This window comes from Gambusia affinis, linkage group LG09 (assembly GCF_019740435.1).
Source record: "Gambusia affinis linkage group LG09, SWU_Gaff_1.0, whole genome shotgun sequence".
Taxonomy (NCBI): domain Eukaryota; kingdom Metazoa; phylum Chordata; class Actinopteri; order Cyprinodontiformes; family Poeciliidae; genus Gambusia; species Gambusia affinis.
Genome location: NC_057876.1, coordinates 28,091,863 through 28,624,711, shown reverse-complemented (window position 1 = coordinate 28,624,711; position 532,849 = coordinate 28,091,863). Strand labels below are relative to the sequence as shown.

Here is a 532,849-nt window from a genome sequence, read left to right as displayed (position 1 = left end):
CAAAAGCTTCACAAAACATAAAGCAATATTTTGTAAAATTCAAAATAAATTAATATATGATTGATTATATCTGTAATTAACAAGTAGTCTTTACTAATTTGGTTTCCACATATATTTCACTTTTTAATTAATTAATTGCTTTATATTGCAGTAATGATGGATTATTTCACAGAAGCTACATTTCTGCAACTAAATAAATATCAATTTTAATTATTCCCTCATTTATATTGCATTTAGATTAAGTTGTTTTAAATATTCTATTTATAACTCAAATGATTTGGTAAATGCTCTTTGTTTGATTGTAGCTTCATAAGGGCTTCCATAGTTATAACATGTTACAGTAACGTGTTGATGATACATGATGATACAATGTTTTTATGTTTTCTATCAATATTCAGCAGGCAAACAATGGAACTATACTACAACTGCAAAAAGTAAAATGTGTCACATTACTTTATTATGATGCAAATAAATAAAACGCCCTATCTATTGTAGAGATTAAATTTAAATTTTATATAAATTCTAATATTTCCCTTTTTGTTGAATCATCAGATTGAGACAGTTTTATTTAAGAAGAGAAGCAGCAAAACTTTGTTGACTACAAACTAGATTAGTCTAATTAAAAAAGTCCCCCTGTGGTTTTGTGTCCGTCTGAAGCCTTCAGGTGTCTCACACAATAATGACATAATTATGACAAAATTAGAAAGAGAAATGAATAATCAGATTGACCTTGATAAATCAATTGTTGAAATGGTCGTCAACTAATTTAGTTATTGATTAACTGGAGTATAAAGAATGTAAAAAGGCTAATTGCTAAAACAACAAATTCAGAGTTGAAATTAAACCAAAACTGTACAAAGATGCATGTTACGTTTCAAATAAAAAGACCCAAAGCTCCTCAAAAGAATCGTTCACCACCTTCAAATTCTGTAAAAAGAAGCACCTTTTATTATCCAATTGATAATTTATTAATTTGAAAAGAAATCAACAGTTTAGCCTTACACACTTTAAACTTCTGTAATGTGTCATTTTTTTAGCAAATTAATCAATTAATTCTTAATCGATGGAAAAGTCAAAAACTAAAACAGTAGCTAGTTGCAGCCATAATTATTTTTCACACATAGTGAGTCTTCTTTTTGCTACTTTTTGTTTTCAGTTTCAACATAATTTTTTTTCTTAGTAACTAAAAAATAAATATGAATAAAATTTATTTTATTTCAGTTACTGAATTTTTGGGGGGGCAAGTAGAACTTTGAATTGTATTTTATTTTGTTTTGCAACATTTACATTTTTCTGGTCAAAATTACTTCAGAATATTTTGTCTCACTGTCTAAACTGCAACTAAAATAACATTAAAATCAAACATTTTGAATAAAAATATAACCACTAGCCTTTCTACAAAACACTATGCTTAAATTTACCTCATAATAGACTTTTTTTATTGCATAAATTTTAAGACATTTTTCATTTATCTTCCAAAATAAAATGTGCTGAAATATAGAAAATATTTTACATGAAAGATGATTTAAGACCAAAATTTCTAATTGCATTCTAAGACATATGTGTGTGGATGTCAGATCACAAGTCAGTGATGTAAAAAATATGTAAAAACAGGGAAAAAGGTAATATTAGATTTACTTGAGCTCAGCAGCAACAGCCTGCAACGTTTGGTGAGCAGAGTCCTCGACTGATGAACAAGCTCTCTAAAATTACAGAAGGGATTTGACAGTTTGTTCTTTTCTAATCTGTGTTAAGGATAAAACAGTATCGTGTGTGCAACAGTAATAAGCAGAGAAGTTTGTGTTTGCCAGTTTAAATGAATAAATTACATTTTAGAGCCAGATGCACAACTAAGGAAATATTTGGCTCCTGCTTTGTTAGACAAAATGGCTTCTCCTACTTCTCGCAGTAAATACAGAAAAGAAACCTCAAAACAAAACAGTCGAGAGGATAACCAATGATCCCCATCTAAGCCACGCTCAATCGCACTTAAACGGGGCGGCTCTTCCTACCAGAGGAACCAGAACAAACCTTTAAGTCGACAGCTAATGCCCGGTTTAGTTTTCTCTCTCTTATTCTCTAGTTTGTTTCCTCCTAAAAACTGCCCTGCTAATTCCAGACTTGGTATCACATTAGGTGGCTGGGAGGTGCTATCGAGGCCCATCGCTGCACACTCAGCCTTTCCTTTTCTTTCTCTTGTTGCTCGCGCCCCCTCCAATTTCTCTTTTGTAGATTGCACAACCCTCAAAAGTGCGTCTGTCCCGGCGCCTGATTCTCAGAGACCACCACGCTGCAGCTAATGGTGGAAGATGACATTTCCTCACCCCTGAGACCCTTTCTCCCCCTTTCCCTCCCTCATCTCCCCTAATCCAATCAGTGAGGCCTGAGTTTTTCTAATATACTGGCAGTCTCATACTCTGACTTTATCCCTGCAGCTGTGCCGGACCGCTCATTGGCAAGATTAGGGCCTCTGCAGTTCCTCTGATCATGTATTTCAATATGAATGGGACCAATAAGGGGGTGGATTATGGCTTAGTTACTTTAGAAATCCAAGGCCCCCTTTTGATGCCCCCGGGTTTGAACGGCAGTGGCTGAACCCCGCCTGGTCTGCGTGGCGTGACTGCAACGCCACCTGGCAGTCAAATGTTTGCTCATATGCGCTCATTAAACAACACCACACTGGCACATCGGGTACCGACTGCGGGCCGGATGGCGAGCCTTGGTCGCAACCAGATGGCACCGCCACCAGTTTGCCAGGTGGGGTCCGTTGTTGTCACTCGTGAGTTGCCTCATGGACAGAGGACGGACGAGTTTGTGTTTCAGAGAGGGGAAGATGAGACAGAGTCTTTCCTGTCACCTTCAGAGTTTTTTTCTGTTTGGATCAATATTATCCTGATATCCAGCACAGAATGAGTGCAGATTATCACCTCCTTTAATCTCATTACTACCTTAAAACTCAATGTGTTTTCCTGGGATTTTACTATATGTGAGAGGCTGACACAAAGTAGTGCAGAATTGTGGCATGGTTTAAATTTTTGTTACAAAAATCTGAAAAGTGTGGTGTGCATTTTTTTCTGCTAAATTTGTTGGTTAAAATGAAAGAACTTGATAGTAAATGGTGTACTTATACACCTAGATGTTGGTTACAATACACGGACCGATTCAAAAGCAGGAAGCCAACTACAGCGCAGGGCATTCTGGGAAAATACAACCAAACAAAAAAGCTCTAGCAGAAAACATGACTTGTGTTCTTTTACCAAAGACAAAAGAGAAATACTACAACTGGTATAATCTGATGCCACTACATTTTTAGTTTCATTTTTTGTAAAAGGAAGTTGTGCTCAATGTCTTCAGAGTTTTTTGTGTAATTTCCTTCAGTAGCTGATGGTGCAGCGCCACCACAGGCGAGGAGAGGAACTGGTTGCTCAAAGGATTTTGTTGGTTTGACGCAGTGCAGTGTGAAAGAGAACCGCACTAACTGAAAATGTAACAAATGTTGCAATTTTGCTCCCTAATCAAACCAAGACTGCTGGACTCTCAGGTGTGAAAAAACCCTTATGCTACATACATTCATCAAGATTAAATGAATAAACAATTAAACATCCCACAGCAAGCTACTTGACATACTGAAGTTGTGAAAAGATTCACAGGATTATAAATACTTTGTGCACAGTGATGGACATTAAATCCACAAAGAATGAATATTCAACAGCATATTAATGAAGTGCAGCTAAATTTGCCTTCAAACACTGAAAACACATTTCCACGGTGAGGTGTCCTGAGATCATGGGCCCACCACAGAAAAGCCCATAAGAGGTCTTTTCATTAGTTGTCGAGGCCCGTGTCGTCTTCTCAACTGGCTCTGCTGCCCTTGTGTCTTGGGGCCCTTTGTGTGAAGTGCTAGAGGTGATTAATATTTGTTTTCTCTCCTCTGTGGGAGAGGAAGACATAGCTGATCCACTGTGACCCGTCCTTAATCCCCAGCAGGTCGACCCGGTCTCTCAGTTTCCTTCATCTTCTCTTGCGTCTCTGTCTCAGAGGGCGAATACCCCATGCTGACACTCGAGTTGGACACAGGAAAATCACTCAAGACTCGTGCTATTTAATGCCCACAAGCTCAGAGCTGAGCCACGATGACAACTTTCTTTACAAGCTTACTCGTATTTCATTTCTCCATTTTTGGTCACCTGACACTTTTAAATTCTGTCTTAAAGTCTGACCTAAAGACAGAATTTGAACCAGTCACGATCCCAACCTATGTTCAACTACTTTTTATTTTTAAGATGCTGTAAAATGCTGAATCTGTTTTTGAGCTGTTGGAACACAGTTTCCTATTTTGCAGTGTAGACTGATGTATTAAAAAACATGTATAAACTGTAAGTATTGGGACAGTAAGTCCTGTGACATCTTTAGATTACTTTTTAAATAGTTTCTCTCTTGTGGTACCAACAGTGTGGGTAGGTTGTTATTGCTGTTGTTTCATGAACGGGTCAACTGATTGCTTAGGAAATAATTTTCAGCTCTCAGTGAAAGCCTTTAGTGGTCAGATAACTATTAATCAGAGGCTGTAAGCTTTGCAGAATTTCTGTATGTAATGTGAGATAAGTAATGTTATTATTGGGTAATTCTTTTTAGATATTTCAATTGCAGTCATATCAGTTTTGTAACAGTGGTGTGTCTCTTCGTCTCATTAGTGGTGCTTGTGAGGCAGAATGTTTGGCAGCTTCGTTTGTCTGGTGATTAAGCGGCGCTGAATGTGTCGGAGGAAAACGCTGCAATGTTTATTTCCTAACTCTGTCTTCTTAAAATGGAACTAAAGAACGGTGTGACTTAAAAAGACTGGTGGATGAAATGGATTCATTTAAATGTATGGCTTCCAACTGGAATTAAAACGGAATAGCAAAAGGTTCAACCTCATTAGTTTGATCCAGAGCTGGACTGTTAAAAACATTATCATGTAGGCTTGGATGGTTTCACTGAAGCAAACAGTTACAATACCAAAGATGATCTTCACTGCTGTATTTGATGTGATTTTAGTCATAATCCTGTTTGAATTATTTAATTTATGTCACTATCTAATCTGGTTTTCCAACTCGGTGGGAGTTTATGTAGTCTGTACTTGTAGTAGTTTAACTGATCAAAACACATTATCTGAAAACAAGATTAAACCAGCTTTTTAATTAATAAAAAATAGAAAAGCAACTGGATATTGTCAGATATTGTTCAGTTGTGTAATGCCTTGTTATGTCACTAGAGGTATGGGAGTTTGTTTTTAGGAGGAGAGTTTTATGTTGATATTAATTTACAGCACATAACAAAGTGGAGATGAATAAATTATACCTGAAGTGAAACTGATAGTACTGACAATTCAGCAAATAGCTTAAAGCTGAAAACCTCTGCTTTGGTAACACTGTGCTCCTCAGGTACGCTCAGACACAGGACAGGAAGTAAAACGAGTTGGGCTGAAATGGCCAGGTTGAGGGGTTTGGAGGCTTTGTTGGGGCCACAGGAGGGGGTGTCTTGGAGGATTGAGTGGCTTGCAGGGTCTATTGAGGACTTGATCCTGTTGACAGATATACTGCTCCCTTTGTGACCACATGGCTGTGATGGAAATGGCAGGTGCAGTATGGGTAGCCAATGGGAAAAAAATCCTTTGGAGCGTTGTGTTTCAGTGGTTGTAAAAACACAGCTGTTTTTAGCTTTCTGAAGCGGCTGCATGCTCCGGCTCCAATTCTTTCCAGCTCCTTGTTGCCTTGTTGGCATAGTCACTAGACTCGCAAACACAGTCTTATGGTCTTAGCTCTTTATAAGAGCTTTAGTTGGGAAAATGTACAGATCAGTATTAACGATCAACACTGTTGGATGAAAGCTCTTAGCAACTGGCTCAAAAGCTGTCTCAGGGTAACTGATAGTAATGGGAAACTGCTTGGCAATTTAGCACATACGCATATTAACACAAAGTGGGAGACAATTCACTTACAGGAGAGCAAGAGACAGTGTGTTTCCCATTAAACACAGACCTGAAAATAAGAGAAAAGACAAAAAGTTTGATTAGAAACACAGGAAAAATTAGTTTGTAATTACATAAATATAGTAAAACTAAACTTTATATTTCATCTAGTTATGTCCACAGCTAATCAGTGATTATTGTTTTGGTTTCTTTCCAACAGTGGATGGGAAAGTCAAAAATTCATAATTTATCGACTTTCTGAAATCTGTGAAAATCTCAGCTGTGAATCTCAGATTTGAGTGAAGGATGAAGAAGCAATACTTTGTTTTTGAAGTTATAATGAAAATCATAATTCATATTCTTTATTCTGTAAACATTAAATCATAAAACTCTTTTGTTGTTTTTATGTAAATTAATTCAACATTCCACATATTAAAAAAACTAAAGCAGACTGTAGAAACTATTTATGAAATATTTATGAGAAGAGATAATTTTTTTTCAGTATGTAACTGAAGACAGAGTTTTGTTTCATCTGCAGAATTAGTCAAAAACATTTCAAATTAAAATTTATCTGAGTTAAAAAAAATAGATATATTGTTAAATAATTTTTATCTTATTTTATGTCTTTTTGTAAATTCTTCACTGTTTTTCTTTACATGTCTGACAAATCAATGCAGTGAAGCCAAACCTGGACTGAAAGCAAAAAGGAGAAAACTCAGAAAAATGAACTGGTTAGAACAATGCAGCTTAGCAGATTTGTGGCCATTTTTCAAAAAAATCTATCACTGAAACAAAAACATGCAAAAAATTATTACTTTATGCAGTTACAATGAGCTGTTATTACATTTATAGTTCTGAAAAGTTATGAATATATTGATCATCCTAAAAATAGATAACATAATCCAAAGAAAAAAAAAAATCTTTACCAACCAGCCCTAAATCTGCATCAACCAACAATTGGTAAAAAAAAAAAAAAAATGAATAAAAGAATAATATGTAAACATGTCAACAAATCATGTGTTGGAGCCCTGATGTTTTCCTCCATCACAATGTTTTGACTTTTCCAGTATGATGCAAGCGTACCCACACGTCGCCCTGCGGTTTACCTGATGGATGGCACTGTAATGTGCTGCAGGGCCATTTGTGTGGAGATAAGAGAGACTTCCTGGATTAAGGAGGCAGTTGAGGTACCTCTCCAGAGTGCCTGTTTGTTTGAGTAAGACAGCTCCTTCATTACAGCAAAACTGTGGGAGGCTGGGAAGCCAACCTGTCTCTGAGACGGTGCAAGACTGCTGCCAGAATGTACTTAACCAGACTAAAACCACAAGCCACTTAGCTCTGATGCCTCTAATATATTGTCATCATTTATTTTCTTTTGGACATTTTGTGTCATTCAGATTCAGTAGATGGAGAAAAATAATCATTACAGAGCTTTTTCAATTAACATGCTGCAGCTGGTGTGAAATTACACACCCTGGATCTAAATACATTTATATTTATTTTTTTTATTTCGTCTGTATGGGTGGCCGATCACGGCCTGAAAGAAAATAATTCGTCATCAAAATGAATGAAATTTTAATGCCAATGAATTTTATTGTAAGCCAGCAGTAAGTTATCTTTGTTTTTATAACTTGCTCTATCTTTCTGGAAGATTAAAATAACACATACAAGCGTAGCAATGTGAATTTATCATTTTACACATTTTATCATGCTAGAACCACAAAGTTTAATGAATTTCATTTTAGCTTTATGTCAGAGACAAACAATGTAGTGCACCACGATGAAACTTAAAAACAAAATTTGTGCAAATGAAAATCTGAAAAGTGTGGCATGTATTTAATCCACCAATTAAGTTATAAACTAGTAAAATTACCTTCCTGCATCTCTAGATGCATTTCTTCTCCAACTCACCTGAATAAGATTAATGTTGTTATCAGCTGAGTTTTTATATTTTTGCGTGGACATTCATGTTACTATTTAAATGTGACCACAATCACTTTCAGATTTCTGTGTGAAGTTTATGACTCCAAAGTGATCTGCTTCTGCAGAACAACGTAGACGTCACAGAGCAGCGTTCTGTTTACAGAGGTAGTAAAGGATGCTGCTGTCTATGGTTTATTTTAAAGATGTTGAGCAATAGGAGTCAACAATATTGTCACAAGACCAGAACAAGATGAAGGAGGCTAAGGAAAGAGAAAGTTAAATGCTTCAGTTGTTTATGCCAGGATTTACTGCGTCTTGCTTCTTCTGGTGCAGAATTGTGATGCATCTCTTGCATCAATGACATAAAAGTAAAATAAAATGCAACATGACATTTCAGATGTCAGATGCTTTGAAAACTATCAGGTACAAATCAGATTTAGTACCACATAAAAAGTGGCATAAGTCTGACTGGTGAAAAGTGTGGAATTGGGCCGTTCAGACCTCCATAAAAAAGTCTGATTTGGGCAAAAATATCCGATTTGAGTCACATTTGCCTGCTTTGTGTGAACGTGGCCAGGAAGTAGCAGGACATTAGTTCCTAAAGACTTGGTCGCCTCTCCTCAGGAGGAACATTTTGGTTCCAGACATTTTCCTGTTGATGCATTCATGGCTCACAGCTCCATAGATACATGGCTTCAGGCCTTAATACTGTTTCCTGACAAAGGTAAAAGTCCAAAAGAATAACAAACATAACTTTGCACTGCTTCGTTCAGCCTTTCTGTTATCTGCTGAGACTCTTCCTCTCTTGCTTCCTCAGTGAACTACATACATCTTGATATGTCAGAGGAAGAGGTTTAATTGTCTTTCTCTGTTTCCTCTAACTTCATTTAAACTCTTTACTAAGCATAACTACCTTTGAGTCATCTTTGCTCACAAGCACCTTGCACACTAAAGCCAGGTCAGATCTTTTACTGATCAGAAAAAGATTGGGCTCTTGATTTTCTGACCTGCAGGTCAGAGCGTGACTGAGCTAAAAATCAATGACTAGTCTTTAATGACTGGTCATTAAGGGCTAGTCCTTAATGACTAGTGAACAGTTTATTGTTGCACTTTGACAAAATATTAACAGCCATTTCTTTCCCTCAAAACAAGGTTTGAGTTGAGTGGATTGTTCTTTTTTAGAAAAGGAGAAAGGAAGCAATGGGAACAAATAAAGCAAATTCCATGTAAGTCTTGGACAGGGCCAACATGATTTATTTTGTTGCAGATGCAATCTTATACTGCAATCATGCAGAACATATTTGACATATAGAAATAAGTCCACATGTCTTGTATGTGTGAGAGTGATGTTGTGTGAGCCCTCTTGTTACCGCGGCGGCGATGAAGGAGGAATTAGATGTAGTGTTGTCTGAGTCGCTGTTAATCCTCAGATGATTAGTGGAATTCTCATCAAGGCTCCTTGAGACAGAATGAGAAAGTGTGTGGAAAGGAGACAGCAGGAGAAAGAGCGAGATAAAAGGAGAGAAAGAAGACGGCCTCAGCGTTAGGGGAACCCTCCCCATCCCCTCGGCTCGCCTGCGTTCCCCTGACCCCCGCCGTGGGCCGTCCTCTCCTGTGGCCTGTAAGGTATCAGGCCAGGGTCACCTGGCTCACCACACTAATCCTGATTCTGCTCTGTAGATTAGCACTTTCCCTCTCACAGCCACTCTAGCCCAAGCCCCGGCAAATCCCGAAGTAAATGTCGGAGCTTCCGGTAAGTGGGCGAGCGTGGCGTTGTGCGCTGGATTACAGAAAACAGGATAATATTTACAAGCACATTGCCAGGGGTGAGAAGACTGAGGATAAACAGCAAGGTTTTGTCTTAGTCAGCACAAATAATTAAATCTCTGTATTAACAGGGCTCTGGCACCGATCTGCAAAGTTAGTCAGTTATGAAGAGTCATCTGAGGTTTGTGGCATTTTTAAACTGGGGAGCATATCTTTATAAATATATTAACCAGTCACGATGAGATAAGTTTCTGGATTTTTAAAATTTTTTATTTACTGAGAACATTTTTTTGTATTGGAGGAAAAATAATCAGGGGTTTGTATTTTACATGTGTATTTTTTATTCACCATGAGCTGAATAATTCATCAGGTCAGATCAAATATATCAAAACCAAATAACTATTTAACTATTTCAGCTCTAGATTTCACAGATTTATATAATATGATCCAATATCTCATTTACAAAACCTGTTTGATTAAACAAAAACAAAATTGCAAACGCAAACATTGCAAACATTTATTAAAATCTCAAGAATGTTAGTAGCGCGTATGTCATTCCAGAATAAGTTGAAGCATCTCTGTATGAAATTCATTAATAGTTTTAAAAACATATCAGGAAGTGTAAAATATGGATTTTAGTTGTTCTAATAAATGTCCAGAACGAGTGTAATTATAAAAGTATCAGTTTGAGCTTGAAACTCAAAACATTTAGTAAAATTATATTAAATATAACAATTGTAAGAAATATCTCGGAAACATTTAGATCCAGAACTTGTAGTGTCAAAGCAGTGGATTGTTCTGGAAGAAACTGGACTGTTTAGTTTATGCTGAATATCCCGTAACGTTCCCAGAAGGCTTCATATCTGTGACCGTCTGCTGCTCTGACGTCCTGAGACATGATGGACTGCCTTTGTCTCTACTGTAGATGGCACTGTTAACCCTGACTTGAACCTAGTTTGGACCTCGGCGCTGATCGTTTTTTGGTCCAGCAGAACCATTTGCTGTCTGGTTCTCATTGCTGTTCTGAGCCCTCGGGAAAAATTAATTAAAACGGGGGAATAATAATGATGATAACAAAGATTATCTTTGTCATCGCAGTTATACTAACAACAATAGAGGAGTTCTGAGGGCAACCAGGGGCTGTAATAAACTCGCCCTCCCAGATTTTATCTTCTTACTGTAGGTATTCACTCCTTTCTTCTTTTTGAATTTTTCAGCCATGTGGATCTTGGTGCTGACTGTGTTCAGGACAGGAAAGTGTGTTATTGTAGTAAAGCTTATGGGGGAGTCAAGAGGAGGGCAGTGTGCCGATTGCACGCTACGCAGCGTGAGTCACAGAAGATGCCTGAACCCTCTGCAGCCCCTCCCCCACTTATTTCCTCTAGGCTGCTTGTGAATTCCCCAACATCGACGAGCACTGAGAGCTTAATATGACTGTGAGGGTGAATCACCTCCCATGTGTGACGTTTCATCCATCTAGTGATAAAATGACTCCAAACTTTGTCGTTTTACACAACTGATAGACAAACTTTACTTATTTCTGAAACGTAAAGCTTCCATCTGCCTTCCACTTGTTTGCTGTGTCCTCCTGTGGACGCTTACAGAGGGGATTACTTACAGGTTTCCTTCAATAATTCAAAAGTCTTGCAGAGAGTCCCATCCACAGATTCTTCCACCTGAGCTGTGGATCGCTGCAGCTCCTCCTTGATGCCTTCTGGCTGCTTCTCCTTTTTCACCTGGTCAGTCTGGGTGAGCGTCCGTGTCTTCTTAGGTCTCTGCATGTTCAGATGACGGATAGCTTAAAGCTCTGGATATCCACTGCAAAACCAAAAATCTTCCAACGTATTTTGGACTTGTTTTGAGTTCAGATATCTTTGTACAGTAGAAATAAAACAAAACTTACAAGTATCTTTTCAGCAACAAATCTAGAATAAACTTTGTCCATAATATATGGAAAATGATAAAAGATTTGAAGTTACAAAACATTGTTACTTTTGAAAGACTTGTTCCATTGGTTACCTTCTGTTGTACATACTCCATGTAAAAATTGCACAAATTATTTTTTCTTATTACAAGAGCCATGCTGGATGGCCAAAAGCCACATTTGGCCCTAGAACCACAGGTTGTAGACCTCTAGTCTATTACTGGAGGTCCCCATAAAATGAAGTGAATTTTAGGGGTTTATGTGACAAAATGAGAAGAAATTTAGGAGGTATAAACACTGTTAAGGTACTCTAGCTGCATTTTATCTCTTTTTCCAGTATTGCAAACAGGGTCAGGCGTGTCTCTAAAAGTCAATAAATTGATGCAGGATTATTTAATTAGATTAGAAATGGCCTGAAGCAGCAGCCTGACTCACGTTATGCTCTCTGAACTGATGAACCCCTGTTGAATCACAAAGACCCAGCCCTGTCTAGTGACCGCCGCTCGAACCTTTTTCATGTTGACTGTAAAAGGGGTCTGAGTGACCTCATGTACTGCTGGGATATTACTTTACATCTTCATCAGGCCTCTTCCCCAGTGGCGGCCCGAGACTGGTTCTAGACGGTCCGGCACGTCGCCGCGGCGCTTCCTGTGCACCGAGTCAAAGGTTGCTCATAGCGCTCTAATGGGAGACAGGTGTTGAGGGCGACTGAGACAAACTGGGAAATTACAGAAAGGACCAGGAATTTTTTCAGCATCTATCCTCTGACTGTATAGGAGCAGAAGAATGAAATGACAAACATTTTTCTCTCATCAATAATTAATTTCATCAAATGGTAACGCAAGCTGGCAAATTTGTCTAAGATATGAATTCCTGATGACTGAACAGTAAATGTTCCTCATTTCTTTATGTCTCCACAATCCAATTAGAGTTCAACGCCCAGAAAATCTGATGACTGTATGCTCTGGACCGAGATTGAGTTAGCTTAGCCGCTCATTAGCTGTTTCATTGAGCCCTCTTGTAATATTGTCTTATCAAAGACAGCTTTGGTCTGAATTACTAATCAAGCACACACATCCGCTGTTTGATGACATTTTTACCTTTTCTTAAAGCATTTCCTCTCTGAGCAGAAATTCATTAATCTCAGAAGGAAAACGTGGGAGTTGTCTGCATTTCCATCTCATTCTTTCAAACTTATGAACATCCTCCGTTATGTTTTTTCAATAAAGTTTCCTGTCTCAAGCTCTTTGTCATCTCCTAATTCCACATGTTTCTGCTTCTTCTCTCTGAAACACTGACTCTGTGTGCTGGTGTCTGCTTGCTTAGAGGACATCTTTGTTTTGACTGGAGCTGGAGCCCCATGTGGGAATAAAGCAGATGGAGCATAATGCATCAGCCTGGACACCACTGTAAAAAATACTTCTTTTAAAATACTAATTCAACAAATTAGGGTCAAAATTTGATTGGTCTAAGTTTTTCAAAAGCGACTACAATTTTACTTGGTAAATGTTTTTTTAAATTTCTGAGGTGGCTCGTTGGATAAATCCTTATTCATCAGTAGGATTGACTTTGTGATCAATCCACATCAAACTATGTTAGTGTTCAAAACTAATCTGAAAAATTAAACTCAATCTGAAGGATTAACGTTGGTCGTTCACTATGAAAGCTCTTGTTACAGATACAGTGGTTGCTGTGGTTGTTGGTGCAGCGCCACAGCAGGCGAGGAGGGGAACAGGTTTTTCAAATGGTTTGGAGCATTTGACACAATGCAGTGTGAAAGCAAACAGAAACAGCTGAAAATGTTTTTATTTTGTTCCCCTATTGAACGACGTCCACAGGACTATCAGGTGTGAAAATACCCTTACTTACAGAACTACTAGATTTCTAAATTCTTGCACACTCCTGTGTCTAAGCTGAGGCTGAAAGGAGCGTTTTGGAACGAACAGCTGATGTTTCGCTCCCACTGACATGCAGTTGGTTCTGTTCATGGTTTGTGGATACTTTGGTGAGCCCTACCTTTGGACTTGGACTGGGTGTTTTGATACAAAGAGGATTTGGTAAAAAAAAAAAAAAAAAAGTTGCATTGTGATCTACTGCTTCACATCTTGAATGTTTGTTTTTGGATCTGTGTTACATATTGTACCTCGGAGAGGAGCCATCACGACAGATTAGAATGGAAATCTACTATCTACTTCCTGATCTTCATTTTTCACAAAATTGTGCATTTCAGACCAAAAGTGGAACGGACTAAACTCAATGCAGTTGTCATGGAGGAATATTTACTTATTTTCAAATAAGTAGATAATGGTTATGTTTTGTGTGGATAGCATAATGGTGCATTTCTCTAAACTAAATAGCTAGTGAGACAGAGAGGAAGAAAAAAGGCAGAAAAGGTCAGAGAGAGTGAGACTCCTTCTCCACAGTGTCTGCCCAGTCTGAGCAGTTAGATGGATATCTTCTGACTGCATCAGTGCACCATGGTCAAAGTTCAAGCTAGGAGTGGTAGAAAGAGATGGGCAAGTCTAACTTTTAGGCCATTTCCCTTTCCCCTATAAGTCTAACTGTTCCACAAGTGTGGGCCACTTGGGGTTGATGACATTTACAGTAAAACATGAAAGAATGAAGGATTTATAGAGAAATGCTGCTTGTTTTCTGTACTTATGCCAGGAGGATTTATTTAACTGTTCAGTTTTTGCAGTGCAGAAATTGGAGAAAAAGCTGATATGTACACAGCAATTACATCTTAGTGCCCTGTGCAGATTACATGACTGCAGCAGTCAGAAAGGCCAGCGCCCAGGGGACGGAGGTTTGCCCATTAAAACATCATCAGACAATGCGGTTTATTTAAAGAGACATGGGACTCTCCACTGCTACTGTTTGACCTCCCAGCAGATGAAAGCTAAGATAATACTGTTGGAAAATGGAAAATGTAATGTTCTCCACAGGCCAACTCTAGTACAGCTGGAACTTCTCTGTTTATTTTCAAAAATGGCTGCTGGGAAGACACATTTAGAAACTTACAGCCTTAGTGTCAGCCATAACCAAGATTAACCATTTCTACCACTGCTTAAGTTAAAATTAATCAAATTAAAACAGCTCAGCAGCTAAAATAAGGAAATTTAAGGAAACCCATTTAGTTTAGATCCACAAACACACTGCGGAGTGTCACTGCGGAGTCTGCCGCCCTGCTCTCAGCACAAACTATCTCCATGTTTGAGCCCAGATAGCAGATCACTTTTCATAGCTGCATATTTTTTCATGTTTGGACTTGATGTGCAGTCTCTGTATGCTTCAGTTTGTCTGTCAATTTACTGATGCAAAGTCAAAGCACCAACAAAAGTATTTATATTTGTACTTTAAAACAAGGGAAATTGAATCTATTCAGAAGAAGAAACACTGATGAAATGGTCCACAGCTATCCATGTTCTGTCTCTTTGAATTGTAACATGTGACACACCTGATGCTCTGTTACTATTTACTCCTGCTGTTTTTAATCTGCTTCAGTTTTCTGAAGTGCCAGACCAACATTAGCAGGTTTAAACGAGTCTGGTTACACAGAGGATCCTTTTTATTCCCATTCTGGCAAAATAAAACTCATTTAGAGTCACAAACATTACCTGATCTCTTGAATAAAAAAAAAAATTAAAAAAAATATCTGCAATAGGAAATTTGTCATTTTTAATAAACCCACAGTTTATTTATAAGTTTTAGATGAAAAAAAATCATAAAACTTGTGCAAAAAGATGATGGATATCACTCTGTGGAAATTATTCTATGAAAAAATAGGAAAACTGCTGAAACTTAGACTTATTATAATGTTTATATTTAAGACATTAGTTGCAGTGGAGAAACTTTTGTTTAATAAAAGAAAAAGTGTTTCTTTTTTTAAGAGCCACTGCATGGTCCAGAGAACCACTTGTGACTCTTGAGCCACAGGTTGAAGAAACTCTAATCCATTTGGCTCTGAGAGGAAAACTCTGATTTAAACATCAAATTAATGTGCAAGAACTAAAAGAGTTTAAAAGGTCTAAAAAATAAAATGGGCAATGATTAGTTGGGATGGGCGTGTTGCTGACCCCGCTGCTCCGCCTTTTCTGCACCGTGTGTGGTAAATGAAAGGTCTTATCTGAGCTAAAGCTGCAGCTTAAGCTAACATCAGTAATTAATGAGGGACATCTGCATCAATAAATTTTTGCTTCCAGTTTCAGTAAATTTCATTTATTATAAGTCACTCTCATGAAATTAGACATGAACTTAAAGCGTGGCATCATTAGAGATTTTCTTTATTTCGTTTTCAGTTCATCTGGACCCATCCTCCACTTGAACCCCCTCCCTGCGCATCATTCAGGAGTGCGAGGCATCATGGTAATTTGTTAGCCGTTATCTGGTGATCTGTGCTGACCTCTGAATCACCCCCAGCCTGACGGCGTGGCTCTGAACACCAACACCGTCAGATCTGTTTGGTGGAACACCCACGAACCAAATGTCTGTCTAATGTATTTGCTCACAATCATAAAAATGCAATGAACATACAGAAAGCCTAATTCATTCAGCTTGTTTGCCAATCAATTGTAAGATTCTGTGATCACAAATTGATCTATTAAAAACAATAAAAATTAATGTAGTCATGCAAGAGAAAATGTACTTTTTATCCAATAAGTAAACAGAACCACAATGTAAGCACAATGTCACATTAATCGGTTTTTCTCAGCTTTGAGTCTTTTATTACATGATTGAGGGCAAAGAAATGCAGTTCATTTCATTTCCCAGGCAGATTATCATTCAACTCACTGCTAACTCAGAGAGCAAATGCTCTATGCTGATGCATATTCATGTGTTTAACATACAGGCATGCATTCCTAATGATGAAGGGGAGAGTAGAATAGAATAAAGCTCATTAATGCGTCTCACCAAGCCAGTCAGCCTCCGAAATGAAAACGCTGCCATACAGCTTCAAATTCAGCTCCATTTATTCACCAGGGAGAAAAAAAAAACTGCAGACAGAAATAAAATGAGATTAATTCTACAAAATTTTTATGAGTTGTGTATCATTACATCCTTCTGCCAGAAATTCACTTATTTCACCTATAAATCTGATTTCCATTTATTTTATTTCTGTAAATGATTAAAACTAATTTAAGTGTAGAATTTGCTGTTTTTCAAGAAAACATAAATTTGAGTTAAGTTGTATAAATCTGTATTCATTCTATGTATAAATATTTATAATTCACTTTTGAAAGACAAGTTGTAGTCAGTTTGTATATATTTAATAACTGACAGTATAAAGAAATCAGATTTTCTATATAGATTTGAAAACATTTCAGACATTGGTTAGAATAGAACAGAATAGAAATCTCCTTTTATTGTCCCCCAGTGGGAAATTCAGGTGCAACAACAGCTGCAAAGTGACAAGTAACCGAGGCATGTTAGAGAGATAAAAGTATACATGTATACGTACACAACTAAATTAAGAGTCATAAACTGTACAGTAAGAATAAAATTCTAATATGTAGTCAAAAATAGTCTGCTGGGATCCAAGGAATGTGCAACTGGATCGTTAATTGTTTACCAGTCCCACATCAGAAGCTGTTGCAGATGCAAATTTTTAATCTTCAAGCCTAAATTCCAGTTATCAGAAATATTCATAACTGTAGTTAGAAATATGAGTTGGCTGATCAGAAGAGGTGAACTTCCTTTTTGCATTGCAATCAGAACCAGAGCGATAGTGGAGCTGGGTCTTCTTAGAACCTCTCCAAGTGTGACCTTCTCCTATCAGCGTGCCTTCGCTGTCACTTCTGCTTTTAAGCTTTAACATGAACCAGCTCCTGGTCTCAGGGGTTAGACAACCAGACGTCTTGTCCGGCCAGAGTGGCCAGACGTCATTAACGGCCGTGGTCCTTGTTTATAAATTATTAATGCCCCCGCCCCTCCTTCGTCCACCCTGTCAGTTTGCAACAAGCTGATGCCTCAGCCGTTTGCGTGGCAGCGTGCTCCTCAAACAGATTGCAATTTATTCCTCTGCAGTTTGTCCGTCAGGGCTAACTCTGACAACATAATCCCGAGCTAATCCGCCGTGTTCAGTTTTTCATGTTGGCTCTCATGCAAAGTGCTCTGCCAAATCCCGCTACCTGTCAGCCTGGCCTGGCGGTGTGGAGCCCAGACGAGCTGCCAGCCCTGCTGCAGCGGCTCCCGTGAGGGTGGGGGATGGCGCATTGTGCCTGGGTAGACTTAACCCCTGCCTCCCTCCCTGTAATCCACTGTAAACAGCCAGAGCCTTAGAAGGGCTAACTGCACTAATCAAGCCCCAAGCTTGCCCAGTCACTATCATACACAGCGCCCTAAGAACTAGAGATTTGAGGAGCTGTACTGTGGTGTGTGTGCAGTGCATGGGGGTGCATGTGGTGCAGAGGGGCCTATCGATGGCTTCCAATCCACAAAGATGGAGAGAAGTGCCAGCATGTCACCAAATGAAGGGGTTTGCTATTGATTGAAAACATAAAAATACCTTATTTATCCCACAGGGAAATCAGATGTTGTCGTAGCGCAGGACAATGGTGAGGGCAGGAAGTTACTCTTAAGCTTGAGACGCAGACTGAATACTGTTGCTTTATGACAGTAGCAGTGTTCTTTTAATGCACATTTTGAAATATTGCTTTAGAAAAGATTTATGGAAATGGCAAAAGTTGCAATAACTTCCTCAGTTTCGCAAAAAAAAAAAAAAAAAAAAAAAAAAATGCTTGCTTGGATGATTTTTGGTTTTTCCAAAAATGAGCTAACATGACGATGGAAAGACATTTGCAAAATAAGTTCTGACATAGTGAACATTTCCATCCATTGATGGGATCCAAACCTCCAGCCCGGTGGGGAGGAGTGTCGGCCTGGAGAGGCTGACCAGAGGCGCTCCACATGGGGATGGGAGTGGTGGAACGCTCTCCTCTTCAAACAGGAAACTGAAAAATTTCAAACCTGCAGCTCAGAGGGGAGGACTCTCCATGTGTTCTGAGATGTGTGGTCCATGCTGGTTTGTAACCTCTACATCTTGCTTATTAGATCTGAAGAAATCAAGTTTTGCCTAGCCTGGAAACATGCCTACTTCACATTTGTATTTTTGTTGTTTTTTGTATTTTTGTTGTTTTTTTGCGACATTTTAAAAGTTCACTCAAACTTTGAATAACAATTAGATGGAAACAGCTGGTCTCTTGATATTCTAACAGCTCCATGTCTGGGCAGCAGGAATATGTCCTGGATGACACAACCCGTTGTTAACGAACGCTGCTAATCCACCTTCTTTGCCTTTACCACTCCTTTTTAAATCTTTAAAGTAAGAGCAAAATTCCTTCCAAAATTCCTGCCAGGTGCATAGCATGTAATGCCTCGTAAAAAATAAATGAACAAATCAGAAGGAACAGAGCTGCTCCAACATGCTGATACCAGGAGTGGCATTATTTTTGAACAATAAGTAAAGACATTAATAATTTTACATTTCTTTATTTCCCATCAAATTATGTCAACCGGAAACATAAAGTGTTTGTCATACAAGGATGCTGGATTACAATTTAATGGGCAGGAATAAAAATAAGTAATTCTTGTGTTGGGATGGACGTGTTTTCCTAAACTGCATCAAAGGTGGTTTTTCCAAATCTGCTCTTTTCTTTCCATCTTTTTTCTCCTACAGACTTCATCCCAGTTTTCTCTCTGTTTCTGAACCCAAACCTTCACAACATGAAAGGAAAGTCAGATAACACAAGCACTGAAGCATTTATTTTCTCACATGTCTCTGGCCTGTTCTGTGATTATTTACTGAAGTTCCTGCGGTAGGTGGCGTCTCGGGTCACGAATCTCAGCAGGAAAAAAAAACGAAAGTCCACTTTGTCAGTGTCTGTCAAACTCATCAGTTAATTAAACTAGTGAATTTTCTATTTAAAACAGTTTGTTCTTCACTTGAGAATTTTTTTTCTTTATTAAATATAGCTAAAGCTGTAGTGTTTAAATTACATTATCAGCCTGAAAACCGTTATTTTCACTACTACTACTGTTGATGGAAAATTTTACTGTAGTTTTATCACTTGTGTTCTTTCCAGATGGAACCAAAACAATCACTAAATAATTATTCACTTTCAGTTAGAACAATGAATGTTGACATTTCTGAATAGCTCTACGTTGTATTAGGATGCGTTAGATAAACAGCCAATGAGACTTCATGTTGTTGTGAGGTCGGAGATGAATGAGGGTTTGCATGCAGCACGAGGTGAAAGGTTTCAGGTGGAGCTTCCAGTCACAATGCAACTCAATCAGATTCAGATTAAAATCTCAACTGGTTAAAAGTTTCTACCCATACAATCCAACTGCACTGGATTGAGAGGGTAGAAACATATTCAGCATCTCTGAATACTTTTTATTTATTGTATGTTTTAAACTTCCTGTTTTTGATGAATGTTAGAGGGTTTTATTTATGTGTTCAGATGAAATTCCTGATGGCATTAAACGTTTTCATTCAACATGTTTATATATAGCTTTTAAAATTATTTAGTAGCATCATGATACTGAGGAAAAATAATTTTAGATGTCTGATTATAACATTTTTTAAAAATAATTCTAAATCTGATTTTAAAATGTTATAATGAACCTCTGTCACTTTCACATTTTTAATTGTTTTATATTTAATACAATCCAAATAGTTACTTCAAATAGCGAAAGCACATCTGCGTCTTCCCTGTAAACCAGTTTCATTCAGTGCCATTCTGAAATGAATATTTTACAAATAAATGCTTTTCTTTTAATATGTAGCAGACTCTTCTGAGAGTCTTAACTGACTGATTTTACACCAAAACCTAAATGACTACAGATGAATAAATTATATTTAAGTTAAAATGTCAGAATTGCTCTTGTCTGAAAACCAGTAAAATTCCTACATTTTCGTTATACTACAGTGAATACTGAACAATGTTGAATCAAAAGTGCCTCAGACATGTTGGTAGATACCGACTGCACCAAGGAGCCTACAGAAACTCTGACTGTCTTCCACTCCTGTTGCTATTTGCACTTTTCCAGCTTCCAGGACTGTGGGAAAACTCGGCACAAATATGTTTCCCACTTAAACTCCAGATAAAAGTGGCCTTTCGGGGCGGAGCTCTAGAGAGTGCTGAGATGTCTGTGAGGTGGTTGGTGGAGCTGCAGGGGAAATGCAAACATGACATGTAGCTGATAAGAGTCCTCCAACAGGTTAACACCACAGCTTGTAACTGGGATGGCCCCGTGAAGCCCTCTTAGGAAGGCCTGGCATCTGCAGCGATAGCAGAAACCCGGAGGCTCCGACAACTGTCGCTAGCAACGGGACTGGATGAAAGTTTGGACAAACATCACACCTCTGAAGATTATGAGGGATAGAGAGACTAGATGTTGCATAAGTGCTTAACAAGGCAGAGAATTAGCTTATTTATCGGTAGTAATATTTAATTAATCTTAATCTAAGCAAAAACATTGTGAAACCATCAGGCATACTTTTCTTTAAAATTCTGGAAATAAAAAAGCAAACAAAAAGAAGTTTTGCTGTGTATTTTAAATGTTAATGTTTTAACAAAGGCAGAAAAATAAATATTTAAGCTACAATAGAAGTGACAGAAAAAGGTCAAATCTTTAAAAACAGCCAAAAATCAAAATGTTCTCTCTACTCGACTCAAAAGTATTCAGTTCAGTGTTTACGGTAACACACAAAAAATGTTGTACTTACACTTCCTAATGCAATAGTTCATTATTTTAGACATATCTTATATTTTATAATTAGGTTTCTCAAGATAGTAAGTTTTCTTTCTCCTCTTTATAGCCCTGAGATGTGATCTCCTCAAACATGCTAATCATGTATGATTTCAGTATAATTCCAGTTCTCTAAGGGATTTAGAGGTTCTTCAGAGGATATCAGTATCATGGGAACCCAGGGACCCAGCAGCAGGTTAGGGGGAAGGTTCTAGAGAAGTTTAAAGCAGGTCAGGTTCTAAAGCAACATCCCACCCTGAACATGCAGCACCATCACAATATGAACAATAATATGGAAATCCTGGCATTCTGTTGCAGTTTGGTCTTTTACTTTACCTTTAACTGTCAGAGATCCTGAAAAAGGCATCTGGTCTTCTGGAAACAGAATTTAAAAGGGAGAGGAGTCACATCCACCTACTGATGTTCCACATTTTATATGTTGTCCTTCATACGCCACAGAGTAAATGCCAGAGGAAGCAAAAGGACAAGAAAAAAGCAATAAAAAGTGAGTGATGGCCATTGATATTTCAGCCTGATGAAATTCTGTCAGGAGACTTTAGTTGGCTTTACATAAACAGGGCAATAAATAGATCGATCACACATGGCGAAGGAGGTTCATGTCACACTAAGTGATGTGACGCTGAACACAGACGTGGCGGCCATGTCTCATTACTCACAAGGCCTTCCCAGAGGGAACCTGTGTCTCTGACAGTGTGTGTGTGTGTGTGTGTGGGCGTGTGTGTGTGTGTGTATGAAGAAGGTGGCGGAGAGAGCAGCTTCCATGTGTAGAAACACAGCAAAGGCTCAACCGGCTTCATGTCTTAAAGATTGTCCTCAGTGTAGGGTTAGGTCTAACCCTAACCCCTAACCCTAAGGAAAGCAAGGTCAAAAAATTAATAGGGTTCTTATACATATATTTAGTTATTAAAACTAAATATATAAAACCCTTGACAAGTTGCCTGACATCCAGACAGCTGATGTCAACCACAAAGGCTCGCTCTAGTTTAAAAATCTCCCATTTAGCTGGATTATATCTGCCCAGATGGTGTTCCTGTCAACTCATTCAAATGATCCAACTACTTCATTTCAGTCGGGTTCGTTGAACCAGGGAGAGAACTAAACCTAGACCACTGACTTTAGACACCATTCAAGATGGAAAGTCCAAACGACCATTTTAGGATTTTGTGGCTTTTCCAACCTTCAGTTTTTGTCTACATTTTGTCATCATGTTAAACGTCTGCCTCTCTCTTGCTCCCAGTGTTGCTTTTTCCATATCACATAGAGTTCCTTCTCTGATCAGAAAAGTGTTGGATTTCTCACTTTCTGACTGGCCACCAGATAAATTCTTGGTGCATTTCTAACTCAGTGCTTCCTGTTCTTCAACCCTGTTTTCAGTAATGGCTGCAAACATTTGCACATGTTCTTAATTCGTACACTAAGACTTAATCAGAGCCAGAAACTTTGCAGCACTTAAATAATTTCTCATTAAACCCACTATTAATTTCCAAATACACATGTTATTGAGTTAATTATTGACTCTCTGTCAACAAGGCTTAATCTGGCTGAAGGGGCATAGGCTTCCTCTCTTACTGCACACCATGTTCCAGCGGAGGCTTGTGACCCCCTTGGATCTTGTTGGACCTCCAAGTGCTGGGGATTTCCCACTTGCTGCCGTCCAGCTCTGTAACGACGAGTCCCGCTGCTTTAGATAGCAATTTGATTTACAGCAAAGTGTTGAGAGGTTTGTGTTGCTGGCAGGATTCTGCCGTAAGCCTTCGATGGAAGCGGTCAGAGGTGTGTAAGATAGAGTTTACACTTCTGAGAAGGGCTCTGGGGCGTAAAAGGTTGTGCACCCAGGTGACATTTTCAGCCTGGTCTCATTTAGTCCCCATTTGCTGGTCTCATTTTAATGGCAGCAGCAATCCAAGCATCCAAGTAGGCATTAACAGTTCATCAATTGTGCCCCCGTCTTCCCTCATAAATCAATATCTCCAGTGACCAAAGAGGTGTTGCATAGTTGTCTTGCAGAAGATCCTTATTACTGTAGACATGAACAAGATTAACTCAGTGCTCTCAGAGACAGGGCTAAGGACGTTTAATTTTGGGTGTAGTTTGATACAACCCCTATCCCGTAGTGTTCCTCTGGTGTTGCATTCTTTTTCCATTCCCTCACTATCCAAACATCTGACATGTAACTAGTTGCTTCAAATAGGCAGGCAGTGTTCAAAATGAACAGCTTAATGGCGAGTTTCAGAAAAGTAAAAAATGAAAGTGAGCATAGGGCCCAATTTGTGGGCATTCATATCCACTTTTAGACCCCTGGTGATTTCTCACTAACAGCTGCTGTAAAACACAAATTCACGACATAATCCCCCCGAAGCCCAGTGGTCAAGCCAAGGCATTCTGGGCTCTTATAAATGAAATACCACCTGCACCAGCAATTTCAATCCTGCAATGGAGTAAAGTTATATTTAGGTAAGAACATGAAGGACCTTGATCCCTTAACAAAATAAAAGCTTGACAGCTAATCTCCTCAACAGAAGTCAATATTGTTGAAGTCTGATGATGTACAACAGGGACACTATGAGGGCTATGGCTAAGACAAGCAGCTGTCAGATGTATTTTTCAAAGACTAGACAGTAGGCAATATCAATGGGATCAGACTTTTTCCCTGCAGTGATGTGACTTTGACAGATTTCTAATAGTCCTGCCAGGCTGCTTGTCTCTCAGCTTTGAGGAACGCTGCAAATCCAGATTTTGCCCAGAATGCGTCCATATATTGCTGTTATTGTAGTTTCTAAAACTCCTGTGAGAGTTATGGTGCGGAGATTGACCCTTTTATTGATGAAATGTCGCATCAAATTGTCCAGTGTGTAATGCAACTGTGGCAGGGAAGGCATTTAACACCACTCTGGCCTTGGGAATGCAATTGACTCGTATGAAATGTCTCTCTATGGAATATTATAATGCACTTCCAGGGATTGAACATATATGTTATATATGAAGTGCCTTAATAAAGTATTCAAGCCCGATACATTTTGTACATTTTTCAGGTTAAAACAACAACAAAAAAATATATATATTTTTCTTAAATTAAAACAAAGTAAACTATAATTGTGAAGTTAAATGATAAATGGTACTCTTGTATTGGCTACGTTGGAAATGGCAACCATTGAAATGTCAAGTACTTTGGTATTTCAGCTTCTCAAGCTACATTTTCTTTTGACTATTTTGTTTATGTTCTGTGGAAAAAATCCTCAAATAGGTGGATTTTCCACAAATAATTTGGAGTTATGTTCCACATAAAAATCCTTAAAACCAGAACCATTAATCTGCACAAACCTTTCAGATTTTTAATTGTAAAAAATTGTTGAAAACTATGAATCATCACAATTCGCTCCACTCTTTTTCTAGCACTAGTGTCCTAGCACCAATCAATTGATTGATTGATTGATTGATTGGTGTTCTTTTTTTCCATCAGCAGCCTGACAGGAAGTAGGGCAGAGACACGGGGCAGGCATGCAGCAAATGACCCAGAGGTGGGAGTCGAACCCAGGGCAGCTGCGTTGAGGGGTAAAGCCTCAGTATGTGGTGAGCCACATGCCGTCCCTCTTCTATACTTTCTGTTGCTGTGACTCATAAAATGCCAATGGAATGCAGTAAAGTTTGTTTCTGATGAAAAAGTTGAAATTGTGCTATGATCCTTGAAGACACATTGCACCTTTTCAGTTCTATTCCAGAGATTACGGTCAAGAACCACCGACCCACTTTCCCCTTCATCTTCTCCTGCCTGTGTGCGGCTTTCTGCCTACATGCTGAATGCATGCATGTGTGAGAATAAGAGTGTCTGTGCGTACCACCTCATCCTCCTACATTAAGAGGAAAACTCCTAGCACTCACTCCCTCAGGCTCTGCATTTCCTCAGAAGTGACCTCCAGACCAGATTCCTCTGTACTTTAAACAAGACTCCCATTGCGGCCCTAGAGGATACAGTAACAGGTTTCCATCGTTTGCCCTGGGAAGCTGAGAGGTGTGTGTTTGAACATGCCTCTCTGCAGCAGTCTGTGGAGAGATGAGCAAAAGTGAGTCTGTGCGTGTCCCTGTGTATAAATCACTTGACCTAGTCGAGACTAACTGTTGACCGTGGATTTATGCCAGTGTGAGGGGCTGCTGACGACAACGTATTCACCAAACGATACACAGACTGTGCCGTCATCCAGCAAATATGCTCTCTGAATGGAACTTCAACAGAAGCCAGTGGGCGACGTTCGGGGAAAAAAACGGACGGTGCCAAGCCCAGAGTGGATCCATCAGCTGTGGACTCCCCACCCAGCTACCCACCCATCGCCACGGCGCAGTGGAAACACAGAGCGATGCTTGAATTAGATCAGCCTTCATCCACACAGTGGGTGACGCGAACAGGCAGACGGATGCCCACTGCGTATCAAGCTTAAGAGTAACTTTGTGGGAAAAAAAAAGAAATTCGATGCTTTGTGTTATTAAATGTGAGAATGATGAATGTGTTAACACATGGAGCAACAAAAGGATGCCTGTGAGGAGCCAGCAGGAAACCCATGAACCCTAAACCGTTCCCTCAGCTGAAAATCTGCAAATTATGTCATGTTGTTTCTCTGATAATGCATAGAATACTAGCTTTTGAACTCCTTGGCCTTCATCAAGAGAATGAAAGCAGTTTCTAGAGGGGTCAAATTAAAGCCATATGCTGCTAAAACTTGATACACTGTATGCGTTCCAACTGGTTCAAGGAGACAATCCATGATTCTGCCAGACTATCGCAAAGCATAACTTCTTCCAGACAAACTGGAGCTATCAGAGTGGGGGAGGACCTTTCCCCGTGATGAAGTGTCCTATCACTACGTTGTCTCCTAAAATTGAGGGGCTCAATTCCACTAGTAGGTGGCTGCAAGACGCAGGAAAGTCATCTTATCTGCACAGTTTGAGCTTCGCTGTGTGTGTCGGTGATGTGTGTATTTTTAACATTATCACCCGTCTGTATCTCCTGGTCCAAGTCAAATAATGAAAGTTTTTAAATGGTTTGTTATGAACACATCAGTCTTGTGTGAAGGGACTGTGAGAAAACCTTGGTGGTGTTTCAGAGAGTGAGTCTGAGTTTCAGCCAGGGTCAGTGGTTTTCATGTTTTTATAGATCATTTAGCCTTTATGGACACTTCTACCTGAATCTGTTCTACAACATGCATGGAAACCTAAATTCAGTCAGGTAGTTTATGCTTTGAGATCCTGACAGATGTGGTTCTTGGAAAGCATTTAATCATTTTTGCTGGTAAACCCTATTCTGAACTCTTTTTATTGTACGTGGTATAGACAAGTCTCCCAGAATATTGGTTCTGGTTGACCAACACCGACCAGTACGAGTTTTTTTTAATCCTCATTCCTCTTTGGTACATGAAGGTACCAAGGAGACTGTAGATGTTAGATTCTGTGGTAGTTTCCATTGTGTGTATTGATGCATATTATGGGATATTTCATAATTGAACTGTTAAAACAGGTGATTTTAGAGGGGGTCTCACACAGTAGGATTTTAACTATTATCAGGCCAACATAGTTTATCAGTACCAATTGATCAGATTGGTTTTTGTATCTCTTGTCACCAACTGTGAAATTAGTTTTTTTAAAACATGGTTCTGTTTGATAATGGAACAAAAACACAGAATTGGACATTACTTTAAATAACTGACAACTTTAATCAGTCTAATAAATCAACTAATGATTTTGTTTACTAATAAAATCATTTGTTGTGTTTGTGACTGGGCAAGGCTTGAACAAATCTCATGAAGTAGTTATTGGTGGACTTTAGATGTTGGTTCCTCCCTCCACTTTTTGGAAAATCACTGTTGGCTCATTAACCATCCAAACTGCTTTAACATTTAGCGTGTTTTAATTATTTGAAATCCCCATCATTGGTGGCTCTGTCGCCAGGCAGCAGGTCCTATAGATATAAATCAGAACCTTGGCATTGTCACAACACTAGAAGAGTATCTGGTGCATTAAAATGTGAAACTGAGAAGTTCTTTTAACTTCCTTGGTTAGATGACCAGAACTTTGTTTTTTGGGGATTTTTACTGATGATCTGCCTGGTACCTCCAGTGTCTGGTTTAGTGTTGAGACTTCGTTTGTTTGTTTCTCAGATAAAACAAAGGTTAACTACTACTAACCAACCCTAAGAGACAGATTGACGGACAGAGCCGTACCGAAGCTCCTCTGAAGCCGGTGTTGTCTCGGGTTCAGCCAGTTAACTGAAGGCGCGCAGCCCAACAGTGTGTGAAATGAACACTTAGTCGCAATAAAGGTCCCTAATCGTTCTGTCGCAATGTATTGCTTGTAAACTAGGAGAAAATCTCACTGGCAAATGCAAACAAACACCCGTTGACTTCTGCACACAGTCTCACACACAGTCTCACACACACACACACCCCATAATCCTCTCATCCACTCTTGTCTTTTACACTCCCGCTCTTGCTGCTGGCGACATCGCTTGTGAAGCACGGACGATCGTAAATTCCCCGCCTTGATTTTGTTAACCTTTACTGCGACCTGGTGCTTCTCTGCTTGGCGTTCTAGCACCCACTCAGTCACAGATGAGGCCCCAGCTCGCCGCGGAGCGTCTGCAGCTCATCGCTCTCAGCCTGTTCGCTCTGCAGAACAGCGCCAGCACACCTCAGAATTACATGCCAATTTCAAACTCTAGGATAGATTGTGGAACCAAATGTTGTGCATAACACTCCTGTTGCTGTTCTGAAATAAGATCAGGGCTTTAGCAACTAAGTGGAAAAACGTATCTTTTATCAGAAATGAGTCTTTAACTTTTGTACTTTAATTCTTGCTTGAAAGATATTTGTTTCAAATTTTAATTTTCTGTTTATTAGTAGAAATAGTGAATAAATTCATTGACTGGTTACATTGTCAAGTGGGGAAATGTTCTTGTTTAAACATTTACAAAGTAGTGTGTGTCTTTACCTTTGGATGTACCAAATGTGCTTTATGAGTTATTAAACTATGAGAATAATGTCACAACCAGTCATTTTCCTGATCTACAGAGGGAAATCTCACCTTCAAGCAGTTTAAACATTTTCTTGGACACAGTCTCTGTGTGATGTTCCACCTAATTAATTTCACATCAGTCTGTGCATATAAAGCTTGTATGTAACCGTGTCTCCTCCAATTTATCTCCTGATGGTCATTAGGCCGAGGGAGAATGTGTCTAACGTAAGCATCTCTCTGGTTGTTTACATGTTGGGTCTCCTGAGGTCAGCCAAAGGGCAATTTGTTTAGAGGGCTCTGTTGTCTGGTGTCATCGGTGTCTCCTGAGAGCAGCGCAGCGAGCAGTGTGTGGCGCGCACAAGACATGATTTGTGAGAAAATGTCTGCAGACTTTTATTATCATGAATAAAATGTAGCAGAATATTTCGAAACGAATGTTTAACTGATCGTAGCAGAATGAAGGCTATTATTTCAAAAGGGAATTTTTCTCATATTCATCCAAATAAAGTTACTTGAGTGTAGAAATGTAAACCCATTTTTTATTTTATGTTTGGCAAGAACTAGCACATAAGTTGTGCAAAACTACCCACAATCATTAATATCATTGGAAGAAATGTATTTTGAACCTCTTCCACCAATATCAATAATAATACTTTTCATTGAATTCTACATTTATTTTTTGGGTAAAATAATTATCTCACCATTTTGATCAGAAATGGGCCGAAATTATCACAGTGAAGGAATTCACAGGTCATAAGTTCAGTTTTATAACGAGTCAATGCAAAACTAGTTTTATTATGATTTTTACCTGATATTTCTAGATCTAAAACATAAAACTCATTTGCCTCATTAAAATAAATGGTTTTGGATCTGAAGAGAGGCATTTCATAAATAGGATAGACATTATTAGCAATATTTTGTCAAAGCATATAGTTATTAGGAAAATTCATAAAGTTCAACCACAAATTTCTAAACTAAATATAGTTTGGTGTGAGGTAGCTAGTTTGGAATAGTTAGCTCATTAACTACTTAGTTTGTAAACTAAATGAATGAATAACATGGTGAAAATATTTTTCTTTTTCTTTCAATACTGCTGACAAAGTAATAGTTTGAGTTTAAATGTTGGGGTTTTATAATATTGACTGCCATCATCTTCCAGACGCAGTGCAGTTTGAAACTGATTCACTTTAGTAAACATCTTTGAACTTTCTAAATTTGCAGTAGACAGTATGTGTGAGAATTGACCTCATTTTGTTGCCCTAACATCAGCCTGATCCAGCGCAGGTGCAGCTGGTACTGTTGCCACAAAAAACACAGATTTGTTTGTCCTGGACTTCACACATGGCCCCGTTCTATTCGAGCAGAGAGGAGTTTAAAGCAGAGAGCAGACTGAGTCTATATATAAGTCTGCTCTGTTTGAGCTCCAGGATTTACTTTTGGTTTGTCAACCTCTCAGCACCATGGAGACGGGGTCATGACCACCCGAATGCATCGCAGCGGCAGTCCATGCAGCGCAAAGTTGCTGGTCAGCTCAGCCTGATGGAGCTCTGCTCCACCTTGTTATGGGAGGTTTTATGAGGCTCTCATGGAGGGGTTCAGACCCCGTCTCATGGGGTCACAGCCCCCTGCCATGTTGGCCTTTGTGCTGTTTGTGGCAGCGTTAATCCACCCGTACTTGCTTCCCACTGAGCAACAAGTCTCCGACTTAGTGACTTGGCTGTATGCAGGGAAGGTTTTAGCCATTGGCGCAGTAATTGGTTCATCCAGCTCCCTATCACCGTCCCGGTGAGGTGTTTGATTGGCCCCGGCTTTCTGAGCAGGAGAGGAGGAGACAGAGCCGGGGATTAGGAGATGAGAAATGGCCCTGGAGAAAAAGACATTCTGAGTTCAGCAACTTCACAGCTGATGGAAAATCCTGCAGAATTCTTCAAGAAAATAAAAAAAAATACTTTCTCTTTGCTAACAACCAGCTTGGTGACAGTTGTTTCAGACATTTTATGTGGTGCTTTCAGACATTTTTCTGGCTTCTGGGGTAAATATGGTTAATACTGAGTCAAAAATATTTAGAAACAATAAACAATATTGGATTTAGAAATAGTTGACCAAAATCATGACTGAAAATTCTAAAAGTGGCTTTTTGGATTTACTTCAAAGAAGAGAGAAAGCAAAAGTAAGAAATAAAGTAAAGAATAAAAGCATCATTTTAAGATGTAAAGTTACTTTTTCACATTTTAAAATGTACATTTTAATATTTAATATTTCACACAACAACCAGAAAACAGGAACTTTACCCCTAAAAGTCTAACCAAGAGATTTAACTTACTAAATGGTTTAAATTTTCAAAATTACACATCATCCTCCAAAATGTAATTTATGTAACATCTGTTTAGTAAAACTGCCAGAAGTCATTTAGTCAAGGTCATCAATGATGTTGACTAGAATAATTCAGTGTAATTCAACTACCAGTTATCTGCCCCAAAGAAAAATTAAATGTCATAACTCAAATAATCCATGTATCTTCAGTGAGGCGTTGTGGATGGTGATGCTGGAAGGATCTCTGGTAGCAGTCAGTCTCACAACAAATCTGAAGAGGCCTCTGACTGAAGACTTTGTTGCTCAGTTTTGTGACTGTTATGATATACTATCAGTTGAATTTCTGGGCAACAGAGATCACATTTCACAGTAACGTCCTGGATAACACAATCAGTTGTTGCTAAGCTGCTAATCCATGTCTTTTGCTTTTGCCACTCCACTTTAAATCTCCGTCCAGCTGTATGTAGAAAGATGTTGGAGTTGAAGATGTGATCCCTGATGGTTTGAACTTCCTCCTTCTCTTTATGCTTTTTGGTTCTTTTCCCTTCCTCCTCTAGGAACTGGGGTCACAATACCTTGTTGCCACGGTTTCCAAAAGTAAAATAAAAAGTGCAAAATTCTTTCTACCTGCATAGCATCTGAAACCAGACGGAGTAACTGTCCAGCCACAAGGAATATGAACAACGGTGTATAAAACAACAGGATAGAGCTGCTGCAACGAGCCACGAGCAACACTTTGATCATTTTAGTCCAAACCTTTTCTACCACAGACCAAAGCTGACAAGTTGAAAATTCTCAGTGGCCATAACGTGTGTTTTTTTTTTGTTAAAATTTTTATTAGGAACTATTTTATTTTTTTCCTGCTCAGCAATAAATGAATGATGCAAAATTTAATGAAACAAATTATCGTAGCTCTTACCTGTTCTTTAAGAAAAGAAATCTTTACAGTTTTCTAACTTTCTGGGTTAAATGTTTTTTATTTTATTGGTTGAGAAAACATGGTTAATAGTAGAAAATCTATGTGGTACATAACATTTTCCATTCAAGTAAACATGAACTTGTATTTGGAAATCTCATCCTAAAAAGTGTTATCTGCATCAGCTCCATTTGCTGGAGGGAGAAATTTGTACCGTTCTCAAACTGTGGTCTATAAATTCATATTTTTTAGAACTTATTTAGAACTGATCTAAATATGAGTTAATGGAATTGAGGAAGGTTTAGTTTGGTGCCAGAACACAAAATGTGATGTGAATCTGAAGAGATGACAACCAGGAGTGACTGATGAACAGTAACAACTGACTACAGAAAGTTTATCTTCTTACTATGGAAAGGTTGCAGATCTTTATCCAAACATTCAGGTGTTTCACTAATTAACTCTCTGCCTGCAGGTGCATCTAACAGTGTACATAATTTTAATATCTGAATTTGTAATTTAAACCAAGCAAAATTATAAATAATACATTCGATTAATAAATAGAAGTAATTTATAGGGAGCAGGGAGTGTTTTAGAATCTTATATTTAAATAAAACTTATATTAAATATATTCACTTCCCTTTGAGTTGCAATCATGTCTGAATGAAGCGCTGTTTTATTTTTTCTCTTCTTTGACAATCACAATACTCTGTTGAATAATTCATGTTACACATACATTTTAAAATACTGCAAGGATTAAATAATAAAAGATATCAGTGGTTACCCTAATTCTGGTTGATTTTAATAGTTGATTAGCAATGCTTTTTAATGCTTGCATGTCATTAGACTATCAAACATTAACATAGAGGGAGGCAGTGTGGATAAAAAGGAAGCATGCCTTAAATCACACCCGCCATGACAGTTGGAATACTTTTTATCTCCAGCCCAGCTTTAAATCTGCCAACCAGAGTGAAGCAGGACAAGAAAAATATCTTTGTCATCCTGCGGAGACGTTTGCTTTTCTTTCAGAGGCTCTAGAGCTCCTTTATAACTGATAAGATGACTGCATTCCTCCTGAGCGCGCAGGCCGGCTGTGCTGCTGACCCCACCTGACACTGCCCAGTCACAAGAGGCTCCGCGACCCGTCAGAGCGCTTCTTATCTGCCTCCCCATCTCCCTGTGGAAAACATTCACCCGGGCTGAAGAGAGCAGAGATACGCCGCAGCAGGCAGGGTGTTCTCTGACTGTACTCCACACTTTGCCTCTGATAACTGCATTTATGGCTGTGCTTTGAGTAATGTCAGACACTTTGTCAGGATTATAAAAAGAGCTGCTGGGTTGTTTTAAATGGCTGTTTTCTTGGATTTGCCTTTTTAAACACCTTTTCTATTTTTGGCATAAAAAATAAAATAAAAAGTAACCTGAATCTGTAGATGTATATAATTGTAAGTTAGAATATTTGCTTTCCATCTTTCTTTGGGGTAAACAAATGTACGTTTCTCAAAAATAAAACAAAACCCATTTTGGTTCATAAAGTGACTTCATTACAATCAAACAGCTAATAGTTTTGTTTCTGCTGTGCATCAGGATGAGCTGACAGCTGATGATGACTCTGGTCTTCATCAAAACAAACAGGACAGTCTCAAATCTGCAGATGACAACTGCAACTTTACATCAACTTTATGTCAATATGCTTGTCAGAGTATCAACATATTGGTAACTTTTATCATGTCTGAAAAAAAAGAAAACATGTGCAGATGCATTTGTTTATCTTTAGAGTTTTAAATATTTTTACAAAAGTTTGCTAAAGAACTCAACGTCACCTCTTCAGGACTATTCACAGAATAATCCTGCAGAGCATGGAGACAAAACCTCCTGCCTTTTATAATGACAACAAGAGTGAATCTCAAATGCAATATGTTGATAGAGTTTATTCACTTCCAAGAGAACAGGAAGCAAAGCAAGGTGTTGGATCTGACGTCTTATTTTTGGACACGCACTCGTGCTGGTGGCTTGTCTTGGGAACTGTAACAAGAAGGAGGCGTCAGCTCTGAGTCCAGTTGGCCATCGCAGCGATTCCAGGTTAACAGAGGATAGAAACCAAGTTACTTAGTCCCGTTGTAAACCCCAGATTAACATGGTCTTATTCAGCATGAATTGGCTCACACAAGCTGTGGCGGCAGAGCTAAGAGTGACTTAGCGAGGCTTAGGCTAGCTCGTTCTGTGTCTGGGATGGGATGGAAAGTCTCCTGTGGGAAGACTGAGAACAGCAGAACAATGTTTAAGCCGGTAATTTCAGGAAGCCGTGGGATCAAAGAAATTAAGACTCTGAAGACCTTCATTTATACAATCTGAAGAGCAAGAGATACCTCCCTGGTGACAATGTTCATATTTGACATGAAGCCAGTGAAGCAACCTATGCAACTGGGCTTTAACAATCTCTCTGAGTGAGCTTTTGTTTATTTCATGAAGAAATTAATCATAACCAACACCAGATCTACGTGCGGAAATCAGAGAATAATAAAATGTGGGCACAAACATCTTTACAAATCCTCAGCTGTACAATTTTCTTCTTGATCTCCTTTTAAAACAGAAAACTTTCTGTAATATGTGGATTTATTTATTTCTGCAGCCTGCAGAAACACCCAGGAACAAGATTGTTAACTGTTCCCTATGCAGGCACAAACCAAAGTCCAAATATTTTACATTTTAATGTTAATGATTTCAACCTGATCTGTTTTAAGTTTGGCCTTCAAAGCATATTTGTTTTTACCTGAATATTTGTAGTTTAGTTTTAAGAAAGTACTTAAAATCATTAAACATTTTATTTGTGAATATTTAAAGAGCTAGTGCAGTATTCTTGTACGATCTTATACTTTTTAATCTCAGAATGAACCCAGCTTCTCATGCGAAGGGCTAATTTATACTGCTGCTGCGTTTGCATAACATGATTTACACACAAATCTGTGTAATAGTTTCTGGTCAGAGTAAATAAAATGCATCTAATGTGAAAAAATAAAAACTTTACACAGATTCTTATCAAGCTCCACAGTACAGATTAATAGCAAACATGAAAACAGTTTCAAGGCTCATAAACATTTACTATGTTAAAGAGACAGTCCAGGCTTTTCAGGAAGGTTCTGTTAGTTACCATCTTACCTGCAGTGACTAACACTCCTGGTGTCAACATTTAGTATGAATCTGGTTGAGCCAGATTCTTTAGGCTGAAGCTAAAGGCTAGAAGAGACGTTAGCATCTTGAAATAACTTTAATACAATTTTATGAACCTTGTCAGATTTTCTCTGGTTGGTTTTTTAGCTTCAGCCTCCCAGTACAACCACAGTGGATTTTTACTAAATGGCAATCAAAACAAAACTTTTACCTTCAAAAATTCTGAACTATGCCTTTAAGATAGAGCAAGGAAAAACTAGCTGATGTTAGCGACTAATTAGTCAAACTATGAATTGGCTAGCCTGCCTTCTGTACACCTTGTTTATCACCATTAAAGAAAATTATATAATATAATTAAAAAAAACAAAAAAACAATTGATTTTATTTTCCTTGTAAGTGACGGGAAAGTGTTATTTCACTCACCTGATCTGGACAGTGCAGCAGCAGGTTGGGGAGGGGCAGCACAGTGTTACTCACTGTGTAACTGCAGCAAACTCCAGCCAGTCTGATGCTTTGCATGGCTTCTCATCAAATAATTTTCCACCATAGGAGCAGTATGATACAAAGATTTAGAAGTTAGGAAACTGAAACCAGAAACCAGAACTGGTCTAATTATAATCAAACAGGATTATCTATAAGTCCTGTTTGGTTAATAAAGATCAAACACACCTTTATAAAATATACCAACAACAATTTTCCAGTGGCTTAAAGCCTTCTGTTGAGATGCCACAAAAGTTACTGATGTCATAGAGTTTTCTCATTTTCCAATAATAAAATGCACAAAGAGCTGGCTCCTCAAAGGCTCCTACGTTTTTCTGACCTTAAAAAACTGAAAATTTGACTGTCAAAACCGTCCTGTTGTGAAAACTGGAGCAGCCCCACCCATTGCTTATTTTAAGGATAGGCTGTGCAAGAATGCCTCGAGTGCTACTCTAGAAGGGGCAAAATTGCAAAAAAAAAGTACAATATTACAATAAACCTTTAAAAATTACAGCTTAATTCAATGGTTGTTTGTTCTGTATTTTTGTTATGGTAAATGTCTGTGAATTCACATTAAATTGATTGTTGTCAACTGACTGCAAAAAAGTTGTAAAACTTCCACATGAGACTCAGGTGAAGAGCAGCCTGAAGCTCAGCATGAGGTGACCGGATTAAAGAGGAATTTAATAAGTGGATCCAAGAATGAAGTGGGCAGATGAAAAACAGACATGAACAAAAATAGATACAAAAGGCTGCAGTTGAGAGACATTAAAGTTGGACGGTGTTGGTTTTCTTTGCTAACTGAGGAAGTTAGCAAAGAGTTTAGTTTCTTTGTAGTTTGTTGCTGCAGTTCAGTCTCACCAGATCCATAACAACTGATCACTGGTTCTAACGCAGAGGAGATTTATCTGTTTCCAAAGTACTTCTAGCTGTACTTATAACAACTCTCTACAAAACTGCACATAGAGCTATACTTGTATTGTTTTATTTTATTCAAGCAGATTAGATTTTTTTCTGACTTCGTCTCTTTAAATTCAGTACAGATTAAACTTCTGATTGTTTGATATTCTCAAATCTTGTTTCAAGATTTATTTTTACAAACTTGTTTCATGACCATAAAACAAAAATAATGAACTATATAAACACTACATGTCTATCAAATATCCAAACAGCAGATCTATTTGTGGAAATATTTTTTTTTGCCTTTTTTTCTAAATATTTTAAAACTCCTCATTCCAGTTTTAAGGAGTTTCTTTGTGTTGTGGTTTCCATCTGCTGGCCATATGTTGTAACTACAACAGACATGCACACTATCTATACAGTAGGAGTGTGAAGTGAAGGAAACATGATGAAACACCTTTGTGTACCTCTGAGCAGAGATCAGGACCTTTGAGACAGAGAAGCTGCTGATCTCTACAGGCGATCCAGTCATTTCCATCAACCTTAAATCTGCTCCAAGCATTGATTTCCACAGCCAAGCTCCTCTCCTCGCCACCAGGATCTGATTTTTTTCACCACGCCAACACACTTTGTGGCTAGCAGCCATTTTGTACATGGAGATTTTGCCTATTTGCAGCCTGCGTCTGGTTCCACAAACTTCAAAGTTTGCAGAGACGGGCGAGGCCACCAGTGAAGCCTGTGAACATTTCTTCACAACAGCCTGTTGAAGGATGGGATTTCTACCTCTGACTCACTGAGACAAAGTCCGGCGCCACTTTCAAAGCTCGTCAGAGCACGGGGCCCCGAGGCAAAGCTTATTGTCCACAAATTGATCCAGCCCCCTTGGTTTTGTTTATTTAAATGAGACTCTTAGACCCTCGGGTGTTTGTTGAGGAAAAGTCAGAAATGCCAAATATCTTTTTTTTTTCATCTTCATCCTCTTTCGTCTTGCCTTTCTTCTTTTCTTTCGTAGGCTCTCGGCTTGGTGAGCCAAAAATCCTTGGTAAACATCCCGGTCCGGCAGCTTTGTAGCACTGAGCCGGTCTCTCCCTCAGCTCCCCCCGCCTGCTCTGGGATGGTTGGTGTTCAGCGGTTTCACTAACCTAATGTGAATTTATAGTCCATGTCTCATCTGATGTCTAAACAATCCCAGACGCATCACACATAATCACAGAAATAACACTAAAAACTTTAAATATCACAATGGCTTCATTCTTTAGACTTTGATGAACAGAGTGGTCACTTGGTTTAGACGTACATTATTTACAGGAAATTACATGACCATCATACGACCCAGTCAAAAATACATTTGTGCCAATTTAAAACAGAAAATTATATTCATGATTTTTAAAGTGACAGAATACTGGTTATGGATAATTTGTTTTGAGCAAAATGATTTGAGATGATTTTACTGAGGTGCATCACCTGGTTGTTGTCGCCCTCATTTCCAAAACACTGAAGGTCCCGATGGGCGGCCATGTTGTTTTCTGTTTGAATTGAGGCACCACAGTTTCTAGCATCCATTGCTGCTCCCATTACTGTGTCCCACTGAGGACACGGCAAAGATTTATGCTGTTGGACATTTTTAAGGCTGAATGGATGACTCAGAGAAGAAAAGAGGCTTTTTATGAAACCTCTTTGATTTGACTGTTGAGCCTTATAAAAGGTTTTGGAGTTTAATGGGAAGCCATTGTTGATGATGAAATAAAATGAAGCAGTAATTTAGTGCCAGTGTGACTTTCTTCTCCTCAGCTAAGTGTTGTTAAAATGCTGCGTCTTGTAGAAAAGACTCCACAGTCCGGCAGCGGCTGTGTGTTTGCAGCAGCGTTGGAGCTGCAGTCATGCTAATGTTAGAAGCCTGCAGGTATGCAGACATCAGATCTCAGCTCTTCGTAGCTGCATGTGCCGTAAATCTTCATCAAGAAATGCTGGGAGTCTGAGTGGGTGGGGCTCACACCCATAAATAATATTGGTGGAGTTCTCAATAACTTTGCTTCATGCTATGAGAACCGGCCCTGCAATGCAAACTTAGCTAACAGTAGCTATTCATCAGGAGTGACTGTCACAGCCTGTCACAGGTTTGCTTTAGAGCTGTTTCTGCAGACTGGATTTACACACACAGGAAGAAATGTTTCCTCCCTCTGATTCAGCCGGGGGTCGTGTCCTCCTGCTTCTTCTTTATACAATAAAACACACGGGGAGTAAGGATAATAATGAGCGCTCACATCCCTCTGTTGTCTCAATTTACTTCCTGTCTCTCTGTTTATGCAAGCAGTGTCGACTAATATCATTAGTGCTCCATGTCTTCGCTGCAACTAGAAACGTGTCACTGGCTCATTTTCCTGAATAACACACTCGTCACTCCATCACATCCCACTCAAGCAGATAAGTTCTGCGTATTAATTAGAGGCTATAAATTACAAGCAGCCGCTATCAGGTTTTTTTCTGCCCAGACAATCGGCATTTACTCATCCGTCTTCCTGTTTAAACTATCTGCTGGAGAATCACAAAGCCCCGCTGCTTATTTTCCAACGATTAGCTGTACATCAGCATTACCACCTCAAATCCAGCAGTTTCACATCCAGCATTAAATAGGATGAATATTGATCTGCTAAAGAGGATTTATTTATTTCATGCTCTATCCAAAGATCAACTGCTACCAGCTTTGGACGGATATGCGAAGGTCTTACCGAATAAAGCTACTGCATACATGACTTTGGACTTGACATTTTAGGCCTGGAAGAAGACCAAACAGTAAATTCACTGCAATAATCCCAGATAAATGGGATGATCACTACGAAAGCTTAGATAGTTAAGTGGCCTACGCTTAAGTCCAGGAACGATAAAAACACAACTGGAAGGAGATCCTCCACGTCGAAGGCGTGGTCCTGAGGAGGGAAGACTCCCACCTGGTTGCTGAGAGGCAGAGTCGCCTTACAGAGCCGGGTCACAGGAAATGGCATCTGTAAAAATAACCCGCCAATGGGTCTCTGTACCTGCATATTAATCTTTCTCCTGCATCATCAAGTTGTTTATTCCAACATCACATTTTACATGTTTTATTCAATTAAACATGATTGGAATTTAGGTTTAAGACAAATGATGGGATTCAGAAGTAATTTTATCTAACGGGAGAACCATCTGCTTTCTGACTTGCAAATAAGCTTCAAAAAAGCTTGAAAGAATTATTAGCAAATAAATATTTCTTATATACCAGAACACTGTGACTTACAGTACACAATACATGACAACATGACAAAGTTTTATAGGATGTAAATCTTGTTTTGTCAAACAAACTCAAAACAAACTCACACATAATTTGACTGCAGGTCTGGCCCGGCCCGGCTCGCTTAGGTATCAGAGGATCGGTCAGCGGCTCAGCTGCCTGCAGCCCAGAGATTCGGGGAAACGAGCGAAGAGGCCCGCAGCAGAGCAGGCGGGCTGGAGAGGAGTCCATCTGGTTAGATGGGCTGCAGGGTCACATGGTGGAGTCACCAACAGGATGGTGGCAGCTGCTGTCTGCACTGAAACGGCAGCTGATCCAGTCCTGAGTGGAGCTTTATCAACTGGAAAATTAGTGATTTCAGTTTATTAAGTCACTTTGGCTTCAGAATAAATACATATTTACTGTTACCTACAATTACATATACATAATATAACATACTGTTCTCAGTATGTACGCCTTTGTTTGAGTTCAAATGTTGCATTCTTTGTATTCCATATGGTTTTTAGCACCTTGTGCAGAAATGAAATAGCCAGAGTCACCAGTAGATGGCGTCTGATCCCTGCTTTAGATGCCTGACCGTCGCCGTCACTTTTTGTGCAGCTCAAGTCTTTTTATTTGCCTTCATAACGATGCATTTCTGTAAGAGTTAAAAAAAGAAATTAACAATATATTTAAATAATAACCAGGAAAGTGTTTTTTTTTGTTTAAAGAAGATAAATATAGCATTTATTCCTTAATGTTTTTGTTCTCCAAGTTTATCTGCTTTAAGACATTTTCTTAAAGCTTTTAATTAAACCCAGCACATTTACGACCTGCTTAAAAATCACATTTTCTTAAAAAATAAAAATATCCCTCCAAAAATAGAATAAAAAAATAAGCATTATAAAAAGAACCAAAAATAACTTAAGCTTAATGTCAAACGCTTTGAAATAATCTTTCATATCACAGCTTGGCTCATTTGTCTTGAACCCATCAAATTAAAGCAGGTATTACAGGAGCAAACAGCCCTAATTGAGATGTATTTGATTGTCGCCTTCAGAGCGGGCCCCATCTCCCCAGATTTAACATATGGGTGAGTGAGGCCATAAATTTTCAACGCTGCAGGACGTTGTCTTTTTTTACGTGCTGTGATCCATCGCTCAGGCGTGCCAGAAAAGTGTCAGGGCCCTCAGCGAGCAAGAGGAAAACGTGCCGTGGCAAAGAAGCCTCCGCTGGCGGGGAGTGGAGATCCACAGCCAGTTCTCCTGGTGAGGAATGTCTTCTGGTGGTGCTGCTCTGCACATCACTCACACTTCAAAAGATGCTCTAAGCTTATACCACTATTTATGTTCGACACAATAGGCTGTTGGAAAGATTTTATTTCAGCACATACTCATTTTCTGACATTTGATTTAGATGTAGCAACATTTATGTTTTGTTGGAACAGTAAAATATCCTCAAATAAAGATATTTTATGATATAAAATTATTTGAATATTGAGATTTAGTTTGCAAAAGTCAAAGATCTTGCTTTCACCAGATGCTTTTTAAATCTTTTCAGTGTTTTTTGCACAACTTGCTTTAATTTAGAAACATATACACACCGCTATGCATCTTGAAAAAAATAACTGTTTTTTAGTCAGCTATAATAATTCTCTTGACTTCAATATTTACAGTAAAAACATTTTCTGTGAATTTCTCTCATGAGATTTCTTGAACTTTTCAATGAGAAAATCTCCACAGCACTTGCAGAAACTGGCTGGATTTCAAGACCAAAAACCAAAGACCACACAAGTTCAGTCAGCTCCATCCTGTGCTTTAACAACAGCTACAAAGTCTGCTTCAGCAACAAATAAAAGGACTTTAAAAACCTTTAAACTCTTCAAAAATGAAGTGAGTTTGAATGTTTGGAAGTTCAGTCGACAGAAACATGAAGTCTGGACACTGGCAAAGTTTATATTACTGAATGTAAAAAAATTAACCATGTTGTCTGGAAAACGTTTTTTTAAACTTTGATCCATAAAACCAGACCCACTGATTGGTTAACACTGTGCCTGCATGCTTTACCCACCCAAGCATGCCAGACGTATTTAATGTGGTTGGTGGTCGAATTTCAACAGCCTTGAAATAACAAAAGTGAGTTTAACAGCTTACAGTCCAACTTCTGAAATAGACAATATGAATAATAGATGAAAAAATTCTGCATTATTTCTGACCGTTTTCTCAACGCACATGGCATCTAAGTTAGTTCTGTTTAAAATCACACCTAGCTGTCATGAAAACTAATATTAATGCAGTAAATTCATGCAGATTCACAGAAAAGTAGATACAGATTTTCCAGTAGAATAACACCACAAACGTCAGGTAGAATAACTCCAAACTATTTTCAGAAAATTTGTCTATTTTTGATTGTTTTTGTAGAGCATGTCTAAAATTATATATATACATATATAAAATAGGCAGTTATTATGATTTTTGGACGGGAACTCAATCTGCTTGTGGATGGTTAGAATACCGGGGTCCACTGTAGTCCAACTCCAAATGGACTTGAAGACAAGTAAAACGTGTTGACCAAATAATGTTGTGAAGATTTTTCTTTTCTTTAAACGTTGACAGAAAAGTTTGGCTCCACATAGACATATTTTTTGTGTTCCCATAAAGGTTTTTGTGGTTTAGGCTGTGAGTCTTTGCTGTTCTGGCGTTTTGGGAGAGCAGAAATGATCATTTTTAAGTCGGGGTCCCAGAGAGGATACATTTCTGATTGGTGGGTCCGTGTTTCCGTCTACAAGCGAAACAATGACGTCGTTCCATCTCTCTCTCTTTATGCTGCATGAGCCTCGTGTCCATTAGGAACATTTTTAACCTGGAATACTTGGTAAAATACATAAAAGACATAAAATACACCTGATATATGTTGTAAAGAGTTGTTACAGTCTCTACTAGAACATTTTGAATAAACTGCTTGATGGAAATACATTTAACTTGTTTCTATTTCGGAGTTGTGATTGAAATAATCTCTATCATCATATTTGGTATTCAGAGCGACCTGAATATTCAGCTTATTTTAGTTTTACTTTCCTTATTTTTACATGCAGGAGTTCACATGTTCCACTTATCGGCTGTTGGTTACTTAAATGTAAGTCTCTGTTTTTAATTCTTTGTGACATGCACTAAGCTCCAAACTCAGCCATCAGAAAATAAGCTAAAAAATGAAAATAAATTAACTTTTATGTTTGGAGAAAAATTAGTTTATTTTGACTGAATAGATTAGAGAAATAGTTGTTTTTGGCAGCGCTGTGCACCTGTTGGAGGTGTGTCAGAGCTCTAAACTCGGCTCTGTGGATGTTTTTGCAGAAGCTCCAGAAACCCGGTGTTGTAGGCCTGCTGCTCCTGCAGACATCCGCCCGCTGGTCCGTGGACACGCAGATGGAAGAGGGAGACCAGAGTAAAGGGCGACAATCGCTTATTAAGGAGAAGGTAACGTGATATTGGATAATAAAACAAAGCAGTACATAAACCCCACCCTTGATCACAGATGCTTTTCACTCACACCTGCCCGGTTGATGACTGCTCGTACTCTATAATGAGCATACATCGAGCTGGTTTCAATGGCATTTAGAGGGTTAACAGTGCTTATATGTGAAGCCTTGAAAACAATAAGCCTCCCATGTGATTTAACAGTATATCCTAGGATTTAAAACTTGGGCTCTTTAAAGTTGTATGCGAAAGCCCTTAAACCTCACCACACCCTAGAGAGGGAAGCTGCTTTCTTTATAGTCTCACATTGACTTCCATGCAGACTCCCAATCACGAGTCGCCCAGTGTGTGTAGCTATCCATCCCTCTATCAATCCTCCAACCTTTTCCTGTCTCATCTCACCCAACAAAAAGAAAAAAAAACCCAAAAAACAAAGAAATAAAAAGATTGCTTTAGCGCTTTAAATGGGCCAACAGCGCCTGGCTTGTTTCAGCAGCCCGGCAAACCAAATTACTGCTGCAAGAAAAGCAGCAGAAGGCAATTAAATCCCAGTTAGGTTGATCATTCCAGCCCAGATTAACAAGGTCAAGAAGTGGAAGTCTTCTTCTTTTCATGTCCACTGTGTTAATTTATCCCATTTTAATTACAATGATGAAAAGTATGCAAGTTACACTCTTATAATTAGTCGGTGGATTTTTGCTGGTGGAAGATGAGCAAGCCTCATGTGTGTGTGTGTGTGTGTGTGTACGGGGAAACCGAGGAGTGTTCCCAAATGATGGCATCACTGGCTAATCCTGAAACTGGGATGGTACAATCTGCTATTAAAATGATTTACTCCACTTTTACATTAAAGACAGTCAGCCTGGGTTGGAGGCTTTGAATTAAAAACACCGACTTGTTTTTCTAGTGAATGAAGAAAAGCGCATTAAGATCTTTGTACCTCACTTTTATTTGTGAAAAATGCTTTCAGCGTAGTCTGGTTTTAGAAGATCTTGACTCCTGTTTTTTATTGTTTAACTGATCATTTAGTTGGTTGTCTTCACAAAGCTCAGGGAGAACCTGAGCAGTGCAGGAGGTGGAAAACCTCCTCCTCTGCATTGACATTCTTTCATTGCTGTTTGTCACAAAACCGTTGTCACCCGCATGATGAACTCGGAGTTTGAGGCTAATCAAGACTAACCCCTCAGGACCCCGCCAGCCTTCGCCACGAGCCTCAAACCAACCTTGTCTCATTCTGCCCCCACTTTCCTCACCCAGCCTCTGCAGCCCATCCGAGCCCACCCTCACCTTCTCAATCCACTCTTGGATCATTTCAATTTGCATCCCAACTGGCCCCGGGATTCCCCAGCCCTGTTAAAAGGCAGGCTATTTGTTGTGCTCTGCGGTTAATGCCGCGCAGAGCTTTAAATACCCATATCAAATCTTTGAGGCTCAACAGATTCAGTTTTGCAAACCTGTATCGAACAGAGGTTCAATCCGTCAGCTTAGAAGTGTACACTCCTTAAGTTGTGTGATAAGGTAAAACCAATCACTGGATTAGGCTCTCTCTGTCAGTGATGGTGTATTTTCAGTATGCCGCGTTGCTTTGCTGAAACGGGATAAGCTGGTGGAGTAACATTACGATGCTTGAGATTTCGTTTTCTTCAGTCAGAATATAGTATTAATGGATTCTGAAGCCAGTGTGTGATGCTGCTCTTGCAGTTGTGGATAATGCATTAGCATTGGCTGTGAAAAACAGTGGGTGCTGGATACCACGAGCAATCATCTCTGAAAACCACAAATTTGATTGTTTTTATCATGCAAATCCAGCCTACCACCCGATAAGATTGATTGAGGTCTTAGAGTGGGATTGCAGTGTTTATTCTCACAGAGCTTCTCACAAACAAACCTCAGCCTTTAGACTCACAAGTATAATTTTGCGCAGCATATGCTGAATTCATAACTCAAGACAGAGAAAATCTCTGGAGCCTGCTGCTCTTTGCGGTTTCTCTGCCTTGTTCCATCTGGTTTTGGGGGAGATGTGGGAGGTTTCGGTACATGGTGAGCCTGAGTGAAAATTCATGGCAGGTACATAAATAATCACCCTCTTAAAATATAGGCTACAAATTCAGCTCCTGGTTGGACTGTTGCAAGGCCGTCTTGGATGACATTTGAGAGGAGCACACAGCCATCCACATGCTGCAGAGTACAAACCGAACGTCCTCTCCCCCCCTCACATAAAGCTGGGTTTCCACTTCGTCCTGCCAACAAGCGTTCCCTGGAAGCTCCCTGTCTGACATTTTACGCTTGGTCAAACTCACACTTCAAGCCTTAAGGCATCGTTTGTGGACAGCCATGTTCCAACTGTCATTTTCTTTTTTTCCCCCTTGGTTTTTGTGTGAATGCAGAGCGATCGCTGTGGTGATTGGTGATGAAAAGTCTCTGGGCGCTTTTGACGACTCAAGTGAAAAAAGTTGAGAGACTGCTTATTTAACTTTTCCAGGTTTGCAGAGTGCCAGATCACAGCAACTAAACTCAAACACAATTTGCATTCTGTTGGCCTAACACTGAGGAATGTGATGAAGAATTAGCATCATCACGCATAAAAATAAAGATTGGTTTTGTTGTTGGAAAAACTAAGATCTTTATATATATATATATGTATATATATATATATATATATATATATATATATATATATATATATATATATATATATATAAACTGTTTTGCCAAATTAGGCTTTTAATTTGACAGATATTTCTGACTGTAAACAAATCAGAAAAATCATGTATTTTTATTTCACTATTTCTTCCAATTCTTTTCCCTTTCATATGTGGCATTTCTTTTTGGAAATATTTGCTGTAAACTTAAAATAAAAAACCAGTAAAATGTTTTTATTCAGTTATGTAGTAAATACTTTGATTTTATTTATAATTGAAACTAATAATCTATTTTTATACTTTGTACCGTACATTCTAAACCATTTGACTCTTATAAAACAGTCTGTAGGTCCTGATCAAACCAAAACAGCTGCTGGATGCAGCACATATTATAGTTATTATATCGTTTTCTTACAAAAGCTGTAAAGTACCACAAAATTCAGGCATGCAACAACAGCAAAGATATGAATTAAATCATAAATCTAAAGAATCCTTGTTTAGTGAATCAGTTTGGATTTGATCAATTAAAGTATTTTAGGTTTGGAACCAAAGAGGATTAAAACAGTCCAGACTTGTAGCATCTTAGCTGAGTGATGAATCAGCTGCTAATTTTAGCATCTATTGTTTTTTAGTGACGAACCAAAAATGATCGGAGTCTTCAAGAAGTTCAAAAGGTCATCAAAATAAGCGTTTCAACCCCAGATACAACAGTTGTGAATCTACTTAACTGGACCCACAATAACAGCTCAGACACTAAACTGGCAGAATTCACTTTGATGAGAATTATGTTGGGCTTCTGATGTCACTAGATCTCATTCCACAACATGTTCTTAAAATGCTACAAGAAATATTTTATTAATTTACCTGCAAAAAGGTTGAATTGTGTGCCATTGTGTAAGAAGATTCAAAAACTTTTACTTTATAAAGAACAACTTTTGATGACGAATTCATTTATATTGAATTTTTCTTAATTAAAAATGTAAAAATTCTCTATATTTGATATTCAAATCCAGTTGTTTTTTTGTACAGATAGGAAAGGATGACACTGTTCTTGATTAACAAGTAGAAAAAAATCCAAATAAGAAAGAATTGTGCTTTTTTTCCTGTTTTTATCTGATTGTAGCAATAAATAATTGGACGAAACATGAACAAGTCACAGCTTGAAGTTGCTCTTCATCTCCTCTTCTAAAGCTTATGGCAGCTGGAGGTCTAAGTCCTCTCTCTCCAAACAGTCCAACCAACATGTTGCCTCAGGTTAAGGGGCACAAATATTGAAAGGCTGTGTGTCCATTCCTGGCCATTATCTGGTAGCTATGCTAATCCAGGGATTACGTCAACTACATTTACCCCACTTAACATTTCCCAGAATGTGGAGCAGTAACAGCAAACCAGCCACCAGAACTCTGTCTTACAGGCATGCATGAATCTTTAATGTGCTTCAAGTCTGAACACATATGATGCAAGACCATCACATGGGTTAGCCTAATAGTTCTAGTAATCGGTGATGTACAGATATTGAAGCTTTTACAACTTATTTTATAGTTATAATAACTTCCATTCCTGAAGTTTTTAAAGTGTTTAAAAAAGTGTGAAAGGAAACAAAAACAGCTGAGAAAAACAAAAATTGATGAAGAGGGATGAACTTACTTAAAATATTAAACCATGTATTTATACATAACGCAATGTTCACTTTAGACAAGAATAGGGAGAACAAAGCCTCCAGATTATAGTTGAGCTGATAAAGTGACAGCCGACATACTGATTTATCTGGTGAGAAGGAGGAAGTCAGGAGAAAAATTTGTTTGGAGATCTAACAAACTGGCACACCATGAAATGAATTTAAAAGCTTTTTGATGAGAGCCCAGTCTGCACATAACTCACTATGGAGATTAAAATGCTTGTGACAGAAACTGGTTTGAAAATAAAAGTCTGGCCAGGTTTTTATCACCATTACCAAACGGTTTCCTGCAAGCATCAGGACACTTCCAATCCCTAAAAAAACATTATCATCATAGTCACAGCACTCAAAATCTTTATTACTAACAAAACTCTTCATTTCTATCCACACCTAAATGCTTTCCCACTACATGGGGCACTGGAATAAAAATTAATTTAAAGCTGTACACAGTTGGATGTAATGTTAAAATACGCAGATGGCATATCACGAGGTTCACTTGGCTCAGACACTGTGGAAGAAACAATCACAGCTGCAGCTAATTATCCTTGGTTAAAACATGCAGGTTACAACTAATGGCTCTCTTAGCAGAGAGTTGGAGGATTATGTCACCATGTGATCTCCAAACGTCAAGCACTCGTTAGTGACATCAGACACATACAATGTAAATATGAGGTAAAAGAGTGTTTTAGTTTTGGATAAACTTTGGGTTTAGGAACAACTGTTGACTCCCTGCTTCAGCTAACTAGCTTTGACATTATCTGTGTTGTGTTAGGATTTGGGCTACTGTTGTTTCCTGAATCCGAGATTTTTTTCATATATTTCATAATCTTTGGGCAAAAACGCATCCTGACTGTTTTGTTGGTTGAAACAAAAATCTGTATTTTCTCTGCATAAGGAATCTTTGTAAGAAAAGTGAGCAGTACTGTTTTTCAGTATGTAACATTCATTTGACTGAATTCTGTTTAAATCTTCTGTGAAGATTTCCATGTTTGTGTCTGTCTCTGTTGACTGTGAGACTTCAAGTCAGTGCAGTTACAGACGTTCCAGTTACACTGACCACTAAAGCGCTTTTCACTACGGACAAACACACATTTATACACGTGTGTAAATGCTGGGATGGAGCCTACAGCCTTCAGATAGCAATGCGACTAGCATACCCACAGAGACGATGGCTTTGTGCCAAAATGTGTTTTAAAATGAGATCAACTGAAATCTACTTTTGTTTTGAACATTCTTACACTTTTCTGGGTTTATAAAGATATATCTACATATTACAACTTTGTAACCTTCATCATCTGTTATCAGTTTTTACAGGAGTCATTTTGTGACCAATTCTTTTTTTTTCTTGCTAATAATTGTTTTGCTTTGGAACTGTAAGTCATTTAAAATAAATGCCAGACTAATTTAAAACCGGAGCAATGTGTCAAATTGCAAAGCAAAGTTTTACATGTACGACTAGAAAAGTGATCAGAGTTTGCTTGTTCCAGTTAAAGGCCATCTGGAAAACAAAAACAACAATAGCAATGCCAACAATGGGAAATGGTTGTTCTGAATAAACAGCCGCACCCCTGAGCCTCTCAAGCATCTGGTGATGTCCGTCAGAAAAACAGGTTAAAACTAGACCTGGTAAGTGTAGCTGCAGGGTAAGGATGGGAGCTGCAGAGTACACAAAGGTCTGAGAGGTTTTTTTATCAGTACAGAAAGAGGAACTTCCTACCGCCAAAACATTTAAAGGGCAATTATTACACATTATGACAATTTTTGCATAATTCAACAATAAAATGCAGATTGAACTGGATGTCCTTAACACTGATCCACTGACGTCACTCTTAAGTCCGGCTAAGATGTAATGTTGACCAAAGACTAGAAGTCTGTATAGACAGTGCTTCTGTCAGTGTGGCAAAAGGGATGGGTGAGTAAAATCTAAACATTTACCTTTAGGTTTGAGCAGAATAATCCTGAAACAGCAGGATTATGCTGAGCAGAGAAATATTTCTCTGTGGATCAGAAAACTTATGTCCCAGTTACAAATGTGCCAAAAATAAATGCATTAAGCTTTTGAAGGGATACAAATGGATTTGTTTGCATTTATCTTGCACCATGGTAGCAACATTTTAGTATTCCAATGGTTCTTGTATATAAAACTCTTCCTATTATTGGATAATGTGCGGTTTACATCTGTCCTTTTCTTTAATACTCTATCACAAGCCACAGACTAATAAGTGCTCCTGGAAATTTGATATTTTTCAGTAACTCCTCTCCTCTGTAGTCAGATAATTATCAGCCAGCATGAATGTATGAGTAATAATGTATACAGCCTCCAGCACTGCTGAGGAATTATTATGGACATAATTAGTGTTTTAAAGGCAGTAAAACCTGCTAAGCTTTGCTGAAGCCAGAACTGGAATCAGGCTGACCAGCCCATGATGAAGTGATCGGTCTTTTTATCTCAAACAGAACAGTGTTTGTTCTGTCCAGCAAAATTACTCCTTTAATCACAAACAGATCAGATATTACTATACACTCCTATGATATCAGGTTTTAAGAGCATAAAGTATTTTCATCCAAACCAAAACAAAATAACAGAAGGAGAAAAAAACACTGGCAAAGATGTAACAGTATAAATATGCACAGTAGCAACTACACTAATAATTCTGTATTTTTATTGAAATTGTGAATAAGTCTCTTAATTACTCTTCACATAACAGATGTTCACCTTTTTCAACCTTGACACACATCGAGCTTAAAGTTGATTTTAATTTATTTTAATTCAGATAATTTGTTTTATACAAATTTTGTATAACTGAATTGAATTAATTTTTTATTAGTTACATCACAGAAAAATGAACCTTTAATTTGTTTTGCAACTTTCTTTTGGATAATATAAACCACTTTACTGTTACTTTTATATTTATTTCCATAGGTTTTTCCACTATTAGGTTCTAAATACTGTCTGCTTTTTGTTTCAAAATGTTTGATTTTATTAAATAATAATATATGAACATTTTATTTTTATACACTGTAAGTTTTATAGTTGATTTTCAATCCCAAAACATCTGGTTTCATGTGTTATTTCAGTTTAAACATAATTCATCATTTGGCTTCAATATTAATTTTGATCCTGATTATAATACCTATATCAAGAGCTTAGACCTGGAAAAAAGTATTTTCTATGAACATAAATTGATTGTTGTTTTAAAGCACATCTTTTATCTGACTTGCAGGTATGGGATTTAAAAAACAGTTTTTCCAGAACAGCAAGAACAAGAAGACTTCCTGTCTGCAGAGAACGTAGCCAATAGGAAGCAGAGACAGAACATGTGAGAAAAAAAACCTAATGATTAAAAAACAAACTGTTTCTAAAAAAACAAAAGTAAGAGCAGAAGAAAAGATTTTCCTTAAGACAGGTGCAACGCCATATTCTTTCTTTCTGCAGATTGTTTGCGTTATTTGTTCTTAAACTTACCCCAAATTATAAAATAGAAAAGGAAAATAATTATCAAAGAAACCATTCTGAGAGATCCATAACTTTTCTGACACCGACTGTTGATTTTAGGTATAATGCTGCTCTGTCTTATTCAGTGATAAAAACGGAAATATATTTATTACTAAATGAAGCCAAGAATGTTTTGGCTGTATAAATGTGGCAAATATTATACATTGTGGACTTTTGTTTGATAAACCAGGGGACCTCGCTGAAGTTTAATTGAGGACCCCTGACCCAGACAAACTGGCGCTCCAATGAATTTGGCAGGAACTTCGAAACAAATATACATCTGTGCTAATGTGGATGGATGAAATACTGCAGTTACCACTGGAACAGGTGAGCCTCCTGTCAGCATGCTGGTCACTGAGCTTCATTCTTATGCTAATTGTTGACACAGTTAAATCAAAATAGCTCCCTTTGACTGTCATGGCCGTGTTTGTTGCCTGAAAGCATGACTGGGATATATTTTTAGCTCTCTGTATGGATGTGTGTGTGTGTGTGTGTGTTTGTGCATTGTGTAGCATGCAGTGCACATGTGTGCTCGCACAGAGAGCTGCCAGCGACTATGAACATACATGATCCCTTGGAGGAAGACAATAATATTGGCATTAAACACCTCTAGATTCAGCTGTTTTTTAATATATCTTAAATTATGTCAGAAAAAACATTGGAACATCACACAAAAGCCACAGTCGGTGTATAATGCTATCTCATAACGCTACAGATCTCTCCAACAATATTGACATAGGGAGCAGACAAACAAATGTCAGCCCCTATAACATATGAAATACTTAACGTTACCAATTTCCACCTGTCAATCAACCTGGGAATAATGACAGACGCCCGCGAATCAATACAGCACAATTGAATTTTTTCCACACCCAAACATGCCTCATTCTGCCCCTTTAAAGACTGTCAAATGTCACGCTACCCTGAGCAGCAAGGAGAGGAGATTTATTTTATTTCCACTCCTGCAGCTTGTGAGAATCAACTTTCTTTTCTCCATAGAGGGGAAAGACAAGATGGAGAAATCTAGACGTATCTGTTCTGAAATAATTTAAAGTTAGAAATGTTTGTTGCTTTTTTTTTTCTCAAAATAAACATTTTATTCCGTCTTGGCGCCCAGTGTTCCCATGACCTTTTCCCTGAATGGTACACTGCGTCCGTCTTAACCGTCAACCGCCGCAGTAGCGGAAAATAACAGGGTGAAAGCCAGTGAGTGTTGCAAGTCTTTGTCTTGCACCTCATTTACAATACAGTGCCCTCTGCCTCACATAATCAATTAAAAGACGCCAGGGCTGAAGAGGCACCCAGCAGTCACAGAAGTTTACATCAAAAGGCAGAGATGCTTTTGAAGACTTGCCTCATCCTTGAGAGTCTTCCCTGAGAATGCAAGGACAGATTTAGTCACTGATAGATGTGGTTCTGGCCTTCTTCAAGGTCTCGTCTTCAGTGTATCAGATTGCAAAGCAGCATTGTGGTACAGTATTTCACTGCTGAGTTTTCAGGAAATGAAATTCATAGAATGAGCCAGCACTGAAGAGAGATGTTTCATTTATTATTAGCTCTAATCGCGATTTATTAAACAGGATCATTTAATGAGTAAATATGGCGTTGTAAAAGTATTTTGTAGTGAAAAACAGAGGGTGACTTACCTACAAAGGTGATCCTGATGTCTCCTCTCCAACAGAGGAGAAGTCTGAGAAAAGAGCTCTTCCCAAATTAGGCCTGTTTTTTATAGTGTGACAGCTGTGTCCTTCATATTGATTACCAGGCGCTGTGATGGGCCAGATTTTTTTTTTCTTATGAAGTCAGGAATTTTCAGTCTTTCTGGTTGGCGCCGGTTACGGTGTTCCCCTCAGTCCACTTGGTGCTGAGAAGATATTGTTCTGTTCACACGGACGTGCCAGCAAACGCCATTATTTGATATGCGCTCGGCAGTAAAATCCTGCTTTCTCACTGCAACCAGATATATTGTTAACGGCCAGCTCTTTAAATGTCATCTCAATGTGGGCCTGGAGTTGTAACAGGAGTTTGTGAAAGTTTTTTTCTTTACGCTGAGAAATTGATAACTCAATAAAATGAAAGTGACTGGAGACTGCTGTAAATCATACATCTGGACAGCTGCAGAGGAGAAGTGAAAAATTATGATTTGAGAGCAGCCACACTGGACAAAACTGTGATATTCATAAATAATTCATGAAAGAACATATTATTTTAGGCTTACTTTGTTAGTTTTCAACCTTTTTGTATCATGGATATTTAGAATAGAATAAATAGAATAAATAAAATAGAATATGGGCAAATTTACATGATAAAAAAAAAACCTGTACAGTATTAAAAATAGCATAAAAACAAAAAACAATTTGCAAGATGAGATTTACTGTATGAATGTAAAGAAGAAATGGAGACGTTTGTGATGCTAATGTCCATGAGTTGCAGGTTTTGATGTTTTATTTCAGTTGCCCTCATTGACAATAGCTGAATATTAGTGGTGGAACAAAATATATCTAATACATTGGAAGCAGAGTAATTAACTAATCCCAGTCAATTTTAAAAAAGCGATATTCAAAACAATAAGCAATGTTTTAAAAATGTTAATACATTTTGGCGAGAGATTGAATCAATTAAAAGATATGTGAATGTATTTTGACTCTGAGCCGTTCATAGCCAGTCTTGTCTGTGGTGCATGGTTGCAGAAATGTGTTTTACATTCAAGTCACACCCCAGGCTTGAAAATTCTCTGTTGCACAATTTGCAAACAATCATGTTGCTGGTCAAATTGCTACTGGGAACAGAAAGACAAAAAGTCAAGGAATCCTCCAACACAACATCTTCCTCCGTTGATTTGGTGCATTACTGCCACCTTTGGCCTGCAGTGGATGCATAAGTTGTTCTAGAAGTTTAGGAATCTGAGATAAATAGGATTTATTGTGACATTTTATTTACTTTACTTTTTGGGAAACATGCAAAAGGCTGATTAGAACTTAGAAGAAGTATGTGATTGTTGTAAAGCCAATTAAAGCTTTCCCACTGATTATTAAGAAGGGTATCAATTATTTTTGGCATATCACATAAAAATCTCCTGTTTCATTATTTTATTATGTTTAGAGAAGAAACAAATTTCTTGGTTGAAGTTTTATGAATAATTGTGGGCTTCACCGTGACACTAAAAACAACACAACGGTTTATTTGTAAAAAATGATTAAAATCTGTTGAAATGTATCTTGATGTGCATTTAATTCGAATGTTTCAGATGTTGACCTGCTTCAATGAGACAATGGAGATGATAAAAACAGAACCTGGAGAATAAAAACTTAGAAACTGATTTTGGAATGAAGACAAAAGTGAAGCATTTCAAGATTGCAGGTGTATTAGAGCAAACATTTCCTGAATTTATGCAATATGAATCAGAACCTGCGTTTTACCAATAATAAATCAAGCCTGTTCTTTCCGAGACTCATTATGAGTGTTTGACTTGTCTGCAAACGTGTTTACTTGTGTCCCACTGTGTGTGCGACAGTGTCGATGACACAATAGCATGGCTGGCGTCTGGCTCAAGCAGAGCTATGCAGACGTGGTTGGTTGCTCGGCTGATCCCTCTCTGTCAGCGTCACAAGAAGTGTCATCAATCATCAGAAGCTGGGGGACCAGACCACCCCTCCCTGCTGGTCTCCCAATGAGTCCTGATGGATTTCTACATGCAGCTCACATGAAGTCAGACCCAAAGCAACCAGCCAGAATTATTATTTATTTGAAATTATGTTCTATGTTTGTTTACTTGCATTTCAAATAAAAGTGGCTCAGAGTCTAAATTCAGACTAATTCTGCTTTACACAGATTTCCCAAAAACATGTCAAAACATACTAAACTGTAGTGTAGGGGGGGAAAAAAGCACTTTTTTGAACAACCTGCATGATGTTTGTGGTTCTGGTGGGTGATGTGACAGATCTGAAGGTAATTTAAACCGGGTTGTTTTCAGAACCGCTGCCAGCTTCAAAATGATTTAAAGGCAGAACTTATGAGGTTCAACAAACTTCACTTTTCCAAGGCAGGTAAATTCAGCTGAGAGATTCAATGTAATTAATGATGGTCTTATGTTTTCTTTCCTCAAGTCAACAGCGCATGAAAATTCTTTAGTTTTCCTCAGAGTTGCCATCACACAACATTTACAGCAAATAACTCACTGGAATATTCATATAAAGTGGCTTTTAATCCTTAACATTCCCAGTGACACCATTAACTACTGAACACATGACACTGATTCTCTGAACGGGGGCCCAGCTGGTGAAATTAGTATGTTAATATTGTGGCTGTATGAGCTGCTATGTTTTATCTGCAGTAGATAAACTATTGTCAAGAATGAGGTTTTGGTGTCCAAACATCAAGGTGCAAGAGGTTTCAGATAATCTCCAGGAATCAAATTACTAATCCCACAATCAACAATGTTTGCATGACATCTGAATCTGGTTAGTAAATGGTTAATTTTCCCCACATTGTATCTAATTTTGATTTGGTTATGAGCAAAGCAACCAGTGTTTTGTTTCTTTTCTCATTTATGAAAGAAAGAAATCTGATCAGTCCCAACAGTCTGACAAAATTATAGACTGTTAATTCTTAGATTTATTTTTTTAATTCTAAGGCAAAAAAATAAATATTAGAATAATTAGCTGGATGTGAGTCGCAGCTCTTTTCCCCTCTGAGATCCAAAGTGATCAGAAGTGACCGAGAGGACTTGGAGCTTCTTCCTCCAATCTGATCAGGAATAATCTGCACTCACACAAGGAGTTTTATCAGCTCCTTCACACAAACTGCTTGCATACTGTGGAAACATGCATCAGACTATTTAATGGGATTTTTTCCAGTTGCTGGGGGTCCAGTGGTCATTGGTCAGTGGCTGGGAGGCAGGTGACACCCTGGACAAGTCCCCAGGTCAGGCAGTTTTAATGATATTAGATTATGTTGTAACTTTATAGGCCAACGTAAAATCAGATGATCTGATGCCTAAAGCATGATGGGCTACTGGCAGAAGATTTTAACCATTAAAAATCCCCCCTAATAAGTAGGTATAAAGTAAAATACTTTACAATCTGAACTTGATCAGCAGATTTCTCAACTGTTTTGTATTATAAGTGACATATTAGGCTGCTACTGTCATGTACGGATCGTTTTTCCTCGATCAAAGGATGCAGATTGTTTGGTCTGCTAAATGCATAGGATAAAAAACTATTAAATCCAAACAGATTAAAAAATTTTAAAAAATGAAAAAACACCTGAATGACTGAAGTATCAGAATGGATTAAATAAACATAGTAATATTATTTAATTTTATTTAATGTGACCATTTCAAAAGAAGGAACAAGAGAAATACCTCCATAGAGCTCTCCAAACTATTTCAGTCAAAACAAAATGTTGGCATTAAAGGGCTTGAAGTTGGTTTTTAAATACATAATTAAAATTCACCTCAATGATGTTGTGATAGATTGTTAGTTTTAAGGATTAGTTACACAGATGTACGTTTGCTTCATAGTGGAGTCACGGTTGGGCTTGTTTTCATTTTATTTTTTATTGCAGCTCTCAAATCAAACCCTTCTATTTTTAAATAGTTTACTTTGTGAGGAGCAGGTGAGTGTTTGTGCAGATCAATCTGCTCCAGCTTCACCTTTCTGAGGGTTCAGGTGTTTCACTCAGGTTGAACAGAAGGAGTTTCTGTCTGACGCCAACATTTTCTCTTCATCTTTACGTTAAAGGTCCAGTTTTGTTACTTTTAGGCTGAATGATTTATAGCAAGTGTTTTGGTTCTTCTGATCTCCACATAGAAGAAAAAACATCACAAAGCTATTTACTCAAGACCGCCCTCTTCAGAGAGGCAGAGGTACTGCCTGTCTCAGCTCGTGATTTAATGGCGCCATTTATTTAACGCAAACTAGTTAAATATAAGATCTTATTTATATAAAGAGAGGACATTTCATCTGAATATATTCAAAAATTACAACAGCGACATAAAATAAACACCTCTAACAAGTGAATGTGGTGACACTTATTAAATTATTCACTTCACTAATCGCTCTACAATGTCATCACTCAGAAGTAACATTTACAGAACCTAATAACAATCATATATTCATACTGTTATACTTATTTATTTTGTTTTATGACAGCTGACATCCTCTGATGATGCCTTGCACAAAGGCAAATTCTCAACAGTCACTGTTAATAAAGCAGGCGGGAATATGTTGTTCTATTATTAATAATAAAACAGCTAAATGGTTTTGTATCTTGCATTAAACTAAAGTGATGCAATTTGTAGAATATGCAGTAAAAGGAATCTGTTCTCAAATGTCCAGAGCTCTTTGTCTGTACTGTACCAGGTGCTCAGGCTGCTATTGCTTCTGACATTTGTTATCTGTTAAAAACATCTGGTTCCACTATTCACTCCTAGAAGAATAGAAAGGGGTAGATTCATCGTTAGGGGGCAAGAAGAGGTCAGGAATTAGAGTCTGGTTTACCAAATAGGAACTTAAACCAACTCAGAAACAGAATCTCAGCTCTTCAGCATTTCTTTTTATTTACTTTTGTCTGCCTTGTTTTGTGCTCACTGCTTCCTGCCTGACCGTGTTTACCGCACAGATGCATTTCAGTGAAATGAGTCGTTATATCAACCATCCATGACAGGGAAACTCTCCCGCCTTCGGCACATGAGCAGCAGAGCTCTCTTTGGTCTCTGCCACTGTAGTGGTGGGTGTTGACAGACAGGCAAACATGTGTTCCCTCCAAAATACAGGAGGGGAAAGCCTGATTGTTTTCAAAGAGGCCATTATCTCCGCAGTGCATCGCCACCCCTTGCTGTTATTTGAGGAAAGCTTGTTTTGTGGTTTCTCCTTCGGGTCCCAGTTCAAACTGTCACAGTCAGACTATTGAAACCATGTTTTGTGGAGCTCACACACGTGTTTTTCACCCCACTGCACAGGACACATGCTACACATTAGATAAAAACATGGATTAAACTAAACTAATGTTTTTAAAAAGACAATATTGCTAATTTCTTTTCAGGAAAAAAAACAACAAAAACAACTTTCACATACCCCAATATTAAGGTATCCCAGAGGTAACAATTATTAAAATACAACAATTATTATATCAGTTGTAAACTTCATCCCAAAATAATTAACCGCAAAAGTAAAAAAGAAAAAAAAAACTTTAAGTTTATACACAAGTACATAAAGTATAACCACAAAATGACAGACTAAATATTTGGGAGTGGTGGTATCTTTCTGCTAGGCCTTATTAACATCGACTGAAGCACAAATGTAGTTTCAAAGACTCCAAATCCCGTCTCATTTTATCTGCCAATACGCAGAGTCTGTCCTCCAACTGCCACAGCAATGCCAAAGCAATTTGTTTCCTTTATTGCCTTTGGAAGCCAATATGCTTTAATTAGGGAAATACATAAACGAAAACAACACCATAAATAATCTTGTTTTTCCACCCATTAAAAGACAATTTCTTCAGATCTTTCTTTGACAATCATGCAAAACATACTTCTCAGAAAAAATAAAATGTGTATTAACTTTACGGTTTTGAGTTTAGAAAAGACTAATATATTACAGTATTTGTGTTCAAATAACTTCTCCAATGTATTTAGTCATCTGCAAAACAATTATAAAGGAGAAAAATGAATCTAAATATTTCAATATGGCCTCCATTTCTGTCTAATATCATTAAAACAGAAACGAGGTGAAATGATATCAGATGCAGCCTGAACAATTTATCAATATTATTAGTTGTCTTTACTTGTTTTACAGTTTTTTATTTTTATTGGATGCCAGTAAAATAATTCAAAACTTGAATAATTTGAGACGGCAGTGGTTCTGCAGAAGGTTCATTGTTTAGGATTGGATGAGAAAGATGAACTGAAGACACATGGAGAGAGAAACACTTTGGCTTTTATTAGCAGTGAGTTTGTAATATTCATCAAGCCTCAAACTCCCTCTAAAATCTCATGATCTCCAGTGGTTTGCCTTTCCAGCTCAACAGAGATGACAAGTATGTTTTGCATTTCATATTCATCTGATGCTTATTAGATGTTGTCGCAGCCCCATGGTGAACATCAAGGCTTGAGCTCAACCTTAAAATTGTTTCTTCTCAACTGCTGATTATCCCATTTTTTTCATAATTGGGTCTGAACATTTGCTGTGAATACTTTGGGGTTCGTAAAACATCCTGTGTTATTTTTATTAGGATACTATTATATTTCTGAAAATCTACATCACTTTAAACAGCTTTCTAAAAGAAATAGCTGCAAAAATGTTGAAGATAAATGAGTGAATCTGCTGCAGAATCAATGCAACTGCAACCTAAATATCACAAGTGACCAATAATAAACCTTGCAATAAGCAGTCTGCTGGTGATTTACTCACCTGCCATGTTGGTTGCTCGAAACTGAAAGTGAAACTGACTCAATGATCTACTTTTTGGTTAATTCGCCTTAAATATATCTTGTAACTTGGCTGCTTTCATAGAACATTTAAATTTCATTCTCAGGTGACCCGTTGATACTGATATACATATATATAAAATGCCTTCATGATAAAATTGCCACCAAAGATCCCACTGTACATGCACTGTTCAGAGTAGGAGCCAGTCACCTCACCTCAGATTCCTGAAAGACATGAGAGAACTTGATGTTCTATATTCTTGGCCATAATGCGTTTTTCAAATAGAAAATAAAAAATTGTGTGAAAAAGCGTGAAGCTTCCTATGCTGTGACCCAAACTCCTCACACTAACAACAAAGGTGGTTACCACGGTTACCACTGACTCTGACCTTCGAAGGACGGAGTCTACCTTGTCGTTGTAGACCGACCCTTCATTGGCTGTTAAAACCAGAAGTGAATTGGACATTCTAGTCTTCAGATTTCATTCCTAGCAATCGCCATGGCGCCAAGCAGGAAAAAATGGAGCACCAAGTCTTACTGGGTGTCGACATCCACTGGTTTTAGGGCGAGAGGTGGACTAAGATCTATGCAGGATCCATGCAGGACAGTGAAAGTTCATTCCACTGGACGAAAAGCAAAGCATAAAGGCATTTGTGTGAAACAAAAAACCCTAGAAAATATTGTATCTAAGGGGAACTTTATGCACATTAATATTCCAACGCTGATTGCAGTTTGACATGTTTTGCAGCTCTAGTTTTGCCATTAGCTTCATTTAAGTTTTTCACCCAGTTGCTGCTGTTTCAAATGATAAATATTGCCGGCTTATTTATTATCCTGGAAACCCAAAAGAGCTTTTTTCCCTACATATTAACTTTTGTTTTAATCCTTCAGCTTGTTTGCCACCTAATGCAAACAAGTTGAGAGTCTGCAAAGTTGTGACAGATTTAGGTTTTATCTCCAGACTAGGCGTCCACATTTCCATCCTTACTTGGTAGATTCTTCAATAATTCATTCTGAAAGCAGTTTTTTTCCCTCCATCCATGACTCAGCTTGTTTAAATGGATTTTCCATCTAACTGTTCATTGGGAGGGAGTCTCTGCTCTGCTCCCTCTGATGTTAAAGTACAGTCACTCATAAAGAGTGAAAGCTCTGCTGGCACCCGCTGAAAAGACGGTGTCGCTTCAAACCCACAGGGATTTCATGTGTGTGTCCTCTTTGTATAGAAACAACCAGCAGCATCTGGGAATAGTCAGACTCTCTACATGGAGACAAGTGTGTTGCATGGTGGTTTTTTCTCAACTTCATTTACTCAATGCATCACTGTTACCCAATCCAGATTTGTTTCTCATATGGTGAATGTACAGTTTGTGAGATACAACGTCTTTAATGGGGAGGGAAAACGGGGCGTGAGAAGAGCAAACAGAGAGACGACTGTGATAGAGGGAACCAGGCAGACAATGATGGAGAGGAAAAAGAAGGAAATGTAGTGAATCAGAAAAAGGAGGCCGATGGAGGGACCCTCTGTCAGCATCGCCACAGAGACAGAAAAAAAAACCTTCTGTCAGGTTGTTCCTCCTCATTTGGTTGATTTGTGCAGAGCCTACCTTGTCTTCATTAAAAGCTGGAGGAAGAGCTCAAAGTTTTCACACACCTGCCTTGCATTATGGATGATGGAGCATGGAGTTATTTTCCCTATAGTAATGTTTTTGTGATTTATAAACAATAAAATCTCAGCAGACATCTCAATGTCACGCAAGTCCAAACATAACAAAAATACAACAATAACAGCTGTTCCTTTGAGATATACAGAAATCTGTGATAGACACCACAAACTAAAACGTTAGCTGTGCTAACCCTAGTGCACAAATCAGAAACATTAGTTCTGCTAATGCTAAACCGCTACACACACAGTACTTAGCAGAAGCTTATGCCAAATCACTAAAGGTAAATAGATAAATTCTCTTCAAATTATATCTGCGCTTCTTTACCATCGAGCACCAATTTAATTTTGACATTACAATTTACTGTATTTGTGTTTATACCTTGCTCTCTACGCTCTGTGTTTTATTTTGTTCCTGTATGTTTCTTATTTAAAATAAAGTCTCTGTTTTGCATTCAAATAATATCTGCCTTTATGATTTGCTTTGTATTATAAAAGCTTCCTGTTGAACGTCGTCTGTTTACCAACATCAAACCAAAATGAAGCAAACACATTCACACCTAAGCTCAGTGACAATCCCATTTAGTATGCATTTTTTGTTCTCTAAGAGGAAACCTTTTACACACACACCCACACGCCCACGCACACACACACGCACATGTACACAAATAATTTACTACAGTCAAACAGAAGCTGCAGCTCAGATCTGCCCATCCTGCTGCAGAAACCTTCAATAAAATAAACATATGGAAATGACTAATATAAATATTAGACATTTTGCTGTTTGTTTTTATAAAATGAAAAACATAAAAATACAAAGTAAGCTATTGTCTTGTGGATAAAGAAGCTCTTTGCAAAGCGAAGACGAAGAAAGAACACAGAACTTCATTTACAAAACAGGTTTTTAATCACAATATTTTTAAATCTGTGGTTTTCATGTAATTTTTTATGATGAGTGTTTATTATTTTAACATGCATAACATGTAATACAATACATTATGTACATATAATATGGAGTTATGTTCAGGCTGCTGGACGATGAGCTGACCACATTCTCTTTGTTTTGTTTCAACTTTTCTCTCAGTAGTTTTTTTTTCTTCTCCATCTGGTCTTGCGTTCTGTTTAGACACCTTCCTGAAGGCATTGGCTAAGATAATGCTGCCAACAACCTAATGTTCTCCTTTGTCTGCTATTTTACTTTTCTCTAACATAAAAAGTTCTCCTGGATCAGTGCATCTGTTTCTCTTTTCAGTGTACGCTCCATATTTTCAGTCAGCAGTATAAGGTGACCACTCGCTCAAACTGAGACCGGTTCTGGTTCTGCTGGAGGTTTCTTCCTGTTAAGGAGGGTTTTCCTCTCCAGTGTTTATAAATGCATGCTCAGTGTGAGGGATTACTACAAAGTCAATGCAATAAAAATGTTAAACTAATATAAAACTGGAAATCAGTAAAAATCACAGAGTTCATTTAAAGTAAGACTAAAGTTCAGCCTGTTTAGAACTGGCACTGATTTGTAAGAACTGGAACAACAATCATTAAATCTGCTTGATGACTTTGATGATGGCATTTGAAAAAAAATATAATGCTTATTTCATAATTAGCTACTGTATTATGTTTTTATTATGTAAAACACATTGAACTACCTTATTGCTGAAATGGGCTACACCAAAAAACTGTTTTATGTTTACCTGAACTGAAATAAATGCATTTGTTCCTTGCCTTGTTTAAATGTTTGATAATTTGATCATTTTTCACTAAAATGTTTTCTCTGTTAGCTGTGGTAATGGACCAATGCTGTATTTTCTTAGGGAATAAATCTTCAACATATTTGTGCATATTATTTTTCCTTTTTGACCTTTTGGCTGTAGACAAATTGACCTCAGTGGTACCTAACTGTCACCATGGATTCTTTTAATAATCTACATATGTACCGCCATTAGCATGAAATTCTTAAACTTAAGGTAATGTCTTCCAAAAGAAGAAGTAGCTCCTTGTTCTTTAAGAAATTGCAAATAATACATGTTTTATTGAACTTAAAATCAATACCTTTTAAAGAGACTGCCTGTCTAACCCAGGACAGCATCATCAGCCTGTTGGAGCTTCAGCAGGAGCTGCAGGCAGGAAGCCAAAGATCTGAGGTGCTTCAACCAGGGATTTCTGTCTTTCTATCCTGAGGAATCAGGTTCTCACTACCTCTCTTTCAGTTTTTAATACAGTGCCGAAGTTGGCACATGAGCTTTAATAAAGTAACACAGTGTCTGTAAAGCCAGCTGTAGCTTCAATCCTTTCATATTCCAGGTAAATCCCAAAGAAAGGTGCTGAAGGTATGCATGCTTTTTTTCTCATTTGCCCAAGGTGCTTTTTTCTTTTTTTTTCCTCTCATATTGTTGCACAGTGGATTTCAGTCTGGTGTTATTCTGACCAATGCAGCTTCTGTGAATTCATGCAGAAGTTTACTCAATTTTTAAGTGGGTGACCTGCCTTTAAACCTCAGCTTTCATACAGAACTATTTCAAATAAGTAAATAAATAAATAAATAAATAAATAAATAAATAAATAAATAAATAAATAAATAAATAAATAAATAAATAAATAAAGTCCAATTCCAAAATTACTGCTTGTAAAATGTACTTAAAATCAGAAAACAAGAATTCGAAACAGTCTTTTTCTAAACTCTTTTCTCTTCTCTGTTGCATCCCAGCCGGTTTAAATTCACACTAAAATAATCAGTGACTAATTGAATCAAATGTTCTGGGACTGTCTTTTATACATTTCTGATTAAATTGGATTGATGTGAATGAATTGTAACTTATTCGTTTTTCCAACAAATTAAACCCTTCAAAATAAAAAGGATGAGAGCTTTTTCAAATTTTCTTGTGTTTAAGGTAAATATCACGTCACACATTCATATTTTCTTTATTAAAATAGTCCTGTGGTCATACAATATTCTCAGTGGCACCCTTTGATATACATTATTTTTTATTCAGTGTTGTGTTTTATTTTTTAACAGTTGTGCAATAAGAGAATGTTCAATACAAACAATTGAAAAAAAATGGATATGTGATCAATCTCTTTTTATATTTTGGAATTCCCATGAAGTGAAAGATGACTGAGGTGAAAATCTATCACAGAAAAACAAATTCAGATAGATCACTGTTTTCCAGCATAAAATAATACATCTGACCCTAAATGTACTGGACACAATCAACAGACATGTTTATTTTAAAATTCATCCAGTCAGCTGTTGGAAAACTTGCATTTTCACAGAAGTACTCAGTGTCTTCATCTGTCCACAGTCCTGTGTTTGTTCCTCTCTTCCCATCTGGACCGGTTTATGGAAAGGATTCCTTTGATAAGCTTGGAGACAAAAAGCAAAACGTAGAGAGACTCTTATCAAACAGACATATGATAGAAAGAAGACAGCAGCTTCCCTCTTTGGAAAATATATGTTAAAAATATCTTTAATAATTGGTGGCAAAAACTATATTTTAATCATCTTTAATCTGTAATTTAAGTTTCACTTCCCTGTTTTTTCCACATAACGGAGTGTGATTAAAAAATATTCATGCTCTTTAAACTTCAAATTATGAAATATTTTTTATGTATTTCATTGGAATATTTTGTAAGAAATCAAAGGAAAGTGGTGAATAATTGTGACGTGGGATTAAAAGGATCCAAGGATTTCAAAATGCTTCACAAATAAAAATCTGAGAAGTGTGGCATGCATTTGTACTCGGCCTTAATCAGTACTTTGTAGGTCTTTGTAGATTTTCTGAAGTGCGTCTCTACTAGCTGTACACATCTAGAGATGAAATAATTGATTTTGGAGAATGTTTGTTCAGGGCATGTCGTGTTAGTTTTCCTCCACACTCAGAGTTCTGCTTGTTGGCCACAGAGTCTCATCAGAGCAGAGCGTTAACGGATTTAAGGAATGAAACTGGGTGTTCAAAATCTAAACATGAAAGTAAGAGCAGGAATCTGAACCAAAGCCCAAAGTTGGGAACACATAGGCAGCAAACAGAATAGATAATAAGAACCTGGTGAAGCAGAGGTCAACATCGCTGAGGAGAGGTTATCAGTGGACAGGTGAGAGCCGCTGAGCGAGGAGGCAGAGGTCAGGGAATCTCACTGAACGTACGGATGAACAGAAACCGAGACCAGAACTGAAAAACAGAACAAAAACTTAACACAAGTATGACTACAAACTAGTGACAAAATGAGGCAGAACCACAGAAACCAGAGGGACAATAAACAGGAAGTAAAGGAAACATAAAGAATCAAACTTTGAATATATGAGGTGAATTTTGAGGAACATAAAACTGTGACAGAATTTGACAGCAATAAATGTCACTTAAGTATAATTCTGTATAATTCAATGATGAAAGTGAGTTGTGAAAGGATGAATGTGTCTGTAATGTCATGTCTTATTTTTGTTGTTTTATTGATTTAAGCAGGTAAACCCCATTGAGATCTGGATCTCATTTTCTAGAGGGACCTGTGCAGAAGTATGCAATACACAGCTTAGTTGTGTTTTTTATGCAGATTCCCAGACAGACAAATTAAAAGAAATAACCAGTAGATTAAAATATTTGTAATAACATCTCAGTAACAGCTTTGTTAATTCCTTTTAGTTGAAATGAAAAGAATAAGAAGTAAACAGAATATGACTAATATCACTAAGTTCTCGGCCCCTCATGGCGTGACAGCGTTTGGCCCCTGACCACCAACATGTTTTATTTAATAATGTGGGAATTTTCAGCTGTTTTGCTTTCATTACAGTCAAAGAGGCTGAATTTGAAAACAGAAACAGAAAGGCAGATGCTTCAAAGCCTGAACTTAACAACGGAACAATTATCAAATACAAAAATCAGCATCTGTGTTAGATAGGAGATTATTTTTAACTGGATAGCAGCTTTTTGCTACCATACCGTCTTGTCGCTCGCTCAAAAGACATTTTTCAATATGCAGAACAGTACTGGTGACCACCCAATGCAACTGGGCCCAGGCGAGCTCCCGGACCAGGGATTTAGGATGCAAAAGAACTGAAGCCAAATGCTGCAGGGGAGTATTTGAAGGCTGAGAAAGAAAGTACAGCCCCAGCTTAGGAATCACATCGACCCAGGGAAAGGGAAACGAAGGGAGGGGAAATTTATCCCTGCTCTCTTGTTTCTGGGCCAGTCCACAGGCCCATGTATCAAAAAGACCACCGAGTTCAGGACAAGCTGGTGGGCCAGTTTCTGACGGATCCAACTAAAATCATAAATGCAAAGACATTTTGTTGTTACTGCTGTTATTTTAGTGTGTGCTGCTGTCTAACTAGCACTAAAATATTATAAAAAGCTGTTCAAACTTGAATAGAACTGGAATCACAATTCTATCTGTCTCAGGATTCTCCTGTGATAATACCAAAATAAATTAAATAGAAATACAAGAAATGATTAAAAAAAACTAAATTACATGTAATGAACAAGACCTCCAATTATTGCTGAAGTAAGTTTAACAAGCATTTATGAGAGTAGGAATCAGATGCGGTGCGTTCTGCTGCAGGCTGCTGTCGATTTCATCTCACTGACGACAGATCCACATTTGTCTTGCAGTAGCCGATCACTGAGATATTAAGTGGATTTCATCAGGGGTTCAGGTTTCGTTGACTTTATTTTCCTCCTTCAGAGGCTGGATCCTGAAGCAGATGTGCCCTGGAGGCAGGGGACATCAGGTTGAAGGGTGCACGCCGAGCAGACTTGGTGTTAGGGTTAAATCTAGAGGCCAGAGGCCAGATGAAGGTCAGGGTTATGGCCGGGTTGGGGTTATGGTAAGGTCAAAGAGCGCATACACCTTAGGGCAATATTTAAGTAGTTACTGTTTACAACTATGTCCAGTTGGAGAGACGACCTCTGTGAACGATGCTGGTTAGTTTTTCTGCACTGACAGATGGGATTGTTAAGAAAAAGATACAAAATGGTTTAATTAGTGGACGTCAAGGAAAATTACAAATGTTTTCATTTTTAAAATTGTTTAAAAACATGTTTTCAAATCTTTAAAAATGTTTTTGACTGCTTTTTGCTATTTGTTTTCGATGCTGTTGTTTTCCAGACGTCAGGTTTTTGAATTGGCCTTTAATAAATATTTGAATGGAAATTTCGAAATCTTGATGTTAATCTTAGTACAGGTCAGTTTCTAAACATCCAAGAGTCTTGAAAATATGTTTGTGAAACAATTTTAACCCACCTGCAGGAGGATAATCTATTTAAATGGTTTATGATCAGCTGCACAGCATAAGTTTGAACATATTTTGAGTTTTATGGCAGATTCCACTTTGTAATTTATTAATTAATCCTTATTTGTTTCCAGTGTGGAATCTCAGTTGACGGGTGTTATTTTATTATTTGAGTGATTGCAATTTGAAGATCATTTGTGGTTTGTATTTAACCTTTGTTTAACTCCAGATGGTCAGAGAAGAAAAACTGTTTTTATGCTGCTATAGTGGTGTTCCTCAGAGATCAGCACTTGGCCCACTTCCATTTTCTTTATACATCCTTCAAAATAGAGCAACCTTTCTGGAAGTTTGTTCCAGATTGGAGGAATACAAAAAAATAAATGGTACTTTTCTGTGGTTGGTTCTAGTTCTGGGGTTGCAGAGCACACCAGAACCCAAACAACTCACCATATCTGAATGCGTGACCGCAGAAGCTGTCACTCATTTTCCCCGCCCGTCCACCAGGCGATACACATGAATGCATTCAGCACCGCTCCCCGACGACTCAAGAAAAATCTGGTGCAGATCGGTCGATGCAGCGAGGAGATGTAGCTGATGAATTAACCTAGTGGCCGCAGTGGAGTCAAATGACATTTCAATGCTGTTGGGCTCTTTAGAGGTGAACAAAGGTCTTACATATTGAGTTTGGTGTCAATCAGATCATCGATGTGTGATTTAAAGACAATCATATTGATATGGTGAGGGACTGATATTCGCCATTTGGCCACGCCCACACTGTTCTGCCAGCAGCGAGCATTGACAGAGTTCATCATATTATCTTTTATGTCAGTTTGCACATGATTAAACATATATAAAAAACTGGTGACTTCCTGTTGGAAGTGGGCGGGGCTAAGGTGATGTCATCAATTGAACATGACATTGTGATCTGGACTTGTCTGTAGAGAGATGTGGGAAGTCTGATGCAGCTGTGACCTTCCATGTGGAAGTTATTGAACCTTGATGTTTCATGGCGAATAGTCAAATATCATCACGCCCACCAAATTTTATTATGGATTCCTGTCGGCGGGCAGATGACGAGCCATCCTGGTGAGTTTGGAGCAGCTCGGCCCAAAACTGTGGAATTCAGAGCCAATCGTATGGCAACGACGTTAGAGGTCACTTCTCCACGCCGCCATGCCCACCTGCTTCATCGAAGCCGGTCGGGGTTGGAATCCACAACACACCAACATGTCTTCTGTCTCTGGACACAGTTTCATCTTGATTAGGTCAAAGGGGTAAGATAACGACCGTTCACAGTAAAGCATGACACTTCCTGCTCTCAGGGGGTGTGGCCTAAGTAATGTCATCATTTAGCCATTGGGTATTGTAGGACACCTGATGATGATCAATCACTGAAAATTTAGTGCCACTGTGACTTTTTGTGTAGGAGATACAACAGTTTATTTTTTCCTGGCGAGTAGGTGAACTTTGACCCGTGGTAACTTCCCTTCAGCATGCTCAAAAACTCACCGTTTTGATAACTTTGAATCGGCCATGCCTTAAGAACAGACTGACCAAGTTTGGAGCTGATCAATCGAAATCCCTAGGAGGAGTTTGATTAAATACGAAGGCTGTAAACGTCAATAACAAAAAGCACATTGCGTATTTGCATAGATGTTTCACCTGCCTGAAGAATAATACCTCCTTCTGGATCACACTAAACAGAAATATTATTGATGTTTCTATGGTATCATGGGCCAGTTGTTGTTGATGTCACCCTTGGCCATTGCCAACATGTCCTCCCTGTTCTCAGAGCCTGTGGCATGCTGGGAAACCTTATACCATCAGAGGGGGGCCTGTGATGAGTCCATGCACATGTGTGGTGCTGGGGGGCACAGACACTGCGTCATATCAGACAGCTTCCCTGCTACCACAGCACAGCGGCAGCTCCCAAAACCAAAATTATATTTCACCAAGATGAGGTAACGACAGCTAAGGCTTGCGCAGTCGGAGTCCAGAACATTACCGCGCTTGTGGGAACACTGCAAACCTGCACCCGACAAATCCTTAAGACTTAAAAGATCGACACAAATTTGTGGTTAATAGTCGAAAAAGTTTGATGTTTGATGAATGTTAAAATGTCAGACATTAGAATGTAAGCCTGTTTCCACAATAATAGTGAGTTTGAATAAAAGGAAGCAGCTGTTTACTGAAAGCTGACAAACTGGCTGGCAAAAGGTTAAAGAAAACCTTGAAGCTGTGAATGTAAAGGATGCAAAGAAACAGGATGAAAATATTCCATCAATTCATTATCTTCTTTTCAGAGCATCTCTCTGTCGTATTAGGATATCCAACCTGGGGCGTTTTCAGGCTTCGGCTGGCTTAAGATCTCATAAAATGAAGTGTCACCTGCTTAGTTATTGGGTGCTTACAAATAACCAAGATGCATAACTTGAGAAAGTACTAGTCCCATAAAACCCATTCTAGCAAGAAGAAAATAAGCTCCTTTCAATGCATTATTAATACTTTTGCCTAAACTCAGCCTGGACTGAACAGCAAGCTGGATTAGCCAAAGGAATTTAATATAAAATTCATGCCTTTGCTCTTTTCCCCGTTTCTCTCTCTCTCCCTCTCCCTCTCTCTGGTGGATAAATTCAGTCTGTTGTTAGTTAGAAAGCCACGGCATTCCTGCGCACTCTGACATATGAAAGTGGATGTGGGAGCAGAAAGTGTGTGGCCCCACTCGCTGCCATGTGTTGCCATTTAAAATGATATTTTCTGAAGTTAATAGCTTACACAGACTTATAGGTATAAAAGGACAATCTCTGGTGTTAATTTCATTGGCTGAGTGGGTCCCATAAAAAGGTCATTAAATCTGGTTTGTGTTTAACTCGTGTTTAATTCCAGACGGTGAGAGAAGAAAAGCTGTATTGATTAAATGACAGATTAACTAGTTGTTTAATAAATAGGCCCCTCTATTGGACTAGATGAACAAGCCGCCAAACAAAAACAGTGATTTGAGATTTAAGTGTTTGGGCTTAGGGCGCTGAGATGAAGACAAGACGGAGGGAAGAAATCCTGGGACACTTCAGTGCTGCTGAACCCCCTTCCTCCCTCCCGTCTCCTCGCTTCTCACTCTGACAAATTTATGTTAACAAGCAAATTAGCCACAGCGGGGCATCCAGCACCAATCAATAGCCACAATAAAAAAGTTGGTGCTGACCACGTAGTGTCTGCAATGTAAACTGCCCGGCCCTTGGTCCCCAAGGCCAGGCCAACAATAACCTACAACTGAGCGAGACACAAAAGGTATCGACACAGAGAGCGCTTCAATTTCCCCAGACAGTGGGGCCCTGTCACATCAAACTGGCTATTAGTCACAAATTCTGCCTGCCACCGATCCATCCCCCATTCTCCAGGGGGACCTTGTCAACTTGAAAGTTGTGCCGCTGGCAAAAGGACATCTGGTTCCACTGTAGTGTGTGTTGAATACAAGAGGCCAGGAGCTGCCTGCCTGATAAAGGAGAACAAACAGGCCTCTTTAGACTTGTCAAGCTTTGTTAGAGGGAGCAAATGACGAGAAAGGCAACACATTAAAAGTGAGAGGCGTTTCCTTAATGCTTGACTTCCACTCATCTGTATTAGTGTATAATTATAGCAAAACAAACAATTGTACAAAATCATTTCTGAGGTTGTATTTTATGCTGGGTCGAACTGGGCTGGTGTTGTTCCTGTAGTTCCCTGCACCAATTATGCTTTACACATATGGACTTCCTCAAAGAATCTGACCCAACATGGCTGTCAGAGGCGTGCGTGTAGCCTTGTAAATTTCAATCAGCGTCTCACAGCAGGGTGCCAAGGTTTGACTTCATTTCCCCTCACAGAGAACAGGTGGTAACAGACCAGCCAGCCAGTCTGACTGTCTGAGCTAACTGCTGCCCCCCTCCATCCTGCCACCACCATTACTTCTCTATTAATTGCCCCCACTGTTCGTGACAAGCTAAGGGTCCCGTGTTAATGTTTAATGTGGCGACTGCTCGAATCAATGTGTGTTTAAAAGGCCCGGCCGGGACTGCACCATTGGACGGTGGTGGGCAGAGAAGTGTCATCGCTCTTGGTGGGAGGGGGCAACTGGAGTAGGCAGGAAACATCGCTCTAGAAATGGACTCAGACAGATGAGTACATCTGAAGTCCTTCAGCTGAGTTATTTAAACTATCATTTATGTTCATTGGAAAAGAGGAAGGACATGTAGTTAGGTTTTGTACGACTCTTTAAATCCTTTGCCCTAAAGCAACAAACACCTGGTAATCTAGTAACTAATAACAGAGCTTCACATAAACTACAGCTGAGAGCTAGTAAATATGATGAAATCATTCTGTTTAACATGAATGTTGGATGGTACAACTTTAAATATGTTTAGATTACATTTGGCTCAAATGGGATTGAGTCTAGAATGCCGACAGTCTAAGAAGAGATCAGTGTTGTAGTTGAGGGTTTGGTATATTTAATGAATTCATGCCTCTTTATTTATCCATCACTCATCCAGCCTTTTCTGTGTAAGGGTGAAAAAGAAGAAAAGTTAAAGCATCTCATAGAGATTGATGTTCAGGACAATCAATCACCAATCAGGCGCTGAGAGTGTTTGTCCTGGAGGATGTTCTTTATTACTTACAGACGTTCAGCGTGGGGGTGAAGGTGTTTGTTGTTGCAGGGAACATTATGCCTCTTAAAAGTATTCACACCATGAATGGATTTCGTTTTAGGTGATGGAACAGAAAACCGATATCAGAATTTTTCAGAAATCTAAATTTGAAAACTGTCAGGTTCTATGTTTTTTGGTGTATTTATTTCTAGTTTCCTGTGTGTCTGAGTCTCTGTGTTGTCCTGTCTCCCCTTGATTAGTTCCCAGGTGTGTCTCGTTCCCTGATTACCTTATGTGTATTTAGTGTCACCTGTGTCTCTGTGTCTTGTCGGATCCTCGTCTACGTCTAGTCACATGTCACTCCTCATCGTCCTGTTCCCTTGTTGTATCCTGGTTTGTCGTTAAATTCATTATTTTACATTCAATCCGGTCCATCTGCGTTTCTGCCTCACCTCCACCACCGCAAAACATGACAAAAACACAGGCATACGTTAGTCTCCATTTCCACTTTTACTGATGAAACCAAGAACCATCAGCTGCTCTTGATTATATGTGTATAAATATATTTAACAAATAGTAAAAATTTGTAGAAAATGGAGGTGTAAATCATTTTTGACCCCAAACCAAAAAAAAAGGTTTCTGCGTATTCACCCTATAAAATGAAAAGCATGGACTGTGTAATTTCTTTTGAACTTGATTGAAGAGATAGAAAAAGATTAAGTCTACTTAATAAAGACAGGATCTGGGTCAGTCTCTCTTTGAAAGCTCTCGCAGTATTTATCCAACTGTAATGAGTTAATTTAAATCAACGTCTGCTTTTGAGTAAAAGTCACTGTATAGATCTGATTCAGTTTAAGAAAATGCAAAAAGTGTGGTTGTAAAAAAAATAATAACTACATTCCCGCCTGCAGGAAGATTTTAATCTGTCTGTAATAATTTTGCTCTAAAATAAAAATTCTCCATCAACTTTCCAGATTTGTATCATTCTTGAATTGAACAGTAAGTGACCATGCAAATCAATCCAAGTGGCTGAAAATGGCTCCTGGGAAGCATTTTGGACAGATTGAACATTGAACACAGTGGTGGTGGAATCATGCTGTGGGTATCTGTTCCTTCAGCAAAAACAGAGAAGCTTGTCAAAATTTACATAAAGAGCGAAGGGGATAAATACAGACTGTTTGAGGCTGCTAAAGAGGTTAAAGATGCCTCTAGTACAGTTAGAGACTTTAAAAAAACGTTCTATAAAGCTTTGAGTCACAGAGCTGGAAACATTCAAGGGGTGTGAATAATTTTTCAAGGTGCAGTATTGTTGTCTAGAATAATAAGAAGAAGCCAACACACACATATGTAAGATTCTCCTGAATCTGGAGTCCTCTGTGGACCCGGTGGGCTTTAGATGATCCCTGAGGTTGATATTAGCTCCCATGGTAGCCATGAGAGAGTAACCCAGTTTACATAAAAGCCATAATAAGAGCACCGGCCTCAAAGCATTTTATTATCCTTTTCTTTCATATTGGTTCTATGATTTATTTTAGAAACACAGTACACTTAAGTCAAAATAAAGGACAACGTGCATAAAACTCTACAAAAATCACGTTTTCTTAAAAATGTATGAAATTATGTTGCATATTGTCATGTAAAGCGTCAGTTATGGGATGACAGCAGATAGAGAAAATAGAAATTCTGCCCTTTCCTACAGCAGATATCCCACAACTTATTAGATGCGTTGTTGGAATACCCTATTAGGAATGAAGAAGGGAGGCGGAAGGGAAAAGGGGCTTTACTTTAAATTGAGGAAGTGCCAACGCACATTTATTGGCTCTAATGTGGTACAGGCGACCCTCGTCACAATATCGGAGCTCTGTGGGCCGGTGCTGCCACGGTGAGGGAACATAATAACCTTTTTAAGGGTTCAGCGTGCCGCCCGACTCACAGAATAAAGACTTCACAGTCAGCGCCTGGCGAGAAAACAGAGGGCCTAGCCCCAGATGAACATAATCTTTTGTTATTATGCTGTTAATACGTTTTTGTTGTACACACTGTTCTGAAGAAAAACATACTCTCTGTGGGCTGAAGCCATCTCCTGGAAAAAAAGGATTTATTTCTATGTTCATCTCACCTTGTGATCACAGGCAGAATCCTGGAGTAAAGAATGGTTTTTTTTTATGTAATTTTAAATGTACAAACCAACAAAAATAAAAACAGAAAATAAACCATTATTTCAGTCCACTTAATAAAACCTGTCCCCAAAAATCCCTTTCATGTCCCACAATCCCTTTCACCCCAGGTGCTGAGACAAACTTGGTTTTGGGATTTTGTGGCCAATCGACCGGACCATTGATTAACAGATTGGAATTATTAACTGGGGGATGATCCATCCCACATCGTCCATGTCATTTCCATTACTGCATTTCCATTACGCCTCATTTCAAAGACAAGGAGTGGAGGAGGCAGGAGGACCATCCCCACATTAGCATTCTAATCAAGAGGCCATCAGATAATGATCAATCAGAGCAATCAGCCTCCAACAAGCAGCAGCATACAGATGGAGGAAAGGGACATCACTGTGGGAATATTCAACACAATATTTAACAGATTGCTTCACATGAAAAACATACGATATAACACAAAAAAGAAATAAAAATAGTTAGCAGCAGAATTTAGAAATATCTTTGCAGAACCAACTCAAAGTGACTTTATTAAATAATACTATATTATTCATGACAAAAATAAAATAAAAAAATACATGAATTGGAGATATATTAGAGATAAATTGTGAGACCATAAATGACCCGATTTCTTGTATTTGAGGGAATTCTCAGTGTTTACTTTTTGATGTGAAAAGCAAATATTTTTGCGGGGAATCGTCCCCGGGGGCCTCAGCAGCACCCCGGCAGACCAATGCAAGCAGCTGCCTTCATAAATAAACCTGCACCCTGTTCAGCAATATGTCAGCGCAGTAATGTTTTATGAAGCAGTGTTTTATACCGCCGTTCACATTAACTCCATAAAGCCTCACGGCCAGCGCTCCTGACCCTAAACATGGACGCTGCTGCTGTGCAATTATGCAGAATCCCATTGGCTTTGATTTAGGAAGTATCAGTGTGTCCCGAAGCTGCCGGGCGGAGAGAAAAGAGGCGTCATTGATTGAATTTTATGTCGCTGTTGTCAAAGATCTTAACATGCCAGAATTTATAACCCGGAGAATAATAATGTCATATAAAAACTGACACAGCGCCAAGGAGGGACCCCCAATTCATCTCTGCTTTCCACTGAGACTGGAGGGGGCGACTCTTCATTTCAAATATATTCCATCTTTTTTCCCAGAAAATGAAACATTTGTGTTTGACACTGGAGGAAAAAAAATCAATATGAATTTATTAACCATACAGTACCTCTTGTCTATTTCATTATTTTTGGACAAATTTATATCCCTGTTTCCTTCACATAATGGCCTAAATATATATAAATGAAAATAAATATATATTTTTATAATTCGGAGTGAGGATTGAACCATAGACCATAAAACATGCTAAAAAATAAGTAATAACTAAAAAAAAATTGCTTAGAAATTCAAATGTCATTTGTTTGTAGAGTTTAAGTTTTGTCTTATTACATATGCAGTAAAATGCTAATCTATTACAAATACTATAAAATCACATTAAGATTGATTCAATTCAGTTTATTTACTATTTTTTTATTCAGTTCACATTAAATGTTGACTCATAAGAAATGTAATAGGATGATATTACATTTTCCTGTTCTTCACAAATAATGCTACAAGAAATATACATCTTGGAAAGCTAATATTCTAGTAATTGACTTCTTGGAATGTTAATTAGTTACATCAATACTCTATTTTTTAAGTATTTTCTAATTTCTGATTTTCTTTCTTACATTAATAGCCAAACAATGAATACACAATAAAAACCAATAAATGTAGAACTGACTAAAGTTAAAACAGAAGTCTTTTGTATTAAGTTGCAGCTTCCAGGACCATTAGGTTTTTCTGTCAAGGTGAAAATAAGGTGACATTTTTATGCTGTTAGACTTATTTATTGGCTGTGCCTCAGAACAGCTGGTGTTACAGTAAAAGGTGACACTTTACCTTCCAAACTACAGCGCTGTGGGTGTCAGTCAGACAACTTTCAGGGACACGGCGAACACATCGCCCTGTTCAGACGTCATGTTCCAGCCACGCATTTACACTCCGCATCTCCAACAAAAACGACACGGTGCTGACCGAGACGATTTATTGAATTTTCACCGGCCGCCTCAGGACATGTCAGGACTGTTCAATTTTAGCCTGAGGAGGACACGCCATTAAAGGAGATGAGTCAAGAAAGTGTCTTCTCCTGATTGCCCCCAGAAACCATTACTGCTGAACAGCAGCAGCAGCAGGACGACACCAGCAGAGACCGGACACATGCCCTAACTTACACACACACACACACACACACACATGCATAAACTGAAGCAGGATTGTATTCACAAATTCACACACAGCAGAGGAAAAAAAATACACATACACCCACCCCCTCCAACAGAAAGCAGACACAATTTACATGAGTTGAAGCGAGGTGACAGGTAGCAATCAGCCTGGGGAATAGGGTTATAGGCTGACGCCTGGTTGCGTATTACCGCCTGCCAACCAGAGCCTACAGATTGCTTCTACCAGGCCACGACCTCCGACCCTGCCACATATCAACCAATTGCCCTTTAGTATAATTATGTGGAATAATCTTTTAGACTTTGATTTGAGGGAGCTGGGCAAAGAGCACCACCTCTAATTTATTTTTTTAGGAGTGGAGGGGAGGGGTTCTTAATAAACACTTTTTTGGTGCCGGGCCCGTCTGGCAGCAATAAGTGAAATACCCTTAGAACCGGAGGTCAGATTTATCTATTTTCCTGTGAGTCTGTCAGTCAGAGGAGTTAAACAGCGACGCAGGCACGGCGGTAGATGAACCTCATTGGGAATGTCATTATCCTGTGATCATGTTTTATTGATGCTATCATTTAAAGTGTCCCTCTCAGGTCTGTAAAGATATCATTGTTTACACGCTGTGAAAATTTTATGATGTTGCCATGGTAACCTTGATAACATATCTGTGTATGTGACTGGGCCAAACTAAACAAAGTTTTTTTTTTTTTTTTTATATATTCTGAATACTTATAAAGATTCATTTGGAAAAAAAAATACAAATACTTGATCAGGTTTTTACGATTGAATCCCTGTGAATGTGTTAAAGTGAAGTAATTTATTTTGCTATTTAAAGAATTCAACATCTTTTTCTTATTACTGTCTGTCTAACTAACATCTCTCTCTTCACTTCTTGGCCTTTTCTGATTGGTTGATCAGCCCTGTTGACGTCTCCCTCCCAGGAATCTCTGGTCCAATCTTAGTGAGGATTAACTTCTCATGACTCGGTGGGGTTTTTGTTTGTATTGTACACTTTTCCTATGGATGCCTAACTTTTAAGACGTTTCTGCAATAATTGTTTTATTTTTATTTTTCTGCCTCCTCATAGTTGTGACTGAAACACAACTTCATGCCTCTTCAGATTGACCTGTGGCAGACAGAGCTGCTGCTGTAGAAAAGCCAGAATTAAACTTAATTAAATAAAAAAGTAAAGAAATAAAAATAAGAAAAATGCATTTGGAAAAAGATCTGTTTGAATTAGAACCAATTCATTCTTAACAGAGGTGTAATTATGTTTTGATGAATGATAAAGAAATCTTCGGATGAGAAACATGCAAAATCTTCTATAAATTTGAGATATAAGAGATATCTCTTATATCTTATATAAGAGATATAAGATATAAGAATATTAAAGTATTGATACTGGGCACAGATTTTAGATCAGATTGTAGGTCTAAACTGATTATTTACATCCTTACAGTATTAATGTAGCGTATCAATGCTACAATCCTTTAGAAAAGTGTGGAGTGTACTTACATGTTACAAGAAGACAAAAGTCCACAATATTAATCAAAGTTAATACTAATTTAGATTTTTATGAGCTGCTTTTTCTGATGTCAAAAGTTTTAAAATTCTTCAAAACCATCAAGTTTTTTTAAATGATTACAATTTTTCTTGCTGCTTGTACTTGTTTACTATTTTATTAAAGATTATTTCACAAAAAAACAGACATCCTGTGTAAACTGTAACAACATCACCTTTTTACCCACTTATGTAGCAAGCAGGTCACTTCTGCCAATTACAGTAACTTTGTTTTGGCGTCTTATTGTAACCTCCGTTGCTCAAAAGAAAAATCATGAACTTAACCTGTTACAGTAAGGCCCCCATCTTGACGCCACGCACCTTTCCATCAGTGGTCAGGTCTGACCTTAATCATACGATCCCATCAGAAACCCACTGACCTTCACCTCCCTGGAGGACCCTCCTCATCCACACTCTCTCTGGGACCTCTGGCTGCCCATTTAGTGCTTTAATGGTGGGAGGGCCCGCTCAGCCACCCATTTCATTGTGTCCTCCTGTGGAAACACACACATTCACACACACACACACACACACACATTCACACACACATAGTGAACAAATGCATACAGGAGGTAGTGCAGGAAGACACAGGTGCATCTGTACACACATACACACACGCCCACGCACACCTACACACACACCCAACATCAACATATGTCCCAGTCACACAGATTAAGGTAAAGGTTGCAGACATCTAAATATGTGGAGGTTTATAATCAACTTTTTAGACTTTTATTTTCTCCTGAGTTCAACTGCGAGACTTTTGACAGACATTCTCTGCCTTCGCCAACACAGCCACACAGCTCCCATCTACTCTGCAATTTGAGCAGTCTGTAAAGGGCAAAAAAGAAATCAATTCCACCCTGACAAATGTAAATAAGGTCTTATCGGGGCAGCAGCGACGCATCGACAGCATCAAGTGAGCAAATGTTCCACTCGCTTGCCTGTCATTTAACTACATCACTGCGGCGCGCTCCTATATTTTGCCCCCAGGACAACCAATCCACCGCTGCATCTGCGTACACATGAACTCCACATCACATGTGTGGGTATGTGCAAACACGGATGAAAACGGACGTGTGTGTGTCTTCCTTGTTTGCTTGTGAACAGCATCACTTTACATTTATTGAAATGAGCTGCTCTCCCTGGGGCTCTTGAGTGAAGCAAAGGCCTCCAGCCATGCTAGCATCTATCGACTCTCCAGGATTAGGGCATGGCAGCAGCAGCCTCTCCCCAGCGGCTCCGCGGAGGTGACCCACTCCGAGGTAAAGTTCAGGAGGGGAGAGCAGGGTGAGCTCTCCCGGGCCCAGATTAGGCGGTGCTGGCGCTCCCTGTGGAGACATGAAAGTGCGTAATGACGGAGTTTGTCTTTGAACGAACCTCAATGCTCACAAACAGTCACATCAAAGAAGCTCTGGTTTGGTCAGACAAAAACTCCAATTAGGGGAATATGGGAAATGTGTCACTTTCTATTGTCAGAAGGAAACAACAGAAATGAGTGAGCACTGGAATTCAACCCATGTGTTTTAACCAATAACTGAACACAAACACTTGTGTGTGTGTGGGTGTGTGTATGGGTGTGTTAGTGCTAATTACTGTAATAGCATTAAATAACAATGTTTCAAAGGTTTCTTTGAATGCATCACTTTTGACCTTTTGAAATGTAAACTCAAAAATAAAGAAAAACATCTTAATCAGATCTTATAATTAAAACTGTTATTAGCTCATCCATTGGAAAGATGGCTCATTTTTAAGGCTTTTTTAACCAAGTACTTTAACTATTTTACAAAACTGGAACTTTTTCTTACAGAACTAAAAGGGCTGAGTCTGCATTTATTTACCAACAGATTAATAATATATTACGTTTTTTTTTAATAGGTATTCAAAATATTTTATTTTAAATCTTCTGTTGTTGCTTCACTTGGTAGCATGACGTCACAGTTTACATTTTTACTGTCAACACTTTTGAATCATTAGTTAATTTGATATTTTTTCTTAAAGGTAAAATTCATTATCTTTGTTGGGACAGGCTGATCCAGCACTTCCTGTTTGCATGGGCTGATGATGTCATTGATTGCATCACTGGATACAACAAAACAAACAGTTACATTTTCTGTGTTTACTCCATCACTAAAGTCTATCATGAGGGCTGGAATCTGACTATCCCTACAGTTTTACCCCAAACACAGTAAGTCTGCAGTTGCTCCATCCTCTATCTATGTTCATTGAATCTAACCCTAAACTTCTCCACAACAGGAAGAAGTGGAAAACTGTCTGTTTCAAAATAAGGCCATCTATTAATCTGAGACAGAGTGTGTTAAGATCTTTACGTAGTAATTAAGGTTTCAGAAATGTTTAATTGGTTCTTTTGTTTCTTTTAAGCCTCTTTGTCTTTGAAGATACAACTGGACGGGTTATCCTTCCAGAATATTTCTTTCTTTTTTTAAATTTCCATCTCTGCTTTCATTTTGATTCAGTAACAATCTCTTTGCACAACTAAAATAACTCCACATTTTCTCTCAGGGCTGACTCATTGGAGTTGGTTAATTTGGGGGAGGAAAGAGGGCAGGCAAGGTGCAAAGACTGAATTCTTAAGTCCTGAAGTGGCAATCTCGCCTCTGAGTGGTATCATCATCTTCATCATCAAACCCTTTTCTTCTTTGGGAGCAATGAGGAGAAAAAAAATAATTGGATTCTTTCCCACAAATAACGCCTTCACCCCTGAGCTTAATTAAGTAGACAGACTGCAGGACCGGGTCCATTCGCTCCACAGAGAGGAAGGAAACCAAGCTGTTATTGCCCATCGGCCTTTATTACCATGGCTGAGAGATAATATAGGTTATTAGGGCAAGTTGTTGAGAAGAATAAGCTTCTATCTATCTATCTATCTATCTATCTATCTATCTATCTATCTATCTATCTATCTATCTATCTATCTATCTATCTATCTATCTATCTATCTATCTATCTATCTATCTATCTATCTATCTATCTATCTATCTATCTATCTATCTATCTATCTATCTATCTATCTATCTATCTATCTATCCATCTATCTATCTATCTATCTATCTATCTATCTATCTATCTATCTATCTATCTATCTATCTATCTATCTATCTATCTATCTATCTATCTATCTATCTATCTATCTATCTATCTATCTATCTATCTATCTATCTATCTATCTATCTATCTATCTATCTATCTATCTATCTATCTATCTATCTATCTATCTATCTATCTATCTATCTATCTATCTATCTATCTATCTGAAAATGAGAAAATATCAAACCAATTAGACGTTTCAACAATCCATCAGAGTAAAAGTCAATTCTGTCTCAACAGTGGTCAATGCATTAAAAAACTCCAAGGAAGAGCAATTTAAGGGGATAGTGTGGCGTGGCTCCTGGATTTGCTTTATTACTGTGGGTGTTGTTTTATGGCAGCGAGCGGTGTATACACTACGCCCACAAGGCCTCCTAGATGCCACCGTTTGTATTATAACTCTTCCTGAGGTCCTTAGGGCCACTTTGGATGAGGCAGTTGCCATTTTGCTGTCACCCGTCCCTCCCTCACTTTCCTTCGTCTCTAAACCTTCATGTTTGTTGTTCCATTCCCCTCTATATCTCCCAGAGGAGCTGGCTCATTTTAATATAAATAGAACGCTTCATCATGCAGTGGCACAAACTTCCCCATGTTGCATTGCTCCAGTGGCATTAGCAGCATCAGATGAGGGGAGGAGGACGACGCAGCGAATGGATGGAGCAGCAGATTGAAAGAAAAGCAGATTGTTACAGTTTTAAATAGTTGTTTTCAAGGAGGAGAGATACAAATAGAAAGGATTATAGCAATGCAAACAGCAAGCAGCTGTCTTATGGCCAAAGTTTGGTGTCACTTTAACGTAGAAGGAACGGAATGTGTCCCTTTCTTTGTCAGGATGAAGGTGAGCCTCCAGAGACACCAGGGATTTATAACTTGACTGATGGGTAAACTGTTAGTCTATTGAGAATTTCTCCCTTTTTTAAATGTGTCAGATGAGAAAGCCACTGAGATCTAAGAGACAGCACTTCTTGGCCAGAGTGGACTGTGCCTGCCTCACACTAATCAGATGTGCACAGCTGTATCTGAAATGCCAGAGGGATCATTTCACCAGAGATATCAGCAAGCTGCCTTCAGCTGAGGATTTCTGTTCTCTCCTCTGTAGTGGTAAAGAGTCCTGAAAAGACCAGCAGGGCGAGGACACAGCCTGGGGGCACTAACTGCCAATGGCTCCCAACCAGAGGAGCTCTCACTTGTGCCTTATGATCAGCGGACACCTAAAGCCGCCACCATTGACTAATTGTGCTTCATCTGGGTGCAGGATCCATCGCGGCTAACAAGAAAGCACTAGAGGTCTTCATTTAGCTATCAAGCCTGCTCTCCCCAGGGAGTGTCCCGAGTGCAGCTGCTGTCCTCGCTCCTCTCCCAATCAACACATCAAACGCCAGCCCCGATTCATTTTTCTCCTCCTCTCCTCTCTCTTGCCCCCCTCTTCTTTCCTCCACTCGCTCCGTCTCCTGTGAGAGGCAGAAAGGAGGAAAGTTCCTGGTTTGAGGAACCAAAGAGCAAAGAGAGACACTGTGGTGAATACAGAGCAGCGGCTTTAGCCCGGCCCTGCAAGCACTCTGGATTTACTGGGATATTTATTCTTTTCTACCCAGACAAAAGAGATTGCACATGCCCTCGTGTGCAAGTCAGAGTCACTCCTGTAAATCAGAAAAAGCAGCTCCAATATAATTAATCTCCATCATGGAGATTCTTCTGCTGTTTTAGATTAATTTATATAAACACTATGTGCAATGTAAGTCTCTTATTTGCACACTTTTAGTATGTGATAAGAACTACAACTTAAATACTTTGTTAAGAATAATGCTGCTTTAGATTTCCTCTACATCCTCCTCTTATTCTTCTTGCCCTTTTTTATTACGTGCAAGAATTTAATATCATTCACGTAACCCAACAGCTCCCTGTCCTCTGTCAGCAGCAGCTTGTGTGTTTATTAAAAGCCCATTTTAGCATATGCTTTGATTAGATTCTTAATTACAGAAAATTATCATAATGCCACAAAAATACATCCATGTCCTCCAGGAAATAAGATCATATTGAGGGACTTAATTCTACGAGCTATAGAAGGAGAAGCTGCTCACACTGAAGCGGTTTTCTCAACAGCTGCTAGTAATCTGGTTTATCACCAGAAGAGCTGCCTAAGAAAAAGACCTTGGTCACAACCTATGAGTTTCAGCTAATAGAAAACTACAGAGGCGTTTCACAAAAAAAGTCCAGGTCAAATAAAATGTTCATGATTTTTTTTAGACTTTCTTCTATAAATAAAAAAAGCTAATTATTCAAACCCATGGCTGGTTTATGTAATTATTAATTTTATAAAAGTCTTTCTTCTAAGTAGAAGTAATTGTAATGCTTTGAAGTATCTGAACCACAGTTTAGTCTTTAGTCTGATCAGTGAATAAAACAAAAGATCAGGGTGATGGCAAGGCAACCTTTTATTTATTCAAATAAAGAAGATGTACAAGGGAAGAAATCATCAAGATAAAATATATCAAACAGAAATACATATAAACTTTGTGTACACAATATTACAATCTTATATTATAACCAAGAAGAACAATAAAACACACATGATGGATCCAGATGGACGCTTTAGAATAAACCTTTTAGGGAAATAATTTCACAAACAAATAAAACAATTATAAAATCAGATATTAAGTACAACACTACTTACTTCTAATGTATTAAAATGGTTTCTGAATTCATATTAATTTATGATAAATAGAACCTCAAACATTAAACAACCTTTCCTCAAAAACAGAGCTGGGTTGGATTTTAAGTCCTTTAGAACAAAAAGTGATTTGTGCTGCGAAGCTGAACTTCGACTGAAATTTAAGAAACTGTTTGTATTATAGACCCTGTTTATGTTTTGGATGTATGATCATTTACAGGTGCATTTTGAACAAAAACATGGCTATTTTATGTATCTGAATATATTCTTGTAAGATTATATTATTAAGCAGATTAAAAAAAACGACTCAATACACTTATTTTTATTTCATGCAAAATTTATCTAATATTTTGAGCTCTTTTTAAAAAAAAATATCTTCCTGACAGTTTTAGCATCGTTACTGAAGACATGATTTATTTGAATGCTGGACAAGCAATTTATTATTATTCTCTTAAACTGATTCTGCTTTTATATCTTTTAAAGTTCTTTTGTGCCACCAGTCTCGTTTCCCACAGTGACTCTCTCTGTTGCTGTATGTGGCTCTACATTTGTGTTCATTTACTGTGTTATTATGGAGGAAGACACCAGATCTCTTCTGTTTTACTGTCTATGTGAAATGAAACGTCTCACATTCAACTTAATCACATCAGTAACAAGATTAAACAGCTGATTTGAATAGGAAGTGACACCATGTCATATTAGTGAATATAAATTGGGTTATTAGAGCTTGAGTTAGATAATTCATCTGCTTGTTTAACTTTGATCTGACTGACATCCTTTACTGATGGATCAGTCAAATTCAAATGACCAATAATCAATGGATGGAAAGTCGTAGGTGACAACAAAATAAACAACATCTGCCACAGTTTCATTTCAAGTGTCACGTAGTTGAAAAACAGAACGTGAGATAACGTTCAGACAACTGGCCGGTGAGAGTTATTTCTGCGCCAATCAATACAACTGTTAAAAAATGTCAATAAACGTATGCGTAAATTGATTTCATCTGCCTATTATCATATAAAGCAGCCTGGTAAATATGCACCTAATTACTGGTTATGCTTCAGTATCCGATAAACTGCAAAAGGAATGTCTGTGATGCAGCTCTGGATGTGTTGTTACATTTGTAATCGATACAAGACACAAGAAATGTGATTTATGAAATACATTTCAGCATGGACTGTTCAAAAAATCCCAAACTGTTTACATTTATTTATAATAAGTCCTGTTAAGTTAAAAAGGGCTTTGTGTCACCCATCTCTGCCCTACTTGGCATGTGCCTCTGCAGGCATCATCTCTTTCAGAATCACAGAGATGCCAGCTACACAACATGCCATGCTGCCATCCTTTCCAGCCCTAATTCACCAAGCTACGCAGATTTTCTCTCCTAATCCTCCCTTTGCTTGCACTCCTATCCCGCTGGAGTTTGATAATACAATCTGAAGAGCAGACTGAATTCCTCCTCCGTCCAATATCATCGGGTTGCTAGTCTCCTGCCTCCAGGGTTCTAACAAGATGAGCTGCTTTCCATTTGGGCCCTTAATGCCACTCTGGGCTTCATTTTGCAGATCTCTGATGTGCCACAGTGAAATCACTGCCCTGGTTTCAAACCTGCTTGTTGATCTTGAGATTATGGGCCAACAACAGGTTTCCCTCCTAAGCCCTGTCCGCCATCAGTAGGGAAACCCAGACATGGGATGATATGAAGATGTCTTCCTCTGTGTTGTGCCCTTTCTACCTTTCTCTCTCGCTCTCCAACCACGACTGTCACCGATTGCTCACAGCTGTTGGCACCGCCGCGCCACTAAGCAGGTTTTAAGACGGGTCCCAGTTGGGCCTTCTCTCACCCAACCAGGAGGCAGAGCCCTGGATCCAGACCTTTTTAAGTGATCATCCTTGTATCATAACAGATTAAGGGCTGCTGCTGCTCTGGATTAAGCCTAATCTAACCTTTATCCGCTCCCATCTCCACCTGAAACTTACGGCGACCAGCAAGTCAATCGCCAGGCGCTCGCCATTTACAGTGACACTGATCTCTTTTTTGTGCTCTAATTATTAGGATTAAGAAAAACACTTTTGAGTAATTATTTTCGAATCGGATAAACATTAGGCTTGCACGGATTTAGCTGAGCTTTTGCCCAACAAGAAGCAGAGATCTAAAAGCACACTTACAAGCTCCAGTAAAGCAGATGGAGATCTTTTCTAATCACGAATAACCAACAAACAGGGAATAGAGGAAAAGGCATGAATGTCATTTTATGTAAGTGACTGGAGGATTTGTACATTTCTCAGAGGAGACTATAAAAAGCACCTTGACAATAAGTGTATTTACATATCAGCTAACAGAAATGACATTTACATTGTGTGCTTTGGATATCTCCTTCTGATGTCCTAAATCCTTGAAGTCACTCTGAACTCTGATTGCCAATGAATACGGCAGACGTTTGGAGAAGAAGAAAAAAAGTGGAACCATGGCAAAAATATGACCTTCAGAGCTTGTTTGATATAATATATTATTTCAATCATACACAATTACAAACTGAAATCACATCATAGCAGCAAACTGAGCCCCAGATAACCTTTTAAAGGGACTATTCCCTCAGAGGGGTGACCCCTGACCTCCGGCCTGCCAGCAATCTTCCACAGGATGACTTGGCCATGGTTGCAGAGGGTATATGCATCAGCACATACATAGAAACACACTTTTTCTGTTTTCTCCACAAAATTTGTCTGAATATTTCCTCAATGTCAAAGAACATAAAAGATCCAAATGCATCTTTTACCTGAGAAAAGAGAATCAGACAGAAAACTTCAACTTTTGTTTAATTTATTCTACATACAGTTCACAGAGAAAAGGGAAGAACATTGATGCTTTTTAATCAGAAAAAAAAAAAACATAAAATGAGTAGAAACTGAAAGGTGTCATAGTGGTGAAAGAGTCTGGAAATAAAAATCCACCTGGAATTTTAATCTCAAAGTCAACAGTTTTCAGTTGTTTGTACAATAAAGCTGAATGAAGAATGAGAACCGAAACGAAACTGTTTAAAAATCATAAACACAAACAAAGATTAGAAAAAATTCTGCACTGCAAATCAATTTATAACCCCTAAGGAGGAGAGAAGTTGAAAAATCCACCCAAACCTGAAAATGAAATACTAGTATTTTAGTAATAAAACACTAAAATAAATAAAATAATATAATATAATATAATTAATATGTTTTAACATATTTGTTACATTTCCTTACAAAGTGAAGGAAAAGTATCAAAAAAAGGTAACTTTTTCACCTGCGGAAAACTAATGAATGAACAAAAGAGAAAACTTTAATAGAAAGCTAGGGGGCGCTGCAATGAGCAGGTACTCCTGCATAGAGACTCTAGTCCTCAACACAGCTGCTGGGTTTGGTTCCTGACCACGGCCGTTTGCTGCATCTTCCTCTCTCTGCTTCTTCCTGTTAAACTACTAATGAATAAAATCCACTAGTACCACAAAATATTAAGAAACGCTGCAGAAAGTTGCAAATCTTTCATTTTCCAGATGTCACTCAGGTGAAAGATTGATGTTTTCACTTTCGGTCAGGATCTCTTAATCCTTGTCTTTTATGGTTTAGGCACCAAAAGTGGTTTTCTTTAGCCAAAAAAACTTGCAAGACTGAAAATCAATCAAGCTCACATAGCAAATGGCTTAGCCTCCAAAAAACAAAATGACATGGTTAGTTCTTAGGTTTCTTTGCTTTTCTGGAAATTATGACATAAGTGAATAAAATCCAACCAACATCTGCATAGGTAGGTATTGCTAAGTATAGTAAATATGGTCATAGTACAACTAATGTGCTTGTATCATATTTTTCATTCATTTTTTGGGGACATTACTTGTATTCTTCACATTTGCAGAAGGATTCCTGAGCCATAGATTGAGAAGATTAGATTCCAGTTTGGATACATCTTGATAATCGGAGCATCCTTATATCGGCATGAAAATATTACAGTGCATTATATTTGTCTCTCTAAATTGCCCTTACATATGAGTGTGTGCTCTTGAGTGGCGGTCTGTTCTGTGTGTGACACACAAGACAAAGTCCTGATAAAACATTAGAATGGAGGAAACATTAAAGATCCAGCAGTGGATCTCAGTGTATCTGATGTGAAAACTGTTTTCCTGGAATCATAAAATCGACCATGTTTACATGGAAATAACCATTTTGAAAACTGTTTATTTGTTAGATGGTAATATGGCATAAAAACATCTGTCGCAGTAATAAACTGTGTAGTTAAGTTTTTAAAATAAACTCACTGGTAGGAAGCTTTTCCCTCAGCCGGTATCAGCTTGGTGGAAGTCAGGACCCAACTGCTAGACCTGCTGAGATTTATGGTTGTGCTAATTTTCCAACACTCATTCAGGAAATGACAGTTGTGCTCTTGTAAACTCTGATTAATCTCCCTGGAGTGTGGTGAAGGTTTCTGTGTTGCCACTAACCCCTCACTACCCTCTGACGTCCCCCTGCTGCTAAAATGAAGACCTCTTGCTTCCACCTGCCCTCTTCCCTCTACCCAGAACCAGATGTGTGGAGGCTTTGATGTGGACCAAACTTTTCAACTCCGAGTTGGACCAAAACTCACGGCTAGCTCACATAAAGCCGCAACACACACTATCATTTTGGCTTTCAGCACAATCGTTGTACGGAATTATGAAAAATGTGACTTATTTAACTTTTTTGCCACACTTTCATCATTCATGCTCTGCAACAGAGTGAAAATGTCTGCTTTGATGTGGCCGTCTGTCTGCTCCTAGTTTTCTTGGAGAGCTGGAGGCCTGGGAGGCCCTCAACAGTGATGTATTAAAGTTACAAGCATTATTCTATAAATTAGATAACCATTCATTACGAGTTTATTTTAGATGAAGTATTTATTTATCCCAGGTCAGAGAGTATTCAGAACATTAATCCAGATGTAAATACATTCCAAATGCAAATCAGAAGAGTTTCAGTTTAAGGATTACTTTTCCAAAAGGTTTTCTGCTTCAGCAACACGAGAAACTCTACAACCATCCATGACAAAAAGCTCCCTCCCATCAAAACATCTATCAATTATAAGCTTTTATATTTCTAGATTTTAAATGATTCACTGTTTTACATATAAATTACATATGATATTGCCATTACAGTTGCCCATGTACTTACATATTGCAAGAGATTATTATCTTTTTATTATACAGGATTATAAATATACCATGTTCATAAAACTCTCATAAGGACTGCCATTAATATTTGTAAAATGTGTTACTTCAAAAAGAGACACAACTTTCTTTCTAATACCTGCAGATAGTTCCTGCAAACATCTTTTCTCTCAAAAAGTCATTTGACAAATAAAGCACATTACCACCACCTGCTGGGCTGGAGTTTAAAACAAATTCAAATGTTTTGGTTTAGTTGATTCAGAGCAGTGCTGTGCATCATTCAATAGACACCTAACGCTCTGCAGCCCTGCAGGATAAAACATATAGAGATAATAGACTGATGGATAATTGAGAGAAAATATCAAAACAAACATTTGCAAAGTGTAGGTGACTTTGTATGTGCAGATAAGGAAACTCATTGTGATCAGAGGAACCATTTACAGACTTAAAATAACACAGACCTCTGACTGCAGATTCACATGTTGATAACCTTTGGATGCAGCTTTGCACCACATTCTCCTCTCTTTGATTGTTCACATTTTTTTCTTGTGTTTTTAGACAATAAAACAATAAAACCTTCCTGAATTGAGAAAACTCAAGCTGTAGCTAATGGTTAGGGCAGCATGAGAAGGTGAGTTTCATGTTTTCCCAAAGCTCTGTTGGAGGTAAAAGAAATCACCGAGACGAGACATGCCACTGGGCAACGCAAAGAGGGAATGAGAAATTAATGGATTACTCAGTCAGGAAAGAGGAATCTCTTTTCTACTTTGTTGGGCTTAGAGGCTAAGTCGGTGAATATGAAGCATAAAAGAATTGCTTCAAACTAACTGCATATTTAGGCTCTCCTCCTATAATTAGCTGTTTCTATTGGAGGGTTGGGCAAGTTTGGTGCTGTTCAGGTATCCTGTGCAAACAGGAGGGACCGGAGTTTAGTCATGGGACACCTACGTACTGGAAAACCCAGCATCAGAAAAACATTGTTAATTTATCTGAAACTTGAAGGAGCTGCAGCATAATCACTCAAGTCCCCGTCATCTTTTAATCCAGCTCCAGATCAGGACATACACATTGGGTTAAAATAAGAAATAATCCTGAACAAATCTGAGTTCTGAGATCCTGACTGAGTTCACTCAGACAACAAATTGCAAACAGACTATCTTCTTTAGTAGCTGGTAAGTTTGCTGGAATGTGTCCTTTCTGGTGAACTACAGCAGTAACCTCTCACAAGTCACAAGTCATAAGCTGAAATTAAAGGCAGTTTGTTTTCTCTAGCTGGGCTTGATTAGCAAAGGCAACAGCCGCTGAACATGCAGCATTTATAAACTTTCTTAAGAGCATAAGTGCAGTTTACTTTGTCTCTTGTCACAAAGGCAAAAGGTCAGCAAGAGTTTGAAGTTTGGAAAAGCACATTAAATGTTTGTTTACCCCTCAGAGTTATTTTTGAGTCTTTATTGACCACAGCTGGCTTTCAAACGAATGATAGAAAATAATACACTGGGATTAGGCCAAGGCTGGAAAGCTATCACATCCAATAACTTGGTCTTCTGTAAAAGAAATAAAATAAAACAACAACATCATGCAATCAAAATGGAAAACAAAGTGAAAGGTATAAAAAATGAATGTTGAAAGTATCATCACTTTAAGTTAAAGGTGTTTTAATTGAAAGTGGCCAAAAACAAGATGACAGACTTTGAGTTGGTAGTGATGCAGGTTTTTATGTTATCATATTTGTTGACTTTATCAAAAATGTATTTTTATGTGGATCAAACATAAAGAGATTAAGGACATTTGGTAAAACATTAAATTCTTTGGGGTCTCTGTAAAATGTGTCCAGTTCAAGATGGGATGAAGAGTGGAAAATGTAAAAACTCAGCAGTGTTAGAATTAATTGGATTACTGTTTAACAGCATCTTGTCTTTCTCCTTTCAGATATGGAAGAACATACAGCATACATACATATGGAAACCAGGCACAAAGCTAAAGCATATCAATCCAGGAGCACCTTTCATTTCGCTTGGCACTGATTGGCCAAGCAAAATGGCCAATCATTTTGGGGATTTCACTTGGCCATTATCTTCACCCTGATAGGGATGGAGATAATGAAGATCATTGATGTTAGCTTCTGCAGGAGTGCCACCAAGTAAAATACCGGATTTTGATTTATTATTCATTTCAAGAAATGCAAAGACAGCTAGAGAAGAAACCTGAATCTGCAGACCACACAGAGCAGAAGCATCTTGTGATTTTCCAGTGTCCGCTTGATCAGAGATAGTTTGTTCTGCAGAACCCAATGGAGATAATAATGTTTAGAGGATTGTGTGCTTATGTTGGAAGCATACAATGGATTTGCAAAGCCTACATTAAATCCTATTGAGATTTTCTCTTGGGATTTTCTCTGCAGGTCTTATGCAACACTCAGATACATGCTGTGAATTGTAAGTGTTTGGTTCAGATTAAACCTATATTCAAATCTATATTCACACTAGAACCAAACCACACCAGAGTTCATTTGGAAGCAGACCATGACTACCTCAAAACGTGGTTCTTGGTCCAGGATTGGTTTGAGACTATTCACACCTGAACGAAGGTCTGGACAGGAAAAATGTGTCAGGAGCAAAAACTAACAATCTCTTTTTTCTTCAAGATATATATATATATATATATATATATATATATATATATATATATATATATATATATATATATATATATAAGAAAGCATAAAGGAATCTTTCTACCTTCAACAGGAAATCTGAAGATAGAACAAAGAACAAACACTGAATCACAAAGTCAAAGATCTTAAAGCATTTCATTCTACATTTCTCCACATCCACATCCATCTGTCACACCTCCCACAGCATGATCCACTCATCATCACATGTAATTTGATTTTTCAATTGACAATGACAATGATGGAGATTGGGATAATCCCCACTATGCATTCCAAATGGAATATTTCCCAGTAGCCTGTATTGATCGGTACTGTTATTTGCCAAGAGGATCAGAGTGATAATTAAAATCTAAACACATTTAGCATCTGACTGTGAAGCTTTTATTACCTGGGATAGTTCAGTAGTGAAAAGAAAAGGTCATCTTGTGCAAGAGAGAAAAGGATGGTGACGGGTTTGACAGTTCAGTTTGTTTAGGATATTACAGATTTTGATTTATTGCATGAAGAAAGATTAGTTGCTGATGATGTCTTTACTTTGGCCGTCCTCCTAAATAAGCAAAGGTCATCAACTAGTGATTGGTGTTTGGAAACCAAAGCTGAAGACTGATAATGCAGACACTGTCTGAGATTTTGGAAACAAGGAGTTATTCAGCAAGTGATTTTGCTTTGTTCAACGGTCCAAAATAAAGACAGCCTGATGTGTTCAATCCCAGCAGAGAGCCCAAACATTTACTTTCCCTTTTCTGTTGCTTCACTATTTTTGGTTTCTGCAGTTTTGTGCATTTTTTCCAAAGTAATACATTCCCTCAAAGGACTTTTAAGGGCTTCTAAATATTTTTAGAGGTTTGAAATCTAGATGATAAGCAGTGGATTATTGTTGAAGTAGCATGGACCCTGAACTTACTAGTGTGGCAAAATCTGCATGAATCCAAATAGACTCTTATTTTTTGAACAAAGTCAAGGAATTTATGATGTTTGTCAGAAGACTATGTAGTTATATGACTGTTGTTTTCTTACTTCATCTCAGATATGGATATTTGTGTTTTATATTCCTTATATTCCAAAAGGTTCCCCTCAAGTCTAAGAATGCATAGACATTCATGTTGTGTTCATTGAGATTTGGACTGGTGACTAGTCCACAGTGTATTCTTCCTCCCCTTCATTTTCTACTTGTGACCTCTGAGAGAACTGGCCACAGAGAAGGAGTGTGTGAATTACCCAGACCTGGAGGGAGGAATCCGTCTACCAGAAGGTCTGACTCCCATCCTATCTGCTTTGCGCACAACTCACTAAAACGCCAAAAACTTGACTTGTGGGGTTTGGCCAGGCACAACCCGAAGAGGCAACAGGAGGAAACCGCCCACTGAATGTGAAGGCTGGGGGAAGTTTGAGCTAAGACATCATGGCAGGGGCCTGGATGTGGCTGACTCTGACTTGGAGTCAAAATATATGTCCTTTAGTGTCGATTACCAACAAAGTAAATCCATATGTTCATGTAGAGTTGTTTTTGTGTATTTAATTTCCCATTCTATGTACAGGTACACCTAAAATGTATTTTATTTATTCTCTAGACATATTAAATTAATACATTTCTAAAACTCTCACAAATATTTTTCTTCTTCTGAAAAAAACAAAACACAGGAGCCAGCTCATGTTTTCACAGACCCCTGTAGACCCCAACCTGACTGAACGGGCCGCTCCAGACAAATTATGTCGCTTGCTGTTATTTGTTAGCCAGGGCCCTCAATGGGTCCCTGAAGACGCAACACTTGAGAGTAGAAAAAGGTGGTGGGGGCCTTGGCTTCAGCCCGATGTCAAAATGATAGATACACTCTGTAATTTCAAATAGCAGCTGTCAATGTTTTGTTACTGGAGACACAACGAGGGTCCAACAGCTCCCAAAGGCCAAAGCAAGAAAGTAACTGATGCATCAGTTGCTTTAATGAGGAGACTTCATCATGTTTGTCTTAAAAGAGGGCGGTACCTTCTGTCCTATCAATAAAACCTCAGCTTCTCAGTTATTAGCTGTTAAGAAAAACTGGTTGTTTGATGTCTTTTAAAATGAAAGAGTGTGTGGCGTAATGTGTGGTGTGTTGGTGTTGGAAACTGCAGAGTCCTAAATAAACTAAGAGACTTTAAAGCTATTGGAACCCTTAATGCATATATTGACCATGTACATCTGTATATGTATATATACATATAATAGTGGTCTGGACAAAGAATACTTTTACTAATTTTGACAACAGCATTTTATTGCTGCCCATAGCCAAAAGGCCAGATCAACTGTGAGCAGCACAGAAGCAAACATTGTGCTTGAAAGTAGCACACTTCAGAAATTTTATCTGTCATATAAATTAACATGATGGCCACAGGCCCGCACCAGGAGCAAACACAAGCACTCCCCTGGGGGAGGCAATTTAAGCCAGGAGGGGAGGCGGACGGAGCGCCAGGCCGCAGCCTGGGAGGATCCAATCGACCCTAAAGACCATCCGCTGTGAGATGAGGCAGAAATTGATGACCATATGTCAACGAGATGGAGACAATGAGGACGAAAGGTAAATGTCCCAGTGTGGATGTTTATACATGTGCATGGCTGAAGTTTACATTGGACCTCTTACTGACTGTGTAAATCACCAACCTCCTCACACTCAGACACTTTTTAAGGGCTCTTTGGAGTATTTCCCCCCGTTTTATTAAGCAGTAACATTTTATGAAATTCAGTGGTAGTGGATATATGGCCCACCTATGGAAGGGAACCTTTTATGTGTGATTGAGACAAATGATAAATGTGTCATTACTAATGAAATTCATTGTGATAGCCACTGGGGAATATGGCAAGAGAAAACTAGCCTTCCTTGTTTTTAAAATATAATCCCTGTAACAATAATACTATTATTTAAATACAAGCAGTGTATGCAACGTTTATTTATGATTTCCTGAATCTTAATAGTTTGTAAAGTCTTGGTATGACCACAAACTGTTGTATATTATTTGGATTTTAGTGTGCTTCATCAGTGTGCTTACGCCAAGTACTTACATAGCCCCTTTCACTCTGATACCCCTAAGTAAAATCCAATACTGCCGTCTTCCTTCAAAGGTCATCTAATAAACGAATGACGCTGTCTCACAGGCAGAACTTTGAACATTAAATATTCAATTTTGTCTCGTTAAGAAAAACTAATTGGACTAATTAACTTTAACTAGTTATCCCTGTACAGGAGAGTGAAACTTCAACCTGTTTCCTTGAGGTAAAACTTTCTCCTGCTCCCTCCCAGCCCTCCTTCATTTCCCGGTTATTTCTGTAACTTCAGGAACTGTGAAGAAATGAAGAAGGATTAGTGGAAATCTGAATCAATGAAATGACTTCTTTGGATAGCCACGGGTCAGGCACGCAGCATGTTTTACTTGACATTTCAATTGTACAAGTAATTTGCATTGTGTTTGACTCTGAATGACACCCTCATATTGAAGCTTCCAGCATCAGTGTTTTTTGATGAGCTCAGTTCAAAGAGGAGCCGGAAACACGACTTAATCACAGACTGCAAGACTCTTGTCAATCTCTGAGGCAGAGAAAAAGAAGCACCTCTGATAAGGTCTGTTTTACTCACATGATCAATGTGTCCATTCTGACACAAAGCAAATCTTTGTCACATCTAATTAAAACACAATCTGCCAGGTGTGTGCTTATATTGTCACATGTACTTTTAATGCATTTACTTTAAGACAGCAGATACGTTTGTGTGTTTGAGAAAATTCTTTATTATTTATATCCTCTTATTTGAATATTAATTCAGTCAAAAATGTATTCAAATCAATCCAATTATTTCTGAAATCAGCATAAAATCAAATTCAGGACAAGTTACATTCTGACAGAAGAGTCATTACAGTTCTTGATATTTGATGTGAATTTATGTTTCCAAGAAATTTCAAGTGATTGCATTGTGTTATTGATTTTGCAGCAATATTTCAACCTTAGCAAACATCTGGTGACAGTGGAGAGGAACAACTATCTTTAAACTGGAAGAAACCTCCACCTAGTGATGGAGGATCAATTCTGGGGAATTGAACCTCCATTAATCCGCCTGCCTAAAATGTTTACTTGTCGATTCCAATAATGTGAGATATTTGTGTGATAATGAATTGGACACACTATTTTGATTTAGAAAATATCATGGCAGAAGTAAAGTTACATATCATAAAAAAGATGACACTAGGGCAACGTGTGAGGAGCTTTTATCACAATAAAATCACAATTAATCACTGTACATGACATGCATGTCATGTCATGTACAGTGACATGACATGCATGTCACTGTACATGACATGACATGCACAATGGTTACGGTGGTGAGGAGCGTCACCACGAAGACCCCAGTAACATTAAACTCCTCCAGGTCCTGGTTATTGTATTAATATTAGAGTTATATTATATAAATAATCTTCATCTTATATTAACCTTTACAGTCATATTCAATTAATAAGACTCTGGGTTGTGATCAGGCTTGTTTGTCAGATTAAAAACACTTTCTGAAAATAACCATTAAGCAGGTATTGAACATATTTTTCATTAGACCACATTTCTGCATTAAGAACATTTTTTATTGGTCTGATGCTAAATGTCATGTTTTCATTAGCTGTAAGCAGGAAATCATCATCATTAACAAATGAAAGCTATAAAACATCAACCTGTGGGAAGTTGATCTATTTAATGTGTTTAACTTATGAGTTACAGATATATGAGCTTTTCATTATTATTCTAATTTATTGAATATGATTGTAGTTGACAAAGACTCCCAGGGTGAAGCTGACTCACAAGTAACGTCTCACACACCTTTAGGGATTTCAGAACAGAATGTGAAAATGTGTTTATTCCTTTGAATTTGAAATCTTTACAAATTCTTGCTTCCTTTTTGTCCTCCTTGCAAATTAAAACAGTTTATTCAATGCATTCATAAATGCCACTTTAAGTTTTTTTGTGTTGTGTGTTTCTGTCTGAAACACTGAGAATCTGGTAAAGTCTTGTTATCTGGAATTACCCCACTGAGGGGCAAACAAGAAGAGGAACAGTTGATCTTCTGTCCTAATATGTCCAATAGATTATATAGATATTTTTCTCTATACATTTCATCTTATGGTCATTCCAGGTCACGTTTACCCTTTTCTTTACTTTACAGAGTCAGGTACTCAGTTGTCACCTTTCTATCTATTTTCTCAAGGTCAGAACATGATGGGCGGATGGCCAGACACGAGACAGAGGTAATGAGTTTGGAATGGCATTTAGAGAAGTGCGAGGCTGGAGAATCACACCTGACTCATCACAGTATGGATTCAGAAGGAATAGATAGTGTTAATGAAAGTGGATGGCTCAATCTTTGCAGCGGTTCTGAAAATCTCCCCCCTGTTAGCTGAGCGAATGAGAGCTGTAAAGAACAAACACGTTAGAAATTAAATATCTATTCACGTTGAGCATTTTTCTCACAGAAAATAATAATAATTTAAAAAAAAATCACTCAGCATTAAAATGTTTGCTGTTGCTGAAGTTAGAGATGTGTTTCTAGAACAGCAATGTTCATTTATCAAACTCTTCTTGCTAACATGCTAAGTTGTTTGTTTGCACAGCAGTTCCAGATTTCCAGTTTAATTGTGAGTGTTAGTGCAGAGAGCATGTTTTGTCCCATTAAGGGCTAGGGGAAATGTGGTCAGGTTTGCAAAAATAAATCAGGATTTAAAAAAAAATAAAAAATCAACCTCTTTCATGCATTCTGCATCACTGTTTGTTCTTGTAAATGTTCCCTTACACTCCAGGGCATACATCTGCCCTCATGGGCCTGTGCAACAAGAGAAACAATCATGTTTCCACCATTCATGAATGATAGTTTTCAATTGTATGTCAGCAGCAGAGGAGAAAACTGATTTTTTTTCCCCCGATCCTCCTCCTGCTCTCAATCCACCGCTCTGCCATGAAAAGAGAAAATGCTTGTTTACCCAGAAACCAACTGGCCTCCCTGATTGCCATCCCAATGGTAATGGCCAAGGATGAGGGAGATCAATAGCTATCTGCAGCCATTCCTGAAGCAATAACATTCAATAGGAAAACCCATTTACTTTTACTTAACTTTGCTTTATTTTGTTTTACCATAAGAAAAGCCAGTTGTGATGAAGATGGGATTTAAATGGACGGCAGGTTATGGATCTTTTACAACTATATTGCTTTTTTATTGGAAAGTGAATAACAATAAGTATAATAACAGAGACAGGAGAGGTGGAGCGGTGAGTAAATCTGTCAGAAAATATTTTTAATCAAGACAATAATGTCTCTACGTCTGTGTGATTGACACTCTTTATTGGCTTGTTTGACCTTGAAGAATGGACACTGATCTAGACCGGTAGCTTTGGTGTTATAGCCAAGCAGTGATCATTGCCATTTAATACCAATTTATGAGCCGAAAAGACATAAAAGAAACACAAAAAAAGGAAATATTTTCTTTCAGAAACAGAAGATATTTTTGTGACTCTGAAAATCTGAGGCTGTAAAAGTCATTAAAAGCCGGATTTGTGTGTTCACGTGTGTATGCCAGCGCAGGCATGTCCGTCTAACTTGGTGAAAACAGGAAGTTTAATAAGAGCGTGTGTGTTCTGCAGGACTCACCCTAGAGCCACACTCGCAAATCCTCCTGCAGTCAGAGCGGGTGAACCAGTATGGAGTCAAGTTTTTCCCAGAGCTTCCAGACTCAGAAAATGCATTTAAAAAAAGAAGTAGCTTTACTGCAAAACACATTTAATCACAGAAGAATTCATTCTATTTTATTATTTTATAATAGTGCTTCACTACTACCAGTATATTGTATGATGAGTTTCCCCCTCTGTTTGTACGTCTGTGTTGTTTTGATGCAAAGTGAATGAAGTTTCTGTATCTTCTGTATTCTGTCGCTGTTTGACTCCCTCATTCAAACCAAACATCCATCCTGGCTGCCCTCCACATAACCTTGCATCTAACTCCAAAGACTTCTCCGAATCCTTCGGAAAGCTTCTGGGAATGATATTTCTTTACTTTGGCGCAGCGCTGATCTGCTCTAGATATTTATTTTCTTTTTTATGGCATCATCACATCCACCAGTACTACTGTGGACACTTTGGTGGATTAGCTTTGTGTCCTGGGTGTTCCTATTAGAAGATGCTTTGTTTGTACTTTATTGAATCCCACATTTTCAACAATTTGAAATATAACTTGTAATTTTCCAGCCTGGACATTTACTCTGAGCATCCTTTGGGATCTCTGGTGAAATATGTGTAAAAATAATTAAACTTCACCTTATTTCAGGTTAAAATCTGTGGATACATTTAGCAAAACAAAGCATCTTATGCTGGCTGCTCAATTTATTTATTTATTTTAAGAATCACAGTAATTTATGCCCATAACAAGTTCTGTAAAATAAATACTTCTACTTGATCTTTTAAGAAGCTTTCAGGTCACTTATACATGATAACAATAAGTTCTAGTGATTTTTGAAAGGTTGTCCCTGATTGTTTCACTAGTTACCAAAAGACAAGTGATCATGTGATTAAAAATAAAACATTCAAATTTGATCTTCTGTCTACAGTCATATTAATTATTAAAAAGTTTAAAACAATAAAGGAGGATTGATGATCTAAACTCATCCAACTTGTTTTAATAATCTTCAAATGTTTTCAGTCAGTTTGAGTCCAAATGTGGAAACCTTCATCTATACTGATCCATTAAAAGAACAGTTACGTCAAGACATGCAGGTTTTTAATTTTTACCATTGTAATCCAAACATTACAGAACTGGCAACACACTGAGATTATTCAAGGTGTAAAATTAACCCACTCATCAAAGTGACCATTTTGATGAGACGGCCACAGCTGCAGTTGAGTTCAGCACTTCTCTGCTTCGCTCTAAACGGTGATCAATCATTCTGCATCTGCAGAGCTGACAACTTTGTTTCCAAATTTATCATCATAGCAGGCTTCTGCAGGCATCCGTCTCTGACATCATGCAATGCTTGAGCATAGAGAAGGAGACAGAGGATGTCAGCGGTGAATTAGGTGGCACCGATGGGCACCGCGGGGCCCCTGTCCGCTCCAGCTCTGGTTAATCCAAGCTGCTGCGCTCAGAGGACGCCGCAGGACCTTTAGATGACTGGTTCAACGGCAAATCAGTTCAGACATGCTGTGGATGTAAATGGGCCATAAACGAGGACTGTAAGCTCTTCAGTCTCTGAGAACTTATTAATGTTTGGGTTAAACCATGAATCATCTTAACACTTTTTTTTTTTGCCTCATCGAATCTCTAGTTGGCATCAGTGCTGGTAAATGTGTGGTTAGTTAGACAGATCCACTAAAATACAGCAGTGATGAGAGTTTTACCTTCACCACTGGGCATGAGTTTCACATTCATGTTGGGCTTTTTATGATTTATTGAAATATTTCTTTTTTTTCCAGGGTGGAATATGGAAAAATGTTTAAAGGTTTTATAAAAACAAGAACTAAATGCACAATTGTCAATTTCTTACAAATCTATGAAGGTTAAATTATACATATATACACCACCCTACTTGTATTAAGTTAAACTAGTAAAAAAATAAAAAATAGTAACCAAATGTTGAATTCTGACTTCTCTCTTTAAATTTGAAATTAATCTCAATTATTTGGTCTTTTGGAATCGTTCACAATTATTCAAGAGAATGGATTAAACTATTTATTTTTTGCCAGATTAACAGCAGGAGAAGTGAAAATCCAATAGATGACATTCATCTGATCCTGTTCTGTTATCCTTTAATGGAAATTTGATGCAAACATTTTAGAACAACTAAGAAGATGAACTGGTGGTTGTTCTGATTGGAAAACTCAACCTGCTATTTTCACATCTATTTTTTAAATTTATCTGTGAATGCAGTCGAACAACCTTTCAGTTTCATGTTTTCACTTTTCTTTTTTGATCCTGCTTTATAATGAAGTGACGGTTCCTTTGGCAATAACTTAAACATTCGAAGGTTTAGAAATAAAAATGTAATCAGTATTATTATTATGTTTCACACTAGTTTTAAAAGGTTTATATGCTTTTTTGCAATCATCCCTCTCTGTTTAGTATTTTTGTATTTTGCAGTTATAGGCCACCATTTAATAATGAACAAGTTGATATTGATTTGCACATGGCAGCAGGGTTGCTCTCTAAATGTTAACATATTTCCGCTGGTTTCTTGGCTTTCTGTTTTGCTACTTGTTTTCTGTACCAATTCACATCATTTAACTATTAAATTAATACATTACAATTCTTCTTATTACTTGTGTTGAAAATCGTGTTCAGTTCTTATGCCTGCTGGGTTTTTGGCCCTGCATGTTTAACTTTGAACCAGTTTGGTGCAGATTTAAACTTGTGCATCCAATTGTTGACTTTATGAAAAGTTGGCTCTGAGCTGCTGTATAATACTTCAGAGTTTTTAAATTGGAAGTGATAAAAATATAAAGAGGATATCTGGTCTGCAGACTTCCATCGATGACCTTTTATTTCTTAAACTTCTTAGTGCAAAGTCCTAAATGAAAGACTAAATAGGGATCTAAGCAAGCATGTGTCTCTCGCTGCATACCATACCTTTAAATAAATAGTTTGCAATCTTTAATAGCAAACTGCTGCCTAAACAGCTGCAGTCCTCCACCGAGAACCATAGGACAGCTGGTTGTGCACACACACTCTCACACTGTGCCATTTCAACACATGCACACGCACATTTCCTCTCAGCCTCTCTCAAATCCTCTTCTATCCATTCCAGGTGGAATTGGGTTGAACAATGGCATGATGGGAAGGGTGTTGTCTGCTGGGCTTGGTGGATAGTGGGATCCTCCCCAAGGTGACCTTTGGAGAGTGCTGAGGGAAGAGTTGAAGGCTTTGGTGGCGTAATGGACTGGTGTCACTCTGGACAGAGGTGCTTGAAAAACTAATAGTTTCATAGAAACTACTAGAAGGAAAAAGAAAACTTCACTGCCACAATTTATTCTTGGTCTTTCTTTGAAGACTGTCTTTTTCATTTTTCCATATTTAACTCTTCTTAAACATAAAGTTACACATTTAATGAAACATTCATTATTCTTTTTCAAAGATGAAACAGAAAAGAGATTGATTGGAAACAAACCTGCATACAGAGACTGGGAATTTATGTCGAGGCAAAAGCCTTGAAATAAGGTTTTCCTGCAGGATTATAATCTCACATTGGAAAACTTTGAAAAGATCCACAACTGAATACATTTATTCAAGAACAGAACAATCCCATTTTAGTTAACAAAAAGTATTTTCCATCTAAACTTATAAAAGCAGCATTTTATTATTTATTCTTTAACCTGTTAGGATGAGTACACTTTTTGGAACTTACTTTAAAAAAAAAAGAGTCCAAATTTATCCAAACCACTAGGATGGACAGGCACTAATATACAGCTCTAGTGTACACTAGATGATTTATAATATTGCTTTGCCTCCAAAAAAAAAAAAAAAAAAAAAACACAAAACAACAAAGCAAAACAGAAAAATGAGTGACCTCTGATAAAAAACTGAAAAAGAGGGATGAAACATAGGAGTTACTCAACACAGAACTGCTTCCCAAACTCATAATCCCACCTTCTTCATGTCTGTCTCACAAACTAGAACCAAACCCAGGAGAAAATCGGCATGATGAGCTGGAAAAAAACGAAGACAACTCTGGACTCTGGACCGTCCAGAGAGATCAAGCAAACAGGAATGATGAGAAATATTTCTCTCTGTCAGCTCCAACCTTACATAAATGTTGTTTGAAAGGTTTTGGCTCTGATCTTTCACTCCTATTTTGTGTATTTTATGGATTTTATGGAGTCTACTTCCTGCTTGATTTATGTGAAAAGACATGAATAAATCCGGTCCGAACAAAAGCCCACCCTGCTCAAAAATCAGAAGAGCCAAATATCACTGGACGCCAGCACATCTCCACTGACTCCAGAGCTAATTACCTTCAAATAACCAACTTTGGGCGGATCCTGAACTTTCATATATATTGATCTTAATTATTTCTGCCCCCAAAGGTCTAACAGAGGCAAAGTAAAAACAGTTTCTGCATCCCCCTCCCCTCCTCCTTCCTCTGTAGGAGATTTTACTCTCCAGTGTGGAGGTGCTTAAATAAGAGGAGAGGCAGAGGAGGAGAGAGCGGAGGAAAAATAGCCCGGGGCACCTGGCAGAGGATTTGACCTGTTCTCTTGCAGCCAGAAGCAGGGAGGAAGAAAAACGCTCTTTTTCCCACACTAGCCATATTTAGGGCTTAGAGAGCAGAAGGTACAGAGGTGCCGCTATAGGTGGAAGCCTTCATCTCCGTCTCCCAGTATGAAGGTGCGTGCAGTGTGGAACAATCTGGACATTGTGCTGACCCGCCCCGTCTGCTCTCGGCTTACAGGCCCAAAATAAGATAAATAATAATAAAGAGTTTCCACGTTTATCAAGAGTCCCAGGGCCTGCTGCGCCACATTCATTTACTTTCAGCCTTACAGCATCACAGCCAGTCACGCAATGGTGTTTTAAGCCCCTTGATGATGTCTTAAGCTGGATATATAATACGCCGGAACAGATGAAAGCAACTTCATATGAAAACTTTTTCTCTGCCTCTGGGTTGAGTTTCTTCAGCTCATATTATGAAAACTGTTCAGCACACAGACACAAATATATCCAGTGCAATTAAAAACAACATTAATTTGACTACGTAAATTTTTTTCTGCTACGAATCTGGAGTCTTATATATCTAATTATCAATTCTTCTTTCATTTTACAATATAAATGCAAAGATGTATTATTTCTGCTGAGGCTAAATATGATTTCCCACAGAAACAAATGAATAAATAAAAATTTCCATGTCAATCACACAGCTATTTGACAGTAAGTCATGTTTTCCATGATGGTTTTGGTTTCACAGGATAAGGCTGTAATTCTGCTGCATAGTGCTGCACAATAACCATATTTCATATTTGTGAGAACGGCGCATACAGAATCGCTGACGGTGATTTTCCTGCTCTGTATTTTCACGGTGGAGTTGTGCCCGATGATGGTTATGATAATTTGATCTGAGAAGACACAGAGATTTGAACTAGCAGAAAGGAGGATGCAAATCCCTCAGTAAATCCCTACACTATATAGCCCCAGCCTGCTGGGAGAGTTTAATATCTACTGGAATGATTAAACTGAAAAGGTGAAACCAGTGCTGTAGTAATAAGAGGGAGGACTGTGCAACAGGGGTTGGACAGCAGGCTAATAGCTTGCACTGTAACTTTGACCTCCCGTCCACATCCACAATCCAGAATGCTAATTTGCTCGACATTCTTGCGTTTGTCAAATCATTTCTATTTTACTCTATGCCACATGAAAAGGTGTGTTGTTAAATGAAGGGAAGTCAGAGCTGGCAGTCAGTGTGATATCCAATCCAAATTCATTTAAAGAGTCTTAAAGGAGCTCTTAGGAAGAACTCCCAGTTTACAATAAACGTACTTATTTCCACATTTTAAAAAATAACCACCATAGAGGTAGGATACCATTGGTGAATGTCTTATTCTGTTGTGCATTTTGACTTAATTTACACTTAAATAATGTTGGTCACTGATAAACCAATGCACTCATTGGTTCATTAAAGTCACAGAAAATATTTCCACACATCATTTGTTTAATGAATATAAAGGTCAACAGATGTTAGAAATTATCTTTGTTGTTTCTTAAGTCTTACAAATATGATCCCTGCTGCTTGAAACTAATTTTTCTATTTTGCTGGAACAGCTGAAACATCTGACTTTATGTCAGACTTTAATGCTTCAGGAGTCAGGAAAGAGATTGGTTTGTGTCTCACAGATCAGCAGGTTTAGGTGTGAAATGTGTGTAACAACCCCAGAGGCTAAAGACGTTTTAAAGACAGAAGATGGAAGAGAAAGTGAAATGAGCCTCATATCAACATGTCCACTCAGCAAGGAAGAAGCCAAAACTCCAAAGAATCCACTGAATGACAAAAACCTTGTCCAGAGGTTAGATGAAACTGAAATTGTTACATTTGAAGAAAAATAGAGAGTCTGGCAAACTATAGAATACCAACACAACCATGATACATGGAGGTGGCAGCATCATGTTGAGGGGATGTTACGCAGGAAGAGTTCGGGCATTTTGCAAAATTACACCTTATTTTTATAATCTTAATTGACCTAGAACTTAAAAAGTAAATGCTAGAGCATGAGGAAAATAAGTTCATTTATATATTTATATATATATATTTATATATATATATATATATATATATATATATATATATATATATATATATATATATTTATATTTATAGCAAGCCATATGTTCATAAATAAATGAAGGGATAACATTTTTAAAACTTTAACTTTGCAAACAGGCTCTTTGTTGCAATACAATGATTGTCTTAACTTCTATTTATGTTTTTTTTATATTTATTTTTGCAATAATATCAAACTGATCAGGTCAGAAAAGTTTTGATCCACGATTATGTCAAATGTCAAGTCGTTCCTGATAATTATTGCAGCAGCAATAAAACAAAAGCAGCTTTTTCTCATAATTACTGAAATTGTGCTAATTAATGCAGATGTAAAACTTTTGAACTGCCATTGTTGTTTTCTTATAGATAAATGAAAATTAGAGAGTACATTTACTAAACCTTACTGCTGGCAGATTCTGTTATAAAACAATCATGTAATTGTACTAAAGAGTTTAGAAAATAATAAAATAATAAATGGGAAAGGTTTAGCAAAAGTCCTTAAATCAGAAACAGAGCTAAACATTAGGGTGATGGAAAGGAGGTTTTCCAATACCAAAGAGTCAGAGCTCATCACCACAGATTAAAATAGTTCAAATACCAGCAGAAACATGCAAAAGTGTCAGCAATTATAAGACCAGCAGGTATTTACTTTTACTAAATACCTGCTGGTATTTAGTAAAAGTATACATTTGGATGCTATTTTGTTAATGAATTGTAAATGATATGTTTTGTCATTTTTTGAGAAATGCCTGTCTCATTTTTACTAGAAACAAACTTCTGGATTGGGTGAAAATCATTTAAAATCTAAATGTAATATCTGTCTTTATTTAATGGCTGTCTGTGACATTTCTAAAGTTCCTGCTGGGAGATGAACTTTGTTTTTATTGGCGTCTGACTTGGTTGGTCAACAGAATTAAATACGCAGCTGACGGAGCTCTACCCAACACCGCCACAACGCTCATCTAAATGTCTATTTATAGCACTAATAAGTGTGGCCCTTCATGAAAGCCCATCAAGTTTTCATTACAAACAGATCCAATGGTTGGTGCTCTGTCATGAAGAGAACTGAGAAATATGAAGCACATGGGCCTTTATGCTCCGTCTCGCTTGTAGTTTATTGGGGTTTTAAGTTGCAGTGACAGAGGAACATAAATTAGGTCCTAATTGTTTAGTGGTAATAAAGTAGATAATGGTATCAAGGCACACATTTTGGATTTCTTTCTTCAGATCTGGTAACACTGGATCCCTTCGCTGTTTATGCTGGTTTGTTCTTCCTGCGTGTTTTATCTCAAACTTTCAGTGTTTTCAGTAATAAATGGTCAAACTCATATCGGGGTCACTTACTGGTCTTCACCCTCACTTCTCATTGCGGACGCTGTGATTTTTTTTTAAGTCTGTCGTTGTCATTTTCACACCTCCCCTCTAAGCAGACTTGCATGTTCACCTGACACCAGATAAAAAATAATCTTTAGTCCCATCCTGCTCACCACTGCTCAAGCACAAAAGGAGGTAACTTACAGGGTAAATGTGACGACTCATTCATTCTCCATACACAGTAATTCTGCCCGAGCCCCTTTAGTCTCTGCCGGCTAAATCCTCTGTTAGAGAAGGAGGCTGGGTTTGATCCCCAGCAGGATCTCTGTTTATCTCTCTTGCAAATCTGCTGCCAGATGACAGGGTTAGCATTTGTGGACTGCGGCTGCCCGTTTTCCCTTTAAGATCGACACATTGGCTGGTGACACAGTCTCTGCTGCTTTAATACAGAGGAGCAGCCGGTCTTTGAGCCAAACGTGCAGCTGAAATTGTTCCCTTTGTGCTTTACGTTTCTCCAAACCACATTTTTTTATTAATTAATTGTAATGAATTTTTTCGCTTCATCAGACCACAGAACTACAGGACAATGCCAACATGTCAAGCAGCATTGTGTAGCTTTCCAAACTGTTTTATTTAAAATATTTTAGATATGGTCTTTGACAAAAACACCAATAAATAATTTGGTGACATGTTTCACAGAGAAATGCAGAAATAGGTCAATTTGCTAATACTGAACCATGAACAGGTGGCGTTTCTCTAAGACCAACATAAAAACAGTTTGAAAACTGTTAAAATCTAAACTGGGAAACTTTGACCTTAGAGAACGTTGCTACATTCATTTTCCACCCTGAGAATTCAGTGACGTATGGAGGTGGCAGGAACATGCTGCGGGGTAAAAAATATGGCATCATAAGAGAAGAACATTATCTGAAAACATGCAAGGATTTCAGCCAGGTAGTGAAGTTCAGGTCCAAACGGGTCTTCTAGGTGGACAGTACTCATAATCCAACCAAAGTGGCTCTAAAGTGGTTTAATTACAACAAAGTTCATGTTTTGTGTTGACATCACAAAGCTCTGAGCTGTGGAGAATTTGTGGGCAGATCTAAAAAGGTGATTTGACCAACAAACCTGACCCAGTTCCACTGGTTCTGTCAGGGGGAATGGGCCAGAACTCCAGCAAACTATCGTGAAGATATCAGTTTAAAAGTTCTGTCAAATCCTGGAGGAACGTATGCAAACTTTGGATTTTTAAGACATTTGTGAAAAAGTCTCTGACATTCTAACTGACCAAAAACAAGAGCAGTTTGGTGTGATTTGACTTCAAACATCAAGAAAGTAAAAGTGAATTTAACTTTATGATTTCTGAATTTGAAGAAACTTAAAAACAAAAATCTAAGAAATTCTCTTTCTTATTATTCTGAAGTTTTGAGTAGAAATAAATTTTGGTAAATTAAATTTATAATAGTGCAACATAATTTATCTTAACTCAAAAACATCAACGATAAATCAAACAGTAATGAATAAATACAAATTAAATGAAGCTGAATTGACAGTTTTGTTTTCCTGACATTTTTTTAGAACAATTTAAAGTTCAACACTGATTTCTGTGAACACAAAAGCAAAAGGGAAAAAAAGATTGATATTTTCTTATTTTTGCAGTGTTCCCTGAATATTCCCTGAGCTCAGGCAGTTGAGTTGTTTCCGTGTAGAGACTCACACGTGTGTCTCGTGTCATGTCATCAGCGCCGGGCGACCAGCTGCTGTTGCTGTTCGCTCGTTAAACATTTGGAGAGTCAATACGAATTCCATCAGGCTCCCTTCCTCAGGGTAAACACGGGGAAATACAGTGTGTAAACGTGCCACACTCATCGTTCACCCCTGCAGAAAATAGAGCCATCCAACTGTATCAATAACTGCAGCGGCGGTGGAGAGCTTCCAGGAGCAAACCTCAGCAATTCATTAGAGTCTGTCGCCTCTGGCAGATGAGGAGGTTTGCAGCTGTTGACGGCTCGTCGTGCAGAGGAGAGTCACGGATCTTTGGTAAATGTCAATGTGGAATATAAAGTCTGCAGATGGGAGTCCTGTTCACATGTGAACTTTTTTATAATCTTTAATTACTGAAAGAAAACATTGATCGTTCCTATTCAGATTCACATTTTTTCCCCCAAGAAACTTTCATGGCAAATTTAGTGAAGCAGTTTTAGAGTTACTTCAGAAGAAGATGACAGATTTCAGTGATCAAGACAATGAATGTGTTACTATTTAACACATCTACAGGTGACCTTCATCTTAATTTTCTTTTTAACTTTTAGTCACCCTTATTTTCTAAGATATTATTCAGAGAAACAAGTGAAAAATGTCCTTCTACAATGACTCCCTAGACATAAATTCACAGCAGTCTAATTATTTTCAGAATCACACTGCATGTCTGTATAATTTATTTTAAATATAAACTCTTAGCTGTGAACTCCAAACATGTGGTCTCATTGTGAGAAAGTCACTGGACCTAAAAACATCAAATTTGAATTATTTGACCAGTATGCCAGTTTAATGTAGAAGAAAAATAATACTGCACATCACCCTGAACACACCATGAGCATGGTGGAGCATGGTGGTGGCAGCATCATGTTTGGGCTGAGAGTTGATGGGTTAAGGTTCAACTTCCAGAAGGGGAGCCGTCCTGAACAAAGAGCCAGAGAAACAATAAGACGGTTTAGTACGAAGAGCCTGATGGGAGGAAAAACTCTGAGGTTTTCTCACAGCTCACTCTGTGACTCCTCCTCACCCTTAAAAAATCTTTAGAAAATAGTAGAAATATTTGAGTCTAGTTGTTAAAAGACATTAAGAAATATCTTAAAATGTTTGTTCATTTTATGTACAGTAATATTAGGCATGTTGTTGATGTTGTCAGGTTAATGGCTCATGTACATCACATCTGTAAAATATTCAAAGTTCACTTTTTTGAGTTCTAATAAAAAAACTGGTTTACGGTAAATTCTGTAAAATTTCAACTACAGGATATTTAAACTTTGCACACATGTTGGTGTGCTTTCAGATGTTTTATATTTATCGCTTCTGCTACAGAGTGTCTTTCTTAAAAAGCATCGTCTTTATTGTCTTGACCTTAACCCATCTCATCGGTTCAAACAAGATTTTCAAGATAACTCAGAAATTTCAGCTGAACATGAACTTTCAGTGAACATTTGACCTCGAAGGCTCTAATCTTTCTCCAGTGTAAGACTAAATAAGTCCTGTGTGAGCCAAATAATGGTCAGTAGAAACATTTAATAAACTTATCTGTGAAAAATCTTGGTTTTCTTTTGATCTTATCGCAAATTTCATTAGAAGAAAATTAAGGGGATTTGCAAGAGAGGAAACAGGCCGGCCTGCAGGTCTTAAATACCATAAATAGATCAATATAAATGACAACATGTTTGTTTAAACTGTCTGTTCAGGTGAGGTTTATGAGAAACTGCATGCAGAGCAAGGTGCCAGACATGCAGCACTTGACTCCTCCGAACAAAAGCAAACAAGGTCCAAAGATAGCTGATGGCTGTCAGTCAGAGCCATGGCAGGCAGCTGCCTCGGCCTGTCAGCCTTCACTCTTTTCCCAGGGTTCCTCTGAGCTGCAGATCTCCCGCCAGTGTTTTTACACAAACAGATCAGATTCCTTCTCAAACAGGCTGCTGCCGTCCCTTTTGATAAGAGTGTAATAATTCAAAACAAATGATTCAGCCCTTTGATGGGAGCACTTTTATAGGTCACAAGGACATCACCCTCAGTCTGACATCTGTTTGATTTTATCTTTGTGAACTTTATCCCCCTGCGAGAAAATTTACTGGCTCTGACCAGAGCTGTGTGCTGGAGCAGATCACTGGGCAACACAGAACATCCCCGATTTTATAGACTGAAGTTAAAACTAGGATGGGAGCCCATCTTGATAATGTTTTCCGCCTCGCAGAACTATTCCTACCCAAGGAAGTTTTTCACATGTTGTCATCTTACAACCATAAAATTTATTGCGTTTTGTTCTGTTTTTTGTGTGATAGACGAGCGTCTGCAACCTGAGGATCAGGAGCTACAACTGGCTCTCTGGACCTTTTACAACGATTCTTCATACCTCTGACTGAAAATGATAGGGAACCAACTAATTGGTTAGTAAATTATGGATACATTAACAAATACGGGATTCAGTATTAAATCCTGTTTTCTCATGGAAGAATCGTATTGAATTTCCACCACATAGATCCATGTTTTTGCATCTATAAGTTAGAAACACTAAATGTCTCCTATTTTAATTAATTAATTTATTCATTTATTTACAAATTTTCACCTTTCTCTTTATTTACAAACCTATAATCAGAAATAAAACAGTGATAACATTCTTATAATATTTCTCTGTTTTTTCCCAGAAGATCACAAAACGTTTGTGGCTAAATGAGTTTTATTCCACCTGACTGAGGATGGAAATAACTCTTTGGATTATAAAAGTTGCAGACACCTGTGACAGCCTCGTGCCTGAAGAAAAACGGCGAGTGACTGAGGGTCATTGCGTGTAATGGCCCTCACCCTCACCCTCACCCTAACCCTAACCCTAACCCTAACCCTGTCTAAATTCTAGACACTAACAGGAACCATAGAATTGCACAAAATCCGTGAGGGACGGTGGAGTCCCTGCTTGACATTCAGTGAAAGAGGAGGACGGACCTGGTGCCAGAAGCCCGTTGAAAGGCTGTTTACATGGTTTTAAACTGTGTGACTGTGAGTGGGAATAAAAATAGCAACAGGTATTTTGTTCCATATAACACAGTAGGAGTGTAACAGGTAAACCCTTAATGGATGAAAACTCCACTAAAAACCAACCTGTTTAGGATTGTATTTGAAACGTAATCAATTACAAATTTATTGATGGAACTTGACTTAATGTTGTGTTTTGATTATTGATTCTATATTGCATTGTGTTTCTGTGTTTGATTTTATGTAAAGCACTGTTGAAATGTGCTATACAGATAAAATGTGATTGATTGATTGATTGATTGATTGATTGATTGATTGATTGATTGATTGATTGATTGATTGATTGATTGATTGATTGATTGATTGATTGATTGATTGATTGATTGATTGATTGATTGATTGATTGATTGATTGATTGATTGACAGACAAACATAATGGTGTAGTGGAAGGAAAACAGAATTTCCCTAGAATCTTCTTTTAAATACAAATCTGACAAGTGTGGCATGCTTTTGTTTCAACCCTTGATGAGTCAATAATTGTTGAATCTTCATAAGACCTGCAGTTACAGCAGCTGGTCTTCTAAATCTAGATCCTGACATTTTCTTTACAAAACTGTCCAAGTTCAGTCAAACTGGACAGAGAAAGTCTGTAAATATTCATTGCCTCCTTTTCTGGCCTGGACTTTGACTAGACCAATCTAAACCGTCCACTTTGTCTCTGGCTGGATGTTCAGGATCGTTCTCCAGGTTTTCTTCCAAGATTATCCTGGATTTAGCTCAGTCCATTTTCACATCAACTCTCACCAGCTTTTCTGTCCCTGCTGAAGAAAAGCGTCCCCGCAGCATGATACTGCCATTACCATGTTCCCTTGTGGGGATTTTGTGTTCTGGGTGATGTGCCGAGTTACTCAGCCTTTATGCTAAAAGTCATATTTTTGGTCTCATCTGAGCAAAGCCTCTTTATTGAAATGTTAGTGGTGACATTATGTAAAATAAAAGTTGGACTTCTTATGGTTTTCTTTCAACTATGGCTTTTTAAAATGTATTTTCTTTTTACAAACAGCTTTTGTTCACTAATTATCCTGTAAACAGATCCTACCACCTGAGCTCCAGAGGCACCACAGACTCTTATTCCAGCAGTACAACTGATTGGTTATTGCACTAAATATCTTTCAGAGTTATCAAATGAACTTCAAGTATTGTAAATAAATATTTTGTAAAATATATTGCATTCTTATTCTCACTACTTCATAACTATTCACTAATTTGTGTTTGTCTGTGACATAATCCAACTCCCCTCCAAAATATGTCGATTATTGGTATTAATTATAATCTCACAAACTGCAAAAAGTTTAGTTGGTATTTATGTTTTTGTATAGAACTGTAGGCAAACAGGGAAATTTGCAAAGTTACAGCAAAACAACTGAGAAGAAAAACAAGAAGTATGAAACTAAAACCTGATCCAGCTTAATTCCAAATATCAGCGCTAACTTCTCATGCTTTTCTATGTTTCTAGTTCGAAGAACGACCAGTGGGGGTTGCTTTCCTCCAGACTCCGGCCATGGTTGGAGCTGCATGCTAAAGCCATGGTCAGGCCCCAGAGATTTCCAGCCTCTTAGATGCCTATAACTCATCCCTAGTCCTGCTTCTGAAGGGAGATTTTCCCCTTCAATCCCAGGCCCCAAATATCCTTTCAAAGGCCGCAGACTGGAGACAGATATGTAGGTGTTTTAGATAACGCAGGAATTGCATTAAAGGATTTTTCTGTTTTAAAGCTGTTCCATCTTTTTTTGCCCTTTCCCATAGACCTAAAGAAGACTGGCTGAGAGCGAACGGGAAGAGGGGTAAGGGATGTGCTTTGGGACAGACTAGTTCGTACATTTGTGGTCAGTTCACAGCTCATAAAAGACTAGTGTTAACCTCAGAAGATATTGAATAATGTAGAGAGACTAGAGGCAGTGCAGAACCCCGCTAAAGAATACTAAAGTTATTGACCCGAGTTTGGAGAGGAAGCCTCATAGTTCATTGATCTCCTCACCAGCATAATTACAGGGCAGCAACATGAATCTTCATGTGGAGGAAAACAGAAAATTTACAGTGATGAATTTTCAGAGTGATGGGGATTCGTGCCAAATGCAACCGTTAAATTAAAAGCTCTGGCCCAAAACCTCAGCGTGGGATAATTTTGTTTTGCAGAGCAGCGTGTGGCCGAAGAGAGACGAAGAAAAGTCAATAGAATCTCAGCCTGAAGGCGGTGTGTACTGTAGACAGGAAAAATCAGTTAGACAGGTTTGGTAAAGTCTTAGTACCAAAAGTATTCACACTCTTTGTCTCAGATTCCAACATTAAACTTTGATGAATCTTAAAAAGCTCAAGCTCAGTCAGATTGGACAAAAAGCCTTTGTAAACATCAACTGCCAAGTCCTGCCAAAGATTCTCACTTGGATTTATGTCTGGACTTTGATTAGGACATTTTCACATGAATGTGCTTTGATCTAAATCACTTCACTGTATTTCTGGCTGTTCTGGTCCTGGTGGAAAAAGACTTGAAAAGTTATTACAGGATCTTTCTGTATTTAAAAAACATTTAATTAATGTCCTGTGATTAACCTCCCTGTCACTGCAGCATGATGCTGACACCACCATGTTTCATGGTACGAGTTGTGTCATGCATGGCATTTTGCATATAGACCAAAAAAAACTAATTAAATTTAATTTATTTATATTTATATATTTATATATAACAAATGTCGTCTTGAAGCACTTTACAAAAAATAAAATAAATGTAAAAAATTATTTCAGTTCAATCAAACATACCATTCAAATTAATCCTGGTTATCAACCATTGCATTAAGTAATTTAAAAAGTTTGTATTTAGGAAACCCAGCAGATTGCTGGGTTGACTTCTTCACTCCTGAATGCAGTAACAGTGGAGAGGACTAACTCTCCTGGAACAGGAAGAAACCTCCAGCAGAACCAGAATCGGGCTCAGTACAAACACTTTTCCCAACAAAAACAATAAAGAAAAAAAAAGTTTTGTAGATTGCACAACTAATAGTTGTCCTGTCTGGAGATCCTTCCACCTGAGCAGCAGATCTCTGCTGCTCCTCTTGAGTAACCATGGTCTTCTGTGATTATTGCTCTCCCAGCCTGTTAGTTTAGGAGGATGTTCAGATTCTGGTCGGTCTCCAGGTTCAGATGATGGATTCATCAGAACTCTGTGAGATTTTCAAGGCTTAGAATGTTGTTGAACTTAAACCTGTTTTAAACGTCTTTACAAAGATCTCCCTGACCTGATGAACCTTGAACATTATTTTTATTAAAGGAAATCAAAAAATGGGGGCTAAGTAGTTACCATTCTCACTCTTTATTTAATTTAATTTTATTTATTTTTTTCACTTTCACAGTCATCTGTTTTGTTTTGGTGTATCACACAAAATCACAATAAGTTTGTTGCCGTGATACAACAACATGCACATAATGTAGAGGAGTATAAATGCTTCTGCATGGTGATGTAAATGTGTGTAACGATCGACATCTGCCTCCCATGCCTCTCTGTTTTATTAAAGCTTATGCTTCACTTTGGCATTTACTTTCTAACTTCATGATCACACGGCCTCCTATTCCCTAGCAGACTGTATTTACATTTGCCAGCTTAACATGAACAAGGTCAGGTCCGCGAACACACAACTCCTCCACAGTCCACATGTCGTTCTTCAGCGTTGGTTGGGCCGAGCGGCTCAGAGATTAGTCGACTTGTTCCTTCTGGTTTCTCAGCTTCGCTGCTCGTTTTCTAAAGGATCAGCAAGCAAGAAAAAACTCCAATATTTTAAAATAGGTTTTATTTTGCTTTGCAAATTCAGCTAAACTGTGTTTAGCAGTCACAACTTTACACTCTGTTGAATGCATTTTCTGTTTTTTATTTCTAAAGCAGAACATTTGATATGAAACAAAAACAAACTTTGGTTATGGTCAGTGGGGGGTGAAACCACTAAAAATGATCAAATTCTGTATTTGTTGTCCCTGATGTATTAAGAAGCAAAAGGAATAAAAAAAGAAAGGGAACATTTTTAAGGTTGCGCCACTAATCTGTGTATATAATGGAGGTTATGATACAAAAAAAAGATCCAGTCATAAATCCCAGATTTCAAAACGCGCCTGAACCAAGCCCAGATATTTGCTGAAATAATACATCACATATCTCACATTCAGAAAATTACAGACAAGCAGCCTCACTCTACAGACGGGCGCTCGACTAGACAGGGACTACCCGGACCCACACGGTCAGAACCCACACATCAGCGGATCCAAAACGGCATGGGAGACAAAAATACGAACGAGAGTGGGAGAGCAGGGAAACAAGCTAGTGGCTGAAATCAAGGAAGGATCAACTAAAAACTGCTGCAGCAATTCTGAGAAAACATGAAGTAATCGCTGTCTTCCTTTTTCTGCCATCAGAATCTGGAAAGCAGTTAATTAAACGTCTCTAAGGTAAGCTGGGCTTCTCTTTTCCTCCTTCCATGCTGCTTTGTGAATTCCAGCACAGTTCCTCGTCTCATTTGTTGTTTGGTGGTGTACATTTTACTTATTGAGCAGTGGAGTTTTGTACAGCCTAGGCAGAGATTAAGACAAATTCTGATAAGGACTGGAAGTTGACTCTCAGCATTAAGGAGGATTAATGTTTAGCTCTGTGTGGCAGGGGCCTTCTCAGTGGCTGTGTTTACGCAGTGTTGCAGACCCCGCATTAATCCGAAATTAGTATAAAAGATCAGCTGTGGCCACTGAGGCGAACCTTCGAAGGGCTTAGGCCTGTAATCAAGTCTCACTTTTGGACAATGAGCGCCTAGAAGGTCAATGAGAGACGAGGGGTGGGGTCCTGGGGCTGGGGGGGGCTCTTTGGTGACCACATGATTTAATTTAGGTGAGATCTACACACAGACAAAGTATGTGGCTTCTCCTCCCACAAACATCGGACCAGGATTTGTTTTAGTTGGAGCTGAAGGAGACATTCATGTTTATCATTTAACACTTGAAAGACATTTATCTCTTTTTAGTTGAAGCCGATCTGAAATCTTATCCATGTATTTGATGACACAAGTTTACATTTCAGAGCGGGACATATTAGCTTTGTCACGTAATTATGATGCGTACAGAGGGACTAAAACAACACAGTATGGAGATATAGAGCTGCTTGTAGGAAATAGGACAACATCTCTCCTGTTCCAACACAAACCCGGACAGAGAGGAGATGCCTGAGAGTTTAACCACGAAAAACTAAAACTGGACAAAATTTAAAACTTGTTTTAATCCTACAAAAGGCAGCAGTGCTATTTTCACATCATCATATAAAAAAGGCTTTTTTAATGTTTTTTATGGTAATTTCAAGAATTTCCTCCTTTTTTGTTTTCATTTTAAAATATTTTATTATTTTCCAAAAAGCTAAATCCAGCTAGCACAAGAGAAAAAAAATGTTGATCTCGCCAAAGGAAAAATATAGAAAATTATTTATTTTTTCCACATTTCCTTTTCCCTAAAATTTTAATTTTTAACTTCTCCTTTTCTCCATTATTTTCCTTTTTATCGCTGTTTTGTCTTTAATTTTTTTAGCTGAAGTCATGAGAGATTGCTGATTGGTGGAGAGTTGGTTGTCCGTTCTTCTTGTTAATGTAACAATACAAGAGTGTATGTCAAGGTTAATCACAACATGTTGATAATATTCTAATAACTATATTAGGATATAGATATTACAGCTATGTTAGCAATTTAAAATGTTTTTATTTCACGGTAACTTCAGGGTAAGTTTGATCATTTTTTCTTTTTATTTTGGGGTCTTTTGTCTGGGAACCAGAAGCCTCATGTACGACCGAGAGAAGACAGGAAATATAGCTGAGTATGAACCACAAGCCTTGGCTGATGATTACTCATGAAACTGTTGATGTCTGCATTATTTTGTATTTTTAAACCACTCTGGAGGAGCGATGGCACGCTCCAAAACACTTCCAAAAGGAGACAATTTTATTGACATTTTTAAGAAGGCTTACCATACATGGAGCCTAATAATGTGGCCACGAGAGTTTCTCTGGCGCGGCGGATGAGTTCAGGGGAGCTTGCCCTTGTAAATACTTTCCAGGCTGCATCAGTGAAGTTCCTTGAATTATTTATTTACTGACATTTTTCAGCACTTGGGCAAATTACAGCCGCCAAAATCATCTCCTCAATCAACTTCTTGGCACATGCCAGTCCTGAAGTTTTCCACAGAAATCCAAGCGTGCATCATGTGAACACACGTGTTATCAGCTTACACACACACACACACACACACCCACGCACACAACATAAACCAGCAGCAGCAACAAAGCTGAATGATAATTTGGGGCATTTACACCCTGTTGTGGTGGAAGCAGATCTCTTCATGTGCCATAAGGGTACCAGGAACCCCTCAGCCCCTCGTGCCCCCCAACCTCAGCCACCCACGGCTCCTGCTAAGATTAGACAAATTAAACGCTATTATTCACGTCACTCCTGCAGCTGGCCTTTAAAGTGGTTCTGTGTTAACTATCAGAACGGTTTGCTTTAAAAGCCACAGTCTTCTCCTTCATTTACGATATAAAAAAGCGTTTTTGGCCGACTCGCGGTGGGATTTTTCCTCTCTTCGTGTTGCAGAGGAAAAGAGCTTTTATTATGCTGGAGTTTCTGCTGCTTGGCATGCATTTCCATAGCTCTAAATACTTCATCTACACAGTTTAGTCCAAAACCCAAAATGTTTTAATGACACAGTTCTAGTATTATTCATCTGGTTAAATCTTTAATCTGTGTTTTCGTACACTGTTTTTCCTCCACAAGAAGACACTCCAGTGCTTGGATTCTATTAAAAATATGATGTGTAGCTCAGTCAGCCTCTCACATCTGTCCTTATGATTTTAATGCAGTCTCATGTGGACACTCCACCCCCATCCCAAACCCACTACCACCCACCCCTTTATTTTCCCGGTTGTATTCCCTCAACCTGATAATGGATGTGGTATTGGCCAGGGGCCCTTGGACTGAGGAACACCGGTGATGGATAACCTTGTTTCAAACCCATCATCGCTGTACAGCATGTGCCTTGTAAGTGTTGTAAAATCCCCCCCACCATCCTGACCAGGTTCCAGACACAGATTGGACAAATGGACAGTTAGAGACAAACCAAGTTTCATTTTTACCTCGTATTACAAACTGGAGAGAAAAACCAAAGCCTACATTTTTTTTCAATTCAAACCATTTAATAAATCATCAGTTCAATTAATTAATTGGTGATAAGCAATCACATTAACTTACTGGAATAGTTGTTCAAGACTAAAGGAACTACTGATTGGGACAAGCACAAGTAAATGCTGCAGAAAGATGATAAATGCCCCAAATTATTCATTTATGGTTTCCAATGCCTTGATACAGTGCCTTGTAAAAGTATTCATACTTCTTGGAGTTTTCACAAATTTAAAAAGTGTAAGTTATTGAGTCAACTTTAATTTAAATAGCATCCAGTGCATTGATTTGTAGTCAGGGCCCGGCTGTGTGTAGCTCAGTTAAGGTTCTGATTACACAACAACGTTTCCAAAAATGATTTCATTGCATTTGCAAAAAGAGGCATTTACACAACAGCAGAATAAAAATGCTCTGCATGCAGATGAAACCAACAGTAATGGAAACAATGTAGTGTGCATGCCAGGCCCATAGGAGGCAGTATATCATTCTTATATCCACAGTTTGTTCTCCCTGCTCTGATCCAGCTTAGTTTATTTTGCAAAGAAAAAAAATGATTAAAAATGCAAGCCGCACTCATCAGATTTGTTTTGTCTCAGGAAATAAAGATTTCAGACAAAGTGAAAAAGCCAAAGTAAGAGCCACAGTTTCTCCTCCAGCTCCCGATTTAAGCTGTAAATTAAACATTGTACAGAAAAATAGTAGCATATATTGAAACACCTAAAATAATCATATATTTATACATATAGATGATAAATGGTATTTTGATCTACAATAAAGCAGATTCGTGTTACTTGATCCCTCTGTCATGCTTTGCGTCTGCACACTCTCAACAAAATGAACGTTTTGAAAGCTTATTTTCTGCTCTGACCAGTCATAGAACCAACACCATCCCATCAGGAGCCAGGGGCGCCGACTCTTTCCAACATTACTGCCTTCTGTGATTCTGGCATGTCAACTTTAAATCCTGCTACGGGGAACTCCACCAAAGTTTCTCGCGGAGGGTAAAAATGAGCAGCGGTGGAGATTGTGTGTCTATGAAAACAGTGACGGAGCAGTTTGGGCCTGATGTGAAACATGATAACACCGTCTACAAGCTGCGTGTCGAGAAAACACCACTTAGTTTGACTTTCAGATTTGATGCTTGATTATTATTTTAATCCAAGACGCTGTCGCATGGAAAAAATGATTGCCATACTTCCAAGTCATTTTACAGATTGGAAATTACAGCACTTTTCAAAGCAGTTTCAAGTTGTATCTGCACTGTATAGATTTCTCACTGAAGTCTGTACATGTAGATTATGTGGCGGGAACTTAAACTCTAAGCAGATTTTTTGAGTATTTTGTCATAAACTCAGAGGAATTGTGGTCAACATCATCAGTTGCTAAGTTATGACTAAATCTAGTACATTTCTTATGTGTTTTGTTGATGAAAGCAGCGTCAATGCAGGAGGTAATTAGTCCAGCCAAATTAAAAGCTGACACACAGTTTAAGGACAGCTGTACGACTCACTCTACACCCGGAGGTTTTTTCTAACTAAAGGAGCTGCTGACGGCTGTTTCTCATCCTCACTCACATGAGTTATATGTCTGACACATCTTACAGTACACTAAAAAGACTCAGCATACATGAAGAGAAAGAAGAAAAAAAGTTATGTGCTTCACATTCACATGTTTTGCATTTCTTGCTGGGAGAGGGTGTCATCTCTACAGATCTAATTCAATTTAACCTCCAAGCTGTTTCCAATCCTTCCCTTCTCAATATTTCACTTCATGGGTTCAAGGCTGGAACATTTGCCTTTTGATTGCCTTTTAATGGCGAAATACGGAGCATTTTGTTGACAAAAAGTCTAAGGAAAATGGTCAAGTCCTTAGAGTATCCCTGGAACAGGCAAAAAGGAAAATCTTGCAATTAATTTTTTTTTCAAACACTATTTAGAAAAAGAGTGTGCTATCCAAGATAGACAGCAACTTATTCCAGCAGAAACACCCCAATACTAAAAGTTCAGTATAAATTATGCTCATGTAGTTTTATTTAAAACTTCAAAGCACAAACCCACAGAATGCACAATTTTCACATCCCCAATAAATACTCTATAAAATGAAATAATTTGTTATTCATGTTACGAGGCTCACACATGAACGTGTTTTAATTTCTCACATTTTATCTAAAATAGAGACACATTCAATAAAGTTGAATATTATTAAAAAGCCAATTTACTTCAGAAACATTATTACTAAGAAACAAAATATAAAGTTAATCAAACACAGAGTTGTGTTTTCCAGTCTTTATTCCAATTCATTATGATGATTTTCTTCTTACAGAAGAAAAATAAAAATCTGACCAATAAAAATTTATAAGTAAATATAATACAGAAATGTGGATTTCCCTACAACAGTGAGGATTTGTTAAAATGATTAAAGATGACTCACCTCATTAATCTCTGCATTCAGTCCCTAAACAGTGACGTTATCAGGTGTTCAGGAACTGATATCACAGTCCCAATCTTTCCAACTTCAAGGTGAAATAATACACACTCTTTGTTCAGTTTGCCAGTCTGTCATAAATTATTGTACAGGAAACAAGTGGAAACTTCTGCTAGAAAAGAATTCATGGAGGATTCTTGACATCTGACTGTACTTTATTTTTTATTTACCAGTAAAATACAAGTTTGTTCTCACTTCTAAATAAAAGATTTTTGCCACGTCAAAATGTTTGGCCCTCATTTGGGCCATATTTCCACTCTGGCTACTATGATAATCACAAGATAAAAACAACGAGAATCATCAATTCTCAATACTGGGATAGAGAGTTGAATTTTAGACTTTGACTAAACTTTGACTCAAACTCTAACTATCGGATAATTGACTAAGACTTGTGAACTGGGACTCAAGTCTAATGAACAATCTAGATGTTCAAACCTCAGCTTCGACATAGTATGCACATATGAAAAAGCGTGTTTTTTTAATAACCAACAACATGCAGACTGAATAGTATTTCATTTGTTTCTTTTTTATTGAACCTTTACTTATACAGGTTGTTCCAATGAGATCCAAAATCTGATTTACTGGAGACTTGTTTTTGTAAAACAAACAACAAAAACAAGCTGGAACTCCAAGCAGTTATCAACGGGGTCCAAGCCCATTACAGAAAGCAAAACACAGTAACAATATAAATAATAGTTACAAAAGTCGTCAGCCACTTTTAGTAGTTAATAATGGCTCATCGTAATCTGTTCCCGTGGTTACTTCATAATAATATTCTTCTGGATGTCTCAATCTGAGCCCTGAGTTAAATCAAAATAAATGTAGCTCACCTTGAGGTTGTGATCTTCATCTGGCATTTTTACAACAAGACCTTTAAATCAAAACACTTCTTGTTGTGGTTCTTCAGAAGAGCATTATTCCTGTTCATTCACCAGAGCCTGCGCTACAACAGTAACAGCAAAACCTTCAAATTAAGATTTATTACAAGTTAGCTGTTTTGCACTGAATGGTAAACAAATGGAAAGTTAGAGCACACATGTTAACAGAAATTGTACTTATTTATTTTAAGTTGAACAATAATTATTTGATTAATTGATCTTGTTCAGTTTTCCCCTACCAAAAAAAAAAATGCACATTTGTATTTCTGATATGATAAATTACTTTTCAATTTCCAAACATTTTTACTGAACATTAAAATCTAATGTTATTTGAAAATGCACAAATCCTATACAATAACCTACCGTAAGGCAGAGTTACATACCAAGCATCTTCAGGAGACTGCTAATTTCATTAATTGAAAACTTGAGATTTGTGAGCATCTCTACTAGCAGTAAAACTTTATGGCCTTGTAATTTTATATCAGGGAAACACTAACAAGGACAGGACAAATTTATAAATTTAATACCCACATCCTTACTGGTGAGGGGTTTCAGTCTCTCCAGTAAATGATATTTCTCCATTTGTTCAAAACATCGATGCTAATAGAATCATATTCTTGCATGCGTGATAGATTTATGCATTAAATTGATTGCACTGTGACTGTATTTTTGCCAGTCTTTGTTTGGGCCTAATCTGTAGAGTACAGCTAATAGTTTTACCTGTGAGCAGCTTCTCCCACCTGAGTTGTGGATCTCTGCAGCCTCTCCAGAGTTAACGTAGTCCTCTTGGCTGCTTCTCTGATGAATGCTGTCCATGATGTCTTGGTAGATCTGTTGGTGAGCCAGCCTCTCTTCATGTTCACATGATGGATTGATCAGATTGATCTTTGGGAAATGCTCAAAAGTTCAGATATTGTTTTACAACCTAACTGTACTTTAAATTTCCTCTCTGATGTTTCTGCTGTGGTCCATCTTTTTATTGATTATGGTGACTTCTGAATGCATTTGGTTGCAATGGACTTTATTTACTAAAAGGGAAAGGATAACACTTCTTAGATTTTTTTGTATATTAAGAATAAAAATACTGTATCAATTTCCTTCCATTTCACAATTAAATCAAATTTGTGCCACTTCAACATTCTGCTAAATTAGAGGGAGAACATAGAGTCTGAATATTTACCTAAAAACTCTTAAAAAATCAATTTCTGTGCATCCAAAGCTGCTATAAGACAGCTTCTCCTAGAATAGCAGGAGTTTTGCTGTCTACACTTCTATATTTAAGTGTTGTGGTCATGCATGATTCATTATGGGCTCAGCGAGGCACCCGTCATGCCAAAGCATATGCCAAGCTGAAATATCAAACAACTGGCACTGTCTGTTGCCATGAGAGGTTCTCCACTCTTGCCACAATTCGCTTGCACTCTGTTCACCACTAACTGCCTTTCCAGGGTGATCCTCTCGCACTTATGAACAGCGTGTGAGAGTATCAAAATAAACTTGTGAACATCAACTTTTAAGACGAGGTTTCTGTCGATCATGAAACAAGGTTTAAATTGAAAAAGTCTAATGAAACAAAATGCGTCAGATCACATTTCTGGCTGAAAGTGTTACTTCTAAATGCACTTTCCTGAATGTTGGCCTTTGAACAAAGGTCTGTTTTGAAGGCTGCAGGAGGTTTCGCCACAACAGCTGTGTAGTGACTTTGGTATTTACAGAAGTAAACATTGTTTGTGGTTCTAGGTTATATCAGCGAGCCACAGAAGCGAAACTAAAAACGTATATTGCACATTTAAGAAGTTCTGAAGTCATCTGTAAGGAAAATACCCACAAGTTCTTCATATAAATAAACACCACAGAAATATCTGAGTTTCCCTCCTCTGCCAAGCAACATTACCCAAGGCATAATAGGAGAGATAAACTGAGCGTTCTGGTTCCCCTCACAGTGCAACGAGCCATGAAAGAAGTTTCCTTTTTATGACCAGCGATGCATGGCATGTTTCTGCAACAGATTCTGTCCATTAACACATCCGCTGTGTGTGCATTCACTTTGTGAGAGAAACAAGAGGCAGATGGATCCTGTAGTCGCGTTATTCACAGCCAGCACAGACACAGTAGAAGGGGAAATTTGTTTCACAGAGGTCACCCCACCGGGGGGTGAGGAGCAGACACTCCTCACTGCAAACCGTGTGATCCATCACCACCGGCACGTTCTTCTGTTGGAAGATGGCGAGCATGTTGGGAGCTCCCACAGACCTCCACTTGAGCACAGTTAAGCTCAAATACATGAAACACTGAAGACAACCTGAAGTAGCAGTCACATCACACATCACAGCCCTCAGACCTTTTCACATTTTGTAATGTTGCAACTGTAAAATGTTGTATTCTTTTTTTTAGTTAATTAATTTTAATTAATTAACTACATAGATTTTTATGCATGACAAATTTTAATGCAGTTTTTTTCTTTTACGTGGAAAAAAATGTTCTGGCCAGAACCTTTATGTTCTCGTGTTTCTGGTACGCCTGTAAATCAGACACACAACATCTGCAACCAGCAGCAATGTTTACAGATGGAAGACAAAGCTGCTTCTCTTTGGCCACTGAGGGTTCATTTCTCCTTTAAAAAACAATCCGATGTAAAGCTGGAAAAAAACTATTGTGTTTAAGTTTCTCCAAAGGTAGTTCGTCCCTCAGTGAACCTACTCATTATTCTTTACTCAGAAGTAACTTAATCAATGCATGGAAGAGTATATAACCTCTACAAACTATAAGAAAGCTGGAAAAATGTGCTCTTGTGAAAAATGTATATTTTTGTGGCAAATTGCTGACAAGTGGCAGCATCATGCAGTGGAATAATTGTGTTTTCAGCAGGGAAGTTGTTGATGGGAAGAAGGATGGCTGGGGTGGAGGTTCACCTCGCAGCAGGACACTCACCCTAAATGGACTGCCAGAGGAATAACGAGATAGTTCCACATATATTCATGTTTTAGGATGGCCCAGTCAAAGTTCAGGTATAAACCTAATTAACCATGTGTGGCACGACGGAAACCGTTTTGTTCTCTGATCGTACAGACTTAACTCCTGTGATTGTACTGAAAGGTGCTTCTGACTCATGTCACCTGAGTTCCATGCCAAACTTTTCAGATTTCTATATGCAAAAAAACAAAATCATGCTTCACTTTCTTTCCACTTCTTCTGATCTTATCTTACCTGACAGCCTCATTAAATGCTCCCAGATTACTACTTTCAGAAGGAATTTTGTAACCTGGTTTGAAGAAATGCTTTCAGTCAGTGTTAGTGGATTTCATTAGATTTAGTGCCTGAAACGGAGAAAAATACCTGTGAAAATCTAGCTAATACCATAACTGGGTGCTGAATCTAAAGTAATTATTTAAGATCACCGCTGGTGAATCCCATTCCAAACAAAAGCAGTTCTGTAACAGAAGTATTCTTGAGTTTTACAGAAGTGCTAATTTCACCTCCAACTTGCCAAGATCAGCTAGGTAGTAACATCCGTCTGTTCTGGAGCCAAGTCTGGCTCTGATTATCACCAGAGCTACTGCCTCTGCCTGAGAAAAATGCTGCCGCTTTAAAATAAATGTTATTGTTTGTCACAGGAAACCAATCTGATTACTGTTTCTTCTCTCATGTGCGCACTTAACGCCGCACACCGGGCTGTATTTACGCATGTGGTTTTCATTCCACGGCCCCAGCCAGAGGGGAAATGGACACCTCGCATTTTCATCTTTATTAAGTCACAGATTTTAGAAGGGTAAAACGGGGGTTGTTTGCACAAAGTATTTGCCGATCTGGAAGACAATCTGTCTGCGCACATCAAACAATAGATTGGGTTTCCCAGTGGCGGCAGAAGCAACAGAAAGTCAGAAGTGGCCAGGGGAGACGGAGCAGGACGACTCGTCTGATAGCTGTGACGTCTGTGTTTGCTCAACTTGACAGCGAAAGTGAGGAGCTGTTAAAGTGTGGTGCGAAGCTATTTTGGGTTCAACAGGAATTGGCCATTTTGATGGTATCATTTCACGTCGGCTGTGTGTACAGTTACAGCAGCAGTGTCGACGTTAATGTACATCTTATCAAATGCCTCTGAGTGAAAACAGCATCTGCAGGGTTCTCACTCGACTCTTCATCTGTTTTTTCCCCCCATTCCTCTGGAAAATACTGAAACAGTGCTGAATGCTGAAACATGCACACACAAAAACGACAGCGAGCAGAAAGAAATAATGTATGTAAAAAACAGAATTAAAGACTTGAAAGACATCTGAGTGGAAAGCTGAGAAACCGAGAGAGCCGTCAGCGGGGCCTGCCAAGGCTTAGAAGTCCGACTGTTTGTTTTGCTTCGTGTGTCGGGAGTCACTGCTGCTCCCAGTGTGGTTCTGTCCTGCCGCCATTCTCCATTAGCTTCCTCCAAATAAACTTTACCTCTTCTTCTTTACTTTCACCCAGCACACCAGTACCACACACCTTCTAGGAAAAACAACACACACACACACACGCACAATATCTAAATGTTGTGAAAGGAGCCAATTAGAAAATTTATCTTGTTTGGAGGCCTCGTAATAGTTTAATTCCAAAAACATGTCTTCTGCCTCTCTGGTAATGTGTCACATGTGCGGCTGTGGCTTTCTGCAGAGCTGGGGTGGGCGAGCGGCAGCGGGGGAAAAGGGGGAGTTTGAACGTGCTTGGTGGCAAACATTTGTTTATGTTTTCCTCCTAGTGCATCATTTCAAAGGGCGGCATGACGGCCTTCACATCTCCTGTCGATTAGAAACACATTGCGATGTGCTCGGTATGAAAAACTGTCAAACCAACAGTCATGTCATGCATGAGAAACGGGGGGAAGAGTTGTGTGATGCAATGTGTTTTTAAAGATAGAATAACTTCGGCATTTAATCAGGGAGACATCGGCTCATTTGGTTTCACTTAAATCCACAAACCACCCCAAACCTCCCCCCTGAAGTGCAGAGATAGCTTGTGTTGCAGGACCCACCACTCCCAACTGCAGTGTGTGGCTTTCTGTGTGTGTTTGAACAGTGTTATTTTAAAGGAATCTGGTGTCAGAAGATTTCTGTCATATCTACATCTCATATTGATGTAAATAAATAAATACATAAAAAAACACAGCAAATGTCTCTACCAGCTGATGAAAGAGGGAATACATGTGTGTTTTTACTACCTATTTATTTTCTACTTCCTGTGTTTGAGCCTGAGCACGTGGCTAAAAAGGTTTTTAATTGTTCCCATTACACACAGCTGAGGCATGCTACCAGAGCAATGACAGGAACGGTCCTTGAATAGACATCCAACTGTAAAATCTGAAGAAGAGGCTCTCATGTTTCGTTTTAATTTCCTCCTCGGTTTGCCCTCCCATGCATGCTGTATTCCTAGTAGGAAAGAAACATCTACCAGCTTGATGAAACTGACACTCTGGCTCAGGCTTTGATATTTCATTTGTGCATGTTTCCATTTCTCTAAATGGAATAATGTCAGTTTCAACAACTTCAATATTTAATTTAGAACCAGTGCTTACAGAGAATGACATTTTGTGACATTTAGCAAATTTCCATGAAAGTTGACTGAATCATAAACAAAACCGACTGTGTTTCCTCTAAAAAACAAATGATATTTACGTATTTTAATGAAGCAAAAACACTATTTAGTCATTTAAAACTGTTGATTTTATGCTTGGAATTTACAATAATTATTTTGATTTGCATGAAGGAAATCAGGACAAATGTAAAAAAGCACTAAAGAAAAAACACCTGGCAGCCAAGAGTCCAGTCAAATTCCAAAATCAATACTCAGCATAATGCTAAGGAGTGATGAAAAGTGTGGAAATTCTGTCTGGAAAAAAGGAGGAGCTCAAAGGAACTGTCACCTGATAGCTGCAGCTTGAAGAGCTAACAAACCGGCACCCTAAGGAGAACTTTATGAGCTCTATGTGGCGCGCCCAGTCAGCTAAGATGGGTTGACTGTGGCCCAGATGGATAGTTGACTTAGAACTGGAAGGTTGTAAGTTTGATTCCAGCTTGATTCCAGCATCGCCTCTTGTCATGTGGCGATGCGTCTCAGCACGAGCTACACTACATAGAAGTAAGCCATGTAGAAGTAACCATGGTCATGCTAGTCTTGATTTTCCCAAATACTCAGCATGTCATTCTTCCGGATTTCCTCTGCTGAGCTGAAGTTAACTTTCTCACAGAAACACCTTGTTTGGGATTAACAAGTCACTTGAGCTGATGCTAAACATGGTGGATACAAAGGAGGTTGAACTATTGCTATCCAATCAAACAGCTGATGTATGCAGCAGGAGTTTTTTGTTTGTTTGTTTTTATTATTTTTACTTACAGAGAACACACTTAATGTAAAGAAAGCCATCATTTTGCTAACACAACATGTGGAGCCACTTTGCTGGTTTAGTTGTTGACTCTGCATGAGCAGATTTGAATTCTCATTATTATTATTTATTTAATTTTTAATTCCTGAAAACCAAGAGTTCACATCCTTAATTTTGATGGAAATTATATTTCTAACAGAGAAACTCTTTTTAGTGATCAATGAAAAATCTGTCTTCTTCTTGCGTTCACATCTTCCCTCACATTTCAGTCACACTGTAGACATGTTTATATCGAAAGTGCTCCAAACGTTCTTATTTGGTCACCAAGATGTTTGACAGATTCCAGCTAAAAGAGTTTGTTTTTTTTAAGCTGAAGAGAACAATGTTTGCTAACATAAACTCCATCAGACTCTGTGTTATCAGATTATGTTATGGCATCAAAATATAATTCTTTCCTGTATTTAAAATAAGTCTGGATCATTTTTAACACCAACAATTGTCTTTAAATGAAAATAAATTCAATCATGCTTTAGTTTTGCTTCAAATTTTCAGTATTTATTGGTTTTATCTCTTTCTTTATTTTATTGTTCATTTTCATTTGTCACACATTGTAACATTTACATGGATAAAACAAAATGATAAAACAAAAGGTTATGTCTAATTTATTATTCCTGTTCATGAGCAATTATGCATTTACACTAACAATTAACAATTATTACACACTTTTTAAAATCCTTATTACATTGTAATGGAAAATGTGGTTAATCTAGTTTGTGTTAAAGAGAAATCACAGGTACAGATGTAGAAAGTATATATAAATTTATGACATATTACCTTTAGTTTTATCCATAAATGATTTGTGCAAACAGAGAATATATGTGATCAGGTGTTGTATGTGTGAACCATCGTTAGTGAGGTAGTGGGCAGCACAGGGTGAACACGGTGCTGGGCAGGGTAAGGCCTTATCGCTGCTTTAATTTTTCTCCCCAAGGTGAGCTGGGAAGAGATCAGTGGCACTAAACCCTGGGAATTACCCTAGATATTGGCCCCCTGTGGTCTGCAAATGAAATCCTGCTGTCGGCAGGAAGAACATGGTGGTTAACACTCTGGAAATCAGTTTTTGTGCAGACCACAGCTGGCGTGAAGGGACAACGAAGAGCAGCAGAGAAAGCTGAAGTAAGAGGGGGAAGGGGCAGTTTAAAGGAAAAAAGAGGAGAACTCATATGAGAGAAAAATCTGAGGAAATTGCCTTGCTTTTGGCCTTTATTTTAGAATACCTGCTTAAAACGTACACACCAAGTGTCTCCAAAGGTAGTCTGTGTAATATGTGAGTCTGTATGAAAGCTGAGCCCTTCTATTCCATCAGGAGGACAACCTCAAAAAACAATACGTAAGAGTGGTAGCAGACAAATGCAGACTTTAGATGCATGAACCAAACTGGGGCTGAAACCAAAACCAGCGTCCAGCTGTTTGCGGGCCTGAGCCGGGTTCTGGGGGCCAAGCCGACTCGCCAGTGAGATAAAAATCAGTGCATGTAATCATAACCTACACACGCTGGCTGAGCAGCTGTCAGGCCGATGATGGTTATCACCGTTTTCTTTTTTAGCCCATTGAAAGTAGGCACTTTAACACAATATTTCAACTGAAACAATCAAATGACATTTGAGTATTTTGATTCTAATGCAACAAGAAAATTGTTGTGCATCATTGTGCTGTTTATTGCAGATATTAGAGAAAGCTTGTTTAAGGAAATAAAAATAAAAATGTGGCTTGAATGACTCGTTGAGAATGAAGCTTCCCTGAGGGACTGAGGGTTTGCATTTGATCAAAAATACAAATTGCATTGTACAGATTTCCACACACCAACTTCCTCTGATTAACATTCCTTCATTTACATACTTTAGGTGAGTAGGTCCTCAAAAGTAAAAGATGCATCTCACTGTAAAAGGAAAGAATCTGCAATCTAATCTGTGACTCTCGGGCGTGATTAACCAAGAACTGGAGTTAATGACATGGAAAATTATACATCAGCTCGTTGAACACCAAACTGACACGACGCAGGCAGAAACTATATATGCTGTTACATTTCAACACTCACTTGAGTCAGTCCTAGCTTCGCTGCCTCACAGAGATACACAAACATCCACACACAGCCACATACACACCCATCTTCACCTATGTATTTAGCACCGACTCCCCTGCTGCCCTGTGACACAGAGATATTATTTATAGGCTCTTATAAGGGTGTAAAACAAGCCCTCCTCTCTTTAGAAAAACCCTCCCTGAATCAGACCAAAAATAGCAGGTGCCCCAATCACTTAACTAGGCTGGTGGGGATTCAAGGCTTGGAAATAAAGAGAAGGATGTTTACTCATTGCCAGAATGAAACCAGTGCTAATCTCCAATCAAGTCCAAAAGGCAGATAGTTAGCAAGGAGAACCTAAAAATATCCCAGAGGGTAACACATTCCTGATATGGTCGAGCTTAACTTTGATCATACTTTACGCTGGACCGTGTGCTGAAAATGATTAGCAGTTCTGTTCAGCGCTTTGGGAGATTCTCTATATAGATTCATTTAAAGGACATAGCCCAGAGTACTGAGGCATGTTGCACCTTTCAGAGGGAAAACCATGGAGTAGCTCAGAGTGTCTGAAAAGTTTAGCTTAACACTGCAGTCAGCTCAAACACGCGGCCCTGGTTGGATCAGGTGTTACATTATGTTTTATCAATTGGTCAAATATTAATGACCATCATGTAAATAGGAAAAAGTGAATAGACTATTAACTACAAAGCATTTTAGAGTTCCTCTTCTCCTGTTGATGTAGTAAAAGTACCTGGTACTTTTCCGTACAGTTTCAGTATCATCCCCACATATTGATGGCTCAGAACTTGTAAAGTTTTCTGTGGAATGTAACAAAATTATATGAGGAAAATGCATTTCTGGAAAGCACATCTAAAATATTCAAAAGATAACGCGATTTGGGAAGCAGAAATACCAAGATGCAATGCTACTTGACACACAAAGCAGCCAATCCAGGACCGCCTTTCATTTTCCTTGGTGCTGATTGGCTGAATCCCCAAGAGTGGAGATAAGGAAGACTGTAAATGCTAGTTAATGTGGTAATGCTATGTCTGAATTATTAAAATAGTCATTTATAGGCCTTTTTAGATGGAATCTCAAGTATTAGCTGATTTCTATTTGTGAGCAGTAGTGTCAGTTGTCCATCCATCCATCCATCCATCCATCCATCCGTCCATCCATCCATCCATCCATCCATCCATCCATCCATCCATCCATCCATCCATCCATCCATCCATCCATCCATCCATCCATCCATCCATCCATCCATCCATCCATCCATCCATCCATCCATCCATCCATTTTCTTCCTCTTATCCTGGTCGGGATAAGAGCAGCTTCAGAAGGGAGGCCCAGTCTTCCCTCCCCAGCCTCTTCTTCCAGCTTCTCCAGGAATCCCAAGGCGTTCCCAGGCCAGCAGAGAGACATCGTCCCTCCAGCGTGTCCTGGGTTTCCCCTCCTCCTGGTGGGACATGAACTCCTCACCAGGGAGGCATCCAGGAGGCATCCTGACCAGATGCTCCTCAACTGGCTCCTCTCGATGTGAAGGAGCAGCGGCTCTACTCTGAGTCCCTCCTGGATGACTGAGCTTCTCTCTCTAAGGGAGAGCCCAGACATCCTACGGAGAAAACCCATTTCGGCAGCTTGTATCCGCAATCTCGTTCTTTCAGTCATGACCCAAAGCTGATAACCATAGGTGAGGGTGGGAACTTAGATCCACCGGTAAATCGAGAGCTTCGCTTTTTGGCTCAGCTCTCTCTTCACCACGACAGAGCGGTACAGCGCCCGCTTGATGGCAGACGCTGCGCTAATCCGCCTGTCGATCTCCCGCTCCCTTCCTCCCTTATTCGTGAACAAGATCCCGAGATACTTGAACTCCTCCACTTGGGGCAGAGTGTAAGTTGTTTCTCCATATTCATCATATTTAGCTGCATGTACATGAGCTTGATTAAAAGCACTAAGAGCCTCCCCCTAGCTCTGATTGGTTGTTTCTGATCGAGTGCTGCGTTTCTGCAAATGACAGTAGGATCACAGAGAGAGGAAGGAGAGAGGACAGTATACTGTCACAACATGGTGACAGTTTAAACAAATATGTATAAAAGCCTTTTTACATCCATATAAAAGTTGCATATTGCTGCTTTAATATTTTGTCTGGGGACTTCCTGTGACACAAACAAGAAGTTCTGTAAAAAGATGAAATGGCACAATAATTATACATGGTTTCATTAGTTTTGTTTTAAAAATTGAAAAGCTTGGAATGTATTTTTCACTACTATTCAGTATTCTTACCGTTTTAGTTTATTAAAGAAACTCTATGTTTTCTTCAGAAAAACCTATAAGATTGTACACAAAAACTGATGAGTTAATAAAGGTCCACTTTAATGTCACATCATTCTTTCTCCAACATAACTAGTTGTTTTCAATGTCTCTGTTTTGGTCGTTAACATGTTCCTTTGTGTGTGCGTTTGTCCTCTGGAGGTCTATGAGGTTTCCGTGGCGACTTCCTTCACTTTCTGAAGTGACTTTTGTTAACTTAACTCCCTGTGACTCTCCACTCAAATCCATTTTTAAACTCAGTCATAATCCTTATACTAAGATTGTTAGGATTTTATAGTATGAACAACTCCACACCTGCTCTGTTGATAATAAGAGCTAAATATACCTAATGCAAAGTTGGAGATTTCCCTCACTGGCACTTTTCCCCAAAAAAGCTATTGTCAGAAAGTTATATTAATATTATGAGAAGTTTTTGTTACCTCTTTTTCCTACGTTACAGCTGTGTTTTAACAAAGCCACTGAGGTTTTCAACAGACGGAAACCTCAAAGTCACCTAATTTATTGTGCCTCCAGATCCTCACACCTTTCTTCTTACACCCCACCTCATCTGCAACCGTCTTCTGGCAGCTCAACCTGCCTGTGCAACGTTTCAGATCAACTAGTATCCTTTTAACATCGGGTGAAGATAATGATTTCATTTATTAGCTACCAGACACCCTCTACATCTCACAGCCCCTAGTAAGTCATGAATTAACTGTCTAATATTGGAACCAGACCTGCAGAATTACACTGTTAGACTTTTTATTGTAATTTTACAGTACCTTACTGGCAACACTGTTGCCAGTAAGTTACTGTAGAATGGTAATTACAGTAACTTACTGGCAACAGTGTTGCCAGTAAGTTGCCAGCAAGGTACTGTAATTACCATTCTACAGTACCTTACTGGCAACAGTGTTGCCAGTAAGGTACTGTAATCACCATTCTACAGTAACTTACTGGCGACTTACTGGCAACAGTGTTGCCAGTAAGTTACTGTAATCACCATTCTACGGTAACTTACTGGCAACTTACTGGCAACAGTGTTGCCAGTAAGTTACTGTAATCACCATTCTACGGTAACTTACTGGCAACTTACTGGCAACAGTGTTGCCAGTAAGTTACTGTAATCACCATTCTACAGTACCTTTACTGTCATGATATTTCACAGTTAATTTTTACTGTGAGTGTGCTTTGCAGTTATAACTGCTTTACTGTAAATGTAGTTTATAGCATAAAACTGTAAATGTATTTTATAGTAAAGCTGGTCTACTGTAAACTTGTTTCACAACATAATGTCAGTTTTACTGTAAATTAAAGTTTACATTTTTTAATACAAGAATATTTTACCATAAACCGAAAAGTTTCACAAAAGAAATTTTAGTCCAAGTACTGTGAATAAAAACAGGTATTTATTTTCAGCAGATTTGTTGAAATAAAATCCATTTATATATTCGCAATGTCATAAAGAACAATGTCACAATATAATATACAATGTGCTATAAAACAACAAAACCATAGAACACACTACAGGTCATGTCAATATTTTTATGGCACATGTATGTAGCAACATGAACATGTGTGCATCAAGTACCAGCCATAAACTATTAAAGACTGACTTTTAAAAAATATATAGAATATACTTCATTTAAAAAACCAGCAGAGGCTGCATTGTCAGAAAGCAGTTAACAGAAGCTTAAATGTGCTCTGTTACACAATACATCACAGTAACAGTGCAAGTGCGATAATGTACTATATGGTAGGCATTCATATCAATAAATATTGTTATATCAGATGCATTTCCTACATTAGAAGAACTTTTATTCCATTTGTCAAACAAAATCAGTGAGATCCATCTTGTGGAAGCTGAACTGTAAAGAATAAGACAGAAAATGTGGGAGGTCATGAGATGGTCAGGAAGTTATCTACATTTTCAAATCAACAGGAAGGCTGACAAATTAAACTGAAGTGACAATGTCCAAATGCATAAAACCATTGGCATAAAGCAGCATTAAGTTGATAATTTGTTTTAAAAAAAAAAATCAATTACACTGAAGTGATAATAGAAGCTGCATAAAGAATGAGCAGGACTGGCTTCACTTCAGGTTTTTGGATTGTTTATGGCAAAAGCAGTCAGTCAGTCTTCACTAATTCAAACGATTGCGTACTGTATTGAGACCCTGCAAATGTCCCCAAGGAGACGATGAAGTACAACATGTCATAACAATCTTTTTAGTCATTTTGTTGGTGCTGATGGATTACTGCAAAGGTGCCTAATAAACTGAAAACTGCATAGTATAAAAAAAACACCTCAATTAAACGACTACACACTTAAACATTTCTGTGATTTAGTAAGAGATGCAGCGACATCCACTTTTTACCACGGACACAGAAAAGATGCAGGCTACTCTAAAGGGCTATTGTGTAGGAATCACATGCCATTTATAAATAATCATTAAAATCATATTAAAAGTAAAGTCAGAACATGCAAGATAGGAGGAAAAGACAATAAAATAATAAACATTTGGTAAAATGCTTACCTAGTTGGAAGTCCTCTATTCAAATTCAGCGAGTCGTTTGAGGAAGGTGGTGATCCGGGAGTTGACACTGACTACTTTCCTCTTGACAAGACTTCCCATCTTGCAGCTTGTACTGACTTTGGCTGTGCATTTGGTATCAACATCTGGATTGATCCTCACAAAGAATCTTTTAACAGAAATAAAATATATTAATTGTATTTTTTAAAATGAAGACATACAATACAGCAATCAGCTATGGTTCTTCATCATCAGTCAAACTGTCATTAAATTTTATTCATAAATGGCTTGGTGTAGAGTACTTACAGTTGTATCATCTCCAGCGTGGTGGATGCTGACTCCTGATACTCCAGATTGAAGTCATAATATGACCCAAAAAAGACAGCAAGGACACTGGCAAAGTCATGTAGTTGCTCAGGTTCGAAAAATACCTTCTCCATACTGACCATCCACCAGGTTGCAGACATCAAGCTATTTCCTAAAATAGACAAACCCTTGTCAAGCTAATGCTAGTGAGTAAAAGTACAGACTACCATAACTATTACATACATTGCTACAAAAAAATTATAGTGATAGAAAATATTCCTCTTACCAAGCATGATTACCCTTGGTGTTGTAGGTAAGGTCATTTCCATCTCAACAGACATCTTGGTGGAAGATACCTTTGAAACATAAAAGGAAAACTCTTAATTATGAATTACTGGTAGTAATTTATATTTAAAGGGCCAGTTCACCCAGATTATAACAGGTTTTTGAGAACCTCACCCCAGAGACTAGACTAGACTTTACCCCTACATCCTGCTACCACTCTGAAACAGCGGATGTGAATGACAGTTTGTGAGGCTAAATGAATTTTTTAAAGCATTACATTCCACAAATACAGTATCTGAATGGCTAAGTACAATATGGGTTAACAAAATGTTTGTAATTTGGGTGAATTGATCCCTTTAACAAATTAATTGAACAATTCTGATTTAAGATGTGTGTTTTAAGTTAAGAGTCGATATAAAATTACATCAACCAAGATGAAGATTGAGTCCTCTTTTTCTTCTAAATGTTTTATTTTTCTCTGACGGAAGTAGGACATTGCTCTATTCCACATGAAACCGATAATTAGCTGTGTGTTGATGTTTCTTCACATGAGTACAAAATTCTCTAAATTCTGAAGTACAAATGCTGCAGAATTTACACCTGTACATAGTTGCACCTGTTAGTACTGACTTAACTTTAAATTTGTAAGAGCATGGTTTAAACAGGTGAACAGTCCTTATATGTAACCAGGGTTGGAAATTAACTTTTTTGTCCACCTGCCACTGTGGCTGAACCAACTCAAAAAATAACAGAAACCACTTGAATGTTTTCCACCTTTGTCCTCATTTACAGACTCTTATACACTATGTTGGAGATGTAATGATACTTTAGCAGGCTAACTAGCTGTAGCAAGCTCAAAGTTATAGATTAGGTTAGCTGCTCCTCTACATTTCCAGATTATTTTGTGGCTTCAAATATGTTTGAAGAGCTGTCTTTTTACCTGTTGTCTTGTCTTTTCAAGAGTTGAAACTATGTTAGCACTCAGCAGGACAAAACTGCACAGCCACTTGGAGGGAAAAAGCTTGGGAGTTAAAAAAAAGTCATCTGACAAAAAGAAAAAAAAGAACAACGTTAGAATTCATCCTTGTTGACCTAGCTAATCTGCACTCTTAACATTTGCAAGGTCATGGTTTAAACAAATGAACAGTTAGATGTATTTTTTAAAAAAAGGGGGGGGGATCAATTATCAGTTAACGTTATATTGTTCGACAAAGGATGTAACAACAATGCTAACAGACACTCATCACTGAGCTTATCTCAACCCAAAGCTAGTCGCTCGAGGAAGATTTAGCGGCAAAAGCCAAGCTAAAACCTAAAACCTTCGGTAAAATTAGCACCTTAGCTAACGTTAATTCCGAACCAGCTCAAAAAATAACACCATCATATTTTTCTATCTTTCACCTCATGCTAAGTTATAGCATTACAGCATGATGCTATAAGTTACGTTAGCTCCATCTAAAATATACATTGGCTTCAAACAGTTTTCTAAGTGTTTTTTTTACCTGTCTTGCGAAGAGCTGAAGCAGTGTGAGCCCACAGCGACAGAGCTGCACTTGCACTTGGACGGAAAAAGCTTCGGAGTTTAAAACAAACGTCATCAGAAAAACGTTGGAAGCGAAGCCACCCTTGATGACGTAGCTAGATAAACTGCATATTAATGTTAGCTAGGATGTGAAAAAAACAAAAATACATGCTCTCTTTCTGCCTTAAAATATGTTAACCACTAAAGGAGTAAAAATACAGAAACAGAGAACCACGATGAAACATCTATGATGACCGTTGGAAATCAAATAGAATTCTTACATGGCCAGCGCAAAGACATTATTAGTACAGTACCACTACTGTAATGTGTAAACAGTAAATTACAACTTCAAAACATACAGTAAGTTACTGTAATGCTATGTACTATACCCATAATGCAATGCAAATTACAGTAACTAATTGTAAAGATGTTTTATGTTAGTTTACTGGGCATTTTATGTATTTAGCTGTAAAAAATACAGTAAAGGCTAACAGTGCAAGATATTATAAATACAGTACCACTACTGCAATGTGTAAACAGTAAATTACTGCAACTTCAAAACATACAGTAAGTTACTGTAATACTATGTCCTTTACCCATAATGCAATGCAAATTACAGTAACTAATTGTAAAGATGTTTTATGTTAGTTTTACTGGGCCTTTTGCGGTATTTAGCTGTAGAAAATACAGCAAAGGCTAACAGTGTAGTTAAGTGTTGAAAAGCAACAGATCAAGCCGAGATCTAAAGAAAATCAGGAAAGAGGGGGAAACAATAAGGGTTCCAAACACAATTGGTAAGGCTTCCAGCAAACCACCCAGAGAGATATTATCCCTGTCCATTTCCGTAGAATAGTGTGGTTAGATAACCAGAAATTCTTAAGGACACTAAAAATCAAGAACAAAATGTAAATATTGAAAAATTCATTATCCATGACACAAACCCAAGACCAACATCACTGGTGACTGGAAAGAATTCAAATTAGTCAAAACACAAACAGTGTTGGAAAATAGTTCACCACATCCAAACTGAAACTAATAAAAGTTTTTTCATTATGTTAGCAACCTGTGGAAATACCAGTAATTAAATTAACTATAATTTCATCAGTTTAATCACATCACTTATTAATCACACCAGGGTTATGCAAAAAGGCAGTGATACTATGAAGGGCTCAACTAAAAAAAAGCAAAAGAGATTTTGAAGTGGCCAAGTCAAAGTCTGGTTTTAAATTTGACTGAGAAGCAGTAGCATGACCTTTAACCTATTGTTCTCTTGTATTTACTAAAGTTATCTTTGTCTGATATTCAAACATATCTAAACACTTTAAATGTGATCTAAAAAATCTGAATAAATATGTAGGGATGCAAATACTTTTCTCCAGCACTGAATACAAAAACTTCCAGTGAAACAGCAGCAGCACATCTGATTACCTATGAAGAATAAATCACTTCATCCTCACTGAGCTCCACTGATTACTGATTCAAAAAATAATAAGTAGAGTAACAAATCCGTTGAACTGTTGGGTCTGAACCAACAGGATTATGTTCCTTCTTAACTATTTAGTAAGTTTCCTTCAACAGTTAAGATTTTCTTATGTGATTAAAATGTTACTAAATCAGTTATTTGAACCTTTACTTGTGTTTCAGTGAACAAGCAAGAATAATAGTCCATGTTGTTGGAAAATAAAGCAATGTTCCCCCTTAAAGCTTGATTTTATGAGACTTTTCTTGACTCAACTATTATCATTCAAGCTTATTACTTATTGTTCAGTGTGGATGCCATTTGTCTAATCCTCACTACTGAAATTTTCCATGCGTAAAATCCTCAGATTCTTAGTTCAACAAACTTTATTTACCCACATGTCATACAGAGACAGAAAAAAACAGCAACAAGCAACAGCTCATAAAATTACAAGGACACAAGGAAGACTGTGTTCTTGTCACCTCGCACTAGTTTTAGCTCTACTATGCTGCAGATATTCACACTTAATTTATATCTCAGTAATCCCCGTGTAAGCAGATTGCTTCATATCTTCAGTAGCTTTAAAATTTCTTGCAATGAAATGAAGTGAGATTATAAAAACTGAAACCGTTTCCCAAAGTTTTTTGTTTCAGAAAAATGACAAGTAGCTATCTGCATAATTTGTTGCATTGGCAGTTAGATTAAGCAGTTTTATCATGAGATTTGCTGCATATTTAAATAGATTAGTGCACTGGTGCAAAATTTCCTTCATGTTAGATGAACGTTAGCTTCAGAAGGTTCCTGGTTTGTCCTTGTGGACAGCTGTAAGTCGCAGTCATGATTTTTGACCAGTGCCTCTTACCCTCTTTGTCCATGCTGAGGTAGAATGGCTTCAGTGGAGACATTGATGCCGGCGTTCCAGTATCAGCCATTTTAAGATCAGCTTGAAACCTTTTTGGTTCCTGAACATTACAACTGAGGCCGATAGTTTAGGTCTGAGGATTGAAACATACACAGCTGGGTGCTTTAAACAGAACAATCATCCAAAGCACAAGTCTTCCCAAATCCCTCACACCAGTCCAAACGTATCGGAAAGTTTGGACTATGGTATTAAAAAGAGAAAAAGAAAAACTGGGTTCGTTTATGTAACAAAGTTAAAACTATGGAATAAAGAAAATTATGACAGAAGCTTGTTGGTTGTAACAGAAAGCTTGTGGATTTTTTGCAATGCACATTTAACCAGGTATATCGAAATTAATGACATTTGTATCAAGGTAAGTGGATGTAATCTTCTGATGAGACTGTATGTACTTCTGCACAAAGTTAACAGCATAAGGGGATTAAAAATTTATTTAGAATCCCCTTTATTTCAGGTGTAAACAAATACAGTAAATATATAAATTTTAATAAAAAGACTAGGTGCTAAGTGTCCAACCAGAAGGGTTTTTTTGTGAAATAAGTAAGGTTTTCAGTTTGGACCAGAGCATGTGGAAATAAAGGGCAATGCAGAAATAATGAGGGGAAGTGAAGATGAGGACCAAACTGATGAAGAAGGGAGAGTTTGTGTGGCTGCTGCTTGGAAAAGCAAACCCAGAAGGAAAGTGTATACTGTAAAAGAAATTCAGTTTCAAACTCCAACTCTGTCAAAATCTTTTCTCACATATATTCGATTAGTTTGTTACAAAGTCTTAAAGATCACTTTAAACTCATTAATTCATTATCTTCTAATTCTTTAAGTTTGTGTTAGCTCCTGCTAATAGTGAAACAGTAAACCACAAGCCGGTCACATTTGGTTGTTTCAACAGATATCTCGAGTAAAGTGACCCAGTTTGCCTCAATCTAGACATTTTGTGTGCTGCCCTCATCGGTCCTGGACTTTTTGTGTTTAGTTTATGGACTAGAGTCGACCATCACCTACCAACGCCATCGGCCCAGCATACATCAGGCAGCTAAAGGATTACTGGCCTGTGTAGGTGCAAATATAATAAATAACACAATATTTGAAGCCATTATAAGCTTTAACATGTCAGAAACAACAACTTTTAAGTTAATAGAACAATTATTAGATATTTAGACCAACATGAAGAAAGGAAACTTATTTCCCAAACTGTTCTCTGTCAGTTCTTTCTTACAGGAAGTTCTTACATCTCAAATTGCTCACCATGAAAAGTGCAGAGGCGAGACGTCGTAAAAAAAAATGCCTATCCACCTGTTGTTCTGGCACAGAAGAGGCATTTTGATCCCCACCTGCAATTCTTTTTTTGTTGGGCAGACTGTGACGTGTGTGCGTGTAAATGTGTGCCCGTCCGCCAAGAGCGTCTCCCCATAAACAGGTGGGGTTCTCCTCCACAGATATCGAGTTCCCCTCTTTGATAACCCATTACAGACTTCATTAATTTCACTCACTCTGGCCACGCACTCGCCGCCTGACAAACTCACAGAGGAATTTCTGTGTGAGCACACCTCTTTGGGCTTGTGTAAGTTTTACAAGCAGAGATTAACGTGTGTGAAAACAAATGTAATTTAATCCTTTATTGTTTTAGGAAGGTGAAGCAGACACGGCGAGCTTAAAGAGAGGTTTTTGTACACAAGTCTGCATTCGTGTCCTTGGTGACTTTATGATGTGGCTGTTTCCATTGTTTGGGGGAAAAGAGAAAATCTAAAAAAGCATTTAATTAGATTAGGAACAAAAACATTAATCAAGAGTTTCTATGTTTTACAATAAACACAATTAAATAAGATGAAGCAAAAGATAGAACTAGACAATTTAGTGGGGCATGTTCATCCTTTAAACTCACGCTAATAGGTCTCATGAGAGCCTTTTTTTATTCAGGGATCAGAGCTACAGTGCTCTCCCATGTCCAGTTGTTCTGGACAAATTTCTGCTTTTCTTTGTTTCCTGACATTGATTGGTTATTCTCAAGCCCACAGGACACCCGATACCACAGCCTGCCTGATTCCAGTTGTGCAGTGAGTCACCTCCATGTCTGGCAGATGACAGAGTGTTACAGGGTGAACTTGGACTCGTCCTCACTCTGTCCACACCGAAACCCTGCGATGATCGCCCCTGTCCAAAAGCATATCTAGAATTGCTCCAAACTTTCAGAACAATGCAGGGGATTATGACGCTATGCTAAATTTAACCTCACAAAGGAATTTATACAAAAGCACACAGGCAAGTCATTTGTCTTCCTGAATGGCAGATGCAATTTGCACAATGCCACAAGCGATGTCACAAACAACTGATCTCTACTTTGCAGCCAAGGGAGTTCTATGTACCTGCTCATGTTGTCCAGCTCCTCCCTTTATCTGAACGAGACAGACAAGGCCGGGTACACATGGGAAAGGTCACTAGTCCATCACAAGTAACCACAGAGACACACAAGACAAACAGCCACACGCACTCAAACTTAAGGGCAAATTAGACAAACCAATTAACACATAACAGTTATGTTTCTAGACTGGGGGTTTAAACTGCAAGTTCAGGATATTTTTAATATATTAGCCAACAATTACCAAACTCTAAGTGACTATTGCACTCACCAATATTGCGATGATGAGATATTTTACAGCCCTAGACATGGCTCAGTGTGTTGAAAACTGCCCAGAAATTACTACTGAAGAGAAGAAAAAACTCATCAGATTTGGAGACGTTACAAGACAAGACAAGACAAAAGTTACTCTCCAAACTCACAAAGAAAAAAGCAAATCGAGAGGAGGATGTCGACACAAACAATGAGACAAAACAACAAGTAGCAGCCTGTAACATGAATTTATATTACCAGAATATAAATTCCTATTAAGGTTCTAATGCCATAAATTGTACATTACAAAGAGTAATCACTTCTTACTGTTCGTTGTTCTCAACTCGGTCACTATGCGTCTTGTCTTCCCAGCCATGACGGTTCTGATGATCAGGACCGTCTCCATTCTGAGACATCCAGCAGTTGGTTCAAGTTCACACTGGTATGGTTGTGTGTTATTTATTCCCTTAACGTCTTCTGGCATTTCTTCATATACCAAAATAATTCTTCTTCCATTTTCCCTGATAATAACCATACAGTAGGATGGTAGACGGTAGCTCTGCCACCCAAATCACCCCACTGAGGTATTACTGACAAAAACACTAGAAACTATTTATTTAAGTTGTACGTCAGAGAGATTGGTCTTTAGAAAGTGTTTCGCTAAATGATATTTATGTCATATCAATATTCTGGTTTCATTTCTTCTATAATATCTTGGTCTTGTTTTTCTTGTGTGGGAGGAAGTTGGAGTAACCAGAGAGAACTCAAACATGCACAGAGAGAACGTGAAAACCCCAGGCTGAGATTCAAACCCAGGACCTTCCTGCAAGTCAATAGTGCTACCAACTCTACAGAGCAGATCATATTAATTTACAACACAGTGCATTTTGATATTAAATTATACTTTTTAATCTGCACAGTAAACCAGCTGCATTTTGTCCTTCTGATCTTGACAAGTGTTAATGGGAAAATAACACCTTCTCCATAACTAAGAAAATAGGTGCCATCTGTGCAACATTGTTTAAAAGGAGACTAGTGTCATTTATTTTTAGTAACCTGTACCAACTATTTAAAAATGTCCTCGTAATGCTCATACTCAGGCCACTGGGGTCATTTCTTTCCTGTTGCATAGAACAGCCTCTGTTGTTAACTGTGTGCTGTTGAGGTGAAGTAAAATTTATTCTGATCGGATAACACAAGACAACAAAAAAGGTTTTCCAGAATAAAAGTTGGAGGTTTTTCTGGGCACACTGAGAAAATGGGGGTTTGAATTGCACATGATTCACAACATTGAGACATCTATAAATCCATAATGAAGAAAAAACACAAACATCGCCCTGGAGGAACCACTGAACAGTGGGAGAGGGAAGCTGTGGACAGGAAACCAAACAAAACCATTTCATCAAGCAATATTTGATCCTCCCCTCCGCTGAGCATTGATTTTTTCTGGTTTGCTGTGTAAGTTTGTGTGCGATCTTCAACAGTTCAATGCCATGAGTGGTATCTGTTCTCATTTAATTAACAAGGTCAATCATTACCTCAAACAAGTTGAACTGCATATTTGCATGCATGATATTTTTTCCAGTTGGTTTGATGGGAATATTATTGGAGACGGAGGAAATGTGAGAAAAGATCTCTCCAAAGCAATCATTCAGTTTTGAGTTTAGAGCAAAAACCACCACAAATTACTTTTATGCTGTTTGAGTCAAAATCATATTGATTCTTGCTCTTTTGATCCAAACAGCTGAATAATTCCTCAACAACTCTTTAAATGAAATGCTAAAATAGGAGAATGTAGAGCAAAAATAATTCCTGGAACACCTTATTTCAAAATAGACAGACTGAAATGATGAACTGGGTTTGTGCTGACCGAGGTCAGGGCAGTGAAAAATAGTACAGCATCCTGAACTCCATCAGTTTCAGCAACTCAAAGAGAAACATCTGGTTGGACTCAGCTCCAGTGAACACAAACCCTGCCAAGGAGGCTGCACATGTAGAAAGTAGACAGCCTTCAAAACAAGCACCACCAGCTTCGTTGGCTACTGTCATCATTTCCTTCAGGTCTCGTTCAGTTTAATAGCCCTCCATGTTCACCATGTGCAGAAGAAACCTGCTCCCTTAATGGCTCCGAATAAAAGAGAAAAGGTGGAAAAAAAGGTTCTGTAACTATGTGCGATAACAGATATGAATATGTTACATTGTTACCTCTTTGAGCACTGTACATAGTTTGACTTTAGTGTAATCCATCAACCCTGGGTGAGAAATAGCCTTCTATATTTGTCCCCTACATCTTTAGCTTGTGCTCTCAGTTGGTACAGAGGCAGCTGAGAAGACAACCATCTCCATCAGTCATAACTGCTGGCTCAGAGCCTGGGGTTCCTGTCACTACGAGGCTTAAGGTGAAGACTCTTCCCCCTCATTCGCATAAAAGCCAAGCAGGTCAAAAGGTTCTGAAATGATTTGCATGACCAGGGAGGTTCTGACTTTATGACTGCAGCGCAAAATTTACACTAAGTTGTGGTTCTTTCTGATGGATAGCTGCCAACTTCTTCCTATTGCTACAGTCTCTGCAGTGATCAATCTTAAAATTTTAAATTGCTTAAAGCTGCAAGATTCTTTGAAAAAACCTAACATGCAGCCCCCTGAACTCCGGACAAGCTGTGCAGTAATTTCAGTAATTCCTCCAAATGCCGTCAAATTTCGGGTCTCTAAACGCCGTTTTAAGTCTGAGAATACGAGACCTATAAAACACAAGTGGAAGAGCAGCAAAAGGAAAACATTTGGGCAAAGCAGTTTGAAGCTGGGAATTGCTCCTGTAACACACAGCCGTGTGACCACAAGAATCTGTCTGAAACCACGTCAAGACTGCGATGATTATTTCACTCTTTTCTGCAGCTTTTCGTCTGCATCCGCTTACCACCACATCAGCACTTTTACTCCAAATGAAATCTGAAGGCATTCCTCTCCCTCTCCGCACCCTTTTTGAAGCTCTAATCAAACCCGATGGAGTTTTCTGAACCTCTGCCCCTGATGCTGCACAATTGCTGCCTTCTCTTTTTAATGTAATCAAGATTATCAACAACAAAACTAGCCTGGGAGACATCTTAATATCATTTTAAAGTCTTTATCATTTATCGTAAGTTTAACTGCTATAAGTCTTTATCATTTATCGTAAGTTATAGCAGTTATCACATGTTTGCATGGAGTTTAAGTAGTAATGTCCCTTAATGGCTCAGATGCTGAACATGCTGAAAGAAATGTTCTTATCTGGAGAATCCAGTAAACCTAGACTGGGAAAGGCTCTAATTTTGTGGTTGCTCAACTTCTCCCACAGAAGTCCTCATGGCTAAAGTGACCAACATGTTAGTTTTAAATGCTGGTGTAATCCCATCAAAGCATCTCAAGTCTGCAACTTGTTCACTTTCTGAAATGCTCAGAGGTCTTCGCAGTCCGCTTTGGCAGTAGGGTCAGGATGGCGCTCTGTAAGTAGGTACTGAGAGATGCCTTAAAATACTTAGGAAGTTCAAATCTCCTTATTTAACCTGACTTGTTTTCCTCACAGTTACCATCGAAGAATCAACACATGGGCAATATTTTTATAGAATTTTGCACTTTTCAACATCCTGATATTTCAAACTGGGTGAACAATTTGGATCATCTTCTAGACGCTGTGTTTGGATTTGATGCGGCTGATCAATAGAAAGTGGTACGTAGTTGTGAAATGGGATGAAAATTAGATGTGGTTTTCAAACCAGCCTGCATTTGGCAGCACTGTTGCCTTGCAGCATGAAGATCCTGGGTTTGAATCCTGGTCTTGCGTCTTTCCAAATGGATTTTGAATGTTTTCCCTGTCCATGTTTGGGTTCTCTCCTGGTTCTCTGACTTCCTTCCTCCTACAGTCCACATTTATGACTAACAGGTTAACTGAACTTCTAAGACTACATTTACATTAAACAGCTGTCTGAAAACTTATGCTCTATGAGATGTTGATTGTGGAAAAGATCCACCTTTAGTTGAGATCGTAAAGACATTTTGATACGGATGTAGTTCTCATGCCAGGCCACTATATGGCGCTGTAGTTTCAGCAGGTCATTGAAGCACCACTTTTGGCCCTCAGCTTCCACCTCTATTAGAATACAGTGAAACCAAATGCCAGTACAAAACATATATATTCCATATCAGAAGTTGTGTTAAACTGAACAGGTTAAGTTTTATTCAGTTCATGCTTATTTTTACAGCACATTTCAGCAAAAAGGCAGTTCAAAGTGCTTTACATCATAAAAACATCACACAGTCACCAACTGTGCAACAAACAATAAACATTTTGTCAAATGCCATAATTAAATTCATTAAGGCACATCAATATGTTGATCAGAGTTTCATTTTAGTTGTCCTGGCCTGTTTCGTTTGCTTTAGGGGGGATTTTTTTATTTTTATTTTTTTTGTAAGGTTTTGCTGAATCAAAATTCAAAAGCAATGTCTGGTATTCTTCAATTAATTTTCAGTCATTTTTTAAAAATTTTGTCCATTTCATTGATCATTGCTGGCATTGCATTCATTAACAGAGGGGCACCAACAATCAATTTTGTCCTTGTAATATATATGTATGTATATGGAGTAGCAATGGCATTTTCCTATTGTTGCATCTTTTGCATTACTTGCGCCACCCAGCACTTATGAGTCATTCATTCTCTGCTTGTGTTAAATGCCACCCATGCTAAGAGAGGCTGTCTGAAGTCATCAGCAGACTGAAGAGCTACTGTACCACAGAGATGTTGTTGAAGGAGGGAAGAAAAGTTGGCAGAATCTTAGCGTTGTGTCACTGGAAAGGTTTTGCAAGTGGGAGAAGGACGAATGAGGGATGACAGGGAGGGAGGGATTAGGAGGTGGATGCCTTGGAGAGACTCACAAAGAGAGTGGAGCAATGAATAAAGAGGAAGACAGCGATAAAAAGAAAGGTTAAAGGGAGTGGTGGAAGGTAAAATAGACTTGTGAGTGTGCAGGAGAGAGAACGCTGATAGAGGAGGTGAAAGACATTTTCTCTGGCTCCAGGCCCAGCTGGTGTCTACAGTGGGCCGCTGCGGGTGTCAGATCTTTATTCCAACCCTGGAGACAGCTGGAGGTGTCAACACTGTTCTAGCCACAGTTATACTCTTGAACTGAGCCGTGTGTTTGTGCACGCAGAAGCCCCACTGTCACAACAAGCTGATATCATGTTGACACAGGGTCTCCCTCATCTTATGACTCAGAAGAATATTCCCAAATCTGTGGTTTAATTTGTTACTTTAGTAACTTATGACTGCAGAATAAAACATGCTTTTAACTTCAATATGAACACTTAAAAACCAAGAGTTGATTTTTGGAGAGTATAATAAAGCATGACAGGACCCTCAAGAAAAGTTATGGAGGGACTTTCATGGCCCATTTACATTGAAACAATCACTCAGTACCGGGGTTTCAAATTCTCAAGAGCCACAGAAAGACATTCAAGGGGTTAACCCTTAACTACAAATCAAACTGGTAGGAAGGCATTTTATTCTTCTATTAATATGTTCCAGAAAAGATGTGGCTCTGACTATCTCTGTCTGTCTCTGAAAGTTGCTCTTGGATAATTTTGTCAAAAGGTCGAAGTTTAGAAATATAAAGGGATTCATCTTCTAGATTAACTTTTTTTTAGTTTTTTCCACAAAGGAAACATCAATGAGATCCACAGCAGAGACCTGGAGGCTGTGGTGTGTGTGGGAAACACACATTCCTGAGTAATAAGGTTAGTTCTGGTCCAATAGGTGAGTGAGAATGATATGAGAATCTCTACAGGAATCCAGTGACATAAAATTCAACACCAGACTGAAATTATTTAAAATTGAAATTGAAATAGTTTGAATAATTGAATTTTGACAGATCAGACACTGACTTGTTGATGCACTCAGGAGGAAAGTAAAGAGACAGCTCAAATCTAAGTTAATCAGATTTATCTGATTATTTATAAATGGTGACTTTTCATGTATAGTGGTAACATAAACTATTTATTTATCATTATCCTGTAAGTTAGTACTGACCTGTTTAGAAAGGTGTGACTTAGTATCAGAAATGTGAGCTGCTATGAAAAACAATGTAAAAGGCTTGTAGTGATTGAGTTATGTTTCATACTCTTAGGTTTGTATGATCCTGGCTTTAAAATATATTATTATGTCTTTAATATGAAGACGAGTGTGTACTGAAAGTCTTTAAATGTAGGTTTTTGGGTTTTTTACATTATTTTTTAAGAAAATAGCTGTGGAATGTTTTCAGTATTGTGGAATAAAATCCAAGCAGCAGACGTGTTTATGGGAAATGGGATTCCTAATAAATATGTGGCATAATGTTATTGAATTAGTAAGGACTTAGGACCTGAAACCATATTAAGCCTTGTCTTTTCCAGTTCACTGCTTTTGATTGCAATATATTAAAGTCCCACATGATATACTTGTGTACCTGCCTTCACTTTTCATCACCTCCGCTGAGGCATTGGTGAGGGGTTGACAATGAATAATAAATGAGTCTGAATTTTCTGATGGAATTTCCATTTGCTCTGTGAACAATTTTCAGGAATAGGATTTAGACTTAATCTCACACGGTGGCCCCTCCAACAGTTGCTGTTTGTAGCACAGATTAATAGTGAGATCTCCATCTCTTCCGTGGCATGATGTGATATTTGCTGCCATTTAAAGACACTTATTAGTCTGCAGATCAAATCTCAAATCTTCACGGTGAATTAAAGCAGCTATGCCTGGAATAAGGAAAAGTAAAGCAGCAAATCTGCAAATGCACATCTTTAATGCACTGCAAATAAACCCAAACAATATTTCTTTATAAGTATAAATCATATGATGATTGTGGATCTAGTTCAAGAATATGTAGCTTTAACTTTACTTCTGGCACTGGAAAGTGTCCTAATGAAACCATCAGTGGGATTCTGAGGCCATTGGTTTTGTAAACTAATCCAACTGTAAGGAATGGATGGATGAACTAGTTAACCTCCAGACTATAATATATCATTGTCTCACTGGGATCATTGTTTCACCTAAAGATCTCCTGAATGTAGAGCAGAAATACAACAACTACAAATAAACTGACTCTTCCAACTGAGTCTGCATGGATTAATTTGTATCTTTATGCACCAGATTGCACAGATGAAAATAGATGAACTCATATCTGTTTTGGAGCAAAAAAAAGTATATTTAAAGGATTTGTTTCAACTGAAATATTATTTATTTTAATAGATATAATAGTGTGACAGCATTTTAGTTTGAGACAACAACAAACAAATATTGACAGAATGACAGCACTGATGGAAAACTGCAACAATACTGTTATTAATTTAATCCATAACAGTGGAAAAATAAAAGATAATTTCACAGTTCTTCTGGATATCTGCATCTGATCAACTGCAGGTAGACTGGGAAACACAAACTGATCATTCTTTTAAGAACTGTTTGTAATTAACAATAAATTATTCTAATTTTTAAAGTAAAAACATCAACAACAAACGTTTATAATGCAGGGATTTTTGGCATTAGAACGACCATAAAAAACATCAAAAACACAGTTTATGAACTGATCAAACCTGGGATTGATTTTTCTATACCAATTACAGATTTGTTAAGAGTTTGTGATCTTTTTAAATGTTTATTTGTATAAAAAAAAAAAGTGTATAAAGTCATTTCTGATCTTGTCCTGTGAACCCAGTCTTGTGTATCTTCTCCTGTCATCATTACACACCTAATATATGATCCAATCAAATAAAGAGAATTTATTTTTTATCTTTGAGTTTTGGAAATATTCATAAACAAGAGGTAAGAGCTCATTAACACAGGTCTTTAAGTTTTGTGCAAACATGTGTTGTGTTTGTCTGATATTTTACAATCCACAAGACTTTGATTGTCCCTATCAATTAAACACACTGAGGAAGGAATTGATTTTTTATATTCTGTCATGATGCAGGTCTTAAGTTTTATTCACATTGGTTTTAAAAAGGTCTTTAAAAGTTTTAAATTTGAATGAAACCTGCAGAACCCTTGATGTGGAACCTTAGTGGCCACTATCAACAGGAAACAGAAACAATAATACAGTTTTTATTCTCTTCTCTTATTTTCCTAACTGCTCCTTTAGATGAAAGCAGAGGTTAAATGTAAAGTCACTCATGCACTCACATGGCACATCGCGCCTTTCTCCCCAACTTAGCTTGTAATCCGACGCCTGGATGCCCCCATCGCTCATTACCCAGCATTCCTAAGGGCTGCATGCTGAGGGTGTGGCAGAGCGAGTGGAGTGAGGTTGGCGCAGGACCAGGTGACAGTGATTGATCAAAGTATGACTGATGGCTACAGCTGATGCATCAGATCTGCTTCCAGTTGGGCCGGATCAGGCACTTCTCACCTTGTAAAAGAGCTTTGGGTTGCCTGAGGGTGTACATGAGGAGGAAGAGGATGTTGGTGAAGAGGTCAAGTGAAACTCCATTGAAGAGTTTCTCAACTTCAACTTTTGCTCCTTTGTGTTTTAAGATGTTTTTATATGTAAAGTGTTGCTGTGTTTATACCCACTGCTGCTGAAATGCTAAACCAAAGCATATATGTTGTCTCCATGACAACTTCTCATCAAGTTTCATTGCTGCAGAACTATTAACTATTTAAGAAATGTAAAATAATTCTAACCTTTACAATATTTGGTATTCACATACAGTACAGCAGTCGTCTCTTTCTTTTTGACATTTATCTTCATCATGACCTTTATGGGTAAAGATAAAAAATAATCAACCGGAGGTGGATTCATTTACAGATTTTCAGAATCATCAACAGGTCAAAATTTTAATTTGTGTTTCACTTTCCAGGACTAAAGATATCAGTTAGCAGGTAGTAGCATGTTCACCCTGGGGACTGTGAAATCCTGTAGCTCACTGTAGCAATACAATGACTAGTGAAAGTATTCACACTTCTTGAAATCAAGTATTGTTTTCATAATTACTTACATTTTTATATTTAAAATGGGTGTGTATTTTTGATGTAAATAAAAGTTTTAAAGCAATATGTTCAGGTGTTCATTAAGTAAAGCTAAAGGGAAATAGGAAAGGCTTCTTCTTTTGTTTAAAATTATTTGGTTTTTTTACACAGGGAAAAATATTTCTGAGTCATTGGGTTAGATCACATAGATTATATATATGATTATAAAAATGTTAACCAGTAATTTTACATCCCTTGTTTTTGGCGTAATTAGCTGCATGTCTTCTGTGTGTTGCTGGTTTAATAAAGAACAGTCCACAGAAATGCTCTCTTGGTGTGTTTTCCTCTACATGGCCATACAGCAGTTATGGAGCAGGAACTGATCGATTTGTTTCCCACTAAAGATCCTTGAAGTTGAGTGGGATTGGTGACAAAGCCTTGGTTCTGTTAATAGTGCCCCCCAATGACCTGGTGGTATTTGAACTGCCCCCTGAGGTCCACTGATCAGAATGCTCTGTGTTATAAGAACGAGCGTCATGGAAAGGGTTAAGACTTGGTTGGTCTTCAAGGGCCAAGCCTCTACATCCTACCGGATCAGTACAGTTCTCTTTGCAAGAATCATAGACGTGCAACCTGGCAACCTCTGCTGGTCTCAAACCAGTGGAAAATATCTGTCAGTCATTATTTGAAGTCTGCCTCCCAAGGGCAGAAAATCCTCTAAACATTCCATCGTCTCTGTAAACTTGACAATCCTTTAAAATGTCCGTTTTCAGCTTTTCTCTGGAGCTCTTTCTAAATTGTTTGGAAATGGCTCCAACTTCGATTTAAGAGTTACTGTCAATTCTGCCCATTCCATATATTTCTACCCAAAGTTTTACATAAAAACATTAAAGGTTTAGAAGTGACAATATGACAAAATGTCACTGCTAAACCTGTGACAGGGGTCGGTTTCTTGCACACAGAAGCAGACCCTTCTGGCTGTGTGCTAGAAGGGTCTCCTGTAGTGGTCAGTATTACAGCAGTTCTGAAGAAGCCTCTGACTGAAGCAATTTGTTGTTTTAAAGTTGTCTCAAGAAGAGAATGATCGGGATTGTCCATAATTTTCTTGTTTTTATGAAGAATCCATCTTTGCGTCGTCGTCTCCAGAGGTTCAACAGCCATCCCCAAACCAGAACCAGAACAGAACCAGAACAGAACCAGCCTTCTTTGACCCCTGGCTCCGCCTGAGTCTTCTGGAGTTTCTGACAGAAGACTCAGGCGGTGCCGCCTGCTTTGTCCAGATGATGGTGGAGTTGTTGAAGCAGGTGTATGATGGCGTCTCCAAAGTGACAATCAAACTGTAGGGCATCCTGAAATGTGCAAAACAAACTAAAACATCCTTCAATACATTACATGTATAATGTTTTAGATGCTTTAACTTTGTCAAAGTTGCACATTCAACAGTTTGGAAGCTGCAGAGTCTCACAGAAATGGAATGTGAACAAGTCACTGATTAGGTTTTGTAATTACTTCTTGCTTGTGCTTTATTTATAAAAATGACTTTTGAAAAATATGAAACAAAAGTAAAAAAAAAAACTCAACATGCAAAATGAAGTCATGTTTTACACCAAAGGAGCTTCAACACGATCCATCAAATGAGCCGTTATCTGTTATATAAGAAATTCTTTGGTTCGATTCCCATAATTCTCTTTTTTCTCTCTTTCCATGAACTTTTCCCCACAATTAATACTGAATGCATTTTGATTGCAAAAGTATTCCAGCTCCAGGAAGCCTGAGGATCAAGAACATTTTTCATGTCCAAAGTTTATTCATTTATTGAACACAAGCATGTTTCTTTGTTTCTATTGTATCATCCTTGGCAATGTAAAAGTTTAACAAGGGGGATAAGTCATCCATACTTTAGAAACTGATTCCTAGCTCAACTCTTTGTGATACTTAAAACGTGTTAATGTCCCACTTCAGGGCGAAGGCATGTGTAGCTGAGGGTGGTGGGAGAAAAATCGCAAGATTTAAACTCTTCTAATCACATCTATCAACAAAAGCTTGCAAGTCAGTGCAAATGTGTTTCATGTTAACTGAACACAGTTTGTGACAGCCCAGTAATTAATGAAAAGATTTGAGAGAGTGGGGAAATGCTCCTGGGTTGGTGTGGCCTTGGCTGACGCTCCACTGCAGTCCAGCGGCCGCTTGTCGCAGCCTCAGTGTCAGCATGCAGCCTGGCCTTCCTCCCAGGCAGAGGGACCAGAAGCAACGCTGAACTCATCATTAACACATGTATCACATAGAAGCAGCCGCCATGCAAACGGCTCTTTCATGATCAGGTTGTTGCTCAGTTTCATTCTGGAGGGTGGCAAGAATTTCAGTTCAAAGAGCTGAAAGTGAAGGTGTCTGATTTCTGGTCCAGTTTGAGGTGTGACAGAATCAGCCTCTCTGCTGCTGCTATGTGTCATAAAAAGGCAATTAACCAATACACAGATGTTAGTTCAGCATTAATTGCTTTATTAATGTATTTTAATCTCTTTATTTTTTATTTGGGGGGACTAGTAAAATGAAAAACAATCTGTAACTTTTTAAAGCAGCAACTGGCTTCTCAAGTTTATAGATTTTCAATCATGAATGTACTGAGCTGGGTAGTAATTAATTATTGTCACTGTTACATTTACATTTTGAAAAAAATTACTTTAGTTTTACTACACCATACTTTTTACTTTTACATGAATAACATTACTATGAAGTATTGCTGCTCTTACTTGAGTAAAATCTTTGGATACACAACTCACTGCAAGCAACTTCATTAAATGAAGAACAAATAAGTTTGAACTCTAAATGGACCAGATACAAACACAGTTTATGATAAAGTGAGAATTCTTGTTCGACCACAAGCTTTGTTGTTCTGATGTTCATTTGCATCTGCGAAACATCTGAAGGTAAAAAAAGATGCAGAAGAAACTCATGTTGTCACTGCAACCCAGTTCTAACATACCGGTACACATCACATCACATTCTAAAAAAACTGATGTAAAGCACAATTAATGAGCTGTAATCTCTATCTATCTATCTATCTATCTATCTATCTATCTATCTATCTATCTATCTATCTATCTATCTATCTATCTATCTATCTATCTATCTATCTATCTATCTATTTATCTATCTATCTATCTATCTATCTATCTATCTATCTATCTATCTATCTATCTATCTATCTATCTATCTATCTATCTATCTATCTATCTATCTATTTATCTATCTATCTATCTATCTATCTATCTATCTATCTATCTATCTATCTATCTATCTATCTATCTATCTATCTATCTATCTATCTATCTATCTATCTATCTATCTATCTATCTATTTATCTATCTATCTATCTATCTATCTATCTATCTATCATCTATCTATCTATCTATCTATCTATCTATCTATCCATATCTATCCTATCTATCTATCTATCTATCTATTTATCTATCTATCTATCTATCCATCATCCTATCTATCTATCTATCTATCTATCTATCTATCCTATCTATCTATCTATCTATCCTATCTATCTATCCATTTATCTATCTATCTATCCATCTATCTATATCTATCCATCCATCTATCTATCTATCTATTTATCTATCTATCATCTATCTATCTATCTATCTATCTATCCATCCATCCATCCATCTATCCATCCTATCTATCCATCTATCTATCTATCTATTTATCTATCTATCTATCTATCTATCTATCTATCTATCTATCTATCTATCTATCTATCTATCTATCTATCTATCTATCTATCTATCTATCTATCTATCTATCTATCTATCTATCTATCTATCTATCTATCTATCTATCTATCTATCTATCTATCTATCTATCTATCTATCTATCTATCTATCTATCATCTATCTATCTATCTATCTATCTATCTATCTATCTATCTATCTATCTATCTATCTATCTATCTATCTATCTATCTATCTATCTATCTATCTATCTATCTATCTATCTATCTATCTATCTATCTATCTATCTATCTATGTATCTGGGCTTTAACTGTAGGAAAACTTGGTGGAATCATCTCTTGAAGTGTGTTTCTTTTCCACTGGTTCATCACGATGGAAACTCTTGTGTGACATTCACAGCATGCCGGAGGTCAGCAGCGTCCCAGCAGAGCAAGCTGGCATGTCCGTCAAAGGACGTAGTTGGAAACAATCTTAAGTATTATTTACGAGTCTGGCAACTGTCTTTTCAATGAACAATGACATCACCTAAGCTTAGCCCATTAAGCATTTATTTGCAGCAATGTGGCACCTCACACATCAAGCTGTCCGCCTTATATTCCCTGTGCCACAAGCAGCCTGCAGTTAATTACATGATCTGACAGTCACCAAAGAAGGGCCGTTCCTGGCTGCTCACTGCAGGATGAACCATTTTGTTGAGATAGCTCATCCCCACCGCCACCGAAAACAACAGCTGCTGTGCCCTTGAGCAAAGAGTTAACTAACATCAACCAAAGCGTGGCTGCTATGTAAAAATACACTATTTTGTACTGAAGTGTTAAAGGCGGTCCAAAGAACTTTTAAAATCCAAATATTGTACTAACCTTTTTTATATGAAGTAAAACGCCAAAAACAGAAGACTTCAGAAAACGTATTAAATTACAACACACATCAGAGTGGAATTAGTTTGATGTCTGTTAAACTAACAGACATCAATCTGCCGCGTGCAGATTCATTACACGTCATGAATCTGCAGACCAGATTCATGACGTGTAAAATGCTGCTCATGTAAACCCCACCAGGAGGAACAACAGATTGGGTGTATAGGTGTAAATTTTGATTAATTAATCACATTTCAAAGTGTTAAAATGTTTTACCACAATTAATCACATTTTATTTCTCACTGGAACCTTTGTATTCATTTGTTTCTGGTACAGCCATAAATCTGAAGGACGAGAGACTTCTGCAAACAACATTGATGGAACAGCCAGGAAGTCACTTCTCTCATCCCACTGGGGATTAATTTCTGTTTCAAAAACCAATCTGATGGAGTAGAGCTGTGTTTAAGTTGTGCTAAAATGAGTTAGCCCATCAGTGAAGCTTTTGAAGCCTAAAATAGCATCTCAATGTTGAACATGTAGCAGCTAATGCTAATGTCAGCGTCCACAGTCACATTTCTAAAGAAGCTCCATGAATGATCAGGGTTTCTGAAACCCTTGAAGCTGAATGGTTATAAAAGCACTTTGTAACAATCTGATGTTTAAAGATCTTGAATAAGAGACTAGAAACAATAAATACCTTTATTGTTGAGCTCTTATGTCTAGTTATTCAATAATTTTTTTTATTGAAAATGTTGATTTTGGTTTTGATTAAAATGTGATTAATTGTGCTTAAAGCCTCCACAAATCTTATGCACATCCACTCAAACTTATTTCTCCTGCACATTTCAAACTAGTGACATGAATTTAAAAAAGCATATTCCTGAGGAATTACTAAACTAAGTCTTTAACAGAGCATGTGGGCGTGGCTCGGCCTGATTTCTCACTATAAAACAGGAAATACATAAAGAAACAGGATATGATGTGTTCTACTTGTGGATGTCTCTTGTTACACCTTTTTAATCCTATAGATTTGAATCTGTCTCAAATAACAGAAGTTGCTGTATAATTTAGAGCTTTAATTTTGAATTGCAGTTTTAGCCAATCCTTCTCTACCAAACAGCAGGTTTGTGTGACTCTAAGACAGAGGCTTGGGTTTCCTACAGCTTTTTGGTCTTCTGAATGCAGCAAATTGGGATTTTAAAGCTCTGTAGTGATCATACATGAGGGAAGGATCTTAAAACCTGCAGTCACAGTGCGGAGAACCTCAGGACTGTTCTTGTCTGCTGCAGTTTTGATTTTATCAGAATTTTTTTTGAGACCATTGAAAAGTGATGCAATCAAACTCCATTGATCTTTAAAATTAATCTTTTCTAATTAAAGCAAGTGTTTCTTTGATCTTTGAAAATGAGCAGGCATACGCTTTGATTAATTGTTACCCAATAGGGTAATGCCGCTCTGCGTTATGAAAAGAAGTAACCCTGAAGCTCTTTCTGTTAGGCCGACAAGAACAAACATGATTTCTGCTCAACTGAACCTGGAAGCTCATGGACAGGTGCTTTTCAGGAGCACTGTGGGCGATTATTACCGTTACTGTGGCAAATTACAGAACATCTGCTTCTATTGAGGAGTTGGTGCTGTTGTCTTTTCAGCCATTTAGTGAATAAAACCTTATTATTTTCTTTCACGTAAAAAAAAAAAAAAACATCTGCTGAAATGATGACAACCCTGAGGCTACAGGGTTTTGTTGATGTGGGGTCTGCAGACTGAAAGCCTTTTCCTGCACAGTAAAAGATCTCCTACCAGTCATTTAAACACATTAAAGAGTTCAGTCACCCTGCACTGCCCTGCTGTTTTTCCACATTTTCTTTTGCAGTGGTTCCTTTTAGATATTGTTCACATTTAATATTTCTGTCAGTGAGGAAGCTTGTGATAGTAATCACAACTAAACACCTGCAAATTATTTGCCTTAATTTCTTCATGTCTTTGTAAAGCTCCTCTGGTTCTGAGGAGTTCTGTAATCCGGCGTCAGTTGTTCCTTAAAGGCAGCACACAGTCATTTGCCAGTCAAACACATCACTGAACACTTACTACTCACTGGTGTCTTCCCACATGCCTACAGTATCAAACTTAAATCCCAGTTAACAACCTGCCATGTTTATTTGTGCATGTGCAAGAGACTTCACTGAATATAATAAAATGTCTCTGGCTGCCTGAGAGGAACAACATGGCAAGTTATTGTCAGTGTTCACTGCCAGCGGTTTGCATGTTTACTATATAAACTGCACTGTGGGTTTTCATAAAAGCTGAAAAAAAAGGTGAGAGCAAGGAAAGAAAATCACTTTCAGGATGTTAGACTTTAAATTATCTGGCTCCATGTCACAACTTTGAACAGTAACCTATTTTATTGGGGTATTTTGTCATAGATCAGCACAAATTAATTGTGGAAAGCTAAGCATTTGCCTTTTCTTTACTGAAAAGATTCTGAAAAAGTGTGGCATGCTTTTTGTTTATGCTGGTTCCTCTCAATAAGATTTAATATAACCGTTTTCCTTCAAAAGTCACCAAATTATTGAGCAGAGTTCACTCTGGGAACAGAGCAGACAGGTCAGGGATGAAGATTTGGAGAAGTTTAAAGGAATTATATGTTACAAAACAATATCACAATCTTTCCAGATGTTACCGAACACTGAGCTACTGATGATTTAAAAAGCCAAAGACGTCAGAAATATAAACATGCAGGTTAAAAAAAGAGTAAAAAATACATTAAAAGACAGCCAAATACAAACAATGATATTACATAAAACCAAAAATACAATTTTATGTAATTATAAAAACATCAAATACCATAATGCTTATTTGAGAGACTGGAGTAAACATTGAATTTTATTGTAAAACAAAAAAAAAATCTTATTTACAATAAAAATAAATAAATATGCATATTTAAAAATCAAATACTGTACTATTAGAAATATCTGCAGACTTTGACCTTTATATGAGTATTTTGGAAAAATCACAGATTATTAAACCACGACTGACAGAACTGACAGGGAGTGGCAGCAAAAGTCAGCAGAGAGCCATCAAAGAGGCTCATGGGAAAATGGTGAAATCCGCAGAGATGTTTGTCTGTGGATAATGAAATTATTTTCTTAATAAGAAAGTCATGTACACCATCCAGTTTGATTAGTCTTGAGCTTTTCATAAAGAATACCCAAGAACTTCTCCATTAAGTGTCCAAAGCAGGTAGAGAAATATTCCAGCAGCTTTGCTGCTGTGATTGCAGCAAAGGGAAAATGTCTTTACATAAATTTCTGTCTACCTATGTTGATCTCATTAGATCTATTTGGTTCTCTAAACTTTTACTATTAACGTCCTATAAATATTATTTAAATTATGATCGGGGAATGTCCACAGCAACTTAGCTAAATTATTGAATAACACAACAACACATTTATGTAGCATTTATATAATTCAGTAAAGATCTGATGAGAATATTTCCTTATTTTTCTGTAGAATTATTGCATAATTTCCAAAATTTCCAAAACTCAAGCGTTGGACTAGAGGTCAAAGGTCAAATTTCTGATACACCATGAACCAAAATGTATCATTTGCTCTTGGTTTGATTTTATTGCAAAGTAGATATTCTTGACTTGTTTCTATACCTTCAGCATTTTAATTGTTTAGTTTTTTTTTAAACATGCAGGACCCAAAACCTTCATGCTCTGTACCTTTCAGAGGCCGCTGGCCCTCACTGTGCTCAGTCCAGAAACTCTTTGTGTTCAGGGAAATCAAAGCTGGCAGCAGAGACAAAAATTGTGAATATGTATTCCTTTAATGGCTCTTATCCTGATGTTAGGTCAGGGTGTGTCCCCCGGACTTCCATAATAGTCTCCGATGAGAAGCTTGAGTAAACACAATCAATGAAAGATACTAGCATATGCAGCACAGAGACTTCTGGAGTCCTGCTCCCCTCTCCCTTTAACTGGATGACACAACAACATTTCATATATTTTAGGATCACTAAGGTAAAATTATAACTCAGCAGCCATCATTGGTGATCTGTTTTGGGGAAAAAGCCTGACTTCATAACAGGGTCGCCCTCCCTGTCCCTGTCTGCCTCTCTCCCGCTGTACGGTTTTCCTGCATGCTCTCTTACTCCTGGATTACAATCTCTTCATCCATTATTAATGAAGTTAAACTACTAGTGGCATGCTGAATGTGCTGCATGGGAGATTTGTAGCTAATCCAGCGCAAAACAGCCCCAGTCACATAATGAAGGGAAAAAAAGAACAAATGTCAACAGTTTCACACTGGGACTGGATTAGACACCCCCACTCTCCTCATTCACACACAGCCTCGCTCCCCCTCCCTCCTGCTCCTCCTCCTCCCCGCACACACACACACACACTCAGACACATCCACCATGAAGAAACCTGAGCATCCACACACACCTCCCTCTCTCTTTGGATTAAACCTGAAGCAGAGATTTGAGGGAAGAGGCCAAAGAGCCGCAGAGGTCTGCATGAAACCTCCTCCACATGGCCACCAGGATTAACAGCTGCACTGTTGTTTCTTAAAATCTGTCACACTTACAGTCTATGAAGTTTGGAAAGTGACACTGAGATGGCAGCATGGATGGATGTTGACCCAGGCCTGTCTCTGGGGTCACTGCCAGTGTAGTTGTTGCACCGGCTGTGGTGGAAAACTGCATGCAGTGCAGCCAAGCGGTGTGGCTCCGTGAAACGGACAGACGAGCATGAAAGACTGGAACTAATGGCGACACGTGACATGGGACCAGCATCCTGATTACAGATTAGCCACGTTGTACCCACCCTCCCTCCGGCTCTCTTCTGTTGCTTCTTCTATCTTTTTTTAATCCCTGTCGCATCCGCATCAGATTTATCTAATTTCTCTTACAAGTTTCTAACATCTGTCTCATATTTTTTCTTCAGTCCAACCTTTGTAATCTACTAACTGTTTCTCATTTGTCAATTATAAACAGTTAGATCCTCCAAAGATTTGCAAGACTAAGTACATGACTGTCATTTATGAACAAGACAATATGACTAATCAAGGTCATATTTGCTGATTTGCAGGTGAGTTTTGATTCAGAAAACCAGAGAAAACTTTCAAACAAGTTGGTGCTTATTGATTTTATTGTGACAGTACTAAAGAAAAAAAAGTGCATTCAATGATACAGTTGGAGCAAAACGTTTCATCACTGTCTGGGTCTGTTTAGTAGTTGATGCTGTCTGACTGGAGATCCAAAATTATTGCCCTTGTAATGGCTCACATTCATTTTACAATACAAAACACATTAGTTGTAATCAGCTAATAAATTAAACTTTATAAAACACATTTCTTACAGTCAGGTGTACCAAAATGCTTTACGGTAAAAAAAAAAAAAGAACAGACATTTAATGACTAGAGACCCACAATATGAAGATCAAAATGATGAAAATATCATGTGATCAGATAGAGCAATATTTATGGATAGTAAAACAATCAAGAATTAAAGAGAGAGAAATCAACTAACATTATAGAGGAGCAGAAAATGTGGAAATGCAAGAAATATGACAGATACAGTACATGAATATTTTAGAAGGAGATAAGATAAATAAAGTCTATAAAACATACATACATACTAAACATAAGTAACAAGAGTAAGTAGAGTAAAAACAGCAACGTCACAATAAAAAACGAATAAATAATCTAGGAGTAGCTAAAATAAGAATGAAATAATAATGAGTAGCTATAAACTTGAAGTAAACGCCAGACTGAATGGATTTGTCTTTATTTGGCTGTTGAAGATCTAAACTTCATGAAGGAGGGACGTCTCAACGCGTGTTTCACTTCTCCCTCCAGGCAGCAGCAGAACAACCTGAGAGCACTCTCAAAGAAATAGTACCCTAAAACAGCTTATAAATCTAAAACATAATTGTGAATTTTATTTTTTTGTCTCATGATATTTTTTGGATAGTGTAGCAGTTAACATAAACTGAATTCAGGTCAAACATATGACCTGAATTCTGTTAAGATGCATATAAACCACTGAATCCAAGAGTCCCTACAAGTTTAAATAGAAAAAAACTGATGTTTTTGTTTCACACGTGCTATTATGTTTCTACATGCTTTTTAAATACTGTTTACTGCAATTTATTTAATTATGATTATATGTAGAAAACCAAAACAAAGTGAAAGCGATGTGTAGTTCTATATCGTTTACCTATAATAATGTGGAAAGTTGGTGTGTAGATGTATCCAACTCCTTTTATTCAGATACTCCTAAATAAACTCCAGTGGAACCAACTGTCTGCATCAGAATCCATGTGTATGATTTGATCTGATCTTCCTACTCTCTCACTGAGAATAGGAAGTGACCTGACCTCAGCGTGCTTTCAAAATAAAACTATTCAAATGAAATAGACTTTCATGACAGTTAATGTGAAAACAAAACAATAGTTATGGTGACTTTTCATGCAAACTGATGATCAGAGAAGCAGCAAAGAGCAAAAGTAACTCAGGAGGAGCTGTAGAGATCCTCTACTCAGGTGGAAGTATTCGTCGCTTGGTGAACCTCTGGTCAAATCAATGGCTCAGTTAAAGTTCAGCTGAGAGTTTGTGGTAGAACTGATGCTGTCCACCAATCCAACTGAGCTTTAGTTCTGTTGTAAACGGGTCAAATGTTCAGATGCTCCCAGCTGGTAGAGGTTGACTCCAGCAGATTGACCACAGAGTAAAGTGCTGGAGGGGTGAACACAAATACATCCCAGACTTTTCATATTTTCATTTATACAGAACATTGAAAGTCACATGTCCTTTTCCTTACATTTTGCAACTATTAGTAGCCAGACTATAATACAATGTGATGGTCTGCTGGATAAAATCCCAAAGTTTGTCATTTCAAAGTGACAAAAGGTTTAATGGGTTTGAATATTTTTTTTCTGAGGGATTATAGACAAAGGCCATGAAAGGAAATCAGAGGCACATTTTGGCCAAAAATTTATTTCCAGAAACATTTTATATTTGGTTTCTTTTTTCCCCTCAAAGCAACATTTCTTAAACTCCTGCATGTATTGATAAAACCAGCTAGATGTGAAGATGTGTGAGAGGAGTTTCTCTGCCTTTTTCTATTAAATATGACCTTAAACCATTTAACTTTCTCCTCCTACCATTATGTGACACATGAATTTTGTGTTTTAAGATTTCCATTTAGTTCTTGTTTTCCTCCTGCGGTGTGAAATTAGCCTCTGTGTGTCTTTTTATTCCTCTCCTCATCCTGTTTCTCTGCAGAAGAAGACCAATTAGAAAGGAGCTGATTGTGACCTCTGCGTCCACCTCAGCTCTGCTGACAGGAGAGTTAGCATGTAGCCGGACTGTTTTACATGTTATCGACAAGCTGGGAGGCATCATGGTCATTTTATCACACCAATTTCATTCTTGGCCGATTTCCCCTTAGGCAGGTTAGTGGCAGCTTCCCATTGATTTTTCATGTAATTGATCAGAGACCTGCAGGAGCAATTTATTGGCCCACTCGCACCTGTGATTAAGGCTGAGGCCGCATGTGTTTATTCATGCACCACCAGCTGCTTTCCCTGGGAGCGACCTCTGCGCCATAAAACGCCGCGGTCCTCCGTGTGGAAACAGTCAGCCTAATGAAAGTCGTCCTGGTCTCCAGGACGTTTCCCATCATGCCTGACCAAAGCCATGTCACGTCCAAAGTCAAGAGCAGGGGAGACGGCTTGCTTGGACCCGTCAGGGCTGACAGGTCTCACACAAAAACAGAGCAGAGTTTAAATCAGAGTAATCTGTATTCATTTGAAGCTGCTTCATTCATGGAAGTAAATATGAGAGCGCCTGGGGGGCCCGAACCCACAATGACATCAGCTTTGCATTTCTTTTGGTAGCCATCGACGGGATAATTACAGAAGAAGACAAAGACGAAGAGCTGAGTACTTTTTAAATATACACCATGTTAGCTGGGCATGTCAGGAGGAGTGAGGCGAGCAAAGGAAGCCGTTTACAGGCCTTACTTACTGCGCTCTAAACCACAAGCTGAGTTGGAGTGCTTAGAGTTGCTGCAGCTCATCTCCCTTTGGTACTGTGACAGAGCTGGAATAGCAAGGATCAGGCATAAAGCCGCTCAACAAGCTCAAGAGCTATCAAAGATCCACCCTTTTAATTTGGTTAATTTACAGCCAGCTTTTTCACTAATAACGCTCTTGGAGAGCTACTTGACTAATGGAAATACACACAGGATGTTTCTGACTCGGAGGAGAAAGTCTCAGCAAATGTTTTGTTTTTTACACCTCTGTGTCTTTTTCTAACTCCCTTCCCTCTCCTCGTCATCCTTCATTTCCTTCCTTCTTCCCAATAAGCCGCCCTTTCAATTAGGCTCAACCGTAAATGAAACAAAATTTCTGCTCATTATTAGACTTCTACCATATTAGTAGATCTCTTCAAAGCCGTGTGGCTTTGGAAGCAACACTTACAACTTCAAGTTTTACGACGTGACCCACAGAATTTTGGTCAGACTGAACATTGTGAAAATTACATGTGGTTTTAGGCCAAATCTGTGCAAAAAAGGAAGGAGAAAGGAGGAAGCTGTTTTCAGACGCAAAGGCAAACACGAAATAATGAAACCACTTCATATCTGCTAAAGCTTCCTGATGCAATATAATACATTGGATAATGCGATGGGAGTATGTGAATTTATTCAAAAATAACTGTGGTGAAGGAAGAAATTACAGGGACGTTCCTTTGTGATTTGACTGTGATGTGAGTTATCCATAAAAGCACGTTCAGGATGCAACGATGGGAGAGGGATATGAGGTGCAACAAACTACCCTGTGAGGAAATTAAATGAGACAAATTCACTCCGGAGTCAGAGTTTATTACTCAGAGCAGCTGCACATTATGGTGATTCAACAAAGAAGAAATGAGATTAAAGTCTGCAATAATTACAGTGATGCATGGGAGGGATTTCAGGCCTTTTGGTTAGAAATCTGCTCCCATGCAGGAGCATCTCCATAAATTACAACTTTAATATAAAGGTAATTTAAGTCAGTTCAAAATGAAACATAATAACTACAACAAAATGATTTTAATATAGAATATTATGGCTATGTTAAGGCCTTTGCAATCCTGAAGAACGACTTAAGAGATGTCCAGCAATCACCAAAGGTCATTACAAGCATTCCAGTGGAAAGTTTTGTGGAAGGAAAAAGTCTGGTAGAAAAAGATGAGCAGAAACACGAACCACAGAGAATCTATGGGTTGAGCCACCAGAGCCAACAATGCAGTCAAGCTTTTACATGTTTAAATTATGACTCTAATAACTAAAGCATTTTACATTGAGATGCATTTACAACGTCTAAGCAACAAATATGTACAAATGTGACAACAATTTGAATTTGTTGCATGTAAGAAATGGAACCAACTGCTGAGTTTCGTAAATTCAAGGAAAGAAGTTTCTGTTTTTAAAGGAGCCCAGATGAAGCTCCGTTGACGGCTGATTGCCTGTGTAGTCTATCATCTCTCCTCCCTGAAGTTCAGGCTCGCATGCCGTGCTGATATACATAAAAAGCTGCTGAGAGTGTTTTGAAATCCTCTCCAGCGCATGCAGGAGGAGGGAAAAGTTGAAGTGTCCAAACTGCGCTGACACAGACGGGCTGATGTGCTCGTTAAGAATCAGGAGAGAGCACCAGCGGAGCAGGTCACCCTGCTTCTCACATCACAGCCCATCAGAAATTCTTTCAAGTGTCCTTCTGCGTCGCCAAAGATGACAACGGCAAATCGATAAGCGCTTGAAATGAAAAGAAGCCGCCGGTTTGCCCCCGAGGCGAAAGATTTCATACCCGCCAGCCTTGTCTGAACTTCAGGCATTCCTCTGCATCTTTCTGCGTGAGAAAGAGGAGGCTGTTCACTCACTTTTTTTCTTCCTCTCTTTGTGTAAGAAGGTAAGAGAAGCATATGCGGCCGAAGCATCAAGCCTCTCCAGACGCTGCGCTCCCCCTTTCTTCTGTACTCGCAGGCGGGGCGTGATGTGGAGAAATCTATGTGATGCAGGGCTGATGCTTTCTTCTTTTATTTGCATTTTCTCTCATTTGCGCGGGTTTGGTAGGCTTTCCTTGAGAAATTGGTGAAATCCTGACAAACCGGGATGTTTGACATAAAATGTTTGACATAAATTTGTCCTTCCAGCACACTGCAGGTCAGATAACTAGAAAATATTTAAAATAATCCACTGGATCTTCTACGAGTCCAAATACGTTCAATTGGCGCAAAATCTTTTTTATTATTCTGTATCTATTCCTACAATTAGTTATTTTTATTTTAAAAATTAATTTATTAAATATATTTCCAATTACTTGATTTTAATTATATATTTTTTTTCTTTTTTGTTTGTTTGAGAAGAAACGACGCGCACGTTTTGCTTCAGTGTTCCCCTTTTGCGTGGAAATTCCCGTGTGGATGAGCGCATTAATTACTGGCTTAATGGGAGTATGACTAAAAATGTAAAAGACGGATTATGTGCCGGGATGGCGGGCTGGAGGGGGCGGTGCGGTGCGGTGCGGGGGGACAACGCAGGCCTGAGCCCGTCCGGTCTGCTCGCCTCGCTTTAGATGCGGGTGGAACACGCATGCAGTCTGCATCAAACGAAACGGATCCATAAAGAACATTTGCATCCGAGCCAGCTGTTCACTCCGTCCGCACATAAATCCGCAACACGATAGCGCTCTGTCTGGCGCAGAAGGAGGCCACTGCATCTTTATAAAAGCGACTCTTTCAGCTTTTTTTTTTTTTTTTTTTTTTAAATATTACGTTTTGTGGGTGTATTAAATTAGCTATAAAGTATTTTTTGTGTCTTATCAAACAGTCCTTAATTGAGGCTGAATGGTTTTCAGGAATGAGAAAATATGTAATTATTATCTGCATTTAATAGATATGAACGGTTTACAGACAGCTGTTGTTGCGTCTTGTTTATTTAGCGCACAATTTACCAAAGTTATAAATAGTTTGGCCTTTTATTCATAAGGATATTAGTTATTAAAAGTTATACGCGCCCGTAATGTTTAGATAAAAGGTCGTTTCATCACCGCTTCCTTCTTGAATTTTTGGATTGTTGGTGAAAGTTGAGAGTTGCCCTCTGCTCTACGCAAACATTCACACCCCTCTGTGAGCGCGCGCGCACACATGCACACAAACACACGAGTTCCCCTCTGAGCTCAAAAGCTCGAAAAATTGCGCCACTCCTGGAGCGTCTTTCAAGGGAGGAAAAAAAAGTTGAGGAAGACAGAAGAGAACGAGCCAAGGGGAGACTCGGATGAAAGCGCCTCCTTCGCACTTTCTCCGCGCGCTGTAAACAGACACTTATTTATGCGCATAAATGAAACAAACCTAAAGGCAGCGCCGCGTCTCTTTTTTTGGATACGCGCGGCGTGTGGGAGCTCCTCCATGCGACGCTCACCTTTACGGACAGAAAGTTCACCGCCGCTGGAGCTCGAGGTTGTCTGAGTTTGAGCCGTGAGCGCAGCTTCTGAGGACGGTGGGATTAATTTCCTCACTTTACAAGAAAAGCCGACGGCTTGGAGACAGAAAAAATCCCTGTCCCGTCCGGTGTCCGCAGCTGGTGAGTACTGGAGGAACTGGAGCACTTTGAGTAAAAAAAGAAAAAGAAAAAAAACAGGAGAACCGAAATGTGAGCTAATGTGAGTGAGGGAATTTGTTCCACTTTGTGCGTTTTCTGATGTTTATTTCAAAGCCGTGACTGGAGGAACATAAATGGGGAAGTGAGGGAACCGTTTGGCGCACAGGTCGGCGGATGATTATGAGGTGTTACTATAGCGGTGATGGAGAGCGCAGAGTGAAACACGCATTGCGATCCTATTTATGCGCAAAAACTACCAAAACAAGGAAAACAACGAACATTTAGAATAATTAAATCTCCTATCTGGAGTCTAAGAGCATCAGTAGGTAAAATTCCTCTTGTTGCGATTTACTAGTAAATATTCAGGTGATGTAGGTGGAAATTCATCACTTTTGTTCCTTAAGAGAATAAAATAATAGAAAAAAACGTGATGATGCTGATAGTCCCGCGTCTTTAATTAATACAGGACCATATGATGGAGGTTAGTGGGCTCATTCTGCCGGTGATGGCTGCAGCCTCGTGCTCACGCTGTGCTAATTTCACGAGTAAAGCCTGCGTGGGGCGATGCCAGCTTTCTGTCTGCACTGGGCCCGATGCCATGAGACTCACTGATTCACATCAACTGCTGGTGCTGAGAGCAAACGGGCTCCACGGAGTGAGAATGAATGGATGAACGGGATGAAAATAAGTAAAGTGGTGATGGCGATGCTGATGCAGTTATCTTTAAACTGCTCCCACTGGGCAGTTTATCCCAAATAGATATTAAAAAGAAGGGCCTGTGGCATTATTATTATTATTATTATTATTATTATTATTATTATTATTATTATTATTATTATTATTATTATTATTATTATTATTTAGTGCATTGGTATTCATTTTTTTAAAATAAGAAATTTATTTTCTTTACTTTTCTTTTCACTTTACTTTGTATATAAATGTATTTAAAATTAATTTAATTTGAATTTTATTTCTTTTGCGTAGTGTCATTTCTTTCTGGAAAACAGAAATTCTTTTTTAAAAATAATATTTTAAAAAGCAGATAATTTGTGGGAGGATTTATGTGATTTTTGCTGTGTTAAAATCTCAGTTTTCTAAATAAAATCAGGTTTGCCTTCAGAGGCCGCAGAAAAGCCCAGGCTGCATGTGAAGTTCTTATTAAACCTCTCTGATTAGATAACGCGGAGCAGCATGCAATAACCTTCCACCTTCCAGCCTGGCCCCCACTCTTTCATTTTGCTGCTGAAAAATAGAGAAGGGCTTCTGGAGAACTGTCGCGCAGCTACACACCGTGTAAAACTTAACCTCCAATATCTGCATCCTCTGAATGAAAAACAGGGAATATAAGAAACGCAGCGAAGATGTAGAGCAGGTGAGGAGGAGAAGTGAGGAAAATGGTTAACAGCATGAATGCATGCAAATTTCCTCCCGCCTCGAATTATCATAAGCAAACAGTGTGAGCCTGGACTAATAAAAACCCATCTGTGTAACTTCATATCGAGGTAGTATGAGGGGTTGCGATAATGAATTTTGTAATATCCCACCGACAGACATCTCAATCAGACTCTAATCCCGTGATTTTACCACGGAATCACTCCACTTCCAACTGCTGCAGACAGCAGCAAAACACGCGAGGAGGCTCAGGCAAAACACGAGGCGTTTTACCCACGCCACAGAAATCAGACAATGCAGTAAAACAATCGGAAATATGTCGACAGCAAGTGAGGACGGCGTCACAATTATTGTTTTAATGCAGCTGTAGTTTCTGACACGCTTCAAAAACAAAATTCTATAACAAAATTTAACCAGAAAAAAACTAATTAGAAACATTTCACTGACAGTCATCACTGATTCAAATTTTATTAATTTATCCCCTTAAAGTAACAGCGCCATGTTTGTATTCCCTGATTTTTCAAGCTTTATTGTTTTAATGTAAATTATTTCTTTTATTTTTTTGTGCAGTTTAAAATGTTTCAGAGTATTATCTGAAGACGTCACTGTCATTATGGGAAACTGAAACATTTTCTAACCTTCAAAGCTGTTTGTAATCAAAGTGACTGAATATTTTGTGTTTATCTAAATTGCAGACCAGTGACCTCACTGCGCCACAATGGAGTCCCACTGCCGCAAACTGGCCACCACCTGCGCACAAATAGGTGAGTCTCCTCAAGTTTATTCCTTTAAAAACAGTGAAGAAAAGAGAAAAAAATCCATTCAGACATTTAATATAATTAACATTTAATAATACCATCCTCAATTAATTTAACCCGTTAAAAGTCACATTCAAATATACCGGTTGTAATAATAATAATAATAATAATAATAATAATAATAATAATAATAATAATAATAATAATAATAATAATAATAATAATAATAAAAAGAAGGAAATGTAGTCATTATCTCAAGTCATTCTTATGTTTGAGAAATAACCTCCTTCTCTAATTACGTCAGCGTGACGTCGGTCTAAGATTTTCTTTTGTTCTGATAAAATAAAAAATAGCTCCCGTACATATTTTTTTGTCAGTTTTAGCAGTCTGATCAAAAAATGTGAAGACATATTGGCCTCTCTGTGGGTCATTGTTCTTTGTCTTAGTGCGCCACCTGCTGGTCAGATTATTCTCCAACTTTACAGCAGGCTGAGTTGATAACGTCGTCTGGTTGGAGCAGATAAATAATGTTTAACCGAATTCATTTTCAACCCATTGTTTATTTCATTCTATTTTTATTATTATTATTATTATTATTTTTTTACAATTTTGAACGCAAATGACGCGTAAGTAAAACAAATTTTATAACGTCAACTTTTCATAGTATTCAGTGAATATAGAAACAATTTCCAAAAAATAAATAAATAAATAAATAAAAATAAATTTCTTTCAGTGAAATGGAATTATTTTATTGCTCTCCAATTCGATTCGAAAATCACATTCAGCTGTAAACGAACAAACTATAACTTAGATTGTGTAACTCAGTAAACACCGATGCGGCTGCTGGATTCATCCCTTCATCGAAACCACCGCGTATTAGAAATAATATGATTAATAGACGCAGAAACTGGCGAGCAGGAGCTGCAGATCACGGAGAGACGGGCGTCATCTGTGCCGCCCAGTAATATATGCAGCGCTCGGTGGATTGGCTCCTGGGAAAACTAAATGTATAATGAAAGCCCATTCGTGAGCAGGAATACGCTAATGGTGGAATCTGATGTCTTCTTAATCCTATGTAAAAAGCCTTGTCGTCTCCCGCTATATTGACTGAATTGCTAATTAATGGCCCTCTATGGCGGAGGCCTATTGCACGCAGTAATCCGCAGAAGAGAGATAAAGCATTCAGATTGTAGAAATGAAGAGGAAACCGATAATCCACTTCAAGTTTAGTATTACAATATGGCTGGAAGAGGGAAAAATGGCATCACACTGTTTGATGTATTATTATTATTATTATTATTATTATTATTATTATTATTATTATTATTATTATTATTATTATTGTTGTTGTTTTTTTCATTTCCTGTGTTCCACATAACAGACGCATCTAAACGGTTCCGCTCCAGTTGATTTGTCATGTAATCGGCCTGCAGGAGTGGTGACTGATGTGTGTTTCTGTGCGTGTCGGTGGTCTGCTGGTATTTATTTATATATATGTGTGTGTGTGTGTGTGTTGGGGGGGGGGGGGAGATTACTGCGCCAAGTCCAAATGTGCCGCATGAAAGCGCGTCCGCTTGGCCACGTGGGAGATGAAGGGCTCATTTTTATTTATTTCTAAAGATGATGATGATGATGATGATGATGATGATGATGATGATGATGATGATGATGATGATGATGATGATGCGTGTGAAGGTGCATTTTAACCCGATTTGCTTCATCACATCTCTGTCACTGGTTTTCTCACACTCATTTGTTCCTTTTTCTTTATTGCGTCACGTTCATTAAATGAATGAGATGAAAATTAGATGAAAAGAAAGAAAAATGTCCCAGGCAGAGCAGACTGCAGGATCCAGCAGCAAAGTGAGGACAGATCCGCTTTAAGCGCTCATGATGGAGTAATCCGTCCTCACCAAAGTAGGTCTGCGGCTGCTGGAGGCCCGCGCGCCTCTGTCGAGCTTCATTTAATGAATCTGAGAAGCCTAACACTGAGGGGGTCAAGAGGATCTCTCCATTTGACAGCTAGTGTGTGGCTCTTTTGCATGTCGTGAATCAGAAAGTCTGTGAGGTCAGGCCTTTTGTGTCTTGGACTCAATTTGTTGAGAACTGTTTTACTTTTATTACCTTAGACCGAAAATCCACACCGGAAGAATTCAGCAAATTAAATTGGTTTCTTTGGCTTGATTTTTGTCAATGTTTTTGGACAGAAATAATTTTTGTTTAACTGCTGAAAGTCACTCAGTTAAATCATTCTATTGCAATTATCGCTCATCTTGTTTGTCCTTTAAGAGTTGGTTTGTGATTAATCCATAAAAAGAAGTTTTAGATTTATTCTATAAAGTTTTTCCCTGACAGCGTCAGTTAAAATGTCTCATGTTTCTCCTCATTGAGCTCAGCCTGTCAACAAGTTACCTCCAACACAAACCTGTTCCAGAATGGTTCAACTGGGACACGGCATGTCTTCTGCATCCCAATCAGCAAAACTCTGTGACTTTACCTGAATATTCTTTAAAATAGTTGATGAGAGTCAGACTGCTTGTAAAGGAAACCACAAAAAAAGATAAATAAATTATTCTGCAGCCTGAAGTCATTTTGAACTCAAATTCTATAAAAGTTCAGAAGATTTCAGAGGTTTTGTTCACACTTGTCCAATGGAAGTCAAATTAGGTCAAATCTCAATTTCAGCTAAATGGAAATTAGATTTTAATAGATGATCATGTTGTACTGAGGAAAAAACTCATTAGAAAAACAAGTTCTGTTTTTCACAAAGGTGTGTCTGTTCACCTGAATCTCACTGTGGAGCAACAGGGGCAGCCTGTTACATGGTGGTGGGAGCATTATGCTGTGGGCATGCTTTACTTCAACACATCAGAATTCTATAATAAAAATTCTAATCTGAATGTTTACAAACTGAAGTGCTTGGTGTAAATTAGCCTTTGGATGGAGTCGTCTGACTCTTTTCCTTCAGCGCTCCTGTGCGAACACACATGCGGCACGTGTGCGCTTTTTTCACATAGCTTGCGTGTCTGGCAGTTAGCGTCAGTTGACAAGTGCGCGAGATAGTTTTGGAGCGCTGGCGCCACCACAGCCCTGCTTTTGAAGTTAACATTTGCTTGTCCTTTCGCGGGACCTCTGCGGCGCAGAAGGTGTTTGTCTTTGATATTCAGTGCGCATCTATTTTCTTTACGCCTTTCAATAAAAGCCGCTTTATCCACTGAGCAAACTGCAGCGACAGAGCCGGAGAGCGCGCGGCTCAGCCTGGGTATCAGCGGCACTCCATCTCTTTACCGGGCCACTGGACCCGTCTCATAAAATGAGGCCAAACCGTGTTATTTTCATTTTTATTTGGTCTTGGGCTGCTGCGCAGCGGCGGCTCGGGGCGCAGCTCGGTACACCGTGCGTCTCATCTGACTTTACATGCTTTTATTTGGAAGAGGAAAAATAAGCGCCAGCCCCGGCATAAATACACTGGCAGACATATCTCGTTTCTGCGAGCTCCGGTTGGTTGGGTACATCCGCATGGACGCGCCTGTCAGAGAGAATTGGGGCGGAGGCAAAGCGGTGACGTGGAGGTGTGGAGAGAGGCGCAGTTGGATGGGCAGAGCACAGGCAACAGCTGAAATGAGCAGAGAGCGCTGGAGTGTGTGTAAGCCTCTGGATCTAATATCACCTACCTGTCCTTGTCACTCTGATAGTCAGCCAAGGTAGCCGCAGTTTTCCACCGATGCTGTGATAAAACTCAATGGCCTGTTTTAAAGCGTTCTCCAGTTTAAACAGAACGAGGGCTTCATCTCAGCAAGAGGAACTGTGCTGCTGTGCGCTTTTTGGACAGCTGAACACATTCCGGAGTCGGACTTTCCGCTCAGCCTTCCTGTGCTAGAAGCTCGTGAGATCTTTCACCGATGAGCTCTATGAGGGATCCATTAAATATAGACCACCACCTCACAGGGAATAAACTCTCCTCCACGCACCACACGGCTCTGGCGATGGCTTCCAGCCTGCAGCCGCTGCAGCGCTCCGTGGACTCTAAGCACCGGTTAGAGGTGCACACTGTGTCGGACACATCGAGCCCGGAGTCTGTGGGTAAGAACCGGCCGGGGTTTCACCCGGAGTCCCAGAGATCATCTGGTTATGAAACAATAGCTGCTATCAGTCACCATGAAGGGAGATTTATATGCATAAAAACCGGAGTTGTCATTTTAATAGCAGCTCATTTGTCTCTGGTTTGACGGTGAATTATTGTTTTTTCTATTGTTTGGTTTTAAACGGTTTAAATAGTTTCTTGTATTTTTTTTTGCATTATTATAAAAAGTAGAATGCAATTCAATAGGAACAAGTATATATTTTTAAATCAATAAAAAGTTCTTCACAATGATAAAACAAAAAATCTGGGTTTTATTCTTTTTTAAAATTCAAACAGCCAAATATCAATAAAAAAATCCGGTTTTCTTTTTATAGAAAAAGAAAAAATACAAAATAAAAACGACGATTCCTCGGATGACCCGTCCAAGAAGAAGAGGCAGCGGCGGCAGAGGACTCACTTCACCAGCCAGCAGCTGCAGGAGCTGGAGGCCACCTTCCAGAGGAACCGCTACCCGGACATGAGCACCAGGGAGGAGATAGCCGTGTGGACCAACCTCACAGAGGCCAGAGTCAGGGTGCGTCAACACACACACAAACACACACACACACACACACACGCACGCCCCCCTCACACGCAAACACACACACACACACACACAAACACACACACACACCAAGCGTAGCAATTCTGATTCTCTCTGAACATGAACACAATTTATAGTTTTTTTAATTATTCGGCTTTTTGGCTCAATTACGTGCGTAAATAAAACTTTATGGATTACTGAAATGTCGTACAAAATGACAAATAAAAATGATACTCATAATATAATTAAAGAAAAATTCATTTTAAAATAGTGCAGGATAAAACCATTTAATTTGACCTCATTCCAATAAACTGGATCAATTATGACATAACGCGCAAATATTCATCTTAGAACAAATAATCTGGAAATTATCTCTATCGTTTAATTATTTTAAAAATAATGATAAATTATTCACTGCATTATTTGCCTATTAGATGTAATTAGGCAGTGATGACGCTGTTAACAGTTGAGGCCATTAACATGCCACTTGTGTTCTTCCCTCCGTGTAAAAGAGGTGCAAAGCTCGTATTTTGCGATTGTCGCCCTGACGTTGTGTGATTAAGGTCAGAGTGTTTGTGGAAGCATGCGGGGGAATACACATCCACTCCACGCTAAGATGCTCCACTGAGACTGCAGTGTGTATTCCGCGCAGATAGAGGCGGCTGTAAAACGGGAGCTCTCTGCGCAAATGGGAATGAGAGGAATTTCATTTTAATTCTGTACATTGAGGGAGAAAAATTAGAATCCAATTTAAAAAATGCACGAATAACAAAAGAAAAATAAGAATAAAAAAAGTGTATGTTATCTCTTTTAATTGTTATTTTTTTGTGCTCTAGGTTTGGTTCAAGAACAGACGAGCCAAGTGGAGGAAACGGGAGAGAAACCAGCAAGCCGAGCTGTGTAAGAACGGCTTCGGCCCGCAGTTCAACGGACTCATGCAGCCGTACGACGACATGTATCCCAGCTACACGTACAACAACTGGGCCGCCAAGGGCCTCACGTCCGCCTCCTTATCCACCAAAAGCTTCCCCTTCTTCAACTCCATGAACGTCAACCCTTTATCCTCGCAGACCATGTTCTCGCCGCCCAACTCCATCTCCTCCATGACCTCCAGCATGGTGCCATCCGCGGTGACCGGCGTGCCGGGATCCAGCCTGAACAGCCTCAATAACTTGAACAACCTCAGTAACCCTTCCCTCAACTCTGGGGTGCCCACGCCGGCGTGCCCCTACGCGCCGCCGACCCCTCCCTACGTGTACAGAGACACTTGTAACTCCAGCCTGGCCAGCCTGAGACTGAAAGCCAAGCAGCACTCGAGTTTTGGATACGCGGGGGTTCAGAATCCAGCCACCAATCTGAGCGCTTGCCAGTACGCGGTGGACAGGCCGGTCTAATTGCTCCCTGCACTGCAAAAAATCGCTACCGAGCTGACATGTTAGAGGACAAAGCATTTTTTAACCCCACAAAAGATCATTTTGAACTGTTCGAAGTGTAAAAGGGAATTTACTGCTCGCCTGGTAACCATCTCCCCCAAGACTCAACTTTTCCATCAAATAATCGGAACAATTTGACTTAATTCACTCTTATTGACTTTCATTCATTTTCACGCAGGGAATCTGATTTAGAGGGTAATGTTTATGACGGTGGTTATTTTTTGCAGTGTGCGGATAATTAATAGCAGCCGTCCACAGAAACAAGAGACTACTACAGCTACTTTTCTCTTTTTTTTTTCTTTTTTTTTTTCCAAAACAAGGGCACTAGAAGACTGAACCACTGAAACACACTCAGCTCCTCCTCGGAGTCAAACTGAACCGGGAGTTTTTTAAGTTTCTTCCTGTCCGATGAGCGATGGCCTCATTCACTGAGTAAAAAAAAAAATCTAAATAAAGGCCTGTTTCACTTTTCACAGCTCGTCATGAGGGCTTTTTTCCCTGATGGATTCTGGACGTTAACTGTTGACAGAAATGTTCGTGTAAATATATTTGAATGATCATCTCCTGTTTGTTGAAGCGGCTGAGCTCCAACGCTGCAACTCCTCTCCAGGTTCCAACTTATCGACGCATGTGGATAAAAAAAAATACAAATCCTAAGAAAAGGAACCATGTTTTGCTTGCAAACAAAAAGGGAATGTACATACTAAAAACGCACCAGTTGTGTGTTTCGAACATATTATAAATTTATTATTAATGTCTGTGTGAATATCGATTTAGAATAGCAATTCTGGATTTAAAAAAATAATAATAGGCATCCAAAAATGTTCCTGCGACAAATGATTTGGTTTTTTGCTCTGTGTATACTATTTGGTACGGAATTATGTTGTTTTTTTCCCCATCAATCCCCGAAATATTGTGTTTTATTTAATGGAAGTAAATATATTGTTCCAAAAATATTCTGCTGGGCAATTTTTATTGAATCTTTGTGCAAGAAGTCTGTTGGAGTGCAAAGCAGTGACAGTCTGTCTATAGCCTTTCGATTGTCTGAGGGGTTTGTGCGGCTAATCTATAGAGGAAAACAATGGGCCGCTCCAATACACATAGCACCGGGATGCTCCGGCAGATTAGCCCCTGAATGCGTGTCTGTCTGCCTGCCTGCTGCAGCCAAGAGCCGCGGCTGCTCGTTGGGGCTTGAAATAACACGGGAACCAACAAAAAGCTGCACGGCGGCGCACTCAACAAAGACAGCAATCCATTAAGTTCCGTTCTCTGAAGTGGATTTTTTTAGAGTCAATCAAACCTTAGAATAAAGTTTAAAAAAGAAAAAAGGCGATTCAAACGCAGCCAAGCATCAAATCAAACCTGCTTTGTTGGACTCTTATGTACATACCTTAAAACTTGCTTTGTTTTGTTTCCAACAAGTTCTTCTTTGTAGACACGCAACCAGCCTTACTCATCTGTTTGCCCTTTTATTGTTTTCATTGGAGCTGCTGATTTTTTATGCTTTAAATGTGCACAAACGTGACAAAGCCAAACAAACTATGAGTATGAAGCTTGAGCAAACATGCAGAGCTGCAGAGGTATGAAGGCCGGGGATGCATGCAGGAGGAAGAGGGGATGAGTGCAGCGTTCATGGAAGAAATCACGGAGGAAACACACCCCACTTCCAGCAGAAAGAAAGAAAATAAGTGCAATATGCATGCATCAAAATGCTATATTTATATTTTATTTCTTTTATATTCCACCGTAATGCAGATATGGGTTGTAAAAGTGCAGCAATCCCCAGTTTTTAGCACAAAGGTGGTCTTTTGGCCCATTCCGAAGGTCCACTGTGAGATTCTCCTCAGGTCGCCTCTCATGGGGCTTTATTATGAGCAGAAATAAATCTCAGTAAGTCCCGAGTGTTATTTTTACAAAAGTGCCAAATAACAAACACCAGCGAAGCGTTCATCCGTTTCCATTTATCCTGGAGCGGCCGTGCGCAGCTGCAAACCCTTTAAGATTTTCCACAAGTGTCACCTTTGGATGGAGTTGGTAAGACGCAGAAATAATCATCCTGTAATGGTGGGGTGGAGGGGATAAACCCGGGCGAATACACAAGTCTGCAGTCTGAATACACATCGACACAATCAACATGAGACCTGAAGAGGATTCAGTGGGAAATTGTTCATTTGCCTGAAACGCTGACCAGGACCGCACAGTTCTGTGGCTCCCCTCAAAGGTAAGCATCAACTTATATTTAATTGTTTAAAATATGCAAAATTAGGTTTGTCTTTAAAATGTAATTATTGCATAGAAGGTCAGCACTTTCTGAAAATAAATTTTTTCAGGAAATTTAAGCTTTTTTGCAACACCGCGAATATTTTCGCACATTTTGATGCTTAAGCAAGAGTTAAAATTACATTGAATTTACGAAAATACAGTCTGGGTATATTCTATTTAAAATATTTTTCTGACTTATGCGTCAAAGAAAACACTTTCCTAAGGGATTCATAACATTGTTTTCTAATTATTGTATCATGTGTAAAATTTGTAATACTACAATGCGTGAATAAAGATGGTATTTTCAGTTTCATCGCCAAAGAAATCCACACATCACCTGCTTGGTTTTACCTACCACCCCGCAGTCCATCCTGAGAGGAAAATTTGTTCCACTTGCTGATTTTAGAAGAAAAATTCGTTTCTCTCAGCAGAATTTAAATTAAAAAGACAACAAATGCAAAAATAATCACAGCTTCTAAAGATTCCTGCAGATTAAATATGATGCTGTCTGGTGATGACGGCACTCTTCACAGAAGATATGTGGCTTTTCTAACTATTTTGATTATATTTAATGCTAGGAAACTAGTTTGGGTGAACAATGGATGTAGAAAATTTGTCTTAGCATTGATTTTACAAATCAATATGAACGTTTTTCTCTTTTTTGCATGTCATCTGTTCTTTGGCTGTTTAGTAGCTCTGTGTTGCTGTAGCAAGCAGGAAATGTGGGAGTTGGAGGGATATGGGTTAAGATAATGAACACAGATTCCGGATGTTTCAGAGCAGGCAGGGTGGCTCGGATCAATAGTTTATTATTTGAAAGAGGCAATGAAGCAACAGAGTCAAATTAAATCACAGCAGGACTCCGAAGGGACAGAAACACTCAGCTGGGTGAGGTCAGGGCTGTAGGTGAGAGAAGGGAGACACGCCAGTCTGTTCCATACGTATGTTTGCACACATGTTGGTATGCAGGTGTAGTTTGCAAGTAAGACACTTTGGCAAGAGTTGGGCCAACAAGCATGAGCTCTGCAGCAGAGAGGACTCCTGTGTCTGGGGGAGGTGGAGTGTTTGGCTCTTAACCAATGGTGGCCCAGCAGCTTCAGCTAAAGGTCACATGGTGTGACCTCACACATTCTCACCCTCACCTAAGGCCTGAAGAGAGTGAAGAGAGGTTTTCCACAAGATTCATTACAACCCATCTAAACTAACAGGAAAAAAGCTTCTCTGGCAAACTTTCAAAATAAATCAGAAGATGCCTCGATTTATTGCAACATTTGTGTTTGTTTACTTAGCTCAAAATGAAAAACTAGAAATCTTTTTTTTTTTCCCATGAAAGCGTCGATCTAAAACCGGATGAAAGTGTTTTATTTTAGTGAGTTTGGCTGGGAGTAGGTGTGCTGTTGGGAGTTCAGGCCCTGCTCTGCGCCGGTGTCTGCGGCGTGTTTGCTCAGTATACATGTGCCATTCGTGCAGCCGTGTTGGAGCTCCTCTGGCTGTGGAAGCTGGGAGCAGTTGGAGGGCAGGCGGCAGACTAGAGCGTGTGAAAGCAGATAACCAGGACGGATTTCATGACGCACACACTTCCTGCTCTCTGAAGTTCTATTAAAGAGGGATGAAAACAAAACACACACACACAGATCTGAGTTGTTTTCTCTCCAAATCAATTTCTGCACATTGAGAGCATGCTGAAAAGATCAGCGGAGCAGCTCTCATGGAGCTTGAAGGGAGAAAAAAAGGCTCCATCATGACGGACCTGAGGATTTAGACGATATGGTTGATGTTTAAGGGTGAATATCACCTGCTATTTTTACAACTGAATCAAAAATCAGAAGCTCTGCTGGCATCTGGTCAAAAGAAAATATTCAAGCTCCAATACAGAGGAGTCTGAATTAAAGGGATAGTTTGGAAAATTTCAGCTGAGAAATCATCAGTAAAATTTCCCTCAGCTGTTGTACAGATCAGCATGAGTCTGTAGAAAAGTAAAGAAATCCTCAGAGTGCTGTTAGGCTAACAAGCTAATCAGAAAACCATCGTTGTCCCGACTTAGTAGGCTCAACTCAAAATGTCCATCAGGCCATCTTTACATTTGGAGAAGGGAGAAGGGAAGTTTTTACGCCCACAGTGTCACTTTTCAGGAATTGCATGTTGCAGCCTGAAAACAGCAGCAGAGTGTAACTTTCATAGATATATATTACATACTTTTACATATTTGTTAAAGCTGTCAGCATGTCGATACAGTTTAGAGATGCAACCTGTGAAACAGTCCAGCTCCCTTGCCTCTTCCCAGTGGTCCTTCTGCCATCTGCAGAAATTCATTGCTCCAGATCAGAAGCAATCAACCACATCCAGGAGGAGGATCTATATGCTGTCAGTCGCCATCACGTGTTCACTGCTTAATGTACAAATAGCAAAGAAAAAAACTTGATATTGGAGGAAAAATTGTTCATCTGCTGTCATCGGTGGCTAAACCAACTAACCTGTGCATTCATGGAAGGGGTGGGAAACGAGCTGTAGGCTAGCAGAGAGCAAGGTGCATGGCCAGAGGGGGTGTACACCAGCATGATTAACAGCAGTAACAGCGTTCTCTTGTTCTGATTGGTTGTTTCTAATGGAGCAAAGTATTTCTGCAGATGGCAGTATAACCACTGGCAGGAGGCAGAGAAACTTGATTTTTTATGATTATCTGACTCATAATATACTGTGAAGAAATAGCAACACTTTTAACAAATAAATAAAAACATCTTGTTTAAAAAGTTACATACTGAAGCTTCAAAGCAGCATAAAAGATTCAGCTTTTAGCTTTGGACTGTTTTAACGTAACAGTGAAGGTTCCCAGAGAGTGGCTCTGATGGAGGCCAGTGCTGCTGAAGTTGGTCTCTGATTTGTTTAAGGACTGAATATAAATATCATCCTTTAGCTTTTTCTGTTGATGAATGTTTGAATGTGTTTTATTTTGTGGTGGGAGGCAGAAAGAAAATTTCTACCTAGACTATGAAGGTTTTCAACTTATCCAAAAACAGAGATAACAGCATGATTAGTGCTTTTTCTGGAACTAGAATCACTTTAGATTAAGACAAGCATGAAAACCACAACACAGAAACAAGTCAAACAGTTTGAATATTTCTGCATCTTATTAAGATACATTTTCTGATTTATAAAAACAAAACAGTGGAGTTAATAACATGAATCACCACAGATTGGTGCATTTGTCATCATGTATTTTAGGAATTTAAAGAGTGTCTCTATCAGCAAACCTGTGTGATTTTCCAAACTGTATGCAACTCATTCCAGACATGCATCAGATCATTTCTGCTTTTACTGGATGTAAATGAAAACAACTGGAAGATCTACAGGATTTCTAGGGGGATAATCAGTTTCTGAAGTCTTCCTCATGCTTCGTCACGTTAACCCGACAAGTCCAAAGCTGCTAACATTTTAGCCTTATCTACAGCATCGTGTTCAGACACCTGCAGTTTACACAGGCTGCCCCCCTCCTGCACTGGTTTCTGTTTTCTTTGGGCCTGTCATCTACTGTAACAGCTTAATTGACGTTTACCTCAGTTTTGCGGCTGTCAGCCACCCAGAGTCTGAGTTTGAAGAGCAGCTTGGCACGACCGCTTCCCAGGCTCCAGCTTTAGCTAGAAAATTACACCTGAGCACTTGTGTTTGCTTTTGTGCTTCTTTCATTTCACATCCCACAATCTTCACAACCCAAGGTGAGTCAGAAAAGGCAGAGGGAAATTGTAGAAAATAAAATCTGTTATTTTTTAAATTTTTTTTAGCTGCAAAGACAAAGAATGAACAAAGGAAGTCAGAATGACAGAATCAAAGTACAAGAAGTTCTTCAACTTCTCTTTTGGATTTAGCCTTAAACATCCAACCTAACACTGAACATTTGTGCTCTTGCATTTCTTCAGTCTCTCTGTAAAGATCATGTTCAGTCATGCAAAATATACAAACCTGCCATATTTCTGCGCCGTAGTTTGAAATGATGGCAGGAACAAAGGCAGGAGCGCCTGCAGAGTTAATGTCACACTTTACAGACCGAGTCAACGTTCCAGCTGTACAAACATCACATCTCTGAGCATAAAATGAGCAATATTACTGGGAAGCCAAGTAAAGAAAAAACACAATATCACAATTTATTCACCTAATTCCAACTTTCATTCAGTTCCTGAGTCCAAACAGAAATGTTTTCCAAGAGAAATCTCTGTGCTTTCATGTTGTGTGGTTATGGGACAGATTCTGCAGAAATATGGACACACATGAGTAAATTCTTGTCTCTTTATTCTCTCGTCCTTGTTTGTTTACTGGCCTTTCTGAGCTTATACCACACAGGTGGGCACACATACAAATCTGTGTGGAATGTTGAGAATTTTACTTAAATGTATTTGGGCGTGATCCTTTGTGGTATTTCAGGGCACTGGAGCTGTGTTACAATCGGAAAGTTTCAGGTTTGATTTCAGCTTTCGCTTGTCTCTGAGCCCCTGGGCAAGGCACTTAGCCCCAAGTTGCCTGCTGCTGCATGTGAGTTGGAACTGCATTCAGTCTGTTTACCATCACAACGTGACTTTATGTACCCGTCAGCAGCGTTCCAGCAGGGCTTGACAAACTTTGCAACTGTGTTAAAACTCTGAAATGAGAACAGAACATGAGCGGCCATTTAACGTAGCCCAGTGTCAATTAGCTGAGTTTTACATTTAACTGTCTAATAAACATAATTCAGGAGAATGCAGCTTTCTGAATGCAGCTGTTATTTACAGTCTTGGGAAAGTATTCTGAATTTTCTACATTATGAAGCTTTACAATCACCAAAGATCTTCAGTATTTAATCAATAGAACCCAAATTAGTGCATAAGTGGGAATTGAAAATGAAATATGGTTCAAATCTTTTTAGAAATCAAAGTGTGCCATGTATTTGAACTTTTACTCTGTTACCTTCAAGTAATATCTAGTGCAATTAATGGGTGGGGTCTTAAGTTATCTGATTAAAACTGGAGTCCACTTGTGTGTTTCTGAACTTAGAGATTCTTTGGAGATCAACCAGCATCTTGAAGACCCAGGAAGCCAGAAGCAGGTCAGGAAAAAGGTCTGGAGAACCTTAAAGCTAAATCCAGGACAATCTTGGAAGAAACTGTTAAAACTGCAGGAGACTTATTTATCTTTATAGAAAGAAATGTTAGAAACTGTTTATCCTCTTCTTTCCACTTCACAGTTATTTGTTAATTCATGTTTGCTCTCTAGAAGTTGGATCTCATTTTATCTGAGAACTAACTGCTGACGTTCAGGGTCTACTGCTGCCGCTTCAAAATAAAATAATTTAAAAACATCAGCTAGTTATCAAATGCTCTCAGAAATGCTGCTTACGTCCAAGTTATTTCCTTGAAGTTATGAAAAATGTGGCAGCAATTACTGGTGCTGACTCTGCCAAAAGTGGGTTTAGTTACAGAGTTTGTAACTGCCAGTGTAATTATTACATTGGTGCCTTGTGCAACTATGAAAATAATTACACACTGAGTAATGTACAGTGCTAAAGTATTCATACCCTCAATGTTTTTCTCTTTTCCATCACATTGCAACAACTGACCTCAATTTATTTGATTTATTTTGCAGATTAATCAGCTCAAGAAAAATGTTCCTTCTTTGTGGACATAAAAGAGTAACTGATTTTTACTTTTTATTCACCATGAATTGTTTTATTTCATGGCATTGACACACAGTGCAATCATTCATGCACTCTGTTTAGTAATCTCCTATTTTTCAAAAGGAGTTTTGGAGCTTTAGACATATTTTAATAGAAAAATAAATCTTTAGACCAGAGTGGGTCCTGGAGGGTTGGCTTCCTGCAAGTTTTAGTTCTCCCTCACCTGGATCAAATGATGGAAGGCCTAAGAAGAAGATTGACATGCTGAAAAGGTTGTTGGTACTAGAACCACGTGTTCTGTTAGAAGCAGCAGCTCAGATGATTTCAGTTCAATCTCCTATCACATTTGTTTCATTTATGACATTTTTTTAAACTGATGAAACCTTGTTGGATCATAAAATTTTAAAAAAAGTAAAACTTCCTCTAAAACTCAATATCTGTAGTGGTGCTGCACTGGCTTTCTAAGACTGGCTGTGTGAGACAGAAAATGTTCCAAATAATATTGAGAAATGTTATTAATTTTCTGAAACATCCAAATATGGGAATGGAAGCCAGCTGGAAGAATGCATAACAGAACACCTCAGAGTTTTTAAATATTAAAATTATGCCACTGCAATAAAGTATTTGACAATCTATAATAAATGTTGTGCCTGATGTATTTCCTCAGTGTCTGTGTGGTCAAATATTTGCTCAGCGCTGCACTCAGTCATTCCTACAATCATCTCAGAGTTTATCACTTCATATTTTCAAATCAATCTCTTACTCCACACACACTTTGCTTTTTACAGGAGAGAAATCATCACCTTCTCTCTGTCCTGATCTGCTGTGTGAGCGCGGCTGGAGGTGAACATGCCAGCCGCGCTCACACAGGAAAACACCACAGCCAGTTCATCAGCTGACGGAGGAAATCACCGTAAGTTGTCACTATGTACACCTCATGAAAATATTTGTTGGCTTCCACATTTATGGAATCCAGATGTTCTCAGTCCCGGCTTTCCCAAAAGTACTTTTTTAAAAACTTTTATTGCTTAGGACATCTTTTTTCAGTCTCTGACATTTGCTTTCTTTTCTTGAACCAAAGTTTATTCCCCCAATGAGCATTTTTTTTTGATTTTGCAGAGATCTGAGAAACACAATCAGTGCAGTGTTATAAGTATTATTTTTACTTTTATACACATTCACATCACATTTTATGATATGATAAGTGTGTATTGTAATATTCCATGACTTTTGTTATATAGTTGGTGAAAATATTTCACATGCTGTTATTTTTTTGTTTTTGTTTTTCAGGAAAAAGAGATGAGGAACAGCTACTCAAAAAGTTTCTGCCAGTTATTGGACCTGAGCACTTCCTGGTTGTGGTTGTCTGTATTTGTGTGAGATTAATAACATTTTAAATTAAACAGAACATCCAGTGGCTTAAAAATAATTTGTGATTTATTTTTAACATAGTGAAAGATCCAAAACTACAGATAATATTTGTGAAGTGGAAGGAAACTGAATTTTGGATCTAAAAATGTTTGACAAAAAAAATCTGAAAAGTTTGGCATGTATCTGTCTTTTGGTCAGGGAGAGTGTTGTGGAGAAGTTTAAAGTTTATAGTCAGCAACAACATTGCAAGATTTTAGCATTTCTTGGAGCTCTGATCATTTTATCACCTGGAGAGAGGATGGACCACCTGGACAGGTGAGCTGGTCAGAGGTGGAGGTAAATCAAACCTTACAGAAAACCTGTTAAAGGATGGAGGAAACTTGAGACTGTGATGGAGGTTCACTTTCCTAAACATAAACATCTAGCCAGAGCTGAAATGAAGATTAATGTTCAGATGTGTTTTCAGATGGGTTCAAACGCATCTGAACATTTTTCATGTCAGCTCTAGATCTTCTGACTGACTGAGACATTTTCAGTCTCTAGATCTGTAAAGTTGGTGAAGTTATTCCCACAGTTATATGCAACTTCACCTGCAATTACAGGTTTTGTATTTATGAAGCTTTGACTCTGTAAGACTGAATACAAAAGCTTGAAAATCCTTGTTAAAATGTCAGTAAAATCCCTTAAAATTTGTGGTTGTAATGTGACAAACTGTGTAAAAGTCTAGCATGTAAAAATGCTTTAGTTTTTATGCTAGTTTTATAAAACTCAAACAGTTTATGATCCCCAGTATTATCAACGGTTTAGGAACCACAACAGCCTGCAAAAAGCTACAATCTAAAAATACTTGAAACATCCTTTTAAAATGTTTATAATTGCCCAGTTTAATAGTTCAAACACCAAATATAACTCAATATTAGACTGCACAGTAGAAGTTGACTTAGTGCTGCAGCAGAAGCTAACATCCACAGTCTACCTCATCTCCACTTTTGAGGGTGCAACCAATCAGTGACAGGGAAAATGTATGGCACTCCTGGATTGGCTGCTTTGCAAACACTGGCCTAGTTTTGTGTCTGTATTTGAATTATTTATTTTTTATATTATTATCTTGTCTAATTCTCTGTTGTCTTCTCTATACTTATTCAAAGCAGGAAAATAACCATCAAATCATGTTTTGATTGAATCAACAGCTGTCCTGTCTGAATGCCTGTTGGTGTCATGAAGATAAGAAAACCTGAAGCCAAGTGATCCTGAAACCTTCTAGATTTAAAGGCCAGGTGGACAGATCCACTCCGACTTCCTGATTATTCATTCCTGTATTTTTGTTGTTGCACCTTTCAGAGCACAAATCTTGCTAAACAAAATGATTAATATAGGTAAGAAGAGCTAAAAAGCTAAAAAAAAAAAATCTGAACTGCTGTGAAAAAGGGGAAAAAACGTGAACACTGCACCTGGTGCCAGTACCTGCTGTCTCTGCTCATGCACCTCTTTGAGCCCATCCAGCATTTCCAACCCAGCAAGAACAGACGGTGTGGAGAGCGACTTATTGGATTGGATCCCATCCAGCAGTGACTTATATGCTCAACCTATATGTCACAGATGGTAGGATTTCTGTGTGGTTGATATAGGAAATCCACTAAGGAGTATTGATCTCGCTAAGATCTGCTCTCTCTGCCTGATCATGCAGGATCTGAACATCCACACAGACCTGTGGGGAAGAGGAGCCACTAGATTCTCGTTCTGGCCTTAAAAGCTAAAATAGAGATGATTCTGTTCAAATATTCAGGTAAAAAATAATTTCACACTCACAAAAACTGTTTTATTTTGTTGTAGCTCCATTGAGCCTATAAGAAGATGTAAAACTGTTGCATAGACATGGGAAATGGTCTGTTTTTTACAACTGTAATGAAGGAAAGGATAAAAATAGTTTATGCGCCTAAAGTACCACAAACTGTGTCAACAGAAAACTCATTGTTGACTCACTGTTTGCCTGCAAAATCCTCTTCAGGTAGATTAGGTTCAAACCACAGCAAGAGTGATCAGTTTACCTCAAAGACTTCTGCAACACAAAGTGCAATAATCCACTGAATTATTGCTTGAGGACGAACTGAAATGCAAGACCCAGCAGAACTATCTTTGTGAAGTTTGTCTCAGGAGATTTCCAACCACAGAACGTCACCTGGGAGGGATTCAAACACAAACAAGAACTTTAACTTAATGGGCGTATATGACAGCATTAAATAAACGTAAGACGTCTACAATGTAAAACAGCATCAGCATGTTTCAGAGGTGTCTGAATGCTGGAAATGTTCTTCAGGTCGTAGGTCAATTTTGTAATTGTCTTTGTGTGACTGAAGATCTAGTCTGATTTCAGGCTTGATTACTAGTTTCTAGCTGTAATAACTGAAGTTTCATGCTGAACTCGTGATCATTCCTCTTTGTCTAAACATTTTAACTTCAGTTTTGTTGCTATTCATTTGTAGAATGTGATGGAACATCTATGCACTGATCTGTAAAACTTTAAACATTTGAATGAGTTTATGGCCACTTAGTGACTGGCTGGAGAGGAGATGGAAAAGGGGGAGAGAGAGGCAAGGAGACAGAACGAATGGGCGGGGTTAGTGAGAAAGAATGGTACGTCTTAGCTGGATCTGATGTCATTCTGGAGACACTGGTGAGCTGCTTCCATCTCCAATCATTACCAGTCCCTGAAACAGGGATATTAGAGAAATAAATCAAAAGTAATAAATATATGGAGGAAAAAAAAAGAGCAAAGAGCCCAAATAACCAGGGATATATGTCAAGGCGAATGTGATTTATGTCCATTTCAATGAAAAGTTACCTATCGACACAGATACATCTCAGTCCTTTTTAAGTAACAGTCAAACCAGTCAAGTTCTGTATCAGAAAATCCAGCCCAGTTTTCCTGTAGCCTCAATGATATACCGTTGTCAACTGTGGTTCTTCTACTGCTTGGATGTCAGTGAAACGCTAGAATATTCTCTCTTTTTTATTATTCTGGCATTTTACAAATATATAATTTTGTCAATCAAATCTGACCAGTGCATGTAGGTGTAGCTTTTATGATGTCATCTCCTGACCTCTGCCCCAGGATGGAGTCATAATCCACCCTCCAGGAGTCACTGTGTGGTCCTCAGGCTGGAGTACAACCAGTTAAACAGCCATCATTCACACAGCACAGCTTCACTTTCTGAACTGATGTTTTGTGATTTGCTCTTTAACTGGATGGTCAAGTCAATAGAACAAGCAGAAACTCTGCCTTCCTTCTTTGTGCCAGACAGCTTTAATCTCCAGTGATGCAGTCACGTTCAGAGCCGTAAAACTCTGGTGAAGGAAGAACAACCTGCAGCCTGGGCCTCCAGTCTGCGCAGCCCTGGTTCATTATGGAGCACGGTGGGGAGCCCGAGCACACGGCGCGGTAATCCCTGCTGGAGCAGCCGCCATGCTGTCATTACTGAAACGGATGCCACTCCTAACACCAACATGCACACAGACGAAGGGCTGTTGTCACTGCATATAGACTATATCAAGAATTATATTCTCCACAGGACCTGAAATACTGGTGCAGATTTATCCTCTGTTGTGAATCAGAGGCATGATTTGTCCTGTTTGTTGTTGTTGATGTCATATGCTTGCAGATATGAAATGTGAGCCACTACTGTGAGGTTTAACACTGTTTGCAGAGTCTGCATTTAAATACATTTCCGATTAGAAGCATATAGACACATATCAGCATGAATGCTGTACGCAAATTTAATTTGATCAGTTTGAGGCTTTTAATTGGATATTTAAATCATTATTTTCTGAGAAGCTGGACTGGTGATGCAGCATATAACATCAGTGGTTTTATTTGGATAAATCTCCTTCAACAAGTTGCAGAGAAATGACATCAACAGGGTTCTGATGAAATTCTGTCTGGAGATTTAATCTCTCACCTCATCTGAAAATGATCTTTTATACTGGTTGATTTTCTTACCTAGGACCTGCTTTTAAACACCATCCATAAAGTTTTCTTATATGGTTGAGATCATGGCTGTTCAGATGCTTCATGGAAGCTCAGATGTTTCAGCCATCTAACTGCTGATAGTGAAGATGGAGTATTTGACGGTACAGAGGACCCCTGCATATTAGTGATAGTATTCCAGATTCACACCCTTGCAGACTTTTCTGTGGAGCGCAACACTGAATTATTTGGTATAATTTGCCAACCTGGGGATTGTGCTGTAGAGTGTATCTAAAATATTTCAAAGAAAATGCAACCTGGGCAGCTGAAATACTTTAGAGCAATGCTATTTTACATGCTATTTGCTGGCATTCACAAAGTAGCCAATATAGGGGCAGCATTCGTTTTCATTGGTTCTGACTGGCTGAACCCTCAAGAGCAGAAACAAGGAAGACCTTGGATAGTAGCCTTCCTTGTTTTCACTCAGTGTATTATTGTATACTTTGGTACAATTGTTGTTTGAACTAACAAAATAAGCTGTTATAAGTGGTTTTAGAAGATTGCGCTTCCAGATCTCCATTTTGGATGAGGGAAGCGCCTCTGTGGTTCTTGTTAACTTGTAACAGTGACACTGACAGTAACACAGCTGATACAACATAAAAAAAAATAAAGTAGCATCTACTTCAGGTATCACTCAGTAGTGGATAGCAAAAAGCTATTGATCATTTTGAGCTACGGTGGTACCTGAATTATTTTGAACATCCTAACATGTCCTTTTACCAGCAGTGGAGATGTTTGATCAAATTATTGAAATTTGGACACAACTGTATGTTCCAACAAGACAGTAATCTCAAACACACACTGAAAGAGAAACTGAAAGGCTCATATATGCTTTCTGATTGACCTCCCCTAAACACTGACTGGTGAACTAATCCAGAAGTTAGTACTATGACAAAAACCCCCCAAAAAACTGAACTACACCAGTTCTACCAAGAAGAAGAGTCAAATATCCAGGCAGAATTTGGTCAGAAACTTGGTGATCGCTGCAAAGGTCATGTGGTTGAAGTATAACTTACTGAGGGTCATTTTACCAAATATTAGTTGCATATTTCAGTATGCATGTATAATTTTGTTGAAGAGTGAATCAGGTAAATTCACAGAACAATTTAGCTTGTGCATGCCTATTTCTTTTCAAAGTCAAGGAAGTTGCAAACACATCATGAAAACCCCCAAAATTAGCAAGATATTCTGACTGATGATGAGGATTTAAACTCATGATCTCAAAACATATCTATTGTTAACCTATTTTTCTTATGAATCTCTGACAGAAAATGCAAGACACATGGACATGCAGGCAAAACTAAATAAGTAAAAAGGAAAACGTGTATTTTGTTTTTTTCCTCTTCCGACTGATATTCCTGATCTAGGCCAGACAATCATGGCTGCCTGAAGACTAATCCAATCTTGCATAAACATTGCTATGTTTTGTTTTGTTTTATAATATCAAACTGATTGTTGTTTAAAATTGTGTTTGCAACAGTTTAAAATTAAATAAATCTTATTTTATCAAGTGTAAATATTTGAAAATCTGATTTCTGAATTTCTAAAGCTGTTTATTAATAAGTTCAACAAAGCATTATTCCTAGATTTTATTTGCGTTTAGTCTGAAACAACCACTAGAGGTCAGTAAAGAAAATTAGCACAGCAGTTCAACTTGATACATATTTTACAGTGATGCAGAAGTGAGTTAGTTATATTTACAGACTACACACTAAACAATAAATCAACAAAACATTTTTAATAGATTTTTCAGTAATTAAAAATGTACACTCGGTGTTGGCTCACGTTAAGTTTAACATGTATAATCAACACTTCAGTATATGAATCTCATTCTGCAAAAATTGGAGGAAATCCGACTGAATCTCACAAAGGAAAGAAAGTGTAGGATTCTTCCGACGAATCTTCCAGCCTGGTATTTTCCTGACTTTATGAGGTATCATGGCGGGTAATGAAGCAGAAAGGTCAGAGGGAATGTGTTTTTATCCTCTCTAAACCAATAGGTTGGATTCCCACTTTTCACGCCCCAGCTCTGTGACTGCACCTGCTGCCCTTTTGGTTAAAACAATACATATACCGCACTCACTCATACATCATATCACCAATTTTCCAACTTATTGGCAATGTCACTCAGCGGACTGGGATATACTGCAGAATAGATTTACTGCCAAGGCTTTTTGTCAGACTCAGACATGATATAAACAGGTTGTAATGTAAGCCATACATTATGAATCCAATTTGTTTGGTGAGATCAAGTATTTGAGGCGAAAAGTAAAACCTACAATCTACCACTAGATGGCAGTATGCTTGTGAATACGGAGCCAAACAGCCACTTTGGATAATTTAGCAATTTTGTTGACCAATAATAATAATAATAATAATAATAATAATAATAATAATAATAATAATAATAATAATAATAATAATAATAATAATAATAATAATAATAATAATAATAATAATAATAATGATTTTTGTGATTTACTTTGAATTTTTAAGTTAAATGTATTTTTTTACATAATATTTTACCGTTTACACAGAAATGTGTCAAGTTTGTTTTGTTTTTTCCAACATAAAAAGACCTATGCTTTCATAACACAAACTATTTTAGAATCTATACGTCACACACAAAAAACAAAGATGTTCAAACTTTCAGAAGCCACAAAAAATATGGATCAACAACACTTTGAAAGAATGTAGAAAAAAAACTTTAAGATAATAAAACATTTTGCATGCATAGAGAAAATGAAACATAAGAAAATCAACCCACCTCTGTTCCTACTATGAGCTCATTTGAAAAAAGCTGATTTTGAAACAGCTTGATTTTCTAACATATTAGAATAACTGGATAGTTAGCCAAAAATGGAGTAAAAGATTTTTAAAATGTTCTGCAAAATCCAATTAAAAACAGTATTTCTCATCTCTCAGCCACAATGCTTCTCCAGATCTGAGCATCATTCTAATGTAGACAGAAGGTTCACACTGATAGGGCTGTTAAGGTCACTAATGAGCCCGTTAGGGTCACAGGAGCAGCAGGCCGCACCATATGGTTTAATATTAGGGTTGTTGTCATGTCACTGAATGATCCAAGCATGTCATCTAATGACGTTATGTGAGTTAATTTTGTACTGCCTTAGCGTCAAGAAAAAATAATAAAAGATAAAGAAATCATTGTTTTTATAACTACTGTATGTATTTTTACCACATACTGGCTCCCCTGAAGTTGTTAAAATAAAATATCAGCTACGTTTAAGTCAAACTTGTGTTCCCAGGCAGCTTTGGACAGGCTGAGGGTAATGGGATAACTTTGTTCTCTCTTGACGCTGTGATATAGAAAATGTAAGACAAACACGTTGAGCTTCCTTTAACAGGAAGGTTTGTTCTTCTGTGTGATGAACTCCATACTCAATAATTCAGGTGTCACTCAGTAACTGCAATAGAAAGATCTTAGATTCAGTACATCACAAATTGTCTCAATGAGAATTCCTTTAACATGCTCCATTTAACATTATGAATTTTATCAAATGACAAAATCTAGTCACAGATGGCTCTTAATTCTCTAAAGAACCATTTTTGTTTTTTTAGTTATATACATATATTTCAAAATATATGTATTTGCTTTAAGCAAGTTTAGCTTTTACAACTTTATTCTGCACATATAAAATATACTTTAATATTTAAGAATTTTAGCTTTTATATATGTCAATTGTTTTCTCTCTTTTTTGACAAAAATATATTTTTTGACTATAACACCAGCAAATACCAAGTCAAAGCTTAATATGTTCAAGAAATATGTAAAAAATAAATAAATAACGCAACATTATTAGCAAATACATTTTGAAAATACTTTGAAAAAGCTATTAATCAACTGAAGAGACTTGTTGCAGTCCAGGGGTTATGAAAGTCTACATGTTATGTGTTGCACAACTGAAGCTCTTACGTCATTGTTTTAGTGCTGCAGAGTGTCCGAGTGGCCTCTGAAGGTGGTAAATAACTCAGGTCTTTCAAGGACGGTCTATTTAAAGCATGCCAAGGAGAGCTGCAGGGCAAGTTCAGAAGATGCTGAATCTAGAAAAAGGCAGAGCTCAGAGAAGTAGGGAAGAAGATCAGGTCATCTTGATGAATGCCACAACACGTGTTAGGAGTCATGGGAAGACTGTGGCTGTTCCTCACATGGACTGTTTCACACAGAAGAGTAGACTAGGAAATTCAAGGCCTTTTCTGCAGATAGACATCAGTAATTCATCTGGCATTGAGTCAAGAGGACATTACATCTTTACACATAATCCTGAGCGATTACTGGCGCTGATAATGCTGCCCATCTGTAATTTAGACTGGCCGCTAACGTTTCAACTTCCTTTTGAAATTCTTTGATGCCAAAAGCAAAATCATTGTTTAAAGTCCACCTTACTGTGTCAAATTCAAGCTTTCATGATACTTTGAATAAGCATTGAAAAACTGAAAGCATTTTGGATCATCAGTGTCTATGAAGAGGAAAGTATTTCTGTGCTTATTCTCTAACAACTGATGATCTTCTGCCAGAGGAAGCAGGTCCAAAAGAGTAAACCCTCAAAACCATCTGAATTATAACCAGAACTATTACATTACTTTGATCAAGATCAAGTGAAAATCTTAGTGGGAATCTCTGTGGAACTTCTGCTTCCCAGTCTTTGCAACATGGATGGTGTACAAGCTTTGTTCAAATATTAGACATTTTTATAACCTTCCAGAAGATGAGTGTGTTAAATAGATAGAATGCCTATTCTTCTCATAAACTATCACAGCAGCTGAGCCGTTTTGAAGGTCTAGAAGCTACAGGACCAGAGCAAGAAGACTTCCAGTTTGAGTCCCAGATGTGATCTAATGGGAGGTTGCATGTTGACTCTGCCTCTACTTCATGTTTCTTCCTGCATTTGGGAAACATTTCTTTATGATGACCTGATTGAGTGTGCCTGGTTGTTTTTCCTCATCTGTCTCAGTACTGGCCCAACTGTAAATAAATAAATCTGTTAAAATATTTTAAAAGATCTATATTTTTCAAGCACTTCACAGTTTAATGTTGAAAAAAGCCTAAATTACAGAAGACTAATTTCTCCTGCTGTCAATCATAAACTCAAAATGATGTCCAAGAAAAAATTGTGTTGATGTCTGCGATTGAAATAATTCATTTAAATATCTAAATAATAGTTTTCAAAATGTAATTTGTTTTTTCCAGATCAGGGATTTTCTCCCAGCGTCCACTGACAGCAACAGATGACCTGCAGGGTCAGGCCTCTCATCTTCCTCTTCTGCTGCACTTACAACCAAGACTGATGATGAAATTCAAGTGGACATAATGTATTTGGAACATACTGATGTGATGAGGCAAAGATTAAAAAGGTGGAAGAAGATAAGTTTAGTCAGTTGGCTCAGAGAAGAGATGTATTTATATAAAAACAGAGATTTCTGGCAGCTTGCCCCCAGTCACTCCCACAACGTTTCAAAAAACTACCTTATACACACAAAGTGTGGAGTCAGAACATAATTTACTAGCTGATGTTTTTACTGTGATTATATCATCTGCCCCAGGGAAGGTATTACGTACAAGATTAATACATGTGACAGTTATAGGTGATGTAATTACTATGATGTAGTAATTATATATGATGCCAGCAGACAATCAGCAAAATGTTACTCTATTAAATAGCTTGAATGTTTAAAAGACGTAATATCATGATGTAAATATTATGATGGACTGCACAGTGGTGCAGTTGGTAGCACTGTAACCTTGCTCTGGAGTCTGTCTGTCTGTTGTCTATCTATCTCCATTGTCTATGTTATTACTGAGTTATTACTCCTTTTTTCCTTTTATGCAAAATTTAAAACTGAACCACTCCCATTTCTCAGATGATGTTGTCCTCTGAGAATCCTGGAAGAGAAACTGGTAGCGGAGACTAACTGGTCTTTTATAAATCAAGTTGTGTGGGTCTCCCAAGTTTTCTAACCTGACAAAACTCAGGAGCTTCAGTTCTGCTAAAACTGAAGAATTAGTGTGAAAGAGAACCCACCTGCTGAAAATGTAACAAATGTTGCAGTTTTGGTCCTCAAATAAACTGAGTCTGCTGAAAACATCCATAAAGACAAACTGACTTTTTGGTTGGTAGGTGATCAAATACTTATTTCATGCTACAAATACAAATTAATTATAAAAAATCATGCAGTGTGATTTTTATGGAGCTGTGCCAACAATAAAAATAACAGATTTTTCCATTCTTTGTGTTTTATAAGAGGACAAACTTGAAAAATTGGTGGAGTGTCCAATACTTATTCCACCAACATTTATTCAGATTGTTTTTTCGGTGGAGTATTGATGATGATTAGGACTTTACTTTGTCACTGTATTAAAAGACACTTGAAAGAAGAAAGTGCACATGTGTCAATTTAATAATTTCTGTTTAAAGCAATGATCAGATTTAAATCAGTTTGTAGTGAGCTTGTTGTAGGTAGCATCAGGGTGAGAGGTGGACTGGGTGGTGCCATAGTGGCTCACACCACCTATTATCTTTTCGTCAGATCTAGGAAGGTCTTTTACCTTGGCAAGCTCATATAATCAGCAGACATTGAAAGTATTGGATCAGAGCAAAGTCCTGATTTACTAGTAGGAAATCCTTCATGAAAACAGAATACATGAAATATATCTCTTTGTTTAATTTGCTGCTAGATTATTTTCTTACTCAGATAAGAAGAGATAATGAAGCATTCCAGTAGTAAGGCAGTGAGATATGCCAACTATCTGAGTCACGTATGACTGTCTATTATGAAAGCTGCTACTTATATGTAATGTCATGATTTTATCTGTGCTGTGCAATGCTTTGTGGAAAAGCTGCTTTATGAATAAACTTTACTTCTTTACTGATTCAGTTATAATCTGATTCTCAAAATCAAGATTATGCAAATCAAGAGAACAGCAACTACCTGGGCTTCTTTGATTGGTTTTAAAAATGACAAAGTACTGTGGACTTTCTGGTGAAGATTAAAGGGTCCGCAACAGAAAAAAATATTGTGTAAACATATCACAGAAACAATTGAGATATGTCACAATGCCTGAAAGATAGCTGTAATTATATGTATGTTTAAAAATTAGTTATGTACTATCAAAAATATGTTTTTGTGTGTGTATGGACAGTTACCAACACTAACTGCTTTGTCCAGGTCCCTTCAAAGTGTTCAGATACACGTTCCAAGAAGGTGACACCTGTGGTATGAATATATATGAGACGCGATGACACAGATAAGTCATCTAGTCCAGCAGATTTCCCTGCCAGTAAAATGCTTGCTTATGTGATAAATCTTATCTTGGTCATTTGTTCTCAGGCTTCCTGGTGACAAACTGTTTGCTGTTGATTGGTTGACTAATCCTGGAAGCACACATACTGAATCTCAGAATCATTCAAATCTTTGTTTTACCAGGCAGTACAGTGACCCTGCCTATTCATAGGTTAGTATTCGTAGATTCACCTACTTGCAATTTTTTGTAATACATTAATACCTAAAGTATTAAAAAAATCTTTTTTTGAAGATGAAATACCTAGACACAGTGCTACATGTTGCCGTTTCTATCGTAGTGCCAAGATGGCTTCTGCTGTACGTAACAGATAATAATATATTTGATGTTTGTACTTTTAACATAGGCAGTTTTAGGGACCTTCAAGGGGTTCCAGTATTTTTGGATTTTAACAATTCAAGGTTGGTTGTGGTGCCAAATTGCCATGAAACCTTTGTCCACTGGATGTTTTCATTTACAACCATGGGCTGGATGAGGGGCCCTTAATAAAAAGTTGGATGTGGATCAAAGTAACACGTTAAATTCAATCTATTGTGGTGGTTCTAGTGACAAAAAATTGCTCTGAATCTTTTTTATTTCTCCTCTCCTTCCCGTCTTACTGGTATTTTTATGAGTAGAATAAATGCAGCTGTTTATGACATTAATGCATGGCTCTTATAGAATGTTTTTATCATCAGGTTTCAGTCTTGGTGCTCTTTCTCAATCAATCTAATTTCCTGAGAAGTATATAGACAGCTCCTGATTCTTATTTCATGCAACAGCAATTCACTTCTCACAGTGTGTGATTGTGAAAATATCCAGAGTAACTGATTTATGACAGATATTATAAGATAAGATAAGATAATTTTATTATTCTCCCATAGGAGAAATTTGTCTCTGAAGCAAACACTGAAATACTGTAGATTAGTTCAAACACTTCTGCCTCAGAACATAGAACTGGGAGTCCAGAATGCACTTGTCCTGTTCAGTTTGTGAAAACTGCAGGTTTATACTCAACAGTTCCTGATGGCTCAGTCAGGTTGGTCTTAGAACTTTTCTCCACATGTTGAGACTCACATGTCTGAGCATTTCGGTCATTTTGTTCATTTCTTTATATGGTATTATTTTTGGTTCATATGTTTCGGAGATAGGTTTCGTGGTTACTCCTTACTTCCCTACTACTTCAGTACAAACTGATATAATCACATTTCACTGTAGCTGTGATTATAAATTACATCATTTCAAAGACTTGTCACATTATGTTGAGTTCTGAACAGACATGATAAGTGAACATGAACCAATCCCTCTTTATGGCAGAGCAGCAATACATTGCAGTTTACTATCAGTGTGTGAGTGGGTGAATGGCAGGGTGAGAGTTTTTATTGGCTAGACCCCATCACCATTTTATCTCAGGTCCAAACAAAAGGGACCAATCAAAGTAATACACTAACTCTAAAATGTTTAAAATCAACAGTTAACATGTAGTTTGTACTCTGGGAGGAAAACAAGGTTCCTGCAGAACACATACAAATAGCAACATGCAAATTCACACAGGGAGGATTCAAATCAGCAACCTCCTTGCTGTGTAATTAATTATGATACAGGATAACTCCCTCTAATAAAATAAAAATGGACTCTTAACTCAAAATCAGGGTTTAGATATTGGTTAAACTGCAGCACTTTTAGTTTAGCTTGACTTTTTCTTATCTACTCAACCTTTTTAACTTTGAACTGAGCAAACAAAGTAGAAAAAAAGAGAAGTGATATCTTTAATAATTTACAATTTACTAAACTGAACACATTTTAATATCAGACAAAGATAAGCATAATAAATACAAACTGCTCTTCCCAGACTATGATTTATTTTACTGAGGAGGAAAATAAAGCTGTGCAAACTATCCCTGACCAATGAGAATTAAATAATTGTAGCCTAAACATAATAACTGTAACAGTATTTTGTTTTTTCTTTAGAAAGTATCTTGGATCTCGTTTTTACCACCACGCCTCCCAACTCAACATTTACACTCCACCTTGAAATGGCTGCAAACAGAAACTCAATTATTCAACTGTCTTTAAACATTTTACAAGCATCGTTTCTGGACGGCAGGTCATCAACAGAACACTTGTCTTTTCCAGCAGTGGTTGTACAGCCCATACATAAAACCACCTGACCGAAGGTGCTGGAATTCCGCTTGGGTTGCTAGGTAACGGCTCATTGCCCGTTGACTGTGCCTTAACATTAATGGTGAGCCTACCATTTCAGCTTCCCAAGCTGCATTTTGTTTGGAAATTTTGGATATGCTGTTAGCAAAAATCTAAGAATACTGAACTGTCTGTAGCCTAATGATTTTGACTCCTATGAAGCTGAACTTGTTAGATTGATATTCTACGTGAGGAGTTGAGTTATTGTAGGGGACCCTGGCGGACCCTCAGAAGCAGCTGGGTTTGCTGATGCCTCGGGCCTGGGACAACCGATACAACACGGTTGAAAAGTTGAATTGTACTGATAGCAGCATGTGAAACGACGGCGCTAGGACCCGTAGTCCTCATTCCTTCAGGAAGAGGGTGTTGGCTCCGTCAGCCGGTGGCGGAGGAGGAGAGAGCGGGGAGGGACTGCCGAGGTGCTGCTGAAAGCGGCGTGAGCGATGCGAGTCCGGGGCTGAGGAGGACAGAGAACAGGAGCAGACCCAGCAGAAAGCATCCAGTCCGAGTGTCGCTTTGTTCCACAACCTGACAAAAGCCGAACACGGAGAGCCATGTCGGTTTTAGCTCTACAAGAATATGAATTTGAGAGGCAGTTCAACGAGGAGGAAGCCATCCGATGGATGCAGGAGAACTGGTAAGGATAGCTCCCTCCCTAACATTAGCGCCTCGTTTTTAATCCCGCCTAACAGTTACTGTCACCGGCGTTGGATCGGGGATTCAGCTCGGTGACCTGCTGCTAAATTTGAACCGTGTAACAGCACCAGCTTTGCTCACTGGGATTAAAGCGGTTATATCATGCTCCCTGTCAATATATAAACGGAAAAGGAAGCACATAATCACACAGGCCTTCAGAGAATGAGACTAAAAACAACTGAAAACCGGCTGCTGCTGTCTGGGCATCCTTTTCAGTGACAATTTGTCCTTGACGTCCTGCCGTTTATACTCCATCATCATCGTGGTTTCGTAAAGGTCATCCATCCTCCAGCTGCCTCATCCATTCAGTCACTGGGCCAGTAGTTTATTAAGCCAAGCCTGGCCATATGCTGACACACTACACACTCCCAGTCTGCCTCAGGGCGTCCCGATTCTTTCCAAACATCACATTTATAAGCTTTTACTGCACAACATCAAAGCAAAAACGATTGTTTACATTGCAAACCTCATCCCTTCTTGGTCATAACATGAAAAATGTTTGTTTAAGAAGGGATGATTTCTGGGCCACAACCGAAAAAAAGCAATTAAAATGAAAGAAAAATAATCTCTTAAAGCTTTAGGTTCTCGAACTGAGGTTCGTGTACCAGCAGTGGTACATGGACTGCCTGTTAGAGGTACTCAGATAAAATGTGTTATATTTTTACTCATATGGTCTGGTTAGTTAAAAGTGACCTACAATGGTCAGGGCAGGTTACTAAACATGTTTATTACATTTTTGCACAAAATCATTCTTAGATAATAAGATTTCAGTCTGATCAGACATTTTGAACTCCTTTCAGAATTAGCAGCTTTATGAACAAATAATCTGCTGCTGATCATCGCCCCCTCCCATCACAATGTTTACACGCTCAAGAAAATGGCTTCAAACAAATGTGTATTATACAACCTCTGACCTTCAAACAGACCCAAAAGCAGAAGTAGAGCCTCCTGCACAACCAACAAGATACAACAACCAATTCTGTATGAAACAACAAAACATTTCATTTCCAGCAGCCATTGTACAGCTCATACAGCAATAAAACCAGCTGACCAAATTGTGCTGGAGCTTCTTGGGTTGCTAGGAGTGGGGCTGGCTCGTTGAGGTTGCCAGGTAACATTTTTGAACTTTCCAGAAACAAACAAACATTTACAGATCATCCATAACCGGCTGGGTGTTTGTTTAAGGTCTGGGCTGTTTTTATAAAACAGATGAAACCCACATGGAAGTACAGAATCGCGCAAAAAAGGAATTTTGCTTAGTAGATCCTATTTACATAAGAATTAACTAACTTATGCCCAATGAACTTCAACATAAGCTGCTGAATATTGTGAAATGTGAGGATTTGGTTAAACCATTTCTGGTTTTATAATAGAATACAAAAGAAATATCCTTTAATGTCCATCAGTGGAAAATTTGTTGTGCATCTGCCGCAAATTAACAGTAAGAATGCAGATACATATTTAGTAAAAGTAACAAAAAATGGAAGAGACGTTACAGTAAGAAAAAACTATTCAATTCTTAAAAGTAGCAAAATTCAAGTTCTAAGTAATGCTCAAATTTTCCACATGGATAAAGGAACTTTCTGTTAATTTTTCCAACTTCACACTTTTACATTTCAACATTTCAGAATTAAAATATATATTTTGCAATCAAAAAGTTTGTATTGTTGATGTTAAGACACAACATACTAAAAAAGTCAAACTCCTGTTGCAGAGCTGTTTAGAATGGCAGTTACTATAGTGGAACCGGGAAAAACTGCTAATGTGTTTTTATTAATGATTAATAATTAGTTAATATTAATGCCATTTTTATGTGACAGAAATAAATAATAGCCTATTTATAAAAATACACTTTGTTATCAACATGAAGATAATCTATTGTGCTTCTCATTTCCCTGATGATGGATTTTAGCAGAAACTGAAGTTATGATGAGTTATTGTTTTCCCAGGGCGTCGTCTGTCAGGCTTTTGCACAACCTAGAACATTAATAACCCCCGATGTTCAACTGTCACTTTTGCTTTTAAGCAAATATTGCTGAGCAGCTGCGTGCATTTCTTATCTAGGTCATGTGCAGGTCCATCCAAGCGTCCTTTGCTTTGACTCACTGGAGGGTCAGTTTTGTCCAAACCAGGTTGATCAAAGAACTGATTTCGAGCAAAACTAAGCAAGCTGTGTGTAAAGTTGGAGTGTAAGCTTCATTAAAGATGCAGCAGGGTTTCTGGGAAGGCAAGATGTGTGAGGACAAGTTGTTCATTTAGAGTCCGTCTGGTCTTACTCTGAGGTGACTGCAGAAAACAGCCACATTTCAAACAAATTCAACCTAACCAGACCTCCTGAAGCCCTGGTTTGGACAGTTCTGTCCTTATTCATTTAGATGTGTGTGTGTGTGTGTGTGTGTGTGTGTGAAATAGAGAGAGAAAGAGACAGACAAGGCAGGCGGCGTGCTAGCACTGTGTTGGAGCTGTCCATACCCTGGTACTGACAGCTGACCAATCACAATTTTCTTCTGATGTCTGCTGACAGAGCATTAACCAATCACGTTGCGGCTGATCTGTGGGTTGTTTGTGTAGTAGGAAGGAGACTGGAGCGGTCAGAGCACATGGCCTGAGAGGCAGCAAGGGCAGAAAAATCAGATGAGATTGCTTATTAGCTGCATTCACAATGTGAACTGGAACGGATTGTGACATATTTTATATCACTGTAGGTCAGTGTTTCTCAATTCCCGTCCTCAGGTCCCCCTGCTCTGCATGTTTTAGATGTACCTCTACTCCAGAGCAGCTGATTCAAATGATTGCATGACCATCAAGTGCTGCAGAAGCCTGTTAATCACCCACATATTCAATCCAGGTGTGTGGCAGAAGGGAAACACCTAAAACATGCAGGGCGGGGGGGACATGAGGACCAGAACTGAGAAACACTGCTGTAGAGTGAGGTTCATGAAGAGAAATGTATTGGTGTGTATTGTTGAAGAATAAGTCAGCAAAACAGTTGATTACGGTTTCATTTAACACAATAGATCCTAATTTTGCTCCTTGAGAACTTGAAGTTACCATTGTTGTTTTATTGACTTTAATATGGATTAAGCACACTAAAGCAACTCTCAAATTAATTCTGTCTTATATTTAGAACCAGTTTAGGTGTGATCTAGATATATAAATAAAAACATAAAGATCTGGTTTCTGCTTCTGGTCTCATCCTGGAAATTCTGCATTTCTTCTTGTTTTGAGATTTCAAAGAACACACAATATCTACTTTTTTGTTTTTAATCCATCCAGACTTTTATTAAACATAAAAATGTTGTTGAAATCAACATGTCTGACTTTTTTAAACATCAGTGATTGACCCGAAATCTGCTGTCGGTGCACCTTTAATTTGTAAATAAGAACGATGTATTAAGTTTTAATATATCATGTTGTAAATAATTGTTTCGTAATGAGCAATTAACCTTTAATGATAAATTCAAAAATGAAAGAAAATACATCAAAAATACCAGTTGGGATATGTAACATTTGACCTATTTATACTATTAAAACTTTATTATAGTGTTTCACACTGTAACAGAAAAGCCAAAGTAATTATTTTAGTTATAGCTCAAAACTCTGAAATGTGTTACAAAACCAATCAATATAATATAATATAATATAATATAAATATGAAATATAATATCTTGTAGAAAACTCATCACCCAGTAGTTGATGCATAGCGAAACTAGTTCCTCTGCCAAATAAATATGTTTATTAAAAGAAAATTAAAGCTACTTGACCCTATATTTTCATATATATTTTGGTATTGTGTATGTATTTTTTAAAGCGATCAAATTCATAGAAATCTATAGACGTTTCTCAGGCAGGACTGAACGGAGACTGACGGCTCAGCGGTGTAAAGCACGCTGCTGGGATGAGTAAATATGGGTCGCCTCGCGGCGCCACGGTAACATTACTCCCCTTCCTGCTGCAGCCTCTGTACAGGTTTGTTCCAACCTGATGCTGCTAATGAACTCCAGGTCATTCGATTAAAACTAATCAATGATTGCAGTGACTGAATAAACTGATAAGATGTATAAAAAACTTTCATAATTATTTGCATTTCGTTGTAACTGCTGTTATCACTGTTCCACGGCTATTTTAGGAGCTCCAGCATCACATCGTACCTTGGTCATCAGAGTCATTGCTTAACCAGAACTTGTTACGCAGCAGTTAGGACAGCACACAACAAAACCTTATTCAGTCTGGAGAACTGCTTCAACACAGTTTAAATTAGAACCTAGTTCTAATTTAAAGGTATTTTTGCATCAGTGGACTAACAGTAGTCTTCTATTCTTCAGTTTCTAACCATATAAATGTGTTTTAAATCTCAGCAGTGTTTATAAAAGTGAGTAAAGATCAAACATCTCATAATAGCTTTTATTTCCATGTATGCAAATGCATTGAGAGCACTGCTGGTGTTATTCCAAACCCAAACACCAAAAGAAATTCATTCTCTGACTCCACTGAAAAATTAATATCAGGCTTTTTCATATATTTTATTTATTTTTTTAAACTCAAACATTTACTCTATAAACAGAAAAGTGCTTAAGATTGTTTTACGTTTTCCTGTGAATTCCTGAACTGTCTGTGTTGCTTGGAGTCGACCAACTTCCAGAACCTGAGCAGGTGAACGGCCCCTGACGATTGGATTACATCCCACAGTTTCTCTGGATTCCTCGGTTTTGCAGGATGTTTGATGTCATCCCACAAACTTCTCTTGCTTAGAATGAAAAAAGTAGAATTTTGGAAAAAATAATTTATTTATATTTTGTATGATCCTATATATGTAGTGTAGGAAACATCTTCATGCCAGACATCACCGCGCTTGAGGGGGAGTTTTGCTTGAATCCAACTCCAGTCCATTTGTTTAGAAAGTCCGGTTCATTTGGAGATGTGTGAATGTGTAATCAAACTCTGATCCAGAACGATGACCAGGTTGATTGAAGTGAATCCTGGTGTGGTTTGATGCATATGTGAACGCCAAGCGGACCAGAAATTGGTCCAAAAGCAAGGAATGGACTACGGCGCAGAGCATTCTGGGTAAACACAATCAGAACAAACGCATGTAGTGCTAGCGGAAACAATGACTTGTGGTCTTTTACCAAAGACAAAAGAGAAATCCTACGACCGTTAAAATCGGATGCCACTCCGATGTTTACATGTTGTGGAGAAGGAAGTTGTGTGCTTTCTCTTCTCCAGAGGTTTTTGTGTCATTTCCTTCAGTGGTTCTTGGTGCAGGCCAAGAGGGGAATGTGTTGCTAAAAAGCTTCTGGATCGTTTGACAGTGGAGTGTGAAAGAGAACTGCAGCAGAACCGAGTCCTTCAGATGTGTGTGAAGAACCTGTAAAGGGTTCTGTGGCCTGGTTTCATCTGAGAAACTTTAGGCCATCGTAGAATAATCTCTCTTTCATCAGTTCACCAAATGTTGATCTGTCTCTTTACTTAGGTTTCTTTTTAGGTCTGCTTCATATGTCATTTTTTATTGTAGGCACTTCATGTCAGCTGCTCAGGTGTCTTTTAACTGTAACAGTACTCACAGGTGATGGCATTTCCCTTTTAAATAAAGAGAAGGATGTGTTGCTAATCTTTATGAGAACATGCTGAAATTGGGATGAAAATCTTTCTGCTTAATGGAACGCAGTGATGTTAGATTGCTTTACTTTGCAGCACACAGCAGTAATGATAAGCACAAAAATAACAGCATGTTTCTGATGTCAGATAAAACTTGCATGATAATAAAGCACCAGAGGGAGCAGAAATTCTTCACATTTACAGTTCTCCAGTGAAACAGGCTGATTTTCCAACTGTGTATCAAACGTCTGCATCCTGCTGACTCACTCCTCCAACCTGCAGACGTCACCATCCCTCCTTAGCATGCAGGTTGTTTCAAATCGGGTCCAGAAAGCCTTCCATGGTGCTGACTGCTTCTCTCAGGTCTTTGAACTTCAGAAGGATCCCTGGTGGCTGTATCGCTGCTTACTGCTAACGTAAGAGTCCCAAAAATACATCAGAGGATGAAGAATGAGCTTTGTTATGATCTGCATTTACATTTCCTGCTGGAAGAACAGAACAACATTTACATGGCAGAATCAGGACAGGTTCAGCTCTGCTTAAACACTCTCCTTCTGACGATTCACTTCGGGGGCGGGGTGGAGGGGGTGTTCTTCTTGGGGGGTCAGGTTTCTGGGACTAGATGGTCCAGGAGATAGCTGTCTTTCCTCTGAGTTTCACATTATTCTTTCATGAAGAAGAGTCGAGCCGTGTGAGTTTCCCAGACTGGCCTTGACCTCTTAAGTGTTTTTCAGGAAACATTCATTCATGTTTTCATGAAATTAGAGAGATTTTTGTGATAAACATACATAATGCACTGCATATTTTGGATCAGGAAGTAAAATGATACCTGGTCTGCAGTCCTTTTCTTTTATTTGTTAAAATCTGAAAAGTGTGGCATGTTTTTCTATTCTGCTTGTGTCCGTGCTATATAGAACCACCTTTTGTTGCAGTTACAGTGTTTGTCTCCACCAGCTGTAAACATCTGCAGGGTGAATCTTTGCTCAGGTTCTGCCAGATTAGATGGAGAACATCTGTAAACATCAGTTTCAAGTGTTACTACAGATTCTCAGTTGAAGTAATGTCTAGACTTTGACTAGGCCATTTGAAAACTTGACTCTCTGGTTGCTCCATCCGAGGTTTAGATGTTTGTTCTGGTGGTAGACCTGCAGGTTATCGCTGTTGTTTCTACGGTTTTGTGGTACTGGAGCGAGACGCGGTGATGCTGATGAGTGTTGGCCATGCTAACCCAGAATCCACTGCAGGCTCGATTTCAGGTCCACTGCTCTCTTCATCATCATCATCATCATCATCATCATCATCATCGAATAGAAGTGTCTCAGGAATGGAGATCTGCCTGAAGTATCGCTGCACTCTGCTGTCACATTTTATTAGGTTGGAGAAGAAATGCTTTGATTTAAGTAAAGAGAGAGAGTGGTGAAGTTTGTGTGTATTTATTTAGGAAGCATGGCAGTGACAAGATTAGAGGTGGCAGCTGTGTTGTAGCAGGAGGCAGATATGACAATTTAAAGATCCATTATGAAGTGACCAGGGTTTGTAGACGTAACTATAAATGAATGCAGGAGAACAGGTTTTTCTGAGCTGCCTCTCTGTTTTCTGTTCAGTGACTGACTTTAAAGCCAAGTTTCAGTCAGTTCACTATGACTGCTATGCAGCCTCTACCTAAGGCTAAAAACAGAATTACATCATAACTCCAGCTAATACACATCAAAGTTACCCAGCAGGTTTGCCAGGAGCTTTAAACAATGCTGTCAGTGGGGGATGAGAAACAGTTGATGTTTCTCATTATAAACTGCAGGAGGAAAGCATATGTAATGTTTAGATATGTTGATACTGTAATAACTATGCAGAATCCCTGATAACAATCTTACTTGTGCTTTATCTTGCATGCCCGTTATTTCTGCCCTGATTTATGACCTCTAAAGTGCAGATTACATGATTTGTGCTTGAAAAGTGCAATTGTAGTTTCTTCTAATAATTCACCCCTCTGCTGGTTCTGTTAGTCCTGCATGCTGATCCCTCCCAAAGAGCTCTGACTGCGTCGTTTTTCACTTTTGCTGCCCCCAGCTACTTTGAAGAACCGCAGATTCAAGCTTATTCCCACAACCCTCCAATGCACATGTTTATCCAGGTAGTCAGCATTTAAACAGAAGTCCTGCATGCAATGCTTGTTTTTGATTTTAATATTTGTGTTAAAATTTGTCTTTTTGTATGTTGAAGCAGAGCTAAAACATTTCTTTATATAAACATGGAGATTTTTCTTCTTTTTCAAAATGTTAGTAGTACATCTAGTTTGCTTATGTAAAAAGGGCATGTAGCCAAATATAGATATGTAGAAAAGTGAGGAAAGGCAATCTACAACCTACCTGAAAGTTGTCAGAGCAGTGATTTTAGTTTCAAACACCGAGCTCTGAAAGTGACTTTGAGAGCAAAGTCACTGAACACGGTTATGCTTCAGATTTCAAACCATGCTGTGATTGTGCAAGTTTTACTTCTTTCCCTAAAATCAGTCTATCATGCTTATAAAACTCTAAAACTCCATCCACAGTTATTTTTTCCACGAGTTGATTAGTCGTGGAGTTGAAATCACACTGCAGCCACACGCTGTCCTTCATTTGGCTCAGAAATTAGGAAAAAATAAGTTGTAGCTGAAGGTCTGCAGGCACTTTGTACTAATAGAAGACACAAAAGTAAAACCCTTTGTTCAATAAAGGTTTTTCTTACCAGATTAACTTTATGTTCACAAACAACAGCAGTGGTAGCCTGGGTAGTCTGGCTGTTTATTCCCTGTTTGTGCTGTCACTTTAATTTCAAGGTTCCACGTATTTTCTAATCTTGAGACAAAAGATATTTGTCAACAAGGAGATAACAGGAAATCTCTTTAAACCTTCTGAGTCTAGTGATAAGTGAAATTCCTGCGTTAGCTTCAGTATCTGCTGATGTCAGTTGTTTTCTTTTTGTTTGTTTTTTTACATGTAATAATTATCAATCAATAATTATTGAATTGACTTGTAATTCAATACTAGTTTGGTGGATGTTAAAAGCTGAGGTTGATTTCCGTCTCGTTTCTGTTTGTATTTCTAGAGAAGGGTTTGGTCATGTGACTGTGATGACGATGCAGTGCAAGATTGTGAGAAGTAAAGTCAGTGATGTGATCCTTCGAGTTGTTAGGCAATAAAAATATACATAATAGCAATAAATATTGGTTTGTATGGCTCTAAAATAGGAAAAAAAATCTAATATAGAAAATTATCCTGGATGTTTGAAGGACCAGAGTGAAATGAAAAATCGACGCCTGTTTTTGATCAGATTATTTTCAGATGCTGCGTAGACGCTCATCTTAGTTTACTGAGATGTGACGGAGCGTTTACAGGAAAAGCTGCGTACTGGTGCGAAATTTGTCACCTTCTGCACAGCTGGGACCCGAGAGCAGGAGGAAAAAACTTCTCACTGCCAGCTGATCAATGTTCAAACTTATTTTGGGACACTAAACACCTCTGGTGAAGAGTTTTTTTCCCAAAGGAATGAATTTCATAACCCGGGAAGACTAGATCCACAGATAAGTGAGGAAGGTGGTTACTCAGGTGATGCTTGTGAAGAAAAAAGGCTTTAGATTCCTGTGAGCTGCTGTTGCTTCGGTTAAGGTTTTTTTTCCTTTATATTTTTTTCTGATAGCAGAAAAATCTGTCTTCTAAATATACCTCAGTAGAGCCTGAATATCAAATATTGTGGCTTGTATTAACATTGGAATGCAAGACAGCAAAGGTGGTGATCAGATGTTCAAAATCTAATAAGTATTTTAGATTTAAAGTCATTGATACTAAAATATTCTCCTCAGATCAGTCAAGACAGAACTGAAGGTAAACCTACAATGAAGTCCAAACTGTGGGAATGAACTCTTTAGATCAGGGGCGTCCAAACTTTTTGTCTTTTGGGTCAAAATGATCAAGTGAACTGTATACCTGCTCATGCAGTGTTTTAATAAAACAAAGTAGTTGGGGGTTTTATAGAAAAGGGATCTTTAGGTTTTTGCTTTATTAAAGAAAAGTTTCCAGTTTGTAAATTCTTTTGGGCTCAACTGAAACAAAATGCAGATAAATGTTTCCAGCACTAAGAACGTGATCTGGGTCAGTGTTTCACTGAGACACTTGCTGTATTTAATAGATTAATTAAAAGCAGATGTAAGTTCACTAAAGTCTGCTTTTGAGTAGATCTGTGGATAGTCGTCCTGTTTATTGTGCAGTTATTGTAACAAGACTTTTATTTGTCTGTAATAATTTTGCCCTAATGAAAAATAAGAAGTATTGATCTGGATCAGCCACTTCTGCTGGCGGCCCAGATTCTTAATCTGAAGTTGGAGGCTGCACATAATCAGATCGTAGGCCGCAGTTTGAACAACCTTTATTAGATCAAGTTAAAGTCTTTACATTATATTTAGTCTAATTATTTTAATTACCAAAAACAGATTTTATGATCCGAGGAACATCAACAGAGTTTGACCGTTCCTGTCTCGGTGCTAAATGCTAACTGGGTTTATCAAGTCAGTCTTTCACCCATTCACACACCTTCACACTCTATCACCTGCAGATTGGATTTCTGCAACGCTTCACTGTAGCTTCCTCCAAAGGATTTCTACTGTTACTCTAACATTCAGCTGCACTAGAGTTGACAAGGGTTAGAGCGCGCTCACATCAATACGAGATGTCTGTCTGGATGTGACCTGCTTTCTGCTGCTCCATAAACTCCAGAAGAACCTGTGATAAATCCAAAGAAAGAAACTGTCCTCTATGAGGCATTAATGTCCTACAACCGCCTGGAACCGCCGTGCTCAGAGCACAGCGCTCCTTATTAGCTATTGGCATTTTGGAAATAAGATTTTAAATTCTCAATATTATTATTTGTTTTGCTTAGTGTTTATATTGTGTTTATTCATTTGTGGAATTAGAATTTCCAAATTATTGCTTCTTGAATTCTTCTATTATATCATTATTTATAATCATCATTGGCTTTCCAGCAGAAACTGTCCTCAGTCCTTTTAACCAACATTTTCTCTGTTTCTGACATTTATTTTTGGACTGTGCATCACTGAATGTGGATGAGAAGGGATTTAGAAAAAATGATGAAATTTTCATTTCAGTTCAAATTTCCCTTAAATTACTGTTTCGTTACTCTGTTGGCCTGTGCTCCAGAGTTAATAAATATATATTTATGTGCCACTTGCTGATTTTATTATAATAACTTGAATGAGAAATTCTTTCTGTTTGAGGATTTTTCATTTCTTTGACAACAGACATGGAAGCTCCATCTCTGATGCTAAATGGGATCTGTCACAGACACATTCAAACTATGTGTGTGTGCTCAGGATCTGACTAGAAGGAACTCAGTGTGCTTAAGACCTAAAGCTGAGGCTACATAACCACTGTTACCTTTGACCTTTGGCCTCGGATGGCATTTCCCTGCAGGAGAAAGCGGAGCTTGTTCCTCCTCTGCTGTATCTGCAGCTTCAGACAGTATGTAGGCCACTGTCTTGTGTGCCGATCTGTTCTGCCTCCTCCCTGTGTGGTTGGTTGAGGAACAGTGATGTCATTCTGCAGTCCTGTTGTCATTCTGTGAAAGCAGCTTCTTTTGATATCGAACGTGTTGCTTTGTCCTCTGCTCTGCAGAAGCAGCTCATGAGTTTATGGCTTTCCAGCAGAAACGCTCCTGGAAGCATCCTAGTTGTTAAACTAAGAGTGATGTCTTACTGGCTTCAAAAGATGTGCAGATCTGACAAAACCTGGCGCTGCTGGTTGATCTGCAAGACAGAATCCGTTGTTTTACAGGTTAAATGTGTTTCATGCTGCAGATCTGTAGGTTGCTCTCTCTGGTTTATTGGTTCATACATTTCTTAAATAGTTTGATCAGTTGATTATTTTTGTGCAAACCTTTTTCTTTGGTCATTTATTTACCAAACCTTACAGTATAGCACTGCATTTATTAATAGATCGGTTCATTTCTGTTTTTAAGTTGAGCCCAAAACAGAAATGAACCAATCCAAATTTTCTAGCTCATTTTTGCTCTCCAGGGTTTGTAAAACAACAACCTGCCGCTACCAATACTAAATTTTCTTCAACAATCATAATATAATGTGAGCACTTTAAAAAATTTCCCGCTTTTAGCAGTGAATAATTATTTTTATCAGGATTATCAGATTGCATCAAGAATAGAAAGTTTGCTTTGGCTTTAGCATCAGCTAGCAACGCTGACACCTCTGGCTCATTCTAGACAAAGAAGATCCTTAAATCTTCATTTACATACTAATATTTATAAATCCAGCAGATTCCAAGATTTAAAAGAGTTGGAAGATTTCTCAAACAAGGCAAGTCAACCTTCCTGTTATCTGCTGAAGTCTTGCTCTTTCTCACAGCCTGAGTTAACCATAGACATGGCAACAACATCCACACTAAAGAGTGGTGATTGGTGTGTTCACTGACCAAAGAATGATTGGATTTTTGTAATACAAACTGGCTGCTCACCAGCCAGAGACTCTCGAACTGAAAATGGGTTGAGTCTGGTCTGTAGTTGATTTCACAGGGCATTTTGAGTACAAATGTCTTAAAATAAATTGTTGCTATGGAAACCTTCCTGTAGTTCTCAAACACTGAGCTTTTTTTTTTACCTCCCTCCTGTAAACCTGATTCCTCCGGCCTTGTTTGTCCCAGTTCTAGTTTATTATTTTTAAAATTTTTCCTGACTGAACTTGTGGTCGGATTTAAGTAAATAGAAATAATCTAATGTTTGTTTTACTCAGGAAAATGATTGTTCTCGTCTATCTTCCATATGTAAAGAAATGATCCTTCGTGTCACGTCATATTCAAACTTCAGGGAAACAGGAAGTTATTGATTATTAATTAAAATATTTTTTGCAGTGTCAGAATGTGATTTTGTTAATAATTATCTCTTAAAGAAGGGATTTTATTGTCACTCAATAAATAAAGTCAAATTATTGGTTCACATTGTTCAGAGTGAGATTGTGTGGAAGCTATTACTGTAATTACTTTATTTATCCGATATACTCTAGAAATCAAGTAATATTTGTCATAATATGTTACATTAAAAAACACATGAAAAATAACTTTTTCATATTTTTTTCCCTGTGTTTGTTTTTCTTCTCTGTTATACAGTTTAGTTGAAATAAAATTGTGAACCATCTCAAAAATTTGATTGAGATTTACTTTTAGAGCTACGTACATTATTTTAATTTTAAAATGATGTTTTTGTAAAACATAATTCCTCAGTAAAGAAAACATTTCCACTATATTCTGAAGGATTAAGGAAAATTATGCAAATTAATCAACTGCAACATCAGGGACATGAAGCCTTCACATCCAACGCTTTTAGCTCCCCTGTTTTGAGCTAATATTATTTTAGGACAGGGCTGATCTGGTTGGCATTTTCTTCGCTCCTCTGAGGATCCAGTCTGTCCACTCAGCCCACCTGTGCCCTGGGATTTGCTGAAGCTGGAGAACGCTCCGTTTTTTCTGTATCCAGTCAACAGAACAGAAGACTTTCCACTTCATGTGGAGCAGATTTGATCTCGGCAGCAACTGTTGCAGACTGACAGCATTCAGTTCCACCTGCAGCTGGACTCAGTCTGTAATAACAGTAGGCAGGTGTGGGAGTGTCTCATAAATCTATTTATATAGGTATTAGCTCATTTTTATACTGTACTTTAAACACAGTCGATAAGAATTTTATAAACGTAATAAAGGCATAGTTGTGTCATCATACCACTTTTATTACCAATATGTTATATTGCATAACAGTTAAAATTGTTGGAACTTACAGTAAAGCAATAATCATGAGACACAGAAGCCACTGTTGGTCTCAAAGTTCATCAAATGTTTCAGTTTAAATTATAATCGGATTCATAACTGAAGCTGGAACCAGAACAGCAGCAGCTGAAACATCTACAGCTCCAGTTCTCATCCTCTCACTTCTTCACTCTTTTTACTCGTCTTTCTGTTGTAATTTGATTTTCTACGTCTTCCATCCTGGAGTTAACAGAAGTATAGTATGTCTCTTCATCAGTATTATGGGTCAACTGTATGTTGTTCAACACAGAACAAAAGTCAGGGAATTGTCATAAATCTTTTAGCTTTAAATAATGTTACAATGATTTAAAATACCCTGAGTATTGCTTTGATTCTTTAAAGCATGTTTGAAGAATCCTTGAATTTCTTATTCAACTATTCAAAAGTGTTTTAACACTCCCACAATGTGCCGCCTATTCCCACACAGCTGATCTCTGGAGCTGCTGTCTTAAGTCTTCTACCCCACAGAGCATCACTTCCCCACTCAGCTCCTCCAGACTAGCGACAGCAACAATTTCTCTCATCTTTACCTCTTTTACTTTTCCTTTAGTTTCAGTGAACATTAAGTCCAAACACGAGCCTCTGGTTCTCAGAGCTTTGGGACAATCAGAGCTTTCTTCAGCGATGTCTGTTGTTTGTGCTGACAGGAAGAAGTCGTTCCTGTTCTCTGCTCTCTACGCTGCCTGCATCCTGGGTGGGCGTCATGTCATGAAGCAAAGGGAAAAGTTTGAGCTGCGGAAACCTCTGGTGCTGTGGTCGCTCACCCTCGCTGTGTTCAGGTGAGAGGTTGAAGCGCAGACGATGACTGGTTAAAGTATTCACAGTGTTTGGTCACATCACATTCCAGCTGATTTTAAGCAACAGATCAACACTATGTAATATTAAGGACACAATACACAGATTCACTTCACAAATTTGGTTATTTTAAAAGTGACAAGAACTTAGAGCACTTCATAATTATTCCCCTTTGTGTTTTTAAAATTCTCCTAATCATAGTTTGTTTTTCTGATGTGACAAAATGTAACTATGTGCAGCCAGTGACAGCAGTTGATGTGTAAAGTAGAAACAGTGAACAGCTACTTCTGTCGACTTCACAGTAACATGAAAGTTTAAAACCAATTATTATGCTTATGTATAAACTCTTATAGAGGAGGCAGAGCTTCATTTACCTGGTTTGTTCTCTCCATCGTTTCTGTTGTCCCAGTATCTTTGGTGCCATCCGCACTGGGAGCTACATGATGTTCATCCTGATGAGCAAAGGGCTGAAACAGTCAGTTTGCGACCAGAGTTTCTACAACGGACCAGTCAGCAAATTCTGGGCTTACGCCTTCGTCCTCAGCAAGGCTCCTGAACTGGGTGAGTGGAGACATGTCTGATGTTGTCTGACTGATGGGAGACATGCAGGTTGCCGTAGTTAATTTAAGTATTCTGCGGTTCTGAATAGCAAATTGAATTATAATGTAATTTTACAGGAATGTTAAAGTTACAGATTTCAGGATTCGTCTCAGACTTGATGAGAAAGTTTTTTGATCCAATTCCAGAGCTGGACCAACTACAGTAACTAATCTCCTCTGTTTTTGGTTGTGGTGTTCCTGAAATTAATCTGCCAACATAACTTCACTTGGCGAACATAAAGATTAAGGACTTCTTCATTTCTGTTATTAAAGTTATAAATCAAATCATATAATGATAAAAATCAAAGCTAATCACAGATATTGATCATTCAACTGTGTTGAGTTTTTACCTGGAAAGCAGGAGCGCCAGAACTCCTGTGATTCACTGGCGACCTGTCCAGGGGTTGACCCACCTCTCGCCCTTTGAGCACATTGTATCTCATCCTGAATGTTCTGCATTTCTGAAATTGATTGATAATCCCATCTCCCTGCAGGTGACACTCTCTTCATCGTCTTGAGGAAGCAGAAGCTCATTTTCCTCCACTGGTACCACCACATCACTGTGCTGCTCTATTCCTGGTACTCCTACAAGGACATGGTGGCGGGCGGCGGTTGGTTCATGACCATGAACTATTTGGTCCACGCCGTCATGTATTCCTACTATGCGCTGCGGGCAGCAGGTTTCAAGGTTTCACGCAAGTTCGCCATGTTCATCACTCTGACCCAGATCACCCAGATGCTGATGGGATGCATGGTCAACTACCTGGTGTACTCCTGGATGCAGCAGGGCCAGGAGTGTCCATCCCACATGCAGAACATTGTGTGGTCCTCTCTGATGTACCTCAGCTACTTTGTGCTCTTTGTCCAGTTCTTCTTTGAAGCCTACATCGGCAAGTCCAACTCATCGGCCAAGACTGATGTCAAGAAGAGCGAGTAGAGAGGAATGCCAAAAGCTTGGGATGCAGGGAGATAATTTAATAAAAGAATAAAAGGGAAGCGCAGGGACCAGTGGTGTTAGAGAGGATTGGAACGGGATGAGAGAAATGTGTGATGGAGTCTGGGGATGCTGGGATTATTGATGGGTTGGGGAGGGAGAGGGTCATGAAATGATTGGTGTTTGTGCTTCAGGGTTACAACTTATTGAAGACCAAAAAAGGAGGTGATGTCTCCCTTGAGGGATATGGAGGAAGTAGCACCACCATGATCAGAAGCCATCATGAGTCATTCACCTGAACTCTAAAATTTGCCCCTATGAATTCACTTTTAAAATCCTTAAATATAACACAAAAAAACAAACTCATTCTAAACTTTTACAATAGTAAGACCATTCAATGCGTTTTATTTATTACCGACTAAAAAAAATGGTACTCGTAAAGATTGATGGCCTCATCATTAATGTGAGCCATCAGAGTTTTTGTCCTTTTCTTGTCTGTTTGTTTGTCTTTAAACTGAGGATGAAAAGGTTCGAGACGCCGGTGAGCAAATGAAGCTGAAGTTTTAGCAGTTGATGTGAAGCGATGTGGTGTGGGGCGAACCCGTTGTTAATATAATGTGCATATCAAGATACAGTAGAAATGTTTAACATCTGCTCCAGTTTACAGTGTGGCTGATTTGCTTCCACAACAGTTGCCAATGAATACAAACCAGTAGGAAAGACAGATTGAAGCTGGCCTCACGGACTGAAGCCAGGCTGGGTTTGGATGAGACGCTGACCGTGTCCTGCTTCATCTCTGGTCTCAACTTTTCAGATGCACTGATTTCCGAACCCTTGTCTGATTTACAGGGTTTCTACCAGTGAGGAATACTTACTGTTCGACACTGATACCTTAGATGGAGTACAAACATATTTATGTTTAGCAAGAAAACAAACTAAAAAAAATCATGCAAATTGTCAAAACATCTGCTGTATTGAAAAAAAGGTATGTATCCTTAATGGTGTCTGTTGTGCTATTGTGCATTTGCACTATATCAATGTCAGAAAACAATTGTTGCTGAAAACCCCAATGTATGAAGAAAGTGCAAAAATGTGACATGGTTGTGGTGTTTTCTTTTGTCTAACCCGTTTGTCGGTGCTGAAAGTAAAACAGATGAGTTTAAATGCAGTCTGTCCAGTTTCTCTTGTTAAGACAAAACAGAGAGGCATTTTCTGTTTTGATTTAGACTTCCTCCACACGTAGCCAGCTATCTTTCATCCACATGTAGCCTCACTAAAAACGATTAATCATAAAACATCCAGCCAAAGTGAAGATTGGTAATCTCTCATTTTTTGCTTTCTGTTTGGATATTAGAAACCAGAGATTTAAAGAAAAACCATGACAATCTACAACAACATGTGGTCATTGCTATTGTTTGACCATGCAATGAAGGAAAGATGGCTGCTGTCAGAGGGGCTGATTTTTACGTTTGTTCATACAGTTTTTACTTGTTATTTTACTAGCCCATATGTTGAGTTGTAAAGGAGAACGAGCGCTTCAAGGTCCGCTGTTTTACACCAGCCATCCCTCCCATTTGAGGCTGAATGCCGTTCAACCTCCACATGCATCGGCGTCTTGCTTTGACATGATTCCCAGTCAACGTCTTGTTTCATATTAACTTTATATTCTAATACAGTATTTAAAAGTAATTCACACAAATGGCGTCATGTTTAATTCTTAACAGGGATTTGGGGTTGTTTTGAAGGATTGTGATTGGCTGACAGGTTTTACCTAGTTCCTATAGGCTAAGCATGTTTAATACAATGCTGAATGGAATAATTCAGCGGGTTTGTGTGGATGAACACTTTTCTTAAACCAATGAGGTGTGGACGAGATTATTTTATAGAAACGGATATCTCTGTTATGTCATTTTAAAAAGGCCTGGCCATGTGTGAACTAGGCCATAGAAACAAATTCCAGCTCTTCAGGCCTTTCTGGTGAGAAAAAACATCATCAGGCAGAACATATTTGTGTTCATAGGGGAGTGGATTTCCCAATTAAGCAAATTAATTGATGACATCAATTTTCTGCTAAAATTGAGGATATCAGTTGTATTCTTTGTATTCTCTTTTAACTGATGGCCTGATCAAGAAAAAGAAAAAAATAATATTTTTTACCATTAACTCAATTTATGCATTTTCTATTTAGTCTATTTAGTCCCCACAAACTCTTATGGGCTACGAATGGAAGAATGTCTATAGCAACTGTTTTAGGAAGGTTTAAGAAAATAGCAGTATGGTTAGCCCTCCACTATGTTAGCCCTTAGCCTGTGTTAGGCTAAGGGTCAGCTGGTTGCCCCAACAACTCAACAGTTTCCTCAGGGTGAAATCCTTTTGTTTTGCTTCGAGCAAATGCTAGCCAAGAGCATGTATAGTACCATTGCACCTTGGTATTTCAGCCTCTCAAGCTGCATCTTCTTTCAAATAGATGTGCTGTATAAAAAGTGGATAGGCGGGGCTCCACTTTAACTTTATATTTGCACTACCCGTTCCACGATGTTTCAGAGGTAGAAGAAGTCATTTAGCCCGTTGAGCTAAAAACGGTTGTCAGTTTTGACTGACTTCTTTTCTCATAATTATGCGACACTATCTGGCATATCCTGGCTGTACACCTGAAGAATGTCACCAGTATTGTAAAGAATAATGAGTCATGACAAATAGCAGACTTTTTTTTTTACAAAATTTTGTTTCTGGCAGTAACAGAACTGATGACTGGCCAGTAATATGTCCACTCATTACCTCCTTGGACTGTTTGTCTCTGCATTATCATCTTATAGATTTTTTAAGCAACAGAAATCTGAAAAAATAACAAATCTTTAATAACATTTTAGAAACATAACCATAATTTTGGAAAGTGTGTCACAACGCTGAAACTGGAGCTGGACAAAGCAAGCCAAGGGCAGACAAGTTCACAGAACACAAGATACTTCAAAGTGCATCTCAGGTTTTCAGTGTGTTGTTTCCAGAGGTCAAGAACAGAAACAAGATGCTGCCTCCTCATGTTCTCACTTTCTACAAACACTAACTAGGCAGATCTGTCATGACCTGTTGGGTCTACATGGCCCATATCTGTCAAACAGCTCAGAGATACCATGACGCCATAAACCTTTTCATTCAATGCTTTACTGGCCAATAACAACATTCTAAAATTCATCCTTTTTCAAACAGAAAGCAAGCAGAGGAATATACAGACTTTTGTTAAATGATTCATTTTCCAGGTGCTTCTTGCAGTGGTATTGTGGATGTGCTTCACACACCTGATTGATCCAGGTGAGTCTTAGAAGAGTGCAGCAGAGAACATAATGTTTTCGAGGAATTTTTCAAACTGATGCAAGCAACAAATTTGGCATTTAGATAATTCTTTGGTATGACAATTTTGAAACAGCAAACTGACCATTTTAAGTAGGCTGCCATATCTGATACAGAAATAATGTGCTCAGACTTTTGCCTGATATGAATAATTCTGGCATCTAACTATATATGCTTCATATCAAGCAGTCTGTCAACACTGTGCTAACCAGAAACCCAGAGTCCTGCTGACCGGGACGGCCAAAGGGTGGAGAGACATGGAAGGTCTAATGGATGACACCTCTGCCAAGGAGTCGCCATCAGCTGAAGGAGTGTGGCTGTAAATCTGAAATAAATTGAAATAAAAATGTAATCCAATAGAAGGTGAATGATTGAGTCCTACCTGGATTGGACAACACATCTGTAAATGTGACAGCTAGGCCAAGTCCAAATGAATCTGGATGGGAAGTTGAACTACCCTGGTATGGAGAGATTGGTGAAGAAGGGATTAGATTAAAAAGAACAGCTTTTTCACATTCAAATAGCACATTTAAATTTTCTAGTCAAATACATGATTTGGCTTTTGTCTCCTATTTTCAACCAACATTTTTCAATATTATTAATACATTGTGTTTGTTCTAAGAAGTAACAATGAAGGAGGCATGTTGGTAAATGTCTGCATCTCACTCAGTAATATCTGCTCAGCGGATTATCACCAGATACAGGATTATCACTGATAAACAATGGATTTTAATTACATCAACAGCCTGGATTTAGCCTGTCAGTCTGACTGATAATAGTGATTAGTGATCTGGATTTAGTTTGTATCTACTTCAAATTTGTCTGTTTTATTATTATAAAAGGTATAAAGAGTTTGGTGAATCATACAAGCAGCCTTGCTCTGATGCATGAAGCTGAGAAACTGCATATGATGATGCCTAAAGGTCTCTTACTATCTTCTGGATAGAGAGCTAAGTAAATCCAAATGTGAACAGACTGAACTGAAACATCCAGTTTTGACAGGCCAAAGTTTGTTACAGTAATAAACACTATTTAAATGTAAAGTGTTTGTCCTATAATACTACTGTGTATTTAACTAAAACTTAGTTAGAAGAAATGTTTATATGGACGCTGTTATTTGCATGTTGTTATTGTTGTCTTTCTCTCATTAAAAGCTGTTTTTGTGTCTATACGCTGTCGCCATCTAGTGGCAAATATAAAAACTAACAGCTCAACTATTCATACATTTTTGTTACATTGTTGAGGCTTTTTGTTCTGGGCATAAATTTAATAATTTAGAGAAACACCTTCAGGAATATCTGCTGAAAATTATTCTGAATAAGAGGACATTTAGATCTCTTTAAACCATCCAATAATCTATTTGGCTTTTACACTAACGCGTGTCTTGTCCCACAGTTTAGCAGGAGTTTTTTTCAGTTTCCACATTGACTGACTCTGAGAGCAGATTTCATCCCTGGTCCTCTGGGAGATGGAGATACTCATGGGGCTTCACTAGTTTGGGTTTTCTCTTCTCTCTCTCTTCCTTCTATAGACTGTGAATCTTGTGTCTTTGTCTAAAAGATGCACCCCCTCCTACTGGATTTTAATTCTACACAAATCCCCACAAATCAGTGTTACTCTGTCCTGCTCAGCAGCTGGAGGGACCAAACAGTGACCTGAAGGATCAGAGCAAAGCCTTTGAGTGGGCAGCTAATTCCTTGTTTAGCCCTCATCGGCTTTCCTCCGTGTCATGCTGGAAACATGAACGACAAGTCAAAATTACACCCATCTGCTAGAAATATTTGGACGTTGAAGAATGAATGAGAAGAAAGCTGGTCCTTCTCATTGTTTTGTTTTTTAGTTACACTAGACTAGACTGTGATTTCCATAAGTCAAGCAGTGGAAACATTTAAGTTATTGTTTTTGCAGGATGAAAAATACAAGAAACAACCTTGAATTTATTGTCACTCAGGGACAAAATTGATTACATACAGGCTAAAATGAATAGCAATATTTTCACTACTTGGTTAAATGTTCTTCAGCAAGTTGCAGAGAAATCCCAGTCTTTTTGTAGCCATGAACATAATCTTTGATATGTGATTAGTCATCAGAAGAGCTACTAAACTGGTTGGTTTCCCAAAAAGACCAATTTTTAATAGAGCTGAAGTTTGGTGTCAGCTTGCTGTTTATAAATCCCCAAACCAGGTTTCCTGTGTTTGGGATGGTATTCCTGTTGTATCATTTTCAGTCTGTGTGGATTAAAGTAAATATGGGACAAATTTAAACTTGTGGAGTAAGTTCTTGCTCAAAAAGAGCTTTTGATACATAATCCATTTAAAAACAATTAAACAACTGGTTAATAACACATCAGATCTGTCAACATTTTCATTATTAGGTATCTTCCCCTCATCCCATTATGTGACAGCTTGTAGATTAGATAGATTAGACGGCTAGATAGATTAAATTATTGTTAATATTGGAATGTACTTTTTATGGTATTTGTATTATACTTTTGTTTTGTATTGATTGTATTTATTTTCTTATTTTGCAGAGTTAAGTAATTTAAACTTTGTTTTTAGTGGCACTTCATTTGTCCAGAGACAACAGATAAAACATATTCAATGGTTAATTCTGGCACATTTACAAGAATGTTAATTAATGTGCAGTGTCCCTGCCAAAGAAATGTAAAACATCTAATTTAAAAAATCATTTTATTATTATTATTACTATAAAAAATCAAAAAATTAAAATTAAAATCTAACTTTTGAAATGAGCTTTTAAAAGCATCAAATTCATATGAAATGAAAGTCCATGAAGTCTGGATGTAAACATCTCACAGCTTCTGAAAATTCTCTCACTCACAGTTCATATTTGTGTAATAATCCTTCTTTTTAATTATATTTACACTGTGGTGCATTTAAAATGGAGAAAACTGAGGCCCCTTGAGAGCCCCTTTACTTATAGTGTCAGTGACTCTATTGCCCCCTGTTGCCCCAATTGAGCAGTAATACAAGATAAATTGACTCTAGGTTCGATTCATATACGAGCCGGCTGATCTGCTTCTGTTTGGATTGGTGCTCTAACCTATCTGTTAGCACTAATGGAGCCCAATATATAGATAAGTGTGTCTTGCCACAAAAATCAATATCAATGTGGCCACTGATGGTTTTTGAGTTAAAGTGCTTTGTTTGCTGCCATCACCCCGAAACAAAGAGGCTGTGGTTCCTTCTATTAACGATTCCCAGTCAACCTTGAGAAAGAGTCAGAGAGATAGAGGTAGAAATGGAAAGGTGGAGTGGCGCTGAAGGGTGGCACTAGTGGTACCAGCACCACTAGAGCAGGAGATTTGCTGGGAGATAGAAAATCATCATCGATGGAGCACAGCTGAGCTTTCAGAAGAGAGTGATGGAGTGTAACAAACCAAAAATGGTTCATAAATGCTCAAAATAATCTTCCAGTTATTAAAAAAGATTATTAAAATTGTGTCCTTTACACAAAGAGAAAACATAGTAGAGTTGAAGTTTCATCAGGCATGATTTTTTTTGTCATCAGTCAATTTATTGATAAAATACAAATATGGAATTTATTGATGTCTAAAATAAAACATTCAGTAGTCATTGAGCACAATGCACATAAAATTTATCATTTTACATTTATTTTACCTCTTTTTGTTAAAAAAACGTTTCAAGATTCTAGTTGGATGGAAACAAGAAGCAACAAGCTTCGTTTTTCTAACCAAACTGTGGAAAAAAATGATGTTTTCAAAACATAAATCTCAGTAGAACTGACTGTCCATTGAGCCATCTATAAAAATAAACCTGACAATTCCCTAATAAATGTAATGTTATTTGTATTTAGTTACATACAGGCATAATTGTTAATTGTGGCAAAGTCCTACAAGCACACTACCACAGTCATAGATAGCTGGCTGCGTTGACTTTAACTGGTTTAAATGGTTTAAATTGTAAAACCTCTTTTAGTGAATTCAAATAGTAAACAGATTTTGTATTTTTAGGATTTAATTGTAAGAAGTTCAACCAAATTTTTAACCACCAGGGTCTGAATGAAAAGTGTTCAAAGGAGAAACCTCTCAGATCTTAAACTTTACTCTACAATGAAGCCATTTATTTTAATGATCATTTTTATTTTGTAATTTTCTAACTTTTACTGAATATTGTAAAGTAAGAAAAAAATTGGACAAAACCAAACTATATTCATTTTTGCAAATGCTAATGGACTTTAAGCTAGCAAGAGTCACAGTTACCGACTTGAGGAAATCTGAAGTCTAACATGAACATAAATCTATGCCAGACATTCAAAAAAAAAGATCATATCTGTGATGTGAACTGATAGCAAACCACATGGAATGGAGATTTAATCAGGATAAAATCCTGTCTTCCTGGTTCTGATGGAATAATAGACTTCATACAGTATACCTTCATACTTCTGCTTTCAAATGGAAATTATACATGAAACACACCCGCTATTGTCTGAAATTTCAAAAATTAGAAAATAAAATAAAAAAATATTGTCATTATTCCCACATCATTGATTTATTCCCGGTTTATAGAAGTAGGCAGTTCTGAAGCATAAAGTATATTACTGTCAATGAGGTTTTCCATAATTATTTTACACTAAGAATTTTTCATGTAATATCCCAAACTAGTACGTATCTGCCTTTTCTAGGAAAATGATTCAGCTCAGACTCAGATATCACACCAAATTTATAAATGATGTGGTCTGGACACTTTAGTCTCCTCTGTATGCTCTATACTTGAAACTGAAAGTGAACCTGGTAGCATGACCTAGAGACTAATAAATTAGGTTAGTAATTATTTGACCATTTGGATGCACCCACCAAGCACTGAAAAGCAATGCCCAGATGCTCAGTACATCTTTTAAACTAAGACCTTGACGTCATGGCAACAGTAACTGTGCCATCTTGGTTCACCATGACACTGAATTACACACCCTTGATTCCAAAACACATGCAGTATTCAGAAGGGAAATGCATTAAAGTCGAGAGATGTTTCATAAAATCTCACTCATTTTTACTTGGTTAGTCCCAGGTAACATGTATTTCAGGTGACTGTGGCCTGGGACTATTATTGTGTTTATGGTTTGACAGATGAAGAATTGTCTGTTTGAGTTTGATGGCGAAGGACTCAAGCGATGGCGGCAGGCTGGGCGGTCTCTGTGGTGGCATCTGGAAGCTTCAAATTCCCATATTCGTTGTCATGTTTGAAGATTGACGCCGACCGTTCAGACATTGGTTTGATGGCTGAAAACAAATTGGTATCATTTCAGGTGGTTTGAAAAGTGTGAAAGAAAACTCGTTGAAGGATTTTTCTGGCACCTGTTTCTGTAGCACATGGTGAGCAGGCAGTTCTCTTTGGATCTGGATGGATGGCCTCCTTGTTCACACCATTTTCTGTCACCATGGAGAACTGTGGATGCATATAGTAGACATGTTTAAGCTTTTACTTTGGTATTTCTGCAATATTTGCTCATGGTGGTAATATGTTAATGAATAGAACTGGATTTATAGACATCTCTGACATCCAGTTTAATGTAGGCAGAAGTGCAAATATTCATGATTCATGAGAATTTTTAATTATCCATGTTTTCTATTCTGTTTTTATGAATATAAATTTGATGCATAAGTTTAGATTTGATGCAAATGTTTGAATCCAGGTTAAAAATAGTACATACAGGCTCAAATATATACATACATTATATGTGTTAACAAGCTGTATAAAAAATATTTTATAGCTAACAACAAGATTCTAGCATGGACGGAGGAGACAGCAGAGACAAGTTTGATCAGCTGATTTCCAAACCTTTATGCATCTACAAATGTTCAGTTGAATCAAGATTGAATTCTTTTTAGATCCGAATGTTAGCCTGTTTTATCCAATTCAGAACCAGTTCTGGTGTGTTTGGGAGTATTGACCTGCTGAAACCAAAAGGTAAGTCAAAGTTTTACCATCTAGTTGTTGACTTGAGGTGAAATTAGAGAATCTGGTTGAAATCCTTCTCATTTGTTGTTTCTTCCACTTTGTGCCAGAACAGCTGCCTGTCATACAGACCCTCAGCATGATCCCATCACCACCATGCCTGACAGTTGGTACAGGCTCTGAGGTTTGAAAGCCTTGCCTTGACCCCTCCAGACATGTTTCTCATAACTTGTTAATCTACCAAGCAATCTCCATAAACCACCTGTTCTGAAAATAAAAGTAGTCAAATGTCCAGCTGGAATTATTCCAGAGCCTTGTTGAAGGCTGCAAGAAGTTATTTTTTCTGCAAGTATGAGGGACATTTATTCAAATATATTTGCAGAAATTTAAATTTGTAAGTAAAAATGCGACCATGTGAGAATAAAACAATTGACGGTGCTCTTACACGAGGAACGCTGGTGGTGGTCGTCTCAGACATGCTCTCATCAGTCACGCTGATCTCACTCACATTATCCTCTGAGGTCTGTTTGAGGACGAGTCTCCTAGATCTTAAGAATAAAAGATAAATTAAAACCACCAAATGTTTCCCCAGAAGCTTATACTATCATTTACAATTACCTATAATATATGACAACATTTGATTTTAGGAATTAGCTAGAGATGATAATCATCACGTCATCCACTTTGATTTTCTTGCTTCTAAAACATGACCTTTCTTCACTGTTTGTGGCTGCAGGTGAAACAAATCCAGCAAGCTCACAGACTTCACAAGTAAGCTTTCAGTCAAGTGCAGAAGGCAATTTGAGGCAGCGTTATTGGTGACCATGTAGCGTTTCCACAGGGGGTCATACCTCGCCGACTCCATTTAGTAGCCGAGGAATGACCTATTTTTGTGTGTAATTGCTGTAGAACAAGCTAAACCAACCATGTAATTGAAAGCGTGCCATTTCCACTGGGGAAGCAGGAGTGTAAATATTGGGATGTTGTAAGACGTGGGGTTGGGTAGCCGGATGTTTTGTGAAGCAAAATAAGGGAGAGAGCCAGCAGAAAAACGACAATAAAACAAATCAGCTACTTAAAAGCATCTCAGGTGGAAACAAAGTAGAAGAGATGGGCTTTACTCAGACAAGAAGGATTGCATGTTAGTGTTTCACCATTTGATTCGCTTCCCGACGCCCCCTGCTGTCTGACAGAGGCCATTACATGGCTCACACTACATTGTATTTGACGCACTGTAAAGAATAGCAGATCATTCTTTACACAACTGAACATGTTTCTGGTTGTTTTGGTGGTAAACCTTGAAAACCAATTCACAAGATTCTAGGTCTGTTTCCACTGGTCCTGTTAGACTTTTAAAGCATCACCCTACATCTAGCCTTCACTACTGCCAGCTGACAGGTGAAACTCACCGGAAACAGTAGGTGATACAGGCTGTGATGGAAATGATGGAAATGAGCGCCACCATGCAACCTCCAATGACCAGATTTCTCTCCTTCTCCTTCTCAGCCTGTTGGAGCTCCAGCCATTCCAGGTCACTGAACTGACATCGTTCCCCTAAGTAGCCTCGGATACAGCTGCACAATGAAGACAGACAAATAAGGATTTTTTTTTTCCAATTCAAGAAAATTCTAAACTTGAGATTCAAGCAAGAGGAAAAAGTTTAAACTAAAGTTAATCTTTAGATGAAATACTCAGAAAATGTTTACAAGAGACATGCAGCTGCTTCACAAACAATATTTGAGCAAATGAGGGAGATCTTCATATGCAAGGAAAGAATAAACAAATGTAGCCTTCTGATAGACACACCTCAAGCAATCATAGATGTAAATTTGAAGAGGGAAAAGAAAATGTTAAATGTTTTGACACATTTTTTACAGCTAACATTCTGGAAATTGTGACAAGTTATTCCTTAACTTCAACATATACATTTTAAAAATCCCTCTTTTCCTATTTGAAGCTACAGTTTTAAATCTCCATGTGAATCTCCCAAGCCCACCTAAAATACCCAGCATGTCATAGGGGATTTCATGCTGTTAAAAAACTTTTTGTGGGAACATTCACAAGACTGTGATGTTTTTAACTCTGGTGCTCAGTGTTTAGGATGCTGGTGAAGCCCAGGGATGAGTCAGTATTTCTGCCCTCCTGTCTGAGTCGAGTGATGCTCGGTCAACCAGGGATGGGTTTTAAGATTTATTATTTGTTATGATTAATTATGTTTAAAATGTGTCAGATTCTCTTTGCTAATAAGGACAGATACAACTCTTTAACAATCAGGTGTTAAAGTTCTTGATGGTGGAACAACAGTGACACCTGGTGCTTGTTGTCTGAAACAGCAGCTCATGTCACACCATCCACACCAAATATTTTCTGCCTAATAGTTTAACATGCAGCAAGTTCTATGGCGCACAACATGGAGTTTTCAGTAAATTCAGAGTTTAAGGCCGTGGATTAAATGGAAAGATCTGACATGAGGAGATGTATTTACTTGCAGGCGTAGATCGTTAGCTCAGGAAAGTAGACACAGACTCCGTGGTACAGACAGTAGGCATCATGGCTGGGGGGGCACTTCTCTGCTGAGTTGCTGTTGTGGTGCCGGGTGGTCACATCCATGGGGGTTTGAGATGTTACCTTCGGAGAAGTGCTCTCCAGTGCTAAAGGAAGTTATTTTAGTCATTTTATTTAGCTCAATGTGTAGAGGTGCCATAACTTTCTCCAACTGAACAGAAACAAAACTGAAGCTGTTATCTTTGGACTTGAAGAGGAACGAGTCAGCAGGAAGCTTCAGTTATTACAGCTAGAATCTGGTGTAGTGATGGACTCTGACTTGAACATTCAGAGCCACATTAAGACAGCTACAAAGTCAGCCTTCTGTCACCAGAGAAACATTTCCAGGATTAGAGGACTATTATCTCAGCAAGATCTAGAGAAACTCATCCATGCGTTTATCTTTAGTCACATTGATTACTGCAACAGTGTCTTCACAAGTCTGCCTAATAAATTCAGTCCTTCAGCTGTTGCTGATCCAGAACTCTGCTGCCGTACTGACCCACCAATTCTAAAGTCCCTACACTGACTCCCTGTAGCTCAGAGAATAGACTTTAAAATACTGCTACTTTATAAATCACAGTATTTGTTAGTGATTTAACAAATACGATTTGTTAAATCAACAACGTCTTCCAGACCACTCAGATCTTCTATTTCTGCTCTGCTTTGCATCCCCAGAACCAGAACCAAACATGGAAAAGCAGCTTTCAGCTTCTATGCACCAGAAATCTGAAACAAACTTCCAGAAAACTGCAAAACTGTTGTAACACTGAGTTCCTTTAAATCAAGGCTGGAAACCCACTTGTTTATTGTTGCTTTTTATTAATAATTACTAGAATGTAATTAATTTTAATCTATATTCTAACTCTTCATTACTTTTTATTATTGTTCTCCTGTAATATTTCTTGTTTCTTTGTTGCCAATCTGTTTCCAAAGTGGAGCACATTATATGTCTCATCTATTTAAATAACAGCTTGATCACTTGCTGCCAGTTCTATCAGACAGTTTCGGGTCGAGCTGGTTCAACTCAAGGTAGATCAAATGTAAATGCATAAATAACTGTTAGTTTTGCCAGATTTCTATTTAGAATTGTAATTTCAGCATAAAGGGAAACCTTACCCAGACATGTCTGCCCATCACCTGTAAAGCCTTCCTGACACAAACAGAGAGGGTTCCCAGCATCCAGAACACACCTGGCACTCACAGCACAGTGAAGCGAGTAACAGTCATTCTGGTCTGACAGAGGAACACAGAGCGACAAAATGATGCTGAAAAGGTTACTGGAGTATAAGAATAAAAGGAATGGTGCTACAGGGGCACCATTACCTGCAATCATCTTTTCTGTGAACAGAGCTGGTTCAGTACCTCCTTCTGAGATGAAACCAGCCGTCTTATTATCACCAGCCAGTGGGATGATGCTCTCCTCATGTAATGTTTTGTTTTTCAGAGACGTTAAGTTGGAGGTTTCATCGCCAGATTCTGTATAAAAATGAGAAACAAACATTTAGTTTAAACTAGATGGTCACAAATGTATCTGAGTATAAATTCAACTACTTTACCTGCAGTAACATTTGAAGAACTGACAGACAAGCAGCTTTTTCCATCAGCTGACAAGGTGAAGTGAGGCAAACAGGAGCAATGTGGAAGTCCCTGGTCACTTTCACACTTCTGAGCACAACCTCCATTCAGGTGAAGACAAACATTTGCTCCTGAGGAGAAGTTTTAAACACATTAACTTTGTCTTCATGGTTCACTAAGACACAGAATCTGATTTTCATGTGGCGTTCAATAGTCAAAATTTACATTTCAGGTGCTCTAGTGGCCTAATGACATATTAACTGACATGAGACTGTATTTATCATTGTTGATTTTGTCTACCTGGCTTAGCGAGGGGATGCACCACCACCACTGAGGCTGGCTGAACCAAGCTGCCACGGATACGCTGCAGCTTCTGCCCTGTCCGCTTGTGGACGCTCCTTATCTGTTGGTGCTCCCACTCAGATATCCACAGTCTGTCCTCAAATACTGCGAGGTCAAAGGGCCGTCCTAGGACAATCCAAACAGAAGACAAGAGCATATAACTAAAGAGCTCCAGGTTAACTGCACAAGGAATGAAAATATGCATTTTTTACACATTTTACCATGTAATGAATGGAAAGACAAATCTATAGTTGAAGAATGATCAAATTTTTATCAAGTACTATTCAAGAAAAGTAAAAAAAAAAAAAATGCTCTTATGACAAAATAATTCTAATACTCTCCTCTAGGTGGAGCCAGTGGCCCAATGTTCACCCTCTGCTCTCAGCGCCTTCAGCTGCCGCACCTGTTGCTCATCAGGTTTATTAGCGCACTGTTACAGTCAGACTTGGTAGCCTTCAGTCTGTAGGCTGCACGCTGCTGTCTGAAGTGGCCCAAAACCGATTCCCCCCCTTGATGTGACCTAGTTGTCTCTGATCTTTTCATGACAGTCTGATCAACACAGATCGGATTTTTTTTTCAAACGCGACCAACGTCACTTGGATATGTTGTCCTAAATCCGAAACATAGCTGATCTTTTCAAACGTGACACCAGTCTGTATGGCCAAGTCGGGCTCATCCGACTTGAACGTCATTATTACTCGACAAACGTCACCATTCTGCGACTACATACGCGCAAGCGGGAAGAAAAACAACCGCCATGGCGGACTGTAATGAAGATTAAGTTGTTAATGTGCTGACTTCACTCGGACAACGACTTTAAAATCGTAAGATTCTCTCCATCATTATCATCCACGACTACTTTTGCAAAGATTGAGCACTTCTTATTTTTTATGGCGGTTGGCAGAACAACGGCAATCGCGCTTCATGTGACGTTCTGCGCCCTGCACTGCGCATGCGGGACACTTAACGTTGTTTGCAGTTCTCGTAGGAGATCCCATACAAAGCGCACATATTTGGAAGTGTGAACGAGCACGCCAAAAATCGGATTTGGGTCACTTCAGGCTGCAGTGTGACTGTTCACACATGAAGTGATTCCTCTGCTTAGACCGCTGCACCGTTACCTGATAAAAGCAGATTACTGTTTGAAGATTTGTTTGTGCAAAGCATTAAATAAATCAGCTTCTATCTTTTCTCATGTTTTATCTTTACAGCTTTATCACTCACCAGCTCCCTGCATGAACTGTGAAGATGAATGGATATTTATGCTCATGTGTGTGTTTTATTTGTATTATCTTTACAAGTACTCTAGATTTTTTTTAAAGTATAACAGAGCACCTTTTGTTGCTCTGTTGATAAAATATGCTTTATTTATTTAGACTCTGCCTTAGGGTTAGGGTTAATGTATTTGTTTTTGCTCAGCATCGGTGGTAGATGACTGCAGATTTTTTCTGATACATTTCGTTGTAATTTTCAATACCACAACCTTATCTGTAACACACATTTCTGTTTTGGTTTTTGATTCAGTTCATTACAGATGCCTAATTTTGTTGCATATGTGCTTCAAACAAACCTCACCTACTTGGTTCTCTATTAGGACCCGTCGATCAGAACCATCCAAAGCTGCTGTTTCTATCAGGCCCCTCATCTGGTCGCACCAGAAGAGTCGATCATCAGTGAAGTCGATGGTCAGACCAGTGGGAGACATGAGGCCAGTGCTGGCAATGACCACACGGCTGCTTCCCTCCAGAGTGGCGCTTTCTACCACAGGCTGAGCGCCGGTGTCTGTCCAGAATAACTTCCTCCAGAAGTAGGTGATCCAACATAAAAAATATGGATATCAGGTTTCATGATATTAGAAAAGTTTTCACACACCTTTAGCAATGGGCATTGAGAGTTGTTTCTTTTTAGATTTGTATTAAAGGTCAAAACAAAAGTCTATAAGATTATGTTTAGTTTTTTAGTTTCTATTGCTGGGAAAACAAAATCAGTTTAACTCACTTTGCTTGGGGATGAACTGCAATTCCTCTTGGTTTTTCCAGCCCTTCTTTCACAACAGTTTTCCTCTTCAGTCCATCTAATGTACTGCAGTCAACAGCTGACTTGCTGCAGAGCAAATGCAATAGATCCTTAAATTCTTACAAAACCCATTTCCATAAACTGACTCCTAAAATGGCTTGGTGATTACTGATTAGCAACTGATTAGCAACAGCCAGCTTTTTGCCAGCAGTAATTTATTTTTCTCAGTAGAATTCCAACAGTTTTATCATACGCTGCTCACCTTCTGTCAGACCAGTACATAGTTTGGTGAATCCAGTCGATTGCCAGTCCTTCTGGAGAGTCCAAACCATCAGAGACTAGAACGTCTCTTGAGCCAGTGTTCAGATCAATCCGCTCTATTGTCCTCTGGCTGGTGCTGGCAAAGTAGACCTTTAAATTCATCCCAATTTTTGATAAAAAATAAATTTCATTGAGATGTAGAAATGAAAAAAAAAAGCAAGTCACAAATGACCACTAGATGGCACTGCCTGCCAAAACATCTGTAAGAGTGCAGTATAACATTATGTTTGCTAAGCTGTGAATGAAAACAAAATGTGCAGGAAAAGGGATGAAAGATGAAGTTTTACACGGTGGTGGACGGGGTCAAAGTCCAGAGCTAAGATTGTTCCTCTGGGTTCCTTCACTAGAGTTTGTTCCTCTGTCCCATCTGGGTTTATTCTTCTCACATCCATCAGATTGGCCACAATTAGAAAGGCAGGAGGTCCTGAAGAAAAGATTATAGCACTTTGTAATTAGATGCATGGCAGAAAGAGATGTGGGAAGTGATCTGACTCTGCTGCCTGCTTTGCTGCAGTGGCTCACCAGTTGCAATGCAGCGTTTTCCATCTTGGTGGAGCCTGTACCCAGGAAGACATCCACACTGCCAGCGACTCGGTGTGATGGAGGAACAGAGCTGACTGCAGCCACCTCTGTCTGCTGAAGAGCAACCTGGAGATCAGAGTTAATAACACAGATCCAGATTTACACTACTTCTGACAATTTTTTGCAATAATTTCATGTATTCTTTTTATAATTGCATCAGTTTCCACCACTGATGGACAGCAACAGAAAACTTGTTGGACGTTGTGTTTTCTACAATTTATCCCAGTATTCCTTTTGGTATAGTAACAGATTTATTAAAAGTTGAAGATGTTTTGTTTGCAACATGTTTTGTGTGACATGAATTCAGCCTTGTATTGCACCTCCAACCACAATTTATTCAAATAAACTTCTAAAAAAAACCAAATAACTGAATTTTCAGTCTCAAGGCTTGTCGAATGTAACTATTTGCACCTTTAACCCGCATGTTGCAAACATTTTTTTTCTCCAGTGAATGCTAATTGCATCTGATATTAAACACTATCAGCTTCTATTAAGAACTGCACTCTTTGGAGTGGATGTTGTATGTTTACTAACCTTAATGTGCAAAAATAAAGTCACAGCTCTTAAAGAGATTCATGAAGAAATCATTTTCTACAAGATTTCCTTCAGGGTACGAAGTAGAGCATGATACAAAACAGATAACAGGAAGTCTTAATGAAGTGCAGTAAATTAGATTTAATCTTTTTTAGCTTTCAATCTTTATCAGTCATAAAAAGTGCTGATTTAAAGATGTTTGCAGCCTTTCAGAAATCACAGACATCTGGTTTTATTAAGTTCACTTGGTTTTAAAATAGAAAAACTGTGTTTTACAGCAGCTGCACTCAGTGGCTGACTTCACTTCTGCTTCTTGCATGAATAATTAATATTTGCTCACAGCAGGAAGACGAGAAGAACAGAAGTTTGTTTCTGTTCTGTCTAAATGAGATTGACCAGCTTTTTGGTTTAAACATTTCTTGTTTTAAGATTTGAAGCTCAGCTGTGGTATCGGCTATGATGAGGCTCGTTGGTTTCAGTAAAAAGTCAAATCATTGAAAAGAGCAAAATGATCAAAAGGCCCCTGTGGATTATGTAAAAAAGTGTTTTTGTTTTACAATATGTTGTTCTGAGTTACTTTAACAAGATCATTAATTATTCAAGCAATCAGCTCGTTAAAAAAAAAACAGGAAAAAATGCAATAAGAGGTAAAATAAGAACGACACTGAAATAATCCCAAGCGCTAATATAGAAGACAACTGGACTTCTTATGTCTTCAAAATGTTTCACCTCAGATCCAAAAAGCTTCTTCTGTTCTGAAAATGTTTAGAAGTAAAAGTATTATGTTATCAGAAGAATCACATTAATGTGTCACTTAGGACACTGAGTCACTAGTCCTACCAGTTATTCAGCTCAGTGTTGGTGTTGTTGTTGTCTGATGATCTGAATGTTTCCCTGACGATGCCTTTCGATTTGTTTTGGTAACAAGATTTGAAATGTTGTAAAGCTGCCTAGGAAGACGAGTTAAGGCTGCAGAGTAGGCGATGGAAAGATGAAACCTGAAGCTGCTTCTTCTGGTCTTGATCATTCATGTTTACCATTAATGTCTCCTTTCATCCCCCTAAGCCCTCTATCTTCTCTGTCCCAAATATTCACATTATTGTCTTGAACAAGTCTCTTGTTTTGGGTCATAGTCAAATTTATCACGGAGTTTTCCTCCTTCGGCTAATGAAGTTAGCACAAAACGGACAAAATGTATGACATGAAAACGACCAAAGAAACAGCAGCAGCCCTGCTGTGGAGCCTGAATACTCATGGAGAACTAACTTCAGAAGGGACGAGGTAGCATTTATGCTAAATGAATATAATAATTATGGAATAGTAAATAAAGTAAATAAAAAAAAAACTTCTAAAAGTTGATGTTTTATAACTTATTTTGTTGTGTTGCCTGTAGGAGGTCCCCAGCCAGAAGCTGGTGCTGTTTGGGAACCCCCTGCTGGGTAAGTTCTTCAACAAATATTTGTCATAGATTACTGGACCTGAAGTTTCTTAACTGGACCTGATTGGGGTCATATTGTCAGTACCGGTGCAAGTGTGTCCATCCTCTTGTAGAACCGATCCCTCAGGACAAACACACATGGCCCCATGTTCTGTTGCTATGCAACCATGTCCACACTTTATGGTGCCACCACACGGTGTTATTTCTGTAAAAGCAATTTAACAACAAACAGTTTAGATTAACATTGGAACAGGTTTGGAATAAATATGCAGAGTTTTAAAATGTGAATGAGTGCAGGAAATGTTGCATGTTTAAGGCTTTCCAGATTATTTTAGGGCCTCGCTGGTGGTAGATGAGCTGGATGGACGTCAAGCTCCTTAGGCCCCGCTCTGGTGGAATAAATCCCTTTATGAAATCAGCTCTAATCCCATTAAAATAGTAGAAAGTGTGAGAAGTTCACACACACAGAGTGATGTAATGTTAGCTCACAAAAGAATGAGTGAAAGTGGGTGAGATGTCGAGGCAGGCTGTGAGTCTGATGTTGAAAGTTCAATTCCTTCTGCTGAAAAATTTTTCTGTGCCAAATGCTGTTGACATTTTTGGGGGCTTAGATTTATGATGTGGCAAACTCCTGTATTTTTTTATTGTTTTGAAAGATTGAATTTTTCATAAAACCAACATGACGCTGCATTGCTGTGCTTCCTCCTAATAATCTCTGCTCTCATCTCTATTGTCTAACATGTTGCTTGATCACATGTTTCTCCACTGGACCTTGGCAAAGGTTGTCCACTAAATACCTTCAACAGACAAAGCTGCTGACAAGATATGTTCCTTATTGCAAATGCCACCTCACCATCTAATCCAATTGTGCCTGGGAACCTCTCCTATTGTGCAGCGAGATTAGGGAAGAAGAGATTAGGAGTAGAGTCGGACCGATATAGCATACAGGCAGTTTTATCTGCTAATACTGGCCCCTCACACGGTAACACTGCCTGTTTCTGTTGTCTGCTTTGCTCTGGTTCGTAAAACTTTGCATGGTTCATTCTCAGCTCCATCTGCAGCACAGACAGCTTTGGTTGCTATGCCAACATTAAATTTTTGTTTAGAGTGTCATCTGTGAATGGATGCATCACATTCCAGTGATGACATTGTTGCAAAAAAGTATTTGCCCTTTTGCAGATTATTTTTGTTTTGCTTTTTTGTCACACTTTCATCTTTCTGATCATCAAACTCCTTTTAATATGAAATGATTTCAAATGATAACATAATTTATTAAGGTAAATCTATCCAAACCATGTTAGCATTGTGTAAAAAATAAACAGTCATGAAGCCTTTGCAACAACTGGCAATGAATCTTTTATTCTCCTATGAGGGAATTTCAGTCCATTCTTCTCATTCTTTTAATTCAGCAGCATTGAAAGGTTTTCTAATATTAAGATATTTCCCAAGCTTTAAAAATTCATATCACAGCTTCAGCAGTCTGAACTTTGACTAGGCCACTATGAAACCTATGTTGTTTATTTTATTTATTTATTTTTTTCAAAAGCGAACTGTTCCTTATAATTTTGGATGTTTAGTGTGACTAAGCACACTAGAGTGAGTGAGCAAATCTTTTTTCATGTACCTACATATTTTCTGTAGCCAAGTGGTTTATTTGTGTTTTGAATGAAACTGTGAATATAAAATAATGTGCATGTTTATTTGGTACCTCGACATGTTTTCCCGTCTGGCAGGAGGGCGTATCCTTTGGGGCAGGTGCAGAAATATGAGCCTGGGACGTTTTCACAGCCAAGAGAGCAGCCGTGGTTCCAGTGGGCACATTCATTCACATCTATTCCACAGAAAGATGTGATTATTACTTCAGTCATAGGGTATCTGCAATTTTTTAATGCACTGATTGCTTTATTTCAACAGACTCATGGTCCACAAAGACATTATACACAACAAGACATACAAAATAAAAATTAAATCTTATAAAAGACTTGCATACCAATGTTTCCACAAAGCCAACTGGTATCTTAACACATTTCAACATTGGTTGAAAACATTAAAGCTTTTTGGGTTTAAGAGCATTTAACTTTGAGAATAGATAAATCAGATGTAAATTGAAGATTTGTAACAACTATGAGTGTGTTGTTGAACATTGAGTTACCTTCACAGTGAGTGCCATGGTTACTGAGAGTAAAGCCTTCAGAGCACTGGCAAACCCCTTGCTCCTCTAAACGGGAACAAACATTCACACAGCTTCCACTTTGGTCACTGCAGCCTATTTGACAGGAAGACATTTATCACTGAAGCTTATTTACTTATTTAAATGTGGAGGAACTAAAAAAGAAGATTACATAAATGGAACCTGGAAATAGTGAGGAAGTATCTGCCATTGGCTGGATGATTGGATGGACCACCTTTATGTCCACTGGAGGTTTGACCATCGGTTTAGCATTAACATCCACCAGTTGTCCTCCAGTGTATTTGTTTATTTTTCTTATAACGCCGGCCGCAGCATCAGTGTAATAAACGTTCTCCAGAAAAACAGATATACCAAGTGACCGAGACCTGAAATAATATGTTAACGTGATATTATTAAAGATTAGCATCATTTTAGATTTACCAAGACAGCTTAATGAATAAGTGATCAGACAGAAGGTTTGTTTACTGAAGCGGCAGGTCCATGATGTGCAGTGAATTTCCACTGTAATCACAGGAAGCAACGGCTCGCTCTCCTTGGAGACCAAGCTGAACCCAGAACAACCGTTTATCTTCTCGGTCAACCGACAGAGCCTCAAGTTGCTCCTCCAGCTTTAAAACAGTCATTTTCATTTGACCTGAGAGATCAGATCGCTGGATTTCTGATCCACCAGACAGCCAAAACAAAAACCTGAAAACATTTTGGAATTTGGTCACACATATTCTGAAATAATTTTTATCTGACTTTATGCACATGATTATGTCAGTTTTATTTTTTTATTTTTCACACTAATCATACAGGAGAAACTCCAGTCCCCAGTCAAAACATTAATTATTTCTGTTAATCTATGCCAACAAAAAAACTGCATAATGGTTTCTTTGTAACTGGATCATTTACCTGTGAGTGGGATCAACATTTATAAAGCTTGGCTGAGACAAATGTCTTAAAATTGTCCTCTCATTTTTTCCATTTAGATCCATTTTCTTGATTTGACCTTTTCTGCTGCTTGTCCAGAATACGCCGTTCCCAACCCAGTCCACTGTGAGCCCGGAGATGTGTTTGTCAGATGAATACAGTTTCTGCAAAATAAACATTAATTTAAACACTTTTAATCAAAAACCTCTGACAGTGCATGATTTGGGGAACTCTAATCTTCAAACTGGCATGATGACACTGGTGCATTACAAAAGTGAACAGGCTAATAAAGAAAGAGGATGACCTCCAGATTTTTCAAACTTGGTCACAGTTGTCCAACTGGACACATTAGGACTGGTTTTGGAACAAATAAACCAGGCTTACATTAAGCTTCTGGAATAATCTGACTGCAACACTACTGCAAGTTTGGTGAGAAAAGTGGTCAAATGTTAAGATATAATAATTCCAGTGATAAGTGAAACTCTCCAACCCCAGATGGATAATTATTCAGACTTTGAGTGGATGGCTGTTCATTTCTGAGTCTGGATGTAGAAATGATAGAGAAATAAAACTTGTACTAAACCTCTAAAATTGCCAAACCTCAGGCCTTGTAGACCTGATCATAAATACTCACACAAAGCAAAGGATTCGCTCTGGATTTCTGAGAATTAGTAGGAACTCTGGAGCATTTTTGCATAACCACCTGTCTGCGTGCTCCTTGCACCGATGCTTTGTAGATGATGCCGGTGCGTCTGTCGGCCCAGTAAAGCCTCTCTTCTCTGAAATGAAAGTCGAGAAGGATGGAGCTTCCTGTTGCAGCAGCAAGCCGTCTGTGGTTCTTTCCACCCAGACTCATCCGATGGATTGATTTACCATGGCCAAACAGGAGGAAAGGCTGAGAGGCTTAAAGGAAACAGAGACAAATCTTTGCAAGGGTCTTAAGATGTACGATAATAATCCAGTAGAAACATCGTACTACATGAAAATATCTGTTTTTAGTATCTAATGAGAGTAAAATGCTTTTTTTCAAGCAAATAATTGTTAAGTACCTAATGTTGCCTTCTTGTCCTCATGTTTTCACCCACAAAGTGGAAGTTTCTATACCTCATCACAGTTTAACTGTCGCTCCCTGTCACACTGCTGTTAACTTGTCAAATTATTAAAATGTTTTTCATCTGTTTCTGGATAAAACATCATCCCTTAGCAACCAGCAGCTCTTTCTCTGAGCTTTGAATGAACCATAGGGCAGTCACACTTTGTGTCTGCTTTAGATAACAACAGGGAGGTGAGTTCCTTTCCAAAACTCTGCAGATCTACTTAAATAAAAAAAAAAAAAAAAAAATGACCAGACAAAATGCAGTCTTTATTTAAATAACCGCTGTCAGAAAGTCTTCTTTTGTAATGGTGTCATGTGCATCCATAGACACTGCTGCTAACGCAGTGGAATGACGACAACAATGAGTTTCACCGGACAAACGATGTCCCAGAACGTCTGGTCCCAGTGATCACTGGGTCATCTTGATGAATTACTGGGTCAGAAGTTCACAAGATGCTCCAAAGGATTTTTGACTAAACTAAGAAATGTTGTGATACTTTACTGACGCATAGCACGGAGGATTTAAGTTCACAAAAATATAGTGATTTTCTTTTCATTATTCATTTCACACGTTCATCAGCCCAAATAGGAAACATGCATTCATACTTGTTTAGATGATGAAGTGTTAGAGTTGAAAATGATTTTATATTTTGAACTTTTAATAAAATACGTTTAGTAACTTTCAGTCTCTATATTATGTCTCTATAATATAATCATATAAAGTTTTTACAATTAATATTATATACAAATATATAAAACTTAACTCCCACCATTTACTCATGAGATGAGTAAAATAATTTAAATATTTTTTGTACTGTGGTAACGTCATCAGATGGATGAAAATCTGTAGTTTGTATATTCAGAAATTATTTGTTTTTGACAAAAATTATTACTGGCATTTACAATTCATTTAAAATAAAGAGACTATTTTAAATGCATAAATTTTTATATGACAGTTTGTGATAAATGGTGTGTGCTGATAAACTGAAGTCGACCATTTGGGTTTCTGTAAACATGTGGCTCTGCCAACAACCCACAGGACAGTCTGCTGTCTGAGTGAACATTTGGTGAAGTTTACTGGATCTGCCATCCTGTTTGCATCTGTTTCCTAATATTATATGCTGCCATCAGAAATCCGGGGGAAAAACAATTTTTTATTCACATTTGCAGAATACTCTGTGTAATCTGGGTAATGTTTCATATCTCAGCTAGATCTAGAATAATTATTCAGTTTTGTCAAATATATTCGTTTCTGTTCATTAGGTATGTAGGGACTTCATTATTCTAAAGTAAAATCCACATTTCTTGTGCAGTTATTAAATTAGTTTTTAAAGAATGATGAAAGAAATAAGAATGATTTGAGTTTGTCTGGAGCCGTTTCAGGTAAAATGCATCCAGCAGTTCCTTTAGAGTCAGAGGTTTATGTCATAAACTCACGCGTGCAGCTGCTGTTTCTTCCCGTTCCAGAAAGGCGTTCATCCCAACACGCTGCGCCTAGGACCAAGTTTCCGGTGCTTTGCACCAAAAAGAAGACCAGTGCTGTTTTAATCATTGCAGCCAGCATAATCCTGTGTTTTGGTCCTGCTGCACCTGCTCACTTTGACTCAGGCATTTCCACTGTCATCACTGGCACACAAGAATTCCCAAAACTTGAGCAAAGTTTTCTTCTGTGTTCTTGGCATCCTTATCTGAGGCTGAAACCAAGAGAGAGCGTTACCTACCAGCAGATGTCCTGCTGGGGGGATGCAGGACCCCTCTGAGAAGACTGCAGGCTTCTCAGGAAGAACAGCAACACTCTCTCTGCAGCTTTACACTTAGAAAAAAAAAAAACGTGTGTGGGGTCCAGCTCTCTCCCCACTTTCCCTGCTTCTGACTCTGTCTCTTTTGGAAGCAAAGCTTGAAATTCCCGACACTCCAGTGGCAGATTTTGCACATCTAGTCCAGCATTGTAGCAAGATTTGCTCTAAACTGATCTGAAAAAAAGGTCCCAGCAACTTATTACTCTCCTTCCCCACCCACAGACCTGATCCTCTTTAGACAGATGGATGTTTTTGAGGACAAATAGGGGAAATGGGGCTTATTTACACGGCTGTGGGAATCCTAAGAATTGTCTTACTTAACTCCAGAGCAAAATGGATGTTTTGTTTTTTAGTGTGTGAAACCAACATACAGTAAATGTGTATTTAACATTTTATACAAGCTAAAAACACAGTGAGCACTTTGTTTGGGGTCGGTGTGTGAATGAAAAGTCAGCTTGTCTCCTGTCGAGGTTCATCTGGCTCCCAGCAGGAATTGACAGAATGACTCATTTCTAGAGAACGCTGTCCCAGTTGAACAGATTATCCTTAAATTGTTTGTCACCGGCCGGGGACCACGGCCTCTATTCATGCTCTCCATGACTGGGATATTGTTAGAACCAGCATCACCACTGGTAACCTTGTAGAGGAGCAGAAGATTTACGCTGCTGAGAAAGTTGTCTTGTCTCCAGTCTGCAGGTCACTGACCTTTGTTCACCGTTTCACCCCAGACGGATAATAAAAATGTTAATGCTGGTAATCAGACACCAAAATGACTCGCCGGTTTGGTCAGAGTTATGCATGAGTTTGAATCAGCTGGTAGAGGAAATATGTTGGTAAGCAATAAGCTTTTCACTCCATAAACAAAAACTTCAGAAGGTGGGAAAGTGAGATTTTAACCAAAATAAGTAAAAAGGAGGATCCGTTTACAAGCAGAACCAATTGAGGAACGAATTGCAGGATATTGTGGATTCATCATTTCATCTGAAGTTGTTCCAGTTTTACTTCAGATCTTTAGAGATTTTTATAACTCAGTTATTTATTTTCTTCAAAAATCTTGACCTGGCTATTGAAAATGTTTTTGTTTAGCAACTCATTTATTCCAAACCTTCCAGTTTAAAAAACATTAAAATGAACTTGTGACATTGACTACTCATTGATTAAACTATGAAGTAAGTTCATAGTATCATCATGGTATCATAACATAAAACTCAAGTCAATATATTGTTCTAAAACAGTAACTGAAATGTTTTTGATGTGTTTTCTCTAAATGCTCCTCGGAGTTTATAAAATAATTTTAGAATACTTTTCTATGGAGATACCATGCAAGTGAGTCATATAATAGTTCTTACATTCAAAGGAAACATTTATTTACAAGTGAAAATATAGTGTGGCAACATTCATCAAATGATTCACATATTGTGTTCTAACAAACACACAAACAGTACTGTACTTCTGTGTTTAGTAAGGCAACGATTAGTTGGATCCTTACAGCAACTATGATGTAGTGGAGAATATTATGGGTCTTCTTTGAGATCACCACTATAATCCAACTTTATGGTTTTGGCATTGAAGACAACATCACTAATACCTAATAAAGGTATAATCCCAGATGTCTGTATAGTTTCCGTTTTGAAGTATAAGGCTCAGAAATAGGATAAAGGGGGTTGTTGTGATCCGTTCTACATTTTTCTAAATGGTTAAAGAGGAACAATTCTCAGTACATCACAATCTTTCTTTATACACCATGGATAAAAAAAGAAACTGATCATTTCTTAGTCATTTTCTTCAGAATATTGAAAGGCAGATGTATGAGCATGGAGTTAAATTATTGGCAACGCATGTTGACATCAGCAGAGATACTCAGAGCGAGAGCTGTCACTCTTGTAGGTCATCTGAGAGTCAATGCTTGACCGGGAGCACAACAACAGACGCTCAGATTCATTCGTCGGTCTTCTTGCCCACAGTTCAGTTGGGTGAGAGTTCAGAGTTCTTTGTTTCATTGAGATTGTCTCAAATTTGACATAACTTTCTTTTTCCAGCTCATTTGTATCCAGAGACGTGTTGCTTCCTTTGCAGTAAAGAGCAAGAATTTTGTAGATGAGTAGAGCAATTAGAGGCAAAATCAAAACGCAGGCAACACTGCTTACGATAAAGAAAAGTATGTTCTGCCCGCCGTCCTCTGTGTAGAAGTCAATGCAAGGATCTTTTCCAGTGGTGCTACCTTTTGCTACAAGGCAAACTGAGTACCTCATTCCAGGAGACAGTCCGTCAAGAAGCACTTTTCCACTTCCAGCTTTTGTCTCCATCGTCCTCTTACTGTCATCCTCCCCATATGGTGAATACACAACAGTAAGTGGGGCATCATTTAACAATCCACCTGCAGTCCAGAGCAGCACTGCACTGTCAGCCGTCTGCTCTACAATCTCCAGGTCTTTAAGACCTTTTGAGTTGTCAGTTTTCTTACTTTTCTCATCTGCTGCTAATTTTTTGCCACTACCTCCTTGCTGGGTTTTGGTCTCTTTGAGAGAACTTTTCTGAGAATTGTTACCAGAGATTGGTTTGGGTGGCTTTTGGGCAGCAGAAGGTGTTGTTAGTGATCCAGGAAGGGCTGTTGGTGAAGTGAGCGGCGATTTAGAAATGTCAGTCGGAGGAGTGATCGCTGTGCCTTGGCTGGTTGGTCCATTTCCAACGCTGGGTCGTACTGGGGGAGCAGTAGTGCTCATGGTACCGGCCACCGTTAAATAAATGGTGGCTATCGCAGTGCCAGCAACATTCTTTGCTTTGCAACTATAGTTCCCAGCATCTTTATGCTCGATTCCATGCAAGCTCATGATGGACCAGTTAATGCCTTCCCCGGGTGACTCCTGAACTGAATGGTGGAGCAAAAAGAAAGCAGTTATTAAAAGTTTGGAGTTACTGAAGACTTCCACCCACCTTTTATTAATCAAAAATGTAATTTATATTTTCTCAAAAAAGACATTTTATTTTACCTGTGTTGTTGACTGGAGAGCCATCTGACTTGGTCCAATAGAGAGCTGGAGTCGGAGATCCTGAGGCATCACATCGCAAGAGGACATTGCTGCCTAAATGTGAAGTTATCTTGGTAGCAGAGATCATCACTGATGGTTTCACACAATTCTCCAGTTCAGCACGCTGAAAAAGGACACCAGCTAGATTGTCCGGCGTGGCACAGGTCAAAAATAAATCCATCAAGATCACTGGGGTGTCAGCCATTTTGGAAATCTCTATCAGCTTTGAGATTTTACAGTCACAGAACCAAGGATTGTCCTGAAGGCCTGGGAATGAAACGACATGAGAGATTTGAATTATGTACAATTTTATATAAAACCTGTTGTGGTATTATGTTGTTGAAAATGCCCAATACTGAACATCTGACTCTAGTGGAAGCCAGTAAGGGACTCTCAAATAATTAGCACTTTGAGAAGATGCATTGGGTGTCAGCACTTTGCAGGAATGCACCAATGTCAGCAACAAGACATTAAACATTGCAGTTTGGAAAATTATGTTTATATTAGTTGTACAATTTAATTAAAGAACCTCCATAACTACGACAGTAAACACCTGATGTACACAAACCCGTGTTCCAGCGCACGCTAAGCCTTTCAACAGATTAATTTGACTTGAGTCGCAAAGCACCTGTAAGCTGCCGCTGGCCTTCCTACAGTTTATGGAAACACAGTTTCCATCGGCTTTACTGGTTGAATAAACATCATCAGGTCACTTACAGTAAACACTTCCTAATCCGTGTCACAAGTTCAAAATAAAACTTTATACAATAAATCATTTTATTCCCTGTAGGGTTCTATACTAACATTATAACAAGCAAAAACTTAAGGTTTGGACAATATTGTGATTGGTCCAAATGATACTCTAGTTTATGCTTTAATAAATTCTGCTGTTTGTATTTTACAGCGAGTTATCAGTAAAATGATTTAAAAAATAGAAAAAGGATTCATTTCAAATTGTAATATTAAAACAAAAGTCATCTAAAATACCTTGAAACTAGAGTTACAACTTGGCCATCCACTGGAACTGTACAATTTTCAGTTTGACTGATGGTGTCGCAAACTGAAAGTGAAAAACTTAACGTTGTTCTGAATGAGGAAGACTCAAACGTAGCTGCTCAAAGTATCGGTGAGGTGTTTTTTCAGTTGGAGTCGAAGGAAACACTAAAATATACTGAAATATAAGAAGCCAAGTCAGTCAGAACTGTATTTCTTTTCTTACATTATTCTGATACTTGTCTGTTTTTTTTTTCAGGTTGGAACAAAAAGCTACACTTAAAGAGAACAGGAAGGTTGCAGCTGAGTTGAGGTAAAGGCTTATATTCTGTTAAAAAACCTGTGGTTTCTGTCACAGCAACAATATAATCTGTCTTAATTTGATCCTTTCATATTGTGAAGCCTCGTTTCACAGCATACACTCAGAGTGACGATGTGACTGCTCTTGAATGTATTTAATGACTCCTCACTGCAGAAAAGATAGAAAAATATTTTAAATGCCTTTTTCAAGCTTTTCAAAGAAAATCAGAATCAGCTTAAATCCATACCAGCAGGTCAATATTTAAAAATTATGTTAAAAAAACACTCAACACAACATCTTTAAGACACCATTGCTTTTGCAGTTTGGTTAGCATATTTATGTCATGTATTGTCTTCTGCTGGTCTAATTAATGTTTTATGCAGAGTTAACCCAAACAGAACATCCAGTATTTAAAGAACAAAATATTTGTAGCAACAATTAGTTGGGCTCAAGAAAGGACTTACAGTTTGGGTTTTATGTTTGACTTGCACTATAAAACCAAATCAGTTATCTAAAGGTTTGCCATTTACTGTTACAGAAATCCTCTTGATTGATCTGTTCAGGAAAAAGGTTTTAGTTATTTTATGCTTCCACATTGTTCTCTTGATATTCATTTGATTTTCTTTTATTCAATATGTTTTAGCAATACAATTAGATTTGTTGACCTGATTAAATTATGCTTACATTAATCAATGACAGAGCCAACCAAATCAGTGACTACCATCAATTACTTAAAGGAGAAGTACTTTGTTTTTTTTTTAGCAATGCTGTATATATCAAAAATAATTTAAAAGACGTGAATTCCTAGCATCACAGTGTCTGACACCTAAAATTAGTTAAAATTGGTCTCTGTCTCTTTAAGAGGCTGCTACTCTTTCAGCACATCATCACAACCGCTGCAGTCAAATCACCACATTTCCTCACAGTTGAGCAGAATATTAAAGAATTACCTCAAATCATTGATAAAAGAGAAAGAAATGAAGGCTGCACAATATACTGCAGATAGAATATCATCACAATATCAGTGTGTGCAATATTAATATTGGAAAAGACTGTTTGGAGTGTAATAATTGTTGGCAAATACATTCACATGTGGTAAACTTTTCATGTTTCATACTAATATAATATTTAACCAATTAGAGTCTAAATGCAGCAAATGCTCACACCAGACATTGATGGAATTACCCAAAAGGTTAAAGGTCACAGAAAGATGGAGGCACAGGTGAGAAAGAGAGGAAACATTTACCAATATTATCAGCATAATATGGTTTTCTAATATTCAAAGTTCAGAGAATTCAATCAGTCTTATTTGTTCCCTTCTTTCTGTTCATCTTCTTATTTTCTTTAATTGTCAAACCAAACATCTGTTGTCCAATCATAAACCTTAAAACGGCCGTGGCTCATTGCTTGATGTATGACCAAATTCTGGAAAACATGTTTGTGTTTGTTTATGTGTGGCTGCAGTAGAAGTACAACAGAATCAAAATAGATTCCCAAGCTGAACACCTTTTATGACTAATTTTAATTTTAAACTGGATTCATGCTAAACAGGCTCATCAAAGATCATAGACTCTGAATTTAGAACAGTTGTTCTACTTACAGGTTTTATAATAACACTTAAAACCTTTTGTAGGTGATTTTTCTACAACAAATTAGGACAATAAAGTAAACTACATCAAATGCCAGGTTTTGCACTACTTACGCCAAGCTAATTACAGAGTGACCTGATGTTCACCACCCCTACATTACCGTCCATTACCACACATTCCTGAGGTAATGGACGACAACCCCAAAAGTGTCCTGACTTGGCCCTATTATCCTGTAAAACCAAGCTGGACTGAACTGCTTCCACTCACCTAGCACGACTTTTTGAGAGGCATTAGAAGAGATGGGCACACCATTAAAAGGTGGCCAGATATCCATAAGGTCAGAGGGCAGGGTAGTTAGTTTGTTGCTGGACAGATCCAAATAGGTGATGTTGACTAGATAGGGGATGGCTTCAGGAGCAACACTGGTGAGTCTGTTGTTGTGGAGATCCAGCGTCTTCAGCCTTGGCATCTCCTTGAGAGACTCCCAAGGGAAAACGGAAATCATATTCCCGTCCAGCCTCAGCTCGTGGAGCACTTTCAGGTTGTAAAAACTTCCCGTATCCACTGTTGTGATGGAATTGTAGGTAATCCAGAGGTATCGCAGCTCCACCAGATAGTAAAAAGCTTCGGTTGGGATTCGCCGCACTGCGGTTTTCTCTACTCGGAGTTTGACGGTGTCCACAGGGACGTTGACGGGGATGTCAGACATGTCCTGGTCGTTACAGAGAACAGATCTGAAAGACAAATATTAATTGGTTGACCTGAATTAGAAGATATATCATATCATATGAAGTATTTTTTTATCTAGTACAATATAGGTGAATGACTAATTGTTGTATAAAGTGCTTTGGAGTCCTCTGACTTGATAATATACAAATGCAGAAGGTTAGCTTTGGACGAATACACTTTACAAAGTCGGTCTTCATCTTTTCATCCACAGAAGATGAAAATATGTCAGACATCTACTTTATTAATCCCAAACAGAGAATAAATACCTCCCATCATTAACAGAAAGACATCATGTACAGTCTAAACCAGGCACTTACATTCACTTTATAAGAAGACACTTGTCTCATTAGATCGGACTAAACTTTACCTGCTTTAGCTCAGGTATGATGACAAGAATGATTTCTGTTTGCTTAATTCCAGAATGATGACACATGGACATTTTCTTTCAATTCAGTTACTTTCTTCAAATCCTGAGGTTTATATACATTAAGATTACTTTCACATTGAGTCCTCAATGGCTACTGTCTAGTAACTTTTAGAGGCATCCCTTCTCCAACCAGTCTGAATAAGAGGCTGAATTCCCTCATCAGTAATCAGTCATTCAGCTCTGAAGTGGTTTGGTAATAAGTGGTTAATTCATTCAGGTGTGTTGGAGAAGAGACTGAACTTGGGCAGTCCAGCATTAAACACTACAGAAAAGTCTGGATGAAGAGTTCATGACCTTTTAAGCTTCTAATGGGTTCATTCTCAACATTTAAGTTAAATGAAGGCACACCTGTGGTTGTACTTTAGGGCAGCATATCAAACACACTGCTTTGTTGTGTGAGATAATACAATCTGCTACTGTTCAGGTGTTTTTTTTATGTCAAATTTGCAGAGACTCAAGCTAGAGAATTTGTTAAGATGTTTAAGTTGGTAAGGGAGCACAATTTATCCAAAGTGAAATTAGTCCTGAAGCATGGGGCTGAAAAGCCGCTCCACTGGCCCATTGCTTCAAAAAGACATAACAAGCCACAGTACATTTTCTAAGTTCACTCACAGACAAAGATCCTGAAAAGATTTTGAAAACATGTTCAGTGGTCTGATAAAACTAAAATCAAAGGGTTTCCTCATTGCGACCACCGGTACATTTGGAGGAGAAAGTTGAAACCTGTGTGCCTGAGAACTGCAAACATTGAAACCAGAGAAGATGTTAAAGGTTAGGCACAAACGAGTCTTCCAGTGATCCTAACCATTCCGCCAAATTAGCTACAAAGTGGCTTAATGACAACAGTCAAGGGTTTGGCGCAATGAAAAAGCCCTGATCTCAATACCACAGAAAGTTGAAAAGGTGTGTGTGAATAAGGCAGCTTTTACAAGCCAAACTCAGCCCTGTACAGAGGAATGGGCCAAACTTTGCAGCAAGCTACTGTGAGAAGCTGGTAGAGCGATAAAACCTTTGACCCAAGCAATTCTGTTGAAAGGTAATTGTAGAAAATATTTAGGAATTACATGTAGCTGTCTGGATCTGAAGAAAGAAAAAAAAAAAAATCTTCCATAGTAGCACTGCAGAATGTGTAGGGCCCATAATGCTCGCACAAGAGCTGGTGCTAATGCTAATTTCTCAGTTTCCTGCAGTTTTGGGGCTTTTTTACAGGCTGAACTGTTGCCTTCAGATGTTTCTTAGAAAGTCTAGGACTAATGCAACTAATGAGACTGAAAGCTGGGCTTCCTCACTTATAAAGGGATTAGCACGACGCCATGAACATAACAACATTAAGTTAATATAGGTCAGAAGGCTTAGGGGAAAATCCTCTGCAATGTGAATATTTCATATAAATTGTATTCTAAAACTCTCTGGGTGCCTCTGTACTTAAGTTGCTTTTAAAACGCCAAGGCCCAGCAGGTCAACAATTACATCCAGTCTGGGTCATGCATCAATTCTTTCAGAACACACCAGTAAGGATCCGTCTAAGAACTCTTCCTTCAGTATTGCATGCAAAGTTATGGACCCTGATTACCCTATCAGAACTATTTCCTATTAAAATTAGATTTTCTAGATGTATTATAGATATAAACAATCTTCCATTTAAAGAAAGGTGCATTTGTGTGTATACTCAATAAAGCTCTCGTTACCTGGTTCCTGTTCCTTCAACCCGTCCATGAAAGACACAGGTACACTGTGAGGGACAAAAGGACAGAGCCATACTGAGACAGCATAGGAATACATGCAGACAGAGCAGTCGATGCATGGCGTCAACCTATGCTCCCAAAACGCTCACATCGAGGAGATATCAGGAAAAAAGACATCCGGATTCACTGGAAGCCAGAAGAATTCCCAGAAAACGATAGAAAAAAGAAAGTAAAAAGAAGGACTGGTCAAAATCCGTAAGAGACAGCGGCACCCAGGCTGAGGATCTCGGCTCGGTACAGGTGACCTGCGAGATTGACCAGTGGGTTGGGTGGAGGGAGGATTAGAGAAGGATTTGGTAGGTGTGACGGGGTCACGCAGGCTCTGCAGCAGGAGACACTGCTTGTTTCAAGATGCCGCCTCCTCTCCACTGCGGCTCGTCCCGTTCCATCTTGTCTTTTCGTGAGAGGTTTTCTCTCACGTGAGCCAGCCACGCTTTTCTTAATCCACTTTAATGACTTCTTCATTTGTGCTTCTGTTTTTAGACCAGGTACTCATGTCCCTAACTTTTGTTGGAACCAAAAAACTAAGATTTGGTTCACTTTTATTTTCTTAAAAAGCTTTTTGAAGTTTCCAAGAATTTCCTCCATGCTGTTTTATTTAAGTGGGATGAATATGAAAGAAGTGCGAGGGGAGTTATTCTGTCTGGCACCAACATGCAAACTGTAATCTGGGAAATGATTTATTATCCTGGCAGAGTGGATGAGTGGTTTTAGGGGAGAAGCCAAACTACACCTGAACATCAGCGACAGATTCAGAGTGGTGCAAACCTTTCATGCATCAGCACATTATTTGTCACCTGATTCCTGCACCATTGTTGTGTTATTTATATTAGATAAGGAGTTTAAAAGCTGCAGGTATTGTTTTCTATTCTCTGTATCTGCTGGTTTTGAAGATGCATTTTGGCGGCAGCACATGGCTCAAATTAAAGGTTGGATTCTGTAATTTGCTCAGTGTGAAATTAAGCTACACATCCTTACCAGAGGCCCCAGTCGATATGGAAACCCTGTTTTTTAGGTTTGGAAGAACTGAGAGGTGGGAGACATCTAGTGGTGAGATGCATTAAATCATAAAATGAAATAATCTAAGTTTAAGTATTTTTTAAACTTTGTATGGTTGATCAACACAAAGAAATAAAATATTTAAAAAATCTTAACGTAAATATTTTTTTTTCAACTTTCTCAAGTTCATCTAAACAATAAGATGAGACAAGATCAAATAAAATCCTTAAATAATTTTTCAACTTTCTTGGGTTGATCAAAATAATAAACAAATAAAAAGTCTTAACCTGAATATTTGTTTTTACTTTATGTTGATCTAAAAAATTTAATAAAATTTACTGAAATCTTACTGTAAATATCAATATTCTCAGTTAAACCTAGACAATAAAATTAAACTCAATTAAGTAACCCAAATATGTTTTTCAGCTTTTCCAGTTTGATCAATACGATAAAATCATAACCTAAATATTTTTTTTAGAATTTCTCGGGTTAATGTAAACCATAAAATAAAACAAAATAAAATAAATTAAAATTTTTACTTACATTTTTTTTTCAAGTTAATCTAAAAGATAAAATAAATTAAATTAAGATATCTTGACAAGTGTTCTTTTTTCAACTGCACAGTCCCGTTTTAAATGTCCCAACGGTGAAAAATTGTCAAAAAAACTTTACACTTGACTCATATAATTATTAACAAGTACACAAGTGAATTTTATTTATGCAAGCAAATTTGATCATACATGTCAAATAAGCCACTTCTAGCTGTTGGCACATGGATGTACAAAACAGATTTCCTTTAAAGCCTGCGTTTGAGCATCTGTAGTGAAAGTACAAAAGACTAATACGAGGAGGAAGCTGAAAGCATTTTTTTTCTCATCATTACCGAGTAAGTCATGTTGGTACGAGAATCAGCTTTAAGACATGATTGAAAGCTCATCACAAACTAAATAGACAGAACTCAAAGTCTACAGTCTAATATCAGAAGGATAAGATGCAGTGAGTGTGGGAGGTTCATTACTGCACATATAAACAAAGGGTTGATCCATCAAGACGCTCTAAATTACAAAAATAAACAAGGAAATAAACTTTTGAGTCAATAAGACTATATTAAGGAATCTCCATGCCACAAAAAAACATCCACAGTAAATTCACAGTCTTTACTAACAGTACAGTTATCCAACTTTCAGTTGAACACCAAAGCGGTTACATCTAGAGAGCACAGAAAAAGTCAAGTCAGTGCATGAAACGGGGTTAGGAGAGGCTGTTTTTTTAAAAAAAAAAGCAGGCAATGAAGTGACAGGCTGTTTCTGCAGCCGTATAGTGAAATGTGTAGGCAACACAGTTACTGTCTTAAAACACAAATAAAAATCTGTGACATCACATCTCATTAATCCACAAAGGACCGACATTACAGCAGAAACTTCTCAGCTTCAGGCTCATTCTTTTTAGTTCAGATTGGTGGAGACTGGATAGGTTTCTTTTTAATTTTCCTTTAACATAAGTGCAAAAACATAAAGATAATCTTTGATGTCACCATATTTACAGTGCAGAGTTTTGCTTAAACACAAGATTAGTATTCATAATGCTCTGCTTTCCGAAAATAGATTTAAATGACAAGGTTATACTTCTCAATTAAATTTAACTTGGCTCGTTCCCCCTTTATATTAGTAATAATTTCTTTTTAACAGAGATTTCTTTGCATTGATTTGGTACTTAATATTTAGTTGGTTTGCTACTTTATAATCGAAAACAAACTGAATAGTTGTTTATTGTGAAAGTGTATCTTAATCCCTGGGAATTCTGGCAAAATTTGCATTTTTTAAGGTGAGATGCAAAATATTTTCAAAACCTAAGCACTCATTCATTTAAAACACTCTTACACATGAAATCTCCACACACACAACATGAGAAATGTGCTTAAAAACCCTTTAAAGCCCCTGTTGACCTCCTCAGAAATCAATGAAAAAGAAATAAATTATGAATGAGAGCAAAATTACCAAATAAAAACAAAAGATTTATACACAAATTTTAATAAAACTTAAAAGAGCTGAAATATTACTGCTACTTTTGATTCTACAAACTACACTAAAACTACAATCAGCACTAAACGACTCGTATTCAAGAATAATACAACTGCCATGACGATGATTAGAAAAACCCATCCACGAGAGAGGTAAAGGGGCTTTGTTTTTTCATTTAAGATGCTGCTTGTGACGAAGGAGCTTTGTGAGAAGCACCCCAGACCACATTGTCACATGACGCACCAGTTATATCAGCAGTGCCGAGGGCCCTAGGCGCCTTCCGCCCCCCTCGGGAGGGGATGGTAGAGAGAGACAGAGAGAAAGCAAGAGGAGAGGCGGGGGGAGAGAGGCCGGAGTGGCGGGGCCGGGCCTCGCGCTGGACTCTATGTGTACGCGTTGAGGCGCTCTTTGGAGCGAGTGGAGTGGATGTCATGAAGCTCCTGCTCCTCTTTGGACTTGATGTCCTCGTACTTCTGCATGCGGCAGGCGTCCTTCACGTAGGCCCAGTTCGCAGACAGAACCATCAAGTAGTGGATCTGTGAGGAAAAATGGAGAAATGCAAAATAAAAAGGAGAAATAAATTAATTTGACACGGTTCACAATATAGAAGCCATTTTCTTAAATGGTGTGATGGTACAACCTGAACATATGTACAACTTTTAGATGGAATACCACTGGTTCACTGTACAAGATAAGAAGAAATTACTGTAGATTTGAAGTCGAATCAGGATGATGAGAGTTTTGGACAGATGCAAAACTGTCTCTTTACTCTGTACTGTACAGTGACAGTATAGAGTAAAAGATACTCGGGTAAGTAAGGAGGTGTGGTAGGTGAAGGTACGAAGGAGGCTGAGGATTGGCAGCATGACTGAGCTCAAGACCAAATATGTAAGACAAAATCACATATCTGGAAGGTTCATAGAAACCTGTTTTAGTGTGAAGTCTTTTTCTTGTGTCCTGTGGTTGAACTGAGCTTGTATACCATTGTCATTTGATTACTCTTTTTTATTGTTATTGTTAATTTTATTGTTAATTCCAAGAACATTTTTTGTTGAAATATTTATTTAGTACACAGATCAACAAGGGGAAGCAGTGAGGGTCACAATAGAAAACATGAAGTTTTTTGCCACCTTGTTGCTGTGATGTTTATTTTTAGTAATTTGGTGGTCCACCAGGTGGCAGCATGATGCCAGTCCATGTATTGAACCATGACGTTACCATGGTAGCAGAGATTATAATGAATGTTTTGTGCTTTAATAAAACAGCTTCTCCTGTCAGTCTGACTCCTGCACCGCTAGACTTTTCTAAGATCCAGACAGCTCCTCCAGATTTACACGTCTGGGTTCAGTTGCTCCCTTTTGTCTGTGTTCCCGTTAAAGATTCTTGGCCGTGTTTGTGTGGTTCAGAACATTGTCAGCCTTGGTTGGAGGTTCTGTTGTGGTTTCTGTTTGGCAGAGAAACTATCAGAAGAGGCTTTGAGTCCCGCCACAGTTCACGCCATCGGTTTCTGTCCAGCAACCACTTTCTGCTCCTCAGAAAATGGCTTCACACAAATTACTGAGCGATGTTTGCAACAATCTCTGAGCCTTTCTTTTCCCTGTTTCCATGACAACAGCATGACATGCCCACCGCCTGCAAAAGAGGGAGGGAGACGAACCCTGTCTCTTTCACTGCACCAAAATGCCTTCTTTCCTCTGTCTGCCTCTTTAATCTCCCAGGGAATCAAAAGGAGAAACAACAAAATGTCACCAGTTTCCCAACGTTTCTCCTCAGTTTCCAGCAGCTAATCAGAGGAATGCACATTCTTCTTAAAACAAATGAGATCGTGCACGAGCCAGAGCTGTTGTATTCTGCTGGTATCTCTAGAGTTCTGCATTTGGGAGATGTTGAGGTACATTTGAAATATTGATTTCATTTTGCCGTTGGTAGCTCACCATTGCAATAACGGCGGCTCCTGCTCCAGCGAGGGCACAGATGAAGAGGTGGAACGTCATATCCAGCTGCAAGAAGAAACAAATCACACCATATTAATCACTGACACAGAACCAGAACCGGATGGTTTTAATGGTAGCATTCAGATCAGAAAGAATTACAAAGAAATAGCCATTAAAATACCAGTTAATTCTGCTTTCTTCCATAAAAATCCTGCATAATAAACACCAAATAGTGCATAATTTTGAAGTAAATGTTTTATTAAACTAAAGATATAAAAAAAAAGTCTGGTGTGCATTTGTATTTACCCCACAGATCTGTTTATATCTGCAAATCTTGAGTGTTATTCTCAGTGGGAGATCATGTCTTTGGTTTGATTTGTGCCATATCCTGCTGTAAACGTCAGAGTAGCTTTAGCCCCAACCTGTCTGCTGCGTTCCTTGAACACAGTCTGCTCAGCCGTGCACAAAACGGGTGACGTGTGTACCGCCATTATTTATGGCTAGGTTTGGTTCTGCGCACATGCTTTTTTCACTTATGCTGAAAGAGTGCAAGAAAGACGACTTTCCGTCACTGAATCTTTTACCTCAGTAGATCCACACATCCTGTAGAACTTCTCTGATCCAGCACACACTGTTTTTGCTTCAGCAAGCGGGACAATGCCTGAAATAAGAAGTTAGTTTTATTATCAAGTGAGTTTTTCTTTTTTTATCAGAGCACAGAAAAAATCTGCAAAATGTAGAAACAGTTTCCATAAAACAGTTCTCGTATGAACAAGGCGTTTCATTGTCTCTGTGGTGGCAAATTGTTGTTGACACTCAGTCGCTGTGTGAGTGCCTGCTGGTGGTTAATAGGCTGGAATATATGGCACTAATTCTATCAACAGCATAATTTGATTTGAAAACATTAAAAGCACTTCAGACAAACCTGGCTCTGATGTATCAGAATTTCAGAGTTGAATATTGGCTTTCATGTAAGTTCACTTCATATAAGTGCAGCCACCAGTTAGCTATAGATTTTTCTGTTCTAGAGCAGCTGTTCTGGATGCATGATCTACACATGAGCTTCAGAGGTTGTGATAACTCTGAGAGGAATGGGCAGGGTAAAGAATCGGAGAAAACAGTTACCGTATTGACGCGGGTCGAGGCACAGCGAAGCCCCCTCCAGCACAGTGTCATTTTGGCAAATATTCCAGATGTTGAAATATATAAAGACTGGAATGGAGGTGAAAGCTGTCACTCCGAGCCAGGCCAGCATGAAGATGTAAGTCAGCATGATGAACTGAAAATAAGCACAGGAAGCTAGATAACTATACTAAAAAGAATCTGACATGTTAGTAAAATCATAAATGTAAGGTAAATATTGCTTTTTCCTGGTCACATTTTCAGAACTTCTGCAGCAGATGGTACTGGTTTCTTTTTGCTCTGGCTTTTGGATTTCTGTTGATTCCCCACTTTTGATTGCATAGAGAATCAGAATGATGGTGTGGAGGAAAAGACACTTATAAAGAATTGTGGATGTTGCAAGATGCATGGAGGAAAAACCAAAGCGTTGCACAACTTTACCCAAAAATAGACGATCCTAACGTAGCTCATGATTCAAACAAAAACAGAATAAAAAAAAATCTTGAACGATTGGTCCTTTGTGTCCTTGTTGTCCATATCTTCTTGAAAAAATTTATTTAGTCTCCAATCTCTGGGGAGGAGTCGTAAGGAGGGATTGATCAGCCAATCAGAAGCAGACATGGGTTAATAAGAGAGCACCGTGCCAATCTAAGCTAAGAAGTAAAACTAATAGTGTGTAATTTTAAAAACGTCAAAATTAACAAAGCATTCTGAAAATTTGAAGCATAAGGTGGTTTGCATGTCATATGTTGGAAACCGTTGAATGCCATTTGCAGAAATAAATTCTTTTGGATTTGCAAAAGTTTGTTTCTATAACAGTTTTAAAGAAGTTAGAGAAAACACTTGCTACACGTTTAATCTTCTGTTAATTTAGCTCATTTGAGTGAATTGAAAGGTTGGCTAATTCAGGACTTTTTTTTAACCTAAATGCTTCTATTTGAAGATCTTTACACTTTGTGGGCATTAAAGAGCCTTTTGTCTCTCCTGTTGACCTCCAGGGTCTTAAGAAGCAGCTTAGCTTCCTTATGCTCTGCTTCATTTTTCTATTTCTGTCAAATATCTATTTGATGATGCTAACAAGTTTATTTAAAAATAGCTTACTTTCTTTATTATATATTCTTTTAAGTTACTATATCTCAAGATGATCTTGATAGGAAATCACTGGTTGCTTTTTCATCACTTTAATTTGACTTTTTGCAGAAAAAAGAAATTATAACCAAGATTCAATGTTGATACAACACCAGGCTGCTGTGTTCCTTAGTTTGTTCTCTAATATCCTCTAACAAATCCCTCAGGCCTTGAGAGTAAAGCATTTAAACTCTGTGTATCCTGAAGCGTGCAGGCTCGTACCCAAGCGCTGACACAGCGTCCACAGGTGGTGATCTTGAAGTCTCCATACAGATCCTTAATGGCTCCGCTGGTGAAGAATCCCTCCACCATCAGCAGGATGCCGTAGACGAAGAAAGCCGAAGCAATGCCATAGATCACATATTTGATTATGTCAATCCTGTAGAGTAAATACAGAAAAACATTTTGTTCTTCAAATTACTCTGTCTTATAGAAATTCACAATAACACACAAAAAAATGGAGCAATAAACACAAACTTTCTTCAGCAATATTAGAATGTGATTTGAGGGATTATTCTTGTCCTCATTTTTACTGTGGACAGTTTCTCTTTGCAAACTGATGGTTTTCACTCACATGGTGAAGACGTCCAGCGCATCCACTGGGCTCCTCACAACCTCAAAGTAGTTCTGGAGGATGGTGACGGTGCCCGACAGGGCTTCGTGCCCGCAGCCGCAGAACAGGGCCACGCCCGCATACAGCAGGATGGTAGCTACCAGGGACGGGTACGGGATGCCGCCCAGGCATTTGATGCAACACTCCAAGCATCCTGAAAACACAGCCAGGTTCCTCGGTCAGTTGACTGAGTCAGAGCAAAATTCAAGAAGACTTTTCACGCCGGGAGACACGACTTTCCCGTCTGCAGGATTTTAAATAATTCAGACATCACAAATGAGGAAAATCCATCAGAAGGTTGTACACTAAGTCTCAGTTCACTGGCTGAGAAAAAGAAACATGGAAAAAGAAACTTCCAAGACTAAATCTGAGAATCGTTTTCTATGGTTTAGAAATAATAATTTTCTTTAGGATAACAAGGAGCATGGTAAATTCTAAAATACCTCCTTCATAAACGAGATTTGGACAGAGATTAGGATTGACACCATAACACAAATCAGAATAAAGTCCATTAGTGACAAGAGAAGAAAATTATAACAGCTAAACCCACACACACACTCACACACACACACCCACACACATATCACTTGTGTATGTTAAACTGTGTAGTTCCTATTCTGTTCCACATATTCTAAGCCAAGAATGAGACATTTAATGTCCACTTCTATTTCGTGTTTATTACTATTGTATTACATTATTCTCAGAGATCCTCTGTGGTATTAAAGGCCTACAAATTATTGAATTTAATGTTTGTTTTGCAATTCTGGAAAAAGATGTTGATTGAAGATTGACTGTTTGATTCTTCCTCATTTCATTTTATTTCTATGAAATTAAAAAGAGTCTTACTTGCATTTAGATGATATCCAATCAGAAAATCTTGCAACTTTGCAACATTTCTTGATTTTTAGATGCTTGTGGCTCTGATTTTAACATTTGGACCTTTGGTTCTTTATCTGGGTCTAGTTTATATGCCAAACAAAACGTGTGAACAAAATGATTCTTTTGTTTGATTATCCATAGTTTATAGATTATAGATTTTTTAAATATAATAATTGTTTTGTTTCATAATTAGTGGCAAAAATAGATTTAAAAAAAATGCTTATTTGGAAAATGTTTTACCTTAGAATATGAATTGAAAATGGAAAAATTACTTTGCAGTTTATAGACTCCAGCCCTACATTTATACTAGGAGTTGCCCAAACTTGTGGGCAATGCTGACATTTCATATTGGATGAAATCCCGTCCTGAGATTTACATAGAGATCGTGACCTTTAACCCTGTCCTTTTTGCCAGGCTTACCCCCAGAGGACCTGTAGGTGACCAGAGACTGGTTGGCTCTGGTTCCAGTTTGGAGGAGTCCCTCTTCGTCCCCGAGAGGCTGGGACTGTAAATGCTGATGTATGCAGCTGTCATATGAATTGGTTAGATTTATGAGTCACTGCCGTGTCTTTGGGTGTTTGTTTGTGTTTCTGAGTCAGTCATTTTTCAGACAGACAGCAGCAGAAGCTAAACCTATTCCCAGTGCTGCAGCAGAACAAACCTTGCAAGGCGCTGCAGCACATAAACCAGCAGACATTTTAATAACACAAACAAATGCAGCTGTGTGCTTCTTGGCTTTTTGATCAATGGTTAAATGTGTAAGCATTTATTTGTTGGGATAGAAAACCTCATTTTGTTACTGTAAATTATAGCACAAATAAAAAAAGGAACAAATTCAGATTATTTTCAGCATCAGACGTTATCAGCAGTAACAGTCACCATCTATCTCTGCAAATTAAGCATCAGAATAACATCTCTGCTCCTCAACTCTGCTTCTGATTCTCATGGTAGACCTGAGTGGAATACTGAGTAGCTGATCCGCCTGCCAGGCTGTGCTGAGCATTCAGACGGTTGGTAGGGCTCCAGCCTCTCCCAGGGTTCACTATCTGCATCCTCACTCACTGCTGTGCTGTGGAATGTGTTTTCAGACACACTATTTAATTTTTAACCATTTTATCTGGGTGTGCAGAGAATGTTTGCTTTTTCTAACACCTAGTGCAATTTTTTCTTTACCCCAGAATCAACCTGTGACTGTTTTCACCAACATGACATATGAAAGAATGGAGAAGAAAGTCCAGTGCACTTGGCTTCTGTGCATTGTTCTTGGTTTGTTGTTTGAATGATTTTGGACTAAATAAGCAGGATTTTGATTCATAAATGCTTGCTCTGAATAGTTTAGTTGAGGAAAATAAATCCTTGCCAACACCACAGGAGTTTAGTTGTCCAGTTTGTAAGTATTTTGTGGATCTGAAGAAAACTTTATGTGGCAGTCTGTATTGCCTCGAAGCACAAACCAGTCCTTGCATACACAGAGGATGAGCAGTGTCTGCACAAAGTGATTCTCCTTGTGTTAACATAGAAATGGAGAGAAGAAGAAGTGATTCTACTAGCCATAGTACTCATCATGCAGTGGAACAGTCTGCAGGTTCTTTAAGGTCTGAATCATGGCTCTCAATGTGAATAAATTGGCTCCTTCTTCCAAGTTAAGGAATTCAAGTATCTTGTTGATTTGTTCACAAGCGATGGTCGATCAGACCCAGAAATAGACAGACTGGAGGCGTCTCTGCAGTAAAGCAGGCACAGCTCTTTTGGGTTGGGATAAGGAAAGAGCTGAAACAAAATCATAAAACTCTACATTTCAGCCTTCTCTGAAAACGATGTTGACCAAATCGAGGAGATCTCAGACAAACATAGCTATACTTCCTCCTTCTATCCTGATCAGGATTTCTCCTGGATGCTTTTAACGACTTTGGGAATATTCAACTGGGAGCAAATCATAGAGCAGATCCAGAACCCACTGGAAGAATGTTTGTCATTTTTAGCTATTGATTTTATTCAATAGAAAATGTGCTTGAAACCGTTTCAGTCATTACTGAACTTGTAATTGCATATTTATGGGAATTAATATTTAATTTGAACGCTATAAGTCGCTTCTGACTTTACTGAGGGGGGCAACAGCCCCCCAAGCCTCTGTGTAGATCCACCCCTGTCCCTACCAGACTTTTTCCTTCTAACACAATTTTGGATAAGAGGATGGATGGATGAATGGATGGATGGATGGATGAATGGATGGATGGATGGATGAATGGATGGATGGATGGATGGATGTTGATAATGATAGTTTAGTTTTATGTTGGCTGTTCAGCCTTTAAAATTCCTGTTGGTGGCGTTTTGTTCTTATTTCTTTTAGTGTTCTCATTTTAAACGTGCCTCAAACATCAGATTGTTTGAAAATCCTCCAGGACAGATGGTGAGTTTGCCACCTCTCTTCTCTCAGTCTCATGGCCGGATTTATTGACCCAATGGTGACTCATAAAGTGTGAAGGATGCAGCCAATCACATTTGCTGTCCAGTCATCAGACATTAAATCTACAACCATCTTATAGGTTTCATGCCTTACAGGTGGAGCAAAAACATGTTTTCTTGTTATTTTAGACTTTTTTTTTCTCATTTGTTCAAGTAATAGCTGTGATTTTTCTCGTTGAGCATTGATTAAAAAAACAAGACTGTGTCTCTTTATACACTTTGAAGACGTGTTGCTGCAGCCATGCAGAGACGATTTCAACATGATGAGTAAAGAACGCTCGTATAAAAGATTTATGGCCTGGCCTCAATTGATGTTTATTACTTTTGCATTATTTACATTCCTGCACACAGATTACACCAAGTCAAAAATCTTTCTCTCCTTCTGGTTTAATGTTGCTCATTTTCATCTGAAGCATTATTGAGTCAATTATCAATAATTCATATGGAGGAAAAACAGAAGTCTTAATTATTTTTGCTTATTAAGCTATAATTAAAATAGCCTGTTCTGCATTAGTGAGAGGACATGTTTCCATGGAAACAGTGGAGTGGAGCTACAGGGTTGGATGAGCGCGGTGTGTGCATTAGTGAGTGGCTGTGACATGACTGATGTTTTATTGATTCTCTGCTTTTAATTTTGTGGAATGGAGACACTTTGGATTCCCTAAATACTGAAATATAAAGACAGAATGACCATTTGACTCCCCGATAAAAATATAGAAATATATATGTTGAATGAGTGCAGCGATGAATAAATGATGCAGAGAAAAAACATTTTCTTCTCTGTAACTCTTTGCTAAGCTTAACTGACCCAAAGTTTTGGCCGATGAAGGATGAGGAGGAGCTGCTGGGTGTCTGATCCATAATTTAGGAGTGGCACAAAACAACGGCATGGAAGCCTCTCACATGACTTATTCATGCTTTTTAGCCATGGTAAAAATAAAATATCCCATGCTATATTAGGGGCCAAAAAAATTACAGTAGATCTGAAAATCCGTTTTTTGTTGTTGTTTTTTTAAGTATTTTCTGTGAACTTTAAGAATTTGGTCCTACTTGTTTTTGTTACAGATTACCTTTACTGTGCATTGCATATCCAACAGCTCAATCAGCTCAAAATTGATTGAAAATAGGTTACATTTAAACACGTCATGGTGCAAAATAAAAGGATTTTAACATTTTAATTATTTAAACAAAGATCTCTGTGGGATTTGCATAATGCATCCTCACATGATAAAACCTCCTCAAAAAACACAAACAGGTGTAAAAAGTGAATGTGACCCCAAAACGCCACGGCCCAATCAGCAGAAGGGGTCTGTTTAATACAAAGAGAAAGGATCACCCCCCCACCACCACCACCACCCTGCACCTCCCACCTCTGCTCCATCTGTCAGTGTCATATCCAGCAGGCGAAAGAAACACACACACCCTCAGATCCTCAGTGACCCAGTCAACTTTTCAGTGCTTAAATATGTTTAAAGCTAAATGACGTCTAGCAGAGGGAAGACGGCTCAGGATGATGGTGGGCTTCATTAACCAAGGATTTACTGCTCCTTTGTGGCACCAGTGCATCTGAATGTTGTACAAATTGAGGATAACATCATTTTGCATCAGTCTTGCTCATTAGTCACCTCTTGCATTGTAAATGTTTAATTTCTTACACAAGAAATTATAAGTTGTATTTGATATAAAACTTGAACTTCACAGCAGTATGAATGAAAGTATTTACAGTTTATCCACAGAAGTCTACATTTGACTCCTGATTAGTCTCATCAAGTAAGAACCAGTCAACATTTTTAAATTCATTACATTGTTAAAGCCTTTATGGAAACCTATAATCCAGTGTGGTGTGTTCAGGCACCTTTTTGTGTGTCACGGTTCTAAGCGGGTTTTGGCCATTAAGTGTGTAATCGTACAGCATTAAGTGGCACAAAGAATGATTAGGGTCATGGCTAAAGTTCACAGTGTGAGGTGTGAAGAGTTTGGGTATTTGTTCACCATTTCATGAAGGAACAAATAATGCTCATAAAATGAGGCTGCTTAATTATGGAGAACTTATGAAACTTTCAATTTGGATAAATAATGCTTGCAGTCATGCATTTGTACTCTCTAATACCTGCAAAAGTGGAAATATGATTGAATATTTATAAATACTGTACAAAACCAGATAAAAGGATGTTAGATGTGTAAACATTTTTTATTGAACTTGAAAACTAATACTAGATCAGTGTTAGATGATCTTTTGATCTGTACAGTGCACCAAACACCTGATACAATTAAGAGATATTTGCACATTTCACCTCTTTTAACTGCTTTCTTCCAAGTCCCTGTAAAATATCCCTTATGGACCGTTGGTCTAGTCAAAGATGCCTCCTGTTCCAGCAGAAGTTTTGTTTTTATTTGATAAAAAGCATTCGGAAGCTCTAAGTGAAAACATTTATCTGCCATTGTTGGTAATTTCAGTCTCTCTTGAGTTTGAAGAATGTGGTAGAAAAAAATCTGGTGTATTAACAACCATTTAATATAAGTGCAATTGCACTTTACTCCAATCTGCCTCTGATTGGCTGACTGGTTGCTGAGTCCTTTGTGGCGTCTCGTCCAGAAAGATGCATTCTGCTCAACTTCCTTCACAAAGCCTTTTTTAAGTTTGTCACCCATTTCCAAATCCAAAGTGAGGAACCGTTGAGCACTGAGAGAGTTCAGTACCTCTTGCCATCTGAGTGACCTCCTGGCAGACAGGACTGCTGCAGCAGCAGAAAAACCAGCTTCCCCCAAGCTGAAAGGAAAGGAGGAGTCAGATTCCCTGAGACGAAACACAAAACGTGCAGCAAGAGAAATCACCATAAATAGCCGTGTCTGACCCAAAGTAGACGCGTTGTTTTCCTCTTCAGGTCTGAGAAGCTGTAATAAAGGTGGTTCTGCAACTTCTAATATCTCATCCCGTTTTTTTACCCCACTGTCTAACATATTAGATGTTATTTTCAAAGTTCAGTTCCATCCTAATAAAACTCAGGTAACTTCTGTTGGCGTTGAAAAGCAGAACTAACTTTAAAATTCTTTCTTTTATGCTTTTTGTTTGTTTCTTTTCAAACTCATATTTAGAATATGAGTCTCAATTGTCAGATTAAAAGTACCTTTTGAAAGCAACAACCTTTAAGCAGGTATTAAACATACTTTTTATTAAATTAACATTCCTGTTTTTAAACATGTTTTTTTATTGGTCTGATGTTCTAATTTTAAATATGATTTTATTAGCTGTAAATGTAAAGTCATTACCCCTTAAGAGAAATAAAGGTGCTAAAACATCACTTTGTATAACTTAAATAATGCGTTTCACTTGGTGATGGAGTTATTGAAATAAATTGATTTTTAAATAATACTCTTATTTGTTCAATAACATTGAGGCATTTGTTTGAAAAATACATTTGTGGGTTATGCAACAGAGTAGAGAATCTGGGTTATGGCCATAAAAAACTAAACAAATCCTCTGGTGGAAGAATGAGATGTTGTCCCACAACAGTGTGTGACCAGGCTTGGTTATAGGCTCTGGTGTTTGTGTCTGGTTCTCCCATGTGTTTCTGAAGCTTCAGTATGTTTAGTTCCTTCAGACTTTGTGAGATCTCAATAATTTTATCTTTTAAACAGCAACAAACAAGAGTCAATAACAGATCAAATTGTTATTGATGTGCAACTCACCTACTCAACTCTGTTGCTCAACTAAAAAGCGCTTTCACTTCACAAATGTAGCACCATATAAGGAAAAATGAAAAGGAATGCAGCTAATTACTAGGTCTTTAATTAATTGATTCCAACTAATTGCATTTTAATCAAATCATTTATTCACAAATTATGCAACGTTTTCAATTCAAAAACATTTTTGCTGCTAAATTATTAAAGATGTTTTAATCAGTTATTTAGTTTGTTCAGCTGTCAGACTGGTGCAAAGTACTTCTCTACACATACAGTTTCCAGTCTTTATGACGGCCTGATCATCTTGGAACTTCTTTAGTGGACTGGGGATGCTGACAGGGACGTGTGAACTGCTGCTGCTTGTTTACCATGGAGATGCTTTTCTAGGCTTGAATAGCTGCGCTGACAGACTAACTCCTTCTAGCACAACTTGAACACAATAGTCTTTTCCAGTGTACCATCAGATCAGCTTAGAAGCAGAAATGAACCCCAGTGGGTCTAGAGAAGCAGCTTTGACATCTATCACTGTTGTTAGTGTGTCAGATTTACGGGTCGACCAAAAATGTGCCAATATAATAATGGTGTAATTTTTTTACATAGGGAAAAAAGGGATTAATTGCATTAAAATTATAGGTTCAAATCTATGTAATCAGCAGAAATATGTCTGGGTAGAAATGTGAATGGGGAAGGTAACCTGAATGTCTTCAGTTTGAAAAATCAAATCTGGAACAATGCACTTACCAGAGGAGAAAAAACAGAACCATTAGTAGAGAATACCTAATCATGTTTGTTTGGTTATGATTAGCTTGCACCACAATGCATCCAGTCAGGCATGATTGCCGGTGCTCGTTATCAGAAGAGTTATGTATGGGGGCAGGGAGGCGGTGGGTAGGTTGGCAGAGTTAAAGGGAAAGGAGGGCGTGGGTTTGGGGGGGATGGTGGATCTGTGTCAGTGTGAGGGTATAACATGCTTGTCTCGTTGCTTTCCTTGCTCCTTTTTATGCCGCTCCCCCTCTCGCTACACACCATTTCTCCTGTAGCAAGCGGCAAGCGCTCTTTTTCTTTCCTGCTCCCCCATCTCCTCTGCGCATGTTTAATCAACCAGTATGGTTGCCATGTCAACCCCTGCGCGAAATCTGAGAATAGAGCGAGTACTTCAGAGCCATGACCCACTTTACTGTATGTCAACAAATTCAGTGGGACAATAGTGAATGAGACGCACACGAGCCCTCAGGGCCAAGGGGCCGATGAGGGCCAGGTCCAAAGGCCCGGCGAACAATTTCCTCTTTTTCTCCTCAGAGATACTTTTAAAAAAACCGCATGCCTGGTAGACTGGGGACGTGCTTTCGTTTAACTTCATTCCAGGAAATAAGCGATAAAGTGATAAAAAAAAAACACTAGATATTTGCATTAAATGAGCTCGATATCTTGTTAAGCAAGCAAGAAGGAATGTAGGAATTTTACGAAAAAGCTGCAAAACAAAACATTATTCTGCTGCTTAATTTTCTCAAGTTTATCTGTATGGAAGCTTTAAATCAGCAACGTAAAAACTTTACTGAAGCATATTACTGCTTGATTATTATACTACAGCAATATTACAGTCATGTTTATTACCACCGTTAGATGTTGAATCACAGGATTTACAGCACAATCAGTTGTTTTGGTGCAATAAGAAGTCGTCATGATGTTTTCAGAGGAAAGTCTCAAAAAAGGTGAAAGGAACAATTGGAGGAACTCCCCTGACTTCTTCAGGGCTGGACAGGTCAGGACTCCAAACAATGAGACCAGGAGGAGCGGTCACAAGGACAGAAGACTCATATTTTAAAACACGGCCAAAAATTGATAAATACTGCTGCTGTACTCTGACCTGACCTGAGTTTGGTCAGGGTCCTCACTGCTCCACAGACTCTTTATAACAGTCTGAACATCTGGCAGTAATACAGCTTTATTGGATTTATGGATGCTCCACAAATCCTGAGATAACATGATGCTGAAGTCTCTTCAAGAGATTTTATTTATAAATCTAAAATGGTTTGACTTTACAAATCAGGATGGATCAGTTTGTGGTTATTTAAACATATTCTAACTAAATCAAATATACTGTTTTAACCCTTCACAGTCTGACACTAAAACTAAACCTGTCTATTAGATTAGTTGAAAACAACTTACTAAAATATTTTCATTAATATTGTGTTACATCGTATATTTAATAAAAATATGCATAATTGAAATGTGTAGTTCTAGAATAATTAAATCTAAATGAGTTTAAAAATAATTTACTTTTACTTTTTGTATTTAAAGTGAAAAATACATTTAAAACATTATATTAAATAGACCTTATTTACTGAGCCATAATCACAATTTACTCTATTAAGGAATTTAAAAAAATATATTTTTTGTTACATTTCACTTAATCAGATGTTATCTGAAAATAAATAAATCCATTTGTGTTTGTTTTTAGTATAAATATTTTTTAGAAAAATAGTAAGAAATAGAATCTGGAAATTCAACCATTTCACTTACTCTATTTTGTCTGCAAAGTTTTGAAACTATTTAATTAAAATCTCCTGTCCTTCAGAATAATGCTAAAGCCATTCTCTAATAACAGAGCAACATTTCCCTGGATGTAACACGAGGTTTCAAACTTGTATATCATAGTGATTATTGTTGTGTTAAGAAACAGAAAAACATCATTTGGATCAGAACATCAAGTTTGGGTTTTGATTTTCCATAAGGCGTCTGTGGTGGATTCACAAGATTAGCAAGTTTCCCTTTTTCTGGATTTATGAAAAACTTTGGTCATGGACTAAAGAGAGTAAAAGGGAGATTTGGGGGTTACAGGCATTGATTGGAGTGGATTTTCAAATGATTCAGCTACACAGTTTGGGTGTGACGGTGGATTGAGTGTAACAGTTAGCAAAGAAGCCAAATATCTGCGAGACGAAGCAGAAGAGTGCAGACGGGGGTTGTTGTTGCCATTTTGTTGGAAAACTCAGAAGAGGCAGAAACAACGGATATTAAAAAGACAACTGGAGTCTTTGACAAAACAAGTCGTCCATGAAAATTAAAACTTATGAAGGAAGTGGTGCAGTTTTGTTTTCAGAAAGAGGAGAGAGATAAGAAGATTGTTGTTTTGAAAACAATTTGAATTTGATGCAAGATTAAAATTGAATCATTCCTGAAGTTCTGTGAACCTTTCAAAAGCTAAACTAGGATAAAATAAAATGTTGTGTTTGTTTGGTAGAGTCTCTATTTTAGGCTGATAAAAATATCAATAAGGTCCTTGATATGCATTTCTTGCCAAGTCAGAATCCTCATCAAACCTCTGAAGCAGAAGGACAAGCTGTGCCTGGTGGAGCAGCTTCTTGGCTCAGGCTGGGCTAACAGGTGGGCTTTTCTCTGTTTTTCCATTGAGCATCAATCAGCACACTGACTGGGTACATTTTCAAAACTTCAGTTTGGGTTATTTGTGAACAGTTTTACTCCTCATGTTGTCATTTTTAAGGGGTTCCTTGGAAAACTAATCATCTTAGCCTCATGTTTGTGTTTCCAAAAGGTTCTTGCTTTGCTTCCCTGTGGTGTCTGGCCACTTTCATGTGTGGAGTGCCCCCCTACTGTCGACCAGCAGCTCAACGAGCAGAACCCACCTGGTGCATCTGACTCATAATCTGAGATTTGCAGCCTCAGAAGAGGAAGACAGAAGGGAATTAGCGGGCAGTGAGTGCACTCAGTGACACCCGCAACTCATCAAAATGGTAGCAACAAGAAATTAAAAACATGGTTTAGAAATTGATTTTCTCTTTGTCTGGGAAACTTCTATTAAAATAACCAAAGGTCCATGGGATCCAGTACTTTCAGACTCCATCTCTTGTGTCTCAGCAGCAAAGTGTGGCTCTTGCTTGTAAGTGAGTGATAATTGTTACAGTGGATTACAGGATTTTACAGAAAGATGGGCGTGAAATCAAAGTGGACAGCCTCAGTCTTCATCTCGCCTCTTCAGTGAAGTCATTCTGATCATGTGGCCTCTTCAAAGACGAGAGGATCTGTTAGTCACTGCTTTAATATCAGATGCATCAAGTTTCTTTCTAATATCTTTATTAACCAGAGGCTTATTTAGCTAATGTCTGAAAGCTGCTTTAAGTTTATATAGTAGTTAAGGTAGTAACAGGATTTTAAAAACTTTGAATCCCTTTTTTCTTTGAGCTTTCATAGCTTTGGATTTTAGCAAACAAATCATCACTAAACACTAATGAACTGAATGTGTCGTTTTGAGTCATTACTCCTGGGTCCATATGAAGGATGTCAGTCTGAAGTAGTCACATGTAAGATAAAGAGCCAAAATGAAGATTAATAAATGCCAAGAAATAACACCTTTGTTCATTTTTGTTTCTATAATTAAATTTGTGATACCAAAAGATTTTGTCGTCCATCAGATTAATTTTATAACCTTAATGAACAGATTCTTATTTAAAAAAAATAAATTAATCGTAAAGAGACTTTGACTTGAATATGTAATTTCAAAGATTTGTTTAATTCAATTAAATGTTTTTATTATTTTAAATAAAATATAAATCACTTATGTGATTCAGGAAGCACAGCCACATGCCACTTACATTTGGTCTGTAATTTACAAATATTTATGTATGGAGCATATGGCATCACTAGCATTATGACAGTAACAGGTTGATTTGATTCTGTTTATTTTGAACTACATTAGAAATGTTGACTCTCAGTGTTTTGCACAAAACCACTCCAGAATTATTCTGTCTCGATATTTCTGTCATTCCTGCGACTCCTCGGGTCCATCTTTCTATTTTATGTTCACTCAGTGGGTTCACGCACACACACACACACACACACACACACACACGCACGCACACACGCACACACACACACCTACACACCTTATCCTCTATTTGCAGTGTGTTGGTTTGATTCTGCAGCTCTATATTCTGTCCGCCTCACTCATTTGCAGACACAGTGAACTATTTCTGCATAACTGGACTGTAATCTGCAGAAGTGGGCGAACAGAAATCAGATGATAAGGACAGGTCTGTGGCAGCTGCTGCAGCTCGTGTGTGTGATGCAGAGGAGAGGGATTGGAGGAGGGGAGCAAAACACAAACATATGAAGCCATGCCTGTCACATGAAGTCGATTTCAGGAGGGGAGAGGGCAGGCACAAACAAAGGTGTTTTTGACGTGACATGTCAAGATTTCCTTTGTAATACTGACATCGTTTTAAATGTTTCACTCCACAAAGCAATAAACAATCATCTCCCTTTCCTGCCTTAAAGTTACCTGACAATTCACCAAATCATTCATGCTGGGAAAGTGGTGGGGTTTCATGCAAAGCAAATGTTGCTCCTGTTTTAAGTAAATGAAAGAGCCAGCTCCTCCATTAAATCAACAGTGAGCATTGAAAAGCATTGCAACACTGGAGACAAAGAGCAGAACCAGAGGCTCGGTTTGGTTTGTGTTTTTCTCTGAGCCGTCATGACAACCATGAAATCCTCATGGAGCACACAAAGGCAGCCCAGCCGCGGCTGCAGCCGTTCACGCCCCTCTGGCGACCCAAACAGCTCACACAGACACGATACCCAACAAAGAACGCTCTGCAAACAGCTGCCCGCCTCTTCACCAGCAACACAATCTCTTTTCACTTAAAACCTTACCTTTCTGGGTCTGCCCCTCGTCCAGGTCTTCTTCCATGCTGCTGATTCTGTTTTAGACTAACTGAAAAAAGCCTGCTTGGATTGAAGGCTGAAAATCTGAATTATATCAGAGATAATCCACAGAAGACTTCCTCTTTGCTTCTCTTGTATCACTTTCCCGCTGTCTCTGTGTCTCTAGTGGACGCTGAGATTGGCTGTCAGCTGTGGTTTCTGTCAAGTGTCTGGGTGATGCAAAGGAATCAGTGAGTCTTTGTGGTGCTGTCCACTGTGAGCCGCCGTGGCAAGTGCTGAAAATCTCCCTGGTCCCTGGCGGAGGAAGAGGAGGAGGTAGAGGAGGCAGAAGGGGGCTTGGACTGAGCAGAGGGTGGTCTTTATGAGGCAGCAGAGAGAATGTGGAACAAAAGCCTGTTTCTGAGAGTGAACCCGTTTCTGCAAAATGTGGAGTTAGAACACTGAGGCATGCAGACGGTTTAGACTGCTGAGACCCTCAGCCTGTGTCGTGTTCTCCGTCATGTTGGGTTTGTTTGAACATTGCTTGGTTTAAACGCCCCTGGATTTCCAGACAGAATGGTTACACCCTTTATCACCCCCCGACACACACACACACACACACACACACACATTCACACACTGTAGTTCTGCTGCATTAACTCATTCCCACACTAAATGAGGGAGGGGGCAACTGATTTTCAAATAGGATTCTCCTAATCTTGTTAGTCATGTTGATTCAATTACACAATCACCAAGTAGGTGCACTAAGATGTTTTTTCAAAGAAACATATTTTATTTTCACCTTCAGTGATCTGAAGGCGAGGAGAGGCCAGTTCGTTTAGCAACATTTATTCACAGGGTAAATCAGGTTGTTTACAGAAAATGAAAAGGAAACAAAGGAGAAGAAAATGACATTTGAAACAAGGATAAAGTGTAAGAACCACACAAAGAGAACAATTAGCATGCAAATTTATAACAAGCACAAAAAAATAAAATAATAAAATGTGATAAAAATGAAGAATGAAATAATCTTTAATTGGAACTTGCAGGAATGTTTTCAGTGCTGATTTAAAGGAACCAACTCAGAGTTGTTCCATGTAACTGAGACGTCTGCTAGAAACTTTGAAATGTAAATACAGAAAATATTTAACCCAACTGGAGTCCAGAGCAGAAAAAAAATCCTGTCAGGAGAATAAAACTAAAGATTTACCAACCAATGTTTTCATATTTAATAAGGAATTATTTTATTATAAATAAAAGTAATATTAATTTCTTGTTGATTTTTTTCAAAAATACAAAACAAAAAAATACTAGATGAAATACAGATAAATAATTTGAAAGTAAATAATTCTAAATTATTTTCTGTTGTTTTGAATTTCTAAGTGAGCAAAAAGAAGACAAAATGTAAGTTATATTCAGAAACAATTTATGATCAAGCAATTCAGGGTGAATTAAAAGCACTTCAAAATGCCTTGCTGCTGAAATGTGCTATACAAATAAAATTTGATTGATTGATTGATTGAAAACATTCAGGGATTGGAGAAAATTCAGGATGCCATTGGAATGGGAAAGAAACATTTTTCTGTTAAGAGGTCAATAAAAGAGCATGAGGCTTGGAGGTCAGACTGAGTACAGATGTGAATGCAACAAGATGTTCTATCTGTTAGTGTGAATATTGACGCGTTAAACATCTGCAGTTAAATCCTAATTTAAATCACACATGATGTAGAGCCCTTAACTCCAGACAAAACTAATGCAGGAATAATCTACTTTCATGATTTGCGAAAAAATTTAGAATTGCAAAAGTTGTATTTCTAACATTGTTGAGTGTGTAAGAGTTTATGAATTTACTATTCTATACTTTTTCTGTTGTCAGTTTGTGTCCAGGATGTGTGGGATCTGCAGAGATTCCTGGGCTTGGTTCTTCACTTTTCTGTTTCTTGTTTTCATTTTATATTTACATTCAGCAGAATCTGCAGCAGATTTTGAGTCTAAGTTAATAGAAATGGATTAATATGATGTTGGGTCTGCAGAAACAAAGCATCCAATCTGACATGCACATGACTTTCACACAGCTGTTGCTTTGCTAACAGACAGACGCGCAGTCCCAACCTTTGTCCTGGATAACTACAGATCAGCTTATTGTTGCTTTGTTAATGGGGAAGAGAGATTTGCTGCGTTGAAATGGGGGAGGGCTGTGCTTCTGTGGGAGAATCCTAAGCTTCCAAAGCTCCAAAATATCCCTTTGGCCAGTCATGTTCACACACACACACACCCTCACACCCTCACACAGACACCCACACCCACACACACACACACACACACACACGCCCTCACTAGCAGAGATTCTTCTGCTCTGGGTGCCATGAAGCTGATAGGAAAACTCAGCAGATGGTGAAACACTTTCTGAGGGCATTTTAAGGCTCTGTTGCTTTCTAACATTCAACTTGTCTTTCTCTATTTTCATCACAGATGTAATTTATTTTAATATTTTAACATGATTTAAGGCCTATATTTTCTATCTTAGATTAACGTGTTTACATATTATTTCATAATAGGCTCCTTGAAAGCCTAAGCTACTGCTTGTTCTTATTACCAACAGAAGAAACCAAAGAACCTCGCACTAAGCTTATTAATGTGTCCTGGTTGCTCTCCAGAATGGGCTTTCCAGTTGCCATAGCAACCAGGCCTGCGATATTGCTTAGTTGGAGAGACAAGTTGGTGCAGGATAAATATAAACCTTCTGCTGTAACTGTTGTGTGAAGCAGCTTATCCCGTTTGTCATTGTTAGTTTTCACAATATGAATATTAATATGACTAATATGATAAGTTTGACACCTAGGATCCTGATTCTGATTTTCACCGTCCCTCATCTCCAGAAGTTAACCAGCGGCGGATTCCTCCGTTCCAGTGCTGGTATGTGTTCACGCCCAGTCAGGTTGAGGGAAATCTAAAGGCCCTGAAAGATTAAGGAGGTCAGTTTGTAGCTCCTCTAGGGGAGGTTGTGAAAAATAAACACACATTGTCATTAAACCAGAAGGGGCTGCTGCATGTCAGATGGACAGAGAAAGTCTGATAAATATGTGCACTTATAAAACAACAGAGCCTTTTTTCCATGACATTAAATCAAATTGAACATGTCTTGTTTATGTCATTTAGGATTACCAACGTGATTTTCATTTGGATTTCCGACTAAGTGTCAAAGTCTTTTATTACTTTAATCATATTCCAAAACATACTTTCATTAAGATTTCTTTTCCTTTAAACAATGAAGGACTTGAATCCTTTAAAAAGACAGTGGACATCATCAGAGTTCAATGGAGGCACAACAGGATGTATTTTAAGGCAACCTGCTTCCTTGAGTGACTTTATGGGATGATTAAAATAAATTAAAAAAAAAAACAAATCGGGGAAAATGTAAAGACTACATCTAATACTTGAGACCCCTAAAAACAATTTTAAGCACCAAATATGTATATTTAGTTCAAGCACCAAATATACTCTAGCATGGTACCACAGCAGGAGCTAACATCTGGTCTTCCTTATCATCTTGGGGTTCAACCTGAATCTTGCTCCTGAATTGGTTGTTTTACAAACGCCAGGCAATAACATGTTAAAGTATTTCAGCTTTGCAAACTGCATTTTCTTTCAAATATTTTAGGTATGCTGAATACAAATCTACAAATAGGCAGAATCTGTGAAACATTAAGGACTTTGATTGAAAAATATCAAATGTCACCCAGAATCTCATCACTATAAAGATAATAACAAAAACAATATTGATTGTTTTTTCATGATATTAGATATCTTAGCGAGAAAAAGCCTGTAAACATAAATTCTATTATAAGAATTCTATTATGTTTCAAATTATCAAATTTGTGATAATTTAAAGTTTGTTATTTTCTACAGGATGTTTGTTGGAATTCAGTTTTAATTTAATGTTGTTGCTTAAATGAAGTTTATCACTGACCAATCAAATGTGTTTTATTTGCTTTAGTGGAGCAGAAAAACACTTTTCAACTGGATGACATGGCAGCTCAGCAGGCTGGGCTGCCTGAGTGGGATTGCCCCCTGTAAGCGACAGCCCAGAGTCAGCTGAGGATGTGGAGATCATATCATTACAGCATTGTTCTATCTCTCTGTTGAAAGCGCGGCTCTTAGACCACAGGAGAGGCCAGGCACTCTGCCAGAAACACTTATCATCCTGACATCCATTTCTCACTGGCTTCACAGCTCAACTGTACTTTACGCCAAGCTTTCATGAGAGCTCAGAGGTTTGGGAGCAGAGAAGGCATCTTAGTCCAAATGACTGTGAAAGGGTTTGGCACCAGAAACAGTTTAATCTGAACCAGTCAGTGTGCAGAATCAAGATCTTTTTGTCAAAAATCACACTTTTTTTCTTGAAAAGCTGTGGAATCATAAATAATTTGACCCACACATAATAATCAAAAGACCCAGAAAGAGCTTCAGTGTTTTAAAGGCATTCATTCATTCATTCACCGTGCCAGAGAAAAGCCTGCTGGGTCAAGAACTAGAAATTCATGAAAAAAGTCACTATGCAATCCTTTTGTAATTTTAAATATGTTTCTTACATCTGTGAATATGAGTACAATAAGCATTTTTCTGATGCATTTGTCTCATCATTACTAAATGATTGAAAGCATAAAAGGCTCTGGTCAGACTGAATAAATCAGTAGTGGACAGGGCTGTAAAGGTGTCGACCGCTCTGTAATGTCACCTTTTTTATTTTAAACATAAATGACTTCTCTAGCTGTTTCCTTGCATCATTTGTCCATCTGAAACATGCACACCAAACCATTGAACTTTGACCCAAGGGGCTGGCTCTTATGTGTTGTGCCAAAACAGTCATAAATTAAAATATGCTTCCCGATGAGGCTTGTTTGTCAGATTAAAGGAATCTTTTGAAAATAATAACATTTAAGTTGATATTAAAGAGACTTTTCATTATTTAAACAGTTTATTTATTGGTCTGATTTAATCTTCTCATTTTAAATGTCATATTTTTATTAGTTGTATGTAGAAAATCTTTGTAATTCACAGAATTACAGGCTTTCAAACGTCCATCTGTGCGTAATTAATTTATAGACTGCCTTTAAAATTCTAAAATAAATGGACTTTTTAGCAATATTCTAATAGAATGGGTCTGCAAATTTGACTATTCATTTTTCATATTTGCCACACATTTTCTTTGGGATTTTAGGTTCTAACACATTAATTTGAACTATTTTTTTAAACAATTGTCTGCATCTCTGGCTGCTTGTTTTGGGCCTCTGTGCTGCTGCAAGGAAAAGCTTCTCCCCCGACTCAGTCCTCTGGTTTCTTGCATTTATCTGCCTCTGTGTTTCCTCTCATCCTGTCTAGAACTCTGTCCCTGCTGAATAAATCATTTCTAAAGCACGATGCTGCCACTTCCATGTTTAACGATGGAAAGGACGTGACCAGAGTAATGAGCCACTCTAGTTTTCTGCCACAGAATTTGAGTTGAAACTCAAACATTCAGTTTTAGTCTGATTTGAGCAGATCACCTTTTCCTACTTGCTGTTGTGCCGTTTCTCCTTCCATGTTTAGATGATGCATTGCTCCAGGAGATATTAAAATTTTAGGATATTTTTATGCAACAAAACTGGAAAAGTGCAAAGGGCATGAATATTTTTCATGCAGTGTTGGCTCTTACTTTGCCCTAAATGGGTAAAATTGTCTAAAAACATTGTGGATACTTTAAATTTCCAAATTTAAAAAGATTAGATGACAATTTTAGGTATTTTGTAGCTACCAAAAGATAAGATAGATCCAATTAAACTAAATACAGTGTTGTGTCTACATGTTCATTGAAACACAGCACAGCTAACTTTTTCCAAATCTCATTTAAAATGTCCTTTAAGGAAATAAAACTCTGAGATGGCAGTAGTGTTATCATGGTGGAAGGACTTCTCTTCCAACACAATTAAAAGCTTAAATCACTGCTTTATGAAACATACAGATTTTTGAGAATGTTTTATTTCTGAGGGCTAAATAGCATTAAAAGCGTTTTAGCCTTTATGTTAGAGGTTGATGGTCAGTCATCCTGATTCTGGCTCTTTTGAGGATTTCTTTTTCTTCTTCTTCTTCTTGTCTTTATTGTTTGACTGATCTGTCTTAAAAAGAGGAGATAGCTGCAAAAGAAAAAAAAACATCAGTGAACTCTGCTGGTTTCAGTATATTAATAGATTTCATGGGAATTAATGAATTTGGACTGGATTAGATTGTGTTCAATTTAGTATGAATTAAAAAAGTAAGAGCTGTGTGCAAAAAAGAAAGCATTATCAATGTGTTTTATTTTCATTATTTTATGGTAATTAAATAAGCAGCTAGTTGGGTGGCTAAAGTGAGGGACCAGTATAAAATGAACTTCAAAACATTCAGTTATTTCTTTTAAAATACCTATTAAGAAAAATATAGTGTTTCTGTTTAACCTGTATAAACTCTCAAGGTTCCATAAGAATAGTGGCAGCGCAGGTTCATTTATGAACTACATGCACTGTTTTATTTTTCTGACAGCTGCTGTCAAAATGACCACACAATGCTGCCACCTACTGGTACAAACAGACACCGCAAAAAAGAGGCTCTGTACCATAAATGAAGCCACATTTCATTGTTTGTTTTTCGGACTGTTTTATAACTAATAATGATTCTTTGACATAGTTTTACTGAGAGATTATACTTCACCAATTCTGCAAATCAGTTCATGAATATTCACACTGTGATGCAGCGAGTGTGAAAGGTTCACCATTGAATTTCTGACAGGTTGGTTCACTTTTATCTCCTTGTAGGAAACAGGAGCTTCTCTCCATGTTGACGAGTCTGAAGAAAGAGAAAATACAGATATGGAATAATGAAACTAAGTATATTTTATCAGTTATTAAAACACATGGAGTCCTCATTTTTATTTGACAACAAAGAAACATGAACTAAGAATATCTATAATAAACATGAGACACACTGCAGTGACATGGTGTGGACAATCCATGCTCAGTGCTGCAGGGATTCACCATCTCTTTGTTTTCATAAGACTTCTGACTGTTTGGGAGACAGACATATATGTCAATTTTGGTGAAAAAATATACCCTGGCTTTATCTAAATAACATACATAAGAAAACAGGGACTACCTGATAATATAATTTTACCACTTTCTGATTTCTGTCATGATTCCAATCTAATAATATTAACTGTTAAAACGCTCTAAAGTTTGACTTCTATCTCTGGATTACAGAAAAGATCAAACATAAATAGTAAAAGGACAAATGTCATATTTTGGAGTACCTATAAATACTGAAGGGATAAGATATTAATCTTTCTATTGTTTGTAGACAGTTTGTTCATTTTAAGATCTTTTTTGCCTCAGAATGAGCAGGAATGTGGAAGTATGAAAACATGATGTAGATTATCCAGCATGTGGACTCTGACCAGTGTGTCTCTGGAAAAGAACGGCAGCAGCCTGGGGGGAAACTTAAAGTCTTTTTGGGGTTTATAGTTTTGCTATTTATGCTTATAGCATATAAATATCTGCAACAATAAACAAATATCCAAACAAATGTCACCCTCTTACTGACAGTCACATCTTAGTTGATGTGACTGTCATCTTCTACCAGTTCATCTAAATTATGTGAAAACTAACTGTTGCTGCCACCTTTGTAAATTTAATCTAAAAGACCAAGAAAGACCTGATGACCCATGAGTGACCCACCGGTGGGGAGAGACCCGTCTGCTGCTGTTTGTTCCAGCTGCTTGTCGCCCCTGTTGATTTGTGCTTTCCTCTGGTTTGAACTGACGTCTGACTCGGCCATGATCCCTGCAGCTACCAAATTGTTCCCGAAGGACCTTGACGATGTGGAGCGAGTCAGTGAGGAGTGTGGTGACTGCTGACCCTGGGCTTCTGTGACACTGAGAAGAGAGTGAATAGTTGGTCATCTGTTGACTTTCTTCTTTACTTTACCGAGAAGTGATTTTTTGGATGTGACACATTAAGTACGGTAGGTTTAAATACAAAAACACATCAATACCTTGGTAAATTCAAAGAGCAACATCATAAGAAAAGAAAAGATAAGATAAGATAACCAGGTTTAACTTATCTTACTTCTGATCGGTCAGCATCGTGTAAATCTCCTGCACTAACGCCTCAGCTGCTCCTGGTTCACAGTGTATACTTCCATAGATTGTTTCCTTAGATAGCTCCAGGTTCTTCTTCTTCAAAAACTGGAGCGATAACAATTTTGAGCACAAATAGTCCATAAAAATATTACAATGAGTTCTCATTAAAAATATATTTTAAGTTGTTTTATATGTATAATATTCCTATTTTAAAGGTTTGTTTGCATGTATATTTGATCTATTTTACCCACAGGCTAACTGCATGTGAAAAACATCTCGTTATATTTGTAGATTTTAATAACTCTTACCTTCTGTATCCGGCTCCAATTCTTCTGCTTGGAAGAAAATGATACTCCGTTGTGATATGAGTATACTGAGATGTCATGAGGGAAATAACGAGAAAATATCTCAGCAACCAGGTAACCATTGGACAAATCCCTGGAAGTGGAGAGGACACCATTAAAATGAGTTGTGGAAGGAATTAAATGTTCGTTAAAATAATCAAAATATGAATCAAGTACATTCATTTGTAAATGCAAAATTCAATCATTAAATTCTAACAGCAGTAATGCATGAGAGACATGTTGCCTTTATTTGAACAAAAACAACAAATCTCTTATTTACTTAGAAATAAATGCTTACTCATTAATTTAAGCATCAGACTGTTCTGTATTAAATAAGAAGAAAGCTATTAGATTATTTTATATTCAAATCTTCTCAGGTTACATACAGCTTAAAAATTGTTCTGATCATATCTGTACGCACAGGTAGGCTGACATTTCTAGAGGTTTTGGAAGAAAGCAAACTGTATTATTCATCATGAAGCAACTAATTTTAAATAAAAGTTAGCCTGCATGCAGGGGAAAAGATGGTGTTACATTTTATCAGTTTGGAGCAAATATTTTTATTATACTATATTATCTAAAAGTGAAGTTATTGATCTACCTTCGCAGATTCTTTGGCTGAAATGATAGTTCCAGATCTTGGAGCCACTTGATGACTTCTCTGTCAACTCCTGTCATTTGACCCTGAGAATCAGACATTTTCCTCAGGTAAAGATGAATCAAGATGAGCTCTTGGAAACCGCTAACATTTACTCCACCGGCAGTTAAGCTTTCCCCCGAAATGGCCTTTTTCTGTTTTTGCGTTTCTATGGCAACCAACCTGGCTTCTCGTTCTCGGCTTAACCTCTGCTGCCATCTAGCGGATAAATAACAGTTTTGACGGGAAATACAAAGCAACGCGTTTCTGAATATTACATTATATTCAAAGGCGCACAAGTTTTATTTCACCTACAATTGAAAATGATATGTTTCAGTCTAAATGTTTATTCTTCAATCAATGTTATATAAAGGTTATTTATCAAGGCAACATAAACAAAAAAAAAATCATGAATGCACAAGAGTCAACTTTAAATCATCAAGTGTTCAGTGCTTACAATGTCAAATAAAATAAACTTGTTCATGTATACTGTAGTGTGCTATTATTACATGAAAACCTCTTAAAACAATATTTTTCCATTATAAAGTGCTCGTGTGGTTTTAGTTGCTTGAACTAACAAGGCATCAAATACATGTGAAGAACAAAAATGAAGTGATTTTTTTATGGCATCTGGTAGGATGACTATAATCAGACTAAGGACCCCTAAAAGTTACAGCAGAAATTTCCTTCACATTCAGTAACCTTACTGTAAGCTTTATTCACATACACTCGCAGTCAGAAGTTTACATCCATGCATTGTTGATTTGAACCATAATTATTTTACACACTTAAAACTTCTGAGGGGTTTTAAAAACATAAACTGGGGGCAGATGTTTGAATTATTTGTGGATTTTTTGTAATCTACTCACAGTAAAAAACAAAATAAATAAAATTACACATGCAGGCTTAAAAATTAAGATTCACCCAATAATGTTTGGATAAATGTTCTTTAGTAATTTGCAGGGAAACCATTAATAAGAATCTGACATGATTCTGGTTAGATATTTAACCATTCTTCCTTTTAGAAATGGGAAAGTTTGTTGTATTTTTCTCTGTATGGACTCTGCTTTAAGCATAGTGCATGAATTATTGATAGAGCTGAGGCTGGGTGATTAAAAAAATTATTCAGCCTGTTTTATATATTACACAGCTGGTGCCGGTGTGTGTTTTGGGTCACTGTCCCATTAGACCTATCCTGCTGTGTCCAATTTTCACTCTTCTCAATCACACTGCCCAGCTAAAATGAAAGACAGGAGTACATGTACAAGAACAACCAACACGACTCCAGCCTATCATTAAGTGGAAAAAACTAAAAGACGGAAACCATGTTTGGCATAGACTGACCAAGAAAGACCGTCTACAGCTACAGGGTCACAACTTGGACGCAGTTTATATGACATTGATTCTGATGATGGGTGGATGTAAAGTTCTGATCTGAAGAGCATCTTTTGGTTGGCTGGTGCAGTTAAGTACTTCCTTTATTCAGTTTCTGCTCTGTGTTTGGTTGAAATAATCCCTTATGGTTTGTTGGGACCACAGCATTACAGCCAAACCAGTTCTGATGTGTTTAGATTAGTAAAAGGCATATTTCATAGAGTCCATTTAGGCGCACGGTGTCTTGGTTCTGCTGGTCATTGGTACTGCAGGTAGTTCTTGAGCCTGTTAGGAAGAGGAAGGTGAGAAAGAAGGTGGAGTCTGTCGCGGCCAACGCAGCTTCTGATGCACTGACGACACAACTGGCTCAGCAGGCGCGGCGTAGCTGTGAAAAAAACACAAAAATCTGACCTGAAAATTGTTTGTAACAAATTAGGAAACAATGACGCTTTCACTGGAAGCAGCCTGGATGCGAGGAATCATGAAGCCACGTTGAAACGCAGGTCAGCAATGAGTCGTACCTTCGTAGAGCAGCAGGAAGCCCTCTGTCAGGCTGCTGGGTGGAGCCACATCTACCGGCCTCTGAAACTCTGTGTTTCTGGCATTAATATCAGCCCCAAAGTCCAGCAGCAGCTTCACCACGGCTGTGCAGTCCTTTTCTGCTGCTGCGTGTAGAGGCGAATCCAAGGATTTGCCTTTCTGAACGTTTGCACCTGTATGAAGAACAAAATAATGATCTGAGATCAGATTGAGGTCATGTACAGCGTTTTCTTCATTCACCTCATTTCACATAAAATCCTTTAACTCTGAGAACCTTTTCATCTCATTACCTTTAATCGCAAGTAACAAGATTATAAGCATGAACAGTCAGCTGAAAATAAGCTGTATAATATGTTGTGTGTGGACTGTTTTCTAATAACAACCATTCTCTCCTATTCATTCCACTTGAATTTGTTCGTATTTTGATAAGATAATTGTACAGTGGAAGAAAAATGATGTATGATTTTCACATCTAATAAGGAATTAGTTTGGTGTTCATCTGTAATCTAATATGTTCTATAACTATAACTTTTTACATCACTTTACCTGTTATGTATGATCTGGTATATTACTATCTATGAAACAGGTTTAAATGTCCTATACACTTCTGGAAATGTGAAGTACTCCTACATGGGCAGTATCATTTACTCTTTACATTTGCCCTGTAGTAGTATTTAAATTATTGAGCATAATATTGAGTGCATGTTCCACCTTCTTGTCTACTGCTTTTATGTTTCATATTTTTGTATATTTTATTCTATTTTTCAATTTTATTTTTTATTTTTTGACATTCCTGTCATGTTTGTACTTGTGTATGACCTTCAAACATCTGGAAATTTTTCTCAGGCATGAAGCAAACTGGTGCAGCTCCATAATTCCCAGTATCAAACCAGAAACCAGTGTGTATCAGAAGTTTCAGAAGCCATGACGTCATCATCATCTGGGCTTACCCTCGTTGTTTAAAGCAATAGTAATTATTCTTTTGATTTTGAAACAAATAAATGTCTGACATATTCTCTCTCCCATTATTGTAGAAATGAGCAAATAGACATAATTTTGGAAAGCATAACGGCCCTCAGAGAAGAGAAGTTTGGATTATTTAAAGGTGTATTTGTCTTTTTATTTGGTGTATGTAAACTTCTGGATTCAGCAGCATTAAAGTTTTTAGACTCTTTTTAGACTCTGTAAGAATGCATTTCCGCAGGGTAAGGATTTATATCCTAACCTTTCATATTCTGCTTCTACTTGTGTGGATGCGTAGGACTAGCATCTGTCTCTGAGGAGATGTAAATATCCACACTGTGCTCCCAGCTAACCTTCCTTCAGGAGTTTCCTGGCACACTCCAGCTCTTGGCAGACGCAGGCAGTGTAGAGTGCTGTACCCAGGTGAGGAATGTCCATGTCCACATCGGCCCCCCAAGTCACCAGGGCCTCAACACAACCATAATGACCTGGAAGTAATGGAGCATGAAGATAGTAATCAGTATGCGACAATGTGAGGTGATTCTCCAAGCTGTCTTCTCCGGTCAGGTTCATTTATTTTTAAAGCTGTGGATTTTTTTTTTTTTACACTGTAGGTCATTTAGAAAAAGTGTTGTAGCAGAGCAGGAGACATAAACACAACTTGAAATATGGGATTGAGTATAAGCCCAGATAAGGAGAAATATTGACAGGGAAAACGTTGCAGGCCATCAATGAAGCTACGCTGCTGTTTCTCAGCTAGAAAGTAGAAATATTTTCTTTTTCTTTTATGACGATTTCTTTGGATGGATTGTAAACAGCTTATGACCTGCTAAAGCAGTTTTTCACCCTTTAATGTTGGCTTTAGGCTCTCTTTTCAATACACCATATTCTGTCATGTTATACCTTTGCTGGTCGCTTCATGTATTGGTGAAGGTTGGTATACAAGGCTCTGGGGTTTTGCTCCATTTTCCAAAAGGATTTCAGTGCAAGCCACACTACCCACCATACAGGCATTGAACAGAGGGGTGACTCCATCAATTGTAGATGCATTGACCTGTAAAAACATTTTTATTGTTATTTTTAGCCCATCTTTAACAATGCAGGTTGACTAATGGCAAACGCCAGGGGGAACAATTTAATCGCTCTACAGTGTCCGTAGATGGAGAGCAGCACATCTCTCATTTGTTATCCCCTCCCGGAGTTTCCCATCCATGGAAATTACATTTGACCTCAGCAGAATGGCAACATTAAAGAGTCTCCAGGCCAGAATGTGACTTACATTCGCTCCTGCATCAATGAGCGCCCTGGCACAGGCAACATGGTCTGCAAGGCAGGCCTCATGAAGGGGTGTCACATGGTCTATAGTCATAACATTCACATTGTGACCCTGGAAACACAGCACAGCAGCAGTCAGAGAGACTTAGTGGGAAAATTTGTTTTAAGAAGCACTCTGCATCAGACGCGCTCTGTCAATCTCCAGTGGTGAACAATGGGAATTACACGAACATTATCAAAGCTTATCTCCTCGCACAACACAGAGACATCATCCTCAGTTACAGCTTTGAGTGATTACTGTGACTGCAAAGTCACATTTCAACTCCACAGATTAATTAGCCTGCTAATTAAAGTGAAGCTCAAACTGAAATCTGGATAAAATTCTAGTAATTCACCATGTGAATACAGTCATGTTGTCACTGATGTGTCTGAAGTGGACAAAGCATCTCAAACTTCATCGCATGGTCTTCAGTGAGTGAACAGAGGAAGAACAAAATGAAGATTGCAGTTTTTCAGTTTTTTATTTCATTTTGCATTGAGACAGTTTTGGCCTCTAACACAGACAAACCTGAGGCCTGCAGATCCTGGGGCAACAGAACACACATCACAATGAGTCTCAACTTCAAACAGAAGTTCTGGGATCTTTCTGTGATCAACCAACACAAAGCAGTGCACTATAAAGTCGAGGGAGAAAGATGCATAATTCTTTCAACTTTTTTATGTTGAGCAATGGGATAAAAATGTGGCATGACTTTGTAGAAATACCTTTCCCATCAGTCAAAATCTTTTGGGTTATTTTCTTACAAAGGTTTGACATCTTGACCTTGTTTTCTTGTGAAATAACTCAAACTCAGTTAGTTTTGAAGGGTGTCATCCGTACACAATAAAGTCTCACCAGTGATTCACCATTAAAATTTGGTCTGGTTAAAAACTGGGCCATTCTAACACAGACATGTTTGATCTAAACTCTTTTGTATGTCTAAGGTAATTCTGACAGAAAGCGAATGAGTCTTTGAGATCCCGTCTTAGTTTTTCTTTCAGAATTGTCCCATATTTAGCACCCCCACTGCATGATGCTGCCTCCACCATGTTTCACTGAAGGGATGGTGTGTTTATGTTTTTGTGTTTATTTTATGCAAGTTTGATTTAGGCTTGGTCTGATCATAGTACCTTCTTCTATACACTTGCTATCTTTGTCTATTCTTCTGTAAAGCAAAGATTTGCAAAAGAATTAGTTAACGGGGCTAAAAAGTATGCATGACAATTTTACAGTTTGTTTTGGTCTGTCACATAAAATCTCAACAGAATTCATTTAAGTTTGTGCTTTCGATGTGACAAAACTGCAAAAAAATGTAAAGGATGTAGATATTTTTGCAAGGGACTGTGTATGCAGCTCACTATGACTTCTACCCGAAACTTTCCACTTCTCTATTTCTTTATCAGACATCAAGTCTACAAAGGCACTGAGCACAATTTAACAGCACCAGAGGTGGCAACAAAAGCCCAACATGCGTGCAGATAAGGGGACAGACATTACCCTCTGAGAGATTGTGTTCCCTTCACCTGTAAAATGAGGGTCCTCAGGGCGAGGAGGCGGCCCTGACTGGCAGCATCGTGGAGGGGTGAGCGGTCCGCCCAGGATCCTGCAACAGGAATATAAATTCACATTTATTCCAGATTGATACATCATGTTGTCCAGAGGAGAAACACGACCTTTAGAAACTACAATGTGGAACAATACAAGAACCTGTCTCTGTGATGCTTAATCCAACAAGACATATTGTTTTAGCTGTATTGCTTCTAACCTTTTGATATATATTCAAGTCAGTATTGTCTAAAGTGAATTGCACCCCCACTCCTGATCCCCCCACACCACACACACACCACACACACACCCCACACACCTGAGTCAATATCCAGAATAACAGCTGATGCATTCCACACGCTATCATCTTCATTATTCTCCTCCTCCATTTTCATCATAAATTATAGATAACAATCAACTGAACTTCCTCCTTTTATTCATGCAGCATATTTTCCTCAACTGCCATTTCAAATACAGACATATAAAGAGACATCAAACAGATTTCTCCTAACAAGGAAGACCGTATCTACAGGAGCGTGACTAATATCCTGATTTGAGCTAATTGGTATTCCCTTTGAGTGATAGCTACAGATTATGTTGTTGTCGTGTCTGTCTTGCCCCAGAATGTGTCTCCGGTGCGCTTGTCCCTGAGAGTGTGGAGTGTTGTTTTGGTTGCTGTGTGAGTGTGACAGGGTGCACTGCATAGCTGGGAATGGAAAGTAGGGCAGGCTGAGGGGGGTGGAGGGAGGGGCAGAGGGAGGATATCATGACTGGGTTCTATTATTATATTAGACAGAAAGCTGCTGGGCTGATCAAGTCTTCGTTTAAAATGGAATACTTCAGGATTTATAAGTGGCTATTAAGCATGAAATGAAAGAACAGTAGGCATTAATTCATATCCCTGCTATAAATGGGCATATAATTAATGGCTTTTATAGTAAATGGATAAGTGAAATGGTATTTATAACACAGAAATTGTGTAAATATGGTGCATGTGCCCTTGATTTATAACCAGGAGGATTTCTTACGTCTGACCTTAGAGGTGATGTCAAAAGTGTCACCATGAGACTCCCTTAAATACAGACGTGTAGTTGTGTCATATTTCACATCATATTCTACTTCAAATAACCCAGTTTTATGATAAACAGCTTCAACACAGTTATTCAAAAGCTTTTCTCCAGGTACTCACTGTGTTGTTGACCGTAGTCATAGAACTCTGCTGATATCCGGGCAGCTTCTTTACGGTTCCCACGTACTATATAGAAGTATGTCAGCAAGTTGAGAGAAATCTTAACAAAGAGCTTGAAGCAGAACAGTGCCAAAATGCTAAGATAGACATTGGACAACTGGACTGCGAAAGGCTTGTTGGTGAGTTCCACCGCTCGGTCTGACATTTCCTCAACAGAGCTTTGCTTATGAAGAAGGCAGGACCAGATGCTGCTCCAAAAGGCACAAGAGTTGTCTACTTTTCTTCCACTGTACTCTCTGATCGGCTGGACCTGACAGAGTGCAGCCTGCAAAAAAATGCCCTGCAGCTGCTACTGGGCCTGAGAGCAGCTACTGCAGTGTTATTAAACACTGCCTGTGGGTGTGTGTGTTCACAACTTTTGAAAACTACAGAAGTGCCTGTTTGGTCATGAGAATCTAACCTTTAGTAACAGTAAATTATAAATATATATGCTTCAAAAATATGGTTCTTGTAAGATTTAATAAATGAGTTTTGAAGAATCTGCATTTTGTTTTCAAATCTAATAGTACACATTCTTTTAATCAATCAAATTCTTAATGCACACTGTCTCCAAAAATACTCATTAGAGGGTAAAAGTAATTAACCATATTAGGAAAAGAGCAAAGAAGAAAAAGACATTGATACAATTATGTTTTATGGATCTTCTGGTGGATTTAAAAGCAAATGTGTCAATTTGGTTTGGCTTAGAATAAAATAGAAATTGTCTTTAATGTCCCACAAGAGTGAAAACACCAGACATAAGTAGAAGCATGCATAGTCGCACAAAAGAAAAAAGCCATAAATAAGAGGAGAAACTGTGCAATAAGGGCAAATTTACAATGAAAATTAATACGGTACAGTTATTCAACTCAACATTCTCAGATTAAAAGAAATGTACAAAGATATGTGCAAATGACTATTAGATATAAAAGAAAATAAATATTTTAGTTAAAATATTGTTGCATTTGTTTTAGTTAGTCTTACAACTACTTTACCAGATTTAATACTTATTTTCTTTTTTATAACAGTTATTTGAATAAAATGTAAACTGGAGTTTGTATTTGTCTGTTACTGCACTTCTCAGTTTCCCATCATCCGTTCTTGGAACGTGTATCACCATTTCACAACAGTTCTGTTTCCTCATCCTGTCAGACATGTTTGTTTTTATCTGTAAGTCACTCTGTGGCAAATATAAACTGTAGACTATATTATAAGGACTGACTGGTTGATTCTGGAAGAAGTGATAATGGATTTGGTTTGAACTGTGATATTATCATACTTAACAGGTTGTTTTTACACTAGTTCTCTGGAGCGAAATTGTCAGCGTTTCCCTGGAAACGCCTCTGCAGTTCTGCGCGTGCGCGCAGCGTGACCGAACACCTTTTCCGCGAACATTAAACGGCCTTTCTTCCTGTGTTTACCTCTCCGTGTTTAGCTGTTGTTTATTCGTCTAATGGCGGTTTTGCAAATGTTTTTGGTTATTTTAGTAACTGCTGCTTGTTTTGGTGAAAGTGTTGCCAATTTAAATGGGTCTAGGATTGATTTCGACTCGTTCAGGAAGAAGTTTCACCGTTTGTATGAAGTCGACAGTGAGGAATTTAGCCGTCGTCAAATAAATTTTCAGGTAGGAGATTGGTGATGAGGAGAGATAGAGAAAATGTTTTGTCCTGTTTTAACTCGAGATTGTTCTGAACTAAGCGTGCAACTGTGTGAAAGCTAAACAAACGGTTGTCTGCTTTCTGTTCAGGAAAAACATAATCTGACACCAAAGTTATAAAACTAGCAGTACAGTTAATTTCCTGCAAAAGTTCAATACTTGAAGTCACAGTTCAAACTATTTAGTGTCCTGCTAAAGTATTCATACCTCGTTGAATTTACAGCCACAAGTCTTAAAGTTTTTTTTAGCCGTTAATGCGAACTCGACTAAAAACCAACCTGTTTAGGATTGTATTTGAAACGTAATCAATTACAAATTTACTGATGGAATTTGACTCATTGTCGTGTTTTGATTATTGATTCTATATTGCATTGTGTTTCTGTGTTTGTTATGACGTAAAGCACTTTGAAATGCCTTACTGCTAAAATGTGCTATGCAAATAAAATTTGATTGATTGATTTATTATGTGACAAAGCAAAACAATGTCCATAGTTGCAAGTGGAACCTTTTCACAATTTGAACTCTGTGAATCTATTGAATTATTGTGAAAATCAAAATTTATAAAGTCATATCTCTGTGTATATTTAGACTATTGCATCCTCTAACATAGAGGTCAGCAATATTTGCAAATAAACGAGCCACTTTCTCCTAAATACCAAACCGACAGAAAAAGATTTTAAAAACGTCCAAAAATTAATTATTTTTAAAGGAAATTAAATTATTATTTTTTTTTGTTTTTTCACCAAATTAATCAAAGTTTCACTGAGGGAAAAACCATTTATTTTCAGCAGAGTAAACTCTTTCAATAAATATGTTAAAAACTAAAGTTAAAAATATAAAGAGCATCATGTGATGATTTATAGCACACTTTACAAGATTTTTTTGTCACAAAAAAATCCCAATTAAAAACATTTCCAGTTGTAACAAAATGTGAAACAGCCTGTGAGAGAAGCTTTGCAATGCAAATATTTTAAAATTCTTGTACCATTGCTGCTCTCTGTTTTAGGTATTTATTAGTTGCTAAACCCATCCTTATACTCTTTATAATTAATGACTTATTTGGTTTTGTAAGAACCACAGTAGAAGGTCCAAAGTGCCTTGTGGGTCTGGAGCCACTTTGCACACCTCTTCTTTGTTTTGCTCTGTCACAAAAAATCCCAATGAAAAACGTTTCCAGTTGTAATAAAATGTGAAAAAGGTTGTGAGAGAAGCTTTGCAAGACATTATTGATGTTTAACCGTCATACAATCTAATGTAACACCATGCAAATATTTTAAAATATGTGATAAATGAATATTATTATTATTCAATGCAAATTATTATTCAGTGAACAATAAATAATAATAATAATAATAATAATTTTGGTTGTTATCGGTTATAGTTTCACTCCACATCCATTGTTTTCTCTTTTTAATGTAATAAGAACATTTAAAAATTTGTATTTTATTTTTTTTATTTTTCTGTTTTTCCCCTTGTTGTCTTTTCTTCTGTTTTTTTTTCTTTTTTGCTCTTCTTCCCTTTGTTTTTCTTTATTCCTAGAAAATATTTCAACGTTGCTTTCTTACTTGGTTAACTATCATCCAGCATTTGTGTTACGTGTTTTTACAGAATGCTGCAGTGCGACATCTATACCTGAACTCATTTTCCAGGCAGACACAGTCTGCTACATATGGCATTAACCAGTTCTCTGACCTTTCACAGATGGAATTTAAGGGTGAGAAGAAAATTCCTTGTGGATTTGTAGCTTGCAGAATTGAATTAGTTGCATGTACTGAGTGTTTGTAAACTACCAAGTTAAGACATGGTGAAGATCTTTTATCAGATCACTTCTTCTAAATGTGTTTAGTCGTGTTGTCTGGCTCTAGAGGGAAGAGCCGTTGTTAAAGTGGATCTTTGTAACCAGTATTGAGTCTGGACTGGATCTTTATTTGCAGATGTTTACCTTCGAGCAGAAAGCAGCAGAGCTCCTGGCTTCGTTGGATCGACCAGAGCCGGGCTCCCGGCCAAATTTGACTGGAGGGATAAGGGAGTGGTGGCACCGGTCCAGAACCAATTAGCGGTAAGGTTAATACTGACAGATGATGGATATACTGGATGGCTGTTACACTCAAATCACTGTCAGCAGAAATAAACAACATGGATTAGCTCATCACATTAAAATTTTCTAATAACAAAATAACAAATATTATTTTGTTATTTGGTCATAACAAAATAATAATCAAAAAATGTATTTGCACCATTGAGGAGTCTGGGGCAGAGGTTTACTTTGCAACAGGATAATGACACTAGACATACGGCCAGAGCTGCGATAAAATGGTTTAGTTTCACATATATTTATGTGCTAGAATGACCTAGTCAAAGTATTTACCTGGATAATTGCTGTTCAGAAAATCTCCATCCAGTTTCACTAAACTTGAGCTGTTATGTAAGGAGAATGGGCAAATATTTTACTTTGAATTTGCAAAGCTGGTAGAGATGAACTCCAAATGACCTGAAGCTGACATGGAAGGTGGGGGCTGAATACAAATGCATGCCACACTTTTCAGATTTTGTCTTTTTAAGAACATTAGAAAACTTTGACTGATCTTTTTTCTTTGTCACAATAATGCACATTTTTGTGTTTGTCACATCAGATCCCAATAAAGTTAGTTGGAGTTTTTCGTTTTCAACTTGAAAAAATGTGAAAACGTTCAAGTGAAATTAAAATATTTACAAATCACTTACCTTTGCAACGTCTTTGTTTGCACACAAGGAAAATGTGATCTTTTAAACCAGACTCTAATGTAATAATACAAGATGTGCAGTAATTGAATGCAGTTTAATTATATTATTTGGTTTTATGATTAGATTTTTCAAACAGATGGTATTAACATTAACCTGGTTAATGTGGGTGGAGTGAAAGGATTTCAGTCAGTACTGGCAAAAAAACCAAGGTTGACCTTACTGAAAGCCGCCACCTGCCACATTCCTGCAGCTTCTCCACATTTCAGCAGCTGCTGTGCTCTCCACAGCTCACTGTGAACGTTAGTGGCAGCAGAGTTCAGCTCAGGGCTTTAGTGGAAAATTTTATTTTCCGTTCCATTTTAAATGGAAAGCATAAGTTTGAATGTTTATCATAAAATAGATATTTTACCACGTCGCAGTTTGAAATGAAATTACGGTGCGAGAGGTTCACACATTTAGTTTCGACAGTCTGGCTTCAGTTCGTCGCCTCACCATCTGCCTCACCAGCTCCTCCTGTCTCCAAAATGCAGATATATACGCCAGGTCAGTGGTGCTGTACAGGTGCACGCATTCTCGTTCATCAAGTCTGTATTTTTGCTTCATGTGAGAAACAGGGTTGGTATTTTTCAGCCCTGGGTTTGTGCATCTACTTCGATATCAGGAGGGACAACTCATCCCTCCTGAAATATCTAATTTGCAGCGACTGTGCTTTTAAGTACAGTTACGCAGTTCAAAATCCTGAGTTCCACATAGTTTTTTATTATTTTGGTAATAGTATAAGTAATTGCCAAGTATTTAAACTCTTTAAATGAGTGCATGTTGGAAACTTTCACATTTTCACACCCAAATCCCCTTCCCCTCATCTTGGATATATTTAGAAGTCTCAAACTAAGATTTACGACGAGTGCACAGAGAGTTCTCCCTTCTGCAAATCAATTTTAGTCTTGGAGAGTTCAGCTGAAGGTCAAACATTCATCTGAAGTAGTAATGGACAGAATACATATTTGAGTGGCGGGGGAGTTCAATCGTTAAGGAAAAGCAATGAAACGATGACAAACCAACCCTTTGAGACTTCAGCTTGACGAGCAGAAGGGACCTGGGCTCCAGAAGAACTAGGCTTAGTGAAATGGAGCTGTTGAATGTCCTTTATGAAGGTTCACTTTTTGCTCTTTTTGTCCTTTATCTCTTTAGTAAGTCAATTTGCTGCGGGGGATGATATTTTCACTCTAAAGCACTTCTCCTAAGGGAGAGACGTAACCTATACAGGAGAATGCTGCATGATAACATGGTGAATATTTCATCCTTTTGAGTACAGAGAAAGTTTAGTGCTCCTGGGAGAGTCCGTACACGACCCGAGTCTCCGCACTCACCTACCTCAGCTCGCCTGCAGTTTATTTGCCCACATTTCTTATTGTCTGGCTTGTCTGTGGTTCTTCCTGGGCTGGGTTCCCACACAAGATTAATTGATAGGCAGAAGATAAAACATGATGCCATGCACACAGACACCAAATATCAAGTCAATTACATCAGATAAACTCTTCTCTACTCAAAGTTTCCTTGTCTTGATTCCTCATTTATGGCCTCGGTGCATTTCAGTGCTCACAGATGACTTTAATATTTTGTATGCTTGGTGCATACTTATCTCCAGTCCAGGCAATCAGGGTTGAATTTAGCTTCTGTATTGATTTTAAGCCATAGAACCACTTTGAAAAAAATAAATAAATAAAGTGTTTCAGACAGCAAACGGTTCATAATATTTATGAGAATTTCTGCTGAGGGAGTGAACATGATGTAGTAATCTCCATGTGGTGTGAAGAATAAAATTTGTTGAAATATTAAAGAGGGGAAGGAAAAAAAACTCTATTTCTCCATATAGTAAGGTATTGCATGCCCTGAATAAAATAGCTACTGGTTTCTGGAAGGGATTGAAATCGACTTCTATCCATTTTTATTACAAGAATTACTTTATGCTTTATGAATATTAGAAATGATCGTCTCTCTAAAGCTTGAGTAACAGCTGGCTCTATGTATTTCTTCATCATGTCGCTAATAGATGAGAGTGGAGTTTATTCATTTAAATTTTCCCCAAGAATTTAGTTATAAAGTGTTTCTGTCAGTAGGTGGCAGCAGAAAGCAATTAGTCACAGTTCATTTGGTTTAGTCATCTCATCCATCTTTATGATGGAATATAGCAAAAGAATTAGATTTAAAAATGTATTAATGTTAATTTATTGTAATTTAACAAATATTTTCTGCTACAAACAGATTCAGTTTTTATCTGAACTCAGAGACTTTATATGTGTGGGACTGATTTTTGCACAAAGGCATCACCCACCACTACAATTCCATGGAAAATAAATGCTATCAGACTAAATGTTTCACTGGCAATATTTTGCTCTTTACCTTATTTCACTGTTTCCTTGTTTTGTAGTGTGGGAGTTGCTGGGCGTTTAGCACAGTCGGTGCTATGCAGGCCGTTCATGCTATGGGAGGCTCGCAGCTGGAGCAGCTCAGTGTGCAGCAGGTTGTCGACTGCTCCTATAAAAACGAGGGCTGCAGTGGAGGCTCGCCCTCATACGCTCTCGCTTGGTTAAAACAGGTGAGGTTTGCGCTGCGTTACAACTTGAAACAAAAATGGCTGCTAACATGTTCCCTAAATTTATGGCTCAAACTGTTCCTTATAATGTAGACCAGAGTGAAGCTGGTGAGTCACTCAGACTATCCATACAAGGCCAAAACCGGAATGTGCCATTTCTTCTCCCCGTCACATGAGGGTGTTGCTGTGAGGAACTTTTCCCTGCATAGCTTCAGGTAAGAGATAAACGTTTTAAAGCACAATGAGTAGCTGAAACTACATATATATATATGGCATTTAAAATCACTCATTTCTGTTTATCTGACATTAATCCAACCAGTCAGCATTACTAACATTATTTCTGTTTTTTTAAATTACTGTCTTCATATTCAAAAGTTTAATTGCACTGACTAGATTACTCTGCCATTAATTAATTTGGTAAAGCCATTTTGATACATTTTAAGGCATCCTTCTCATACACACTGCTTTCTTTGGTGACGTTACAAAAACTTTTTAAAATATATCATTGAAGACATTAGGAAGAGAATTGTGACTCCTGACACTGGAATCCACAGCGACAGTTCCATACTGAGCTGGGCTGAAAGGCCACTCACTACGAAGAAACCATTATTCCAAAAGCAACATAAAGAAACAAATCACATTCTGTTTATTTATTTAGTTTATTATCCAGAGATTAATTGGTCTTAAACCAAAGTGTTTGGCTGGAATAATAAATGTTACAGTGAGTTTACAGACCCAAAAAAACATCTCAACTGTGAAGTAGGAGGTTGGCAGCATCATGTACGGCAGGGTTAGGTACTCCTGGTCCTGGAGGGCCGGTGTCCTGCAACTTTTAGATCTCTCTCTACTTCAACACACCTGAGTCAAGTCATGAGGTCATTAGCAGGACTCTGGAGAACCTGACTGCACTTGGGAGGTGATTCAGCTGTTGGATTCAAGTGTGTTGGACCAGGGACTTACAGTTGCAGGACACTGGCCCTCCAGGACCAGGAGTGCCCACCCCTGTGCTATGGGGCTGTTTTTTTTTTTTTCTGTTGCAAGAAGGTCTTGTGCACCTCATATAATATCTACTTTCATGAGGGCAGGAGCTTGTGTGGCAATATTGAAGCAACGTTTCATGATATGAACTATGAAGTTAAAGTTCAGGCTCAAACTTACCTTTCAAATAGCCAAAGACCTTAAACATCCAACCAAAGTGGTTACAAGGGGGCTAAAGAGAACAAGGTCAATGGTTTGGAGTGGCCATCAGTGGGTCTAAATTACAGGAAAGTTTGTGGAAGGATATTCAAGTCATAAAGCATAAATTCTACAAATCACTGAGAAAATGTATGTAAACATCTGACTTTTTGGAAAAAGTAACTGAAACAATAACAGATGTTCTGACATTTAGCAACTGAAAATAATCCTGGTAATCCTAACTGACCTTAAAAAGTAAAAATTTAATCTGATTTAATATCTGCATGCGCATACTGTATTTGGTTTTAGTTATATATTAAAAGCTAAAAATGAATGTAATTATGAATTTTAACTTGGTGGTTAAAGAGGAACAAGTAAAGAGGTTAGAGGGTGTAGGATTTGTCCTGTCCAATCGCAGACCACTGTGATCAGTCTGTCAATACAGGTTCTGATAGCTCAGTATCAAAGGTGTTTCTGTCTGAGTCAGCTGTTACGGCCAATGAGAGGCAAAATATTTTGTTTGATTTTACTCATGATGGGAAGACAGTTTTAATTGAGTTTTCAAGTTTTATATGTCGTCCATTTTCTTTTGCACTTCTTCCTTCAACATATCTAAATATGATATTTGAAACATCACATATGCTGAATGATAGTTTTCACTCACATTGTTTATGTTTGAGCTCAATGTTTAAAGAGATGTTGATGCCACTCCTTGATAAAATATGCAACGCTATAGATGGAGATTATAAAACCAGACACAGAACGCTATAAGCATAATTGGATGCTTTTTCAGTTACTGTTTACTTTTAAGGGTCCTTCAAAAGGAAATTCAGTGACAAAGCAACAATAATAAGAACCAGTCAGCCTGGTAATAAATCTGCTAGTTGTAATCGTCTCACGTGCAAAGGAGACGCATAAATCACTTGCCAGGGAAATGGGAGGATGAGTGATGACCGTGGCCAAATGCCCACTGGTTTGTGTTGCCACCAGCTGGCCTGGACTGTCATCCAGGCAAAGAGTCTTATAAGCCTCTGCTTAGCAGAACACAGCAATTGGCAGCTGAAAAAGGGAGAGTTCAAGTGTTTTACTTGAGAGCAGATTTGCGCTGCTACTGCAGGACCCTGGATCTCCATCAGATGGACGTGTTCACCTCGCATCTGTGTTCAGAAAGCAAAATGATTCAAGAAAAACTAACATATTCTCAAAATGTGTGAGCTAGCTATGAAAAAAATAAAAAGAATAAACATCAGAAACATGAAAGTTGTTCCGCTTTTCAAAAGGTGTGTTCTGTTAGATGTCAGAGAAATCTTTCTGCCTCCAGTCCGAGCCGTAAAAACCACCATGAGCACAGAGACTGACGACATCGTGAAGCAACGCTCCAACTTTCCAGAATTTGTATTGATCTGTTCATAGTTCTGAGTGAAGTTCACTGCGATGTTTATCAACAGCCATGTTTGTCCAAGGAGGTCAGGATGAGCAGGACTCACAGACAGCTGGTGATGTGCAGAATTTCTCTGGCTACAAATGCAATAAACCTGCATGGTTCCCAAAAAATGTGCTCTGCTCAGTTTACAAAGTCATGCCACATTTTTCAAATCTGCATTTTGAAACATTTTGTAAACCATATATAATTTCCCTTCTGCTCTATGATTACACCCCTCTTGGTGTTGGTCTGTCACTCACATAAACACATAAAATATGTTAAAGTTGGTAGTTTTTAATGTGACGTGAGAACGTTCAAGCAGTTTATTTATACAGAACTTTTCCCATGGCTCTGTAAGAGCCTACCTAATAAAATAAGTAAAAAGATGTAGAGATCTCAGGCTCAGAGAAGATTAAGGGAAACCAAGGTCATAATTTTCAGTAATAATTGAACTTCAGGTCCTTAAATAATAGCAGAAAATCCTTCTGAGCCCCCAATGGAATCAGAAAACTTTAAATCAAACTCAGGCAGGGCAGAGCTGCTGCTTTTTGCTGCTATCATAGAGCTTCATTAAATCTCATGTTTAGCCAGTTTTCTGTTTTCTAACAAAACAAAAGAGATGATTGTAGATTTCAGGAGAAACTGGGTTAGCTCAAACACTATTTCCCTCATGGGAGAGGAAGTGGGGGTGATGAGGAGCATAAATACCTCTGAGTTCATCTGGACACAAACTAAGCTAGAGAAGAAACTTGAATAGCATGAAATACATTCTCATTTAGGTTTCCTCTGGAATTACTAAAGGATTTGAGAGAGGCTTGAAAAAAGTTTAAGGTGAAAAATAAAAGTCTAATAATTTTTATTTTAATTTAGTAGTTTGGACTGCAATTCTCTAAACGTTTTTATTCATATGTATTGTTTTTTGTTGAAATAAGAGCGCAACAGTGAATGTGTATTGTGACCTCATAAGACCTGGCAACAAAAACTTTGGAATTGATAGGTGAGGCTTTTTAAAGATTGATGATCGATTAGAAAACTGCAGTCAGTGCATTTCTATCATTTGGCAATTTTCTACATTGAAGGAAGTTTACAGCTCATTATTCTCATTTTTACAGTAAGTGTGAGTCGAATATGCTAACATTTGGGTTTTGAATTCATTCTTATTTTCAGTGGTCTCCAACCTTTTTAGTACATCGGACCGGTCAACCCTTCGTAAATTTTCTGCAGACCGGAGGGGTGCTGCCGAAAGGATCGACACCGATGTCGTTGTTTCTTACTCATTATGCTGCATGTTGGCGCGCAAGACGTAACCGATAGCATCCGGTTTAGGATTTTCAAAATAAAAGCTCCTCAAGAGGACATATTCAATTATTTCTTGCGCGGCCCGGTACCAATTGGTCCACGGACCGGTGGTTGGGGACCACTGCCTTAGATGACTCCAAATTTTCTTTTAGTGAAACTTCCTTTGAATTTTTCACAAGCGCAGCCTGGCCTTGTTAAGCACAACTTAAAGCAAAGTAAGGATGATCTTCAGTCGGAGTAAATGCCAATGTCACGCTACCACGTGAATTACTCGTTTTACCCTTTTCAACAATTCTCTGATCCAGCATGAAAATGTCTCTTTTGACCCGGCCCCTGTCTTCAGGAGTGGAACGTCTCTGATAGTAGATGTATCATCAGGAGGCCAGATCTTTACTGCAGCACAGCGAAACACAAACATGACGACAAAGTCAAAGGGGCTTTTCAGAGTAGTTCGTCACATAGAAAGAGGCCCTATGGACGACATGTAATGAGCCTGGCAGCGGAGGGCATCACAGATTCCCCCAGTGGGAATCGTCTGGCGGGATGACAGGAAGGGGCAGCAGAAGGGGGCCTGCATATGCTCACTGTAGAAGAAAAGAGAATATATGCCATATTTGTTCAAAAGCAGATGTACTAATGAGAAATATGGACAGTATATCACCTTTAATGGTGAGAAGATGGCAGAAGCATGTCCATCTTTCAGATGTTTGAAGAATTTTTAAAGCTTTCAGCACATGTTCAGCTCTCTGACTTTCTCATGTTCTTCAAATAGCAAGTTAATCAAAAGGCCAACGAAGCCACCCATAGAGAATATGGTTCTGTAATTTTCTTGCACAGTGGTCAAGAGGAGGCGATGATGGGTCAGCTGGTGCAGTTTGGTCCGTTGGCTGCCATCGTGGATGCTGTCAGTTGGCAGGATTACCTGGGAGGCATTATCCAGCACCACTGCTCCAGCCAATGGTCCAACCATGCTGTCCTGGTTGTTGGATACGACACGACTGGTACAAACTCCTGCACTACATGCAATGGGAACATTTATTTGGCTCTGTATTCTGCTTTAGATAATATGGGCTGTAAAAGTAACTTACACAAATTAGTGCTGCAGGAGAACAATATGAGGCCCACTGTGTCACTAAGGGGAATAAATTATTCAGAGATTGTGGGACTAAGATGTGAGGATTTTAGTTCCTTGCATTTCATTACTCATGTTTGAAAATAAAGGGGATGCTAAGTTTACTCTTTTATTCCAGAGCAAATTTTCAATCTCTTAATTTGTTAGATTCTCTTTCAGTCTGTTGAAATGATCAACATCAGGGGCTCCGATGCTAAAGAAAACGGAGTGTGGAACCAATATTTGTTTTTCCAGTTCCACTATTCCTCTAATCAGTCGATGAATTCACAGCTGAAACTAGAAATGTACATTCATCGAAAAGAAAGACTTACACCTTTCTTTTCTCAGTGAAGTTTTAGGTCAGTTAGAATCAACACAATTATTACTATTTGGTAAAAGCCAAAACTTAGAAGAAACAATTTGTCTGATTTATTTATCAATGTCATTAAAATAAGAAGTTTACGTACTTTCCTTATTATTAGGTGTAATTACCTTTGAACTCTGACCGGTCAGACATTTTGGGTTTACTTGTATGGAGTCATTGTCCATTGGGAAGACCCGTTTGGACCCAACCTTTAACTTCCCTGCTGATATCTTTAGATGTTGTGTCAATATTTTGTACATAATGTTCTTTCCTCTTTATGTCATCTATTTCATAAAGTGCATCATTTCCACCTGGAGCAAAGCAGCAACATTAATAAATAAATCTGATATATTTCATTATTGTGGCTTTTGGCAAATCAGAATAGTTTTGATAATTCTGACTTAACTAAAAAAAAAAAAAAGGTTTGAGTTTTCTTTAACTGTAGCTATTTATCCTCATATTACATTCCTAACATAGTGGACCCCCAACTGATTTTCATATTTCTCAGCTTGAATAATTTAACACAGTCTTATTATATATATATTATAGAACGAAAACAGTATTTATGTAAAGGCAGAACCACAAACAACCTCTGAAGCTGATGAAATGCATGTTTTGTCTCCTAGGAGAAATACCTTACTGGATTGTACAGAACTCCTGGGGAACGACATGGGGAGATCAGGGTTACGTTTATGTAAAAATCGGTAGCAACATCTGTGGTGAGTTCATCTCCTTCATCTTTTTACATGTTTTGATGCATTAATGCAGTCTGTTGTTCTCCTAAAGTGTTAATCACGCTTTTCTTTTTGGGTTTCTTCCCAGGTATCGCAGATTCTGTGGCAGCTGTTTTTCTTTGATGACAGTTTATATTTGAGTCAGATGGATTTGTGTGAGTCACTGCATGTGGCTGCTTCCCGTTGCCAAAATGAAATAAGTCATCTGCTCATCTTCAGTGTCACTGTGGATAATGCTTTTATTGAAATGTAGCCATCTTGTGTCACAAAAACAAATAAATCTCCTCATATGTTTGCAACTGTTGGATTATAACAACAAACTGCGACACAATAAAAGTATTTTCACTATGCAAAATACATGCATCTTATTAAGTACAAAACATATATTAGAACTCATAATTCTTCTATACAAATATATAATGAATTAGTAGATAAATACATTACAGAATTATGCAGAATACTATACAAAACACATCTGAAAGAGCTACAGCACTAGGATTATGTAATAATTCATGGCTTCTCTTTAATATTATCGTATTTAATCAGTGCACATCTCCCTGTTTTAGACATTGACATTTTTATGCTTGAGATTTCATCTTATTTACACTTTGTTTCACTGAAGTTGCATCTCTGTTTGTCTGAAGCGGCCCACTGTGACATGCTGACATAAAGGCGTTTTGTAAAACCCGGCAGTGTTGTCCCTCTGCACAAGGTTTGATCATTCCACCCACTGATCCGCTTGCCTCCAGGTCAGTTCTTCTTCATTTACATAACAGTTATTGAGGGAACATGTGAGCAGGTTTTATCAAGGAGCCGTCTGCTGCACTGTGACTCTGAGACAAGATTAAAGTAAAATAACTTGATTCGGTATCGTGAAATATTTAATGTCAGACATTATGTCACAAGCTCTACGACTCGTTTTATTTTTGTAGTTTATTTTTACCACGTGCTAAAGCTTAATATTTACAAGCCTAACTACGCATTTCAATCTTATCTTTTTCTTTATAAACTCAGTGAGTCACCCTTACATCCATTTAACTTGGTATAAAACAGTAAAGTTAATCATTTTACTAGTTTACTACAGTGTTTATTGGTCTTGAGTAAAATAAAGTTGAATCAACTTTAAGTCAGTGATGCTCTGACTCATGCATATGTTGGCCCAACACAGGGGCTGCCCTACACCTACACACTTGGCAAATAACTCCCTGGCTGTGATCTCTGTCACAGCGAAGGGAAGCCATAACAGACGGCTGAGATGAACTCCTAGTCCGAGTCCTCGCTGCTGCAGTAGGAGCTGTCGCAGCACTCGGCCATGTACATGAAGGTGTGAACGCTGGGGTTCAGTTTGGGCACCCAGTGACGAGGCACCAGGAACGTAGCCAGGTTAAACAGATCCACGAACACTTTGTAGCGGTCACTAAAGAGAAAGAACATGTAGTTGTACGTTGGACACTAGAAAAAAATGCTGTTGTTCTGCAAAGTCCAAACTTTCTGGGAAACAATATCTGATAAATAGGTTCTTCTTTGATAAGCAGAGTATCTCTGTTCAGTCTTTATCTAAATCATCTTGGATGGGCTCTGCAGAGTGATGTTTGCAGTCAAGAGACTGAAGTTAAAATTAAACAATACCTGACAGTGGATCTTAAGTAGTGGTAGCCTGATGAGCCCCCTGTGCCTGCTTTGCTGCCAATCATTCGATGTACCATGCACACATGGTTGTCTTGAAGGAAGAACAAGAAAAAAAGTAAAAATCTTTGGTTTGATATCATTTGTGCTGCCACTTCCAGTGCACTGCTAAAGTATTTATATCCCTTTAACTCTTTTACATTTTTTATGCGATACACCAACACAAAGTGACACATAATTGAAAAGAATATATTAGGTCAAAAGTTAATTTACAGTTAAAAGAAAACTGTGTGGTCCATTTGTATTCAGCTCCATTGATCCATTGACTTTTCCTTTTTACCTCAATATCATCCTCTTTATTGTTTTTGTTTTATTACTATTGTTTATGGAGTTCTAATTTGAGTGTCATTTTAACATCATATAGTCTCTGTTCATCCAGTTCTGGCTTTAAGCTAACTAAAACACTCTGTTGCTGACACGGTATATGAAAAAAGTCCCATAGAAATACTTACATCTCCATTTTGTCATGAGGGTGTCCATGTCCATGAGGGATGTGAGCAGCTGGAAGGGAACCTGGAACCTCGGCTCTTCCCTGAAAGGTAAAGGAAGGTTTGATGTTTTAAACATCTCATGAAAATCCTTCTAAATTTTAATGGGAGTAAAATGAGAGCAGCTGTCTCCTGTGCACCAACAACCTCGCCAGTTTTGCACTAATTATCACTGTGCAGTTGCTGCCGGATGACTTTGTTAGCTCTGCTGAAGCCTTAATGAGCCTCATGTGACATTCTGTCCTTATCACATGTGTTACGCAGCTACGACACCTTTAGGAAAATCTGACAGACATGCTCAGACTGTTGAAGTTTCCTCAAGACCTCCTTACTAGTGCTGTAGGTGTCGCCTGGCTGACAGGGTTTCAGAACAGGGCTTGTGATATGGAAATGTTATGTGGAGGAATTAATGAGCACCCCTGCCTCTGGAACTTGCACCGAGATGTTCTTAAGTTAGTCCCTTTGGAGGTGCCAACACCTTCCAGATATAAAAAGTAATGTATGAAGTGTAATAATACGGTGTAAATGCTGCAGTTTTAAAGGTGGAGAAACACAAAGAAAAGCTTAACTTACCTGTAGAAGTAAATCATCAGAGCACCTTGTAAAGCCTTGTAAGACATCCGCCTTTCCCCTTGTAAGCAAAAACAAAATGTATTAATTAATTTGAAGCAACATACATTTAGTTTATTGTGTTGCAAAAGTTCAAATTCGACAGGACTCAGTTTTGAGGAAGGGTTGAACACACAGAGCATTTCCAACAGTCTGATTAAACGGCTACCTTTGCTGACCAGATGGTCATGACGCTTTTCGTCAAATAGGGACATGAAGTGCTCTCTCTGTTTGACGAGCTCAACCATCAGGTTCGCTTTCTCCTCTGAGTCTCGCATTTTCTACAAAAATAAACAATGCCCGCAAACAAAAAAAACCCAGGTTCTGTCAATCATCCATGCACTCCGGGGCGAAGCTGGCAAAGTTTGTTCTGGGAGCTGAAGTCATTTCTTACCTCGATTTTCTTCTCCTCCACATTCAGCCCGTCAAATATATTGATTTCAAGTCGTTCCCAGAAATTGAATCCATCCACTTCCAAACCAGGCGTTCTCTCCAGCCACTCCTGGAAAAAAGGCCCAAAGGTTTTATGCCATTTGTTCCCTGCTCAGAGCAGGTCCAACCACACAGTTATGTGAATTAACGAGTCGGCTCTAAATCAGGGGAATCAACAGCAAGAGGGACTGAGATGAACCTCAACCAGCTTCAGAAGCGTTGGCTCTTGCTCTGTCTGCAGAAGCGTCTCAGTGTCATCCTCTTTAATGTAGTCCTTGTAATGCCGTCGGTTGTAAGGAACCCTCAGATTGTCCTGCACCCCGATTTTGTTCTCCAGAAGTCGAAACTGAAGGCTTTCAAACCCAGAAGCACGAATCAGGTACTTCCTGCAGACCCAAGATCAAATAAACATCCACAAGCAATTCATTAGACATAGTGCCTAAATATATAGTTATTCATGAGGTTGCCAATGAGTTTACCTGAAGTCAAAGAAATCCAGCGCTGTCATTGTTTCCAGTACTGCGAATTGGTCGACCAGCAGTCTGAAGATCATTACTATCCGGTGAATCCGTGTGTTGACTTTGAGCATGTTGCGTTCATCTCTGACCTTTGGGAATAAAAAAAACATATGACTTGGCGCGGTCCACATGTGGAGGCCTTGAGTCGGCCTTGAGTCGGCGGGTTCGATTCCCGAACCTGCCGACATTTGCCGAATGTCTTCTCCCCTTTCCTTCCCCCTTTCCTGTCAGCCTGCTGTCATATAAGGGACACTAGAGCCCACAAAAAATACATATGATTTGACTAATAATGACAATACAGTCTCCAAAAAAGCTGTAGTAGTAATGAGACGTGTGTCGGTTTTGGGGCAATTAGACTTTCTTGATTTTATCTGCCTGAGCTCTACATTTAAAGGTAGCTTTAATTCAGTCAGACACTGAGATCTGACTCTTGTGAACAGTTTGAAACCTTAAACATTGAGGCTCTAAATCTGTCAGCACAAAATGTTCTTTTCTGTGTGACTTACATGTCCACTGATGAAAATCTCCCGCACCGAATCGATCTCAAAAAGAATCTGCTTGAACCACAGTTCATAGGCTGGAATAAAAATCAAAGGTTTAAACATCAAAAATACATCTGCATCAGATTAGGAAGTTAAGATGCTCAGCTGTCAACAGTGAAGTAGGTCATCCACTTTCAGGTAAATAATTTTCTGTCTATTTAAACACCAGTAATACATATTGAACTGTACCTTGGTGGGTGACGATGAAAAGATGCTCATCATGGATTTTATTGCCTTGAAGTTCACTTTGCAACACTTGAGCTGTGGTTATTTTGTCCAGCTGAGGTTTGGAATCAAGTAAAGCAAACAGCATATAGTTGGTTTCTAAGTTTCTTTCTTACAAATGTCCCAAAGATAAAATGTAAGTCTTGTTGTTTTACCTGCAGGTAGTCTCCATAGATGATTCTTCCTTTACTGTCCTGGTCTACCCCTCCCTGCGAGGTTTCCTGGCTTTCCTCAATAGAAGATTTACGTTTGAATAACCTGCAATATGAAAGAAGGCAGCCCTCTCATTTGGAGTTTTTTTTATCAACAGAAATGAACAGGTCTTTTTACTGTATATGTGAAAAAGGAAATAAAAGTCCTTAAATGTGATAACTGAAACATACAAATGTTTCTTCTCAAAGTACGGGCATCGACTCATGGTTTATCCTCGTCTGTTGCAGCAGAGATGTGCTCTTCTTTGTTTTGTCAAAACTTACTAAAACGGTCTTTAACTCAGCCTGACTTTTTAAAGACGCAACTCATCCAATCAATCAGTCACCAGCCGACCCGCCTCTGTTTGCCACATGCTGTCTGTGTTTATCTTGAACTGTGGTTACAATCTGGACTTTGTGTTACCAAAACAAAAAGACAAAAGTTCACGGTAGCTGATTTTTTTTCTTTTTTTTCATGAAATCAAAATCGATTATTTTTGGTGTCAGCTGAAAACATTTAGGTTTGACATAAAAAGCTGGACAGGAAACGAGGCTCACCTTCACTGCAGCTTACAGGAGAACTTCATCTGCAGCAGAACCCAACAGGTAGTTCAGATTTTTTATTCTGTTTCTATTTGAGTTCGTTCTTCCTTCATCCTCCATGGAGATCTATTGGACAGGTCTAGAACCTCCTGACTGTTTAACTCTGTGGTTGTTTTGGTGATGGATTTTGGCTCCTAATGAAGGAAAATCCACCTATCATTTACAGAACCAGTAGAACGTATTGATCCCCCTTCACTTTTACATTTTTTACATTACAGACTTATTCTAGAACCAGTTTGTGTTAAGTTTTCTTTTAAAGATTAGACACAAAACAGTTTGGATTGACATGTTCCAGATGTTTGTCAGTAACTCCACAGAAATGAACGCTCCTTCCAGCAAGCCAATCAGGCCTCAAGTCTAGTGGCCTGATAAAATCTACTTACAGCTTCAGTTCAGTTGGTTCTGCTGGAGGTTTCTTCCTGTTAAAGGATAGTTTTCCTCTCCACTGTCACTATGTGTATGCTCAGGATGAGGAATTACTGCAAAGTCAATGAGATTGCAAGTGTGTGTTTGTTGTCGCTACGTATTACTACAGGATTAGCGCAAGTCAATCATTCGATGCAATCTGCTGGGTTTCCTTAGAAAGAAAAGTAAATACAAAAAAATCCTTAAAGTCTCTCAAGCAAGGTGTGTTGTGAATTGGCTCTATATAAATAAACAGAATTGAATTGTCCCTGAGTGACCCTAAAGGGAATCTAAACAAGGCTGTGACCAACCAACCTGAATCGGCTTGAAAGGTTCTGCAGAGAAGAACAGGAGGAAAACGCTCAAAACAGGTTTACTAAGTAAAGCAGGTATGTCTTTACTAAGCATGTGAAGATATACCTGAGATGACTTAAAGGTGTGATTGCAACCCACAGTACCTCAACAATACGAGTTTAAGATGTAATGAGATCATATGTGTGTAGATTGCTGAGAAAAATATGCTGAAATCCATCTAAATAAATCAGTAATGTAACAAAATCAGAAAAATTGAAGGAGTGTGAATCCGTTTATTTACATGTCTACAAAACAAGATGAGCACATTTACACAAAATGTCTTATCTTCCATTTTCTTTTCTTATGCAGACATTTGATCATATTTTTAAAATGTCTTTACACTTTCACCAGAAACTATTTTTTTGATATTCAGTCTCATTGTGAACAGTTTTCTGATCACAGTGACAGCAGAAACAAAAAAGTGGTTGCTTTAAAAAAAGAAACATCAAAGACCTTTAGAAACTTAAACCGAGTCCAGAATCATGAGCAACAATCCAATTATCAACTAAACCATCAACTCAAACATTTCCTCCCAGATTTGACATTTTTAAGTGTTTTTTAAACTTTAAACTATTTAAATAAAAAATTTCTGGCTTTTTAAAATGTTGCGAACCTCTTGGATTATCATGATTATTGTTAGTAACATTAGATTGACTGTTTTCTAATAAGCAGTGAAGCTCTATGTGGATAGCTCTATGCCTGGTCAAAGGTCATCTTTGCTGTTTACTGTTATATTTGTGATGAATCAAACAGCCTGCTGTTGTATAACAGATGGACCTGCTCTGTTCTTTACACAGAATGACCTGCCGCCCTGCACTGACCTGGACGATACAGAAATGTCTCATCTGCATATTCATGATGAAGATAAAAGTATTTCTTTCATTTCTTGGAAAAAATCAAATTTTTAAAATAATTTTTATTTGTGGCTTAATAATGAATCGGATGCAATTTCAAAGTTTTTTTCTGTGTGTGTGTGTGTGTGTTAAAAGTTAAAAGTTTTAACTTTTACAAGTTAAAACATTTAACTTTTAAATGTTTTATGAATACATCCACATGCTTTTTGGAAATCACTGCTGCCAGTCTGCAGGTCATTCATCTGTAAATATTTGCACTTTGGTTAATATTTAATTCTGCTCATTACTGCATCTCAGTGGCTCTAAGAGTATTCTGTGAAACACTCCGACAGTTTCCTGAGAAAAACCTTCTTTGTTTTGTTGAAAGCGGGTTGAGAGCTGCTGAGGACAGCGTGTTGGAAACTCAGCCTTGTTACACTTGCAATATCAGCTGTCACACAAGGTTCATGGGAACGGTTTGTTTGCTTTGGGTCTCAGGTGGCAGGTCCTGTAGAAAATAATGACAAGCTCAACGGCCTCCACCGTCAGTCACAGTTTAGAAGAACCGTTGAGCCGGTTTCATCAGTGAAAATCTAAGATTTCACAGTCCGCCCTGTGAACCTCCCAGATCATTAGCTTTGTGTTTTTTTTGTTGCGCTTTGTGGACTTAACCAAGTTGAGTCCCATCAGCGCGTGCAGCAGTCCTACAAGATCAGAGGGATGGTAATAAGCAGCTATTTCTGAATTGGAACAAGGTACGAGCCTAACATGAGGAGCAGCGGCGGCCCCATAAGCTTTGTTCTTGTTCCCATTTAGCTGGGATAAATGGGACTCTAGTAGAGACGGGTTATGATAGATGAAGTCTTTGAGATGACATGAAGCCATCACTGTAGATTTTCTGAGCCTTAACAAACCCGTCCATCATGCTGGAAGGACACAGGTGTCTTTATGAGTCATCTCGGCGGTCTGAGTTTGAGGCGGATTAAAAAGGAAGCAGGGAGATGTCCTGTTTTTGTTCTGGCTGCCATGTGAACCCTTCCTGTGAAAGTTTACTCGTATAACCGTCTCCCCTCCATGTCTTTGAACTCTGCAGTCATAATTTCCTGCTGCGGGGATGTTTTTATCAAGCAGCGCGCCTTGCCTCCAGCTATGATTTGTGATCTTAATATAACTTTTAATCATTTTTCAGCTCTCAGCCCATCATTTTAAATGTCAACATTCTTATCCATGAAAAGTGTTCAAAAATCAAACAGGGAATAAATAGAACAACAAACATGTCGACGTGTGACCTGCATGTTCATTCTGCAGGTTTTCCACCCAGTTAGGACTAATTATTGTGAAAGGGAGAACTGCATCCAGCTTTATGCAAAAGTATTTACTCCCCTACAGATCTGTTCTGTTTTTGCTTTTTTAATTCCATTAAAATGTAAATTTAAATGGACTCTGTGTAAAAAGTAGTTGAAATGGGGTAAAGAGTTTCAGTAATTACTTTAGTAATAACTGCTTTTTACCATTTTGAGAAATTTTCAGTTTTAGTTCTGTGAAAGTATCTTTAACTGGGAAAAAGAAGGAAAAAAAGAATAAAGTTGTTACAAACAGATATTTGTCTCCAGGACTTTTTACTAGAACGTTGATTGTTCCCTCAGTTTGGGAAAATAGCCCAGACCATGATGCTGCCACCACCATGTTTGACTAACTGTAATGTTAATTTTCTGAAATGCTGTGTTGGCTCTCTGGTCGGTGCAGTGTGACACATACTTTCTGAAATCTGTCAAAATGTCTTCCAAATGTCTGTGATCATGGAGGTGATTTCAGGCAAAGTTTTTGTCTAAAATCAAAACGACCTGACGTCTTACAGGTCAGACGTCCTGTAAGTGTTCTTGATGTTCTCTTGGAGCAATTTTGGTTGGCTGGTCTCTCCTTTTGTCCAGTTTATGGATATTTGATCTTACTTTGATTCCCAAAATAAATAAATAAATCTGGAAGTTTCTCCAGGTGGATGGATTTTGGTCAGCTTGTTCCTCGTCTGTTTTAAGATCGGTGTTGTTTTTCTAAAATGCTTCGTATTTCCAGAAAGGTTCTTTTGAAGTGATTTATTGAGTCTCTAGGGCAGGTATTAATCAGACCGGAGCGAGGCGATTGAAGTTGGACTCAACCGTCCAAAAAATATCAGTAATAAAAGATTTAACTAGAATATCAACAAGCAGTGCCATGCTTGGCCTGGTTGGTTTGGACAGCCGTTTTTCCTCATCATTATTTAAAAACTGCTTTTGACATAAATTATTATTAGAAGAAATCTGTAAGCGTAAAAATACTGTTTCATTGTTTGGGAGTATGGGAATCTGCCAGTTCTAATAATCTTTTTTTCCTAAATAAGATGTTTAACCTAGCTTCTTTTTAAGGTTTAGTTCTCCATGACTCTATTCTATAAAAGTATAATGTTATCTTACCATGTGGGGAACAAAGACTAACAGAAAGCTTGTGATCACAAGTGAACAAAGACTAATTTTCTCTGAACATCTGTTGTTCACACACTGTCTGTGCACCAAGAGATGCTTTTATCCCGCATTTTGTCACCTCTTCGGAAAACATTTGCAAATAGAAATAGTAGGTGTAGCTCTGTGGATAGTTTTCTTTTAAGTGGGAAAATGAAACTAAATAGTTCCCATATTTTTAAAAAACTTTTGCATGAATTTTTTACACCTCTAAATGAATGATTTTACTTCCAGGTCTGTGTAAAGCAGTGGGTCCACAATCTGTCCCATAAAAGTGAATGAACAATGAATTCACACGAGCATTGGCAGCTTGTTGAACTGTAACACATCAGCTGTAAACAGAAATCTAACACAATAAATGAATAAAGCTGTCACATAAATACCATAAAGCTCCATTAAACATGTATTAAACAGAATCTGAAGTTATTTGGACTATATTGGAGTGTTTTATTAAAAATTTCTGATAGGTTCTCTCCAACTTCACATTAATTAGTAAATCTCCAAAGGCATCTTCATTTTAAATAACGAGTTTCATGTCTTACAGTTTTCATTTTTGACAGCTCATAATTAGAGCTTCCATTTTTAAAGTCTTTATCTTTTAAATAAAAAAATAAATTGCTGCAAAATCAAACCTGATTTACTTCTAACACTGCAACCAACCCATCAAAAGCTGAATAAATCCAAGCTTTTTATCTTTAGAACAAAGACTTTATGACACAATTTCCACTTCAGACCTGTGTCAAATCTACAAAATCAAAAGATGTAAAATGATTTTCATGATCAGAAGCGTGATTCTATATGGATGCTCTTTATCTGAAGGAGAAGCTCAGCTGAAGCATGCAAACTGCTGGATTTTTTTTCCAGTTCTCTGCTGTGGTTGTTGCACAATTCTCCTGGTTCTTTGATGTTTTTGCAAAGAAGTGCCATCCCTTTTATATCAGCCTTTGAAGTCGGTCTAGTTGGAGTGCATAGTGATCTATAGCACGCTGTTTCTTGGCTGTACTTAGTGTGGCCACAGTGAGATACTGCAGCAGCACTGCGGTTTATTCTAATATCACTGGCTTAGTTATTCCATTTGATGTCTCTTTAAATTAACCTGGAGTTTCCAGAAGTGATTGTTTAGCTCCCAACATCTGGCTCTTTAATCACAAGAAGTTGACATGATTGTTTGAAGTTGGAGCTCAAAGCGGCGCAGTTTTCTGACCTTTGTTGGAGAGCAGCATCGGCAGCCGTTACAGGTGAGTCCAGTGGATGACTCTGGTCCAGGCACTTTGTACCACTAGAGAGCATCAGAGGGCAAAGAAATATTTAGCAATATTTAGTTTGAGTGAGAGGATTTCTCTCAGGGTGTTGGTGTAATTTCAAAGGTACAGTGAGTGCCATGCTAAATATAACTTTCCTTAAATCTTTTCAGGTTATGTCTGGCTACAGCATCAAACTTTGATAGTTTAATAGGCGTACACAGTAATGCACATTTATGACACGGGAGGAAAATTATTTAAATGCATTCAGCATCTTTTTTTCTTTTGATCCTAAATTTAATCCAGATGAACTACCACTGGATTTTCTTTCGATGTCATCTTCAAACATCAACTCTGGTAAATCAATTCAATAGTTTTTACATATATATAGAACCATGTCACACACACTGACTGTTCAGCAGTAGTCATATTGAACATGCATGTAGCAGCCAGAGTGGGAAAAACACTGGCCTGGATTCCAGACCAACGGTTTCCAACCTGCGGCTCCGGAGCCACAACTGGCACTTTGGAGCTTCCATGATGGCTCCCTTTGAGCTAAAATAATGAAAAACATAGTGCTTTCTTTTTCTTTTCATTATTTTCAGGAAAAGTCTACATCCCACAGAAGCAAATGCAATTATTCTTTTTCTCGCACAAAGTTTATTCTAAAACCTAAAAATAAAAATAAGATGGTGGCTCTTCAAAAATAAGTTATTTCATCTAGTAGATATTTATAAAAAAAATAAATAAAAAAGTTTTATTATTTTAAAAGATCACATATCATTTAAACATCTAGACAATTTTTATTTAGCTGACTGAGGGTAAAATTGTCTCTTTAGATGAATAAGCCCTAAATAATTAAGAATCTGGAAATTCTTGAAAATTGATGTTTTCTGTCTGGTCTGAGATTTTAGCTGTTTTATGAAGAAGGATGAGCAAAATGTTCTGTCTCATGACTGCAGGGGGTCTGATGATGCACACCACATTTCAGAAATCCTATTTAAAGAAAAAGGGGAAAAAAATCAAAGTTTTTCTTCCATTTCTTGCTGCATCTTCTGATGTTTGTGTTGTTTTGATGGTAGTTTTATAAAATTTTATTAACACATAAAGAAACAAATATAAGTTAATTGTACTAATGTGATGGAGCCATAAATACAGCATTTCTTCACATTATTTAGTTTGATAAGAATTAGATTATGTCAATGTTTTTAAATCAGTTCTAATATTCAGATATTGTTGGAGACACTTGAGCAGCAACAGCAGGAAGCAGCTTGTGTGCAGAAAATGTTCGGCTCCCATTTGGTTTGGGATGCTGTTTGAAGTTTGGTACGAAACAGAGCGAGTTTCACGATGAAGGCTTGTTTTCAGAATTATGCATTCTGCACTTTGATGAACAGCACTTGGCGATCAGTGAGAATCCTGATCACTAAGCAAATGTCATTTGGAAGCAATTAAACAATCAAAGATACACATAAACACGAACCTAAAAATTTGAGCGTGACCCTCGGTGAGCTCATGGTTTTCAGTCAACAGCTTCGTTTTCAGGTAAATTACACCCAGAATCCCTTCAGCTACGGTTCACACGCTTCAGATGAGAACAGCTTCAAGCAGCTGACTTCAAAGACAAGCTGCATTTGTCTTCTTTGGCTTTGTAGCTCAAAGGATGTATTTTCAATCATTAATGCAATTTGTGGTGTTTATTTTTTTATTTAAAAACCCCTTGCTACTCATTCATCGCCAGTTTGGAAGACTTTCTTTAATAATTTTCAAATTAGTGACTGATTAATGCTCGCTTAAGTTGTTTTCCTCTCGTTTTAGAAAATGTTTTAAAGTGGAAGAATTTATTTGTAAGAAGTATCCAGAGGTTAAAAACCAGAGCATCTAAAAAAAAACTGGAATTATTTTAATTTTCAACGTCGTCCTGCCAACCTCTGTTTGAGCTTGTTTATGTAACATGACTTCATGAAATATTTATTGTTGGACAGGAAGCCATCTCCAAAGCATTATGCTCAGTAAATGTTAAATTTAGTGGAAGTGATAGTTGACTTTGTGTTAGAGATACATCACCGTTTCTGAATATGTTTTACTGAGTCTGTCTGAGCATCAGGGGTTCCTGCAGTCTGGAAAAGTTTTCCAGGTCTGAACATTTAGGTGTTTTACTATTTAAGGGATGAAAAAGTAGATTTTCTTACATAAATCTATATTAAATTTCCCTAATTTGTTTTTTGTTTTCCACATCTCAGCTGGATTGCTTGTCACACTTGTTTGGTTTTAAATAATTTTCTTATAAATAGATTTATTTTTTATATATGGGAACTTCGTCTCCCATGTAAGAACCATCAGCAGTGGCACGGTGGTGTTTTCTCTCCCCATGCATCTTCTCCCCAATACGACACATCTTTGCAATGTTTTAAACTTTATAAAAACACTAAATACACACACAAAAAAACCCCATTTTATTTTACCTTTTTGATATATTTATATTTTGAATGTTGTTACCAACAGTCAAATGTTTTGCTTGTGTGAACAAACTTGGCGAATGAAGCTGATTGTGATTTTGAGAAAAGGTATCAAAAACATAAAACTTATGATTAAAACTGACTAGATAATAATAATAATAATAATAATAATAATAATAATAATTTTTAAAAAAACAACTGCTGGTTTAGAAGATAACTTAGCATCTTGTTGTTTTCAGAATTTCTAAAACATAAATGTAATAAAAAAGCCAAATAAATGTGGAAAATAACAGATTGATGGAAACTTGAAGCTCAGTAAAGAAAAACGGTGTGAACAGCAAAAAAATCCAAAATATATCCAGAATGAAATTAAAACCAGCTTGACTTTATTTATGTATAAACACAACATAAATTACTGTTAATGACTTGTACAGACATTGATTCAGTTTCTTAAAAAGAAACAAAAAAACTGCATAAAACTCTTGGACCATTTACAAAAGATGGTGTCCCTGTGATATCCAAGACACACCTGTGCTGCTCCACATCCTCAACAAAGTTCATCACAACTTCGCTGCACTTATTTTCTCCCACAATTACTATTTTAGGTATTGAAACATCATTTTTTTTCCATTTAAAAGCATTTTAAAGAGAATATGACATATTGATGTTTTACAGTGCTAAATCTGGTATACATAGTGGTAGTCTGGTGAGAATAAACATCAGAAGTCTCTTGGTTCTAGAAACAAATATTTGCTTGAGAACGCTGCTTGCTCTAGGAACGTGGATCCAGGAGCCCGGTACTTCTAGAGAAGTGCAGGTATGCATAATGTAAACATTTCCTCTGTTCCATTGACACTTTGTTCAACCACACGTTTCCAGATGAAAACATAAAAAAATCAAACATAAAACACCTACGTAAGCTCAGCGTCCGGTTAAAAACATCCAGGTTCCTCTGCTTTGGAGTCCCGAGTCCAAACGGCTTGTGCTACAGAGGAACTGACCTGTAATTGCCATGTTAAGGCTTCGTGTAGTTGTACATTTACTCTGAAGTCTGTAGGTCACAATGCACAGCATCGCTTTTGACCCCTTTTTCTCCTTTTTTACTCGTTTCTTTTTTATTTTTATTTTATTTTTTACAAAACAAAGCCACACTCTGTACATAACAGCAGCTGTTTCATTCCTCCACATTGATTTCACTACCAAAACTGAGTTTCTTTGGCAGGTAATGCACCTCGAATTGTTACCTTTTCCCAATCTCACTCTGCCGCAGGAAATGGATGTTGTTGGCGTTATCTGCTAATTCCGGGTACTGCTCGATGGAAAGCACGTAGTACCCGTCGTATCCCAAAACTTTCCCACCACTCAGCAGCTGCCTCTTCTCCCCCTCTGTCCAGGGGCGAACCCCCTCCTCCCCGTCACGCACCCGCTGCTGCTCTCGGGCCCACGCCCCGGCCAGGGCGCGTTGACGTGCTAGCTCAACCACCCGCACTTTCTCCTCGTCCACCGTGGAGCCGTAGCGGATGTGAAAAGCCAGAGCCCCGGCGCGGATCTCCACGTCTGCAAAGCGGCGAGTCCTGCTGTCCATGACGGTGGTGGACTGAGACACCGTCATGTTGATGCCGTTCTCCAGGGTCTTGTGTCCGCTGGTAAGGTGCAGCGCGGCGAGGTCGGCGTCCGGGAGGCCCGGCTTCACAAAGAAGTGCGTGTCCCGTCCTTCTATGGTGAAGTGGAGGTCCTCCAGGTAGAACGCGTTATTGAGGATCGTCGCAACCTTGATGCAGTCCTCACTCGCCACGTTGAGCGTGTTTGTGTGGACGCTGCCTTTATATATGGCAAACATAACAGCTCTTCCGATGGGAGACTTTGCAGCCGAGAACCACAGCCAAGGCTTTTCACCTCTTCGACCTCGGCTGAGATGGACCTCTGGCAGCCGCTCGAATGACAAGAGAGAATGCGCTTGTCTGGTTACTTCCTGCTGGACCCCAGAGATAGACTGTAGGAAAAGTGCAGTGAAACGTTAACGCCTGAACATGGCAGAACCCGACTCTCTAGGCCATTTAGAACCAGCTACTGCTTGGCTTCACAGAGCTGCTTTTCATCCCTATTTGAGGCAGGGGTATTTTTAAGCCATGTTCTTAAGTCTAATGTAGATAAATCTCTGATGATTTCCTTCATGTGCGTGTGTTAAGGTTTTAGACTAAGGATTTCTTGCATAAATAACCTCAAAGACTCTTTTAGCAGCAGCATTTTATATAAAATTAGACAGCATAAACACGTTTCAACTATTAACCGAAGGTAGGCGGAGGAACACACTTTCTAGTCATATGATTATAATTACTATACAGAAATAGAACAATTAATGTGGATATTCCATGAAATACATGGCAGTCTAATTAAGGGATGGCACCTTCAAGATGGTGAGGTAAACAAAGTATTTTTTTCTGTATTAGCTGCAGGTTCTATTTATCTGTTCAGTAAATAAAAGAGCTTGGCGTTTTACCCACCGGCAGATCATCCCACAGCTGACTCTTCCTCAGCTCATAGGAGGGCATGCTCAGATCGAACTTCGGTACGGGAAACCCGGGAATGGTGTTGTGAAGATGAAACCCAAACGTTACAAGCCAACTGTTCACATCTGTAAAATCAAAAGAAGACTTTAGAAACTCATGACTCCCGTCCTAACGTTTGTAAAAAACCAAAATGTAATATTTAAGTAACTATTTATCCAACCAACCCAGTAATAATAATAATAGTGGTGTTAAGGCAAACCTTTATGATTGGCTTTTTCCCTTAATAAATAAAATTTTCTCAGAATGTCTCTGATAATCTGAAATATTTAAATGTGACAAAAAGGTCAAACAAAAGACATTTATAGAGGTGTTAAAACCTAACCTCAGCACTGTGTATCTGACAAAAACATAAATAATCCTCATCATCATTCAGACGACAAATCAATTAATTAATAGCTAATCTGAGCAAACTACCCAGTATTTCTATTGAGTGGAGAACAGGATAAAGATATGTTCTCATAAAAAATACAGTTATCTAAATTCTCTGCTTTAAGAAGAAGATATCTCACCTGCAACATACTCTTTCAGTTCATGGACTTTGCTGATAGGATTATTATTTCTGAACATGTACAAGTTAAAAGGAGCCGGCTCTTTGGCAACCTTTTTCCAAGCAGAGATATCTGGAATCGTCCACCTGCCAGACATGATATCATAATCCTGCTCTCCAAAGTGCAGCAGTTTGGTCAGAGGATCATAGAGTCCACCATGAAAGCCCAGCACCAGCTGAAAATCAGGGTTAGAGTCAAAGTAGATCTCACCGTATGCGGTGTACTGAAGCTGTTTGACCAGAAGGCCGTTGCTGGTGAAAACGGCCAGAGGCGTGCCGGTGTTATCACAAGCAATGTAGAACTCTTCTCCACTGCTGATCTCCATAGCGAAGAGATGACCTTGGAGGTCGTAGTAGAAGGACGTGATCTCTGAGCTGGAGTGGTTGTATACATGGGTTATCCTCTCTGGGTAGCTCAAATCTGCATAGAAGTACTGCAGGTGCTGGCCCAGACTGGTCTTAGTTGAGACTCTGCGTCCGAGGCCGTCGTAGCGATACTGGATGGTCCAGCCGCTGCTTTTGCTGTAGACCCTCACCAGGAGTCCTTTGGAGTTGTACTCAAAGATTTCTGCTCCTCTCTGACGGAGGAAGCCATCTTCGTCCATCCTGTACTGGATGTCTCCGAGGCGCGTGATGCGGTCTCGCAGGTCGTAGCGCAGAGGCAGGAGCCGGCCGCTGTTTCCAGCATTCAGCAGGTGCAGATTTCCATTCAGGTCGTACGTGTAGCGCCACACTACTTTGTCGTTTAGAAACACGGTCTGCAGCTGGCCGTCCACATCGTACTCGTAGCTGTACTTGGTGGTGTTGGCAAAGGGACCAATCTTGAGTTCTCTCTTAGTGACTCTACCCACATCGTCGTACTGGAAAGTAATCCAGTACATCAGTGAACGAAATATCTCATACTGGATCTCCTTGATGCGTCCGTGTGCATCAAAGTGTTTTGTGTACGTCATGACAGCCGTGGAAATTATCTGATTTATGTCATAGTAGATGACACCAAATTTCCCAAACTGCTCGATCTTTCCTGAGATGTCGTCAAACTGGTACAGGTCGATGGGTAGCGGCGTTTCGTTGATGACGCCTTGGACGCTGGTGACACGCAGGCTGCTGTCATACGTGTAATCGAAGCGTGCGTTCACCATGCCATCTTCACTGAAGCGAAAAATCTGCCGGTCCACCAGGGGACCAATTTGGCGATAACGGATGGAGCAGATGAAGCCCTCGTTCTGCAGGTTGACCGTCTTCAGCACACCTGCCGTCTCGTCGTAGGTGAAGCTGACTCTCGTGCTGTCGTACAAGATCTCAGAAATCTTGTTCTGCCGGCGGTATCTGTACAGAACTCTACGACCGGTCCCGAGGTGAGCTACTCTCAGCAGGAGGCCGTCTTCGCTGTAATCCACAGCTACCGAGGCGTTGCTCTCAGGTGGGTGATAAAGGTTCCTGTAGTAGCCCACTGAACGGATGGTGTGCATGGTGTAGCGGGCCACACTTGGCATGGTGACAGCAGAAAGCCGCTCGAGAGAGTCGAACTCAAATATGTACTGCCGTTGACTGTGAAGCAGGAGAACCATTGACTGAGGAGAAGAGAACAGAACACAGTGTTCTTTTTTAGTCGCTTACCTGCAGAATATATTTTCAAAGCAAGGCAGAAAGTAGAAATTTTCTGGTTTGAAGAAACGTGACACCTTGTGCATAAAAAATGTAGAAAGTAGAACTGTGACACTTGTGAGACCTGAGCTACCCGAGTTGCACATTATCAAATCAATGCAACATTACCAAGAAGAAGGGATATCTAGTGTGCTGGGTTAGGACTTAGCTAAAAACATTTTAATGAGATACAGTCTGACTAAATGTAATTCTTACATACATATACATTTCTATCAGCAGTTTATTAACTCCTGGTGTCCAGACAGCCTGCTTAATCAAGTCAAAGAATATGCATTTTTTAGAGTGTGCTCTGTCTCCCGAAGTCTCTCTGTTAAAATGTCATGCCCAGTCATCCGTCGCTACACTGAGGTTTCCTGAGCCCCTTGTGCTGCCAGTGTCAGCGTTGACATGGCCTTTCTAGGTCATGCAATGACAGGATGGAGCCAGAAGAGACTGGAGAAAAGAAATATATATATTTGCATGTTTTTGTTGCTGATCAGTTTTAAACAGTCTACAAGAGATGAGGGGACGTGTCCATCTGAGAGCTGCTGTTTGACATGGAACAGCAAAATGCACAAAATGCATCAATATAGTTAGCTTTTGTTTATTTATATGTATCTTAAATGAGGATTAAATATTTAACATAGTCCATATATGCAGGTGAACTAAATATCAAAACCATCCATAATATTAACATGCACCTATTAATAAAAATCAATACATTAAAAATATTTGTTACAAATTTTGACCAAAACAACATTTTCTGATACTGTCATTAAAACTAAACACAGACACCATTTTACAGTTTTTTATATCATCAAAATATAGCAAAACCTTTTATTACACGTCTTATTTATGATCTGAAATCCATGTTTTGACTAGTTTTAGTTAAAGTGCTTTTATCTTATCCAACTAAATACAAAACACATTAAATTTCATTGTTACATAAACAATAAGGAAACAAGCATCTGATGCATATTTAATGCTGCTGCTGCTGTTGGTGTGGAGGCGACGCCCTTGATTGCACCGTCTGGATCTGGACAGACCAAATATTTCCCATATGTCTCATCTCAAGACTTTTTCTTGTTATATTTTGGGAGCATTAGTTCTTCCCAAATTATTCTGATTATAGAGGTGAAACTTGAAGTTTACATACAGCAAATATAAAGAGACAGCTACCTTTTTTCCTCAATTATGAGAGAATGAATGAATCCGATTTTTGTTTACATAGATCAGATGTTTATAGACATGACTGCAAAAGCTGAGGAAATATTTGTCAAATTCTGATTTTGAAGACATTTATACGTAAATCTTTTTCTTGTTATTGTGATATTTTGCAAATACAAATAATTTTGGTCATTTTAACTGTAAACAAGAAAAGTTTGATCTGATTTAATTTCAAATGTTTTGTGTCTTTCTTTTAGTTGTATGTAAACTTCTGGTTTCAGCAGCATGAGTCTGCAGTGTTTTGGGTGGAGATGCTGTGTTTTAAAGAGTTTATGACTGAGTAGCACATTTAGCCCATTTTCCACGATGAGCAATGCGTTTTGAGGTAGAGCATCCTGCAGCGCTGCTCCCGCTCACTGCCTCACACAAACGCTGAGAACAAATGTAATTGTAGCAGTGGTAATTAGCCTTACTGTTTAAATCATGTTGAGGCCTCCTGAACTTAATTAACCCTGACATATATCAGAGAAACAGCAGGGAAACTTAAGGTCCACATTTATCTTCTGGGATAAAACTATTCTGCTGCACAATGTATCTTTATGATTATTTCTGCTGGTGATGCGATTTTCTCACCTGCTCTAGGTAGGTGTAGCTCCATATCTTCCCATCTGCAAACACCTTGGAAATCAGCCGGCCTTGGCTATCATACTCCAGTCTCTCGGTGGTGGGGCCTCTCTGTAGGGCACTGATTTGCCCGGTGCCTGTGCGGCTCACATTAACTGGCAGTAGCTTACTGCTGGGCACCCACAGGACCGGGTGGCCCGCAGTGTCATATATAATCTTTAACAAGAACTTCCTGTGGTCGTCATAAATCTTCTCAGTCCTCAGGGTGCGATCGTAATCAACAGAGAGAATGTTCCGTCCATTCACCTGTGGGTAAAATTTAACAGTTGGTTAGATAAAAATTGCACTCTGAGTTGCAGCCAGGATCCTGTTTTAACCAAAAGCTCTTTAAAATGTACAGTTAAACAGAAAATAAAATAAGTATATAATTCAAATTTTACTGCTTTTCTGTAAAAGAGAACATATCACAAAGAGGAGCCCTTTAAACAGAAAGACACTGTAAACTGTTCAGGCGGTTTTAAATCTGGTGGTGACAAAAATCACAGTGAGTTCATGTTGCCATCCAAGAGAAGTTCATGAAGGAGTTTAAGTCATAAATCTGCGTCAGCGTCGGGGAAAAGGGAGCAGGAAGAGATGGACTGAACTTACGTAAAGCTCTGGAATATTAATGATCTTCTGAGGCAGGAGAACGAAGGTCAGACCTTCACAGACACGCTGATGTGTCCTAAAACTAGAGGCTGCTGCTAACTTATTGAATATGCATGATCTCAACAAAGATAATTATTGTTTTTAATCTGTTATTCGACCAACAGATTGGAGCTTCCCAGAGTTTCAGAAATGTGTGAATACAAAGATTCATGTAAAAACATAAATGAATTAATCGAGTTAAAATCTTGAACGCTTTAAAATCAGTGCACTATTAATTGATCGAAATGAATGTGTTAAAGCGGTTTCATTTAAAATATTTACATATCAATCCATATGTTTTAATGTGTATGCATGTTCTCAGTTTAATATCAACAACATTTAAAAACCAAATGTCAGTGGATTAGAAAGAGATGTGAGGCTTGGATGGTGATCACTGGAAATTTGTTTGGGAATAAATGTTAACCGAGTAAACACATGACAAATGACCTGGAGCGTTATCTGTTGCAGTTGATTTCAACCATTAGACATCAGAACCAGCAAATCCAACATCTACATCTTATTGTGTTTATTGTGTTTTTCTATTGATTTCTCAACCAACTAACTGTTAAATATTGCAAAGCTGATCCTCAACTTCTTTGTTGTGGTTTAAGTATTTCTTTCAGATTTATGAAATATTTTTAACTTTAAGTTACGTTTTTTTATTCAGAACATTTTAAAAACATAAAGTCTTGGTGTATTTTAATGATGCTGAAAATAATAAAAAGGTTGAGAGCATTCAAGTAATGCAGCTCCGTCCTGTTTATCTTGCTTTTGGTATAATTAGCTTCTTACAAAAAGCAGCACAATCAGTTTCCTGATTGGCCTGGAGCACAAACTGCTACAGCACAGACGGCGATGCCAGAAACACGCAACAGGTGCCAGGCCACGAGCGACACAGCTGCTGCTCATCAGCCTGTTTAGAGGTTTAGTTTCACTATCTGGCCTGAAGGACATCATGTCCACAGTTATCTAGTTATTCTAGCGTTTAGAGCTGAAATTACAGACAAATCGATTAGATTTTTGTGATTTCTGGATTTGATCTGGCAGTACAAATACTGAGCATTCAGATTATTTTTTAATAACTATAATTCAGAAAGGTATAAGAACAGCAATCCAATTATTTTTTTGAGCCTGGCATGAACACTGTTTTTAATCTGTTTTTAGCATATTAGCACAGCTAGCATTACAAAAACAACAGCTACAAAATGGAGATCCTCCTCTTATCTCCAAGATTGCCAAAACATTTGATACATTTTCAGGTTCAGCATTGAAAGCTAAATGTTAAAGCAAACCAACGACCATTAACACCACTGTGCAGCCCAACTGCAGACATATTATTGAAAATTAAGTTTTCCTTTAACCAGCTTCTGCACTTCTCTGACTTCGCTCTAGACATCTTCACTCAGTAACGGCATTCATACCAAAGAGTGTTGTTAGCACAACTGGGAGCAGTAATTTGTACTTTAATTTCACAACGTCACGTAACTGTTTTAACTTCACTGGTCAGCCTCTTTTTTTTTCTATATACAGGTACGGATGTGATTTTTATTTGTATTTAATGATCACTGTTTTTTTATTATGCGTCTATGTAATTATTTTATTTTTAGTGGCACATGGCAACACATTTGTATTTTACAAACTATTATTTGTTCAATGTTTGTAAAGTGAAAATAATTTCAGATCTGACACCAGAATCTTGCCTTTTGTAGAGAAGTTGTGGATGCTGAGAGTTTTACTTCAGAATTGTTTGTTCTTAATGTATTTACTCCACTGTGGAGTGGGATGATTAAAAAAAACAAAGTTATTAGCAATCATTTCTTTTACTCATATTTCACACATTTCTTAGGAGGCTTTTTATCTCCAGATTACTGTGGATTGTTCATTGCTTGCATATTGTCTTGGATATCATCTGCTGTCCTCTTTGTTTAATAGAAAGTGTTACTGGCAGCAACAGTGAATGTGTTGTCTTTATTTTAGGACAAACAGTAGTTTTCAAACATTTGCCCAGAATAACCTTCTGTTTACAGAACCAGTTCATACAGTTTTACAACCTCTCTTTTGTTTTTTTTTATGCGTCCCATTTCATTAGTGCCGCTTGTGCCACAGAGGGGAAAAGACGGGGATTTAAACCAGATCCAGACTTACCCTCAGCTTTCGCCCAAAGACAATAACTTTCCCTCTGGCTTGTTCTTTGCGAAAGCGCCACTCCACCAAGTTCTGCCCAACCTCTCCTGGCAGGCTCATGTTGCGCCTGGCGACAGTCGGGTTGGCAGCTCCAGTCAGGATGTGGGGCTCTGTTTGGTAGTGGGTGTCCATCCCGTTAGCGTAGGTAATCCTCAGCGAGTTGTCGTAGCCCACTTGGTAGCTGCTTCTACACTGGTCTGTTGGTGGAGAACAACTGTTTAGCATCTCAGATTTTATTTGAAGTCTAAAAGAAGAGTGATGTGAGGAAATAACGGGTCCATCTGGTTATGGAAGAGAGGAGAAAGCACTTAGTAACAAGGTTGGTGTGTCTCCCTGACATCCCAGAGAGCAATCATTTACACTGCCGGACCCTCTGAGTCATAATGATACACGACTCCGGCTTACTCAACATTGCCCTGCAGACCCTGGAAACAATGATAAATAACAGCTGCTGTGCTATAGAGCCCGGCGACGAAGCCTTACCCTGAGTCAGAGTGTAGAAGGCTCGGATGGTCGAGGCGTTGGTGGTGATGCTGATTTCCTCCTCTGTCAGGGAGCTTTCGATGTCCACCATCAGAGCGCTGTATATGTCTGTGTACAAGTTATTCACCATTCCCGTGGGGAACGTCACGTTCATTAGGCGGCCTTCACTGTCATAGCTGTTTGACAAAAGGAAACATCAAAAATGACAAAGCATTTATATGTATGAAGGCTCCCAGGCTACAATGCATTTCAATTATCAACTGCTTCATACTTGGGTGAGACGGACGACTTTCTTGTAATTAAAATGTCACATTTTCATCCCTGGATATTTCCCACTTCTGGCGCAGAAGAGGAAGGATGTCTGTAAAAGTGGCTCAGGCGCGAATAAGGCTGAGTGACACATCTCAGCTATCAGGAAGATTAAATAAAACTACACAGACTTATAATGAGTTTTATTTAATTTTTTAGAGTGATTGATGTGTCATAATCATGATTGGCTGTTTGGCTGTTTTTGTTGTAGTGAGGGTATCATGTGTGGCTTAATGTCGTGACAAAAAAATGACGCTGAGAAGCTTTGCTTCCAAAACAAATTGGATTATGATAAAAAATCTAAGAGGCTTACTTTAATTTAATACAACTATTTATTTTTTTAATCTCTTTTTTTACACTTGTAACTGCTCTAATAGCACCAGTTAATAATAATAAAAAAAGACAAATGTAACTCACTTTATGGGGTTATTGACGTCTAACTGAGCTATTTTACACATCCGAGGGACATTTTATAATTAGATTTCAATTAATTCTGCACCCTTGGCAATTTGCAGGTAGGAATGAGTCACAATTTATAGAATAAATGTGTGACAGATTCATGAAACATACATTACAAAAATAGTTATTTTTGACACTTTGAATCTGATCTTCAAACCAAAAAAAAAGATCTACGACATGACCATATTTAAAAAAATATTTTAATAGGGATCAAGGGTATAAAATAAGCAATTTTAAACAGCCAAATTCCTGGAAAATATTAAATCTGCCTTATGTTTCTATATGTGTTCTATATTGTTTTAATGTGTAAATATTTACAGTGGGGAAAATGTATTTGACCCCCTTACAGATTTCCTTCCTATTTTGTTTTTTTGTAAATAAGTAAAAATAATTAATATAGCGCTTCTCAGAAGACTCACAAAGTTCCTTACAGGTTAAATTATATGTACCTGAACAATATGAACAAAAAAATACTGCAAAGAAATACAATAATTCAAAGAATGTTCATATTTAGGAATGGCTGTGAAGAATAGCGGTTTTAGTTTAAGGTCGTACAAACTCAGATCAGCTGACCTTAGCAAGCAGCTGAGGCAAGTCAGACACATTTAAAGGTCCCTGGAAATTCAGGGCTCCATATGTAACAAAGAGAACTTCCCACTGGACCCTAAACCCGACTGGATGCCGGTGAAAAATGCCAGGGCAAGAATTATGTGACAGAATGGACCAGATCTTATCACAGGGTTACTGCAGCACTCTGGACCAACTGAAGATGGTCAAGATACATCATCATCATCATTATCATTATCATCATCATCATCATCATCATCATCATCATCATCATCATCATCATCATCATCAAGTCAGAATGTTAAACTAGAGATCTGAATCACTATTAAGGTAAAAAAACAAAAAAAACAAGAGCGTTTTAATATTGTCACAAAGTCTGTTGTGTGATTCTAACAGACTTTAAAACCTGACCACAGCTCAGGGTTAAAGGAACAACACAGGACCATAAGAGCCTCGTCTTGCAATGCAAAAATAGGAAAGAAAAAGAAGAAAGAGGTGGATCTAAATAAACTTAAGTGGTCTTACAGACAAATGTTCACTTTAATCTACTGCACAGCCCACACATAAAAACACACCTTCATTAAAAATGTTCATGTGCAGATGCCTTTGATTTTTAATTAAAACTTTAGTAGAGTTGCAGTTTATTAATAATGACAGAAGGTAACATCAAAAATAAATAAAAAATCTTTCAATTACATGATGGTTAATGGTTCCTTCTTATCCCAGAGATGCAGGGTGTGGTGTTTCATTCCCAAACACAATTCTACCTGCCAAAGAGAAAGTCTCATCCATTTCCACCATGTTTATTAGCATGCACAAAGTGGAAGGTGTATTCTAATTTGCACTGTGAGCTATTTCCTTAATTTGAAAGCTAAATCAATCAGACCTTGCCAAATCATTCCCAGTGATTCTACTCACTCATAGAAAGTTGTCCAGCCGATCTCTGAAGTCTTTGTGGCCAGCAGGCCGTTGTTGCCGTGGTACGTGAGCAGCACCAGCTCCTGACCCTGCGCTGTCAATGTTTTCAGGCCACCATTGGTGCCCATTGTCAGCCAAATCACCTGGTTGTCAGGGGCAACGATCCGCACCGGCATGCGGTTGGCATCCCTCCGGATCCTCAGCGTGTTCCCGCTGCTGTCGGTAGCAGCTGTGATGTCGTTCTCTGTGCTGTAGCTGAACGTGTACTTCAGGTCTCCGGTGAGCAAGCTGGCGGTGTGTTGGTGGGTGCCGTTACTGTCGAACATGTAGACCTCCTGAGCGTCAGGGGAAGCCACCTCATAAGCACCGCCATTGGAAGTCAAAGTTGGCCCGTTTCGAGAGATAGCGCGGATGCGGATGTTCCCCAGGTCTGCCACATATAGCGTTCCATCTGGAGCCGCCACTAATGAAGAAGGACCATTCAGCCTCGCATCTTTGGCATAGCCGTCTCCTGTCTGATAGCAGTCGCAGTTGGCATCGTTCTTGCAGTCGCAGTCGGACGGAGCTCCGGCCAAATGTGTTATCTCCCCGTCCACGGAAACCTTCCGGATCCTGCTCATCTTCCTCTCATCTGTCTCTGCGATGTAGATGGCACCGTGGTAGGATATGGTGATGGAAACGGCCGATTCTAGAGGGGTTAAATGAGCTCTTTGTCCACCAGCTACGCCTCTCTCCAGTCCAGCCAGCGGGCAGTGGACGGGTCGGCCTGCTGCAATGCTGACTTGACCGTTCTCTGTGATGCGCAGCACGATGTTGTTGTCCAGAACATACAGAGAGTTGTCCATCGGGCTAACTGCTAGATCTGTGGGCCACTCTAAAATCACCTGCAATACAGAAAATGATTACATATAATTACAGCTCTAATTTAATTGAGAAAAAAGCTGAGTATTTTATTCAGTGATATCTTCTTTCAGCAAAAGTGCTCCATGAAGTTGTTTTCATAAACTTTTATCACACACACACTCCCAATGTGTCAGTAAACATAGCCAAAAGGCAGATGAATCTGCGCAGACTGAATCAGAAAAGTGACAGATGTTATTGTGTCAAGAAAAATAAGAGCCAGAAAGAATTACAAACCCCGGCCTCCTGCTAACCTCCACAAAGCTCGCTGTGAATGGCAGATTGTCAGTGTCAGAGTGTGACAGAAGAGGCTTCACAGTCAAATCTGGAAATCTTTTGTATGGAATATATAGAGAAGGAGAATTTTCTGAAGCACAATATCCTAACACACTGTGCCTTAAAAGTTTTCATAGCCGTCAAACATTTTACATTTTGTTGCGTTACAACCACAAACTATAATGTATTTTTATGGGGTTCTATATGATAGAGCAACACAAAGAAATACATTTAGTAATGTGGGAAGAAAATCATAAATGGTTTTCAGTTTTTTTACCACTAAAAATCTCAAAAGTGTGGCGTACTTTTTTTTTTTTAGCCCATCCATAATTGTCACTGCAGTTACAGCTGCAGGAGTCTCTTCCAGTTGGGCTCATCTAGAGACTGAATTTTTCACCAATTTTTCTTGACCAAATAGCTCAAGTTCAGATTAAGATTAGACTTTTAAAGTGTTGCCACAGAGTCACAATTGGATTTAGGTGTGGACTTCAACTAGGCCGTTCTGACTGTTTTCCCCCCAGGTCTTTTACGTTTGTACCTCCATCTGTCTTTCTGTAAACTCTTAGCTACTTTTCTGTTACTTCTGTTGAAAAGCATGATGCTGCCACTACCACAGCAGTCGTGATGGTATCATCAGTTGGGTTAAACACACTTAGCTTTTTTCTAGCTCGTGTTAGTTGGTGTAAAATATCAAATCCAATAAAAAGCACTGAGGCTTTTGACATTTTGAAATCCAAATATCTCTGGGAGGAACTGTTAAAAGAACATTTTTTATTTATTTGGCCTTTATTTATACAAGTTGGCCCATTGAGTTTCAATATCTAATTTACAAGAGAGACAATTAAGCCAACCAATTAGAGAGAAAAAATGCATGGAGTTCAGAAAGTCAGAAATTTATTGTCTAGACAGAGACCTACATCTTTCCAACTTTTCCCAAAAATGCAGTTGTTGCATCACAATAAACAGCTTTAATCCAGTTTCTGGGCTGTTGCTGCATATTTGAATACAAACAGATCTCCCTGGAGGGGATTAAGTCCAATACAGAATTTAAATCCATCACCTGCAGGATTGTCTTTTGTTTACCAAAGCTGGAATAAAACATTTTAAAGAGCCAGGAGGAACTCTGTAAATTTTGATCCTACAAGCTCATAACTGGGTTGTTTTGTTGTGTGACTGGCATATAAAACAGATGGACTCTCCTCTCCACAGTGAAACCAGGATCCTAAACCGTATTTCTGTGATGACCTGCAGTAGGTCACTACTTCTCTTTCTTAGGGAAGAAACAGAAGTAGATAGTTGGTAAATCCACTTCATTCTGACAAATAAACAGGCGATAGTTTCTTAGTCACCATTGTTTTTGTTTTCTAAACCAAGTTGTCTGAACTGGATTTTTTTATGGTATTGTAGTAAATGTCTTTTTTTTTTTAAGGAATTAGAAAATTGTGAATTATTTTCCTTTTATTTCATGAATACAGACAAATCTCAATAAAATCCTATGTTTTTGGTTTAAAATATTTAAAATACTACAAAATGTGATATTATTACACTTTGTAATATTTGCTAATAAAAGTGGGTTAAACAACAACTTCTAGTTTTACTCAGTGGATCTATCCAGTAGCTGAATGTTCATCTCAAAAAGTCTAAGGTCTTTGACTATTTCAACATGTTTGGGATAACTAATCTGTTCATTTTAATGATTTTAATCTTGATAGTGTTACAGTTTTAGTGGATTTCAACTTAAGTAAATGAGCATGTCTTATATAAGAACATTAAGCAAGCAATTAACACCTTCCTGCTCCATTAAAGCCGTGCCGTTTGGTGGTGTAACCTGAAAGAAAAGCTTCACATGGTGATCAATGACATATATCAGAATAAATCAAAATGACATGAAAGAAAAGTCTCCTGCATTTAAAGTGATGAGATAATTAATCACATCTTGTAGAACATTAAGAGAGCCAAAGCCAAAATCCTGTGGTAACCATTACAGCCGGAGTTTCGAACGGGATAAAAAGCTGCTTTTTCTAACAGCGGGAATTGACTAACCTGGCCTTTAGAAACAACACCAGGTCATTAAAATTGTCCAAACATCCCTAATTTGTGTTTTTCCACTTGGTGATTAACAATAAAAAACAATGCCTTTAAGGCTTCCACTAGTTAAATTGCAGCGAGCCAACTCTTCAGCCCGGGTGCCAGAGGATCACACAGTTGTGCCAATGCTTTGTCTTGGTTGCTATTAACCAAATGAGTTGGTTAATAAGGAAAAAGTAACAAGCTTAATGCTTTCTGTTCATGTTCTCTCATGTTCTCCCGCTTTCAGCACACCACCCACTCCCAAACACAAATACTGATTGCTTTCTGTTCTGTTCACAAGGAAAATACTCCCAAACATCAACTGAAATGAAAGCTTATTATTCATTTAATGCACTTATAATGCAACAGAAAGAAATCATTTGTAATATCTGCTTTTGTCACATTATGTTATATAACGTGTGCCAAGACCTGATGCATTGTGTGAGTTTGTGAAGTCAGGCCACCTCAGTAGGAGAAACAGCTTAAAGGCTTTTCTTGGTCTCTGAAGATACAATTTCTCTAATTTAGCATTTTCAGCACTTTATTAATATGTTCTGGATTACTTTATCTATTTACAACACATTTTATGGACTAATTATTATTGAAAAGGTTCATGTAGTATTCATGTAAAACAATGAAGAAAAATCCCATTTGACACACTGTATTTCTCACAATAAGAACAACAGAAATCTGCTTGTTTAATTTAAAATAGTTCTTAATTTGAGTTATTCCCTTTCATGGCTTGTGAGATGATTACAGATTTGAACATTAAAAATAAATCACATTAATATAATTAGACTTAAATAATTATGTCAAATTACTGATTCAAGACAGATTTGATTCTTTGTACACAAAACCAGATTTTAGGATCATGGATCCACTCAGTTTTAATGTCTTTTTTGATCTTTGGAGTTTAAATACAAAAAGCAAAACATTGTTACATTTAGAGGTCCTCACTGGAGATAACACTGATATTGACAGATGAATAAAGTCTGCAACTTCTAAGATACCAAGAATTATTTTTCCCTCATTTCAGCTAAATTAAATTAGTTTAAAGTTATCTACTAAGAAAATTTGCTATTTTCTTTTTAAAGTACGACTATTTTTTTCTGTTTCTGGGTTTTAAAATAAAATGTTTGCAAGAACAGGATATACATATATTTTGTTCTGATGGGATTTTGGTATTTATGGAAAATTACAAGTTTGGCATATGGCTGGTCTCTGCAGTGTCATTCTGTTGCAAAAAATATATAATATTTATATATTTTATAAAAAACATGAAAAGCAGCTGGTTTCATATAATTTTCGCCAAAGTCATTAAGGACCATTGTTGAAGGTCCAAAGAGCCTCAGGTTGACTCACTCACCCTGAGTTCAGTGACAGCAGCCATGATGGGAAAACTCACACAGAGAGATGAAAACATTACAATGGCAGAAAAAATTCAGACAAAATGTTCATATTAAGCCATTTTAGAGGTTTTATAATCATTATCATGTCTTTCTTGAGTTTTTTCTCCTTACCTTGATAACACAGAAGGTGTAAAGTATTTTGTTTATCAGTTATCCAGTATGTATAAATACAAAGATGTTATTTCCAAATAACAGTTAGTGCATAGAAAAATGTTACCAAGTAATTTGTCATATTGGTTTTTGTTCAGATGCTTCATAGATGTGTTAAACATTAATAACCCTGATACTCAGTGAAGAAACTATTTTTTTAATAAAATGTGACATATGCGTTCCATTTAGTCTGTGCGATATATCCCCCTATATTTATATATAGATATTTATATATCTCAGAGTTAATTTGTAAGGATGAATGCGTCTGAGTTGGCTTATTTCTATATTTGTAAGTGAACAGCAGTCTCTGTTTTTCCAGGATGATAATTCATCCGTTTGGTGTTAGTTTCAAACAGTAATGCTTTGTCTTGAGCACAAAGTGGGAGGAATAGAAACAACTTTATTTCCAAGAGCAGAAGCAGTAAAACAAATCATGGTGTGAAAGTTTTCACTTTGGTGTGATAAAAGTCTGTTTTCTTGCCCTTTTTTCTGCATTATTCAATAGAAATCAGCTCCTAAAACTCTCAAGGTGTGCAGCAGAGGCAGATCTGGACGGTGAAAACTCTATTTAGACTCCCAGTTTCAGAATCGTTTCTTGTCCTCCATTAGGAGAGGATGAGCTTTCATGTTACCTTAGTTTGAGGTAGAAGACTGACGCTTTCTTGGACAAAGCAGCCAGCAGTCAGTAAAAAAGGTTTTATGTGCTCAACAAGCTACAACTACACAGCGCTCCCTTATTATCATTTGTGGTCCCACAATTACTCGTGGAACACTAAACACTAATTCAGCTCCGGATGCAAGCAAACACGCCCTCCCAAACTCAGTAATTATTCTTTCCTCCTTATAATTGGCTCTGAGATGAAAACTCATCTCTTTTTCAACCTGAAGTCACTTAGTGATGTAAAAACCTCCCACTAATGTTTACATATCACCTTTATTACACTACAGTTTCTAATGTAGTGACCATAAATACATCAAATCTGCCCTTTCACACAAAATTCATCTTGATTATGAAAAATAACCTTGATGGATCTTTTAGCCTATTAGCCAAATAGTATCTTAAATTAATGTTATTTTGACCCTGAAATATGATCTCAAGTTTCTTCTGAATCAATGTCTGTCAAAATATCTATTATGATTGATTTCATTTTATTCATTTGGAAATTCAGAAAATTGTTGATCAATGAGTTACATTTTGAAAAAAGCAAGTCTGTTCACAGTTTTCCCTCTAAAATCCTGATATTTGCTCAGAGATTTCTCAATTTCTTTTCTGCAAAGCATTCTGGGCATCTGAGGACAAATAATTAACTGATGTTAAAGGTCCATGGAGAGATTTATTTGGTATCTGGAATAACTTTGAGAAACTCCAATTCAAAATGTATAATTATGACTTGGCAGGGAAGGAATGGAGTATCCTAGACTGAATAGAAATCCTTTAAATCAGAGTTTGTGTCCATTGGTACGGAGCCCTGGAGGGAACATGGGGAAAAAATTATTTTGCTTTCCCTCGCAATACTGTAATACTGTAATCCTTTCTTACAGAGGCTGCGATACTTTCTGCTTTAATATGAGGTTATGTGAGGTTTTTCCATGAATGTTAATATCTCTTTGTGAAATATCTGATGTTTTATATATTTTTCTTTAGGATAGAAAGGCACCTAAAACCTATGATATAAACAGAAAGTTTCCCTAAGTTGGAAAGAAATAAAAATACATCCTAATTTGGACTATTTCTGAGTTATTATCGTGAGGTAATAATTCGTCTGACAGTTTTTATTGTGTCTCTGTTGTGTTTGTTGTCTGAATGGTTTAAAAGGTTTTCAAGTTCAGTTCCATCTCAACCTTAACAGACACAAACATACAGTGAATAAATCGATTTTCAATCAGTTTTTTGCACCAAAGACTTAATGATAATAAAACCATTTTATTATTATAAAACACGGAAAACTAATTATGGTAAAGGGTTAACTGGGGGGATCTCATCTGTACGTGTATCAATCAACTCCAAACCAATTCTTTGTTCTGTCATAATTATCAATTTAAAGGTTTTGCAAGGAAACACGACAGAAAAGATAAAAATTATATTGTTTGGGGTTTTAGACCCAGTTTAAGGCCAGAAATCCAGTTAAACCAAAATAGTTGTCTAGGGACCAAACATGTAGTAAAATGCCCATTTTAAATTTTTCTGACGAATCAGTGAGACTGATGGATGAAATGTTAAAGTCAAGGTGAAAGGTGACAAGTTACAGATAAAGCCTGTCTAGGATATTTAAGCCTGGATACTGCTGTGTCTGCAAGTCATTATATTGTTGTCCTTCAAAATATAAAAGAAGGAAAAAACTAGAAAATTAAACTTTTTTTTATCCTTTTTCACTTGAAAAAAATATAGAAGTTAATTTCTGTACTTTCAAAAACTTTCCAAGGCTGTGGAAGAACCCTGATGTAATGAACCTGGGAGAGGACTGCAGCTCCATACTGAAGAATTTAATCTACAAGTTGGCTGTTTATATGTTCTTTTATTTCTTTAGTTTAAATGGTGTTGAAGGAAAATAGTTTCCAATTTTGTCTTTGGATCTATATTTTTTACTTTCCCCAGATTGTTCCTCTCATTTCCTGTTGCAGATTAAATATTTTAAATCAGAATTACACCACAAACCATTTTCTAAACTCCTGAGGGTGACCACATAAAATCAGTTAATATTTTTAATGTTCCTTTCAAATGCATAAACCTTCCCCTCTTAAAAATAATTTCTTAGAGAATTTGTGTCTTTGAGTTGTTTTGCTTGAACATTTTTTTTAAATGTGTAAAATCACAAGGGAGTACACATTCATGTGATTAATAGTATAATTAATCCTTCTTATCCAATTTAGCTGATGAAAAACATCCTACTTTGGAAATAACCAGAACCTCCTCGCTTATTTAAATCTGTACAAGGGATTGCTCAATGGGGAGGAACCAATTATTCCTACAGAATGGATTTCTAGTAGATTATGAGAATGATTAAGAATAATTAGAAAGTACATGAATGTAATTCAAAAGCAGCAGGAAATCTTCTGCAATAATTGCATCTTTTAAAAAAAAATAATCACAAAACAAATGCCATCTGAAGGAAAATGAGAGTTTTTAAATAATTTATTAAATGGACTGGTGAAAAGTCCAGGCTGTACCTGCCTCTAGTCTGGTGACGTCTGCAGATCGGAACCAGACCGTGAGGATAATTAGTTCAGATTAACTCTGCCTTCAAGAGTTTCTTTTCACATCATGAGGGAAATACCCAAAAAAAAAATTTAACCTGTCTTTTAGGGCAATTAAAACTGTTTACATAAATAAGTAAGACTGATTTTGAAACAACTGAATATTAAGTGTATTTAATTTAACTACAAAGATTTCAATATGTTAACAAATATCTTCTGGCAGAAAGCAATCACACTTTCTGAGGCAAAAGTTAAAATTTTCAGAGAGAGCTGCTTTCCTATTACAGCAGCATCCAAAAAATCGAAATTACCAAATAATTTGGAAACTTCTAGTAATACTAATACTAACTAATACTAAAGCCTGTGAAGCATGGAAAAAAGCATCCTGCAAGTGTTGCTTTCTCTTATAAACCAACTGCATGCTGTGTGTGTGTGTGTGTGTGTGTGTGTGTGTGTGTCAGTAACCACATCTCACTGTGGAGGGAAGGCTTGAAATGGGGTTACAGAGCTTGGAGCACAAGGTGGCACTGTGACACACTCTGCAGAAGTGTTAACAGCTTTCTGGCACTTCTTTGTTTAAGTCACCTGATTGATGTCCATGCTGCTGTCACAGGTCAGGGGACGAGCCGATGTCAGGTCGTTGGAGCCCAGGAAAGTGGAGATGATGCCGTTCTGGTCCACCTTTCTGATCGTGGTGCCGTCGACGAAATAAATCAGCCCGTTCTTGTTCACGGCGATGCCTGTTGAAAGCAGGTGGGAGGTGGCAGCGGCGGCGGCGGCGGTGGTGGTGGTGGTGGTGGTGGTGGTGAGAGAAAAGGAGAGAAAACAGGGGGGAAAAGAGCTTGTGATAACAGGCAAACATGGTAGAGATGCCACATCTCTGCTTGCATGACTCAGTGGACAGAACACGATGGATACATGTGTCAAGCTCGCCTTCCCATTATTCAGGTCACTGCAAAAAGCACAGCCATCAATAATTCACAGGCTGCTTTTCTGCTATTAAATAATTTCTCAGGCAGAAGTGGGAAAGGCTGTATTCATACGGTGTACATATATATATATATACACACACACACACACACACACTTGCCTCGCCTCGTCACCCCCTCTGTCTAAAGACGACCTCAGGAGGCGGGGGTGCCAATGGCTGCTGCTTTGTGGAGATTTTTTGACTTCCGCAATCATCACAATCCGCTCATCATTTGACAAACAAATAAGCGAGGGGAATACAACCGACAGCTGCTGACAATTTTTCTTGAAAGGGGTTAAAGATGAACAGTTGCCTTGGTGACAAGTGAAGGCTAAATTGTCTCAGTGATTGACTGTTAGCTCAAATCTCTACGCCAAAGCAAAGCCGAGCCAGTGTGGGTTTGCAATAACCAGATGTCCCAAACTGGGAAAATACATTAGCGGGGTGTAGTGGCTTCTGCATCAGTCTCCATGTCACTGTGCTGCTTAATAGAGATCACTGCCTTTGGGAATTCAGCCATACTTCATAACCAGGACGGCTGTTTTCTATCCGTACCGGTTTTAACTGGCTGCGGTTCAGGATTTCATTTCAAATAGCCGCTGAGCCCAGGAAGTACAGTGGATGACTACGCTATAGTTTTCCAAAGATTTTAACTGTTCTGAATGTGCTATAACTTTACTCTTACCTCCAGAGAATTTCTTCTTCAATGAAGTCTTTAAAAGCTTCTATGGAAGGTTAGTGGTTTGGTTTGACCTGTGGGCTAAGGCTGCACAAGATTGCTTTCTGCTAAAACATTGACGAGCTGTGGGAGCTGGCAGTGAATCCTTGGGAGCTGGCTATCTGACAGCCTGAGATTCTCAGACAGATGAAATGTGTCACATTTGAGCAGAGTTCAGCAAATGTCTGAGGAGAGAAAAAGGAAGAAAAAATGGAGCCATCTGCTGTTTCTTCTCTTGTCTCGGCTTCCACCCACTCCATCATTAGAGTCGTTCCCTCAGATTGCCTTCACTCAAGCCTTTATCACCTAGCCGAAGCTTAGCTGTTGCAGTTGGCACTCAAAAGAAGACAGCAACGAGCGCAAAACAATTCATCCTCGCCTTTTATTCCGAACGAATTTATGGAAAAGGCGTCGATTTTGCCACAAATGACCCTCTGCTATCTGAATGTGGACAACAGGTTGTGCAAAGCACTTATCGGTTTGTGGGCAGCAGTTATTTCACAAGGAGCATTAAAAGCCAGGAAACTTGACTTTTACAGTGCTTTGCCGAAGCATCCAAAGCCCTTTCAAAGATGTTTTTCTGTTTTATCCCGTTACAAACACAAACTTCAATGTACGTTATTAGGATTTGATATACCAACACAAAGTAGTGCAGAATTGTGAAGTGGAAGAAAAATGCTGCAGTTTTCAAACTTTTTGTATTTTACAAATAAAACTCAGAAAAATGTGGCATCAATTTTTAATTCTTGCCACATATACCTAAATGTATTTGTGTCTGGACTTTGACTAGACTCTGTGGTTGTCCAACCCAGTCTCGGGTTTTCTGCAGCCTCTAACAGATTTTCTTCAGAGACCATCCTGGATTTACCTCCATCCATCTTCACCTCCATCCATCTTCACCTCCATCCATCTTCACCTCCACTCTGGCCCCACTGCATGATGCTGCCACCAAAATAAGGTCTTGTGGTTCTGTTCACTGTGGTATTTAGTACTGTGGTACTGTGATCTACAGTTTCACTGTTCTGTCATTCATTGTGGTTTAAATGTGAACCAGAGAGCCCCCTACTGCCCCCTGGGGGCAAACTGGGAACAAGACGTCTTATGGCGTTTTCTAAAAAAAAAAATATTTCCAATTAGGACACTAATTGTTGATTTGTAAATAATTTCCCCCTCATGAACTGGTGTTGGCAGGTTTGCAATTGGCCTAAATTGTGCTGATGTCAGAGCCTACACTGCAAAAACATAAAATGTTACTAAATATTCCTAATCAAATATCTTAGTGCACCTGAAATAAGACAAAATAACTTACAATTACCTTTTTATTAAAATATAGCAGCTTGTTTTAAGTTTGTACCGCCTTAATACTAATGAAAAAGTTCTAGTTCAAATGGCAAATTATATTAGTGATATCATGGAAAAAAAGTACGTGAAAAAATCTTGGAAACGGTGCATCATCCTCCATGATTAAACTCTACTTTGTTTGGATGTAATGATACAAAATGGGAAAAGTTCCAGTTAAATACTTTTTCATGGACATGTAAAAGAGCAAGAGAAAGATTTAAATTAATAACATCAACACTTGGAATAATAATCCACAGAAATATCCTCACATGTAAACTAAAGTATAATTTTCATTTCTGGAGGTAACAGCTTGTTGACACGGAACAGAAAATTGCTTTAATTGCTGAAGTATCAATGTTTTCTTAGGAGCCTTGCCTGTTTGCTTTAAATTTTACATGAGAACCACAACCAAAATTAATTAATTACATACGAGTAAGCCGTCATTTGGCACGGTGCCCAAAGCACGCATAAATTCACATCTAGCAGGTGCCACTTCAGAATGAGAAATCCATCACCTCGATCCACCCCTCCACTGAGCAGAACATCTTCATCAATTTTAAATACCTTTGGGTCCGGTGAGGGAGGCGTCCGGAGCTTTCCCGCCGTCGCCGCAGTGGTTCTCATCGAAGGGCAGACAGTGCTCTCCGGTTCCTGCCACCACCTCGGCGTTGGACTGCAGCTCCTTGGTTCCGCCCAGGATCCTGGGTCGGTAGATGCGCCGGGAGTTTGTGTCCGACACGTACAGCTGGCCGCTTACCGGGTCAGTTGCCAGGTAATACCGGTGGGCTGGGTTGTTGCTGCGTTCAAGGAGATAACTCAGGGTGAATTAAAGCTGCAGACAGCATTTATCTTTAAAAGCTCCTTCTTTACAAACCTAATGCTTCAAATCCATCTGTAAGAACCCATTCATTAATCTCTATAATAGATTAGAAACTGCATTCAACCAGACTTCTTTAGTAGAAGCTGACCAGCAGGTCATTCCTGCTGATAGCAACCTTTCACTCTGACGTCCTGAACCATGACAGAGCTCTCCTGGGGATTAAATAGAATACATACATGCCTTTATGCATTTATTTTCATTAATAGTGTACCACTACGCGATTTTCCTTTAGGATTTATTAAAGTAGTTTTCAACTTGGTTCTGTTTTAATTAAATTCTATTTATACACAAAGTGAGCACTGATAAAATTAAGCCTGTACCATCTGGGACTCACCCTCAGGATTCTCTAGTTAGAAAACTGCCCTCAGTAAATACTTAAAAAGACAAATAAACAAAACATAAGTTTACTACAAATGTACTATTCACTCTGGAGATAAACACACAAAAATGAAGCAGCACAAACAAGCATAAACACATAAACACAAACATGTACAGAGCAGGTCACAACCGCTGACTGCTAGCTGGAGAATCTGCTGATTTCTTCTTTCTTGGGTTGATTCCTTGCATGTTTGGACAATTATTTCCTGTGGTTCTGGATGCTGTGCAGCTGGAAGGATTCCTGCTCCGGCTCTTTTACTTTCAGACAGTTGCTACGATGTGTAACCGTGGCAACATGCTATTCTTTTGACTACATTTGATTAACATCTCAAAGCTCAAATAGAAACCTGAAGTACGACCCCAAATCCAAGAGGAGTTTAAAAAAGATGGCAGGCAGGACCAAAGAGGAGTCAGTCAGCACAGACTCGTGATGTCATAATGTGACACAGAGTCATAATGTTTAGCAGCTGTTGTCTGTTAGCCAACAGCTGCTAAACTGAAAGAAGATCCACATTTATTTTAGCCAGAATCAAGAGTTTGCTACCGGCGCTGTTTTCTGATGAGAGGTAAAAGGTTTAGTTTTCTGGCCATAATCCCTCCAGGTGGGCTCCACACAAAACAAAGGATCTACATCCTGCCTACATTTAGGTATGGTGGAGGGCCTGTTATGCTGTGGGCCAAGGACTGGCTAGCAAAACTACACAAAAAAAACAGCAATTACTTTGTTTCTATCATGTAACATGGTTTACTGTGCTGCCCTTCATTAAATAAACTTAAACTGAATTGAGCCTGTTGTAGTTCAAGGCATCATTGACCAGTGATACACCAGGACAGAAGAAATAATTAGTCATATGTTTGAAAATGAGTCGTTGGTTGGTTGTTCAGCAGAATAATGATCTAAAAGATGAGACCAAATCAACAGATGGATAACCAGACACAAAACCAAGCTTCTTAACTGGCCTTCCTTCACCCCAGACCTAAATCCATTAGAAAAACCTGAGGGTGAGCTCAGAGTTGGAGGATAAGAGAAAATCCAAGACTCTAAACCATCTTGAGCGATTGTGCAAAGAGGATTGATTAAAGCACCCTAACTCTGTGCGCTCCAACTTTACTAAATGTTATAAGAGAACATGAGGTGTTTCCTGTTGGTTGGAAAGATCCCAGTAAATGTATACAATAAGTTTTTTTGTTATTTGGTTTGCGATGATGCTCCTGAAAAAAAGAGATAAGTTTGAATTTGTTTTTGTAAGCTCTACTTCATCAAGATCCACAGATATTCCTCAATCTTACAGGCAAATAAAACCTGGAAAAGCCTGAGCAGCAGATTCATCACCTGGATTAAAACATCCTGCAGACAAAGAAACTAACATGTTCAAGCAGGTGAAAGTGTTTTATAAAATTCACTATTCCACTCCTCAGTTTATTAAATAATTTGAGCACAAAATAACTTTCACTGTTAAGAGTTGACAGGGGGAATATCTACAGCAATAAAACAACCAAGTCTGGTAAATATTACACTCTGTGTCAATCTCAGCAGTGACGCCATCTTTAATCACAAGCCATCTGAAGGCAAAATTATAGATCTGCTCCTTCTGGCAGGTGTTTATGTGAGCTAGGTGAGCAAATCCAGTCTTAACAGGAAATATATCTGCAGTCCAGTGAAGCCAAAGGACCTGTAGCTAGGAAAAAAATGCAGCTTTGTGACTTTGTGTGGCCTCCTATTTTATGCTGAAATACATAAGCCACCTATAATTCTATTACAGCTGATGATATAAAAAGGCCATTTCATTTACCACAAAACCTTGACTCTGAGGTTTTCTCCTTGGCTGCAGACAACAACTATAAAGAAATCTGCAACAATAAAAATAACTGAAGCTCTACAGAACAGCAAATATAAAAGAAGAGTAATAAAGCAAACACACGATCAAAAGCATGATGGAGTAAATCATTGTACGTTAAAACTAACCTATGGAAAATGATTACAGCCGGTCATTAAGCATGTTATTTTGTGAATCCTGCGCTCTAAATCACTAATTAACAGTAACTTCTTTGTAGTTGCACAAATGCTACTTAAAATCCAGAGCTTATTATCAACTTTAAATTAGAAGCAACATTGTCACGTGAACCAATAATGAACATAATTTGTGAATTTTTAATGCTGCGATGAAGCTCTATAAATAATTCCAACAGATGGGGAAAAAAACTAAACAAAACAAAAAAACGGCTGAACCTTCGAGGATGAAAAGAAAAACTGGAAAACAGAAGGTTGCAACATGGAAATGGGACTAAATTTAACCGGATACCACAACAACGGGGTTCCAGTTTGCAAAGCAGAAATGACAACTTATGTGCCAGATCATTTCATCTGTTATGAGACTCCTGTGGGGAGAAGCCTCTGGAAATTATTGAAATGACTGGCTTATGTTGACACAGCACAACAATTAATGGCATCTCTTTCTGCTTAATTTGCCTTATTTACAGTTAAATAACCTTCTGCAGTGTAAATATAGACACATGATGGAGCACACGGCTGATATTTTGTATCTGCATAATAATCAAGAATGCAAACTAATTGTGTATGACATTGAATTTGAACAAACTAGAAAAACAACTGATCTCAGGCTAAACTAGCAGGTACTCAAGGAAAATTAAAGAGCTCAAAGCAGAGGCCATAAAAATGAAATCAGGTTGCTTCACTGTGCCGCTGTAAATGCTGCTTCTCCAGATGTACTGAAGCCTAATGGTACCTCAGTCGATACCGGTTCGGCCCTGGATCTGGATAATGTGGCGGCGAAATAAATGTGGCAATGAAACATCTTTGTAAAATGATAAAGATGTGGTAATAAAACTTGACGGCCATCATAAGTCCAAGTAAATGTTCAAAATAGGTGGGCACTATTTGAGATCTAATAAAAAATTCAGTAAGTCAAACATTAGTAACTCCTTATTTTACAGTCAACCTGCAGGGGGTTGGACATAATAAATGAGGCACCTAGCTCCTGTGTTTTACGGCTCAATGAAACATTTATGCAACAAATATTACCTTTGTGCACTTTTCTGATGGTAAAACACATGGAAGTTTAAAGAGAAATTTTACAATGGCTTGGAATTACTAACAGGCTTTTTTGTTCCTTTTGAAGATCAATTTCTTTCTTACCGAAGTTTCCTGCATTTTTTTCAGCACATCTCAGCAGAATGACCAAACCTGTCACAGGTGCTAACACAGGTGTCAGTCACCTCCTGGTCAGGCAATCACAGAGTCCTGGAAACTGGCATTGGCCTGCAGGGATTCAGAAATCTCTGACTGATCTGGAATTCAGCAGCTCTCAAAGCATCAAGCTGCTGCATGTCACTCTGTCTCCAAGCTCCACACACTGTTGGTTTATTTGTGCTGCACATCAACAGCAGTGCACACAACTCTCTCAGTATATCTTTGGATTCTCTTCCCAAAGAGACAAATTTTCTTCTAATATTTTAAAATAATCTTGTGCTTCAAGTTATCTTTAATCTTCAGTTTCCACCAATTAGAATTTCAGATTAGGCTCCAGAACGCCTTGGCCGACTTTTAGATTTGCCAGGAAAAAAGCAAAGAATAAAGAAATTAGGGCCAGTTTAAAAGCCTTTAGGCAGCAGATTTCAGTATTCCTTTCATCCAGTGTTGGGTTTTACACCTTTTTAAACCTATCTTGGTGTCTAATTAACACATGGCAGTGTTGAATTCATTAAGCCTGACAGCCTTTTCATTCAGCTGAGTATTTGAAACGATCAGGAAATCTGAGTTCACTGCATGAATCAGGCAAATTAGATTTGAAATTCACACAAAGGTCCCTCATCCATTTCCCATAATCTGGTCATCTCACCAGAGGCGTTGCTGTGACAGCCAGCTTAATAAAGTTACAGCAGTTTTACTGTCTGGAGCACCTCTTGCTCTTGTCATGTTAATCACTGGGAGAAGCTAATTGCTACCAAGAAGCATCTTCTCTTGATGCAGTGATGTTGCCATGTTCATGAATACAGAGCAGTGGTGCACGGCCCTCCGGATGAGAACATCTGCCAAACACCATCACTAGAAATTTAATTACAAGCTTTGCAATGATACTGAACTTTATTTCAGAGCTGCGATGTTGGACATGTAGGCGTCTCTTTGCATTTCTGCATAATTTTTCAAATCATTTAAGGCTCCTTATGCATGTTTTCCTCTTTTACATAAAGCAGATGTACTAATTCTGAAAATCTGTGTGCTTCCTCTCGTGTTTAGATGTAATCAAACCATCACTAATTTACTATAATTACAAAAGTCAATTACCAGTGCTTAAATGAGTGTAAAAGGCAAATAAAATATATTTGTGAGGCGACTTTTAGATAGACAAAGCTATCTAAAAGGCTTTGCAATGAAAGTAAAAGACAAAAATGTAAAGGAAATTGCATTTAACAACATAAATCATCTATTCAAAAATGTTAAAATGTACAGTTTAAAAGATAAATAGTTTTTATTTTCTAAAATAAAAAACCCCTCATCAGTTCATTTTGAAAATGAAATGATGAGGCAATTGTTGACTTTTATATGGAAGCTGCAGGAGGCAGTAATGTTTTTAGTCCTGATTCAAAGGAGATGACACGTCTAAGATTCTTAGAGAGTCTGTTACTGCTAATTAATTCATAGTATAAGGCCCAATACAATTAATCTACTTATCAAATTGCAATGATTCAAACTGAAAATAAAAGTATGAAGAACTTTCCCTCATCCTATTTAGACAGGAATCGTTTTATTCCAGCATTTGGATTTTGTCTCAGTCTATCACGGAGCCTGTTTGTTTGCATTTTCCCTGGTATTTTGTCTAACTGACTCTACTTGATCGCTGATTTCCAGCATTACATTTTAGAGCCCAGAACAATACATGATAATACAAAAGCTCCACAAATTTAATATAATGGGGACATTTACATTTTGAAATAGAGTGGGGTAAGAATGGAGCCTTGAGGAACCCCACATGTAATCATTGTTGCTCAGATTCATGGCTGGAAAATGTCACATAGTATCAGTGTATAAAATAAAAACTAAATCAGTGTAGCACAGTTCTAGTCGATGCTTCTCACTGTGATTCAAAAGGCCGAGGAATCAAGTATTTTCAGAGACAGTGACATGCAGAAAGGACAGAATAAAACATGCACTAAAATAATTTACCTACCTGTGTCTAAAGTCTTTATTTCTATGACAGGATGCAGTGGAAGCAGCAGAAAAAGAGGAAAGACAATAAAGACAATGAAACATTTTATTTGGAAATTTTCTTTTAGTGTTTAAATGGCTCTCTTTTGCCAATTTTTTTGATTTATGGATTTCTGACTCTCCAGTAGATTTTTCATTATTTATGTTTAAACTTTACAAGATTTATGAAATCTTAGCAAAACCCAGGTCGCAAACAAGAGCTTGGTGAAGAAAGTAAGAAAGTCAAAGTCGTCCCCTTGAAGAATCAACACAGCCAGCAGAGAAGGTCACATGCAATGACAGTCTGTTTGGCAGACGACGCAGAGGTGGAGTTATTACCCACAGAGAGGGAAACATGTCCTCCTGTGTTCATGAAGCACCATCCGGTATTACCACTGCTATTCTCACTTTGACCGCTCATATTGAAATATTGATTCAGCCATTTGCTACATTGACCACTGAAGCCAGAATATAAACACAGGCTTAAAGCGAACACTGACTGAAGGAGGTCCAGGATGTTTGTACAAGACGGCGTGACTGAAACCAAGTGCATGTTTGCTGTAAAATTATTGATTTCTGACACAACATTCTCTGTAAAACTCTTGGACTTTTTCTACAGTGTGATGCAAAGAGATTTGGCTGTTTTTTTAATTTAATTTAACAAAGCTAACATGAGTTCTTAGCCTCTTGTTCTTGTAAAAGAGCTGCTTGGAGATGTAAACCATTATTCGTCTGGTAAAGTGTTGCTGAGCATGCATGTTGGTTTATAGCGGCGCCCTGATTTTCATCCAACTGCTACATCATTTCCAACATCCGTTGTGTAGAGGCGGATGACTGTGCAGGTGCATTAGCAGGTTTCCAGGGTGGATTAGCATGTTTGCCTTCCAATTCAGATATTAAACATTCACCCTTTTAATCCTGAAGTTATCTCTCATAATCGGTGAACAGACAGCCAACAGTGCAGTGACCTCCATCATTTTAAGGCGATTTTCATGTTAGTTTTGTCATGTATGCGTCTCGTGGAGGGTGAAGGCCCAATGTACATTTAATCAACATCTGCCACTTTAAAATAAGCCAACTGGCCGAATCAGAGTCATTGCAGAGAGAAGCCAACTTGGCATGAGGACGTAAATCATCCCAATTACACGCTGAAGACAGGATGTCTTTCCTAATTATGGAGATGGATGGAGAAAAGATTTCAGATTTCTATGAGGAGTGGAAAGATGTGTGTGAATTAAAGTCTGCCCACTGTGCCATTTTAGTTTTCCCTCACTATGCTGAACTCTACACAGCAATGACAGGAGAGATCCTTTATTACATCATAATTTAAGGGTCAGTGAAAGTGCATTGTGTCATTTTTTCCCCTTTTCAGTGTCTATCACGTTCACAAAACATTCATAAATATACAACAATAAACATGCTTGAGGCAGATTGGTTGGGTTTGTTTATTCCATTACATTGATTTGAAAAATTTACGGATGACAGAAATAAACCTAAAGAAGAATTAAGGGGCAAATACTGGGGCAAAGCACTGTATCTTCATGTGTAGCCCCTGAAGTGAATCGATAATATCAGTTAAAAATGCACATTGCATGCATAAAAATACTTAGCTACAGCTAAATATTGACACATTTAGCTAAGTATTGTTATGTTGGATACAGCTAAATATTATTATATGCAGCCAATGTTCGGTTTTCTAACTGGTTAATTATTTAAATATTTATCTACACAAAAAATAATATTTAGCTATTGCTATATGCACTTAGTTTTTGTGTGTAGCTAAATTTGTATTTATGTATATAAATTATGTGTAGCTAATTTCTTAGTTACACAGCTAAGTAATTAGCAAATAAGCAATTAGCTTATGTGCATGTTTGCTCTAAAATGATCGATTTCTGACACAACAGAAATCGATCATTTTATTAGCTACATATAAATTATTGAGCCAAATACCACGTAAATATTAGATATTAGGTAAATATTTTAGCTGAACTATTATGCTAAATGAATATGCTATTTAGCTAAATAGTTTAGCAAAATGTCATGTTTAGCTAATGTTCTGTTTTATAACTGGATAAATATTTAGACATTTAACTTAATATTGAAATAGCCAAATATTTAGGTATACACAATATTAAGCTGCAGCTAAATGTGAAGTTTTATAACTGATAATTATCAGCTCAGTTTTTAACTTTCTGTTTTGTTACACCTCAATATTCATTCATTTAATTAAATGTTTAGCTGTAGATAGTTTGTTTATATGTATGCATGTATAACCTTTGAGTCTATAACTTTACAAATGCGGCACCATTTTTCTCCTACCTGAGCTCCATGATGCTTGTCACGTTCCCAGATGGGTAGATGCGGCGGATGAAGTTGAAATCGCCGACGTAAAGGCTTCCATCGATGCCCCAGGCCAGAGCAACTGGCGCCAGCAGCTTGTTGCCCTGAGCTTGCCCGTTACAGCTGGGACATGAGATGCTCCTGCGCCGTCCGTTCCCCATCACCGTGGAAATCACTGGGGGCTGGAGAGAGATGAACTGGTTCTCGCCGTTGCCCTTATAAAGGATTCCTGGGAAGCAGCACAGCAGTTATTCACAGGTGTGAAAGCATGGCTGCCGTTTGTTATTGGCACGACATTACTGGACTCATTATTCAGTTATCAAACCAGAGGATTTGATGATGAGAAAATATGGACTGAATGGACTGAAAGGCAGGACATTTACAGATATTTATAGATATTTATAGAAAAGAAGAAACAAATGAAATGGTTTAAGGTTTCAGTTCTAGTAATGAAACTGTATTCATGGTGAACTTGGTACAAAAATACAAGGATGGATTTGCATGACCATACAAATCCAACTATCCACTGACAGAAGAAGACAATTATTTTATGTGTTTTTGGTCCCCAGCATTTTACTCATGGATATAGTCCCTTTTAATGTTCCTATAACTTTTCACTTAGGTTTTAGTAAACACATATCTCTATTTTGGTCTGAATTTTTATAAATGATCATTTTTAGTGATATTAAATGGAGCCTTTGGATAAATAGCCAAAACACATAGAATGCATTTGTCTCTCTAGATATTCAGTCATGTGTCTACTAAGGCCCAGGTTTCCCTCATTTTGATCAATTGTGTCATGATCTCTTCCAGACATTACCCAGAGTTCATCACTGTATCTCTTTTCATCACAACACAATGCTGCACTGCAAACACTGCTCCAATCTGCCATCAATCTCCTGCTCCATTTTTCACTCATTCATAAACAAGACAAAGAGTTTCTTAAATTATTGAATATAACAATACACAATTCTCTACAAATATACCAATAAAATATGAACTACACCTTCAGCTTGTATTATTGTTTGCATCCTTGGTGTTCCTCAGAGACAAATTATTCAAATGGAAAGAAACAATACAGCAGTTCTGTCTGTCTGTTGTAAAAATGATCTGAGAATACTTTTTAAACCTTAAGGTTTGGTGTCACCTTTACATTGGGATGTTTATCATAGTTACCAGCTGGATGTCTGTAGAAAGTCTAGGAAAATATGACATTTTCATCATTCAGGCTTCAACTGGGGGGTCTTAATTCTCCCTCAATATTTAGCTTGACTCCCACTTGAGAACTGTTTTTTTTTATTGTAGGTCAGACACTGGCTCCTCACAACTAATCCACATAACCTCTTGCTCAAACAATAATGTGATTTAAATAGCTCAGGGACCCGAGGCTGCACAGGCAGCATGCTGACCATCAGCATGGCAGAGCCGCGGCCCAACCCAGCGGATTCCTGAAAACCCTCCATGAAGCTCAATCATATTTTATATGAAATGATGCTCTTCTAACGTGACAGGGAGAGCCCTTCCCCCAAGTCACAGAGAGGCAGTAAACATAAACACAGAGATGTGGACACCGTCTTAATGACGACCCATACATTACGCCGAGGACTCACTAAATGTGGTGAGTCATACCAGATTAATATTTTAACAAGGAGCTGTTATAACAGGGTTTCTTCAGAGGGGGTGGGGTGGGACATTCTTCAAAGTGGGAAAAAAAACACATCAAAGGGAAGAAGTGCATGCTTGGAGCACTTAATTATTCACATCCAGCAACTTGTGTGATTTCACTCAGCCTCTGTCCTAATTAGTGGATCTATGACACCACTGAACGGCCACATAGTGCTGTACTCCCACGGAGCCACACTGCGAGCCACTGCAACCCTCAATATATGTGAAATTAAGTGTGCAGCTTGTCCCTCCTCTGATTAGTTCTTCTCATTGATTTAGCTGATTGAAGGGCAAATTCAAATGAAGACGCAGACCAGTGAGACTCCTGACGATCTGACCAATTCGTCTTCTGGACCCGACAGCATTATACATGAGCCTCTAACCAAGACAAATAGGTCCAAGATGAGGCTCTCCGCGCAGCGCCTGGAAACGTGTGACCTTGGGACTTTAATTGAACTGTGATCCATTTGTCTGCACATTGAAAAGAACACACACAGCGCGATGAAAACACTCGGTGAGCTGAAAGGTTGAGGCTTAGTCCGGGAAAAAATGAACACATCAGAAATGACAAATAAGCTGTATAATTTGATCTGAATTTTAATGTCTGTTTGCGTAATGACTTCTTAACATTCACATGGAAGACAGCAATGTTGCTAATGTGCAGGATGCGGCTGGGTGTGTAGGACATGGTTGAGTGTCAACGTTGCAGCCGTCTCACAGTTTGGCAGACGTTCAGCTTAAAAGAATTAAAAAAAGAAGGATGCTGAAGTCATCCTGGCAAATCACTCCTGTTCTTTCCATTTACACTTTCATCACAGTTTACTGTACACACAAGTCTTCCCATAGGCTATTAGACAGTGTAATAAAATAGATTAAATACTGCTATCAATCACCAGCAACCCCCCACCATTACACCCACACTTACTATTGACAATGTACTCTTTTACTTTGATTTTTCTCTCACACACAATGTCTTCTGCCAGCTTAGTGTGAGAGAGCAGATTAAGGTTCAGCTTCCCTCCCTCAAGGACACTTGGCCATGACACATTACTGCTGATGATTGTTGTGAGGATCAAGCTTGCGATGTCTCAGCTGGAGAGCTCCACTGATGGGAATTTGGCTTGTGACTATCCGAAGCTCCAGGCTGTAGGAGGTGGTGTTAGTGGGGGGTGGACTCCTACTCCACTAAAAAGGGGTTTTGGATTCCACAAATATGCATCCAGAACTATTTTGCACTGCTAAGTCTGGATGAGAACTCAGAAAACTGTGATATGATTTCCTAAAAGCGAGATTCGGTAAAACAATTTATTCACAAAGTCCTGCAGCAAAGTCCCCCGACAGATTCTGCAGAGGAGAAGTCAAAGAACAAGGATGGCAGCTGAATGGATCAGCCGCTCGGGACATGTCTGCTCATCGATTAGAAATATGAACGGATGGAGGCGGCTTCAAAATCTGGGGAGAGGTCACTTGCTCAGAGGCGATGGATGGCTTCTCTCCTCATGGCGAATATACAGAACAAGAGAGACTCACTGTATGGAAACCTCAAAGATAACTGAGACTTACAATACGATGCTCTTCAGAAAAGCATCTCAAACACAGAGGAAAACATGATGTCACTGGTTATGATTTAAACAGAGAGCAACAGCTGTCCCCACGGCAGCTGTTGCTCTAATTATTTACTATATTACTTATTGCAGTAAGTTTCTAAACATCTACATGAATAATAGAAAGACAGACAAAAGAAAATGAGTTTCGATAAAGGGACTGAAGAAAAATAGAAACGAAAAAAAAAGACACAAAGAAATAAAGACAAAAGAGGAAAGAACAAAGAAAATAGAGGAGAGGTACAACACAAAGAGGGCAAGGGAAAAGGACACAAGGAAATAAGAAACAAAGGAAAGATGAAAGGAAATAACGAACGAAAGGGAACCAAAAAGGGAAAGATGCAAAGAAGCCAGGGAGTAAGGAAGGTCAAATGGTTGGGAATAAAATCCTAATTTTCTTTTCAACATTTCATCAGAGCTTAAAAATACTAAAATCAGATTCACACTGAGGTGTCTCCATTGTTTTAATATTGAAACACTGACAACCGCACTGGTGACGTCGTTTTAGTTTCCACTCATCAATCATTATAATGTGCAACTGGTAATATTTGCAAACAGTCAAATTTGTCTTTCACTTAAGGTAAAAAAGGTCTGGCCGTCTTCTTTCAGCCAGCTGACTGGCAGTGAGGCTTCCTCTGGCATCTCGTTAAAAGAGCTTTAAATTGCAGGAAGAGTCTAACGGATCATTTTGGCCATTATTTTTAGGTTGCTTGTTATCAGTAGTGGTCGTATGTCTGCAGCTACTCAGAGACTCAAACAATGACAGAAAGACAGTCAAACAGTTCAAATATAACTGTCTATGAAACTGATGGTGACGGAGACACTGAGGAGGCCTGAAGGCCATGAAAATAGAAAACCAGAAGAGGAGTCATTACATGAATTATTGAGCAAGGGCCAAGATGTTATCTGCACAAACTCTGCCTGCTGCCTCCATATAGAAATCATAATTCCTGAGTGAGCTGCCCAACATGAATCCATTCCTACCTGGGAGACATTACACCAGGTAATAATTTGTTTGATAAAAGGCTAATTTGAATCATGTGGGGGGAAATAAAAAAACGTCTTTCATGTTGACATCACAGCTTCTGAGATGATTAATGGCGCCGGCGCAAGGCCGAGCCTCCATATGTGATAAAAAACTGGAGCGCCCTGAGCAATGTCACCTTGGTGACACGCGGCGAGCACAGAGAGTGGTAGGGGACGAAAGGGAGTGTGTCTTAATTGGACCCTGTCCTTCTTTGTTCCTCTTTGCTGTCTTTCTTCAACGTGCCACCCAGAGCCCCGCTGATCCTGTGTGAGGCTAACGGCAGGCAGCAGACCTCTGATTCCATAAAATGCAGCATGTGTGTGAGCCATACAGCGCTTACTCTCACAAATGCAGCCTTTCTGAACTCTGCCTGTGTCCAATAAGTATCGGCTATGTTACCCAAGATAGAGACAAGCTGCAGATTGAGGGGAAGGCATATCCACTTGTAACGAAGAAACGAGGGGCAGGAGGACACGACTACAGTGCAGACACCAGCAATTTGCCTTATCTGGTTTGACAGGCTTGTGGAGCCGAGATGGGGGGAGAGGAGCTTCTGCTCAGGCCTTATGCCACAAACGATGAGAGGAAAAACTCCTCAGATGTTCCAAGTGGAGCAAATATGAAGCAGGAATCACAACAAAGCGAGATAGCAAATGTTTGGAGATAAACTGCAGTGCAGTGGCAGGACCACCGCTTGCTCACATGTGTGGTAAGGACATTAGTCAAGCCGAGGAACATTAAAGAATCAATACCTGAGCAGCAACGAAGGTAAACAGTGATATTTAGATTCATCTTCTTGTCGACTGAGAATATCGAGCTGAATTTCCCTCCCAAACCCGTAAATTCCTAAAAGTCCGATTCCTGACTGAATCCTTCACTGTGGAATGAAAAACTGCAAGAAAACAAATTTGGGTGTATTAAAAACAAACAAAAAAACAACAAACAAAACACTAAAACCTTTACACACACACACACACACACACACTGAAGGGCCATTTAATTTTGGACTGCGAGGAAACTGAAGTAAAACATGTAAACTTGAACCGCAACGTTTTTGCTGCAAGGCAAAAGTGGCACCAACTATGCCAACATGTTGCTCCTGAGCGTAAATTAAAACCTTTAATAATTCATATTATGGGATATTTAATGTTAATTTACAAAATACATTTATTACAGACAGGAAATGAGACAAGAATAAACTGAAATATAAAAGAGCAATGCATAATATGTATTATTAAAAAAATATATATGCATATTTATTTTTTACTAAAATATTAAAAAATATTAAAATAAAGACGTTTCGTCTTTATTTGCAGGATAGCAATAAAAACCATCCTGCTGCTGAAAAGCATTTCACAAGTTCCCACTCATATTTTGAGAACATTCCTTTCTGAGTTTGAAGACTTTCAAAATCCTAATTTTTAACTCGTTTCACAGATTTTCAGTTCGTCCAGTTTATGCTGGGTGAATAGAAAATTAATAATACTTTCACTCAAACACTTGTGGAAACAATAAAAGATTAATTTAAATCTAAATCTAACAGGAAATCCAGATGCAGTTTGGTAAAAGTTTTGTAGAAGAGACTTCATGATCTATTTATTTATGTTTTCTGTTGTGTGTGGTTTAAATTTCCATTTTATATTTATTGCTTTTGGTTGTTTTGTTTATTTATTTTGGATGTTTGAAATATATGCAGCTCCAGTGTAAGTGTTTTTTTACTAAATTAAAGTTTATTGATCTTTGAGAAGATGAACTGGCATTGTTAAGCCTTTATCATATTACTTGCAAATGGTCTCAGACAAAAACTTGATCTTTTATCACATTAATATCTGGGACAATTTATCATCCAGTCAAGTCATGGAGTGTTTAATTTGACATGTTTTTCTCAAGATCTGACTAATCTAGATCTATTTTACAATGAATAATTTTCAGTATTTTGTAGAAAAAGTAGCATATTGTGCATAAATGGATTTATTTTGCCTTTATTTATCCAGGTGACTCAAAGAGAACCAATTGTAATTGATTTCAGATTTGTATCTGTAAAAACCATAAATAATCATTCAGCCCTTTTCCACCTGCTTTGCAATTTATGTTGGTGAATCAATTAAAATCTCAATGCATTGAGGTACTTCTGCAAGGCACTGCAGAAACTGTCACAGACACAGCTGAGATTATTTCAGACTGCTGTCTAGCAGTGAAGATAGGATGGTGAACTTTTCATAAACTGTCTTGCCAAAGTTCTGGATAAAAAACCCTCCAGTCCTACCAAGCGTGCTGTGTTGGGTTGAGCTGACAGGACTGCAGACTGAAAGTATTCTGCACCGATATTAAGCCCCTGTCAAACAGAGGTAGTAATTTAGACAGAAAGCCACAAGACTGCTGAACTATTTTTGTTCATTTTAAATTTAGACAGACTTTGCAGTGATTTTTTTTCATAACGGGACAAGTGAAAAATGTGAGGATGTGGAGCCTTGGGGAGTCTGCAACATTTAGTGCACAGGAAATGCTCCGCGCCATCTGGTCTGTGCTTTATTTCTGTAATCGCTGCTCCCATGTACAACAACAAGCCCTCAGCATGACGGTTCTTAAAGCAGGGCGACGTTTGGTTTTCTGACATCTTCCAACGCAGTACGGCTCAATCTAATAAAGGATGCAGCAAAGTATTTGCATATCACATGCTGCAGCTATCTGTTGATCATGAATGCAACTCACAACAACTCCAACTGAGACGCTGCCGCCGTGAAGACTTTGGAGGTGGTGCGCTCTACTTTGAGACGGCTCGGATGAAACGAGGATGCACCGCCACAACACGAGCTACAAGCATATTCTTGTTTTCTTTCACTCACTTCACAAACTTTGGGTTCTGAATGGCTCGACAGATCGGGTTTGGAGATGAGCTTGGAATTCTGTTCTTTTGTTGCTTGACAAGATGCAGGACAAAGTAGAAGAAACAGTCTCTCTTTTCTACAATCCTATCTGATATAAACAAATCTTTCTTTAATCTCCGCAACATTATGCATGTAGTACAGATGTTTAGCATTAAAGGATGAACAGGAGTGTTTCTGTTAATACTCTTGAGAAGCTTTAAAAATAAAACTGCACTGAGGGAATATGCAACATAAACATGCCTCTTACATACAGAGTTCTTCTAGGTGTTGAAATATCAACTCACAAAGATTTTTGCATGTTCTACCTAAACTTTGTCGAATTTTGCCTAAATGAAATAAGTAAGAGGCAGATTTATAGTTGTGTGTCTGGAGGCTGCAGAGGATTTGTAAGGAGCCTCTAGAGCCAGTGAGCACATCCTCTTAAAACTGACTCTACATCACAGCTGTGGGAAACTCCTCAGGGTCTTTAAGAACTAAGACTGCTTGTTTATTTTAAACTTTAATCATCAGCAAACCTTGTTTAAGTACTCAAAACATTTATCTGCAGCATCCATGGTGTGCAGTGCAGGACATGGCCTGTAGGAACCTTTAGCAGCATCTAGGAGCCGAGCAGAACAAAGAACACCTCGTACTATAAACAGCTTTAACTATGAGACACGTTCACTCTGTCTCGACAGCTTCTGGACGCTAAAAGCTTTAATGAAGCACAACTTATCCATCTTTGTTCTTTGAAGAAAATTCCTTCGAAGGCGCAGCTCTGCAAAGAGCAGTAAATCAGAAAAGTGCAATATTCCTACGCTGAATTACACTTAAAGTGTGTGACATCGAAGTGTGTGAGAACAGAACCCTACGGAGTGGAGAACCTCATGTTTCACTTTTCTATTCTACCTGATCGAAGGTGTCGGTAAATACCGACACCTCATCCTCCAAAGACAGAACTAATCTAAGGAGTTAATGCAGACAGGTGAAATGTAACGGACTGTAACATTTAACTCAACTAAATATTGGCTTAAATAAAGAAATAACTTAATGCTGCTTTAGGCCAACCTACATCCTAACTCTTTGTAAATGCATTATTGGTTAAAGTAATGATGTTTTATGAATATGAAACTGAGACATCTGTTATGTTACCTTTTCTTTTGAGCTTGAGTCAATTCCAGGTTTGGTACCAAGCTTGACAGACAATGATGAATTAAAACATTGTTTTAATAATTTAATCATAGCCTAGTGTAAAATGATACACTAAGGCGGGGGTGGGCACTCCTGGTCCTGGAGGGCCAGCGTCCTTCAACTCTTAGAGTCTCCCTGGTCCAACACACCTGAATCCAACAGCTGAATCACCTCCCAAGTGCAGTCAGGTTCTCCAGGGTTCTGCTAATGACCTCATTATTTGACTCGGATGTGTTGAAGTAGAGATAGATCTAAAGGTTGCAGGACACCGGCCCTCCAGGACCAGGAGTGCCCTCCCTGCACTAAGGTGACATACAGTTTTGAAAGACAAATATAGGAGGATGTTGTCAAGGCCGAGTTTAATTTCTAAAAGTGGTAGTGTCTCTAAAACAATAAAAAAGTCAGAGTAATATGTGTTGAAAAGTTCTGATCTTCTGTATTATTGGTACAGAATACTCCACCAGATACTTGGTTCCACTAAAGCTTAACTTTAGTGGAGACACATTTTCAAGCAGCTCCCAATTTTAGTCTGTAAGGCAGAGAATCCATCCAGCTTTAATAAAGCTAACTTCAGTTACCCTGAGTGTCTGTGGTTATATTCCAGTGAGTCTGCGGTTAACATCGTCCTTCTTGGAAAAGTGAATGAGTAGTAATCCTAGACCAGCTACTGATCTCATTAACTCTGTGTACGCAGTTTTTCCTTCCTGTAGAAACTACTCTTGGACTAGTGCTTCTGTCTTTTCTGTGTACCTTCTCTATCCCGTCTAATCCCCAGCTGATGGAGGCAGATCGACGTTCATACTTGACCTGGTTCTGTTGGAGGTTCCCTCTGAGAAAGACAAGTCATTCTTTTCCAATTTTAACACACACTAGCTCAGTGTGAGGGGTTGCTGCGAAGTCAGTGACGCAAGAAATCTCAACTCCTTTTTCCCATCAAATGTGTATAAAGTCAAACACAATGTTAGTTTTACCCTTTCAAATTAAGATTTCAATTTATTTTCATTCATCCAAGAAGTTTGTTTCTGATAGAAAAAGATGAAGCCATCTCACAAAAGATAAAACAATTTAAAAGAAAGATCTGCCTTGTTTACAGCTCAAGGTTAGAGAGGCCTGAATGAATAAAAACATTTAAAATAACGTTTTTTTGAAAATAACAAATAATTACAATAAATTATGAGTTGCGGAAAAAAGTCTGAGAGAAAACTATGTTTTAGCACCAAGGGACGCTCCAGCTTTATGTAAGACAAAAACATAACTAAGAGGAGAAGATGAGGATTTGTTTGATATTTTCACAGAAGCCCTGAATTTTAGATTCTGTTCATCTGCAAAAGTAGTTCATTTTTCAAGTCTGACACTTTTTTTTCCACTGTGATTATCTACTGTCATATGTTTTTAAGTACACAGCATGCTTTCATGGTCATGGACAAGGATGGACAGAAAATGCATTAAAAAGGGTCAAAGATCAGGGAAAAGTTTCAGAAAGCATCATGATTTATAGATCCAAACCACTTCAAAACACACACACACACACACACACGCACACACACACACACACACACACACGCACACACACACACACACGCATAATGCAGGTAATGAACGTTTCTTACCATTTTGGATATCCAGGATATGATGTTTGTCTAACATCCAACCTCCCATGTTGGAGGCATCCAGTTCATAGCCCTGTATCACCGCCGTCCTCTTCTCCCACAGCACCACATCAAGGCAGGACTCATATTCATATCCCACTGACACTGAAAATAATGGCAGGAGACGCTGACGGTGAGCTGGGCTGCAACCTTTTTACTTGACACTTATAGCAGCAATGAGGCTTGTAGCTCCACAGACACTGAGTGCGTGTTGTGGTTGTTTTATGTGTCCTCTGGCTCTTTGACTGTGCACTTCTCCCCAGCTGGGTTGATTTTAAAAGACCTGTGGGGTTTCCGTATCTCACCTGCTCCATTTGAATTTTATGTGCTCTCCTCTTATTTATCTTGTGTAAATCCAAATGAAGCAGAACGCAAACCTGTGTGTGAAGGCGGGGGTGAGTCTCTTTAACAATAAAGGCTCAAGCGGAGCCCATTAAAGTAAACATCATAATCACTGCGATGTGGTTAAAAACACAAGTGGTGCATAAAGATGTCAGATGCAAGAGGGTTTTCTGTTTTTAGGAAACTTTAAGAATCAGGCTTGAGCAGTGATATGGTATTAAGATGCACCAGATTATTTTAAAAAGGCAGCTGTTTTACTTATTAAATAACATTTTTAAAAACTGCTAAAATTAAATTTATTTGGGGAAAAGACAGTCCGGAGTTTATGTTCTGCAATCATCTGTTGTTTGGAGAGACCATCGGTTCTCAAACATCTATGCAGGTATTGGTACCTGGGTTATTTTTAGTGGTTCCTGATAATTTGCAATATAACAAATTAAACAAGTCATTGCAGCTCCTTCTTTATTATTTTTCTCTCTAAAGTTGAAAGTTGAATTTGTGAATAAAACCAAATGCATTTTAAACATGTTCTACTGTGTTTCACTGTAAAGATGTTTGCAGTGTTTAGTTGCAACCTGAAGTGTGAAATAAACTTCAGTGGAGTTTGAAAACAAAATATGTGTTTAGGTTTATTGATGTGTGAGCCCAGTTGTTTTTTTTTTTTTTTTTTCTTTTTTGGGGGGGATTTTATTGTAATCCAGAGGGGGGTCCAGAAAATCTTTGGGAACCACTGTTATGTGCAACAGAAAAATCACATTTTTAAAGTAATTCAGAATCATATTTGATAGCAAAATCTGTGAATACCAAAGTGTGATGAGGCAGGAGTCCACTGTACAGAACTCCAGGTGTGAAAATGTTTATTGAAAAATACTGACAGACAGCTGACAGAGTCTGGTGTTCAATGCAGAGATATGAGATTTGGATGTCAGTCTGTCTTTCTTTTAAAAAACCTTAATGGAAAAAGGATTTTGTCCAACCCCAATGATGACGCCTGTGTTTTCCATGTTCACTTCTCTAAAACAACCAATGTGCATAAAATATAAATCAGGATTAGAGCATCCACATATCAATATGATGATATTTGTGTTCAACCATATTTAAAATAGTAATTTGGTCTAAAAAATAACAGTTCCACGTTATCTTTTTTCCACTTGCTCCATGCAAATTTTTTAAGGCCACTGCATCATAGGCAATATTTTCATTCTTGCACAGCTGCTGAAATATCATACATGAAAAATAAACAAGTCAGCAGAAAAAGCGTCGGCCTTCAAAAAAAATGCAGCACGGAGGGATTTGAGGATTTCACACCAACTGCTACATCTTTATTACTCATGGTAACCAAAGCAGTCCCCGGCCAAATAATCTTCAATTGAAAAACAAGTAAAATCAATCTCTAAAAGTTCAAGCGAGGTTCAGCGCCTGAGGGCGTCTGACAGCGAACTTCTGCTTGCACAACATCTTTAGTGGGCAGCTTCACAGCAGGAACTCACCCACAGCCTCTGCCAGGCCAAAGACCTTCTGATTGTAGGCGTCTGTTTTATCCCAGATGAAGGTGTAGGAGAGGTCAGGGAAGGCTGGGAAAGACTTCTGGAACTGACGGCCCATGACGGCCACCATCAGGTGGACTTTCATCAGGCCAAAAGGGAGGCGGTCCTGGGTCAGAAGCACCTTGAGGATGGGCTTGTAGCCAGCTGCCCTGGAGCTCAGGTAGACCAGGTTGAGGTCACTGCCTGGTATGGCCACTTGCTCATGAAGCACCTATGATTTTAATTAGCAGTCAGTCTGGTGCCAAAAGCACAGTGTGAAGAGCAGACATTACAAAAAAAACCTCACACACAGCTAACAAGAGCAATGGGAGTCTGTATTTAACTTAGAGAATGGCCCTAATTACAGTTTATAAAGTTACTGTGCAATCTGAGGTGGTGTGCCAGAAAAATGGCTTCACCCCAAAGACAGCAGATGAGTTCTTTAGCATCAACAAGCAGAATAAAAATCAAATACTGAATGATTAATAACAGAAACTGTCTTTTTAGGGTGTCTCACTTTGCACCTGAAGCTGCTATTATGCAAAAAACAAACAAAAACACACACACACACACACAGCAGTTTGCTTTTCTCAGCTAAAACCTGGCACAGATAGATGCGGTCCCGACAGAGAAAGCAAAGGCTGCAGTCACATTTTGCAGCGAGGGATTTCTCTGAACTGGCCACAGACTAAACATATTAATCTGTGTTGCTGGGAGACAATTTATTGCTTTGTATTTGGGAAGATACTCTTCCATAAAGACCCAAAAGGCAGGCTGAAAGGCAGATCAGACCCTGTGTGAAATGAGCAAGACAAGCCGCTGTGAAACGTAGATAACATAATCAAAACTGCAGCCTGTAATGCTTGGATCATTCCTGAGTGAAAATGCAGCAGTCATTCAAAAGCAATCAGATATGAGGGGAATTTGAAATTGGCTATAAAAACAACGAGAGATGATGCTTCTGAGTCACCTCGACGCAGCCCGCTCACCTGGGTCTCAGGGATGATGGGGTTGTCCTCTGGGGACGTTTTGTAGAGGGTGGAAAGCGGCGAAGCCAGAATGTACGGATTGGGCCTGACCAGGCCGGTCAGGTAGCAGCTGGGGATGTCGTTCTCTTCCCGCTTCATCACCACCGTGTCCATCACATGGAAGACGCTCCAGGGGAGCCACACGGTGCGCTGCAGCGTGGGGAACGGCACTCGCTCATAACTCAGGGTCAGGCTGGCGCCACCGTTTGCCAAGAGGTCAAACCTTCACAAGACAGAAATATATGGAAAACACTGAATACTACTGAACTGTATCTATTGTAAACTAGCTCATTGTTTCAATGCACCATCCAAACCATTTGAACCACATTTAAAATCATTTACCATACAGATTATCACCTATTTGCAGTTCACAGGTTTTTCTATGGAAAGTAAAGCAACTTTCCAATTGTTGCAAAGCAACAATTCATTCTCCTTGCCCCTGAGTGGCTGTATCTCAGAGCAGAGACACAGACTGTTGAAGTTAAATTCTGCTGTAGTGATAAGATGGTGTCCACTGAGCATATTAAATCATATGAAGATATATTTGTTGTTTGAATTATTAAAATAATTAAGATCCCCACTAAAATGCATATTACTGACTATTTTAACAGTTCAAACACCAAATATACCATCAAATTCAATAACACAGAGTGGAACCCAACTTAGCCTTCTTTAGAAATAAAGATCTACATTCCTCCTTACAGCCAATCAGTGCCAGGGAAAATAAATGGAACTTCTCTAATTAGCATTATGTGCTAATAAGAGATACATTTTATTTTCATACCTCCTAACTAGAGCTTTGTACACATGTCTATGAAACTTCTTATATTGTAAATCAGTATTTTTCAAAGCGGCTGTACAATAATTTAAAGATTTTTTAGAATAATATTTTTCTTCTAAAGTGAGGGATTTGTGGAATTAATAAAGTGATACCTAAACACAGAATTTGCGTAAAAAAATCTTATTGGTTTGATTTCTGATGAGAGCTGTGGACAGAGAATCTATTTTTTCCAGACCACCAAAGCAGAGCAACTTTTTCGAACAAGTCCCAACCATTCAGCCTCCATTTAACATTCTCATTCACTGAATCTAATTTATTACTTCTGTTCAACCAGGCATGGCGGTGGCAGGAACATTATGGCTGAATTTGGTTTGGAGTGGGGGCATTGGGGGGCGGAGTCTGGGGAGTTTCCTCTGGTGAACTGGTGTTAATTAGCACAACGTTACTGAGGGAAAGTTACTGGTTTGGAAATGAAGGGCGAGTCTTTGAAGTGCTGCTCTATATAGTCGCTGAGCTTCACACCCAGGGGGCGCAGCGTCTGTGTGGTGACATCACATGTATTTTCATGCACAAAGACACATTTGCAGGTTTCAGTGCATATGCACTTCTCTCATGCACGCCACCCATACCCAGAGTGACACACACACACACACACACACACACGCACACACACACACACACACACATATGCGCCAACAGCCAAGCTGTGCAGCTGACCTAAAACAGCTTCCTTCTCAAGCTCTCTCCTCTTTTGGGCAGTGGGGAGCTCACAGCTGCAAGAGGCCATGCTTTGATGCTGCCCCTCCACTCTTCCCTTCTTAACACACTGAGCGGATCTGTTGGCTAACCAAGTGTGATTATCCCTTACCATTTATCACGCTTCTTGTCAGAGAGTTACAGGGCGGAATATCTGAAGAAATCAGCTAATCCTCAGCCATACGGGGACCCAGGGACCGCGATTCATAACAGCAGCTGTACAACTCCCTGCCACTCAAAAAGCCTTTTTGTTCCACACTGGCAACACATAAACATGGCCGTTATGCGTCGAACTGGAACCAAAAGTCTGGTTCATAATTTTGACAAACGGTTGTGGGTGTCAGCGTTCCTCCCTCAGCCGTTCTGTGAGATATGCAACATACATTTTCCTTGTATGTGTTTGCACTCCCATTATTAAGGACCTATCTGTGGTAATAGCAGGAGAAGGTCAGACAGTAATCCCATGTTTTACTACTCTGCCAGCAGATTGATTCTACCCTCGCTGATTCAATGCATTTTAAACAGCTCGCTTCAGAATGGCCTCCACCATGGTGACATTTGCATGAGGAATTGTTCTAAGGCACAATGTGATACTGTTGTTTTGGGAAGCTTTTTGCTCAAACACCAGGACACCTGTCCCACTGTTGGACGCCTTTTACTACGACGTGCAGCCCAACGAGAACCTCAGGAGAAGCATGGCCTCTCCATTTCCCTACAAGCAGCACCTTTTGATGTTTGTGAAAACAGGGAATTGCTTACATGCCATCCTGCCGGGTGATGGTGTAACCATAATGTGGGTAGTGCAGGAAAGACACGTTGACTCCAATCAGCGGCGTCCCGTCTCCCGTTAGGACCTGACCCCGGACGACAGATACCAAGCTGTGAAAGGAAACAAACAGAAAATGAGCTGAGCAAACAAGCGGCCGCTGCTTCACCACGGATCACAACTGCCACATGTTGGCCAGCGGCATGAAGAGAGAGGCATGATTCACTGACTGCTACCAACCCACACACGTCTGCGGCTGCTAGTCATGAAAAAGCTGCCATAAAGAGTCACGGTGTCTATTTATTGCTTTAAAAAGCCATAATTTATACAAATAAGAGCTTTTGTTAACATTTTGCTGTATCTTGCACCTCTATTGCAGCATTTATTATTCAAGAGATCGCAAAGAAAAAAGCCTAGTTATGTATGAGCAAGCCTCCTTTCCTGACAGGTTGCAGCATACAACGCCATTACAGTTCCTAAGGGTAGTCATCTCATTTATGGGGACACAACAGTGAATAAAAATTCAATGAGCACAAATGGAGTTCATTTACAGATTACATTTTTCTGATGTCTATGAATAATTTCATAAGGGTGTGCCATATGTTATACACAGAGCCTTGCAGAAATATTCACATCTCCAGCATGTTGAAACTTTTCTCATTCTCAGCACAAACTTTAATGTTTTTGTTGAGGTTTTTTAAGAAAGAGCATCTAAGTAAAATATAACTGTGAACCTTGTTTTCAGGTTTTTAAATAAAAATCAAACATGTCTGTTGTGCATTTTTAATCAGCTTTATTCAATAACAAAACCGTCTCTTGCAGCAGCTACACCTGGAAACCTAGAAACCCTTTAACAAACATTAGGCATCTACAAAAAGAAATCTTTGCTTATTCATGAAAAAAAGCTCAAGTTCAGACAGACTGGATGGAGAGAGTCTCTGAAAATCATTGTTCAAGTCTTTTCACAGGTTCATTGGATTTACAGATCTGTACTTTTAACCTGTGGATATTCTTTGATGTGAACCACTCCACACGGTGGCTCTGTATGTTTAGTTTTTTGTCCTGCTGGAACCTCTTTTCCAATCTAAAGCTCTTTGGAGTCTTTGCATCCATCAGATTCCTTGACACTTCTGGAAAGGATACCAAAGCATGATGCACCGTCCAAACCCTGGGGGCCCTGGGGAAGACCCAGGACACGCTGGAGGGACGATGTCTCTGCTGGCCTGGGAACGCCTCGGGATTCCCCTGGAGGGAAGAGGCTGGGGAGGGAAGACTGGGCCTCCCTTCTGATGCTGCTACCCCCACGACCCGACCAGGATAAGCGGAAGAAGATGGATGGATGGATGGATGGATGGATGGATGGATGGATGGATGGATGGATCAGTGTCAGATCTTTGAAGAGCATAATGTAAATGTGGCCTTTATAAATTGTTCTTGGTACTGCCTGTTAAAACATTAATTTAATAAAGCATAATGTGCAGTGGAGTGGAAATCCCATTTTTACTCAGTTGTAGAGAAAATCTGCCCCTGACACTGCAGGGCAACCGACCCCACCTGTTTTTCTGTGATGCCAGGACAGAACATGAATGAGCCTCATGTTTGCTCAAAGAAGGCAAAGTCCATATGACAGGACTCTGTTAGAGAATTGTGTGAATGTGTGGCTGTGTTGTTGCTTTATGCACTGAATCGGCTATGCAACACACTAAGATAAAGGTTAATGATGCATCGGTCAATTGGCCAGTGATCAATATTGGCCAATTTCTTTCCTTGATCGGCTTTGACCATTGATTTGAAGGTCAAATACTGAAACATCTCATTTTCTTTCCCCAGTTCATTGAATCAAAACAACAAATTCCCACTATTTTCAGCTCATAAATGCATCATCAAACATGTTCTTTGATGGACTTTTTGTTATTTGAAGGTTACAGGCATGTGCTTTGATGTGTCCAAAGAGATCATTTCTAAGGTGGATTTAAAACTAGTATCTCTGTCAGAGACATTTTTCCTTTTCTATTTCTAGGATTATAACAGAATTTACAGAAACGACTTTGTTATAATCCTTAGAAAGATAAAATTAAATTGGTATGACAGACAGAGAAAATTTGAAAAGCCTGATTGGTGTCTCCAGTGAAGGTGAAACCTGAGATGTATAACAACCAAAGATTGGCAGTTAGATGCTCAGATGGCAATGCAACGTCTGTGTTGTTAAAGAAAGCAAAAAATAGAGTCTGACAATGAATATTCTTATTGGTCTGATGCTGCTGAAGGAAAATGTTTCTCTGAATTGCGTCTGAAAGAACAGTGTCACATGATTATTGAGAGAAGCATGTCTGGTCTTAAAAAGCTCCTTTTTCCTGTGTCATACCAGAGTTTCATGGCAGCAGACTTTAAAAATATCAGTGGTAATACTCATGATGACAGATGTTACATCGACAAGAACAGTGTTACAAGCTCTTCGGCTCTGTTACAGATACACTCTTGATGTAAAAAGCCAAAATGCTTGTTGGCTGACGTGTCAAGAGACACTTTATAGCAATTCAGAACAACGAAATACAACGCCGGAGGCAAAGTGTCGCAAAAGACAAAAACAACAAAGGTTCCTAAAAGGAAAAGCACTACTGCAAAACAAAGGAGGATAACCAAGAAAAGGTTTAGAAAGGTGAACTCAGAAGTGAAGATGTGAAAGAAAGATGCAATTTGTATTCAGAAAACACAAAAAGTTCAGCCCTGAAAATGTCAAAATATGAAGGTTTCCTGTTTTGAAAAAAAAGCCCTATTTTCAAATAAGCACAAGAGATTTCTCTGAAAAAAATGTTTTCAATGAGTACTTTTGCCAACATCCACACCCTGGGGTTGCTTTGTACAACCCACCTCCCACTGCTGACCAAACATGAATGCCTCTGGAGCAGATTGGGGGGTTAAATACTTCACTTCAGGACACCCCAGTGGTAGTTAGTCTTCTGTATGGGAGGGCATTATTCATTCACCAGCCCCTCTCATATTATTCCTGCTGCTAAATGGATTTGCTTCTAGTCAAAAAGCTCTCCACCAGCAGTTTCTTTTCCCCCCACTTTCACCTGGAAAAAAAAAACTATTTTTTTTCTTTTTTTATGCATTTCCTTTATAAATCACAGACGCAGAAGATTCATACATGATTTAAGCTCCTGGTATCCTTGACCATTTTTCAACATGACTGCAAGGCCTTCAGGTAGAACTTGTATAACACTGATTCTCATTCCTAAATTCATGCTTGTGGGGTAATTTGTTAGGTCCGACCTGCGTTTGAAGGTAAAACGGAGCCAGACAATGTAATATTTCTCCATCAACATTTACTCATTTGCCATATCAGAACTGCAGAGGGGAATTTTAAAGGCGTTCCTGCTGCATTTGTCATTGGTGAGTAAAAAGTGCTCATTTGGCCGCTTTATCTGCAGGCCATTACATATATGAGACAGGAATGATCAACAGCATGAGCCCCTCTCTTATTTCTCTCCTTGCATGACTGTGTGCTGTTATTTATTTGCTGTTTTTTTAAAAAAAAGAAAAGAAAACAAAAAAAAGAGCACTTAAGAGCTCCAGCAAAGGCTCCTTCTTTCTTCCGCGTGTCTCTATTAATCTTTGGAGAGGCAGACGGATGATGCAAGAAGTGAAGCCCATGAACAAACGCAAAGCAACACCACCTGCTGAAACTCCAGAAATGAATCATAAAGAACATGCATTCTTATCTGTCACTGTCCCACACTGGCTGCAGAAAAACACCATCTGAAAACCCAGTGGGAGACTTGTGTGGGGACATGCGATACGGCTGTGGAACCATTGTGGAGGAGAAGGTTTGGAGGGGGAGGGAGGCGGCGCTACACCACAACACATGTTTATTCTCTCTGCTGTGCAAGAGACAAGTTTACTGCCGAGTTCTGAAACCAGACCGCACACTGGAACCGGCTCCCCTTCTGTCAGATCACACAACGGCTTTTTGGAAGAAAATAGAAGGAGACGAATGACCTCTAAGTATTTCCAATTTCTCTTCTGTCCCACATCAAGCACTCTGTGACTAACAGTCGCCGCTGCCGAGGAAAGTCTTCTTTATCGCCGTTGTTGCAGAGATTCAGACGCTTCTTTGTGAAGCAAACTTCACTTCATGACAAGAATTGCTATCAAAAAGAGCTCTGAAACAAATGAACACCACTAAGTTTTACTTCTAGTGTTAAAAGACATTCATGCATAAAGTTGAGTTTTTCCACAGCAGTGATAATGTGGGGGGGAATATTTAATTTTCACGTTTAGCAGCAAGCATGTTTGCAGAGCTACTAAAATTCTGTTTTTTTACTATGAAACTGACTTTGGAGAAAAGATAAAAAGAAAAATGAAATTTTTGAGAAATAGAGCTAATGCCACAGCCAGACATGAAATCGACAGTAAGCTCAAGACAATGAGGATGAGGATTACTGAGAACCCAGCTGAGGGGAATTGCCTCATTCTATATTTTCAGTAAAGCATGCTATTTACATAAGGATTACTTTAAACTGTTGGATGAAATAATCCCAAAGCCTTCAGCACACAGTTGGTAATCATTTTCCTCTCCCCAAAAACTTGTTTCCGTGCAAATGTGAACGCAATAAGTTCCTGTTTAATTAAAAATAAAATAAAATCCTGCTTCACACCTTGAACCACAAATTATATTCTTTTCTGTCCTTTACATCAAACACTTCAATCAATTCCTTTAACTTTGACAAACCTGACACTGAAGGTCCACATACAGGTGAATATAAACATGTATGAATATAAACATGTATGAATATAAATGTGGTTCAAATTAAAATCATATCTGTATAAAATACACAATTAATAAATGCTATTTAATTAAATAACCAATTAAATAGAAACTAAGAAATTAATAAGTAAGAAGATATCTAAACAAATACATGAATAAATGGCTAGATAATAAAATTTTTAAGTTAAATAAATAGACTTGCATGTAAGCAATAGTAAAATAACCTTATTTCAATAACTTATTTATTCAACATATTTAAGTAAATAAATAAATGAGCAAATTACCTTGTACAAGGTCGTCAGAGACAGGCCGATGAAAACATGAATATCATTTCTTATAATGTATGTCAGCAATAAGTAAGCAACAAAAACGCTCCACTTTAGTTTATGATTTATAAACTAAAGGAAAAAAACTGAACACTATTATAGAAACTGTGTCGACTTGCACACAATAAAAGCCCACATGTGGACTTGTAATATATTTTTCATACAGAGAATAAGGTTTGATGTTCTTTTGTTGGAGGAACAGCATCGCCTTCTCACTAATATCAAAGATTTTTTCTTATGTCTAAGAGTCGCAGCTTCAGATCTACAAATCTGTGATGGTTGCCCCACTGATGATAAAATATGTATATAAAGATTTCTATCTTCTTATCTGGCACATTGCACACTATATTTTCCTATTTAATGTATAAAATATTCTTGCACATTTGATGTAAGCAAAGGGTGTCCAAACCTTCAGCCAAGGGGCCGTCATTAAAGTGCTCGGGGGCAATGTTTAATAATATTGCTCTTTTTTCCATTTTTATCCACTAAACTAAACTCTTTTAATGCAACAATAAAAGTAGTCTGACTCCAGTACCTGAATCCGGTTGGGTAACCAAACCTACGATCGTCTTGAGTCGTGGTTTTCTGCCATAAGTGCTGCTTAAACAGAGAACAAGCTACTCCTGAGTTACTTGTCATTTCTGGCAGCTAAACTGCTGTAAACAAACTCGTCATCTTGACTCCAAAGACAAATACGTGTGACACTTGTGACGGTTTGACTGCACAACCGCAGGTGCCTTCCTCACACAGGTAATTAGACAGCAAACAGCCAGCGTGAGCCAAATAATTAAGCAGGTGTCAGTGGCGCGTAAAGCTGCTTACCTGCTGTTGAAAGGGTTATCCCCGGGTATCAAATGGCTGCCACTGGGGCCGATCAGGAAGCTGACCCGGTCATAAAAACTTTTAGAGAAGGGCTGGGTGGCGGCGGCACTGGCTGCGGCACTCTGGCCCTGGCCGGCGACGGCAGCCGGGTCAGCAGAACCGCGACAGTAGGTCTGACCCTGGCAGGAGATCTGAGCGCAGCAGTCAGGATCCATGCAGTCAACAAGGCCGTCTGAGGAAAAAAACACCAGGGAGGCAGAGGGGACAGGCAGACTTGATGACCTGGAAAAAATCTGGGCTGAAAATCTCTGATGCTGCTCTGAGTGCTGATGACTTTTTAGATGAACTTCAAGTAAGAGCAGCGATGCTGACTTGACACAAAGTACATTTTTTAAAGTATCAATGGGGAATTGAGAAAGTTCTGGGGATTGTAATCGGGCAAATAAGTGTTTCATTGGAAATCCAGCCAGTGGAGAATTTAAACTATAATCTCAACCTCTCTTTCTAATTGATCTATTTTATATTTTAGAGCATGCTGCTTAACAATCTGCACTACTGCTGCATTTGCATATTTTTCTCACTGATGTTTTATGTATGATTGACTTGTTTTGTTTGTTTTCTGTGCCACTACGGAACCGGATCAAAAGCCGTTTTCCTGTCTGGTGCAATAACGGTTCCCGGTTAAGTTCTTTCTTCTCAGACGATTTGTACTCTACGTTCGCTTCTTCCTACCTCCCTCGTTATCCTTGCCGTCAGAGCAGAGCGTCTCCGTGGCGACGTCGCAGCCAAGGCCTCTCCATCCGGACTGGCAGATGCAGTGCCAGACATTCTGATCCAGGACGCACCTCCCGTTGTTGTTGCACAACCCGGGGCAACCGTCTGTCAAAGCATCACGGCCGAGCGGACGAGGGAGAGAAGGAGAGAGGAGAGGGAGGAGTGAGGAGACAAGAGCAGAAGAGGGCACGTGAGAGTGGAAACGGGGGAAGAAGAGGGGTAAAAATGATAGAAGACAGAAGTGAGTGAACATACAGAACGATACACCTCTGACGGGACTGGGGATGGGGGTGGGGGTGTGAGAAGTTACGGTCGTTTCACATGAGTTGAAGGGGCAACGACTGAGAAAAGTAAAATATACAAGAGCAAAGAGGGTGAAATCTTTCACTTGCTGTTAGTAGAATAATGGGAGTGAGAGAGTGAGAGTTTTATTCCACCTGAATCAGTAGCATAACTATTATTATTAATAATAATATATATTTTTATTTATTTACAACTTCAATGATTGTCTGGTTTAAAATATACACAGAGTTCCTGCACATTTTTATATAAAAAACAACTTTTCAAACATAATGGCCATAATTATCTGAGCTGTTTTCAAATTCAATATGGATGGATGGATGGATGGATGGATGGATGGATGGATGGATGGAAGGATGGATGGAAGGATGGATGGATGGATGGATGGATGGATGGATGGATGGATGGATGGAAGGATGGATGGATGGATGGAAGGATGGATGGATGGATGGATGGATGGAAGGATGGATGGATGGAAGAATGGATGGATGGATGGATGGATGGATGGATGGATGGAAGGATGGATGGAGGGATGGATGGATGGATGGATGGATGGATGGATGGATGGATGGATGGATGGAAGGATGGATGGAGGGATGGATGGATGGATGGAAGGATGGGTGAGTAGATGAATGGATTAATAGCTAGGTAGATGGATGGATGGATGGATGGATGGATGGATGGATGGATGAGTAGATAGGTAGATTAATGGATGGATGGATGGATGGATGGATGGATGGAAGGAAGGATGGGTGAGTAGATGAATGGATTAATAGCTAGGTAGATGGATGGATGGATGGATGGATGGATGGATGGATGGATGGATGAGTAGATAGGTAGATTAATGGATGGATGGATGGATGGATGGAAGGAAGGATGGGTGAGTAGATGAATGGATTAATAGCTAGGTAGATGGATGGATGGATGGATGGATGAGTTGATAGGTAGATGGATGGATGGATGGATGGATGAGTTGATAGGTAGATGGATGGATGGATGGATGGATGGATGGAAATATCAATGTTTTTCTGGTTTGTTTGGCTGTTGTTATCCGGAGCTCTAACTTTCAGACTCTTCCTCTCGTCTCCAGACTGTGGAGGAACTCTGTGTACCGTTCAGATCGGAGAGGTTGGCAATCCTTCACTCCGGGTTCCAGCGGCTTCGCCTGCAAATAATTAGCAGGAGCCGCTCGCTGCAGATGTTGGAAACACTCATGTGAAGTAACAGCAACATCAAAGGGAGGAGGAAGTATATATGTAAATAGGGGAAGTAGGAGAAGAAAAGGAAGGGGGGGTCAAGAGTCTCCACATTTACAGAAAACAGTGCACTTGCTGCCAGATCGCATTCCTTCTAATGGAGGGTGAAGACAGGGAGCTGAAACATGACTAAACCACACCAGTTCTGGGCGTTTAATCTGGCAGACACAGGGAGTAACGACAGTGGTGGGGGGGTAGGGTGGAGAGGGGACGTACCGTGGAGTCTCATGTGAGACTGTTTCAGACGGACAGGAGATGAGGGGACATATCGTGTGGGGGAGGTGGGGGGAAGTGTGTGAGGGGGGGAGCAGGATCACAGCAGAAACATTATGATCGACTCGGACATAAAACAGGTGTATATACGCCGTGCTAGGAGAGACAGAGAGCAGGGAGAGATTGTTCATGACAATCTCCCTTGTGGGGGTAGTGGTTCAATTTACCTTTATATCCTATCTTGACTGCTCCTATTACACATCCGAGGAAAGGGAAACATTTGGAAAAGAAAATTACTTATCTCTGCGGTGGCAGTGTGCTAAGACTGGCAAACACATTTACTTAGAGTAAGTTGCAGAAGAAAAAGCGGAAGCGGTGTCTGGAACACAGCTGCCTGCAAACGTAGCGTATTTAGAGAAGAGGTCCTGCAGGTCGCTGTTTTCACCGCCTTTTAGCTGGACTCTAAATTCAACCGCTCCACTGTGGAACGTAAATCAAAGCTTTCATGATGATTGTTAATACTAAGCTTGAGTGACAGCATACAGGCGCATCTCAATAAATTAGAATATTGTTGAAAACTTCATTTCAAAAACATTTTTAAAATGCATTCAGTTTTATTACACACATTTTGAATGTTTGTCTGTTCGAAAAAATACATAAATAAAATTAAAATAAATAAAAATATTTGTATAATTATGGCTTGCAAGTAATTAAAAAAACAAATTCAGTTTCTTGGGTATTACATAAGATGAATAAGAAAACTCAAATTTTTAATTGAAGTAATTGCAGGATCTGTAATTATTTAATCACAAATAATGACATTTTAATGGAAAATCTCAAATTAGCAAGATAAGCAACATTTTCAAATAATAAAACAACTTTTTGCTAAAAAATGATTAATTCTCCTTTTTGCACAGCTCGTATACAACGATAATCTTTTCTAGCGTTCAATCAAATCATTTTTTTGAAGCAAAAATTAACCCACAGCGAGCCAAAAAACAGAATTTTGTTGTCTGTTGCTGTGACTGTTGGTTGTGCATCAGATGTATGGATGTGACAGAAACACACAAGCAGAAAGGTTCCAGCTGGAACTGCTATATGAAAAGAAAAAATAAAAGAAATAAAGCAATTATTTGGGATACAATTTTTAACAAGTTAAAATCTATACATATAATTAATCAAAATTGACAAATTAAAATAAAACCCATTTACATTTTGGGTTTTATTAAATATTAAATGTCCTCAAAGGCCCGGTTGTAGCTGCATATAATGATAAATCCATTAACACTGTTAAAATATGAATAAGTAATTGTCAATGACTAATTCTTAAAATTTAATAATATGGAACATTCTATTGCTTTAATATAATTTGGCAGTATTTCATTGATAAATAGTATTTAAGCATAAAACCTTTATATTTCATATTTGAATCTGACACACGAGATCTAAAAAAACAAAAAAACAGAATAAACTGCTGACTTGATGGTTGTCTGTTAACTTCCATAAGCAGAACTGAATCAACTTAAGACAGTGCTATGTCTAGTTTAATGGAAAGTTTAGAGGAAGGAAACCGTTTGGTAGAAGAACCACAACATTTAAAGGATTCAAGAGTTTAGAAAAGATTCAAATCCTCTTTTGGAATTCAAATAAAAATATAATATTTCAATTACAAATCAAGGTAAAGAGCCACAGAATCAAAGCTGCTTCATGAATAAAGTGAAGTTTTCAGATTCAGAAATGATTTCGGGAACCATATAATCAGCGCTGCCGTCTACCAGGACGTTTGGAGCAGGTCATGCTTCCCTCTGCTGACAGACTTTATGGAGTTCCTCGTTTCATTCTCCAACAGGACTTGGCAGCTGCTCACACCGCCAAAAGTACAAATATCTCCCACAGCATCTAAGCTCTAATTCATCCAAAAGCACTGGATGAATTAGTGCTGAGCGGATGTACTGTACAGCACATGCTCAGACTTTTTAATAGGCTGACATGTTATTCATTAAAAATCCTGATTTATTCCTGTCCTGCAATATTTTATTTTCTTAGAAACTGAATTTAGTTTTTTTATTAGGTGTAAGACATAATTATCAAAATTAAAAGGAATAAATATTTAATTTGATCATTCAAATAATTTACTTAAATGACGATATAATTTATTGAGGATTACCTGTATGACTAGTGTTAATGAAAGAGAGGGAAGATGCAAGTTCACCAAATTTATGCTTTAAAGCGTTCACATTTTTAAGCAAAACATGGGTTCAGTTTGATTAGAAGCACATAAAAAAAAGATATAAAGATCGAAGTTTTGAACAAAGGGAAGGTCTTTTTACCTGATACTCTGGAATCCAAGGCTACATGTGTAAGCCAAGACGGAGTCGGAAAGAGACAGAGAGGGAGGCAGACAGGCATAGAAACATGGGATAAAGAAGAGAATGGATATAAGAAAAGAGTTAGGCAGAGGAATGCAGAGAAAGAAACAAACAGAAAATCTATTGGAGAAATGGACAGAAGAAACAGCAGCTACAGTTAAAGAAGCTTATTTTTAGTTTAGTGAAAGGAGTAAAAATCTTTTAAAATAAAGTTGGAGTGATTAATCAGAATGCTAAATGTCCCAATGGGTAAAAGAGCCTTGATTTGTGGATGTTCTTCTGTTTAAAAAATCAACTTGAATCAATTCTGCAGCTTGTCTTGGGTAAAACGAAGCCTTTGTTAACACTCCCCATCTGCTTTTCCTCATTTAAAACCTGCACAGTTTGTCCTATGTTTGTTTTCGGACCATCTGAATCAGTTTCATCCCGGTCCGCATCAAAACATTTCTCGTCTGCATGTCAGCATGTGTACGGCCTCAGCTTCCAATGTGAATGGATCAGGAAGAACAGTTCTCTGCTTCTGTGCTTTTATTTATTGTTATTTATTTATTTATTTATTTTTTTTACATCTTTTCATCATCTCCACTTCAGTGGTTTTACTCTGAGACAAATCAAAAACACCTTCACAGCAAACCGCAGTGCTGAGAAAGCAGTTGACAATAGGGTAAGCCTTGCATATAAAACAGGATCTTGATGCTTGTGAAAAAGAATGACCAAGGAAGTGCTCCATTCAGGCGCTGACCATGTAATGTGATTAAAAGGCGCTTTGTGCAAATGGCAGTTATTCAGAGTTTGAAAGACAAAATAAGCTCCCAGTTCCTTTAAGAAAAGGTAGCACACTGCCTATTCATGAGAGTCCAAAGCATGGAGTTACTTTCCTGACGGGAGCACCGAACAGAAGAAAAGAAAGAGAAAATGGATGATGACGTGCAGAGGCGGCCCCCGAGGAGGGCAAGATTAATAAGATCAGGAATGTGACCCTTCCAACAACTCCTTCACTGCAATCTCCTCTCGCCTCAGAGGTGGACCCGGGCTGCAGAGAGGGGATTGCTTGAGAGAGAACCTGTAAATACATAATTAGGACTCAAGAGTTTTGGAGGGTCGGATCTTTTTGTTTCGCGGCTAATGTGGCGCCATGGAGAGGCAGGAGGATGACACTTGGGAGAACAGTGTTTGAGGCTGGGTGTCAAGGTTTAACTACAGGACCTTTGGCAGAGGGGAAGATGTGGAGGAAGTCTGAAGTAAAGGTCAATAAGAAGTGGCATCTCAGAACTCATTATCCTCATTAATGCCAGGTGAAGCACTGCTATTTTGGAAAAAAATGATATTCCAAAGAGGCCTTCCAACAGTTTTGTGGCTCCCTTAATACCTGCCCTTGACTCACTAATACAGAAGACCCACTTCAGCAGTTTAAAAGGTGGAATATATCAATTTTTTATAGAAATTACAAAGTTAATATCTGGTTCTTTTCAATGAAGGATGTGTACAGTGGAAGAAAAAAGAGCAACAGATGATGAGAAAGCAAACATAATATTCAAAGATTTACCAAATGAATATTAAAATTTTTCACAAAAATTAAATTTTCAGCAATCTGTTCGTCAAAAGATTGAAATATGTCCATTCACATCAGTTTCTTTATATCTCTTGCAGATGGAGGAAAATCACAGCAGAGAAAACATTTTCATTCGGATCAGCAGGTTAGAAAACCAAAGATTTTCTACTAATATGAATTTACTAGAAAAAGCAGCCTGGGTGAAGGTGAAGGTACAACCCAAAGCTGCTGAAGGAGAAATGAATAAAATGTAAACTTGAACAAGAACACAGGGAATGTAAGAAAACGTTCTTACTGAGGAGGCTTTATAATGAGTGAAATGGCTCTTCACCCAGGGTGCCTCTGTGTCAGGTGGAAACACAAACTTAAAAAAAATTATACATGAAATTTACAGCTAAATTAGATTTTCCTGCTTAGTTGTTTAGTGAGTGAGGAGTTGGCACAGTTTGAGCATTTAAAGGTGAATATGTTTTATTTATTCATTCTTACACAACTGTATTCTCCAGGACTGGTTTAATTTGAACTGCATTATTTTATACTTCTATACAAAACAACATTAGACTTATTGTAGCGTGAAATTGAAATTGAAATATTGTATATGAACTCTTTAAATCCCAGTTTGGATTTATGAAAATTATTTGTAAAAAAATAGGAACAAGATCTCCCATGTTTGGGAACCAGTCCTCTAATGGGTTTCAGTAAGTTTGACAGACCGCCTCCTGGCTGCTCTGATAGTTTCAGCTGTCTGTGGAAACTGGGCTCCAGCCAGCAGAGGTTGAGCTGTGCACCCTGAAAATATCACTAACAACTCCTGACTAGTTTGTGGTGGTTGTTAGGAGAGTGTGGGCAGCAACAGAAGTATAAAATGATCTAATGCCTCAAACCCTTTCTGAAAATACCAGCATTCACTTTCCAGCGTTGCCCTTTTATGCCTGCCAATAGATGAGTTCCCTCTGGGACCAGGGTCTCTCTGGGAAGCATGTGTAGGTGTGTGTGTCGCCGTGGCTCACCGATGGTGCAGTGCTCGCCCGTCCAGCCCTGGTGGCAGTCACACTTGCCCTCCCGGCAGACTCCATGGTCGATGCAGCGTGGGTGACAGTCCCTCTGCTCACATTCTGGTCCCGTCCAGCCTTCCTCGCAGTGACAGGTACCACCGATGCAGGAGCCGTGGGAACCGCAGTCCACCACACACACCTCTGTTGCAGAAACAAGAGAGCCGCTGAAACATGCATCGTCTGTTCTGTGAAAGCCTTCTACCTCCTTCTGCATCTGCCACTAAAAAACAAGAAACAAATCCCTCTCGAATGTTTGCTCAGAAGAGTTAAACTGGGCCAAAAAGTTCAACAGTAAACAAAATTTGTTTGTAGGCCATCTGTACATTTGTTTCCACTGAACAACTATGTGGAACTTTTTGTTGATTTAAAGTATAAAAACCCACGGAGCTTCGGATATTTATGTAAGCATCATCTCAAATTATGAGAAATGTGATGCTTGCGTATTGGAACGTAGCTCTAACTTAACTGCATAATGTTTGCTCCAAAAAGTGAAAATGTTTGCCAAAAACTATATTTCCGTCAATTCCCAGAGCCTGGAAATGTCAAGACATTTTTGCAGCACACTGAAGCAAAATGAAAAGTGACTGTTTTACACAAATTGAACAAAGTCTTAAACGTTAAATAGAAGCATATAGTTTTCTAAAAATGCAAGAAGGAAGTTTTCAGAGTCAGACCGCAGCAACTTAATCCTGTTTCCTTCAGCTACAAATGTCTGAAATTATCTTATCAGTAAACTGCTTCAATCCCTCTAACAAGTGGCTGTCATCAGGAAGTGTTCACAACATACATAAAGCATTTGTCTCAATAACTACCTTGGAATAAAAGAAATAAAAACAGACTTTTGTTTGTGATGCTTTCACAGTTTAAGGCTCCACTATTTTCATGGATTGCATTATTTATCAGTGTGGCTCTATTAAAATGAAACAAAACCTGTCTATGTCTAAAAAGCTTGTAAGAATAAAGAACTGCAATTACTGTATGTGGAAAAACTTCCAAAATAAGCACTCTGGCAAATTATGAAGCCTCACTTGCCTCGTCTTAACAGACTGAAGCCGGGTTCTTTTGTCTCGACTCAGAGATGTGTAATGAACATGCTTTCTTATAGTACTGCAAACAGAAGAGCAGCTGTTGCAAATATGTGCTGCCTTCAGAAAACTGACACGACTGGATGTGTTGTTGGTGAGGAATCTGAGTTTTTCATGTTAAAGCTAATGCTCAACAAGCTGCTTCTGCTCTTACGGGAGATGGAGATGTGCAGATTTTACAAAAAACAAGAGCTACTATAAAACATTTCAAACACACTGTGAGAAAATATTTTAAGAAAAATAACTTTTTTAAGGCTTTGAAACTCCAAGGAACCATAATGAGAAATGTTATCCACAGGTGTAGAAAACAAGGAACAGTGATGAACCAAACATACAAACAAAAGAGATAATCAATGACTCAAACAGGTGGTCTCATAGGAACCCAGAACAATTGTCAAAGTTAAGGTCAAAGGTCATGATTCAACAATAAGGAAGTGAGACTGGACAGAAATGCTTTTGATAGGAGAGTTTGAAGGGTAAAATCAATCCCGACCAAATTCATTGTTGACAGGTTTATTTTATTTACCTGTTTCTGAATGCATCAACCTTCCATGTTAGTTTTTCCTCTCACTGCAGAACTGGACTCGGCTCAATGTGGTTCCTGTCTCAGTTCGATCATCACAACTCTACTAGCCATCAGGACACACTGACTTTCATTCATCAGAAGATGCTAGTCTTTATTTCAAAACTCGTTTTTGTTTAGTCAATGTTCATGTGTCCATGTCATTGTAAGTCCTCCTGTTATTGTTTGGCTAGTAACTAAATATTGTGTATTAAATTCTCTGTTGGAAGTAATCTGCTTTTCAGTTGTTTTAGCTGCTCCTTTTAGAGTGTTTTGACACAGTAACCATTATTGTTACTATGGATATGCAATTAATCCTGATTGCATCTAATTTGGCCGTTTTAATGCTGTTTATCAACTGTTTGTCATTTCTAATGACTCTTTGCAGAATTGGGGTTTTATTTCATTGTGTTTATTTTGTATTTCAATCTGCCCTGTTAGATGGACTGTTTATGTTTTGTATTACTGTAATTTCTTTCATCATAAATACATTGTAATAAAGAGTGGCATGAGTGTAACTGATGTCTTTTATCGTCTGTTATAGACTGACAACGTGAGGAAATTGCAGATTTAAATCTGCTGAATTATACCAATCCTTCAGAGGTCACATGTTTGGATAAGATTGCATCATTTCTTTTACATGAATGATCCACAAAAACTTCAGGAAAATGTTGTGGGACAAAAGTGTGTGACCTGTTATATTTGGTGAAAAAATTAACAGCATTCTGACAGACAGGTGGAGTGGTGGCAGTGTGATGGTCTGTGGTTTCTTTTCTGCTTCAAAATGAGGAAGTTTGATGAAATCAGGAATTCTCCCCTCTAAATCCTAAAGGCAGACATCGGGCCAGGAGTTTGTGGTGTTGAGATAAAACCAACTCGGGTTTTGAAGTAGAATAACGATCCAAAATTCACCTGCAAGTTCGTCTCTAAATGACTAATAAAACAACATTACTGTTAAATTTTTGTTTTGAAGTTGAAATTGCCCTGCGACAGACTGGCGACCTGTCCAGGGTGACCCCGCCTCTTGCCCGGGACGCAGCTGGAGAGGAACCAGCAACCCTCCCGACCCCATTTAGGGAAGGAGGGTGTAAAGAAAATGGATGGATGGAAGTTGAAATTAGATGAATCATTCCCTCCAGGATTAGTGTATCTTTTGATCATATGGTTTGCTTTTTAGAAATGGGTAATAAAAAAACAAGAAGCAACTGATTTTGTTTTAAAATGTAAAAAATTAAACTCAAAATACAACATGTTTGCCTTTTCAAGTGTCAAAAAGGGATGAGCAAAATTTTTAAAATGTGATTAAATTAAAATTTTCATTTTAGAAGAAAAAAAAAACAACCTTGAAACTTTTTGTGGAACCATTTCTAAAAGGAAAATCAAATGACAAAAAAACAAACAAACAAACAAACAAAACAAAACACTGACACCCCAGTACCTTTTTAAATCCAACATGTTGAAAAGAAATTCTTACGTTTTTAGACTGCATTTCAAATCGACTTCAGAGAAAATAAATGGACCAGAATCATTTGCAGCTCACAATGTAACAGGAAAGTAACAAAGTAGCTCCTCGTATTGTTCAAGATTTTTCCTTTAATCCAGTCCACTCCCACTGTTTTGCTCTCAATCTTCTCCTTCACCGAGGTTTTTTTGACTGTCTGTCTCCTCCAGCTCTCTGAATGGAGTTTTTCTTCGATTGAGGGACCTTGGATGGTTCTGATTAAGCTGAGCAGACACTGTAGAATATTAAGCGTGCCTCTGGAGGGGAGTCATTTAATTCCAAAGGAATACCTCCTTCTCATAGAATCTATGCAATCAATTTTTCATTAGTGCAAAAGTGTTTATCTGCCTTTAACATGCCCCTGACTCGAGCTGGATGGGGGTTGTGGGCGGTCGATCCATGCTACAGCTTGTTAATTAAAGTTTATTTAATTGAAGAAGAACCGCAGCATTAATTACAAAGGAATCCTCCACCCAGCCAGATGGGTAAACTTCCCAACTCTTGGACCGCACCGCAGCGAGGCCAGGCTTATCAGTCCTGTTATTGACAAGATGTCGTGCTGCGCGAGTGGATTTGTCTCAAATTTTTGAACACTTTAAAAGAATTGAAAATTACTTCTTTAGACAAAACCTAAATGAAGTGGGACACAAAAGAGGGAAAAAAATCCTGTTCTCTAACACAATCACTCCTTTGTTCCTGGGCCCATCCAAACTGGCTTCATGCTGCTTCAAAAGGTCTGCAAACAAACCCGTTATTTCAAACGCACAATCCCTACGCATTTACTCTTTGATTTTCACAAGTTCAGCCCAAGAGAGATACATTCAACTCTTTTAAAGAGACCGAAACAGACTGAAAGTTCTGCTTTTAATTGTTTGACTCAGTATGTGTTCCACTTCGGCTGCAACATGCAGGGAAGGAGTCGTCTCTTAGAGGGGCAACGGCGCATAAATCACCTGATTCTCAGATAGCAGCCAGGAGGGGCCAGCCTTTGAACTAACAAGACACCTACCTGTGTCGAAAGGCAAACCCATCTAACGCACAGAAGGTTACTAATGAAGAGATGGCTGCAGGCAGACAGGAAGACAAAAATGTCTCTTTTTGCCCACATCACATGAAGCTGCTACCAAAGACTTCCAAAGATTATTTCCAACTAATCTCTAAGTCTGCACAGGCAAAGGAAGAACATATGCTAAGGTTCAAAGGAATAAGAGCTTTGGTATTAATATGTTTCATCTTCAATCAAGGTGTTGATTACAAAACTGTAAGAGTGTGTTCTCACCCACAGTATGACTTAATTAGTTCCAAACATGTTGAATCGGATGAATGTTTTAGGTTTAAATTGTTGGAGATTATTAACATGCTGCAGATGTCACCTCTTGCTGAACAGCACAAGGACATTTGACTGTTAAAATCAGAAAGTTTAATTATTTATTTGTTTTTTTATCAGTATCAGCAAGGAAACTCAGATTCATAACAGGTTGATCACTATCTTAAAAACCAATATTTAGTTTCTTATATAATTATAGAATAATGTCGACACAATAAAAATAAAATAATGTTAATCCAGAAGTTTAAGTTGTGGAGATGAAGCCCCTTGGATTTTATCTCTCTCCTTTTCCTCCACACTATAACAAATTAATGCTACATTTTCTTTTATTTGAAGAGAAATGAATCTTCCCTGAACTCTTGAAAGGGCTTTGCTCTGCACTCATTTAAATGTTGTGGCTATCCTTGTATGGTTTTCTCTACCATACGTTTTCCTTCCACTAAGCCTTTTGATTGCTATGTGGATGGACATAGCACTGTCTGACTGCAATTATGACCAAAGAGCAACAGTCCAGCTATTTTTCTCTGCTGTTATTCTTGCTGATAGTCCCCTTTTACTTCCGTGCTTTTTTTCCTTCTACTGAACTTTCCATTAATGTGCCTTCATGAATCAATCTGTCAGCTGGACGGCTGAAAAGGCAGCAGGTTTCTCTGAAAATAGTTTTTGTTTAAAAATTGTCTTATGTATTATTTAACTTGTCTATGAAAGTGAATTTTGGGTGTTTATTTGTTTGCTCTAAGCCATAATTAGCAAGCAGAAGTAAAAGCTTGCAATATATCAGTCTGTGTGGGTGTTAATCCTATGTATAAGTGTCATTGTTCAAACTGAAATAAATTAACCTTTCAAAGATTTTTAAGTGTTTTGAGTTGTGCCTGTGTAAAAGAAAGAAAATTGCTCTGGGTGTGACAGGTCTCTAAGGCGGTAACGCAGCGTCTCGCAGCGGGCGTCTCCTTCTCCCGGCCGAGGCAGTCAGAGGCAACAAGGTAACAAAATCTCTAAAGTACGAAAAGACGGAAGGTGGAAACGACCAGCTGCCGTGTTAAACGAATAAACTGATAATGAAGTATCATTTCCAGAGGAGTCTCTCCTTAGTCCTCCGGACCAAGCTTTCCAAGCGTGAGCGGTTATCAGATGTAAACATTTGTCTTCTAAGACTCAAGGAAAGCATTTTGTGTTGGATTTATTTTCAGCGCTCACCCTCAGATTATTTTCTAGATATAAAACATTGAGGGATTCCATTGTGCAAAAAGACATCTAAAAATCTTCCTGTACAAATAGCTGGATCTGGTTACATTGTTCAGAATGCATTTTGAACAAGTTGACACAATCATCAAAATGTTCATGCCAATCATGCACTGAAAGTGTTGCATTGCTGAAAATAAGCAACCTTCCTAAAGAAAATAGAGGAATGTAATGCAGTGCTCTCAAACACAACACCAACAGAACTGCAACAGTTTAAACCGGACCTCACGCTCCCATTTATCACCGTGGCTTCAGGCACATGCTACGAATTAGTGGGACATCACAAATGAGTAATTTTGTTGCTTCCTTATGGAAAATATTGGAAGAAAATAAGGTATATGATTGATTCAGAGCTCTCTTTCCAAATTGTCACACATTAATTTTAGAAAATAAATTATCCTTCTAGCTCACTAAATTATACTTCAAAACCAGAACAACATTTTTTTAATAATCGTTTAAAAGAAAGCCATATATCACCATCACAGCTGTCATAATTTCATCAGGACTTGTGCTGCCAAGTTGAACAATTATTCCTCAACTTTCCAAATAATAAGACACCCACATGTGGCCCTACTGAGCTACAGCAGAGATGTGTTATTTCAACTTGCAGCCTGTTAGTAAAAGCACACGTCTGCTGTTTGGTGGACCTGGTGCCTGGCGCAGCGAGGGGGAAGTTTGTTTGGAATACATACGGAGAAATGTGGTGCCAATTACATGCTAGCGTGGCTGAAACATTACCCAAGGATACAGTAGGAACGACATAATCCCACAGACCGAACCATATAGATTGCTCCAGCAGAAATCATTATAACTCAATCATCAATAAAAAAGGACTGAATGGGAAAAAAGGCTACAGATTCATTCCTGCAAAGCTTAATATCTTCTTTAACTTTGTTGAGAAAAGCGTGTGTGTGTGCATGTGTGTGTTTTTGTCTGGGATCTGAAAGCGTCTAACTTTCTGCCTCCAGTGATTACATCGAAAAAGTTTAAAAACACCAGAACTGTCAAGTTTAATTAAAATACTAAAATTTAATTACAGCTGAGACTCTTGATTAACAATTGAGTCACTCAACAGAAAAAGTAGTGAGCTATTCATCTGGGAATCAGCAATTTACCATATTCCATTTAGAAGGTCAAACATAACAGCTGTAATTCTTGGGTTTTTAATTGCTCAGCTTCTTGAATACGCCTGTAAATTTCATACATTCATGACACAAATATGCTGTTTCAAAGCTGTTATCCAGGGTTTAAGGAGCACATTCTGTCGTCACTTTCAACACTCTCAATTCACAGAGGCCAGTAGTTGCAGAATTAACTACATGAAAACATCCTCCAGTCGACACATGCAACAATTGAATGGATAAAATGGTTTCTGACCTATGGAGCAGTCGGCTCCCGTCCACTTGGCCTCGCAGACGCAGGTTCCCGTATCGGTGTTGAACGTGCCGTGACTGGAGCACTGCTCTGGACAAGTGCTCTTCAGAATCTCGCAGCTGATCCCTCCCCATCCCGGGTTGCAGTGGCACTCGCCGTGATGACAGGCTCCGTGACCGGAGCACGTCGGGTCCACACAGTCCACTGAAGACACACAACCAGGGTGACAGCTTTGTCACTTTGCCACTTGTAGATTTAAACATATTTATTTACCCTGGCCACTCTGAATCTGCAACCAGCCAAAAGTCACTTTCAGAGAGGAAAAGCTCGAGAGCCGGATGATGGCGATCGAGCCGCAGCTGAAATTTTCGCAGCCTTTCGTTTCTGCCAATAGTGATTTTCCACCCGATGTTCAACTAGCTGCTCTACGATGTATTTTAGGGTCGTTCCAACATAGAAACAGTATAATTATGCTCCATTATAGGGACTGTGAAACAATGCCCAATTAGTGTCTAGACTGATATGATCAATTACTATACAGATCTAGGGTAATAATTGGCAATTATGACCTACATAATCAACCTATTACTAACTAGAAAGAGTTGCCAAAAATGTCTTCCTCCCTTATTCCCATTTTTATAAGGCTGTAACTAACAAATATTTTAGTAATCAATTATTCTACCTGTTATTCTGACAATTAATCCGTTGTTCTAATTGAAAAAAGGCATATTATGTAGAATTTTCATTGAATCACTTCAGCTTCTTTTATACATTAGAAAAGCATAAGAAAATGCAAATAAAAAAATGTTACATTCTTTTTCAAAATAAGAAAAAAAAACTATTTTATAGGTTTTTTAGTGATTGTAGGAAATGACGCATCTGCAGCAAAAAAAATATTTCCAACATCAACATGTGAAAAGCTCAGTCCTTTCTGTTTGACTTTGCATCAATAATTACTACCTGATCAGAAAAATTTGCTTTATAGGAGATTTTTTTTTCTGAATTTCAGAAAAGCAAAAACTATGCCACTTAAAGAACTTTGGGCAGAACATTACAAATAAAGGTTTTTTTTATCGTAAATATAAAATATATATATATATTTTTTTACAATTTTAGCTGAATTACTGCTCTGACTGTGTTGTTCTTTCAGTTGTTCTTTCTTGAGTTTGTATGTACCAGTTAGCTAACGATTATTTCAATAATTGATCCTTCACCATTAATTGTTTCAGCCCTACTTTTAATGCATTTTTATATTTGCAAAAAAACTTAAAATAATCAGGAAATCCTTTAAGAGCTACAGATGCAGCTCCTCCCCAAAGCTTCTTCACTCCAAAGAAACCTCAGCATATTCATTAGTGAACTCAATAGCTTTGCCATGTAGGGTCAACAACTCCCACATGTAAATCTGAGCTGATAATTGCCTTTTATCTGCATGTGGATCAATAAAGTTAAATGCAATGAAGTGAAAGGGTTGGAGCTGGGAGGGGGGGCTGACGAGAAAGAGGAAGCAGCTCTTTCTTAACAGAGGAGCAGATGCCACAAACTGATTGATTTTCACAGGTGTCATCATCTGTGGAGGCCTGTGGTAGGTGACTGCATCGACGGGCAAGGCGGAGTCTCTTCAAGCTTGTACCCCTGATGAGGTCTTAACACTTAAAGAGAGTTAATTTATACACACAATATCAATAACAACATCCAAGGCATTATTCGCTTGGTGGAGTTGAAAACGCCGATTGTTTCACTAGCAGAATGAGTCGATTTCCCCAGAGCATCACAAAGAAATGTGTTGCATCGGCCGCCTTTGAATCCAGCAGGAAGAGTTTTTCTTTCTGGCTTACCTTGATCACAGTTGACTCCTTTGTGGCCGGTGTTGCACACACAATTTCCCGCCACACAGAGTCCGTGTCCCCCACACTGCGGATCGATACACTGGGTTGCTGGAACGTCACACTCGGTGCCCTTCCAGCCGCTATAGCACTGACAGCGCCCCCTGGTGTACTGGCCATTACCGCTACACAGCACGGGGCAAGCAGCTGAGGAAAGAGATCATGTTTGAGGAGTCAAAATTATGCAAAAATGTAAGTTTGGACCATTACTAGATCATGTTCTAGCTTTATTACATGAAATCTACATACATGAAACTTTATGTTTAAAGTAACGAGTTGGAGGCTCAGACTAGAGTCAAACTTAACTTCCTGGATCACATTGCAAAATTCTGGGAGCTCCAAGGATGCACTCTGAAAATTCCTCATGTTGAAATAAAGATTTTAGATCTGTACCAACTCAATAAGTTGGTAAATGAAGAGGGAGGCTTCGATGCGGTTTGCAGAGAGCGACATTGGACTACGATATCAGTCAAGTTGGGATTTGCCCCTGGCAAGGCCATCGGCTCTCATCTGCGGACGCACTATGAGCGGATCCTCTACATATATAACCTTTTCCAGATTGGATCCAATCTGCCTAAGGCCACTTTGACCAACGACATTAAAGACAAGGAGAAGCACCAGGACGTTGCTGGCGTCCCAGCACCAGGAACGCCAGCACTGGTGTCCCTGGTGCAGGGACACCAGCACCAGGGACATTTTTGCAAATGTTTTTGAACATTTGCAAATGTTCAAAAAAGTCAAATCATTTGAATTTTTCTCTTACGCAACCCACTTCCTCCATTATTTTTATTTTTATTATTTTTATTATTATTATTATTATTATTATTATTATTATTATTATTATTATTATTATTATTATTATTATTATTATTATTATTATTATTATAGTCACAGTTCTGATTACAGTTCTGATTTTGAACATCATGCAAATGTTCAAAAATATTGGTCCTGTCAGGTAACCGGCTCGTCAGAAACTTTTTATAATAATTAGTATAATATATTTCTTCTGATCAATAAACACAACCAAAAGGTCACATTAAAAATAATATTTTTCCATGTAAATGTTGTTACAAAAGCCCCTTCTCCATTGTGAAGTTTTACTCCAGCTGGCTAATGTCTGGTTTGGTTTTAGCTAAGTTGGGTGAGTCTCCATTGTAGTGAGTTCCTCAGTATTGTAGCATGAAAATGGGCGGGAACATGAGACTGTGGGCCAGTTTGAACACAGCAGGAGCTGTGGTCGATGCTCTGATGTCATTTGCAGCGATACTCAGCAGAACCTTGAGGTTGTGGTTAGATGAAATGTAATCCAGATACATACATGCCAACAGTGGCTTCAGTGACTGCGTGCAGCAACAGCGCAGAGAGACACGCAAGGCCCTTTGCAGTCAAAATGAACGAAACAAGGGGAAGGCATCTCAGAGCACATTATCTTCTGTATGAAAATTTTAATAAAGGTCTGAAACCCAAGCAATGTCCATTTGCATGTCATATGGCAATTATTATCAATGTTATTATTTGTTAAGATTATAGCCAGTGTTACATGTCATCCTCTGTCTGGGTTTTATTATGCCTCACTCAAATAAATGTAGCTGTTTCATTTTGTCTCAAAAACAAACAACCCAAAGTGTGAAGTAGTTAAGATTAAAGCGTAACCCAATCAGTGAAGGAAATCTACTGTCAATGAAACAGATTGTGAGCAATACTCAGCGTGGCCCGGGTAGAACCACCCTGACGTTCTGAAAGTTGGGTAGGAACTGCTGGTTCCGGTCGGGACTGACTGTGGTAGAACCGGTTTAAGGCCATGTTCTAATGGCTTAAGTGACTCATTTCGCTATTTTCAGAATTGGTCAGATGTTTAAAATAATAATGAAGAAAGCACTGCACCAAAAGAAGCTGCTTACGAGAAAACAAGAGACGAGGATTCTGCAGTTCAGTCAGGCTGCGAGAGAGTGAGAGAGAGCAAGACTTCTCACACCCTGGATAATAGGAAGGCTGAACGACAAAGCTGCGGTGTTTTGTGTTTTAAAAATTCAACCTCATAATATTAAAGCTAAGGTAAAGATCTACATTCTCAAATGCAGTGTGTTTTGTCAACTGAATGGGCTCCATACAGGAGACTTGTTATGAACTCAAGTCCAATTAGTACCCAGCCTGAGCTGTGAAACACAATATGACGCCTACATGCACATGGTATATTATAAAAAGATTTTACTGAGTTTATGACTCAGTAAAATCCATCTAAATGGAAATAAAAGAGGAAATATTCCAGATGTGTGGGTAGTGGAGTAATGCCTGCTCTTATTTCTGCTTTAAATTAGTCCAAATATCTTGTTAGCTTAGATATCTTCAAAAACAAAAACAGCTCTAACAATTGTGTCCAATAGAAAGTTTTGTAATATGTTGGCTGTAAATATTTAACATATTTCTTCCAGCCGGTGTGACGGGCTGGCTACCTGTCCAGGTTGAATGTCGTTCTCAGGGATCTAGAGTTCTTGATTTTCACATCTTAACCTTTATGAATGAAGGGAAGCTAATTCAAGCAAACACAATGTATCAGTCAAACTCAAGAGATGGAAATTGATTTAGCTAATTTTTCTTCAGTTTGAGTAAGCACACAGGGACAGATTCAGTTTACTTCAGTCTTATTAAGGCGGAAATGAAAAAAAGACATTTTTACTCTGAAATCTAGGTGGGTGGAATAAAATCAAACTGAACTGTTAGACAGACAAAAAATACTTGCTGAGATTAAGGTGAAATAGGTTCATGTTAAACTTATCAGATCAATTTTCCATTAAAAGAATATTGAACTGATAAGCCCTAAAAAGACTGAAGGGACCATTTAAGGCAATTATTAAAGCTGAGTAATTACCTCTGGAGCAGTAAGGTCCTATGAATCCAGGGAAGCAGTGGCACGATCCCGACACACACTCTCCATTCCCATAGCAGTTGTGTGTGCACTCTGTCACAGACTCTGTGGGTGCAGAAGTGTACAGCTATTAATACCTCTATGAACTGTCATGTTGCAAAAAACCTTTAACAACTGCATAGTGAAAGAAAACGGCATGAAAATCAAGCTGACTTCTTCAAAGAATTACATGACTCTTGTGTGCTGTGCTCTGATCCAGCATGGCATACATTTACAGCTGTTTGTCTATGTCCCACTAAGGTCTAAGCCTCCATAGCTGTGCACTGCATGCTTACCTTTCGCAACTAAGCCCTGTTAAGTAAAATCCACAAAGATGCATTTTAAATTAGACCACATAATTCCATGTCCTTGAGACATTTCCGTCCCCTGCTGTCTCCTCTTCTGCATCACCAACACCCCAGCCCTGTGAATGACTGATCATGCCCACACAAGCCATGCAATCTCCTGAGTGTTTACAGCTCAAATCCTCTCTGAGTTGAAGTTAATCTGACATATCCTACAGACAGATCTTGTGTTCTTTCAACAGACCAATGCTCATAAATCGTAGCCCCAAAAGACCAGGGCCCTCATTTTGATGGGCGTTAAGAGGGCCAACTTTTATGTTATTACTTTAGCTTGTATTGGATGTTCATTGAGCCAGTGTCAGACTCAAGCAATTTTGACCTCACACATCAATACCTTCATATTTGTAGGGCTGGATCAATGGGACTCCCCAAAGGAAAGAAAAAGAAAAACGTTAACTCAACCCTAGTGTTTTTTCTTCTCCATAACCCACAAGGAAATTTCACAGACTTCAGAACACGGAAGAAGTTGTTAGGAGGATAGGATCAATGCTCTGTACAGTCTTGCATTACAGTGCTAAGCACAATAATCCACTGCAGTGGAATGAAAACCTAAATCTACGCTGTGCTCGGCTCAAACTTTGAGGAAACGCAATTTGTCTGGGAAAGATTCTCAGATACTCACATTCAGGCCCAGCTGTTCCAGGAAATTAAAACCTTCCAAACATGTCATTACACATCATTCACACTCATTAGCCCTCCCAGCAGATGTGCGTCCTCTCACCCTGGATAATAGTGTTGTAGGAGACAACTTCCACGCTTCGTCCGTCGTTATAAAATGCAAAGTGCCACACCCCTGAATCCAGGTACTGGATGAATCCGGCTTGGTGGACGGTGACTGGGTGATCGATCCGGGCTCTTGTGTCTGGTTCGCTCAGGGTCCACTGCTCTTTGGCAATGAGCCGGCTGCCATCCAGGAGCTCCACAAAGTCATACTGTACAAAATACAGAGAGCTTTTGTCAGCAGATAGAAGTGTTTCCTATTCAGTCTAAAAAGTAAGAATGTTTCTTGTGTAGGATACTTTGTATGCAACCAGTGGATTTCCCTCTGATGGTATATATGCAAAGTTTTGATGCAAGAAACAGCCAGAAGTGAATTGTGTATACATAGCAAATATTCACGTATAATAATTGTTGATTTTCCTGTGGCAGGTATTTGGAGTTGATAGATATTGTCTGGAGAGGTGTTTGTGTACTGATGGAACGGATACGGCTCTGAGGCAAATGCAAAAGCTAGGTTGTGAAGTCTGATGGGAATTTAAAATACATTATGTGTTTATTACAGTCTGTTAAATTAACCTTGACAATGTGGTGTGAAAATGCTTGTCTAAAAGTCAGATTGTTTTAACGCTGCTTCAAAGGCATTAGAATGAATAAAATGTGTGTCTTTTTAGTTTTTCCAAATTAAGTCTTGCATGAATGTCACATTTTAATGTTTCTAATATTTGATGTTTAAATTCCCTTATAATTACATTTATTTACATAGATTTCTGATAAAAAATACATATATCAGATGTAACAGATTTTGTGTATTTTCCCTTTTTCTTATTGCATGAGTATTTCTTTTTTTCTTCTCAAAAATAAAAAAAACCCATTGATTTACTGTGTAAACAAGGTGCAACGAGTTAGTCCTGCCAATGAGTAAAGAGGTGCATCTGCTCTCATTGCACCTGCTCAGCAGCACCTGAACCACATTTTGACTGGAGCCGTAACGTGTAGCAAAAAAACAGCTCAGTGCATACAGTACAAACAATCCCCAAACAGGCTGCAGGCTGCAAAGTAGCACAGCAGATGAAGACAGCAGATCCCCAGGCTAAAGCAGTTGTTAGCTACACAGATGTACTGCGTCTACACTGAAGTCTGTGGCTGAAAAAAAGAGTCTGTGGGCTGCTAAGGAGTGTGATGCATACAGATTGGCTCTGTAGCTGCATTTTGAAAAGAGCAGCAATTCAAACCTAGATGAGGCAGGTTACTGCGAGTGAAAAAGCACCGTTCTTTTTCAGTTTTCATATGGAGATTCCTGCAAGATTTCTAACAATTTCCACATTATGTTACAATATAAGAAGAAAATGTGCTTGTGGAACAGTTTAAACATTTTTACACAAATGTTGACATTCTGCAGATATATAACAGTTTGTTTATTCATGCATAGTGGCTGCCACAATAGATCAAAGTCAACAAGGTTATTTTGACACAAGCACAGCCTGACATGAATATTAGAAAGATCATACAAACAGACATTTGTAAATTCAGACAATTTCAAGAATTTCTTGGCTGACTGGAAAAAGAGAAAAAGGTTGTTTGAGAGACTAGTAATGCACATTTCTTATTCTTGTTACCATTTATTTTTTTCTTTTATTTTATCTCGTTAGCCTGATTTTGTGTTTCCCTTCTCTATTTTTTGTATCTACTTTGTATTTTTACAAGAAAAACATTTAGAAAAATAGTTCTGGCACCTTTAATGAGGCGAGCTGGATGCGATCCGTCCAAGCTGATTATGTGGAAGCAGCTCAGTGATGCTGTTTCTGCAGCATAAGAGGGATTTTTTTTTCCCACTTCCACCAGCCTCAGCCATACTTCTCTGACTTTGGAAAGAACTTCTACAAACCATGTGACTACAAAGCCAAACATCCCCCACTGCATGCACACTATCCATGCTACCGAGGTGCTCAGAGTGCAAACATTACATGTATCTTCAGCAGGCGCTCTCTAGTACCACAAAACCTGGTACTAGAGAGGCTGAAAGTGAAACAAAGAAAAATTGCAAGAAATATCCTATGTTCTTTAAAACTTTGTCCTTTCTTTCCTAATTTACTTTGCTGTTTTGTTAATTTTCAGTTGGATTTAGTTTGACATCTGTGTTGAAGTTTTAGTCATTGACTTAAGAATTCTTTAAGTAGTTAGAAGATATATATGCATGCTTTTATTTTGAAGTGAGTGAAGACTGTTTCCTCTCTCACAACAGAATAAACAACCCTGCAGTTCTCTAAAATGGTTGAAAGAAGCATAAAAAATACATCAAACTCAGAGTCTCTGCAAACATAAATGTGCATAAAGCAGAAGAGAGGTCAAGTCAACATCCTGGTTCAAACTCCTTGGAGAGACGTTGAGTGGGTTGGGAAGAGATATTAACCTGGCAGAAGTTGACTTCTTGTGTTGTTGACTTGAGGGGGAAGTAATAAAACAGTTCATCCCACAAGCATTGCAGCGCCTGGCCAAACGCATACATCTTGATTACCTGGTGTGGAAGCTCCCCAACTCATCTCAATCTAACAATACAGGTGAATAGCAGTCATGAGACCAAGAGTGAAGAGGTTCCCAGATGTCTCATGGATAGAGGGGAAAAGTCTGTGCATTCCCAAGTCTTTGAACGCACAGACTGACTGAATGCAAACCTCAAAAAAAAAAAAAAAAAGTTACTTTCTTCCAACTTGTCTGATTTGTATCATCACAGACAGACACTCAATAGCTGATGGAGGAAGTCTATATTTGACAAAGGTGGAAAGGTTGTTGCACTTAAATGCTGTCTTGTCTTCCAAGGAGTGAATGCGACGAACAGTCAATATCTCTCATTGGGGTCTTTCATGCTCAGTTAAGTAAATGCATTGATTTGTTCCTCCAGTACCTGAGCAGAATGTAGTTTAGAGGCAGACACAATGGACACAATGTTGCACATTGACAAGAATGAGTGTCGGAATAGCAGTGGCTTAAAACATGAACGTAGTGTCTTGCTAATAAGGATGCTTTGGACTTTGATTTTGTTCCATTACCTTTTTCCATTTGTCCTTTCTTTCCTTTATTTGCCTTGGAAGTGCACCCCAACTCACCTATTGTTACTTATATTGAACTTTTTTCCCATCAAAGTGTGGCCCTAACACTCCATACTTAAGTAAAGCCCACCTATACTAAGAGCGAATGAGTAGAAGGTGAAGCTGAGAGCTTTTTCTGTTAAGTGAGGAAAATAGCTATTGTCTGAGAGCTTTCATCACCATCAGCACACACCAGACACAGAAATGTCATTCAAGAGTTGGTCGTCAGGCATTCTGGAAACACTTCAGTTTGGTATTAGAGTATTTTTATGGGAAAGGAAACACAGACAAAAACAAAACTAAGTTTATATTTACAAGTGAGCAGATGTTCAAAATTCACAACACAGTTAGTGAATTAATAAGGACAAATAAATTACCATAAATAATTAGGATTTATTGACAAAGTTTATATTGTGTTGAAAGTAAGAAAAATTTCAATGTTAAAACAAATTATTATTTCATTATAATTTATTCAATTATTTGGTGAAAGCTGATTTTAGATTTCCATTTTGGCAACACATTGATGAGAAAGATTTGATGAAGCTATAGAATAACAAAAATATAATGAAAAACTGCAAATAATTAACTGGTGGCAGATTAGTATAATGACATGGAAAACAAAAATACACTTCATATAAGGTTTGGCCGTTTAGCAGTACTTATATGAAGTAGTGCAGGTTGCAATAGAAAAACATTTTACATGTTTTGATGCAAATATTTATGTTTAACCTCTAGAATAAATAATGGCAAACAAGAAACTAACTTCTCACAAACTTATTTTTAGATGCTTAAACCGCCAGGCTCCTCGGTATTTTATGGTTGCATCCGTTTAAAATTGTTATGTGGCTTTTATTTAAAATCTGTCTTGACCCTTTTTGTGTGAAGGGTCAACATGTGGAAACCTGTTCCTGCAGAACTAAATCTAAACCCTGTAATCATTTCAGATTAAAACTGAAACAGTTTCATAACCAAAATCAACTCTGTAGTCATGAAGAATTGGCATCATTTTTCACTTAATTAAATGGTATTATGTTTGGCAATGATTTATTTTATTTTCTATTATTGAAACTAAATATCTTTGTGTTATGCTTTAAAGCAAATGTCACACTGTTCTCTATTTTGCCATGTGTGCTGTATATTGACAAATTTGCTCCACAGGTCTAAGTTTATGGAAAAACAAACATTTCTGTGAAACACCAACTCCTGTCATGTTTGTGAAATATTTCTGTTCTAAATTGTGCATGTATACTGGGATCAAGGGTGTGAAATTCCCAGTGTAATGCAGAATGTGGACAACGAAACTTAATTTTACGATGATGTCACCAACTTTTTTTCTGTATTCAAACATCAAATCATTTGAAATGAAATTTTAATATTTTCCATATTACTAAGTGGTTGTATAATAAATAGGAGAATCAGTGGTGAAATAGGCCAAATGGTTATCTTGAAATTTGGTTTCAAACATTGTTTTGCATTAAGTGCAGTGGTGGGCAATGCTGGAGCGTTATTGATCAAAGGTGGAGCTCCTTGATACGCAAGGCAGACATCAAATAGTTTTATAGCCGTATTATTTTTTTCCACAATTTCCATTTTAAACAATTGATCAAGAAGTACTTATACTTCAAATTCAGAAGTGGTATATGATAATCTTAAATACATGTTTCCACATTTCTAAACAAATGAAATAAAGTAGAACTCAACAGCAGCAGATTTCCCAATCAGCGCCTGTTCAGTACAAAAAAGCAATATTTCCAGGGTTTCTTTACCTGAGTGTGTGACGGTACGAGACCCTTTCGCCCATAAACTCCAATCAGTGCGCTCTTCTGCACAGAGATGTTGAATTTAAGGAAGTGTGGCTGATCCATGCTGAGCTGAGAGCGCCAGAACACCCCTGGTGGGACGCTCTGAGCCACCCGCTTTCCGATGTCCACCTGTCCGGTATCAATGGAGCTGTTTTCAGGTTGAAGAATCACAGGCTTTCCTATAGCAAAGAAAAGAAAAGACATTCTTCATTCAGTCACATAAACCACTCACATCTTACAGCTTTCATAAATTATTTCTCTTTGGGTTTTTCTTTGCTGTTGCTTTCCAGTGTTTCTCAATTAAGACAATACATAACTGTGAGTTTCATATTTCCTACAGATGGGCAGTGACCAAGCATGACAGGATTACAAGCCCTGTTTCCAAGCCCTGTTAAGCAGAATAAATAAAAAGAAACATATATATTTGTCTTTTTATAACACACCAACAGGGCAGACCTCCCATTTTGCTTTTGGTCCTTGTGGTTCATGGAGTGAGGCTTCATATCAGATAAAGTGTAAATGAAATCTGTCAGAAGCACTTAGAGCTTCCTTGCCAGAGCAGGAGCTGCAAATCAAAATTTGCTGAATGATGTTCTCCAACCATTACCGTAGAGTGCCAAGATTCACTGGCAGGTTATAGAGCATAGTATGTACTTAGAAGGAAAACTGAGGTGGTCAACGTTTTATCACCTGAACAAATTTTCCTATTAAAAAGTAAAATGCATGAAGCTATGGCCATAAAAAAGTCTGTGGCTGGTGTATGCATGCTTATAGAAGATACAGAGCGAGCTTGGCTTTGCCCCTCCTCTTCAGAGGCATTGTGGTGTGCCGACACATGTACTGTAGCTCTGACTATATCTGTTTGTGCCAGACCTCCTTTATTTGCATGCCTCAGTGTTGGGTGTGTAATGAGGCCATTGCCTGTCACTTCCGCTTCAGTCAAAGTGAGGCTTGGAAGCCAAGTTTACCTCTGGGGAGAATAATAGCTGGCTATTGATTGCCTTTAAACAGTCCAAAACCTGCCTCATGCTATCTTAATTAGCAGTACTTATGAGGATTTAAATCTAGCCCAGTTTAAACAATTGAGCTTTTGCCTGGCCTATTCAACTCAATTAATGCTTCCGTGGCTGTGCATTTTAAACAGCCACTCTGTGCTCGGAGATTCATTTGGTTGTTTTTTGCAGTAAAGGTGAGCTGAGATGGCCTGCTTGCTTGTTGATGAATACACAATAACCCAAGATTACAGAGAGGCCTGAAGTGACTCAGTTGGTGAAAGATCTCTGTAGATTCCCCATGGTTCAGTTATCAGAGGACAGTGGAGGTAATGTTTTTATTTATTTATGTTTTTACTATAGCATCTGTCCTTAATTGTCATTTAAATCTTTGCTTGATTAAATTTATGTACAATCCGGTACTTTAAAAACCCATTAACTCATCACGACAGGTTTTAGTTTATGCTTCTATATTTATTTTAGATGTAAATCTATCTGTTTTTTTTTTTTTTTATCAGCACAGTTATTGTAATAACATTTGAGTACTTAAGGGGATTTTGAGGTCTAGTTTTACACAAACTTATTTATTTTGTCTTCCTCTTTATTAAAGATAAAAATCTGATATGAAATTTTGTAAGCTTGAGGTTATAATTAAAGTTTTATAGGGTATGTGAAAAAGCATAATAAAAATTCTTCTTTCAACCGTGACAACATGAATGTTTATTTTCATTTCCAGTTAAATGCAGCCAGGGAACATAAAAATTGTCCCTCTGTTTAAGATGTGCAGAACATTTCTAGTCAGATGTTTATATTTACTCATCAACTGTGAAATGTCTCAACACTTGTTCAAGTGTGGAAAAACAATAAATTCAAAGCATGAATTTGAATTTATTGCTGATTTTCTCTAAACTACTTGAAAAGCTTAAATATATAAATATTCTATTATATAATGATGCATACAAGACCTGCCTTTTAAATAATCTTCAATAAAATGTAGGCCATCCATTCAGAAAGCTTTATGTTTTCAGAATAGCCAGGTTTGATGCAGACCGTCCTCTTCAGATGAAAGAAAGTTATTTAGGATGATCAGAGTCCACTGGGGCTCGTGTCGGCCATGAACTGGAAACTGCTGGAACACCTGTGGCCACAGTGAAGCAAATTTCACACGCTCCAATATTAACACCTTTAGGCTTGATTGAAAGTTGCAGCTGCTCCTCAGGCACATGCCAAATGCTTTGAGAGAAAAACAATCATATTCAGTGTAGAAAAGTATTCATTTTTATGGTCATAGTGACAATGTTTGGAGGAGTCAAGATGAGGCTTCAAAGGTTTGGAACAATGAACCAGCACGGTGGTGGCACCATCATGGTTCTGGGCTGAATTACTGCCACTGATGCTGCACTAGCTAAGAATAATGGAATAATGAAAATGGTGGATACCTCCAAATTCTGCAACTTTATCTCAAAACATGACAGTTGATGCTTAGTCACATCTGGATGTTGTAATGGGCAAAAATTCAAAAACACACCAGAACTGTTTCTGGAAGGAAAGAATGAACTCAAGTTCATTCTGAAATCAAGTACAAAGAAAATAGACTGACTTGATTTTTGTGCTTAAAACCAAAACCATAATTTAGATAAATTAAACTAAAAACTGCTAGGATTTTTTTAAAGGAGGAAAAAAGCAGCAGAATTGTGGCACACCCTTGTGGAAAGAGCTTCTTGAAAAGAGAAATAATATTAGTGAGGTTTATTACGTAAATTAGAGCTTATTTGCATTATTTTGGACCATGAATGGATGAAAACTTTCACAACAAATTTAAATAAATTATTTGCAGGTGCCATATAATCTGCTCTCAAACGTTTTACTCGACTGAATCAGGATGTTAACAAATCAGTTTTAACACATCTTCAGCTGAAACTGATTTAAATTCAGTTTGTTCATTAAATTTCTAACCTCCAGTATTGAATAAGTGAGTATTAACACACACTCACCCACACACACTCGCCCACACCTCCCACCCCCCTCACACACACACACACACACACACACACACACACACACACACACACACACACACACCTGTTCTGTTACATTTATGTGTCAAAATCTGAATAAGTTTGATTCACCATTATACCTAATATAACAAGAAGATTATGAGATATGATTTTATTAACTACAGTTATCTTTGTTGCAGTTGTGCTTCTGACAGGATTATGACATCTTTGCCTAAAACGTGTTTTCAAAGCTGGAATACACTAAAGTTCTGGTATTTTGCGCAAAATTTTTATTTTTTGAAATTAGAGTGAAAGCAAAATAAAAATGTCTGAAAAAATGTCTGAGCTGAATTGTAGTTATTTTATGTTTCTAAGTCAAAGCCTGGAAAATAATACTGTTTTCAGAAATCTTTACATTTCAGGAGATAATTTCTCTGGTAATTAACCAACATCAGATCCTAAAATATTCTCATTTTCACTTTTTATTAGTAAGATCTTGGCAGATAAATAAGTAGTTATGTTCATATTAATGGGAGATCACAACAAAGTAAGAATTATTGTTTTTCTATTTTTACTGTAGAAGATGGAGACGATGCAGAATCCATCATGTTGCAACAGCAGGTTTCTACCACAACCAATCCAAAAAGTAGCTTTAACACCACCTATTATGAGGAGAGGGCTGTTCCAGGTTCTGATCCAGATCTACTGCTGCAAGTCCACAATTCTTATCAATTAGAGAAAAAATTGAGTAGATCCAAGGGGACGCTGGAAAAACCATTTAACACTGATGTTTATAGACATCTAATTTGGTTTTTATGCTCATACTGTGCAGTGCTGCAGGAAAATGAAAGCAAAGTGCACACAAGTGACCACAAGCTGGTATCAAATGGCCAGCGCTGAGCTGCTGTGCTCTGCCAACTGGAGGTCACAATAGATGACAGCAAATCCATCCTGCCAAAAATTTCCAAAGAAATGCAGATAAAGTGTGCTAAAGGCGACAATAAATGTTATTAAATGAGCAGTAAATCACAACTATATTTACTCTGGTTTTGTCTCTGTAACCACAAACCATCGCTGTAGCTTGAAAAAAAAAAAAATTCTTGTATCTTTTATTTAGAAATGTTGGTTTTGTTTTGGCGGCCTGTATAACCATCAGAAGCTACAATCAAAGTGTCCCAAAAGGCTCAAAGCATTTTTAGATTCTTTATCTGTTGAAACACTTATAATATATCTGTTGTGTAAATTTCTGAAAGAATATATTTGAAGGAAAAAAGTGCCTTAAACATTTTTGTAAATGGTCCAAAGCTTTGGAAAGCATCACTAGTAGTGGGCATGTAGAAGCAGGTCAGAGACAGTTTTCCTGCTGCTGCTGCTGCTTGTTCCTGCTGACTTACAGCAGATTGGAAGCAGGAAAAGCTGAATCTGTACGGGAGGCAATTATTGCTACTATGGTACAAAAAGCCAAACATCAGTCGCTGTGATTCCCAACATTGATGTCCTTGTATTGGCACCATTAGGAAGCACATTTCAAAATGCATGCATAAGTTGCATAGGATACAAATGGAAGTTTATTTTTTTGAAGACAGATTGTGTTCAAATATTTTAAGCATCACATCTGCAGGTTTATTTGAAACTCTTAGAAATCTGTAGCAAAGGTACATAATAATATAAATAATGCATTTGTTTATTGTTACGAATCATATATTTGTCATTTGTGTTAGAAACTACATAATGTTAACATTTGTACTGTTAACATTATGCAGCAATGTGTCATTTCCAGCACTTTGCTAAAGTATCTACACCCCATAATTTCAAGACACAAACAAAAACTTTTGTGCATTTTTTATGGTCTAAATCATCACAAAATGAATCATATTTGTAAACTGGAAAAAAATAATACATCTTTTACATTTTTTTTCCAAAATGGAAAAGAGGAAGAATCAGCAGGAATCTACCAAGACATGGAAGTTGAAATAAACTGACAGGAGACGTAGCCAAGAGGCCCATTGTACTCTGGAGGGACAAGGAAGGTTGGATCTGATGGAAATGCAGCTGCAGCTAAAGACAAAAACACTGCGATGCTAAAGAAAATATCAGAAGGTGGCTGAAAATGACCTGAGACTGAGGCAGAAGTTCACTTTCCAGCAGGACAGGAACCCGTTCGCACACAGCAAGAGACACATTTGAATGATTTATGATTAAAGCAGGTCTATATGCTATAATGGCCCAGTCAAAGTCCAGACTGAACTCCAACCAAGAATCTGTGACAAAGCTTAAAAATGTATGTCTGCAGCTTAAGCTCAGTCATACTGGAGGAAAAGTGTCTGCTGAGAAGAGTGTGAAGCTGCTAGTTAGACACTTTAAAAAGCTTTCAGCTGTAACTGCAGTAATAATCAGCTTAACAAAGTATTGGCTACAGAGATTATAGCACATATGCATGTCACACTTCACAGTTATCCAGTACTTATTATAGTTTGAGGTTACAAAGTGAAAAAAAATGTATGAATTATTTTGCAGGGCTCTATTTATTTGAAGGTGGAGTTTTAAAGATACAGAATGAATGTCTTTTTATTTAAAAAAAAAAAATGAGTAAAGCCCCCGTTTTTTTGTTTTTTTTTTGTTAAGACAGAACATTGTACCTTAACATTGAACTTGGTAAGAATGATAAATTGTTAAAAGATTCCCTGTTATGCTCTGTAATTGCACGTTCTAGCTGTGCCTTTGCAACGCACCAGCCCAAAACCAGGCTTTCAAAAAGCTAGAAGCGGTTCAGCTCAGTTCAGAGTAGTAAATATTTAAAGTGTGTTTGGGTCCGATTCAGGTTTTTAGCTGCTGAAAATATCCACAGTAGTTGTTTTTTAAACATGCTTGAGTGTGGAGGGTGAACACCTTGTGCACCTTCCACCAATGTTCAAACTGTCTAAAAACCAGATGAATTCAATGTGAAACAGCTTAAAAGCATCTAGCAAAACAGTAACAAATCAGTTCTGTTAGCAGGGTTGGAAGTAAGGAGACAAGTTTTTGCAAAGTACAAACACAGAGACAACTAAAGCCTGAACTACTCAGTTTTAATAGTTTCTTTTGTTCTGCAACTACTAACTTGTCAGCTAATGATTATTTTCAAGAAAGTACAGAGATAAAAAAAAAAACTGGCTTGGTAAAAAATGCCCAACAGTATTTATTCATTTTTAAATAAGGAGAGTTTTAACTAATTCGAGCAAACAGATGTCGTACAGTGACAGGAAAAACAATTTTGTTGTTCTTGGTTATTAAGTGGCAGGTTTTATCCCACACAATTTTGGACAATTTGGAGACGACAGAGCAGCTGATACCCACAAATACACTACAGTACAGTGGTCTTTCTTAGATTTGAAACACTTTGTTGAAGTCAGGAAAGAGGAGTGACCCGGATGAAAAGAATCTTCCCAACAGAATTAATATATTCATGAAGTCTAAATGTGTCAAAATAACTTTCAAATGATTTTTAAAAGTTGCCAAAAAGAATAAAACACCAACATGGACGTCAAAGTGTAAAAATGTAAAACTGTGCCTGATTTATAATTTAATAACAATCAGCCCAATAGCATGATGATAGAAAATAATTGTTTTAGTAAACATAAATTTGAAGATTTTCTATGCTCAGAATAACTTTAACTAAGCAGTTGGACTGAGAGGACAGCCTTGAGGGACGCCACATGAAAGGGGAATTGAGGAAGATGAAAAACAACTCAGCTTGTACAATATAAATAATTCAAGAGGAATTCCTTTAATGAAAGCACAATGCTTCAGTTGAAAGAATAAGATGCCATAATCCAAAGTGCTCATAAAGATCTAAAAAGAGTGTCATGAATCTTTTATTAATGATCACAATCATTAAAACCTTTCAGAAGTATTAATAGACAGAGCTTTTGGAGCAGGATGGAACATGTTAGTGGCACCAAGTTAGTTTTTCCTGCTTCCTGTTTAAAATGAGCCAAAAGAGTTTCAGTCATAAGAACAATGTCAAGACGACATCTAAGACCCATTTTATAGGAACACGAGGTCGTAATGTCCACTAGGACCAATAAAGGAGCTCAGATCATTTCTAATCACTTCAGCTAGCACAAAAAAAGAAAAATGCTTCAAGTGAAGGAAAATGTCAGAGAAAATGAGGGAAGAAGGATAGATATAGATAGTCAGATAGGGGAGTCTTTGAGAGCTGACACAAACAATCTTTGGCACAAAATCCTTCATAGTTTTCATTTACGCCTCCATCCAAGTGTGTCAGACAAGTCAACGTTTGCTTTCGCTTGACACCACTGGGAGTTTAGAATGACATAAAAGAAGCAACCCTGCAATAAAAACAATTTAGCACATTTAAAAAGCAAAGTCACAAATGTTTCTGTATTCAAATATGGCACGAGAAAATAAAATGATTTGAAACAGCAGGATTAATTGTACAGGAGATGTCAGTGTCTTTTTTTCTCACCATCAGCAGCTAGAGCTGTTACTACGCTTGACTGGGTGGGCCCTGCCTTCCCAACTCCCCCGTTTTCAAAAGCTGGCTGGTTTTCCAACTCCTGAAGCTGCCAGTTGAGACCAAAAAGGTGCATTGCTGCGAAAAACACAGACATAAAAGATAAACAAATCACTGTGTGGGCTTGCAGGAAACAATAAGCAAAACGCAAATAGTTTCAAACCACCAATCAAGCCACTTATGGACAAAAGACCTGTGGGAGTGCGCAGTGCAGGCGGGAAAAAAGCAGCTGTTTAACGCCAAACATTCGCCTCTACATTCTGTTGTCTGTGGCCAGTCGGCCAATGGGTGGCTTTTGTGTAAACCTTACAGCGACACAGGCCAGACAAAGTCATTTCAATCGATATTGTGGCATGTTTCCTCAGGGAGTGCTGTTCATTAAGGTTCCAAAGTGTCAGCTACTGCATCAAAGAGAGCAGCAGCCAGAGTTTCTATTTTGACACAAAGCTTCCACTTCAGACAAACACAAGATCCACCGGAAAAGTTTTAAACTCCCGGAGTCTAATATGTAAGAGTTGCTGTTACTTGTGTGTGTGAAAGATTGAGACAGACTGGGGGGCTTGGAGGGATACGAAGTGAAAGACTTTTAAGAAAGTGGAAGGCAGAGTATTGAGAGAGATGCTCACAGCAGGAGATGGAAGTGAGAAGGTTAGACTCTGCAACACTCCTCTCGTTGTCTTACATAACTAAAACGTGTCTGGCTTTCATTCAGACAACCTGCTTTATTGTCACAGAATTGGATGCAATCAAACTGTGCTCTTGTTGTTTTGGGAAAGTGAGGCGTTTCTGCGAGCGCAGCAAGAGGGCTTATCTCCTTCAAAGTCACCAGCCAAGGGAACATGCTGAGGAAGCATCTTGATTTCCGACCATTTGATCTGCGGGAGGAACTTTTCTCCAACACCCGTCGCACGCTGGGAAGATGGATATCGACTGCAGCAAATAACATGAGAGGTGGATGCGGGGCCAGAGAGAATATCAAATGTGAAGGAGACCAAAAGAGAGTTGGAAAACTGGTACGAACAGCGTGTCAATAGATACTTTGTTAAGAAACAGGGAGCGGGTTGGTTTGTAAAAAGCCTCCTGATGGAAATACATGGATGCACAGAAGACGTGTCCTTGGCAGATCAAGTGAACAGGTGTGGCGTGGCCTTGAATTTCAGTCAGATTTAACATCAGAATCATGATATTTAGCCATCTAGCATATTCAGTCCAAACCATACTCGGCCTCACAATCTATTTCAGTAGCCAATAAAGTGAACCAGACAGAGGAAACGATTTCTGATTGTTTCATCAATACTTTTAACAGGAACAATGCTTCTGAGACAGGAGTGCCTAATATGAAAGAGATTTGAACACATCGACTAAAGTGGGACAAGGTTTAAACTGTGTTCACATCTCAATGTTTTTCTTACTTTGAGTGTTTCATCTTTATCTCAGTCAGAGAACTGAAACTTGCAAAATAATGCAGGAAACCATCAGAACATGCACTGAAAACCTGGGAAGAACTGCGCTCAGCCTTGTGAATAAAAGAGGTGATATGAAGCATTGATCAGTATTGGTAATTCCTAAATTCAAAGGCCTTTGATAAATTTCAGTTCGACGGCTTATTCTGGTGTCTTTATCTAATGTTTTAATCAGGTGTCTGGAACTGGAATATTCCCAACTGACTGCAGGTTCTAGTAGTCATGAATGGAAAAACAAGACAGGAAGTTGGCTGCAGTGGATTTTATTTAGGAGTATCAGATCAAAAGGGGATGAGGAGTTAATAACACCACTTAACTATTTATTTGTATAAAAACTCTCTTTGTGATTATGCACTAATTTCTGTTAGTCTGTCAGACAAAATCCCAGTAATATACACTGATGTCTGAGATTGTAGCCCAACAAAATGCAAAAATACTTTGGAGCAGAGAACATAAACAGACAGGATTACACGCAAAATATTACAGTTGTGAAGAATGAGAAACTATGAATGACAACACTCCTCAACATTTCATGTCTTCATTTCAATAAACACTCATAAATAAATATAAATGTTGGAATTGTTGTCTTGGTTCAAAGTTATTCTGAAGAATTATTTTGCAAACAGCAAAAATTATAATTTAAATGAAATACACTAACACAGGCAAAATATGAAATCCCACTGATAGAAGTAAAATATAGTTGATATAAAATATAGCCTGAATTATGCAATACTTCTCTCCTATATTTTTCCATCTTACTGAGATCTCCTAAAGTGTTCCTCCCCTGGAAATCTTTTGTTGCATTTAATCCATCAGCTCTCAAAAACCTGCACAGATGGGACCTGCAGCTCCAGATAAATGCCACCCACCGGACAGAGCATCCAGGTCTGGGATCAACATGTTCATGGCTCTCTAATCAGATCTGAAAGCATCAGCTGTGGAGATGAAGCATGAACGTAAGACAGAACTTCAGTCTAAAAAGAAAAGAATGTACCTAACGCTGAAAAAAAAAAAAAAAAGACTGACAGCGCCAAATAAAAGTAGGTTAGTACATTGCTTGAAGAAGAAAAAGTAGCAGGTTCCTTTCTTTGAAAATGCCTTGAAGTGAAACAAGAAATGCATTTAAGAGGCAAAGACAAAATCAGTTTTATCAAGGGAAATGCTGCAGGACAATTACTGCACTCACACAAGGAACCACAGCCTTACAGGAGAAACATTTCCACTAATCATTTTCACATTTAATGCTCTGCTTTAACCTTTATGTTGACTAAAAACTTTTTTCTTTCGGCTATAACACCAGTACCAAACTGTTGTCCCTGAGGTGGTGAGGTGGCCATGTTTAAAATGAACACGACAACATTTAACCTAAAGAAAAGTAAGAATGAACAAATGAGGCTGGATACAAGTTTCTCTGTCTGAAAGGACATTTACTGCGCTGCGTTTGGACCCCAAATCAATTTAACGTAATAAGGAAAGAGGTTCTGTTCTCTGCACATCTGCCTCATTGTGTCAAAAACCCTCCATGAGAAAGGAAATTGTGTATCAGAGGCGACAGAACCGCGGAGAGCTGCTCTCAGCGCACTCCGGCTTGGATCTCCACTTACCTCATCAACAAATTGCTTTGAGGTGAATAGCCCTCAATTTATAAATTTACATAAGTTATTTCTACACGGCGTAGACCAGCTCAATTAATATTTATAGGCCAGGAGCGATTCTCTTCCAGACCAAGAAGGCTGGAAAAGCAGGCTTCTAATCGCTGATGTCAAAATGTGCCCTGGTGGAACATCAATGTCAGCGATGACGGAGGGCTCGAATTTGTAAGTTCACTCCATGCTTGTTTGAGCTCTGACATCCAACACGCCTTTCCTGTGCTGAGGCAACAAATACTGACTTTACCATAAAAACTAACTCATACTTTGTGATAAAATCTGATTTTCAAATCGAAGGTCAAAGGTCCAGAACAACAAATCCAATTAGTTATTTCTGTTTACAATGTACAAACAGTACTTTATGCCTACAACTGTTTATTAGTGACCCTAAGCTGCTGTAATTAATAAATATGAAGCATAATGAGTGCTCAATGTCTTTCCACATTAATTACTTTTCATGCCTCAACAAATAAAATCTTTATTCAGAGCAACAAAGTAAACAGTATCTCAATGTGGGTGACCCCTCACATTTCTGTAAATGTTTCATTTTGTCTCCATGCAACAACACAGTAAATGTTTGCTGTAAAGTTGTGCAGCTTGAAAAACTCCATATTAATGGCGCTTAAATTGATTCACAGCCATCTAAATACAGATGTTATCAAATGTAATCTTGAGCAGTTAACACAATTTGAATTTTCATAACAGAATTACAGCTTCTTAAAATTATTATTTTTAGATCAATGTTTGTTATTATGTTGAAAACTATTGCTTTTGTTATGCTGTCTATAAAAACAGCATCACTTAAAGAAAATGTATTCCTCCTCTTTTTGCAAAACTTTTATGTTTTTCCTTATTTTGAAAAGGAAATAAACTTGTTAACTTCCAATATACCTTTTTTCCAAAGGTCATGAAACATGTGTGGCTCTAAATGATCCTTTCTACTGAGTTGAGAGTAAAAATGTCTGTGAACTGTAAAGGTTGTAGACCCCAGCCCAGCTGCAGAGGGATTGTCGCTCCACATAATCATTGAATTTAGGTCAGGTATTTAAGAAATTCATCAAAGGTAGAAAATGTGAATTTTTCATGGAAAAACACAAATTAAACTGACTGATAATAAGACAGAACTGATCCCTTTTGTTGCACAATTTTTGAATTTTCCTTTTTTTTAATTGACTTTATTCTGGAGCTGCAGAGTTTTTATGCAGCAAGAAGGTCCTGAGTTCGAATCCCTGCCTGGTGTCTTTCTGCATGCAGTTTGCATGATCTCCCCATACAGGTGCAGATTCTCTCTGGCTGCTTCAGCTTCCTCCCACAGTCTAAAAACATCACTGTTGGGTTTACTGATGCCTTTAAAACTGACTTTAGCTGTTCATTCCTGTGAGTCTCTGTGTCGTCCTGTGATGGACTGGATACCATTCCAAGCTGGACCCTAGTTACTGAAGACTTTTGTAGCCAAGTATTTCAAAAATTTTATGCATTATTGTAATATGGACCTATGTTTTTCAGTTCAAGCCCCTGCAGAGTGCCACAGAAACAGACTGGGTCTGTGTGTTCTGGCTCCAGATCAGAGTCATATTCAGATTCTCTGGTACAGAGTAATAACCTCTAATACATGTAACTTTCATGCATTTATAAGAGAGAAAAGAGGCATATCTGCAGTCAGAGTGACAACAACTTGGAGCTCAACAGCTCTGGATTATGGAGCTAAATATTATTCCTACTAGAAGCTCGCTGCTACAAATGCCTTCAGGGGATTCTTAGAAACAAGCTGAGCAGCTTGTGGCTGAGAGGTTGCTGCTCTCAGGACAGTTTCTTCATCATTCCCAGTTGGAAAAAAATCCCTTCTACAAACCTAACCAAGGGTTTAATTTTGGATTCTGTGGTAAATGAAGCAAATATTAGATTCTCTTTGTTTCTGTTCAAGAAGAATTAGAAGCTGTGATGTTTATGTCTCAGAGGAGGAGGTTCCTGCACCATCCTGTTGAAGGAAGTTTCATCCATGTAAACACAGCGTTCCAAGCCATAACTCCTGTTATATTACTTGAAAATGAGCATCTTTAACATTTGTAAGGCAAAAGATAAGCACTCAATTGAGTGAGGTAGAGGAGGAGGTCATCTTTCTCTCGTTTCCACACAATCTGTCCGCGTTGTTTCTGCACTCAGAGCAGCGGAGCTGAAATCGGTTCTGACTGGCCCGTCTTTTATCAGAACAATTGTTGAAATTCTTCCAGTTCAGCCAGGTTGCAGTAATGGGAAAAACTCACCTCAGCAGGTTTGTCTCATTTGAATTGCAGGAGCTGTTGCACTCGATTAGCCAGTCTCCAAATTTTAATGCAGCTCTTCTTATGAAGATTTTGTTTTTTTTTACATAAATAAGGACACAAAGCAAATAAGTCGGTGTGTTGCCATTAACTTCAAACATGAGCCATTTTGGCAAATAACAAATGCAGCTGTGTATTTATTTGTTTTGGAGCTTATCTTTTTAATAATGAGGCTGAGTGAGCCGACTGTGGAGGAGTATTATAATATGAGTGCACATTGTCACTATTTCAGTCATGGCGCCAGGTGGTGAATGCAAGATATGAGAAGTTGTGCAAACATTCTCAGACACCTTGAGGCAAGAGAAACAAGGGTGAATCTGTTAAAAACACTCAAACATAAACATGAAATTCCCAAAACTAAATGAACCCAGTTCAGGAACACTTAAGTCCAAAACTTAAGGGAGAGAGAAAAGTGAGGTTTTGACTCCATAATTACAACTTGAACTTTCATAAATAAAGTAAAAGTCTATATTCCATGTGAGCCTTATTATACAATAAGACTGTTAAAAAGAGTTGTAGTTTTCAGACATAATAATGATCATATTATTAACTACACACCAGGTTTCTACCACATGTAATCTAATGGAAAATTAATCTTCCTCTAGAAACACTGCAATCAGTAGGAAGATAAATACATCATTGTATTTATTTAGTTTAATATTCACCTTAAAGCATTCTCCAAAATGACTCCAGTGAGTCGGAATGGTGACCTGCCCAGGATCGCCCTGCTGATATTAGCATCTGATATGTTGCTCCTGATTCTGCAGCAAGTACATTGCATCTTCTAAAATCAGATGCTAAAAGTTCTTTGTTCTGTTTTCAACCTTCAATAGTTGTGAATTCATTTAAAAAATTGCACTTCATGAATAGTTGATGAATAGTTTTTTTCTCAGAAGCAGAATCATAGTTTTAGCAATTTGTGGACTCCAGGTATCATAACTAAATGATTACATTGTGTGTAACTATTAATTCATGTGGGCTTAGCACTATGATTTTAATTTTTCTGTCAGATCGTATTGTTAGTTACCTCTATCTCCACCTTTCATATAAAAGTAACTAAAAGCACTGCAACCTAAAATCTTTTCAAAGAAAGAAAATCTTTGTTTCAGACACAGTGGATCAACTCAGGCTCAACATTTAGAGTCTTATCTTTTATCTTTATTTTAAAAAAATAATCCTCTTATCAAATGGTCATGTTCTCATTGTTGGTAATTAGACAAAAATTTGAATGTAATTATCATAAAATAATCTGCTGTGTTACATTTTAAAGATGTTTCTTGCAGATGGTGACTAGACTCACTATGTGAATTATGGTCTTTATAGTGATGGGGTTGCTTCAGTCTGTATTCCATATAAAATGCAAATGATCCGACATCAGGATTGGATCAGCATTGGTTCTTATGCATATTGGTTGAGACCACTGATCTAGATGGAAAGCTTGAGTGTTTTTGGAAATCAGATATTGGTAGATTTTCCCCTGTATGCCAGTGATCAGTCTGCTGATCAGAATCACCTTTTCAGAGATATTTTAGTGTTAAAAAGGAGGAAACACAAAATCTACTGTAATTTCTGTGAATTTACAAACATCTAGAGGGTGGAAGCTATATCAGGTTTTTACTGCAATTAATAATTAAATAACTGAAGAGAAAACTCTGGAGCTCTAAGGAGGAGCATCAGCAGCAACATGAAAGCTAACCTGAATCCAACATGTTGCTTCGTTTTGTGTTTGATCTTTTAACCTCAGTTTGCCATGGAGCATGAAGAGTTTGGGAATATTGGGATCCATGCCTTTGACGCAAGGCATAAATATCTACATTACAGAAATGCCACCAGTACTAGTAATATCATCTAAAACAACAATAAATATATTTTATTTACTTAATTATTGACTGTAAGAGAAGAACTTATTAAGGAAGGGTTTTGTCACAGGATCCAGAAACTTTTGAAACCATTTTAGAAAAATCTACAGAAGAATAAATCTAAAGAGTTAAGAATGAAGCGTTTTCAAAACAAAAGTTAACAGAATTGCTCTGAGAATAATTATGCTACTATAAGTTTTGTTAATAATAATGACAATGTATGGATGGCTAGTAATATTACTGAGTGTGTTGATTTTTCATATGAAACATTATTAAATGCTTACAGTAATTTAAATCATATATGTGAACTTAATTCCAGCATCTTTATTGTAAGACCTGACATTAATGAAATGCATTTATTGCTCTGATGTCACATTATGAAGATTCAGGTATCTAATTTAATAAGTATAATTACCACCCTGCAAACAAACCTGCAGAGATTTATGATATTGTTAAGAATAAAAATGTTGTGAATGAATAAATATAGCAGAGCAGTTTGAAACAGTAGCTGGAGAAGTTGGATTTTCCCTCAGTAAGCTGAGCACATTAGTCATTGTATCACAGTGTGAACCGCACAAAGTAACAAACCAGTTAAGTCAATGAAAGGATTATGAATATCGATACTGATGTAGCACATTTATGACCTCTCCTCCAAGGGAGCACTTCCCCTCTCTGTTCAGCAATAAAACACTGGTTATATAGGATCTCTCCAACATCGCTATATTTCTCTTTATACAACGGTGTCACATTTCCTCTGCCTCCAAGCTGGGTGAATACTTATATATCCACTCAGGCAGAAAGCCACAGTGAAAGGATTAAGGGCTTGGATGACAAGGGAGGGCATGAGGGAAGATGAATCTGTAACAGGTTTATTGCTGTGGTCAAGATTCCAAAGGTTACCAAGGAGTCAGCTTTGACATATGCTATAAAAACAGCAAAAAAAGAAAAACGCTTTCTTGTAAGAAATAATGCCCCAAGGAGGGAGAGTGGAGGGAGAGTATCTTATCCTCCTGACCGAGATAAAACATGTTTCCTGTTCCGCACATAGGACAGTTTTAGCTCTTGTAGAACAAAGGCTTTGTGGACCAATCTCTTCTTTACATTCCATTTTCTGGAAACTGCTTCACTATTTGTACACATTTGGTTCAAAAACTTCACTAAAACAATCCTGTTTGAACTTCAGAGATGGCGTTTTAAAGTAAACTCAGGTGGACATAAACGGGGCATTGCTTTTGATCACAAACACTGGGATGAAGCACGGCTTCCTAGAAAAGCAACAACATTTTATTTTTTATTATTGGAGGATGTACTGATGCACTGTATGCATATCTGACTGGAGGCTTGGTCAGATAAACTCCTCTGAATCCTATCTCAACATCTGCAATTGCTGCAGAACAGCAAGGAGGAGGAATACCATCTCCATTCACTCCCAGCGGCATGTCAATCATTTGTTCCATTTGACCGGAAGACAATTGTTCAATGCCAGAGCAGATAATATTCCCCCATCTAAATCTGAAATTCAGTGCCTCTGGCACAAAAAGATATACTGGTTGCATAAACTCATGTGACAGGTAGAACTGCATCTCGTCGCCAGGTCCTTATAAAACTCTCAGCTGCAGTTGAATGTGTGTGGCTTTTTGTTGATTCTTCCAAATAAACAGATTTGAAACAGTCGACTGGGTTCTGATGGTGAAAGATTGCAGTTAGTAGGAGTCTGTTTATGAATTGATACGAAAACCGTAGCAACAATGCCCTGCAAGGCAATTTATACCTCGTTTTGTTATGTTGCAACCACAAACTTCAATCCATCATCTGTAAATAGAATCAGCTCAACGGTGAACTAAAGAGGGGCGTTACGACAGAGTAGCAGGGCCATTGTAGATCATTTCTGCCAAAAATCTCAGGAATTGTAAGCCTGATATTCTCAAAGTCATACATTTCCTAAAAAAACATATATTATACTATAATAGAAGGCACAAATGTGCTATATCTAAACTAGTATATTTTCAGACATCGGTAATCTGATTTTAAGAAACACCTTTTGAAAATGATCCAGCAGTGCATCTCATAAATTTATAATGTAAACTTTTGAGGATTTCTGTCTTTTTTTACTTGGAAATGTCTGACTTTAATATTCTCATACATTTCTGACTTTTTAATGTCAGGAAATGTCTTATTTTTAACATTGTACATTTCTGCCCTTAATCATAGAAAAATGTCATTTTATAATGAAAGTTTATTTATTTTTTACTTTTTCCCCCCAAAACATTTATCTCTGCATTCAAAACCCTGAAAACACACAAGCTGCTCTAAATTAAATCTTATCAATGCTCTCCTTGAGCCGACAGTGGAAAAAAAAAACATTTTAGTTTGTAAATATAACAATCCTAACCAATGACTGTATATTTTTAATATTTTCTTCCCCACTATAATTATGAAAAAATACAACGACTACTGATTCTTACTGCTAACCCATCATGACACTGTTAGAATTAATCAAAGAAGATCATGGTAACTGTGGAGGAGATGCAGAACTCCACAGCTCAGGTGGGATAGTCTCTCCACAGGGTAACTATTAGCCGTCCTTTCTACAAATTTGGTCTTAATGGAAAACTGGAAAGGAGAAAATACCCCTGAAAGAAAGCCAAAAGAAGTCCAGTTTGTAAGCTGTGTTGAGGAGACATGCCATGTGGAAAAAGTCGGGTTGAGGGGTGAAGAGGTGAATGCCATGTATTCCACACTTTTCAGAAATTACAAGTGTTAAGAATGTTTAAGGGGTGTATATACTTTTGTATAAAGTGCTAAATCTGATAGAAGGACTGAAGAAAAAGGACCCTGATGTCCGTCCATGACTGAGATGAAAGCAAAACTCTGCTTCACACTCATTTAAAGTTTTGGGAGGAAGCAGGTCAACCTTTGGATTTTTTTCATTCCAAAGCTGTTTTAATAGCTGTCAGATTCTTGGAAGCAAATACCTTTCCTGAAACTTTCCCATGCGTGCAGTGCAACCAAATTTTAACTTTTGCCAAACGTTACAGCTGCTGCGATCTCCTCTGAGCCTTACCTATGCAGTAGCAGAGAATGATGGAGAGCACCACAGCCACGGCCACGGCGATCAGGGCAGTGCATTTCCAGGAACAGTGTTTAGGTGACTTCTTGAACTTGAAAGCCCCCCTGGACAGAGTGTTTCTGGGTAAAGGGCGAGCAGGCGTGGAGTAAACGGTTCCTGTTGCCATGGTGTAACCGGGAGCTGTGGCGCCAAAGAACGGTGTGGTTCCCGTCCCCGTTTTAAATAGAAAGTGCCTGAAACAAAAATGAAAATGAAGATTATAATCTTATGAATTTAAAAGCTGGTTGCTCTCTAGCATTAACTCAGATCCTAATAGCTTAAATGAGTTACGAATCAGTTTAAGCTGCTAAAATCTTAATAAAAGTGATTAACTCGAACATATTTAACACCACTCAAAGACTCCAACATGAGCAGCTCTGCAGGAGGATATCAGCTTTAATCTAATATCCAATCTTATCCAGACACTGAGAAAGGTGGACCAAAAGTACCTCATAAAAACAATAATCTCACTTTTGCCCTTTTACAACCGAGCCTTTGCTAATAGCCCATTATACCTGGGGTAATTAACAGGGTTTAATCAAATACACCACAGAGTGATCGTCTTATTAACTTTTAAACCCCACGTGAAAAGCTCTTAAGTAAATGAATTAAGTCTTGTTGCCACACTTGCCACTACTTAGAGATTAATACCCAAATGCCTTCCGGCTTATGGGGACAGCCAGGGAAATTGGACAAATTGACCACGGTTTGCAGATATTATACCAGTCTGCAGCTGTATTATTATACTGCTTTTTCCTTTATATTTAACCAAATTCTAGACAAATGTATGATTTCACACTTGTTTTTTAGTATTGTTTTTATATCTGAAATAATTAGAAGCTCCAAACAAAAGGTTTAAATGAACACTCACTGTTCTTTTGCAGGTAATCAAATTGCTTATGTGAGTTGAAAAGACAGGAACAGTGAAACAGAATTTATCATTAGTGCAAAACACAATACCCTAAAAGTAAAAGCTAGCAAACAAAAGAACTGGCATGTCTTTTTTAGTATAAAAAAATCCTAAAACACAATCATGAATGGATTGTTTAAGGTTATTTTATTATTCAGGAGAGGCTGCTCTGCATGAACACTTCACATGCTCTCTTGCACACATTCCACCTAAGGCTGCCTCTCTGGCTCCATCACGGTTCTGCCTGTTCAACTGGAACACTTTGGGCCGGAGCTCAACATTGTCCTTCAGAATGTAGAGAGGTCACAAGTCTCAGAATCTACTTAAATAATCATATATAGTTCATACATGGTATTTACATTTTCACTGCATAAATATACATTTAACTTTTTTTCTCTCTCCGCCATTAAACAGAATATACCTGATGTTTTATGTTAGTTGGTGTGAACCAAATAATCCAACTTTTTTATTATTATTATTTGCACTGCTTGTTATCCAGCATCACAAGTTCACATAAAGTTTCTTAGCCTTTGGTAGGAATTGGATTTTTAAAGTTGGGTCAAACATTTTGTTTGCAGTAACTTTAATCCATTTTTCCAGACACACCTTTCTGTAACTGGTCAGTTCTGCAAAATACTTTCCTCTCACACAACTTCTCAACTCTAATCACTAAATTTGTGAGATGTTACAAGGTGTTCTTATCGAATCATACTCCTGCAGAAAAAACCCTCAAAACATGATGCTGCTATTGTCGTACCTCACAGTTAGGAGAGTTGCATTTAAATTTATCTCTTTTTCCTGCAAATATAACAGTGATTATTACAAGTATATTCAACACAGATTACAGGAGCTGTCTCAAAAAATACTCAAAATGACCTGGGACATTTTTGCAAACTGTATTGTGGATTTTTATCTTGTATTTGGAGATGTGGCTTCTTCCTCAATGACCAGCTTTTCAGCCCATGTTGATGCAGGACTAGTTACACTAATGACACCCTTTGACCAGCTTCAACCAGTGATTTAATGCAGTATTTTGCTTTTGTTCTTGTTCATTTTGTACCAAAACAAAGCATCTATTTTCTGAAATCTGTGGCTGCTGGACATCCACATTTCGTTTATACGTTTGGAGTAAGCAGTGTGTTTGGGGTGAAATTTAACAAAACATAAACAGATGTGCCTCCAGAAAGTTGACTTGACAATTTGATGCCTTGAAATTGGTGCCTGTCTCTTTAAGAAGCTCCTAATTTTTCCAACCCTCCGCCTTCAGCATGTCACAACAATTCTTCTCATTTTACCATTTACAACACGAGCGTTGGACGGAGAAATAGTCTGTATGTTCAGTTCAGCGGATGCACAGTTCCACCAGGTGTTTGCTGATTGCTGCTGCAGGCGCCTGAATGGCCGCCAGGGGAGATTCAAGGATTCCTCACACATGCAGGAAAAAAGCCAAAGCAACTGTCAAGGTATATTTTTGATGAGTTAATAACATAAAACATATAGAAAGAACAAAATAGGAGATTTTGTTCTTATACCCCCCCTTTAAATGATCCAAGCAGAAGCTTACAAAGTCATGACATAAATATCTGGGCTTTTCTTAATTGGTCAAAGGAACAGAAAATGCAGTATATCTGGTTTTTAAGTGTCAAAAGCTGTTTTCTTTTTTTTTTTACTTTTCTGGGATCAATCAAGCGTATTTAATACTGATTGGCTCAAACTATAAGTTGAGTCAAATTAAATGTTGGTGACAAAACTAAAGTTTTTTTTAAGAGTTTAATGAAAAAACAAATCTTTTGTGAAGAAAAAGCAGGTACAAAGAATTAAACTATATTTATATAAAAACCTAGTTAGACCAATGAACATGATGTTCTGAAAGTTCTGAAACTTTCTTTGCTCCACTAACATCTTAATTATTTTGTACTTCCAAAATTCTTACATAACACTTCTCCTTACTTTGGTGGGTAAAGGGTTTTATGATTCTGAGAGAAGAGGTTGCCAGGGTAACTGCAAATTCAAACTTACCAATATACTGATAAAGCCTGTTTGTTCATCAATTATTTGTGCAGCATCTGTGAGGTATCTATGTAATCTTTGTAAAGGCAGTGATTCTTTACTAAAGAGCTTGAAATCTGACAAACTGAGTGGAAAATCTAAAGCAGAAAGCTGAAATTTTGTGCAGTTGCACTTAATAACTAGAAGTACTCTGAATGTTCCTGAAGTGCTCTGTTTCTGTCATCAGAACACTTCAGTGCAAAAGGATTTTCTTCATAAAGTTTCCCACATCAGAGGAGTGTGTTGTTTTTGCGTGCTCACCATGAGACGACGCTCACATTTCGGTGCTGCAGCTGATATTTCAGCCGCTGTTTGTCTCCTGTGAGGTTCCCTCTGAGGTAAAATCTGTTCTGATCAATTCTTGACTAAAAGAACAAATGTCAGATGAGCTCTTCGACGCCCCTGACTGACACGTGCCGTTATGATCAGACAGGGATTCCATTTAAAGGTTACGATGCCACACAGATGGAATGACAATGCAGCCGCCATCTGCAACTAGGAAAAGTTCTGATAACTCATTCTAGAACAATCCGTGCTATAGCTGCAGCGCCCGACTCCGTAATATGAAGTTCGGTATGAATTGAGGTCAAAACTTGCACAATGTTGGCGGCGGCAGACGCGCAGTCAGACACACAGGCAAATAGACCCTGCTGTCTGGGGAGTTAAGTGTAAGTAGATGCAATCTGATGAGATAGACAGACTCACGGATTCGTGCACACATGTGCAAGAAGAAACTGTACTCTATCTAAGGAAGGTGAATACCTAATGCATTCTGGGTAGATAGTGTGGAAACAGTGTTGCCTGCGAACAGATGCAGTGAAATCTGTGCACAATCTTATTTAAGCAATGCTATGAATATATTATTCTCTTACAGTCTTCAATTCTAAAGCAGCTGAACTTGAGCAACAGAAAAAAACAACATAATACCATAAAGAAATATTACACATAGGGTGTCTTAAAATATTCATACCAGTCAAAAAAGTTTGCTTTTTTCTATGTTGCTGCCACAAACGTCATTGTATTTTATTGGAATTTAAGATAATAGACCAACAAATAGTTAGGTTTTGAAGCTGAAAATCCAACGTTTGTGGTTTAAATATGATAAAATAGGCAACAGTTCAGAAGGTTGGAATAGTTTTGCAAGGCACTACAAGATACTACAGATGCACCAGACATGTAACAAGTTAAATTCAGAAAATATGCACTGTTGAAAACGACTACTGGGTGTTCATACCAGAACACCAGTGAATGAGAGAAAATCTTTATGCTCCAGCATCTGAGACAAATTTCTTTTTTGGACATTTATTACACTTGACATTTAAAGTAATTCCCATGTTGATGGCTTTCATGTTACCCCTCTGTCTTTTCTTTCTAAAATGCAGACTGAAGGGGTCTAAAGATAAACTCCTGTTGGACATGATTAACAAACAGCAGACTAGTGTAAATGTCTTCTGCTATAGACACTGGATGACCGGCTGTAATTGATTCCAGTCAGTGTGATGCAACATGGCACATTACTATGCTAATCCTGCCAGTGGTGTGTTGTGAGTGCAAGAGAGAGAGAAGGAAGAGAGACAATGAGGAGAGTGTGAGGCTGAGAATGAATGCCTGAGTGTCGGTGAGATGGCGGCGTGTTGGTGTGCACGCCTGTCTGTCCCATTGAGGAGCCTGAAACACAAAGGCGGCAGCCGGCCTGCTCTCCTCTGCACTCACAACATTGCTTGTCATCATGATGACATTTAAAACATGCTCAAAGAGGACAAAAGACTAAACACGGAGTGGGTGGAAGTGTCCATGGCTAAGCTCCAGCTGTAGGGACGAGAGAGCACATAAGAAACAATGAGGATGGAGCGCTTCAGAATGTGTAATCTACATGTTCACCAGTGCTCTGAGTTAGCCCTAGAAATCCAAGGTGAGAGCTGGAATAATCAGGTTGCCTTAAATATGGCCTTAAAAATGACCACAGATGTAATTTGACATTGCAGTGACTTGTTTTCACACTTGCTGTCGCAGTGGTCTCCTCATCAAAGCACCACCTGCCCTGTTGACAGGGGGTCTGCCAGCAGGTGCTGTGATGCTGCTGCTCGCTCTGCACCTTCAGATTGTTCTTCAGTGTCATCCTGCCCAAGGAAACCAGCGGGGGGCAACCCATGATGGCTCGGATTATTTGCAGGTGGGGTTTTATCATTTTTAATAACTCTGATTGTGTTTGACAGAACAAGTTTAGCTGTTGAGCACATACTGTAATTGGACATATCATTATGACTACCTCCTTAAACTACCCTAATCCACTGAGCCATGCAAGAGTGCTTGATTGTGTTATAAAATGGAGCAATCCCAACCCCGTCAACACCTGAAAAAACAGATTGATTTATTGCATGTGATACACCTAACAGTCTTGGTCCTTTTTTTCACATGCTCATATAAAAGTGCTTATATAAAAGTTTATAGGTTTAGCTGGAAAATAGCTTCTGGGATCCTGGTTCTACAAACGCTGAGAAGCTTTATTGCAGCAGACCCAGAATGCAGGACATTTGAGTGGGTTCTCATCTTCCTGCTGCAGACCAGTTGGTCTGTGTAGCTTGCAGTCAATCTGAATACTGCAATGCAACGCAACAGTTTCCACTGCTTTTGCAATTTCCCTCCATTGCTATAAAATGTCTGACTGAAGAGATCAAGTTGAAAGTAAGCAACCTTTGTCACCTGAGAGGTAATAAAATGGAGGAAAAAATTTCTAATTATTTCAAATATTTGTCATTTGTCATCCTTATAAATGCCTAATAAATAGATTTTAGATATACTATTAATTAAGCTGCAAGCACTTTCATAAATCGCTAATGGGAATGTACGTATAATACATTAAGTAAAGGCAATAAAGAGTCAAAACTGATTAATTTCTTGCCAAACAGAGAGCCAAATCTGTCTACCTATATTTCATTTCACATTAGTTTAACAGTGGAATTGTTAAACTAAACATTTCAGACTGCGTTGTTAATTGACATAGGTAGCTTTGCAATTTTACAATTTTGATAATTGTATTTTTTTATAATTACTTATTGTACAGTAATGAATTTTATTTATTAAAAACTGACATACTTTATAGCTGCAGTAAATGATCAGATTTTTGGGGTCCAAACCTGACGGAGCAAAAACAGTTAAAAGAATTGGAGATTAGTTGCTCTCTTTGCTCCATACATATTAATGCATGGACTCCACTAAACCCCTGAACGTGTCCTGATGCCAAGATGTCAGCCATAGATCCTCTAAATCCTGTAAGCTGGGGGTTTGAGCCTCCATGGGTTGGACTTGTTTGTCCATCACATCCCACAGATGCTCCACTGGATCGATAAAGGCCACCTTCGTCCACTGCTCTGTGGCTCAGTCCTGGTGCTCACTTTTTTTTGGTTGGTGCTTTTGACTGCATACAATGGCGAGCACGTATTTGACAACAAGCTACAAAGTACGATGTATTTCAACATGTACACTGTTCATTCTCTGGACTTCTTGTGGTAGTCTGACCTCAGCAGACGGAGTACGTTCCACAACAACCACAGTTGTAGAGATGCTCTGCCTCGATCATCTTCCCATCAGAATCTGGCTCCTTCTCATTCTCCCTCAAATCTTTACAGTTGCCTGTTTTTCCTTCTTCACAAACAAGAACTTTTTCTACAACATTCTCACTTGCTGCCTAATGGCATCTACCCACTAACATTTGCCAGCATGTATCTATCAGTGTTCATGATGTTATGCATAATGAATATTTTTAGTCAAACTTGGGAGTCTAATTCTAGCACAATTATGCCTTGGAGTAATTTTTAGAGACAGCTGTGGTGGGGACTATTCCGCTATAATGTGTAATAACTGTTTATGTGAATAATTATTTATATTATCCCACACTGAGTTTTAAAAATCTTTATACTGTTTCAAATTGTAGCTAAATAATTTATATTTATAGACGATATGCAGCATCAACAGCAGCAGTAACAGTTTCTAAAGCTGGCTAAAATAAATAGAAAATGTTGCAGAACTCTGAAAGTGGCAGAGACGTGTTTGCTTGGCACTAAAGATGTTGGCAAAAATAAATAAGAAGGCAAACACATACAAAAAAAACTACATCTTGAGGATTACTACTTTGTCTACTCTACCATCCACATTGGCCGTTAACCAGCAAACACTTTGAGCTCCTCTCAGCTCCAGAGGGCCAGTTGGCTGGTATCTCACACATGACTAATCAGTCCTGGTGCAATCATGACACAGTGAGTGGACATACACTGCAGAAAAAAAAAGTTCAATTTCCTCCCTCTTATGTGGAGCGTGACTGAGTCATGATTTACATGTGCGTACCACACACTTATGTCCACACATACGCACAGACACAGAGCAAATGCCACGTACTTGAATTACCACTCCCATTCTTTCTCACCCTCAAGAACAATCCCAGCACATTCTCCATCAGGAAAATGAACTGTCTGTGGGACACTGTGGCGTGCAATGATTTTAGAGCTGAGACATAATTTCATTTCACCGAGGGACTCCTTTGACACGTGAATCCAATGAGGATTGACAATACATTTATAACGGCAGCGTGCGGCTCACAAGGCCTTCAAGAACTGATTCTGAAATATCATAACGACGGCCATATTTGAATCTCATTGAATTTAGGAGCAGAAAATGTTGAAGTGGGCTCCAAAGGACATTCAAATGTAGCAGCAGATGCATACCTTAATTTATTCAGTGCAGCACATAGACTCTGGAGCTTCTCTCTTACAAGGTAATGGCATTAAAAATACGAATTTCACTCCCACTCGTATAAACTATTTAAAAACAAAGGATTAAGTATTGCTGGAGAGTAATTGCCCCGTATGTGCATTGGTATCTAGGGAGACAGACAAAGGCATGGCACTTCATTATACAAAGAAATTCAATGGAATATCTAATTGAAAACATCACAAAAAACTATTTCGGTGAAGCTGAGTGGTGAGTGAGAGAAACCTGCAGGGTGAATTAAATGTGCTCCTTCCTTTTTTACATCTGAATGTCTCCTCAGTGGTTGGCAATATCAAGCAGAATCGCTGCTCAGCCTAATGTTACTTCTCAGACTCACTGGTTTCAAAATAAAATAATAAAACTTAATTTAGATTCATCTCATGGAATTATATCAAGTTCATATCAGAAAGTAGGACTATAGATTGCCATATGTAGACACAATATTAGTTCTCATTAAAGTAAAGCTAGTTGCTCTCAGAATGGGATTCAGATCATGCTTTCTGATCCATTTTGATCCTTTTTTAAGGCTATGATATGAAAATAAGTGCTTTATTTTCTTCCCTATGGGTTCATGTTTCAGACTTTTACAAAGGAAGTAGTTCTTCAGTTCACTGTTTGATTGACCCAACCATCACCTTTCAATTATTTGTATACCATCTTGAGAAATCTGCAAAAGAATCAGTAAATAAATGAATAAAAAAGATGACATAAAGGATTTATCAGCTGTGTGGCCTCAATTGGCTTTTAGCTGTTAGCTGCTAACTGTTAGCTTATCTGAGTTGAATTTAAGCACCCTTTCGAACTTTTAGGGAATCTAGATTTCATCTTTTCAAGTTTAAAATTCAAAACACCTTGTCTTGAGCTGCACATAATATTGAACATGTGTCTCTTATGAACAATACTGACTTCACAATTGACTGCTTGGATACAACTTGAGTTAGGCAGTTTTAGCTCTATTCATTAATTAATCTTGCGCATGCAAATAATTCATTTCACCAGATGCGCCATGATGATGTAATTCCAGACGCAGCAAACCTGAATTTGATAAAACTACAAAGAGATTTGGAATGAAACTGTGACCTGTTTAATGATTTTTATGATAATGTTTCTGCCGGTTAGTGTTACTGTATTAATATACTAAAAACACAAGATCCATAAATGCTGTAATCTGTCTGTGATGTCATTTTATAAAATGTAGTTCATAAATTTGCTGATTTTGTAGCAAGAAAAACACCAGAAACAGCTGATTACTATCATAACAGATTTACATTCAACTGTTGGAATCCTTTTTATTATTTCCAACAATTAAATCTCTATTGTATTACAATCACCAGTTTAAAGAATTTAGATTATAATTTTGCACATATAGAAAAGATTACATTGTTTTTAATGACATGAAAATTCAAATATTAGCACTCGTATCATGATAGCTTCACTGTCTAGTAATCCGTTTTGCATATTTAAACCCATTTTAACAAAACTGTGTGAATATTAATAACCTTGATGAGTCTGCACACAATAATCATCATAATAAAATTTTACACTGTGACAACCCTAATAGAGATTGTTTAAAACACAGCTTGAGAATCATTAAAGCTTTATTTGTGAAAAAATAAAACGGAGCTTTTCCAATGCTTTCTTTGTATTAAGATCTCTTTAGAAGGAGGAAAACAAGAGAACCAAAATGTACAGATGAGAACATTTATAACAGATTCTTTAAAATATGGCTGGAGATTGATGAAAAGTACAAGATGTTTTGCTAAACAGCTGCATTCTCACTCTTATGAACCTGATATTGTCTCTAGCAGTAACCTGCATAGATCACTAAATCCCTGTTAGATGCGTTTGTGGAAGTCGATGTTTGTTTTGTTCAACTCTCCTGAACTATTGGGTGTACCTCTAGAGAGAAAATAAGACAAATTTATGTTAGAAGCTGCCTGGCAGCAAGATTAGTGACTTTTATCAATCACCATAAAATAATGATCAGTGGTAAAACAGTGCAGAATGTCTCACACTTCCAAAGAACACTGAAAGCTAGCTGGTACCAAGTTAAATTAGCGCACTCGGGCTTTGAAGACCAACACTTCTAGGGGAGGTTACACACACATATTTCATTACTGCTAATTGCTGTAAAAGTAGTTAAAGCTGTCAAATGAGTGTTTTATTTTCAAAGGGGTCGTCATATCACAGGAAATATATTAGGCAAGATCATAACATTGTGATTCATTCTTGACACTTTTTTAATCAAATCCCTTGTACGGAATAATTTACTGTGTGCACACATGAGCAGGCCTGCAGAGCTGCATGAGAAATAAAGTCTGTGTCACTCTTGGAGACCGAAATGAGATTCACCTCCCCAAGGTACCTGCAGCTATCCTCTACACACAGATGCTGTTGCCTGGACTTTGCTGCCCCAAACCCCCTGAGGGCAGCCTAATGAGTACATTCTTGAGCTTCTGTTTACATTTCCCAACCTGGTGGTTTTCATGACATCTGTAATTATGTTCTGAACCGGGTCTTCCCTTTTGGCCCTGTTGGTTCGCAGCAGCCCTCGGTTCCCACCCACTGACAAGCACTTGATTTAGAGTCCACCATGGTGATAGTGATTTATGCCTCGGCTGATGATAGGTGTGTACATATTGTTTTGTCGATACAGCTATGACAGCTCAAGGTCACTGGACGGTTAGTATTCAATTACAGTATCTTCCTGGAAAAGCAAAACTGTCACCACACATCCCAGCTGATTCCATCAGATCTTAAGAAGTTGAGACTTTGTGCTGCTCCAGTCGAAGTTTACAATCATGAAAGGGTGCATACCCCTTGGCAGGGAAACATTGTGCTGGAATCCATCTAGTCGAGGCTATTTCTTAGTCAGAGCGCCGTGCTCCGCACTTCATTAGCCAAGATATTTTAAGCTTGCTGATTAGGAGAGATATATCTAATATTTCAGGAGAAACAACTTGGCTGAGATACTAAATAGAATCTTGCACAGCAGATTGTGATATAAGACAAAATCCGCTTACCTAGATTCTCGTTAAGCTATAGACTCTTTGATTTCAACTGGCAAGCTCTCTGCTGTTCCCATACTTCACACTAATCATGAACTCTCCTTCTCACTGTGAGCTGGTCTTATGTCTAGTAATCAGCCCTTAAGTGCAGGTGATTACAAAAAGCAGAAAAATCAGTGAACACTGTGGTCATTAATCAAACGCAGCAGGAGCTATAATATGTCATGCCCAATTTGTGGTGTAATAGTTTAACTTGATGAGAACTGCTCCTTAAAATTGGCTTAAAAATAAGCCATCCCTAAATATTTTAAATCCCAAAGTGATTTATCATTTCAATGACCATTCCAGTTTGGAGGGGTGACAATGAAACATTAATAAAATCATCAGCTATAAAGGATGGGTGTTGCTTTTTGTGCGTTCCACCCCCCCAACTGAAAGCATCCATCCCTTTTAATAGAATTTGAGCCTATTTGCCACAAACTAATGGAAAGGCTTTTAATACAAGAACTGTGAGGTAGTGCAGCGTAGTTTCTGAGATTGGTTTTATTGTTCATGTTGATAAAATGTAACACACAAGCTGCCAGTTTAAAAGAGGCTAAAAGAGTCATTATTCTAGTTATATGTTATTTACTACAAATTGAGTTTAAGGCGCTTTAATCCAGTGGTTAAAACATGAACCGCTGCAGATCTGCTAAAAGCCTCTTTGCTTTTTTGCTGTCATTTGCAGTTGTTTGCAAAAGTACTCTTACCAACCTAATTTTTTTTATGTTACAGTCAGAAATTGCAAATTGTATTATAATTTTATGCTACAGACCAACACAAATCCGCAAACAAAGCAAAAAAAGAATTCAGTCATATTCAGACAATTAGAAAATGTTTTCCAGTGAGGCTCTTTGGTTCAATTTAAAGTACTTTAGAGGCTTGTAACTGTCATTGTAATAGTTCAAACCACACATATACCTTAATATACATTAATACAAACAGTGGAAATTGTCTTTGCACTAGCTCTACAGTATGAATTATCTTCAGTCTTGGGGATACAACTACTTAGTGCCATTGAAAATGAGCAATGCTCCGGGATTGGCTGCTTTGCAAATGGCAGCCAATAGTGTGTCAAGAAGCTTCGTGTTCAGGGATTTCAGCTTCCCAAGCTGATTTTTTTCCAATCTTTTAGACATGGGTTAATCTGCAAATAGACAATTTTTTTGCAATTGATTTTAAGTTACAGAAAAATCCATGAAGAGATGAAGGCACAAATACTGGACTGCAAATATAGGCAGAGGTCCACTATAGCCTCACATCTTAGGCCTCAGGTTTCTCTTAGAGTACTGAACTATATTTAAATGATCTACCATCAATCATTGTCCTGCCTGCTTCCTTGTCCATACTGAGAAAAAGCAATGATGCTGCCACCACCATGTTTAACCAGTTAGAAGTGGTGATTAGTTTAATGTGCGGATCTAATTTTCCTTCATACAAAGCATTTTATTAAGGTAAAAGTTTATTTTTAATCTCATCTGAGCACATTTCCTGTGAACCATCAATCTTAAAAGTCAGACTTGTGGTGAGCCAAGGCCCCAGAGTTCTTCTCAGGCTCTTGGCTGCAGTTCCTTTCACAAGATGTATTTACACTCTTACCCATTAGCTGACTTCTGAAGGGAATAGGTAGTACTCCATGTAATTTAAGGGCATCAAAGGGAACAAATGCACACAACAGTTTTCAGATTTTTTTAAACCACCTATAATTCTTCTTCCACTTCTTGGAAGTCTGCCTATATTTTACAATCCTAAAAAGTACTTTGATGATTGAAGTTGTAATGAGACTGATGTTTATACTAATTCCTGATTGCACTTTCCACATTTAGCCATGTCTGAAATTGACTCAAATGCTGCAAAATTGTCCATGCATGCTACTTTTAGAATTGCAAAATGATGAGCATAAATCATGAATGACTTATTTACAGCAGTTTTTTCTGATTTGGCTAAGAGAGAGAGACATGAAATATATCTGATAAACTGGGAGCCCTGGCTGTACATTATGAGCTGTCACAGGGTGAAAACTAAAGAGAAGAGTTTATGGATGCTGAAACAGAAAACAACTATGCTAAATGATGCTATAAAAAAAGTTGAGAAAACAGATTGGATGTTAAAAGAAGTTCTGCTTTGAACTGAGGAGTTGTCGAGCAAAAAACTTATAGACAAAATTAAGAAAAGCTTCTTAAAACCTACTTTTTAACATTTAGCCTTCTAAAATAATTGAATCAAATTAATTGTAAACAAGTGAAATGTGTTTATATTGAACACAATTGCACTGAGTGTTGTATTTTGCTGCTATAATTGAGGTTATTTGGGTTAAATGTCTTCTGCTGTGCGAAACTAGCAAGACATGAACAGAAGTCTTTCATAGATATTTCAAATCATTATGAGAATGATCCTGTTAATTCCTTCTATTAAAAATGACCAACATCATCTGTACGAGAATGTGTTGTATCCACATTTCTTAAAGTAAAAAAACCAAAAAAACCACAGTGACTACAAAGAGGCTGCTGTCTATCAAGAACATGATGTTCAGTGCATTTTCTTCCAGTACTTTAAGGCTTGGTTGTTACTTTGAATTATTTCAGATGACAAAAGCAAATTGTGGGTTCAGTCACGACTCATCACTAAAACTATTAGAAATATAATAAATTATCTGGTGTTTCAGAAACACATCAAACATGCTGCTGGTTAGAGATTTAAAGCATCTAAAGTGAGCCAGACTATAAAATTAGAGTAAAGCAGTAAAACAAAGTTATAAGTGAGTCTTTTTCTCCCAAAGGGTTTAATTAAAATCCTATAAGATTTGATAGGATGGGTTTTGGGGGCACTGACTGAAACCGAGTTGGGAGAAAAGACATTTATTACACTTAAAGCTTGCTTCAGCTCATCTGTTGGGCATCATTCTGCTTTCTGAATCAGTGAATTTGACATCTGATTGTGCTGGTGGTCGCTGCGGGTCACCCACCTGCTCTCCAGCGCCACATTGCTGCCCAGCACCCAGCTGTCCTGCAGCTGGACGCATTCCGCCGTGCTCTGCAAGTCAGCCGCCAGGCCGGCTGTGGGTGGTGGACTCGGGCTCCGCTGGTTGGCCAGTGAGCTGCGGCTCAGGGAGGTGATGGACGGGTGCTGCTTATGTGGGGGCGGGGCAGGTGGGATGGGAGGCGGGGCCTGTTGACTAGTCAGATTGTCACCTAGACAGAAACATGAGAGAGCGACAAGAGAATATCAGTTAACATATTCTTTAGGTAAATCAAAAGTGAAATTAAAACTGTGCATTTGTTTTGATTGAATATGCTAAAAGAGTTGAGAAACGACAGATGGTTGAGGTATGCATACCTTCTATACACTACATGACAGGCTTATGGCAACTTAACAGACCAAGAAAAGCAAATATAACCAAGAGCAAGACATAAAGATGAGATGCAACCACCGCAAAAAAAGAGTCTGTTTTTATGAAGACACACATAATAATTGTCACAAAACACCACACGGCTGACAGTTGGGTTCTCTTAAGCAGAAGGTCACTTAGAGAGGCAGCTGTTCCTTTATGGGCGCTTAACGCAATGCTTCACGTTTGATTACAGCCAGAGAAGACTCTCAAATAACTAATGACCAGAACATCCATTAGGGCTCTGAAAGAACAGATTTTCCAATTTCACACAAAGCTGTGTAATTGGCCCCCAGAATGGCATGTGGTGATTATCTATCCATCTTTCCTGTTTAAAAGGTAAAAACCCACAGTGCTGACAATTCTGATTTGCTCCAATGAGCCCCAAATGGGTATCATCTTTCCTGCCTTACAGAGGCTTGGAGAATATTGAGAAAGCCCGGAGCTGTGCTGTTTTAAGGAGCTTCTGTTGTTTTTGCATTGACAGCCTGAATTTTTACAAAGCCTAAAGGAGTTTAGATTTACAGCAAATATGTACACTGAAGGTCAGCGCATGATTTAACCTTTGCTTCCGCAGGTGTTTGTCTGCGTCTGTGTGTGTGTCTGCAAAGACCAAAAATCTGCTCCGTGCTGCCAGCTGCAGAGAGCAACTCACTGAAAGGACACAAGCTATTGTTTTGGAATGGGGTCCTTTAATGGCTGTGCAGTTTGTGTCCTTGTGTCTTGCATGTGTGTGTGTGTGGGTGTGTGTGCGCCTCGGCTTTTCAGAGTGCCCTTCTGTGCATGAAACGAGCTGTTCAGTGGAGGCAAATGAGCCGTTTGGTACCACACAGCTAGAAGGAAACATGAATGCCACTCGGAGCAAGGCAATCATTTCCACTGCTTAGAGGGAAAAACCTTCAGGCTTCTGTACGGGCAACCAATTAGTACCAATATGGACTCTTTTCTAATGTTTAATATAGGAGGATGGAAAACGTAGCATGAGAAGCAGTGGAGTAGAAATAGTCTCTGACAATTATACTATATTGTGTGAGTAATTTATACTGTAGCTGTGTTGGGTAAAAAGGCTTTTTAGACGTTGAACTGTTAAAGTATTTAAACCTCCTGAAACTTTGTTTATTTTATCACATTGAAAGAAGAAACAAGTTTTATGAAATTTTATAAAACATTCAATGATGCAATTCTAAAGAGATTCCCTGTGCTGACTAAGGAAAAACATCCCCACAGCATGACGCTGCCAACAACATGTTTCACCATGGTGTTCAGAGTAACATGCAATGTTTTTCTTCAAATATATGGCCTGATTTACAAATGAGGAGTGCTAAATTGTGTGAACAAAAAAAAAAAAAGATTGCCAAAGTGGTGCAGACTGCGTCTTTAAATGAGGATTTTTTTTTATTTGCTCTTGGCTGTTGTCATGAAATGTATCAGAAAATGGAGCATCAATAAAAAAGAATGAAGTAGAAAGTCCTAATAAAATAATGATAATAATAATGCATTTCATTTAAATAATCATATGCTAATCTTTTGTAGATCAGGCTCGTAGCATTTTCTGTATCAGACAATAACTTTTGGTTTCATTTTGGTCAAATCTAAAAGAGAGTGTCTTATTTTACAGTGACCTTCTTCTTTCCACTGTTTCATAAAGGAGAACTGGACTGCAACTCTAATAATTTCCCTCTCGGCAGATTCTTACACCTGAGCACACATCCCTGCAGCTCCTCCACAGTCATGAGAGTTTCTGTGACTCTGCCCAGTCTATTGGTTTAGCTGGATGTCCATGTCTGTTGAAATCATGGACTGAACAGAGATCTGTGAGGATTTCAGAGGTTGGGAAGTTGTTGAATCATTCTGTCTTCCTTTACCTCCAAGATGCTTGTTTGTTCTCTTAAACCTTGAGCCTTCACAAAACATCCTGTTCTGGATTTAAATTATTCACAATTGAACTATGTTTATTAATCAGGAGATTTCCGAAGGCAACTGGGTTTTTGAATATTTCAGGGAAAAGAAATGTCATACATTTTACATACCTGTGAAAAACCTGAAGACAATACATACATTTTCTTCTATATGAATTGCTTTATCTGGGTCTACATAATAAAATCCCAACAAAATAAGAATGGTTCCAGTGGTTAAGACTTATTTTGTACAGCACCACATGTATATTCCTCCTGCGAGACCCAGGGATGAATAGATTGCTAGACAGAAAAGGGAGTAACAAGAATCCACAGCTCTGGTGCAGAAGGCCAATCAAAGATTAATTACGTCCTGACTGCAATTACACAGCAGCAGCATGGGGCCATAAATTCCATAAAAGCAAAATCATCAGAAGCAAATGAAGGTTGTTATTTTTCCCTCCTTTTTGTGAACTGTGATTAGAGTTTTATCAAACCCAATCAAACATGATCCCTTCAGCACCCCACGCCACCGTGTTCAAAGCCAATGCTGATATCTAAATTAAGAATGAATTACCAGAGATCAGTTGCAGTGCTGGCATTTGAAAAATATAAGAGTGCCATGACTTGGTGATAAGGAATACAAGACATCCACTCAGCTCCTGGGTGAGTTGGGAGCCCTATTAGAAAAATGCTTAGTAGGCTGATGGAAATGGAAGTTATCTACCAACTCTGGCTGGTTTTAGTTTTTCCTCCTGGCTGAATGGCACTGCAGGAGCCTGCAGGACCCAGCTTCACTTCCTGCAGCAACAGTTTTCATACAACAGTCAGTAACAGAGATGGAAAATTGAACTGTGTGGTAGAAACTGGTTAAAGAAAATCAAGAAGATTAAGGTGAGGGAGGATACTGACATTCAGAAAGTGTTTTGTTGCGAGAAAAATGTGCTCATCCTATTCAAAATTCAATTAAAATTATTTTCTTTATGAAACTCTGGTATTTATTCTTTTTTCTTTTCATACCAACATATTCAATAAAAAGTCTCTGAAAACAGCCTACATTCCCATAAGCCATTACATATAAAGATACATGGCAGATATTGAACAAAACTGTATCCATTCATCTCAGTGTTTACATATTGATCTCAGCATCTCGATTGCCCCTGTTTTGTCTGCTGTGGCCCCAGGAGCCTGAAAATGCAGTGCAGCCAAGCCTCAGAGCCACAACAAAAAACAGAGTTTGCATCACAGGTGCATTATGTTTGATGGGAATAGAGCGTGAAGGCTTTCACTGTGAGACACTACATGATGAACTGAGACGCTAAAAGTCTTGAACTGTTGCATGAAATGAGCTGTTTTGTTGCTGAGGACACACTGAAGACCAGGCTCTGAACACACACTAAGACTCCCACACTAAGAGTGAGATGTGACATGCAGTAAATCTGAGCATTTAATCTCACTATAATGTTGGAGTGTGACTTCTCAGTAAGTACTGTATGCCCAGATACGCAAAGCAGCACTAAAAACTGTAATCTTTCTCTGGGGTATACTGCAAAAACCACAGTTTCTAGTGTAGATGTCACAGCATCCCTGAAATCAGACAAAACTAATTTACAGGAATCTTTTCAGCAAAATACAGGAGCTTGTTTTAAGTAAATAATTCCTAAGTATTGATAAAAAATAAAATAGTTGTTTCACTGGCAGATTATGTCATTGATAACACTTTACTGTAATAATTTACAGTTATAACATTTTTGGCCAATCTTGGTCAAGAATCAGCTTATTGCTCAAGATTGTTTGCACAAACACCTTAGGAACCTGAATGTGCTTTTCAAACACGCAGCATATCGACGCAACACATAAATATGTAAACTTTAGAGGAACTAAAATAAGTCTAAAATATTATATTCAAAAATTTGCAGCCATTTTTGGTAGGTAGCAGATCATATTTTAGATTTTTTTCTTTGAATGTTTGTGATATCATACTCATACCTGCTTTGAATGTGAAGAAAAAGCTTTAGGAATATAAAAAGATGGCTCCATTTTGGGCTAAATGCACCAGAACATAACTTATCATCCTGCACATCAGAACCTCCGGCTTTAAGATCCGACTGAGCAGCAAGTTTTGCCCTTTTAAGCTTTTAAATGTAAATCGTTACTCCTCATGGAGTTTCAGTAATACATTATGCAAACATTCTGTGGCTTTAAGGATTATATCAATCATATACATTCGTACTTCACATGTCTAGTTTAATATCACAGTCAACATTTTAATTGCATATTCACGTTCTGCCCTTCAACTATTCATCTGTTTAATTCAGGCCTTTTGCCTACATGGTGGACACGTTTCTTTTAAAGGTACGGGTCGTAACACCATGTATTTCCTTCATGTACTCAATTTCCCTGCACACAGTAGGTGACAGCCTGTCTGAGTGATGTCAGGCGCCATGGTTTCTGGTCTCCAATTTAAGGTGTAGGTTTGAATCCAATTTCTGACAAACAGTTTTCTACTCAGCACAGGGTCTCGCTATGATGAAAACCTGTAAGTGAGAAGCTCAATGTGATTCCAGGTAACTCAAAGGGAAAATGTGGCAGTAGCAGTGCTCATTCTCTGTGTACTTCACTGCAAGAGTTGGATGTCTGAAAGCCACTGGGGCAGGCCATGATAAATATGGGCTTTTGCCACTTTAATTCGCATTACCCACTGGCAAGCATACATTATGTTTGACTGTCCTTTATAAGAAATAGGCACACAAAAAATGAGTCTTTTAAGAAAGCTTGGCATTGTTTTCCATCAAGACTGAGAGAATTAAGCTGGCCCTTAATGTGCAAACTGGGAAGGAGGATGAAACAGCTGTGAGGTTTATTGAGCTTTGCTTTGAAATCAGATCAAGACGGATGCCTCCTTTGCATAATTCCTCAACGTCAGCTTGTCATCATCTCCATCAGTAACATACTTTAAAAAGGACCTTTGTGATTAATACTGCATGCCAAGACTGAAATGACAGACTCATTCCCAGCTTAATGATGCTTCCCCGTCTTATCAAAGCTATTGCTTTATGGAGCATCTGAATTTTTTTCATTAACAGCACCTAGAAATTAACTTTGCTTTAGTACTCTGATTTCAGATGTACGAGATCTTAGTAAAGATTTATGACACCGGTGTTAATGGAAAAATGCACTTTATTGTAGAATTGTCAGAAAATACAATTTATCTCACGTGGGTTTGTTTCTTCATTAGATCTACTGGATCTCACATCACTGTGTTAGAGCCTGATGCCGTTCTAAAGCTGGCTTCTCAATGCTCCATGTGTCTTAAACACTTGTTGCCATTTTTAGTGCAGATATTTTTAAGAAGAAATTAGATTTGCACAATGGTGGCTGCTTTGAAAATATCTTTTTTTGATTACAAAATTGACAAGCCTTGAAGGCTGCTCATAATGTTCCAACACAGAGTCAGGACACAATTAAAAGCCGTTTTGCACTCACCAAAGCTTGGCAGGCTTCGTAAAAGTCTTTTCATATTCATTGTGTAAGTACTGCACAAAGGTCTTGTGCCATTTTACTCTCCATTAAGAGGCGGATGCAACTGCTAATGGAATTGAAAGGGCATTTGCTTTGACTAGATTGCCCTTCACCAATAGGAAAATTGCTGTATGTGTGGATCAGAAGAATTCAATCAAAACAGATCACAGAACCTGCTTTTCAATTACACCTCACAGTATTTACATTTTACAGGGAAATACCAAAAATATCCACAAAATTATCCAGTACCTCTATCCTTAAACATTGAAATTGAAAAATATATAAATATTGAGGGAAATATGAACCAGTCTTTTATTTTAAATGTACATTCCAATATCCATCCATTGCTTATACCCATTTATCTGTGCAGGGCCACAAGGTGCTGGGTCCCATTTCCAGCAGTTATTGGATGAGAAACCAGGTCAACCATGGTTCACACAGGAAAGCAACCATGCACAAACACATTCATAAAGACAGCTTAGAGAGATTAATTTACCTAATAATCATGTATTTGTGGGAGGAAGCTGAAGTACCTGGAGAAACTCATGCATGCAAATTCAAACTCCATGCAGACACAACCCAGGATCTTCTTGCTGCAAGGCAACAGTGCTTCCCATTGCTCCACCGTGAAGTCATATTCTAATAAATGCTATTCAGTGTCCATATATTAAATGCATGTTTTAAATCTGGTGATTCAAAATCTAAGCTCTGCATTAACAGAACCAGAATTCTGTTTTTATGCTTCTTTCATCTGGAACAAACTTGCAGAAAAGTGCAAAACTGCTGAAACCCAAAGTTCCTTTAAATCAAGGGTAAAATCCTTTGAGCTGGCTTTGATTCATGATAACTGGAACATTGATCAGTATGTTTAATGTATATTTGCTTGATGATGGATTTTGACAGAATGGATTTTTTTGTTGGTGTTTAATAATTGGTTACTGTATTATACTTTTATAGCTGCTCTACAGATAAACCTGACCTAACTTGGAAGAAATAGCTGTCAATAGAAAGCTGTGAGGTGAAATGTATTAGATGTTTTTCTGGAAACATTTCAGCAGCATAATAAAATCTAGTTTGAGCTTTAATCAGCTAGCCCTTCTTTTCTGTCAATTTAAGATCCTGACTATTTGTATTCAAATAAATATTTATCTCGTGTTCTTTTTTCATTTTTAATGAATTTCTATAGTAGACATATTTTATCTCTTGCTCTCTCTACAACCTTATTTTTTCAAATTATTCACACAATCATAATGCAAGACAGCCAAATGAACTCCAGCTTCCATTGCTTCATACTAAACACTGTCATATTTTTCATTCTGTAAACAGGATTATGGAGCAGTTATAATGAAACTGCACTCCACTTTATCTTTTTCAAAGCTTCTGAAGATAGACTTAGGAAATGTCTTTTGACTAAAAATGCAATTATTACTGTTGCTCTGTTTTTGTTGTGTTTTACAGTGCAAATGAAAGATGTGAGAAGAAAAGGAAACATGGCATTTGGAGTGAGAATGTTTTTTTATATAATAATGACAACTTAAACTTACATGAAAAATACTTAAATGTAATTTTTTTTTAATTTGGGTTTAGTTTCCAACACAGCCCAGAGACTTTTCTTGCAGACACCAACCTTAATATTCAGCAGTAAGACACAGAGGCTTCCTCCTAAGAAGTCCTGAAGGTAAAGGTGGAGGCCGGACCCGGTGGAATCTGGCACCATCAGGAAAAATAAAACTTGCCCAGGGTGAGTTTGGGGGTTATTTTCTAGCAAAGACTGTTGGAAATTTCAGGGACATCGGGTTTTGGGAGAAATAAGAAGCAGAAGCTGTTTGAATCCTATCTTACTTCCAGCTTCAGAAAAATCTGCACCACTCTCACAGCCCTGCCCACTCTTCCTCTGACTCTCTATGTGATCAAAGACAGATATTTCTTTTAAGCTGTTTCTGAGAAGAGGAACTAGGACGTAACCAATGTTTCAAATATTACATAATCATTGCAATATATAAAAGTATATGAAAAAGATTTTTCTGCTTCCCTTACATTATTTGGTCCTACAGAATGGACACTCGTCGCCACAAACTAGGTTGCTGCACATTTAAAATGTACAGTTTGTAAAAATATCTCTGAAGAACTGAAACCTTTGAAAATACACTGTAAAAAAAAACATTGCTGTTTATTCTTCCCCCCTCCCCCGCAGCCTCACCCTCCTCCAATCACTACTACAGATGGCAGATCAACATACAGATAATGACTGCTTAACCGTTCTCTCTGTCACTTCTCCGATTACATAGCAATTACACCCCTTCTCAAAAGCTGCTTTGACAATTAGTCTGCTGACAAAACACTTAGTTCTATTTATTCATGTGTGGACAGCTTTGGCTTCTTTGATTTTCCAGAAGATCTTGCACACACCTTGATGGGAAGTTAGCTGTGTTGAAGGCAGCATATCTTCTAAAACCTACCACAACTCGCATGTTTTCTAAAGTTTTGTTCTAGTGTGATCCAACTAAAATCAGAACCAAAGTCGCAATTTTACTTTTTCAATAACAATAGGAAAATGTTCTCCCCGTGCTTCACTTATTCTCTCCGGGTACTCCGGATTCCTCATTCAATTTTAGACTAAGTCTGTTTGGTTAATTGGGTTCTCAAAATTTTCTTAGCTGGTCATTGGTAGGCGCCCAGTGACCAATGCAGAGAAACACCAGCCCTCCCACAGCCCTGCAAACGGACATGCTAGAACTGAAGACAAATTTCTTGGCCTGAAACTAAAATGCTCTTGTATTGCATTTGTCAGCATAATGTCCAACTGAAAATCCTTATTCAGTGGGAAGAAAAAAACATGAAGTATTTATGAATCATTATTGGCAGCACTTGCAGTTGCTTTGAAAAAATGTAACTGAAGCATTTTGAACATTTATGTATCCTTTACTATTTTATGTTTTAGGAACCTTTAATTTGTAATCAAGAACGTTCTGTTTCGCTAGAAATATCATGTAACACTTAGGTCAATTATTTAAGCCACTTCCGTTTAGGCAGAACGGAAACTGTACTTATAAAATTTAGCCAAAAATAACAGTCTTCCTTTAACAACCTTTGGACACTAGCTTAAGGCCAACTGGCTGCTTGGGAGTGACACCAGTAAAAAGCTTCATCTTTCCTACCATCACAAATACAAACATGGAGATTGCTGATCTCTACTGGTACTTTAACTAGGACTGCGCACTTTAATTGTATTAAATTAATTTTCCAGGTGGATTTGCCTTAAAACAAAGTATGAATATATAAAATGTATGGTGGAGAACTACTGGTGAGAATGTGGAGCTGTTTCTCTTCCAAAGGCCCAGGAAATGATATGAGCTCCTTAAAGAACCACTATATACTACCGGTACATACATATTGGGAGAGTTTACCAGGAAGCTGAACATGGTCCACTATTTTGTCTTTTGACAGAAAGAAGATCCAAAACATGACCTCCAATCAACACTGGAAGAGTTGAACAAAACTCAACTTTCCTTCCATCCCAATCCCACAGACCGCCTGAACTGAACTGAACAACAGAGAACACCATGTCCAGGAGTCAGCTCCACAGAGGGCTTGTAAAGAGCCATTCATTTCATTCAAGTGTGTTAGAGAGAGGATGCATCAAAAGCTTCAGAATATAGGAGCTCTATAAAACTAGACCTGGGAACCCCCGGTCCGGAGAGCTTGGTCAAAGATCCCTCTTTCTGCATGTTCAGCCATGGGAAATGTTGAAGCACACGACTGCAATTCCTGCTGGAGAAGAAGCTCCTGTCCTTCACTGCCTTGGACTGTTTTGATGAAAAGACTTTCCAGTTGAAGCCTGATGTCATAGTACCAATAACTATGCCATCATTGACGAAAAGGAAATATACTTTTTATATTTTACTCTGCTGAATAACTGCACTAAAATAAAAGGTTGGATTTTTTTTAAATGTTCAGCATGAGAGCACAGCAATAAAAGATTAATTTCGTTTAAATGATTTTTATACATATTTACCGAGAGTGCCATTAAATTTGTATGTGTCTGTACACCAGCGTACGCTACAGAACATTTTCTTTGACTCCCCTAACAAAAGAGTAAATCCTGAGCATGAAAATAATTATATTTCAGGAATAAACCAGGCTGGAAATAATTCAGAAGGTTAAATGTCGGGTTTTTCAGGAGGCGATCAAAGACAGTTTAAATCCTAACATGTTTTAGTTATAAAGATGTGAAAAAAAGAGAGAATTTAAAGACAATTGTTAAAGAAGATAGCTACTGAGTGAGAACTATGATGAATGCTGTGTGTTCCATATAAAGCAAAACAAAGACATAAAACTATTTATTTGAATTCTGACCAGGTTATTCACAAGAAGTTACTATGTTCACATATGCCAGTTATCAAGTTTAATATAAAATACAGAATAAACCAGCTTTAAGATAATTCTACATTAGCATCATTGCTATTTCTCAGTACATTAGGAAACAAATGAACCTTTCCCATTTGCAATCTCAGTTTGAGCCCATGTTGCATCATTCATGCAGGCAACAAATTCCAAGCCTGACAGTTTGTTTACATATTTAATGTGCTTTTTTAATAACTACATCAGCAGCAACGTGCCACTTCCTCTCACAATGAAAATCAATATTCCCCTGCATCACTGCATCATCCTTTCTGATCTTGAAGGAAGATTAAGATGAGAGTAAGCTGCAATGCATCAAATGACAAGGAAACCTGAGGACACCGGGAGACATGCTATTATACAAATGTCTCTGCTGATCCCTTTGTTGTGAATCTGCTGCATGTTTAAACTAAACTGGCCCGGAACGTAGCCATCCGCTCACTATCTGTATGACTGCGGGTGTTTGAGCAGCCTCTCTGACAGCCAGTAACATGTGATGGTGAATGGTTGATGGAGCCAATGTGAAACCCTTGTTAGGGTGGTCCAGGCTGGCGCAGGGAAGCTTTTAAACATCCACAAGGTTTGCAATTTATTTTCAACTGCAGTGCATCTCAGAAGGTCAGAAACAACAATAGAGCTGCACCATGCAGTTCTGCACAGGTTTGAGTCACTTCTCTAACCGCGGCAACAAACCTACAGCACTAAGTGCACAAAAAAGCATATTCTCTATGCTTTTTATATTTTACATCACCCGCTCCATCATCTGGAGGGGTTGATGTGCATTCTGAGAACTATTCATATGCCTCCCTATTCATTTACAGCTCACTTCCCCAATCACTTGAGAAAATGGTCTGAGGACAAAAAACAAAAAACACTTATGGTTGTAGTGGCGGTCTTTTCCAGCGGTTGCTGTAATTGCATTTCCTGTGCAAATCGCTCAGTTTTGTGGGGACAAAGAAAGTACTATCCATCTAAAAATGGGGAAAGCATATCTTTTCCTGATTAATTGTTAGCATATTGTTCTCAACTGGATGCACTCCAATTGCAGAGAGAACTAATTTTCACCTCCATTGTGAGAAAATTTGAGGAGGAGGAGGAGGTGGTTTACTCTGTGTGTCTTTCACAAAACATCCAAAGAACAAATGGGACAACAGAACACAACATTCTCCAGAACTTGATATCTTTGTAAAGAACCCAAAACCTCAAGTAGAGTTATACATTATTCAGTTTATTACTAGTGCTGTGTGTCTTTTTCATTAAGACCAGGCTCAACAGAGGCACAGCAAGACAATCACAGATTTTATTGATTTTATTATTATCAAACAACTGTTTGATATTGTAATTTTTAAATATTAAATGCCTGTTGCAAGTTTGATCAGGAGCCTTTTTACCAAATACTTTTTGAATAATTTCTTGGGCGGCTACTTTTTACTGTTACTTGAGTAAAAATATGTAAAAGAATATCTACTCTTTCTTGAGTACAGTTTTTGGCTACACTACCCACCTCTGACTCTACGATGCTTTATTTGAATGGCCAAGACAAAACAGTGGGTAGGGACTGAAAGGATGAGATTGCAGATTGGATAAAATGAGTTCCTTCTGCAGGATGAACATTTTCATACCACTTAAAAATTATGCACAACTTTGTGTTGGTATGTCACCTAAAATCTCAAGAAAATGTGCAAAAGATTGTGGAAAGGTGATCAAAATAATAATAATAATAAAACAACCTTAAGCATGGTACACATAGAAAGAGCTCATTTCTTCACCTGGTTGAATAATTATGATACCAGGTAACAAAAATCTTACAAAATGCAAAAAATGTATTTAGCTCAACATAAACATTTCGAATGCTGTCTGGGATGTAAAAAAAAATCCTCTTAACTTAATACTGCAGAAATAAAAATGCTTTTCTTTAAATGTAATATGCTGGAATTAAGAAATTATAAATATGTGGTGCTACCTTAAACCACACACTTTAGCTCAGCCTTTAATAATTAATGCCCTGTCATCTAAGTCTCTTTAACGAACTTTCATGAGCAAACAATGCAGGCTGAGCCATGTTATCTCCCCCATAACGGGCTGCTTCCAACATGTCCAGATATAATTCTTTAAACCAACATTTCTTGCAGCGTCTGGCTCGAGAGTTAGAGCTATAGCACACAGGCTGAAAATCCCTCTGCTTTCCAAAGAGCTTTCCTGGGGCTAAGGCTATGAATTGATATCCCACTGTTGCATTACTCCTGGCCACTGAGCAGAGCATGGGACAAGAATAATAATGGGACAAATCATTGGTTTTTCCTCATACTGCTTACCAACTTGTGCATTAGAGTGGTGGGGCGGCTCATGCTGAAGATGTCAATAACCTCAACGGGACGTGAGTGATGAACTTTACGTGTGCAAGCCCATGTTACACTCCGTGCACGCGCGCATTGAAAACACACTCTACGGCCCACTGAGAAAAGCCTTCCAGCGCTAGTGATGTTTTGGAATTTTCCGTCAGAACACCCTCTGTTCCTCTCGGCGAGAAGAAGATGTAACCCGCGTACCCTTTGAGGCTTGCTGCATGCTCAATCAGCAACATGATATGGCCCACGGCTGTGCGGTGAGGTCACCGCTGGAGTCTTGAAGACTGATCATGCATGCGGTGGCAACACGGCACTTTCTGACTAATGTGCCACGGCTATGCTGCTTCCACAGCTTCCGTCCGGCTGCACAGCCTCGGCTCCGCCCCGAGGAAACTGGGATCTGACTACAAGTCTCTGGGTATTGAGCTGGAAAGTACAGACATTTTTCTTGACATGGACTATTAAAGTCATAAGCAGATGAGCTGTGAAATTTGTGACTTATCACAAAGTTTCAACTCTGCTGTGAAACAGAGACACTCTTCTGATATGACAAGCAATCCACTTTAATCAAGCTGACTGCGTTTTGTGCAACTACAGTTGTAAGTGATGTCCCTCAAGTGGCCTGGCATCATAATTCATTAGTAAAACTGGTCTTTAAAGCTTAATCCGCCGTGCAGCCTTTCTTAATTTTTAACCTTTTCACCCTTCTTTCTCAGAGTGGCTCTCAAACACTTCTACATCATTCTAATCAACAACAAAAGTGGCCAGTGAAGTCAGATGTACTGTCCTTCAAAACGCCACTTTATCTGACAACAACAGACAAGGCTGCCTGCGCTCCAGTCTTCATTCTTCTTAGAAAATACCACCCTAAGCATCATCTGTCATGTATTGGCTGCAGCCTAACATTTCACTTTGTTTGGCAGACATTGATTTTTACCTCCAAGGTGTTGTCAAGGAGGCATCCAGCTCATACATACCTCCTGTGCCGTTTCTTCAGAGACCGCTTTTGCAGGAACACAGATACACAAACAAATTCACACCAATTATTGTATTTGAAGGTACCCAGAATTATAACCAAATCTGTTCAAAAGAAGCACCGGGGGGCATCAAATGTGCGTAATAAGCTGAGAAACAGATTTTTCTGCAAATATTTCTGTTCCTAATTTATTGTGAAAATTCAGCCAGCACATAAACACATAAAGATTTAAGCAGATTGCTGACATGCATCAAAGCATGTTACTACTGTAAAAAGTGGGAGCCTGTTGAGATTTCCCAACACTTTCAACGCCAAATCGCTCAGCCAGAAAAAAACCCTCCCTACACCAGACGTCAAAACATGTGGTCACCAACGGATTTCTCCAATCCTCCATCCATATGTTTGGTGGTGTTTTTTTTATGCTTAAACAAGTCAGATAAAAGCAATTTATCAACCGCCGTCTTACCAGAGCCCCTGCCCATCCCTCTGCACACAAGGAAACATATTTGCAGCCTAGTTGAGCTCCACTTTATATTCATTAAGTGTCACAGTGTTATAATAAATAGCTGGCTCCACAGAGCAACACTATATCTTGTTTAAGGACTTATTAGGAACCAAAAACAATGATCTATGAAGAAGTCTTAAAGGTAACATCATGTCACAATCTAATGATAATATTAATGGTAATATTTACATTTAAAATAGTATATAGGTTGATAACCTTCAGATGGTTAACCTTCAGTGGTCCAGTTTGCCAAAAACTATGAATTCAGTTGAGTTTTTTTTATTACTCTCATAAACAGAATATTTTGGCTACACACAGTTTTATACAGAAAATTACCATTTCTGTTCTGATGAAGCTTCTTTGTCAGATTAAAAGTACCTGTTGAAAACAACCTTTAAATGTATTAAAATGCTTTATTTGTTGGTCTCCTGTAATTTCATAACCTTATTTTTTTAGCTTTATTAAATCATTACAAGTGATAAAGACTTAAAAACATCAGTCTGGGTGTCTAATCTATAAGATGTATTCCACTTAGCGCATTTATTACTGAAATAACTTTTTCATGCAAATCCTGTTTTTTCTGACTGTAGTTAAATTAATGTGACCTAAAATTATGAAAAACATAATGTTTATAAAAAACATTTGTGACCAATTTTAACTCAGATTTTTTCATACCAAGTCAGATTTCCAATATTCTTTTTCTCTTTCTTAAAAATAAATTACAAATAGCAGAAAGTATTTTTAAAAACTTGCTTTTCTTTAAATCATAACTTCAGGCAGTAAACCTAAATTTAAAGTCTAAATAAATACAAACTGTAAAACAAAATGGTTTTACAGTCAGCAGGCTGACATCAGAAAATTCAGATTTTCCTAAATTTAAATCTTCACAAAAAAAAAACTGATAGAATTCATTTATTGAACATCCCTAATATAGTAAATTATGTTTAGTAAAATATTCTGCAGGACAGACAAAATAACAATGGAGGCTTGTGGTCTTTATTATCATTATTGCTCGCAGTATGTCTGCTCACAAGCCAATTAACAAGAACAACATAATGGTAACAATGGCAACAATTTAGGCGTGTGTTCATCCTTGAACTGTTTTTAATGAATTATGAAAGTAGATGATCCTTTGCAAATGTAATATTATTTCAAAAGATGATCTTTCTCTTCCTTATCTTTGTGAAAGCAAGGCCATATTTTGTGCTTTTTTGTTGTTTTATTTTTCTTCTGATCATTTAAAGTACTTTGAATTGCCGTGTTTCAGAAAATAAATAAAATTGAAATACCATCTCGAAACCTCTTGTGGGTGTTTCATGACATTCAGAGGGACCCTTTGCCAACTCTGACAACCTCTGGGATAACCCAGTTCTATTTCTGCACACTTTATAGCTTTATTTATACAACATTTTGGGTCATCATGCCCGAATTCACTCATGGATGCACATGACAGAAAAACTGCTAGTGTTTATGTTTAGTTTTGACAAAAACTTTTTCCTGGGATGAATGTTTTCCAAACCAAAGCAAACTGGGGGGTTAAAGTCGACCCACTGCTGTTACAAATCAGACTCAGCAACAAAAATAAGAGTAAAGAAGAAGAAGAACTGATCACGATCAGAAAGCCAAGATCATGGAACAAGACTTATCAACTATGCTGAGTCCGTCTTCGGTTCTGGGATCCTGGATTCATGTTGTGGGACGACATACTACGTGTGGCCCCCATTTAATAAAAACCATTTAACACAACGAAGCTGCTTGTCACAGGTACCTCAATAACCATAAGTAAGGGTCCATGTTGCTTAGAAAGTGAAGTCTCTTCGACAGAAAACGGAAACGTAGAACATTATTGATCAATGCGGTTCCATCCACTACAGTCATGACATGTAATGAGAGCAGACACAGTTATTAAAATGGCGGACCAACGATGTGAAACTGCTGCCTGTAGCAGAATAGAAATGACAACTTGTATAGAGCTACCAGCCTCATGGAGACCGGTACCCTGAAATTTACTTTATAGTTCTGGATGTTCCACTCTGGGAACAACACTTTCCCTCTCCTCTCTCAAGGTTCAATCTCACCTCCATTGTGACACCATCATGTTAATGGAAAAATTGTCTTTTTTTCCTCCAAAAGCTGCTGCATGAAGAGAGAGAGAAAAAGACAGACAGGGGTGAGGCATAGCTGTTCATCTCTCAGCCTATTTACATCTTGCTGAGAGCAAGCATCATAAAGCTGCTCTGTTTTTAAAAGTGCGTTATAAATATCCTGAAAATTTATGAAAATGAAACAGTGCGGGGAGAGCAGCTTCATCATTCAGATGCACAGTAGACTGATAACTCTTTCCAACAGTTCAATGACTTATATATTAGAAATTTACTTCAAAACAGTCAAAAGTTCAGTTCCTGCAGCAGCTAAAGTGTTCTAGTGTGCATGTTGCAGAGCCATTGTGGGTTCACTTATTGTGTTACACTTCTAAAGAGCATAAACAAAATGAAAATCTTTTCTTCTCATGTTTAAAGCATAAGCAGCAGAATGTATCATTTAATAGCTGGAAATGCAATTAGTCCAATTTTCAGAATTTGATGAGCCATTTGAAGCCTAAAACTTGATCAGCACATAAAACAGAAATGAACTGGAATTTGCATTATTATTATTTTACTTTATTCTGCTGAACATTAAAAACTGCTGAATATTAAATATGTTTGCACAAGTGTGGTGGCGTTTTTATGTGCATGAGTGGGCGCAAATGCTGTTAACATGCTGAGACCACGAGAATAGTACCAAGCAGGTAGCGGTGATGTGTTGACAGCTTCCATTAAGTTTCTCTGTGCACATTCTCCATTCACACACAGGGCTTTGCATGTCTTCAGTTTAGTTGGTTGTACTTGTAAACTATACAATTTGCTTTTCGTGCCTCAGCAGGCATCAATTAGCGCCTCCCTCGCGCCTCTACATCTGAACAGCACTGAGTTTGGTTCCGTGCTGCTTGGAACATGTTGTGAATCTGTCATGACTCATCTGAAAGGGAGGAAGTGTTCAACACGGGAGAGCTTAATTATTGCTCACCTCGGGCTTTTAAGTCAGGACTGAATATCAAACATTGTGCTCCGTGAAATGACATTATATCCAAAACTGTACTTCATGTTGCAAATAAGAAATAAAAAGATGTTTTGTCTCAGGTGCACCTGGATTTTGCAACTGTGCAACATGTGAGGAAAATCAAAGTCTTTAATGAATAGGTTTTATACCACAGTATGAAACAATTTTCAATGAACTGCTGTCTTCTTGAAATTATTCACAACTGAGAATAAAAACTGAGAAAAAAGATATAAAAACATCAAAAAGAATCACATATTTCCAAAAATGTGCCTACTTTTAACAAATAATGAGGCATTTAAAAAAAGAAAAGAACAGCAGACATGTGACTGGTGAAAATGTTGAAAAGTCTTTTCTTACTAGTTTCCGACGGCCTTCATAGTCTAGTTGTTGATGTGGCAGCAAATGTGGAGCAAAGTTTGGGCTGATCAATTAGTCAGCAGGAAAATGAACAACAAAAGGTTGTCATGGGAATGCATGATGAATTTATTAACTATATGATGAGCACAGATCATTCTTCAGTAACTTATAAAAAAAATACTTTAGGAGTAATTTTACTTCATCATACTTACTTTTTACTTTTACGTGAGTGAAATCATTATGAAGTATTGCTAATCTTACTTGAGTAAACTGTCTGGGAACTCTACAGAGGGTGGAGTAGCCACTAAATAAAGTTAGTGACTTAGTAATGAACTCACTAACTTCCTTTAGCAAAGTTGGTGAGTAATTTCAATAAATGAAGAACAAACATGTTTTTACCAAAAATGCAACAGATGCAGAGAACATGCAGTTTAAATTAAAGTGAGAGTTTTTGTATCACAATTAGCATAACTTTATAACCAACTTTTCATACAGTAATTAAAAGCAGATCAGTCCAGAGCCACTTTGAACTCCTATAGAGGGATCACTAAATGGGGGAGGTGGATGTTTCAAACTCAGCTGCGAACTACTCCAGTATGCTGAAGGTTATGGCTTAAGAGATCTCAAAATATAGACATCATCTGCAAAACGTAAAGAGCCTGAGGTTCCCCTAACAGAGATCCTCTCCACACTGGGAAGGATCTGGTCTGCTGCTTCACAGCCAACCAAGTGCTTTCATTTACTTAAGTATGTGTAATAATGTACTTTATTTATACCATTGTTTCTTAGTTGTATTCTTACTATATATAAAAATGGCTGTATTTTTAAAAGAATCTTATAATCATGACTCCTGTAGACATAAAGTCTCTGGGGTCAAACCTTGACATCTTGCTTCTGTACTGTTTGCAAACACTTATTAACTTAATATCAAACAGTCTACTTAGCAGTTAAACTAAAAAAGTCAACTTTGTTTTCACAGGTTTTCATTGAGACAGAAGCCTGATGCTGTCATCAGCCTGTGCTGATGGGCCTTTCAGCTGCGCACGCAGCAGAACGTGACATGTCTCTGTGGTGGAAGACACTGATCGTCCTTCAGATTGGGCTTAATCATGTTTGCTTTATCCCAATTAGATAAGGAAGGAACGTCGTCAACACTCGAGCTCTCCGCCGTCTCCTCTGATGGTCTCCAAGCTTTCCCTCCCGCTCACCAAATGGCATCAGTAGGAGGCAAAGGATGGTCCACATTCACACCCGGATGAGTCATTTCACACTGGAATACATCCATCAGAATTAGGATCACAAAAGCCAAGATGAGACTGACAATGGAAACTGAGAAGTGATATTTGAGAGAAAAGGCGGCAGAGAGAGCATATGGCTTCACAAAACCGTAAATTGTCAGTTTATAAAAGGCAGCAGCTGGTTAAGTTTCCTGTCTTAGATTAGTATTGACCACACGGAACTGAACAAAGACTTATTAATCTAACATGGTTGGCATGAGAGTGTGCAGTCACACTATCACAATTCATCCATAATGCACAATCAACTGTCACTATTTGAACATGTTTCTCCTTCTGTGTCCTGATAATGTTTTTCAGCCAGTTTTTCCTGCCCTGTTGATTTTCTGCGGCAAAATATGAAGCCAGATCATAGCAGAAAGCACAATCTGGGTCCGAATAATCTAGAGAAAGGTAAGGAGCTGAAATCATCTCAATTCCTAATCTGGATGCAGAAAACACCACCAATCTCTACAGCTCAACACAGTCTTTCCCCCGTCGCCAAAATGGAAAATAAATCAGTTCTGAAAAATAACGTATCACAAAGAATGATGACTGCATACATGTAGAATATGATCTGCTTCTTTAAAACCCTGCCTATCCTCTGGATGCCAAGCAAATAAAGGAAGGCGATGAATTTTGACCTCATCCTGATGTTTATTCAAGGCACTGTCAATAATATAATCCCTATGATTTAGTTAGAAATCACATCTGCCACATTCAGGTGAAGGCCACCTTTCTTCTACATATTCATGAGCAACAATATTGACTAAACGTCTCATCTGGCTAAATATAACATGGGTTGCGAGGCACAACAGGATCAGATAGCGTGAGCATAAGCAGAGGAGAAATGCATACAAGAGATTCTGGGATTACCTCAAAGCTGGAAAGCTAACAACGTCTTCTCATTCAGGTCTGATCATTGATACCCAGAAGTTACTGTAGAAAATGGTTGGCAGGCGAAGCAGCAACTTCCTAAGAAGCATGGCACTAGAAAGACTTTGAAGTTTCCTTCTGCACCCGTGCCAAGCGGTCAAAAACAACAGCTTCTGTTCTCCAAACGTCATGCTCTAATTCATACCTGCAGCCACAGTGTGCTAAAGCACAGTGGTCAATAAATATAGCGGGACACGGTCACGGAGAGTCTTTTCTGTTCTCTGAGCGACAATAGAATCTCATTGTCAGGTGTTTAGGCAGATAAGGTCGCACACCCTCTGGGATTAGCGTCTGCTTTTCATCAGTGTAATGCTTTAAAAACAGGTTTAGCAAACGTGCAGCGGATCAACCAATTTAAATGCTAAACCTTTTTCTCATGTAGAAGATTGGGGCCAGGGGCTAAACACATACAGATAAACAAATCAACCTGGCTGTAAAGACTGAGAGCGGGGAAAGCAAATGAATGACCCTCGCTGTTTTATTTGCAGAGGCAGATCTGGGAAATTGGCGATACAGTCTGCAAAGTGCTGCGGTAGATTCTCTTGTTTAACATGGTAACACTTTGAGTGTCGAGTCCCTCAGAAAGAGCCGACCCGCAGGGCAGGGTGGGGGGGCTTTGTTGTTGAGATCTACAGGGCTTTGGGAGTTTGCTGTAGCAGCATGAGGAGCTGGTTTTGAAATGTCACATAAGCAGTAGAAGTCAGTTGCACGTACAGTAAAAGTATGTACCGCCACTGCTCAGACTCAACCCACAGCAGTCATTGAATTAGGAGCTGGCTGGATCATGCTGGGAAGCGACATTACTCTTTGAGAGCAGCATAATGATCACTATCAATCTCTTTATTGTCGAGTCACATTAGTGAAATATCAGAGAAGGGTACGGGAAAGGGGATGGAGACTGCCGAGAGACATCCTCTACCGTGGCGGCATGACAGTGCATTAATCACCGAGGCGGGAACCCTCTCCATGGCCGGGATCAGGACTGTCAGGATAAACATGCTAATGTTTAACCCGGGAGGGAATGTCTTGCTGGTGACCCACCATGCTGGCAGCTTTTTGCTTTGGAAAACATTCCAGCTTTCTCATTTGAAATTCACATTTTTCTCTCAGGCTATTTCAAAATGTCGCAGCCGATATCTACAGTCATCTTTTTGAAGGAATTTAGAGTCAGCCGGGCAGACAAAACTGCCACTATTTCACAATCAGTCGGGCTTAACAAAGATTTTTGGACGCAGATATCCAACTTGGTCATTTTCAATGTAATAACAAGCATGAAATATGCTGTATTTAAAACTATAATACCACATCTTACATGCACCATGAAACAGCAGGATGAATGCTTCATGACTTTCAGAGCCATATAGGGAGAGATGCAGCCGAACTCATAACGATTTCATCCATTAACTCCATCAATCTAAGTTTGCTCCATCAGTTTTACTTAGTGCTGAATGTCTCAGCAGTCTCTGCCAGAGTTGCTACAAGTGCCTTTGCCATGGGGGATAAATTTTGGAGGTGAATTTTTTTTTTTTTTTTTTTCATTTTTTGCTTCTAGTATAGCAGCGCACATGTCACCGTCAAGTGGTTTATGAAACCAGCCCTTCCCCAACTCTGCTACTTCCATCTAAATAATGAATACTCTGCCACTTGCAGTAATCCTCTGGCAGCCATTCCCAGAAATAGAACAAAGATAGACAGAGCACTCCTTCTCCCTCCTTCACTTTTAAAAACAAATAATGGTGATTTCTTTCCTAGACGCTGCTTTCTGACTCTTACGGCGTGTCGGGGATGTGCGGCACCGCTCGCAAACAGCAAAAAGAAGAAGAAAACCTGTGAAGTGCTGAGTTATTGCTGGTATTCAACATTCTTGGCCACATCTAGGTCGCAACTTCAAAGTTTTACTTAGTACCCATTTGAAGGAAACATCAAAGCATGGATAAGCCAGCGATTTCAAAAGGCATCAAGAGCTAACCTAAAAGGTACAGTACTGCGAAGGGCACCTATGAGCTTTCAATGATGGATGATAACAAAGAGACAAGGCGGATAGGAGAAGACACGGATAAGAAAAATGGGTGAAAGGAGTAATAATTGGTGGAAGAGGTGAGCCTATATTAAAGGGATCTTATATTAGATGGTATGTTTGAACTCTTCTACAAATTTGTTCATCTGGTAGCAGAAAGAAAAGTCAGAGCTGATGAGTCTGGGGAGAATATCTGCCTAAGTGCCCTATTATTTAGGAATAAAAGCTACTCTCTGCGTCTCTTCCCATCCACTGCCCCTTATTATGGAAGAAGTGAAAGGAGGGGCTGAGATTTTTTTTTTTCCTCTGACATGTCCTATTGCATGCAGATGTCGTAATAAGGTGCAGTTAGCCAGTTTCATCTGCCAAATGCTTGCTTGAGACCCAGCATTATGGGAAACACACACATCTATGGTAAGCATTCTATTATTCCTAGAAGAGGTTGTTTAATGCACAGCATTACTCATTTACTGTAACGTGACTCTCCCACACAGATCTACTGTAGGCAATACAAATCTAAGCCATCTTGTAATAATCAATATCTTCACTATTTGGCTATTTGTTTACTCATATTGCAGTGCACTCTGGGTAGCCGTACAGCATGACACGCCTGTGAGGCTCAGAGACAAGCAGATAAACAGCAAATTTCACAAAAACTAGCAAATAAAGAGATGGAACCTTATCAAACATACATTCTGAATGTGAAGAATCTGAATGTGAAGACAGTAAATAAAGTAGATAATTGGCGCACCATAATGAGGACGTGCCAGACTCATCAAGACAGCAGAACCTTTCTGTTCCAAAAAGCTGGAGAGAGCTCTTAAACATCTGGATCTCATGGACATGGCATATTTTTATATACATCTATGCAAATCTTATCAACTTATAACTAGAAAAACAACAATTACAAGTTTCATATTTTTTAATAAATACTGTTTTGTATTTTAAAACCACATAACCAATATTTCTCTGGAACCAGAAAAATCCAGCTTTTGTTTTCCAATCACATGCAGAGTACTCATGAATATTTTAGTAATTGATTATCCTAGCAGTTATTCTCATGATTAATCAAAGCAAATTCTGCTTATTTTTCACTTTGCTAGAGGGATTTTTTTTTAAAACTAAGATATTAGAATTACAAAAGAAAATGTATAAAAACAAAAACTTAAATTCCCTTTTTAAATAACAAAATAAACATGTTATTGCAGAAAGCGCAACAACATAGCATTACTTTTGTGTAGCTGGATCATTTGTAGCAGAAGATGCATCTACAGCTAAAAAAATACTTCTAACACCAACATGTGAAAAGCTCTGCTTGACTTAACATCAGTACTAAGGCTGAGGTGTTGATTTGGATTAATAACTGGAGAGCAAAAGGGCCATGATAGGAAATTTCTTTTACAGAGTTGTAACCAGGTGAAACTAAAACTGCCACCTGAGGATTTCTGGGTAGAACAACTTTAATGTACGTTTCATAGAGTTTGGTCTTAATTACTGCCCCCAGGGTGTTGCTCTTTCAGTAAGTTGCTGAAAGAGTTTGTATACTCCAGTAAATCATTGATTACTAAATTAGTTGATTATCTCAATAATAAATTAATCACAGTAAATCTAATTAATTGTTTCAGCCCTAATGCAAAGTTTCAGACACTTTGCTGCAGACTCAGGCACTTCTGCACTTCTGACATCCAGTGTGTATTTTAACCAGCACAAGCAACAAGTGTTCCTGTACTCTAAACAGAAAAACTGTGCAAAAAGGAATTTGGAAAGGTTTTTTTTATTGTTGTTGTTTTTACATTAATAATAAAAATAATAACCTGTCTTTACCCAGGTTTGTCTTTGACAAGAGACCCAAGCAAAATCTAATGAACTCCAAACTTTACACAAGTTTTAACGTTAAACTATAGTAGATTAAGTGTGGAATGGACTGAATCCAACAGTCTTTCTGATGGATGCACTGTGCGTTTGTGATCATAATGTTGCACCATGAGTGATGCACTGCATAGAGAAATGGCACAGTCACACATGTACAGTTTGATATTTACATGAATAATTATCAAACTGCACAATACTATCTTTTCAATAAATATCTTATGCCTTAAGTCTGGCCACAGAACTCTTGTTTCTGATGTTTCTTACTGTTGTTTTTTTACTACCTAGAGTTAAGCTGCTATGAGCACAGCGGCATGTTGCTGAAGGCTGCTGAAGAGGAAGCTTGGTCATTTTACAGCACATATATATGCAGTCCAGTGATTCTTTAATAATTCAGCAACCTTATTTGAATTTTTCTCATTTTAGAATTGCAAAGCAGATTAATTTCACATTGTTTGAGAAGCGTTTACAGCACTGTAAGTTCAACTAGAAACAGAAGAACCGAGTCGAGCTCGGCTGCAGCTCCTCCGTTGATCATTTTACAACCATCTACCAATGATGCCAGGCGAGCTGCATGCTTATCAGATCTCATATTAAATGTCAACAAAATTATACCTAAATGAAACCTGCAAAGAGGGACAATTACCCAAACAGACATTAATGTTATCATCTCCGATCTAAAAAGCATCAAACTTCGCCACTTGCATCGGCCTCGATTGATCAAGTGGCACCGTAATGACAGCTGTGAGACTGAGGGAGATTAGAAGCCTGCTCGGCTCTGACCCTGGACGTGAAAACAGCGAGGTCTTGGGAGGCTATCATAAAGCGGCTAAATGGCTTATTTCACCTCAAGCTTTTACAGCCACCCACTGGTATCACTGCTTGGATAATGATGCCAGTAAATGTCTGCAGTAAACAACAGAGGAACAAGGGCCCCAGCCTTTTTTGCTTATTGACAGTACATGAGGAAAGGATGATCATTACCGTATGAATTCTAGTCACTCCAACAAGAACGGCGCAAGCACACGCGCCCGCAAACACACAGCTGTGTGTCTTTAACAATTTATAAGTGCACACAGAGACGGTCAGAAATTCAACATCACATCTAAAGTAAAATATTTTTCTGGGGTTAGAGAAATCTCTTGGAAATAACGTTCTTCTCCTGCCTAACAAATTAGGCTGTAGCAAGCAATAAATAAAGACATTTGATTCACAAATGTCAAAATATAAAATATACAAACTAAATTTTGATTGTGAAAACACAAAAATAGTTGTTTTTCCCTTGACAGTTAAATAACTATAAAATACTAACTATTTTTGCTAATCTGTTAAGGTTAGAAAGTTAGAAAATAAAAACAAATCAATTATTGGTACAAGATTTTAGCAAAAGCAAAAAGATCAGGATTGATAAGACGGTCTTGAGTTATTTTTCATTTTATTCAAAACGATGTGTTCATAGTATATCTTGCAGCCTACACTCATTTCTTATTTCTTGGCTTTTTTAAATTCATTATATCACATTTGGATTTGCAAGCTAATTTGTTTAATTTGCTGTTGGTTGATTTTAAGACTTCCTCGTAAGCGTTGCCATGTCAACAACAGGCGTCTGTAGTATTTACTTTAATAACAGACTTTACCGTAAATCTAATAATGCAGGCTGTCGCCAGAAAACAACAACTCTTTGGTTGCCAATAACCAAAAAAATTGTAGGCGTTAAATTAAAGCTTGACAGAATTACTAACAATTCCTGAGATTTTGTTGGTTTATGCACTATCTGGAAGAATACTGTTTTTAATTTGCCTTTCACCATCAATACCTTTTTCTCTTGGATTTTAAAGGAGCCGTGTTTTAATTCGATAGTAAAGTAACACTGCCATGTACAAAAAAACCTTTTTTCACTTTCACGTAAAGTCAGACTAAACTTTTCTTATTTTTGTCAGTGAGGATCAAAAGATTTGATTAATTGCTAAATAACAAAATAAGTACAATTAAAAATATAAGAAAAATGTTTTAAACTTTTGTCAAAAATTTAAATATATTTCCTAAATATTTTTTAAAATTGAATTTTAAGATCTATGACTTGAGTAAGGTATTTGTCTATTTTTTTTTTTTTGCACACCTCTCAGCTGTGCCCACAGGTTTCCTATGGGATTGAGATCAGGGCTTTGTGACAGCCACTCCAAAGCTCTAAATTTGTTATTGTTAAGCCACGATGTAACTAATATGGTGGGATGCTTGCGGTAACTGTCCATGTGCAGAACTCTTGTGGATTTACGCTGTCTTGAAATGTTGCTTCAATATTTCTAAATTATGTTCTTTCCTTGTGAACATTATTTGTGAAGTGTACTAGGTCTTCTGCAGCAAAAGAAGTAGAAAAAATGATACTGCCACCTCCACAGTTCACAGTTAGAAAAGAGATAACTCACCATTTCCTCTAAACATACCAAACTTCATCACGGACAGACTATTTGATTTTGCTTTGATCAAACTACAGACCCAGAAATGTCTCCAGAAATTAAAGCATTTGTTTCAGGGGGCATTTACAAACTGTAATCTTTAAATGTTAATTTTGTGGAGATGGCTTCTTCTTTGCTAAGTGGTCTGTCAATGTACAGCTTTATGTATCTGTGACCATTCATAGTATCTGAGCTCCTTCCACTACATCTGTGTCAGTTCAACAGCGACACAAAAGAGATCATCTTTGATGTATAAGGTTACAGAATAAAACCGATTTTTTTATTTTCTGTTTTTCCTTTATGAATAACTATTGTGTAGGATCATAAATGTTTAAGTAGTCATAATATTATTTAGTTTTCTTTGTTCTTACAGAAACTTTCCTTTTATATTCCAAGAACAGAATTTAATAAAAATAATAAAAAATATGTAACCACACATGTGGCTGAACTTGAGGTTAAAGATTACCAATATATGTTTTTAAAGTATCATGTATGAATGTTAGTGCAAATAACAGTTATTAGTCTCCAAAAGGTATTCCTTAAATGTGGAATATTAATAACAAAGCTACAGGTAAAATTATTATTATTTTTTATCATTTCACTTAACTTTTCCCCAAAGGCAGTGTCTTAAGCTTTCGGGTTGCTGATTTCTGACCCTCGTGATTTGACAAAGCTTTAATTGAAAACAAGAAATCACCGTCTCTCAAAGCACTCAGGGACATTTTTATACTGATGGGCTCTCCAAACCCCCTTTGAGATTACTTTAGAGTCAGAAGTGAAGATCATTTGGGCAAAAAAAACTAATGTCAGCGTCACCTCCTGAGGAATCAAGCGGAAGCGTTCGCTCCACTTTTCAATTTGTCATTTAATCGTGCATCTGGCAGCCTAATCAAAAAGTATAGAATCAAGGCTGAGCATGCATCGTACACCGATCTACCCCTGCATCAGGCTCCGTTTAAGGGGAAAGAGTTCATAAAACTAAATTGGTGTGCAATATACCTTCAAGCTTTTATCAGAAAGTGAAACTTTTTCATTATTTTTGCTTAAACTTGTTTCCCTTGAAAATACCTTTTGAAAGAGTGATTGATAAAAAAAGAGTGTGGCTTTTAGTGTTTTTCTTGGGATGCTATTTAGAGATTGGAAGAAGCTGATTTCTCAGTGGACTTTGAGCGAAACATAAACTCAGAGGTATAGATGTGGAGGTCGGGCTCAGCCAGAGAGAGCGCTCCTCATTCAAATATTACATAAATGAAACAACAGTTCATCCTGTCATTGCATAAATTATGGAAAAGCTTATGCAGAAAACTGCACCATGATGCACAAAGGCTTTTGTTGATGAAGGCTCTCACTTGTACTGAGGTCACAAAGAGCATTTGCCTGGAAGACAACGGACAGAATGAGCCTGGAGGAGCAGCTGTGTGAGACAATTATTAATATCAGAGTCTGGTGGTCATAATTTACAGAAAAAACTAACAATGAATAAAAAGCTAAGTTGGGAATAATTTACAACCCCCCAGCGAACTGTGATTGATGATACTCAAGCTATCATTTATTTGCTGATTGGACATGTGCTGAATGATGCCATTAAAGCTTTACCTCTCCTGCAGCATATATGGAGATACATTTGCCACCGTCTCCAGGGACATGAAGCTATTCTTCAAAAGTAATTGTTGCTGAACGTAAGAAGATGGCTGCATCAGTGCAGTGCAACCTCTATCATCTACTGAAACACGGAACAACAGAAGTAAACTTAAATAAATCTGTACAACAAAAAACTCACGTCTGCAGATTTAACAACTCAGAGCTGGACCACAGGTGAGTGAGATACCTCCTAAGAAGCTGCTGACAGGAGGATCATTTCATTCACCTGCTCTTATTTACCTCTCACCTCTGAATGTATGTGGGACGGCAGCCACATGACCCCGTGGAGCATGCAGACTTATTTCTTTGTTGATGCATCGGCTCTGCTTACGTTGGCCACCACTCACCACACACCAATTACTCTCTGTCTTTGTAGCTAGTGGTCTGCTAAGCACTTCAATTCATCTCTGTCTCCCAGGCCATGACGTCAACCCAAAATGATTAATCAAAGACAAGTCATCATCAGGAAAGCAACACCTATGGATAAACCTTGCTCGCATACATTGGCTATAATACTTCTTGAATTTCACGATTCTGAGCGTGAGAGGGATTTCTACCCAGAGCAGCAGTTTCTTTTGGAGAATAAGAAAGAAGTGGAGGAATTAGCTCTTATCACTCCAAAGCAGTTTGGAAAGCTCAAGGCAACGCTCTACTCCGAATATCATCAAATACTGAAAAATTCCTCTCTCTTTGTTTGCTTCCCAGAATCGAGCGGTGATGTTGATATGTGTTTTTATGACATTTCCTCCAAAAACATGGTTGACAAAAATATTTCTAGGAAACAATCAAGTAACTCGACTCTAGTTCAAGTCTAAATCTGCATTCTCTTATTCCATAATGCCAATATTTCAAGACATATTGACCTGATTTAAAGCCATGTGCAGGATGCTGTAATATTACAGTACACGTGTTAGGCTGCAGTACCAGTCTGAACACAACACACCACCCCCTCAAAAGAGAACCCACAAGGGGAATGAGAATAATACAATAGACAGTAGATTCCTGCTGTAACAATAAGGCCCGTGTTAGAGAGGGGCTGCCGGTGCACAGCCTGCTGATGCATTATAAACATTATATCACCACGTCCAAGTTGTTGACAGATCCGGTCCATGTTCAACTCCAATTTGTGAGTATATATGTTTTTAAAAATGAATATGCTTTAAGATGCAGTAAACAGAAATGTAAAGTAGATAAACATTTAAATGCATTTTATGTGCACATGTTATAAAGATGGATTTTATAGAACTTGGTGTGTTACCTTGAAGAATCACAGTAGCTGTTCCCCTCTGAAGCCTTACTGCATTAATGTCCACTTCTCAGGCTGCGATGCTGCTTTGTTTTGGCTTTCCTGAAGCTCTGGATCTTCTCCTCTTTCCACAGCTGCTGCACGAGCCACGGGCTGCACGAGAACACTATCGCTCTGACACATGGATGGCACTCAAGCGATGTCAAAAGGGTTAAAACCTAGTGGACCGGAAAGTCACACCAGCATCGTTCTAGTTGCCAACCGCCGCTGCCGCACTCTCCCTCAGCTCTCTAACACCTCCTCCTTCTCTTTCTTCTTTTCCTTTTTTTAAAAAAACTCAACCTATCTTGTGGGCTTTTCCCCCTCCTCGTGTGAGATGGTAGACAAGAGCGCCGGGCGATTTGCACCACTCTATCACGGATCGTGTTACGCTGTCTGGCTGCAGCGGCGGTCACAGATGATAGGCTGAGGAGGTTTGCGTGTGTTTACCCCCTTAAAAAAAGCAGCGGCAGAGGAGAGAGGAAGCAAAAGGGAGGGAGAGCTGGGACGCCCCTGCAAAAAACAGAAACGAGGAGAGCCCTTCAAGAAACATCATGAGCCCAAGTGAAGGGATCTGTTGGTCTTCATTCATTGATGAGAGTGCCAGACAGCTAACGGGAAACCCCAAAGTAAAAATTTTAAATGTTGATCTCGGTCCTGTTTATTGTCATATTCCATATATTCCATTCTGTTGGCTTCTTCTGTATGGATTATTTACAAAATCTCCTGCAGACAGAACATGGTAGCCAAACAAGCAGCTGTCACATCCATCAGGGCTGTTATAATACATATTAATTTTTGATCTTGCTGATCAAAAATTAGTATATATACAACAGAACAATGAGGTCATAAAAAATAATTCATTACTACCACATTTCCTCTGAAAAGATGAAAAGAACTCCAGTTATTCAACTTTCGACCTAATCTTGTTGATTAAACTTTTTTTTTTCTACTTTGTACCCAAAACAGTTTTAAAAACACAAACAAATTTGATATTAACTTTTACAAAGTCTTACGTGACATCCAGGTCCATCTTAAAAGAAAGTTGGTATAATCGAGAAATGTATGTGTTAAAATAATTTCTCCTGCTCTCTGAACCACTAGTTTATAATTTCACCAATGAACGTTGGCATTGCCATCTAAAAATATCCCCGTATCATCAGGGAAGGAAACTCAGCGGATGGAATAATCTGGTCAGTCAGTATCATCAGGTAGTCAGATAACCTCATAATGTTGCAGAACCTGAACACTGACCATCTGCAGCCACCCCAGATCATAGTGCTGCCTCTACCAGCTGTTACAGTAGAGACTAGGCATGGGTTCTGTCTCTCTTCATTCCCCGGTGTGCAGATTAACTCCAGTTTCATCAGATCACATGTAAACCTGTCGCAATAAACAGTAATAAATTAAATGAGCTTGATAATTTTCAGTGTGAGTTTTAATGTTTTTTGTTTACATAGAGATCAAAATCCATTTTATTTATGTTTTGGTTGTGTGTGGTTTTTATTTTTATTTTATTTAGTGTTTTTGGTTGTTGTGTTTTATATTATTTAAAATATCTTCCAGTTCTAGTGTTCCTTAGAAAATTAAAGTTTAACGTTTTTGAGAAGATGAACTTGGATACTTATTACCAACATACTGCTTGAAAATGTTCTCATAACAACAACATTGTTGTTTATCTCAATAATCACTTTGACAATTTATCGTCCAGCATATTTTGTTATTGTGACATGATCACATGACCTTCTTCCATTGCTCCAGAGTCCAATCTTTATGCTCCCCTTTTTCTCCAGTTAGGTTACTGATTAGTGGTTTTCTACAGCTGTTCAGTCCCAGTCTCTTGAAATCCCTTCTCATTATGCAGGGGGAAGTCCTCTAACTTTCACCATTAAACGTAGTCCTGAGTTCTACTGTTTTTCTTGGATCTGATGTCACCAAACACTTAAGTGACCACCAATCACAATCATTTAGATTTTCTTTCCAATCAAATTTCTTTCTCAAAGACGATGACTCCCCACACCTTTCAGTTTTTAACAATGTATTGGACTATTTTTAATCTAATTTTAGTGGTTGCTGCATATCTTTAGATGCTTTCTCTACTTGATGCTGATGATTTGACCCTTCTTAAACAGACTAACATCTTTTCCACAACCACAGAATGTGTCTTTTCACATGGCTGTTTGAGAAATGAGACCAGCTGGGGTTAAATAACATTTTGGAGCTAGAAGACGTATTGCATACAAACAATATGGTGGGTCTTGTTGTCTCATAGTGTCAGAGGCAGACTGGCTGTTTCAAAGTTGTCTTTATTAAATTATTGCCAGAACGGTCATTGTTGTGCTCTTTCTGCTCTGACTGGCTGACATTCTTTTTACATCTAGTAGCACAATTGCCTTGACATGATTGAGCTTCCTCTGAAAAGTCTGAAACATTTCAAACAAACCTGAAATGAAAAATAAATATGAATACACATTGCCCTATCCACAAAAATGACGCAGTTATTAAGGATTCGTTTACTGAGGGAAGCGGCAGATAAATTTAATTTTTGAATTTGAGCTGCATAAGAAAATATGATGTAACTAAAAGTGAACAAGTCAAACTGCAAACAGACGAAAACAAACCATGAATATATTAAAATCCAGGGAGTATGATGACAGGCAGCATGGCATAAAATTTAAATTGAGACTGCAATAGTGTTCATTAGATTCTACGTACTTTAAATAGCATGCCAGGGATTCCACTTCTTCCTTGTGGATATTTTTCAGTGTTTCCACTCCGCTGTAGATGGAAATACTGTAGTAACTCTCATAAGTTGCATTCCCTATTACAAATTAATAAAGTTTCAATGTAAAAAGTTTTCAACTGCTGCAGTTTGGTGCTGCATTTGTCAGTTTTTTACACTTTCTATAATCATCAAAGATAAATGTTTTGTGTCTGTATTGTTTGTCTCTAAGATAAATCAAAGATGAGACAATTTTTTGGAGAATATGAAAGAACAAGCAGGAATTCATCGCACACACATTGTCGAGGAATAGAGAAAAACTTTGGCCTCAGAAACAGAAAAGCTAGCCTCCGGCTTCAGTATGACACGTTTGATTGAATGTCTCACTGTAAATGATTTTAACAGTAAACTCTTAACTGTATAACACAGACAAGAAATCACTCATGAGAAAAAAAAGCAACTCTTCAACATAAAATAGATATCAAACTTTTACACTAGATAACTGTTTAATAGCAGAGATAAAAGTGAAAGCAGGTACATTATCTGCTGTCACCAATGCAAACCTTAAAAAATATGTAAATATGAAAGTAATATTTACATTTTATGGCAATACAATAAAGCATTGCTTGCCAAGAATATACTTCCTTTATTCTTTACGCCCACAGCTTATACAAGTCCCTAAAGCTTAAGGACGGAAACATTACAATGATGGCAGACAAAGAGAGGAAGGAAATAAATGTTGGGTAATTGCAACTGATATCATGGGCCAAATATTGAATGATAATAGTTTGCCATCCTAATCTGATCATGCAGCTCTAAGAAGTGATGAATATTTCCCAGAAGGGTCATAAGAAGAGTTTTAAACACTGCTAGTTGTATGCTTTACAGGCAAAGTCAGTCCAAAAACAAAATAAAGTTTTCATCAGTGTTACTTTATACTCTATGTTCTTTGGTCCCGGTACCAAACACAAATGTTTATGGCTGTAATTCATAGGTCTGTCAAGATTTTAAAAAAATGCTGGACAATAATTTTTTCCAGAAATTATTGTGATAAACAATAGTGTAGTCATTTTGAGACCATTTTCAACTAATGTAATACTAATACTGGCATATTAATGCAAGTACACCTTCTTAAAGATCACACATTTATTTCTAAGGAACATTTAATACTTGGAACTGGAAATTATTTGAAATATCCAAAATAAATATACTAAACAAGAATAATTGAAATGGATTATAAAATAGACAGAACTGCATTTCAAAAATGATTATTCATTCAGCTTAGACGGGAAAACAGAAAGTGAAAAGTGCAAGATCCGTACTGGGTTTCAAATGTTTACAGTATTTTTCAAAATGTTGTCTTTGACAATATTAAAGAGGAACATCACTTTTACAATTGTTGTCCAGATGGAAATTATGAAGCTAAATTGATTGATTGATTGATTGATTGATTGATTGATTGATTGATTGATTGATTGATTGATTGATTGATTGATTGATTGATTGACTTGTGTAAGAATCTGTTCTTTTTCTGTGTTTATTTTGAGTTTCTGTGTCTCTGTGTTGTCTTGTCTTCCCTTGATTGTTCCCAGGTGTTTCTTGTCTCCTTGATTACCCTCTGTGTATTTAACCCCACCTGTGTCTGTCTAGTTTCCAGTTGTCACCTGTTGTGTTCATTGCTCTCTGCCTCTCTGTGTTCTGGACTTCTGGACTTCTGGATTTTGGATTTACGTCATATTAAATCATCTATTTCATCTTTATCTGGGTTTGCTGCTTCTGCCTCACCACCAAATCATGACAGTAGGATCCGACCACAAGAAACTATGGTGAGGAATGCAATAAAAAAAATTTTTTTTCCAACATGGACCCAGCTCGTTGGGATGACTTATTATTTAATATAAGATTTTATTGAGATTGTTGCGAGAGCTGTACTTTGCCCCCAGACGCATCGGGGCAGCCATCAGGCTATTCCTGGTGCTGGAGGAATGGGCTGACCAACTCCAGTCCCTGGGGTTTGTGAGGCTAAAGCAGGAGGAAGAGCGGGAGCACCAGGCAGGTCTAGCCTTCTTGGCTGGCGACCCTCTGCCTCCGGTCTGGCCCACCTGTCACCTGGCCGACTAGCAGCGCGGCTGGTGGCTTAGCCGGCCCCAGTTAGTGGGTTATGGGCCCCAGTTAGTGGGTTATGGGCCCCAGTTAGTGGGTTATGGGCCCCAGTTAGTGGGTTATGGGCCCCAGTTAGTGGGTTATGGGCCCCAGTTAGTGGGTTATCGGCCCCAGTTAGTGGGTTATCGGCCCCAGTTAGTGGGTTATCGGCCCCAGTTAGTGGGTTATCGGCCCCAGTTAGTGGGTTATCGGCCCCAGTTAGTGGGTTATCGGCCCCAGTTAGTGGGTTATCGGCCCCAGTTAGTGGGTTATCGGCCCCAGTTAGTGGGTTATCGGCCCCAGTTAGTGGGTTATGGGCCCCAGTTAGTGGGTTATCGGCCCCAGTTAGTGGGTTATCGGCCCCGCCTCTTAGATCTTCTCCCGAGTTCCCTTCCAATAGTGTTCTTCCTGAGTCCCAGAACTCCCAGTGCTCCTCCCAAGTTCCCCAGAGGCTCGTTGCCGCCGCTTCCTGTGGCTCGGCCCCTGCGCCGCGGACGCCTGCCGGACCTTCCCCATAGTTCGGGCTTTTGGTGCCACAGACGCCCTCCGGATCTCCCACGATGGTCCGCCTCCTGTGTCTTCGCCCATTATGGATGGGTTGTTTTTCTTGTTGTTTTTGGTCTCACCACCAAATCATGACAACTTGTTTATTATTTAATGTACAATCATTTATACCTACAGTTTTATGCTTTTTCTTGATAATAACATGAAACTGGAAAAGAACAAGTCTGGATTTTGTGGCTTTTAATCATTTTTCTATGTTAATGTCCTATAAAACTGGTCTTATTAATTCACTGTTGCTACTAGTCTATCATTAGACCACCCTTTTCCATTTAAACTCCAGTTTTAAGGATGTGTTTGGTTTTGAGACATAAATGAGACAGCCCTCATGCATCATCAAGGTTATTTCCTTAAAGGATTAAAAGGCCACTCCACAGCTATATCTGCCTTCAAAATAATCATTTTCAGAAGAAGCTCACATTTAAACTGCAGCTCTGGATGTGTAATTACTGTGCGTTGGGATCAATAATTGCTTGAACATCTAAAGTGATGGTGCTTGCAGATATGCTAGTGAGAATGTCTTGTTCTTTTCACTGAAACCATAAAGTAATATGACCCCTACTACCACTGGTAATTTGTAATTCTGAAAAGGCGTTCAGTGTGAATACATTGTTAATTATTGCCTCCATTATCTGATGTCCAGTAAGAATGAAGTGATAATGTGATTATCTATGGCCAGACGTTAAATAAAAGAATACAACACATTTTGCTCGGTTTTTGTTGTTGCTATAAGAGAAAAGAGGGGGTAGGAGGAGGAGGCTCTATGTCTGTCTATATGCAACCAACAGAGGTTATAGCACAACCAAAAAACACATTTTTAACTGCTCTATAAACGAATATCTGAAAAATGTAGAGTGCATATCTATTTAGTGCCTGTGAGTCAATATCCTCTCAATGGAATTACTTTAGCATCCCCGTAGAATGATGCTGCCGCTGCCATGTTTACTGTGAGGATGGTGTGTTCATGAAGGACTGCTGTCTTAACACACATCGTAGTTTGTGGATTCTTTTTCTAATTAAGGCATTCAAAGATAGTTGACTGCATTGAAATTTATTCAGGGGTACCAGAGTAAATATAACTGAAATCAAATGCACACTATAAAAAATCTGAAAAAAGTTATTACTTTTTTTTAACCTTACAAATCAGTCCTACTTTGCGTTTGACTATTACAGAAAATTAGAATTACATTAAATTATTAAAGTGTGAAATTCTGCGGCTTTTCCTTTATAGTCACAGAAAATAATTGCATAAACTTAGTTAAGGTTTAACATGTCAGCTCTTTATCAGATAATATTTCAGCTAAACATATAAAATAATAACTGCCTATTTATTGGTAGAACCACGTAGGAATCCACCTTTTATATTGACAATAGTTTTTTGAGCTCAAACATTCTTCCTCTGAAGATTCAGACGGTACAGAAGCAATAACTGCAGCCACAGAGATGATTATCACTGCTGATATGTGGTTTCCTTCCCTGGTCATAAAGTAGAACAAGCTCCAGCAAATGATCAAAAGGCCAGTATTCTCCTGTGGTATAAATAAATTCCTGGTCCCTTTAGCTGGCTGATTAGACTTTTTTTATGTAGTTATGTTAGAATTTGACATATTTTCAAGCTAAATGTGTATATTGGCAAATAATGACCCAGGAGATCATATTTCTATTGAGTAGTCCTGTTTTTTAGATGGAGATCAATTTAATTTTTTCACATCTGTTTCTCTGCAAACACTCAATTAAGGTAGGCAGTCAGCCATGATATCAGCAGTTAATATGTTATCATATTAGGCGGATCTGGAAGTAAATTTTGACTTACCCCAGTTGTTCCATTCAGGAATCTGCTGCTACTGATAAGAGATTATGAAGTCAAGCAGCACAGCAGCACATCACGTCTTTATGGTGAGATCTACTGAGCATTTCATTTTGAGAAATTATGGCGTGAAGATGGCGGTCTGTAATAATTCCCCCTTTTGTTAATGGCCAACAACTAAAACAGCACAAGGACCGATAAGAATCCTTTGTAGGTGGACATCAAAAGTGATGCCTCTGGGGTTCAGAACAAGAGGGAGCTTCTCTGACATTTTCCTGGTGCAGCCACACATCGCCTCAAAGAGCTTTGGTCGTGCTTGTGAACTCAAGTTGGAAAAAAGTGTTTAGAGTTTGGACTGGACTCGTTGATTACAAGAACTGCCCCAGTTCTGCACTGCATGAGTGAAATTCTGACGGAGCGGTCCAAATGACTATATCCATCTCTCGTTGCGAAGATAATGTAATGAGACTCTGTAGGACGGCTATTTTTAAGATGGAAATATTTCTACATTAGTCACTTTGGAACACCTTGAAGATAACGTCAATTTTGCGTTCCTTTGGGAATAGCCAACGGCCTCATTATGGTCCCAGGGGGGGCGCCTTAGTAAGGTGGAAGACTTAAAACTAGGTGCAGTCAAGTGGGAAAGTCACTGCCTTATTCATAGTCCCTACTGCAGGAAAAACGTTCAGTAATCATTTTTCGGCACAGTATTTGTGCATGTTTTGTCATATTATTTCTTGTTTACAACAGGCCACAATGAGAACTTGGAGTGCAGTATGCAGAGGGCTTAGTTTGGAAAACAGTAATTGGAGTAACTGGAGGGATGCTGAATTAGGGTTTAGTTTGTTTCCTGTCAGAGCAGGTTTACCTCACAAGCCCTCCACCCCCATGCCAAAACACCCACAGTCAAGTAGCTTATTTTCACTCCAGCAGCATGTGCAAACAAAAAGGGCAAGAGAAGGAGGGGAAAGAAAAATACCATCCGCATTAGCAAAGAAGCTGCAGTAAGTTTCACCCAAGTAAACAATATGGAAAACAGGACGGTATTTTCTCCGCATAATATGCTTAAATTCACAGCTAAAGGGAAAACGGGCTCTTACTTCTACTAAAGGGCTGTTACTAAATAGTTGCTATTCAGGCCAGTTTCAATTTTGACAAGCCAAAGCTGTCTAAGGTCGTCAGTTGCTGGGGAAAAAAGAGGTGGGCGGGGGGTGCAAGGTCTCTTAGTCTATGGTTTAAGTCCAGCTGGTCTTTAGAATAAGGATTATTTGTTGCTGTGGCCAGTCTCTCGCTCCATAGGGGGCTGGACTGGGTGCTCGGCTTCAGCAGACTCCCCACCGAGACCCCTGGGTGAGAAGACGCTGAGAACCCCCTTGGTTCTTAAAGCTGGATAATCACGAACGTGGTGGATGCTTCCCACACCAGCGCTATACATTAGGGTGTGAAAGAAAACGAGCATGAAGAGGGAAAAACGACAGTGAAAAGGGGGATGGAGAGTGAGTTGGCAGGGGATTGGTTTGAGGGACATTGAAGACGAAGCAGAAGCAACAACTGTGAGTGTGGCAGAACCCAGACACTGCATTACTGCCAATCATAGTGCCTGCTCTGTCGCAGAAAAGAAAGGAGAAAAAAACTGAGGGAAGAATGCAGGGAGTGTCATTGTGCAGTAGATTTAACTTTCAAAAAAAGTCTAGGGCAATAATAGGTATCCAAATGACAGCTCTGTGCCACTACACCCCCAACTAAAGTTAACCAGAGGTCCTTATGTCGAGTGCCAGCAGCAGACACAAAGGTCTGAACGGTAGGGTGCTAAGGCAGCTAGCACAGCATGGCTAAATGGGGCAGGTGATTTCCCATCTCCTCCACTGCCCTCGAGGCACAGCCAATCACTGCTGGGGAAATGTGCCGCACAAGCCTGCAAGCAAGGAAGCCAGTGAGTGGAAAAGGCAAGAGAGGGAGCTGGAGTCTATCTGGGGCCATGCATTATTCACATGCATCGCTACGGCACTAAGACCTCCACAAAGGAAAGGCCTCAGGTTCCATCAGTGCCGACTTGTTTCCAATCTATTATTGATGGCAACACTACACCCTATACTTTTCCCTGATTTACTGGATTCTATCATTGTTTCTATAATAAAGGCCATTTCCAGTAAAGTCAGAACAAATGAGGAGAATATTTCCAAGCATGGTGCCAGTGGGTGCTACAGTTTATTGGAATCTCTTAGAAAATGGTTTTAATTACACAATTCATACTCAGGATTATTCCATTACTAGAATTAAAGTTTTTTCTCTTGGAAAAAAAATTAGGGTATGAACAGAGTGTTATATTATATACACGGCAAAACCTGAAACCTTTCTGCAACCATTCGTCATGGTTGAATGACGAAAAGTCAAAGGTAGCTTTCCATGCCAAGTTAATGTCACCATGGAGACCTCCAGTGAGACCTAAGTGAAATAAATGAGATATCCAATTACCACATTATGATCACATGGTGCTGCCATTAAAATAAAAAAATAAAAATAAAAAAGATACTGACAAAGTTTACCAACCAGCTGTGTCCAGCATTAGGTTTCCATGTTTGTTATTTTAAATCAGACTCATCAATTTTGTGTTTCCACCTTCAATTTTTTACATTATGTTAGCAAAATAATCCTGCACGATTCTTCCAGGGTTAACAGGGCCAATAACTTTTTAAGGACTTATGTGATGTACAGATAGCCCACTTATCAGAGATTAAATGATGTGCCATCAGTGTGATAATGCCTTGAATAGTGCAGAAAAGCTAAATTCTTCCTTTATATTGAGATTTTTATCAGATAATGTCAAATGGTCCCAGATCTCACCACATTATTACCATGCACACATCAAAGATTTTCCTCAATCTCTACAGAAACACAATCAATCTGCTCAGTATGCGCAGCTAGGACAGTGGGCCATGTCTCCCTTTGAGAATGTCGACACGTTTGACCGATGTGGAGTCGATCCCCCAGATTGTGGCTAATCATCATTACCGGCTGCTGAAACAATGACTTTCTTTTAGCTCACTCAGCTCACAGAAGGACACAAGGGATCTGGTCGTTTTTCTTGGTGGCTTAACACTTGAGTTGGATTTGAGGAATTAAGGCAGACTTGGACTCAAGAAAATCTGCACTCTGATCCTTCATCCAAGTCATCATCTGAGTTGTAGCCACACAGCATGTCTGGGAGAATTATACAAAATTCACCATAAGCTTCTGTATTTCTGAGAAGGTGTAATAAAGGCAGGGTAAACACAGCAAGTAGTGCCTCACATGAAAACTAAAAAGCAAATAAAATTGTTAAGCCTAATTGATAATACTTATTTTACACTTATTTTGTAATGGTTATTGAGTGCTCTTCTGTGAAAGCCTTTTTAATCAATGGGGTCCCACAAGACTTGAAAATCGACCCATTATTGTGATTATTCTTTATTATATATATTTTTTAGCATTACAGACTTTTTTATATAAAAATCAGTCATATGGGCGGAAAGATTGGCACATCACTGCCAGGATAATTGTAATAATTTAAGATTTTCCTGTTACAGTGCAGAATTCTTTAAGGTAAATAAAAGCTAATTTAAAAGATCAGTGACTGCAGGTTGAACAAGAGGTTGCATATATATATATATATATATATATATATATATATATATATATATATATATATATATATATATATATATATATATATATATATATATATATATATATATATATATATATATATATATATATATATATATATATATACATATATATATCTCCTTGTGCTCTACCTCTCTACAAGAATTTCTGATTATGTTCAGTTTCCAGTAAAAAGTGTTTTTTGACCCAGTAAACTGAACATCTTCTAGTCTGTATGATGAAATTAGATCCACTCTAAAACCACTCTACATCTTAGTAGACCAAAATCATTATGAAAACAATCACTTAGATGACTTTTGTGGTTTTTTGTCTTTTTGTTTTACTTATTTATTATTTACCATTCATTTTACTTATTGCTTAGTTATAACAGTAACACTCGACCCTGACAAAAAGCACTCAACCAAAAACAAACCTTACTTCATGCCGCTGAGCAAAACTGCATATTCAGTAAAATAGGGTTCATTTCATGCATTTGTAAGCTAAGAATAAATGATGATCTCAGCCGGTTCCCAAACAGGAACATAAAAAAAAAATAAACCAATAAGAGGGGGATCAGGACAGATGCATAGTAGGCAGTAGAGGGGTAATTCTCAACAATGGACAGTGGATTATAAAAAATGACTTCTTCCGTACAGTGCTTAAAGGTTAGGTCTCTATTACACAGAGAGCAAAATGTCAGCGGTATCCCCTGAAAGACTGGACTGTGATATTAATGGAGAGTCCTGGGAATATGGGTTTCCCCTGACTGAGTTTTTCCCTCTACCAGACACATTATTCATTTAGTTGTCAGCCTGCACCTGGTTCATGTAACACTAACATCTACAAACTAAATGATGGAGAGAATATAGCCCACCCTGGTACTCAGCCAGTGGTGAAATGAATGTTGTTCATGGAGAGTAAAGTACTGTTAGATTACCTAAAAGCTCTTCACCCACACACGGTTGAAGTTGTCGCCCAGGACGCATTAGCATAATGTTCAATTTTCTAGCTAATATTGAGCTTTCATTTGGTTCTGCCTCTGAGACTGAGAGGATGGTACAAACAAAGCAGAGGACCTGAGGTAAAGCTGGCAGCAAGCAGTAAAAACGCATACTATCCATTTTCAGGACTTTTACCAAAAATATGCATATTCTATCATCTAAAACTGGGAAACTTGCTACATCTTCAGTGGATCCTGCAGCAGCTGTGGAAAAAACATGCACCATTCTAATAAACTATTGTACAAGGATCATTTGAGGATTATCTCCTGCATGAAACGGTGCACATATATTTTCATATTCAGTCATCACAGACACCTTCATCCTACAAGCAATTATAAAAGCAGCTTTCCATGTAATCTAACCACACAACATCACTTAAAGCACAAATGACACTGTATGTCGTGTTCCGTGGAAATGTGATAGACCTGGACAGAATGACACGATGATTTAATATGTTACCGTGCGAGTCATCAGTCACACAGCCCCCACTTCATCCAAGATGCAAAATGGCTTCTGCATGAGGGAGGCTGCAGCAGTGGATTATTTGTGAGTAATATTCTTTTGCTGTGGTAAATATATTGTGTCATGCGGTAGAGGGTGGAAGAAATATTCTCTCTCAAGCTTTTTTAATGAAGTCCCAAATGTCAACCCCATACTTCTTTCAAGCACAGCCTCCGAGACTCCCCTCTTGAAGCCTGGCTGTCCCTCAGTGCATCTCCAAGTGATGTGAAAACAAGCAGCCCCAGTGAAAGGCAGCCGACAAGACAAATAAAAAAAGCTGTTCAATAAAAGAGGGGTCAGAGTTGGGCAGTAAACAGGCGGTCCAGGTCATTAAAATGTATCTTTAAGACTGGAGACTTTTGATCAATTATTGAAGCCCTGATCCACTGTGATTTAGGGTGGTCAGTTCTGGAAAACCCAAGTGAAACACAGTTTTCCCAATCTGATGATAAAAATGACTTAAATCTTCACCACTTTGTGATTCATTTGAAATTATACTTCACTGCAACATCTTTACAAAAAAATCCCTAAGAGAGAAGGGGATCATTTAGAAACGCCATTATAGTAAAAAATGTCAGTGTAATTTAGTGGTTTTGGTAAGTGTAGCGAGGAGAGTCACAAGCTGAGTTCAAATTAGAACCAACGCATTTTCCCCCAACAATGGTGTGGAGCACAGAGGGGGGGAGGGTGGACATCCAATTACTGGAGTGCTGTGTGTGTCATCTTGACACCACATTTCAGTTTCTTCAGCAACGTTTAAAATATGCCAGCCGTTCAGTGCAGGCGGCGCTGCGGCAGGAATTGAAAGACTGAGCCTTGAGTGGTTAAGAAACCATTGTTGGTGGCGGATCAATGTACAATGCCGCATAAACAACTCAGTATGGTATCAATATGCTTATTTTGACAACGTCTGCCCTCGTACATTCAGCTGAACCATCTATAATTATAGACTGGCGATTCTTCTGAGTTCCAATGTGATTAACTATGACAGTAACTTTTGAAAAATGAAGAACGTTGGCTTGGAAATCGACTGTTCTTCAGCTGGTCGAACACAAATCAATTTGACATTTATAGATGTCTGAATGAAATCTGAACTGAACAAAGCTGAACAGTAACAGGATCAGACTGTGAGCAGTGGACAAATTTATTACATCTGATCTTCTTTTTGAATAAATATATATAAAAAAGTCACAGATAAAGGAATCTGGAAATGTAATTTTGACAAATATATATATTTTTTTCCAATAGTGTGTACAAAAAAAGTAACATTTTGGGGGGATGAGGGAACAAAACTTGTTAAAAACTTAGTAGAAATGAGTAGTTTTGGCTCATATTATATGACCATAAGAAAAACAGAAGATTTTTTTTCATAATATTTGACTGAGTGAATATTTAACTGCTAGGCACTGGTTTAATTTTACATTTAATTTTGTTATAAATGTTTTCTATATCTATTTTAATTGTCATGAGGTAAAAAAAAGTTAACAGTAAAAAGTGGCACACAAAGAGGAAACAGCCCTCTATCACCACCATTACCACCCACCAAAAAATCAATTTTTTTATGCTGCTAGAAGAAATAAACAAAGAACCTTTTTAATTAAAGTGTAAAATTGTATTTTTCTTCTGTGTTTATGCTATTATTTTAAGATAAAGTCTGTCTATGTCAATGTTGTTATGCTGTCGTTTTCCACTAGCTCATTACTGTGGCTTAATCCTTGAAGTTATTATATTCAGTAATATTTTATGTATAATGTGGCAGTTTCTGCCTTAAGGCGATAAATGTAAAGCCAGAAAGTGAGAAATGCACAGAAAATTATTAAATGCAGCACACTAACATGGGTGAATTCAATTGAAAATGATTATTCTTTAGTTAACACAGACGAAGGAATAAAACCACAATAAAAGCAGTCAGGACTGATACAGGCAGCAATATAGTTTTGTTGTGTTTTCTTTGTGAAGGTATCCTTCAAACTGACTGCTCCCATCCATGGTGAATGTGTCTTTCTAACCTTTAGAGCTGCCATGCAAAACTCTGCTGCAGACAGCTCCTTTGGGTAATGCAGAAAAAGACAATAGGTGGAAACTGCTCTAACCTATTTGCCAAATGGTCTGTCATCTAATGCCCGGTTGCTGTTCTTTTGTCTAATCCTTCTTCTGAGACCTCTAAAAGGATACGTCGCTCTAATAAGATGAATGGGCTTTGACCCCGGAGCTGCTAAAAGCCAACCTGGCCAATTTATCTGAGTGACCTCTACTCTTGGCAGAGATGGCTTCACCTCTCTTGGAAGCCTTTAGGCATGATCAATACTCCCGACGCAAAACAATCCACAGGAAGGACCATCTAAAAGTTAGGAATCAGATACTCATTCCCTTTGGACGACCTTGGATTATTTACTTAATCTCACAAATTAGTGTTGTTGTTTTTTTTTCTGGAAACTGATCTTTGATTTACTTTATTGAAAAAATTCAGACAAAACCACTGTGTACAGAATCCAAAGAAGGTGCATGATCCAAACAGCTACAAAGCAGCTGGACAGGCAAATCCATTCAAATCCAATCAAGGATTCATAAATCACTCACTTCTAATGTAAATCAACATGAGCAAACAAGAACATAGAGAAAAAATCCTGCTTCATCTGTAATTTTATCACACAAATGGAAATCACACCTATTTAGGGATCAGGGCTGCAACAATGAAAGGAGTCTTTTGAGGATATATGAGATTTTGATGAGTGAATGAAGAATTCTGTTTCATGTTGTGCATGTTGATGTTGGGTTGAGTTCAGCTGGGCCAAGATAAAAGGCCTGGTTCTGACGCCGAGGCAAAATATGCAGAAAAGACGCATCTGCAGGAGAATATGTTTTCTTTCTTTGAGCATGAATCACTTTACATGGTGTACAATATCAATCGTTGGCCTCAAATCTATATCTGCAAAGTGCTTAGGTTTGCATTGGTGATTAGATGAATTGAACCGAGAACAGTCTGTTACTTGAGCATCCCTTCATATCATGGATACCTAATGCCTTTTCTCTGCCACTGAAGTGACCACAGTTTCAGGATGCCTGGCTCTGGGCACTTGGCCAGAAGGCTTTATGTATTCTGATACCATTCATTTTTAATCAGGACCGGCATATCTTTCCAAACCTCTTGCAAGTTGCCTTTGGCTACAACACTTCCATTCTGCTTTATTTTAATTGATTTGGCAGTCCTCCACATTGTCAATGGTGTAAGTTGACGGTTACTATTGCTAATATTCTGAGTGAGGGCTCATTTCAGATGCTTGCGTTGGTTTCTTTTTCTCACTTCAGAATCATCCATTTCCTTGCACTAAAGTTTAGGCTGGAAGTATTATGTGCATTCAGCATATTTCAGCAGGCTTTTGAGTTTGACAAACCCATCTTGTGTGTGCAGACAGAAGGGTTTCTTCACATTCCTGCTGTGGAAAAGGGACACAGGAGAAAAGGTAGGGAATCTTCTCCTGTGGCATAATGAGTTTGACAATGAAAGTGACACTGCGTCCTCTCTGGACCTTGCTGTGTGATCAATCATAACAATAGCTCACCATTTCCTCCTCTAGATACTGACCTTTCTCCCTTAAGGAAAGTAAGAGAGTGCAGGTATTGGGAGTGTGTGTGTTCCTCTCGATTGCACCATCACCTTCTTTCCAATCAGCCCTTGAAGTCTTACTATGAAGCCATTAGACTGGCCTTTAGAAGAGGAGCACTGCTCAAACTGCCCTACTAAAGAAATATGGATTTGTTTTATTTTGCAATGCAATCTATTTTAAGCATGGATGCCACATTTGGAAGAGGATGACATCAGAATCATATATATATTATATTTATATATACTAAATCCATCATATTAGTTAAGAAGGTAATCTGATGCTTTTACTACAGCCAGCAAACTTGCCAACATTTCATGCAAATATCCATGATTAAGATTATTTCAGACTGATTTTGCTCGAAGAGTCACAGAAAAAAATAAGAGCAGCTTGTGGAGAGAGCTGTTAACAGAGACACGTACTTCCACCTCTAGGCCTCATGTCTCAGATCAGCTAAAAAGATATTTTATTAATAGTTTACTAGTTTAGCTTCTGTTTGCATTTCTGTCTGAGCAGTTTGATAGAAAACCTAAAGAAGCAATCAAAACAGGAGTAATCCAGTTCAGTTCAATCCAATAACTTCAAAGAGTCATTGTGGATGATGATGCATGGGTCAGGAAGACTCTCCAGTAACAGTCAGTCTTCCAATTAATCTGAATAGGCCTCTGACTGAAGACTGTTGCTGTATAGACTGAAGACATGCAAACAGCTCATTATCCAGGCAGCAGAGATAAAATTCCACAGTAATATGTCCTGGATGACATCATTGGCTGCTAATCCACCTTCCTTGTTTTCATTGCTTCTTTTTAAATCTCTGTCTGGTGTTGGAGTCGAGAAAATGGTCCTTACCCATTATGAAGGGTGGAAGAGATGGTTTGAACCTCCTCCTCTCTCTCTGCTCTGCCTCCATGAAGCCTCTTTTTCAACTTCTCTGGGGTCATAGGTAAGGTATTATTTGAGCTTTAGCCATGCTAATCAGCTGCTCCCAGTTGTAAAAACAATACCTTGTGGCCATGGTTACGCATCATAATACGACTTCAAAAGTAAAAGAAAGTGAGAGAAAAAGAATCTATTCAGCTGCACAGCATCTGAAATGCCTCAACCCAAAAAATGAATAAAAGTTTACGGAAAGAACAAATCATAAACAAAACAGAGTTACTCCAACATGCCGCCACATAACCAGGCCAAAATTTTACAGTAATCTTCTGTATTTTAATGTGACTAAGACCCACATGGCTCTTATTAGGAGTATATCTATAAAAGATTTTTGCTACTTTTACACAACTTTATGTTTATGTCTGCACTTCAGGTGTAGATAGTGTCTAACAGGTTTTCTCTGTCTTAAAAGTAAAGGTAGTAATAATCTGCACAGTAAGCACAGAAAACATATCTCCAGATGTCACAGCATTTTATTCCATAGTTTTGCTTGATCTATGCAACAGTATCTACAGAATAATACATTTTTAAAGATGATAAAAAATAAATTTTTTGTAACATACTGATTGTATTAATCAGTATGTTACAATGTTTTTGCAACAGAAGAGAGATGATCTAACTGAAAGCAAATCATCTTTGTTTTAGTTTAAAACATTTGTGTAAAAACTGTAAATACTTCAATAAAAGTTTTTTTATAAAGAAAAAAACTTTATATAAAAACTTTATTTTTATTATAAAGAATATATATATATATATATATATATATATATATATATATATATATATATATATATATATATATATATATATATATATATATATATATATATATATATATATGGTAAGATAAATTTCCTGCCCTTTATTCTCATATTCTCACCCTAATCTGTCCAAAAAGCCTCATCATCACGGCAACCTTTTTCTCTATGCTCTAGGATTTTTCTTTTTCTAAATTGCCAAATGTTTTTCAATCATAATCACTTATCACTGGCTACTTTCAGTAACAGTTCCTGAATGAAACACATTGCTGGAATTTTATACTAAAAATCGAAAGTTTTTAAAAATGATATTAAAAAGAAGAAAACGCGTCTCCTAGCAGGAGCTCAGTCATAAAATATTCATTAATATAATTTTTTATCACTGGTTGATGTCAGTCTTTCTTTGAGGCTATAAAGAGTTTATATGAAGGAAAAAAGTCAGACATAAAATGTTATTGAATAGAATCTAAGCATTTTTGTGAAACATAAAAAAAGCTGAAGAAACACCATTCCTATCACCTCAGAGTAATTTATTCTTCTGTGCTCCAGAAACAACGCTTTGCAGGACCCTCACTATGTACAAGTCTCAATCGATTCATTGTTAAATGAGACAAACATTGCAAAACTATCCGATGCAGCAGCAGGATGTAGATTGAAGGATCTTTTCTGTGGTGAATGTATACATGAGCTGCTGTCATGACGTAAGCTGACTGAAATTCTGATTGAGGTGAAAGCTATAAATGAAACATTTATCCATCTGTGTGAATAAAAGAAAAATAATTTCTGCAACTAAAAATATCATGTAAATAAATGCTATTAATTAAATGTGTCTAAAACTTTATCAGCAATTAACACAAAATATGTAAGCATGTTTAGTGGCATTATTTTTGATCTCTTAATTGACCAACTTCATAGAGAGAGAGGGGGAACCTCTGGTTTATCAATGGAGCCTGGAGCATTAAAACTCCACTGCATGGCTGAAGATGCTTTGCAATTCAAACACTTTGGCCCCAGTGTCTTGCTGAAGGACACAGCGAAGCAACAAGCAAAAAGACTTTCAAACCATTCCAACTGCACACACTCACATTCATGTGCAGCGATCACCTTGATCTTTACCTTTCTGATTGCCGACGTTAAAAATGGCAAAACAAAAGGTTAGAAACCAAAACCAGAGAAGCAACAGACGTTACTAATACTCCTCAGTCCCAAGATAGATGATTAAAAAGAAGAAGACGTGAAACCAAATGAAACTGATATGATGAAGGAGTCAGGAGACAACATCTAAAAACCGTATGTCGATCCAGGAAAAGTGGACAGGAAAACGACACCGGCCCACACGACACAAATCAGAAATGGATACTGTATCCTATCTGCTCAACGTTTGACCGTCTTGTCAAGGTTATCAGTTTCCAGCCATCTCTTTAAGCTGTGGTATTTCCTTGCATGCAACAAATGGAAACAACTAAACTGCACTCTCTGAATTAATCACACTGCAATCTCTTCACGACACGGATGTTTCCCTACGAGACCTTTTCTCAAGGAAGCCGAGGTAGATGGCTGGGTTCTGAAAACCATTAATTGTAGAGAAGATACCAGACATACATGTAATTACCATCAAAACTAATGGATCAACATGACGATTTTAGTCTCAAACATTAATATTCATAGAATATAAAAATGCCTTCTTGTCTATTTCCATGTTGCATGGTAATACAATCACTCAATTAGGTTGTGTGATGAAATGAAATGAACCATTTTCTCCTGAGGACAGTAAATAGTGGGCTCGTAATTGACAAGTATAGAGTAATTCCTAATCGTAATGACAAGTCCTGCAGTCTCCCTACAGAGTGTGATTAGTGTGAGCCGTGCACAGAGTTGAGATGTTGTTGCATGCATGATGTGAATTACAGGGAAAGGAAGAGTTCTGACCCCATACGTAAAGTTTGGACCCCCAAAAAGAGGTTGGGAGGTATAAAGCATTTCTTTATTGCCTCTAAGTAGTGCATTTTATATACGTGTAAAAGAACCTTGTAAAGTAGACCCTGACCTGCCTTTACCGATTAAATAAGCTATGCAATAAACCTCCTTAGTGAAGCACTACCATCATTTAATCCAAGCTAAGCAGATAAATAAATGTTTTTCTCTGAGAAAAGAGAAAGTGGTTTGTTTTTTATTAAGTGGGAAGTGTCCAGTAGTGAACACCTTTAAACTATGGCCGACAATTTACAGCCTCTTAAAATATTAGAGGGCAGTTTCACTAACATTACCTTGTTTGGGAAAGTGACTTTATTATTGATTTATATAAAATCTTATTTTTGCTAACTTTTAATCCAGGTGTGTAATGTTGAGAATTTTCTTATGGGGATTAATATAGTATTTATTTTCTATTCTATTAAATCTATTGATACTTACCTGCAAGACTCAAATTAAATGCTAACCTCAGTGTTGTGTTTTTATACCATAAAGAGTTACGAATTGCTAAAGAGACAACCTTTTGGGTCTATGCATGTTTTGAGTTTTGGATTTTCTCCGTCAGAAATGAGCTTAGAAATACATTTTTAAAAAAACTCATTAAAAACTCATTTGTTTTTTTAGGCGACTCATCATGGAAACGCTGAAATTTAAATGTAGTTTGATTATTTTTGATGCTTAAAATGTTAAAATGCTAAAATAAAATCATCAGCAAAGAGATACACACCTCAGTTTTACTAGCAAATAGCTGACAGGTGGATAGATAAAACCACAGAGTCTTTTAAAACTAATATTTAAAGTTGCTGAAAGTCATCAGTGCGTTTTGTTTGTATGCTCTTGTTTATATCTCTCTTGAAAACCATGGGTGGGACATAAATGAAACAGCACCTCCTATGGACTCAATGTATGCTTATAGCAGTATCAGATACATTTCAGGATTGTGATTAAAAAAATATCTGGTACCTGAAATTTCAGTTTTAATATTTTTTTTTACATGGAAATAAAATAGAAAAAAACTTTTTATTGATGTTTAGCCACAGAAACAGCTTGTATATTGACTTAATATTAAGATTTTATATTGAAATAAATTGTAGCACAAGACATTTGCCTTTCTGTGGATCAAAATATAAAATAACCCAGTTTTGCAACTATTGTACTCATGAATGTGACTGTAGGAGGCGCTGTTTCTTGTGTAAACCTTCAGCTGCAATTTTTCCACAATAACAGAAATACAGTTTAGCAAAAACGTACAAACACATTCTGCAGACAAGACCATTATGGACAACCCTGAGCATCCTTCTTATGAAACTCATACAACAACATAGTGTCTTCAGTCAGAGGCTCCTTCAGATTTGCTGTAATACAGACTGCTACAGTAGATCCTTCCTGCCCAAAGCCATCGGCATCTAGAACAACTCTTTACAAAACCTATGATAATATTGGTTACAAAAATAATCCTTTTCCTTTTTGGATAAGTAAAGTATTTTTTAATGTGATTTGTATTTAATATAGTATATATTTTTAATTTGGATGAAAATTTAAATAAATTTTTCTAGAACTGTGTGAGCTCTTGCTCACCCTCCTACACCCAGAGGTGGATAGTACCTAGTTACATTTATTTAGTTACATTTAAAGTAACTTTTTAGAAGATATGTACATCTAAGAGTGGTTTCACTGCAGGGTATAAGAATGTGCAAAAATTTATAAATTTTTAATTTCTTTTGGGACCAATTAAGGTTTTTATTATTTATAACCTAAAAAGAAAATCAAAACAAATTCAAATTTATCTTTATGTGTTTTTGAGCAAAGAAATATAGATTATATTTCGATTTATTATTCAGTATTTTAAAATGAAAATCAAATAACCACTCCATTTAGTTTTTTTATTACATTACTGGTTTCTTTAAAAAATTTAAATTTAAAACGTGGAAAGACCTTGGAGTTTCTCAGGTCAAGGTTGTCGAGGATTTCCTGAACAGAAAAAACCTGTCAGGTCTTTTTTTTTTGTTCTTTTTAATAAAAATAGCTCACAAATGTCTACTAAGTTCAGATCAGACCAACTATTTACTGTGTGTTTTTTTTTGTTTTCTTTTTGCCCCTTTGCTGCCATAATCACATTGAAATGCCCTCCTGCTGAAATGTGCTACACAAATAAAATGTGATTGATTGATTTGATAACAAACACAGTTTGTATTTTTCGCAGCAGGATAAATGATGTTGACAGATTTCCAACTTTCAGGGTTCAACTGGTACCCTGGTAATCTGTGGAGCAAACATTGCTTCAGGAAATACAGGCTGGACAGATGAAACAGCTTTTTAAGATAAAGAAAAACGTCTTCACTTCATTAAGAAACAAAAGAAAAACACAACTGTTGATTATTTCACACAAAAGAGTTTCACTGAAGTAAAATTACAGACAATGCAATTTAAGAATCAACTACAAAAAATAAAGGGAAAAAAAACAGTGATTAATGATTACTGGACTGGCATAAATTTAATCCCCCAAAAATAAAATAATGTGTTAATTAACCAGTGATTATTAAGCTCACAGCTCTAAAATTGCATATTTTACAATTATAGCTCTATTTTTATTTCCAAAATTTAAAAAATGCATATTTAAGTTTTTTTTGACAAAATATGAGTATGAAATAAATCAGTTTTCACATTGAAATAAACAAAAAAATTATCCATTTTCTATGTTTACTTTATCATCTCAAATTGGCCCCTCCTTACATTAAACCATGTTTAACTTCATAGTAAGATTTGCATGTCTGAAGCATAAGAAAAACACATTCATTAGGAAATACTTCTAGAGATGCAAAAAACTGTCTTCACATTGATGTTATTTGAAATTCTATCTTTGAAGTATTAAAGGGACATAGTAGCTTCAAGAAAATCAGCTTTTCCTTATTAATATGCAAATTTATACAGCCAAACACTCCAAAGTCTAATCAGATCATCTACTCAGTGGGGGGTAGCTGTGGTGTGTGAAGAAGTTTTTCACTGTGTGGTGCTGTGATGTAGTGAATGTGTCTGAGCACAAGAATAAACCGGAGACAAGAATGCCATCATTGCACACACCGTGAGTCAGGTTGTAGAAAAGAACTATATGGTGGGGGAAAAAATCAGAGATCATTTTGTTGTTTGAGCTGAAACAGGCTGAAAAGTCCCTGACCTCTGTTCTTCAAAAACAAGAGGGCAGTGACCCCTTCAAGACTTTCCCAAATCACTCTAAAACAGAAAGCAATGTATGAGGGGTAAGCACAACAGCTGCCATGACATCTCATCACCAAACCCCATATCCCATCACCCTGAGCACTTTACAGTGCTGGCACTCAAGCTGTGACAACAGCAGCCAGAAGAGAAGTGGTGACAGTAAAAATGATGGCGATCAAAGCGAACCTCCTCCTTTGACGAGGCACCAAATAAAACTCAGACACACCTTTCTAACCCCAATCAACAAATCATGAAACAGTTTGCTCTGCCGATAACTGAATATTCTTCAAGCATCTCACAAATGACTGTCCCACTAGACCAAACGTATGGAGAAAAAACCCTGATATTATTTATTCTTTTAGAGTTCAGCTTGTGTCATATTGAATTATGAAAGCGGTGAGGAAGGATTTCTTCATGCTACGATCAATAGGCTGATTCCACTGTCACAATACAAGGCGCAGATCTGAGACAGGAGTTTGACAGATGGCTTGTCACCTCCATCAGCCTGACGCCCCTCTGGCATGTACGCCAGTGTGTGCGCGCAAACATGTCCGCACATTTGGTTGATTTCTCTAATCTTAGGAAGGTATAGTGCGACAAAAACACCAAAGTGAGATACGGAAGTGTGAGTGTACGTAATGAGTGAGCAGCAACATGCAGAGAGGTATGTTAGAGGATTTCTGTGCTCCAAGAAAAGCTCGCTGTGCTACAGAACACTTTGCCGTGAATTCTCTCCTGATTTAATTAACCTTTTACTGGCTCTTTTCACGCAGTGAATCTGCTACACACAACTGTAAAATGTCTATGACCGCCGTGTAGACCTGTGACTTGAACAAATTGAAATTCTTTTCTGCTACATCCCCCTAGTAAACACTCCTGGATAAGAACACGGACATGCAAGGCCCTGCTGCTTCCCCACGTCCTCTATGAAAGCATGAATGCAACACACTGTTTCCCACAATACGTTTGGACAAGAGGTGCAGGCCACAGCAGACAAAGACTCTACAAGTGTCCCGTACTGGCAGCTTAGACAAAGAGTCTGGTGGGACTGCTTGCCTTGCAGTTTCTTAAGCAGATTTCCTCAACTAAAGTGTGGAAAGAAAAAAATGTCTTGTTGCATAATTGACTTTAGGTAATGGCACAAGAAGCCGAATCTGGATCAGGAAGCAAAAAGAAAGAGATGACAAGGACAGAATAGGAAAAATAACAGAGTAGGGGTCCAGTGAAAGACGACAACTAAAAACTAAATAAGAAACTAAGAAAAACTGGCTATAACTTTAATAAATACCAAATTCTAACAGGAAGGATCTAGTTTAATCTGGGATCAACAGACTCAAACGTGGCTCAAAACCAAAAGAAAATTACAGACATTATGGCAAATTTTAATTTAATTCCACAGTTGATCACCATAATAAATATAAATTCTTTATCTATCAATAAAATAAACGGATGCAGCATGATTTATGTATATGGGTACAAAATTGCTTTGGAAGTAAAATATGGAAGGTTTGAACTGGTGAGTGGGGAAAAATGACCCAAAAGCAAATGCTATTGTTAATAATAATAATAATAATAATAATAATAATAATAATAATAATAATAATAATAATAATAACAGTTATTTAGAATTAATTAATTAATATGTAATAATAAAAACAAATACAAATATTGAGATTAATATATAATAAAATATATTATAGTTATTATTACCAGTATTCTATTAGCAAATATAATTTCTACCAAAATTTCTCATAAGCTGCTTGCTCCCTGTGTGTTCATGTAACTGTGTTTTTGTCTGCTTCTATTTTTGCATCTTGTGTGTCTGTGTGTGTGTCTGACTATTTGTAAGTAACTGTGGACAGAAATAGAGTAAAAGGTCATCTGTGGTTAAACTGTGAGACGAACCAGAAGCTGCCCCTTCACACCCCAACATGAGCCGGGGGGGGGGGGGGGGGGAGCCCCCACCAAGGCCGCAGACACAGATAAAAATCCCAGAAGACGGTGGCTCTTTAGCCCACGATGTCAGACATTACCGGGGAAGTGGTTTGCTTCAAACCAAACTCCAGCAGACATCAAGTCCCTCCGTTAAACAATAAATCCACCTGATATGTTTCATACAGTTGAGGAGAGCTGTTGTCAGGTGCTGAAGCTCTCCACCTGTAATACCCAACAAGTGAGCGTGAGCTTTTTCACACCCTATTAGGAATACACCTCAACTGGGCCATGCAATGTTTTTGCTGCATGAAGTCATTCATGTTTTATGAAGGATATAATATTGATTTTAAGACCAGCACAGCCAACATTGGAGGTGTGTGTGTGGGGGGGTCATCAGTCTCCTTGGTAGTGTTGACTTTTCCTCCGAGGATTTTCTTTGACCCAACACAAACATACTGAAATATAAATATATAAGCAACCTTCACAACAAGGTTTTCATTTTAAAGAGTGCACTTTAGTAGTTAGAGCCTCAAGCTCCAGTGAGAAGAGTACACAGTGGCTTTTTGTTGTTTGGAGGGAATTTGTTCCCATTTTTAAATCAGGATATTTTCTGTCCTTAGTTAAAATTAATTTTCCTCTGGATGCCCTGACAGACCCTGAAACAACTCTGAGCACCAAAGATCATCCCGAGGTATTAAATCTTAAATCTGGATCACGTTCACAATAGGTTTAAACAAAAAGATGTCAATATTAGATATATTTAATATATATATATAGAATATTACATTAGAGTGGAGAATTGCAACATGTAGTTTGCTGCATTTTACATTTTTCATAATTCTTAACATTTTTACTATATTTTATCAAATTAAAATGTCTGCAGGAAATTAGAAATGCTCGGGACACAAAGTGACCCACATTCAACTCCTTTTGAAATCCCAATTAGACTTTGCATAACTTAAATAGGTCCTTCTAGAATCATTGATACTCTCTGATATTACTAAATAAACCCAACTGTGCATAAATCCCACTATAATTACTGTTTGGACGGGAGGTTTCTCTCTTTTTATTTTTTTTTAAATACATTCAACTAAATTTTAATGGTGTTGCAATGAACTTCAACTTAAAGCATTAATGACTTATTTAATTGTTTAAACTCTATAATTAGAATATCCAGGTAAAATATCTTAATTACAGGAACATTTTATCCAATATTCTCTGTGTGGAAATTACTTTTGTATGACCTTTTTTAGACCTTTTTTTTTTAGGACCTAGGGCACTCAAAGAGGTTATAATGCTTATTTTTATTTAATTAATGAATATATTTATTTATTTATTCAGCTGCCTTTTCTCCATACAATATGTATTTATTTATTTTAAAAAGAAATAAATATTAGCTGATATTTCTTGAATAAAATAAATAAATAAATATCTCAACTAAAGGAGTCTTTGATGTTTCAACATTTTCTTTAAAGGCACAAAGTAAAAAGATAAAAAAAACAAAAATAAAATAAAATAAAAAAAATACAAAGAAAGTAGATAAGGAATAAAGAAAGGAAGAAACAAAGACATACAAATAGACAGAAAAACAAGGATGGCAAAAATAAATAAATAAACAGGCCAAAACTAAAACACAAACACTGAAATATTTAAATAATTTTTGGACTAATTTAGAAAGCCTCCTGTGACACCCATTATCTTCTGAATCAAATATCCAAAATAACTCAGTTTCTCCCAGCCCACAAAATAAATCAGCTTTAATTCTTCCTGCCGTCCCATCTGAGTATTTACAGAGCTGCAGACTGACCCCCCGATGACCACCCTGGGTTCATCTGTTTAGGTAACCGACCTCTATCCCTGAGGTGAATATCTGCAGATGCCACACGCTGTGAACGCGAACAGGCTTTGGTACTTGTCTGAGTCGAACACTCTGCAGAACAGAGCAAATTACAATGAAATATCGAGTTCATTTATGAATAAGTGGGGCTGAACGGCCCCTTGTCGGAGCTTCTGCATGCATATTGAGTTGATAGAAACCTTTGGATGGGTCATTTCTCTTAGCTGCTTCATTAAATAGTGAAAGTCAAAAGTGCAATGCTTCCTGCCAAAGGAAAAAAAAAGACAAAGATCTATAGAGGTGGAACAGAAGTGGGGGTTTTTTATGTTCTGACTTGAAACGCAATAAACCAAGAAAAGGTTATAAAAAGAGACAAAGTTTGAATTTAAAATTGTGTGAAACTGAAAATAAGAAAGAATTCACTTTCCGCAACATTGAAAAAAAGAAAATATTTTCTTCCTGCAATGACCAAAAATATAAACTACTCCAGCCTTGTGAGTGACCTTAACTCCCAGCAGGACATTGCTCAAACCTGAGCCAATCAGCAGAAGCTTCTTGAGGCGTTTCCTGACTGTGGAGTGTGCAGGTGTGTGTGCGAGGTCACACACTTTTAAGTGGTTGCGGCGCAGAAGGAATCAAAGCACAGGAGAGGATCTATTGAAGCAAAGCTCTGTGTTCTCCTGCAAAACGGACCAGCCTCTTGAGATGCAGTTTTGTTTCTGGCATATAGAACAACAAATGTGTCCTGAGTGAGGCGCCGAGGAGGTGAGGAGTTTCCTTTGAGGCCAGTTTCAGGAACTGATGCTTGAATTTGAATTCTGATGGCATTTTGAAAAGGTAGAGGACTAAGTCAGCTCCCCCACGCCGGTAGACGAGCTCCCCATGATGAATGCTGCTATTAAGAAAATGACTTGTCTCAAATGTCAGACTGTGGCCAATGTTTTCAGTATAAAAATTGATAGCGAGAGAACAAGACACGTTCTTTTTTACCCTCTCTTTAATGTTCTTGCCAGGAAAGTGTAATAAACCCTAATTATTTGAACTGCCTGCCATTCTTTGATAACATCGATTTCTTAAAAATAATTAGAGCTTTGCATCACATCTGTTACAATAGTGACACCATAATGATGATGAATGACATATGAAGTCAAGAGAGCTTTCAGAGCACAGAACTAATTACAACAGAGAAAATTCATTTCAAACCGAAGATTAGGATTACACCAAAATACAAACAGGTGAGATGATCAATTTAAAGACTTTAGGATGCAAAATGAAACTAAAGTCATTAAACAGTAAAATACCAGCATGAAAGAATCAAGCTGTGAACTCAGTGTGACATAAATGAGCCTAAAAGCAGACAGGTACTCATTTAAACAATCCATAAACATTGCCTCTCTTTGGTATAGAAAAGATTTGCCCTCTTCAAACAGAAAAGCCCAATCCTCCATCTCAGGTATTCAGCATGCTCACATTTGCACTTCAAACCATTGTGCCCATTTAATCAGCCATTATGTATGCTCAGTCAACCACTGCAGAATTTCTAAGCAAAATCTCAGACTGAGGCGCACAAAGCTATCTTTGATTCTGCGATAGCCCATGGGGAAACTTTATCAAACTCCTCGGCTTCCCGCCGAGACGGACCAGGTGACTAGCAAGAACTCAATCTCAGGGCGAAATTTTCTCTGAATGCAGCAAAGACTCTCCCCTTTGATCCAAACAAAGACAGCTGCAAATACCTCTCTAAAAGGCTGACCCACCAATCACACTTCCACCTCCTTCCACCAATCAGGAGCTCGTCTGCAGCACCAACCATGCCGCTGCTTTTTCTACCTTGTGATTTTCTTCCACTTTTCAAAGCAAAGAGGGGGGTGTGAGATGCAAAGTGTGCCCTACTCACCCATCTCGGTGTCCGATTTATTGTCCATTTCCGTGTCAGTGAGCGTGAGCGCCGAATTGGAACGGCTGGAGAGGCATGAATTCTGCCCAGATTTTGCCCCCGTTCCCCAAAGAGTCATGGTACGTTCCGGTGATACAGGTTCATGGTTTTCTGTGGCGGCCGGCCCCCGGGGGTAGCTGCTGAGTGGGTGGGACAGGCCGGTCTCAGGGCAGAGAGCCAAGCCTCTGCGAGCTGCTGGCTCACAAATCCCGAGCTGCCTCAATGAAAATGTCTGTCCTGTAAACGACAGCAAGTTGTAAAGTTAACAAACCGAGCAACAACCAGGTTAATAGCCAAGAACACAACCTCCTGATGAGCACTGTGACATCTGATTCTTAACATCTGAATCCTCCACATTTTCTGCAATCAATTAATAAAAAAATAGTCTTAAACCAAAAGTAAAGTATTAAGTTGTGATAGTTTTTTTCAGGCACACACAATTTAGAAAACATTTTAACTAAGTCAACAACACATGCTTTTGTTCTCCACTTGCAGCTAGCTGGGCTTCTATTCTACATGCACCAGAAAAAAAAAGCTGTCATAACTGTCTATGCATTTCTTCCCCACAGGATAATGCACAGCAAACAAAATAACTACCACCGAGTTCAACTAGAAGTTCCAGAATTATGGGAAAAACTATTTCAACTTTCAGCTCCCTTTCAGTTCAAGACATGTATTTTTTTTACATGTTTTTCATAACAAAATAATTAAATGAATAAATAATGCATCAATATATTTATTATAGCTATATAATTATATATAAATGTATTAGTACAAACACAACATAAAATTGATTTGATTGTTGAACAATTATCCAAGTGACAAAAATCACAAAACATATTATGTTTTTATAATTAGAATTTTTTTAAATACAGGACCTATTTATAAAATATTATTGCATTAGGAAAATAATGTTTTAGTTATTATATTTAAAAAAAATTTCTACCCTCTAAAATATTAAACAAGTAAAATTGCTTGTATTTTATTTTGGTTATTCACACACATATAGGTGTGTGTGTACACGCACCAACACACACCCACGCACACGCACACACACACACACACACACACACACACACACACATGCTTGCTGAATGAAGTAAATATGCTCTTTAAATCAGGCATTTATCATGATGATCTAAGAAACAGATTTCAGCTCTAAATGTCTACATTAATTTAAAAAATAAAAGCAGTTTTCTTCCCACAACTTCATCTTGATCCCATTAAATCTGAAACGGACACCAATTAGCACTGGAAAAACGTACGGGAGTAATGGATAGATTTTCTGATTGCAATCTTATGAGCCCAACGAGTGCCATAAAATAGAGTAAAGTGCTCAAACTTTTTAATTACACAATTTAAAGCAGCTTCCACCAGCCAATTAAAAGCAAGTGTTACTTTTTAGGCACTGCTTTTATATTTTACTGTAGTCCAGAATGGTTGGAATGTTTTATAGGATCAGGGGAGCCCATTGGATCATGTTCTAAATGAGTTTTCCCCAAAACTTTCAGAAAATAACACTTGATTATGCCTTAGTGACTTCCTTTAATTGTGTTTACCACATTCTGGAGGACTTCTTAGGATATTGTGGGGTTTTTTCACACCAATTTTGCATAGATAAAAAGGATAAAACTGTGAGATTTTTCATTTTGGTAAACAAACGACAAAATCCCTGCATCCATGTTCATTTTCCTAATTAAGTTTCACACTAGTAAACAGCAGCAAATCAACTAGGATATGAAGATTTTGTTATTTATTGTATTTACTAAAGTAGAGAAACTTTCCACTTTTGTAACTGAAGGAGTGTTTTTTCCATCACTCCCACAATTAAGCAGTTACATTTTAAAAGAAAAAATGTTTGTTGGACCTTATCTCATATTACCGTCAGGTAAATATGTACGTCATATTTCAGAAAAGTATCTAACAGATGTACATTTGATAGAAAAAGCCTGTTTTCACTAACCAGGCCTGGTGTATTCTGCTGTCTCCTTGTGGACCATCTCCTTGACTCTGCCTCCAAACAGCATCCGTGAGGGGTCATGGTCGAAGGCCTGCAGGGTCTCGCTGGAACTGTACGATTTCTGAGTGGGAACACGGCAGGCTCCGTTGTCCCGGTCCGTGGAGGAAGCTGTGTAGCGCCGCTCCCGATCCTTGTCTCTGTCACAGTCTCTGTCCCGCTCCCTCTGGCTCTTGGACAGCGAGCAGAAAGGCCGCTGCTCCCTCACCCTTTCCATGCTGCCGGCATGCTGGGCATCCAACTCCCTCCCTTTTGCTACTGACACTCTACTGAGGTGTTCACCACTGGATTATTTCACTTTCTTTCAGCTCCCCCTTCCTGCTCTCTCTGGGCTGTGATTCTCGTCCTGTGACTGATTTCCTCTCCAAATCCCTCCTCCTCACTTCTGAACCCCTGTCGCTCTTTTCTTCAGTCCATTCGACTGTCCACCTGCTGCACCTGGGGAAAAAAAAAACGAGAGATGAGGAAAGGTAGCAAGGAGCTCCGATAACACTAATCCCACAGCTTCATCTTCAAAAGCACACACTTATCTCGTTCTCACTGCTCCACCCCAACACTCCCTTCACACCTCGGAAACTTCACCCATGAACACTTGACTTCTACTCTTCAACAACTTCCTCTTTTCTGTGCTTGTTTCAGATGGTAAGAGTGGGTTTAGCTTCTGAAAGTTGACTAAAATCAGTAAAAAGACTTTTTGTCAATCGTTTCGCCTGGAAAATATAATACATGATCTAAATTTACAACATATTAAAATGATATTACAGCAAATATTTTTATTCTGACTGTTTAGCAGTTTTTATTTAAATACACAGAGGAGCAACGATAACGAGGGCGAAGACAAAGACTAATTAAAAATTAATAGCTCCTATATATATTTTGTTAGGCTGTGGCAGCTAAGTAAAAAAATATAGGAGCTGGTCCCTAAATTATTAAACCTTTTACTTATGGTGCTAAATATACCTGCACACAGCTACTTGTATTTAAAGATCTGTCTTGAATTTCTGCTTCCACATCACTAAAATGGAGGTTAAATCCAAGTTGTTGTTTTTTTTGTTTTTTTTGGAATAATCAAGGCTCTGAAAAGTCATAACAGAAACGTGTTTCCTGGAAAACTGCCACCGTTGGAGAGCAGCCGTTTCCACAGAAACCTTTATGCATTTGCAACAGGAATTATTCATCGTGAGCCCAAACAAACTGTAGAGTGAGGAGAAACTTCACCTGCATCTGTGGTGGAATTCAACCCAAAGAGAGAAGCAATGAGAAGTTAACTTTCTGTTGCAGAAGGTTTTTTTTGTTTGTTTGTTTGTTTTATAGGAGAAGTAAAAAAACAAAAAACTGTAGACTGAGTTTTTCTCAAACTGCGGTTGAAAGAACTTCTGTTCAGTTTGGATCTTAACTTCCAGTTTTGACCAGGAGACGATCAAAAATCTTCAATTCCTTGAATAACACGCAGATGGCCCTTTAGTGTACGACCAAACTGCAGCAGTGGAGGGCCCTCGTCATTTTGCCCCTTCATTCTTTAGTGTTTCATACCAAACTTTAGTCCCATGTTTTGGGCTACCAAATGGTACCATCGGATTGGGTATAACCGCCAGGCAAATAGTTCATACCACTTTTTACAACTAACTATAGAAAATGATTATCTGCATAATTTTATTTACTTACTGTAAGGACATGTAGTTATATGACTCCAATAAATCTCATCTAGCAGCAGAAGGTCATTCTGCTAATTTCTGTTGGATCAGATCGGCTCATAATCCTATGAACCAATTGGTCCAAATTGGGATAAGAACTAAAATAAAAATAACTAAATAGGGGTGGGTGATATAGCCATAAAACTATATCACAATTAAAAAGGTTTTTCCTCCTTATGTTTATTTTTTTTAATGCAAGCATTGTGTCAAACTATGAACCACGTTTAATATTTTTATTAGGAAATCTTCCTTTTAAAAATGCTCATCACCAAAATATACGTCAATGAAAAATCGCAAACAGTAAAAGCTTTTGCACACTTCCTAAACATCAGGAAGTTAATGACAGTCAGTGTTTTCATTTTTAGCTTGCCACCCTCCCCGCAGCACCGTTTTCATTGCTTTACCAACAATGAGTGAAGTTTGTTTCATAGTTTTCTTAAAAGAACATCTGACTCGGGACACGAAGCAATAAAGCACCTTCAACTCTCTCTTTTACTGATTTATTTAAATGTTTACGAGTTAGCAGACGCCACTAACTGTAGCAAGTTAGCTTCTTCTCTTTCTGAGTAGTGTCGTTTCCTGGCGCGTCAAATTAACCGATGCTTGACAAAATGGTCAGGAAATATTTCTCCTGTTCTGGGCGTTGTTGTGGCGTAGGGAATAGCGCGACCCACGCTTGGAGGCATTGAGTCCTCGACGCGGCCGTTGCGGGTTCAATTCCCGGACTTGGCGATATTGGCCGCATGTCTTCCCCTTCCCTGTCAGCCTACTTTCATATTAAGGGACACTAGAGCCCACAGAAAGACCCCCTGGAGGGGAGAGAAGATATATATTTTTCCTGTTTTATACAACTCGGTGGCTGAACCTTGCGCTAAGTTATCTATTTTCGGGAAGACGTTTGTGTTTGAGAAAGTTTATTCGCCGTGACAGATCGGTTCGTTTTGTGTAGTGGAGAGATGAGTTGACGCAGATCTGGGCTCCGTGTAACCAGGTAACGGAGAGTACGTGAGCTGCAGCGGTCAAAACACAACTGAAGCTACTGCATTATGCTTACCTTAGATATCAGCTAATTTTGTGAAATTCAGTCCAGTCCAATACAGACTGTAAACCAACTGACCAGATTCTTATTTGTTTCTTTGGCGGCTCAGCCATGTTTGTCTTCACCTTTACAACTTCATGTCGCATAACACGTGATGACGGGGTGACGTATGTACGCCATGCAATTACCATATCGCTATAAAAAGTATTTTCCCGGGCAATTTTTTTTTTAAACATATATTTTACATATATATATATAATTTTTTGGGTAAAATTATAATGATATTTAATTTAAAAATCAATTAGCCTATAATATTTATCATCATTCTATTAATCTGTTCGACATAAATTGCTTTTCCTTTACATAGCATGATGGATTATTGTACATTTAAGAAGACCAGGAGTTTAAACTAATTCCTTGAACTCGTTTTTTACCCATATTTTCTGAGACTAATAAGGGGAGCACCCACTGACCGCACATTCAAATAAATAATGGAAAACCTATTTACAAAACAACTGACCCACTTTTTCTTTTTTTTCTCTCTTTCTTTTGGTGTCCACAGAGGAAGGCCGCCCTGGGCAGGAAGCTATATTGCCCACCTCTGGAAGTCTAATAAAACTGAAGAAATCTATTTTTAGAAAAAAAAAAAAACAATGTCTATTTATCCATAAACAGGTTAACAAATTGAGCCGAACACACCAAGAAAATATCTCCTGATTTCAGGATCTTTTACATTTTGTATGGCCATCCTGGCCTTTGACAGCAGTTGCTTATATGCACATGAGTATCTGATATATCAGTTAAAATCTTCCAGCTGGTAGAAATTCATAGATGACTTCCCAACTGTGGTCTGCAATGTGAACCAGGGGGATGTGAATGTGACCAATCCCCTCCCAAAAAATGCATCCTGGAATGTGGAAGGGAGCTGTGGTGTGTCAGAAGTGTTTATTACCAGCCATTTTCCACTGCTTCCTGACACACTCACACACCACGGACTAAATTTCATTTCTCTCTTGGCTGAGCAGTAAGACTGGAGCATCAGACTCAATCTTTTCCCAAATGAGATCTACTTTGTTTCACATCAAGCATCAAAATATTTCAATGAAGCCAGGATAGTGTACCGTCACACTGTGAGATAGCGCCAGCCCCGGAGACTTCCCAAAACCTGGAGCAGTCACCGGTGCAGAGCAAGATGCAGGTATAATAAAAATTGTAAGCTCTTCCACACCTATTAAACTTTCTCCCCCACCTCCCGAAGTTGTCTGATATGATTCTGTTTCCCTGAAGGGCTGAGATGCAATCAGTGACAGACTCTCCTGTAACCCTTCCACTCAACTTTCCACACTGCACCCCAAGCAGTTGTTTTTAGATGCCGCAAGCCGCCTCAATCACATCTCATCACTTTCAGCAAATTGTACACACCCGTCCAGACGGGCAGATTAATGCATGGGATGAGTGCATGCGGACACGCCCAGGAGCATCCCTGATTACGATTCTCGTCTTCTTTATGGACTTGTAAAGAGATTCGCTGTCTGAAGAACAGCTAATGCTACAAGTCTCACCCACTAAGCTGCACTTTGCACTATAGTAGGATTTAGATTTGCGTCCTAATCAGCTATAAGCCCTTGAGTGACCAAGCATGGCCCTGTATAAACATCCCTGTATGACTGAGGATAGGATCTATTCACAGCCACTTCAAGTGTTGCTTGTATGTAAACAGCATTTCAAGACACCCGAGAGGTATTTGTGGTAGTCTAAATTATGTACAAAAGGTTCTAGACACTCTTGTTTATGCTTCTTCAGGGGCAGTAAAGTCTGAACTTAAATAGACTGAATGTACAATGTCTTCATTGCAAAATAATCTGCATCCAACTTCTCAAAAAAAACAAAGGCAAGAAAGCGAAGATTTGCCTGCTTCCTTTTAAACAGAAACTGTAAGCCAGGCCTTTTCACTTTCTACCTTCCTACCTTTGATCATAAAGCTGAATCAGGACAGTCAGTCACCCGTGACCACTCAGTAGATGAGTCGACAATGCAAAATTAGTGTCACACAGAGGTCCTCCTGCGAGCCACTGAGCCACGGAAGAAGACAATTCATGAGCTATGCGGCACAGCTCTACACACATCTCAACAACTCCCCTGCCAGTCGAATACCGTCCCCCCGACACCTACTGCTGTCCTACACTTCTGCACTTCTTTGAAGCATAAACCATAAACCATCTGTACGATACAGTGAGGGGAAACGACTCCAAGTCATTTGGCTCTTCAAGGCAGCTGGAGAGGTTTCAAGGGTCTGAGATTTACTTGTTTCATGTGTGACAACGAGTATTTTATTCATCAAAGATGTCCGAAAGGGAGTTTTATGCTTCTGATCTGGGATTTGAAAAGGATGACCAAAAGAGAACAAGCATTTTTTTATTTGATTTTGAATAACAAGTATGTTGGTTTACTGAAAATAAACTGAAGAAACCTGGGTAATCTCCACTTTATTCATCAAAACCTCTAAAAATATTATTTGATGACACGGGCAAGGGTGTTTAAAACATAGGGCAACTTTGTTAGCAACTCTACAATTAGTCAACTCATTATGGCTGAAATAATTAATTGACCAATTAGTGAATTGACAAAAGATTTGTGTGCAATATTTGGGATTCGTTTAACGATAAATCCCACTTATTCTCTCAGCTTTTAACACCAAGAGAAAATATATTGACAAAACTTTTTTTTTTAATTTATGTTTTTAATTCCTGTAAAAAGCAGAAATAAAAAGTAAAGATATACTCAGTGCGACAATTTTTAAGATAAATGAAAGCTTTTGTTCGAGATGGTCCCATATTCGATGATGATTGATGATAAGCAAACTAGCCCTCACACGGCTCCCTATCGATACATTTAAAGATGCATCAGTCAGCCAGTAGTGGATTTTTGATTGGCAGGTCTGAGAAATTAAGTAAATGATCCTCATACCTACTAAATGATTCAAAGCTGATGAATCCTACCATATTTGGTATATAATGGCACCATCTAACATCACAGAGGTCTGTGCTCTGTTTGAGCTAAATAAGGATCAGATAAAGGTTAGAAAAATATGTGTCTATGCATAAATAGAGATAATCAGTCAGTCTGGGGATTAGCAGATCTGACCTTAAAGAGGACCAGAAATCGGTCTAGAAATGCCTGATCAGTGCATCTCTTGATTTGTGTCTGAACTGTTTTTAGTGCTTATAAAGCATTATTACTTTTCCAGTTAAACACCTCAACACCCTTAGTGAAACTAAGCTCTGCCAACCTTAGTTTAGAAAAATAATGTTGGGGTGCTGTGGTGGTACAGGGGCAAATTACAACCCATGTATGGAGGCCTTTGTCCTCGTGGCGGTAGTTGCAGGTTCAATTCCCAGCCTGGCGACATTTGCCGCATGTCTTCCCCCTCTCTCATAACCCTCTTTGCTGTCAAACTACTTTCAAACAGAGGCCACTAGAGTCAACAAAACCTTAAAAAAAATTATGTTGGAATATCTGTGATAAGATTTCCCAAAACAGAAAAATATGTTTATAGAGTAGGACCTAAATAAATGTTTACCAATTGCAGCCAGAGTTTTAATAAGATCCAAAAATAGACAAATTATTTTTATTATTTAGTCTGATACAATCTGATGAGGGTAAAACAATAAGTATAGAAGCTGAAATCCAGCTGGCTTATGCTTGTTACTTTAGCACACAAAGCATTTTACAAAACCCGAGTCGTCACTGCTGACCGGATTGCTGAAATTGCAACTATTCACCAGGCTTTTTGCCCGGTAATTGTATTTCCACAGGGCAGCTTTACATATCAGCTCAGATCTTCCTGTGTCTGACCTCTGTAAATAATGGTAATAAAGAGTGTACTTGTCCACACTGGTGTGTCCCTCCAAGACAATTCACCTGCCACCAAGTGGCCCGGCTGTTGCCCCTCAGCCCCCGCATCGTGTTGCTGGCTATTTGCTGGAGCATAGATCAGACAGCTCTCAGCCACGGGGAGTGGTGAGAGTGGTTGATGGAGCTTGTGGAGATCAGGGCTAGCTCGCTTTAACACAGCCAGCACCTCCAACAATAGCCGCCTCTGACAGCTTTGCATAATTCATCTTGTCGAGTCTCGCGCTCTCTCTTTCTCTCTCTCTTTCCTCCTTGACGCTGCTCTCTCCCTCTCCTCTTTCAGTTTATCTTCAGTCCCTTTTTCTGTGCCTCTCGGCGCTTGGAGAAGGAGTGAGGGAGAACCAAGGCAGTGTTCCATCAGATGCTGCCTGTTTCCCCCTGACACCAGTGATTCTGGAGACAGAGGAGAGTTTGTCTGCAGGATGATTCCCAGACTTTGTGAATCCTGGATGCCATCTGAACCACATTGTTTCCATTCTTTATTGAGGTTCAATGCCAACATCCCAGGCTGCAAGAGAAATTTCTGAACTGCTGTCTCAAATTAGAAAGAGAACACATTTCTTTTAGTATTTGAAGAAACTAGTTTAAATACTAACTAACTGTCCATGAAGCTACAACATATTCAGTATTTTCTTTTTAATATAGTCTTATAAATACTGGTTAATTGAATTGGAAACATTGATGGAAATGATATAATTTTTTTTTACATTCCTTAAAACTTTCACTGTGTCCTGACAGTATAACATGAGAGAGATAATCTGTGAAAACAGGTCGGTCAGAAACAACCAATCAGAGCCCAGAGGAGGGGTTTAGCACCATCAGTCATGGTGGTGGATGCGCTGCAGCTGTGTTAATGGCGGAGAAACAACTTACAGGAAAACTATTTATCCATTCTCATAGGTGGCCATGCCAACTAGTCTAAGCTTCCACTGTAACCTGCGATGGAGCTGTAGCCTAGCAGAGTGCAAGGACATACATAAACATAAGAACAGAAGGTACAGAAACATAAGTAACAGCTTAGATCCTCCTCCTGGCTCTGATTGGTTGTTTCTGGTGTATTTCTGCAGATGGCTGCAGGACCACAGGGAGAAGAAGAGCTTGATTTTTTTGTATTATCAGTCTCAAACTGTCAGAAATAGTAACAGTTTAAAAAAATTATTTAAACATATTTTTTTAATAAAGTTACCCACTGCAGCTTTAAAACAAAGAAGAACAACAACATTTTATAAACTGCACCTTCACACAGAAGTAAACGTGGTCATCAAATAAATTTTGTACCAGACATAAGGAAACAAAATGCAGAGAGAGTCTCAGAAAGGCTCCAGCAGCAACAAAGCAATCAGTGTCTATCCAAGTGTTTCTGAACTGTTACTGAACAACTTCTATCCCCCACAACCATCACATAAAGGCACAAAAATCTATATGAGGAATACAGGCAACCCCTAACAACTAATGATGCAATATTGTGGTTTGCATTATTAAAGTGGTCGCCTGCTGTGACCGAAACTTTGGTACCTCAGTTGCTTAAAAGGTTGAGACAAGACATACACTTTCCCCCAATGAATTAGATTTTGGCAGTTTTTGCTCCACTGGCCAAAGGCCTCTTGGATAAACGTGTTTAAAGAGTTTACAGCTGTAGATGTAGCTGAGAAAAAATCATTACTGGGATGCTGTTTCTATGGTAGGAAGCTTAACACCATAACACCTGTATGCGTGTGTGTGTGTGCGTGTGTGTGTGTGTGTGTGTGTGTGTGTGTGTGTGTATGTTTGTGTCTGGGTTAACATGTCACTCCAGCGTGTTACAGACTGATCACAGGTCTGTAATGACACATAGTCAAGTTTCTGTCGTTCCATATTTCCTTTATTCTGCAGTGGGAGACACAGAATCGTTATGATGTGTAAAAAAGCCTGATTCAGATTTAGTTCCTTACTTGTCTGAATGTCCCAACTGAAGAGATGAATCAATTTTTGGTTTCAAATCTGATACAGACGTGAATCAAACCAGCAGAAGAGAAAAAAAAATTTGGTTTTTTTCCTAAAATTTGTTTTGTTTTTGCATGCTCATTAAAAACAGCATAATGATCATTTGTCTGACTACAGGGAGTGATTGTTGTTCCACATTAAAAAGAAATGTTTTATACCCAGCATTGACCATGTGTCAATTCATGCCAACCAACAGCGTCTGGTACCTGCTATGATAACCAATTTTATAAACTAAGTAATAAATAATATCTATCAGTAAGGGTGTGCCTCCATTTATTTTGGTAGAATCAGGAATGTTAACGTCCTAACTTTAGATTGCACTGGTCTTTACTAGGTAGTAAAATTATATTAATAACACCTTACTGTTAAAAAAACATAAAAAGATGAGTCTTGTTATTCAAAATAAGTACTGCATATCAAACGGTTGCTTTCAATATGATTTTCAAATTATTCAAATAAATTACTTAGTTTTATCTTCAAATTTTTTCTTTTGTTGCTGCAAATTGTTTTTTTTTTTTTCTGGAAATATGATGATGCAGTTTTACCAATTTTAGTCTACCAGGGGGGCACAGCTGGGAGAGTCCAATCCCAACCATGCAATGTGCAACATGTTAGATAAGTTTATAAAATGGTTAGACTAAAACAAAAACCCAGAAATACATTTTGCTGGCTCCCAATTCCTCTGCAAATGTTTGGAGGGATGAGCTTACTGCACTCATGAGTGATGATGAAATCCTGCTCTGTGTTGGATTTCCTGTCTCTGAGTAAGATGGAGAATATTCACAACTGGAGTAAAGTGATGCAAATCTCTGATACAGTCACTTCAGATTATTCCACGCTTCTGGGACCTGAAGCTTCAGCCCTCATAGATGCGGCACATTTAAAAGATAAACAACACCACAGTGAGAGTGAAAAACAAATGATAAAAAAGCAGAGTTGAACCCACATCATTCTGTTTTTCTTCTACTGTCTTGTCCCTCCCTGCTAAATCATAGCGGTCAACATCAAATCCTCACTATTTTATTGCTGCGCATTGTTGTGTGTGAATTAAATAATGAAAAAAATTGTATGTGCCAGTTCTAAGATAACATAATAAGCAGCACAATAAGCTGAGCAGGGATGTTTACAAATCCCCCAAATAACTCTTCACCAGCAACTCATATGAGTTCTGCATTCACTGAATCTTTTAGTGGGGAGAAGAAAAAATAAATAAATAATACGCAAGCACAGTCAAATTCAGTTTTTGAAATGTAATTGCTATGTGTGGACAAGTGGAATAAAAAAAGGGCTTTTTTAACGTTTCTTTTGCAGTGGCTGGATCCCAAATGGTAATAACAGGTTATTCAGTGAATTCATACATACAGGCAGCTGCGTTTATCTGTATCCAAGGTTACAGATATTGAACCCAGCTCTTATCAAAATAGGTGCTTCCTTCCATATCACACAACCAATTACGCTAGACAGTCTTAATTCATTGGGCCACAGCCTGACTCTGTGATATCAGTGCAAACGCAACGCCTGCTTCACATATGGGACCTGAGGAAGTAATGCAGTTCATGTGCATTGGCTTTATTGAGAATCCTGCAAGACAGCATCAACAAATTGCCAGGTAATGCTTACTCAGAAAGAAACGGCTTCACGCTGTGTAAAACAAATTCAGCCGCGCAGACCTGTGGCAATTTACAGACAAAATCCATGATCGACCCATTGTTACGGAAATAAATTAAATTGTAGTAATACTGCGCCTACAATTTGATGACGGGAAAGAGCAATCTCAGTGCCACGGAGAGGCAGAGCAAGAATGAAAGCATTTATGTGCACAATAAATCTGGTAAACAAAGGAGAATGGATTTGACTGATTGAGAGGAAAATAAGGGAATCATAGATCCAATATAATTTATTCAAGGAAGAGTGCATTTTTAATTGCGAAATTCTCAATCAAATATCACTAGACCTTGTGTCTAATCTGGACATCTTCTGCCGGATCCTATTAAAAGAGCAGAGACAAAAGCTGAAGATCAGGACTGGAGTTACATTAGAAATGCTGTGAGCATGCAAACCTGTCTAGCAGATAAAAATTCAAATACGGAGAGCTATTCCAAAGTGCTGACACCGGGTGTCATTCAAATGCATCGCGCATGATTGTACCACAAACTAACCTTTCCTCCTTTAGAAAATGCAGGGGCAGATGGAATATACACAGCAATCGTAAGAGTCGCAGACAACAGACTGGCGGAAAACTTCAGTCATGACTACTGCAAAGGGAATGCAATACTCCAGCGCTGCTGCAACTACGGGAAACTATAAAATCTGACCAAATAAAGACGCTGATGTACTGCTAAAAATACAAATTCACATAAATGGTCCAAAATAAATCAATATACTCTCTTCAGTGGTATGAAATTAGAGCAGGTACACACTGCAGACACAGAATGAAAACTCATATTGAGTGATTTTTTTTTTTCTTTAAGCAATTGTGCCGCATAAACAATACAAAAAGAATCTAGATGGTTTTATTCTTCGCTTGTCAGCATTTTAGGAAGTATGTAGGTCATGATGGTACACTAAGAGAATACAGAAACACACTGCAGGCCTTATAAAAGAAACATCAATCTGAAAACTCATTGCATCGTAGAGGTTTCTCAAATTTCAGGGGAAAAACTTAGAAAGTCTAACCAGCAACGATTGGCCAGAGAGTGACTCCTGAATACACATCATATTCCTCTGGAAGTCAAAGATTGCTGACCTGTATACTATTACGCTGTCTGCGAGGCTCCAGCTTTAACACTCCAGTCGACTGATATTCCGTATTTTCTTTCTCTTCACCCTTCTGAGAAAATAAAAAGCCACAGAGAATGTGTTTCTGACTGGCTTCACACGCTCCTACTCATCATCGCCCTTCGTCACCGATCAGACATCAGGCTTTCAGCATCACAGAGGCCGTGTCGACTGAATTATTGAGGCCATCAAGCGGCTTCATTGACAAGCTCTGCTCCCGCCCAGCTTCCCACTGGCCTGTCCAGGGGTCACAAAAGACCAGACCTGAGGCCTTTGGCAGGCTGAAGCTATCCCTTTTTTCAGCGCTAACGCTGCTTTGTGAAAATGCAGAAACACCAATGTGATGCAGAAATTATGTAAAACAAACAAAAGCGAACTGCAGATGGAAGAAAAGCATAAATAAAAAAAACCTATTTTGAATATTTTTACCATTTCTAGCCAACCAGTAACAGTGACCCCTGGCACTCTTAAAATGTGGAACAGTTTGTGACTTCATATATAATTCCAGTTATATTCACAAAAGCTGAACTTACACACTGCTCTGGGCAATTTTCACAAACAGAGAACACGATGAAATTCTATTTTATTCTCCCTATGACACAAGTAAGCGCATTTCTTTTTGGCTCTCCTCACCAAGCCTCAGCTTGGAACATGCAGGGAGAGGTTTTCTGTTTCAAAGTCAAGCCCACTGTCCAATCTTTCCGCCTGGTCCTGACCCAGAAAGCCCACTGGAGCCCGCTGAGCCATAAATGGTAATCTGTAGGCTACAACAGTGTGAGGTGGCGCTACATCCAGAACTGGACCAGCAGGACGGTATCCTGTGGTTGGTGGCAGGTGGCTTTAATCCCAGCATGCTTTGGCCACAAAGACTCCAATCAACCCTCCCAAAAACAGAGCTGTCATGCTTGAATATCTGCGTTTCTTGATTTTAAGCAATCCAGCTGCAGAATGGCTCCCGCATCATCACAAACAATTACCACTTTAGTTGTTGAGTCCCCAAACGCCTACGCACGGCATCGCCACCAACACGTCTGAACGCATGTCTGCGATAAGATGCAGGATCAGTTTATGTTATGTTATGTTAAATCATGCTAGGCATTGCACAACAGCCATCAGACAGCCACAATAGCCATTGCCTTGAAAACACTCATCTGTCCTGTTCAATCAGAGCCCAATTTCTGATGTATCGCATCAACGTGGAACATTCATCTTTATGTGAACAAAAATACCCATTTATATTCTTAGCTGTCTCAAGCTTCTCTGTAGGGAATCTATCAACATATTTATGAATTGGGTAAGAAATAAATATGTTATACACAAAGCGGTTGTGCATAAAGCATATGCCATGTTTTTTATGGTGTTTTCTGCTTTCCTCATGCAGCAATACAATGTAGTTAAGGAGCATAGTAATGCATCAAGTGCTGTCACTAAATATCCCTTCTCTAAGCACATTTCAAGAGCACGCAATCCGCTCCCTTCCAAATCCAAGGGTGACTTTCAGCAATAATTTGGCAACTTGCACAAATCCCACACACCACCTTTTCCTTTCACGATGCTTTCTAAACAGGATAAACTTTGTTGCAGGTGGGCCATCACTGTGCTAAATTCAAGCAATCCTCTGACGGCAGGGCTTCTGAGCGGGAAACGACAGTCTATCGTTTAATGGGGGTTGCATTGGTTATGTTAAACACCAATCGACCTAAAGAATGCACCATGGCGTGCTATACATGCACTTTTCCACTATTCATCATGATGCCGCTCTGCTCTCGTGGGAGTGAAGGGAAAGTGCGTCAAGAGAAAGAAAAAGCAGGTGAAAGAGAGTACAACAGACAATAGCAAAGCAGGATTTGTGTTAATAGTAACAGATTAGAGGGCAGCAATAATGTAAAGTAAATATGACGTGAAAGCGATCCGTCGAGCCTGGGGAACTGGTGGTAGTTTGTCAGGCTGCATTAACCTTCACATGTTTGCTCCGACGTGTTGAAACAGGCGACTCGGCGACGATGTTTGGCATATCAAATGTTTTAATCCCAGAGGTCATCTTGTGCCACTCTCGACACCCGCAAGTAAAAAAAAAAGTGAGATACTGTATGTGCAGGTCTGAACATGGACTGTTCTTTCACATCACTCAGGTGTTAGCAGGAGGAGTTATCCTGACTGCTTTTTCTAGAAAATAAAAAAGAACTGTGTAAATCCAGGATTCAAGTTGGCATCATCAGACAGAATATTACATTCTCCACAGGAATTATTAAAAAGGAAATAAACAATGTTGTGTACACAATTTTTCTAATGTTTCTGAATTAAATAGTATACAATTTTAAACTCAAAGCATGGATTAGAGAATCATCCACAGAACTTCCTGGAATTCTCCTAGGAAAATGAAGTCACCTGCTTCAATTAGTTGACTGAAAGGCAGTGACGTTAAAAGCTGAGCAATTAGATTAAAGCCTCAATAAGAGGTCACAGCAGAAAATGTCTCAGTGCTCGATGCGTAGCCATCTGCCATACTATGGCACTCTCCATAAATAGTGAACTCCAGCACGTTTTCTCTACAGCTGTGCTAAATTTGTTGATGGACAGAGAGCAACTGGCATCCTTCTGAATCCAGGTGTGTTTCTGAATGTGTCAACACAACATGTGTCATTTATCAGAACACTCTGGCAGCAGGAAAAGAGTCGTACAGGAGCCTGGTTGCTGTACAGGAAGGCCAGTTCCAGTTATGATCAGTGCCTCCGTACAGGAGATCCGACTGTCGTGCCCCTACAGGGTGCCAGAAGAGACAGATTGTTGTCTCTGGGAGTTTATTGGTTCTCATAAAATACTTGCCACATCTTCCTAAACTTATTTTTTCATCCTCGGAGAAATACATGTCATGATTTGCAGGGAGGTTGGCATGAACGGAGGGGCAACAAACCTTTCAGCGAGCATAATTCACTAAACACGCCCCAAGTAGTGAAGCTCTGCATCAGTTTATGATTCCAGTCTTTGTCAGACATGGAGCATAAAACACAAAGTGGCCTCAGCTGCTGTAGTTCCTCAATCACACTGGGGACAAAAGCCATAAATCAATTTAGCTGAACAGATATACTTGTCCTCCTGGGCTATCATGTGAACTCAGATCCATGTTTTGGAGATTGTGTTCAGCCTGATCCATGCCAGAGTTCAATCAGATCAACGTTTCTCTCAATGGTAGGCAGTCTGAGCACCATTCAATATTTAAAACCACAAGATAAGGGGCAGTGACCAGAAATCTTAAGTATCTTGTGTAATTGCAATAAAAAAATTATTAAGTTGAGAAAAAAGATCACAGTTGTTTCTTATACGGGAGATGTGGCCGAGTTTGGCTCACTGATTAGGTTCATCTCAGACCTGAGCAGCTTTGGATCTCAAGACTTCTTTCAGAACCAACAGACGGCTCATGTTAGGATTTTTCACCAGATCTTAAAGCTGAAGCCCAAACTATGTAGTGATGAGTGTAAAAGTCAAATGCCTTTCAATTAAGAGTGAACCGAGTAGTAAAGTTGAATCACTGATTGATTTTTCTAACCACAATAAGTTTTTGTTCTTGTTTTTTTTTTTTTTTTTTTTTTTTTTTTTTAATGTGTCGGCCCAGGTTTAAAAAGTAAGAGGTTGATGATGAAGGTTGGTCTCATTCATTATTATTGATGGTTTAATTATGATACAAACCATCAAATGACCATGTGTAATGTCTATTCATTTTTTAATATTCCCACTCAATCTTTAAAATATTAAAATTTGACACCGCTTCTAAATCAAAGAGGCTGACCATTACAAACTCTGCGTTTTATTATTAAACTTCATATTGCAAATCAAACCCCCAACCGAAGCTGATCGGGAAATATCTTGTTCTCATTAAAACAGGATGACTTCCGCAGGTTTAAAAAAATAAAAAAATAAAAAATCAAAGAACATAAATCTAATTCATATTTATCAGCGTGGAGATGGAAAATGGGACAGGGATCCCAGCAGGTTGCGGCGCTGCCTCTTGTCAAAGGATACGGAATATTACAGAAGAGCAAATCCGGCATGTTTACAGCACAAATATGTTGCGATTTTTTTAAAAAAAATTGTTGTTTGGATTTGTAAAACAGTGTTAATATGGAATAATAAGGGAGCACTGACCTGTAAGGAGCTGCTGCGGGTCTGTCCGAGGCGCATAAACTTCCAGCGGTGCGCTTCGCTCCCAACTTGCAGGATGCAGCGCGCACAATAAACCGCGTGTGCAATTTGGCAACGAGTTTATTCTTCTCTCTTCTGCACAAAAAAGCACCTCTCAGTCCGGTTCCAGACGCGGAAACCGATGCGCACGTCTCGGAGCAACAGACTTGTGTCCAGCGCTGTGGATGTTGTGGCGGCGGAGCGGAGAGCTTGAGCTGCCAGCTTCGACAGAAACGTGTTTCTGCTCCGAAATCTTCCCAGTCCTCCCGGTGAATCAGCCCAGGCAGTAATGCTTCTGTCCTCCCCCCCTCAGGATATAACACGGATATACATTTCCTGTCGCCAAGCAGCTGTGCAGGAAATTTAGAGGGGAGAAAAAAGGATAGAAAAAAAAAATCCTTTCCTCACTCGGTAAGGATGCGGATGCGGATGCTCGCCACCCGCTCCGCTGCGCTTTTGTCCAATATGCACTTGTCAGCTGGGAAGCTGCGCATCCCGTCCTTAGCCTCAGCCTCAGCCTGTTCTCTTGTCTATCTGCACCGGTACAGGCCGTAAATACAGAGGAGGGTCAACTCTGACCTCCAGCCTGTGAGCAACAAGCAAACGGTGGCCCCTGTAAACAACAGGAGGAGCTTCATGAAGAGAAAACTAGGACGTCTCAACCCGAAAAATCCATTTGATGCAATTACATCCAAATTTACTTAAATGGAAAAAACAGCAGATGTGGATTAACTGTGATCAGGCCACATGGCTGCTCTCCCCCAGCATCCTCTCCTCCTTTTGTTTAGAGAAGCAGTTCATTAAGCTTACAGCATACCTGTAAGGACTCCCATCCTTTTAATTGGGTAACTGTCAAACCTGCAGTTTCTTACCTTCAGTCAAACAAGGGGAAAGCCAGACTGATGTAAATAAAAGTTATTTCTTAGCAGCAAACATGAGCTGCTAAAGGTTACCCAAGCTGTTCATTAAACTGTTAGATAAACAAGGAAGCCTGAGTCTCACTGTTCAAATTGAAATGTTGCTTCTGGATAAAGCTCCATTCACATTGTTTCAGTCCATCCACCATCTGTAATGCATCGATCAGAATGGATGCAGCACAAAATATGCAGTTTAACTCCATCAATCAAAGCCACCAAAAATGAAGCCACTGCTGCCATGGACTCTGGATGCTTTCAAATCTTTTACATAGAAAATAGTCCTGGTCCAGTGCCTTGTTCTCTTCTGTGCTCTGTTGAAGTTTTTATTTTCACTGTCGCCACATGCTTGCAACAATCAAACAAATATTATTTTAAAAAATGTTAAAAACAGCAGTCACTGAACAAAAAGAATGATTAAAACAAACAAACAAAATATTAGAATTTGAAACAAGTGAAATTAATTCAAGTAGAAATAAAATAAAGGTGAAAAAACAAAAAACAAAATGAAAATAAAATAAACTTATACCTTAAGATATTTTCAGTCATATTTAATAAATTGGAACAGTTTTGAAACATTCATTTATTTCACTATGTAAAACACATTCTATAGATTAATTACACACAGACCAATTAAAACAAACAAACAAAAAAATCCTGTAACAAACTTTGAATTGCCTTGTTGCTGAACATACATTCAGACACATTCCACAGATTTAAAAGAAAAATATCAGCAAAAAATGAGGAATTATTGCAAAACTTTCATATTTTTAATATAATTTAGATATATTCATTCATGCTGTTATTACTTTAAACTGAATTATTATAAATAAGTCTGCCACCGTCTTAATTATTATGTCTGCAGCTTGTCCAAAATCCTGCTGGGTCCTGAGCCGCTTTGCTTCAGCTCCCCAGTTATTTCTCAGTTCATTTTAAGGTTCTGTTGATCAGGAGCAAGTCCAGCCATTCAGCTGATTCCAGTAATTTTCATTCACCCTCAAGAGATCCCAGATCAACGGATAAACGTCTACCTGCCTGTAGACGATGTTTCAAACTCAAAGAAGACAGAATCTTTTCAGTTGCTGGTCCACTTCTAAGGAAACTCATTCCTTGATGTTAAATGGGCTCCTTCCATCCCTGCCTTTAGTTTTTGGCTGAAATCTGACATTGCGACCCTCAGAAAGGATCAGTAACAAAATGCTTTTTAGAAAATTTTGAATTGATAAAACTGTAACTGTTTCTAATAATCATCTGCTTTCTTTTAACTAAAGAAAGCAAAAAGGTAATTACTTAGGTTTCTCCTTTCTTGAACCACAATCAGTATCATATTCAAGAAAGTTGCTTTTGTAATAATCATAACCAATATTAAGACATTTATATGGATTATAAAACACATGCCTAAAGCAGCATTTATCAATTTCACCATTCCCAGAAGTATTTTTTGCAAAATTTTTAGAGATAAGATAAACATATTCATAACATGTTACTCAATACAGGAGATTTCTGAGGAAGGAATAAAGTTTGATAAAGTATATTAACCATATTGTATCAAAAATAATACATCTGGAATCAAAGGGTTAATTTGCCATTTTGTATTAATAGTAATAGTAATTTTTTTGTTGCTTTTATATTTATTGTTCGTTTTTCTGATAACAGTATAAAACCCTTTGTTCTATGATATCTGCATTTGAATGTATTATATAAATAAAAGTATTTAATTACTAATATACAAATAAATTCTGATGCCTCTCCATGTTTAGATTCTCCCTCCTTGTTTCTCACAGGAGCATTTAACAGCATGAGAGGAGGCCATTCCAGTGCCCTAATGGGCCTCAGTTGATTATAATGCAGACAGACTTGAAGTTCTCCTGCACTTTGTAAAGTGTGAAAATTTCATCTTGATGAGCTTCAGCTGCAGAGATAAGTCCACACGCCTCCCAGCCATTCTCTGCCCTGGCCTAACACCAAAACGGCTCAGACGAAAACATACAGGACTATCTGATGAGCTTCAAATGATAGCATTTAGAGGATACTGCACAGAAAGCAGAGTTTCATTAATTACAAAAGCAACAGTCCACTAATCCCACTAGAAAGGCATTTTGAGGCAGAGTTATTTTGGTTCTGAGGGAGAGAGAAGAGAGAAAGACTAACAATACCAATGGCAGATCACAGACCTTCAAACTATGGTCTGCAGGCTCTGCAGCTCAATAGGGGGCCAACTACTGCAGCTCTGACGGGGCATTTTTCCTTTAAATCCCCTTCCTGAATTTACCCCACGTCTGGCCACATGCAGAGATGAAGTTATCACTGAGGACAGCTTTTCTCCAAGCAAAATCAGCCCTACCCTCCGATGCTTGATTCCTCTGTTACACCCGCAGCACATCAAACACTCGCCTCCATCAAATGGCATTATCTGCATAAAAGCCAACTGCCCAACAATCTGTCTCCAACACTGCCATTCAGTCTTCAGTCAAGGGCACGCAATAAAGTAAGGACGTGAAAAGGACCTGAACTTTTAGTCTTCTATTTTTCTTTTACCACCAGACAAAATATGTCTCTGCTCACTAATATTTTTTTTGCATCTATCCAAAGAAGCTGTAAATTAGTTACTAAGCAACATATCCACATGCATTGTTCATGCAGATGTCATTTTACGTCCATTTAGATTCCATCCTCAGTGCAGCATTACTTCCTTCTCTCCTGTAAGACTTTCAGCAAGGCACACACACTCCATGTTGATGCAGTCAACTGTGCCCTCTATTGGAGGCCAGTCACTTCCAGCACTTGAATTCAAAGACTCGATGAAAGGAGTGTTTCAAGAATTTATACCTACAGTATAAAGTGAGTGAGACAGAGTGGGAACGATTCAATACCAAAAATGCTTTACACCAAACAAATAACCCCCAAACATGTTAAAGATTGATTACTTCCTAACAGGATGCTGTTTTATCAGTATGAACACACAGTGCTGTATTAATGCGTCCTGCAGTCCAGTGCCTCTGGTAGACTTATAGATTAAAGTCGGGCCAAGCCTCTAAAATGAAATGTCAGAACATTCAGAGAACGTAGGACCCGGTTATTTGCCGCATTTGCTTCCCAGGTTGCTTTTGGCTCTTGGGGTGCGTGGCAGAATGCACAAAACATGAACCAGAAACTTCACCACTGAAGCCCGGGAGCATCGCATACATTAAAGAGTAAAACACTGCACCTTACTACGCCTCTATGTGTTTTACATATGTACGGCATCAGCAGAGAAAACAGATGGGCCACACCATGGGGACAGAGAGACCTGTGGACATTAGAAAAAAAGCAGCATTGACAAATTATGCATCCTCTCCGTTACTCACTCTGTGTATGCAGGAATTTTGTCCCCCAGGGGTCAGACAGCGAGCCTGATGTGTTCAGAGCTGTGCCTCGTCTTGTCCAATGTCTGTTAAAAAGCAAAAGCAACAATAGATGTGCGCTCTGTATGTGTGCAGTGCATTATATTTGCACCGTAAAGGCTATTGCCTTTTGTTAGTTGGGTATTGTGCTCAGCAAACTAAACGGACGTGTATAAAGGGATTGGACAGAACTTCTCTTTTCATGTGGAAATGAATCCCTTCGAAACGGACAAAACAGCTTTCACCCTTGGTTATACAGTGAGGATTTTAGGGATGCACCTTTTCTTTTCTTTTCTTTTTTGTTTTTTGATTTCATATCTGAGCAGCAGAGGATAGAAAAAGAACAATTTCATGCACAAATACATATTTATGTCCAGCAATATCAACATTAAAAAATTGTTTACTTCAGTAAAGATGGAGTGTTGCATTTTGTCAGATTTATGCAGAGGACACCGACAGTTAAGGCAGAATGGCGTTTAAAGGAGGACCGAGACGGATGCCTCACTGCCAGGTTTCCAAATCTCAGAGGACATTTTGAAACAAGCTGGAGGTTCCTCGATTTTCTTCTCAGGTTGTTCTCTGAACCTGTCTATTGATCGCAACTGGTCAACGAAACTCCTCCAAGTCAGAGGAGGGAAAAACCCAAGAAAACAATTTAAGAGCAAACAACAGATGATTAAAAGTTAATCAAAATCACAACTTCAGTCTTCTGTTATTCTAATAACTTGTAAGTTTGAGTGCATTTCTAGTGAGCACCTCCTTACATTTAAAGCTCTTGGGCTCTTGTCTGACAAAGACTTTTATTTCTAAATAAATATAATTTACTTTTAATTTTGTTGTAAAAAATAAAATAAAATAAAATTCACATCTAGTTGATATTCAGTCTGACAGAAATGGACTTTGGGTTTTTCAATTTGTGATCCAAAATGGACTTACAGTAAAATGAAACAGCTTCTCCGATACTGGTCAGGCTCAGTGTCATTCTGAATTTTAAAGATGGATGAACAACCTCAAAGGCAAAGAAACCTGTGGCAAATCAAAGCAAGCAGTGGATACAGCGAAGCACGTTTAGTTAATTTGAAAAGCTTAAGCAGTAAGCAAGCAGAGAAAGCTCCAGAAATAAATCACATGTTCTTTTGCTTTGCACAAGGATTAGGGAAGACAGAAAGTAGCAGACAGGCGTGTTCATTTAATTCCATCTTTTTTTTGACAGAAAATGTCATTTCTCTGGTACTATTGTGGAAAAAGTATGTTGTTGTTCATTAACAGGAAGCATTCTTCTTCATGTCACATTTTTACATTGTGATAAATTACTGAAATTCTTTCATTATCATTAGAAAAACCATTTATATAAATCTTATGATTTTGAGGACAAGAAAAGTTGATTCAAACCATTTTTTTTATCTCATACAATGAACCAAAAATATTAGTCACTAATAATTTATTCAGAAATATTGCTGGTTAAAATATTATTGAACTATGAGAACATCATGGCAAAAATATATTGTGGTATTTGCTTTGCACAGTTTTGAAATGTTGCTCCTAAGCATAAGAAAAAAAAATCACTTCCAGTTGACATACACTTGTCTGAAACAGCAAGTACACTTTATACATTATATACATAGATGTGCCTTTTTATTTTAAATATATATAGAGTTTTTATTCTGTTTTTCACATTTTCAAATGGTGAGCAAAGATTTTTCTTACACAATTTGTCCCACTTTCTCGTCTCTTTCACACAAAGACACACACACATAAAAGCTGCCTCAGAGGACATTCTGTCAGCTGGTTTGACGCTGTCAGAGCTTCTTTTCTCAGTACTCACTTAAATGATGCAGTCAGACTGCAGTACATAGAAACAAAGATGATTCAAGGTATTGAGAAAAAATTGATTTTTTCCAAATAGATGAATCATTACATATAACTATGTTACATAATTCTTCTATTTTTTATATATCTGTTTCCGTTCAGGTCAGTTAAATGATGGTAAGTTCCTACAGGGATGTTTTTGCGAGTTTATAGACTCAATGTGTGCTGCTTTCAGTTTTCATAAAAAATAAAAACTATATCTGGGATTTCCTTTTTTGCAAACCCAAAGTAGTACATGATCCTTTATGCAGAGGTAGGTGCCTGCTGTATTTTTACCCTCCTATTTCACATGGTGTGTGTCAAGTGCATTTTAGCTGAGTCCAAGAAAATTTCAATACTGTCAACCAATAAGTGAGTTTTACTGAAAGGTGTAAAAGCAAAGAAACAGCCAAGTTGAATTATTGCGTTTTACTTAGAATAAATTCAACACTTTATTCAAAATACGAAGTGTCGGTCTCACTGGAAATATGCATGTATTTCTACAAATACAAACAAACAAATGATGCCAATTTAAGCAAAATTAATTGTGAAAGTTGTTGAATTTTCTCATTGCTGTCACATATTTCCTTCGATGGGTTTAACAGCGGTGTATCCATGACACTCTGCAGCACAGAAAAAAATCAAGTTGAAGTTTACTTCTCGGGTAATAACTGCGTTTGGATTCTTGAAAGTGTTTGCTTCTCCCCTGAGTCTGTGGCTAATGCAGCCAATTCAAAGAGTTATCCACAGCCTCGCTTTTAAACACAAAAAAATACCTCCCAGAGAGGAAGCAAGCTGCTCTCTAAGTAACTGCAAATAACTGTACCTCAGTCTCCAGTTTTTGGAGAATAGAGGAAGATCTTAGAAGAAACTGTGGATAACAAGGGCACACGGAAACAGAGGCCATTTTTTAATTGGTCCTAGGTTTGAAACATACTCCACCAGGAAAGACACCTTTGGTTTGTTTTCCATCTTGGGTAAAAAAAAAAAAAACAACACTTGTTGGTTTTCAGCAATAATTAACCCAAAAACCTGAACTCCTGTAGCATTTTTTCAGTGTCCTTGCATTCGGTCTCCTCATGTTTAGGATTTTGGGTGATCAATGTGCTGGTGAGATTTTGCTAAAAATCTAAATCACTAGTTTTATGTGTTTCAGATTTTCATCTTTAACCTTTATAACAGTTACATTACAAAGTAAAATGTTAAAACAGAAAAAAAATGTAGCCTTAATTTGGTGGATTTTTTAGATCTCGCGATCTAAAAATAAATATCTGCTTTCACATTTAAAGTCAAACATATTCAGTTCAATAATCACTTATTTATCCAAATGGAAAATTAAATGTTACCATAACTCATATCCGTGTTGTGGATGGTGATGCTGTGGATATGAAGAGTCTTCTACTACAGCAGTCAGCATTGCAAGAAATCTAAGAAGGCTTCTGACTGAAGACTGTTGCTGTTTCGTAGTTTCATGACATGCTAACAGCTACATTTCTGGGCAGCAGAGATAATATTCAACAGAAACGTGTTCTGGATGACATTATCAGTTTTGGAAGAACTGCTAATCCGCCTCATTTGCTTTTTCCACTCATCTTTAAATCTTTGTCTGGCTGCATGGTTAGAAAGCTGAGCAAAAATGTCCTGGAAAGATTTTGAATTTCCTCCTTTTCTGTCTCTGCTCTTCATCCATGAAGCTTTTTTAACTCCAATAGGATTTGTGTTGAAGTTTATGTATTTTTTGAGCTTTTTATATTTTAATAAGCTGCTCTCAGCTGTAAAAACAAGGTGTTTTTGCCATGGCTGTGTAAAAGAAATAAATAAAAGCAGAAATCCAGAACCATATGTAATAATTGTTCAAGCATGCAATTATTCAGTCAAAAACATTCTGAACAAAAAACCTCATCAGAACTGAAGTAACAGATGACTGCCTCCATGAGTGGCACAGGTCTACATCAGGGATTCAGAAAGGTCAATCATCATCAACATAGAAACAAGCTGTTCTTCTGTAAATGAAAAATAATCTAATTTGTGCCGTTTCAGCCCATTAATAACATTTTGTTTCTCCAGTGGCACCAACTTTAGAAATGCCTTGGTGCATAACAAAAACGTAAAAAAGTGAATTTATGGATTGGACCAGATACAGTGGTATGGTTTCAGACAACATATTAGCAACCATTAAAAAAAACAGAATGTGAACAAATAAGTAAAGACAATGAAAAATAAAATTTGGGATAATAAATGTGTCATTTCAACTCAAAAACAGTGTAGATAAAAGGATGGAGCACAAAAACAATCATCTACAAAAATGAAATGTCTCATAATGTTGCCAAATGATTTTAAAAAAGTAGGTCATCTCACACTTTAAAGAGAAATTTCCTTTTATGTTGCACACTGATTGTGTCGCTTAAACAAGAAAAAACACACCAAAAGGCAATCAGCTGTACCGTTTTAAATAGGTGAGATCAAACAGCTTCTCTGGTGAAATTTCCTAGTAATTGGTTAATAATGTGATGCAGATGTCTGAGCTGCGCCATACATGTTTAACAACCCTCCAAAGCCTTGGAGTTGTTTGTGTCTCAGCAGAGGATTGTACACATGTGAGCTGGTAATAAAATCCTGCTTTACCTAAACAGGAACTGCAGCACCACCTCCCATTTGCTGCCCGAGTGAAACTGATTCGGCTCTAATGGTAGCTAAGTATACCATTATGGTTTCAGAAACTGGTTGTTTCTTCTAAGCAATAAGCCATAACATTTGTGTTTAGTTTTTTTTTTCTTCAAACGACCTGCTTAAAATATAGGCAACTTTTGTGTGCTAAAAGTGCCATGGCAAGAAAACAGCACTGTGTATATCAAAGCTGGAGAGCATGTTACTGTACTCCAACACAGGGCTAATGAAGAGATATGTCTTCCATTACGCAGCGATATTCCTGCTGCAGCGATTAGAAAAGTCTCCAGAGGGGCTCCATCACAGGCTTTCATTGAGTCTGGACCTTTGCAAATCTTCATATCCTGCACAATTTTCATAAATTGAAGTCTAATGAGCGCATTTGACATAACTAGGATTTATTGTCTCAGAGGCTTACCAATTTCACCGCTGCTCTGCAAATTATGAATGTCAGGGGTTTAATCATATTCATACATATTCTCAATAAGCAGGTTGGGATGTGTCATGTGAGTAAAAGACTTTAAGCAGCGTTCTGCCTTTACTGTAGGTGTGTTATGATAATAGATGCAAACATGCAGAGCACTAACAACCTCCCTGAGGTGGCCTCTCATTGTTGACGCTGAGCACAGAGCAATATCTTCCTACAGATCTCTTTGGGATTCCAATCAGGGCTTTCTGGCAAGATGCTTACAACCAGTTTCTCAATAAAGACATGATCAAAAATAGCTGCTGTGTTAATGTTGTGTGCACAATTTGTGGTTTGATACAGAAGTTGTGATTTTTTATTTTTCTGCACATTGTAGGTTAAAGGTTCCATACTGTTAGCTGTAAAACAGCAGGAAGATTAATCTGAAATCCCAGTTTTGTCATGAAAAAGCTCAGCTCTTTTATGCTGATAGTTTTATGACTTCACAAATTAGTTTTAGACACAATTACATTTCCTCTGTGAGAAATTAGAGCCGCTTAAACCCAGTTCTCAGTGCGGTGAGGGTGAAAGAGGGATTGTAAAACGAAACTCCTTTATAAGTTAAAATCAGCCCTTCATTAAGCCTCACATCTCCTTCCGAGTCCATGACCACTCCAGGAATGTGACCAGTCAATTTTTCAATTAGCTTCCCTTTTCACCTCACAAATTATCAAGGGGCTCAGCTGTTAAGCTCTGGATTGCGATGGATGGCGTACAACAGGCCTACAGTGCTCGGCCATTGAGAGCAAAGCAAACATTGATAACAGCCCTTAGAACTATTGACATGATAACATTTCAGGCTGCTGGGCCACCATGGCACTGAGCTGCAATAAATTGAGATGAATGATCAGTCGATGACAATTTCCATAATCGTTATACCTTCCGTAATTCATCAAGGTAATGATACCCGCGCCCCTAATGTCACATTTATTCCATTTTGTGCACAGCAGCAGGCACAAAACGAGCACCCCCCTCCTCTTCCCCCTTCCGAAAGGATTGATTACAAACCAACTGCTCTCTGCTCCTGCTTGTGAGTGGAAGAGCAATGTGTTATTTGACCAAAAATAACAATGAAAGAGATGGGAAATTCAATCTAATTCCACTCATTCACCCCCCACCCCCGCCCTCCATTTCGCAGCCCGTGACAGGCGAACAGGAGGCCATTACAGTTCAGCTCTGGCACCGTTTCTGAACCAGAGGGGGAAACAGAGAACTCTCCGTTTCCTGGCTCGCGTCGAGATTCATCATTATCACATCTCCAGTCTCTCCCCCCCTCCGCTCATTAGTGACGTAGTTCCTCTTTGACAATTATATATCATTATTGGTGAACAATAGCAGTGTGAATGAGCGCTGCGATTCAATTACAGACACAGTCATTCAAGATAAATTTCCTTCCCCCACCCTGTGAGCGGCACATCAGCACAGACATGCATAAGCACACCTTGACAGAAATAACAGCTCCATTCTTGGAGGAGGGTAACTAAGGTCTAAGAATTTATCAAAATGGGGGGTTTGGTCGGGTTAAATTTCTGCTACCACTTCTTCCCCGTCTGTCTGTCTGTAGCACTTGGGTTGGGCTTTTATATAGATGCATTTCTAAAGCAGTAAGAACCAGAGCATCAACTACTGAGGAGACTTTACAGAGTATAATGATGTTAGAAAATTAAATAATCTCATGGTGATGTTGCAGCAGTATGTGGTTACTGGACTGCTTGGCTTGATCTGAGATTAATTGAGCTTAATGTGAGACACAAATTTCTTGTGGCAAGCACATCATTTATGTTAGCATGGAGAGGAGCTGCATCTTTCTCCAGATGATGTTTGGGTTTAGTTGTAGGTCACAATAAACACATACCAGTTTGCATGAAATAGCAAATGAAGGATTTTACAGTTTCAAGAGACACAAATTAATGCATAATTGTAAAATGAAAGAAAATCAGTAGGTGGTGTTTTATAGAAATAAACTGAAAAGTGAGGCACGTTTTTGTGTTTGGTCACCTTTACTCCTGTACCACCAACTTTGTCCCAATTTGATTAATTTCCTTCCATGTGTGTCAAAATCAAAATAAATACAGCTGTTTTGTAAAAGACTCAGAGCTTTTAGACAACAAATAAAAGCAAAACAAAGAAATAAATATATTAAAATGCTGCCCTCAATTTTTGATGTTATGATTGAAATCAGAAAATATTTTTTTCTACAACAGACAAAACACAAATAGTAGAATAGATACGTTGTGTATTACAATATATTTAAAGAGAGAATTTATTTATGTTTTAATTGTACGACACGTGGAAACCACGCCCCTAATGCTGCACAGTTTCCACAAAGAAACCACTCACAATAAATAAATGTATAAAATTTTGATTCATTTAATACATTTTAACACATTAAATATTGTAACATATTTTTTAGTTTTTTTGTTTTCTTTTATTATAAAAAAAAAAAAAAAAATCCAGAGCAGAAACCTTTTATTGCATTTCTGGTACATCCATAAATCTGATCTGCACAATTAAATGCATATTCTAATTTAGGTATAATACCACTGTGTATCAAACTGATAAACATACATTAAAACAATAACTATCTTTGCTGTTGAGCTCATATTTATTCAGTAATTTCACTCCAAAAATAGTTTTTGAATAGAAAATCTGATTTTTTTGTCAATATGTGGTTTTTGATTACAGTAGGATTAATCAGAATTAATTAATTACAGACCATTAACTTGATTAAAATTTTTAACTGAGTCTGACCACTAAAATAACTAACTAAATAAATATGTAAAAGTGAGAATGAGGGGAAGAAATGTTTCAGGCCTCACAGTGAAAACTTGCATTTGGAACAGAAATACTAAAAGTCCACTTAACATTCATGGGAAAGAAGCTTTTATTTATCACACAAATACCTGAATTTCTTCTGAGAAGCACTAAAGGCGGTCCATGTACCTCTAACTTTCCTTGTATCACATTTTCAGGAGCCTGGGTTTATAGAGGATCCCCTGGTTTTTGTGGGGATTAGGTATCGCAGCTTCTTTGTGAATAGCTGACACAGCAAATATTTGAGACACACTCTGAAATGCTTAAAACGGTGCATTAGTTCAAACACACAAAAAATACTTTATATACATGAATATGCACAGCGGGAATCATCTTAGCTCATTAAAGTCCACAGGTTCCAACAGTTTGGACAGAGGAATGGGGAAAAGTTCAGTTTCTAGATGTTCAAAGCTGGTAGAGAAAGACTTGCAGTTGCAGTCTATCAGTAAAAGAGAGATCTAAAACGTTTTTATCCCTGAATACAAACACACAACTCACCTTACACATTTTTATTTGTAAAAAATATTAGAAACAATGTTTCACAGCAGTGCATTTTGTGTTGGTCTTTCATATAAAACACAAGGAAAATACACAGAAGGTTGCAGTTGCAGTGAGAAGCCATGACTGCTTTTGCAAGGCACTGCAGCTAAGCTGTGAGTCCAAAACCCAAAGCAGTTCTGCTGACTTCTAAACAAAGCAAAAAAAACCTAACATCTTTCACAAGTGAGACCTTGGAACTACAAAACTGTTGGCAGGTTTTCCAGGCGAAACCGACTTGTTGTTTTTGTCGTGAAAATAGTTGCTGAGTGCTTTGCGTTGCATTATGTGCAGAGAATTCACACTGCTTGTTTACAGATGTCATCCAGGTCCTCAGAATGCAAAAGCTACTTTGTCAGGCCTTTCTCTTTATGTTTGTTTGCTGCTTGTTGCAGAGTTCAAGTAGGACATCTCATTAAGAACAGGGATTAGTTTGCACAGGGAGTAGCTCTGGAGCTGCATTGCTTGCAGAGTATTCCCCTTAATATTCAGTAAATCTTGTACATAAAATAGTTTCTTATTACACCTTAGTCTTGTTTTTAGATTTGACATCAACTCAATCACCAGAATCATGTTTTTATGCTAGAATTGAAACTGAATAGTCGAAAATTCTGCACAAGCCTCTAACTTCCAGCTATAACCAATAACTCTCCCAACTTCACATCTTCCTAGAGACTTTTTCTTGAAGTAGAAGAGGTAACAGGTTTTCCTGAGGGTCAAGAACTCACATCAATACTTGTTATTGATTTCTATTTGTAAATCCTGAGCCAAACTGTCAATCTGAATGTCTCAAGTAAACATCTGGGACTGACAGACGTGCTTGGGGAATAAAAATAGTGGCCATCCTTGGGGACCCTTTAGAGCAGCTGATGAACAAACATCCCCATTAAAAATAGCCAAGCAATGGGAACTTAAGTTAACCATTAAGAAAACATAATTATCTCAACATCTTTCCAAGATGAGAAGAACTTTCCCAGCAGCCAGGCTGAGCTCTACAGAGGGCGAAAGCAGCAGGGAGTGGATATAATTGAGCTGAAATTGGTCTCCCATGGCAATGATACTTTGTTCAATCTCGTGGGCTGCAGCGATTGGATGGTCATCTCCCTCTCATTCCTCCTCTTGAAAAGAGGTTGAAAAAGGGCCGTCTTTTAGGTTGCCTACGATCGAGTCTTTGATAGGACACATAATTCCTGCCTTCAGGGATAACAAGATAGTTTGTCGTCTGGAGACACAGCATATCTGACTGCTGTGAATATTAACTATGTATAGTTATGTCAGCAACAAATGTCCAAACATTTGTAAGGTGAATTATGGATTCATCTATCTGTCTTTGACATATCTTCTTATTCCTGTAATTGTGCTCTTTCAGACTCATGTAAAGTAAAAGTAAAAATCCTTAAGCATGTCTTCTGTTCTGTAAACAGTATTGCATGTGATCCTGCAGCAAAAAGCCTAATATTCTTACATGAGGCAGAAAATCAAACTTGTTTATATCTTCTGACCTGAACCAGAGTTTGAATAGATTAATCAATTTCTCAAGCGTTTCTTTTGGATCAATATGTACATGTGGGGGAGCAGAAAGTTGAGCCAGCAGGGGTCCTCAAAGATATAAGGGCTTTTAATTCAGAGAGGTGAGCCATGTGGAAAAAAAGTCCTGTTCTCCTTCTGTTCTTATTAATTATTGTAACACTGAGCTCACTTTGGCACACAGAGCCTGTGATAAGGATGTGACAGGAGCATGTTGCCTGAACCAGAATTTGTTAACAGCAAAGGGATTTTGACAGAACTGTATCCAATACAATTAAGTCATGATCGCTTTCCAACTCAGCGCGCTATTTTTATTGTGTGATGATAATGTTTAAGTAACAAATACAGTAGAGGCCAACTAAAACGTTGCCATCATCTCTGTGAGAAACATTATAATCTGGATTTAGAGGATTAATGTCCCCCTCCTGTGGAGCGTGCAGCATTGTTATAATTAGTTTGTCATGTATAGTTCATTCTGGGATGAAAAACATGATGCATGTTGACTTATCCTTAAATAACACAAAAGAATACACATAAATAAATAAAGATAACTGTGATTGCATTATAATCCACAGGAAAGCAGATCATGCAGTTAGTTTAACATAAAATGAACAAGAATGAAGTAAAAACAAATGCAGCAACAGGCTTTGTTTAAGAGTTTTTACTAAAAAATCGTTTTTTTATTTAAGATGAAATTTGCGATGTGGAAAAAAGATGAAAATTTGCACAATGTATGACAATATTGCCAAGTCTGTTATGAATAATAGGTTCAATAGTTTTGTATGTTTGCATTTGCTGTGCAGTCTGTTCTGCATGTTGCATGTATCAGTTATTTTGGATGATTCTAGTTTGTATTTTATTAATTGTGGAGTAGATTAAAAAACGCAGTTGCATGTCTTTATCTGTTCAGCTTTATGAGTTGTACAGAAAACATCAAGTGAGACACTGTTCTTCCAAAAACAAAGAAAAAGAACCTGCTGAAACCAAAAATAAACTAAAACGCACCATTTAACATACACATTATTTACTCACTGACAAATATGACACAACACAAAGAGGGCGTATCTTTTTGTTCTGCAGCACTAATGAAAAAAAAATCACATTTTCTCCCAACTTTTACAAAGTTTACTTCTAAAATAAACAGTTTGACCCCAGTAATTTTGCCTGTGAGGCTCTATCAGACAACAACAAAATTAAATGTTTTTTGAATGTCTGCTCAACAGTGAGCTGATGAAACCACAGAGGAAGAGAGAAATTGATTGGCTTGAAGGTGGCCCAAAACAAAGGAAACGTTGGCAGGTGAATGAATGTCAATCATTCTGTGGCTGCGACAGTTTAATGCTGCTGGGAGTTTTACAGATCGACCCTGAACTGATGAGGCTTGTGTGACTTCAGCTTTTCAGGATTAACACGTTACCTTGTCCATGTGCATATCAGTCACCATCCAGCATCCACAGCAAACTTTGTGGAGAGGTCATAGCAAACCTGCGACAGTGAGAGTACCAAGAACAACCAACTTCAAGTTACTAATGGAGAGTATGAAAATGAATATTACAGAGTAAAAACAGAGTCTAAGAAAAGCTCGAGCAAAGTTGCAATTTCATTTTTGTCCTTCTCTGAAGTTGGACTTATCAAATATGTTAGACTCAAGTACTAAACCTCAAATCTGACCCAAGTCTTAAGTGTCTGTGTCTTATTCTATTCAACTCAGAAATCAAATATTCCAACTTCACAGACAGAAATATCATAAGAAAACCTTTGAATTTCATATTCCTTTAACTGCAGTATCCAATATGGCTTCTGCGCACATTAAACAGTAAAATCTGCATGTAAGGACTCTTTACCAGCATTTTGGACAGATTCTACATCATGAAAAAAGTAGCACACATAGCACTGTACAACCTCAAACCATGAACATTTTCCTGCACTGTTTGAACACATGAACAGTTGATGAATACGTTGCTGTCATCTGTGGTTCTGATCCGAATGAACTCCATAGAAATGAGAACAGTAACAACATACTATTTTTATACTGTACACTGTTAAGGCAACGCTCCCAAATTTCATAACATTTTCTTACATCAGTTAAAGTTTACATGTTACATATTTGTTAGGAAAAATGTCTCAAAGTGCATCAATATGCCTTTTAGTGAAATCTTCCTAAAGTAAATGATGTAAAATAATTCTGGACTTGCTGACAGTTTGAATTAGTAGTCAGAGGACGCCCTGCAACAAACTGCACTCAGATTTAACTTCTAATATTGGGTGCTGAGAACAGGTAATGTCATATTTACAATTACATCACTTTAGCAGTATTTATTCAACAATAACTTCGGCTTTCTACCTGAGAAATACTGTGAATCATCAGGATATCCTTTTACAGAAATCAATCTGACATTGAAAAGTTGCAGTAATTTTTTTTTCTCTCTGCATTGTATTCAATAAAAGTTGTCATCTTTTAGAAATTGTATAAACTGCTTGTTTGCATTGATGTTTGCTACAAAAGGCTTTTGTACAATGAGGATAAAATAAAACAAGAAAAAAGACAAAAAAAAAAGAAGCCATTCTGCAGAGTTTGTCTGACTGACGTTCCTCATGATAAATTCATGGCGGTGACAAGGCTGAGTGACTCTCGGGCCGTGGGTTAATTTGTCAGGAGGCCTGCTGTGCTGCGGCTGGTGGCGCCGTGGCAGAACAGAATGTCACCATTCCGTTATGGGAGAAAGGGAAGTAGGTCGCGAAATGGCTGACTCTGTTGGCCTAGAAGCAAAGACGTGGCTGGTACGATCAGCTTGTGAGGTTTAACATCCTCTTAAACTAAACTCACCGCAGATCTCACTGTTCATTATTTTTATAAACGCTTGAGGGAACAGATGTTGTTGAAGGTGAATGGACAGATGGACATAGGGATCGACAGCGAGATAGATGGACAGCTGTAAAATCTTATTACAAAACTTATTCAACTACACAGAATCCCAAACAACTTTTTAACTCTACCACTCATCTTTAACTGTAACTGGCTCAGCAATTTAAAATTGTTATCATGTTTGTATCCTTTATCTCGCTGAGGAAGTCTCCACTCTGTAGAGGAAAAACCCTAAACAATGAAACTGTTGTTTTATTTGAGATTCTGGAATAACTTTAAAATTCCATCTTTTTACTGAGAGTTTCATAATAAAGAAACTGTTTTTGTTCCTTTCAAAAGGAAAAAAAGCCTAAAAAAAAAAAAAAAAAAAAAAAAATCTCCTAATTAGGAGAATTTTTTGAATGCATGAAAATATTCAAATTAGTTGAAATAGACCAGAAAAGCTTTTCTGCCAGGAAACCTTGAGTCCTGTTGCAGCTGATTGTGCCCCAGGAATGGCGGCGGCCTGCTCCCAGGAGGTAATATATGCTGCCACTTCACAATTCTTTGAGAAAACGACAAAGAGGCCATGGAATTAAAGGAAGAAAATCCCTGGACAGGAGTCAATTTAGACATCCACAGGTTGTCTTAAATAAACTACATTTTGGATCCTACGGGGCTGGACGAATGAAATGCCAGTGGAGTGATGCCAAATCCAACAGACATGATGCCCCAGAGGTTAGGAAGCAGAACTAACCAGTAAAATGAACATAACACTCATACTATGGCTCTTTCTTTAAGACCAGATGAGTAGGTAATGTGTAAAAGGTCCGGATAAATCTTTGGGAATCCTTATGATTTGTTCACTTGGAATTAGAAATTCAGGCTGTAAATTGGAGAAATTAGCTTGGATGAAACGAATGAAAGTGATGCTATAGTTTCAGCCTGAAAAGCTGCAGTTCCTCACCAAAACAGACCTTAAACACCAATTTGGCAGCTGCACCATTAACATGCAGTGGAAGAAACAGACTATTTAAAATTCCATCTGGTGGTATGCAACATAAACTTTTGGAGATATTAAAGGTTTTGAGACTGAACGCAAAAAATTCAATGAAAGAAATAACTTTTGTTTTCAGTTTGGATTCAAATACTTGTTTCCCTTGACACTAACAACAAAAATGGTAAATTGCATTGATTTTCTAGTTTAATTTTTAAAGTTGAAAGTTTGAAAAATCAACACATGCCTCGTCATGTTGGAATTTTGACTTCAGTAAGTCATATGTCCTCTAAAGCCAAACCTTAAAATCCAAAATGGCCAGTGCCCTTATTAAATAAAGTAGAAGTTACAGTAACATGCTGCTTATTTGTGATTCTGTCTCACTAAAACATTGTCAGACATAATACTGTGCAACATGTAAACTTGAAAAGATGTCGCTTTAATATCTGAATGCATAAAATGCAAAAATAAACATATACAAATACAAAGTTACAGGCATGAAATCTTAATAGCTGTTAACCTGGTATCTAAGAAACAACAGGAATCCCCCTGGTTTTCTGGCTTGCAGCTGGAACATATTTGTGACCCAATTATAAAATTCAGCATGGGAAGCAAATAGAACAGAGAATAAATCTTGTCAAAAGACACTTGGCTACATTTTTAACTCCTAAAGTCACACTTGTAAACTCAGCTGTTGGAAAAACCAACAATAATCTAAGTTAGAATTTTGACTTGGTAAATTTAACCAACCCACATAATTCAACTTGACTGCTGCACTTATAAACTGCAGTGATGATGCGTTAATGAAATCATTTAAAGTCAGGTGTGAAGTCATCCCACCTTCTGGGCTTCTGATGCAAAGAAATGCAACATTATCATAATGCTTTACTTTTAACCGGTTAAAATTATTACCAATGTAATATCTTCTCCACATGATAAAAATACTTTATCTTTCCCCATCACTGCTGCATCTGGATCACACACCCCAGTGGAGGCAAAATGCACATGAGCTTCAATAAGTAGTGAAATAATCACCATGATACATTAACCATGAGCAGTTATGGTAATGGGGCTGAACATGACCTGTTATGCGAATGATGTCATTAATTAAGCTTATTACTTTAAGTTTTAATTAGCAAATTTTTCTGTCAGTGCATTTGTCTTCACTCGGCTGCTGTTAAAATGAGCTGAAGGGATAAAATTTCTGATGTGCAGCAGTATCTGAGTGAAATATACTTTAATCAGCCATTAACGTACATGCAAAATATACACACACACACACACATATAAAAATATCCTATTTTTATTTACATCATGTTTCCACTATTTAGTTACCAAGCAACACAAAGTTGAAAGCACATGCAGGACTATTATTCTTTGTATTATATAACACAAAATGCTTATTTGTGTGCTTTAAAAAAGACCTTGATACTCCTGGACTGTTCCATATTTTGTCTGTGATTAGCACATGTGAACTGGTTGCACTGGATTTTATTTAGGCATATCAAAGTAAAGGGGTGGCATAGTGAATGTGTTGCACTTTTAAGAATATTCTTTTATTAAAGAACTTGAAATAAAATATGTCTGATTTTCTCTCCACTTCACACTTCAGCAACACTTTGTGCTGGTTCATAACATAAAATCTTAGATAAAATATATTTATGTTTGATGTTGCAATGTGACAACAAATTCAAAGGGTATGAATTCTTTTGAAAGGCAGTGTGAGCATATATGGTAAGTGGTCATACCACAGATGGTTTAAAATGTTCATCTCTTTCAGTCTCAATCCAGGAGAGTGGAAAATGGCCACCGGACTGAAAATCAGGATCCAATTCACAACCCATGAAGCAGAGGTCAGGAGTGTCATGGAGTTTTCTACACTGTAATGGATGAGCGCTGAGCCTACTCATCTTTAAAAGAGAAAGGCTGTAAAAATGACCGAGGCTCGAGTCTCTGATGGTTCTTCATTAGATGTAATTGTCTGTCCGCTCAGAAATCGCGTCGTCTTGTATAATCTCCACACTCCAACCGCACTCCCACAAAATGTGCAGGTGTTGGAACCTTTTCCTGCACCAGTCCACTGTATCTTGTCCTCCACTTGCGAGCACACTTCTTGGACAAAGACTTAATCCAAACTGCTGTCCAAAAAGGAAATGGCCTGTGAGAGGAATGTCTTGGCCAGATAACAGACATCCGTCTCCAAGTCCTCGCAGGCAGATGAAGAAAAAAACTTCCTGACCACACTGTTAACAGCATTTCATTGTGGAACGGCAGTGAACCATGTGATTGGTCAGCCAGTGTGTCAGGTTTGTGCATTTTACACAGCTAATGATTACAATCGCAATCAATTAATGCAATATAAAAAACTCCTCCCAGTTATAAAGTCTGAGGTTATCTAAGCATATGCATGCTCTGCAACTTGGCAACTTATGTTGGGAGAAACTACAATGCAAAACCTGAAGGTGTGCAGCATGTAGGGATATTTTTGTAAAATACTCAAGTGAAATGCTCAAGCACAGAGCCAGAAATCCAAAGTTGGACAGAATGTTCCAGACTTTTGGCAGAACGGTAATAAAAACTGTGAACACAGCAGTACTGGAACACAGGATCAGAATCATGGTTTATATGGAATACCAGAAAATGCCAATTACCCACAGGCATGTTTGAGTATATCTGAGGCTGAGAGGGTGAAAACCATCATCAAAGTACTCAAGATACTGATTCACTACAGCAGATTCTAACTGAGCAGCTGAAGGGTCAACCATCTTTATTTAGAGATGTTTAAGATGATAAAGGCTAGAAAAAGGCAAACATTATCATCAGTTAGTGCTGGTTGCCCACACAGTAACCTATATCATTGTTATGTTGTATTGACAACACCAGACAGAAAGAGAAAGTCTCTCTTCTAGTCAATGCAACTTGAGACCGAGACCGTCTGGTTACTCCTCATCAAAAGAAATCGTGACAGACTGAATCCCAATAATCCATCTTCACAAGAGTTCAGAGGAGTTTTACAGCCCTCGCGGGTCACTGCGTCCTCACCCAGGAAACGAGCTCTGAATACAGAGGAGCCCATAAGATAACGACTGCCTATAGTTACTGAACCTCTGCTTCCAAGTCAGCTTTAGGTTCACACTAAAAGGATTTTAAAAATTCTCTGTAGACGCTACCATTTTAAAACACACAATCATCTATAACATTGTCAGGCTTCAATTGAAGCTTTTAGATCTCACATCACCCAAACAAAACCAATTCAATAAAATGAATGCAAAGCTTTGTCTGACGTTGATCACTATGTTCACTGCCCACAACAGAAGATCAGTAAATAGACAGAGATACGAATACAGTCATGCCATTAAACACAACAGAATATAAGGAATAATAAGGAATAATAAGGAAAACCTCCTTTGGAGCTGGAGATCTGGTGTTCAAATCCTTCTGAATTTTTCTGCTGTAACAGTGATTGATCCCAAGGGGAAAATAATTATTGTTGTAACTCACATCATCCAAGTATCTACAAGGAGCTGTTGGGATGGTGATGCTGTGGGCTGGAAGGATCTCCACTAGCAGTCTGTTAATTAACAACTCTGAAGAAGCCTCTTACTGAAGACACTGTTGCTGTATTATAGACTAATGATATATAATCATAATATGATGACAGCAGAGATGATGTTCTGGTTGACACCATCAGCTGTTGGCCAGCAATTCCAATCAATCATATTTACTTTTAATGCTCCTCTTTAAATGTTGTAGTTAAAGATCTGATGATATTTGATCTTTGTCCAGTATGAACTACAGAACAGATGGTTTGAACTTCCTCTTTGGTCCTGCCCTGCATCCATGAATCCTCCTTTTCAACACCTGTAGGGATTTCGGATCAGAGTTAAGACGCTATTTGAGCTTCTGAGATGCTAATCATCTGCTCCCAGTTGCAAAAACAATGCAAAAACAATGCATCGTTGCCACGGTTACACATCATACAACTGTCTGAAATTAAAAAAGTAAGAGCAAAATCCTTCTAGCTGCACAGGATCCAGAACCAGACGGAAAAATCATCAAAACCTGCAACGACTCAACAAAAATGACTTATAAAAGTTTAAAAAATGATCAAATCAGAACACATCAACATCAACATCAACATGCTGCCCTCATGAGTTTGACTATAAAAAGCCGATTGAGATCCAGGTAATTTTACTTTTCTCTCTTCTGTTACAAATAAATCAGGATAAGACGAAGCCAGCTTCATTTTGTCAGTTAGATTATTTAATTTTATTTCTTTTGTTTTTATTTAGTCAAGATGGACATTGTGCATTGATGAACTTTTTCAATAACATGTAAATACACAAAAATCATAGCCAAGGGTGATTTTGGTTCTAGGCAAACCCATGACCTCTGGTGAGACCAGGCATCCTTTCTGTTCTTGGATGCAAATAACATTTGTACAGTAAACGTTACATTCAGTCAGGTCTGCTGCTTTCTGCATATTTATTTTCCTTGCTTGTAAAAGAAACAGGTGAAACATATGAAAACAATGAAATGACTAAATAATCCCTGAAACACTTAATTTATCCAACACAATTTATCGACTCCCAGTAAAGTGCAAAGGTTTCTGGTTTTGTGCAGAAGATGGGCCACATTGAGTCTTTAGGTCTGACAGCACAGAACATTGTCATCAGGAAGAACCTCCGTGAATAGATTTGAAAGGATGAATAATGCCTTATTTCTGAGACACAACTTAAATACATAAAAGAGATTTTTTCTTCTCCAAAAGCATTCAAATTCTGAGGCAAACCTAATGCACCCACAGCTCAGATCTACTCTTTCAGGGCAACAATCGAGTTAGCACAGACGTAATCACATTATTGAGTGCTCTGCTTTTGCCTTTGAGTTTACATGCAAAGCTGCTGTTGGAAAGGTATGCTTCATATACTGTATAACTCTTGTTTTCTTCTGGTTTTTTTCTGTAAAGCAAAAAAAAAAAAAAAAAAAAAAAAAAAAACTGTAGAAATCTTCCAAACCAGTTTCTATTGTAGTCCTCCCACACATACACAGGCATTGATTATGATTATATAGTGATTATGCATTCTGCATGCCAGCCACGCAGCAGAAGAGTGGAGGGGAGCATTAAGGGGCTTGGCGACTGTGGGACCCCCTGCTGAGATGAGAGGGAAGGTAAGAGCCAAGGAGAGGGGAGTGTGGAGAAGGCTAACCAATCGGCTGCGTGCTCTGAACGGGACCAATCATGGCTGTGGCTCAGGGCTCTGTTGCTCCCTATTTTTGTCTAATTCCTCTTTTTTTCTTTTACATCTCTGTCCTGTTTACTTATCTCTTTTTAAAAGCTCTCTCCTTCTAGCTCTTACGCTGAGTTTTTCACTGCTATCTGACTCATAAATCATCCAACTGGGCTTCATGAACCTCCTTTACCTAAAAACGCTAAAGCCCACCATTCAGCGGCCGCCTGAGCTCTGCCTCCTCTACTTAACCTTATTCTTCCTTCCTGATTTGGTGGCCTCTCCTCTTTACAGAGTCAGATTATTATTCCGTCTGCAGTCACTAAGGAGATACACACACCATCCATCACAATGTACAAATTCTCAGTACGCAGATTTGGTTGGGCTCTAATTAAAAACCCCTTCCACTCGTTTTCTTGAGAGATAATTAGACTTTCATCTCACCAGGATGCCACAACCATAGATCCTTTCTTTTTTCTCCAGGAAGCCTATAGGAGGAAAAATGAATTCAAGGGCTTTAAACCGCTTTCCTTAAGGGTGCCAGTCAATAATTAAAAGTATTGTTATTCTTCTTTTTCAGGTTTTTTTAAACACAAATTCAAGGAAATGAGTGGAAAATCATTAAATGCTAATTCTAATATCTTGAATTCTTAAAGAGGAGAGTTTCTCTTGAATAAATAATCAAGGTTGGACTCTGTGTGGGTGTTCATATAGACTCTAGGTCTTTTAAGTAACCAAACTGATGCAAGGCTCTACTTAAAGAGTCTATGTAAGGCTGTGATGAGAGTTTGGAGGCCGAGGCGCTCTGGGCCTGATAGCAGACAGCTGGAAGGGTTGAATTATTGAAGAGCACGGACCAGCTCTGAAACACGGGCCATGTCCTCCCAGCTGCTCCATGTGCTGAAGCCGACACTTCAGCAGTCGTCAGACGTGTGGAGCTAACAGGGTCCATCTGTTATTGAGGCGTAATGAACGCAGACATAGCCATGGAGAAATGAATCACTGCCACTTTATTAGTGCCTCACAATGGTAATGACCGTGCCATCCGTGCAGTCACAACGGTAATAATTATGTTATTTGTGCTTATAATGATAATTAGAATGCAGATGATGGAAGGAGAAAACGGTGCTGATGATACAGGTGATGTGTGTCTGTAATGATGATGACAGTGCACAAATGCATGGTTTGGAGAAAAAAAATGGACTTGTGGAAAACATTTACATTTGTGCTCATTATGCATGCATGAAGCAGGAGCGATTTGCATACTAGCAGTGGACGAGGGGGACCTGCAGGCCGGAGAAAAATAACAAAACATAAAACTCGATATAGCTGTAATTGTTGACAGTTTCATGTAGACACCTGCCATAAGGAAAACTCATCATTCTAATGTACAACAGGGCAGCGTTGAAAGGCACACCGAGTCCAACCTCCAAAATCAATACCCAGCATGCCTTTCATTACATAAGTGAAATCTGTATTCATCTCAGAGATATATATTTATCCCACTTATACCCTTGATCTAAGAGTAAATTCATTTAGTAATGATTATCTGACTCAGGTAAAACCATTTTCATTCACTTGTTACCCTGAGTTAGTGACAAGGGCACAGCAGGGGTCACTTTTCAACAGTTTTTAGTTTGAATTCGCACCATCAGCGCTTGGTCTGGACTGTGTTTAAATGAGAAATATCCATTTGCTTTAAGATCATCTTATCAGAGACAGTGCAATGACAAGAGACAGAAGGAGTGTCTTGGCTTTGCTTTGAAAGTCGACAGAAAGGTTGTGTGGGGGTTTCATCAGTGTCTTTACCCTGGAGAACTGAAATTACATAAAAAGACTCAAACCCTCATGGCTGCCTCCATGGTAGTTTTATATCCAATGTATTGTTATGTCTAACTTGGAATTTTTTGTTACTGGTGGTAATGTTTCTTTTATCATTTTCTAGCAAAATATTATAAACAGCAAAACCATTTTAAAATGTCATTTTATTTCATGTTTGTCTCATAAATAATAATTTCTTCTGAATCATTTCTTTTTTCTCTCCAATAATAAAGATTTTGCAGTGAGTTAAGACAAATGTACCCAGTTTTCATTTCCAAACTGGCATTTTAAACTTTCATTGTGGAACATTTAAGAACAAACACCTTTCACATTTTCTTTGAATGGTTTTGGAATCATAGTTGTTCAATTTAGATGAATCAATTTTTGTTAAACGGTTTACCTAGTGTTGTGTCTTTACACTTTTTCTTTTTCTTTATTTTTAATTCTGGTGACTGTTATTCCCCTCACTTTTGCCAACCTATAGCTGTAAATAAAATATTTTTTTCTTCTTTGTAAAACAAAGGTTTTGCAAAATACATAAAGTCTGTTTTTGTACCTGTCATTTTAAACCTTCACAATTTTGTACCTTTGCACGCTAATTGTTCTAAGCAGTCAGAATGTCCCATTTTACATTAAAGTCAAATGTCCCAAACAGGGTTTGGATCCATAATCAACTCAAAAATAAAGAACTGAAATAACAAATCTGAAATTAAACTTTAACAATGAATTGTTATATTCAAAAATGTTATTCCTGCATGTTTTATTCTCAAGTAGATATTCAGAGGTAAAAGCCTTTCAACATTTGTAAAGGTTAAGCTAACTTTTAGTCAGTATGACTCAACTTAAAGTGCACAAAAACTGGAGCAAAACTAATCAGATCTAAAAGAATTAGAAAAACCATCAGACTGTATCTACCTGACAAACCGACAACCCATGGAGAGCTCAGGTGGATTATTATGTTCTCATTTTACACAAACATCACACAACAGGAACAAAGATTTATAAATAGAATCTTGCGTGTAAATATATTTTTTGCTTTTAAATACAAAATGTGCAACTTTGTGAGGTTCAGCCCTGTTAAAAGTAAAAAAAAAAAAAAAAAAATCTTAATGAAATTTATTCAACTCCTCAAGCTCATCGAAATAAAACAGTTACCAGCTGCATCCCACAAGGGTACATTTGGAATTTCACAGACCATAGAGTTCGCTCTCCGTTTCATTTACACAGCCATTCAATTTGTTTCTCCCCGTTTCAAAGCAGAAAGATAATTGTAGCTGGCACTATCAGAAATCATTTCGTCCATCCTTACAAGATAATGTTACACAAGTTTTTGTGTCAAGTTGATGTAATCACCGTCTGAATTAATAGCGTCTGGGCCTTCGATCAGATCTGCTCCAACATCAATAACAGACACTGAAATCCTTGCATTGTCACCATTGACCACTTTCCTCTCCAGTTGTGAGAGTTTACATACTTTACAGCGTGACATCTTGTTTCCACACAATTACCGTGGATATGCTTGTTGAGTCAGGCTAGTGTTTACATGTAGAAGCCATCCTCTGAGACGTTGCTCTTGCCATGGGAGTTCTCATTAGCAGCGACATCAGTAGCTGAAGCTCTGCATCACACCCTTGATCTTTTTCAGTTCGCCTTACATTTCTAGGCTTGTTCTGTTTCACTCACATGTAGCTGATTTGCAGCATTACTATGAAAATTCCATGGAGTAAACATGTTGCTGGGTGTTGACAAAAAGCTAACTTGTTTTTGGTTCCCTTATTAAAACTACCTGTAGCAATGGTGGTAGTTTGCTGTCTTAGTCCTACTCTAATTAGCTGCTGCAAGGATCTGCAGAGAACAACAACATCTTTGCTGCTCTGCAGGGGGTAGCAGAGGGTCAAACAGAACTGAGCACCAAACAGAAAACAGCAGCTCACTCCAGTTTAGCAACTTTTAGCATCCTAGGTACATTTATGGAAAACTAGGCGACTCCAGCTACATGGACCTGTTCATCATGACTGTGAATCTTCTACTTAGAAAAGACAATGCAGACTGCTTGCTGTTTTGTAAGACACACCTGGACTCAGCAGGGAAATGTTTAGGAACAGTTTGAGACTATTTGGGATGTGGATCATTGTTGTGAATCAGTTCCTGACTCCTGTCCTGCTTCAGGGAGAGTTCTTCCACAGCGAAACGTTGCTCACTTTCAAAGACCCCATGCTGAGCGTGTCAGACAATCAGCTCCATAACCGAAAGTGATCCCAAATGTCTCGTGGCGTAAGATAAAGCTTCAAACTTCTGCACTCATTAATTAGCAGAGAAACATGGTTCTTGCAGTATCGACATGAACAGAAAGGCTGACTGGTATCAGCTTCTGTGTTTTCCCCTTAAACACATTTTAAAATGTCTTCAGATTGATCACAAATAATATGTGGGGGAATAAGATAGCAGTGTTTTGCAAAAGCACTCATGCCCCTCAGTCATTTTCACATTTTGTTACACTACAAAGAAATGAGTGTATATCATTGAGGTTTAGTGGGATCAGCACAAAGTTCTGTATGATTGTGAAATGAAAGAAAAATAAACTATAGTTTCCAACATTTCTTATATATGACAATCGGAAAATGTTACATTGCAGTCACTCCCAAGTCTCTCGTCTCTACCACCCTTCAGTGACATTTCTGTCCATCCCTGTTTAGCAAAATAACTCAAACTCAGATGGAGGACATTTGTGAACACCAACTTTCAAATGTTGAAACAGATTTTTAAATAGTTTGGGACTGAACTCTCTCTGACTCTCTGACTTTGCAGGATGAACAGACGTGCTGATGATGACAGGGTTAAAGGCTTTCAGATGGTCTGAATGCAGCTTGAACTACGTTTCCAGATGTTGTCAGTCAGACAGTATTTTTAGAAGACTGTAAAGCTGTGTGTTAGAAACTTCAACACAGGTTGGCGCACATGTTAACATCAGATGGATGGATAAAACAGCCTCACATGCAACATGCCATCGGCAAACTTACACGACGTTTATACAATTCAAACTAACATTCTCCACTTAGTTCCACATCTTTAAGCTTCTTAGAAAAATCTGCTTTCCCATGTGATTACAACTAGTTGACGTGAAACGTAAAGAGTGACAGCAGAGCACAGAACTGACTTGTCTAAAAGTCGATTCACCATAAAGACCAGAGTGGTTTTTTTCATCAACATACTGTGAGCATCTCTGTTGTTTCTTGGATTGTCTATTTTGTCAGTTTAGGTGGTTTTTTTTACTTCTAGTTGACCTAGTAGGTGAGTGGACATTATATAGGGGTGTCAGAGTAAAGGGGGCAGAAGGCAACTGCAGGAACCAAACATCTGTTCCCTTAAGCTTTATATGGTTTAAACCTAATTTTTGGTTTTCAATCATACAAAATTGGAGTTAGCAGTTGTAGGTGGCAAAGGTTTATGGGGTATGAATACTTTTGCAAACCACCTGTACTGTAAATCTGACAAGCAAATCTTACATTTCATTTAATAATTCTTTCTCTGCTGCTTTCAGCTAACAGTAATTTAGGTTTCAGGAAAATGTTATATTAAGATGTAAAGTAAGTGTCCTAATCTTTGCATAAAATTGGCTGTAATTGTATTTTACTTAGAATTAAAAGGGAAAACAAACATAAATTACCTTGAGAATATGCATTATTGCATATTCCCAGCATAAACCCCCAAAGGTAAGAGGATTGATTGCATGGCCCAGTCTTCTCCTGGCCTAATTAAAGATCTAAGCGATAGCCTCTCTTGGGGCTATCTCAGCTGTTTCATCCGTATGGCATCTTATCCTGATATGTAGCTCACATCTAGTACCTATAGACATAAAATGCACTTAATTCAAGTTCATTTGTACCACTAAGTTCACTGTGATTTCACCACACAGAATCTATTCAGGCTGATCAAACAGTCGTCCAGCTTCATGTGGAGGAAACGAAGACGAGGAAACAAAAACAGCTCAGAGATTTTCAACTTTTCTCCCAAAGCATCAGATCAGGAATTTCTCCCTCGATATTGGGGAAGTGGAAATGACACAACCTCCACCGCAAAACCTGCTGTGAAAGCTGTCATAGCTTTTAACGTTTCCATGGCGTCCTCCAAATCATTCATAATGCATGACAACAAAACAGATGGCGAGGCATAAATGTAAGTCAATGCCATTGATTCAGTGATAGATGCCAATCACAGCGCTGCCGGTGATGGCTTTGATGAGGGGGGGATGATGAGAGTTAACATGCTTCATTATGCTTTCTCATTATCTGGAGGAAGGCACGGCAGCAAGTTTTCACAAATGGACCTCTTGCCTTCACAACAGCTTCATTTGAATCCAAATCAATAGTTCTCTCACTAACCTGAAGAAAACAGTGATTAAAACGGAGCCACAAATCTCTCAGCACTCTGGAGGACCTGCTCCTTTGGCTTGGCAAGAAATTTAATTTGGAAATCAGCATCGCTTAGACAAATCTTTACTCAGCAAATGGACGAACGTTGTCTTTTGGTGAAGTCAGTGGGGATAGGAGTGGTGTCCAATCCTGACGGGAAGCTCTATTGCCAGGAAAACAATTCGATTGTGGTGCTAAGATTGGTTATTTGTCTCAATAGTTTATTTTATTCCTCCTAGATTCATCCCAATTAAAAGGTCTGAATAGGTTCAGTCCCAGAAAAAAGCATGGGTCGCTGCTCAAACACATATCGACACAGTTATGATTGATTTAGATTGAATTCTTCAATTTTACAGTGGCTTGAAAAATGATCTATCCCCTTACAGATTTCTTCCATTTATGTGACACAAAAATGTTTTAGACCATCAAACAATATTTAATACCAGACAAATAGAACCTGAATGGATACAAAAAGCTGTTTTCAAAGTTTGATTTATTGAGGTCTTCCCAGCAGTCCCAAAGCTTTAGTAATGGCTTTGTATTCATTTTCTTCTTTGTATTTCTCTCTTTCCTTCATTCTCTCTTTCTTTCCTTCAACTATCATTTGAAACATGCATCTTGTATTAACTCAGGTTACCATGACTCTTATGCAAATTTGGTGAAAATATGAAACATGTAAATCAATGGCACTATTTGAGGTGTTAGGAAAATACTATAAGACATCTATAAATACAAGTATGAAAAAGTTGATACACACTCATCCTGTTTGCTGTATGAAATGTTTAAACTAAATTTAGAGTCTTGTCTTGCAGACTTTTCTGCTTCGGAGGGAAGGTGATCTTTCTTTGGCTTTTCAATTATGGAATGGCTTGCTTATGAATTATTTACTCAAGGACTCAAAATATGTTTAAATGTTCAACTTTATTTAATCTAATGAGTTTATTCCTTATTCTGCAACAGAATAATGCTTGTTAGACAACACATGCCCCAGGTTTATTAAACCGAACAAGTATTTCATGTGGATCCACCCACCTGGTTCACCACATATATTTCTCAGAAGATGAGACATATTCAAAAAAAATCCTGATTATCATTATTAATTATTATTATTATTATTATTATTATTATTATTATTATTATTATTATTATTATTATTATTATTATTATTATTATTATTATTATTATTATTATTATTAAGCTCAAAAATGATGAGCAATAGGATCCCTGAACCACTAACAACTAGCTCAGCAGAATAAAATCACATTAATGTAAGATTTTTAGGAAACTTTTAAATGTTTGTGTAATTAAATAGGCAAAGATATTTTAATGCAAATTATATTAATTAGAATGAAAAAGTAAAGCTAATTAAATAAAATCTGATTAAATTTGTTGCATATTGATAGTTCTCAAATGATTCTTGTGTTTGTTATTTGCCAGACCCTGGTAATGTGTACACTCTGCAAACATTAGAAAAAAATACAATATTTATATTCTTGGTTTTTGTTTGTGTCTGGGATTTTTGGGATTTACGTAGACTTTAGGATTTTGGCTGGATTTTTGTTTGATAAACAAAAACATGTACTCTCTGATTTAACGATACCAATTTCTTTATAAAGCACTTCAGAAATGCTGACTAAAATTATACAACAAAACCAAACATAAGAAGCACAGGTCAGCGCCTGACAGACATCAATACAGAAATATGTATGTAAAATATTAGCATTTTGTAAACTGATGTTAAATTAATCCAGATTATATTCCTCTAAAAAAGCTTCTGTTTGACATTAAGTTTGCTGTGGTAGTTTTCTCATATTAACTTGCATTAAAGGAGCTAACCTGTGCAGGTGCAGTGCAGCATCAGGACAGCAACATGCCGAGCCATTTATAGTGCAGATTACAGCACAAGCTATTTTCAGGGGCAAGACACAGTGGCATCTGTGAGTAAAATACTTAGTTTCTATTTTTTTTCTCTCTTTTCAAATGAGTCCAAGTAAATTTAGATCAAATAGTCTACTTCCTTATAATGAGCAAGTTTTTCAAGAACAAATAAATAAAAGACTATTTTTTATTAACAGTATTACAGTCCATCAGGAGAGGTCAGAAGTACAGCCTCTGGCAGCAAATCTTCACTTATTGCTGCCTGTCTACATTACAAAGGCTGGATTGACACTTGCATTCCTCTGTTGCAGGATTTCTAGTCTAAGTTGTCAACAAACTTGACAAATTGCTTCGTAACCAGACTGTTCAAAAGAAACCATTGTCATAACCGTTAAGTGTCAACAGGAAAAGGCACAAAGAAAACTCTCTTTAGCTTCCCTCCCCACACACACACACACACACACACACACACGCACACACACACCCACACACACACTCACAAAATGGAAAATTATTAGTATTATTATTAATATTATGAAAAGCAATTCCTAGTTTCATCATTTTTCAAAAAGCTAAAATAATACTTTCATACATTTAATTTATTCTCTTTTCTCAGTGATTGTCATAAATGTTCCAACACACATTCCTCTAACTTCAGAACGACCACATTAACAGACACACAGAGCTATGAAAAAGTTTTAGCCCCCCCTTAGAGATATCGTCTGTTTTTGTCACACTTTAATGGTTGAGCTCAAACTAATTTTAATATTACAGATAGATAACCAGAGTAGAAAAGCTGTTTTCAAAATAGGATTCTATTAACTAAGGGAAAAAAGATGTCCAACCCAAACTGGTTTTCTGTGGAAATGAAACGACTCCTTTTATTTTTAAATATTGTATTAAATGTAATATTTTATTTTTTATTGTTTCTGTTTACTACCATCTTACCTGTACAATAACAAAACACAGAACCAGTCAGATAGCATGAAGTGGGCTGAGCGATATCAAAATGCAAAGCAACCTGATCAAAAGAAGTTTGAAAACAAACTCAAAGATGTTTCAGGTTTAGTAAAGGGTTCAAACTGAGTTTAGAGGCTCGAGTGAATCACAGTGAGATCCAACCTACCATAATTACAGCAGAAGCACATCAACCACTAATGCAGGTCGTCACAAAAACAGAACAACATCTAAAGCTCTTCATAAGTCAGGGTTCATGATTCAGTAATAAGAGAGAGACTGAGCATCAACAGTCACCAGTAGGTCAGAACCAAGGCTGCCCTGTTACCTCTGGAGCAAAACAGAATTATCTTCCTCAGAACCAATTGACTTTTCATTAGCTGTATGAAAAAATAATCAAAATTAGCAGAGACAATTGCTTGAACTGTTTAATTCTTGGAGTTTTAACTCTGAATTCAGTCAGTGAAATTAATTCCATTTTGGATTGTATTCCAACTTATTAAGATCCACTTCAGCAGGAGCATAAATATTTACTCTAACTTTAGTATTTAGGCAACGACAGCAAAATAAGGACTTTCTAAACCCCACAGAAAATAGACCCCAGAGTCTCGCAGACGAGCATTAAGGCATTGAGGAGATTAGATGGTTTTCCTCTGCCAGTACAAGCACTGTTCGGGCTAATTAGCACATTTTCTGGTATAATTTTCTCTAAGTAGGTTGTTTACAAACCCCCTCACTGTCACACCGCATAAAGGGGAAAGGTGACTTAAACAGATTAATACCCACACCCTTTCATCCATTTGCAATGAACAGAAAGGAGGTAATGTAAAGGGAGACAAAGAGCAAAAAAACTTGGTCAAATTACTGCATTAGGTAAACTTTTATCTCCTAATGGCCGGGTGTTTTATGTGCCTGCTAACAGAAAACAAATTAAGCGGCTAATGATATGCATTTATGCACATTTTCAAAACAGGTACTGATTTAATAATGGCTTGTTCTTAGGAATATGAAAATTGGATGTTGCAATTTTAATCGAAGAGGGGAAGTAAAGCAACAGATCATAATAAAGATTTACATAAGAACAGGGACCTGGAATGTCCCTGACAGACATTCAGTCTGTAACTACTTTAAAGACAAACAGTGCATTTCCACTTCATGGCTTGATTAACAGCAGAAGAGTCCAGCTCAACACAGACTGAGTGAGCGCTGGCACTGCACTTTAACAAAGCTATCAACTTCTTACAAAGCCTGTATTGATCAGCTCTGCCTCAGTCAGTCAGCAACTGACACAAAGACAAAACAAGGTATTGATTTGCAAATGAAAGAAGAAATTCACAGAAATTGTCTAAATTTAAGACAACTAGAAAATTGAAAGAAGTTACAACAACTCTGTTCTGTCTTATTTCTAAAAGCCTTACGTAAAGTTACAAAAGATGATGATCATCACTCTGTATAAAACCTTCTTCACCTCAGCTCAGCATAAAGTTGGGTCCAAAGATGCACAGGTCTTAAAAAGGAAGTCAGCTTAAAAAGTGATCTGTAAAGATTTTCAAACTAAATGCACTTTCCAATTATTTGATATCAATCCCTTCTCAAGACAGTTCTTTCAATCCTTAGGGACTCAAAGAAGAATTTATCTCATTTTGGAACAAATCCTAAAAGATTTGGAGCCCAGAGACTATCTTCAGGGCAAACTCCTCACTGTTCCAAATTACTAAAAGCAATGATGACACAGGACCTAAGAAGTAATTATTTACTCCTTAAATAGGTTACCAGGTTGGCCTTAAGCTGCAAAGGCTAATTAATAAGGTGGTAGGCTCCCTCTCTGCTGGGAGGATGTATTCCCTGTGTGATCCACTGACTGAGAGCCTCCAAGTGTTTCCTCTTTAGTGCAGAACAACATTGAACACAAAGCCCTTGACCCCAAAATGGTCAAACTTAAAGCAAATAATGGATCTTCAGCTCAGATTGCGTTTCTCCTGCAGAAGGATAAAACCTGCAGACAGGTGAAAATGGCTGCTTTATCCTGCTGGAGGATGTCCATCCACATTTCACTTTAGACCAAAGATTACACGCTTCTGAATCAAGTCAAACATGACTTATTCTGTGTTCAGTGAAACTTTATCATCAGTACAGTAGTCAAAGCCTTTGTTATTCTGCAGCTTTTTGCCTGTTTCTCTGGGATTTTGACATTTTGCCTGTAATGATCCGTTTCAAGGCATTGAGGTTGGAAAGCCTCTTTGGCATCAGCCTAATCTTTCGTTCCTTCCATAGGTCCTGGGTCCAAAACACTGATATTGCTTCCAGTCAGAAGAAACATGTTGGTAAAATTAAAGATCATTTTAAGCCTAAAACAGCCAGAGGTATGAATAATTAGGAGCATAACTGTTTTTCATCCCTATTCAAGAATCATTTCACTTGAAATAAGTCAGATAATAATTTGTAACTTATGGTTATTTACATAAAAGTTCTGCAACTTCACATAACTAGAATACTTTTCTCATAATTCGAGGCTTCAGCTGTGGAATATTCTCGGTTTTAAAATGTGAAACTGCAAAAAGAGAAAGTACTTATTAAGATATCATTTTCATGACCTTTTATCTGAATCTTGACTATAAAAATTATTTGTTTTTCCTCTAAAACTGATGGACTTTTCCTCCTCCTCACATAGTGGCTTGACAGAAAATCTCTAACAGCCCCTCTCTTAAGGTGCTGGTTGTCTCATCACAACACTACACCAGGGAGTTAAAAGATATACAGTTAATCAGTCACTCCATCAAACAATTTGAATTCCTCCTCGGCATGCTAAGGTTGCTCTTCGTCAGGCAGTTGTGCGTCTTATCAGAACATTTCAGGCAGTCTGGAGTAGAGAAAAAGGGAAAAGACAGACATGGTCCTGCCAGAGCTGGAAAAAGTGCCTCTTCTTGCTCTTTTATGCGTGAAGAGAAATTTCAATCTCAAGAGTAATACTGTGGTTTTGTGATACATCTGCCGAGACATTTTTCAACTAAAGACATCTCCATCCTCTCCCTCCCTCTTAAAAGACCCTTTGAAGATGTTATGGGATCAGGCTTTATGCAGCAGTTGTATCCAGTGCAGCAGGAAAATCCAAGAGTTTGCAATGTAACAACACTTTACTTTCAGGGGAATAGCCCCACAACCATCCCATTTTCTTTTTATGCCATGTTTTTATAGTTGTTTTACCGACATTCAAATAACTCACACACCTCAGTAGGCTGTCAAACAGACCGTAGCTTCATGGAAATCTGATTCTGAGAGATCTTCAGCTTTGTCATGCAAGTACGAGACTGGAGTTTTATTAATCTGTGTCATAAAAATGGATTGAACAATAGCACCGTGTGGTTAATGCTTCAGCCCCATCCTCTGGAACACAGGCACAATTACATTGTGATTGACTCAGCTGGGTCTCTAAAGCTACTCATGAACACTGCTCTGCCTCTTCCCTTTGTCTAACGGCTTTTTCCCCTCCCAGCTGAGTGACCTTAATGGACCCGTGGTATGCGAAGTGCATCTAAAACCCTCCACCCGCGTGTTTAAATGTATCACTTGTGACAGCGAAAGGAGGAGTGAAGAGTGATTTCAATAACTGGAAACAACAGCACAGAAGTCAATGCAATAGAATTAGGAAGTCTGGTCCCAGATGTTATCCTGAGAGGTTCTATTCTTTACTCCAACTTACAGGCTGCATTCAATGTTTTCCATTGATGTACGTCTTTGTTCAGTTTTATTGAAATAGACTCCTGAGATGAAAAAATGTAGAAAAACAAAAATTATACATAGAGAAAAAAGTGAAATAAATAAGAGCACTGCTCTCGTTCTAGTTGTCAACTTGTAATATGGAGCAAAAATGCAACGACTTATTGTGCCATTAATCATAAACTTACTGCACAGCAAAGAAAGGAGAGCACATTATACTTTATTAAACACACTGTAGCCTAAGCAAATAACTGTCTGGATTTAGATTCAATTTATTTCTTATTTCAAAAACTAAACATTTGCTTATATAAGAAAAAAATAAGTTAGCAGGTTGTTCATGAACAACGGTCATGGACAAATATGCTCCTCCACTTGGAAGGAAATCATCAATTACCAACAACAAATAAAGATAATGGAGTTAACAAAAAACTCACAGTATAGAAAGTTACAGCAAAAAAAACTAAATGGTTGCCTTAACCTCTGCATACTTCTTTGTCACTTCAGTGGACTGCTATTCAAATGCTGTTTTTTTTCCATCTATAAGTTTGTTTATGGCAGACTTCATATAAACTCTTTCTCTTGGATGCTTAAACGGTGGTTCTATAATGTGTCATCAGAGGCAACAAATTAAGATTCATTTTTCAAAGTCATACTTTAACCAAGTTATTCATTCCTTTATAAATGTCAGTTTCAAACTATTTCATTAGCAGTTTAGCAGTTTGGTTTTGAAACTAAATATTTAGCTCAGAACAAAATATTTAGAGAGGAGCCTAAATAATTACTATTATTTAGTTTAAAACAAATCAGCTTCAAACTAACCTCAACAGATGTTTACCTGTGACTGTACCACAACACTGACTGCACCAGCAGGAGTTTGTTATGAGAGGCTGAGCTTTTATTTTGATAATCCACTTCCGGTTATTACCAAGTGTCTTTTCATATTCGCTAAGCATTTACCTCTGAGCTAAATATTTAACTAAATCCATTTTCAAGCTAAACTTTTAAATTCAAACTAAATATTTATTATAA

The 532,849-nt window shown here is 38.2% G+C and overlaps 10 protein-coding genes and 5 long non-coding RNA genes across 20 annotated transcripts; 7 read left to right on the top strand and 8 right to left on the bottom strand.

Annotated features, from left to right (window-relative positions):
• Nucleotides 1-164,829: 164,829 nt before the first annotated feature.
• Nucleotides 164,830-175,952, top strand: pitx2 (paired-like homeodomain 2). Of its 3 annotated transcripts, none has more exons than XM_044127244.1 (4): nucleotides 164,830-165,054; nucleotides 168,833-168,901; nucleotides 173,354-173,553; nucleotides 174,399-175,918. In XM_044127244.1, exons 2-4 carry the CDS (start codon nucleotides 168,856-168,858, stop codon nucleotides 174,954-174,956), a joined length of 804 nt encoding a protein of 267 aa, XP_043983179.1. In that variant the 5' UTR covers nucleotides 164,830-165,054; nucleotides 168,833-168,855; the 3' UTR covers nucleotides 174,957-175,918. The 3 variants fall into 3 exon arrangements, with proteins under 3 accessions (XP_043983179.1, XP_043983178.1, XP_043983177.1); XM_044127243.1 differs by lacking the exon at nucleotides 164,830-165,054 and adding an exon at nucleotides 166,256-166,727 and having other exon boundaries at nucleotides 174,399-175,951; XM_044127242.1 differs by lacking the exons at nucleotides 164,830-165,054; nucleotides 168,833-168,901 and adding an exon at nucleotides 172,420-172,978 and having other exon boundaries at nucleotides 174,399-175,952.
• A 7,732-nt stretch (nucleotides 175,953-183,684) lies between these two features.
• Nucleotides 183,685-189,720, top strand: LOC122837119. The gene is made up of 4 exons (XR_006371691.1): nucleotides 183,685-183,811; nucleotides 184,189-185,871; nucleotides 185,957-186,055; nucleotides 187,572-189,720. It is a non-coding gene; the product is annotated as an uncharacterized LOC122837119 (long non-coding RNA).
• Nucleotides 189,721-197,811: 8,091 nt separating this feature from the next.
• Nucleotides 197,812-215,434, top strand: elovl6 (ELOVL fatty acid elongase 6). The gene is made up of 4 exons (XM_044127241.1): nucleotides 197,812-198,432; nucleotides 212,590-212,721; nucleotides 213,147-213,298; nucleotides 213,831-215,434. The coding sequence occupies exons 1-4, from the start codon at nucleotides 198,350-198,352 to the stop codon at nucleotides 214,271-214,273; spliced, it is 810 nt and encodes a 269-aa protein (XP_043983176.1). The 5' UTR covers nucleotides 197,812-198,349; the 3' UTR covers nucleotides 214,274-215,434.
• Nucleotides 215,435-221,249: 5,815 nt separating this feature from the next.
• On the bottom strand, nucleotides 221,250-238,831 carry egf (epidermal growth factor). 3 transcript variants are annotated; one of them, XM_044127234.1, is made up of 22 exons: nucleotides 238,546-238,831; nucleotides 236,716-236,915; nucleotides 235,995-236,176; nucleotides 235,566-235,787; nucleotides 235,263-235,465; nucleotides 235,062-235,175; nucleotides 234,618-234,740; nucleotides 232,995-233,114; nucleotides 230,878-231,003; nucleotides 230,643-230,779; nucleotides 230,297-230,445; nucleotides 230,017-230,121; nucleotides 229,594-229,817; nucleotides 227,977-228,144; nucleotides 227,658-227,807; nucleotides 227,425-227,577; nucleotides 227,218-227,334; nucleotides 226,040-226,205; nucleotides 224,964-225,128; nucleotides 224,000-224,102; nucleotides 222,954-223,044; nucleotides 221,250-222,878 (listed from the first exon to the last, which is right to left on the bottom strand). In XM_044127234.1, the coding sequence occupies exons 1-22, from the start codon at nucleotides 238,670-238,672 to the stop codon at nucleotides 222,763-222,765; spliced, it is 3,261 nt and encodes a 1,086-aa protein (XP_043983169.1). In that variant the 5' UTR covers nucleotides 238,673-238,831; the 3' UTR covers nucleotides 221,250-222,762. The 3 variants fall into 3 exon arrangements, with proteins under 3 accessions (XP_043983169.1, XP_043983170.1, XP_043983171.1); XM_044127235.1 differs by having other exon boundaries at nucleotides 227,464-227,577; XM_044127236.1 differs by lacking the exon at nucleotides 227,218-227,334 and having other exon boundaries at nucleotides 227,464-227,577.
• Nucleotides 228,288-231,501, top strand: LOC122837117. Its single transcript, XR_006371690.1, has 3 exons — nucleotides 228,288-228,842; nucleotides 229,613-229,825; nucleotides 230,870-231,501. It is a non-coding gene; the product is annotated as an uncharacterized LOC122837117 (long non-coding RNA).
• Nucleotides 238,832-240,747: 1,916 nt separating the features above from the next.
• On the bottom strand, nucleotides 240,748-247,803 carry lrit3a (info leucine-rich repeat, immunoglobulin-like and transmembrane domains 3a). Its single transcript, XM_044127238.1, has 4 exons — nucleotides 247,664-247,803; nucleotides 245,087-245,553; nucleotides 241,898-242,203; nucleotides 240,748-241,776 (listed from the first exon to the last, which is right to left on the bottom strand). Exons 1-4 carry the CDS (start codon nucleotides 247,777-247,779, stop codon nucleotides 240,755-240,757), a joined length of 1,911 nt encoding a protein of 636 aa, XP_043983173.1. The 5' UTR covers nucleotides 247,780-247,803; the 3' UTR covers nucleotides 240,748-240,754.
• A 1,600-nt stretch (nucleotides 247,804-249,403) lies between these two features.
• On the bottom strand, nucleotides 249,404-268,786 carry gpm6aa (glycoprotein M6Aa). Its single transcript, XM_044127239.1, has 7 exons — nucleotides 268,240-268,786; nucleotides 255,499-255,691; nucleotides 255,147-255,303; nucleotides 253,800-253,953; nucleotides 253,259-253,335; nucleotides 252,675-252,740; nucleotides 249,404-251,276 (listed from the first exon to the last, which is right to left on the bottom strand). The coding sequence occupies exons 1-7, from the start codon at nucleotides 268,274-268,276 to the stop codon at nucleotides 251,124-251,126; spliced, it is 837 nt and encodes a 278-aa protein (XP_043983174.1). The 5' UTR covers nucleotides 268,277-268,786; the 3' UTR covers nucleotides 249,404-251,123.
• LOC122837116 lies at nucleotides 261,253-261,924 on the bottom strand. Its single transcript, XR_006371689.1, has 2 exons — nucleotides 261,738-261,924; nucleotides 261,253-261,652 (listed from the first exon to the last, which is right to left on the bottom strand). It is a non-coding gene; the product is annotated as an uncharacterized LOC122837116 (long non-coding RNA).
• Nucleotides 268,787-270,747: 1,961 nt separating the features above from the next.
• LOC122836888 lies at nucleotides 270,748-273,132 on the top strand. The gene is made up of 3 exons (XR_006371652.1): nucleotides 270,748-271,016; nucleotides 271,110-271,205; nucleotides 272,228-273,132. It is a non-coding gene; the product is annotated as an uncharacterized LOC122836888 (long non-coding RNA).
• A 1,098-nt stretch (nucleotides 273,133-274,230) lies between these two features.
• spata4 (spermatogenesis associated 4) lies at nucleotides 274,231-277,528 on the bottom strand. Its single transcript, XM_044127321.1, has 6 exons — nucleotides 277,325-277,528; nucleotides 276,688-276,817; nucleotides 276,366-276,484; nucleotides 275,976-276,172; nucleotides 275,018-275,091; nucleotides 274,231-274,403 (listed from the first exon to the last, which is right to left on the bottom strand). Exons 1-6 carry the CDS (start codon nucleotides 277,420-277,422, stop codon nucleotides 274,311-274,313), a joined length of 711 nt encoding a protein of 236 aa, XP_043983256.1. The 5' UTR covers nucleotides 277,423-277,528; the 3' UTR covers nucleotides 274,231-274,310.
• A 103-nt stretch (nucleotides 277,529-277,631) lies between these two features.
• Nucleotides 277,632-284,675, bottom strand: asb5a (ankyrin repeat and SOCS box containing 5a). Its single transcript, XM_044127320.1, has 7 exons — nucleotides 284,287-284,675; nucleotides 283,076-283,155; nucleotides 281,517-281,624; nucleotides 281,141-281,291; nucleotides 280,591-280,725; nucleotides 279,256-279,447; nucleotides 277,632-279,119 (listed from the first exon to the last, which is right to left on the bottom strand). Exons 1-7 carry the CDS (start codon nucleotides 284,489-284,491, stop codon nucleotides 278,992-278,994), a joined length of 999 nt encoding a protein of 332 aa, XP_043983255.1. The 5' UTR covers nucleotides 284,492-284,675; the 3' UTR covers nucleotides 277,632-278,991.
• Nucleotides 284,676-285,685: 1,010 nt separating this feature from the next.
• On the top strand, nucleotides 285,686-297,764 carry ctso (cathepsin O). Its single transcript, XM_044126886.1, has 8 exons — nucleotides 285,686-285,949; nucleotides 287,591-287,696; nucleotides 287,917-288,041; nucleotides 291,138-291,305; nucleotides 291,396-291,517; nucleotides 296,038-296,201; nucleotides 297,302-297,394; nucleotides 297,498-297,764. Exons 1-8 carry the CDS (start codon nucleotides 285,779-285,781, stop codon nucleotides 297,530-297,532), a joined length of 984 nt encoding a protein of 327 aa, XP_043982821.1. The 5' UTR covers nucleotides 285,686-285,778; the 3' UTR covers nucleotides 297,533-297,764.
• A 563-nt stretch (nucleotides 297,765-298,327) lies between these two features.
• tdo2a (tryptophan 2,3-dioxygenase a) lies at nucleotides 298,328-302,470 on the bottom strand. Its single transcript, XM_044126885.1, has 12 exons — nucleotides 302,293-302,470; nucleotides 302,065-302,167; nucleotides 301,874-301,964; nucleotides 301,649-301,719; nucleotides 301,104-301,231; nucleotides 300,824-301,010; nucleotides 300,587-300,694; nucleotides 300,362-300,473; nucleotides 300,157-300,214; nucleotides 299,548-299,627; nucleotides 299,039-299,129; nucleotides 298,328-298,826 (listed from the first exon to the last, which is right to left on the bottom strand). Exons 1-12 carry the CDS (start codon nucleotides 302,325-302,327, stop codon nucleotides 298,673-298,675), a joined length of 1,218 nt encoding a protein of 405 aa, XP_043982820.1. The 5' UTR covers nucleotides 302,328-302,470; the 3' UTR covers nucleotides 298,328-298,672.
• A 98-nt stretch (nucleotides 302,471-302,568) lies between these two features.
• LOC122836908 lies at nucleotides 302,569-304,377 on the top strand. The gene is made up of 2 exons (XR_006371661.1): nucleotides 302,569-302,706; nucleotides 304,260-304,377. It is a non-coding gene; the product is annotated as an uncharacterized LOC122836908 (long non-coding RNA).
• Nucleotides 304,378-310,854: 6,477 nt separating this feature from the next.
• Nucleotides 310,855-496,244, bottom strand: si:dkey-237h12.3 (teneurin-3). 2 transcript variants are annotated; one of them, XM_044126705.1, is made up of 31 exons: nucleotides 495,771-496,244; nucleotides 480,168-480,659; nucleotides 478,166-478,441; nucleotides 420,628-420,853; nucleotides 406,845-407,083; nucleotides 396,441-396,566; nucleotides 388,948-389,162; nucleotides 384,097-384,307; nucleotides 382,975-383,076; nucleotides 380,058-380,252; nucleotides 378,223-378,423; nucleotides 371,084-371,269; nucleotides 368,483-368,503; nucleotides 366,380-366,403; nucleotides 364,342-364,488; nucleotides 363,610-363,841; nucleotides 357,684-357,803; nucleotides 355,349-355,610; nucleotides 354,324-354,591; nucleotides 352,453-352,596; nucleotides 342,468-342,717; nucleotides 340,129-340,149; nucleotides 334,246-334,478; nucleotides 331,238-331,392; nucleotides 322,653-323,536; nucleotides 320,400-320,575; nucleotides 319,878-320,113; nucleotides 317,055-317,351; nucleotides 313,570-315,181; nucleotides 312,995-313,125; nucleotides 310,855-312,483 (listed from the first exon to the last, which is right to left on the bottom strand). In XM_044126705.1, the coding sequence occupies exons 2-31, from the start codon at nucleotides 480,436-480,438 to the stop codon at nucleotides 311,731-311,733; spliced, it is 8,214 nt and encodes a 2,737-aa protein (XP_043982640.1). In that variant the 5' UTR covers nucleotides 480,439-480,659; nucleotides 495,771-496,244; the 3' UTR covers nucleotides 310,855-311,730. The 2 variants fall into 2 exon arrangements, with proteins under 2 accessions (XP_043982640.1, XP_043982641.1); XM_044126706.1 differs by lacking the exons at nucleotides 340,129-340,149; nucleotides 366,380-366,403; nucleotides 368,483-368,503; nucleotides 495,771-496,244 and adding an exon at nucleotides 482,970-483,101.
• Nucleotides 496,245-532,849: the final 36,605 nt, after the last annotated feature.

Bases quoted from the DNA above. Each gene is read 5' to 3' on its own strand.
- pitx2 (XM_044127242.1), top strand. From the start codon at position 172,798: ATGAGCTCTATGAGGGATCCATTAAATATAGACCACCACCTCACAGGG. The intron at 172,979-173,353 runs GTAAGAACCGGC...TTCTTTTTATAG, and splicing joins ATCGAGCCCGGAGTCTGTGG to AAAAAGAAAAAATACAAAAT. The intron at 173,554-174,398 runs GTGCGTCAACAC...TTTGTGCTCTAG, and splicing joins TCACAGAGGCCAGAGTCAGG to GTTTGGTTCAAGAACAGACG.
- elovl6 (XM_044127241.1), top strand. From the start codon at position 198,350: ATGTCGGTTTTAGCTCTACAAGAATATGAATTTGAGAGGCAGTTCAAC. The intron at 198,433-212,589 runs GTAAGGATAGCT...TTGTGCTGACAG, and splicing joins CGATGGATGCAGGAGAACTG to GAAGAAGTCGTTCCTGTTCT. The intron at 213,299-213,830 runs GTGAGTGGAGAC...ATCTCCCTGCAG, and splicing joins CAGCAAGGCTCCTGAACTGG to GTGACACTCTCTTCATCGTC.
- egf (XM_044127234.1), bottom strand. From the start codon at position 238,672: ATGCTGGCTGCAATGATTAAAACAGCACTGGTCTTCTTTTTGGTGCAA. The intron at 235,466-235,565 runs GTAAACAAACCT...ATATTATTTCAG, and splicing joins ATCATGGACCTGCCGCTTCA to GTCTCGGTCACTTGGTATAT. The intron at 227,335-227,424 runs GTAATGGTGCCC...TTCCTCTGTCAG, and splicing joins CACAGAAAAGATGATTGCAG to ACCAGAATGACTGTTACTCG.
- lrit3a (XM_044127238.1), bottom strand. From the start codon at position 247,779: ATGCATCGACTGCTCTGTCTGCATGTATTCCTATGCTGTCTCAGTATG. The intron at 245,554-247,663 runs GTAACGAGAGCT...TTTGTCTTTCAG, and splicing joins GTTGAAGGAACAGGAACCAG to ATCTGTTCTCTGTAACGACC. The intron at 241,777-241,897 runs GTAAAATAAAAT...TCCACCATTCAG, and splicing joins CTCTCCAGTCAACAACACAG to TTCAGGAGTCACCCGGGGAA.
- gpm6aa (XM_044127239.1), bottom strand. From the start codon at position 268,276: ATGGAAGAAGACCTGGACGAGGGGCAGACCCAGAAAG. The intron at 253,954-255,146 runs GTACGAGCCTGC...GCTTATTTTCAG, and splicing joins GACGCTGTGTCAGCGCTTGG to TTCATCATGCTGACTTACAT. The intron at 253,336-253,799 runs GTAACTGTTTTC...TTCTTATTTCAG, and splicing joins CCTCGACCCGCGTCAATACG to GCATTGTCCCGCTTGCTGAA.
- spata4 (XM_044127321.1), bottom strand. From the start codon at position 277,422: ATGTCTGATTCTCAGGGTCAAATGACAGGAGTTGACAGAGAAGTCATC. The intron at 276,173-276,365 runs GTAAGATAAGTT...CTCTCTTCTCAG, and splicing joins ACGATGCTGACCGATCAGAA to TGTCACAGAAGCCCAGGGTC. The intron at 275,092-275,975 runs GTGGGTCACTCA...CTCTTTCTTCAG, and splicing joins AGACGGGTCTCTCCCCACCG to ACTCGTCAACATGGAGAGAA.
- asb5a (XM_044127320.1), bottom strand. From the start codon at position 284,491: ATGTCAGACCGAGCGGTGGAACTCACCAACAAGCCTTTCGCAGTCCAG. The intron at 283,156-284,286 runs GTGAGTACCTGG...TTCCTGTTGCAG, and splicing joins TGACTACGGTCAACAACACA to GATCCTGGGCGGACCGCTCA. The intron at 279,448-280,590 runs GTTAGCTGGGAG...TTCTTCATACAG, and splicing joins CAGGAAACTCCTGAAGGAAG to GTGCAAACGTTCAGAAAGGC.
- ctso (XM_044126886.1), top strand. From the start codon at position 285,779: ATGGCGGTTTTGCAAATGTTTTTGGTTATTTTAGTAACTGCTGCTTGT. The intron at 288,042-291,137 runs GTAAGGTTAATA...CTTGTTTTGTAG, and splicing joins CGGTCCAGAACCAATTAGCG to TGTGGGAGTTGCTGGGCGTT. The intron at 296,202-297,301 runs GTACAAACTCCT...TTTGTCTCCTAG, and splicing joins TGTTGGATACGACACGACTG to GAGAAATACCTTACTGGATT.
- tdo2a (XM_044126885.1), bottom strand. From the start codon at position 302,327: ATGAGTCGATGCCCGTACTTTGAGAAGAAACATTT. The intron at 301,011-301,103 runs GTAAACTCATTG...TTGGGTCTGCAG, and splicing joins CTGGATTTCTTTGACTTCAG to GAAGTACCTGATTCGTGCTT. The intron at 300,215-300,361 runs GTAGCCGTTTAA...TTTGCTTACAAG, and splicing joins TGACCATCTGGTCAGCAAAG to GGGAAAGGCGGATGTCTTAC.
- si:dkey-237h12.3 (XM_044126705.1), bottom strand. From the start codon at position 480,438: ATGGAAAGGGTGAGGGAGCAGCGGCCTTTCTGCTCGCTGTCCAAGAGC. The intron at 396,567-406,844 runs GTAAGGCTCAGA...TGTTTTTCGCAG, and splicing joins CATTCTCTGCTACTGCATAG to CAATGCACCTTTTTGGTCTC. The intron at 342,718-352,452 runs GTAAGAAACGTT...GCTGCTTCCCAG, and splicing joins TATCCTGGATATCCAAAATG to GAATCCTTTATAAGGGCAAC.